Source organism: Eschrichtius robustus, chromosome 10, assembly GCF_028021215.1.
Source record: "Eschrichtius robustus isolate mEscRob2 chromosome 10, mEscRob2.pri, whole genome shotgun sequence".
Classification (NCBI taxonomy): domain Eukaryota; kingdom Metazoa; phylum Chordata; class Mammalia; order Artiodactyla; family Eschrichtiidae; genus Eschrichtius; species Eschrichtius robustus.
The window spans coordinates 43,331,596-43,880,835 of record NC_090833.1 but is presented as its reverse complement, the minus strand read 5'-3'; the positions used below and the strand labels follow the sequence as shown (position 1 = coordinate 43,880,835).

At 40.3% G+C, this 549,240-nt stretch overlaps 2 protein-coding genes and 1 pseudogene across 5 annotated transcripts; 2 read left to right on the top strand and 1 right to left on the bottom strand.

Moving 5' to 3' along the window:
- Nucleotides 1-65,466: 65,466 nt before the first annotated feature.
- On the top strand, nucleotides 65,467-126,021 carry GCNT1 (glucosaminyl (N-acetyl) transferase 1). Of its 3 annotated transcripts, XM_068551795.1 has the most exons (6): nucleotides 65,467-65,588; nucleotides 66,219-66,256; nucleotides 66,412-66,531; nucleotides 111,231-111,324; nucleotides 120,792-120,928; nucleotides 122,002-126,021. In XM_068551795.1, the coding sequence occupies exons 5-6, from the start codon at nucleotides 120,901-120,903 to the stop codon at nucleotides 123,429-123,431; spliced, it is 1,458 nt and encodes a 485-aa protein (XP_068407896.1). In that variant the 5' UTR covers nucleotides 65,467-65,588; nucleotides 66,219-66,256; nucleotides 66,412-66,531; nucleotides 111,231-111,324; nucleotides 120,792-120,900; the 3' UTR covers nucleotides 123,432-126,021. The 3 variants fall into 3 exon arrangements, with proteins under 3 accessions (XP_068407896.1, XP_068407895.1, XP_068407894.1); XM_068551794.1 differs by lacking the exon at nucleotides 66,219-66,256; XM_068551793.1 differs by lacking the exons at nucleotides 66,219-66,256; nucleotides 66,412-66,531.
- A 106,379-nt stretch (nucleotides 126,022-232,400) lies between these two features.
- Nucleotides 232,401-490,415, bottom strand: PRUNE2 (prune homolog 2 with BCH domain). Of its 2 annotated transcripts, XM_068551791.1 has the most exons (18): nucleotides 490,160-490,415; nucleotides 441,122-441,226; nucleotides 436,683-436,885; nucleotides 434,382-434,545; nucleotides 421,117-421,269; nucleotides 418,486-418,580; nucleotides 326,947-327,105; nucleotides 317,630-324,194; nucleotides 316,534-317,299; nucleotides 278,363-278,442; nucleotides 276,198-276,398; nucleotides 268,205-268,378; nucleotides 256,196-256,298; nucleotides 255,419-255,550; nucleotides 254,177-254,263; nucleotides 249,859-249,957; nucleotides 246,388-246,423; nucleotides 232,401-235,380 (listed from the first exon to the last, which is right to left on the bottom strand). In XM_068551791.1, the coding sequence occupies exons 1-18, from the start codon at nucleotides 490,193-490,195 to the stop codon at nucleotides 235,350-235,352; spliced, it is 9,189 nt and encodes a 3,062-aa protein (XP_068407892.1). In that variant the 5' UTR covers nucleotides 490,196-490,415; the 3' UTR covers nucleotides 232,401-235,349. The 2 variants fall into 2 exon arrangements, with proteins under 2 accessions (XP_068407892.1, XP_068407893.1); XM_068551792.1 differs by lacking the exon at nucleotides 246,388-246,423.
- Nucleotides 482,178-482,960, top strand: LOC137770436 (small ribosomal subunit protein eS4-like; annotated as a pseudogene).
- Nucleotides 490,416-549,240: the final 58,825 nt, after the last annotated feature.

The window sequence follows — 549,240 nt, the reverse complement described above, 5'->3', positions numbered from 1 at the left end:
AGTAAAAAGATCAGTGGCTACCCAGAGTTGGGGAGGAATAGGTGGAACACAGAGGTTTTTAGGGCATTGAAACTATTCTATATAATACTGTAATGATGGACATATGACATTACGCATGTGTCAAACCCATAGTACTGTACAGCACAAAGAGTGAATGAACTCAAATATAAACTACTGTGGGGGAGGAAAAATAATTTGTTGTTAATGCAGATAAAAGTGTTTGCCTTCTCTATTGATAAGAGTTTCTAGAGATTTAGAGTCCTGCTCCTCCTTCTGGTACAAAAAAGGAAACATACTTACAAATGGAAATTTCCCTTATATAATGTAAATGTCTCTTACAAAAGAGTGACTTCTACTAGGTTTTCAGAGCTTCTCCTGTTTCTTAAAGATAATGAGGATAAAATAATCCTTATTCCAAAGAGGCACACTTTGGGTCCTATAGGCTGTTCCCCTTCACTATCAATATTGGCTTATCAATGATAACAAGTGTATCACACTAATGCAAGAGGTTAATAATAGGGGTGCAGACGAAAAATTGTCAGTCACCATCTGCCTCTACCAGGATGAAGTCACCAGCCACTGCAGTCACTGACCTTCAACACACTGTGAAAGGAGTTCAGAGCAGAGATCAGGAATGAGACACTCTGTGCTCTGGGAAAAAGTGGCAGAACAGGCCTTCAGAGAGTTAGATATTTTCAGGAGAAGATTTTATGAGCCCAATTTCTTGCATCTTCTCATATCTAGAAAAGCACTAAAATCACTAACAGAGATATCTGCTCCTTGTGACTAGCAGCAAACTTCTGCCAAAACGTGTGCTTGATTGCACATATCCCCCTTCACTAAAATCACATAGGTACTGACCCCTACATCTTTGGAGCAGTTCCGCAGAGCTATCTGAGAAGCTGTCTCCTGAGTTATAGTCCTCATTTTGCCCCAAATAAAGCTTAACTCACGACTCTCATGTTGTGCTTCTTTTTTTCAGTCCACAGGGGAAAGTGGGGGGGATGTGGGGGTGGGATTCAGGGGATGATATAAGGGCACTCTCTGAACTTTCTTTTTTTTTTTTTTTAAAGATTTATTTATTTTATTGATTGATTGCTATGTTGGGTCTTCGTTTCTGCGCTAGGGCTTTCTCTAGTTGCGGCAAGCGGGGGCCACTCTTCATCGCGGTGCACGGGCCTCTCACTATCGTGGCCTCTCTTGTTGCGGAGCACAGGCTCCAGACGTGCAGGCTCAGTAGTTGTGGCTCACGGGTCTAGTTGCTCCATGGCATGTGGGATCCTCCCAGACCAGGGCTCGAACCCGTGTCCCCTGCATTAGCAGGCAGATTCTCAACCACTGCACCACCAGGGAAGCCCATCTCTGAACTTTCTACTCAATTTTTTTGTCAACCTAAAACTCTAAAACTGATCTAAAAAATAAAGTCTGTATCTTTTTAAAATAAATCTTAAAAAGGGCTAACCTTTAAATCTGACAGCAGGGTCCACGCCCTCCATATCTGAACAATCACCAAGTGTCTCCCAATCTGTCTTCCTCCCTCTGCCCCAACCAAATCCAAGACACCACCTTTTTTTTTTTAAATTCTTTATTTCTTTATTATTATTTTTTCCACACACATACACACACACTGTATTTTATTTTTACAAGAGATAAATAAACTGACACCAAGCATTGTAAATGGATGACCACAACAAAAGCAACAATGATTGCAATTACCAAACACGAAACACACTCATACTATGCAAGACACCACGTTTTACCTGCCTAGTGGCAGCAGTCTCCTTTCAATTCTTTCAAACCTTAGATTTGATTCCAGTCAATCCCAATCAATGTTTTTGCACAGCAGTGAGCTTTTTCAAATGCCAATCTGATCAAACTGCACCAAAAGCTTTTCCATGCTTCCCATCCTCTTAGGGTAAGTCTAAACTGAACTACTATTCTTAGGGTCCTCCCTATGACACCCCTTGACTCCTGTTGTAGGCCAAAAGCGTGTGTGTGTGTGTGAGGGGGGGGTTGGTCCCTGGAGGAAAAGAACCAGACATAGATTACTTGACATAATGTTACTGAATCCAAGCTCTTACCACTTGGCACATGACAGGCCAATAAATCGAGAGACAAGATGTTGGGGCAGGGAATAGAGACTTTATTCAGAAAGCCAGCAAACCGAGAAGATGGCAGACTAATACCCTAAAGGACTATCATTGTCAGGTTAGAATTCAAGCTTCTTTTATGCTAAGAAAAGAGGAAAGTGGGAAGGGTGAGGTCAGGAGGTGTTGAATAGCCTCAAGCAGCAGGGCATCAGCCAGGTGGGATGCTATGAAAATTTGTTAATCAGGTCTCCTCACAGTATGCCTGCAGGACTCGATAAGACAAATGTTATCTTTTCTGTTCAGGTTTCCTTATCTTTGTTGGGGGGAGGACCACTCTCTAGAAAGGGGCTCTCACATACACCTTAAGCCATGGGCAGAATTCCTTCAATGATTATTATGTCTGTGAGTTCAGGTGCAGAGCTAGCTTCTCTAAGCAAGGGCAACTAGCAACAGAACACAAAGCTTAGAGCTAAAGAGATAGATTCAATATGGAGTCAGGTTTGCTCTTCACTGTTACAATTAGAGAAGCCATTTTAGATCTAAGGCATTTTGTGACCTAAGCCTGGCCACAGTGCTTGCCCTTGCAGAGGTCTCAGTAGTTAATGATTTTAAGGGAAAAAAACAATGTAAGGACAAACAGGTATTACCAGGCTAGGGAGATAACTTAACCATATGGAAGACAATGTATAAGTTGTAAAGATTCCCAGTTCTTTTTTTTTTTTTTGCAGTGTTTCTAATGTTTTAAATTACAGTGTATCAAATCAATATTAGTTTATTATTTTTTAAATTTCCATATAAATTTATAACTGACAGTAGTGAGTTTTTTTGGTTTTCGGTTTTTCTTGGTTTTGTTTTGGTTTTTGTTTTTCCACATCTCTACAAATGACCCAATTTTATTCCTTTTAATGGCTGAGTAATGTTCCATTGTATATATGTACCACATCTTCTTTATCCATTCATCTACTGATGGACATTTAGGTTGCTTTCATGTCCTGGCTATTGCAAATAGCTCTGCAATAAACATTGTGGTGCATGTGTATTTTTGAATTATGTTTTTCTCAGGGTATATGCTCAGTAGTGGGATTGCTGGGTCATATGGTAGCTCTATTTTTAGTTTTTAAGGAACCTCCATACTGTTCTCCATAGTGGCTGTATCAGTGTACATTCCCACCAACAGTGCAAGAGGATTCCCTTTTCTCCACTCCCTCTCCAGCATTAATTGTAGAATTTTTGACTATTGTCATTCTGACTGGTGTGAAGTGATACCTCATTATAGTGAGAATTTGCATTTCTCTAATAATTCGTGAAGTTGAGCATATTTTCATGTGCCTCTTTCCATCTGTATGTCTTCCTTGGAGAAAGGTCTACTTAGGTCTTCTGCCCATTTTTAGATTGGGTTGGGGTTTTTTTTGGATATTGAGCTGCATGAGCTATTTGTATATTTTAGAGATTAATCCCTTGTCAGTTGCTTCATTTGCAAATATTTTCTCCCATTCTGAGGGTTGTCTTTTCGTCTTGTTATGGTTTTCTTTGCTGTGCAAAAGCTTTTAAGTTTAATTAGGACCCATTTGTTTATTTTTGTTTTTTCATTACTCTAGGAGGTGGGTCAAAAAACATCTTGCTGTGATTTATGTCAAAGAGTGTTCTTCCTGTATTTTCCTCTAATAATTTTATAGTATCTGGTCTTACATTTAGGTCTTTAGTCCATTTTGAGTTTATTTTTGTGTATGGTGTTAGGGAGTGTTCTAATTTTATTCTTTTACATGTAGCTGTCCAGTTTTCCCAGCATCACTTATTGAAGAGGCTGTCTTTTCTCCATTCTATATTCTTGTCTCTTTTGTCACAGTTTAGGTGACCATAGGTGTGTGGGTTTATCTCTGGGCTTTCTATCCTGTTCCATTGACCTATATTTCTATTTTTGTGCCAGTACCATACTGTCTTGATTACTGTAGCTTTGTAGTATAGTCTGAAGTCAGGGAGTCTGATTCCTCCAGCTCCGTTTTTCTTTCTCAAGATAGCTTTGGCTATTCAGGGTCTTTTGTGTTTCCATACAAATTATAAAAATTTTTGTTCTAATTCTGTGAAAAATGCCATTGGTAATTTGATGGGGATTGCCTTGAATCTGTAGATTCCTTTGGGTAGTATAGTCATTTTCACAATATTGATTTTTCTTGTCCAAGAACATGGTATATCTCTCCATCTCTTTGTGTTGTCTTTGATTTCTTTCATCAGTATCTTATAGTTTTCTGAGTACAGGCTTTTGCCTCCTTAGATAGGTTTATTCCTAGGTATTTTATTCTTTTTGTTGCAATGGTGAATGAGATTGTTTCCTTAATTTCTCTTTCTGATCTTTTGTTGTTAGTGTATAGGAATGCAAGAGATTTCTGTGCATCAATTTTGTATCCTGCAACTTTACCAAATTTATTGATTAGTTCTAGTAGTTTTCTGATGGCATTTTTAGGATTTTCCATGTATAGTATCATGTCATCTGTAAACAGTGACAGTTTTACTTCTTCTTTTCCAATTTTGATTCCTTTTCTTTTTCTTCTATGATTGTCGTGCCTAGGACTTCCAAAAGTATGTTGAATAAGAGTGCCGAGAATGGACATCCTTGTCTTGTTCCTGATCTTAGAGGAAATGCTTTCAGTTTTTCACCATTGAGAATGATGTTTGCTGTGGGTTTTTTGGGGTTTGTTTTTTTTTTTTTGAAGGTAAAGATCAGTCTGAAGCACATTTTTGAGTTGTTCTGTGGGATCAAACCCCCTTGGAGCACTCAACCACCAGACTAACTGGAACCTAAGAAATGACAATGCTGACCTTGCTGACCCTTGTAGACCTCAATCAACTGGAGCCTGGACTCTGTCAACCTTGTCTCAATTCTATGCTGAATTCTCCCCTGCTCAAGCCCCTTCATGAATATGAATGCACCCTTGGCTTAAAACCTCATCAATTTTGTTATTCGAGGATATGCTGCTTTGGGAAATATCCCTGGCGTTCTCCTTACTTGCTTCAAGTAACAAATCCTTCCTTCACCTGCTCTTTGGCTTGATTGTGCCTTCTGGCTCGACACCCACCAAGAGGCGAACCCAGTTTTCGGGTAACGCTGCCTCCACACTTTATCCAGGACCTCTCCTGAATTTCTGCAGTTTTTCCAACTCACTCCTGGGCCTTTGCATGATCAGGCTTCCTAGCATGAGCCAGTGCCACAGTGGATCAGAGAGACAGGGGAGCCCTGGGAGTCAGGTACACCAGACACTTTCCAGAAGAGGTGGGACTTGAGCTGGACCCTCAGGATGGGTGTGAGACAGCTGAACAAAGAGGAGGGAGGGAAAAGTATCAAACTGGGGTGGATTCCATTAGTCTCATTTCTGAGGCAGGAATGTCAATATACAGACCAGAACAGGAAGACTCTACTGCAAGGTGATAATAAGAGGGGACCCTGACTTTACCACTTCTTTAGGCCCACTAATTGGCCTCCTTGTGCCCCAGGTTCCTGGCTGTGAGATGGGAATAATAACGTTGGCCATCTCATAAAGCACTGGAAAGATTTAAGAGCTAACACAAGGTAAAGCAACTAAATCCGTGACTTATGCAGAGTCAGCTCTCAGTATCAGCTATTATTATTATGATTACCTGAGAAAGGGAGCAGAATTTGCCACCCCAAAATATGCCTCTTTAGCACAAGAACTGTTTTTCGTTTTTGTTTTTTTTTTGGCCACGCTCCGTGACTTGCAGGATCTTAGTTCCCCCGACCAGGGATCGAACCGTGCCCCCTGCAGTGGAAGTGCAGAGCCCTAACCACCAAGGACCGTGCCCCCTGCAGTGGAAGTGCAGAGCCCTAACCACCAAGGAATTCTCGAACTGGTTATTTTTAAGAAGTTCTGAAAACAGAATAGAAGTTACCCTTTTGTAAGAGACATCTACATTTGTAAGGGTGTTTCCCTCTCTGTACCCAAGAGGAGGAGGACCAAATCTCTAGAAACTCTTATCAGTGGAGAAGGTAAGGACTTTAATCTGTGTAATAACCTTGCCCTTGTTTATGTGCTTTTCCTGGTGACCTCCCATAACTGGCTCTCCCCAACTTCCCCCAATTTTTTTTTTTTTTTTTGTCTTTAGCTGCGGATGATATTTGAGGTGGTGGCTTGGGCCACTCCTTAAAGCTACTTGTTTTCCTGGTTCTCTCCAATATATACAGGAGTTATACATGTTATTAAACTTCTGGGGGTTTTTTTGATTTTTGTTTTTCATTTTAATCTGAGTTTTATTACAGAGGGGTTTCTGCCAAGAACCTAAAAGGGTAAACAGAAAACTATTATTCCTCTCCTACACCTGTTGATGTGTTATAGAGAATTTATTATAACCAGGTTTGGGGCTGCATCCTGCAGGCCTGCAAGCCCTGTACTTGCCCGGCTTCAAGACAGAAGAAAGAGCCCAGAATCAGCCACAGAGACTCAATGGTTTAATGGATGGGGGGAGCTTACGTGGATGAAGCAAGGTCCTGGAACGACACCCCACTGTGTGCAGCAGAGGCGACAGTCTTCACTCCAGGGGGAGAGGGAGGTTACCAGTTACAGGGGAAATTGACGACAAGTGGCTAGTTGGTTACCAGGGAAACCAGCAGCCGGGCATGCCCCTTACTGCCCCTGTGATAAGCTGTCCTAGTGGAGATGTTCTGATCTAAAGCTAAAACAGTCGTCAGCTGGAGCCTGGCTGTAGGAAAGTCAGTCAGGTGAGTAGGGTGTAGGTGAAGCAGGCACTGGTTGAGCAGGGAATGAGCAGAGAGCAAGAGAACAGCCATCCTGAGTGGCCTGACCATACACCAGGCTATAACACAAAGGGGCTGGCTGAGGTGTAAAGGTCTTCAGAATGCCATTCTTGAAAACAGACATGTGAGATCTCACATAAAACCTCAATGTAAAAGAGAAACAGGGGCTTCCCTGGTGGCGCAGTGGTTGAGAATCTGCCTGCCAATGCAGGGGACACAGGTTCGAGCCCTGGTCTGGGAAGATCCCACATGCCGCGGAGCAACTAGGCCTGTGAGCCACAATTACTGAGCCTGCGCGTCTGGAGCCTGTGCTCCGCAAGAAGAGAGGCCGTGATAATGAGAGGCCCGCACACTGCGATGAAGAGTGGCCCCCACTTGCCGCAACTAGAGAAAGCCCTTGCACAGAAACGAAGACCCAACACAGCCATAAATAAATAAATAAATTTTAAAAAAATAAAAGAGAAACAAAGAAAAATAATAATTTGTTACAAGTGTATTTTGTTGTTTAAATGTAGAAAATTTACTTTGTATAATATGTTTATTCAATGAAGACACATTAATATGTTGACAGTCTCTAATACCTCCAAATTTGGTTCATATTACTGTATACACTTTTATAACATACTACATTCAGGAAATACATATTATAAAATAGTAGTGTATGAAATAAATTCAAAAAAATATATTTATAATAAAATTTGGATCAAATATTTTTAGAACCTCTTAAAACACACAGTTTGAAAATTACTAATCTGTTCTAACACTATTATTTTGCAGACAATGAAACAGACCTAGAGCCTGGGACTTGTTAAATCCAGAAGAACATGGGGAACCTATGGAATTCTTGAGGAGCCATCCAGCTCTGAATTCTGTCTTCAACAGTGGACCTAAGATCACCCTTTCTGGGAGAGTCCACTGATCTCCAGGTCTTCTATATTCAACTATCCCATAATAACCCATAGTGAAATGTGTATTTTGGTTGATGGTGAAACACCCCACACAGGGAAATGGAGAGTTGTCAATAGTACTAACAGATCATTTTTAATACCTATACGGAACGTAAATAAAGTTTTATCACTTTCTCCCCAAATGGAACATTAATAATATTTCTGGAAGATAAGATCCTAATGTAAGGCCAGGCCTGGAGGCAATAACTGACCTGAAAAATCAGACTTCTAAAAATTCATTCATTCATTTATTCATTGTGCTGCTTCAATAGGGCACACTCCAAATCAAGACTGGGATGATTACTGTTTTCTTCATATACTCAACTAATATTTGAGTAGCCACTTTCTTTACTTTTTTTTTACGCTGAACAATTATTGCTTGTATAATTGGAAAAAACATAAAAATACAACGTTAAATTTTCATCATGGGAAAAAAAATCCTACAATAGTTCTATTCCTCGTACTTCCACAAGGTGGCACATTACCACTTTGTTTTTTATTTCACTGATACTTAGAATTAGAAATGCAAACGGAAAATCAAAGTTAAGTAATTATGTTCACTTCAGGCACTACTAGGCACAGGAGAATTATATCCTCAGTTGAAGAGTTTGCCTTACTCACTGCCTCATGCACTTGGATTTGGCAAAGGACCATTGTACTCTACCTCTTTCCTCAATCACGAGAGTATTTGAAAATTGATTGTTCTAATTTCAAAAGTTTATAAGTTTTGAAGCTTTTTTTGTATTTTTTATATATATTTTTTAAATAATTGATTTTATTTTTATTTTTGGCTGCGTTGGGTCTTCATTGCTACGTGGGCTTTCTCTAGTTGCAGCACGCGGGGGCTACTCTTCGTTGTGGTGCGCAGGCTTCTCATTGCGATGGCTTCTCTTGTTGTGGAACATGGGCTCTAGGTGCACGGGCTTCGGTAGTTGCAGCATGCAGCTCAGTAGTTGTGGCTCGCGGGCTCTAGAGCGCAGGCTCAATAGTTGCGGCGCATGAGCTTAGTTGCTCTGCAGCATGTGGGATCTTCCCGGACCAGGGCTCTCGGCGTCTCCAGGGAAGTCCCAAGCTTCTTTTGAATATGTTTCATTAAGCAGGATAAGGCAGAGGAGAATTGAAGCCAGAATTATACAATGGAAGAATACAGGCTTCTTTCCCATTTAAAAAAATGTTTTAAATTATTTAAATATTTGGTGTGACTATAGTATAGGAGAAAAAAATACGCTAAAATTTCTGAAAAGAAAGGTAAGAAAAAATTTCTGGGGCACTGGAATATTTTCATAATAATTAGTAAATACTTCTCAGATTGTGGAGATAAACTTCCACTTCTTTTCAGAAAACCTCCTTTTTTTTTTTCTTTTTTTGGCTGCACCACTTGTGGGGTCTTACTTCCCTGAGCCCCTGCAGTGGAAGCACAGAGTTCTAACCACTGGACCGCCAGGGAATTCCCAGAAAACTTCCTTTTTTAAGGCAGGATTTACTCATAATAAAAATAGCCATTCTAGCTTCGGTGAGAGCCTCCTATCCTGATTTCTCTCAACTTCACGATAGCTTTGCCATGTGACAACCATGGTAAAAATATCAATGTTACCAAAACTAATTACATATTTAATTATTTCCGTTTGTCTCCAGAATTACTGGTGTTTCCTTTCTCCTTTTTCACAGTTAAGATACGAAATTCCTAAATCTGCCATTTTTTCTTCCCAATATGTAAAATCGCTACACAGAAAATTTCTCTAATCCACCAAATTGTTTTCAGCGTGAACTATAGCTATACTTTGAAGAGGAAAAAAATTACAGGCAGGGTGATTCAGAATAACCAAACCAGCTAGTGAGCTCTGTTTTGCCAATATTGTTTTTTCTTTTAAATACACTTCATTTTTAAGATTTTATTTTTTATTTTTATTTATTTATTTATTTATTTATTTTGGCCCCACAGCCTGGCATGCAAGATCTTAGTTCCCCACCCAGGGATCAAACCCATGCCCACTGCAGTGGAAGCCGGGAGTCTTAATCACTGGACCACCAGAGAAGTCCCGATTTCTTAGTTTCAGGTTCATAGCAAAACTGAGCAGGAAATAGCGAGTTCCCATGTATCCCTTGCTTCCCTACATACACAGCTTCCCCGCACTATCACCATCCCTCACCAGAGTGGCACATTTCTTACAGTGGATGAACCTGCACCGACATCATTTTCACCCTAAGTCCATGTTACCTTCGGGTTCACTCATGGTATTTTACATTCTGTGCTTTTTGACAAATGTGTAATAATATCTTATCCACCATTTTATTATCATACAGAATAGTTTCACTGCCCTAAAAATCCCCTGTGCTCTGCCTATTCATTCTTCCCTACCCCCTGCTTCCTGGCAACTGATCTTTTTTACAGTCTCCATAGCTTGCCTTTTCCAGATGTCATATAGTTGCAATTATATTGGATGCCATCTTTTTTTTTAAAAATAAATTTATTTATTTATTTATTTGGTTTTGGCTGCACTGGGTCTGTTGCTGCGAGCGGGTTTTCTCTAGCTGCAGCGAGCGGAGGCTACTCTTCGTTGCGGTGTGCGGCCTTCTCATTGTGGTGGCTTCTCTTGTTGCAGAGCACAGGGTCTAGGTGCACGGGCTTCAGTAGTTGTGGCTTGCGGGCTCTAGAGTGCAGGCTCAGTAGTTGTGGCGCCTGGGCTTAGTTGCTCTGCGGCATGTGGGATCTTCCCGGACCAGGGATCGAACCCGTGTCCCCTGCATTGGCAGGCGGATTCTTAACCACTGTGCCACCAGGGAAGCTCTGTATGCAGTCTTTTTAGATTGGTTTCTTTCATTTAGCAATATGCATTTAAGTTTCCTCCATGTCTTCTCATGGCTTGATAGTTGTTTTTTTTTTTAAACGCTGAACAATATTCCTTGTCTGGAAGTACCATGGTTAATGTATCCATTTACGTACTGAAGGACGTCTTGGTTGCTACCAAATTTTGGCAATTATGAATAAAGCTGCTGTGAACATCCATGTGCTGGTTTTTGTGTGGAAACAAGTTTTCAACTCCTTTGGAGGAAATACCAAGGAGTGTGATTGCTGAATCACATGGGAGGAGTATATTTAGTTTTGTAAGATACTGCCAAACTGTCTCTCAAAGTGGCTATGCCATTTTGCATTCCCACCAGCGATGAATGAGAAGTCCGATTGCTTCCCATCCTCAGCAGCATTTGATGTTGTCAGTGTTTTGGAGTTTGGCCATACTAACAGGTGTGTGGTGGTATCTTATTTTTATTTTAGTTTGCATTTCCCTGATGACATATGATATGGAAGCATCTTTTCATATGCTTATTTGCCACGTGTATATATCTTTTTTTTCACATTTAAAAAATTTTATTTATTTATGTATTTTATTTTTGGCTGCATTGGATCTTCATTGTTGCGTGCAGGCTTTCTCTAGTTGTGGTGAACGGAGGCTACCCTTCGTTGTGATGCGCAGGCTTCTCATTGCGGTGGCTTCTCTTGCTGCAGAGCACAGACTCTAGGCGTGTGAGCTTCAGTAGTTGTGGCATGCGGGCTCAGTAGTTGTGTCTCCCGGGCTCCAGAGCACAGGCTCAGTAGTTGTGGTGCACGGGCTTAGTTGCTCTGGCCACATATATATATCTTTGATAACATGTCTATTTAGGTCTTTTGCCCATTTTTAATGACGATGTTCATTTTCTTACTGTTGAGCTTGAATTCTTTGTATATTTTAGATAACAGTCCTTTATCAGTTATGTCTTTAGCAAATATTTTCTTTAGCAAATATTTCTCCACAAGTCTGTGGCTTGTCTTCTCTTTCTCTTGACAATGTCTTTCACAGAACAGAAGTTTTAAATTTTAATGAAGTCCAGCTTATCAATTATATCTTCCATGAATCATGCCTTTGGTGCTGTGTTAAAGTCATCACCATACCCAAGGTCATCTAGATTTTCTCCTATGTTATCTTATAGGAATTTTATAGTTTTGCTTTGTTACATTTAGGTCTATAATTCATTTGAGTTAACATATTTTGTTAGATTTATACCTAAGTCTTTTATTTTTGGTGATGCTAATATAAATGGTAATATGTTTTTAATTTCAAATTCCATTTGTTTTTGCTGGTGATAGGAAAGTGATTAATGTTTGTATGCTCACCACGTATCGTGCAACCTCGTTTTAATTGCTTATTAGTTTCTAGGTTGGTGGGGATTTTTTCTCTGAACACTTTAAATATTTCACTTCACTCCCTTCAAGTTTGTTTGCTTCTGAGGAGAAGTTGGATGTAATTTTTATTTTTTCTCCTCTATAGGTAAGGTGTTTTTCCCGCTGGCTTCTTTAAAAATTTTTTCTTTGTCTTTGATTTTCTGCAACTTGAACGTGACCTAGTTCTTTTGACATTTATCTTACCTGATGTTCTCTGAACTTCCTGGATCTGTGGTTTGGTGTCTAACATTAATTTGGGGGAAATTCTCAACCATTATTGCTTCAAATATTTCTTCTGTTCCTTTCTTTCTTCTCCTCCTGGTAGCCTCATTAGGTGTAAGTTACACCTTTTTAGTTGTCTCACTTCTCTTGGATGTTCTGTTCCAATTTTTTTCAGGCTTTTTTCTTTTTGCTTTTCAGTTTTGGAAGCTTCTACATATCCTCAAGCACAGAGATTCTTTCCTCAGCCCATCAAAGGCATTCTCTATTTCTGTTACGGTTTTGTTGAACTCTAGCATTTCTTTTTATTCTCAGAATTTCCATTCGTCTGCTTACATTGCCCACCTATTCTTGCATGCTGTCTACTTTTTCTATTAGAGCCCCTAGCATATTAATGATAGTTGTTTAAGATTCACAGTCTGAGAATTCCAACATCCCTGTCTTATCTGGGTCAGGTTCTGATGCTTGTTCTAAGTTCTTCAAACTGTGTGTTTTGCCTTTTAGTATGCCTTGCAATTTTTGTTGAAAGTCAAGCATGATACACTGAGTTAAAAAAACTACTATAGGACTCCCCTGGTGGCTCAGTGGTTAAAGATCCGCCTGCCAATGCAGGGGATACGGGTTCGAGCCCTGGTACGGGAAGATCCCACATGTCGCGGAGCAACTAAGCCCGTGTGCCACAACTACTGAGCCTGCATGCCACAACTACTGAAGCCTGCACACCTAGAGCCTGTGCTCTACAACAAGAGAAGCCACTGCAATGAGAAGCCCACGCACCGCAACCAGGAGTAACCCCCGCTTGCCGCAACTAGAGAAAGCCTGTGCGCAGCAACAAAGACCCAACACAGCCAAAAATAAATAATAAATAAATTAAAAAAAAACAAAAACTACTATACGTGGGCCTTTAATAATATGATGATAAAATGTGGGGAAGGGGAAGCATTCTGTAGTCCTATGATTAGGTCTCTGGTCTTTTGGTGAGCCTGTACCCATGGGATGTGACCTTCACAGGTGCCTCTTAGCTATTTCCCCGCCTAGGTGGAACAGGTTGGCTGGAGGGGGATGGAGCTGGGTATTTCCCTTCACCCAGGTCAGTTAGGCTCTGATAAAATCTCAATAGGTTAGGCCTTTGGTAAAATAGCTGCTTTGGTAAAATAGTTGCTCTGAAGGACAGACTTTCTTAAGAACAACAAAATGCTCTGCTATATTTTAAATGGATACTTTTCCCCTTACCCTGCTGAAAGCCCAAGGGGATTTTTCTCTGATATTTGCTGTGAGCACCTTCCTGGTAGAGCTCCAGGAAGTAAAACTCACAGACGTGCAGGGCTCCCACTAGAGATTTTATCTGTCAGACTTGTCCACAATGAACCTCCAGCAATTCATCATTTACAGCTCAGGTTTTCCTAACCTGGTAATGGTTCCATGGAGGTTTCTGCTCCACTAAGTTGTGATTATCTGTAGCCACCTAATTTGTCTTTCCAGATTCAGGAGCAGTCATTTGCCCTGTGACCTCACTTCCCTGACAGACCTAAGAAGACTTGTTTATTTTTCAGTTTGTTCACATTTTTACTTGTTGGTAATATGTAGTGGTGACTTCTAATCTGTTTGCATGCCAGACCAGAAACTAAATTCTCTTTGATGATCCAATATTTCTTTAAAGACAAGGGAAATCTGATTTTCAAACTGCAGAACACGTCTCATGACTCAGTAGAGCATAGGTTCTTCTGTCTCAGCACAAAAAGCATTCAATGAGAGGCAGAGTGACAGGCATGGAAAGAGTTTATTAGGTTTGGATGCTTGTGAGAGATGCAAGCGGACAGGCAAGGGAGTGCCAGGCTGAGAACTAGTGGGCTACATTTTTATATCAAAGGAAAAGTGGGGAGGAAGAAGACCACCTTCCTCCTCATTCTTGAGTAGACATCAAGCTTCCATTATCGGTTCCTCCTCCACACTGGGCGAAGGAGTTTTCGACCCTATATGGCCCAACCGGGACTGTCATGGCACTATGGAAATGAGCAAAAAGGCAGTAACATATACTAAAATATGGTCAATCATCTCAGGTTTCAGTATAATGTCACCTTTCCCCTATATTTCTGCTTAGTACATGCAGAAAAAGCCCCTTCTCAAGGATCATTAATGTGCTGACTTCAATGGGCAGGATGTAGGTCTCATTCCACCATTTTTTATTGTTTGGGGGAATGTCTTGTGTTTCTGTTTCATGGATTTGTTGTTAAGCAAGCCTGCTTGGCTTTGTTGTTAAGCAAGCTTACGTTCTTGAATGATCATTAACTTAAAAGGTCTCTCATACTTTATTTATGATCCCCTAGTGGGATTAACTATCTAATCACCCACTTTGCCCCTTTACTCTGTTCCTATCACTTTGATGGCTAAAGTAGTGTTAGTCAGATAATAAGATTTTGTTGAGTGCTAACATCACTGTGCAAGGGCAGTGCAGGAGAGAGACTACTAAATATACATTATAGAATGTATCTCTTAAAGATTTCATCATCTAGTTTTCCTCCAACTCTAGCCAGTATAATTGTGATGCTGATGTGAAAAAAAAAATTGTTTATAGATGCATTGTCTAGTTCTCCTCGCCCCATCTTTCATTCCAAAACACAAAGCAAAAAAAAAAAAAAAAAAACACAAAGCAGTCTACCGTAGTAGATGGAACCAAAGATGATCAGGTAAGAAAAATGCCCCTGCATGGGCCTGTGAATGACAACACATGTGTTTAAAATGTAGCATTCTGACCATAGACACATAAACTCAGTACTTTAAAAGGACCAAATTTGGGGGATATAGGGAGGAGGGCATATGGGGTTTTTCTCCACAGTGTGCCAGTTAAAAATTTGCTATGGCTTTTAAGAGTTTAAAGACGTTGACTTAAAAACATGCACAACTTATTGAAATGATCATGTGGTTTTTAACCCCTGCTGTTAATATGATACATCACATTAATTGATACTTGTGTATTGAATTGTCTTTGCATCCCTGGAATAAATCTCACTTGATCATGGTGTATGATTCTTCCAATAAAAATTTTAAAAAAAGCACAACGTGAGAGTTCTGAGTTAAGTTTTATTTGGGGCAAAATGAGGATGGCAGCCCAGGAGACAGCATCCCAGATAGCTCTGAGAAACTCCTCCAAAGAGGCAGGGGAGAAGGTCAGTATATATGTGATTTTGGTGAAGAGGGAATACATGCAATCAAGCACATTTTTTCTGTAGAAGGTTACTGCTAGTCACGAGGAGCAGACGTCACCATGAAGGATTTTAGTGTTTTTCTAGATATGAGGAGATATAAGAATTGGGCTCATAAAATTGGCTCCTGAAAATATCTATCTGAAGACCTGTTCTGCCAGTTTTTCCCAGAGCACAGAGCGCCTCATTCCTGATCTCCACCTGAACTCCTTTCAGGGGGTGTTGAAAGTCAGCAGCTGCAGCAGCGCATGATTTAATCCTTATAGAGGTAGATGGCAATGGAAAATGGCCAATGGAAAATGCCAATTTGTAGTTCACAAAGAAGAGATGTATTGTTTAATACTTAGAACTAAAATACCCTAAGTGTTCCTAGCCTCCAAATAATTTCAAATGCTTCATCATTAAGTGAACAAAGTTAGATACAGGACAATATGTACAGTTTTCTATACATGTAACACTATTTAAATATGGACCTCTTTCTCTGTTTTAATGAAGCACCAATAAACTATTCAGTACCAAAGCACATGTGAAATAGACCTTCCATGTTGTAGGGATGGAAGAAAAATCTTTTCCTCTCTCCATCTGAGGTTCTCCATCTGGGGCCCTGTCAATGAGACTAGCCAAAGACACAGATCAACAAGAGAAAATAAACAGAAGTTTATGCACAGGTACGTGTGGGAGTAGCCAGCAATGAATAACTCAAAGTGTGGTTAGAACTCCAGCTTATATACCATCTTAGGCTAAAACAAAGGAAAAGGAGTTTGGGGTTTCTGGCTGGAGGTAGGGGGGAAGGCAATTTATGGGAAAGTGACCAAACAAGGGTTCTTTAGAAAGGTTTGTTATTCAGATACCTTCTGTGCTGATGAGAGTTATTCAGACTCCTCTTCTTCCTCTAAGGGAGAGGGAGACCTCTTTGCAGATGGAAATACCCTTAATACATGTAAATTTCCTTTGTAAAAGGAAAACTTGTTCCTTTTAAAGCTTTTCCTATATCTGCTGGTTCTCATTGGCCATTAGCTCAAAATAAGGCATATGTCAAAAAGGGTGGCATATCCTGGTACCCCATCACTATGTAGAATTAACAAAGGAAACTATTGACAATTTCACAACCCTTGATCCCTTATCCAAACCCAGGTTTAAAAATAGAGTATGGAAAGGAGAGAGCATTTAGGAAGAGAAAAATGGCGGGTGGCTGTAAGAAGCCTTAAATTAGTTTTGGAGTTCGGTTAATGCATGTGACTGAACAATCAAATTACTGAGCTAACAATGTGTCCTGTGTTAACTGTACATGAGCTGAGTATTCATCCTGGAGCAGGAAAGTGAATCCTGTGGAATAAACTTTAAATGGGCAAGAGGAGGCAAATATAAAGTTTAATCACAGCCCCAGAATCCCGTGTACCCAAGGTGTCACATACATACATGATGCTTAGATATGTGTAGGACTTCTTACACAAGAAGCTGATTGTACTGAAGTGGGGGTCGTGGAGGGGAGGAGTCAACAGAGGCGGAAAAGAGAACTTTCACTATGCGTGTGTTTCTTATCAAAGCTAATTTTAAAAACTGATTATTTTTCAAAATATATTCTTGAAAATAAATGATATTAAAAATGGATTTAAATATGTAATACAGGAAAGTAAACATTCTATAATATAAAGTTGTAGCCACTGTCATGGAGTTTTATGTGAGTCCCCAAAATTGTTTGTTCTTTATGTTACAGCTAATACCACAAGGTAAGTTGTTACCAGGTAAACAGCGAAGTGACAGTTAATTCGTACATCAGGACCCACAAAATGGAGGCTGCCCCAGTGGCCTGGCCCACATCACAAATCTAAACTTAAGTCAGCCTGCACTTTATGGGCAACTCCAGTCAAGGAGACCTAACACACACCAGTCACAATCCTCCAGTTCAGCTTATTCTAGAAAATAAGAGGACTTCCCTGGTGGCACAGTGGTTAAGAATCCGCCTGCCAATGCAGGGGACATGGGTTTGAGCCCTGATCCAGGAAGATCCCAATCCCACATGCCACGGAGCAACTAAGCCCGTGTGCCACAACTACTGAGCCTTCACTCTAGAGCCCGTGAGCCACAACTGCTGAGCCCACGTGCCACAACTACTGAAGCCTGCGCGCCTAGAGCCTGTGCTCCGCAACAAGAGAAGCCACCACAGTGAGAAGCCCGTGCACCGAAACAAAGAGTAGCCGCCGGTTGGCCGCAACTAGAGAAAGCCCGCGCGCAGCCAAAAATATAAATAAATAAATAAATTTTACAAAAAAAAAAAAAAAGAAAAGAAGACCTGCCAACCTTGCAAGGAAATCCCAGACCTCCTAGTCATTCATGCCCCATTGCTGCATTGCCTCTACTAATGCTCTATAAAATTTGCTCTTGCCCCAAATCCCTCCAGAAGAGTGTTCCACTGCTTACGAGGTACTGCACCCCTCACCCAACCCCCGCAAGCCATAGATTATTTTCCCTTGAATAAAAGACATCAAGCTCATTACTAAATTGTGTTGTTTTTGTCATTTGACAGAAGTAAGCTAAGCTTCTTTTTGAATGAAATTGGAATACCTACTATATTTAGCAAAACAATACTGTGCAAATCAGTGTACCAATTCCGATGTTTTTCTACTTTATAGTTAGAAAGGCTCTGACTTGAAAATACTCATTACATTAATATTAGATGCTTAGTTGAGAACTTGATCCTTCTTATCTTGTTTGGTTCCTATAGTTCACCAAGCTGTTCTGATTCCTCTTTTGGCAATATAATGTGACTCATCGGTTCCAAAATATAAACTCTAAATCATAGGGAAATCACATTAGCTTCCTTGTATTAGTAGGATGAATGAGAGCCCCCTATTAAATCTGTTATCTTAAAAAATATGTTATATCATGATATCAAAAAATCCTTTTGTTGTAAAATTTACTTACATTCTAAAAAGTTTACTTAACTTCTCTGAATTTGTGAAGTTTATTACGAATGTGAGAAGAATGTGGTTAAATTTCACTCACAGCCTTTCAGCTTTGCTTAGGAGATTGAGCAGTTTTTAACGAAATAGAAATACGTCTTGGTTTTGAAAAGAAATAGTAGAAGATAATTCTAACAGTTTTTGAGTAGAGAAAACAGACATAGAATGACAATTTAATAATCGTGCTTTAGAAAAGTATTTCTCTCCATCCTCCTCAAGAGAAAAGACAAACAGAAAAAAAAAAACCCTAAGATTTCATGTTTGTCTTTTCATTGTGATTTCCTACATTCTGCCCTTATGTCAATGTTATTCAGTGTTTTGAGCTCCATTGCCAAGCTTACCCTCTGCATCCTGGTAATAATAGGGATTGGAGCAATAGTCACTACCTCATATTTAACCGAAGGAAGACTTGCAGGACTTGCTTTCTGTCTGCTTGCATTGGAAGGTAGAACTTTTTTTAAGTGTTGAAGACAATGAGAATGCTTCTTTTATGATACTTAGCAATTCAGAAGCTATGAACCACGTATGGTCATGAATTTGTCCCTTATCTATCTGCCTTAAATCTAAACAATGAAATAAGAAACAATTTTCTTTGGAATCATTTATAAAGTTATTTATGAAGTTCATGAAATTATTTGCCTCAATAAATACTAGTAAAATAAAAGGAATCCTCCCTTGGCTCCCCCTTCAAACTCTAAGACAAGGATTATAATTTAGGAAGACAGAACAAGAAGCATATGGATGAAAAATGTCATCTCTGCAGCAGATAAAGAAGCGTGACAGATATTCGATAAAATGTCATCATATTTTTTACCCATTTCAGTGTTCGTCAGAGTGTACTTTTCCATCAACTAATCGCATCCCAGCAAGATTATGGCAAATCTCACTCATTATTCACCTGTATGATTGCTTTATGAATTGCTGCACAATCTGTATAATCTCAATAATCCCCCTCTCCATTCTCTGTGCATAATCCCTTATAGCCCCACCATGATCTTCACCATCTTATGTACATGATTATTGGCACAGAGTTGTTACCTAGATATTTGTTGAATAATGAATGAATGAAAGAAAGAAAAAAGAAACTGTTTAAAATGTAAATCAATTGTTTCTACCTGGAACAGTGGTACAGATCCTACTGTTACACTCTGACTTGCATTTATTCCAAATGTAACTGGGCCCTAACATAACAATTATGCTTAAAAATAACTTTAGGACTTCCCTGGTGGCACAGTGGCTAAGAATCCACCTGCCAATGCAGGGGACACGGGTTCGAGCCCTGGTCCGGGAAGATCCCACATGCTGCAGAGCAACAAAGCCCATGAGCCACAACTACTGAGCCTGCGTGCCACTACTACTGAAGTCTGCGTGCCTAGAGCCCGTGCTCCGCAACAAGAGAAGCCACAACAATGAGAAGACTGCGCACTGCAAAGAAGAGTAGGCCCTGCTCGCCACAACTAGAGAAAGCCCATGTGCAGCAACGAAGACCCAACGCAGCCAAAAATAAAATAAATTTATAAAAAATAATTAAATAAAATAAAAATAACTTTAAAGAGAACTAATTAGTTTGAATATATTATACGTGCACTTGGTATAGAATTGAAAAGGTACAAATAATATAAAATGAAAAGTAAGTTCCCACTACTGCCACCCCTCCCCGTCTTGCCTCTAGCCACAAAGTTTTCCTCTTTCCAGGTCATCACAGTAACCAGTTTCAAAAGACCTCAATGGATAAAAGAATTACTAGATTTGTTCCCCCAAATGACGTGTCCCTTGCAGTTCTGCAACCAGAAAGGAATGGATAGAATCACTGATTTTTTTCATGCCTCCATGAGGTGAGGATTCTACAACTCAGAATTCTGAGAATAACATACACTATAACATAGTTGAATGAAATCCGTAGAAGTGAGTCAATGTGACGCTATTGTTAAGCTTTCCAGTGTAGAATGGCAAGGAGTTTATTGAGATAGAATATTTTTTTGATTTCTGAAACAATTTGATCAAAGTTTTGCTTTTGCTCAAATCGGGCAGAGTTATTTCATAGTGAAATTTACCTTATTAGAACTATGTGTTGACATTTTCTACCTTACATTCAGCACTAGGTGGTAGAGATTCCAAAGAGTGGTTTACCTTTGAATGAAAGGAGATAGCAGTTGACTGTTTAAACATTTTCTGAACTGTGACGGTTTCTAAGGAGCCGCCAGGGCTGGGGGAAGAACTGAAGAGGATGTTTTCCCCTCCTAGTGAAATGGGTATTCAGCCTCACTGACAGAAAAAAATTGGCTTTTATTCTCTTGTTGAGTGTTATGAAAAGCATTCAGTAATTCAATACTTAAAAGTCCTTTTTTTCAAAAGCTAAACAGAACCTATAAAAGGAAGCATTTGCATGCTGCTCTGAGTAACACAGAACTGGGTGATAAGCAGTAGCTAAATCTCTTTTTGTACCCTGTTCAGAATGAAAAGGTCAGAAGTTACAAACTGACATTAAGGCAAACATGATTCATTTACCCCACCTCAGACAACAGTAAAAATGAAATCAAGCAACCTACAACTAACATCAACAGATATACTTTCCCCAGAACTTACAGTGAAAAAAGGACATTGAACCATCACAAAAGTTTACATGTAAACATTACCAAAAGGCCAATAAGGGACAGTAGTTTTATTTTTATTTTATTTTTAAAATACTTAATATTTACCCAAAATATAGGCTACCAAGTTCACGCAAACGGCTAAATATTTTAGGAAAACATTAAGTTAGTTCTATACTTCATAACAGATGAATTAGATGAATTCCATCTGGATTAACTACTTAAATGTAAAGAATGCTTAAATGGGGCTTCCCTGGTGGTGCAGTTATTAAGAATTCGCCTGCCAGTACAGGGGGACACGGCTAGATCCCTGGTCCGGGAAGATCCCACATGCCGCGGAGCAACTAAGCCCGTGTGCCACAACTACTGAGCCCACGTGCCTAGAGCCCGTGCTCTGCAACAAGAGAAGCCCGCGCACCACAACGAAGACCGAAAGCAGCCAAAAATAAATAAATAAAATAAAGTTTTTAAAAAAAAAGAATGCTTAAATGTTTACATGTAAAAAACAAACCGTGAAAGTAATGTAAATTATAGGTAAAATTTATCTGTAAATTATAAGTAATGGGACTCCCCTGGTGGTCCAGTGGGTAAGACTCCACACTCCCAATGCAGGGGGCCCAGAGTCGATCCCTGGTTGGGGAACTAGATCCCACATGCATGCTGCAGCTAAGAAGTCCGCATGCCTCAACGAAGATCCCCCGTGCCACAGCTAAGACCCAGTGCAGCCAAAATAAATAAATAAATAATAAATTTTTTTTTAAATTATAAGTAAAATTTTTAGTGTATTAAATATACAGTTGTCTCTTCATAGCTGCAGTTTCTGCATCCAAAGAGTTAACCAATCACGGATTGAAAATATTCAGGAAAAAAAATTCCAGGAAGTTCTAAAAAACAAAACTTGAGTTGCCCTTTGCTGGAAGCTGTATGCATTTTCATTGTACTTACACCTATTTACATAGAATTTACATCTTATTAGATATTATAAGTAATCTAGAGATGACTTAAAATATATGGGAGGATGTGCATAGGTTATATGCAAATATTATGGTATTTTATATAAGAGCTTTGGGCGTCCTTGGATTCTGAGATCTCCTCCACCACAACTGTTCTAAGTGAATACCAAGGGACAACTGTATAGATAAATATGAAGATTCTGGGATTCTCCATGCAGAAAACTATAAAGGAAAAGACTTTCATTTGACTACATAAAACTTCTGAATGGGAACAAAATTCTTCTACATGGAAACAAAATCCTATCAAATAACTGACAACAAACTGGGAAAAAAAACATATTGTTGAAAAAACTTTCTAGGCCCAAGATGGAGCTGCTCCTGCCTGGCGTGCCATGTCAGCAAACTGAAACCTAAATAACTTTTCTTGTAACTTGTAAATGCTTTGCTTGAAATGCAGTATATCTTGTCAGCCTACACTGACGAGTATACTAATAGGCTAATAGCCTAATACTAAGGCTCTATACTAATTTCCTTGTTCCTTCTCACTCCAAACAAGATTGACTATGTGGCCACTGCCAATCAGATATTTTCTATTTTTCTCTTCCTTGTTCTTAATTCTTTATCCTATAAAAGCCTCCTGAAAAAAGAGTAAGTATTACCCCAGTCTAGGTGATGTGATCACAAATCATGAAAAAAAAAAAAAAAGCCTCCTGCCTTCTGCCTCATCTTGCAGTTCTTGAAATGGAGACCATCCACTTCAAGAAGTATTAGATAAAGTTTATTTGTATCACCTAAATGGTCTTCTCTAATCATTTTTTTTAACAACATGCAACTTTTGTGACAAGTAGTTTAATATATAATAAAATTTTATAAATCAATAAGCAAAATTTCCAATAAGAGGATGCAATAAAATGGCAAAGGACACAAGTATAAAAATTTACAGTAGAACAGTTCCGTTGGATAATAAATTTATGAAAAAATGTTCATTATCTATTATGGACTGAATTGTGTTACTCCCAAATTCATGTGTTGATGACCTAAGCCTCAATACCTCAGAATGTGACTATTTGGAGATAAGATCTTTAAAGAGATAATTAAGTTAAAATGATATCGTTAGAGTAGGCCCTCATCCAATAAGACCAATATCCTAATATGACAAAATTTGAACACAGACACACAGAAGGAAGACCACGTGAAGACATAGGGAGAAGACAGCCATCTACAAGGCTAGGAGGGAGGCCTCAGAAGAAACCAACTCTGCTAACACTTCCATCTCAGACTTCCAGCCTCCAGAATTGTGAGAAAATACATTTCTGTTGTGTGAGCCACCCAGTCTGTGGTACTTTGTTGTGGCAGCCCTAGCAAATTAATACACCATACCATAATCAAAAGGATGCAAATTAAAGTGGCAATTATAACTCTCAAAGTGGCAAAGAGAAAATGAATAGCTATATTATTCAGTGTTGATAAAGCGGTCATACACTGCTAGCAGTAGTATAAATTATTGTTACCTTCTGAAGGACAATTTGAAAATAAATATTAGAAATCTTAAAAAACTGAATGCACTTTGACCCACCAATTATACTTCTGAGAATGAATCATATGGAAATAATCAGTGTCATACAGAGATGTTCATCACAGCCTAATTTATGCATGTGAAAAACTGCAAATCACCTACATAACAAAAATTAAAGGATTAATTTAAGAAATATTAGCTCCTTAACTAGAATATTAAGCAGTCATTACAAATGCTATTTTTGCAGATGAATTAGGTACCTGTAAAGTTATTTTTTTGTTGTTTAATGAGCCAATTCAAATACACAAACAATAAAGAGAATAATGTATGTGCTTACTGCCCTGATTTTGAAATTTTTAATATTTTGCCACACTTGCTTCTGTTTTTTTTTAACATTTAATTTTCTATTGGAGTATAGTTGATTAACAATGTTGTATTAGTTTCACGTGTACAGCAAAGTGATTCAATTATACATGTACATGTATCTATTCTTTTTCAAATTCTTTTCCCATTGAGGTTGTTACATAATATTGAGCAGAGTTCCCTGTGCTATACAGTAGGTCCTTGTTGGTTATCTATTTTAAATATAACAGTGTGTCCATGTCAATCTCAAACTCCCTAACTATCCCTTTCTTAATATATTTTTTTAAGAACTAAAATATTACAGATCCAGTTGAAGAATCTTTGTGCCCCTCTTCAATAGTATTTTCCTCCCACCATCACCCTCATCTCCTGAAAGGTAACCATTCCCTCAAAATTAATTTCACTCAACATTTTATTTTCAAGATTCATTCATTTTGAATCATGTAATTCTAGCTTAGTCCTTCCAATTGTGATGTATATTCCATTATATGAATACGTTATAAATAATAAATTTGTCTTCTTTTGATGAGTCACTTGGGTTTTTCCAATATTTTTCCTATGACACGTACGAGGAGGCAATGAACATTCTTGTACATATTTCCTTGGACATATTTGTGAGGTTTTCTCCAAGGTGCATACTTCAGACTTGAATTGCAGGGTCACTGAATATACGCATCTTTAACTTCATTATATATCGTCTCAGTATTTTCCAAAGTCGTGGTATCTAAGTTACACTCCCATTGTGTATCAGTTAGTTTTTGCTGTGTAATAAACCATTCTTTAACTCAGTGGCTTATAAGTTTATTATTTATTATTTCTCATAATTCTTTGGATTGATAGCCAATTCTTCTAGTCTGGTGAGCTTGGCTGGGGCTGGATTTTCTAGGATGGCTTTACTCAGATGTCCAGGTTCTCAGCTGTGATAGCTGGACAGCTGGAAAAGCTGGAGCCTTTCTCTACATGGCCTCGCATCATTCAGTAGGCTAGCTCCAGCTTCTTCACATGGAGGCAGAAAGGACAAATCTTGGCAATAAGAAAGGACAAATTCTAATGAACAGAAGAATTTCAAGCTTTTGCTTTCATCATGTTTATAAAAGTGCCATTGGCCAAAACAAGTCATATGGCTAAGCCCAGATTCAAAGTCTGGAGAAATATACTCCACCACTTGACAGTGGAGTGGCAAAGTTACATGGCAAAGTGTCAAGCATACAGAAATGAGAGAAATAAATATGTGGCTATTTTTTTGCAATCTACTATACACTGGCAGTTGATGAAAGTTCTCATTTCCCTGCATTCTTTTTTTTTTTTTTTTTTAATAAATTTATTTATTTATTTTTGGCTGTGTTGGGTTTTCGTTTCTGTGCGCGGGCTTTCTCTAGTTGTGGCGAGTGGGGGCTACTCTTCACCACGGTGCGCGGGCTTCTCGTTGTCATGGCTTCTCTTGTTGTGGAGCACAGGCTCTAGACGCCCAGGCTCAGTAGTTGTGCCTTACGGGCTTAGTTGCTCCGCAGCATGTGGGATCTTCCCAGACCAGGGTTCGAACCCGTGTCCCCTGCATTGGCAGGCAGATTCTTAACCACTACGCCACCAAGGAAGCCCCCCTGCATTCTTGACAACGCCTGGTGTTTTATGACTTTTAAATTTTTTGCCAATCTGAGAAGTATAAAGCAACATCTCATTATTGTTTCCATTTTAATTTGTATTTCTCTAATTGTTAGTAAGGTTGTACATGTTTTCATATAATTATTGGCATAGCACTGTTTTAAAATAACATGCACACACATACACAGAAAAAACAGTGGAAGAATATATATTGGAATAGTTCAATTGGGGTAGTGGAATTATAGGCTATTTTTATTTATCCATATTTTCCAAAAGGAACCCCTATTACTATTGGAAAGAAGTTAGGAAAGTAATTTTGCATGTTAAAATATTTTGGTAAAACCCCAAACTGGACTAACACCAATTGGCTGTACTACAATTGAGTTCTGACACTAACCACCCCGAGTAGCATCAGACTCCACAAATCAAAGGCTTTGTGGTTCACAAGACTGCCCTCCATTTCAGGTGCCAGCCCAAAGTAGGGTTCCCAGGCCACCTACATGTCTGACCTACTGTCTGTAGATTTAGAAGTTCCCATGACCCACCTAGGTTCAATAATTCACTAGATTGACTCATAAACTCAGGAAAGTGCTATACTTATTTTTATAGTTTTATTAAAAAGGATACACATAGAGTGAGGTCTGGAAGAGAACACAGAGTTCCTTGTCCTCTCCTCGTAGAATCAGGGCATGTCACCCTTTCTGCCCATCAATGTGTTCACCAAACAGGAAGCTCCAATCAACTTTCATGTCCAGAGTTTTTAATGGGATTTCAATATGGAGGCATGACTGGTTTAATCATTGGCCACATGAGTGAACTAAATCTGTAGTCCCTCTCCAGATTTCAGAAGGTTGGGCTGATATCAATATGAGTCATCTCATTAGCATAACAAAGACACTTCTCTCACTCTGAAAATTTCAAAGTTTTTAGAAGTTCTGTGCCAGAAACCTGGCATGAAGACAAGACAAATTCTTTATTATGCAACATAAAATATATTACATCAGTCCAAAACATATGTGGACAATCAAAATTAAAATGGTCTAGTGAAAATCCCAGCCATTGAATTTAGAAATATTTAGTATCTAGTTTAATCTTACCAGATAGGATGATATGTGATAAATTTGGAACAACACAGGGTTCTAGGGACTTCCCTGGTGGTCCAGTGGCTACGACTCCATGCTCCCAATGCAGGGGGCCTGGGTTCGATCCCTGGTCAGGGAACTAGATCCCACATGCCACAACTAAAAGATCCCGCGTACCGCGACGAAGACCCTGCACACGGCAACAAAGATCCCACGTGCTGTGACTACGACCCAATGCAGCCAAATAAATAAAAAAATATTAACAACAAAAAACAAAAAAAAAACCCCACAGGTTTCTGGCCCTTCCATTTTCTAGTGGCTGTGACTCTTAAGTAAGTCTTCAGTTTCCAACCCTTCAGTAAAACTCCTTACATCCCTCAACTGTTGTTTAGGGCCACTGAGCTCATGCCTATGAAAGAACTCTGTAAAATGCAAAGTATATAATATAAAAGTAATAATATGATTATCATCACGTATGGTCCAGTGGTTAAGACTCCATGCTTCCAATGCGGGGGGCATGGGTTCAATCCCTGGTCGAGGAAGTTCCACATGCCACAAATAAATAAATAAAACAACTATAATGTCAGGGGATAAGCTGGGCAAGAAGGAGTTTTCTGAGTCACAGGTCAGGGGTCATGGCCATGACTCATTGGTTCAGAGTCCAGCCTTAAGAAAACTATATTAGCTTTGGCTGCCACGCCAAAATACTACCGACTAGGTGACTTCTTAACAGAAATTTATAACCTCACAGTTCTGGAGGCTAGGTGTCCAAGATCAAGGTAATGGCAGGGCTGGTTTCTGATGAGATCTCTTTTTCTGGCTTGTAGTCAGCTATTTTCTTGCTGTGTTCTCACATGGTATTTCCTCAGCGTATATACTTTCCTGGGAAAATATATTTACTTTAATGACGGTAAACTGAATAGTCTAGAGTTCGGATTAATGGATTTTCAGGAAGTTCCTAGAACAAACAATAAAATTATTTGCCATTTCATCTTTCTGGGTAAGAATTTCCTGGAACAGGAAGTCAAATAAAGGTAGACAGCTGCGTATGTGTAGACAGGAAGTTATTTTGATTTTCAAAAGAAAACTCTTTTAACTTCTTTCAATCCAGTGTTTTCCCAACTGATTTGACCATAACACTCTTCTCTCATAAAATCCGTTAAAATTTCAAAGAACAGACCATAATAAACACTAGACGAGGAAATAATTTCTATGAGAGCATGAGGAACCAGAGGTTCTCAAAGGGTGGTCCCCGGACCAGTGGTGTTAGTATCACTTGGGAACTTGTTAGAAATGTTACCATCTACTAAATCAGAAACTCCAGGGGTGGGGTCAGCAATCTGTGTTCTTAATCCACCCTCCTGGTGACTCTGATGCATTGCCAGAGTTTGAGAACCAGTGCTGTAAGCCACCTCATAACTCTTCTTTTTATTTTTCTGCGCGGTGCAGAACAGAGACATGTGGGTGCCTCAGGGGACTAATACCTGGTAGTCCTTCAAGGAGACAGGCTTTAAATATTTGTCTGCATGTCCTTGGTGGATATGGGAGCAAACCAATTTTTTGTAATAGCTGAGAGAGCCTCTTTCTTTATATTGTGACTCATACTCTGATATTCTCTCTTTTCTGAGCTCTTTGAAAACTATACTGTCTTTGCACTAGGATTAGTACATTAGTGAGGATTATAAAATTTACTCAAGATGTTAGAGGGGAGCCCCAGAAGAGGGGCTGGATAGCGTAGTCTCAGGGTTTTGCTTTTTTAAGAAATTAATTCTGCCCACCCTGCCACCCCGCCTCCATCTCCTCCCCTCCCCACCTTGAGATAGCTCTTCTCCCAAACCTCTCTTCTTGGCTTGGCAGCTCTTGGGTGGCCTTTCTCTTCCAGCTCCTGATTCCATGCCTTCTCTTTGACCTTTTCCAAGAGCAGTTCAGTTCAATGCCCATAAAAGCTTCAAAAGTCTTCATCCCATCCCCACCTACAAGTTAATACACTCTTCAAGGAAATTGGACGAATTCTATTAAGGCTGAAGACTTTGCCTTGTGAACAAAAGTTTCCCCAGCTCCAGGCTTCACCAAAGCTGTGCTGAGCGAGGGTGACATCAATTTACATTTCCCCACCTTGGCAGAGAAAACCTGAATTACAGGCAGTAGTGTGTTTCCGGTTTGTTCCGGTCAGAGTCCAGAGTCTCTTCCACATGGGTGTTCCAAGCTGGGTGAGTCCCCCTTAGTGTGGCTCGGGTCCTGCCCCCGGCTGTTCCGCCTCCTTCCTGGTTACGGGGAGACGAGCCCAGTGGGCAGAATGAAGGGCGCACCGACAGGGTGTCATTGAGGGACTCTAATAAGTGGCACATCTGAAAGAGACCTGTTTATAGCTTCCAAGGTGCAGTGTTCCCCGGTTTCAGACTTTATTGCACGTTAGAATCATCTGGAAGCTTTTACAAATATTGACACCCAGGCCATACTCTACACTAGTTAAATCAGAATACTTGGTACAGACTTAGGTACCAGTGTTTTTTAAAGCTCCCTGAGTAATTCCAAAATGCAGCAAGTTCGAGAGCCGCTGGACTAGACTGTGTACACCATCATACACTGTGCTAAGACGTTATGACCATTTTTTGTTCAAAGCACTTCACATAACTAAATTAGTTATATTGTCATCACTTTCTGTTTCACAGATGGGAAATTTGATACACAAAGGGAAAATGTTACTCATATGAGGAAGGCCACAGGTGAATTGTTAAAGGGATTATAGAGGGTGTCACTCCTCTCAGCAAGGCCTGAGATGTGGTAAATGCTGTATTATTGTTTGAGGTTTCCTGGGACCAAAAAGAGTTTGGAGAATCTAAATGGGGCATGCAGGCAATGTGAGTGGAATCATCATGCATTAATTTCTGAATTAATGTTTTCTGTCTGAGAACCCTGAAACCTGAAGCAGTAAAGTGATCATGAATTTTTTAAATTAATAATATGGTTTTGGTTTTAATGTTAAACCTGACTAAGAGCTGTGGCAAATGTTCACATGTGGTCAGAATCAACATCAAAATATTCAATACTTTAACCGTGTTCCATAGCAAGTCACACCTTGTGATTCTGGAGAGACTGCTGTTCGCCAGCTCTGGCTCAAAACAAATGTCAAAAAACTCAAACCGAAGGCCCTGGCAGGCCACAGAACCCATATCTTGGGTAGTTACAGAATATTTAAATTACAGTGGGGAAAAAAAAATAAGAGGGAAGGAGTTGATAGGGACAGAGCTTTTATTCTAAAAATCAGTGTTTTAAATTTACTTTCATACTTTTAATTAATCTTATCTCTGATTGAGTGCTGAAGTTGTAAATTACTAACCCCATCATTACCAGTAGTTGAATCAGTCAAAAGAAGGGTGTAGATTAATTTCAGCAGAATTCTATTTTGGCTGCTTCTGTCACTTTCCAGTTTTGCTTTCCAGAATCAAGCAATTTCTGCACTGGGATGAGCAGATCAGAAGACATTGCTACAAAGGAGAAGCCATTCTCCTTTATCATTAAGATTATCAGAGTGGAAAATTCCATCAACCCCCCTGAAGCCTTATTTCGCCTGGAGATTACATAGAATATCCTACAACTATGTGAATGGAAGGTCAACGTGCCCTAAAGACTTCGTCACAGAAGAGTTCCCCCACCAGCCCGTGGATAAGACCTGAAATTCTTCCACCATAGATTCGAATTTTAGAATAAAATGCCATCCCTCTCATGGCAGGTCTTGAGCGTTCCCAAGTGAACAGTAACTTCCCCTTTTCCTTGCCAGATAAAGCAGAGGATGCCTAGTTAACTTCGCATTTCAAATAAACAGTGGATGATGTTTAGTATAAATTTGTCCCAAATATTACATACTTATGCTAAAAAAAAGTGGTATTTTTTTTTTGTCAGAAAATCAAATTTAACAAGGCATCCTGTATATTTATTTATTAAGCCTGGCACCCCTCTGCTAACCAAATGGAAATTCTGTTTGTGGCAGCAATATACCCATCAGCAGACATTAGATCACGACTGGTCTAAATCAATCATGATAATACAGTCCCTCATTTTCCCAGACTTTCTTGCATCTGGGAGTATAGTGTCCTAGCCATTGAGATTAAGGGAAGTCTGTGCGTATGTGTGGGACGCGGTTTGAAAAGATTTTTTCCAGCTAGAAGCCTGCACAGGGAAAGGTACAGAATAATTGCAGCTCCTTCCTGAGTGATCACTGTGAGGGCAAACTGATGGTCAGCTTTCTGTAAGGCAGGGTGGGTAAACTAAGGCAAACAATGCCACATGCATTCATTTATGTGTTGTCTGGGGTTGCTGCCTCCCTCCAGGGGCAGAGATAAGTAATTGTGACAGAGACAGTATAGCCCACAGTGCTTAAATATTTACGAACTCTCTGGCCCTTTCCAGAAAAGTTTGCCAAGCTTTGCTGTAAATAGAGAGGGAGAGAGAGAGAGAGAGAATGAATTAGGGCAGTGGTAAAGGATGAAAGGGTTCAAGAAAAGGCTTTTAAAGAAGAATGAAATAACATTTGTGTATGCTGAATTCAGGAGAAAGAATAAAAATTGAAATTGCAGAAATGAAAATTGCTGGGTGGTGTTCTCGAGTATAACAGAAGGGCGGGCATCAATTGCCCAAGTAGAAGAGTTGGTCATGCTAGCATTAGAGACATATACGTCTTTCATTGTTATTCTGTGGAAAGATGTGCAACCTCACACAGGTGAGGAAACATTCTCCAGGGCAATCATACAGCTCACCTGACTTGTTTCCTGTTTTGGAGGGAATCACTGTCCTGTGCTGCCTGATGTTCAATTTCTGAAAACCATTATTTCAAAAATAATTTTCATATATTTTGTACAACTTCTTGTTTCAGGTGGATAGTGTTAAAACATAAAATTCAACTGAATAAGTTTTAAAACTTTTCATTGGCTTTATTCAATGATCCAGGAATAGAATTCCAATCTAGCAGATAAGAAAGGAGCTCCAAGGAGCTGTACAAAATGAAAGACTTTTATAGGAGACAGGAAAGAGGAAGTTATACGAGGCAAAAAAGCAGATTGGTTACTGCAGGGTTACTTTCCGGACAGAGGATGGCAGGGGTCGATCAGGCAGATTACCTACCTAACGCTGATCAGGTGATTCCTGTTTGGTTGAAAGTTCTGTTTCTGGGAGAGTCAAAATTTTAATTAAGTCTTGGTTTGGTGACAGGGGGCTTAGTATAAGTGACTCCATTTTGGGCCTGTTGTCTTGTTTTTAACAGCCAGTAAATCTGATCCCTGTTACTCCCTCTTGACTAGAAATGGAAGTCTATCGAGCCATTTATTTTAGATAAAACTAGCTAAGTGTAGTGGATTTTCCAAGCGTATTATATTTACTCCTAACATTCAATGTACATTAAGAACTAGAGCTGATTTTCCTCACATTTCTCAACTATTTCATGTTTACACATTTGGTTCTGGATACTACCAGCAGAGGGCACCTCAGCCACATTTCGACCACTTGCAAGTCAGAATTAAACAATTTCATATCTGGAATGTTCTTGCTCATTTAGAAAGAAAATTCTAGTGCTCAGCTTAAAATACTCTGTGAGGGACTTCCCTGGTGGCACAGTGGTTAAGAATCCGCCTGCCAACGCAGGGGACACGGGTTCGAGCCCTGGTCTGGGAAGATCCCACATGCTGCGGAGCAGCTAAGCCCGTGTGCTACAACTACTGAGCCTGCACTCTAGAGCCCATGAGCCACAACTACTGAGCCTGCGAGCCACAACTACTGAAGCCTGCGCACCTAGAGCCTGTGCTCCACAACAAGAGAAGCCACCGCAATGAGAAGCCCGCACACTGCAACTAAAGCCCGCACGCAGCAACAAAGACCCAATGCAGCCCCAAATAAATAAATAAACAAATAATTTAAAATAAATAAATAAATAAAATAAAATACTCTGTGAGCCCAACTGACTCTTCTGTTTCCTTTAACATGTCAGCCCACCCTCCCTGGTGTCCAGGACACAGCGTTAAGTTTGTTTTTCCTCCACCGCTTCCAACCCTTTCCCCTTCCTTTGCTATGCTTGTGCCTCATAACCATAAAACTTCCTCACATCTTCTCTTAGGCACTCTCATCCCTTCCCAGGTGGCTCCTAGATTGGAAACACTGGAGTCCAGGCATATTTCCAGGAGCCTAGAGATTCTCTGCTCCTGGAGAACTGATCATCATTGCAAACCAGTGTGTCCAGATCTTGCCCAGCAAATGCCCTCTCCTTTCTGCTTATACCTTCTAGTTTTCTTAAACAGATGTTTCAAAAAAGATCAATTTTATTTTATTGAGGTATAGTTTATATATGAAGAGGAGCAGAATATGCCACCCCCAAATATGCCTCTTTGGGGTAAGGATTATCTTCAGTTGGTTATTTTTGAGAAACAACAGACACAGGTGAAGCTCTGAAAACAGAGTAGAAGTTACCCTTTGTATGGGATATGTGTATTTATAAGGGGAATCTCCATTTGTAAGGGTGTCTTCCTCACTGTACCGGCAAGAGGAGGATGACTAAAACTCTAGAAACTCTAGAAACTACTGTTCCTTAAAAATAACCAGCTTAAAAGAATCAATATGCCTAAGAGGTTTATTTAGGGGTGGTATATTTTTGTTTCCCACTAGTACTATTTTCAAAACTTTAAAGAAGTTTCACAATTCAGAAGCTAAATTGATAGATTGCTCCATATCTTATTGAACCAGTCTGTCTCGAGAATAAGTCAATTCCGTTAAACAGTTGTGTCTCATTTCAGGAGGTGGGTGATGTTACTTTCAGGAGGTGGGCTCCCAAAGTTAGGCCTATATTACATAAATCAGGGATTTAATAAGAGGCATTTCTATGGAAAGGAAAGAAAAACAAAAGTTAACGGCAGGAGCAAATTATAAATCTAATGTCTGAGTCCTGAGGGCAGCCAGTTGAGATTGCTAGAGATTTTTAGATGTCAAGATCAAAGCATCTTTTACAGTTTGAATGTCTCTGATGATGTCATTGGGTGTTTAGGTAAACTTTCTGAGTGGCTCACTCAGCCAACAGGCACAAAGATTGTCTAAGCATGAGCTATTGTGGTGATCTCACTGAAGTTTATATCAAGTTGCTCACATTCAATTTGCAGGGTTTCAGGTCAAAGGGCAGTTTTCAAACTTAGTAATTCCAAGTCAAAAGGGTGGGAGAAAATTGGAAACGTTAGTTTGGAGATTTGCAACCATATAGTTGAGAAAATGAGAAGATGTCAGGATCCAGTACAGATTACAGTTTACCAAAAACCTGAAATACAATGAACAGAAATAGAATCTAATATCCATAAAGATGTGCTACTGAAACATAATTTTCCCTCTAAAATCACCTAAATTTATTTCCACCAAAGAGAGCCAAATTAAGACTAATTTGTTTACAAAATCACTCTAGTTTCAACAAACTTGGCCTGATTATTTACATAAATATAGCAAGAATAGCAAGTGACCATATAGGCTATTTTAAATCTATTTTACTGGAACTTTTCATAAGGAATCTCAGATTGGACTTTTAAAAGCCTCTCAAGGCTAGGAAGCCATGCTAAGGATTTACCATCAGACTTTGCAGGCAATACCTATAGATTTGGGAGGATTCCTCTCTGCTGGTGATCTCCAAAATATCCTGAGGTTCTTGCACCTGCCAGGAAGTGACCTTCCTTCCTCACCTGGTTTGGCTGTCAGAAACCCTGTAAGCAAGGTACCAGGCTGTTCTTCCAAGGGCCTTTATTGGCTCCATAATGTCAACCTTAGTTTGTTAAAGCTGTCTGGTATATTTGATTCTATGCACATTCTCAAATCTGACATTCCAGTCAAAGCTTTGATAATATACCAATGTTTCCAATTGTGTCTGTTACAAGGAGAACAGATTCTTTTCGAATTTATGTAAATAACTATATTGCCATGGAAAATAAGAATACTCATGGAGAGTTTCTGAATTCTGGAGGGATCCGGTAGGGAGAAAAAGATAAACGTTTCCTCCTTGTTCACAAAGGTATATTTTACCAAATTGTTGGTAGCTTAAGAGAAAAGAGGAAAAGGTTTTCTTAAATCTGGAAAAACAAAAACATTAAAAAAATCAGCAATGTTTCAACCCAAAATTCATAAAAACTATAATCATCTTCATCAGTTCACTGAGTTCCATGTTATTCATTCTTGCTCTGCTTGAATATAGTTTTTCCATTAGTTCTGGAAATTCTTACCCAGTTCAGTTTTATGATCTCAAAGTTGTCAAAAACATGTGTTTGTCAGAGTCCTTTCCATGAGCCTCCTTGAAGATGAAGCATTTTTGCAGAAACACTTTTGCAAAAAGCATCAGAGTAAAACAATAACTTTAAATGACAAAAGACTTTAAAATGGCCATGGTTAAAGATCTGATGAGAGTTCATCATGATACAACTGACAAGGAAATTTGCTTATTTTTGTGACAAACAACACTTTGAGATAATAAGTAGAATTATAGGGCTTCCCTGGTGGCGCAGTGGTTGAGGGTCTGCCTGCCAACACAGGGGACACGGGTTCGAGCCCTAGTCTGGTAAGATCCCACATGCCGCGGAGCGACTAGGCCCGTGAGCCACAATTACTGAGCCTGCGCATCTGGAGCCTGTGCTCCGCAACAAGAGAGGCCGCGATAGTGAGAGGCCCGCGCACCGTGATGAAGAGTGGCCCCCACTTGCCGCAACTAGAGAAAGCCCTCGTACAGAAACGAAGACCGAACACCGCCATAAATAAATAAATAAATAAATAACAAAAAAAGTAACATTAAAAAAATAAAATAAGTAGAATTATAAGTGAAAACATACCTGGACGTATCAGGTTATATACAATTTCAATAACACTTTATATTAATAACATATACCCACACAAATTAATCTATGAAGGTTTATCATCACTTATTTGACAATGCTTCTCACATAATTTAACATATCAAATAAGCCTAATTTCTCCTTATAAGGAGAGAGAACAAATCTTTTGAGATGTTCCAGGGGCCCTCTGAAAAATCCCGAAGTTAGTTCAGGGTCAAAAAGATTTCATTTAGAATTTAATTTTGGGAAGTTTGTAAAAAATATCAGAAGACTTGTACACTTGACTAAATAGAATAACAGATCATTATGAAACAATATGTAATTATTTGACCAAAATGACAATAAAATTTCAAAGGCAAATATAGAAGTTTACATAGTTCTGAGCAAAACTTAGCTCTTAATATTGAGAAGACTCAGTTTTCTTAAATAATCAAAGACCTGATTAAGACAACATAAAGCATAGAAAATTATTTTGATAAAATACAGAATTTGTGTTTCTAGGTAGATTGCTTAAATGGTAAAGAAAAACCTTTCACAATCTCTTATCAACAACAGACCAACAGGCCAAAACACTGCCCTTTTCACAGATGAAAGAAAATCAAATTTTAGTTTTACATGAGTACACTACAGATTTTATGGCTTAATTTTATAACCCTATAATAAACTCATTCACTTTAAGCCAACTTGACCAGACAAGGTAAGATTCATTCCTTCTCTCTCTCTCTCTCCACAGTTTGTCCTCTATTTTCCTTTTTTTAAATTTTGAGGTAACCAGTTTTACTTTAGGACAAATTTACTTCCCTTATCCTTAACAAAAATGCAACTTCATATCTCCTACCCTTTTTTTATCCAAAACCACATCCTGCTTTCCTTGTATACAGAGTTGTTTCCCTTAATATTACTAGTAGTTTTAATTCACATGTATTAATCAGAATTTTTAACCTTTAGAAAACTTAATTTCTAGTGAAAAGTAAGAAGTAAGCAATTGTGAACTGTATGTTATGCCAGCATTCTTTAGATTGGTAAAAAAATACATTTCATAATTTCTAGAAATGTGTCCATATTTAATCTTTCAATATGGCACAAAACATGTCTACTAAGAAACCCAAATTTACCTTTAGTTTTTCTGCAGTAGGAAGCCAAAAGTAGGAAAACCTATGTTCAGTAATTAATGTTTCGCTATTTTATCTTACTTGGAAATGAACTATATATTCAATAAATTTCTATCTTTTAACTTCTCTTAGCAAACTCTAAAGTTTCAAGTTACTAAAAACATATTTGGAAGCTAGTTTTTAAGTATATATATATATATATATATATAATAAAACATAATTATTGCATCTAAAAACTCTTATCCCACTTACATCTATTTAAATCATTTGGTCCCAACAATTATGTTTAGATGACTCACAAAAACTTCATGAAATATTAGACAAAGTCAGTCACCATCAGCTAATTTAATTAGTCAGCTAATTTTCTTGTGGACACATTTTTCAACAGAGATAACATACATGATCTTATTTGACTAATCATCCCAGGTTGAATAAAATTGTTTATGTGTATTATATTAAATGCTGATAACTCTGTTTTAATTAAACCAACAAACTTAAACTAGCCTTGATACTGAATCATTTCCCAGATCACAAGACCCTGAAAAGCATTTAAGTTCTGTTATATTTCTGAGAATTTTAGAACACTCAATCCTTACAAGTGCTTGCCTTCAACCTAACTAAACAGAGCTCTTATAAAAATTAATTTTGGCAATACCATCTAGAGGTAGAAAAATATCGCACATCTACAACATACACACATAGACACACATAAACATACCTACAGACTCAAACACAGACCCCATAACCATTGCCTTAAAATTTTAGCTGTGAGTCAGGCACATCAATATAAACCTCACTAGTTTATAAAAGAACCGTTGGATCCAAATTTTGTTTTGGCAGTTGGAACAAGCTAAGTTCACCTACTCAGATGGCCAAAGCCTTTTAGCTATATTTGTGGAGAGGACATTCAAGACTTTCCATTAGCTTAATTTCAAAATACCTCCGCTTTTTTTCCTTCTGATAAGAAACATCTCCCCAAAGTTTGCATTTTGAAGAATGGCTTCTAGGTCCCAGAGAAGATGCGGGCAGAAAATCTACATCAAAAAGGCACAGAGAGGGCTTCCCTGGTGGCGCAGTGGTTGAGAATCTGCCTGCTAATGCAGGGCACACGGGTTCGAGCCCTGGTCTGGGAGGATCCTACATGCCGCGGGGCAACTGCGCCCGTGAGCCACAATTACTGAGCCTGCGCATCTGGAGCCTGTGCTCCGCAACGAGAGGCCGCAATAGTGAGAGGCCCACGCACTGCGATGAAGAGTGGCCCCCGCTTGCTGCAACTAGAGAAAGCCCTCGTACAGAAACGAAGACCCAACACAGCCAAAAATAAATAAATAAATAAATAAATAAATTTAAAAAAATTAACACTTCAGGATATTCATATACTATTAAAAAAAAAAAAAGAAGGCACAGAGAAAGTATCCAAGTCTCCAAGATGGAGTTTGGGGGCATATTTGCCTGTTATCAAAGGTCTAGAGTAATTTATAATTTTAAAAATGTCCTTTTTTTTTTTTTTTACATGAAAGACAATCCTGTTTCCAACATCCAGATCTTTTATAATATCTACAAGCATTTAGAGATGAATAGGGCAGGTTTGGGGATTGATAAAGATAAGCAGGATTTGAATTGATTTTAGAGCCACACTTCTGGTTTGTAGAGATTTGCAAGATGAAGACAGTTGTTTCCAATTCCCTGCAAAGAGCTGATTACAGCCTGAGCATCAAGGAACTGACCTACCCATCCAAATAAACTTGCTTCTTTGTATGAGGGAGACTTCCAACTAAGATGGAAATCAAAAGATTTCTACGTTCTAGAACTTCAGGGTTTAATGCAGTATGCCTTGAAAAAAAATCTGTATAAAGTGTTCAACGAAGGCCTTCAAATGTTCTTTTTTTCCCCGAGTTTACAATTCAACATTAGACCAATTCAGTTGAATAGGTAAAGGTTCTACTATTGCTCCTATCTGCCCATGAATATCAGCCTTCAGCTGAGCCATTTCTTGGTCATTTGTAGGAGGGCCTGGAAGAAATTCTGGCCAGCTGTTTCCTCTATGAGCCACCCTCACATACACACACACCCTGGGGCTGCTTAGCCTGATAACTATATTATAATCAAGGATGAGAAGCATACCCCTTCCCAGCCAATTTAGGTCCCTGTGAGTGAGGTTGTAAACGGTCACTAATCTTTCCATTCTTCTCTAAATTTAGTAGGATCTTCTGAAAGTGGAGATAAATGGGCTTTATAAATTAGAAGATCTGTTGCTGGTCAGGAGACATGAATTCATTGCAGTGGAGGTCCAGGATACATCAGCAAAGGACATTGCATAGGAAGGCCTGAAGTTGGCAGAGCCTCGTAGAGACCTGGAGAGTAGGAGGAATTTTAAGAGACAGCAAAGGGAGTCCTACTGCCTGTACCAGGTTCTTCTGCTAAATTCACTTCCTGGCTTTCAGCATTTTTATGAGTAACCCGCATACTTTGGGCCTAGAGATTAGGCTGGAGGGATCTCTGTGAGTCTTGTAGGAAAAGAGAAGCTAAAACATGCAGATGGGGCTGGATTTTGAGAAGGCGAATTTACATTGGATGTGGACATTAATTTTGTTTTAAGTTTAATTTCTGTTCTTCATTTTGTTATGGGAGTCCCTGTGGCTAGCTGTTATACTTCTCTGTCTTCTTTTCAATTTGATCTTTCCATAGGTACCAATAAGACAGTTGTGTAGGATGACAGTGCTCTAAAAACTTTTTTCTCTCTCAAATACAGCCAATTCAAAGGATCCATCGTGTGGCCAAGGACAAATTGCACCTAATATTAGCCTCAATAGTGACTCAAACCAACAAGCCTTTATATGGTTTAACCAAGGCTGCAAGATGTGTTCCACAAGAGAATACAAAAGATGCAGCCCTCAAAAGATCTAGAAAGTTAACTCCCAAAGTTAGTCTAAGAAAGATCTATCTGCAGATGTGGGCGCAACCCACATTTCTGTCTGGCTAAATTAGTAAAAACAGTGTTTCCTGACGTGATAAGAATTCTTATCTTCTGCAGGCTTTTCTCGGAGGTCCCAGGATCTCTCTCAGCTGTAGCAGCCCTGAAGTGAGCAGTGTCCAGCCAGTGAAAAATCCCATCTGCATTGCCACCTCTAGAGGTAGAAAAATTGTCCCTTCTTCCTTTCTAGGTTCTTTGGCTAGTCTAACAATTAAATTAATATTAGCCAGATTAATAGGAGAAAATCAAACAAAAGTTTAATAATATGTATACCTCCTGTATACATGGGAGAGACCCAGGAAAACTGAGTAACTCTCTGAAATTGCTAGAGCTATCATCTTTTTTTTTAAAATTTATTTATTTTCTTTATTTTATTGTTGGCTGTGTTGGGTCTTCGTTGTTGCATGCAGGGTTTCTCTAGTTGTGGCGAGCGGGGGCTACTCTTCGTTGAGGTGCACGGGCTTCTCATTGTGGTGGCTTCTCTTGTTGCGGAGCACGGGCTCTAGGCACGCAGGCTTCAGTAGTTGCAGAACGCGGGCTCAGTAGTTGTGGTGCATGGGCTCAGTAGACGTGGCTCGTAGGCTCTAGAGCGCAGGCTCAGTTGTTGTGGCGCACAGGCTTAGTTGCTCTGCGGCATGTGGGATCTTCCGGGACCAGGGCTTGAACCGGTGTCCCCTGCATTGGCAGGTGGATTCTCAACCACTGCGCCACCAGGGAAGCCCTAAAGCTATCATCTTAAATGTCATATTCATCTAAGACAAAAAATGGTGGTGGTGGGGAGTCAGTTGCGGGAGGTTACCAGGAAAAGCACAGTAAACAAGTGTCAGGTTGTTATGCAGATTTAAGCCCTCAGCTTCTCATTGACAAGAGTTTCTGGAAATTTAGATATCCTTCTCTTCCTGGTACAGAGAGGGAGACATCCTTACAAATGGAGATTTCCCTTATAAATGTTAACATTTCTTACAAAAGGGCAACTGCTACTAAGTTTTCAGAGCTTCACCTGTGTCTGCTCTTTCTTAAAAATAACCAGCTTAAAATAATCACTATGCCAACAAGGCATATGTTGGGGTGGTATATTTTGCTCCCCTGCAGATTTAAGATGAGTGAATATTATTCACTGCTGAGCAACCCAGAGGCAATCATAAACCTCCTGAGCAGGGCAAGTCAGGGATTAAGAAATAGTCTCTTGAGGACTCTTATTGGCTTTGTTCCTGCCAAATCAGTTCAACCATCTGTGGAGAGGCGGTAACATAGGTCAGGGTCTTAAAAGAGATATGCTTACAATGAAGAAAAAAAAAAAAAAGAAACATTAATATTAAAGGTCTAAGAGATCTTTGGATTATGCAAGCACTGCTCGTTGTTTCTGAAAGCTAGAATGTCAGTGCCCTTGTCAATGCTGTCCATGGTTTTACTCCCTCTCATATAATGGCATGTATGACCTGAACATTTTGCCAGACTTCCTGGTGGCCCAGCCAGTGGTTTGTGTGGGAAGAATCCAGTGCATGTATGTGTGGTCTGTGGTGATGATGAGTTCTTCAGGGATGTATCAAGTTGCTGGGCTTCAGTTGCCAGTGTTTCCTCAGATCCTGGAGAAAAAGTCCAGCTACAAGGCAACCTATAGTCCTGATAACAATCTGGGCAGTCAGGTTTTAGTTCTTGGTCAAGAGGGAGGGAGAAAAAAAGAAAACATTACTTTGGAAGTTGTAGCCAGATGTTGCAGGAAACTGGAAGAATTGAAAACTTGCAAGGGTTGACAATTTGTGCAAGGTGACAGGATCTAGTCTAAGTTACAGGTAGGTAATGAAACTGGCTTTTCCATAGTGATAAAGAAACCAATTAAATCCCTACCTGACAAATGAGTTTGCATATCCATCTGTGACCTGCAATTTACAAAGATGTACAAAATAGCTCAAAAACAATGAATAGAACCAGAATCTGATCACCCCAGAGGATGTGCTGTTATTTTCTATGAAACACAAAATTTCTCTCTACATTCACACCTCTTCTGATGAAAGATAGCCTTAAAGAAAGATTATTCTTGATCACAAAATAAGGCTGACCTCATTAAGGCTGACCTGATAATTTACACAGGTGCAGCAAGAATGCTAATCTAGCATATAAACCTTTTAAAGTTTGCTTTATTGGAATTTTTTCATAGGGGGTCTCAGCTTGGACTTGTACAAACCTTTTAAGGCTAGGAAGCCAAACCATGAACTTGCCATCACATTTCACCTGCAGTATCTATGGAATTGGATAAATCCCTCTCTTCTCTATGTCCCAAAATTACTCTAAGTTTCCTGGACCTGTCAGGAAGTGACGCTTCTTGCTCACCTGTAAGGCTGGAACCCTGTAAGCCAAGTACCAGGCCAGTTTTCCTAAAAGGGCTTTGTAAGCATTAGCTCTAGAACAGCTTCTTAAAAGTGTCTAGTAAGTGAGCATCATTCTCAAATATGACATTCCAGTCAAGGCCTTGGCTTTATCATATCCTATCAACAAGGAGGATAGAGTCTTACTGAACCTATGCAAATAATTATATTGTCATGAATATAAGAATGTTCAATAAGAGATTCTTAATTCTGAAGGGGAAAGCAGGGAGAAGAAAGATAAATTTCATTTCTCTTTACAAAAGTATAGTCTACTAAATCGTTATGAGTTACAAATAGCTTAAGGGAAAAGAGAAAGAAAGGGGTTTTGTATGTCCAGGAAAAAATAGAACATTAAGGAATCAATATTCCAAACAAAACTCAAAATCATCTTTCATCAGATCTTCATTCTGTCCTAAGTAAGTAATGTTCTGATTGATCTTGATTTGCAATCTCATGAATGCATCTGCTTCTCTACTAGAGTTCTGGAAATCTTGACTCATTCCACTGGTATATCCTCAAAAGTTATTTAAGTGATACCATCAGAAGTCTGTGTCCAAGAGTACTTGGTTGGCAGAGTTCTTTTCCACGGGTCTCCGAGAGATAGTCCTTCTTTGTTGAAGACAAAACACCCTGGCCTGATTTGCAAGCACTTTCAGGGAAGCATCAGAGAAAAACAAAAAAACTATCTGTAGATGATGAAACACTTAGAATGACCAGGGTTAACTTATTACTGATAATTTTCAAAAAGGGGAAGTTCTGATGAGAATTCATTACAAAAATAATGCAAGTAGCAAGAAAATTTGTTTATGTAGCATGCAAAGATGAAGTCAATCCAAAATCAAAGTGGTTTTACCCGAAAATTGGTTTTGCCTCTTGGTGGGTGTGGAGCCAAAAGACACAATCAAGCCAAAGAGCAGGAGAAGGAAGGATGTATTACTTGCAACAAGTAAGGAGAAAACCGGGTATGCTTCCCAAAGCAATGTCTCCCCAAACAGTAAAACTGGGAAAGTCTTAAGCTAAGGGTGCATGCATATTCATGAAGGGGCTTGAGCAGAGGAGAATTCAGCACAGAATTGGGGCAAAGGTTGACAGAGTCCAGGCTCCAGTTTACTGAGGTCTACAAGGGTCAGCAAGGTCAGCATCGTCATTTCCTAGGTTCCAGTTTGTCTGGTGGTTGAATGCTCAAGGGGGGTTGGATCTCACAGAACAGCTCAAGGATGTGTTTCAGACTAATCTTTACCTCCAAGAAAGAACTGGGAGTCTTTACACCTGATACATTATCTCCCTGGCCTGGTAATACCTGTTTGTTCTTACATTGTTTTGTTCCTTTAAAATCATTAACTACTGAGATCTATTCTTCTGCAAGGTCAAGCATTGTGGTCAGGCTTAGATTACAAAATGGCTAATGCCTAAAATGGCTTCTCTTATGTCAAGAAAGCTATGTCTGGTTCTCTTCCTCCGGGGGACCTCTACCCTATCTGCCTACAGTGGCAGTAGAAGATTTTAAAAGTAAACATAGGAGGTGACATGGTTGTAAAGAACCACAGCTCTTTCCAAAAGTGAGAGGACTTTGCTCTTTTTAAGTCAAGAACATGATAAAGTCAACATAAGGCACAGGAAGTTATTATGATAAGATACAAAATCTTTGCCTTCTAGGCATATTACTCAGAATTAAAACCTCTTTACAACTTCTTGTGAAGAACATACCGTAAGAAAATTTTGTCATTGTTAACAGAGAGAACACCAAGTTCTGGTTTTGTATCAGCATTATATTTTTGATACTAAAGCTTTAAAAATATTCTTATAAATGAAGCTGTCAAACCTTAGCCAGCTTTGACAATGACAAACAAAATTCTCTCTCTGAGAATCTTCTACAACTTTCTACAGCCCTTCTGGTTTTCCCTACATTTTTCTCTTTCTCATCCTGAAACAACCAGTCATTTGCCTTTAGGACAAAATTAGTCTCCCTTTCTTCAAAAAATACATTCTGAATACCTTGCATACACAGCTGTTCCTTTCTGGCATCATTTCTCCAAGCAGAGTCTCACTCGCTGTTATGGGCTGAATTGTGTTTTTTTTTAATTCATATGTTTTAGTTCTAACCCCTAGTGCCTCTGAATGTGACTGTATTTGGAGACAGGGTCTTTTAATAGTAAGTAAGTTAAATGAGGTCATTAGGGTGGATCCTAATCCAGTATGACCAGTGTCCTTATAAGAAGAGGAGATTAGGACACAGATACACCCAAAAGGAAAACTGCATGAAGACACAGGGAGAAGATAATCATCTTTGAGCCAAGGAGAGAGGTCTCAGAAGAAAGCAATCCTGTGGACACCTTGACTCGTGTCAAGTTTAGGGGCCTCTAGCCTCCAGAATTGTGAGAAAATAAAATTCTGTTGTTTAAGCCATCCAGTCTCTGATACTTTGTTAGACTAGCCCTAGCAAACTAATACACTTACAGAGAGAACTATGACATAGATAATTGTGAGCTATTATACACTGGCATATTGTAGCAGACTAGCCAAGCTAAAGAATATACATTTCATAACTTTTTTTATAGTCATACATTTCCTTATACAATTAGTCAGTGTGGCAACAATGAATGTGTTCATTAATAGACTGAAATATATTTAAGCTTCTCTGTCATAGAAGCTTAAAAATAAGAGGTAAAAACTTTTAAGTTTATAGAAACTTAAAATTATGTTTCAGTATTCTATCTTACTTAGAAATGATCTAGACATTTAATGAATATCTATCAGTTAATTTAATTTAGCATAAGTTTAAGATTTTAAGATACCTAAAAGAGATTGGAAACTATCTTCAAGCTGACATTTTATAAAACATAATTATTGTTGAAATTATTGTCAGAATAATGATTCAATTTGTTTAAATACAAATTTACCTTTTTTATACCGTTAAACATGTAGTAGACGTAACAGTAGCTTATTAATAAGCAAATCTGTATAAGTTTAGGAAGAACATGTCTAAATAGAATAAAAATGTATGCTTGTTTTATACTTAATGCTGACAACTCAGAAGACAGAGCTGTTTTTATTAAACCAACAATATCAGACTAGTGTCATTTGCCAAAGATTTACCTAAATTATGTGGACATGAATTCTTTAAATATTTGGATAGTTTCTGCAAAAGTACTGTTGAAAGTACTCTTATTGAGTATTAGATGCTCATATTCGAAGTGTTAGGACTTAAAATATTAGAAGTTCAATTTCCTTAATTTCTGGGAATTTTAGGAGTATTTAATTTACATAAGCTCTAACTTATTTCTAAGTCGATCAGAATTGAGGACCTTTAAGGGATTTTATCATCTAATCTGGTAATACCATCTGGATTTAGGAAAATAGTATGTGTATAATACATATATACATATAGATATGTAAACATATATATGTAAACATAGAGACAGGCTCAAACAGAGAGTTTATAGCTTCAACGTTAAAATTTCAACTCACCAGTTCGTATAAAAGTGCGGCTCTCATCCTTTACCAGGATTGTGTTTCTAGCAAATCATTACTTGCTCAATATGAGGCTTAAGCATTTCCACAAACACTGGTAGAGCAGACCTTTAAGATTTCCTCTGCCCTGATGGGTAATCTTATAGAGTCTGTGGACTAAATTTTGGGCAAGGGACTGAGAAAAGACCAAGCGGCCATCTGTGTGCCTCCAAAGCCTATCTGAGTGGACAAAATATCCAGTCTGTTTCCAGTGACGTTTTTCACACAAGTGGTTGCTGTTGGGGTCCCTGAGCTCCTCAAGAGCCCCTGATGGGAGAAGGGTGTATTGTAAGGCCTGAAGTTTCATGTGCTGCCTTGACACCTTTGATCCTCACAGGGCCCCAAAGCCCTGACCATGTGTTCCGCTTCTCTTCCCTTGCTCTGCTCTTGCCCCTGCACAATGCAAATGGCTCCCCACTCAGCTAGTACCCCCATCAGCCAGACCAGATGCACGCCTCTTGATTCTCAATATGGAGTCTTACCTCCCTGCCAGCCCACACAATTATTTAAATAAGCCATCACATATTCCCATGGATACCCAGGGTCACCCATCCCTGTGCCTCTACCACAGAGCCTGCCTTCCACAGTCCCTGCTCATTCACTCTGATGTTGAATGTAACCCCCATGCGGCCCTGAGTGACAGGGAGTGCTCTCCTCCCCCAGGCTGAGCCTATGTGACTATAATAAACTGCTATCAGTCTCATCTGTCTAGTATCAGGTGTTGTGTCTTTGACTACCTCGTTCTCTTTAGGGCAGGAGATCCCTTCTCCACCAATGGAGTGAAGAGGAGGCGAGCAGAACGGAAGGGACCCAAATCTCAAGGGACTAGGAGCTGAGGAGCTAGGGTGCACAGGGAGGGGTCTGACAGGGTGGGTGGGACTGGACAAGACAAGGGAGTTGAAGGGGGACAGATCAAAGGATTCAGGGCAGCGGAAGAGAAGGTTCAGATGATAAAAAGGAGCGGGGGATGATGGGGAGGGAGAGGTCCTACATGAGCCAGGTTGGGGAGATCCCAAGTTTGCCAAAGAAGCCTCTGAAGTGCTAAATTGCTTTGGGTAAAGTTTGCCATTTTTTGAAGATAATTAAACTGAATTCGTGCCACGATGACATGCAAAGATTCTCTCTTTGTTGGAAAGAATAAAAGTAACTCTTTACTGTGATCCTTCAACAAACAAGACGTCCGGAGCACTGGTTCAAGACCTCAACTCACCGAAGTTTCCGCAAAGCACTGACCCGTTGCCAGCGTAGGGATGGTAGAGGTCCGTAGCTGAGGTCCAGTCTTCAGCCAAGTCACAGCACCAGAAAAACCTGTCAAACAAAAACCAAATCCAGATTTGGTAAGAAGAGACTTCATTCAAAAGGATTACTGCAATTCGGGGAAGGGGCTTATTGCACTAGGCGGAGGGGCGATCCTAATGGCGAGTGCTCCATTTGTAAGAGCTGCAAGCTTTTGAAAGATCAGGCAGAAAAGGGCTAGAAAGAACGGGTATCAGGGAGTGAGATGAGCAGCTGGCTTGACCAGACAATTGATCAGGAAAGGTTTTCCTTAAAGTCAGCTGAGAAGGGGCTTCCCGCTCCCTACCTCCCGCTCCCCCCAGCCAGACAGCATGAGGGATCTTAGTTCCCCAACAGGGGTGGAACCTGTGTCTCCTGCAGTGGAAGTGTGGAGTCCTAACCACTGGACCACCAGGGAATTCCCAGAAAGGGGCTTCTTGGTAGGGGAAATTAGGGGTTTATTCTGCCTCCCAGTGCTAGCTTAGGCTGAGGGCAAATGAAACATAAAAGTCCTGGGGAAGGAAGGATGCCTAAATAAAGTCAAGTGAGCAGGCGTTTTGTACAGATAGGTCAGCATGGACAAACAGTTCAGCTAATCATTTATGAGACAAAGAAGGGAATCTGGAGGGTCTGTGTCTGGCCTTGTCATGGGTAATCAAGGGAGTTCTCTGTGACTTTTATCTAAGTCACTTGAGGAAAGGTGGTGGTTCTTTGCAGTGAGCTGTTTCCTGGAACACAAAAGGGTGTGGGGATGGGTTTTTCTTTCTTTTTTTTTTTAGAAATTCACGTTCTTTTATTTATTTATTTATGACTGTGTTGGGTCTTCATTTCTCTGCGAGGGCTTTCTCTAATTGTGGCAAGCGGGGACCACTCTTCATCGCGGTGCGCGGGCCTCTCACCATCGCGGCCTCTCTTGTTGCGGAGCACAGGCTCCAGACGCGCAGGCTCAGTGGTTGTGGCTCACGGGCCCAGTTGCTCCGTGGCATGTGGGATCTTCCCAGACCAGGGCTCGAACCCGTGTCCCCTGCATTGGCAGGCAGATTCTCAACCACTGCGCCACCAGGAAAGCCCTCTTTCTTTTTTTTTTTAAACAACCACTGTCTTTCGAGAGCACAGGGTTTGGGTCGAGTTCAACAGTTGTCTCCTTATTTGAGTTGTACTTTTAACCACAGTTTTATTATACTTAAAAAAATGTATTACAAGTGTCATCACTGTAAAAGCTGTGTTTATCAGCACTTCCCTGAATTTATAATATTAGATTAGTTGATACTTGTAATTCTGAGTTTACTCCTCATGCTGGTTATTAAGGTATATCTTGCGGCTCAAGCCCATTCTTCCGTGCTCTGTTCTGTGATGCTGTGGGTGTGACATAGCCAACCATGTTTCCTGTAAGCTTTTGCCAATAGGGGGCTTGAGGAGAGCTGAGAGCTGGTGGAGGGAGAAGGGATTTGCTCCTTGATATTTGGTCAGTGGGGACAAACACTTCAGATAATCATTCCCACCAGTGTCACCAAGCAGTGGCTCTTTCCCCTCCCTGGCTGAAGCAGTTGGTTCCAATTTCCAGTTTTTAATCTACCCTCTTTTCCAGCCTCAACACTTACCTTCAGAAATAACACCACCAGCTGGGTGCTCCCCTTCCCCAACCTCAGAGGTCCGAGTCCCAGCTGCCCAGGGGCCTCCTCCGAGCTCTTAGTTTCTGATACCCCCACACTTCTCTCTCCAGCTCTACCAGTGGCACTTGCTCCCCACAGTGGGCATCTCTTTGCTACTGCAGTGTTTCTCTTTGTGCCTTTTCAATCCTCCTTACTTGTTCAACCAATTCCTTAACTTCTCTATAAAAATAACTGCTATGATTTTTGCTTTCCGCCTGTACTCTGACTGATACACCCCTAAGACATCCAGAAATACCTTCTGAACCACCCTTGTGTAAATTTATGATGGATTATATGTTATTGTGGTCATTAAAAATAGGTGGATTGGGCTTCCCTGGTGGCGCAGTAGTTAAGAATCCACCTGCCAATGCGGGGGACACAGGTTTGATCCCTGGCCCGGGAAGATCCCACATGCCGCCGAGCAACTAAGCCTGTGTGCCACAACTACTGAAGCCTGCGTGCCTAGAGCCTGTGTTCCGCAAGAAGAGAAGCCACCGCAATGAGAAGCCTGCGCACCACAACGAAGAGTAGACCTCACTCGCTGCAACTAGAGAAAGCCCGCGCGCAGCAACGAAGACCCAACGCAGCCAAAAATAAATAAATAAATAAGTAAATAAATTTATAACAACAACAACACAAAGTGGATTATATTCATGGGATACATGCCACACACAACTGACAAAAAAGATATATTCTAAAGGTTAATTTACAAATTCATTGTCTGGATCTTGAAATTAATTTCCCTATCAAAATAATATTACACACTAAAGTTAGATGATCAGATAAATCCAGCAATGTTCATAATATAACTGAACAAGCTATACAAATTGTGTTAGGGAACAGAATTAGCATCGCTTTGCAACATATATTCAAAATTCCAGTTATTATGCTAGTGAAACCGAGCCACGTAAAAGTGAGTTCCTTTTGCCAAGTTTATGATTAACCTCTCTATCCAAAACTTTATTCTCTTTATTGTCCTGCCCCTGTTCCCCTCAAGATTTAGGCGTATCAAAGAAAAGGGGGGATTGAAACTGAGCAGGACCCTGCAGGGCCTTCCCAGGTACAAAAGCCTCTCTGTGGCCCCTGTTTCTGTAACTGAGCAGGACCCTATGGGGCCTTCCTGGGACGGGCTTTCCTCCATATCCTCTGCTTTAGCTCCTCTCTGAAGTACCTAGATAATAGTATTTGATGCAAATTTCCTGAGTTGTTTTGCAGATGTGAATGGCCAGCACCCCCCCCGCCCCGCCCCCCCCCCCCCCCCCCCGCAAATGGAAGAACTACTAGAGGACCATGAGCACAGCCCAGGCCTCCTGGAGCCTAAGGACTGATGTTAACCCCTGTGATGCTACACTGCTGCCTCACCATCAGCCAATCAGAGAACTGTGTACAAGCTGAGCACGTACCCTGCGATCCCCCTTCTCCTGGCCTTTAAAAATGTTGTTTGTATGTGTGTTAGTACTTGCATTGACCAGCTGAGATATCTTTGGTGAATAATGGGGCTCGTGTGTGATGACACCAGGGTATCTTTCCCTATTGTGTTGGTTTCGCCTGCAACCGAGCGTTGGTTAGAATTTTCTTCCTTTTTGGAGTTAGGGAAATCTAACCCTGAGAGACCAATTTGAATTGCTGTTTGCTTGATATCTGATAACACCGGCTGTGAATAATTAAGTATGGGTGATCAGAGCTCTGTTCCGTCTTATAGTCCCCTGGGGTACTTCTGCAAAACTGAGAGATCTTCAGCTATGCTCCCTAAATGAAAGAAAATGCCTCAATACTCCCTGAGATCTGGAAGGCAAAAGCCCCTAATGGCTTGGCTATTATATCAAAGTGGGTCTTTTGCAATTGCTTTTACCTTGGGGGTATGTGTGTGTATGTGAATGAGTGTCTCAGTATCTGAGTCCAAATCCCTTTTTCTCTTCCTGGTTTTGCTGAAAAAGGGGCATGCGAATGTGAGCGGATGATATGTATTATTGTATTTGTTTGTTTAAACTGAGGTTGATATTTGGGAACTGGAAAAAAGAAGGTTCCTTGAAAATAGCCTGAGATGGCTGGGTTTTGAGTAAGTAGTTAGAAGAGGAATTTGCATTTCTCTTCTTGTGCCTTTGAGAAATAGTGATCTACCTGGGCTCTCTGGAGCTTATCTAATTAATCTGTGTTGCTTGGAACTGAAGAAAAAAGGGGATGCAGGAATAACATTCAAAACTGCTGGGAATGTTCCCTCAGCCAAACTTTAATTCATAAGCTTCATAAGGGTATGAAGAAACTTACAGTAAAACCTATTAATTATAAAAAGGTGAAAGAGGTCCAACAGGGACAGGAGACTCTCTTCCAAGGGAGACTACTGGAGGCTTTTAGGAAGGATACGAATGCGGATCCCTCATCCCCCAAGGGACAGGCCCTTTTGGCTATACATTTCATAGCCCAGTCTGCCCCACACACCAGGCACAAAATTCAGAAAGCAACTGCTGGTCCTCAGACTCCAATGAACAATTTGTTCCAATTGGCTTATTTGGTTTTCACTAACAGGCCTATGGTCAAAAACGCTGAATGCACCCAGAGAAATATGCAAAAGGCCCAGATGATGGCAATGGCTTTGACCCCTCAGAGACCACCAAAGGGGAAACAAAGGCATCCAAGGAGAAATTTGCCTGTATCTTTGAGATGCAAGGGTACTATCTGGTCTTCTCAGGAACCCTCATCTCTGCCATCTGTTTAAAATGCAAATTTTGAAAAGAGGGTAAAGTAATTTAGAAATTGACTTGTCAAGGGTAAATAGAAATCTTAAGTGTCTTTTCTGCAAATATTTAGCTATCTAGACAAGTGAGCTTGATTTGTTCCATCTGCCAGAAACCCAACTTTAATCCAAACTCTTTTGTAAACTGATGAGTTTTACATTGCTGTACCTGACTCAGGGCTGAAATTCTGAAATAAGAACTCTGAGGTCTCTCTGTTTGTTTGTGTATATGTCTGTGTCTTTGTCTTTGGATAATACTGCTGAGGTTAATTTGTAAATGAGCTCTATTTAACTGGCTTAAAGAAAAGTAAGCGCTTACAAATCAAACAATTCTAAATACAAGAGAAATTAAGCTACATGAGTTTCAGGTTCACATGAACTGGGAAATATTCAATATTAAATTAACACCTGGTATTAATGTTTAAGTTTGTTGATCTAATTAATATAGACATGTCTTTAGAGTCATCAACATTAAGTATAATACTTTTACTGCACCTAGGTTTAATAGACGTTAAATGAAATCCTGTTATATCTGTTGCAAATTTGTCAGCAAGAAAAATAACTTGATATGATGAAACTTTAAATATAAATGAAATAAGAGCTTTTAGGTAAACTTTATAGGACTAATTAAGTTCTGAAAATTATCTAAAATAGTCTCTCCAGATTTTGGTAACTATTACTTGCCTCTTGGTTTTCACTAGAAATGAAGGTTTTTAAGAGTTGGGGGCTCGGTTGAGTAGATGGCGGAAGAGTAAGACGCGGAGATCACCTTCCTTCCCACAGATACAGTAGAAATACATCTACACGTGGAACTGCTCCTACAGAACACCCACTGAACGCTGGCAGAAAACGTCAGACCTCCCAAAAGGCAAGAAAATCCCCACGTACTTGGGTAGGGCAAAAGAAAAAAAGAAACAACAGAGACAAAAGAATAGGGACGACACCTGCACCAGTGGGAGGGAGCTGTGAAGGAGGAAAGATTTCCACGCACTAGGAAGCCCCTTCGCGGGCAGAGACTGCAGGTGGCGGAGGGGGGAGCTTCGGAGCCACGGAGGAGAGCACAGCCACAGGGGTGCGGAGGGCAAAGTGGAGAGATTCCCGCACAGAGGCTCGGCGCCGAGCAGCACACACCAGCCCGAGAGGCTTGTCTGTTTCCCCGCCGGGGCGGGCGGGGCTGGGAGCTGAAGGCTCGGGCTTCGGTGGGATCGCAGGGAGAGGACTGGGGTTGGCGGCGTGAACACAGCCTGAAGGGGTTAGTGCACCACAGCTAGCCGGGAGGGAGTCCGGGAAAAAGTCTGCAGCTGACGAAGAGGCAAGAGACTTTTTCTTCCCTCTTTGTTTCCTGGTGCGCGAGGAGAGGGGATTCAGAGCGCCGCCTAAACGAACTTCAGAGACGGGCGCGAGCCGCGGCTATCAGCGCGGACCCCACAGCAACAGGGGCGCAGAGGAAAAAATGGAGAGACTCCCGCACAGAGGCTTGGCGCCGAGCAGCGCTCACCAGCCCGAGAGGCTTGTCTGCTCACCCGCCGGGGCGGGCGGGGCTGGGAGCTGAGGCTCGGGCTTCGGTCGGATCGCAGGGAGAGGACTGGGGTTGGCGGCGTGAACACAGCCTGAAGGGGTTAGCGCACCACAGCTGGCTGGGAGGGAGACCAGGAAAAAGTCTGCAGCTGCTGAAGAGGCAAGAGGCTTTTCTTGCCTCTTTGTTTCGCGGTACGTGGGGAGGGGGGATTCAGAGCGCTGCCTAAACGAACTCCAGAGACGGGCGCGAGCTGCGGCGATCAGCGCGGACCCCAGAGACGGGCGTGAGACGCTGGGGCTGCTGCTGCCGCCTCCAAAAATCCTGTGTGCGATCACAGGTCACTCTCCACACCGCCCCTCCCGGTAGCCTGTGCAGCCCGCCACTGCCAGGGTCCCGTGATCCAGGGACAACTTTCCCGGGAGAACGCAGGGCGTGCCTCAGGCTGGTGCAACATCACGCTGGCCTCTGCCGCCGCAGGCTCGCCCCACCTCCTCTGTACCCCTCCCTCCCCGCGGCCTGGGTGAGCCAGAGCCCCCGAAGCAGCTGCTCCTTTAACCCCGTCCTGTCTGGGCGGGGAACAGACGCCCTCAGGCGACCTACAAGCAGAGGCGGGTCCAAATCCAAAGCTGATCCCCAGGAGCTGTGCGAACAGAGAAGAGAAGGGGAAATCTCTCCCAGCAGCCTCAGAAGCAGCGGATTAAAGCTCCACAAACAACTTGATGTGCCTGCATCTGTTGAATACCTGAATAGACAACGAATCATCCCAAATTCAGGAGGTGGACTTTGGGAGCAGGATATATTAATTTTTCCCCTTTTCCTTTTTTTGTGAGTGTATATGTAAATGCTTCTGGGTGAGATTTTGTCTGTATAGCTTTGCTTTATAATAGCTTTATTTTACTTCACTATATTATAGCCTCTTTCTTTCTTTCTTTCTTTCTATTTTTTCTCCCTTTTACTCTGAGCTGTGTGGACGAAAGGCTCTTGGTGCTCCAGCCAGGCATCAGGGCCATACCTCTGAGGTGGGAGAGCCAACTTCAGGACACTGGTCCACAAGAGACCTCCCAGCTCCACGTAATACCAAATGGCAAAAATCTCTCAGAGATCTCCATCTCAACATCAAGACCCAGCATCACTCAATGACCAGCAAGCTACAGTGCTGAACACCCTATGCCAAACAACTAGCAAGACAGGAACACAGCCCCATCCATTAGCAGAGAGGCTGCCTAAAATCATAATAAGGCCACAGACACCCCAAAATACACCACCAGACGTGGACGTGCCCACCAGAAAGACAAGATCCAACCTCATCCACCAGAACACATGCACTAGTCCCCTCCACCAGGAAGCCTACACAACCCACTGAACCAACTTTAGCCACTGGGGGCAGATACCAAAAACAACGGGAACTACGAACCTGCAGCCTGTGAAAAGGAGACCCCAAACACAGTAAGATAAGCAAAATGAGACGACAGAAAACCACACAGCAGGTGAAGGAGCAGGGTCAAAACACACCAGACTTAACAAATGAAGAGGAAATAGGTAGTCTACCTGAAAAAGAATTCAGAATAATGATAGTAAGGATGATCCAAAATCTGGGAACTAGAATAGACAAAATGCAAGAAACATTTAACAAGGACGTACAAGAACTAAGGAGGAACCAAGCAACGATGAAAAACACAATAAATGAAATTAAAAATACTCTAGATGGGATCAATAGCAGAATAACTGAGGCAGAAGAAAGGATAAGTGACCTGGAAGATAAAATGGTGGAAATAACTACTGCAGAGCAGGATAAAGAAAAAATAATGAAAAGAACTGAGGACAGTCTCAGAGACCTCTGGGACAACATTAAACGCACCAACATTCGAATTATAGGGGTCCCAGAAGAAGAAGAGAAAAAGAAAGGGACTGAGAAAATATTTGAAGAGATTATAGTTGAAAACTTCCCTAATATGGGAAAGGAAATAGTTAATCAAGTCCTGGAAGCACAGAGAGTCCCATACAGGATAAACCCAAGGAGAAACACGCCAAGACACATATTAATCAAACTGTCAAAAATTAAATATAAGGAAAACATATTAAAGGCAGCAAGGGAAAAACAACAAATAACACACAAGGGAATCCCCATAAGGTTAACATCTGATCTTTCAGCAGGAACTCTGCAAGCCAGAAGGGAGTGGCAGGATATACTTAAAGTGATGAAGGAGAAAAACCTACAACCAAGATTACTCTACCCAGCAAGGATCTCATTCAGATTCGATGGAGAAATTAAAACCTTTACAGACAAGCAAAAGCTGAGAGAGTTCAGCACCACCAAACCAGCTTTACAACAAATGCTAAAGGAACTTCTCTAGGCAAGAAACACAAGAGAAGGAAAACACCTACAATAACAAACCCAAAACATTTAAGAAAATGGGAATAGGAACATACATATCGATAATTACCTTGAATGTAAATGGATTAAATGCTCCCACCAAAAGACACAGGCTGGCTGAATGGATACAAAAACAAGACCCATATATATGCTGTCTACAAGAGACCCACTTCAGACCTAGAGACACATACAGACTGAAAGTGAGGGGATGGAAAAAGATATTCCATGCAAATGGAAATCAAAAGAAAGCTGGAGTAGCAATTCTCATATCAGACAAAATAGACTTTAAAATAAAGACTATTACAAGAGACAAAGAAGGACACTATATAATGATCAAGGGATCGATCCAAGAGGAAGGTATAACAATTGTAAATATTTATGCACCCAACATAGGAGCACCTGAATACATAAGGCAAATACTAACAGCCATAAAAGGGGAAATCGACAGCAACACAATCATAGTAGGGGACTTTAACACTCCACTTTCACCAATGGACAGATCATCCAAAATGAAAATAAATAAGGAAACACAAGCTTTAAATGATACATTAAACAAGATGGACTTAATTGATATTTATAGGACATTCCACCCAAAAACAACAGAATACACATTTTTCTCAAGTGCTCATGGAACATTCTCCAGGATAGATCATATCTTGGGTCACAAATCAAGCCTTGGTAAATTTAAGAAAATTGAAATCGTATCAAGTATCTTTTCCGACCACAACGCTATGAGACTAGATATCAATTACAGGAAAAGATCTGTAAAAAATACAAACACATGGAGGCTACACAATACACTACTTAATAACGAAGTGATCATTGAAGAAATCAAAGGGGAAATCAAAAAATACCTAGAAACAAATGACAATGGAGACACGACGACCCAAAACCTATGGGATGCAGCAAAAGCAGTGCTAAGAGGGAAGTTTATAGCAATACAAGCCTACCTCAAGAAACAGGAAACATCTCGAATAAACAACCTAACCTTGCACCTAAAGCAATTAGAGAAAGAAGAACAAAAAAACCCCAAAGCCAGCAGAAGGAAAGAAATCATAAAGATGAGGTCAGAAATAAATGAAAAAGAAATGAAGGAAACAATAGCAAAAATCAATGAAACTAAAAGCTGGTTCTTTGAGAAGATAAACAAAATTGATAAACCATTAGCCAGACTCATCAAGAGAAAAAGGGAGAAGACTCAAATCAATAGAATTAGAAATGAAAAAGGAGAAGTAACCACTGACACTGCAGAAATACAAAAGATCATGAGAGATTACTACAAGCAACTCTATGCCAATAAAATGGACAACCTGGAAGAAATGGACAGATTCTTAGAAATGCACAAACTGCCGAGACTGAACCAGGAAGAAATAGAAAATATGAACAGACCAATCACAAGCACTGAAATTGAAACTGTGATTAAAAACCTTCCAACAAACAAAAGCCCAGGACCAGATGGCTTCACAGGCGAATTCTATCAAACATTTAGAGAAGAGCTAACACCTATCCTTCTCAAACTCTTCCAAAATATTGCAGAGGGAGGAACACTCCCAAACTCATTCTACGAGGCCACCATCACCCTGATACCAAAACCAGACAAAGATGTCACAAAGAAAGAAAACTACAGGCCAATATCACTGATGAACATAGATGCAAAAATCCTCAACAAAATACTAGCAAACAGAATCCAACAGCACATTAAAAGGATCATACACCATGATCAAGTGGGGTTTATCCCAGGAATGCAAGGATTCTTCAATATACGCAAATCAATCAATGTGATACACCATATGAACAAATTGAAGGAGAAAAACCAAATGATCATCTCAATAGATGCAGAGAAAGCTTTTGACAAAATTCAACACCCATTTATGATAAAAGCCCTGCAGAAAGTAGGCATAGAGGGAATTTTCCTCAACATAATAAAGGCCATATATGACAAACCCACAGCCAACATTGTCCTCAATGGTGAAAAACTGAAACCATTTCCACTAAGATCAGGAACAAGACAAGGTTGCCCACTCTCACCACTATTATTCAACATAGTTTTGGAAGTGTTAGCCACAGCAATCAGAGAAGACAAAGAAATAAAAGGAATCCAAATTGGAAAAGAAGAAGTAAAGCTGTCACTATTTGCAGATGACATGATACTATACATAGAGAATCCTAAAGATGCTACCAGAAAACTCCTAGAGCTAATCAATGAATTTGGTAAAGTAGCAGGATACAAAATTAATGCACAGAAATCTCTTGCATTTCTATACACTAATGACGAAAAATCTGAAAGTGAAATTAAGAAAACACTCCCGTTTACCATTGCAACAAAAAGAATAAAATATCTAGGAATAAACCTACCTAAGGAGACAAAAGACCTGTATGCAGAAAATTATAAGACACTGATGAAAGAAATTAAAGATGATACAAATAGATGGAGAGATATACCATGTTCCTGGATTGGAAGAATCAACATTGTGAAAATGACTCTACTACCCAAAGCAATCTACAGATTCAATGCAATCCCTATCAAACTACCACTGGCATTTTTCACAGAACTAGAACAAAAAATTTCACAATTGGTATGGAAACACAAAAGACCCCGAATAGCCAAAGCAATCTTGAGAACGAAAAATGGAGCTGGGGGAATCAGGCTCCCTGACTTCAGACTATATTACAAAGCTTCAGTAATCAAGACAGTTTGGTACTGGCACAAAAACAGAAATATAGATCAATGGAACAGGATAGAAAGCCCAGAGATAAACCCACACACATCTGGTCACCTTATCTTTGATAAAGGAGGCAAGCATATACAGTGGAGAAAAGACAGCCTCTTCAATAAGTGGTGCTGGGTAAATTGGACAGGTACATGTAAAAGTATGAAATTAGAACACTCCCTGACACCATGCACAAAAATAAACTCAAAATGGATTAAAGACCTAAGTGTAAGGGCAGACACTATCAAACTCTTAGAGGAAAACATAGGCAGAACACTCTATGACATACATCACAGCAAGATTCTTTTTGACCCAGCTCCCAGAGAAATGGAAATAAGAACACAAATAAACAAATGGGACCTAATGAAACTTAAAAGCTTTTGCACAGCAAAGGAAACCATAAACAAGACCAAAAGACAACCATCAGAATGGGAGAAAATATTTGCAAATGAAGCAACTGACAAAGGATTAATCTCCAAGATTTACAAGCAGCTCATGCAGCTCAATAACAAAAAAACCAACAACCCAATCCAAAAATGGGCAGAAGACCTAAATAGACATTTCTCCAAAGAAGATACACAGATGGCCTACAGACACATGAAAGAATGCTCAACATCATTAATCATTAGAGAAATGCAAATCAAAACTACAATGAGATATCATCTCACACCGGTCAGAATGGCCATCATCAAAAAATCTACAAACAATAAATGCTGGAGAGGGTGTGGAGGAAAGGGAACACTCTTGCACTGTTGGTGGGAATGTAAATTGATACAGCCACTATGGAGAACAGTATGGAGGTTCCTTAAAAAACTACAAATAGAACTACCATACGACCCAGCAATCCCACTACTGGGCATATACCCTGAGAAAACCATAGGTCAAAAAGAGTCATGTACCAAAATGTTCATTGCAGCTCTATTTACAATAGTCAGGACATGGAAGCAACCTAAATGTCCATCGACAGATGAATGGATAAAGAAGATGTGGCACATATATACAATGGAATATTACTCAGCCATAAAAAGAAATGAAATGGAGGTATTTGTAATGAGGTGGATGGAGTTAGAGTCTGTCATACAGAGTGAAGTAAGTCAGAAAGAGAAAAACAAATACAGTATGCTAACACATATATACGGAATCTAAGGAAAAAAAAAAAAAAAAGGCCATGAAGAACCTAGTGGCAAGACGGGAATAAAGACACAGACCTACTAGAGAATGGACTTGAGGATATGGGGAGGGGGTGGGGTGAGATGTGACAGGGTAAGAGAGTGTCATGGACATATATACACTACCAAATGTAAAATAGATAGCTAGTGGGAAGCAGCCGCATAGCACAGGGAGATCAGCTCGGTGCTTTGTGACCACCTAGAGGGGTGGGATGGGGAGGGTGGGAGGGAGGGAGATGCAAGAGCGAAGAGAAATGGGAACATATTGTATATGTATAACTGATTCACTTTGTTATAAAGCAGAAGCTAACACACCATTGTAAGGCAATTATACTTCAATAAAGATGTTTAAAAAAAAAAATAATAACAATGCTGACTACAATGTATTAAAGTGTTTAAGTGCTAGTCACTTTGCTAAAAAAAAAAGAGTTGGGGATTCTTTTTTTTTTAATTTTTAAATTTAATTTTTTTTTTATACAGCAGGTTCTTATTAGTTATCCATTTTATACATATTAGTGTATATATGTCAATCCCAATCTCCCAATTCATCACCGCCCCCCACCCCCACCACTTTCCCCCCTTGGTGTCCATACGTTTGTTCTCTACAAGAGTTGGGGATTCTAATTTAAATATGTAATTAAAGCTACTAAAAATAATAAAACATTTCACTATACAGTAGGAAAGTGGGATATATGTTTTGAGTAAAAAAGGAGTTTTATGCATGGTCAGGTTGAGATTAGATTACACTTAATTGGGTAAATGGATTTTGTTATTAAAAGTAGACTGGTGCAGGACCAGACTTGGTTCCTCTTTGCTAAGAGAACAAGTTTACTTAGAATGCTGCTTCTGATAACAGATTGTATGAACTACCTTGCCTTTAACTGATCTGTATTTGTTCTTAAATATTCTATCTGACCAAATGTTTTTAAGAAAACTTTTTGATATTTTTGACGAACTTCCTATCAAACTTTAATTAAAGTTCTTTTGACTTCAGCTAGCTTTGGGATGCTTCAGAGGGCTCCTGAGGCACCTCAGAAAAAAAAATAATATAAACTGACTAGAATTGGTTGGTATGCTAAATTACACGGAAAGCATTGTCAAATGAGTGATAAGCCTCCTCAGATTATACAGTATGAATGTTATTAATATAGACATTCTAGAAATTATATAAAGTTTCTGAAATTTGTATATGTCCTGGTATAATGTTATAATTTTAGTTATTGTAAAATGTTGCACATCACAACAGCTTGGATACGCTTCTTTGCCAAGAAGAATTGTAATCAGATCTTTAACCTTGCCTTTTTAAGATTTTTATCATTCATAGGCAGCTAAGCTGATGCTTTGTAAAACTGCCACATCTTCAAGAAGAGTCATAGAAAGGCTGTTCTGACACAAACAGGTTTCTGATAACTTTTAAATCATACTGCTGAACTAGGTAAGATATTTTAAAAGTGTAATGGAAACTCTGATTTCATTAAACTGTTAGTAAAAAGGACTAATTATATAGGACTAAGTAAACGGATGAATATGGTTGTAATTTTTTGATTTTGCCTAAAATATTACTGGCTTTTAATCTGTGTTCATCCAGATATAAGGAAATCTTTCCCCCTAAGTATAGTTATGACTCAGGCAGAAAGTTAAAATTAATAGATAGGTCCAACTACAAAGTAGATAACAACAAGGCTAAGGGGTTTAATATTCCCTGCCCAAGGCTGATCAATTCCATTCCACAATCACCTTTCATCGCCCCCATACAGCAGGAAGTAGCTAAGACCGGTTATTGCTCCTTTCCCCACAAGACTGTGGAATGGACATTGACAGTCGGGAACTGTAATAGGGAAGAACAAATCTGACACCATATTAGACCTGCTTCTTTTATTTTAACCTTTGTATTCTATTGCTTTTGCTACAAGTTCATCACTAAAGAGATGTTGCCTATAGCTTAAAGTATACATAATGGTCCATCTCAGGGAACACTGTCCCCACGCTTGAATGTTAAACTAGAATACCTTTGTTCAGCTCACAGGGAACATCCTGACCCAGCCCACCTGTGAATGGCTGAAGGAAAAAAGAAATGAACATATCCCCTCCTGAGTCTGCCCAAAACCAGGAGATATTTGCAACAACTTATAACCTATATTGCCTTTTTGTTATTTCTTGGATTAACAGATGCGTGACTGAGCCTCGGATAAAATAATATATAGTTCCATATAAGATCAATGATTGTAATAGTGAAACTCTAGATATGAGAAGAAGCAATGAGAGGGAATATTTTCCTGGACCATAAGAGGCTAGTAAGACAGGAGGTCTGGAGGGTTTTGGCACTAAGGCCTAGTCCAGTGCTAGCACATTGAGTGGCGTACCAATGAAACCTTTGCCAGACCTGGGAATGAGCATTCCTAGCACCATGGGATGAAATGGTCATGAAGTGCCCCCAAAACCATAGTCAAATTTATCACCATGAAGGGGCCCTGCCAGCTGAAAATTGACACTTTCCATCTACCTCTCCACTGCAGCTGCTGACCTTCAACACCCCCTGAAAGGAGTTCAGGGTGGAGATCAGGAATGAGGCACTCCGTGCTCTGGGAAAAACTGGCAGAACAGGCCTTCAGATAGATATTTTCAGAAGACTTTACGAGCCCAAATTCTTGCATCTTCTCATTCTAGAAAAGCATTAAAATCACTAATGGTGACATCTGCTTTGGCCATTGAGGAGAGAAATGCATCTGGAAGTAAAACTGGAGAAGCCACCAGCCATTCTCAAAGCAGTGTCTGCTGGAATAATTGTAACAAGCAGGACCCTGTGGGTAACTCTCTCAAGTTTATGATTAACCTCTCTATCTGAACCTTTATTCCTTTTCCTGTTCAAAACTTGTTCTTCCTCAAGATTGAGGGGTATCAAAGAAAAGGGGGAATTGTAACTGAGCAGGACCCTATGCAGCCTTCCTGGGACAGGCCTTCCCCCATATCCTCTGCTTTAGCTCCTCTCTGAAGTACCTAGATAATAGTATTTGATGCAAATTTCCTGAGTTGTTTTGCGATGTGAACCCACCCCCTCCAAATGGAAGAACTACTTGCTGACCATAAGCACATAGCCCAGGCCCCCTGGAGCCTAAGGACTGATGTTAACCCCTGTGATGCTACTCTGCTGCCTCACCATCAGCCAATCAGAGAACTGTGTACAAGCTGATCACGTACCCTGCGATCCCCCTTCTCCTGGCCTTTAAAAATGCTTTGCCAAAACTCTTCCGGGAGCCCGAGACTTTTCAGGGCATGAGCCACCTCGTCTTCTTGCATGGCCTTGCAATAAACCTTTCTCTGCTCCAAACTACGACGTTTCAGTTTGTTTAGCTTCACTGTGTGTAGGGCTCACGAACTTGCGTTAACATTTCTTGTTTGTAGAAAAAGGCTACTAGGCCTCCTGAGTTCCAAAGAGCAGACTCAAGCAGTTACCAATTAGGGGAGTGAGGGAATGCAGAAACAAAGGAAAAGCAGTCAAGAAACAATAGTTCAGCAAGAAAACAGAGCGCTAGTTCCTCTTCGAGGGGTATACATAACAATCTGGCATATATCTTTGAATTGTTCTGTAGAAACTAAGAACCCCACCCACCCAGGTGGGGGATGGTGACTACATGCTGACCACAAACAGTAGACCCCAGACTGGTTGGAGTCAGAAGGTTGATTAAGATGCCAGAAACATCACCACCAACCAATCAGAAAAAAGTCCATGAGCTGCAGCCCTCACCCCAAATGTTGCCTTTAAAAACCCTTCCCTGAAAGCCATCAGGGAGTTCAGGTCTTTTGAGCACGAGCTGCCAGTTCTCCTTGCTTAGCACACTGCAATAAATGCTGTACTTTCCTTCACCACAACCGGGTGTCAGGAGATTGGCTTTGCTGTGTGGAGGGTGAGTGAACCCAAGTTCCGTTAGGTAATACTAGTGACAAATTTTATTCACCTTTCATTTTTTCCTAATTAAAATTTTTAAAAATAATATTTAAAATAATATAGCCAAAATATTATCATTTCAACATATAATCAATATTTTAAAATAAATTTAGATATTAAAATTTTTTTTCATACGAAGTCTTCAAAATTGATTGTGTATTTTATGCTTACCACATGTTTCAACGCAGTCCAGACACATTTCATGGGCTCAGTAGCCACATGTGGCTAGTGGCTACCACATTAGACAATACAACTGCTGAGTTTATGCCAAATAGTAGAATTGCTGGGTTATAAGATCTGCGCATTTTATTTCTCTTTTTTTAAGATATAAATGTTTAATGATATGAGTAGATAACTCAAGGGCAAGCAAATTTGATCAGCCCTTTAGAAATTAAAGAGTAGTCTTATAAGCATACGGGAGGAAAATTTTTCTTTCTCCCCTTCTAGGTTCTTTGTCTGGCTTAATAATTTAATTGACACAAGACATTAACAGGAGAAAAACAAACAAAAGTTTATAACACATATACATGGGAAAGGCCCAGTAAAATTGAGTAATTTCCCCAATTGGCGCAAGTCCTCACCTTAAATACCATCTTTAGCTAAAGACAAAAGAAGATGGGTGGAGTAGGGGGACAGTCACTTTGAGCAGTTACCAAAAAAAGAAAAACACACAAAAACACACAGTAAACAAAAGGAACATTGTGCTGCATTGATAAGAGTTTTAGAGGTTTGGTCTTCCCCCCTCTTCCTAGTAGAGGGAGGGAGATACCCTCACAAAGGGTGATTTCCCTTATATATAAAAATATCTTTACAAAAGGGTAAATTTTACAGTACTTAGTTTCCAGAGCTTCTCTTGTGTCTCAGTTTCTTAAAAATAACCAGTTTAAAATGATCCTTATGCCCAAGAGGCATATTTTGGGGTGGCATATTCTGCTCCCCTAAATAGGAATACTAAGTATTGACAATTAAAAACAAACTTAAAATATTCTTGATGTAAGCACAGTAAATAAAAAACTGGTCAAGTGAGGATGGAGGAAACATGTTTAGTCTAGTGGAAAGAAGTGACAGGCTTAGTTTCAAACACTGAATTAATAAAATTTATGAATTTAATTTCATAATGCAGTATTAAGGTTTTAGCATAATTGACTTCACAATAGCTTTACTTAAGGAATTAAAAAATATAATTCTGTCCTTTAGTAAAAAAGGTCATCTGGATTAGCAATAGATTGAAAAAAAAATTGCAATTACTTTTTTTCTAGTTCTGACCAAAATGTAAATTCTGTGTATATTTGCAGAAGATATTTTGGGTTCATACTTTTGTTTCCATGATACAAATATAAACCACGCTTAAAAGAGGTTCATGAACAAGGAGCTCCCCTTGTTCTAGGTCTTGCACAGAACGCATTAAGAAGATTCTTAAATAAGATGAAAGCAAGATGTTCCAAGATTATCATTGGAGGAGGAATCTCCTCAGGGAAGAGGCAAGATTTACCTTCCCCCAGGAATATTTCACTAGTGACTCCGCCATTGTCAGTACAGCTGACCTGCACGGTCCTGCTTCGCCCAGCAACACTCTGGCACAGGGGTGGGGAGGAGTTGAGTCCAGAGCACTCCTCCCAGAATATTCCAACGTCTAGAAGAGAAAAGGCCAGGTGTTCATAAAAGAGACAGGTGGGTTAACGTGACACCTGTGTGCTGTGCAGTGTGGCAGATTTATGCTCCACTTACTGGGCACTGTCATCCTCTGCTTTGTGTGGACGTGTCTATACAGCTAACCCTGTCCCTAGGGCATCTAATCTCATCAAGACCAAAGCCCAAGAAGATGAGCCTCAGATACTCAGTGCTTCCCGGCCCTGCTCTCTGTGTTCACGCGTCTCCCGTGAGCAATGACCTCCTTTCCTCCGAATGGTGGACACCAGGCAAGCCTCCTGTTACAGGGAAGGCCACCCACTAACAAGGTCTCAGCTTTACCCTACAGCTCCAGCAGGACCCTGTGGGCAAGGAAGTGACTGTGTATCCAGTTAGTTCCTTCATTTTTTTCAGTACATATGTGTTGAATGAATAAGTGATATGAAGATAAGTAAGAACCTGTTCTGCGCTCCAGGAGTTAAAAATTCAACGGAAGAAAACACGTACACAATATTCCTCTTGCTGCAAGGGAGATTGTGCGGACTTTTATGATTGACACAATGCTACGGGCAATGAGGGCAGGAGAGAGGTGCTTTCTACTTTTCATAGCATTGAGGATTGTTCCACAATTTAATTTAATTTTAGTTTTCATGTGAAAATGCACACGAATGTAATGAGTTTTTTAAAATGCTAAATTTAGTAAGCAAAGCTCATCAGGGGAAAAAAAAAACTACACGGTCACCTCTAAACTTTAACATGATGTAAAGAGCCTTAGCATTAATTTTTTTTCTTTTTCGTTATAAAACCTATTTTTATTTTTAAAATCAGAGAAGACAGCGCTTCCCGCGTTTCCTGCCTCCGAGGAACGGGGTATAAAAAACCCCACTCACGTGCCCAGTCCTCACGCGGTTCTCCTAACTAAGAACCCGGGCCAACCTGAGGAAGCAGACAGAGGACGCACGCGGAGTCCAGCCCTCCGCCCAGACCACGGAAACGCCCTGAGGGTGTGCTGACCTCTGCCGGGTGGCCCGAGGCGCCTGCAAGAGCAGAGGTGGGCGAGGCGGGCGAGGCCCATGACGCCAGCTAGGCGGGGATGCGCTGGGCGGGGCCTAGAGGGGCGGCCCGAGGGGCGTGGCGCGCGGGCGCGCGGGTGGGCGGCCCGAGGCCGGGCGGCGAGGTCCTCCAGCGCCACCGGCGCAGCGCGGTGCAGCGTAACGCCAGGCGAGGAGCGTACCGGCGCGGTCCAGCACCTTCCAGCGTCCTCGGGACCAGGCGCTCGCTGCTGGTAACTAACTCCCTACCAGGTCCCTGCTCGGCTGCCTGGCTGCAGGGGAGGAAAGGGGAAGGATAGGCTGGAGGGAGGGAGCCGGGTCTTAGCCAGGACCCCGCTACTCCGAGCCGGGTCAGCTCCGCCGGGGAAGAGGAAGCGTAGCCAGGGCAGGAGAAAGAGGACGCGCGGTGGGAATCGGTTTCGAGCTTGTGCGCCCGGGGCCGGGGATGGTGCAGGGCGACCCTGCCTCGACCCTACTCTTCCGTCCGGTCAGGGGAGCCTGGGGCTAGGACTCTGGTTCCCAGTGTCACCTGGAAGCCACTTTTTCTGGTCTCTTTCCCCCTGGTCCACGTAGCGAGTAGGAGCTTAGGAATCGGAGTTGGCGGCTGCGGGCGTGGATAGTCAGGGAGCGAACAGTTAATCATTGTTGTCCCTTCGGGCCAGAGGCTTTAACTTCATTTAATCCTAACTGTAGCCCTGCGGAGAGGCATTTATTACCCCCATTCTACTGAAAAAGAAGCCTACTCCAGGATAATAAATGACTCACCCTGGGGCAAACCACTGGACAAGAGACGCTACTCAAGGGTTCTGAAGCCCTCACGCGTCTCCCCATCTTCCTGTTCCCTCTCTATCCTTCACGCCAAGTCTAGGAAACGCGTGCTGCTGAGTCTATGATGAAACAGGTGATTCTTCTTAAACTCATTCTACTCCCTTCCTCGGTTTCTTTTTGGTTTTGTGTTGTTAGCACCCAATTTCTGATTTAAATGTTTCCAATTTTTGTTTATTAGCTTTTAAGGTGGAAGAAGCTCTCGCTCACAGCTCTTTTCCCCCCTTGCAGCCCTTTCTCTGGACGCCGAGCAAAATACAGGCACCCCTGCCTGCTACACACTTCTCATCTTTCCCGTTGGATGAGGTCGCTTGTAGGTCCAGCCTCGGCCTTAGGGCTGCCAGGTTGGAGGTGAGTCTTGTATCACCTGGCATCCTGCACACCCTTGGCTTTGTGATTTCTTTTTAGAGAGAAGAGAATCTTCATTTTAGAATTAGTAGGACAAGAGGCAAATTGGGAAGATATACAGTGTTCAGAGAAAGCATGGTCTGCATTTGGTGAGGGGTAGGTGAGGCATCTGGTCAGGGACTTGCATGCTCCTCTGGGGCATTCTGCCCCCCTTTTAGAGCTGTTCTGAAAGGCAGATTTGTTTTATAAAGGGGAGGAGGAGGGCTGAATGGTTGTTAAAGATCAGTGTAAATTACCTGCTAGGAACCCAGGCAGTTCCAATCAAGCCCCCCTGCCAGAGGATTTGGTAACAGATTTCAGTTAGGGCAAGAAGGAAAATGCGGGCTCTGTGGCTCTCTGTTGTTGCTTAATGGATTTTTTGCAGGCCTTCAGGATGGTAGTTCTGGGAAGATTTTGAGTTCTCAGAAGTGGCTAACTCCTCTATGTTTAAAAACAATGTAATATACGGTCAATTTACTTTTACTCAGTTTTATTGATAGATGAAAGAAGTTTTGTTTGTTTGTTTGATTTCCCTGTTTCATGGTGAGGGTTTAAAGGTTCCTGTCAGCTCCTCTGCCTTTGCTTCAGCCTGACCTTGGAAAGAGCCTTCTCAGCCTTGGCCCTTCCATTCTTCATTAATTATAGTTCATCCTTGATTAATTATAGGACTGCTTCAAGTCACTAGTTACTTCTTTTCCATTTGCAATTTAGTCGCTTAACACTAAGGAAAATGTTTTTCTTGAGAACTATCAACTATTTACAAAATGAAATCAACAGATTTACAGGCAGGGAACAAGTAATGTGTGGGGAGAGCTAAATGGACCTTGATTGGTCCCAGATGACCTGCAGAGGACCTGCCAACACCTGGGTGGGTATCGGCCATTTCCTCCCTATAACTGTGCAGGAATTCTGGCCCAATGTGACCAGAGCTCCCCCACCCAATAACTGAAAAATCTTTATTAAAAAATATGTAAAAAGGGACTTTAAATATTGGCTCTTTTTTTTTCTTTTTTAAAACACAAGAAATCAAATCAAATTTGGTTCATGCTGCATCATCTGTTTTCAAATCTCTTAGAATCAAGTGAATGAAAAATTCTGACCTATGATGTATATATTGTACATTTTTCATGCAATGAGGTGGTAGGAAACAAATTAATACTATTGCAAATGATCTCTTCTGAATCTCAATTTCTCTTTTCTATGAAGTGTACATTAGTGTAGCTGCATTGAGGAAAGTAGTCTTTTTTGGGCCAACCAAGGAATTTTGTTACTGTTTATTCATGGTTCTAGCTCAGGATGTCAGATGCCTTACTCCCTGCCTTAAAAAGGGAGTTCCCAAATGACTATTCTTATAAATCTGGTCTTTCTCCTGGGGCCCGTCTGTACTTTTAACCACAATGGCTTTGACACAGGAGGCATGGCTTCAGGTTGTCATATGTCCTTTTGCCTATCTGTAGCAAATGCATGTACGCTGAGACCAGAGTTTCTCAACTTCGGGACTTTTGACATTTTTGGCCAGATAATTTCCTGTTGGGATTGTCTTGTGCATTGTAAGATGTGTAGCAGTGTCCCTGGCTTGACTCACCGGATGCCACCAGTCCCCTCCGTCTAGGTTTTTTTTTTTTTTTTTAATTAAGTAATTAATTAATTTGGCTGCGACAGATCTTAGCTGCGGCACGCGAGCTCTTTGTTGTGGTGCGTGGGCTTCTCTCTAGTTGTGGCACTCTGGCTCTAGAGCACAGGGGCTCAGTAGTTGCGGCGTGTGGGCTTAGTCGCCCCCGTGGCACGTGGGATCTTAGTTCCCCAACCAGGGATCAAACCTGGGTCCTCTGCTTTGGAAGGCGGAGTCTTAACCACTGGATCACCAGGGAAGTCCCCCCTCCATCTAGTTATAACAACCAAAAATGTCTCCAGACATTGCCAAATGTCCCCTGGGGAACAGAGTCACCCAGTTGAGAAAAACATGCACCAATAGTTAAAATGCTCTAGATGTTTGTTAACTAAACTGTATACTAAACACAGTTAACTTTAAACTTCTAATGAGTAGAGAAGCTATTGGTAAAGTTTAAACATCTGACATTTAAAATATTTTTATAATAAAGATGACTAAACCAGTGTTCTTCGTGAATGGCCACGTGTATTCTGCCAGGTTTTATCGCCAAAGAAATCTCAAGTGTTTGATGCAGCTGTTAAATTTCTAAAGTTTAAAATGTGGAAGCTAAAACGGGGTTATACAGCAGTTTTCATTTTTCTCTTTAGTGTGCTCATTGTCTTTCAGTTTTTTTTTAAGGTGATGGAGTATCAGTGGACCATGGTTATTGATTTGAAAAAATTGACACAATCCCTAATATTAGAACAACAAACAAAAAATTTTAAGCAAAAATTTTAAAAGAGAGACTCAATCTAAGTCATGTTCAGAGTGGAATTTAGTTTTAAAAGAAATTTAAAACTTTTTGCCTAACAGCAATAACTAGGACAACCATGTGTTTCTGTAGTCTGAGATGTCCTAATTTTATAAAAGAGAATGCTAAGTAATATATGATATTGCTTATCAGAAGGAAAAATGTCCTGCAAGTATAATCCTCTTTTTTTTAGACCATGGGAGGTTGAAAACATTGCCCTGGTTATAAACGATGCATCCTTAGAGAAATCAGACTAATTTGTAAGACTCAGGACTGGCTACATAATTTGTGGGGCCCCTTGTTTAAATATTATGAAGAATTTCAGGGTGGCGACAGACAGCTGAGCGCTAAGCAAAGCTCAGGGTCCTGTGCAACAGCACACAGGAAACTGGCCCTGGTAAAACTCTGTCCATAGCTCAAAAGAGGATTGTGGTTACAAATGCAAATCCAGAGAAGTGTTCCTGCTGCCATGAAGCACCCAGAATTTCTGATTCTTTGATTGTCCAAATATTTCCAATCAGGAGTCTATGTGTATTTGATAATCAGTGCACTAAATTTACTACGAACTTCCTCCCATGATTAATTTTTCTTTTGCTGAAGAGGGAGCCAGATAGTTTGCGAGGGACCTGGGCACCTGCACCTGTTTACTCATTGAACAGCTATTTACTGAGCACCTGTTGGATGCCAGGCATTGCCAGCTCTGGGGCTACAGCTGTGAATGGGATAGAGGGTCTCTGCCTTTATGAACCATTTAGTCTAGTGGCTGGTTGGTGGGGGGCAGGGGGCTGACTAGCACATAGTCACACAGGCAATCACAGTCATAAGTGGTACTTCAGAAAAGCACAGATGTCCAGAGAACATTTAACCTGGGGACCTAACCTAGTTTAGGGGAGGGAATTACTCAGGGTAGGTCCACCTAAAAAGAGACATTTAAAATGAGGCCTTAAAAATTAGAAGGAAGTAGTCAGGTGAATTAGGGTTTAAAGTTCCAGGCTGAAATGGTTGAGACCAAGGAAGGAACGTGGCTTGGGATGAGGCCTCTTGGGTCATTTTTTGGACTTCGGACTTTAATGAAAAGGTAGGGAGATCTCATTGAAAGCTTTCAAATGGGAGATGAGATGATTAGATTTGGGTTTAAAAAATGATATCGTCACTGCTGTGTTTGGAGGGGTAAGCCCTGTTGGCATATACAGTGCCTTTGTGCAAACCAGAAAGAGGCTTCCCTTCTGGGTGGACCAATTAGAAAAGGTGTACTGTTTGTCCCACCAGATCAGGCCTAAAGGCAGCCCCCTGAGCCAGTCACTTTGTGTGGGCACAGCCTGTGCAGTCATATGCGGCTACCCTGGGGAGGGGGAGAATTGGGTGCAATAGTGCAAAGGCTTTTCAGGCACCCAGGGATAGAGGGGGGGCTTGGGAGGGAGGGAGAGAGGGAGAGAGACATTGAGTTTGTAGTTAAAAATCAGTAAGAAAGTAGTGACTATTTGGATATAGTTGATAGAGAGGGAGGTATCAAGGATGATTTAAAAGTTTGGCATAAATACCTGAGTGGGATAGGATGGTGAAACCATTTATGGTTGAAGGCACTAGAGGAGGAGTGGGTTGGTACAGGGTGGGAGAGGGAAGGTAATTCCATTCATATCTGTTTGCTTGTGAGACGTCCAGGTGGAGTCAGGGAGTAGGCAACGGGAACTCCTGAAAGAGATCTGAGGTGGAAATGACATGTTTGGGAGGTATTGCAAATAATCATTGCATATGAAAAAGATCCTCCAGTGCTCCGCTAGCTCAGTCTGTCAGAGCATGAGATGCTTAAAAAAGATCATCCAAAGAGGGGTGTAGAATGAGAAGCGGAGGGGGCTGGTCCTGGAGAGTTTGATCATTGTGCTCGGATGAAGAGGAGAAATTGGTTAAGACTGAGAAGCCAGGTACACCTGCGGGGTAGGGAGGAAATATGGGGTCTGTGGCCCACTCTTTGCTTGTTTCTTTTTGGCTTGTTTTTTCAAATTGAGATTGAAGAAACTTGAATGTATTCTGATGCTGTTGGGAAGTTTCTAGCAGAGATGGGAGAGGCTGAGGATGTGGGAGTGAGAAGGGACCCTGGGTAGCCTCAGGATGAGACTGGTCACTAGAAAGACCAAGTAATTAAGAGGGTTGGAACTTTTCAGCCCCACACGGTGGCCTCTGGGAAGGGGAGGAGGTGCTAGGGATTGGGTTATAAAAACACTTGAACAACACCGTTTGGAGAGCTTCTGGGTTGCTGCACACATCAAGGTGCTGAGCAGGGGCAGTCTGCCGGGAGGAGAAGCCAGGAAGCTCGGCACCCGTTCCCCTATACCTTGCCCTATGTATCTCTTCCTTTTGGCTGTTGCTGAGTTGTATGCTTTCTAATAAACTGTAGTAGTAAGTAAAGTGTTTTCTGGAATCCTAGCTGTGCTAGCAAATTTTTGAACCTGGGGTTGGGGTGTCATGAGAAACGCTGAATTCACGGAACCCCCAAATTTATAATTTGCCTGGGCACCCCATTTGCAGCTGATGACTGAAGTGTGGGCAGTCTTGTGGGACTCAGCCCTTAATCTGTGGGGTCTGGGCTGACTCCAGCTAGTTCGTGACAGAACTGAACTGAATGGTTGAGTACCCAGTTGGTGTCAGAATTGGTGGGCGTCAGGAGGAAAAACCCCGCATTTGGTGTCAGAAGTGTTGTAAAAAGCACCTCAGCCCCACGTACCTGAAATAGCCTCTTACTACCTTTTCTTCAAATCATTTCCCACCTTTCACCTTACACTTTTTTTTTTCTTTTTTTTAAGATGATTAACAGCAGGATTCGCAGTGTTTGAGAATCAATTGAAATATGACTTTATAGCTACTTTTTTAAATTTATTTTTTTTTATTTATTTATTTTTAGCTGTGTTGGGTCTTCGTTTCGTGCGAGGGCTTTCTCTAGTTGCGGCAAGCGGGGGCCACTCTTCATCGCGGTGCGCGGGCCTCTCACTATCGCGGCCTCTCTTGTTGCGGAGCACAGGCTCCAGACGCGCAGGCTCAGTAGTTGTGGCTCACGGGCCTAGTTGCTCCGCGGCATGTGGGATCTTCCCAGACCAGGGCTCGAACCCGTGTCCCCTGCATTAGCAGGCAGATTCTCAACCACTGCGCCACCAGGGAAGCCCTCACCTTATACTTGATGACTAAAGGCATTAATGCTCACCTGAGAGCTTATTTTGATGGACATCAAGGCCCCTGGGGTTGGGGGGAGGCTTCTGGAGGGGAAGGGTCTTCCCAGGCTCCCTCCTCAATGTGCAGGTACATGTCCAAGTTCTCAATGTTGACTATACATTAGGAACACTTGGGAGCTTTAAAAATTCCTGCCACTCAGGTCAAACTGCAGACCAATTCCATCGAATCTCAGGGAGGGGGATCGGTATTCTTGGAAAGCTCCCCGGTAGTTCCAACATGTGTACAGCCAAGGTTGAGAGCCACTCCCTCGGCTACCAGACCATTTAAAGCCATTCTGCCCCATTGAGCTCCAGCCTATTACCTGGAATTTACTGTATTTGCCTATTGTGTAAGAACAATTAGGTTGAGACCATTATGAACGAAATAGATTGGCATCCAAAGCAGGAGGCAAATGACGATTCTGTGGGGGTGTTGAAGGAAAGTATAAGACCTTCTATTTATAATTTTGTAAATATTTAAGAAGGAAACCAAGCTGTCTTACTAGTTAAAGTCTGTGTTGCCAGTGGTGCCTTCTGGATCTGCTATCCTGTGCGAGGAGTGTGATTTCCTAAGGAGGAGGAGGAGGCTGGGATTCCTCGCCCAGGTGGGGCCCTCCTCACCTTGCCCTTAAGCATATTGTGAAGTGTTGCAATTTGCCAGTGACAGGGTATCATTGAGTTATGTAGTTGTTTTATCAACACAAAGGCTTTAAATCACGGCATCTCTCAAACAGTGAACTAAGACTTAGCTGTGAGTGGGTTACAGGTGTCCTGAGATTTGATTCTCAGCCACGGGAGCTGAAGTTGAGCATTCGCCTCGTTGGATGTGTGTCAGGGCATGAGAGAGAATTGCAGCTTCAGGTGGTGGATGCTTTACCATCCTTTATAATGCTCTGGGGAGGGAGCGTGACCATCTTCGCACCACTCAGCATCCCTGGTTCTCTTCCCGGCACCCACCTAAGAGCACCCACCTAAGAGCGGTTGAGTTTACAGGTGTCTGCATCTTTTTTTAACAAAAGACAAGGTTTCCAGATTTGCTGCCCTTTCCCAGTTTTGCTGTGCCTGTCAGTAGTTGCAGCTACTTTGGAGAGCAGGAACAATCCAAGATAAGTGTGAAATTCTCACAAGAAGAGGGGGAGTGACTGCTTTTCAGAAGAAATTTATGCTACAGAGGTATTTGGAAATAACCATTTGGAAAACGTTTGCATTAGGATGTGAACATGTTGCCAAGAAATATGGTAGATTTGTGAGTTATCAAAACTCTCCCCTTCCCAAAAGAAAAAACTTTTTATTTTTATTTTATTTATTTATTTATTTAAAATTAATTAATTAATTTTTATTTTTGGCTGAGTTGGGTCTTTGTTGCCGCGCACGGGCTTTCTCTAGTTGCGGCGAGCGGGGCTACTCTTCGTTGTGGTGCGCGGGCTTCTCATTGCGGTGGCTTCTCTTGTTGCAGAGCACGGGCTCTAGGCCCGTGGGCTCAGTCGCTGTGGCTTGCAGGGGCTTAGTTGCTCCGCCGCGTGTTGGATCTTCCCGGACCAGGAGTCGAACCCGTGTCCCCTGCATTGGCAGGCGGATTCTTACCCGCGCCCCCTGCAGTGGAAGCGTGGAGTCTCAACCACTGGACCGCCAGGGAAGTCCCAGAAAAAACTTTTAAAAACTTGGAAACGGAATTGTCTACCTGTTAAAATGTTTTAGGTGAAGAATATCAGTAAGTTTTGAATCTATTTGTTGAATTTATAAAAAGGTGACACCTGAGACTAATTGCAAGAACGACTGATTGAAACTTTACCAGTTGAATCTCATCAAGGAGCTTTTTATAATTGGTCAATAGACAGAAAAGTATCAAGATTTGGGAAGCAGAGCTAAGTGTGTTCTGCTGTTTTTCCAGTGTATCCCTGTCACTCCAGACAGCCATTAAAGCAAAATGTTACAGTACACTGAGCTTGGAAGCAGTCATTCAAGCGCTGGATCGCAAAGTAATTGGGGGTTTTCAAAAATAGTGAAGCATATTTAATATATTGCTTTCATTACAAATATTAATAAAAATTTGTAGTGAGCAAGAACTCTTGTGCCCTAAGTGACTAAGCTAATAGGTTTTATTTCCTCTTGCGCCACCTTTTTGTTTTGTAATGCACATCATTTAAGGTACATATGTACAGTAGTACATGTAATTATTAAAGAAATATACATATATTGAAGGTACTTAAAGCTTTTTACTCTTAGTATTTGTAGTAAAAATTTTGAAAGCTTATCATTAAAAACTTTGAGTCAAACTGCTGTGTCTCTCCTCCCCCCGCCACACACATAGGACAGTCTGAAAACTTGCTTTCCTTGTAAACTTTAATCTAAAACTGCCTCTTTCCCATGATACGCTCCTGTAGCTCACTCAGTGGAAAATAAAACTGCTATTAGAGTAAAAATAAGTGCTCAAACTCTGGAAGGAATTGAATGCTGTGTCTTGTTTCCCTTGAAATGTGTACATTAAACTTCTTTTAAACAAGCCACTTTGAACACTTTAAAAAACAAGCACAAAAAGCCATGGAACTTCAAGAAATCTTGTCGTCAGCCCTTTGCTCTGGGACAGGTAAATGCTTTAAGTCATGTGGCTTCCCTTTCACTAGCCACGTCATTGCTGTTGTCCGTGCACCCGTACAAGCCAGTTTGGGTATTTTTGGCAAGCAGAGATTGGTGGAGGGCTGCAGTTCTCTGGGCAGGTGAAGGTTAAAACGCCAGTCCAGGTCAGCTGTGTCCTGTCTTGGGGCTCTGACTGCCTCTCCCGCAAAAGGTTGACTTGAGGCACAGGGTGTCAGACATTCCAGCAGGATTCAGCTGACCATCATCATGTTGCAGTCAAGTAATCACGAATTTTCTGGAATCAGCAGCTGGACCCAGGAATGCTCCCAGGGCACCATCCCAGGCTATTCGACTTGCCAGGCTTATGTGCCCTTTGGATGTAAGCGTAGGACGTGCCTCTAGAATATCCCTAATCCATCCACGTAGACGGAGCACCCTGATCTCATCTTTGTCCACTCTTTGCTCAAATGCCCTGTTAATCAAAGTCATTGGCTTCACCCAGGAAGATCCAGTTCTAACACTCCTGCTAATTAACAAAACCTCTGGTTTGCAGTGAAAATACCTGAAGCACTCGTAGTAGCTGCCACTAGAGTGTGGCAGTCCCAGGAATGTGTTCCTGTTTAGGGCTCTTGACCTCTCTAGCTCCCAGGTATAGATGAAAACCAGCACATTTACATCTTACTGGCTCTGCTGAAGTATTTTAAAAGTACACTATAGTCAACCTAACAATATTGTGTTGATTGCCTTTTATCAGAGAACTTGCAAGTTCCCTGAAAATAGGCATGGCTATAAAAATACAAGATTTTCAGGACTTCCCTGGCGGTCCAGTGGTTAAGACTCCACGTTCCCAATGCAGGGGAACCCTGGTCGGGGAACTAAGATCCTGCATGCTGCACAGCCCGGCCAAAAAAGGAAAAAAAAAAACAAAAAACCAAGATTTTCAAACACATGCACAAATCAAAATGAGTGCCTTTGAACACCTTGTTTGGTATCCATGAAAGCAGGACCCTGTGGAGCCCTCCCAAGTACAAAGCCTTTGCATGCCCCACCACTTCTTGTTGTAGGGAAAAGATTTTAGCCTCCTAGACCTTCCCTGAGTTCCAAAGGTCAGATTCAAATAGTTACTACTTAGAGGAGGGAGGGAATGCAGAAACAAAGGAAAGGCAGTCAAGGAACAAATAGTGCAGCCATCAGTCAGGGGGCCCTGGTTTCTCCTGAAGGGATCTCTGATCTCTTTTATGGGAACTAAGGCCCCTCACCCAGGTGGAGGGTGGTAACTTCAGGCCCGTGGGCCCCAGACTGGTTGGAACCAGAAGGCTGGTGGTTGAGATTGTTGGAACACCACCCTGTTGCCTCACCACCAACCAATCAGAGGAAGGGCACACACCCTGCAGACCTGCCCCCCAAAGTTTGCCTAAAAAAAACTGTTTCCCCAAAACCGTCGAGGAGTTTGGGGTTTTTTGAGCATTGGCAGCCCCGGACTCCTTGTCTGGTGCCTTACAATAAAGGCTGAATTTTCCTTCACCATAACCCAGTGTCAGTAGATTGGCTTTACTGTGCACAGATGCATGGACCCAAGTTTGGTTCTGTAACATCCTTAGACGTTTCTGGTTTTTTTGAGGATTAGCCTCTGCTAAATTGGACCCATTAGGAAAGAGACCAGTGTTTGATGGTAGATGTGATTTTGGAACATGGTGAAAGTCAGCCTTACAAGGTAGATTGATCATGCTTAGTAGTACCATTTTGGGGAGGTGGGGTAGGGAGGTTAAAAATAAAGTGTAAATGTAAGAAAATAATACACTAGATTTCTCGTTGGGCTCATATAGAGACTTTTCTTTCTTTCTATTTTTGGTTATGAAATTTGACCTGTATTGAAAGGGGATGGAAGAAAAGAAAAGAAGCGAAGTTTGATGGCCATTAACCACACAGGAATCAGATTTCCCTTTTGGGTTTTATGGCCAGCCCTTCCTATCTCCCCCGCCCCCATTCCCCTCCCCCACCAAATTGAGTTGAGGCAAAGCAGTAGAGTGTAAAAACGCACATTCTGACAGGGTGAAGTTCAGGGTGAACGCTCAGCCTTTCCACTCACAGTTGACCCTTAGAAAAGTCACTTGTGCCCCTGGGCCCCAGCTTCTTCGTGAGTTAAAGAGGAGAGTGGGGCTTGGGACTAGCTGGATTTTTTATGGTTGTAATCTGCTGCTCTAAAATGTGTTCTTGGTCAAATTTGAGAAATTCTGAATACCCTGTCCCTTGTACCTGTCTTTAAATATTCATGGTGAGCATTACCATCTTGAGAGCTATTAGAAGGAAGAAGCCCGGGAGTACAGCATCTTGTCCAACTTTCTTTCTGACCACATTTATCATAATTTATTGGACCACAGGATCCACCTGACCCCCACAACCTAGTAACTGCCCACCAGAGCTGGTGTTTCTAGCAGGACTAGATGCATTCTCAAGTTTCTTGCAGCTCTACAATGGATGAATTGTTTCCAAAATAGTTTTTTACTGTATTGACCAAGCCTATAATTTCCCGCAGAAGGCTCAGCAAGTAACCTTTGTGTGAACTCTTTGAGATCAGGAAAATGCATTATTTGTGATTGTATTTTTCCCCTAGAACCTATATGATAGGTTTTGTATAATAGCTTTTTGTATAACACAGTGTTTTGTATAATAGCTGCTTGTGTGGAATTAAGTGTATTCAGGTATTTGTCAATAAACTTGAGATACAGTTTCTTATTTGGGGGGCGGGGTGTCTGAAAAAAGTTAGATATGAATTAAAGATTTGAACAATGTCCAGATGAGGAAATATAAACAATAATAATGAATAAATTGCTAATGTTCATTGAAGGCTCATTATGTATCAAGTATAGTGTAAGTACATTACAGGTTGGCTCACTTATTCTCTATAAAAACTAATGTATGTATGATCCTTAACCCAAATAAATTGCTTAAAATTATTATTTTTTAACATCTTTATTGGAGTAGAATTGCTTTACAATGGTGTGTTAGTTTCTGCTTTATAACAAAGTGAATCAGCTATACATATACGTATATCCTCATATCTCCTCCCTCTTGCGTCTCCTTCCCACCCTCCCTATCCCACCCCTCTAGGTGGTCACAAAGCACCGAGCTGATCTCCCCACGCCACACAGCCGCCTCCCACTAGCTATCTATTTTACATTTGGTAGTATATATAAGTCCATGCCACTCTCTCACTTCGTCCCAGCTTACCCTTCCCCCTCCCCAGGTCCTCAAGTCTATTCTCTACGTCTGCGTCTTTATTCCTGTCCTGCCCCTAGGTTCTTCAGAACCATTTTCTTTTTTTTTTTTTTTAGATTCCATATATATGTGTTAGCATACGGTATTTGTTTTTCTCATTCTGACTTACTTCACTCTGTATGACAGACTCTAGGTCCATCCACCTCACTACAAATAAGTCAATTTCGTTTCTTTTTATGGCTGAGTAATATTCTATTTTATATATGTGTCACATCTTCTTTATCCATTCATCTGTCGATGGACACTTAGTTGCTTCCATGTCCTGGCTATTGTAAATAGAGCTGCAATGAACATTTTGGTACATGACTCTTTATGAATTATGGTTTTCTCTGGGTATATGCCCACTAGTGGGATTGCTGGGTTGTATGGTAGTTCTATTTTTAGTTTTATAAGGAACCTCCATACTGTTCTCCATAGTGGCTGTATCAATTTACATTCCCACCAACAGTGAAAGAGGGCTCCCTTTTCTCCACATCCTCTCCAGCATTTAATGTTTGCAGACTTTTTGATGATGGCCATTCTGACTGGTGTGAGGTGATACCTCACTGTAGTTTTGATTTGCATTTCTCTAATGATTAGTGATGTTGAGCAGTCTTTCATGTGTTTGTTGGCAGTCTGTATATCTTCTTTAGAGAAATGTCTATTTAGGTCTTCTGCCCATTTTTGGATTGGGTTGTTTGTTTTTTTGATATTGAGCTCATGAGCTGCTTGTAAATTTTGGAGATTAATCCTTTGTCAGTTGATTCATTTACAGATATTTTCTCCCATTCTGAGGGTTGTCTTTTCATCTTGTTTAGGGTTTCCTTTGCTGTGCAAAAGCTTTTAAGTTTCATTAGGTCCCATTTGTTTATTTTTGTTTTTATTTCCATTTCTCTAGGAGGTGGGTCAAAAAGGATCTTGCTGTGATTTATGTCACAGAGTGTTCTGCCTATGTTTTCCTCTAATAAGAGTTTTATAGTGTCTGGCCTTACATTTAGATCTTTAATTCATTTTGAGTTTATTTTTGTGTATGGTGTTAGGGAGTGTTCTAATTTCATTCTTTTACATGTAGCTGTCCAGTTTTCCCAGCACCACTTATTGAAGAGGCTGTCTTTTCTCCATTGTATATGCTTGCCTCCTTTATCAAAAATAAGGTGACCATATGTGCATGGGTTTATCACTGGGCTTTCTTTCCTGTTCCATTGATCTATATCTCTGTTTTTGTGCCAGTACCATACCATACTGTCTTGATTACTGTAGCTTTGTAGTATAGTCTGAAGTCCGGGAGCCTGATTCCTCCAGCTCCATTTTTCTTTCTCAGGATTGCTTTGGCTATTCGGGGTCTTTTGTGTCTCCATACAAATTGTGAAATTTTTTGTTCTAGTTCTGTGAAAAATGCCATTGGTAGTTTAATAGGGATTGCATTGAATCTGTAGGTTGCTTTGGGTAGTATAGTCATTTTCACAATGCTGATTTTTCCAATCCAAGAACATGATATATCTCCCATCTGTTGGTATCATCTTTAATTTCTTTCATCAGTGTCTTATAATTTTCTGCATACAGGTCTTTTGTCTCCTTAGGTAGGTTTATTCCTAGGTATTTTATTCTTTTTGTTGCAGTGGTAAATGAGAGTGTTTCCTTAATTTCTCTTTCAGATTCTTCATCATTAGTGTATAGGAATGCAAGAGATTTCTGTGCATTAATTTTGTATCCTGCTACTTTACCAAATTCATTGATTAGCTCTAGTAGTTTTCTGGTGGCATCTTTAGGATTCTCTATGTATAGTATCATGTCATCCACAGACAGTGACAGCTTTACTTCTTCTTTTTCCGATTTGGATTCCTTTTATTTCTTTTTCTTCTCTGATTGCTGTGGCTAAAACTTCCAAAACTATGTTGAATAATAGTGGTTAGAGTGGGCAACCTTGTCTTGTTCCTGATCTTAGAGGAAATGGTTTCAGTTTTTCACCATTGAGAATACCCATTGGCTGTGGGTTTGTCATATATGGCCTTTATTATGTTGAGGTAAGTTCCCTCTATGCCTACTTTCTGGGGGTTTTTTATCATAAATGGGTGTTGAATTTTGTCGAAAGCTTTTTCTGCATCTATTGAGATGATCATGTGGTTTTTATTCTTCAATTTGTTAATATGGTGTATCACATTGATTGATTTGTGTATATTGAAGAATCCTTGCATTCCTAGGATAAACCCCACTTGATCATGGTGTATGATCCTTTTAATGTGCTGTTAGATTCATTCTGTTTGCTAGTATTTTGTTGAGGATTTTTGCATCTATGTTCATCAGTGATATTGTCTGGTAGTTTTCTTTCTTTGGGACATCTTTGTCTGGTTTTGGTATCATGGTGATGGTGGCCTCGTAGAATGAGTTTGGGAGTGTTCCTTCCTCTGCTATATTTTGGAAGAATTTGAGAAGGATAGGTGTTAGCTCTTCTCTAAATGTTTGATAGAATTTGCCTGTGAAGCCATCTGGTCCTGGGCTTCTGTTTGTTGGAAGATTTTTAATCACAGTCTCAATTTCAGTGCTTGTGATTGGTCTGTTTATATTTTCTCTTTCTTCCTGGTTCAGTCTCGGAAGGTTGTGCTTTTCTAAGAATTTGTCCATTTCTTCCAGGTTGTCCATTTTATTGGCATATAGTTGCATGTAGTAATCTCTCATGATCCTTTGTATTTCTGCAGTGTCAGTTGTTACTTCTCCTTTTTCATTTCTAATTCTATTGATTTGAGTCTTCTCCTTTTTATTTCTTGATGAGTCTGGCTAATGGTGTATCAATTTTGTTTATCTTTTCAAAGAACCAGCTTTTAGTTTTATTGATCTTTGCTACTGTTTCCTTCATTTATTTTTCATTTATTTCTGATCTGATCTTTATGATTTCTTTCCTCCTGCTAACTTTGGGGTTTTTTTGTTCTTTCTTTAGTTGCTTTAGGTGTAAGGTTAGGTTGTTTATTTGAGATATTTTGTTTTTTAAGGTAGGATTGTATTGCTATAAACTTCCCTCTTAGAACTGCTTTTGCTGCATCCCATAGGTTTTGGGTCATCGTGTTTTCATTGTCATTTGTTTCTAGGTATTTTTTGATTTCCTCTTTGATTTCTTCAGTGATCTCTTGGTTTTTAAGTAGTGTATTGTTTAGCCTCCATGTGTTTGTATTTTTTACAGATTTTTTCCTGTAATTGATATCTAGTCTTATAGCATTGTGGTTGGAAAAGATACTTGATATGATTTCAGTTTTCTTAAATTTACCAAGGCTTGATTTGTGACCGAAGAAATGATCTATCCTGGAGAAAGTTCCATGAGCACTTGAGAAGAACGTGAATTCAGTTGTTTTTGGCTGGAATGTCCTATAAATATCAATTAAGTCCACCCTGTTTAATGTATCATTTAAAGCTTGTGTTTCCTTATTTATTTTCATTTTGGATGATCTGTCCATTGGTGAAAGTGGGGTGTTAAAAGTCCCCTACTATGATTGTGTTGCTGTCGATTTCCCCTTTTATGGCTGTTAGAACTTGCCTTATGTATTCAGGTGCTCCTATGTTGGGTGCATAAATATTTACAATTGTTATATCTTCTTCTTGGATTGATCCCTTGATCATTATGTAGTGTCCTTCTTTGTCTCTTATAATAGTCTTTGTTTTAAAGTCTATTTTGTCTGATATGAGAAGTGCTATTCCAGCTTTTTTTTGATTTCCTTTTGCATGGAATGTCTTTTCCCATCCTCTCATTTTTGGTCTGTATGTGTCCCTAGGTCTGAAGTGAGTCTCTTGTAGACAGCATATATACTGGTCTTGTTTTTGTATCCATTCAGCCAGTCTGTGTCTTTTGGTTGGAGCATTTAATCCATTTACATTTAAGGTACTTATCGATATGTATGTTCCTATTACCATTTTCTTAATTGTTTCGGGTTTGTTATTGTGGGTCTTTTCCTTCTTTTGTGTTTCCTGTCTAGAGAAGTTCTTTAAGCATTTGTTGTAAAGCTGGTTTGGTGGTGCTGACTTAGCTTTTGCTTGTGTGTAAAGGTTTTAATTTCTCTGTTGAATCTCAATGAGATCCTTGCTGGGTAGAGTAATCTTGGTTGTAGGTTTTCCCCTTTCATCACTTTAAGTATGTCCTGCCACTCCCTTCTGGCTTGCAGAGTTTCTGCTGAAAGATCAGCTGTTAACCTTATGGGGATTTCCTTATATGCTATTTGTTGTTTTTCCCTTGCTGCTTTTAATATTTTTTCTTTTATTTAATTTTTGATCGTTTGATTAATATGTGTCTTGGCGTGTTTCTCCTTAGATTGTCCTGTATGGGACTCTCTGCGCTCCCTGGAGTTGATTAACTATTTCCTTTCCCATATTAAGGAAGTTTTCAACTATAATCTCTTCAAATATTTTCTCAGTCCCTTTCTTTTTCTCTTCTTCTTCTGGGACCCCTATAATTCGAATGTTGGTGCATTTAATGTTGTCCCAGAGGTCTCTGAGACTGTTCTCGATTCTTTTCATTCTTTTTTCTTTATTCTGCTCTGCAGTAGTTATTTCCACTATTTTATCTTCCAGGTCACCTGTCTGTTCTTCTGCCTCAGTTATTCTGCTATTGATTCCTTCTAGAGGATTTTAAATTTCATTTATTGTGTTGTTCATCATTGTTTGTATACTCTTTAGTACTTCTAGGTCCTTGTTAAACATTTCTTGTATTTTCTCCATTCTGTTTCCAAGATTTTGGATCATCTTTACTAGCATTACTCTGAATTCTTTTTCAGGTAGACTGCCTATTTCCTCTTCATTTGTTTGGTCTTTTGGGTTTTTACCTAGCTCCTTCATCTGCTATGTTTTGCTTTACTTACTGTGTTTGGGGTCTCCTTTTCGCAGGCTGCAGGTTCATAGTTCCTGTTGTTTTTGGTGTCTGTCCCCAGTGGGTAAGGTTGGTTCAGTGGCTTGTGTAGGCTTCCTGGTGGAGGGGACTGGTGCCTGTGTTCTGGTGGATGAGGCTGGATCTTGTCTTTCTGGTGGGCAGGACCGTGTCTGGTGGTGTGTTTTGGGGTGTCTGTGACTTTATTATGATTTTAGGCAGCCTCTCTGCTAATGGGTGGGGTTGTGTTCCTGTCTTGCTATTTGTTTGGCATAGCGTGTCCAGCACTGTATAGCTTGCTGGTCGTTGAGTGGAGCTGGGTCTTAGCGTTGAGATGGAGATCTCTGGGAGAGCTTTCGCCATTTGATATTACGTGGAGCTGGGAGGTCTCTGGTGGACCAGTGACCTGAACTTGGTTCTCCCACCTCAGCGACTCAGGCCTGACATCCGTTCGGAGCACCAAGACCCTGTCAGCCACACGGCTGAGAAGAAAAGGGAGAAAAAAAGAAAGAAAGAAAGAAAAATAAAGTGAAATAAAATAATTAATATAAAAAATAATTATTAAAATAAAAAAGTTAAAATTAATTAAAAAAAGAAAGAAAAGAGAGAAAGAAGATAGCAACCAAACCAAAAAACAAATCCTCCAATGATAACAAGCACTAAAAACTATACTAAAAAAAGAAAAAATGGACAGACAGAACCCTAGGACAAATGGTAAAAGCAAAGCTGTACAGGCAAAATCACACACAGACGCATACACATACACACTCACAAAAAGAGAAAAGGGGAAAAATATATATATATCGTTGCTCCCAAAGTCCACCTCCTCAATTTGGGATGATTCCTTGTCTATTCAGGTATTCCACAGATGCAGGGTACATCAAGTTGATTGTGGAGATTTAATCCGCTGCTCCTGAGGCTGCTGGGAGAAATTTCCCTTTCTCTTCTTTGTTCGCACAGCTCCTGGGGTTCAGCTTTGGATTTGGCCCCGCCTCTGCGTGTAGGTCGCCTGAGGGCATCTGTTCTTCACTCAGACAGGACGGGGTTAAAGGAGCAGCTGCTTTGGGGGCTCTGGCTCACTGAGCCCGGGGGGAGGGAGGGGTACAGATGCGGGGCGAGCCTGCGGCGGCAGAGGCCAATGTGACGTTGCAACAGCCTGACGTGCACCGTGTGTTCTCCCCGGGAAGTTGTCCCCGGATCACGGGACCCTGGCAGTGGCAGGCTGCACAGGCTCCCGGGAGGGGAGGTGTGGATAGTGACCTGTGCTTGCACACAGGTTTCTTGGTGGCGGCAGCAGCAGCCTTAGCACCTCATGCCTGTCTCTGGGGTCCGCGCTGATAGCCAGGGCTTGCGCCCATCTCTGGAGCTTGTTTAGGCGATGCTCTGAATTCCCTCTCCTTGCGCACCCCGAAACAATGGTCTCTTGCCCCTTAGGGAGCTCCAAACCTTTTCCTGGACTCCCTCCTGGCTAGTTGTGGTGCACTAGCCCCCTTCAGGCTGTGTTCACGCTGCCAACCCCAGTCCTCTCCCTGCGATCCGAACTCCGAAGCCCGAGCCTCAGCTCCCAGCCCCCGCCCACCCAGGCGAGTGAGCAGACAAGCCTCTCGGGCTGGTGAGTGCTGGTCGGCCCTGATCCTCTGTGCGGGAATCTCTCCGCTTTGCCCTCTGCACCCGTTTCTGCGCTCTCTTCCGTGGCTCCGAAGCTTCCCTCCCCCCGCCCCGTCTCTGCCAGTGAAGGGTCTTCCTAGTGTGTGGAAACTTTTCCTCCTTCACAGCTCCCTCCCACTGGTGCAGGTCCCATCCCTATTCTTTTGTCTCTGTTTGTTCTTTTTTCTTTTGCCCTACCCAGGTATGTGGGGAGTTTCTTGCCTTTTGGGAAGTCTGAGATCTTATGCCAGCGTTCAGTAGGTGTTCTGTAGGAGTTGTTCTATATGTAGGTGTATTTCTGATGTATTTGTGGGGAGGAAGGTGATCTCCACATCTTACTCCTCCACCATCTTGAAGGTCTCCAAATTATTATTATTTTAACCAGCAAAGAAGCTGAAACTTGGAGAGTTTAAGGCCTTATGAAAGCGTGAGTTGGTGGATGATGGTGTCCAGTGTTTGAACTGGGTAGTCTGGCTTTAGAGTTGAAATCATTGCTACCAGACTCTCCTTCCTCTCACATGTAAACATACTGGAGAAAATATTGAGCCACTAGTAATCAAAGAAATAGAAAAGGAAACCTCTCTGATGTATCATTTTACAGTTACAGTAGGTCAAAAATAATTATACAGTATATGAATAGGTAACAGATAGTTAAGATAATTCTAGAGTAAATATAGAGAGAATGATACTCAGATATTAGGGTACTCAGATATTTACTCAGTATAAGTAAATACTATAGTCCATTTGAAAGGCAATCAAGAGCCATAGAAATTTATAGATTTTGATCCAAGAGTCCTCCTGGAATTCCAAGGAAAAGCAAAGATACGAGTATATTCAAACATGTCCATAGCTCATGTTTATATCAGTATAATTTGGAAATACCCTTTAGTATCCAGCCACAAGGCACACACTAATTGGGGCAGAAACAATGAAGACATTTTGATATCCATTGAATGAAAAAAGCAGAACAGAAAACCGAATCCCAGCTGCTGTCACATCTGAGCACAAATGTAAAACAGTCGTGCCCCTGGATAGGCATCAGAAAGGAACACGTAAATGACATGTAGCTGGACTGAGACTCTAAACAGCTTTTCGTTTGTTCAGAGATTATTGTTACCGTCATGCTTTGCAAACCTGTCAGTATTTAACCGGAGCTTATGTTGGAGCACTGGGGCCATTTTATCTCAATTTACAATTAAAAACAATTCCTGAAGTGAAAATTAAAAATTCACATATTACAAAAGTGAATAAGTACCTCTCTCCCCCGCCTCCCCAGACTAAAAGATGATCACTAAATGGTTTTGGGTACGTGCCTCTCAGATTTTTCCAGTGCACATTTACGATATGTTTGGAGGCTTCTTTTTTTAATGGGTTTATTTTGTACAGACTAAAGTGCAACTCATCTCTGAATGCCAGTTCATGTCAAAAACCGTTTTCTGTGTTATTACGTAGAGAATTCCTTCATTCTTGACTTGGGCAATAATTTCAAATTCAACAACTGCGCTTAAGTGTAATTTAGATAGAATGATGGATAAAGGTTGCCCCTCAAGTTTATGAAGCTACGTAAAGGGAGTGTTCAGAGCTCCGCTCACAAATGGGTATCTGAGGGTTGAAGACGTTGTTCTGATGTATCTTTGGTCTGAAGCCTTCAGGAGGAGAGTTTGTCATAGTTATACCCGAGGGAAGAATTGGAAGGTTCTGGGACTCCTTGTAAGGTGAGGAGGTAGGGTGAGGTATAATTCGAAGCTTTTAATAACTAGATCCAGTGTTGTTCTTGGCTGGAAAGTGAGACTGTTCTGCTCCCTCTTCTCTCTCCCCAGAGGCAGTTGTGGGTTGAGTCTCACCTCACTTCTTTCCTGCTGGTAAGCTAGAGTAGATAAACAGCAGATGCTCATCAGAGCAGCTAAAGTCTCAGTTTCTTTAACTGTTAGAAAAATGTATGTAAAAAGAACTTGCTAACTCTTAACATTAAAACTTTCCTTAATTCTGCAGTAACTTCAATTGTAAGAGCACCATCAATTTAATATCAATTTTCAAGGAAATTATAAAAAACCACCATAGTAATGAACACATAGTGTATATAAGTGCATCAAATGCCTATCAATTTCAAAACTATCAATGTGAGAAAAAATAAGTTCTCAGACTTGCGGAAATACAGTCCGATTAAGATTTTGTCTTGCATTGGGACTTACCTGTCATCCTCTGCTCTCTCGACTCTCAGCTCAGTCAGTGCTCAGCCTTCCCATCCCTCGTCCCTGTCCATCATACATCTGCTGAGGAGCAGCAGAGTGCTTTATCACTCAAAAGTAGGGGTCCCCTAACCGAACTCGTCTGCTCTTGTGCATAGGTGAGGAGACTGAAGTGCAGAAAGGTTAAGAAAGGTAGGTCAATCCTGAAGACGGGATGAGAGCCACCCAGCATGAGGCCAGTCGTTTGGGGTTTCTTTATAGATATTCATTCTGTGAGACCCAACACAGAGTGCTTTGAATTCATGTTACACTCATCGACAGACTATAATTTGGAGCATTTAAGTACTGTACTTTAGTTTCTTTATCTGGAAAAGACTGAGTTAGAAGGCACATTTAACAAAAAGCATCCAAGATACCGCCCTACCTTTTTTGGGTGGAAGGGAGTGGATTTTGCAATATTTAGGCTTGTTTTTTTCATTCTTTGGGTCCTTACTGGTTGAATAAGCCTATGCAAGGCCTAGGGAGCAGTGTGAGTGGAGGGGGTAGGAAAGAAGGCTGAGGCTGGACCCTGATTACTAGGAGCTGAACAAGCGTGTGCCTGGATTAGTTCAGAGATGGGGTTATGTGGAATTAAGTGAGCGGTGATGGTGGTAACCCTTGTTTATTGAGGAACTGATGCATACTAATCACTGTTAGTTGCTTTATAGGTTTTTTAAAAAATCATCACCAACCAAATAAAGAGGGTATTATGAGCTTCATTTTTAAAAATTTATTTATTTTATTTATTTTTATTTTTGGCTGTGTTTGGTCTGCTTTGCTGTGCGCGGGCTTTCTTCTAGTTGCAGTGCACAGGCTTCTCATTGCGGTGGCTTCTTTTGTTGCAGAGCACGGGCTCTAGGCATTCAGGCTTCAGTAGTTGCGTCACACGGGCTCAGTAGTTGTGGTTCATGGGCTATAGAGCACAGGCTCAGTAGTTGTGGCGCACGGGCTTAGTTGCTCCGCAGCATGTGGGATTTTCCTGGACCAGGGCTCGAACCCGTGTCCCCTGCATTGGCAGGTGGATTCCTAACCACTGCGCCACCAGGGAAGCCCGAGCTTCATTTTTCAGATGAGGAAACTAAGGCTCAGAGAGGTTAGGTAGCTTGCTGAAGCCAGTCATCAGGACGTCGCATGGTTAGGATTTATACTTGCTTGTGTTTGACTTCACACTGCTGTTTTGCTCTGTGGCTTCTGATAGTGAATGATGTTGGATTTCAGATAAGGGGGCAGTCACTGTGGTTCAGAAAAGGGACCAAGTGCAAGAGGTTGAGCTGGTTTTAACCTGTTGAAGAAATTGGGCAAAGAGAGCACTTCTCATTCTTGTTAATAGTTAGCTGTATATTCTTCTGTATGGATTGAGACTATTTGCTCTGACAATTACATTTAGCAAGCCAAAAATCCAGACAGGTGGTATGACCTGGAATTTTGGGAATTCTTCTAAAAGCAAGAGGGAATCTAGTATTTTATAACTAGAATTTTTGGAACCTAGGAAGCATTTAAACCCTAGAGTATTTAAAATTGGGATTGTTCAAAAAAATCTGGGACCTATGGGCTTCATGAGGAGTGGGTGGGACAGAAACTTGGGCCGCTATTAAGATGTCTCTGCTTAAGAATTCTTCTTGCTGGCTGGCCTTGCCAACCGTGTACACTCTGAGTGCTAGTTTTCTCATCTTTAACATTAAGAGTGAGCAAAATGAACCTTACAGTACCTTTGAAATCTAAAATTTGTTTCCAAAAAACTGTGGTGCTCTATTCAGTATTATAAACTACCTAGTATTCAATTTTTAAAAATAAGGAAAGAAAGAAAGAAAAAAGTTTATTACTCTTCAGTCTGCAATTTTGAAAGTGAACAATGAGATCTTTTATACTTATTTTGGTGTGTAGTAGTAATGAGGTTGAAGATTTCTTCAAAAAACAAACTCTGCGTGTGTCTGTGTGTGTGTGCGCGCGTTAATAAATAGATGTATTTCTGTTCAGATCTATCAAGGTCAGCCTCTGCGAATGAACTTACTGCCTTAGAGGACAGGCTTTTCCCATTTCAAAGTTAGTTTAGCCGATACTCATACTTTAAGGAAATTGGGATAACACTACAGCCGTAAGAAACACACTGGTTTTTGAGAGGGAGCCAGACAGATGATCTTTGTTCTTTATCTCCAAATTTTCATGGCATGAAACTTGAAAAGGTCTGTCTTTGTGTGTTCAGGCAGCCTGCATCACTGCCTGTACTCCTGATAAATTTCTCTTAAGTTAAAAAGCCTCTTCTAAGTAACATTTTTGCCTAAATGTACTCACCTACTCTAAAGGTGTCAAGGTGTAAGCCAGCAGCATCTTTTTAAAAATCATAACGGCTTAAAAAAAATAACCCTCAAGTTTAAAACTGTATCACTGATGGAGTCAGGAAAAATTCAGTGACACTAAGTATATTCACAGTGTTGTGCACCCATCTGCACTGTCCATTTCCAGACCTTTTCATCATCCCAAACAGAAACTCTGTACTCATTAAGCAATAGCTTCTCCTTTCCCCCTTGCACTGCCCCTGGTGACCTCTATTTTACATCTCTGTGAATTTAATTACTCTAGGTACCTCCTTCCTGTAAGTGAAATAATACGGTATTTGTGTTTTTGTGACTGGCTTACTCATTTAATGTAGATGAACATAGCATGTGTCAGAATTTCATTCCTTTTGAAGGCTGAAGAATATTCCATACACACACACACACACACACACACACACACAAACACACACCCCATTTTATCATTTGCTTTTCCTAATTACTAATATAATGCATTAATTCTGATATTTTAGTACAGTCATGGGCATTCTTTTGGCTTTTAAGGGAACGGGTACAACTTGTGTGGGTAAACCCAAATAGTGAGTTTCAAGGGACACATAATTGTAGAATCCTGTTGGAATTGACCAGCCTTATCCACCTGCATTTATTTCCTCGTGAGCTGGAGCCAGTGTTTTCAAGCCCTGCTGCTTCTTCAGCCACGGGCCCCTCTCTGGTGGCCAGAGGACACAGACAGCTAAACATAGTGGGAAGGAGAGGCCCTCAGCTCATTTATTCTGATGCATTGTGTCTGGTCCTGCTGGTGCCCTCATCCCCTCCCCAACTTTTCTTTTTTGACTCCATGAATATATATGTCTAGGTTCTTGGAAAAAGGACTTAGGCCAGTTATTAAGTCTTCTTTCACCCTTTCAAGCTATCATTGAGTATTTAAAGAGAGATCCAGATGAAGAGCTTTGGTCTTTATTCTCAGACATTTGGAGTGAGAGTGTGTGTGTGTGTGTGTGTGTGTGTGTGTGTGTGTGTGCGCGTGTAAGGGGTGTATAAGGAAAAGAAGGCATTCAGAGAACAAACCAGTCTACTCTCTGGTCTCTGTGTACTTATTGTTTGCCTTACATTTGCAAAGGAAATTTCCAGAACAGTGTTTTGGTTCTTCTCAAGTTTCCTTCCTTTCAGGGGATGGTTTGAGCATTTTCAGTATTACTGAGCAAAGCTCATTTGATGGATGAGGAGCCATCCTAGGGGAGGACAGAGCCGGCCCTGGAAAGAGGCCGCCACCACCACTGCTTCTGTGCAGGACTTTTCTACAGCCTTCTGAGCTGCTTCTCAGAAGGGCTTTTTATTATGAGTGAGAATTGTAATCATTTGGGGCATGTATGTGTCCCCTGTTTATCATCACTCTTTTGATTGCTTTACTGAAATCTTGACTTAGTTTCCACAGATGTACTTTAAAATCTATTCATTGTTGTGGTTCACTGTAACTGAGAAAACAGACCTTGTGTCATAATAGAATATGAAAGGAGGTCTCTAGGGTTATGGAACCTGAGTGGTAAACAGCTGTTATCTCTTGTTCACCTTCCTTTTCTTTTTTCTCTTTCTAATTTATTTTTTTATACTGCAGGTTCTTATTAGTCATCACTTTTATACACATCAGTGTATACATATCAATCCCAATCTCCCAGTTCATCACACACACCCCCCCACCCCCCCCCCACCACTTTTCCTCCTTGGTGCCCATACGTTTGTTCTCTACATCTGTGTCTCAGTTTCTACCCTGCAAACCGGTTCATCTGTACCATTTTTCTAGGTTCCACATATATGCGTTAATATACGATATTTGTTTTTCTCTTTCTGACTTACTTCACTGTGTATGACAGTCTCTAGATCTATCCACATGTCTACAAATGACCCAATTTCGTTCCTTTTTACGGCTAAGTAATATTCCATTGTATATGTGTGCCACATCTTCTTTATCCATTCGTCTGTTGATGGGCATTTAGGTTGCTTCCATGACCTGGCTGTTGTAAATAGTGCTGCAATGAACATTGGGGTTCATATGTCTTTTTTTTAATTATGGTTTTCTCTGGGTATATGCCAAGTAGTAGGATTGCTGGGTCATATGGTAATTCTATTTTTAGTTTTTAAAGGAACCTCCATATTGTTCTCGATAGTGGCTGTATCAATTTACATTCCCACCAACAGTGCAAGAGGGTTCCCTTTTCTCCACACCCTCTCCAGCATTTGTTGTTTGTAGATTTTCTGATGATACCCATTCTAACTGGTGTGAGGTGATACCTCACTGTAGTTTTGATTTGCATTTCTCTAATAATTAGTGATGTTGAGCAGTTTTTCATGTGCTTCGTGGCCATCTGTATGTCTTCTTTGGAGAAATGTGTATTTAGGTCTTCTGCCCATTTTTGGATTGGGTTTTTTTTTAATTAGTGAGCTGCATGAGCTGTTTATATATTTTGGAGATTAATCCTTTGTCCGTTGATTCATTTGCAAATATTTTCTCCCATTCTGAGGGTTGTCTTTTCATCTTGTTTATGGTTTCCTTTGCTGTGCAAAAGCTTTGAAGTTTCATTAGTCCCATTTGTTTATTTTTGTTTTATTTCCATTACTCTAGGAGGTGGATCAAAAAGGATCTTGCTGTGATTTGTGTCAAAGAATATTCTTCCTATGTTTTCCTCTAAGAGCTTTATAGTGTCCGGTCTTACATTTAGGTCTCTAATCCATTTTGAGTTTATTTTTGTGTATAGTGTTAGGGAGTGTTCTAATTTCATTCTTTTACATGTAGCTGTCCAGTTTTCCCAGCACCAGTTGTTGAAGAGGCTGTCTTTTCTCCATTGTATATCCTTGCCTCCTTTGTCATAGATTAGTTGACCATAGGTGCGTGGGTTAATCTCTGGGCTTTCTATCTTGTTCCATTGATCTATATTTCTGGTTTTGTGCCAGTACCATATTGTCTTGATTACTGTAGCTTTGCAGTATAGTCTGAAGTCAGGGAGTCTGATTCCTCCAGCTCCATTTTTTTCCCTCAAGACTGCTTTGGCTATTCGGAGTCTTTTGTGTCTCCATACAAATTTTAAGATTTTTTTATTCTAGTTCCGTAAAAAATGCCATTGATAATTTGATAGGGATTGCATTGAATCTGTAGATTGCTTTGGGTAGTATAGTCATTTTCACAATATTGATTCTTACAATCCAGGAATATGGTATATCTCTCCATCTGCTGGCATCATCTTTAATTTCTTTCATCAGTGTTTTATAGTTTTCTGCATACAGGTCTTTTGTCTCCCTAGGTAGGTTTATTCCTAGGTATTTTATTCTTTTTGTTGCAATGGTAAATGGGAGTGTTTCCTTAATTTCTCTTTCAGATTTTTCATTAGTGTATAGGAATGCAAGAGACTTCTGTGCATTAATTTTGTATCCTGCAACTTCAACAGATTGATTGATTAGCTCTAGTAGTTTTCTGGTGGCATCTTTAGGATTCTCTATGTATAGTATCATGTCATCTGCAAACAGTGACAGTTTTGCTTCTTCTTTTCCAATTTGTATTTCTTTTATTTCTTTTTCTTCTCTGATTGCCGTGGCTAGGACTTCCAAAACTATGTTGAATAATAGTGGTGAGAGTGGACATCCTTGTCTTGTTCCTGATCTTAGAGGAAATGCTTTCAGTTTTTCACCATTGAGAATGATGTTTGCTGTGTGTTTGTCATATATGGCCTTTATTATGTTGAGGTAGGTTGCCTCTATGCCCACTTTCTGGGGAGTATTTCTCGTAAATGAGTGTTGAATTTTGTCAAAGGCTTTTTCTGCATCTGTTGAGATGATCATATGTTTTTTATTCTTCAATTTGTTAATATGGTGTATCACATTGATTGATTTGCATATATTGAAGAATCCTTGCATCCCTGGGATAAATCCCACTTGATCATGGTGTATGATCCTTTTAATGTGTTGTTGGATTCTGTTTGCTAGTATTTTGTTGAGGATTTTTGCATCTATAGTCATCAGTGATATTGGTCTGTAATTTTCTTTTTTAGTAGTATCTTTGTCTGGTTTTGGTATCAGGGTGATGGTGGCCTCATAGAATGAGTTTGGGAGTGTTCCTTTCTCTGCAATTTTTGGAAGAGTTTGAGAAGGATAGGTGTTAGCTCTTCTCTAAATGTTTGATAGAATTCACCTGTGAAGCCATCTGGTCCTGGACTTTTGTTTGTTGGAAGATTTTTAATCACAGTTTCAATTTCATTACTTGTGATTGGTCTGTTCATATTTTCTGTTTCTTCCTGGTTCAGTCTTGGAAGGTTATACCTTTCTAAAAATTTGTACATTTCTTCCAGGTTGTCCATTTTATTGGCATAAAGTTGCTTGTAGTAGTCTCTTAGGATGCTTTGTATTTCTGTGGTGTCTGTTGTAACTTCTCCTTTTTCATTTCTGATTTTATTGATTTGAGTCCTCTCCCTCTTTTTCTTGATGAGTCTGGCTAATGGCTTATCAATTTTGTTTATCTTCTCAAAGAACCAACTTTTAGTTTTATTGATCTTTGCTATTGTTTTCTTTGTTTCTATTTCATTTATTTCTGCTCTGATCTTTATGATTTCTTTCCTTCTGCTAACTTTGGGTTTTGTTTGTTCTTCTTTCTCTAGTTCCTTTAGGTGTAAGGTTAGATTGTTTACTTGAGATTTTTCTTGTTTCTTGAGATAGGCTTGTATAGCTATAAACTTCCCTCTTGGAACTGCTTTTGCTGCATCCCATAGGTTTTGGGTCGTCGTGTTTTCAGTGTCATTTGTCTCTAGGTATTTTTTGATTTCCTCTCTGATTTCTTCAGTGATCTCTTGGTTATTTAGTAACGTATTGTTTAGCCTCCATGTGTTTGTCTTTTTTACATTTTTTTCCCTGTAATTCATTTCTAATCTCATAGCGTTGTGGTCCGAAAAGATGCTTGGTATGATTTCAATTTTCTTAAATTTACTGAGGCTTGATTTGTGACCCAAGATGTGATCTATCCTGGAGAATGTTCCGTGCACACTTGAGAAGAACATGTAATCTGCTGTTTTTGGATGGAATGTCCTATATATATCAATTAAATCTATCTGGTCTATTGTGTCATTTAAAGCTTCTGTTTCCTTATTTATTTTCATTTTGGATGATCTGTCCATTGGTGTAAGTGAGGTGTTAAAGTCCCCCACTATTATTGTGTTACTGTCGATTTCCTCTTTTATAGCTGTTAGCAGTTGCCTTATGTATTGAGGTGCTCCTATGTTGGGTGCATATATATTTATAATTGTTATATCTTCTTCTTGGATTGATCCCTTGATCATTATGTAGTGTCCTTCCTTGTCTCTTGTAACATTCTTTATTTTAAAGTCTATTTTATCTGATAACGAGTATAGCTAATCCAGCTTTCTTTTGATTTCCATTTGCATGGAATATCTTTTTCCATCCCCTCACTTTCAGTCTGTATGTGTCCCTAGGTCTAAAGTGGGTCTCTTGTAGACAGCATATATATGGGTCTTGTTTTTGTATCCATTCAGCCAGTCTATGTCTTTTGGTTGGGGCATTTAATCCATTCACGTTTAAGGTAATTATCGATATGTATGTTCCTATGACCATTTTCTTAATTGTTTTGGGTTTGTTTTTGTAGGTCCTTTTCTTCTCTTGTGTTTCCCACTTAAAGAAGTTCCTTTAGCATTTGTTGTAGAGCTGGTTTGGTGGTGCTGAATCCTCGTAGCTTTTGCTTGTCTGTAAAGCTTTTGATTTCTCCATCAAATCTAAATGAGATCCTTGCCGGGTAGAGTAATCTTGTTTGTAGGTTCTTCCCTTTCATCACTTTAAGTATATCATGCCACTCCCTTCTGGCTTGTAGAGTTTCTGCTGAGAAATCAGCTGTTAACCTTATGGGAGTTCCCTTGTATGTTATTTGTCGTTTTTCCCTTGCTGCTTTCAATAATTTTTCTTTGTCTTTAATTTTTGCCACTTTGATTACTATGTGTCTCGGCGTGTTTCTCCTTGGGTTTATCCTGCCTGGGACTCTCTGCGCTTCCTGGACTTGGGTGGCTATTTCCTTTCCCATGTTAGGGAAGTTTTCGACTATAATCTCTTCAAATATTTCCTCTGGCCCTTTCTCTCTCTCTTCTCCTTCTGGGACCCCTATAATGCGAATGTTGTTGTGTTTAATGTTGTCCCAGAGGTCTCTTAGGCTGTCTTCATTTCTTTTCATTCTTTTTTCTTTATTCTGTTCCACAGCAGTGAATTCCACCATTCTGTCTTCCAGGTCACTTATCCGTTCTTCTGCCTCAGTTATTCTGCTATTGATTCCTTCTAGTGTAGTTTTCATTTCAGTTATTGTATTGTTCATCTCTGTTTGTTTTTTCTTTAATTCTTCTAGGTCTTTGTTAATCATTTCTTGCATCTTCTCAATCTTTGCCTCCATTCTTATTCCGAGGTCCTGGATCATCTTCACTATCATTATTCTGAATTCTTTTTCTGGAAGGTTGCCTATCTCCACTTCATTTAGTTGTTTTTCTGGGGTTTTTTCTTGTTCCTTCATCTGGTACATAGCCCTCTGCCTTTTCATCTTGTCTATCTTTCTGTAACTGTGGTTTTTGGTCCACAGGCTGCAGGATTGTAGTTTTTCTTGCTTCTGCTGTCTGCCCTCTGGTGGTTGAGGCTATCTAAGAGGCTTGATGGGAGGCTCTCGTGGTGGGTAGAGCTGACTGTTGCTTTGGTGATCAGAGCTCAGTAAAATTCTTGCATCTTCTTGATCTTTGCCTCCATTCTTTTTCTGAGGTCCTGGATCATCTTCACTATTATTATTCTGAACTCTTTTTCTGGAAGGTTGCCTATCTCCACTTCATTTAGTTATTTTTCTGGGGTTTTATCTTGTTCCTTCATCTGTCTTTCTGTGAATGTGGTTTTTGTTCCTCAGGCTACAGGATTGTAGTTCTTCTTGCTTCTGTTGTCTGCCTTTTGGTGGTCTCCTTTTCTTTTTAAAACTGCTTCTGTTAGACATCACCATTGCGACTTCCTTTCCAGCTTCCTTTGCTTCAGGCTTTCACTCGGTCAGCATGCATAGAAAGTAGGGATGCTTTTCGCTCCTATTTCCTAATATCTAAATCCTACCCATTTTTCAGGATTCAGGTTGGTTGTAACTGAGGAAGCTTTCTTGGATCCTTTCTTTTCCTCTAGATGGAGTTACAGCTTTCCCCTCTGTAGTGCAGACTGGGGTGTATTTCATGGGTCCTGCCAAGCCTGTGCGCAGAAATGGTAGGTTTTAGCTCCTCTTTCAGGCCATCAGCTGCCTGTGTCCCTGGCTGTGCCTCAGGGGAGAAAGTGATGGCAATTGAATGAATACTATTTCCAGTCATGAATGAAATGCAAGAGTTATTTATTTTATTTTATTTTTAAAATTTTTATTTACTTAATTTTGGTGATGTTGGGTCTTTGTTGCTGCGCACAGGCTTTCTCTAGTTGTATTGAGCAGGGGCTACTCTTTTTTGAGGTGTGAGGGCTTCTCATTGCAGTGGCGTCTCTTGTTGCAGAGCAAGGGCTCTAGGTGTGTGGGTTCAGTAGTTGTGGCCTGTGGGCTCAGTAGTTGTGGCACACAGGCTTAGTTGCTCCGTGGCATGTGGGATCCTCCCGTATCAGGGCTCGAACCCGTGTCCCCTGCATTGGCAGGCAGATTCTTAACTACTGCGCCATCAGGGAAGTCCCAAGAGTTAGTTATTTAAATGACATTTTCTCCCACAGTAGTATAATGAGTAAGTGAAAGAGAGTTCTGTAGAACGTTTCATGCCATTAATTCAGGCATGGAGAACCTTTTTTTATTTATTTTTCTTCTGTAGGTGACCACACAGATGAAATGTAGTTTTGTTTAGTTTCATCTAATCTAAAATTAGGGGCAGGTCATTGAGACTTTCGTTAATCATATTTACTATGTTTTAAAAAATTTTATGTAATTATTAAATATGCTTTAATGTGAGATTAAACAGTTAATGAAAATGTAAAAAGAAGGTAAAAATGGAAGATATTTTAATAACCATTCTGCTTACCGAGAGTTGAGAATATTGATTTATGCTAGTTATGTTTAAAAACTGATTAACTATCTTTATAGCTCTTAATTTTATCACTACCTTTAAGACTAGAAAAATGTAGCCTTTATTTTAATTATTATAAATGCACATTTTTTGAAAAAGCAGATATTTCCACAAGAGTGGAACTATCAAAAAGCTCTTAGAACTATCAAAGGTCTTAGATTTAAAATCAGTCATAGTTTTCATCGGTGCTGGCAGAAGGCATAAGACTCCTGGGCCAAAGACAAAGGACAGTTTACTACCTATAGCAGTAACAGAGCAGAATATTGGCATTTTTCATGTAGGTTCCTGAGCCCCATTTCCCCCAGGGCAATATGAACAGAGCCAGATGGTACCCGCACAGGCAGTGGGTTGCATTACAGTAAAGGAACCCTGAGCTTAGGGAACCTGAACCTTTTATGGTGGGCAGTGAGCCTACCTTCCCTTTGTTCCCAGAGATATTATCTTTATTATCTCAACAGTAAGCACACTTGCCCTTTGGCAGGGAGCAAAGCACTATCTATCTTTCAAGGCTGTTTGCTATACGAATAGCCTTAAAAAATAGCCCAGAACAAAAGGGCAGTTAGTGCCTTACTCGCAAGATGTGCAGATATTCGAGGGACCCATGGAGAATTGTTTCCCAACAAAGAATTGTAGTTATGAAAGGTAGCAGTCCTCTACCAGTGCCCCCCAGAACTTCCTGCTCCCTAGAACCCCATTGTACAATAGAAATATGATGTGAACCACATGTAATTTTCTAGTAGCTGCATTAAAAAAAAAGCAAAAAGAAACTTATAAAATTAATTTTAATATTATATGTGACCCAGTATATCCAAAATTTAATCATTTTAACAGTTAAGCAGTATAAAAAAGTTTTAATGAAGTATTTTAAAAAGCTTTTTTCTGGGCTTCCCTGGTGGCGCAGTGGTTGAGAATCTGCCTGCCAATGCAGGGGACACGGGTTCGAGCCCTGGTCTGGGAAGATCCCACATGCCGCAGAGCAACTGGGCCCGTGAGCCACAGCTACTGAGCCTGCGCGTCTGGAGCCTGTGCTCCGCAACAAGAGAGGCCGCGATGGTGAGAGGCCCGCGCACCGCGATGAAGACTGGCCCCCGCTCGCCGCAACTAGAGAAACCCTTCACACAGAAACGAAGACCCAACACAGTCAAAAATAAATAAATTAATTTAAAAAAAAAAAAAAAAAAAGCTTTTTTCTTTGAGTTTTATTGAAATGTAGTTGACATACCTCACTGTATAAGATACACAGCCTGGGGACTTCCCTGGTGGCGCAGTGGTTAAGAATCCGCCTGCCAATGCAGGGGATACGGGTTCGAGCCCTGGTCCGGGAAGATCACACATGCCGCAGGGCATCTAAGCCTGTGCACCACAACTACTGAGCCTGCGTGCCACAACTACAGAAGCCTGTGCGCCTAGAGCCCGTGCTCTGCAACAAGAGAAGCCACCGCAATAAGAAGCCTGCGCACTGCAACAAAGAGTAGTGAGCCCCTGCTCACTGCAACTAGAGGAAAGCCCACGCACAGCAATGTTGACCCAACACAGCCAAAAATAAATAAATAAATAAAATAAATTAAAAAAAAAAGGTACACGGCCTGATGATTTTCCTTTACATACATCACAACATGATTAATACATAGGTTTAGTGAACATCCATCATCTCATATGGATACAAAATTAAAGAAATTAAAAAATATATTTTCCTTGTGATGAGAACTCTTAGGATTTCCTTCCTTAACAGCGTTCATCTATAATGTGCAGCAGTGTTCATTATATGTATCATGTTGTGCATTGCTTCCCCAGGACTTATTTGTCTTGTAACTGGAAGTTTGTTCCTTTTGACCACCTTCATCCAATTCTCCCACCTCCGATAACCATAAATGTGACCTCTTTTTCTCTGATGTTTCTGTTTGTAACCACAAAAATGATCTCTTTTTCTGTGAGATTTTTTGCTTCTTTGCTTTTGAACTGACATACCACACTATGTTAGTTCTTAAAATACAGCAAAGTGATATTTCTATATATTTCAAAATGATCACCATGATAAGTCTAGTTACCATCTGTCAGAGTACAAAGATAGTATATAACTATTGACTCTATTGACATTCCTCTGTGAGGCCATTGATCCCAGACTTCTGTTTGCTGAGAGAATTTTTATCACGCATTTAACTTTATTACTAATGATTGGTCTGTTCAGATTGTCTCTTTCTTCCTGATTCAGTCTCAGCAGGTTGTATGTTTCTAGAAATTTGTCTGTTTCTCCTAGGTTGTCCAATTTGTTGGCATATAACTGTTTGCTTTGTAATATATTTTGAAATCAGGAAGTGTGATGCCTAATGAGGTATTAAAACGATGCCTTTGTCCAATACATGTGCTACAATAAAACAGGAATATCTTACACAATGCAGCCATCACAGCTAAATGGAGTCCTACCAGAAACAATGTTTAATGTAAAGACATTTTACACTCCTTCAAGTTTTAAAATTTAATTTTAATTAATTAAAATAAAATAAATTTTTTTCCTTAGTTAGGCTAGCTACATTTCAGTTGCCCAATAGCCACATGTGACTAGTGGCTTCCATACTGGACAACACAGCCTTAGAGGTAACCATTTTTAACTTTTTACAGATTTCTTTGAGTCTTTATTTCCATATCTTTAAATAACTTGCTTATACTGTTTCTTTATTTTTCAGTTGTAAAGTCTTCCTATTGACTTTCTACTGTTAAAGAAGATTTAATTCTCTTTTATCGCCAAACCCTCCTGCTATGTGTTCACTTCACAGCCCTGTTTCCCATCCTCCCAGTCAGTGATTCTGAAAACTTGTTTTACACTCTTAAAAATTATTGAAGATCACAAAGAGCTTTTGTTTATGTGTGATATGTTTATTGGCATTTAGCCTGTTAGAAATTAAGACTGAGAAAAAATTAAATATTATTTATGTAAATAAAACAATGATAAGTCCTTTGCATATTATCATAAGTAATATTTTTTTAATGGAAACCCTTTCATAAAAATTCATGAGGAGAGTAATGACATTTTATATTTTTGCAAATCTCTTTAATGTTTGCCTTAATAGAAAACAGCCTAATAGAAACGAGAAAATACTTGCCTCTGAACTCATTCTGAAGACAAATCACATATTATATAGCCTCTGGAAAACTGCACTGTATACTTGTAGTAAGAAAATGGGAGTAAAAAGGGTGAATGATATCCTAGTATTACTATGAAAATAGTTTCAAGATTCTCTGTATATTATCATAATTTTGTCAGACCATGACTCAGTGTTTATATTATTATGACCATGTAATAGCTGAGCTATAGTAGCATAAGCTGAGCTAAGCAGCATACCATGGATTTTTTTTTAATTGCACTTTTTTGTTTTCCTTAGAGATAATGCTTTCTTTTCATATATGTATGTATTTTTACTATGTACATTTTACTTATTCAACTCTGAACTCTATCTTAGTTGTCAAAATCTCTTCAAAATACATCCATTTACAGCAGGTGTTTTCTCCCTTTTGTCTTAAATATCTTCTGTAGCCATTTGACTTGGTTCAGTTAAGACTGGTTTTTTCCTAGGACCCCTGCATATCCTAGGATCGCTTTTCCTCAGAATCCTGGGAATTTCTGTTGCCTCTCTTTTATATTGGATCCCTGATTATTAGGTCCCTTGTCTTTTTCTTGATATGCAGTACAGTCGTCCCTCGGTATCAGCGGGTGGTGGGTGGTTGTGGTGGGGACTGGTTCCAGAACCCCCAAGGATACCAAAACCTGCCAGTGTCCAGTCTCTTATATAAAATGATATAGCATTGGCAGGTAACCTACACATATACTCCGGTATACTTTCAGTCATCTCTAGACTATTACCTGTTACAATGTAAACGCTATGTAAATAGTTGTAAGTACAATGTAAATAGTTGCTGGAGAATGGCAGATTCAAGTTTTACTTTTGCAACTTTCTAGAATGTTTTTCCCCAATTTTTTTTTTTTTAATGATACAGTGGACAACTCAGTCTACATTCTTTTTGCAGTAGTGCTAGTTTTTTTTTTTTTTTAAGACCATTATTTATTTACTTATTGGCCATGCCGTGTGGTATGTGGGATCTTAGTTCCCTGACCAGGGATCAAACCCGTGCCCCCTGCAGTGGAAGCGCAGAGTCCTAACCACTGGATTGCCAGGGAATTCCCCCAAATATTTTTGATTTGAGATTAGTTGAATTCAAGGATATAGAACCCACAGATACAGAGCCCACAGATATGGAGGGCCAACTGTATAGTATAAACTTGGGGGCCAGATTGTGTAGGTTTGAATCTTAGCTCTCCCACTTACTAGGTATGTGACTGATATTGTGATTTATAATAAATATGTAAGTCTATCTGGTCTAATGTGTCATTTAAAGCTTGTGTTTCCTTATTAATTTTCTGTCTGGATGATCTGTCCATTGCTGTAAGTGGGGTGTTAAAGTCCCCCACTATTATTGTGTTACTGTTGATTTCCCCTTTTATGGCTGTTAGCATTTGCCTTATGTATTGAGGTGCTCCTACATTGGGTGCATAAATATTTATAATCGTTATATCTTCTTCTTGAATTGATCCCTTGATCATTATGTAGTGCATGGAATATCTTTTTCCACCTCCTCACTTTCAGTCTGTATGTATCCTTAGGTCTGAAGTGGGTCTCTTGTAGACAGCATATGTACGGGTCTTGTTGTATCCATTCAGCCAGTCTGTGTCTTTTGGTTGGAGCATTTAATCCATTTACATTTAAGGTAATTATTGATATGTATGTTCCTATTACCATTTTGTTAATTGTTTTGGGTTTGTTTTTGTAGGTCTTCTCTTGTGTTTCCCTCCTAGAGAAGTTTCTTTAGCATTTGTTGGTGGTGCTGAATTCTCTTAGCTTTTGCTTGTCTGTGAAGGTTTTAATTTCTCTTGTCAAATCTGAATGAGCTCCTTGCTGGGTAGAGTAATCTTTGTTGTCGATTTTTCCCTTTCATCACTTTAAATATATCCTGCCACTCTCTTCTGGCCTGCAGAGTTTCTACTGAAAACTCAGCTGATAACCTTATGGGGTTTCCCTTGTATGTTATTTGTTGCTTTTCCCTTGCTGCTTTTAATACTTTTCCTTTGAGTTTAATTTTTGTTAGTTTGATTAATATGTCTCAGCGTGTTTCTCCTTGGGTTTATTCTGTGTGGGACTCTGTGCTTCCTGGACTTGGGTGACTATTTCCTTTCCCATGTTAAGGAAGTTTTCAACTGTAATCTCTTCAAACATTTTCTCAGACCCTTTCTCTTTCTCTTCTTTTTCTGGGACCCCTATAATTTGAATGTTGGGTGTTTAATGTTGTCCCAGAGGTCTCTGAGATTTTCCTCAGTTCTTGTCATTCTTTTTTCTGTATTCTGCTCCTTGGCAGGTATTTCCACCATTCTATCTTTCAGTTCAATTATTCATTCTTCTTCCTTAATTATTCTGCTGTTGATTCCTTCTAGTGTATTTTTCATTTCATTTACTGTGTTATTCATCACTTTAAAATTTAGTTCTTCTAGGTCCTTATTAAACATTTCTTGTATTTTCTTGATCTGTGCCTCCATTCTATTTCCGAGATTTTGGATCATCTTTACTGTCATTACTCTGAATTCTTTTTCAGGTAGATTGCCTATGTCCTCTTCATTTATTTGTTCCTGTAGGTTTTTGCCTTGCTCCTTCATCTGTAACGTAGTTCTCTGCCGTCTCATTTTGTTGATGGGTGGGGCTGTGTTCCTCTCTTGCTGGTTGTTTGGCTTGAGGCGTCCAGCACTGGAGTTTGCAGTCAGTTGGGTGGAGTCATGTCTTGGTGCCGAGATGGGAACCTCTGGAAGGGCCGACACTGATTAATATTCCCTAGGGCTTGAAATTCTCTGTTAGTCCAGTGGCTTGGACTTGGCATTCCCACCCCAGGGACTCAGGCCCGACCCATGCCCTGGGAACCAAGACCCCACAAGCCGCGCAGCGTGGCAAAAAAGAAGAAAAGGAGAAAAAAAAGACAACCCTCCCCCAAGAAAACAGACAACAAATGAAAAAGATCAGAAGAATAACAAAGATTAAAAAATAAAATAAAATTAGAAAAATAAAAAATATTAGAAAAAATAAAAATTAAACAACAACAACAAAACAAAGCGCAAGAGCAAAAAGAAAAGAGAATTAAAAAAAAAAAAAACTCACTGGTGCCTCTGCTATCAGTGTTCTTGCCCCCACGTGAGCTACATCCAACCCCCGCCTCCCCAGGAGGGCCTCCAAGACCTCTAGGTAGGTCTCTGGACCCACTGTATCAGCCCCACCTCTGCATGTTTTCCTTTCACCAGCATCTGCTCCTAAAGCTGGCCTGGAGCACATGAGCCCGTGTAGGCCAGCTGGGGTGCAGGCTTCCATGGGCATGTCCACAGGGGCCGACGTAGCTGGAGGAGGCTTTGTGGCGGGGAGCGGGGGTATGGTGCTCGGATCCGCCGGGACCCGCTCAACCAGAAGAGGCTTTGGTTGTGCGACACAGCCGGAGGAGGCTCTGTCAGGGGCGGTGGTCCCCCAAAGGTCCCCTCCTACCCCAGCCAATCCCCCCAGCATGAGTGGGTTCCCCTGAGTGTGGGAACCTCTCCTCCCCCAACCCAACCCCAGCTCACCAGCCCCATTCCGTCTCCACCCATCCTCCCCCCTCTTCCCTCCCTTGTCCCACCCGGCTGTGCCGAGACCCCTCCTGTACCCCTAAGTGTCTGAGGTCCTCCTCCAGTGTCCAGCAGGTGCTCCGACGCACCCCTGTCATACCTATGAGGAGACGTGAACTCCACATCCTCCTACTCTGCCCTCTTGACTCTGCCCCTCTCCCTAAGAGCTCATTTTTATTCTCTGTTCCTTTTTCATAGTCTCTTGTTCTTGTTTCATGGCTGCAATAGTTTCTCTTATGTCTTTGCCGATAATAGCACTAGTATTTTGTTGTTGCAGTTTTCATCTCTTGATCTTAATTTCTCCATGTGACAGAATGTTTAATGGATACAGATTCCTCCCATTGCAGTATCCATGCCCCCTTGCAATTGATTTTGCTTCTCTTCCCATCCAGAAGTAGAACCTTACTTCCTCTGGAATCATGGCTGGCCTGGTGACTTTCTCTGACTAATAGAACGTGACAGAAGTGATGTTGTGTATATTCTGGAGCTTAGGCCTTATGAGGCTTTGGAGCTGCTGTGTTCTCTTGGTATGCTGCCATGCAGCTGCCAAGTAAGGAATCTTGTCCAGACTAGTAGATGATGAGAGGCACCCCAGCTAGCATCCAGTACCATGTGCAGATGTGAACGAGCTGTATGGAACCCTCCAACCCAGACAGTCCTCCATCTGCATGCAGCTGCCTAGGTGAGCCCAGGTAAAGCCAGAAGGACTGCCCAACCAATTCTAAAAGTAGTGAGAAATAATAAATTGTTGTTCTTTTCAGTCATTAGGAATTGTGGTTGATTATATAGCCATAGTTAACTGATACTCTCCTCTGTTTTTTCTGTTTGTTCTGATCTCTTTTGTGTCATGAGCTTTTCTTGGATATCGGGTAGTTCTCTCTTATCTGAGGACGAAGCCTGGGAGATATATATGCCTGCCTGCCAATGTTCTGGAAATGAGGACCTGTGACTTAATTCCCTTGTTTTCAGGTCGGTACTCCTGTCCTCAGCTGTGCCTTGTACCCTCCAGGTCAGATACCCTTTGTTTCACATTTTCCAGAGTTTTTCACTGAGGCCAGGAGGGTATTTACTGGGTTATGAAGAGTCTTAACAGCCTTTTAAGTAGGTTTTCACTCAGTCGTGTTTAACTCCACTTCACGCCGCTTCCAGAGGAGTTGTGTTGCCAGTTCTGGAGCCTTCTGAGGAGGGGCGGATGGCTGATGGTGGGAGGTGCGGGGTAGGGGGAGTTGTGCTGTAAGTTGAGTTGCCTCTCAGCTTTCTCCTCTGCCTGCTTCAGGGTCAGCTTTCTGAGATCTCCAAGTCAGTTACCGCTCAGCCCCTCTAGCTTTCAAAAGTTTGGTGCCATTTCCTCAATTCTTTGAGGGGTTTAATCATTTACTATCATTTCATCTTTAAACAGCATGTTCTTTTCGATAGACTCTCTAAAATAGGATAGGCCTTGCTGCAAGTGTAGAGAACTGGTGACAGAACCCTTCTCTGACATTCAAAAGGGAGAGAGGATAGATGTTCAATTTTTAGCGGAGGAACGTGGGCTTCACTTGAGAGAGACTTTCTTTCTTTCAACAAACATAACCAAGCGATTCTCTGTGCTGCATTCTGCGTCTGGCTCTAGGACATGGGGGTCTGAAGAAGGGAGACACGGGCCCTCTTCTCCCTGCATCACACCATCTGGCTTTAGTTGGTGTAGAAAGCGCCCTTTCCCAAGGGAGCATAGGAAACGTGGTCCAGTTTGGTTATAGAAAGTCCCCTGTTGCCTATGTTTCCTTGGCTGGAGCCCAAGGAAACTCTGGGATGGATTCTGGGAGACAACGGCCTAAACTGTGGAGTTTGGTGCTGAGGTATGGGGACCCCAAGAGCTGTTGCTGGCCAGTCTGGAGAGGCAGGCATTGTGGGGTCTCAGGGGTTCGTTTTAACACGAGACCTCAGAGAAGCTAGGGAGTTCACCACAGCGAGTTACAGACAGCAGCCAGGCAGCAGAGACCACCCTTCAGGCCAGACACAGCTGTCAGGAGGCAGAGACCGGGTACCCTCGGATGATGTGAGGCCATGGAGGTACAGGTGGCAGAAAGAACCCCACCCTGGTTGGCAAGGCCTCTGCCTTGTCATCTTACCTGCTTCCCACTCCTTCCGTTGGCCTGCTTCAGGGTGGCATTTGGGCACCCTGGCTGGAGTCACGATCCTCTGAGATACTTGCATGGCCTTGGCATCAATCATAATAGTATTTTCCTCCCGTCACAGCCTCTGGGCCACAGAACAGTAGTCCTTGTAGAGTCTGAAATTGAGCCCCGGAGGAATATTCAGTGAAACTAGAGAGTGACTGAACTGAGACCATGCTTCCTGCTGCAGAAGGGCAATAGGTTGTGGACCCTGATTTATCCATCCAGCTATTTTTTTATGCAGGCACACAGATGTGTGCGCATACATGGTGTCTACACGTGTGTGTGTGTACTTTTTTAAAAAATAATTTTTATTTTATTTATTTATTATTTTTGGCTGCATTGGATCTTCGTTTTTGCGCGCGGGCTTTCTCTAGTTGCGGCGAGTGGGGGCTGCTCCTCGTTGCGGTGCATGGGCTTCCCACTGCAGTGGCTTCTCTCGTTGCAGAGAACAGGCTCTAGGCGTGCAGGCTTCAGTAGTTGTGGCATGCGGGCTCTAGAAGCTCAGGCTCAGTAGTTGTGGCGCATGGGCTTAGTTGCTCCACGGCATGTGGGATCTTCCCGGCCCAGGGCTCGAACCCGTGTCCTCTGCATTGGCAGGCTGATTCTTAACCGCTGCACCACCAGGGAAGGCCGGTGTGTACTTTTTTAAGAAAGAATATTTCCACTACTTAAAAAATGGTACAATAGGCAATTGGTAGAGAGAATTATTCTTATCTATAGTACTTTTATTTGGACTTAAACCAGAATTACTTTGGTGGAAATTGTTGAAGAAAAGAATTTACCTTTTTAACTTCTCCTTTGTTTTATTATAGTTGACAGTTATATCTGTCAGCTTTAACCTTAACAAAGGTTAACAAAGCTAACCAGTGCAGAGCCCTTCCTATCTCTCTTTTTTTTTTTTTTAAATTTATTTTTTTGGCTGCGTTGGGTTTTCGTTGCTGTGTGTGGGCTTTCTCTAGTTGCAGTGAGCGGGGGCTACTCTTCATTGCGGTGTGTGGGCTTCTCATTGCGGTGGCTTCTCTTGTTGCGAAGCACAGGCTCTGGGCACGGGGGCTTCAGTAGTTGTGGCTCGCGGGCTGTAGAGCTCAGGCTCAGTAGTTGTGGCTCATGGGCTTAGTTGCTCTGCGGCATGTGTGATCTTCCCGGACCAGGGATTGAACCTGTGTCCCTTGCATTAGCAGGCAGATTCTTAACCACTGCACCAACAGGGAAGTCCCTTTTTTACTTTTTTAAATTTAATTTTTAATTGAAGTATAGTTGATGTGGTGCGATGTTATATAAGTCACAGGTATACAATATAGTGATTCACAATTTTTAAAGGTTATGCTCCATTTATAGTTATTATAAAATATTGACTATATTCCCTGTGTTGTACAATGTATCCTTGTAGCTTACTTTTTATATAATAGTTTGTACCTCTTAACCCCTACCCCTATAATGCCTCTCCACTCATCCCTCTCCCCACTGGTAACCACTAGTTTGTTGTCTATATCTGTGAGTTTGTTTCTTTTTTGTTATATTCACTAGTTTGTTGTATTTTTTATTTATTTTTTAAATTAATTTTTATTGGAGTATAGTTGCTTTACAGTGTTGTGTTAGTTTCTACTGTATAGCAAAGTGAATCAGCTATACGTATACATATATCCCCTCATTGTTGGATTTCCTTCCCATTTAGGTCACCGTAGAGCATCGAGTAGAGTTCCCTGTGCTAATTAGTAGGTTCTCATTAGTTATTTATATACATAGTATCAATAGTGTATATATGTCAATTCCAATCTCCCAATTCCTCCCACCCCCTGTTGTATTTTTTAGATTCCACATGTAAGTGATATCATACAGTATTTGTCTTTCTTTTTCTGACTTATTTCATTTAGCATAATGCCCTCCAAGTCCATCCATGTTGTTGCTGATGGCAGGATTTCATTCTTTTTTATGGCTGAGTAGTACACCCCCCCCCCCACATCTTCATCCATTCTTCTGTTGATGGACACTATCTCTTTGTCTAGAAGTCTCAGGTGTAATTAGAGGCTGAACAAGAAAATCCTGATTGTTCTTAGAGGTGTGTACGTATGTATGTGAATAGTCATGTAAATATGGTAAATCCTTTTCCTTCCAAATTCTGAATATGTTATGTCATATTAATTTATAATAAAATATATATTATTCCCCCTCCCTCCCTCCCTCTTCCTGCTTTGCCTTTCTATTATTAAAAAAGAAATTAAGGAGAAGATAGCCTGAGCCACATGTAGCTCATTTCTTTAAACATTTTTTTTCATTTTCTTCTTTATATGATGATAGTTTTCTAAATTAAAGAGTAAGTATGTGGTTGAGATGAATATCATCATTTTGGAATTGGTTCATTTTAAAATACAGAGGCAAAAAGAGACGAAATCAAGTTAGTTGTAGTGAGTTGGATGGACCAAGAGTCTGTCATACAGAGTGAAGTAAGTCAGAATGAGAAAAACAAATACCGTATGCTAATGCATATATATGGAATCTAAAAAAAAATGGTTCTGATGAACCTAGGGGCAGGACAGGAATAAAGACACAGACGTAGAGAATGGACTTGAAGACACGGGGTCGGCGGGGGGGAAGGCTAAGCTGGAACAAAGTGAGAGAGTGGCATGGACATATATACACTCCCAAATGTAGAATAGATAGCTAGTGGGAAGCAGCCACATAGCACAGGGAGATCAGCTCGGTGCTTTGTGACCACCTAGAGGAGTGGGATAGGGAGGGTAGGAGGGAGGTGCAAGAGGGAGGGGATATGGGGATATATGTATACATATAGCTCATTCACTTTGTTATACAGCAGAAAGTAACACAACATTGTAAAGCAATTACACTCCAATAAAGATGTAAAAATAAATAAATAAATAAAATACAGAGGCACGTGCTAGTCATACCTAGTAGATTTTAATTTTGAAATGCCGCTATAGCACTTATTTTTTTACGTTGTAAGGTCTTCTGATGTTTCTTACTTATTTGATGATCAGTGGTTTTTGGACTTCTCTTACGTGCATCTCCTTATCTATTTATCACTGCAAACAAGCCTGCATGAGTTGTACTCTTTACCTCTACTGTATGTTTTTGATCAGATCCTTACCATTTGAGCTGTTGAATACAAAGAGCACTTGGTGGAAGAATAAAATGAGAAAGAGGCCTTTTGCTTGGAACAGCAATGTAATTCTAAACACCCCCTATGGCCAGTTATGTGCTGCTGGTCAAAGTACACAACCCCTGTGTTTCAACACCCATCTCTCCCATTGCTCTGTGCTCCTACTATAGTGTTATTTAATCTCGTGGAAAACAGTGTTTAAGTTATTAATACTGATGCTCTTCCAAGCTCAGCCACGGATTACACTATGATTGATTTTGTCATCATCTCATGATTCTGATTTCTTTCGAGTCAATAATAATTATTTCCTCAACCCCCTTCATTTGCTTTTCTTCAATGTAGTTCTTACAGATTCACCCCAAACTCTGCCAGTTGCTTACATTGGCTTTCAATATGCTTATTCCCATCAGTTATTCCATCCATTTCATCTTCTTGAAGACATCTCTTCCAGGGCCTTCTGACCCACTTCCATCTTCTATATTTGTCTGTGGCCTATTACACACACAGCCTGGGGTGTTCGTTTACTGTCCTGCTGGTATTTCCTTTCCTTCCTTCTGGTATTGTGATACAGTTTCTGATTCTAATGTTTTCCTCTTTCTTGGTTTATACTTTAGTTTTGATGGAGCTCATCCTCCAGTAGATTCCTGAAAAAGGATGCATAATGGTAAATATTTTGAAGCCTTGCCTTTCTTAATATGTAAAATGTTTTTATTTTACCCATAATTTACTTAGTAGTTCATCTGGTTCTAAGAATTCTCATCTGGAATTCAGTTTCTTTTAGTACTTTGGAGGCATAGCTCCATTATCATCTGGCTTCTTTGGTTGGTTTTTATGAGGTATGAAGACATTTTGCTTCTGAATCTTTTTCACGTGGATTATTACACCATCCACCCCCCACCCCCCGAAACCTACATGATACTCTTTTTACCAGTGTTCTGACATTTCATGATTAGTATGTATGTCTTGGTGTGGGTCTGTTTTCACCCATCATGTTGGTATTCCAAAGGACTTTTCAATCTGGAAACCATCCCTTTGTTTTGAGATACAGTCTTGAATTATTTAATTGATTTAATTATTTACTTCCATTTTTTCTGTTTTCTCTTTTTGGAGGTACAATTTGGATGGTGGATCTCCTGGTTTGGTTCTCTAAAGTACTATATTTTTTTCTCTAATTTTCCATCAGTTAGTTTGCCTATTTGCTTAACCTCCCGAGAGTTTTTCTCAACTTTATTTTCCAGTGCTTCTATTGAGTTTTTCAGTTTTTGCTGTCATGTTAAGTTTTAAGAGCTTTTTATTTGCCAGGTGTTCTGTTTATGTGGTTTCTTGTTTGTTCTAATCATTGCTGTGAGGCAAACCACCCCAAACATAGTAACATAAAACATTGCTGTTTTATTTTTTGCTCACACATTCTGTGGGTCAGGAATTCAGTTAAGACTTGAGTGACTAGGGGCTGGAGTCATCTGTGGCTTCTTCACTCACATGGCTGGCACCTGGGCTGGGATGAATTGAAGACTGGGTTCAGCTGGGACTGTTGACTTGGGTACCAATGTGTGGCCTCTCTGTGTGGCTTCTTGCAACATGAGAAGTGAACTTTCCCTCTGACGGGGAGCTTCTGGAGAGCACATTTTCCAAGACAACCAGGTAGAAGCTACGTGGTTTTATATGACCTAATCTTGGTGGTCACGTAGTATCACTTCTGCCAAACTCCACTGGTCAGTGTAAACATAAGGTTGTCCAAATTCAAGGGGAAGGGAGTTTTGACCACTTCTTGATTGAAGGGTGGGAAGATCACATATCAGAAGAGCATATGGTATGGTAGTACTTTTTTGCCTGTTTTTAGATAATACAGTCTGTCTTGTATATTGATTAATTGTATACAATGTCTTTTTTTACCTCTCTGAGGATATTATTAGTAGTTTTCTTTTCCCTGTGCATAGTCTGTCTTCCTTGAACATTTGGGGGGCATTCCCAATGTAAGCAGCATGATTAAGTCTTTTTCACTTGTCCTGATTGGATTCCCTAGACAGTAAATTCCTGCATTGGCTTGGCTGCCAAAGTTCTGGGAGCTGAGAGCTGGAAATAGGGAAGGAGATGAGATCTCGATATTTATTGTCCTTGGGTTCACTTAGTCTGACTGTCTTCTCTTTCAGGAAAGGCATCAGTGTTCCAGTGCAGGACCTTTTCCAGGACACTCACGATGACAGTTGCCAAGTCCTGTAGTAGGTCCTGGGTGAGGAAGCCTTGGTATGTATTTGGGACTTTTATTTTTCTTGCTATCTCAGAATTCATGAGCTTTGGTTATTTAGAGTGGTTCTTATTGTTTAGTCATTGGCCTCATTGAGTGTTCCCACTCCACATCCTTCAAGAAATCTATGTGATTTGTGAAATCTGAAGGTGAAGGAACACTGGACCCAGCAGTATGAACCTCTGCCTTATTTTTATTTTTTAATTGTATTATTTATTATTATTTTATTTTATAAATTTATTTATTTATTTTTGGCTGCATTGGGTCTTCATTGCTGGGCACGGGCTTTCTCTAGTTGCGGTGAGCGGGGGCTACTCTTTGTTGCGGGGTGCTGACTTCTCATTGCCGTGGCTTCTCTTGTTGCGGAGCACAGGCTCTAGGCCCGCGGGCTTCAGTAATTGTGGCACACAGGCTCAGTAGTTGTGGTGCATGGGCTTAGTTGCTCTGCTGTATGTGGGATCTTTCCGGACCAGGGCTTGAACCCATATCCCCTGAATTGGCAGGAGGATTTTTAACCACTGCACCACCAGGGAAGCCCCCTGTTATTTGTTTTTTAATATTTTCAATATTCTTTGTGTGTGCTTAAACTAAGTAATGTTTGATGACTGAAGTTCCATTGAAATAATATAGTATGTGGACATTTATGCCTCCCTTTAAACTTTTCCACATAGAAATCCCTTTCTTAATGAAATCTTATTTTCCCTTCACCTCCTCCTAACTCTTAGCCAAGTTTTGTTTAAGGGAATGTTCTATATCTTGAAGTTAGGCTCGTTAAATACTTTGAATGATACATCATTGGAAGAAATGTATCTTCTCTATTCTCCATGGTGATAAATACACAAAAACAAAAACATTATTAATAAAATAGACTTGTTTTCTCACACGCTTACCTACTTTACAGAAACTTATCCATTGTGTTAAAACCTGAGACTAGTGATTTTACATTTTAAAAAGCATTTTTCAAAGCATGGTGGATGTTTAGGATGTGGATGAGAATGGTAAAGACAAGCCTTTTTTGAGGTGAGATCTAAGTTTCTGGTCAGTTTCTTCAGGTGAGATCCAAGTTTTTGGTCAGGAACTTGTATTTTCTGTATGAATTTTGGGGTGACTATGAACTCACATTCTTTAAAAAAATCTGTTTAGGATAGTTCTACTTCTTGTTTAAAAAACTCCACATGGGCTTCCCTGGTGGTGCAGTGGTTAAGAATCCGCCTGCCAAAGCAGGGCACACGGGCTCGAGCCCTGGTTCAGGAAGATCCCACATGCTGCGGAGCAACTAAGCTTGTGCTCCACAACTACTGAGCCCTCAGGCCACAACTACTGAAGCCCACGTGCCTAGAGCCCATGCTCTGCAACAAGAGAAGCCACTGCAATGAGAAGCCCGTGCACCACAATGAAGAATAGCCCCCGCTCGCCGCAACTAGGGAAACGCCCGTGTGCAGCAACAAAGACCCAACGTGGCCAAAAATAAAAATAAATTAAATAAATTAAACAAAAAAAAACTCCACAGGTGCTAGTCTTTTGTTTTTTGGTTGAGTTGTAAGAGTTCTTTATATATTCTGGATATTTATCAAATAAATGATTTGAAAACATTTTCTTTTATCCTGTGGGTTGTGATTTCACTTTTTTGATGGTGTTCTTTGAACCACAAAACTTTTAAATTTTGATGGTTTAGTTAATCAATTTCTTTTTTCTTTTATTGCTTGGGCTTTTGGTGTCATATATAAGAATCCATTGCCAAATTCCAGGTCATGCAGATTTACCCGTTTTCTTTTTAGTTTTATAGTTTTAGCTCTTGTATTTAGATATTTTATCCATTTTTTGGGCATATGCTATTTTGTATATGCTGTGAGATAGGGACACAACCTCATTCTTTTGGATGTGGACATCCAGTTGTACCAACACCATTTACTTAAAACACTGTTCTTTCCTCATTGAATTCTCTTGGTACCCATATCAAAAATCAGTTGACTGTAAATGTAAGAGTTTATTTCTTGGATTCTATTCCATTGTTCTGTATGTCTTCTTGTACCAGTACCATACCATTTCTCTTACCATAGCATTTATAGTAAATTTTGGAATTGGGAAATGTGAGTCTTCCAACTATGATCTTTTTCAAGACTGTTTTGTCTATCCTGGGTCCCCTGAATTTCCACATGAATTTTAGGATCAGCTTGTCAATTTTTGCTAAAAAAGGCAACTGAAATTTGATAGGAAAATTATTGGTTAATTATTGGGTATATTGCCATCTTTACAATATTGAGTCTTAAGTTATGAACGTAGAATGTCTTTCCATTTATTGTCTTAAATTTTTTCAACGAAATGTTTTCAACAGTCAAGTCTTATACTTCTTCTGTTGAATTGTTTCTTTTAGCTATTTTATTCTTTTGGATGCTATTATAAATTGAATTACTTTCTTCATTTTATTTTTGGATTGTTTATTGTTAATATATGGAAATACAATTGCATTTTTGTATAATGACCTTGAATCTTGCAAACTTGTTAAATTCATTCTAATTTTGTGTGTGTTTTTCTTGGGGTTTTCTATAAACAAGATTATGTCACCTACAAATAGAGATAGTGTTACTTCTTTCATTTTAAACTTGATGGCTTTTATTTCTTTTTCTTCCCTAATTGCTTTTCCTAGATCCTCCAGTAAAATGTAATAAAAGTAACAAGAGTGGACATCCTTTTCTTGTTCCTGATCTTAGCGGGGGAGAATCTAGTCTTTTACCATTAAGATGTGCTGTTAGCTGTGCATTTTTCATAGATGGCTTTATCAGGTTGAGCTAATTCCTTTTTATTCCTAGTTTATTCTACTGTTTCTATCATGAAGTGGTGTTGATTCTGTCAAATGCTTTTTTCTGTGTCTATTTGGATTATGGAGTAATTGTCACTCATTCTATGAATAGGGTGTGTTACATTGACTTTTGCATGTTAAACCAATTTTACATTCCTGAATTAAAACCCATGTGGTCCTGGCATATAATCCTTTGTATGTTGCTGGATTTGGTTTGCTGGTATTGTGTTGAGAATTTTTGTGTCTATAACTGATATTGATCTATAGTTTTCTTGTGATGTCATCGTCTGCTTTTGTTATCAGGGTAATCGATTACTGGCGTCATAGAGTGAGTTGGGAAATGGTCACTCCTATTCCACTTTTTTTATAAAAGTTTTGGAAGGATTTTTGTTTAATTCTTCTTTAAATGTTGTAAAATTCACCAGTGAAGTCATCTGGGCCTGGGCTTTTTTTTGTGGGAGGGTTTTTGGTAATTGTCGTTACAGCTCTGTTCAGATTTTCTATTTCCTCTTGAATCACTTTCTGTAGTCTGTGTTTCTCTGTCTAAGAATTTGTCCATTTATCCAGATTATCTAATTTTATTGGATGATGACTTTTCAGAGTATTCCCTTATAATCCTTTCTATTTATGTAAGGTTGGTATGTTAGGTTGATATTTTAAAAATACAGGTGTTTATAGATATACATTCCTCTTGAACACTGCTTTTGCTGCATCCTATAAGTTTTTTTGTTTTTGTTTTCATGTCATTTATATCAGAGTAGTTTCTGATTTGCCTAGTGATTTCTTCTTTGACCCATTGGTTATTTAGGAGTGTATAGTTTAATTTTCACAAATTTGTGAATTTCTCAAATTTTCTTCTGTTGTTGACTTCTAATTTCATTCTTTTGTAGTGAAGGACATATGTTCCATCATTTCAGTCTTTTTAAATTTAATAAGGTTTGTTTGATAGTCTAGCGTATGACCCATCTTGGAGAATGTTCCATGTGTCCTTGAGGAGGATGTGTGTTTTGCTGTTCGGTGAAGGTGTTCTATAGCTGTCTGTTAGGTCTAGTTGGTCTATAGTGTTGGTCAAGTCTTCTGTTTCCTTGTTGACCTTCTCCTTTTTATTCGTTTTATAATTATAAAATGTGCTTCTTTGTCTAATAATTTTTGTCTTAAAGTCTGTTTCATCAGATTAGTATGATTACTCTAGCTCTTTTTTTTTGTATTTATTCGTGTAGTATATCTGTTTACATTCTTTTACTTAAACCTAGTTGTGTCTCTCAATCTAAACCATGTCTCTTGTAGACATCATATAGTTGGATCATTTTAAGAAAAATCTATTTTGCCAATCTCTGCCTTTTGATTGGAGGTCTTAGTCCATTTATATTTATTATAATTACAGATAAGGTAGGATTTACATTTGCAATTTTGTTATTTGTTTTTTGTGTGTCTTATGTCTTTTTTGTTCCTCTCTTCCTCAATTGCTATATTCTTATGTGTTAGATATTTTCGAGTGTACTATTTTAATTCCCTTGATGTTTCCTTTACTGTATGTTTTCAAGCTTTTTTAAAGTGATTGCCCTTGGAATTACAAAAAAAAAAGAACCTTCTTAACTTAAAATATTCTACTTTAGATTAATACCAACTTAATTTCAATAGTATTCAAAAACTTTGCTCTGATAAAGCTCTGTTCCCCTTCCCTCCTTTATACTATTATTACTATATAAATCACATCTTTATACATTATAATCCTGTCAATACAGTGTTATAATTACTACTTTATGTAGTTATCTTTTAAATCAGGTGGGAAAACTGTTCATAGAAAATTACATTTCCTGTGTATATACTTTTATAGATGCTTTTTATTTCTTCATGTGGATTTGAGTTACTGTCTAGTATCCTTTCTTTTCATCCTGAAGGACTCCATTTAGTATTTCTTTTGGGCAGGTCTGCTAGTGATGAATTCTCTTAGTTTTCATTTATCCAGAAATGTCTTAATTTCTCATTGTTTTTGAATGACTATTTTGCTGATCATAGAATTCTTGGTTGAATCTTTTTTATTTCTGTCCATTGAATATGTTATTCATTACCTTCTGGCCTCCGTTGTTTCTGATTTGAAGCTGTTAATTTTGAGGACCCCTTGTATAATCACTTTTCTCTTGTTATTTTCAAGTTGTCTTTCAACAGTTTAAGAAGTATCTAGATGTGAATTTATTTGAGTTTATCATCCTTGGAAGTCACTGAGCTTCTTGAATGTACAGATTAATTTCTTTTTCAATTTTAATGGATTATTATTATTAGTATTTTTTTTAGAAATCTCCATTTTAATTTTTATTTATTAATTTATTTATTTTTGGCTGTGTTGGGTCTTCGTTTCTGTGCGAGGGCTTTCTCTAGTTGCAGCAAGTGGGGGGGTCACTCTTCATCGCAGTGCGCGGGCCTCTCACTATCACGGCCCCTCTTGTTGCGGAGCACAGGCTCCAGATGCGCAGGCTCAGTAGTTGTGGCTTACAGGCCCAGCCGCTCCCTGGCATGTGGGATCTTCCCAGACCAGGGCTTGAACCCGTGTCCCCTGCATTGGCAGGCGGATTCTCAACCACTGCGCCACCAGGGAAGCCCTTAATGGATTATTTTTTAGAGCAGTTTTAAGTTTACAGAAAAATTACACAGAGAGTCCAGAGTTCTCATAAACCTGCTCACATTGTTTTCCCCATTATTAGTGTCTTGCACAAGTGTGGTACATTTGTTACAAGTGATGAAACAATATTGATACATTATTAATTATAATTAAGAGGGGTCAGTCTTTTTTTTTTTTAATTTATTTATTTTGTTTATTTATTTTTGGCTGTGTTGGGTCTTCGTTGCTGCACGCGGGCTTTCTCTAGTTGTGGTGAGCAGGGGCTACTCTTCATTGCAGTGTGCAGACTTCTCATTGCGGTGGCTTCTCTCGTTGTGGAGCACGGGCTCTAGGCACGCGGGCTTCAGTAGTTGCGGCACGCGGGCTCAGTAGTTGTGGCTCATGGGCTCTAGAGCACAGGCTCAGTAGTTGTGGCGCACTGGCTTAGGTGCTCTGTGGCATGTGGGATCTTCCCGGACCAGGGATCAAACCCGTGTCCCCTGCCTTGGCAGGCGGATTCTCAACCACTGTGCCACCAGGGAAGCCCCTAAGAGGGGTCAGTCTTTGTGTTGTACAATTCTTTGGGTTTGGACAAATGCATAGTATCCTTTAACCACTGTAACAGTATCCTATAGAATAGTTTCATCACCCTAAAAATGCCCTGTTCTGTACCTATTCATCTGTTCCTTCTTTCCTTCAAATCCCTAGTAAATGCTGAACTTTTATTGTCCTTATAGTTTTGCCTTTTCCAGACTATCATATCTTTGGACTCATACAGTGTGTAGCCTTTTCACATTGGCTTCTGTCACTTTGCAGTATGCGTTTAAGCTTCCTCCATGTCTTTTAATAGCTTGGTAGCTGATTTTTTAAAAAATCACTGAATAATATTCCATTTTATAGATGTACCACAAATTGTTTATTCATTCACCTATTGAAGGACATCTTGATTGCTTCCAGTTTTTGGCAATTATGAATAAAGCTGCTATAAACATTCATATGCCTGTTTTTGTATGTACATACATGTTCAGTTTGGGTAAATAGCTAGGAGTGTGATTGCTGGGTTGAATGATTAGCCTATATTTAGCTTTGTAAGAAACTGCTAAAGTGTCTGCCAAAGTGATTGTCCCATTTTGCATACTTGGAGCTCATTGAGTCTCTTGGATATTCAGATTAATTTTTTAAAGTCAAATTTGGGAAGTTTCAGCCATTATTCAAATTTTTTCTGGAGATATCATACTCCCTGACTTCAGAACATACTATAAAGCTACAGCAATCAAAACAGTGTGGTATAGGCACAAAAACAGATACATAGATCAATGGAACAGAATAGAGAGCCTGGAAATAAACCTACACACTTATGGTTAATTAGTCTGTGACAAAGGAGGCAAGAATTTACAGTGGAGAAAAGACAGTCTCTTCAATAAGTGTTGTTGGGAAAACTGGATAGCTATATGTAGAAGAACAAGATTAGAAGAACATTTCTTCACACCATATACAAAAACAAACTCAAACTAGATTAAAGACCTAAATATAAGTCCTGAAACCATAAAACTCCTAGAAGAGAACATGGGCAGAATGCTCTTTGACATAAATTATAGCAACATTCTTTGGGAACTATCTCCTAAGGCAAAAGAAATAAAAGCAAAAATAAACAATGGGACCTAATTTTAAACTTAAAAGCTCTTTGCACAGCAAAGGAAACCACTGGACAAGACAAAAAAACAAGCTACTGAATGGGAGAAAATATTTGCAAATGATATGACCGATAAGGGGTTATTATCTAAAATATGTAAACAGCTCATACAACTCAATATAAAAACAAACAACCCAATCAAAAAATGGACACAAGACATGATTAGACATTCTTCCAAAGTAGATATACAGATGGCCAACAGCCATATGAAAAAATGCTCATCTCTAATCAGCAGGGGAATGCAAATCAAAACCACAATGAGATATCACCTCACACCTGTCAGAATGGCCGTCATCAAAAGTCTACAAATAGCAAATGTTGATGAGGATGTGGAGAAAAGGGAACCCTAGTACACTATTGGTGGGAATGTAAATTGGTGCAGCCACTATGGAAAACAGTATGGAGGTTCCTCAAAAAACTAAAAATAGAACTACCATATGATTCAGCAGTTCTACTGCTGGAGATATATCAGAAGAAAATGAAAACGCTAATTTGAAAAGATACATGTACCCCAGTGTTCATAGTAATGTTATTTACAATAGCCAAGATATGGACACAAACTAAATTGCCTGTCACTGGAATATTACTCATCCGTAAAAAATGAAATTCTGCCATTTGCAACAGTGTGGATGGACCTAGAGAGTATTATGCTTAATGAAATAAGCCATACAGAGAAAGACAATACTCTGTTATTAGTTATATGTGGAATCTAAAAAATAAAACGAATATATATAACAAGCCTCACAGATACAGAGAACAAACTAGTGATTACCAGTTGGGAGAGGGCAGGGGAGGAGGAGCAAAATAGGTGTATGGGATTAAGAGACACAAACTATTATATATAAAATAAGCAAAAAAGATATATTGTACAGCACAGGGAAATAAAGCCATTATTTGGCATTTACTTTAAATGGAGTATAATATATAAAGTATTGAATCACTATGTTGTACACCTGAAACTAATACTGTAAGTCAACTGTACTTCAGTAAACAAAATAAAGTCAAATTTGGGAAGTTTTCAGCCATTATTCAATTTTTTTCTTCACCCCCTCCCCCATGCTCATGACTGCAGCCCCCTCTTTCACCCTTCTCTCCCACCCTTTCCTCCACTTTCTTTCTGACACTCCTGTTATGCATTTGTTGATGTGCTTAATGGTTTCTCACAGGTCTCTGGGCCTCTGTCATCTTTCTTAATTCTTTTTTCCTTTTGTACCTCAGGCTGGATACTCTCACTTGACCTTTCCTCAGTTCCATTGATTCCTTCTACTGTCAGTGCATACCTGCTGTTGAGCCCCTCTAGTCAGTTTTTCAATTCAGTTATTGTACTTTCAATACAATCAATTCTATTGGTTCTTTTTTATAATTTCTATTTCTTTATTGAAATTCTCAATTTGGTTAAGTATCTTTCTCATGGTTTGATTTAGTTCTTTAGTTGTTTGAACATACTTATAATAACTGACTGAAAGTCTTTGTGTAATTAAGTCCAGTGCTTGGGCTTCCTCCGGGACAGTTTTTATTGAAGCCCCTTTTTCTGTGTATGGGCCAGACTTGTGTTTCTCTACGTGCCCTGTAATTTTTTGTTGTTGTTGAAAGTGGACATTTTATAATGCATCAACTTTAGAAATCATACCTCTGCCCCTGCCCAGCCCAGGGTTTATTGTTGTTATGGACCTTCTTGGGTTAATTTTGTAAATCTGTGTTCTTTATTGCGTGAGGCAACTTAAGTCTCTGTTCAGTTAGCTTAGAAGCTGACTAATGATTAGTCAGAGATTTTCTTAAATGCCTTAAGCAGAAATTGCTTAAGGGTATAACTTTGTTTAGGGATCTGATGTCTTAATAGTTCAGATGCTTAAGTATTTTAGCAGAATCTCCCAATGTTTGCTTTCCAGTAGAGGTTTGGAATGGGGTAGTAGACAACATAGTTGGAGGAAGATGAGATAAGCAGCTAATTCAATTGCAGGATTGTCTTTAATGGGCCAGTGAGCATTGGGAATCCTCACAGCTGGATAGGATATGTAGGATTTTCCAATCATATAGGACCATTAAACTGTTCCTTGGCACACATTTTGGGAAATACTCCTAGAGTTTTCCCTGAAAAAGTTCAACCTAAATTGTAGGATGTCTTCAAACCTTTAGCAGTCCACAAACTTAGACTAAAAAAAAAAAAAGACTGTAGAGAAGGTTTTAAAAGAGAAATCAACGAGCCATCATTTTGAAGAAAAAAATGGATATGACCAGCCATCATTTTGAAGAAAAAAGTGAATATGTCGAATTAGTTTACCAGTATGCTTTCTGAGTGTGTGTGTATACTTACGTGGGCATATATATCCCTTCACAAATTTTTCTTTTTGTTTCACGTGTTTTTTTAAAAAAGACTCATGGGACATAACAGCATTGCTGGATGCCTGGCACATTTAAGAAACCTGACTGCATAAGAAGCACTCTACATGGGCAGAAGATGTTACCTGGAATTAGAGCACTAAATGATCCCGACTTTTCTTGATTTAAATGGTAAAAAGTCTAACTACTTTTTGTAACATTACTCTGTACAAATGATGGTCAGTTATTTATTTTTATTTGTATTATTAATATTCACAATTTGTTTCCTAATTAAATATTTAAAAGTTCTAGTGCTAATTCTGGTGTTAAAAACTGTTCAAATCTCTATAAATCTGGTTTTGAGACAATTGATAGTATTTGACTTTCTTTGTTAGAACCAATTGCCGAGTAATAAAATTGACTTTTGAAAACAAAACAATATCTGTATATTTGTAAACATTTTACATAATAAAAGTGGGTTAGGTTCCTGGAATTTGAATATAGACAAAGGGTCTTTCATAAGTTACAATTTGCATACAAGTGTTGTTTTTCAGCTAGGCTGTTTCTCTGTGTTGGATTATGTATGTCTTCTCTTCCTGTGGTGCCTGGTGTGGAACTGAACAAAGTGAAGTCAACCCAAAACAGTTCCAAATCTGACCTGGTTTCACCTGAGCCTTTCTGTTCCAGTTTGAAAATCCAGTTGACCTGCTTTTCCTTCAAAGATTCTTAGAAGCCACAGCCATTTCTGAATGTCTCCTTAAGTGTACTCCCACTCCTAAGTTGGTAAAGAGCAGAGTGGATCTGATCTCTTCAAATACTTGGGGCTGCTGACACCAACTGATGGACATTAATGGATGTGTCAGGAGGAACCCAGATTAGTAATGATTTCAAGGCAAGGGGTGCTAATTAGCACTGGCACAGGATCAAAAACTCACCAACTGTGGAGAATTCAATAACTATAGCCTAGGTCTTCAACTGTGTTTTGCACTTCAATATACCTGAGAGGTAAAATGTTGATTGTAGGATACTCTAGCATATCCTTGTACTCAGCTTTTTTAAAAAGACAATCTGGCATTGATACCAGAGATGATGGGTATCCTATAACACTACTTCCTTTCCTCTGATTGACCCACTTTGTTTTTGTCTTAAACATCTGACCTCATAGCAAAGAGGACAGTTTTTGAGCCTGAGAAGATGTCATGAAACACTGTATTTTTTAATATATATATATATATATGTATGTATCCTTTCTATTTTTCTTTTAGTGCTGCCCTCCATTTCAAGATGCCTTTGCACTTCTGATAAATGCAAACTGACAAATCTCCAGGCCACGACAGAGGGGAAATCATTACTGCTTGAAGCCTGGAAGACTGCCCTTAATAAAGCCAAGTCCCCAATTGTTGTTGAAATGCTGAGGAAGTTGTGGAGGAGGAAACTTTTTTCTTATCCCACTAAATACTACTTCTTCCTTCTTGTTTTTTCCCTGGTCACCTTCTCTGTTTTAAGAATTCATCAAAAGCCTGAATTTGTAAATGTTGGACATTTGGAGCTGCTTGAAGAGAATCCTAGTCGTAATATTAATTGTACCAAAGTTCTACAGGGTGATGTAGATGAAATCCAAAAGGTAAAGCTTGAGATTCTAACAGTGAAATTTAGAAAGCACCCTCGATGGACAAACTATGACTACATAAACATGACCAGTGATTGTGCTTCTTTCATCAAGAAGCGCAAATATATTGTAGAACCCCTTAGTAAAGAAGAGGCAGAGTTTCCAATAGCATATTCTGTAGTGGTTCATCACAAAATTGAAATGCTTGACAGGCTCCTGAGGGCCATTTATATGCCTCAGAATTTCTATTGCATTCACGTGGATACAAAATCAGAGGAATCCTTTTTGGCCGCAGTGATTGGCATTGCATCCTGTTTCAGTAATGTCTTCGTGGCCAGTCAGCTGGAGAGTGTTGTGTATGCATCTTGGAGCCGGGTTCAGGCTGACCTCAACTGCATGCAGGACCTCTACCGAATGAACGCAGACTGGAAGTACTTGATAAATCTCTGCGGTATGGATTTTCCTATTAAAACCAACCTGGAAATTGTCAGGAAGCTCAAGTCGTTAATGGGCGAGAACAACCTAGAAACGGAGAGAATGCCATCCAATAAAAAAGAAAGGTGGAAAAAGCATTATGCAGTCGTGAATGGAAAGCTGACAAACATGGGGACCGACAAAATACATCCTCCTCTTGAAACACCTCTGTTTTCAGGCAGTGCCTATTTTGTGGTCAGTAGGAGGTATGTGGAGTATGTGCTCGAGAATGAAAAAATACAAAAGTTTATGGAGTGGGCAAAAGACACATACAGCCCGGACGAGTATCTCTGGGCCACTATTCAGAGGATCCCCGAAGTCCCAGGGTCACTGTCCTTAAGCCATAAGTACGACATGTCCGACATGCACGCGATTGCCAGGTTTGTCAAGTGGCAGTACTTTGAAGGTGACATTTCCAAGGGCGCCCCCTACCCGCCGTGCAGCGGCGTCCACGTGCGCTCCGTGTGTGTTTTCGGAGCGGGTGACTTGAACTGGATGTTGCGCGTGCACCACTTGTTCGCCAACAAGTTCGACATGGACATCGACCTCTTTGCCATCCAGTGTTTGGATGAGCATCTGAGGCATAAGGCCCTGGAGACATTAAAACACTGACCCTTGGAGGCAGTTTTAGAAATAATTAGGAGGCATGAGATGTACCCCATTTGATTCTTCCGCCTACAGAATCTAACTCTTCAAGCCAGAGAAGGTCTATGGTTTCTGCTTAGCAGGTCGGTTAGAAAGGTTGTAGCCTTCAGGCTTGACTTAGAGTCAGTGAGAGGGTAGGGCAGGTTGCAGGGCGTTGTGCGGGGGAGTGGCCCAGGGCGGCTGGGGAAGAGGTTGAATGCAAGTTATCCTGTTTAAAGAGCTGAGGGACTGAACAAAACCTGAAGGTTTGACCTGTGCCAAAATTGCTTGGAGAGCTTTAAATATGATGGTTTTTCCTGATTTGAATAGATTTATAGCAACAGCCAACAGTCAGGATGTAATTTATTTTGTAGACCACGTTTGTTGAAAGAGAAATTTGACTTTATTCTAAATGACCTTTGTAAATGATTGACTTTCTGCTGTAACATTGCATTGTGTTGTGTGTCTCTATATGCCATCTCAGGGAACTTGCAAAAACGGGCTTGACTGAATGTGAATATTTCCCATTTACGCTTTTAACAATGTACATATGTTTTTAATAGCGCCCCCTCCCCCCCCCGCTGCCAAAAAAAAAGACTTTATAGTTTAGTTGATTCTATGAATCATCTTAGGTTATCTACAAAGTTAAGGTATCTTTGATTATTATAATGTCTACAGAGTAATACTCAATTTTTTCAAATATGTCTCTCTTCTCCTCCTCCAGTCTCCCTAGACCCTGCTATCAAGCTGTATATAAACTTGTTTTCATAGTGCTTCATATTCCTAGTGTCCCATATTACAGCCTCAGTTCTCCTATGTGATCCGATTGGCAGTAATTGGTGTGGAGAACTAAGACGGAAAGGGTGAAGTGTAAGTATGGCAGAGGGGAGGAGTAGTCATATGTAGACAATCTCTGAGGCCTATGATGCAACAATCGGTACTATCCCCAGAAATTAAGCCTGTTGCTCTTTGGGTCTGCTTGTGTCCATCCTCCAGGCTCTTGCATCCGACTGTCACCTCTGTCGCCTTTTGAAAGGAACTGGCTTCCCGTCTTCTTGCTTCTTCATGTTACCTGCCCATTGGTTATTTGTTAGCTCTTGCATTTTCAGTTCCCTTCTCTCTCGGAACCTATGAGGAGGGGAAAGGTGTGCTGTTGTACCACCTGCCATGCTTGAAGGCCTGGGTATCCTAAAGGGAACATTAGATTTGGGGCGGATTGTCTCAGTATTGATATTATTCTCAGCATATGGTTTTTACTCTGTTTTTCACTAAAAGACAGATTTGCGGTTGCTATTGTGCTGTCTCAAATCTCAAATGAAGATTTAAAAAAAAAAACCAACTTGCTCTTTTGCTAAGCTGATACCATTCAGCCATCGATCTAATAGGAAATGAGAAGCTTTATCATTTAGCTGAGACTTCAAACAAGAATCAAATCCATGTACTTTATTTTTAAAACTTAGGCAACTTAAATAGTATATGGGAAATATATAATATCAGACAGTTTTCAGGCATTCAACTGATAAAACATTTTATTCCTCAGAGTTAGGAAACATTTTTATTTTATGGAGAGGTTTGTTATACTGACCCTCTTGAATGAAAGTTTCACAGTTTTGGAAACTTAATCATTTGTAAATGTGCAAGTCAGTGGATTGCTATGGTTTGCATGATTTAACAGGGCAGCCAATGTTAGACCAAGAAAAACATACCCACTTTGAAAATTCAAGAGGTGATGTCAGTGAGGACATTGTATGCATGGTGTTCTGTCTCCATTGGCTTCTAAACCAATTTGTTCTTTGAATGCACGTCACATGTCTCTCCCATGCTCTCTTTTAGAAGAAAGATTTTACCTGTAAGTTGGGCCGCCTTTTTTTTTTTACTCTAAAACCAGTGATTTTCAGTGACATACTTTGTGTCTATGTCTTGTGTTTCTTTCACTTCATTCATTGTATCTTGAATACTATAGACATTTGTCATTTTTTTATTTTGAATATTTGCAAATTTACGGGAAAGTTAAAAGTAATAGTACAGTGAACATCATAGGACTTTCACCTGGAGTCACTGGTGGTTAGCATCGTGCTCATTTGCTCAGTTTTACGGATTTTTGAATTTAGCAAAATCGAAAATTGAAAGTTAAAAAAAAATTTACAAACATCATCGCAGTGCTCTTACTGTAGCATGACTGAATCTGATTGACATTTAAATTGGCAGCTTTGAGGGTTTTTTTTTCCTCCACCATAGATGTAAAAATATGATTTTAGAATCCGTTTCCACAAGCCCCACACTACAACTGTGCACCCACCATCTTTTATGTAGCTGTGGTACGTCATCTCTCTAGAATGGCACTTGCTGAAATGTGTCTGAATATTACCCTATTGCTAATAGCTTTACAGGGATTATATAGCCATTAGGACTCAATTTTATACTATCCAACCTAACTTAAAACAAATAAAATTCATAGTAGTGGAACAAGCAATTGGAAGAATCAAGAAGATGGTTTCAAAAGGAAACCCTTACTACATTCAGGAGGAGCAAAAATGTTGTAAGTTCTTTGGGGAAGATAAATTATTTAAATTGCTTCCTGTATGTCAGTTATTAAGTACTAATTTCTTTTTGCTGTCATTTAAGGTCTTTTTTATAGGGAATTATTAGAAATCGTATTCCCAAATAAATCCTTAAATATACATAAACTGCAATTTTTTAATGGAAGCATTCTAGTTAATGAAGTACTGATCAAGATTCACATATTACTTATTAAGGACAAGAGTTAACAAAAATGGTTCTTTCTTTATAGGCAGTTACCTAGGCTCTTCCCAGACCATGGTAAACAGCCATTCAGCCTTGAAAATGTGAAACACTATTGTCTCTAAACATGTATTTGTGTCATTCGTCAAGCACAATTCACTTAAAGAACAGAAGTGGATTTTCCTTTGTAGTCATTTGGGGGAGGAGGAAGCCATGTTTTACTTCATTTCATCTGTAGAGTCAGTTGACCTGGACTTTTTCAGTTGGCTTAGGAAAATAAAAATCATTTCTCATTATGGTAAACATAAATAAGTAAATGCAACAGTTTCATGGCAAGTGTGGTTACCGTAAGGTTTACTCTTTTGAATACGGGCATGACTGGATGCGTTTGGAACTACTCATATCACCATTAAAATCAGCTATTCAGAAACCAATGCCTTGTCTCCACAAGTTATTCTTATTTTGTTAGCTACCAGCACCGCTATATTAAATTTAGTATTTGGATTTGATAGTTTGTAACTAACAGGTGTTTTGTGTGAGTAGTGATTCAAAACATAAAGGTTAATTCTTTAGGCAGAAATGTCTGAGAGAGAGGGTTTGGCAATGGCAGAAAGTGTAACCCAGGCTATGCAGAAAGAGCTAGAGCGGGGACTTTAGAAGAATGCAATTTAGTAGCTAGTATTGCTTTCTGGGCATTACTAGCTTCAGCTTATGTCTGCAGAAGAGCAATGGCCACAAATACTAATAGGATCCATGACTTGTTGTGGTATGAATGTGGAGGGCACACCTGAGGGAAAAGGGAAGCTTCCTCCCCGGAACATTGAGTGTCTGCTCCAGCTGTCTCCTCAGCTGGTCTGGTAAACCCTTCTGGGTGTTCTTTAGCCGCATTTTCGATGAAACAGACTCTATGAAGTGGCAAAATTGATTAACCTCAGGTCTTTCTCAAAAGCTTGAGAGCTTTATGTATCCTTTATAAGCCTGCTTGTCAAGGATTTAATTTTTAATATGTGCTTAAAGTTTTCAGGGCTTGTCATCAGAATATTGATTTACTGTTTTTCAGTGTAATAAGACCCGAACTAGAACTGAGTTGTAACTATTGGGAAAGAAAAGACTGTTTTCATTAGTGCAGATGATGGGATTGTCCCAAGTTGAAAGCCCAGGAATCTTGTCTTGAAATTAGTAAGACTTTAGCAAATACTGCCACTCATCCAAAGATTAGTTTTCCGTATTCAAACAAAATAATTATTTTAAGGTATAATGGGGATAGGTTACCTTTCATCATGGCAATAAGCTCTGTAAAGTGTGTAGACAAACTTAAGGTATGTGTGGGACCTGTATGAATAAAATACTTCTGAAGATTCAAAACAAAACAAAACCTTGTGCTCCTAGCTGATAAATATTTTAAATATCTCCCTTCTTCCCAGATCAATCCATCAGTCAAATATAAGCCCAGTCATAATCTCAAAGGGTTGATAAAATTATTCTAAATTTCATCCGAAAGAAAAAATGTGCAAGAATAGCGAAGAATGCTTTGAAAGAGATTAATGAAGTCATATAATATTAGATATGAAGCCATACTTTAAAGGTAAAAAATGTTAAGAGTACTGTAAGTTTATATTTGAACTCTCAGACTGATAACAGTAATAGCCCAGAAATAGATGCTAGTATATATAAAACATTGCAAAGCAACTATCAGAACATAGTGAGGAAGGGGGGTGGTAAAAGTTCCAATAAGTACCTGTTTGGAGAACATTAAATTATCGCTTTGTAATGTGCAGCAAAATCCAAATGGAGTAAGAATGAAAATAAACTGAAAGAACATGTCAGTGACTATCTTTGCATGTGATGGAATTTTCCAAATAAAAGCAATGGGAGGATTCATTAAGGAACAGATAATAGATTTAACTAAAAGTGTGTATTTCCTGAATATGACAAAGCAAAAGGCAATCAGAATTGGAAAATTTGCCAACAGATTTTGAAAGAGGGAAAAATGGAAGTTATTTATACTAATATTTTTTTAAAAACAGCTTTTTGAGATATAATTCATATACCATACAATTCACCCATTTAAAATGTACAATTCAGTGGTTTTTAGTATAACATCACAGTCAGTTTTAGAAGATTTCCATCACTCCCAAAAGAAACTCTGTACTCTTTAGTGGTTACTCCCTATTACCTCTCAACCCCCGTATACTAATATATTTTTTAAAAGCATTAAGATGCCAAGAGTAAAATGAACAAAAGATGTAATAATTCACAGAAAGTGAAATAAGGAGAATACAAATGGCTAATATGAAAAATTGAAATTCAATAAAAAGAATCCAAATTAAAACAATTTTTACACACCAAATTAGGGTGTTTTTTGGGGGGGTTTTGGGTTTTTTTTGTTTTTTTTTTTAAACTTGACTGTTGAGGAATGCATGCTCATACTGCAGGGAGGAGTGTTAAAACCTATCATGTAGAGTCTTTAAAAACACTCAAATTCTTTGATCAATAATTCACTTCTTGGAAAATATCCTAGGGTAATAACCAGAGATTTGGATCCACATTTAAACCCAGTGTTTGTCAGCTTCTTATTTGTGGTGAAATGTAAAAATACATAAATCTCCAGTAATAGAGGAATAATTATGTACTTTAAAAAATATATGATGGGGTATTATAGAATATTCCTATAGTATGCCTAATGCCATGGAAAATCACTGTAGGTTAAATGAAGTAAACAGACTGGAACAGAATATATAATGTGCTCTCAATTATGTTAAAAAGAAAATGATACTGAACAGAAAGGAGCATTCAGAATTTCCCTGAAATATCACATCTTGATATTTTGAGAACTGTTCCTTCCAGCTCTATAAAATTGATGCTTGCCAAATATTTATTTGGAGCATTTTCCACATATGGTTTGCCTTAGGGAGTATTACTGAGACTCCTTACCCCTAGTCTTCACTTGGTGGGTTGTAGGGGGAAGGAGCCCTGCTTTCCTGGAGCACTCCTCTTTTACCCACAGAAATGTTTTTAGATTTAAGCTTTGGTGCTTTGCAGTGTGTCCCGAGGCCTTATACTCTGGGTAACCCTCTAAGATACTCTAGGTGTATACCATGGGTGGAGAGAACTTTCTGCAGCACTAGCCAGAAGAATCACTGAACCAATCCTAAAGGGCACTGTCAACCTGGCTTCAAGATCCTAGGGTGCTCAGATTGGCAGCTATTTGGCTTCTAGCTTCTTAGAATCTACAGATGGAACTTCATTTTCTGATCCCAGATAAGTGTTAATTGCTAACTAGGTGAGGATGGTCTGGTTCTTTCAGCTGCATGCCAATACAAAGCAGATGTTCTTCTTCAGCAAGAGGACAGGAAAATATTCAGATGGGTAGTGTGGAGTCACTTGGATGAGCAATCTTGGTGCAGGAGGCGGATCTTGTTTAACTCCAGAGTTTTCTGCATTCCACGTGAAGGCTTCACTACCTTTAAGATTAGCTAAGAAACAGAAACCAATGCTTTCTTTTTAAAAAATATTTATCTATTTATTTATTTGGTTGTGCCGGGTCTTAGTTGAGGCATGTGACCTCTCAGTTGCGGCACGCACGTGGGATCTAGTTCCCTGACCAGAGGTTGAACCCAGGCACCCCCCTGCATTGGACTGCAGAGTCTTAACCACTGCGCCACCAGGGAAGTTGTGAAACTAATGGTTTCTTTAAAAAAATAAAAAAATAAATAAATAAAATTTTTTTTTGAAAGGATTTACTTCTACAGAGCTAATCGTTAGCTTAAACATTACTTACAGGATATTTATAATTTACTTTCTTGGTCAGACTTACTAGTAAACTGTTCCTGGCCCAATCAGAGTTCCTTCGTTTAACTTAATTCAAAGGAGACATGTTTTCTCTCTGGGAAGCTTTCCCTACCTCTCTTTTCCAAAGAAAAATGCCCCTTCAAATATGTTCCTTAAAGCTCATTGAGGGAATAATGACAACAGCTAATATTTGTTGAGCATTTCCTTTCTGCATGTTCTAAGCACTTTGCACTTATCACCTGTCACTTCACAACAACCTTAGGAGCAGAGGCTACTATTGGCCCAGTTTACAAAGAGGGCAAAGAAGTACGTGAATCTGTAACAAATGGCACCTCTTAAATAAAAGACAAGTTTTCTTCTGATCTGTTCACCTCCTTTCTACCATTTCAACCATTCCGTCTCCTTCCCCAGACCCTGCTCTGCTCTGAGTGTAGCACTGTTTTTTAAATAAGCAAATGTATTGAGAAATAAAAAGGGTGGAAACAAAAAGAACGAACCCTTGCGTCTTGCTGAAATCTTCCCCAAAAGAGTGTGTGGAGGGAGAGGAGATAAAAACCGGGAAGTGTGGTGAACATCAATTTGATGAGGGCCACTGAAAAGGAGAGATGGGCCAGAAATCCTGAGCCATAACAGCCTTAAAGGTAGAAGGAAATGCAGGAGAGAGGAGTCTGGAAGCCACAAATGGGAATAGTTTCAACAAGTGCCATCAGTCTTAAAATACTTGAAAGCATGGGAGGTTTGACAGGGAAATGTTTGGGCATAAAATATATGACAAGTGCCAACCTCCAATTTCCAGGGACAAGTCTCCCTTTGAGTACTACTTTCCTGTAGTCGAGCATTGTTTCTCTAACTAATGTAATAAATATACTTTCACACATACAAAGAAGGGCGGCCCTGGAAATGTGAGGTAATTTTTCTTTGGCTGAGCCCTATTTGCTTGCTTTTTGTGTTGCTGAGGGAATGATGCAAATTGATGGATTTTGCTAAGGAATGTGAGGGGAGGAGATACCAGCTGAAAAGACCAGAAAGGACTGTTTGGGGCAGGGCGGTGGGTGGGCCTGCAGTCTACGGAGGAGAATTTGAGGGCAAGGGGAGATTGCAAAGGGGGTCTTAACCTTCTCCTTGATGTCAGGTGACCCACCATCCTGATCTGCCCAGCCCTAAGGAGGAGGGTCCTGGGACGCTGGACCCGAGTGCCAACACCAGGAGGAGATGGTCTCCCTTCCTTTGTCTTTCCCCCCACATCTTCAGGAAAATCTACATCAATGCTTTTGACAGTGGATTTTATGCTTCCTGGGCACTAGCAATTCAGAAATTGACCTGTAGGCAAGCACGAGAAAGAACAGGGGGCCCACAAGTGGGCCCAGCCACATACAGGCGGAGTTCCTCACGAAGGAGAGAATTATAATCAAGCAAGGCTTGGAGAAGGTATCCACTTACGGAACCTGAAAAGCCTCACCCAGACTGTTTGCGTCCAGGCCTTCCCACTTCTGAGGGGCTCTTTGTAGGCAGGGCTTGTGGATGGATAGAAATCAGAATAAGACAGACAAAGCTGGTTCCAGTTATGATATGTCAGCTCATGTACCAAATCACACCCACCTACCTTTGCAGGTTCTACTTTGGAAAACCCTTCCGTGTTCTACCCGGTTACTCTAGTGTTCATTCTGGAGTGTCCTCTCTCCCCACAGCCAGTCCCTAAGGTCTCTCTTCTTAACGGTGCTTCTACTCACACCCTCCTCTCTTGTCATCAAGCCCTGTTTAGTCCCTCCTCTCTCACCTGGAGCATTGCCACTTGCCAAGCCACCTGTTCTTGAAGGCTGGCTTCCTGAAAATGTCACCAAAACAATCTGGTTGTAAGACAGAGCCAAGTCTACTGCTGACGGCAGTGATGGAGAGCTCCATCTCCAGGCTCCTCGTAACATCTCAGAGGGAGGAGGGCCAAGTCGGGCTATTTCTGAGGTTTTGAATTCTGCTTAAGTTGGGTCTGATAGTGTGGGATCTTGGATAATGACAGTATAAAATAGTGTAGGATTGGAGGAAACAGCAAAGGTGAGGATTTTGAGGCAAAGGGTTCAAACAGTCCTGGGGTATAAACTGACATTTGATGCTTTTTATTTATTGCAAAATTCTTGGGCCTTAGAGGATGTTCCTGGAGTGAAAAGTGAAGTTATTTGCAACCTTTACCTTCCAGGGCAAGAGTTTTCTGAAATAGTAAAGTGGTGTTGATGAAGACCATGTGGGTTCAGATGAATTTGCTTCTCACCTCCTTCCCTCAGGTCTCTCACTCTTCTGATAACAGCAACGACAACAGCAACAACAATAACAGTAGCAGGAAATACTTAACTCTGTGTGCCAAGCGCTGTCCTAAGCATTTTACAAATATTAGCACGTTTAATCCTCACCGTAATCTTATGGCGTGTACAACTATTGTTCACATTCTACTAATGTAGGAATAAAGCAGTTCAGAGAGGTCAAGTTACTTGGCTAAGTCACACACTCTGACAGTGGAGGCACTGTCAGAGTGATTTATCAGAAATGAAAATTTGGGGCTTCCCTGGTGGCGCAGTGGTTGAGAGTCTGCTTGCCAGTGCAGGGGACACAGGTTTGAGCCCTGGTCTGGGAGGATCCCACATGCCGTGGAGCAACTAGGCCCATGAGCCACAACTACTGAGCCTGCGCGTCTGGAGCCTGTGCTCCGCAACAAGAGAGGCCGTGATAGTGAGAGGCCCGCGCACCGCGATGAAGAGTGGCCCCCACTTGCTGCAACTAGAGAAAGCCCTCGCACAGAAACGAAGACCCAACACAGCCCAAAAATAATAATAATAAATTAATTAATTATTTTTTTAAAAAAAGGAAAATTTGGTTATTTCACACCCTTGCTTAGCCCTTTCAATGACTCCTTATTGCCTAAAAGATAAAATCCTGATTTCTTCAAATGGCATCTAAGGCCCTCCCTGGTCTGGCCTCTGCCCACCTCTCCATACCTTCTGTTTTGCACATGATGCTCTATCCATTTGGACCACATTTGGTTTTCTGAACACATGATGCTATTTCATGTCTCCTTGAATAGGACTCATCTGGGGTTTTTGCCCCTGGTGTCATCTCAGTAAGCATCTGCTAAACAGTAGTCTGAAGGAACCATCTCTTCTCTCACTTTCAGCCTGTGTGCTTTGTCCACACTTACAATGGACTGAGAGTAAGAGGGTGCCGGGGTTTCTACATCCAACTTACAGGAAGCAGGAGGGTTCACCAATGTTGAGACAGCAAGTGGAGAAAGGGAGAGTTGCAGATTTTGTCATAGGGCTGCCCTTTGAGCCCTGGAGCAGCCTGAGCCCAGGATTGTTCACTCATAGGATCCAGTAGGTTCTGACTTTTACTGCTTGAGAGAGATCGAGCTGGGTTTTTGAAAGCAGTTGCATCAGAAAAGGTCCTCTTTCACACTGTACACTCTCCTGGAACACATTTCTCCAGGCTTTCAGACCAGAGCGTCCTCACCTCTTAACACTCAACTCGGGCATCATCTCCCCTATGATGAGGTCCTTCCTGACCATCACTGTTTTCCTTCTGGCTTATATAAATGATCACTGTGATCTCTGGTTTCCATAGTACCCTGTACAGAGTTTATCGCCACCATCTAAAATAAACTATTGAACTCACTCTTATACCTGTATGTGTAGTTCAGTATATTTAAAAAAATAGACTATTTTTTAGAGCAATTTTAGGTTCACAGCAAAACTGAGTGGAAAGGACAGAGTTTCCCTTTATCCCCCGCCCCCGCTCCCTGCCCCCATCCTTCCCCACTATCAACTTCCTGAACCGGAGTGGTTCATTTGTTATAACAGATGAACCTGTACTGACATATCACCATCACCCCAAATCCATAGTTTGTATTTGGGTTCCCTCTCAGTGTTGTACGTTCTTTGGGTTTTGACAAGTGTATAATGACATGTATCCACCATTTCAGTATCATGCAGAATGGTTTCACTGCTCTAAAAATCCTCTGTGCTCTGCCTATTCATTCCTCCCCTCCATCCCTAGCAACCACTAATCTTTTTACTGTCTCCATAGTTTTGCCTTTTCCAGAACATCATATAGTTAGAATCATACAGGGTATAGCCTTTTCAGATTGGTCTCTTTCATTTAGTCATATGCTTTTAAGTTTCCTCCATGTCTTCTTATAGCTTGATAAGCTTTTCTTTTTAGCATTGAATCATATTCCACTGTCTGGTGTACCACAGTTGATTTATCCATTCGCCTACTGAAGGACGTCTTGGTTGCTTCCAAGTTTTGGTTAATTCTGAATAAAACTGCTATAAACATCAGTGTTCAGGTTTTCTGTGGACATAAGTTTTCAGTTCCTTTGGGTAAACAGCAAGGAGCATGATTGCTGGATTGTATGGTAAGACTATGTTTAGTTTTGCAAGAAACCTCCAAACTGTTTTCTGAAGTGGCTGTACCATTTTTGCACTCCCACCAGCAATGACTGAGAGTTCCTGTTGCTCCACATCCTCACCAGCATTTGGTGTTATCAGTGGTCCGGATTTTGGCCGTTCTTACAGGTATGTAGTAGTTTTTCATTGTTTTAAATCTGCAATTCTGTAATGATACATGATGCGGAGCACCTTTTCATATGCTCATTTGCCATCTGTATATCTTCTTTGGTGAGGTGTCTGTTCAGGTCTTTTGCACATTTAAAAAATCAGATTGTTGATTTTCTTATTGTTGACTTTTAGGAGTTCTTGGTATATTTGGGATGACAATCCTTTATCAGTTGTGTCTATTGCAAATATTTTCTCTCGGTCTGTGACTGCATTTTTTAACATAAAAATGCATGTTAAAATGTTACATTAATAGCTGATATTGCTTCTCGGGGGCAGGGACAGTGTACCTTCATTTTTGTATTTCCAGGCCTAGCGCAGAGTGTGACATACAGTTGGTTCTCACTAAATATGTGGTAAATGAACAAAGACAGTTAATTTGCTTAATTTTTTTTGGCCGTACCATGCAGCTTGTGAGATCTTAGTTCCCCAACCAGGGATTGAAACCATTCTCCCTGCATTGGGAGTGTGGGGTCTTAACCACTGGACCACCGGGGAAGTCTCTAATTTGCTTAATCTTGAATAACCTCTCTTAAGGGAAAAAAATCTTCTTTTAGATATATTTTTTCCTCTCAAATAGAAACCATAACAGTAGAAGGGGAAAAAAATAGATTTGCTCACAGCATCTAACTTTTGGTTTAATTTGGCTTGTCTTTATATTCACTGTGAAATGAAACCTTACTGAAAATGAAATGCTGCACCTGAATTCAAGTATTCTGTCATTTTGTCCCTGCCCACAAATATTTGTTCAGGAAATACGATTTTTAGGAATCTGGTATTCTTTGCTCACTGGCTGAGCACGTGACTGAGGTAACTGGAGAGCAGGTCCAACCAATCCTGCGTGTGCTGTCACAGAGTTCGGGTCTTGGGCAGGTCAATGTTCCCTTCGTTCCCCAGAGGAAAAGAAGGGAGGCAGAGGGCGCAGTGCATGTTCATGGGCCCCGGGATGCATTTTTTCCCAAGCCCTTGATAGAAATTCACAAAGGGGGTCAGGGTACACCTGTTTCCTATGAAGCTGGACTGTACTTTGTATGAGTTGCAAAGAAGGAAACAGGGATGGGTAATGCAAGTAGGAAAGATAGGTGTCTAAAAACTTGGGGAGAAAAAAAATACATGCTTTCTTGGCTTAGGATGAGTAACAACAAACCAGTGGGACAGGAGAGAGAAAAGCCTTCCCCAGGGATCTTTCCACACACCTCCTGCATGGTAGGCGGGCTGTGGGGGGTGACATGATTCGGTACTGCTGTGTCATTCCAACAGTGGAATATGGCAGGAGTGCAGCGTCTGAGAGTGAGAAATTGCCTACTGTGATTGTTACATCCATCCATGTAAGCAGGTTTGCCTCAGCCTGGGCATGATTGACATTTTGGGCCAGATAATTCTTTTTTATGGGGGTGGAGTCTATTCTGTGCACTGTAGGATGTTTAGCAGCACCCCTGGCCCCTATGCACTAGATGCCAGTAGCAGTCGCCCTCCCTGGTTGTGACAACCAAAGATGGCTCTAGGTATTGCCAAATTTCCCCCGGGAGGCAGAATCGCTGTTGCTTGAGAACCACTGATTTATAGGAAGAATTCGGTTCCCATCACAGTGCCTGGGAACAGTGTCTTCTATGTGAAAAATCACTGACTAAGGTATTAGATTCACCCTGGTGGACCAAATATTCATGGTTTCTGCCCATATGACGCTTAAATCTGATGGATGAGAAGATGGGTAGGTGGATGTAGGGTGTCTCACTAGGTAGATGTGATTTCTCTTAGTAATCAGCCAGTGTTTAAAAAAAAAGTCATCCAAGCTACTACCTTTCTAGCCAATCATGGGAGGTAAAAGCAACCCTTGTGTGAAGGTAGATCAAGTAGTCGACAATCAGAGCCTAATGACCTGGGAAAAAAAAAGTTATCTTTTATAAAAAATTGAGGCAGAGTCTATTACATAAGCTTCAGGTATACCAGCTTAGTGATTCACAGTATTTAAAGGTTATACTCTATTTATAGTAATTATAAAATATTAGCTACATTTCCTGTGTTGTACAATATATCCTTGTAGCTGATTTATTTTATATAGGGCTTAGCATTTCTTGACTCTGGATAACGTGACCACAAATTTCTTTGGCTTTCACCCTCACAATAATGCTACCCACTCTGCTTTTTAAAAAAAAATCTGTCATCGTCTCATGAATCCACAAATTTAGCCGCATTCCCATCTTTTCCATAGCTTCATCATGCACTACACGTGTTACTTTAGCACTTTCCCAAGTGGCCTCACCCAGAGATCAGCAAATTTTCTCTTCCTTTCCTGGATGTTGATTCATTAACGCCGGACTCGCGGCCAACAGCACTGTTAACTTGTGCCCAAACCAAGCTTCTCTAACTTGTTTTCTCTGTAAGGCACATCCCAGCCTTCTGGCACCTCAGGAACATTAGATAGCACTTCAGTGCTGCTGGGGGGATGGCATGGGCTGGGGAGGTGGGGAAGTGGTGGTGAACAGAAAAGCACAAAACTGCAAAAAGCATGGCACTATTAGATTGCAAAAAGGACACTTGTTTACAGTGTTAGAGCTGAAAGGAGAAAACAGAGCCTCGCCTTTTTCCACCTCAGCTAGGAATGTGCATATTGGATGACTGAGATTTTTCACCTCTCTGTACATGTTGGTGAGTGACCGTAAAAGAGCCACAAGTAATGCTTTTGGGGTCACGAATACATTTTAGTGAGTATGTGAATTTGCAAATACAGAATCCACGAATAATGAGGATTGATGGTATCTATATTTTTAACAAGTTCCCTATGGTATTGTGACACACAGCTAAGTTGAGGAAACTCTGAATTACATAATTTGTGAATGTGAGGTAGTGCTTCTATTTGTGGCAGTGCAAAAATTATAAAATTTTCTAAAGACATTTAGGTTTACTGTCCTGCCCCAATTAAAAAAGAAAAGTTTAAAGCTATGCCTATGCCTTGTGCTGCAACTGTGGCTATTACCATTGGTTGAGCTTCTGTTGAGGAAATAATTTTTATTCTTTTGACCTTAGATAAACAGAGAGATTAAAAAGAATCTTCTTTGTGATGGAAGTGTACAAAAATTAGGTTACCGCTGCAGAATTAAGATAGGAAAGGAAGCACAACTGGAATAATTCACTTTTGGAAAATCAACCAATACTAAAGGAGCAAAGATCAGTGTATGGTCAATATTTCTCTTTATAGTTGATGATCAGGAGAAATGAGATACTATCCTCATTTTTTTTTCTCCCTAAATTGAAAACAGAGGATCAAAAGATTCCTTGAATATGACATCTCCCTTTACTTCCTTTCAGCACTACTGTGATCACAATTACTTTCGATGCCAATTATCGTGTATTATTTGTCTCTCCTGCAGAATGTAAACACATTAGGGATTGTGTTTTTCTAATTCACCACCATGTCCCTGATACCTGGTACAGGGCCAGGTGCATAGTAAATGTTCAAAAAAAATGTGGTTGAACACATGTTTTTGAACGAGAAGGGAAAGGGGAAAGTGAATAAATACTTGTTGAACACTTACTGTATGCTAAGCAAGTTACTATTCCATTTATTCCTCACAACCTATATGATAGATATTTTGAATCCTGTTCTTTGGTGAGAAAAACCAAGGCTCAGAGACACTTTGTAGGAAACCTGTGTCACTCCATCAGACATTACTAGTTGCCAGCTTACCTTCCATCTCCCCTTCTTCCTTGCTGGTAGAGCCTCAATTGTGCTGAGTATATAGCACATCCCCTTACCCCTAACCCTTACATGCTTTAAAGGAAGGCATTCTTAGCCCACATTCCAAGTGTAAGTCCTGATGAATTTAAGACAATCTGGGTAAAGTTTTTCCCTTTGTAAGTGATTAATTTGGGGGTTGGCATGTGACTCAGTTCTAACTAATGCTGGGGGTTGGATATCCTGAAAAAGATTTCGAATTCCTAAGGGGACATTGAAAAAGGCAGAATCTCTGGATTTGGTGTTTCCTGGATATGATGCCTGGAATAAATACCGTCATCTTGTGACCCAAAATAGCAAAGTGGAGAAGCTGAAGAACCAGGGTCTGTGATGACATGAGTAAGCCTCTGAGTTAACTAACCTCAAAGTTACCCCACCCCTGGACTTGTCAGATTAGAAAATAAATTTCTATATTGTTTCAGCCATTTTGAGTCAGGGTGGTATTTCCAGATGAAGACATCCAAACTGACATAATCAGGTACCTGGGAGTGGCAAGCCCAGATTTTTTCCTACATCTGGCTCTGTAGTCTATGTGCTTTCCACTCTACTCCACTATCTTTCAGAAAGTGAAATCGTTCAAAACAAGGGCCAGAAACTTCTGAGTCCCAAGGGGAACTGAATAATGGGCATTGTTCTAAACCATTCAGCTGTGCACTCTAGCACATTCTTCATACGCTTGACAATAGAATTATTCACTGTACAGGTATAGTACAACGTAATGCTTAAGTATATTTTAACTTGTATTTTCTTCTGTAATTGTCCCTATCTTTCCATATGAATCCTAAATTCTCTGAGGGCAGCACACATGCCTTGTTTTTCCATAAATCTCTATTTGTCAGTTTTTTTTTTTCATTCTAACGGATAGAAACACAAAGTGAATTAAACAGTGAAGGATGAAATTTTAGCTTCAGACCTCAAGAAGGGTGGAGCTGGCCTCATGCATGAATGAACCCAGGAATGGCTTGTGACTTGTACACAAATCAGGGTTCGGCAGCTCACAAGGTTTTCCCTGGAACTTTATGCCTTCAGGTTTCCTTACTTGGTGGAGAACTAAGTAAGGCCATTTCCACATCACAGTCAAACAGCTCCTGACACATGAGAAAGGCAAGACTCTTCTTCAGCTTCTACAGAAACATCCTGGAGAAGCCTCCCGATTGGTTGGGCTTATGTCCCATGGCCCTTCCTGGGCCAGTCACTGTGGCTAGGGCCAGTCACATTGGCTCACCCTGGGCTCTGTGTCCACTCCTGTGTTCAGAGGGGTGGATATCTTAAAGGAAAGAATTCTGGAGAGAAAGGATAAGAGCTACCCCATCCTCCCAGGGCTTCTTTCCAGGCTCCTAGGTTAGCATTGGGTAAATAGTAGTCACTATAAGTACCTAGGGAGCTTGTGAACACAAACTTGTCTCTGGTGACAAATGAACACACACACACACACATACACACACACACACACAGAGTGCACCCTTACAAGCTCTTTCCCAGTTTCAGAACTCCATGCAGACACTATGGGAAGAGCTTCTGTACCCACATTTTAGAGTTGGGAACTTTTTACTCCCAACCCTTGATGGTGATCTTGATGATTGCCAGATAGCACAGACTTTACCCTCCACGCGCCCCCCTCACCCCCCATCCCCGGTCCCCAGAAGGAATGTAGCAGGGAGAAAATTCCACAGTACCAACTCCCGCCTGTCAACCTGCTGGACAGCACACAACCTCGGCGCCAGTAACATGCCTTTGCCTGTCTGCTTTGGGATTGAGAGTTCTCACTTTTGAACCATTTAACCCCCAACCTTTCCTCACAGCCCATTGAAGCCTGTTCAGTCTCCAGCATGGGAAAGAGAGAGGGGGCAGTGATCACTGAGGAACTTGGATGCCCTGGGGACACAGGCTGAACATGATAAAATCCCAGGGAACACTGATCTCCCAGCTCACCTGGCCTCGTGCTAAATGCAAGAGAGCCAAGGAAGAGAGGAAGCCATCCTACTTTCCTTTCCTTGTTCACAGACTAGTAAATAATACGGTGAATAGTGACATGCTGGAAACAAAGTGCTTAGTCCAGTGTCCACGTGGGTCTATCAGCCAAGATAATGACGTGAGAATTCTCGGCCAATCATTGCTCAGGACAGCCAGAGACAATTTCGATCTTGAGTTGTTAAAGGAGAGTTTTGGTTTCTTTACCTACTTTATGCAAGGATCATGTATAAATTTTATAATTGGAAAAAATGCTTAGTATTAATTTAAAGTAAGGTATGTTAGTATTGGCTTTTCCTTCACTGAAATTTTTCGTAGGAGGGAATAATACCTCTGTTGATATGGAGATCATCTTTGACATAAAAAGTGACTCCAGCAAAAGGCTTTTCTGTGTCTCTCAATGAAGAGCAAACCAAAGAATTCAAAAGAGTAAGAATATTTGCACCTCATCTTTTTTCCCCTCTATATTAGCTTCCCCTTTGTATTGTATTGCTGTTGTAACAAATTACCACAAACTTAGTGGCTTAAAATAACACAAGTGTATTCCCTTATGGTTCTGGAAGCTAGAACTCTGAAATCAGTTTCACTTAGCTAAGGTCAAAGTGTCCACAGGGCTGTTTCCTTCAGTGTCTCTAAAGGAGAATTTGTTTCCTTCCCTTTTCTGCCTGGGCTGTATTCCCTGCATTCTTTGGCTCCCGGCCATCTTCAAAACCAGCAGAGTAACATCCTCAAATCTGCTTCTCTCTGGCTGATTTCCCCTGTGTCCCTCCTTAAGGGCCCTATGAGCACATCAAGCCCACCCAGGGTAATCTGAGACAATCCCCCACGCCAAGGCCTTTAATTTAATCACATCTGCAATGTCATTTGCCATGAAGATAACATATTCGCAGGTTCTGGGGATTAGGATGAGGATATCTTTGAGGGTTGTTATTCTTGATTCATCCTAGTACACCCTTTTACTAAATTAACAATATAAATCAAGGGAGAATTGATGAATCAAGGGATATTTATTTTAGATTAGTGAAAAATTACTGAGAACATATAACCCATCAGGTGCTCCTCGTGGAGCTCCACAGTTTTTATGTTAAAATTTTGTTGCCTGAAAAAAAACCACACTAAAGAGCTAAAAATTTTTTTGAAGTACAGTGTATAATAAAGTATACCTACCTTCAGTACAGCTGGGTTAAATTTTGCATATGTGTGTGTATTTGTAAAACCATACCCACATCGGTATACCAAACAAGTCTAGAACCTCTGAAGTCTCCCTCACGCCCTTGCCAGTCGGTAACCTCCCACTTTAGTAGCCTCTGTTCCAACGGCAGCCACTACAGCTTTGTTTTCACCTGTTCTTCAACATACAAATGTATGAACTCTTCTGTATTTGCTTCCTTTTGCTCAATACAATGTCTCTGGAATATATGCATGTTGATGCAGGCAGCAGTAGTTTCTTCTTCTTCTTTTTTTTTTTTTAATTACTATGAATACCATAGTATTTTTGTATCCATTGAATGAATACCCAACCTTTTATCCATTCTCCCTATGATGGACATTTGGCTTGTTTCCATTTGGGCGCCATTATGAATAAACCTGTATGAACATATTTGTAAACATTAAAAGATTTTAATAGATGGTTAAAAAAAGAAACCATGTCCTCAGGCACTGTGGAAGACTTTGAAATTTGGTTCATCTGTTAAGATTGGGATCAAATATGCCCCCCTGAACCAAGAAGTCTTCTTCCACCCCAGTGAGTATCAGTGATTTGGGCCTCTACTCGCCCATGTCCGTGTATGGTATTCCTCCATCTCCTCACCTGGAAAAGAAAAGAAAATGACAATGAACAATTTTGGGGGTTCCCTTTGAGAAAAAACTTTTGCATATACTTCTCTGTAAACATATATACGCTTATGTTTGTTTATACAAAGGAATTATACTCTACAAAGTTTTCTGTACCTTGCTCCTTTCACTTATTGATAAATTTGTATGTATTTGGGTATCAGTATAAAGCATTGTTGTTTTTAAGGGCTATATAGCATGGATGAATTATAGTTTATTTAAGGAGACTCTCCAGTTAAAGGACATTTAGGTTGTTTCCAGTCTTTTTCTGTAATAGATAATTTTTCAGTGAATATCTTTGTATATTTTGGGAAACAGTTTAAAACATATCCATAGGATTCCTAGCAATAATATTATAGGTTTAATAATATTTACTTTTTAAATGTTGATAAAATTGCCAAATTATTTTCCAAAGATTTGTACTGTTTTGACCTCTTAACAAAAGAATATGAAAGTACCTATTTCTCGTATTCTAGCCAACCCTGAGCATCATCAAACTTTAAAATATTTGCTGTCTGCTAGAGGAAAAAATAATGATGCCTTAATTTGCATTTTTTGGGAGGATAATAGTTAAAATTCTTTTTCTTCCAGTTTTATTGAGTGACATACAGCACTGTACAAGTGTAAGGTGTACAGCATAGTGATTTTGACTTACATACCTCATGGCGCGATTACCATAATAAGTTTAGTGAACATCCATCATCTTATATAGGTACAAACTAAAAGAAAAATATGATACACACACACTCATACACATACAATGGAATATTACTCAGCCATAAAAAAGAAACTTTACCATTTGCAACCAGATGGATGAACCTAGAGGGTATTATGCTAAGTGAAGTAGGTCAGAGAAAAACAAATGCTAAATGGTTTCATTTATATGTGAAATCTAAAAAACAAAACAAAGATAACAAAACAGAAACAGAATCACAGATACAGAGAACAAATAGGAGGTTGCCAGAGGGGAGGAGGTGGGGGAATGAGACACATAAGTGAGAGAGATTAAAAGGTACACACTTTCAGTTACAAAATAAATGAGTCATGGGGATGAAATATACAGCATGGGGAATATAGTCAATAATAGTATAATACCTTTGTATGGTGACAGATGGTAACTAAACTTATCATGGTGAGCATTTTGTAATATATGGAAATATCAAGTCACTATGTTGTACATCAGAAGCTAACCTCGTGTTGATTTCTATTTTTTTTTGTTTTTTTCTTAATACTTATTTGGCTGCACTGGGTCTTAGTTGCAGCATGCGGGATCTTTGATCTTCGTTGCAGCATGCTGGATCTTTAGTTGGGCATGCGGGATCTTAGTTGCAGCATGTCGAATCTAGTTCCCTGACCAGGTATCAAACCTGGGCCCCCTGCATTGGGAGCACGGAGTCTTACCCACTGCACCACCAGGGAAGTCCCTGATTTGTATTTCTTTATGAGTGTGACTTAGGTTTCTTTTACTTTATATTACTTCTGTAAACTCTACTGTTATAAATTCTCACCCTTTTAAAATTAGGTTGCTTCATACTCAGTTTTTTATTTATGAGATCTAGCTTTGAGATGTACTTAAATTTCTATTCATTAAATTTGGTATAGAATTGAAACTTGTTCAAAATCTGAAAAGTCTCAAAACAATGCACTTTGAGCCACTTTTCCTTTTTTTTTTTTAAAAAATTTAATGTAATAGAAATCTCTTGGTCACATGAAGGTCATCTAAATTTTTTGACACTCATTTTTCTATAATCACTGTCAAAATCACTTTTCATCTTTTCTTTCTTCTCTTTTCTGGCTTTTAAAATTTTTTATTCATCAACTCATTGATGCCACACTTAACATTAAGTAATACATAAAGCATTTCCTCTCACGTAGCAGTGTTCTACTTGTAACGGGGCTATCAGAAATGGAATGAAGTTAGCCAAAGTGTTCTTTGGGCAAGTGTCTCTATCTGCAGTTCCATTAATCCTGCAACCCCCATAAAATTGACCTTCCATTGTGGGCTCTAAATAACCCTAAACCAGGAGGATTTTAATCATTCTTCCTCTCTCATTTCCCGGTAGTGAGAATTCTTTACAGTGTTTTACCTTTCTTGGATCTCAGTGCAAGGAAAGTGGTCTTTCATAAAAACAAGTGCAGGTTTAGCTGTAAGGATGTTTCTCCCAGCATCATTTGGGTTTGAAATAATCCAAGTATTCAAATGAAGGGGAACAGCTAAATAAATTCATTCACCTGTATCATGAAATGTTCAGCAGTCATTCATGTGATGGTGTAGACCACAGTCTTCAAATTGTGCTCCCCAGATCAGCTGCATCAGCATCAAGTTGTTAGAAGTGCAAATTCTTGCCCCTCCCACCAACTACTGAAGTGGAGACTGGGCAACTGAGTGGGTGACGACCAAACACCTTGTGTTGTATTGAGCTCTTCACATGCATGATCCAGTGTGAGAACCACCGTAGTAGACAGAAATTTACTGGCATGAAAAGAGGGCCACGATAGAATGAGTTAAATAAAAGCAGATTACAAAAGGAGTATATACAGCATGATCCTAGTTTTGAAATATTCATACGTATATATGAAATGTATAGAAACAGATACGAAAAGGTGTACATTAAAATGTTGACAATGGTAATCACTGGGTGGGGAGGTTACCAGTGATTTCATTTCTTAAAACATTTTATTTGTACTTTCAAGCATTTTTACGGTGAATACAAATTACTTATGTAATATTAAGATAGAGCAAAATAAATACTCTCCATTTGGAAAGGTTTGGCAGACGAGAGGGACCCATCTGTGCCCCTGAGTTTCACTTTCCACTTGGGGAATGTCTTTATTTCTGCTGCCATCAACAGACTGGTACGTGGAGAGCAGCATTTCCTTCTAAATCTCTCAAGCAGACAGAAACAAAATTGCTTTGACTTCCTTAGTATGGCTGGAATTTAAAAAAACATCTTGCCAAACATACTAAAAGATAACTGAAGATGAATAAGCCAGGAAATATGAGAAACATAAATTTCAGATCCTAGCACAGCTACCTGCTCCTTTTTCCACTTCATATTTGGCACGAGATGTTTCTATATTGTGGCTGTCAGAGCAGGATATCTCCATAAACACTTCCTCATCCAGAGTTCTTCTGAAGCTACAGTCCCAGCTTCACATCTGAAGGCTGCATTTCCTCCTAAGTGATTGGCAGGACTCATGTTAGGCATGATTGATGAGCCCATGCTTCACGCACGACTCTGACTTTTATTTTGGGGGTTTGACCTTGCATGGACTCTATATGCATGAATATGCAATCGCTTTGTAACAGATATAACTTCCTAGTCACATCATTCCACAAAATTCAGGAGTACAAAAATATAATTTTAATTTGAAATAAGTCAGTTTTATGTACAAGATCATGGCTCCCATTTCTATCAAAGAAACATTTAATTTTGTTATTTCTGTGAATAAATTTCTTTGTTCTTGAAGAAGAGCCCAAGCTCTTGATATTTTGGATTCTTCAGAGTTAAAAAACAGCTATCCCATTAGGGGGATGCCTTTTTCCAGGGTTTTTCTTCCTCATCTCCTTCCCTCTCAATTGGTTCTAAATTCCTGGATTCTTATGCCATTGCCAGTAATTGAGAGTGAGGAAGGAATCACCTTGCTTCTGGGTCTTTCTCTCTCTGTCCTCTGTTGGCCTTTGGCTCCCAGTGTTTCCTTGGCATTTGTGCGATACCCAGGGTGTTGTAAGTCATGGCAGATCTGCATGTGTGGATTATAGCGTTGGGACCCACGCAGATGCCACTGCCTCACGGTGACTATAATTTATTTAAAAACACTCAGCATAAATTTTGTGATATTTTGTATCTGCTTATTAGGTTAAGCCAAAACCTATGAAGTAATCCAGAATGCATAGTCAAAGAGTGATTAGCTAGGATTAAATCAGAGAAGGTTACCATCCAGAGGTGGCTTTGTCAAAGCAATTGTTGGTTAATCCGCACAGTGAATGTCAGAAAGGGGATTTTATTGGAGAAACTAGTAACTTAGTTTATTAGGAAACTTAATTACTTAGCATGGTGATTCATAGAAATGAGGTCTCATTGGTGATGCTAAAGGTACTCAAAATATGAGGACTGGCTAAAAATACCTTAAAGAGACTCCTTACTCTTGTGTGAACAGTGGGTGAGCCTTCAGGGAAACCTAAAATCTGGCTTGATCCCTGAGTGGTCCTTTGCCCAGCTATTGGTGTAGGAGGATTTCTGAATGATGCCAATTAGGAAGCATAGACTCCTGCTTCTGAAGAGTTTGCCACCTGTGAACATTTCCCGCAGTGTGGTTGGGTCACCTGAAGGGTTCAGAAGAGCAAAAATCTCATCGAGCTAACAGGAGAGTGCCAACTCTTCGATGACCACTGATGAATATGTGTGTAACAAACATCTGTATAGGTGGCAGAATTTGGCCTGCGGTTGCTTTCCCTGTACCCTGATAGATGATGAGGGTGTACGTAAATCTCACTTCCTCAGACTTCTTTAATGGCTAGTATTTTCCAGCAGAAACAACCTAAAAGATTTATGGACTCATGATTCTCCCCATCCTGGGTGGACACAGCACAGCTTTAACGCAGGATTAGGGTGGAAGGCACTACAGTGCTGTTGGGCACCAGGAGGGGTTGAGATTTTGGGAACAGCACCTAGACAGAAAAGCTGAAGTAGATGCCGTTAAAGGAACATTGGTGGGGCATCTCCTGGGTGGCTTCCTGTCAGTGGAAGTTAATAAAGGGGCAGCACAAGCACTATTTACAGTAGCCAGGACATGGTAGCAACCTAAATGTTCATGGACAGAGGAATGGATAAAGATGTGGTGCATATATACAATGGAATATTACTCAGCCATAAAAAGGAACAAAATAGTGCCATTTGCAGAGATGTAGATGGACCTAGAGATTGTCATACTGAGTGAAATAAGTCAGACAGAGAAAGACTAATACCATATGATATCACTTATGTGTGGAAACAAACTTATGTAGAAAACAAACTTATGGTTATGAGAGACAAATTGGGAGATTGGGATTGACATATACACACTACTATATATACTATGTATAAAATAGGTAACTAATAAGGACCTACTGTATAGCACAGGCAACTCTACTCAGTACACTGTAAAGGCCTATGTGGGAAAAGAATCTAAAAAAGAATGGATATATGTTTATGCATAACTGCTTCACTTTGCTGTACACCTGAAACTATACTCCAATAAAAATTTAAAAATAAAGGGGCAGCACAAAGGGGTCTAGCCTTGTTCCTGAGCAAGTGGAAGGGGTCTCCAGAAATAGCTGGGGAAACTTTGGTATGTGTGCTGCGATCCCATGACTCTGTGGATGGGGCCCACCCAGCCAGCGAAATGTGAGCATGATCAATGTTAATGCAATGGAAGACATTAGGGTTATGTTTTCTTAGGCCTTTGAGCCAACATATTAGTAACCGCCAGTGCTGCATTAAGACTTTCATGGCCCCTCAGCACTTATGCCTTCGTGGGTTCCTTCCTCCATAAAAAAATATTAACAATTACATTTTACAACTGCATGAGTATAAAGATGAATATAATCCAGACCGGGTTCATTATAATATGTTCACTTTTTTTTCTTTTGATTTTGAAATAAATAAAAATTAAATCATTTTTGTGGGTCTCTAAAATCATCCTGTGCCCCAGGCGCTTTGCCGACTGTGACTAATGGATACGATGTCCCTGGTAACCGCTTTCCTCTGTTTTTTTTTTTTTCCCCAGCAGCTTTCTCCTCTTCTCTCTCTTGCGGCCCCTTCTGACTACTTCATTGATCTCTATCCAAATCGGCCTTTTCACTGACACTGGAAAGTTGCCTGTAAGCTGGCTATGTTTAATCATTTGCCAGCTATTTCAGTTTAAAAAAAACACACACTCATTAAGTTATCAACTTGTTGTTTTCTAAAATGGATTTGCTATTTTGGAAAAAATATACCAGCTATATACTCCAAATGGTTTTTCTTAAAAGCAGAGAGCTGTAGTTTTCTATGGGGTACCTGTGCATCAGCCCTAAAAACTTTTAGTTTTTTTTTTTCCTAAATTCCAAACCCAGGTTGTTTGCGTAGGTTCAGGAACCAGGGAGTGCAGTTCTGTGGGCTCTGACATCCAGGAAACACCGCAGTCAACCGAGTCAACGTACTTAACCTTCCCGCCAACCTGCCCTTGAGCCACCCCTTGTTCTAGTTACTCCTTGATGGGAAGGTGCTGTCAAAAAGTTGGCTCTCAGATGAAAAACGAAACAAAATAAAAACCCATGATGCTTTCAGAAAAGAACTATTTCCTTAGATTTCTGTATTTGTTCTCTCTGCGTTGCTTACGTTATACTGGCAAGAGGTTAAATGGATAAGATGGATTTCTCTAGGAGAGGGGTAACATTAGCCCACCCCCAGTTCCGAGGCAGGTTGAATGTAGAAAACCAAAAGTAGAAGAATGTTCTTATAATCCGCTGGAAATATTAAGGATGAACCAGAAAAAAACCAATTACTGACATAAAATATAGAGTGATATGTAGAAAGTTTGATCTGAGTATGTATGAATCTTCCAAGAGCTTTGAAACTCATCATCATCCCTTTTGTAGGGTTAAAGTGATCATTAAGAACAGAATGGCGGTTGTTTGGCTCTCACTTGCCTCTCTAGTTTCATGTCTTACACGTTATTCCCTGTACCTTATGCTCCATCCGCCTCAAAGTTTTCATTATTCCCTGAGTATAAGAATATACTCCCTTTCAACTCAGCAGCATATGTGTCCCTGCTTCTGCCTAGCGTGTGCCCTCTCCCCTGACACTTGCTCCCTCATCTGAGTACATCCTTCCAGACAGCTCGCATGCCTCTCCAGCCTCTGGGCTCCCATGGCAATTAGTTCACTCTTCTATTGCGCCGCCTACCAAGGAAGATGGCAATTTATCTGTTTATAAGTCTGTCTTTTTTTCCCCACCGCACCAAACTAAAATTGCCTTGAGGGCAGTTACCCTATTTTATATGTCTTTTGTATTTCTAACACATGGCATAATAGTCAACATGTGGTAAGCGTTCAATAAAGGGGCCAAATGAATGATTTAACTAACAGAAACTGAATGAAGTCACTTCAACCTTTCCTTATTGTTCAAAGCTTCAAGGGACGCAAATCAAATATAGTGAAATAACGCATATGAGAGCGTTGGGCTGTAGGGGTTAAATCTCAGACTCTGGGGTTAGAGAAACGAGGTTTGCATGCCAGCTGTGTCACTTATTAGCCACGTATCTTTGAGTAGGTAACTGTCTCCGCTTTTTGGTTTCCTTATCTTTAAAATGGGGGTCATACTGGAACTTATCTCATGGGGTTTTTATGAAGATGAAATAAGATAGAGCATATAGAGTGACGTGCATGGTGCCTGGCCCATAGCAAGTGCTTGGTAAGTTTTCATAATGCGGGTGATGGAGAAGAAGACGACTATGGTTACTAATATCGTGACTCTCACGAGGCCCATAATCTGACTCAGGAATTCACGCAGAAGGAAGCACAGAGAGATAAGGAGAGGAAACATACACATAGCTGGAGGTCTTGGAGATAAGAAAAGGACAAAATGGAAAAAAATATTTGAAGATGTAAAACAAGAATGAATACTTGCTTGAAATGAAAAAGTTTAGTCTACCTAATGAGAAAGTACATCTTGTCTTTAGAAAAAGCCGAGAGAAGAAAAGTTACTAAATGTCAAGACTAACGAAAGAATCTGATGGGCATCAAAGCAGACAAAACAAGTGTACAGAAGACACTTTCCGCCTGCTGCATGCGCCTGCCCAGCAACGCTCAGTGCCAGAAACTAGCGACGCAGTGTTTACGTGTTCTCAGGAAAGCGTGAATCCAAGCTGCTCTACGTGTGCAACTCTCCCTGTTTACCTGGAACAGAGGGGTTACCTGGGACACAGGACTTTCAGTGCTAAAACCTGATAGTCCCAGATAAATGAGGATGGTTAGTTACTATGTACACAACAGTCATGAACTTTTCATGAAAAAAAAATGATTTGAGGATTTAAAAAAAGAAGATTTGTTGGCAAAATCTAGCCAACGGAGAGAAGAATCAAAATTAAGAGGTCAGAAATATAAAAGGCTTTGTGAAAGAAATGGTAATAAGTATCGACTATATTTATGTGTAAAATTAAAATGAAACTGCTGTGGAAGCTGTAAGCCAGCACCTCCTGTAAGTTTTATAAACCCTAACAAAGTACTATAACCATGCAAATAACAAATATTGAAAAGTAGAGAGAGAGAGGGAGTCAGGCTGTCCTGTACTGTGCTAATTTATCTTTCATAATAGGAGGTTGATTCTGTTTGAAATTGAAACAAGTAGGGAAAAAAAAAAAAAAGAAAAAAACCCATGGTGACCGCCACCTTCTTAATGGCTTTACATCATGTTTTTACTGAGCCTCGAAAGGATCTTTTGGGAATGAACATTCCTTATTGTAAGGAAACATTTATTTGCAGTTACACTTTAATTCCTTTTTCTCCTTTTAAAGAAATATTAAATTTTAAACTTTTATCTTAAAAATAGCATTTATAATACAGGCATACCTCATTTTATTGCGCTTTATTGTGCTTCACAGATATTGCGTTTTTTAAAATAAATTGAACGTTTCTGGCAACCTGGCATCGAGCAAGTCTATTGGTACCATTTTTCCAACAGCATTTGCTCGCTTTGTGACTCTGTGTCACATTTTGGTAATTCTCGCAATATTTCAAACTTTTTCTTTATTATTATATTTGTTATGGTGATCTGTGATCAATAATTTTTGATACTGTTATAACTGTTTTGGGGTGAGTGAACTGTATCCATATAAGGTGGTGAACTTAATAAACGTTGTGTGTGTTCTGACTGCTTTATTGACTGGCCTTTCCCCCATCTCTCTCCCTCTCCTTGGGCTTCCTGTTCCCTGAGACACAACAACACTGAAATTAGGCCAATTAGTAACTGTACAGTGGCCTCTAAATATTCAAGTAAGAGGAAGAGTTGCACGTCTCTCACTTTAAAGCAAAAGCTAGAAATGATTAAGCTTGATGAGGAAGGCAGGTCAAAAGCTGAGACAGGCTGAAAGCTAGGCCTCTTGCCCCAAACATTTAGCCCTGTTGTGAAGGCAAAGGAAACATTCTTGCAGGAAATTAAAAGTGCTACTCCAGTGAACACATGAATAATAAAGAAGTGAAACAGCCTTATTGCTGATATGGAGAAAGTTTTGGTGGTCTGGATAGAAGGTCAAACCAGCCACAACATTCCCTTCAGCCAAAGCCTAATCCAGAGGAAGGCCCTAACTCTCTTCAATTCTATGAGGGTTGAGAGAGGTGAGGAAACTGCAGAAGAAAAGCTTGAACCTAGCAGAGGTTGGTTCATGAGGTTAAAAAAAGAAGCCACCTCCATAACATAAAAGTGCAAGGTGAAGCAGCAGGTGTTGATGTAGAAGCTGCAGCAAGTTATCCAGAAGATCAAACCTAAGATATTAATGAAGGTGGCTACACAAAACAACAGATTGTCAATGTAGCTGAAACAGCCTCCTATTGGAAGAAGATGCGGTCTAGGACTTTCATAGCTAGAGAAGAGAAGTCAGTGCCTGGCTTCAAAGCTTCAAAGGACAGGTTGATAAAGCAACCTGAAGGTTTGAGAGGAAAGAAGTTCTACCATGGATAAAATGCTGTCAAACAGCATTGCCTGCTACAGAGACATTGTTCATGAAAGGAAGAGTCAGTGATGTGGCAAACTTCATTGTTGTCTTATTTTAGGAAATTGCCACAGCGGCCCCAGCCTTCATCACTTACCAGCCTAATCAGTCAGCAGCCATCAACATTGACCCTCCATCAGCCAAAAGATTATGACTCGCTGAAGGCTCAGATGATGGTTTGCATTTTTTAGCAAAACAGTATTTTAAAATTAAGGTATATACATTGTTTTTTTTAGACATAATGTATTACACACTTAATGGACTACAATATAGTGTAAACATGACTTGCATATGCACTGAGAACCAAAAAATTCATGTGACTCACTTTATTGTAATATTTGCTTTATTGTGGTGGTCTGGAGCCAAACCCACAATATCTCAGAGGCATGTCTGTATATGCTTTTTATCTTTTGTCTATATTTCTCTCTTTATTTGCCTAGCTAGCCATATAGAAGTTTTGAGCATAGTGGTCACTAAATATTGAGATTTCTTGTTGCAAGGTGTTTGGATTTGGGATGGAGGGAGATAAAAATTCTTCTTTCTGCTTTTTCAGTATTTTTAAATTTAAAAAACACTGTGATGGTTAATTTTATGTGTCAGCTTGGCTGGGCTACAGTACTCAGATATTTGGTCAACCATTATTCTAGATACCTCTGTGAAAGTATTTCTTTAGATGAGATTAACATTTAAATCAGTAGACTTTGAGTAAAGCAGATTACCCTCCCTAATGTGGGTGGGCTTCATCCAATCAGTTGAAGGCCTTAATACAAAAAGACTGACCTCCCCAGAAAAAGAGGGAATTATGCCAGCAGACTGACTTTGGACTTGAACATCAACTCTTCCCTGGGTCGCCAGCCTGCTGCCATACCCTGTTAAATTTGGACTTGCGAGGCTCCCCAGTTGTGTGAGCCAATTACCTTAAAATACCTTTCTCTCTCTCTCTTTCTCTCCAGCTCTATTTATATAACATCCTATTGGTCTGTTTCTCTAGAGAATCCTAACTAATACAAGCTCCCAATGCACGTGTATGAGATCTATAAAAATAATAATATCATTATTTCTTTTTATAAAAAAGTTAAAGCTTCCATATGAGAAAATAGGTCCAGAAAAATTTAGGAAGATATCCAAGGGAACTTCCATAGACCCCTTCCACAGCTAGTTAGTGGTGGAGTTGAGGCCAAAACCTGTGAATGACCGACTCAAGAGCTTACCCTCCTTTCCAATGAATTATGATCGTTATACTTATCTACTAAATTATGATATAGAAACAATAAATGCTTAGAGAATACAGAATATGAGATAGATCTTGATGGCTTTGTAGAATTACCGGAGCGGAGAGAAATGATGAGGCATTTGCAGGCAGTGAAAAGTGTTTAACTAAAGCTTTAGAGGAGAGAATGAACAAAATGCATCTGAGAGTTTAGGTGGTTGTGGGGCAGATATATTATTAAGTGAAAAAAAAATCAAGGCATGGAGCAGTAGGAATATATCACTCTTTTATTATATAAATATAAAATATGTATATGTATATATGTGTAGTCAGTTATAAAAATGTGTGTGTGTGTGTCTGCTTGTGGGCACGTATCCACATAGGTATGTAAGGAAAACTCACCCACATTTCCAGGAAGAAAGAGCAGCCGTCATGCTTCCAAGACCTGAGCCCCTTATCCCAGAGGAGCAAATGAATACATCTGTTACTGAAAAGCAATGCTCCATTAAAATGATTCAGGCGGGTTTCACAAAAACTGTTAACAGCATTTTGTGGGAGGATAGGGGTAGAGACTTTCTTTTTTTCATTTTGTCCCCTTCCATAGTGTTCACATTTTTTTTTTTATCATATGCATGAATTACTTTTGTAATAATAATTCTAAAAACTAGTTTAAATTAAAAAGGAAAGGGTACTTAATGCCACTGAACTGTATACTTAAAAATAGTTAGAAAGGTAAATTTTATGTTATGTATATTTTAACATGAAAGAAAGGAAGAAAGAAAAGAAAAGAGAATGAAAGAAAGAAAGGGAAAGAAAGAAAGAGAGAAAGAGGAAAGGGGGGGGGCAGGAAGGAGAGGGAAGGACATCTTACACTGATGAACATAGGACTAAAAACAAATGTGTAAAAATTGTTCTCCTTTTCCTGAATTTGTTCAATTTTTGATGTGACATGTGCTAAAAAGAAAAAGCATGCTACTTGGACAGCTTTAAAAAGCCCCCCTAAACAGTGAAAAGAACAGTGTTTGGTGACAGTATTTTTGGTCACATTCCTGCTTCCAGGTTGGCCACGCGCTCAGGCTAAGGGCAGCCCCAGCGGGACTGCAGAGCCCACCTTCACGAAAAGCACCTCTGGATTTGAACCTCAGCAGGCTGCTCCCAGAAGCTGCCAAGCTCCCAGCATGACATTGTCTGGAGCTGTGCCCACATTGTTATTTCACTCACTCTTCTATTAAAAATCGAGACAAAATGAAAACATCCCAGACACCTGGGTTCCCTGTGTTAGAACTGGCCCAGCAAACCTCTCCTGGCCAGTTGCTCCCCCTCTTACCAGTGAAGGGGAGGGAGGGGAGGGGGGCAGGGTCCACACACTAGGCCACTGAGGGGAGGAATGCCGGAGCTGAAGCAGCTTGCGCTGCAGCCGGGCCGGACAGAGTCATCTAGGAAAGCTGGGTCCCTGTCCCCATAGTCAGCTGCCTGAAACTCCTAAGAGCTTCACACTGCCCTGAAGAGGCCCCGCCTGACCTGTCTCTTGCCTCCCTCTCAGGCCTCCTTTCCCGGCCCCCCCAGGTCAGGCAGACAGGACGACTTTGCCCACCCTCGCTGCTATTCTGAGTGGAGAGGACAAGACCTGAGGCAGATATTTCGATTTTTAAAAAATTGTGATTAAAATATATGTAATGTAAAACTTACCATTTTAACCATTTTTAAGTGTATGTACAATTCAGTGGCATTAAGTATATTCACAGTGTTGTGCTTGACACAGCCTTTTGGTACAGGGGACATTTGGAGACAGCCCACTTGATGCTGTAATTTTTCCCCAACTTTTTTATTTTTAAAAATTTCAAAAGAACAGAACATGAATCGCCATTCACCTGGATTCTCCATTTGTTAACATTTTCTTTCATTTCTCCCTCTCCCTCTCTCAGTGTGTACTAGTTTGTTTTTTTGCTGAAGCATTTGAGATTAAGCTATAGACATCATGATGACAAGTCACTGTTAAATGCTTCTCCAGGTACCTCATAAACACTAGGACATTCTTTTTCTTGAATCTAGAACACATACCTAGTCTTTGTGTGGGTGTGTGGGTGTGTGTGTTTCTTGACATTGACGTTCGAAGAGCCCAGTACAGTTATTTTGCAGAATGTTCCTTGATTTGGATTTGGCTGTTTGTTTCCTTGTGTTTGGATTCAAGTTAAGCATTATTGGTAGAAAGATTATTATTTCAACACTAACAAGGGTATTGCAACTCATTTCTGGCACTAACACCTGGAGTTAGCACGGATCCCACAAGTAGGGGGCACGGTTCCCAACAAGACTGCCTTCACTTCAGATGTCAGCTGTAAGTTCAGGGGATCCCCAGGCCACTCATACTCTGACCAACTAGCTACAAATTCAGAGGTTCTTAGGACTCCCTTGAGTTCAATAATTCACTAGAATGACTCACAGAATTCATAAAAATGCTATTGTAGAGGAGGAAAAATAATTTCCCCTCTACCCTTCTAGATTCTTGGCTAAAAGACAGATTAACAAGAGAAAAACAAACAGAAGTTTAATAACATGTGTACCTCCTGTATACATGAGAGATACCCAGGAAAACTGAGTAACTCCCCCAAATGGCCCAAGCCACCACCTTAAATACCATCTCCCACTAAAGAAAAAAGAAGATATTTAGGGCATGAGGGAGCCAGTTATGGGAGGTTACCGGACAAAGCACAGTAAACGAGGGTAAGGCTGTTATGCCGATTTAAGTCCACGCCTCCTCCATTGATAAGAGTTTCTAGAGTTTTAGTCAGCCTCTTCCTGGTACAGAGAGGGAGACACCTTTACAAGGGAGGTTTCCCTCATAAATGTAAATGTCTCTTACAAAAAGGTGACCTCTACTTGGTTTTCAGAGCTTCTCTCATGTCTGCTTTTTTTTTTTAAAAAGGACCATGTCAAGATAATCCTTATGCCACAGTGGCATATTTTGGGGTGGCGAGTTCTGCTCCCCTTCACTATACTTATTATTTTATTGTAAAGGATACAACCCAGGAACAGCCAAAGAAGAGACATATAGGGTGTGGTCTGGGAAAGCAGAGTTTCTGTGCCCTGTTCTTGTGGAATCAGAACACATCACCTTCCTGGGACATCGATGTATTCACCAACCAGGAAGTTCCACTGAGTTTCCATGTCCAGAGTTTTATTGGAGTTTTATGATGTCGGTATGTTGGTTGAGCCATTGGCCATGTTATTGAACTCAGTCTGCAGCCCCACCCCTTCCCCAGAAGCTGGGCTGGCTCAAAGACCCGACCCTCTAATCATGTGATTGGTCTTGCTGGTAACCAGCCTCCATCCTGAAGCTAGGCGCCCACCATGAGTCACTTTCTTAACATAAACTCAAGTGTGATCCAAGGGGCTCATAAGTAACAAAGGTACTTCTGTCACTCAGGAAATTTCAAGAAATTTTAGAAATTCTGTGCCAGGAACCAGGGACAAAGACCAGACAAATTCTTCATTATATAACAGCTGTGTAGGTCATTTTGTGTCCTTCTCAGTTTATTACATCACGAGGCACATAATATCAGTTTGTCCCATCATCGCTGATGTCAGATTTGGTCATATTTCCCACGTTTCTCCATTGTAAAGGTATTTTAACCTTTGTAACTAACAAGTAATATTTTGTGTGATATTCTGAATATCCAATTTCGGCAAATCTTTTCACTCAAAAGTCTTAACACTTAGTGATAATTATTGGCTATATCAGTTATTGCAATATGGTTATTTTCTAATTCAATAATATCATCTACATTTATTAGCCGGCATTTTTCTGTAAAGAATAGCTTTCACTTTCCCCTCTCCCACTCCATTTAAATTTTTAAATGAAGTATCATTATGAACTCATGGGTTCTATTACTCTTATTTTTATGCTCAAATTATCCTAGATTTGGCCCTTTCACACTCACTCCTGTGTCCCATTTTGAGCACTTACTCTCTGGTCCAAAATGATGTTGATGAGGTTGTTATGACTTTGTTATGAACGGATACAGTCTAATGAATAAGTAAAACAACCATTAATTTTCATGTAGGAGGTGAGTCAGTCTTCTTCTTTCACTGAGACTTTCTCCATCACTGACCCCACCCCACATGAAGTGACTGGACTGGGGTGAAGGATGGGAGGGCACTAAACACCCACAGAGAGATCACAAGTAGAGGAGAAGAGTGTCACCCCACTTTCTCGCTCAGAAAGTGCTGTCAAGCCCAGTGATGACTCTGAGAATTCACTTTAGCTTCATCAACTGCACATCACTTAAATGCTGTAATTATATTTGTGTCCTTAATAAGGACAATTCACTTTCCATTAGTAAAGCTTAAAATTGCATACTTTTTATTGCAGCCTTCCTTATGATGCATGTCAGATATATACTCAGCTCTGGAGAGGAATGTTTCAGGGTAAAAAGGAGAGAAGAGAGTTTTGGCTAAAAATGATAACTTATTCTGATAAGAAAAAAAGAATGTTCAACTAAATTTCTAATGATTTTTCTCTTAGCTAAGTAATGTCTATACATTAAAATTGTTTATAAGCTTTTGTAAAGGGTTGTTCTGGGGGACAAATAAGCTACTTTCAGAAGAAGCTGATTTTAGAGTCTAATAGATTTTTCAAAAATTCAAACTGTGCTTTTAAAGTACTATATATTCATTTGTAAATAATTCAAACAACACAGAACATAATAAGGTGGAAAATAATCACTTCAGTTCCTAAGTAGAAAATTATACAAGGGAAGGCACTTAGAGATGGGTTTCTCAACCTCAGCACTAATGACCTTTGGCGCTGGATAATTCTTTGTGATGGGGTCTGCCCTCTGCATTGTGGGATGTTGAGCGGCCTCCCTGGCCTCTACCCATCAGATGCCAGTAACACCCCCCTTTCAGTTGTGACAGCCAGAATGCCTCCAGACTTTGCCACCTGTCCCCTGGGGGACAAAACTCCCTCACTGAGAACCACAGAGTTAGGGTAAGGAAGCTCTACTGCACACATATCTGGTAATAAAAAGAGTAATATTAAAATCAAGATACCTTTGTCCAAAACTCCAGTTTCAAAATATTTCCTTAATGAAAAGAGCCATGTCAAGATGTCTTGCTTCAGCCTAGTCAGGGATTATGGGTCACTTGGACCAAAATAGCCTTCCCTCTTTTTTCCCCCTCCCACTGTATTTACATTTTAAAATTAAGTTCATGAACTCATGAACTCCTACCCCTGGCCTTGATGACTCCTGGCCTTAAATCAGCCTGAATGTGCCTTCCTGGGGCATCCTTGGGATGTTCAAGGTGATTTCCATACTCTTTTGTTATATGTTCTCACAACATCCTGTCCTTTCTTTTGTTTATAACACTTTGTCACATTTGGAATTATCCTACCTAGCTCAGTAAGGACACTGCTGGTGTTGATTACTGCAACTCATAGAGTCTGACATTAAGTGTATGCCAAGGAAATATTTTGAAATTCATTTTCTCTTTGGTTCCAAAATTATTCACCCTTAAGTTCATATATGACATCATTCTTTTTTATTATGATGAATGCACTTTGGTGAAAAAGAGTTAAGAAGGTGCATGAAGTACTCGTGAAGAGAAATAGATAACCGTGGGTCAGGTTTGACTACCTCCTTCAAATTTGTGGCACATGCCAATCCCAACACATATTTCACTCAGTTTGCATTTCAGAAGTCACAGGATAGTCTTTTATACGAAGCTAAATAAATAACATGATTTTAAAATTCTTTATATAAGTTGAGGGGATATATCTGTGAAAGCTCATGTATTTTTTTCCTTGTAGAAATGGTAATATACAAGTTGGTCCAGAACATAGTTTCAAATTACTCAAAACATTCAAAAGACTCCAAAACTCTACTTTTTAATGATGGGGATGATGCAAGTTTTGGAACAAAGTCATTGAGACTTTCCGTGCAGGATAAATTTGGCTGCAAATAACAGAGAACCCAATTCAAAATGGCTTAAGCAGAAAGAAAATTATCATTATTTTATGTAATAAGATTCAAGGTGGGTTGGTGGGTTGGTTTCAGGTTTGGATAGACAGTTGGCTCAACAACATTTTTAATACCCAAGTTCTTTCATCTTTTCCATTCTTCCACCTGCTTATATTAGTTTTGTCTTCATTCTAGCTCAACCATGGTGATGAAATGACTGCCCTACTTGTACAAGTCACATCTAGCCCATCACTGAGCAAAAAAGAAACTGTCTCTTCCTTTGTGTTTCTTTCAAAAAATTTAAATTTACATAAAATTCACTTTTTGTTGTGCAGTTCTTTGAGTTTTGACAAATACGTAGTCATGTAACCACTCCCACAATGAATATACAGAAGACTTCCATTAACCCCCAATGGGTTTTCTTTTTTTGTGCTGCCCCTTTGTAGGGAACCCTTTCCCCATCCCTAAATCTGGCAACCACTGATTTCTTCTGTCCTGGCCATTCTAATACGTGTGTGGTGATGTATCATTGTGGCTTTAATTTGCATTTCCGTAAAGCATAATGATTTTAGAATCTTTTCATGTGCTTATTTGCCATCTATATATCCTCTACAGTGAAGATTCTGTTCTAATCTTTTGCCCATGTTTTTATTGTGTTTTTATCCTTACTACTGAGTTTTTTTAAAAAATATTTATTTGTTTATTTATTTTTTTGGCTGCGTTGGGTCTCAGTTGCGGCGCACAGGATATTTCGTTGCGGCACGCGGACTCTTTGTTGTGGTGCGCGGGCTTCTCTCGTTGTGGTGCATGGGCTCTGTAGTTGTGGCACGCAGGGTCCAGAGTGTGTGGGCTCTGTAGTTGGAGCACTCAGGCTCTCTAGTTGTGGCACACGGGCTTAGTTGCCCTGCGGCATGTGGGATCTTAGTTCCCTGACCAAGGATCGAACCAACGTCCCCTGCATTGCAAGGCGGATTCTTAACCACTGGACCACCAGGGGAGTCCCTCTTACTATTGCGTTTTGAGAGCTCTTTACATATTCTGCATACAAGTTCTTTGTTGTGTATGTGTTTTGCCAGTATATCCTCCAAAGCCTGTGGATTGTCTTTCCATTCTCCTATTGCTATCTTTTGTGAAGCAGAAGATTTTAATTGTGATGGAGTCCAACTTATCATTTTTCTCTTTTAATGATTATACTTCTGGTGTCGTATCTAAGAAGTCGTTGCATAACCCAAGTTTACAAAGATTTTCTCCTATGTTTTCTTCTAAAAGTTCTGTAGTTTCCCATTTAGATTTGGGATCCATTTTAAGTCAGTTTTTGTACAAAGTGTGAGGCACAGATTGAGGTTCATTTTTTTTTGCAAATGGATGTCCAGTTTTTCAGAACCGTTTGTTGAAAACACTGTCCTTTCTATTTTGAATTGCCTTTATCCCTTGGTCAAAATTGGTAGACTTCATTTGTGTGGATTAGTTTCTGGACTCTCTGTTCTGTTCCCCTGAGTGTCTATATTCTCTCACCAATATCAAATTGTCTTGATTACTGTAGCTTCATCATAGTAAATCTTGAAGTCAGGTAGTATGAGTCTGTCATCTTTTAGAGTCAGCTTCTCGGCCTTTACAAAAAAAAAAAAAGAAATCTTTCTTTCTGGGATTTGATTAAGGCCGTGTTGAATCTATACACTGTAGATCAATTTGGAGAGAACTGACATTTTAACAATATTGAGTTCTTCCAACCCATGAACTCAGTATAATACACCCTTTCAGTTCTAAGAGTGAGGAAATTTTTCAAGAAAAGTCCCTGGAAGACTTCCCTCATGTCTCGTGAACTTGCGTGGGTCGCTAAGCCCAAAGCCAGTCATTGTCAAGAGGAATAGGATTGACATGACGGGCTTAGAACAGTGTTTTGAAATTTGCCTCATGACTTATTAGTGGGTTGGGAAGTCAAATTCATTGGGTCATAGTTGTCATTCAAAAAAGAAATATAATAGAAGAAGCATATCAAAGCATAATGCACATTATAAAAAATGGATGTTGTTTTTTTAAGCTTTCTTTTCAATTTTCTGTAAAAATTACATAGAATGCATATGTGTACTGGGTTGCCATGTGAAATTTGTTTTTTACTCTGAGTTACAGTCTAAAAAGTTTATAGTGTCAGATTTAATTTTGAGCTAGGGATAGAGCACCCTCTCTGATGGATAGAGATCTGAACAAAATATGGGTGTCTTAGCTAGGAAGAGAGGAAGACTAAATATTATTAAACAGCAAGCAGCAGAGCTTGCTATACAGCTCCTAACATTTTGTTCCTTCATAGTGAATTCTCTGTCTTTCCATACTTTCAGATTCCAGTTAATGAAAACATGCTGTTTTGCCCAAGTTGAAGGAACACAGATGTTCACGCAAACATAAGTCTTCTATTGTTGTCCAATTAGGAGGAACTAAAAGAAAAAAGAAAAACTGTTGGTTCTCTTTTGGAGATAGTGGTAATAGGAACAGCGATCCCTGACAATAATTACTTGACCTTGGAGAAAGAAATCAGTTCAGTATTTCAGATGGACATTAATAGGAAATTAATCTGACAAAACAAAGAGAGTGTTTATACTCGTCAATGCAATATCACCACACTGACACTATTTAAAATTTTAAACATACTATACGAGGTTCCAGCTAATTCATTATGTGAGCCATAAGCCAAAGGTCTCTGAATGTAGTTTGGTGGATTCTTGGAGTCAAAATCTTTGAAGATAAGGAAAGGAATTTTGTTGCCAAATGCTGTTTCTTGGCAGTTGCCCTGTTACACCAGATTCTTAAACCTCCAAAACAATTTACAGACTTAGTTCCTGTCAACTCACAATTCATAATTTTGGTACAGGAATCACTTCTAAATGTCAGGAAATGAAGACATTTCACACACCTTAGAGAAATTGCATTTTGAAAAGTTTACAACTAAACATAGAGGTAAATGTCAATTCACAGAGCCTGGCCTGTGGGGTTGTGTGATCTCTTGACACATGAAGAGGGTCTTGCCTTCTGCCTCGTGTTGCCTTTAGTGCAGGAATGTCCTGAGTGATATACCTCGCACGTCCTCACGGAATAAGAATAGACTGGATTTGACTAGACCATTCCCCAGATGAATGCACTATTAAATTGGTCTGTTTCTAACTTGGTCAGAGGTTTCTGCAACAAAAGCTTCTTTTTTCCTTGGTTGTTTTCTTTATTGGGAAATTCATGGGACTCACACAACCACCCCATTGACTTGCATATATGTAGAATAACCTTTCAGGTACATCCTTTACATCATACCTGCTTATTAGGAGCCAGTTACATTTTTTGGCTGAGGACCAGATTACTCAACTGGTAGATGTAGAGGCATGTTTGTTTCACAACTACAACCAAGAATGTTTTGTGAAGTAGTGATGGGGCAGGGGTAAAACACCCAAAAAACAACCAACTCCACGATCTATTTTTTAGCTAGCTTAGAATAAAAATCCCCCTTTTCTCCTTCCATATTAATTTCAATGCCAGCTAATTTTTGGAAACTTAAACAGTTACTTAAGGTCATGCTACAATTTAGTAGAAACTGGGAAATTTCACCTTTGATGGACACAGCTGCTAACTAAGCATTTGCTGGATTTTATACTAAGTCTAAGAGGCTTGTCACTTCAAATGACTTAAAACACAGCGTGAGAATATTGTAAAAATATATAGCATCTCTCTTCTAGATTGTCCTATATGTTTGAGAAATTTGAATAACTTTGTGTTACCCTGGTTAAATTTCATGATACTGAAACTGAGTTCCCCGGAAACCAAGTTCCCCTGCTGAGTTTCTGATTAATCTCTCTATCTAAAACTTTATTCCCTTTCTTGTCCCCCCACCCCCCACCTTGTTGCCTTCAGGATTGAGGAGTAAGGCCTATCCCTTTAAAATCACCAGATCACAAAGAGTTAAACACATTTTTAGGAGTATTGGCTTAACTGAAGGAGGAACTTGGGAACTATGGGAATGGGGGGGGCGGGGTACATACATAGTAATAATGGCTACAGTTCGTTCCCTGCTTCCCTTGTCCCCGGCATCGTACAACATTGTATACACCTTATTTCATTTTAATCTTCACCTGTGAGGTAAGTATTATTTATCCTTCAAAAAATCTAAGTAAATTGACCAACATCACACATCAAGTATATTTTCTTCATCTTAGCCTTCTTGAGGGCAGGGACGTTTTGTTGTTCATTGTATGTTTGAAATTTAGAACAATGCTTGACGTGTAGTAGGTCCTCAATAAATATTTATTGAGTGCATGAATAAATGAAAGAAGGTATTAATCAAAGTGAAAAAGGTAAGATTAAAAAGTGGGTCTTTCAGACCTTGCCGTCTGTCCTCTTACTCTATTTCCACCACATGCCATAGCATCCTCACAGGGTAGGAATGGCTGTCCTTCCAGCGTGATGGTTTTTGTGCTGAAGGCTCCCACCTGTGGGCTCCTCTTCCAATGCGTGAGGCTGTTGAGGCCAGTGGACAGCAGCTTGCGCCTGCTGACTCTGGCTTTGATTTTGTCTAGGGCATCTCCTGGGTATTCCCTCCTGGAAAGCCTTGTATTGCCACCTTTGAGTCTTCTAGTGCAGAGAAAACAGTAAATTGGGCATTGCAGCAGAGGGAAACAAGTTGGTGGTGAGAGTGGATAGAAGAAAATGAAGACTCAGCCCCCAACCGAGGGAGCCCACAGTTGACACAGACGTTTGAAATAGCACGAACATGCGGGTTTCCTTTTTCTTGTGCAACTGCTGTTTGTCAGCAGTCCTCTCCACTTGCTGAGAACTAGGGGGTGGGAGGACAAGGGCACATCACGCAGTGCAAATGAAGACATTGACATTCAGGTGGGCTGAATTATTCTTTTGTCAAAGCAGAAGATGGAGCCCCAAGTCGACAGATATAATAACAATAACAACAGTAATCCTTGTAGTTGGAAGAGACAATATTATTTGTGTTGCTGATGATAGGGTTGGGGAAGGCAAAGAGACATGGTGTCTACTTCCTGTTCAAGACTTCTGAACCCAATCAGGTAACTTTCTAGTCCTCTGGGGGTTTTTGTTTTGTTTTGTTTTGTTTTCTGGTTTTTGTTTTTTTGTTTTGGCTGCACCGTACAGCATGTGGGATCTTAGTTCCCCGACCGACCGGGGATGGAACCCGCACCCCCTGCAGTGGAAGCACGGAGTCTTAACCACTGGACCACCAGGGAAGTCCCAAGTCCTCTGTTTAGAATTCCATGGAGTGGAATATGCACATTTCTGGGAATTGGCTGAGCTTTTTTTCTTAAGGTAAAACATGAAGGTGAAGAGGAAGAGAAAGTGTGGCAGAGAAGGAGAGAGTGCCAGAGCCCTAGGGAGCTTGGGATTCTGGCTTGGGCAATGCCATCACTGCTATAAAGGGAGAATCAAAGATCTGGGTGTGGGTTGTGTAAAAAAAGCAAGCGGCTGCCTGTTGGGGTGGAATGTCAATAAGCTTTGGTGCCCCAGAGAGCTGTGTTTGAATTCCTACTTTATCAAGCACTGGTTTTGTGTTTTAGAGTAAATCCCTTCATCCCTGAGCACGACCCGTAACTGCCAAGTTGGTGCTCCAGAAAAACAGTATAAACAGTGCCCGCAAATTGCCGTTGTCGTTTGTATGTGGCTCATTGGTGGATTTTACTAATAATGCACCTTCATGGTGCTTCCTATTTTCAAGAGTTACTCTTACTAAATATATGCTCTGCTCTGTTGTTTCCCCGCTGCTGAAGCAACGTGGATGACAACAAGAAGCATACGAGCAAGTTTTTTGGTGGCGCGATTATTATTTAAAATATTTCTCCTTCTATGTTTGGTTGCTCAGAAGACACTGACTGCTTTAGTCACCCCTCTTACATAACTTATTTTCCTCTGATACTCAGCTTCTTCTGTATCATGGAGGATATAACCTTTACCTTGCTTGGTATGTATTAGGTTCTAAATAAACAGCTCTAATAATGATGATAATTCTAATAGGGGTTCTGTGAGACTGAAGTCTTTCAAAAGCAGAACTTACTAACCTACTTACAGAGTGGACAAGTGCTGCTGCTTTCTGTATAACCAAGGGAGCTTTCTTCTTAGACAGCACAATCGAAAACAAGGTTGCTTTCCATAACCACTGTCCTGTTAGTGACTTTTTCAGTACAGTGGTGTTGAAAAGTTTTACTGCTTTCTGGACAATTCGCTTTTTTTCATATAACAAGTTTTCACTTCCAAACACAGTAACTATATAGTCTGTAAGAACTGCTATTTTGACATTATGGTTTTGGGCAAAGGCATACTCACCAATTCACTTGACACAGCAATTTCTAGTCAGAGAACAGCACTGTGCGCCATGTTTGAACATACCCGGATGTTCAGCTTTGCATGTGTGAGCCAAGCAAGAAGGATGACCGGGGAGTACCTTCTAGGACTCTTCATGCCTGTTACGCATGTATATTGTTACCATATGTTTCAAAGCAGTCTTGTGTTTAGCTTTTCTTTACGTCTAAATGTGTTTTTCCGTGCTATAATCTTAAGTGCATTTTGAGTGTAAGATAACTATGAGCCACAGAAGTTGAAAACAGTGTGGAAAAAATGATTCAAAAAAAAAAAGGAGGGCTTCCCTGGTGGCGCAGTGGTTGAGAATCTGCCTGCCAATGCAGAGGACACGGGTTTGAGCCCTGGTCCGGGAAGATCCCACATGCCGCGGAGCAACTAGGCCCGTGAGCCACAACTACTGAACCTGCGCGTCTGGAGCCTGTGCTCCGCAACAAGAGAGGCCGCGACAGTGAGAGGCCCGCGCACCGCGATGAAGAGTGGCCCCCGCTCGCCGCAGCTGGAGAAAGCCCTCGCACAGAAACGAAGACCCAACACAGCCAAAAGTAAATAAATAAATTAACTAAAAAAAAAAAAAAAAAAAAAAAAGGATACACATCCCAAAGGATAATTCTCATTTACCTCTTCTACCACCCACCATCCATTCTCAAGACTGTTTTTCCTCCGTCAGTGACTATAGTAAACTTTCACTAATTTACATTTTATGGATAGTCTCTGTTTACTTTCAACTTATCCTCTGTTGTTTAAACTTACCTCCAATGATGTCTTTTTCTATTTGTAGAAATCACTTGGGTATCTTGCTTGGGTTGAGCTAGAACACATCATACTTTTTCCCATTAAAGTTCATGGAACTATTTTTTCATTTAGTAGCTTCTCAGAGCATCAGGGTTTACAGGATGAGTTAAACTCATTCGGCAAAGAATACAAAAAGATCTGGATTCTGTATTGATATGTTCTAGCAACCAAGTGCTGAAAGCTTCTAAAAAGGGAGAGAAGAAGAAGACCATATAATAGTCGCTTGACTTTTGGACAAGGCATGGAACTACGTGATAACTTTGGACAAGGATAAAACACTCTTTTGGTCTTCCTCCTACCTCATTCATGTTCCAGTCCTTCTCAATCTCTTATATTGTCTCTTTCTGCTTTTCTTGATCTCTAAATGTGAGGGTCTCAGGCAGTGATGTGCTGGTAAATGTTTAACATCTGACTCTATGGGGAAAAAAAGCCCTGACGTGTGGTGTTTGCCGGTTTTCATGGTGCAAATATTTACACTCTGGCTGGTTTCTAGCTATTAGCATCATGTTACTGAATGGGGATTTAGGAAGAGATGTGCTCAGTCAGCTCTCACCAGCAGGCTAGAGCCTGTTCCAGCTCACCACTGGCTCTAGAATTTAATCAGGCCCTTTTTTTTTGTAGTTATCTCCTAGGTGATCTCCCCAAATTCCGTGTCTTTAAATACTACCCACATGCTGATGAATCCCAAATTAGATCTTATGCCCAGGCTGTCCCATTTGCACATATTCATATCCAGCAGCCAGCTTGACACGTTCATTTGGATGTAGCACAGGCGTGTGAAGTTTAACAAGAATAAAACAGAACTCTGGATTTCATGCCCGCTTACCTCGACGTCCTCCACCATCTCAGTGCATGGCATCGTCCTTCACCCAGTCACTTCATTCTAAACCCTCAGAAGCATTCTTGCCTCTTTCTTTCTCTTATACCCCACGTTCAACTCATCAGCAGGGCTCATTAGCTATGCTTTGAAAATTCATCCCGAATTACACTGATGTGTGTCCATCTCCAGTCCCTGCCCTGTAATGTAAGTGTGATTTCTCTCCTGTGGTGTCATCCCTGCCTCCATTCTGTCCCTCGGCAGTCAGTTCTCTGCATAGCAGCCAGAGGAAGTCTTTATGATAGAAATCATGTTCAGTCACTCCCTTGCTGAAAAGCCCCCAATTAGCTTATCATATCTGGAATAAAATTCAAACCCTGCCACCTCCCATGAGTCTCTACTACTTCCCGTGGCCCTTGCTACCTCTCCAATCTCAGCTCTCTCTACCCTGCCTTTTGCTTACCTGCTCTAGCTGCACTGGCCTGCTTGCTCTTATGAACGCACCAAGCTTGTTCCAGCTCTGGATATTCGCATTTCTGTACCCTCTGTGTGCACATCTCTCCCCAAAGCCCTATCCCATGTCTTCACATAATTAGTCCACCTCATTTAGAGTCTTGCTCAAATGCTACCTCTTAAGAGAAGCCTTCCTTGACTACCACGTGGCAAAGAGTCCCTTTCAACCCCCCCTACCGACCCTATACCTCTTTAGAGCGCTGTCACTATCTGATTTATATTATTTATCGATTTATTTCCACGAAAGCAGGATTTGTCGTGTTGCGTGCCATATTTCCAGCGTTATGAAGGTGCCGTGCACACAGTAGGTGCTTAATAAATACTTGCTGAATGAATAGATGTGACGAGAAATGAAGCCATCTACTTCCACACAGCTTACTGTCTGCATCAGGTGTTGCAAACTTTTTCTGTAAAGAGCCAGACAGTAGCTATTTTAGACTTTGTGGCCATACAGTCTGCATCACAGTATTTGAACTGCATTTGTAGTATGGAAACAGCCACAGACAGTACTTAAAGGGATGAACGTGGCTGTATTCCAATAAAACATTATTTACAATAGCAGGCCACAGGCCAAATTTGGTCTAGATGGCCATGACTGTACCATTCTGCTATCTGCATTAATGTGGCCTTGCTATTCCACTGTCTTCATCACCACGACTTTTCTATTCCAGGAAATTCTTGCTCAAGATAATAAAAGTTGCAAATAGCTTTGGAAAAACTCAACTGAATGAACATCCGACTGTTCAACTTTTTGTTGGATAGCATCAAATGCCAGTTTTCTCTCTAAGACTCTTCAAAACTTACTGCAGAACCCTCACCTTGCTCTGTCTCCCAGTCCTAAACTATTATGTCACAATCTTGCATTGAAAGACGTGCCTTCAACCAGACCTCAAAAACCTCATAAATATCTTAACTTGGCTCTCCCGACCCAGAGATGCCGGTAAGACTCTATCAACGTGACGATCTCCCTGAATGCAGTAAGCAAAAACTTCAGAGTTATTTGCTGGTGTATCCAGGGAGTCAGTCATAGTGAAAGATAATCCCAGAAGAGGTTATTATGTTGTTTCTGCTATCATAATTTCTTGGCCCCAAATTAAAGGAGATATTCATTCATTCACTCACTCATTCAACAAATATGTATCAAGATCTTACCACACATCTGCCTTTGTATTAGCCAGTCCTGATATGAGTGTATAAGTACAAATCAGACAACTGTGCTTTGTCTAAATATGATAGAAAAAGGCAATCTTTTCCCTTAGTGATTTAATGCCTTTCATGTTTACGTTTTTGAAATTTAAAAAATTGTGTCACCAGGGATTTTGACAGGGAAGGACAGTTTTTTACTCATTAAAAATGAGGACTTCTTGGTTTGCCCTAAGCTTTTTATATCTCCTTTTCTCCAGTCTCCTACGTTCACTGATCCAAGAGTTTTCTGGAGGAATGCCAAGCATGGCTGAAACATCAACTTTCTGACTACTTGGGGGAAAAGCAACCCTCATTGCCATCATCGTTCATGAAAACTCTGGAATTTATTTGCACAAAGAGCTCATTGAGAGCTGACAGGCCTGCTACAGCCATTCCTTTAGTCCCATGGAGGAAGCGTCAGAAAAACCAGCCAACCTGCTTGTGCCATTTCTGCAAACGCAGTGTTGGAGAGTCTGGGCCTTGTGGGTAACCGGCGAGCCTGGCTGTCCTGATGGGCAGAGGCCACAGAGCAGCCTGGGGAGCAGCCCAAGGCACAGAGCCAGGGCCTAACTCTGCCAACTGAGGCAAGTCACTGAGCCACCCGGAGCCTCACGTCCTCATCTTGGAAAGGCAGATGGGAAAAAAAGAGTAGCATCTCACCCGCTGGAAGCTGGTGTTCATCAGCTGAGAAAATAGAGACAGGATTGTTGTGTAAATCTGACTCTATTCGCAAATGCCCGTCATTATTATTTCATTAAGGCAGTGGTTGGAGCTGTCCTTTCAGCAGTTCTACAAAATCTGCCTCCCCTCCATCCCACCCCCCGGCCCCTACCGGCAACTGTCTTCCCTGAAGGGCCACAAATAGAATAGCAATCTTTGTTCTCTTCTTGTTTGGACTCTTTTTTTAATTTTTATTTATTTTTTTGGTAATTTTTTTGGCTGCGCCACACAGCCTGGGGGATCTTAGTTCCCCGACGGGGGGATCAAACCTGTGCCCCCTGCACTGGAAGTGTGGAGTCTTAACCACTGGACCGCCAGGGAAGTCCCTGGGCTCTTTTAAAATGCAAGCACCTCCTGGAAGGCATAATACACCAGAGCAATCCAGACTAAAACACACGGGGCTTCTCGAATGTTTTCTTTCTCTCAGGAGGGATCAGGTGGCTACGGATGGATAATGAAGACAAGGATTACTAAAAAGTCTGGAAAAGTCATTTTAAAAAGGAGGAATGCCCACTGAATAACAGAATTGTAATAGCCTTGCAAATTACGAGGACCAGTGGTTTTTGAAGTGAAATCTTAGGCAGGTTCCTTTTATATAAAACAGAAAGAAACAAAGCTGGAATGGGAGTTTCACTCACCATCACAGCCTCTCGCGGATGCCTCCGCAACCCACAAGGGCCCTCTGTGGAATTTCAAGGCTCTGAGGAGCAGAGTTGGAAAACCTCTGCTACTTAGCCTCCACTTTGTCTAGCAGAGGCCAGTGCCCTCCCAGAAGAGAGATGGAAATATAGCCACTCTCCTAATCTAGGGCTCATGGCTGTACATAAAAACAAAATAATCCTGATGAACATTTGCGATCTTACTATATGCCAGGCTTTGGGCTAAATTATATGCATTGTCTAATTTAATCTCCAGAACAACCTTGAGAAGTAGATACTCTTTTCCTTCCCATTTTACAGATGAGGAAATGGAGGCTTAGGATAAAAAACTTAGTAATACCTCAGACTGAGGCCTGTGTGGCTCTAGGGCTGATATTCTGAACTCCATCCTGTATTTACTTCCATCATACTGTTTCCCTGAAGAATATTTTTGTCTCTTCCTGACCCTTATCACCACAGATGTCATGTAGAATTTCTCTAGACTCTAGGTTTGGATTTCAGCGGAGATTCGTCTGCAACACACAATGTCTTCGGTCTGGATTTATGTTTTAGAAGAGGGAGAAAGAGTTTGAATCGAAATAGAAAGTTCTCTTACGGGTGTAACAAGTAAGTGAGCATACAGTCTTAGGCACAAGATGAGGTTCTGTTTTCCTCCCATTTAGCCAACTTTGGGTCGTTATTTTTTTCCTTTTCAAGTTTAGCATAAGCTTACCGAATAAAAGAAGAGGGGAAAAGTTGACATACTGCAACAAACAAAATACCCCACCTTAAAATCTGAAATTCAGATTGGAGAATCACTCTGCAAAGCAAAATAACATTGGGTCCCTTAAAAACAACTCCCAAACTTAGCTCATCATGGAAACTTTTAAGTGATCTCTAACAGAGAGAAAGAGAAAGAGAAAGAAAGGAACCAGATGAATAAGGACATTCTTCTTTCAGTTTAAACAGCATCAGGCAGAAGTGAAAAAATATTTGATTCCCTTACTGGCAAGAACAGATAACCATTTTCTTATTAGTCACCAGCAGAGTCATCATTCACTTGGTTCTGACAGCTACAGAATTATAAAAATAAGAGTATTTTAGAGCTCTGAAAATTCTGCCCAAGGATGAGCCAACCACCCTTAGAGATAGGAAGATGGAAGAATGGAGCGACTGACAGGCAGGCGGTGCACAGTGGTTTTAATGGGTTGTTGTCTCATTCCTGTCCATTCACAAGAGCTCTTTGTATGTTAGAGACACTAATACTTGGCTTTGGCATTACACATTTTTTTAAACCATATTTTTTTTTTTTTAAGAATTTTTTTTTTTTTTAAAGAAATTCACGTTCTTTTATTTATTTATTTTTATTTATGACTGTGTTGAGTCTTCGTTTCTGTGCGAGGGCTTTCTCTAGTTGCAGCAAGTGGGGACCACTCTTCATCGCGGTGCGCGGGCCTCTCACCATCGCGGCCTCTCTTGTTGCGGAGCACAGGCTCCAGACGCGCAGGCTCAGTAGTTGTGGCTCACGGGCCCAGTTGCTCCGTGGCATGTGGGATCTTCCCAGACCAGGGCTCGAACCCGTGTCCCCTGCATTGGCAGGCAGATTCTCAACCACTGTGCCACCAGGGAAGCCCCTAAACCATATTTTTTTGTCAGTTGGTTTTTACCTGGAACATTTTCCAGATACGGGTTTTCACTTATTTATGTTTAAGTATGTCTGTCTCTTTAAAAATAGCTTTTGGGATTCCAGTCCCAGTTAAGAAGGTTATTTCTCATGTCTACATGATACATGTCCTACGTTTTCTCACACTGTTTTTTTCTTTTTTTTTTAGTTTGCATTTAAGCCTTCCTTCTTTATACAGTTGATACCATTTTGTATTCTGTGAGATACAAGTCTACTTTTACTTCCTTTTTGGGACTTAATAGTTGTGCTAGCATCATTTATTAAATAACCCATTCTTACCTCCTTGAGTTGTAATAGCACTTTTGTCAAGTGTTAAATTTCCATATATAATTAGATGTCTTTCTGGCTTCTCTGTTCTGTTCCACTAATGATTTCTCCACAGTACTCTGTTGATTTTATTATAATACCTTTTTACTATTCTTCTTTTTCATACATTCTTGGCAATTCTAGGGTGTTTATTCTTCCATAACAATTTTGAGAATCGTATTCATGTTTGCGGTAGACTGAATAATGCCCCCTCCCCCAACAAATATGTCTACCTCCTAATTCCTAGAACCTGTGAATGTTACTTTACTTAGTAAGAGGGACTTTTTGGATGTAATTAAGTTAATGATTTTGGCATGGGGAATGATCCTGAATTATCCCATGGGCCCAATGTCATCACAAAAATTCTTATGAGGGACACAGTAGGAATCAGAGTCGGAAGAGAAGGCAGTGTGACGATAGAAGCACAGATAGGAGTGGTGTGCTTTGAAGATGGAGGAAAGGGCCACAAGCCAAGGAATGAATACAGGTGGCCACCAAGGCATATAGGTGGCCGCAAGAAGCTGAAAAAAAGCAAGGAAGTAGATTCTTTTCTCAAAGCCTCCAGATAGAACCAGCCCTCCCAACACCTTGATGTGAAACTGATTTTGCACTTCTGACTTCCAGAACTGTAAGACAATAATTTTGTGTTGTTTTCAGCCACTGAATTTGTGGTAATTTCAGTAGAAAACTAATACAGTGTTACAATAGAAATCACATTAAATTTATATATTGATTTTGTGAAAAATGGCATTTTGTTTCTTTTTTTTACTAGACTTATTCTGAAATATTTTATATCTTGCCATTATTGTGAACGAGACATTTTTCTATGTTTCTACAATACTTTTATGTAATTATTGTTAGGATTTGAGAAAAGCTACTGATTTTTAAATATTTATTGCTTGTCCAACCATGTTACCAAATTCTCTTATCTTGTTACCTGTACTTGATTCTCTTGGGTTTTGTTGTCATAGTTTGCTTTAAAAATTTTTTTTTTTATTTTTAGGAAAGCAATCACATCATCAGCAAAAACAAAAAGAGCTTTATTCTTACTTTCAAATGTTAGGTCAGTTATTTAATGTTGTTGTGTTAATAAGTTTGGGATCTCTTCCAAGTCAATTTTTAGTCATAATGGTGATGGTGAGCATCCCTTGGGTAGTGTCTGTTTAATTAAAATGGTTTTAGCATTTTGCATGTTAGGATATTATCTGTCATCAGTTTGGTAAATAGCCTTTATTATATTAATTCTTTAATTCTTATTTTACTCATTGGGAATGGCTGCTACTTTACTAAATACATTTTAAACATCTAAAGATATGATCATATGGTTTTCCTCCCTTAAAGGACTGGTGCAGTAGATTGTGTTTAAACTTCCTGGTACTGAACCACCCTTGACTTCGTGGAAGAAGTCATGATCTGGTTTTTGTTTGTTTGTTTGTTTTTTGATACATGACTGGATTCTACTGGTTAATGTTCTTGAATCTATACTTGAAATTTTCTATAATTTTCAATTTTAAATTTATCAGCTTTAAGGTTTTTTTGTTTGTTTGTTTGTTTTATCCACACCCAGCGGCATGTGGGATCTTAGTTCCCTGACCAGGGATTGAATCCGTGCCCCCTGCATTGGGAGCGTGGAGTCTTAACCACTGGACCACCAGGGAAGTCCAGCTTTAAGTGTATTTTGACTTTATAAAATGAATCGGAGTCTTTTTATCCTTTTCTATGGCTGAGAGTAATTTAAATAAAAGTAATATTGTCAGACCTTTAAAGGTTAGATAAAATTCAGCTAGAAATTCATGCCCGGTGAGTTTTCAAACATTTGTATTTCCCTCCTCTTTCCCACCCAGCTTTAAACACCTAGAGTTTTCTGATATAATTTAGTATTTTATTTCTATATTGTCATTTGAATTATTCTTATAAATCTTTCATTTCAAGAGCCCTCATTTAGACTTACCTATCTCTAGTCAGAATCTTTCTATTTAATATATATACATGTATAAAGATTCATTGCTTACCAGTCACTCTTCTTTTTTTATCTTCTCCCATATTGAGATTTATATTCTGATTTATTTGATGTTTGGTTTGTCTTTCTGAGTATTTTCCTCAGATAGAGTACATCACAGATAGACTGACACGCTCTCTGAAAGCTTGCATGTCCCTCCTCATATATATTTTCTTTCACTCTCACAGACTAATGAAATAATGCCAGGGTATGGAATTTCTCTCAGTGCTGTGTAATGATATTTCACTGTTTTCTGGCTTCCAGTATTGTGGTCTGATGTGATACCTGTCTGATTATTTTCCCAGTGTAGATAACTTGTTTCTTCTATCTGGAAGTTTATAAAATCTTCTCCTTATCCTTAGAATTCAAGACTTTTATTGAAATATGGCTAGATATGTGTCTTTTCTCCCAGTACTGCATTTATCTAATGACTAACAATGTTGAGCATCTCTTCATATGTGTATTGGCTATTTGTCTGTCCTTGGAGAAATGTTTATTCAAGTGGTATGTTTATTTTTTAATTGGGTTATTTGCCTTTTTATTGTGGCTGTTAGTTGTGTGTTATATGTTTGTGTTAGTTATTTGAACCCATGGCTTCCCAGTGTTTTCTGGATTTCTTTTTTCATCAGTGATCACATCAGCCCAGCAATGATCACATCACATCAGCACACAACGAGGTCCACATTGGTCATAGTTAATGATGTTCACCAAAGGAATACATTCTTTATGTTTCGTCAGAAGTTGGAAAAGGTACTTTATGACCTTAATGTAGAATGGCAATCAGTTATTTGGGGCTCAGTGAGAGAAAGAAAAAGTTCTCAGAGCTCTGAATTTACATTTTGAAAGAATCCAGGTTTTCATAGCATAGACTCTAAGGAAGTGAGACTTGAAGTGAGTTTTTCAATTAAGAATCTATTACAGTAACCTAGGTGAATGGTGAATGTGTTTGGGCTGTGGGGATAATGGAAGATTATAAGTGATCAGGTAGAATGAAGAGGATTTGCCACTAGATTGACAGTGGTGAAGAGAGAAAGAGAGGAGTCAAGGAAAGCTCTAAGGTTATTGTCCTGAGAAACTGGAAGAATGGAATCATTCACTGGGTTTAAGATGACTGTAGGAGAAACAGTTTGAGGAGTAAAATTAAGGGTTCCGTTTTTAACATGATAAATGTAAAATTTCTATTAGCTATCCTAATGGGAATATTGAGTAAGCAGTTGGATCTCTCTGCTGGAATTCAAAGGAAAAGTATTGGCTGAAGAGAAAAATTGGGGAATTATTAACAGTTAGATGGCATTTAAAATCATGATATGGTGTGTGTACACACACACACACACACACACACACAATGGAATATTATTCAGCCTTAAAAAGATGGAAATTTTGTCATTTGTGACAACAGAGATGAACCTGGAGGGCATTATTCTAAATGAAATAAGCCAGACAATGAAAGACAAATGCTATATGGTATCACTTATATATGGAATCTAAAAAAAAAAAAAAAAAAAAAAAAAAAGGTGGAACTCATAGAAATGGAAAGTAGAAAAGTATTTTTCAGGGGCTTGGGGGTAGAGGAAATAGGAAGAGGTTGATAAAAGGGTAGAAACTTTAAACTATAAGATGAATAAGTTCTGAGGAACTATGTGATATGGTGATTATAGTTGATAACACCATATGGTGTAATTGAGATTTGCTAAGAGAGTAGAAATTGAATGTTCTCACCCACACGAAAGTAAATATATGAGGTGATGGGTGTATTAATTAACTCAATGGAGGGAATCTTTTCACAATGTATGTGTATATCAATCAAATCACCATGATGTACACTTTAAATATCTTACAGTTTTGTCAATTATACCTCAATAAAACTGAAAAAAAAAAGAAAGTCATGATCCTGAATGAGGTTACCTAAGGAATGAGTGTTGTATAGAAGAGAAGAGATTTGAGGTTGGAAAATGACGATGAAAAAGCAGAGGAGGCTAAGAGAAGGCAGTCTGTGAGATACAAGGAAAACCAAGAGAGACGGATGACTTAAAGCCTAGTGAAGATAGTGCCTCAAGAAGGATGGAATGATCGGTTTGGTCAGAGGCAGCTGAGAGGTGGAGTAAGTTGAGCTGGAGAAGGGACCTTTGGATTTGACGATATGGAAGTCATTGGTGGAGTTGACGAAAACTGTTCGGCTGCAGGGGTGGTGATGGAAGTTTGATTGGAGTAGGTTCAAGAGAGAAGTGAACAAGGGATTAAAAATTTGTTCTATTATTATTATTGGCACTTCAAATAAAAATGTTATATTTCTTAATACCGAAACCTAGTCATACTCTGGTAGGTAATCTCTGCTAATTTAAATTTAACACCCATTATTTTAAAAAATACTTAACTAAACCAGCTATTGAAGACACCCACAAACACACTTCACAGAACCAAGTACAAGACATACTGTGATCCTTTGGGATTTCTTTTGGAATATTTGTATAGGAAAGCGAGCAGCTTTAGTGTGAAGGGCAGCAGAGAAATGGGGCAGTGACAGGAGGGAGTAAATGGAGACTCTTTTACAGATGGGGGGAATATTACCGCAGAGGCGATGGAGAGAGAAAAATTGATGCTACAGCAGCAAGATGGAGCCGATTGCTGGAGCAACACCTTTGGTAGATGAGAAGGTAGCTAGTGGGAATCTAGCCACAAGTGGCAGGGTTGACCTAAGATAAGGAACCCATGTTTCAGCCAGAGAAGCCAGAAGAAAGGAAGCATGAAAGTGTAGCGAGGCGGGGAGGTTGTGCAGGTCGGGGTTGGGGTGTGTTCTTGCTCTTTGTCTAGTTTGGGCTGAACAGTGACCTTCCGCTCATTTACTGATTTTGTTTCATCTGACATTATTTCATTTAGAGAACAGAGTGCTTTGTGTGCTACACTTGAATCTAAGCACTCTTAACTATTTTCATATTTAAGATAGTATCTTCCTCCTATAGCAGTGCTGTTTCTCTGGGTATGTCTTCTGTTTGTTCACGTCCATCTTCCTCTCTCTTAGCGTTGGTCCCTTGAGATGAGTTGTATTTTTCTTTATTGCCTCTTGGGGATGAGATCTAGTAGCTTGGGTACTAGAAAGTTTGGATAGCATGCAGAAAACTTGACCTCTGTTCACCTGTTGTTTCAAGGCAGGCAGGTGCCAGTTCCTGCTGAGGAATGCAGAGGAAAGTTCTTTTCTCCCCCTTTCATCTTCTTACATTTGCTCAGACTTGGGAGCAGAGAAAACCCAACCCATCCATTGCCGGACTTTTCAACATCTTGTGCCTCAGGAAGAATGGGCACATTTATGTGGGCAAGTTTAAATCCCCGGCCACTCTCTCGACAGGATCCCCTCTTCTGGTCCTCACCTGGTGCTCTTGCACTGTGGTCCAGGCAGTTGTCCTACTTATGGTGATGAAAGACCTGCATACTTTCCTTCTTCCAACCTTTAAAAGTTGCCAGGGCCTTGCTTGCACCCAGTACCCTATAGGCTCCTGCAGCCATTTCACTTAGGAGGGTCCGGAGGCAGGGAGCATAGGGCAGAGGGAGCTCCCCGATTCCGTTTGTAAGGCACTTCGGCGGTCTACTTGCTTTTCACGTTTGGTAGACATTTGTTGATTATTCCCCATGTGGCAAGCACTGTGCCCGTTTCTCGAAGTATGTCCTGCAGAACATTAGCTACGCAGGATATTAACAGGTGTGTCATGGGAAGGCTGACTTTATGGTTAGTTGGTTCAAAGAAAAGTGAAAGGAGTTACTGCAGGACCTCTCCTCTAATTTCCAGTATTAATGGGAACACTCAACAGCTTGTCACATTTCTCAGCAGTCTCAGTATTATTTGAACCCTGAAAGCTTTTATTGAGATATATTTAACAGAACACATCATGGAACAATTGTTCCTGGAACGAACTTTGGAAAATGTTGCATTTGGGGTGAAGCTAGGTGAGCACATATGTATTACACCATACTCCAGACCAGGCTCTTTGTTTTATGTTGTATGTACATGACCTCACTGTTACTTGACCACAGTCCTATGAGGTAGACAGCACTAGGAATATGAAACTCCAAATAATGGCAGAGTTAGGATCTGGCCTTGTTCTATGATACCACTGAAACGGGAGGGAAGGGGGCAGGGCACAACCTTTAAATGAATGACATAGCCATAGGACATGACAGAAACTGGTTGGAACCAACTAGGTCCAAGATGGCGGAAGATTCAGCTTCCAGTAGACCTTGAGCCTCATTATACGCTCATTGTAATACATTAGCTAAATGGCACATCCACCAGTGCCATGACAGTTCTGAGGCCAACTATAAAAGATCAAAAAGTGGTGGTGGCCCAATTTCTGGAAATTCCTGCCCCTTCCCAGAAACAATTGGAATAATCCTCCCACTCATTAGCCTATGAAATTACCCAGCCCATAAAAACTAACACACCATGTTTTGGGGTCTCTCGCCTTCTGAGATGGCCCACACTCTGTCTGTGGACTGTGTTTCTCTCTAAATAAATCCACTTCTTACCTATCACTTTGTCTCTCACTGAATTCTTTCTGTGATGAGACTTCAAGAACCTGAGCTTCATTAAGTCCTGAGACCAGGTGTGTGATCTCAGTTGAAAGACCATGGGTTCAAGTCCCAATCTGAGTTGCACAGTTTCACCACCACTTCACCACTTCACCACTTCTCCACCAACCTATTGAAAATTACATGAAGAACTTTAAAAATCACTTCAGTATAGCTTAACATTGTAAGTAAACCACTTCAGAAACCTGCTGCAGAAAGAGTGTATAGTTTCTAGACTGCCACAGGAGAACTGTCGTTTTGTTGCTTCTTTTCCCAGAATTTAGAGGAGACGTTCAAAATGTTTTTGAGTTCCTCAGTGTCTTCTTTTGGAACCATGCCCAAACAATACATATTAGAGTAACACTGGCTCCTATAACAAAGATAAACAAGAATGGCTAATAACTCAAACACAATAAAAGTTCACTTCTCATTCATTAACAGTCCAGGACGGGGATTCTGGTCATCAGGGGAAGGTTCTGCTCTACACAGACTTGTAGGACTTCATCAAATGGTGGCTCTGCCATTTTCTTTCTTTTTTTTTTCCTTCCCTTTCTAAAAATTTATTTATTTATTTATTTTTGGCTGCGTTGGGTCTTCGTTGCTGCGCGCGGGCTTTCTTTAGTTGCGGCGAGCGGGGGCTACTCTTTGTTGTGTGTGTGTGCTTCTCATTGCAGTCTTGTTGTGGAGCGTGGGCTCTAGGTGCGCGGGCTTCAGTAGTTGTGGCTCGTGGGCTCTAGAGCACAGCCTCAGTAGTTGTGGCGCACGGGCTTAGTTGCTCCACTGGCATGTGGGATCTTCCCGCAACAGCGCTCGAACCCGTGCCCCCTGCATTGGCAGGTGGATTCTTAACCACTGCGCCACCAGGGGAGCCCAATTTTCAAAATATTATGTCTCAAGCCACACTGGTGAGATGGGGTGTTGCTGCCTCAGGGAGTACCAGTGGCACACACCACTTCTACTCACAGCTTACTGCCAGAACTCAGTTACATGGCACATCTAACTGCAGGGGTGTCTGGGAGATATCATCCAGCTGTGTGCTCAGGAAGAAAAGAAAACTTATTCTGTTGGACAGCTAGTAGATTCTGCCACACCAACCGGTGAAAAAGATACCTACCAAAGCTTTCCCTGAGCATCTCTTTAAGATCAGCCAGTAATAATTGTAAGGATGACGATGATTTAAAAAATGGAAAAGTGCTTATAATTCAATAATAGGTATTTACCAAATGTATGAAATGTGCAATATACCATACTAAATGCTTTACATCTATTATCTTTAATCCTCTCATAAATCCTAAGACAAGGGGGAATATTAACCCTGTTTGATACAGAAGGAAACTGAGGCTTATGTCAGATTGAGTAGCAGAGGCCAGATGTAGAACTTGGTCAGTCAGCTTCAAAGCCTGTACATAACCTCTATTCTATACTCAGAAAACAACTGCATGCTAGGATTACAGCTGTTTAAAAGGAAGCACATAAAAAGACTCAAAGGAGCACACAAAGCGCGTAATAGTCATTGTGTCCAGGTGCGCAACTTATATTTTCTTCTATTTTTTAAAACTATGCTTGAAGAAACTTTTTCCTTCTTCAGACCTTTTCAGTGGGATGGCATTTTTCTTTGAGTGAAAGGAGGAGACTAATTTTACCAATTAAAATGTGGCATTTAATAAAACAAATAAGACAAATCACCTTCTTGATAATAATGGGATGGGGAATGTGACCTTTTCTTTTTCTTGGAACTTGCTTTTGTATAGTCTCTCTGGGGCTTGTCTGTGGCTATGGAATAAGAAAAGGCTTCTTGGTCGTCTTGTTTGGAATGGGCGTGGCCTTACCTTGTTCTCCACCTGAGTGGGTAACTTACTGGAAAGGGCATTGTGTTTGCTGGGAAAGGGGATCCACGTGGGAATCCTACAGCTTAACATTTTCCTGCCATCATCACATTGCATCTCTTGATGTGGTGTAATCTTTTCTTTCTCTTTTCTATTGCTGTTGTTCTCCTTAAAACTGACAGCTAATTTTGTTTCAAAATGAATTTTATTTTGAACAGTCTTAAACTCACAGAAACTGCAAGAACAATACAAAGAATTATTTTTCCCTCAAACCATTTGATGGTAAGTTGACTACATGATACACTATCCTCCCCCTCTCCCCTTATGTCAGTGGGTATTTCCTAACAACAAAGACATCCTTTTACAAAAGCACAATACACTCATTAAGATCTGCAAATCAACATTGTTACGACTCCAGACCCCATTCAAGTGCTGTCTATCGTCCTGCGTCCATTACAGCAAAAGGATCCACCTCAGAACGCCTCGTTGCATTTAGTTGTCAGTCACTTTAGTCTCCTCCAGGCCCATTTTTAAAAAAATTGAAGTATAGCTGATTTAAAATGTTGTGTTAGTTTCAGGTATACAGCAAAGCGATTCAGTTATTTTTATATGTATGTGTGTGTATGTGTGTGTGTGTGTGTGTGTGTGTATGTTCTTCTATATATATATAGAATATGTATATATGTTCTTTTCCAGATTCTTTTCCATTATAGGTTATTACAAGATATTGAATATAGTTCCCTGTGCTGTATATAGTAGGTCCTTGTTGTTTATTTTATATATCTGTTAATCCCAAACTCCTAATTTGTCCCTCCCTCCTCCTTTCCCTTTTGGTAACCATAAGTTTGTTTTCTATGTCTTTGAGTCTATTTCTGTTTTGAAAATAAATTCATTTGTATCATTTTTTTAGATTCCACATATAAGTGATATTATGTGATATTTGTCTTTCTCTGTCTGACTTACTTCACTTAGTACGATAATCTCTATGTCCATCCATGTTACTGCAAATGGCCTTATTCTTTTTTATAGCTGAGTAGTATTCCACTGTATATGTATACCACATCTTCTTCATCCATTCATCTGTCGATGGACATTTAGGTTCCTTCCATGTCTTGGCTATTGTATGTAGTGCAGCTATGAACATTGGGGTGCATGTATCTAGGCCCATTATTTTATAGACTTCATTCAATCTGGTTTCATCCGATATAAAATTTAGTTTATGCATCTTTGGCAGGAATTTCTCAAGTGCCACTTTATTCTTCTCTTTGCATCCTATCAGGAGCACAGAACAGAAGAAGGGAGCTATCACCATAGATAACTAGAGTATGAACTGTGTGTGCTATACAGGGAGGAACCAAGTAAAATCTGTTTGTTAAAATTCCTCTCTGGGTCCCATGGTCTCTACATGACCCAGAAAACATTTCTTTACCAAACATTTGCTTTTCCATCTTCATGTAAATTGCCTTCCTCCCCTTTGGAGTCCCAAACCACTACTTCCAACATCCTCTTTTGCCTTTAGCTGAAGATGATATTTAAGGTGAGGGTTTCAGCCATTTTGGTGAGTTACTCAGTTCTTCTAGCTCTCTCCCATGCATACATGTTATTAAACTTTTATGTGATTTTCTCCTGTTAATCTGTCTCCTGTCAATTTAATTCTCAGACCAGGCAGAAGAACCAAGAAAGGTAAAGGAAAATTTCTTCCTCCCCAGTACTATCTGTGTATGTTGAGAACCATGAGTTTACCCCAGATGCATCCAATTCCTATCCAACATCATGGAATGTATTCTAGTTTTCTTCTTTTCCATATGGTAACTCCCAACTCCAGCAGTAAGAAATTTGGCTCCCAATATCCTTAAATCTCCTTATTTGCTCAATCCCCTAGTATTTAGTGAATCTCTGGTCATGGCCCCTGCCCCCTTGCTGCTGTGTATTCCCTCCTCACGCTGACCTGCCTACCCCACCTTGTGGAAGGGAAGCCATCCCCACCCTGCTCAGACTCTGCCACCAGTTCCTGCTCGGACACCCTCCTCATCCCACTGAGGTGTGGATTCCCTACATAGGACCAGCGCCCTGTGCGTTTGCCTTCCGTGCCCTCTTGGGCTGTGACTCCCCACACGAGGCACCCCCTGCTGTGTTATGCTGTCCTCACCCGGCTGGGTCTCCACGTCCCCAGAGCAGCTGCAGGGCACCTTCCTCAACCCACTCAGCCCACTCGCCATGGGGATGCTAAGTTCCCCTTTTTATGTGTGCCCTAAAGGGGAGCACAGTTTGCCACCCTAAAATATATCTCCTGAGCATGTTAAAACAAAATTCAACTGAGTAAATTTGAACAGATAATTAGCTTTATTAAATAATCCATGAATTGGGCAGCATCTCATCTAGTAAATAGAAGCGTTCTCCTTGGGGTTGTACAAAATGAAAGGTTTTTATAGGAAGAAGTGGGGGAGGGGCAACTAACAAGAAAAGAAAAGATTATTTTTAGGTCAGTTCATCTTCTTTCGGGGTTGGGAGAAGACGGGAATGACACGGGTTTTATCATGCAGATTGCCTCCTTTTTTTAAAAATAAATTTATTTATTTTTGGCTGCGTTGGGTCTTCGTTGCTGCAGGCGGACTTTCTCTAGTTGCGGCGATTGGAGGCGACTCTTTGTTGTGTGCGGACTTCTCATTGCGGTGGCTTCTCTTGTTGCAGAGCACGGGCTCTAGGTGCATGGGTTTCAGTAGTTGTGACGTGCAGGCTCAGTAGTTGTGGTGCACGGGCTTAGTTGCTCCACGGCATGTGGGATCTTCCCGGACCAGGGATCGAAGCCGTGTCCTCCTGCATTGGCAGGTGGATTCTTAACCACTGCGCCACCAGGGAAGTCCCTGCCTCTTCTTTTGCCTGTGAGCTTTTGCCCACGTGACATATTACCTTATTGGTGCTGACCAGAAAATTCTAAACTGGTTGATTAAGATTACATTTCTGGTGAAGGTCGAAACCGCAGTTAAGTTAGGTATTAACTCTAGGTTTGGTATCATGGGCTTTAGCATACGTGATACCATTTTGGGCTTCTGCTTTCCTCTTTAACAGGTACAAGGATTTAGGCTTGTTATTTTAAAGAAACAGCAGACCTGGGAGAAGCTCTGAAAACTCAACAGAAGTTACCCTTCTGAAAGAAACATTTACATTTATGAGGGAAATCTCCTCTGGTAAGAGTGTCTTCCTCTCTGTACCTGGAAGAGGAGGGAAGAGGAGGAGGACTAAATTTCTAGAAACTCTTATTAGTGGAAAAGGCACTGACTTAAATCTGCATAACAACCTTACCCTTGTTTACTGTGCTTTGTCTGATCATCTCCCATAACTGGCTCCCTCACCCAGCATCTTTCTTTTGCCTTTAGCTGGAGATGGTATTTAAGGTGATGGCTTTGGCCATTTCTGGGAGTGACTCAGTTTTCCTGGGTCTCTCCCATGTATACAGGAGGTATACATGTCATTAGACTTCTGTTGTTTTTCTCTTGTTAATCTGTCTTTTAGCACAGGAGGTGTCTCAGCCAAGAACCTAGAAGGGTAGAGGGAAATTCTGCCTCCCCACCCCCCCAGCCCTTCTCACTCTGCTCGGACTCTGTATCTATGCCAGGCTGTCTTTGCATGGTGCCCTCCTCACTGTGCTGAGGATCCCATACCTGGCATGGGCATCCCTCTTACAGGAGGACCTCCTTGGCGACCTAGGCTCTGATACAGCCTGTGCCTGGCTGTCCCAAGGGATACATTCCTCACCCTGTTCAGGCTGGACACCCTGCCTTGGGCTACCACCACCTCCTCCAGCACTGGTCCCCAACTTTCTCTGCCCCACCGATTGGCTTTAGGGCTGAAATGTTCTAGTGGGAAAGGGGAAATGAAGAGGAAAAATAAGAAGAGAAGCTGTCTTTCTTAGCCTATGATATTGTGAGATATATATATACATATTCTGGTGACCAAAATATATTTCTCATATATATGTGGTCTTTATTCATGGTTCCTGGTTCACAGCTCCCCAAATCCTTGTAATTTCCTGAGGAACTAGAGTAATGGGAGCATCTTTTATTATAATATTTGGTCTCTTGTTCTCAATTCCTGAAGTCTTGTTATTCATAACAAACCCCTTTCCACCACAACTGGGCTTATTTGTTAATGAGGTAACTTTCAGAAAGCACCTAAGGCTGGGGGAGCTGGTAGCAGGGGAATCAACCATGAATAGAGGGTTGGATCTTTCAGTCCCACCCCCTGATTTCTGGGGAGGGGAGAGGTTGAATCAGTCACCAATGACCAGTGGTTTAATCAATCATGCCTATGTAATGAAGCCTCCATAAAAACCCAAAAGGAGAGGGTTCAGAGAGCTTCCAGGTTGCTGAACCAGAAACCTCCATGTGCCACTGTGCCAGACCCCAAACTATACAAGGACAGACACTCCTTTGTTTGGGGTCTCCTCCTCTGTATCTCTTCATCTGGTTGTTGATTTGTATCCTTTAATATCTTTTATTATAAACTAGCAATCTAGTGAGTAAACTGGTTTCCTGAGTCCTGTGAGCCTCTGTAGCAAATTAAACCCAAGGAGAGGATGGTGGGAACCTCCTATTTATAGCCACTGGCTCGGAAGCGCAGGTAACAACCTGGACTTGTGATTGTCATCTGAATGGAGGGCAGTCTTGTGGGACTGAGCCCTTATCCTGTGGAATTTGATGCTGTCTTTGGGTAGATAGTGTCAGAATTGAATTGAATTGTAGGACACGCAGCTGGTGTCTGTGAATTGCTTGGTGGTGTAGGGAAAATCCCTCCAAACGTTGGAATTAGGTGCAGAAACCTCACAGCCCTAAATCATCACTATGACAAACTCTGAGTTGACTCTTAAGGTTCTGTGCTTCTGATCAAGTTTATTTTGGAGACCATCTCTGGGCACAAAGTTGAAGATCCGGGTGATTAAGAGCTTCAGCAGATTGGGCACCAGGCTAGAGGTTAAGAGGCCTGGCATCTAGTCCTGACCCTGCACTTTGCCAGGGGTATGAAGCCTGTTCCACCTCTAGCCCTTTGTATAAATGGGGTGATAAATAAACAAAATGATCAATAGGTAAGACGCCCAGTAGGAGTCCTTTTTCTGCACGTATAAAATAGAGATGGTTGTTGTGAAGGTGAAGCGAGGTAAGGCATTCTGAAATGTTTTGAAAACTATAAAAACCTATGCATATGTGACATTTTTATTAGAAAAAGATTTTATCAGGAAATATTAATGTAATGCAAACTTTTAGCAGGACAATCCTATTTTCTTTATGACTTAGAAAATTGATGAGACTAAAACATATCCCAGTACACAGAGCTGAAAATGTGTGCTGGGGAAATAAAATACAGGGTGCCTGGGTGGGGGGTTGGGCAGCACATGCTGGATCCTGCTGAAACCAGAACGCTGTAAGTTTACGGAAGAGCTTTGAAGAACTTCCAATTTAATACAGTTTGCATATTTATCAATTGCTTTATTATAAACTTTCTAAGAGCAAGATTTTTTTCTTCAATGATACCCAAGTTTACTCCTCTGTCTCCTCTGTGGAAATTTCCTCTGTGCACTGACACTGTTGTAGCTGCTTCTAGGACTTCCTTTTTCATTACTGTTTACCATCCACATATGTGTGGTATGTAATTGAACTATCTCCTATTTCAACAAAAGAAGCCAACTCAGTGGGATCTCTAAATCTGAAAATTCCTTGATTCCCAAAGCTTCCATTTATGCAAAAGGAATGAATTTAAGAAGTTTTCCCATATATTATGAACAAAATTCCTCTCTGGCATTTTTATCAGTGATTCTAATACATATTTAAATTACTTCTCACTTATTCTTGAATGCTAGAATAATGAATTAATAAGCACAGCTAAGCCAAAAAAGGGGCCCTGAGGCCACCAGCCCTGTATGGATTACAAGTAAAGACTGGCTTCTAATGTTGCTCTATGTTAGAGGGACTTAGGCTTTATTTTTTAAAGATTCCAGAAAAACCACAAGAGAAGTTCAGCACTGTTCAAAAGAAGAAATAAGGTTGAAGTTTAGGGAAGGCAGAGTTGAGAAATCCCCACATTTGAGAAAGCTAGAGACAGCATGAACATCGCAAGGAAGTGGTCAGTTCTAGCAGACAGTGGGGCAGCACGAGGTTGAAAGGAGATGAAAACCACTGACTCACGGCCTCCTCTTCCATTTGGCAGGCTGCCAAGTGCCTTAACAATTTTTATTTTTTTAACGTCTTTATTGGAGTATAATTGCTTTGCAATGGTGTGTTAGTTTCTGCTTTATAACAAAGTGAATCAGTTATACATATACATAAGTTCCCCTATCTCTTCCCTCTTGCATCTCCCTCCCTCCCACCCTCCCTATCCCACCCCTCTAGGTGGTCACAAAGCACCAAGCTGATCTCCCTGTGCTATGCGGCTGCTTCCCACTAGCTATCTGTTCTACGTTTGGTAGTGTATATATGTCAGTGCCACTCTCTCACTTTGTCCCAGCTTACCCTTCCCCCTCCCCATATCCTCATACACATTCTTAGTTATTTCTGCAGGCACGTTGTAACTGCAAGGGATTTCTTAGCTCAGTGGTAACTGGGAGATGCCACGCGGGTAACTGAGCTGGGCCAATGAATGGGAGGAGGAACGGGCTCTCTACAGGGTGACCCGGAGGGTGTCACTGTGTGGCACTGGCTTCAACTGGATAGGACCGCCTCTGAGGATTAAGTTACTTTCACGTATCTCTCTTCATTCATCCATTCATCCCTTTAGGAAACCCTATCCTGGCATAGATAGGGTTGTCAGGTGGTTTAAACCAAAAATTCCAGACATACGATAAAAATGTGTAGACCAAGTTAAAAAAAAAACAACACCTAAAACTCCAGTGATATGGAAAACTTATTAGAGTTGGTGGCTTGTACACATGTGTTTATCTTGGTTCTCTCGAAAGACCCCATTAAAATGACAATGAATTTTATATCAGAGCACAAACGCATAAGGACAAAGAGAGTAGAGGAAACAGCGGGAAAGAAGGCAAGATGGAGAGCCAACAGATGAGTGGGAACTGACGTAGCCAACTCAAAGAAGTGAAACCCTAAGCTGCCTGTGGTGGAAAAGGAGTCACCCACTCACTTTACACCACAGACCCCAGAAATGCTCAGAAATCCGTGACACCACCTATCTCTAAGATGCGGGAAAACAGGTTGAAAATCCTTTTAGGAAGTAGTTAGAAGCCCCACTCCCTTCTCAAAGTCCTGCAGCCGAGGGTCCCTTCCCCACCTTTGCACAGGACCGAAGGCTTGTCTGTAGAGCCGCATTGCCCTTTACAGTGGCCACTCAGCACATGTGGTTTTTGAGCACTTGAAATGTGGCTCTTCTGAATTGAGATGTGCTGTAAGTGTGAAATACACACCGGACTTGAAGACTTAGTACAATAAAAAAGAATGTGAAATACCTCTTGACGTTTTAAAAAATATTGATTACAAGTTGAAACAGTAGTGCTCTTGATATGTCGGGTTACATGAAACATGATTAAAATTCACTTCTCTTTTTATTTTTTTAATATGACTGAGAGAAAATTTAAAATTATTTCCATGGCTCCCATTATGTTTCTGTTGGACAGAAACTGCTGCTGCTCTAGAGAGTGTGAACCAAGGGTGACACGGGGGCAAGGGCACGGCTGAGGGGTTTCCATACTGAAAACAGGAGGGCCAAGCGAAGGCTGACATGAAATAGTCAGATCCTAGCCTCTTCCCTTACTCAGATCCCAGGTTGCTGGCAGCTGGTCTGCTAACCTCAGGTTGGAGAGGGGAACACTTAGCCCAGGACAGCCTAGGAGAAGACCTACACAGATCTCCAAGCAAACCCCGGCAGCCCCTGCCATCTCCACAGCATTCACTTCTGTGCATGAAGATGGGTTCCTGAAAACGCCTGCAACTGTCTTGGGGAGAATGTGCTTCTCGGCCTGCACATCCCGGCCAAAAATGCCAGAGCCAACGTCCCTGCAGTTGGTGGATACAGAGCCCAGCTCCTTGGCTCTTCCACTGGGTAGACAACCCTGAGCTGTGTGACCCACAGGGACTTGAGTTCTGCAAAGGGCCGAGTTTGCTTGCCCTGGACAGCCTCCTTCCTCCACTGCCTCACTTCTCTGCCTCCCCACTGGGCTTTCCTGAGATGACCCATGAAATTAATTTCCTGCACTCGGCTTCTTGTCTCTGGGTCTGCTTTGGGGAGAACCTAAACCAAGACACATTCTTTTTTTTTTTTCTAATGTTTATTTATTTATTTTCTTATTAGTCATGCATTTTATACACATCAGTGTATACACGTCAACCCCAATCTCCCAATTCATCCCACCACCACCACCACCACCCCTACTCCCCGCCGCTTTCCCCCCATGGTGTCCATACGTTTTTTGTCTACTTCTGTGTCTCAATTTCTCCTCTGCAAACCGGTCCATCTGTGCCATTTTCGAGGTTCCACATATATGCGTTAATATATGATATTTGTTTTTCTCTTTCTGACTTATTTCACTCTATATGACAGTCTCTAGATGCATCCACGTCTCTACAAATGACCCAATTTCATACCTTTTTATGGCTGAGTAATATTCCATTGTATATATGTACCACAACTTCTTTATCCATTCGTCTGTCGATGGGCATTTAGGTTGCTTCCATGACCTGGCTATTGTAAATACTGTTGCAATGAACATTGGGGTGCATGTGTCTTTTTGAATTATGGTTTTCTGTGGGTATATGCCCAGTAGTGGGATTGCTGGGTCATATGGTAATTCTATTTTCAGTTCTTTAAGGAACCTCCATACAGTTCTCCATAGTGGCTGTATCAATTTACATTCCCACCAACAGTGCAAGACGGTTCCCTTTCTCCACACCCTCTCCAGCATTTGTTGTTTGTAGATTTTCTGATGATGCCCATTCTAACTGGTGTGAGGTGATACCTCATTGTAGTTTTGATTTGCATTTCCCTAATAATTAGTGATGTTCAGCATCCTTTCATGTGTTTGTTGGCAATCTGTGTATCTTCTTTGGAGAAATGTCTATTTAGGTCTTCTGCCCATTTTTGGATTGGGTTGTTTGTTTTTTAATATTGAGCTGCATGAGCTGTTTATATATGTTAGAGATTAATCCTTTGTCCGTTGATTCATTTGCAAATATTTTCTCCCATTCTGAGGATTGTCTTTTCGTCTTGTTTATGGTTTCCTTTGCTGTGCAAAAGCTTTGAAGTTTCTTTAGGTCCCATTTGTTTACTTTTGTTTTTATTTCCATTACTCTAGGAGGTGGATCAAAAAATATCCTGGTGTGATTTATGTCAAAGAGTGTTCTTCCTATGTTTTCCTCTAAGAGTTTTAGAGTGCCTGGTCTTACATTTAGGTCTCTAACCCATTTTGAGTTTATTTTTGTGTATGGTGTTTCGGAGTGTTCTAATTTCATTCTTTTACATGTAGCTGTCCAGTTTTCCCAGCACCACTTATTGAAGAGACTGTCTTTTCTCCGCTGTATATCCTTGCCTCCTTTGTCATAGATTAGTTGACCATAGGTGTGTGGGTTTATCTCTGGGCTTTCTATCCTGTTCCATTGATCTATATTTCTGTTTTTGTGCCAGTACCATATTGTCTTGATTATTGTCGCTTTGTAGTATAGTCTGAAGCCAGGGAGCCTGATTCCTCCAGCTCCGTTTTTTCCCTCAAGACTGCTCTGGCTATTCAGGGTCTTTTGTGTCTCCATACAAATTTTAAGATTTTTTGTTCTAGTTCTGTAAAAAATGCCATTGGTAATTTGATAGGGACTGCATTGAATCTGTATATTGCTTTGGGTAGTAGAGTCATTTTCACAATATTGATTCTTCCAATCCAAGAACATGGTGTATCTCTCCATATGTTGGTATCATCTTTAATTTCTTTCATCAGTGTCTTATAGTTTTCTGCATACAGGTCTTTTGTCTCCCTAGGTAGGTTTATTCCTAGGTATTTTATTCCTTTTGTTGCAGTGGTAAATGGGAGTGTTTCCTTAATTTTTCTTTTAGATTTTTCATCATTAGTATATAGGAATGCAAGAGATTTCTGTGCATTAATTTTGTATCCTGCAACTTTACCAAATTCATTGATTAGCTCTAGTAGTTTTCTGATGGCATCTTTAGGATTCTCTATGTATAGTATCATGACATCTGCAAACAGTGACAGTTTTACTTCTTCTTTTCCCATTTGTATTCCTTTTATTTCTTTTTCTTCTCTGATTGCTGTGTCTAAAACTTCCAAAACTATGTTGAATAATAGTGGTGAGAGTGGACATCCTTGTCTTGTTCCTGATCTTAGAGGAAATGGTTTCAGTTTTTCACCATTGAGAATGATGTTTGCTGTGTGTTTGTCGTATATGGCCTTTGTTATGTTGAGGTAGGTTGCCTTTATGCCCACTTTCTGGAGAGTATTTCTCATAAATGGGTGTTGAATTTTGTCAAAAGCTTTTTCTGCATCTATTGAGATGATCATATGGTTTTTATTCTTCAGTTTGTTAATATGGTGTATCACATTGATTGATTTGCATGTATTAAAGAATCCTTGCATCCCCTGGGATAAATCCCACTTGATCATGGTGTATGATCCATTTAATGTGTTGTTGGATTCTGTTTGCTAGTATTTTGTTGAGGATTTTTCCGTCTATATTCATCAGTGATATTGGTCTGTAATTTTCTTTTTTAGTAGTATCTTTGTCTGGTTTTGGTATCAGGGTGATGGTGGCCTCATAGAATGAGTTTGGGAGTGTTCCTTCCTCTGCAATTTTTTGGAAGAGTTTGAGAAGGATGGGTGTTAGCTCTTGTCTAAATGTTTGATAGTATTCACCTGTGAAGCCATCTGGTCCTGGACTTCTGTTTGTTGGAAGATTTTTAATCACAGTTTCAATTTCATTACTTGTGATTGGTCTGTTTATATTTTCTATTTCTTCCTGGTTCAGTCTTGGAAGGTTATACCTTTCTAAGAATTTGTCCATTTCTTCCAGGTTGTCCATTTTATTGGCATAGAGTTGCTTGTAGTAGTCTGTTAGGATGCTTTGTATTTCTGTGGTGTCTGTTGTAACTTCTCCTTTTTCATTTCTAATTTTATTGATTTGAGTCCTCTCCCTCTTTTTCTTGATAAGTCTGGCTAATGGTTTATCAATTTTGTTTATCTCCTCAAAGAACCAGCTTTTAGTTTTATTGATCTTTGCTATTGTTTTCTTTGTTTCTATTTCATTTATTTCTGCTCTGATCTTTATGATTTCTTTCCTTCTGCTAACTTTGAGTTTTGTTTGTTCTTCTTTCTCTAGCTCCCTTAGGTTTAAGATTAGATTGTTAATTTGAGATTTTTCTTGTTTCTTGAGGTAGGCTTGTATAGCTATAAAGTTCCCTCTTAGAACTGCTTTTGCTGCATCCCATAGGTTTTGGATCGTCGTATTTTCAGTGTCATTTGTCTCTAGGTATTTTTTGATGTCCTCTTTGATTTCTTCAGTGATCTCTTGGTTATTTAGTAACGTATTGTTTAGCCTCCATGTGTTTGTGTTTTTCACGTTTTTTTCCCTGTAATTGATTTCTAATCTCATAGCGTTGTGGTCAGAAAAGATGCTTGATATGATTTCAGTTTTCTTAAATTTACTGAGGCTTGATTTGTGACCCAGTATGTGATCTATCCTGGAGAATGTTCCATGCGCATTCAAGAAGAAAGTGTAATCTGCTGTTTTTGGATGGAATGTCCTATAAATATCAATTAAATCTGTCTGGTCTATTGTGTCATTTAAAGCTTGCGTTTCCTTATCAATTTTCTGTTTGGATGATCTGTCCATTGGTGTAAGTGAGGCGTTAAAGTCCCCCACTACTATTGTGCTACTGTCGATTTCCTCTTTTAGAGCTGTTAGCAGTTGCCTTATGTATTGAGGTGCCCCTATGTTTGGTGCATATATATTTATAATTGTTATATCTTCTTCTTGGATTGATCCCTTGGTCATTATGTAGTGTCCTTCCTTGTGTCTTGTAACATTCTTTATTTTAAAGTCTATTTTATCTGATATGAGTATTGCTACTCCAGCTTTCTTTTGATTTCCATTTGCATGGAATATCTTTTTCCATCCCCTCAGTTTCAGTCTGTATGTGTCCCTAGGTCTGATGTGGGTCTCTTGTAGACAGCGTATATATGGGTCTTGTTTTTGTATCCATTCAGCAAGCCTGTGTCTTTTGGTTGGAGCATTTAATCCATTCACATTTAAAGTAATTATCGATGTGTATGTTCCCATTACCATTTTCTTAACTGTTTTGGGTTTGTTTTTGTAGGTCCTTTTCTTCTTTTGTGTTTCCCACTTGGAGAAGTTCTTTTAGCATTTGTTGTAGAGCTGGTTTGGTGGTGCTGAATTTTGTTAGCTTTTGCTTGTCTGTAGAGCTTTTGATTTCTCTATCGAATCTGAATGAGATCCTTGCCCGGTAGAGTAATCTTGGTTGTAGGTTCTTCCCTTTCATCTCTTTAAGTATATTATGTCACTCCCTTCTGGCTTGTAGAGTTTCTGTTGAGAAATCAGCTGTTAACCTTATGGGAGTTCCCTTGTATGTTATTTGTCGTTTTTCCCTTGCTGCTTTCAATAAATTTTCTTGTCTTTAATTTTTGCCAATTTGATTACTATGTGTCTCGGCGTGTTTCTCCTTGGGTTTATCCTGTATGGGACTCTGCGCTTCCTGGACTTGGGTGACTATTTCCTTTCCCATATTAGGGAAGTTTTTGACTGTAATCTCTTCAAACATTTTCTCGGGTCCTTTCTCTCTCTCTTCTCCTTCTGGGACCCCTACGATGCGAATGTTGTTGCGTTGAATGTTGTCCCAGAGGTTTCTTAGGCTGTCTTCATTTCTTTTCATTCTTTTTTCTTTATTCCGTTCCACAGCAGTGAATTCCACCATTCTGTGTTCCAGGTCACTTACCCGTTCTTCTGCCTCAGTTATTCTGCTATTGATTCCTTCTAGTGTATTTTCATTTCAGTTATTGTATTGTTCATCTCGGTTTGTTTGCTCTTTAATTCTTCTAGGTCTTTATTAAACATTTCTTGCATCTTCTCAATCTTTGCCTCCATCCTTTCTCCGAGGTCCTGGATCATCTTCACTATCATTATTCTGAATTCTTTTTCTGGAACATTGCCTATCTCCACTTCATTTAGTTATTTTTCTGGGGTTTTATCTTGTTCCTTCATCTAGTACATAGCCCTCTGCCTTTTCATCTTGTCTATCTTTCTGTGAATGTGGTTTTTGTTCCACAGGCTGCAGGATTGTAGTTCTTCTTGGTTCTGCTGTCTGCCCTCTGGTGGATGAGGCTATCTAAGAGGCTTGTGGAAGTTTCCTGACGGGAGGGACTGGTGGTGGGTAGAGCTGGCTGTTGCTCTGGTGGGCAGAGCTCAGTAAAACTTTAATCCGCTTGTCTGCTGATGGGTGGGGCTAGGTTTCCTCCCTGTTGGTTGTTTGGCCTGAGGTGACCCAACACTGGAGCCTACCCGGGCTCTTTGGTGGGGCTCATGGCAGACTCTGGGAGGGCTCAGGCCAAGGAGTACTTCCCAGAACTTCTGCTGCCAGTGTCCTTGTCCCTTGGTGAGCCACAGCTGTCCCCCGCCTCTGTAGGAGACCCTCCAACACTAGCAGGTAGGTCTGGTTCAGTCTCCTATGGGGTCACTGCTCCTTCCCCTAAATCTCGATGCGCACACTACTTTGTGTGTGCCCTCCAAGAGTGGAGTCTCTGTTTCCCCCAGTCCTGTCGAAGTCCTGCAATCAAATCCCACTAGCCTTCAAAGTCTGATTCTCTAGGAATTCCTCCTCCCGTTGCCGGACCCCCAGGTTGGGAAGCCTGACGTGTGGCTCAGAACCTCCACTCCAGTGGGTGGGCTTCTGTGGTGTAAGTGTTCTCCAGTTTGTGAGTCACCCACCCAGCAGTTACGGGATTTGATTTTATTGTGATAGTGCCCCTCTTACCATCTCATTGCGGCTTCTCCTTTGTCTTTGCATGTGGGGTATCATTTTGGTGAGTTCCAGTGTCTTCCTGTCGATGATTGTTCAGCAGTTAGTTGTGATTCCTGTGTTCTCGAAAGAGAGAGTGAGAGCATGTCCTTCTCCTCCGCCATCTTGAACCAATCTCACCAAGACACATTCTGATAGTGGAGGTTCTTCAGGAAGACAGCCCAGCCGTGTCCCTCTGCAGGGGAGCTGCTGCGGATGTGCCTCACCCATGCTCTCAGCTCCTTCCAGAGCCTACTTTTAAATATGAGCAGGGAGCCCAAACCACCAGACATTGGAGGGAATCCTCTAATGATTCAGAGAGGAAAACAACATTGTTTTTTAAATGATAATCTATTTTATGGCTCATTTTTGTGCCCTGCTTGTGCATGGAAGTAATATTGTGCCATAAGAATAAGACTGAATGCATAAAAAGGATGTGTGTGTGTGCCTCTTTCACTAAACAGAAAGCTGAACTACTAGGCTGACTGACTCCTACCTATGCCAGGTGCCTCTCACTGAGTCAGGTGCTGGAATGCAGAGATGACAGTCAGTCCCTGCTGTTCAAGGAGGTACAGTTCAAGAGAGAAGTTAGCCAAGAGGGGAGATGCTTATTGTGCCACAGGAAAGAGTGGGATAGACTCTGCACAATGGAGTAAGGGTGCCCAAGTGGCCCTAAAACAAACAGGCTGGGGGAGGGCACGAGGAAACATGTACAGAGGGCCACCAGGATGCAGCAGAACGAAGGACATTCCCAGCAAGGACCACGGAGGGGACCACATGCGGAAAACTGAAATACCCTGAGATGTCCGCAGTGAAGGGTGTGAACAGGAAAGGGTCCAGGAATGGGGCTGGAGGAGAGCCCGGGCCTGGCTTATTATGCCAAGGAGGTGGAATGACTTTCTACAGGAACCCAGGAATCATTGAAAGGCTCTGGGCAGCTTCACCTAAAGAGAGAACGTCTTCAGTGGCCTCCACAGTCTTTCCTTAGTGGCCAGATGCCCCCTGCCCCTGTAGAGGAAATGCAAGCAACCACTATCTACTTCTGTATCTTTTTTTTAATTTGAAGTATAGTTAATTTACAATGTTATGTTAGTTTCAAGTCTACAGGAAAGTGATTCAGTTACATATATATATACATATATATTTGTGTGTGTATATATATGTGTGTGTATATAATACACACACACACACACACACACTTTTTCAGATTCTTTTCCATTATAGGTTATTACAAGATACTGACTGGTTCCCTGTGCTGTACAGTAGGTCTTTGCTGTTTACCTATTTTATATATAGTAGTGTGTATCTGTTCATTGCAATCTCCTAATTTATCCCCCCCACCCCCGCTATCCCCTTTGGTAACCATAAGATTGTTTTCTATGGCTGTGAGTCTATTTCTGTTTTGTAAATAAGATCATTTGTATCATTTTTTATATTCCACATGAGTGATATCATATGATATTTATTTTTCTGTCTGACTTACTTCACTTAATATGGTAATCTCTAAGTCCATCCATGCTGCTGCACGTGGCATTATTTCATTCTTTTTTATGGCTGACTAATATTCCATTATATATATATATATATGTATAATATATACACAAATGTATACATATATATATTATATATATATATATCACATCTTCTTTATTCAGTCATCTGTTGAGGGACATTTAGGTTGCTTCCATGCCTTGGTTGTTGTAAATAGTGCTGCTATGAACATTGGGTACATGTATCATTTTGAATTATGGTTTTCTCTGGATATATGCCCAGGAGTGAGATTGCAGGATCATAGGGTAACTCTATTTTTAGTTTTTTGTTTTGTTTTTTTTTAAATTTTTATTTATTTATTTATTTATTTATGGCTGTGTTGGGTCTTCGTTTCTGTGCGAGGGCTTTCTCTAGTTGTGGCAAGTGGGGGCCACTCTTCATCGCGGTGCGCGGGCCTCTCACTATCGCGGCCTCTCTTGTTGCGGAGCACAGGCTCCAGACGCGCAGGCTCAGTAATTGTGGCTCACCGGCCCAGCTGCTCCGCGGCATGTGGGATCCTCCCAGACCGGGGCTCGAACCCGTGTCCCCTGCATTGGGAGGCAGACTCTCAACCACTGCGCCACCAGGGAAGCCCCTATTGTTAATTTTTTAAGGGACCTTCATACTGTTCTCCATAGTGGCTGCAGCAACTTACATTCCCACCAACAGTGTAGGAGGGTTCCCTTTTCTCTGCACCCTCACCAGCATTTGTTATTTGTAGACTTTTTAAATGATGGCCATTCTGACTGGTGTGAGGTTGTACCTCATTGTAGTTTTGATGTGCATTTCTCTAATAGTTAATGATGCTGAGCATCTTTTCATGTGCCTGTTGGCCATCTGTATATCTTCTTTGGAGATCTGTATCTCTTGACGCCTATGGCGCCAGGTGCCTGGCAGTGCTGTGAAGTGTGCCTTTTGTGCTTTAAGTGTCCTCTCACTCAGCGTCTCCATTTGGCCCAGGGCCTCTCACCAAGGAGCTGAGTGGCAGGCATTCCTCCTGCTGAGACCCATTCACTTCGAGTGAGGAGTCAGTGGATTGGATGCTCTGATCCTGGCGAGTGTAAAATTCTTTCCAAGTTACACGAGATCATCTTAAACCAGTTACATCAGAAGAGTTTCTAGAAAGCACTAAGAATGATAAGGGGAGAATGTCAGGCTCCTGACAGGGTGACAGGGAAGAGATCTGCTGGTAGAAGTCCTCATGACACCCCTAAATCATCACCCAGACACAGGGGATCTGGCGAGGCATAAACAGGCAAAGGAAGGAACATGTTTTAGGGAGCTGAGCAGGGTCTGCCAGGCAGCCCTTAAAACCGTCTGCAGGCAGCACAGTAGGGCTTTCTGACAGTATAGAGCAAGAGAATGGGTGTGGCTGTTAGAATAAAACAATCTACAAAAATAGGTGATTGTGGGCTAAATATGGCCTATGGGCCACAGTTTGCCAACTCTGGTATAGAGGTAAAAAAAATTATGGGCTTTGGACACACATAGACGTGAACTCAAATCCTAGCTCCAGTATCTACCAGGTATGTGGTCTTATGAAGGTTAGTTGACCTCTCCAATCCTCATTTCTCTTGAATGTAAAATGGGATAGTAATACCCACATCTAGTATAGTGACAAGGCTAAGATTCTAAATGTAAAGACCTTAACACTATGCTTGGCACATGTAGGCACCTAACAAATATTAATCTCTCTTCTCTACTTTGACTTTTCCTTAAGCTAGCATTGTTTAAAATGTGTGGGTAATGGGACTTCCCTGGTGGCGCAGTGGTTAAGAATCTGCCTGCCAATGCAGGGGACACAGGTTCGAGCCCTGGTCTGGGAAGATCCCACAGGCCGCGGAGCAACTAAACCCATGTGCCACAACTACTGAGCCTGTGCTCTACAGCCCGAGAGCCACATCTGCTGAGCACACGTGCCACAACTACTGAAGTCTACGCGCCCAGAGCCCGCACACCGCAATGAAGAGTAACCCCCGCTCGCCACAACTAGAGAAAGCCTGCGTGCAGCAACGAAGACCCAACGCAGCCAAAAATAAATAAATAAAATAAAGTTTAAAAAAGTGTGTGGGTATCAATAAATACTCATTGATCGATCCCTTGGTTGATTGAGTGATCAGATGGCAGATCCCAGAGAGGTAGGGTGTGAGTCAGGATATTTTTGGGGTCCCATATTTCTTGGATGGCATATGCTTGGGATGCTGTGTAAAGTTTGGAAGTCACTAAAGGGATTTGAAGATTTTCCTTTCAGTTAGTTGCAGGCAAAATAAATTGATTGGCTAACTGAAGCAAAAAAGAAATTTACTTGAAGAGTATGGTGTAGCTCAGAAGCTCCAAGAGAAGCTGGGGAATTAGATTTAGAGCTGATTAGGCAGCTAAAGGGGAGCCTCAGAAGCAGGAATTTCACATCAGACTTGCCAGAAGTCTTTGTTTCTTTTATATGGAAGTATTTATCTTAACATTCAAAGTCCCATGGAGAGTTCGGATTGAATGAGCTTGGTTCTCTCTCTCTCTTTCAGAGAGGAAAGAGGAAGGATCTTGGCCAGGATCCTCCAGGGACCCATTGACTTCCTTAGTGGGGGAGCCAGCACCTGGTTGAGTAAACTAGATTGTGGCCACAATAAGCTCTTATGAAGAGAAATTTCTCAGACTCAACAAAAGGCATAAGGATTCTTGGGCTGAAAGGCCCCTTGTTCATCTGGTACGATTTCTCAACCTTGGCACTGTTGACATTTGGGGCAGAATAATTCTTTGTTGTGGGGAGCTGTCTTGTAGAATGTTTAGCACCATCCTGGTCTCTACCAAGTAGATGCTAGTAGCAGTGCTCCCTCCCCCTCCCATATCCCTGGGGAGGGTGGCAAAAATCACCCCAGGTTGAGAACTGTAGGACTGCTTCATATCCTGGGGGTCCTCTGAATGTTATGCCCGGTTAGGGCTTGTGTAACCAGTCCCTCAAGGACTTGGTCAGCCTTGAGGGTAGACTCAATTAGTACTTGGGGTCCACTCTACTTCCTGAGTGGATGCTATATTATTGGGATCCACTCTACCTCCTGAGTGGATCCTATATTATTGGGATCCACTCTACTTCCTGAGTGGATGCTGTATTATTTCACTTACCACAAAATATTTTCATAACGTTTTTAATATGACAATTTCTAAACAGCCCCAGATTCAGGTAAGGCTTTGCCTCTCCGGTGTTCTAGACACTCCAAGGTGAATACATGAATAAGTGAATGAATACATATATGAATGGAAAAGAGAGAAAGATGCATCCACTTTTATTCTGTCTGCACAGTGGCTATAGTAGTTCCTTCTTTTTGCGCCATCCCAGCGCCAATGTCCATTTTTTCCTTTCTGATTTCGTTCGAGGAGTTACCTCCCCCTCTTCCACAAATCATGCAGTTGTGGTAGGACTGGGAAACCTGGTCCCGCTTTCCTACTGAGGAAGCCCAAGGTCCCTGGGGGATTCTTTCTCTCACATCACCATACCTTGTAGTGGGATGTGACTCCAGCTCAACCAGTTAGAATTTTTCTCCCAGGAGCTTGAGGGCTAAAGGGCAAAGAAGGGGGGAGGGGGAAGAAGAGGAATGGATAACTGTGGAATGTTGGCTTCCAAAGGGATTGAGAGCATCTGCTTCATCGTGCCCACTGCCCTGAGGAGGCAGATGGGCTCAGCACCATTCGGTGACTTTCCCAAAGTTGCTCTGTCAGGAAAGAGAAGGCTAATGGGGCCTCTGGGGAAGAAAAGAGAGAAAAAAGAGATAGACATGGGTGGAAGAGGGAGCGGGAAACCAGGCAAGAAGGAAGAGAAGCTGTTGCTCAGGAAAGGCGTTGGTGTGCATCCACCCACTCATGACCTGGGGCTGTAGCTTGCCCACCAGACCGCAGGTTCTGTGGGGAATGAGTCACTCAGGGCCTCACCGACTCATGATGACCATTCCATTACGTCCTTTGGAAACATGTGAGGCTGTGCTTCTGGGCAACAGCTTCCCCTTTAAAATAGCAACTACCACTACCATTGCTGCTATTTGTTATTAAGCTCTATGTTCTCTGTTGGGCCATGGCATATATTGAATATTTTCTCATTGATTCCTCAATCTCCTCTCATTCTTTCCTGATTGAAAGCCAGTGAGACAGGTGATAGTATTGTCCCCATCTTATGGATGAAGATATTGAAGTTCAGAGAAGTTAACTTGCCCAAGGGCAGAAACAGGATTTGAACCAAGGTCTGACTCACAGCAAGGCCTTGGCTACAGACAGTGGCAGCTTTCCAGCCTAGAACCTCCTAGCTCCAGGCCCTGGAAAAATGGAGGAGAGGGCGTGAGAGTTCCCCACATCCGAGGCCAGCTCACACCCACGCGGATCTCTATGCCTTCAGCTTTTGAAGCAGGACTTAACTTTTTGAACCTGACTTTGATCTGGCTTTGGAAATGCAGCTGTCTCCTGATGCAGCTACCCCACTCTCCATCTGGTGAATTAGCTTGCTTTCCATGTCCTCCTCCCTCCCTTGGTCTATGGGTCAGCGGGCTACTCGATAGCACCTTGGCCAGAGAATCAATGGATAAGGAAAGGAAGCGAAGGAAAACTTAGCCCAACTCTTGTTACCTGAGGCAGCAGCTGAAATCAATGCCCACAAAGGGGGTTTTGTATTTCCCATGAATTTAAAATGTGCCTGTCACTCATGCTACCAAATGTCCTGAGCTGGTGATCCAAAAGAGAATGCGATCATTGTGCAAGCAGGACAGTTTATAAGGAAGTAGCACACAGATATGTAGTAAAAACGCAACCCCAAGGAGCTGACTATTCAGCCGTTTCTATGTTGCTCCAGCCTTGGTGGGGGGAGGGGGAGGAGTGGCGCTGTTGAAAAGCCCGAGACCCCCCGAGACAGGGGGTTCAAGGCCTGCTCCCCACTCTCTCTGTGGGTCCAAATCATGCTCCCCACTGCCTCTGTGCTGCTTCCTCACTCCTCACTTGAGGGAGGCTGTCCCTTCTGTACGCTGTTTCCAGTCCTGGTCAGGGACCACACACGCTTGGTTTATAAATTGAGGTGTCTGGATGCCGGAAAGATACGATAAAATTATCAGCAGCTACTGAGCCAATATTGGCTTCTGACAAGCTTGGCCATTGGGAGGATATTTTCTGGTGGGCTTGACTGAAGTTTTAGAGGGAACGGAGGCCATTCCCGTCAGAGGAGTAACAGGTGCCTTTTCAAAACTTCTTTCTTTTTTAAAAAATGCTCTCCGACACGGACAAGGGGAGCCACCGTTGTGTAAGAAAATACCGTTTTGGTTAACAGCACAGAGGTGCAGTGAAGGTTTGCTCCCAAGCTGAGGGGCGATTCTGTTTTAGCTGAAGAGTGATTCTATTTTATTTCTGAGGTTGAAAGTGAAACAAGAAGATAAAGCTTCCTAATTCTGACTTAAGTTCTTTTTTAAAATTATTATTCTTAGGAACATCTTCAGTGTCAAAGAGAATTACATTTTCCACCCTCTTCTATGCCCCTCTTCTTTTTTTTTTTTTTTTACATCTTTATTGGAGTATAATTGCTTTACAGTGGTGTGTTAGTCTCTGCTTTATAACAAAGTGAATCAGTTATACATATACATATGTCCCCATATCTCTTCCCTCCTGTGTCTCCCTCCCTCCCACCCTCCCTATCCCACCCCTCAAGGTGGTCACGAAGCACCGAGCTGATCTCCCTGTGCTATGCGGCTGCTTCCCACTAGCTAGCTATTTTACGTTTGGTAGTGTATGTATGTCCATGCCGCTCTCTCACTTTGTCCCAGCTTACCCTTCCCCCTTTCCAGTATCCTCAAGTCCATTCTCTAGTAGGTCTGCGTCTTTATTCCCGTCTTGCCCCTAGGTTCTTCATGACCATTTTTTTTTTCTTTTTTTAGATTCCATATATATGTGTTAGCATACGGTATTTGTTTTTCTCTTTCTGACTTACTTCACTCTGTATGACAGACTCTAGGTCCATCCACCTCACTACAAATAATTCAATTTCATTGCTTTTTATGGCTGAGTAATATTCCATTATATATGTGCCACATCTTCTTTATCCATTCATCTGTGGATGGACACTTAGGTTGCTTCCATGTCCTGGCTATTGTAAATAGAGCTGCAATGAACATTTTGGTACATGACTCTTTTTTTTTTTTTTTTTTTTTTAAGCTAGAGACCCAGGATGCAGAGTGAGCTTGTTTTTTTGTTTTTGTTTTTGTTTTTGTTTTAAATTAATTTTTATTTATTTAGTTTTGGCTGTGTTGGGTCTTTGTTTCTGTGCGAGGGCTTTCTCTCTAGTTGCGGCAAGCGGGGGCCACTCCTCATCGCGGTGCGCAGGCCTCTCACCGTCGCGGCCTCTCTTGTTGAGGAGCACAGGCTCCAGACGCGCAGGCTCAGCAGCTGTGGCTCACGGGCCCAGCCGCTCCGCGGCATGTGGGATCTTCCCAGACCAGGGCTCGAACCCGTGTCCCCTGCACCGGCAGGCAGACTCTCAACCGCTGCGCCACCAGGGAAGCCCCCATGACTCTTTTTGAATTATGGTTTTCGCAGGGTATATGCCCAGTAGTGAGATTGCTGGGTCATATGGTAGTTCTATTTTTAGTTTTTTTTTTTTTTTTTTTTTTAATAATTTACCACGTTAGCCGTTTATTTATTTATTTATTTATTTATGGCTGTGTTGGGTCTTCGTTTCTGTGTGAGGGCTTTCTCCAGTTGCGGCAAGCGGGGGCCACTCTTCATCGCGGTGCGCAGGCCTCTCATTATTGCGGCCTCTCTTGTTGCAGAGCACAGGCTCCAGATGCGCAGGCTCAGTAATTGTGGCTCACGGGCCTAGTTGCTCCGCGGCAGGTGGGATCTTCCCAGACCAGGGCTTGAACCCGTGTCCCCTGCATTGGCAGGCAAATTCTCAACCACTGTGCCACCAGGGAAGCCCCTATTTTTAGTTTTTTAAGGAACCTGCATACTGTTCTCCACAGTGGCTGTATCAACTTACATTCTCACCAACAGTGCAAGGGGGTTTCCTTTTCTCCACACCCTCTCCAGCATCTATTGTTTGTAGATTTTCTAATGAGGGCCATTCTGACTGGTGTGAGATGATATCTCATTGTAGTTTTGATTTGCATTTCTCTAATGATTAATGATGTTGAGCATTCTTTCATGTGTTTGTTGGCAATCTGTATATCTTCTTTGGAGAAATGTCTCTTTAGGTCTTCTGCCCATTTTTGGATTGGGTTGTTTGTTTTTTTGATATTGAGCTGCATGAGCTGCTTGTAAATTTTGGAGATTAATCCTTTGTCAGTTGCTTCATTTGCAAATATTTTCTCCCATTCTGAGGGTTGTCTTTTCATCTTGTTTATGGTTTCCTTTGCTGTGCAAAAGCTTTTAAGTTTCATTAGGTCCCATTTGTTTACTTTTGTTTTTATTTCCATTTCTCTAGGAGGTGGGTCAAAAAGGATTCTTGCTGTGATTCATGTCATAGAGTGTTCTGCCTATGTTTTCCTCTACGAGTTTGATAGTGTCTGGGCTTACATTTAGGTCTTTAATCCATTTTGAGTTTACTTTCGTGTATGGTGTTAGGGAGTGTTCTAATTTCATTCTTTTACATGTAGATGTCCAGTTTTCCCAGCACCACTTATTGAAGAGGCTGTCTTTTCTCCATTGTATATTCTTGCCTCCTTTATCAAAGATAAGGTGACCATATGTGCGTGGGTTTATCTCTGGGCTTTCTATCTTGTTCCATTGATCTATATTTCTGTTTTTGTGCCAGTACCATACTGTCTTGATTACTGTAGCTTTGTAGTACAGTCTGAAGTCAGGGAGCCTGATTCCTCCAGCTCTGTTTTTCTTTCTCAAGATTGCTTTGGCTATTCGGGGTCTTTTGTGTTTCCATACACATTGTGAAATTTTTTGTTCGAGTTCTGTGAAAAAGGCCAGTGGTAGTTTGATAGGGAGTGCATTGAATCTGTAGCTTGCTTTGGGTAGTATAGTCATTTTCACAATGTTGATTCTTCCAATCCAAGAACATGGTATATCCCTCCATCTGTTTGTATCATCATTAATTTCTTTCATCAGTGTCTTATAATTTTCTGCATATAGGTCTTTTTTAAAAAAATTAATTAATTAATTTTTGGCTGTGTTGGGTCTTCGTTTCTGGGTGAGGGCTTTCTCTAGTTGCGGCGAGCGGGGGCCACTCTTCATCGTGATGCGCGGGCCTCTCACTGTCGCGGCCTCTCCCGTTGCGGAGCACGGGCTCCAGACGCGCAGGCTCAGTAGCTTTGGCTCACGGGCTTAGTTGCTCCGTGGCATGTGGGATCCTCCCAGACCAGGGCTCAAACCCGTGTCCCCTGCATTGGCAGGTGGATTCTCAACCACTGCGCCACCAGGGAAGCCCCCTGCATATAGGTCTTTTGTCTCCTTAGATAGGTTTATTCCTAGATATTTTATTCTTTTTGTTGCAATGGTAAATGGGAGTGTTTTCTTAATTTCACTTTCAGATTTTTCATCATTAGTGTATAGGAATGCGAGAGATTTCTGTGCATTAATTTTGTATCCTGCTACTTTACCACATTCATTGATTAGCTCTAGTAGTTTTCTGGTAGCATCTTTAGAATTCTCTATGCATAGTTTCATGTCATCTGCAGACAGTGGCAGCTTTACTTCTTCTTTTCCGATTTGGATTCCTTTTATTTCTTTTTCTTCTCTGATTGCTGTGGCTAAAACTTCCAAACCTATGTTGAATGATAGTGGTGAGAGTGGGCAACCTTGTCTTATTCCTGATCTTAGTTGAAATGGTTTCAGTTTTTCACCATTGGGGACGATGTTGGCTGTGGGTTTGTCATATATGGCCTTTATTATGTTGAGGAAAGTTCCCTCTATGCCTACTTTCTGGAGGGTTTTTGTCATAAATGGATGTTGAATTTTGTCGAAAGCTTTATCTGCATCTATTGAGATGATCATATGGTTTTTCTCCTTCAATTTGTTAATATGGTGTATCACATTGATTGATTTGCGTATTTTGAAGAATCCTTGCATTCCTGGAGTAAACCCCACTTCATCATGGTGTATGATCCTTTTAATGTGCTGTTGGATTCTGTTTGCTAGTATTTTGTTGAGGATTTTTGCATCTATGTTCATCAGTGATATTGGCCTGTAGTTTTCTTTCTTTGTGACATCTTTGTCTGGTTTTGGTATCAGGGTGATGGTGGCCTCATAGAATGAGTTTGGGAGTGTTCCTCCCTCTGATATATTTTGGAAGAGTTTGAGAAGGATAAGTGTTAGCTCTTCTCTAAATGTTTGATAGAATTCGCCTGTGAAGCCATCTGGTCCTGGGCTTTTGTTTGTTGGAAGATTTTTAATCACAGTTTCAATTTCAGTGCTTGTGATTGGTCTGTTCATATTTTCTATTTCTTCCTGGTTCAGTCTTGGAAGGTTGTGCATTTCTAAGAATTTGTCCATTTCTTCCAGGTTGTCCATTTTATTGGCATACAGTTGTATGTAGTAATCTCTCATGATCCTTTGTATTTCTGCAGTGTCAGTTGTTTCTTCTCCTTTTTCATTTCTAATTCTATTGATTTGAGTGATTTGAGTCTTCTCCCTTTTTTTCTTGATGAGTCTGGCTAATGGTTTTTCAATTTTGTTTGTCTTCTCAAAGAACCAGTTTTTAGTTTTATTGATCTTTGCGATCATTTCCTTCATTTCTTTTTCATTTATCTCTGATCTGATCTTTATGATTTCTTTCCTTCTGCTAACTTTGGGGTTTTTTTGTTCTTCTTTCTCTGATTGCTTTAGGTGTAAGGTTAGGTTGTTTATTTGAGATGTTTCTTGTTTCTTAAGGTAGGATTGTATTGCTATAAACTTCCCTCTTAGAACTGCTTTTGCTGCATCTCATAGATTTTGGGTAGTCCTGTTTTCATTGTCATTTGTTTCTAGGTAGTCTTTGATTTCCTCTTTGATTGCTTCAGTGATCTCTTGGTTATTAAGTAGTGTGTTGTTTAGCCTCCATGTGTTTGTATTTCTTACAGATTTTTTCCTGTAATTGATATCTAGTCTCATAGCGTTTTGGTCGGAAAAGATACTTGATACGATTTCAATTTTCTTAAATTTACCAAGGATTGATTTGTGACCCAAGATAGGATCTATCCTGGAGAATGCTCCATGAGCACTTGAGAAGAATGTGTATTCGGTTGTTTTTGGATGGAATGTCCTATAAATATCCATTAAGTCCATCTTGTTTAATGTATCATTTAAAGCTTGTGTTTCCTTATTTATTTTCATTTTGCATGATCTGTCCATTGGTGAAAGTGGGGTGTTAAAGTCCCCTATTATGATTGTGTTCCTGTCAATTTCCCCTTTTATGGCTGTTAGTATTTTCCTTATGTATTGAGGTGCTCCTATGTTGGGTTCATACATATTTACAATTGTTATATCTTCTTCTTGGATTGATCCCTTGGTCATTATGCAGTGTCCTTCCTTGTCTCTTGTAACATTCTTTATTTTAAAGTCTATTTTATCTGATATGAGTATTGCTACTCCAGCTTTCTTTTGATTTCCACTTACATGGAATATCTTTTTCCATCCCCTCACTTTCAGTCTGTATGTGTCCCTAGGTCTGAAGTGGGTCTCTTGTAGACAGCATATACATGGGTCTTGCTTTTGTATCCATTCAGCCAATCTATGTCTTTTCTTTGGAGCATTTAATCCATTTACATTTAAGGTAATTATCGATATGTATCTTCCCATTACCATTTTCTTAATTGTTTTGGGTTTGTTTTTGTAGGTCTTTTCCTTCTCTTGTGTTTCCTGCCTAGAGAAGTTCCTTTAGTATTTGTTGTAAAGCTGGTTTGGTGGCACTGAATTCTCTTAGCTTTTGCTTTTCTGTAAAGGTTTGAATTTCTCCGTCAAATCTGAATGAGATCCTTGCTGGGTAGAGTAATCTTGGTTGTAGGTTTTTCTCCTTCATCACTTTAAATATGTCCTGCCACTCCCTTCTGGCTTGCAGAGTTTCTGCCGAACAATCAGCTGTTAACCTTATGGGGATTCCCTTGTGTGTTATTTGTTGTTTTTCCCTTGCTGCTTTTAATATTTTTTCTTTGTATTTAATTTTTGATAGTTTGATTAATATGTGTCTTGGCGTGTTTCTCCTTGGATTTATCCTGTATGGGACTCTCTGTGCTTCCTGGACTTGATTAACTATTTCCTTTCCCATATTAGGGAAGTTTTCAACTATAATCTCTTCAAATATCTTCTCAGTCCCTTTCTTTTTCTCTTCTTCTTCTGGGACCCCTATAATTCGAATGTTGGTGCGTTTAATGTTGTCCCAGAGGTCTCTGAGACTGTCCTCAATTCTTTTCATTCTTTTTTCTTTATTCTTCTCTGCAGTAGTTATTTCCACTATTTTATCTTCCAGGTCACTTATCCGTTCTTCTGCCTCAGTTATTCTGCTATTGATCCCTTCTAGAGAATTTTTAATTTCATTTATTGTGTTGTTCATCACTGTTTGTTTGCTCTTTATTTCTTCTAGGTCCTTTTTAAACATTTCTTGTATTTTCTCCATTCTATTTCCAAGATTTTGTTTCATCTTTACTATCATTATTCTGAATTCTTTTTCAGGTAGACTGCCTATTTCCTCTTCATTTGTTACGTCTGGTGGGTTTTTGCCTTGCTCCTTCATCTGCTGTGTGTTTCTCTGTCTTCTCATTTTGCTTACCTTACTGTGTTTGGGGTCTCCTTTTTGCAGGCTGCAGGTTCGTAGTTCTCGTTGTTTTTGGTGTCTGTCCCCAGTGGCTAAGGTTGGTTCAGTGGGTTGTGTAGGCTTCCTGGTGGAGGGGACTAGTGCCTGTGTTCTGGTGGATGAGGCTGGATCTTGTCTTTCTGGTGGGCACGTCCACGTCTGGTGGTGTATTTTGGGGTGTTTGTGGCCTTATTATGATTTTAGGCAGCCTCTCTGCTAATGGACAAGGTTGTGTTCCTGTCTTGCTAGTTGTTTGGCATAGGGTGTCCTGCACTGTAGCTTGCTGGTCGTTGAGTGGAGCTGGGTCTTGGTGTTGAGATGGAGATCTCTGGGAGATTTTCACCGTTTGGTATTATGTGGAGCTGGGAGGTCTCTTGTGGACCAGTGTCCTGAAGTTGGCTCTCCCACCTCAGAGGCACAGCCCTGACACCTGGCTGGAGCACCAAGAGCCTGTCATCCACATGGCTCAGAATAAAAGGGAGGAAAAAAGAGAAAGAATGAAAGAAGATAAAATAAAATAGAATAAAATAAAGTTATTAAAATAAAAAGTAATTTAAAAAAAAAAATTTTTTTAAGTAAAAAAATAAAAAAGACTGACATAACCCTAGGACAAATGGTAAAAGCCAAGCTATACAGACAAAATCACACACAGAAGCATACACCTACACACTCACAAAAAGAGAAAAAAGGAAAAAAATATATATATCATTGCTCCCAAAGTCCACCTCCTCAATTTGGGATGATTCGTTGTCTATTCAGGTATTCCACAGATGCAGGGTATATCAGGTTGATTTTGGAGATTTAATCCGCTGCTCGTGAGGCTGCTGGGAGAAATTTCCCTCTCTCTTCTTTGTTCGCACAGCTCCCGGGGTTCAGCTTTGGATTTGGCCCCGCCTCTGCGTGTAGGTCGCCTGAGGGCATCTGTTCTTCACTCAGACAGGACGGCGTTAAAGGAGCAGCTGCTTCGGGGGCTCTGGCTCACTCAGGCCGGGGGGAGGGAAGGGTACGGACGCGGGGCAAGCCTGCGGCCGTCCTCTACCGCCGTGATGTTGCAGCAGCCTGAGGTGCGCCGTGCGTTCTCCCGGGGAAGTTGTCGCTGGATCACGGGACCCTGGCCGTGGCGGGCTGCACAGGCTCCCGGGAGGGGCGGTGTGGGGAGTGACCTGTGCTCACACACAGGCTTCTTGGTGGCGGCAGCAGCAGCCTTAGCGTCTCATGCCCGTCTCTGGGGTCCGCGCTGATAGCCGCGGCTCGCGCCCGTGTCTGGAGCTCCTTTAAGCGGCGCTCTGAATCTCCTCTCCTCGCGCACCCCGAAGCAAAGATGGAAGAAAAAGTCTCTTGTCTCTTCGGCAGCTCCAGACTTTTTCCCGGACTCCCTCCCGGCTAGCTGTGGCGCACTAGCCCCCTTCAGGCTGTGTTCATGCCGCCAACTCCAGTCCTCTCCCTGGGATCCGACCTCCAAAGCCCGAGCGTCAGCTCCCAGCCTCCGTCCGCCCCGGCGGGTGAGCAGACAAGCCTCTCAGGCTGGTGAGTGCTGGTCGGCACCGATCCTCTGTGCGGGAATCTCTCCGCTTTGCCCTCCGCACCCCTGTGGCTGCGCTCTCCTCCATGGCTCCGAAGCTCCCCCCTCCACCCCCCGCAGTCTCCACCCGCAAAGGGGCTTCCTAGTGTGTGGAAACCTTTCCTCCTTCACGGCTCCCTCCCACTGGTGCAGGTCCCGTCCCTATTCTTTTGTCTCTGTTGTTTCTTTTTCCTTTTGCCCTACCCAGGTACGTGGGGAGTTTCTTGCCTTTTGGGAGGTCTGAGGTCTTCTGCCAGCGTTCAGTAGGTGTTCTGTAGGAGCTGTTCCACACGTAGATGTATTTCTGATGTATTAGTGGGGAGGAATGTGATCTCCGCGTCTTACTCTTCCACCATCTTGAAGCTCTTCCCCTCTTCTTCTTTTTCAAGATTTTCTGGAAGGTTATTACTATCTCTCTAGCTTTTGATCATGAAGAAATCTCAAACAAAAGTAAAAAGAAAAGTACAGTAAATCCTCATACACTCTGGGAAAATTTAAAGTTAGCCAAAGTACAGAAATAAATGGAATTAAATAGCAACCACGGAGGAAAGCAAGATTTTTGCTTTTGAATTCTCAATAATAAAGGCATCTCAGTTGCACATTGAGATGTAAATTAATAAGACTTTCCTCTTTTGGGGGCTCCACCTCTGGCTCAGCCCCTAAAATCTCCCTTTGTGGCTTCTTTCTTGCCACAGGGATTCATGAATATACAAAGGTCTTGGATGGAAGGCAGATGAAACCAGAGATTTCAGCAAAGCCTCATAAATAGGTTTTCAGAAAAGCCAGCGGGCTGTCGGGTTGGTAACATCCTGGGGAAGCTGCAGGTAGGTCCAAAGGAGGGAAGATAGAGGGATGGGGCACACCAGAGAAAACACTTCCACTTACATAGCCAGGCTGTGCGGTCAGCATGGAACCAGGGAGACAGAGTGTTCAGTGGTCTAGACTAGACTCTCGCACACCCACAGACCACTTGGGGATCTTACTAAGGTGCAGATGGAGTCAACGGGTTTGGGGGAAACCTGAGAACCTGCATTTCTAACAAGCTCCCAGGCGAAGCCAGCGTCCTGGGCTGAAACCTGTGTAGTCTCACAAGGCCCTGTGCTCAGAAGGGACCCTGAGCTTGGTTTAATGGTCTACTGTCACCCTCTTGAAATTCTTAGTAATTTTCAATTTGAACTTGTGTTTTGGAGGTAAAGCCTGATGGGCCAGTGTAGCCTGCGTGAGAGTGGTGGAGATGCATGCAGTGCAGTATGAATATGCGTGTCCCCTGTCTCTTGCTATACCATCACATACAGTGTTTGAGATGACCCATGACTACAGAATTCTGCTGGGAGTTCCGTAGGTCTCAAAGCGAGTACAGGGTAATGTGTTATGTCAAGACTTAGGAAGGTTGGGGGCACTGACGGCCTTGGAATCATTACTTGCTGTGAAACAGAAAGAAGGAAATGATGTTCTAAGACACATGAATAACCAAGGAACCCTATTATATTCTTTTATTATGTTGCTTCTCTATATTAAGCCAACCACTTATGCTAAAAATGATGCCATAGAAGGAAAGGGAAAGTTTCCTTTCCTTTCACTCTTTCCTTATTTACCAGGAAGCAGAAGGTACAGATTGTTCTTAGAATGTGTGCTTATTAAGAGGTAGAATAAGAACCACTGAGTTGCTTTATTCAGTGTTTCCACTGTTCTGTGAGGAACAAAATACATCTGTGTGTACAATTACAAAATACAAATTGTGTAATTTCAGTGATTCCACGTATGAGTTAAATTTACATTTCCATTTAAAACTGGCCTTACATGATAAAAAGATGAATGAGAATTCCATGCTAGTAATTTAAAATCTTACTGTGTCTTTACTTAGAATGACATTAAATGGCAAATGTAAAACACCACAGCAGTTTGAGGGGCTGTGGAGGACAGGAAGAACTTTAGCTTCAGTACCTTTCATGGAACTTTCTTCCTGCTTTTTGAACAAAGGACTCACGTTTTTATTTTGTTCTGGGCCACACAAATTATAGAGCTGGCCCTGCCCTTAGGCGATGCTGATGTTTCTGGCCAACAGACCAATTTTGAGAGCCACGTTTTGAAGCCAGACAGATCTGAGTTCAGTTGCAGACACTACCACGTGCTAGTTGTTTCTGTGATCTTAGCTGTTCCTTAAAGGAATATGTAAAAGAAGGGGAAGCATTATCTTTATGTCTTAATAATAATAATAATTTTCTAACTTGGTATGTGATACTTTTGCTCATATACTTTAGTTTCCTTATCTATACAGTGTGGAGGGTAATTCCTCCCAGGTAGGAATTCAAAAGACAACCCCGTCCTCTAAGGCTTCTCACCCTCTGCAGACCCTGGAGCTGAACAAGGGGTCCATCCATCCTCTAGTGTAGTTAGAGGTTGACCTGTTGCTCCTTCTGCTCAAATGCAAGCTCTCTGAGAACTGGGTCATGTCATGCCTCTATCCGGAACCCATCCTGCACAGCCAGCTTCTACCACAGTATCAATAGTATTATAGCCTAGATGTTTAATATTGAATGAATACAAATTCTCTGCTTCAACAAAACAAAGGAAAACAGATTAAAAATAATTACAAGTGCCATGGTCGAGATACGGCACATTCCCTCTAGATTTTTGCCATTTGTCCCACTATTAATATTCTCCCCTGTCCTTTTTCCTATTCAAATCATACTTGTCGGGCTTCCCTGGTGGTGCAGTGGTTAGGAATCCTCCTGCCAATGCAGGGGACACAGGTTCGAGCCCTGGTCTGGGAAGATCCTACATGCCGCGGAGCAACTAACCCCTTGCGCCACAACTACTGAGCCTGCGCTCTAGACCTCGCAAGCCACAACTACTGAGCCCACGAGCCACAACTACTGAAGCCCGCGCGCCTAGAGCCCATGCTCCGCAACAAGAGAAGACACCGCAATGAGAAGCCCGCACACCGCAACAAAGAGTAGCCCCCGCTCGCCAAAACTAGAGAAAGCCTGCGCGCAGCAACGAAGACCCAACGCAGCCAAAGATAAAAATAAATAAAATAAATAAATTTTTTTAAAAAATGACACTTGTCCTTCAAGGATCAGCCGCGTGAGTGTGGGTGATCCTTTGGGCTATTAGAGGGTTTGATAATATCTCTGGTTCCGTTTTCCAAAAGTCTCTTGGTTCTGCCCTCCACCAGCATCTACTCAGCTCCTCTTGTACATGGCTGCAGCATCTCAGGCTTTCATACCATCTGGAAGGAGGGAGAGCGTCTGCATCCTAGAATTCCCAGGAAAGATCCTGTGCTTTGTTCTGTTTGGCTGACCTCTGAACCAATTTTAGTGGTAAAGTTATGTTAGAGGTTGATTAGCTTAAACCTGAGATGACCTAAACTAATCACTTTGATGAGGGAAGCCTTTCTGTTGATCCTTTTTTTTTTGTTTTTTTTTTGATGTCAGATATTATTTATTTGTTACTCTTAGAGCATCTTGTTTTTGACTCAGCCTTAGAGGTAGAAGCTCTCAGAGAGGACAGCCTCCATCTCTTGGCAATCTGTTCTTGGCGTTTTTCTTTGGCCTCCTTTATTCTCTTGGCCAAAAGTTTAGCATATTCTGCAACCTCTTCCTTCTTTTTTTAAAAATTTGTTTATTTATTTGGTCGAACCGGGTCTTAGTTGTGGCTCTTGGGCTCCTTAGTTGTGGCTCACTGGCTCTTTAGTTGCAGCAGGCGGGCTCCTTAGTTATGGCTCACGGTCTCCTTAGTTTCAGCATGCATGTGGGATCTAGTTCCCTGACGAGGGATCGAACCTGGGCCCCCTGTATTGGGAGCTCAGAGTCTTAACCACTGGGCGACCAGGGAAGTCCTACTTATCTTCCTTAGTATGCCTCCTCGTTGGTAGTGGGGTTAATCCCAACCAAACAAAACACCATGGAGCAGGTGATGGTAGATTAGCTATTGGAGGACAACCCAGATATTCTTCATACTCCCTATCACAGCTCTGGCAGATCCATGGTCTCTGTTAATAAACATTGCCTCTTCTAGGACTCCATAGCCCTTTGAGATAATAGTTCAGCTCTCTTGTTTTAAATGTAAGGAAATGACGCCCCACAGAGAATAAGGGAAGGGCTTCCTCAAGATTCATATCTAGTTAGTGGCAAAGCTGAGACTGGACCACACTGCTTCCACCTCAGTTAGCCCTTAATTATATACTCTGTTGCCTTGTGGTGCCATTTAAAGATGTTGTGTTTAGATATTTTCTTTCCTTCTAGACACCGAGTTTCCAGGGACTAAAGACCATGTATTCTGTCTGCACTGCAGCACTTAGTTTAGGATTATAATGAAAACTTAGCTCAGGACTATAAACATATTAAGTTGACTCAATAGTAATAGCAGAATAAATGAAAACTGTGTTTATCACCAAAGTGCCAAGCAAAAGAAATAACAAATTAAACAATTATTATTGATAAGTTATTACTGTGATGTGACCAGAGAGATATTTTGCCTTTCCTTTAAGTAAGAATGATATAGAATTTAACCTAAAATTCTCAGACTTATGAATAATTTCTATATATCAGAAGCTCTTTATATCAACTATAACCCTTATATGTATACCTATATCTATCTATCCATCTATCTATCTACCATCCATCTATCTTTGTTTCCTCTTTCAGAAATCACCTGTATTTGAAAGAGAAAAGAACTTGTAATCTTCAAAATGTATAGAACTTTTAAATATTATCTAGTTGTTTTATCTGTGAACTGAGAAATTTGGTTGAACTGGCTCCAAATTGTTGTCTCTGTGTTTCCAAAGTATTAGTGAAGTTAGATTCTTCTTCAGCAAGTGGAGAAACAGAAGGAACCCCATATCACAATGAAATTTAATTGAGAAAGTGTTCCTTAAGAAGAAACTCTTCTCCACCATCTGAGGTGCCTGCTACTTTGCACTGAGAATGCAAAGTCGGGACCAGAATTCCTGTGCGTGGGAGGAGGGCAAAAGGGGAAGGTGGACATTCTGTCGCCACCCCGGCCCCTCAACCCTAGCAGATACCTGTACTCAACCAACCTGGGTCTCAGAGATCCCTCCACACTTCTTTTTGCCCCTTTATTAAGCAACTCCATCGTTTCATTATATCCATTTTATTTTTTTAAATTGAAGTATAGCTGATTTACAATGTTGTGTTAATTTCTGCTATATAGCAGAGTGATTCAGTTATACATATATATACATATATATATACATATGTACCACATTCTTTTTTATATATTCTTTTCCATTATGGTTTATCATAGGATATTGAATAAAGTTCCCTGTGCTATACAGCAGGACCTTGTTTATCCATTCTATATTATAATAGCTCACATCTGCTAACCTCAACCTCCCACTCCATCCTTCCCCCACCCCCCTGGCAACCACAAGTCTGGCAACCACAAGTCTGTTCTCTATGTTCGTGAGTCTGTTTCTGTTTTACAGATAGGTTCATTTGTGTCATATTTTATATTCCACATATAAGTGATATCATATAGTATTTATCTTTCTCTTTCTGACTTACTTCACTTAGTATGAGAATCTCTAGTTGTATCCATGTTGCTGCAAATGGCATTATTTCATTCTTTTTTATGGCTGAGTAGTATTCCGTTGTATATATGTACCACATCTTCTTTACCCATTCATCTGTGTCTCTAGTTGTATCCATGTTGCTGCAAATCGCATTATTTCATTCTTTTTTATGGCTGAGTAGTATTCCATTGTATATATGTACCACATGTTCTTTATCCATTCATCTGTTGATGGACATTTAGGTTGTTTCCATGTCTTAGCTATTGTGAATAGTGCTGCTATGAACTATTTTTTTTTGAACGATCTTTTTAAATTATAGTTTTGTCCAGATATATGCCCAGGAGTGGGATTGCTGGATCATATGGTAATTCTATTTTTAGTTTTCTGAGGAACCTCCATACTGTTTTCCACAGTGGCTGCACCAACTTACGTTCCCACCAGCAGTGTAAGAGAGTTCCCTTTTCTCCACACCCTCTCATCACTTTTTTTTATTGTTGTTACTTGTAGAGTTTTAAATGCTGGCCATTCTGACTGGTGTCATGTGTACCTTTGTAGCTTTGATTTGCATTTCTCTAATAATTAGCAGTGTTGAGCATCTTTTCATATGCCTATTGGCCATCTGTATGTCTTTTTGAAGCAGTGTTTATTTAGGTCTTCTGCCCATTTTTTGATTGGGTTGTTTTTTTGTTGTTGAGTTTTATGAGCTATTTATATATTTTGGAAATTAAGCCTTTGTCAGTCACATCATTTGCAAATATTTTCTCCCATTCTGTAGGTTGTCTTTTAATTTTGTTTATGGTTTCCTTTGCTGTGCAAAAGCTTGTAAGTTTGATTAGGTCCCATTTGTTTATTTTTGTTTTTATTTCTATTGCATTGGGAGACTGACCTAAGAAGACATTGGTATGATTTATGTCAGAGAATGTTTTGCCTGTGATCTCATCTAGGAGTTTTATGGTGTCATGTTCTATATTTAAGTCTTTAAGCCATTTTAAGTTTATTTTTGTGTATGGTGCGAGGGTGTGTTCTAACGTCATTCATTTACATGTGGCTCTCCAAATTTCCCAACACTGCTTGCTAAAGAGACTTTTCCCATTGTATATTCTTGCCTCTTTTGTCAAAGATTAATTGACCATAGGTATGTGGGTTTATTTCTGGGCTCTCTGTTCTGTTCTATTGATTCATATGTCTGTTTTTGTGCCAGTACCATGTCATTTTGATTACTGTCCCTTTGTAGTATTGTCTGAAGTCTGGGAGGTTATGCCTCCTGCTTTGTTCTCTTTCTTCAGGATTGCTTTGGCAATTCTGGGTCTTTTATGATTCCATGTGAATTTTAGGATTATTTGTTCTAGTTCTGGGAAAAATGTCATGGGTAATTTGATAGGGATCACATTACATCTGTAGATTGCTTTGGGTAGTATGGCCATTTTAACAATATTAACTCTTCCAATCCAAGAGCATGGGATATCTTTCCATTTCTTTGAATCGTCTTCAGTTTCCTTTATTAATGTTTTATAGTTCTCAGAGTATAAGTCTTTCACCTCCTTGGTCAGGTTTATTCCTAGGTATTTTATTTTGGGCGGTGCAATTTTAAAAGATATTGTTTTTTCACATTCCCTTTCTGATACTTCATTGTTAGTATAAAGAAATGCAACCGATTTCTGTATGTTAATCTTGTATCCTGCTACCTTGCTGAATTCGTTTATCAGTTCTATAAGCTTTTGTGTGGAGTCTTTAGGGTTTTCTATATATAGTATCATGTCATCTGCATATAATGACAGTTTTACCTCTTCCCTTCCAGTTTGGATTCCTTTTATTTCTTTTTTTTGTCTGACTGCTGTGGCTAGGACTTCCAATACTGTGTTGAATAGAAGAGGTGAGAGTGGACATCCTCGTCTTGTTCCAGATTTTAGTGGGTAGGCTTTCAGCTTTTCACCGTTATATCCATTTTATTTTAGTGCAATATTCTATTTATTCCACACATAACCCAGATTATATCAGGGTCCAGCTTTACCCATTGGTGGTCTCCACTAATCCCACAACCTTCAAGTTTGAAGTTTACTCAGGAATTTTTGCGAATTCCCAGGAAATTACATTTATATCCTCCCCTGTGCTCAAGGGCAGCTTCCCCATGTAATCATTTTTGGCCTTACATCAAGCTAGACACAGGGCCCTTTTCAAATTCGCCCCAAAGAATCCACTTCTACAAAGAGCAAAGTGCTGTTTATTAAAGAAACTGTCAGGGTAACAAAGACAGAGCAAGGTGTGAGCCCTCCCTACAGCCAAAATTTAAAACCCTCTCTCAGTGATTGTTTTATTACAAATTCTCTCTTGGGCTAAGTGCTGTGAACTCTTTACCTGCCCCCCCCCCACCATTCCTCTCTCATTTTTATACAGAACAATTCAGTTCTCTCAGATCCCTGTCAACCCGCACACCTATGCTATCCTAACATGGCACGTGGGTGAGACCTCCTTTTATCATAATCAATCCTCTTAAGAGAGTAATTACAGTTTTCTATGTAGAAATATCTTTTGTTTGTTTTTATTTACAACTGTGGTTACTTCCTCAATAAAGGGTTTCCTAAATCTTCCCTCCTACTTTTCAGCTTCTCAACAAATTCCTATTGTTTATACTGTTTGTATTAACCTCTCAATGCTTCTAACATGTAACTAACGAAGTCACATATTTGATGGTACATACTTTCTCTCTCTCTGTCTCCCCACATCTAGTTTTCTCCCTCCATGTTAGCTGTGTCTGTAACAGAGCTGTCACCCATCTATGGCCTGGCTCAGGAGAACTGCTCTTGTGTATCTCTTCCATCTCTTCCCAATTCTGCCTTCAGTGACTTCTGGGACCTTGGGGTTGGACAGACTCTGGGTAGGGAAGGAGTGGAAATCCCTTAGCTTGTGTTAGGACTGAAGGGCCATGAGATGTCCCCCTGAGTAAGACAGAGGGGACCCCAGTGGGAAAGAGCCACCAAAGACAAGGACAGTTGTCACCCAGACTCACTGTGCAGACGAGGACACCCTGGAAGAGCTGGCTCCTTGCCTGACGCACCCGGAGCCCACTGGTGGGATGCTCATTTACCTTCATTGCTGGACGACTCTGGTGTCCTGCTTGTCAACAAGTGTCTCTGAGGTGTTCGCAGACCTCACCTGGTGACCTGATCTCAGCCTGACCTCGTCTCATTCTCCCACATTCAGAAATTCTCTCCAGGTGCTCCTGGACGTCAAGGAGGAGGAAAGAATCTAGCAGCTTCCACATGCTGCATGCAGGGCCCCCCCCCCCCGAGAGAGGCCTCTGGTGAGTGGAGAGAGACAAGCTCCTGTCAGAGGAAGAGGCAGTGGGAGAAGGGGGTGGACCACGTCCACAGGAGGCGCCGCCTCCAGGGAAGGCTGAGCATCGTGCCTGAGACTGTCGGGACAGAAGAGGCCACCCGGGGCTGTCTGGGGAGGATTGGAATCAAGTCCCATTGAGTCTGAGTTAAAGTGGAGGCTGTTGGAGCTGCAGCCGAGACAGCGATGGGGGGGTTTAGATGACAGTTGGAGAACCTTTTCCTAAAGGGCTCTTTAGCTTCCTGTAGGATCCCTTTGCTTCTGCCTTCACCCCATGTCACGTGGGCTCCTATTACCCAGCTTGGAAACATGCCTGAAAGGGGCTGACCTGAACCAGGACTCACTGTCTCTGTGGAAATGGTGGTTAATCTTTTCCCTTCCTTCCTGTATCCTTCTTCCCAGCACGGATTGTGCCACCCAGGGCCCCTGTACAATCCAGTACCACCTGGATGGACAGAGGAGGGAGACCCCCAGGGGGGAGAGGGTGAAAGACGGCCTTGGGGTGAGTGTGAAGGGCTACAATGACATGGGGACATGGGAGCATATGCACTCGGCTGCCGTCCTGTCCCCTGCAGTGCTCCGGGCTACAGGTGGTACCTCCTGTCTCCAGCGGCCACCTGGGAAATTCCCTGTTGAAGGCAGCTTTGTGCAGACGTTCCATCAAGCTCGCTGCAGCCAGAGGTGCCGCAGAACAACCAGGGGAGCTGAACTTCCTGTGTCATGGGAGCCGGTGGAAGATGCCGCTTCTGATGGCTCCTCCTGGGACACCCCAGCTCCCCTGCCAGAGTCCTCTCTAACTTTGACCTTCTCATCTCTGGCCTCCGCCCTCTCATACGCTGCACCCACCCCATCAGTGTCCTTTTCTTCTCCCTCCCTGCAGGGGGTCTCTCTGCCACTGGGTCTCGATTTCTTAATGGTCTGTTGCCTACTCCGATGACATGACCTTTCCTTTCTGGCCGCAGAGCAGACTCTCACACACTCCATCCTGTTACCCAGCCAAACTCGGTGCCCGACCTAACCTCCTCATCTTCCTTCTCCGTATCGGGTTATGGATCTCCCACCCAGCGTTTTTGTTTAAAGAGCCGTAGTTCTATTTATTAGTCAGCGAACATCAGGGCGGTGAGGGGAAGGGCCCAGCCCGGGCAGCCCCCACTATTGCCTTGTGTCCCCAAAACCTAGGGGCTCTTGGCACAGGAAGAACAGGGTCCAGCTGTTGACCCTGGGGGGAAGCAGATGACCCTGGCCTAGGTACCAACTCATGAACCCCCATCCCAGGCCCATCTCTCTAGGGCCACTGAGGCCCTCTTGGAGCCAGGCTGGCTAGACTCTGGGATCCTGATTCCAGGCCATGGGCAGGTGGGCTTAGGTCTCAAGCTCCAGGCTAAGCCAAAGGCCAACCTTAAGATGCACAGCCTGAATGTACCATGAACAAACCGCTGGGGCCGTCTGCCAGCGCGGTCCTTTATGCTCAGAGGGCTGGAGAGGTTAGGGCGGCGCAGCTCGTCCTGCCTTCCACAGGCTGTGCACCTGCTCTGGCTTCTGGATAATGGCCCTAGAAAAGCAACCTTTAGCTCCTATCAGGTGGGGCAGGCTTAGAGAGCGAACTGCCTTAAAGTATGGAAAGATTCATTTCTGCCCTTATTAATCTAGTCTATAATATTGCACACCCCTTGTTTCATTTGTCTTTGAGGATGCCTTGCAGTTTGGGGTTGAAAACTGGGCATGATGTACTGGGTAAAAGGAACTGAGTGCGGGTTTATGTTGATCTGGCCAGGGGTTAGGCTGTGTTTACTGTTTGCTGTAGCTATAGGTGTGAGAGGCTCCCTGTCCTCTGGCGTCCTTGTTTTTGTCTCCCTTACTGTCCCTGGGTTTCCCTAGAGACTTCTTAACTCTTTCCTGAGACACTCATTTCTTTCCATCACATTCCCCTGTTATACAGGCGCCCTGAGATGCGGTGGGGCTGCAGGGGGCGCCGGGAGGAAGGAAGTGCTCTGTAGTCCTATGATTAGGTCTCAGTCTTCAGTGAGCCTGTGCTCCTGGCTGACCTTCCCCAGTGCTTCTCAGTTTCATTGTTTTTCCCCTCTTAGGTGAAACAGGAAGGCTTAGAGGGGACTGGATTTGAATATTTTCCATCTCCCAGGCTCTGGTAAAACCCTTGGAGGCAGTCCTTTGTAAAATGAAATGTTCTGGGCATAAGTAAAAACAGCTCCTTTCCCCTTCCTCCTGCTGGAAGCACTAGGGAATTTTTCTCCTGTCTTCACTGTGAAAAGTTAGTGATGCTCCTAGAGGTAAAACTCAGAAAAGGGAAGGGTCCCCCTAGGACTGCTCACCCCTCAGAACTTCCAACTCTCACACTTGTCCACACTGAGCCTCCAGCAATTTGTCGGTTATAGTTTAGATTTCCCTACCCTGGTGCTGGTTCCCTTGGAGGTTTCTGCTCCTCGGCTTCTGCTCTGGTAAGTTACGATTCTCTGTATACACCTGTTGGTCCCTTTAATTTTGGAGGCAGGTGTTTGGCCTGCGACCTCAGTTCTCTGGGGGAGATAAGAAGAGTTATTAGTTTGCAGTTTGTTCATCTTTTTTCTTGTGTGGACAGGAGACACAACTTCCAAGCTCCTTACATACGGGACCAGAAACTGGAAATCTCCTCATTTAATTTGATTTTTCCAAACTGAAGTTCAGAGATGTTTAGTCACCCACCCATTAGGTAGAAAAGCCAGGACTAGAGAAAGGGGATGTGACTCTCATGTCAGTGATCTTTCTCATGTACCAGGTGCTCACCAAAGGTGAGGTAGTGGCTTAACACACCTCAGACACTGGCCCTAGGTCCCCTAGGAAGTCATTACCAGATCCCAATCTTTGCTTCTCTCCGCAGTCAGACAGGATTTCCATACTCAGGGGGATAGTACAAGACCCGTCGCAGGTGGCAAGGGAGAAGCATCCAGGAGAGATGCCTCAGTCTCGCTCTGCTTCCAGCACTGGGCTTCCCTCCCCTTTCCCGACTCTTGCCCACATGGAAAGCTGTTTGCTGAATAACGGTGGAACGATAAGAACATACTTGACCAGAAAACACTTTCAAACGTGTTTTGTCCACATCCGGGGCTCACGGTGTGGTGCTAATCTAGGCTCCGTGATTCGTCTTGTATAGGCTTGGGTTTCTGCAGGTGTCACTGACATTGAGCACAAAGGCAGTGGGGCTCCCCGGGATTCTACACAGCAGGCCTTGCCCACATCTAGGGTCAGGGGCACCCTGTGCACGAATGTTCTGATACCGTGATGGTAGAGATGGTCACTGAGTCCCCAGAAGCCCGCCTCTTGGACCACAGGCTACTCTCTCTGTGTCTGGAGCTGTGCAAGGGCCTCCTGTTCCCAGAGGCAGTCTTCATGGCAGGCTTTAATTTTTGGAACTGCACCAGAATCTCCCTGTTTAGGGCAGGGTTCCAGGACAGGGAAGGGAGTTCCATCCCTTGAAGACTGTCATCTAGAAATGCCATTAACCCCGAGCACCCAAGTTGAAACTTTTTATTTTCTCACAGCCACAAGAACAGGTCTGGGTTTCTTTAGGGACCCCAGTGGGCAGTTGGGGGACTTATAGCCACTGCCTCCCCACCCCTACCCTGAACCTCAGGCTCTGTTCCTTCTTTCCACTGGAGGGACTGTCAGTGCCATAAGGTGGTAATTTTCCTCTATGGAGATTCTCATTAGACCTATTATATTGCTTCAGGTAATGGTTGTCATGGGGTCAGTTACCAAGCTATTTATTGCTGTTCCCTAGTCCCTGCCAGAATAGACTGTGAAAAGGAGGAAAAGGTAACTTTACTTTCTTTTCCAGGAAATTCTGGGCTACTGGTCTTAACGGTGGCATATTAATTATTTGATGCTGAGTAACAAATTATTCCAAATCTTAGTGTCTTAAAGCCAGCACCATTTATAATCTCACAGTTTTGGCCAGTCGGGAGTCAGCTGCGTAGCTGGCTCAGGGTCCCTCACAAGGCTGAGCTCCAGCTTTTGGCCTCGGTTACAGTCATCTCAAGGCGTATCTTGGGGAGGGTCCATCTGCTTCCAGACTCATTCACGTGGCTTTTGGCAAGCCTTGGGTCCTTTCTGGCTGTGGTCCTAGATATTAGTTCCTCGCCACGTGGCATTCTCTGTGGGGCAGCTCACAGTTTGGCCTCTGGCTTCCCTCAGAGCGGTGAGGGAGAAAGAGAGAGAGAGCAAACAAGATAGATGTTACTGTTGTTTTATAAGCTAATTTTGGAAGTGTCATTCTATCACTTTTGCTGTATTCTGATTGTCAGGAATGAGTCACTAGGTCCAGCCCACACTCAAGGGGAGAGGATTGCACAAGGGCTTGAATACTAGGAGGTGGGGACCACGGAGAGTCCTCTTGGAGGTTGCCTACTACGGGCTGTTAATTGCTCTGTGTGTTTCCCAGCCCAGATCAGAAGTCACAGGGCATCTGTTGTAGAACGCTATCCAGGCTCTTGTGTGGGAAGTGAATTTTGCTGGGTGTTCCTCAGGGGGTGGAGATAATCTGGAGAGAGATGGAGTCACTGGGTTGAAAGATTCGCTCCAGGGGCTTGAGAGAAAGTCGGCAGAGGAATCTACAAGCATCAATGTCTTGTGTGCAGGTGTCCCAGCAGGCAGTAGGACTTCTGATGGGTGAACTGATGTATTTGCTGGGGCTCTGTGATCTACAGCTTAGTCTCAGGAGCTGCATGGAAGTCGCCAGATCCCCCAGATGGTAAAGAGGCTGTGGAGTCACCTGCCTTTGGATAGAATATGTGGTCTTGGACAATAAACATCCCAGTGGCAACCATCATGTACCAAAGACCAAACAGTCTTTCCTCGGTAAATTTTTTTTGACAGGTTGTAGCACTAAAGAGTTAAAGAACACCCAGTGATGACTGATATTGGGAGGGTTCTCATCCTAGTAATGGGAGGTAAGGATTAGATAGAATTTAATTTAGGAAAGTTATGTGATATTTCTTTTGCCTCAGCGTTGTAAAAGTATATTATGTTATATTTAGATTTATTATGTATTTAATCTTTACAACTCTTTATAGGTATTGTTTGTTCCTTTGATAGAAGGGAAATTGGAGCACAGAAAAGTGACTATATGTTTAGTGGGCTAGCATAGAAGAAGCCAGGGCTGGAGAACCCTATTATATTGTGAGGGATCAATTTACTTGGCTTAATATAACCAAAAAAAAGGAAATACACTGACGAAAACTGAGAAGTCTGGGAAGCCGGGTAGATGCAGGGGCGCAATTCAAGTCATCAGGATGCCATTGTCCTCTCTTGTTTGTTGCCATCCTTCTACACTTCTGCCTTTTCAGGCTTTATGTAATACCAGGACACCGGGCAGCGAGTTCAGACCGAAACGCTCCAGGTTCAAGTGCCTCTGAAAATGCAGAGGCTCTCACAGAAGTCCCCACCTCCAGTTGGGTCATGCATCTGTGTCTGAATCTCTCACTGAGGGAATGCAGTGCTCCTTTTTGACTAGGCCTGGGGCACATGCCCATCTTGGACAGTGGGTTTGTGGAGGGACAGTTCCATACACCAACGGAGACTGAAGAATGGAGGTCATTTCCCCAGAAATGAATATCATTCAATAGAGATAACAATTGATCCCCACTAATAGAAATAACTGCAAACATTGCATTTTATTGCCTCATCGGATAGTAACTGATTATGCATCTATCAGCAAATTCATTTGATCATTCCTGATATACTATATATAGCACTGGTTTTTATCCATTTAACTGGTCTTAACATCTTAATTAACATAATTAATTAGTGAGTTGAATAAATATTTGACACCTGTTCACTTCATATTTTTATGAAAGTCATGTTTTTAACTTTTAAAATATTGTATTTTAGCAAGTGGGAGGAGACTACTCTTTTCCTCTTATATATGGTTCTCATTTTCCTTTAAAGCCACCTGGATAGTATATATCCTCAGGAGAGTTGTAGCTTTAAATTTGTCTAACATTTTAAACAACTTGCCATCCAGGTTAGTCAGACTGGGAAGTCCTGAGCCAAGCTGCTCTGGCAGATGCTGTGTGGAACAGAGATGAGCCATCCCTACAAAGTCCTGCCCAAATTGTAGATTAATGAGCAAAATGGATAAATTATTGTTTTAGGCCACTCAGTATTGAAGTCATTTGTGATATCGAAATAAATGATACAGGGGGACTTTCGTTTAAATATATCTTTGCCTGAAATTTTTACAACAAATATCTGTTACATTTAAATATTTTTAAATTTGGGGGGAAAAATTAAAATTAGAAACATAGCAAGAGTTTCTATTTGTGTTTCCCTTACTCATATCCTATGTGAGTTCTAATTTCCAAGTCATCTAGGGGTCAAAAGGCATTTCTTCGTCGAACACTGTTACGACAGTAACTCTTGACTGCTTAGATCTTCTTACACCGGAGAGAAAAGAAAAGATAAGGAAAGATGGAAGCCATACATGGATTATAAAGAAAGTAAATACTATCAAGTGCTGAATTTATGGATCATTTTCTTTCCAGTTTGATCAGTGCTCCTTTACTCACACCATGTTCTCTAAACTTCAGGTCAGTGGGTCAATCACTGATTCCTATTCTTGGTTTGGAGAAAGTCTTTTCCTGTGCGATATTTTTCATTTATGAGGCATCTCTACTTATTGAAGGTGGGGACTGGGGGTGAGGCTCGTTTTTCTTCTGAACTCATTGGTCATTCCAGTGTTCCTCAGGAGTGACTTGGGAGGATCAACATTCCTCATGACCTTAGTGGGAGCTGCATTCTCAGAAGGCTGGCCCTTGGTGTTGCCAACCTTTCCTCGTGAGCTTGAAGACACCTCCTCATCTCTTTGATATGAGACAGAGGTGAGCCAAACCAGTCCTTCAACTATATCCTTTCTTTATTCTCCATGACTGTGAGTGCATTGAACTAACATATCTGTAAACCAGACTCTAGGTCTTTCTGTCCATTACAGTATCAGCTAGAAGAACAGTGAGAAGTTGACAGGTTTTTGAGATGCACTTGCATTCTATCACAGCATAATCGATTGTTCATTGCCCTTTCTAGCCTGGGCAGAGGGAGGGTGCAGGGAGAGGAAGAGGCTTGCAGTCAGAATTTTTAGGCTTGGTCAGAGATCAAAGAAACACAGCTGGTTGAACTTATGAGTCTGATCTACTATGCAGATCCATGTGCATGCCTTCAGGAGCCAGGGGCCCCGTTGTGGCCTGCTTTTCTCGGAGAACCTCAGGGACAAAAACATTGGGGTAGAGAGTAGGGCAATTGACGAAGTTTATTGCTGAAACATTTTTTGACTTGATACTTAGGGACACAGGAATAGTATTTGAGTGTCTACAGGGAAATGTGGCCTAGGACAGGTTATTAAATGCCAAACGTATTAAGAAAAATTCTCAGATTTTCAAACTAAAACATTATCTCTTGCAAAATCAGTAAGTGAAAAATAACTATGTCCACTTAAAAAATGGATAAAGGACATAAACAGTCAATTCACAAAAGAAGAAATACAGATGACGAGAAATATATATAAAAAAGAGTTCGTTTTACTAGTTTGAAGAAAATGCAAATAAAAACAATGGTATCTTTTTCTTGCTGTCAGAATGGTCAAGATTAAAAAGATATCAAAGCCCAATATTGGCGAGCATTGACGAAGATTTTCCCCTTGACCAAACTCTAGGCAGGCTCCTCTGAGCCCTCTTCTTGACTAAGCCTCAACTTTGGCCTATAAAAAATTACAAATTCTCCACACAAATGATTTTGTCGACCCCTCTGCCCCCACGTTAGAAGACCTAAACAAACACCGATATAATTTCTAACAGCTCCAGACCACATCCCTAGGATGACACTAGCCCCTCTTCAGGTGCCTGCCTGAGAAAGCTCAAGGATGCCAAAAGAATTTACTGTTCATTCCAGCCAACACCTGACTATTGGCCCCTGAACGCCCTTTCTTGGAGCATTTAATAAAAAGGGCTTACAATTGTGAATCCTTCCTCTGTCCCTTTGAGATATATACTGTCGCCTACAACTCAGGAGTGTCTTTCTAAAGGACCTGAAAGCCATTCCATTAAAATGTAATCATCAGGAAGGGTAGGGCCTGTTTCCCAGTCTCTGTGGGAGGATAGAACCGTAGCTTCAGTAATTGCCAGCTAGCAGACACAGCTGTCCTAATCATGATTTTTCACTTTCCTGACTCTACTGAGCCCCAGCTCCGCTCCCCTCTCCTCTTTCATTTTCCCTTTAAAACACCCAGTCACCTCTGTCTAAATCAACGTTGACTTCAGTTTACACTGAACCTCCTTCTCTATTGCAATAGCGTATTACTTGTTAAAACCTGTCCTTAACCATTTTCACTAATATCTGACTCTATTTATCTTTGACAGCATGTGGAGAAATGCAGTGTCATGCAGTGATAGTCTAAATGAGTATAATCATTCCTTAGGTGGTTTAGCAGTATTTATCAACAATTTAAATTTTTTTCAACTGAAGTATACTACTTCTAGGAAATTATCAAAAAGATTTCTGGACATGGAAGGATGATCAGAACACAAACTCTGCCTCTTTCTCTCTCTCTACATGTATATAAAATTTATAAAGATACATCTGGAAAGATTTTCCAGATAAATGTATTATAATGTGTTAATAAATAGTGGTGTGATTAAGTGGTAAGACTGGGTGATTTTACCCTCCTTTTTTATACTTTCTATTTTGTTTATTTTTCAATAAGGACGTATCCTTCCTGTAAGCAGAAAAGAAAATGAAGCTATTTTATATGTTGAGAAAATCAATTAGAACGAGAGGTATCAGTGACCAGCATCAGAAAAATTCAAATATGCAAGGACCATTGGTCTGCTTTTTTGTCCCAGTGCTGTGATTCACCAGCTGTGTGATCTTGAGTATGTCACATAAGCATCAAGTTCCTACCAAAATGTTACTTGTGCTTGTGTTCAGGTGGTGATAGCAGGGAGAGACTATTTTCCTTCCCTAGTCTTCCTATTCTCCTGTATTTTCCAATTTTTACAAAATGATCACGAATTACTTCTAGTGATGGCATATAACCTATATGAAACTATACAAAACTTGTTCCTTCTGTTTATAAGAAAATGATGGATAACAAGTATGAACTTTTGGAAATTGTCTTTCTGGTGAGGAAATAATTTTAAACATAAAATGTGCAAATGCCTTTTATGTTGGAAATCATTGGAAATTCCTCCTCTATTGAGTTTTCAAATAGGAAACCTTTTTATGAGTCTCTTTGCCCATAAAAGTACTTTTTTTCCTTTTGCAATTAATAGGTATTTGGGGGTGGGTGCTTTGAGTGTATGTAACTATCCTGTTGTTCATCAAATTTTTAATTAACTAATTAATATCAGAATGATATGAACTCATGGAATCTTACTTTATTCAATAGGTTATAATCTGTTAGCATGATTATTTATTTTGGTCCTCACATTGTCCCAAATCTAGCCAGTTGGAGCCCCTTCAATCTGTCTCTGTGTTCTTTGACATGTCCCCATCAAAAGCCCTATAGACAGCATCTTCGAGTATTCAAATGAATATCACAAGGATGCAGTGAGAAAAGCACAAATCAGTTCTGAGTTATAGATGCCAAAGATGAATAACCTGAAACCCAAATCAAGGGACATTCTACTGAATACTGTGAGAGATCTTCCTAAGTGTCAGGGTTACGAAAGTCAAGGAAAGACTGAGGAATTGTTCTAGATTGAAGGAAACTAAAGAGACGTGACAACTAAATGCCACTTGTGGTTCTGAACTGGATCCTTTTGCTTTAAAGGATATATTTCCACAGGTGAAACTTGAATGGCATCTGTGGATTAGATGGTAGTAGTGTTTCAGTGTTAATTTCCTGGTTTTGATAGTTGTATTAGGTTATGAGGAGAATGTCCTTGTTTGTCGGAAGTACACTAAACATCTAGGGGTGAGGAGGCATTATGCAGACAACTTACTCTCAGACATTTCAGTAGAAGTAATTTCTTCTTCTGTTCTTGCAAGTTTGAGATTGTTTCCAAATAAAAATTAAAAACCAGAGGTAAACTGAGCAAAGGTAAGAGATGGAAGGCCTGGAAGGAGCTAGAGGTGGAGTAAGGCAGAGGATGGCATAAAATGGCTATATCTGAGAGAAGAGGAGGAGGATTCACGAGAATTAGTCTCGTGATTAGTCTTTTAATTAGAATTTAAAAGAGGGGGCAGGAGAGGAAATGAGATGCTAATATGGTTGACAGAAAGTAAAGGTGGGGCTGGCAATGGATTTGGAGAAGTTGGCAAGTTAACAGACAAAGGGCTGAGTGAATGGGAAGATGAGGAAAAGAACTCATGTTTATTGAATGCCTTCTATGTATTAAGTACTAGGCTGGACATTTAAATCCCATTTAACTCTTACATAAACTTGTAAGATGGGAGTTTTATCCACATTTTAAAAATGGATAACTAAGGTTCAAAGAAGTTGAGTAGTCCAAAGTAATATAGCTGGTAAGCAGAACCAGGATTTAATTCCCAGTATGTGTAGTTTCAGTGAGAATGGGATAGTAGAGGAATGGTCTCATCAGGTCATGAAAGGGGAAGAATTTAATTTTTTCACCCCAGAGATTAGAGGGAGCACAGAGACTGAGTGAGATGGTGGGGGTTTGGAAGTCGGGATTGAAGCCAGGTCTTGAATAATTTGAAGAGATGTGCTAGCTGAAGTCATTGGGGAAATGGTAGAAAAGCAAAGAAAAGAGAAACACCATCACTTATAGGTGAGAGGAGGCAAGAGGGGCTCAAAGAGGATTTGCAGAAGGCGAAGGGGGCATTGTAGGCCAGCTTCTAAGAAGGCACCCGATGATTCGCACCTCCTAGTATTCATATCCTTGTGTAATCCTCTCCCCTTGAGTGGCGGCTGGATCTAGTGACTTGCTTCTAATCAGTAGAATGCAGCAAAATTGGCAGGATGTTGCTTCTGTGATATGGTTACAAAAATGGTAACCTCCATCTTGCTAGCAAATTCTTTGTTGTTGATTTCAATGAAACAAGCTGCCAGGTTGGAGAGGACCATGAGGCAGAGAACTGAGGATAGCCTCCAGCTAATGACCAGCAAGGAATGAGGCCCTCAGTTCAGCAACCTTCGAGAAACTGAATCCTGCCAACAACCATGTGAATGAACTTGGAGGCAGATTCTGTCCCAGTTGAACCTCTTGTGAGAGGGAACAAAGTCAGGAATGACTTATGACACCATCTTGGTGATGTCACCCCTCTTGATGGAGTCTTGTGAGGGACTCTGAGCCAACACTGTGATTGTAGCCTGTGAGAGACCTTGAAGTGGAGGATCCAGCTAAGATGTATCTGGATTTCCAATCCACAGAAACTGAGATCATAAATGTGTGTTTTTTGAGGCTGCTAAGTCTTGGGTTACAGTTGATCTTCATTATTCAAGGATTCCATAATTGCAAATTCACCTACTCACTAAAATTTATTTGTAACCCCAAATCCATACTCATCTTGTTTTCATGGTCATTTATGGACACGTACAGACTGGTGAAAGTTTGGGTTGTCTGATGCGCATGCTCCCAGATGAGGCTGAACAAGGCAAGGCTCAGCCGTCTGGTCTCAGTCCTCATACCGTAAACAAGAGTCCTTTTCATGGTCTGTTTAGTGCCATGTTTTTGGTATTTTTGTGATTTTTGTTTCTAATTTTACTCTTTAAAATGGTCCCCAAGGATAGAGTTGAAGTGCTGTCTAATGTTCCTAAGTGCTGTGATGTGCCTTACGGAGAAAATTCCTGTATTAGATAAGCTTTGTTCAGGCATGAGTTATATTCAGGATTTGGCTGTGAGTTCAATGTTAATGGGTCAACAATATATATTAAAGAAAGTGTATTTAAACAGAAACACATATAAAACAAGATTAGGTGTTGATCAGTTGATGGAAATGTGACCAGAGGCTCACAGGAACCTAACCCTGTATTTCTTCTAGGAGCAGTGGTTCAGTACATGCTAATTCAGTGTTCTCATTGCCTTTATAGGATGTAACTGCCTCAAATAATGAGAATTCACTGTAATTTGTTATGCAGCAATAGATAACAAAAATGGGGGTGGGTGGGTAAAAGGACAACCCACTTCACCAACCTATGGGAGAAGAGTTTCACAAGGAGGGCATGATTAAGCGTCAAGGGTGCAGGTCTCTCACTGGGAGTAAGGCAAGAGAGGTAGTGGATGGCAATTATTAGTGTCTGTCATCTGAGTATCACTAAAATGGTTGCGTATCAAAAAGAAATAATTTTGTTTGGCTAAAGAGAATTGTTTTGAATGGATGTAAGTGAAAGTCTAGGAAAATGAGCTTCACAGGGCAATCTCCTTGCTCTATAAAGGTTACCGCTGTGTGAGGACTGATGTGTCAGAAGGCATCAGTTTCATTAAAAGCTCCGTGACTGTTCAGGGTGATGTAGCCCAGGGCAGGCTTCTGGCAGCTGCCGCAGCACTGATACTGCCAATGCAGGGAAATGGTACAACTACAGGAGAAGCTGTGGAAGGGAATAGCCCCTGACGACCCAGAGCACCTTAACACGGCTTTTCCATGATCTGTGGCTGAAAGTTTAAGGTATTTTCATTTTATTTACTTTTAACTTCAGCCTATGAAAGGTTTATTGTTTATTTTGATTTTTAATTAGACTCCCAGCTTCATTCTGGGTCCCCAGTCCTCACCCTACCCCTGTATTCCCTCTAATGAGTGTGCTAAGTCATTCAATATGCATGGACTTTGTATGATATGTAGCATTGTTTTGTGTGTGTAGGCTTAGAATTTACATAAATGGCACTATGCTGTAAATACTGAGTTCTTCCTTCTTCCACTCTACCCTGTGATTTGTGTTGCTCCATCAGTGTGTAATTTGTTGCTTCTAACAGCTGTGTAATACACCATACTGTGTATCCCCGACATTTTACCCATCCTTTCCCCTAGCCTGCCTTCCATTCCCACGACCAGTTAGGTGAAGGGAGCAGAATGAAGGTTAACAGTACACATTGTAGTATCATGCCCTTCATTTGCCTGTAATTGCTTCTCAGTCTTCTCTTGTCCTTCTTCCCTTCATTGGGTAGAGGACAGTATTCACCAGGACTCATTCCTAGACCATGAGGACATGCAATGTCTCACTTTTTGCAGAGCAACTTCCCATTTGGTTCCTCCAGCAACTTTCTGAGAAGCAGAGGTACACATTTGTTTATTAGGTTTAAAAAAAAAAAAAAGCTTAGTGGTAATTCCCAACACCACTTGATGGCTGTAAAAGTAAAAAAAAAAAAAAAACAAAAAAACAATAACAACAACAACTAAAAATAAAATGGCATTTAATGAATTTTAAATAAAAAATAAACATATGCTATGAAAAGGCAAGAGACAGAGAAAGGAGAAGTTGACAAAATCAAGTAACCATGAAACATGGAGATGCTTCCAAAGTGAGAAATTGCTTACCCAGAGGGTAAACAACACATTTTGAAAGCTTAGCTCATTGAGGCATGGAAAGCAAAAATGAAAAGGGAATAAAGTTTGGGTGACAAGGAAGCCAGAATTTATAGTCCTCAAGGACCAAGTGCCCAGCCAGACTGATATCCAGATAAGACTCCTGCAAAGTGAAGCTAGAAATAGATTCTCGCTGACTCAGAAAAAGAAAGCCATCACTTGTGTGTGGAATCAATGTTTATTTCTGAATTACACAGAGAGGATATATATATATATATATATATATATATATATATATATATATATACACACATACATATATATATATATAGTGTTGTTACATATCTTTATATTATTAATTTGGACTATTTAGGTAGAATTTATTTATTTATTTACCAAAACAAAGGTCTAGTAGATACTTTATTCTGAGCGATCCAATACGTGGTAGAAAAAAACCTTTAAATATATAAAAGATTAGTTTGTGCACATCTAAATGTTTCTAAGGGAACAAACTACAGAGGCATTGTGATTAATTAGAAGAGGGTTGCAAACTTAGTACCATAACTGAATACTTAAAACAAGACCTTAACAACACAAAGGCTTGGAGTAGTGACTTCCTCACACATGTCGGAGTTATGTCTTAGAACAGGGGTCCCCACCCCCCCTCCCCAGCCACGGCCTGTTAGGAGCCGGGCCGCACAGCAGGAGGTGAGGGGCGGGCGAGCCGGCGAAGCTTCATTTGCTCCCCATCGCTCGCTCCCCATCGCTCGCATTACCTCCGAAACCACCCCACCCCACCCCCACCCTGTCCCTGGAAAAATCGTCTCCCATAAAACCGGACCCTGGTACCAAAACGGTTGGGGACCGCTGTCTTAGAAGATAACCCCATAAAACATTGTATGGCTTCAACAGGAACTTCCGGGTTTTCTTCCGCCCCCAGCTATTGCCCTCAAACAAACTTTCTTACTCCCTGATGATATCTTCTGTGCAGATTTTTGTTCTTTCTCTTAATCAAGGAGCTAAGTGAATAGCAGTTGCCACTTTAGGAAAACAATGCTTTTGCCCCAATGACCCCTTGGTTCCCTTAACTACAAATCTACAGGAAAAGTGCAAACAGTTCCCAGAAGTCAGAACCAAAGCAAGAATGCTCAGAATGCAAGAGCTAGATAATGATGTGAATGTTTACATCTGTCTACATTATCTGCTGAGGGATTATTTTTTTTTCAGGATTCTTCTAGGCTTCTATGTACTTGGTTTGAATTTACCTGGTGGCATTTCTCTAGCACATGCAATTAATTTGTCTTTTTAAGATAATAAAATAGCAGATGCCTATCAGAATGGTTACGCAGCCCGTAGAACAGCCCAAACAAAATCACTGATTGAGCAAGATGCTCATAATTTCCATGTAGGAAGATGAAGGTCCAAACAGAATACCACCTGAGTAGCCTTCCGTGAATGGGCTGGCCAAGTTCAGAGAAAATGTGAATGGTGAGATTGTCGTCCTGCCTGGTTGACTCTATCACAAGAGCCTTTTATGGACAGCTCTGTCCTCGGGTTCACACCGCTAAGGTGAACAGCGGATTCTTCATTACTTCCGGTGGCTGGGGGACCGTGTAATTTATCTTCCGAAATGGGATACGGCTGAGCGAAAGGGAGCATTGTGACTAATTAAGGCCAGGGCAGCAGTGAGCAAACCGGAAAATTGGGTGATTGCCCTCTTCTGGGAGAGGCATAACTTGGGCTGCCAAAGGCGGAGGTGAGCTGTTGGGGGGGGGCTGCGCCCCAGGGGTTTTCCTCTCAGACACGCCAGGTGCTGTGAGGGAGGAGGACCCCAGAGAATGGTTTAACAGGATACCAAGCGGAAAGGGACCGAGGGGAGGACACAGATAGCTGGGGCTTATGGAGGAAGGAGAGCTGACCTGTGTGTAAGAGAGCGCGTCTGGAAGGTGGGTGGAGGCGGACGGGAAGCAGATGAGGGCGGGGCAATTCAGTCACCTGTGCAAAGACGTCTACTTAAAAGCATTTCAAAGCTCATGACACGCAGGGCTCGAAGTGCCCCCGACAGCTCTCCAGGATGCAGTTACCACCCTCAGACTACGGTGGAACCCCGTTCTCCACTACATTTTAATTTTTGCTAGCTCATTAGTAATAGTTGATACTGGAGACTGAGAATCGTCTCCAGGGTAAGGGTAGGACCTCAGCAACGCCTCTCTGTACAGCCAAAAGCCTTCTAAGCAGGCTTCACTTTGGGTCGTGTAAACACAACCTGAGCCACGGGCTCGTGGCTAGGACTCCTTGCCTTTTTCAGCAGGCCATGCGTTTCACTGACTTGTGGATGCCAAAATTCCCTTTCTTAAGAGTAAATTAGTTTGTGCGTTTGTGCATGCTGTTAGAGAAACCAATATCTGAATACAGATGGGGAGGGGGAAGGATGGATGTGCTGACACAGGGCTCAGCAAACGCTTTCTATAAAGAGAGTCAGTGTTTTAGGCTCCGTGGGCCCATGGTCTATGGCGATTACTCCACTCTGCCGCTGTAGTACGAAAGTAGCTGCAGAGAGTCTGTAAACAAATTTGTGTGGCCGTGTTTCAGTAAAACTTTATTTATGGGGACTGAAATTTGAATAGTTTTTACGTGTCATGAAATATTAAGAACATTTTTTTTCTCAGCCCAAAGTGTGAAAACCATTCTTGACTCGAAGGCCATAGGGCAACAGGTAGGGGCGCTGGATTTACAAACCCCTCACTCTGCTAGAGGCCCACGGGTTCTAAACTACATTGGTGTTTTAAAGGGCATATGAAGACTTATAAAGGACTATTTTGCAAATGATAGTAGACTCATGCTTAATTTGAAACCTGTGACTAGAGTGTGTTAAAGCAGATTACTTTTCATAATGCATGTGAGAGAGAAATTCAGATAACTGAATGTTACCAAATAACGAATTTCTGAGTGGGCCACCTTACATAGAACACTTGGCACTTAAAGTGTGACTAAGTTTAAGTTAAACTAAGAACTAAGTTTATGGCTTGAAGCACAGACAGCTATCAGAAATGGGGACATTGATCCTTAAGTTTCTCAACGTGGAGGCTGGAGAAATGATTTTGTAAAAAGACCAATTCACAGAAAACATGATGCCAAATTTGATAACTAAAATAAAATTGATGTGAATTAGAAAGCCTGGCTTCCTTTAGAGACGTTAGAAGAGACGATTCACGGGGACAAGAAGCAAGTGGGCACTTAGCTGATGTGGTGTCACACCTGTGTCTACTTTATGGCTGTCTTAAGCAAGCTTAGGATTTTAAAGGTAGAGTTATGTGGGGACCACTTTCCTAGGGACTGTTGAGCCCTGTGTATTTTAAACCTGAAATGATCACCAAGGAGAAATCCAGCTAATCTATGGAAACAAATCTACTCACAATGAATAGTGGACTGAAGTTATCTTAGTGGTCAACACCAGTCTAAGAGATGAAATACCACTGCACCAAGGGTTAATGAAATATTGAAATGGAAGGTCCTACTTTCTTGCTAAGGTTCAACTAAAATCTTGGAGGCACATAACTGGCAAAATAGGAAAATACACACAAGTTCATAAAACATGTTAAGAGCAAACAAGTTCCCTTACTGTTTTTCCCCTTAGAAATTTAGAGTGGCACCAGGTAGTGCAAAGTGGGAAAAAAGTACCATCAGCCCTGTCTCTTCCAGGTAGATATGTTTCAACAGAACCACGAAGCAGAAAAGCATCCTCTTCTTCCAGCCATGGTCAACTAGGGCTTTTCTTTTAGCTTCAGATTAATACTTTGGAAAAAAAGAAAAAAAGAAAAGAAATGAGAAACATGAGACACTGAATAAAAACAGTAATGATTTGAGGAGGGCTGTGCTTGCTTTTTTTCCTCAAAGGACTTACTGAAAATAAATCATGCACAATTCTTATACTAGACAAATCTGGTAAAAATCAATCTTCCCTAGTTGCCAAGGCTCTCTTTAACGTATGGAATCTGTTCACTTTTATCAAACTTTCTGGAAGCATTTTACGCCTTTCCAAACGATCTAGGGGGCAAAAGACTTGTGTGCAGGCTCCCTTTTAAGTGGATTACGATAAGGAACATTATTGCATTTTGGAAATCCACCTATTTTTTTAGTAAATGGCCTTTCCTTGTGGGGCAAAAAAATGGTCTGCTTGATGAAATAAGGAACATCTGACAAGCGCTAAATACTAAGACAGAGGTAAACAATAAAACAACAATGGCAAAAACCCTCCAATATTTAAAAAAATTTTTTCCCATTATAAAAGAAACGCATGTTTGTTTTTTGTTTTTGAAAAATACAGAAAACTATGAGGAAAAATAAAATTTAAAAGTCACCTCTTGGGCCACCATCCAAAGAAAACCACTGGTGACCTTTGTTCATGCATAGCACCTTTGATTCCTCCCCCCAGATATTTTGTCTTGGAGTTTTAAAAATTTTATGTTAAATTCATCAAGAGTATGTTTCTAACATGTGAAAAGTTATAAACTTGCTACCGTATGTATGACCTTGGAAACGTGAGGCTAAATGAAAGAAGCCAGACCCAAAGCCCATGTGCCATGTGACTGCATTGACAGGAAGCGCCCAGAAGAGACAGATATAGTCAGGAAGTAGGTTGGTGATTGCCAGGGACTTGGGGTCAGGGGAAATGGAGAGTGATGGGGTTACTTTCTGAGGTGAGGAAAATGTTCTAAAATTGATTGTGGCATTGGTTGTACAACTCAGCGACAATGCTGAGCCACTGAACTGTGCAGTTTAAATGGGTGAATTCTATCTCAGTAAAGCTGTTATTTAAAAAGCACAAGTCAAAACCACAATGAGATATCACCTCACACCCACCGGGATGGCTATTATCGAAAAATCAGAAAACAAAAGTGTTGGAGGAAAGGGAACCCTTGTGCACTGCTGGTGGGAATGTAAATTATTGCAGCCATTATGGGAGACAGTATGGAGGTTCCTCAAAAAATTAAAAACAGGACTACCATCTGACCCAACAATTCCACTTCTAGGTACATATCCAAAATAATTAAAAACAGGGACTCAAACAGATAATTCTACACCCATGTTCACAGCAGCATCGTTCACGATAGCTAGAAGGTGGAAGCCACCCAAGTGTCCATCGATGGATGAATGGATAACAAAATGTGGTCTGTACATACAATGAATATTAAGAAGGAAGGACACTGACAGTTGCTACAACATGGATGAACCTTGAGGACATTAAGCCAAGTGAAATAAACCAGTCACAGAAAGATAAATATCGTGTGATTCCACTTACATGAGGGCCCTAGAGCAGTCAAATTCAGACAGAAAGTAGAAGGGGGGTGGGGGGTTGGGAGCTGTGGTTTAATGGGGATGGATTTTTAGTTTTGCAAGACGAAAAAGTTCTGGAGATCGGTTGCCTAACAACGTGAATGTACTTAACATCACTGAACTGTACACTTAAAAATGGTTAAGACACTATTCAATACATTTTGTGCTAGGTGTATTTTACCATAATTTAGAAAAAACTGATAAACCGAGGGGGGCTAGCATTACTGTGGCCCACACGTCCCTCCCCGCAGGTAGAGGCCACCTCGCTCCTGAATCGTCTGTCGTTTCCGTGACAGCACGTGCTTGGTTCTGTGTGCTTCTGAACCGTGTGTGTGAGGTGTCCATGGGTGTGAGGCACTCTCTTTCCCCTCCAGGTGACGCGTGAGGGACTCGCCGGCTGTGACTCCACTGCTTTCACTCTCACCCTCCAAAATTTTCTAAAGTCAAAGGATTTGCCTGAAAAGGGCGCCAACTACTTTAATGAGATGGATTCTTATATCCCAAGAGAAGCTTGTTGTAAAGAATGTCTATTGAGTTTGGTAACCATAAGTTTGTTTTCTATGTCTGTGGGTCTATTTCTGTTTTGTATATAAGTTCATTTGTATCGGGTTTTTTTTTTTTTTTTTTGATTCCACATATAAGTGATATCACATGACATTTGTCCTTTGTCTGGCTTACTTCACTTAGTATGATAATCTCCAGGTCAAGGGAAAAGAATCTGAAAAAGAATATATATATACCATATATATATATATATGATATATATATGACATATATATGTATACTGAATCACTGCTGTACACCTGAAAGTGACACAATATTGTAAATCAACTACACTTCAATTAAAAAAAAAGATGGAAAAAAAAAAAGAATGTCTACTGAGTTCCCAAATATCTAGGGAAGAAGCCTAAAATGGCTTCGGGCCACTTGTGCCTCCCTTCCACCTCATGTGAACATATCACAACTTCCTGGCACCTACCAAAGAAGAGGGCTACAGCCAGTGAACACTCAGAGGAAGAACTTCCACCATGAGAAAAGAAAAACGCTTTGTTTGAAACAGGCAGTTTGGGAAGTATGTGCGGATTTTGCTTAGGTCTGCCTTCCCTCCCGAGCCTTAAGTCTGTATCTTGCAAAGGTTACTGTGCTTTGCTTGTGGAATCTGCAGCAGCTGAGCCCTGTTCATTCTCGCAGCTCTGCAAATAAAGCCAACCCATCCAGTTCACAGTAGTTAAGGTATCCTTCCTTTGAAATACCCTCAGCAATTCTACCACTTCTTAGCTCTGGGGCCTTGGCCTAGTTACCTATCTTCTCTAAGTCTCCATTTCTGTATCTGTAAAGCAGAACAATCGTATCTCTCTCACGGCTTGCTAAGGATTAAGTCTAAAGTGTTTTCAGTTGCACATAATGAGCACACAGTAAATGTCTATTATTAGTAGCAGTAGTATTAGTACTAGTAGTAGAGTAGCAGTAGTAGCTCTCTGTGTCTTTCTGAAATGGGAAAATCATCTCTCTGCTTACAATAATCTTGTCTCCTTTGGGAGTTTTCAAATCCAGCCATGCTGACTGTCAGGAGAGGCCAGATTGTCATGGATATTAATCTCTATTTTATGCCCTCAAGGATCTGACTTGTTTTCTTACCAGCAGGGTTTTACCATGGAGGTGTCTTCTTTTTATCCACTCTGACCCCTTCGATCTTTTAGATTAGATCTTTTTCTAATATGCATTTTCAAAAGACAGATCCTTCTTGACTTGTTTTTGCTTCAAAAACGGACTTCCAGCTGCAGTTATTCCCAAAAGAATGTATTAAGTTTGATTGATGATTGGATTTTTATTCTTATTCATATGGTGGTGGCTCAGTTTCTTTCGCAGACCAAGAAAATACTTATTACATTTGGGGCACAACATCTGAAAAGTGTGAATGTGGGTCAGAACACTTGAAATCATCTTGAAAAGTTTAAAGGGCACGGTCACTTTGTTTCATCACCTAGGCACCTGATAAAAAGCTGAAAAAAACACACCATTTTGAAACATCTCATTTTTCATACTGACTTATTTTGTAAACCTTTTAGGGTTTAATTTAACCCTTCAGCTTTTGGTAAACAAGAAGCTGAAAAGTTGAAATTTAATAACCCGGTTTATGGAAGGAGCAAGAGATAGTCAAAAGTGGATGATTTTTAAGTTAATACAGGAAACCACACTGAAGATTAATTTCCGAGACAACAGTTGTGTTGTGAAGCTAATGAAGCTATGGATAATGCTACTAATTTAAGTCTCCCCACATAGAACCACTTCTCCTGGCTCATGTACACTTTTTATGTGTGTAAGAGTATAAAAAGTCATGTTGCAGGTTTTAGGAGATGAATGAATAAATAATATCCAAACCTGAGAGTGAAGGAGACAAGCACCTGGGGCTACTTTTAAAAATAGTATGCTTTTCGGAAAAAACTTACTTTTAATCAGACTTGAAATATGAAAGGAGTATTCCTCATTGGGCAGATGGGCTTCACTTTCTAGAACTAATTTTCCAGTGAGACATAGTAGCTTTCTGCTAATTTCCTATAGGCTAGTTTGGCTTCTAATGTGTGTTAAACGAGGTTTCTTACAAAGCGTTTGACAATATTGTTTAATGATAAAAGGAGACTCTCATGTTTTCTGTAGGAAGAGCAGGGAGATGGGCTTAACCTTCCCTTCTCTCTCTGAGGAAAATGAGAGGCCATTACAGTATCAGCACACATCGCATTTTATTCTCGGCCTTAACTGAGCTCCTTGGAAGAGCCTTTGCCCATTTTGCAGTTTATCCATTTAATACTAGCTAGAGAAGGTGTAAAATGCTTCCACTCAGGAACCAGAAGGTAAACGAAGCCTGGTATTCTGATACTAAAGAAAGCCAGAAACCCAGGGCTGCAAGTCAGCAGAAAAAAATCTCGGCCACTCTGGCCCTCCTCCCGTTTCACATCCTCCACACTGTGAGCGTGTGCCTGGTAAAGAAGAGCTTAGGAAAAGAGAGGGCTGAAGAAAGCGGAAGCCGGGAGAGGAGTATTTTCTAAGAAGTGGGAAGTAACGTTAACAATTTGCAGCATCCCCCCGCCCCCATGCCCAGCCCTGGAATGAACCCCAACAGAAGCAGTGTTTTGCCCTCTCCCCAGCCCAAACAGCCCTTTATACAGATGAGGAGCAAAACACACAAGGCAGGCAAAGGAGTGGGTAAGCCCGCAGATGTAGCAGCTGTAGGCTAGTGAGGCACATCCGTCCGCGCAGCTCGTTAACTGTAGGCACAGGACTCTGCTCTAGGGGGCGCTGTTTTGATGAGGGAGGGATGATTTGCACAAAGAATCAGATGGACTAAGGGCCTATGGTTTTTTTGTTTTGCCGAATTTTCGCGTGGCAATTTGCTTGAAGCAATTGCTGTCTTCATCTCAAAAAAGGTGGGACCAGTGTAACCTTCAGAAAAGTAGCTGCTCGATTTCAAAGGTCTCTTTTACAGCTTTTGTTCTTTGTGTATTTTTCAGTAAAGACCTTCTCTTTCAAGTTTTTGTGTATAAACTTCCTTAAACTGTAAGGTCACCATGGCAACTGCAGAGTAAGTAAGTGCACTGAGATTTTCCACTTTCCCTTCAGACCTCCTCCAGGGAAAGGAGGTCACAAGAGAACAAAATGTGACAATAGCAGATACATTTAAATGTGATCTTTGCTCCTCCTTCTGGATTCCTGTGAAGGACAATGTTAAATTCTCCACAACTCAAACCCAATTTAGGGGCCCCCGATTGGATGGCCAATTTCCCTGAGAGCATGATGGTGACCACAGTTTATTCCCTGAAACTGACCGGGACAGTGATGAACTCTATTTGTCTTAGGCGACAAATTTTGTCCTCCCCGGTGCTCTGTTAGATCAGAGGTTGAATACCCATTCCAGCATTAAGACCACCTCTCTCTGATTTCAAAACCACTGGCTCTGAAACTGCCCTGCAAAGGCTCCACTCCCAGCTCTGGGCCATTCTTACAGCTGTACAAATTGGACTGGCCAGCTAATCTCTCTATGCTGCTCTTTCCTTATCTACAGAACGCACCTCATTGGCTTATTCTGAGGATAAAAATCAGAGTGTGCGTGCAGGTTTTTACATAGAACCTGGCAGGTGGTAAGAACCCAGTACATGCTCAATTTTTATTTCTCACCGGATGAGACTAGATGGAATAGATCATTTCTAAAGTTCCATCCGGACTCAGCTGCCTCTTGAATTTTCGAAACAAGGACATTTTCTCTCCCATCCACCAAAATAAGTTCAAATGGAAGTCCCTGCTTTCACTAATTAAAATATGAATGATGTCATTCAGAAAGCAGAGTTGCATTCCTCTTGCCCAAGTGCTTTTACATCTGGCTCAAATACTCATTTTCTCCTCGCTTTTGGACTGGAAAAATAGAACGCCAAATGAAGACTTAGGTTGTCCTTAAGTCATCAAATGGTGATCATGAATGAGATGGTGTTAAGCTGGCACATTTCTCTTTAAGTTTCTAAATTCAGGAATAGAGAACATGAAAGCTGAACATCTAAACGGTGTTTACCCAATCCTCAATGTATTTTTGTCTTTCAGAGCCCAGCCATACAACATAATAAGTAACCACACAGTTGTTATTGATGGTGAATTCTTACTCCTTCTCCATAGAAGACATTTCTGGGTCATTGTAAAGGCAGCTAGTTCTGAGTGCAAGGGGGGAAAAAAAAAGGAAGCAGTAAACATTTTCTCCACTGTTAACCACTTTGTAAACACGACAGATTTGGCCTTTTTAAACTGTTTAGTGTGGTCCCATTGCTACTACTGAACACATCTACACCTGAACAGATGATGAGATTAAGCTCTGATTCTTTTACCATCAGTTTTGAAATATAGTAATTGCTCCTGATTTAGAAATATAAAAGGAAGATTGAGAACTCCAAACACCTCCAGCGGTCTCTTCTGTCCTTGTTTTTTCTGTTTGTTTGTTTTTTCTTTTTCCTGACTTTTCAATCTGTCTTATTCAGGGAACATTATATTGCAAATTTTTATTTGTAACCCAAATAATATAATATTTTAGACACAAAGGACAATCCCTCTCAAGCAGCCTGATATTATTTACATAGGAACACAGTTAACTTTCAGTTTTCACAACAACGAAGATTTTCCAAGACACTAAAAGGTAGAATGCCAATTTCAGCTTTCTTTGGTGTTGTTGCAGAAAAATACCTTACAGCTGATCTGTATTCAGGTCAAACAAGTGAGTCCTAACATTAACCTAAACTGACTGTGTCCAGAAAGAAAAATGTAACCATATAAAATAAGGAAACTTTTATTATGGTGTATGAATGTGTTTATGCTTTCTTGTGTAATATTAGCTGCTTTTGATATTCCATGTGATTCCTCTGTTAGCCAATTTCAAATTTGCTTTATATTAATTTCCAATTAATACTTAACACTTCAACTGTTACTTGTTCCCCTCTGGTAAATATTTTATTGTTGGCAAACAAACACTATTTAAAGAGATGCTGTGATCCTTTTTACATGCGAGAGTTCCTTTTGTAATGTGAATAATTTCACAAGCCAGGGTATCTGTCTGCACATCAGAGGTTCGGTTATTAATGTTAGGTATTTTGTTGAAAATGGCAGAAGTCTGGCTCCCTGAGAAGGGCAGAGGACTTTTTGCCCCTCTCCAGCTACCTTTCTCGCTGGTGGTGGTATTTTTATGGAAGATACCTGGCAACTCTAGTGAACAAGGACAGTCAGGCAAGTGTTGACAGTGTTCTAGAAAAACCTAGTAAAGCTGGAATGGAATCCAGGCAGGGCAGTCTTCCAAACCTAGCTTTTCTGCTTTTTAACTTTGCGTAATCCTTCCAGAGCAAACAGCAATTTGCAGTTCACGTACTACTGTCACTCCAGAGGCGACAGACGGATTCTTCGCCATTTTCAAAATAATAACGGCTCTATAGATACAACTTATCCTTTGAAAGTATTTTCTTTCCTATATAAAACTAAAGGTTTAAGGAAAAAATAAGGCAGGCTGAGGAAATTGCTTTCTGAAAGTCCATTAGAGGTGGAGGTGGTATGTGTGTGTATGTGTATGTGGGCAGAGGGTGAATGTTTAAAAACACTAGTGGGACTAAAGACAGATAGGCTTTGTTCCCGGACAGGGTTACGTGTTTGCTTTTGTTAGGACCAGCCTGAAGCGTTCTAGTTAAGGTCGTGTGGAAAGTCAGGGGGCATCTGTTCGTGAAAGGAACCTGGTTTTTCTGGCTTCTAGAATCTAACCATAGATCTGCAGTGATTATGTTTTCTGATCCTCAAATCATCCTCTACAGTCTGTCCAAGGGTTGGGGGACCACTTCAGAGGCTGAAAGGTAGTCAAGAAGATGTAGCTAGCGTGCTAAAACGGAAGGATTCTGAGGGATTTCAATCATCGGTGGGGTCAACAGAGTAAAATTCTTCATCCTTCCACGTTTTCAGATGCGCAGATATATCTCATTGCCTCATCTCTGTAATGTCACCATCAGAAGAAGTAGGATCAATTGGAGGAGAATTCAGACAGGCGGCTTACTCACTGAATCCAAAGCAAGAGCATAGATCTCCTAGGACAAATCTAATTATTTTTATTCAGCCATTTACTTTAAGACAGTGATTCTCAAAGCAAGGTACCGAGACTGGCAGTATTAGCATTACTGGGAACTTGTTAGAAATACAGATTCTCAGGCCTGCCGAATCAGAAACTTTGAGGGCGAGGCCCAGGACACTTGTGTTTTAACAAGTGCTCCAGGTGATTCTGATGCACAGTTAAGATTGAGAACCACTGCCCCACAGCAATGATCTTAGTCTTAATGCACATTCACCAATTCATGCAGCAGAAATTTACTGAGCATCTAGTATGTACTAGGCATGAGCTTGGTGCTTCCTTTAGGAAGGAGATCAAGACATCTCAGGACCACCCAAGACCGTTTAGATATCGGGGGAGAGGGTCTGTGGCAGTAGATAAGTGAACAAAATGAAGAATTTGAGAGAAAGAAAGAGAAAGCTACACAACTAAACCAAAAATGATAAATGTTTTCCTGTGGTAGCTAAGCAGGAAGAGTAGAAATATGGAGGGAAAATATCTATTGAAGGAGGCAAGATTTTATGGTAATGATAGCACAGGACTAGGACTCTGTAGTGGGTTTGGCTGGAAAATTATTGATGCTCCTTCCCCATCTTTTGTCTTGAAAACAGCTCCTTAATTTCATAAATACGTTATCCTAAAAAAATGAATACGAAAGGGAAACTAATCGCTAGTTCTCTTTGTAGGGAAAGCTCATGACACAGTGCAATTTGAGCACAGATAACTGCCGAAGGGGTACATTACACCAACTTTCGGTTCCTTGATTCCTAATATCGTCCTTCTTTCCACAACTTCTTGTTTTCAACGGTTGAGTTAGAGACTAAGAAGATTCTGTTAGAGTAAAAATGTGTGTAATTTTGAGTATTGTTAGTCTAAATGGGTGTCAGTTACCTTGAAAGAAAACTAGAGGATAGGAATATTTAACAGTAAACTACTCTTAACGCTAAACTTTCTAAAGCAAAAACCTTTCCTTGAGTTTTTAAAGCCAAAAGATCCATACTATAGGCAAATAATTCTACAGATTACCTGCTGTAAAAATGTGCTGTAGGCAAAAAATATCTAAATGGATTGTTTTCATGAGGAATTGGCATTTACCACCTATGCAGGTAAAGCTTCACTAATTTAGATCTTACTTATTCAGAATTTGTAGCTGTTTGGACATTGTCCAGGCTTTCTGCTTTTGCAATATCTATTAAAACAGGAACGGGTTATAAAAATTAACAGTGTAAGCAACATTTGAAATGGAGAAGCTTAATACAGCAAATATTCTTGTCTAGATTTCACATAAGGTGGCAGAAAAATTATTTGTGACCGAGCAATAAGAAAAGGAAATTACTGGATGTTCTTTAAAAGCAGTGCTGAGTTGACTTTCTTTTGATCTTACAACTCTGTAGAGGCAGATGTTAACTTGTAGATTTTTACTGAGCAGAGATGCAAATAATTTCTGTCCAGTGGAAAAGATAACACTAAGGTTACAGTTTATTGCCCTGTTGAACATTAATCAGTTTTGTATCTAAACCAACATTTTTATCCTAATGTTCCTTTATAAACTGCCTATAGACGTCTAGCTTTTCAAATGCTCTTTGAACTAGTTTTAACGGCTTACTGGTTCCTTCATTAAATAATTAGTTGAATAAAATCATTGGCGTGTATTCATTTTATATTTGCATTAAAGTTATGATTGTGCTGTTTTGAAAACTATACTTTAATAATAGTGAGCAATAATTTTTTTATTCATCCAAATAGCTCAGAAGCTGTTAGTTGAGCTGTATTTGCCAGTCACTAAATAAGGTGTTTTTAAAAAATCTTGGAAATTCGTGAATTTGGTTCTACAAAACTATTGCAAAATTCAACTTGCCATCATTTTTCCACATTAGTATGAATTGGTGAGGTTTATTGCCTCAACATAGCCAAGCGATCATCTGGATGTTATACTATATGTGGCAGGTGCCTGTGATGTGTTTCTTTGGCTGTAGTGCCTAAAATTGCCTGTATATTTTTAAAAGAAATTAAACAACAGTAACAAGATGACCAAGATAACCAAGATCATGGGGCGGGGGCGGGGGCGGTGGGGGGTGCTGGCAAATAGATTGTAGTACAAAGAACAGAAATTACATCTACCATGGAACAAAGGAAACTTTTAAAGGGCAGCATTATTGTTAGGATGCAAGAATAAAACACCAGGCATGCAGGTTCTCCCAATTCATTCCTGAAATGCAAGCCAACATCACTGCCAGCTGCTGAATGGAAACGAAGTCTTACTTAGCTGCTTCTGATGCTTCCCTCAGTTCTTCATCCAGTCTGCATGAGCAAAAATTAGCAGTGTAGAAAAGAAACAAAAAAGAAGCAAGCAGAGCGTGAGAAGAGTCACCCAGCAAAGCAGAGCCAAACATAAGTGGAGCGTATGTGCTTTTAAAAACCAACCTTTGGAGCACTGAGACACATTCCTTCAATTAAATATGGTGTTTTAAGAACTCCAATTCAACGTTTATGTACGTTTCTTTTGCAAAGTCCTTCATAAAGATGATAGATATAAACGTTGCAAGAAAATTGGCAACATGCTGGCTGAATAAAGCTGGAAACAGCCATAGCAGTTGTTGGGGACAGTTAAAGTTAGCTTGCAGCCTGGGCCAAGTCAGGGACGTATCTGGTTTAGTAGGTTTCAGTTGCAAATTAGGTTGACCTCAACAGCTTTCTTTACACACAAGACAAAGACGGGAAATGGTATACTACAAGGGACTGATACGAGGACCTCTTGCTCTGATAGCGTGTTGAGGTCACCCACAAGTAAGACACTGGTGTACACACACAGAGGGCCCAGCGTGAATTGTAGATCAGGAGACTTTTACCTCACACTTCTCTTATAAGATCTCTCTTCATCGTACCTTACAGGATAAAAAAATGAATGCAGTGAGGAAAACGAGCAGACGGATGGAAAAAAATGACAGGTCAGTGTTTTACAGAACAGTCAAAACATGAGAGGAAAAGCCTACCCAAAGAGTAATCAAATTGCCTTTGGGGAGAAATCTTATTTTTATTAGATATAGTCAATGATTTCGAATTTATGATTATATACAGCCAATCCTCATGATTTGTAGATTCCGTGTTTGCAAATTCGCCTACTTGCTAAACCATAGTTGCAACCTCTAAAGCAGTACTTACGGCACTTTCGTGGTCACTTGTGGATGTTCACAGAGTGACCAGAAATTTGAGTCACCTGACCTGTGGGTTCCCAGCTGATGTGGAACTAGGCGAGGCTCTGCCTTCTCGTCTCAGCTCTTTTGCTGCAAACAAGTAGGCTTTTTACAGTCTCTGAAGTGCCATGTTTTTCTCATTTTTGTGCTTTTTGCTGGCGATCTCTTTCTTTATTAAAAATGTTCCCCAAACATTGTGCTTAAGTACCATCTGGTATTCCTAAGCACAGGGAGGCTATGATGTGCCTTAGGGAAGGATGTATGTGTGTTAGATACGCTTTATTCAGGCACAAGTTACAGTGCTGTTGGCCCTGAGTTCAATGTTAGTGAATCAACAGTACAGATCAAATAAAGTATCTTTAAACAGAAACGCAATAAAACAAGGTTATATATTAATCGGTAAATGAAAATGTTGTGACTGAGTACTCAGAGAAGCTCAGCCCTGTATTCCCCCTAGAAACAGTGGTTCAGTACTTTATTCAAATCTTGTAAGAACACCACTGCCACAAATAATAAGAATCGCCTGTAATCAGTGACTATAAATCTGATTCCAGATTGGGCTCGTTTTTCTTTCATTTAAGCCCTTTGATGACGGGCTCCATCCCAGCTGAATATTGGTCTTGGGATTGGATGAGATCAGACCCTCTGAATGCTATTGTGTAATGGGAAGGAGCTATGGCTTGTTATCAATTTGAAAATGGCATAATATGAAAATGAGGCAATGAGGGTCAGTCACAGAAACGAGAGAAAGGACATCCAGAGGAGATGGATTACAAAAGACAGGAGAAATCAATCATGGACACATGGGGAGGGCGTGCGTGGTTGTAAATTTCTTCCTCCAGAAGAAACTCTTTCCAAATGAAGGCCTTCCTCCCAAAGAAACTTTTCCCAAATGGAGCCCTTGCAAACTGACATGTGTAGATGAATGAAAAGCTCCTCAGGCATGTTTAACTTCTCAACAACTAAACTTCCCTGTATGAGTAGCAAGTCTCTAAAAGCAACACAATTACAATAAATAACATTCTGGACTGCCAGCTTTGTGCCAGGCTTCCTCAATGCTTTATGTACACTGTTCTCATTCAATCCTCAGGACCTTTCCATTGCTCCTTACTTTCTCATTTTAAAGATGCTGAAGCTGAGACTCAGAGGGTTTTTTTGTTTTTATTTAAATTATTTATTTTAGTTTTGGCTGCGTTGGGTCTTTGTTGCTGTGCACAGGCTTTCTCTAGTTGCAGTGAGCGGGGGCTACTCTTTCTTCGTTGCGGTGCGTGGGCTTCTCATTGCGGTGGCTTCTCTTGTTGCGGAGCACGGGCTCTAGGTGTGCGGGCTTCAGTAGGTGTGGCTCGCGGGCTCTAGAGCGCAGGCTCAGTAGTTATGGCGCACGGGCTTAGTTGCTCCGCGCATGTGGGATCTTCCCGGACCAGGGATCGAACCGGTGTCCCCTGCAGTGGCAGGCAGATTCTCAACCACTGCGCCACCAGGGAAGCCCAGACTCAGGGTTTTAAATAGGTTTCCTGAAGTCTCAGAGAGGCAGGTGGGAAGGTTCACACCTAATGCTAAGCCTCCAAAGCCCACTTCTCTTTTTCCACTTGCCACACCGGGGAAGCACTGCCATATTTACCGAGAAAATGTCCAGTGCTCATTTCCACTTGACGAGGGAAGGTCCTTGTCATCTTTTGCAAAGGGAGACAGCATTATAGGAGGTGGGTGCTCCAGTACTTTTACATTTAAAGACTAGGAGTGGGTTTTGGAGATGGGGGTCCCTTTTTTGAGGCAGCAGGCCAGAGCTAGAAGGTGTGCTGGTTGCGGGACTCTGTGAAGCTAGTGAGAATTAAAGCCACCATTCGGAGCTTATGAACACTCTGCTCGATTCAGCTGAGCTAACTGGCAGTTCTCAACCCGGCCGGTACCCTCTGCTCTTACCTGATATTGGGATGCCGGAGAACCAAATGCAGCTGCTTCTGAGCCTTGACTTCAGATGGTTTTTTAAGGGAGGTAAGGAAATCTGCTAGAAAAGGGCCTGGACTGACCTGGATTTGAATTCTAGTTCCATCTCTTCCTTGTTCCTATTTATACTTTGCATAAGTAACGTCCCCTTCCTAAGTTGTCTTCCTTATCTGTAAATGGGGGTTTACTGTGGGGATTAAATACAATATATAAATAGAGCACTTCTATGCTTAGCACAGCAGAGACACTTCCTTCCAGTTTCTGTGCCCTTTTTTTTTTTTTTTTTTTTTTTTTTAAAGTGAGGGGACTCTTTTTTGGAAGCCCAAATTGGGAGGTCACTTTTGCTCTCCATCTTATGGAGGAAGATGGCTGTTATTGTTATCCTTGTTATCCTTGACTGTTTCCTCTGGAGCTGATGGTTAGATTCCTCCCAGTTTTAATCACACAGAAAGCTAGTGAATCAGACACAGTGAAAGAAGAAAAACATGATCGACAGTAAACAATAGCTCTTTTGCAACAATGAACCAGTTAGGAGGGTTCCTTCTCCAGCGTCATGTTTTTAAAGTCCCAGCTCCAAGCAGTTGTTCGGTTAACTTTTTATTTTTATTATTTTTGCAGCATAATCCTACAACCTTCAGTATCCATACTTTCTTCCCACAGGCTTTACCCTGTACTGAGTAAGGAGGTCAGTCCTAACCACACCACCCACCACTCTGCTTTATCTTTCACCTGAAGGAAACCGTGAAGAAAAAGGACTGAGAAGAAAACAGAGAAAGGGTAATTTTTTTTCTCTTTTCCTAGGGTCAAGCAGATAAATTACTTTATGTAAGGCAGTGAAGAAATCCAGGCTATGCACAAAACATACTGGGTCTGTGTGGCATGCAAGACACAAGTAACAAATCTGCTGATTAATGTTAATCCAAAATGGTAGTAAGTTCAAGATAAAGACGAGGAAATTTCAATAACACCAATAGAAGATTATGTGAAAGAAGATCTGAAAGAACAGAACAGTTATCGCTAGGTTATAAGAAAGGAAAATATTTATTGGAGAATATTTAATATTCGTTTTAAATATAAGGTAATGCCATTTCCCCATATTTTATAAATGAGTTATTTTCTAATCTCCTTCTCCAGACATGCAATATTTCTTAGCAAGTCTTCAAAACCATCAGGACTTACTTGATGATGCTGTCTGGAATATGGACGCAGTCCATTGGGATCAGCCCACTGAGCTCTGATAAGCTACTGACGTATTTAATTTTACTGCTGAACTTTGAACTAGCAAAAAGGAAAGAAAAAAGATATCAGTCGCTCCTCCATCCCTTCTCAGGCTGCTGCCTCTTCTTGAAAATTCTTATCACCTTGCCCCAGCACTCTTGCTAAGAAGAATGGCTACATTATTTGAGTAGTTACTATGTGCCAGACACTGTTTTAACTGGTTTATATATATTAACTCTTTTATTTCCTATGATGGATAGCCTAATGAGGTAGAGACTATTATTGTTCTCTTTTTAAAGATAAGGAAACTGAAAACATAGGGAGTTAAGTGTTCGCCCAGATTTCACCTTCAGTAAGTGGCAAAGCCTAGATTTAAACCCGGGCAGCCTGACTGCAGGGTCCACACATTGCATGGCCTCCCGGTGGTTCCTGCCACTCTGAACTGTCACTGGTTTATGGTTTGTTTCCCTTTGTTTGCTTGTTTGTTTTTAGCAAACAAAAATCTTGTCATTAGTTCTTTCAGAATCTACCACGGTTGATATATTTTTAAAGTATATATAAAGTTGTTTTCCTCTTATTTTTTTAGTTTTACTTTTATTTTAAATATATGTATACTTTTTTAAGTTTTAAATCTTGAAAGGTCATTCCAGATGAACCAATGCTCAAAAAACAATGTTCCAATAATCGGATTTGAATGGCAGACGGCTTTCATCTCAGTGTTGTCATTTTAGATGTGTATAAATGCATAGAAAACAACTTGCAAGGAGACCCCTGAATTTGCCTCTGGGGAAGGGGGTTGGGTACAAGAGTCGGTAGTTGCTGAAGGAAGAACTTGGTCTTTATAATGATTGGATGTTTTATAAGAAGGAGGCATTTTTGTATTGTTGGTGTAATAGCAAGCTAATTCTAAAAATATATCATTCCACTTGAAAGGGAATTTGATCAAGCATCAAACTTTCTTGAATGTTCTCTAAAGAAAGGGCCTCCCCAGTCTACTGGGAGGATGCCACGCCATCCGCCAACTGTACTGTCTTCTGTTCAACTACTGTGTATTCTAATAGGAAGTCTTTTCGAGGTCAGTTCTCCATACATCTATCTTTCACATTTTACTTGCAGTTTTGACCCTGGGCCACTGGCTGTGACTTGTGAACAACCTTCATCTCCAAAAAGTCACTTCTCATCCTCCTTATCGGCCTTGGGTGAATACACACTACCAACAATATGCTACCTTAGGCCACTTCCTTCCTCCAGAGTTTTCAAGCTAAATTCAGGTTTTGATGATAAAAGATGGAGGGGGTGGAATAAAAAGGCAGAAGAAGTTAGTTATGCAAGAGGGACACCTCCACACTGGAATGTACAGTTCTCTAAACATGCCTGGTGTACGGCACCTCCTTCTTGGTGTGTTGGTACCTGCTGTTTCCTCTACCTGGCTTTAGCTAGCCAATGCTATTAGTCTTCCAAACTCAACTTGAGGGCACATTCTTCTGGAAAGCCTCTCGATGCAGACTCTCAGCCTTCACACTCCACCTGTTACCTTAAAACTCACACTCACCGTGAGTTATCAGCCCCCATCGTGCTTCCTTTGTACCCTGTATTATAACTGTTTTCTAGTCTGCCTGTGTCAGCTGCCAGGCTGTGAACTCCCTGAGGACAGCAATTGAGCTATTTAATTTCTCAGCCTCCAGCACCTAACCCAACGCTTGACACAGACAAACAATTCATTTTAAAAAAAAGGAATTTGAGTGGGGAGAGAAAAATTAGGAGTATGGGATTAGCAGATACAAACTACTATATATATAAGATAGATAAACAACAAGGTCCTACTGTGTAACACAGGGAACTATATTCAATATCCTGCAATAAACCATAATGGAAATATGATATACATTCTTTTTCATATTCAGTTTTATATCTATATATAAAACTGAATCACTTCACTGTACACCAGAAACTAACACAACATTGTAAATCAGTTATACTTCAATTTAAAAAATACATGAATTAAAAGAAAAAAAGAACTTGCCATATACCTCTATCATAGGTGTTACCCTTTAGCAGTGAAAAGACCTATAATACATTTTAGTGACCTCTTTTTTTCAGTTCAAAAAATTGATGACACTGATGTAGACTGATTTACAGAGGGATATTTAAAGAGGGTCTTACATGATGAAATTGTAGAACACAATGAACATAATTCTTTAGAACTATGCAGACATTGGGTTCAAAGCCTGATTCTTTCATTTCTTGGCTGTGTTACCTTAGACCTGGGGTTGGCAAACCATGGCCCGTGGGCCAAAGCCAGCTTATGACTTTTTTTTTTTACATCCTTGAGCTACAACTGGTTTTTACATTTTTTAAATGGTTGAAAAATGATAAAAAGAAGAATATTGTGTGACATGTAAAAGATTTCAGAAAATTCAATTTCAGTATTCATAAATCAAGTTTTATTGGAACACAGCCATACTTATTTATTTACATATTGTCTATGGCTGCTTTTACCCTACCATGGCAGAGCTGAGTGGTTGTGATTGAGACTGTATGGCCCATAACACTTAAAATATTTAATATCTGATCCTTTACAGAATGGGTTTGCTGGCTCCTGCTTTAGACAATTTATTTGACCTCACTGAACCTCAGGGTTTTTTCCTATATAACAGAAATAGTAAGCAGCACCTCCTTCAGAGGACTGTCATTAGGGTTAAATAAAATAATGCATATAAGCACTCAGTAAAGGTGCCATTATTATATGTGATTTACCACAACACTACTTGCTATAAGTTTATTATTTTTGTTGTAATTATTATTATTATCTTGAAACGCCCTTCAATAAATGTTGACTTACAATCTGTTTTCAATACTCTTACCATAACAAGTATTTATCAGGAAGAAATATATTTGTTTTATAATAAGAGCTGAACTATTAAATAAACATCAGTGAATCAATATCAATTCTAATATTTGCTTTTTTACCCATTAAAGTTTATATAAGCTCTTCCTACTCCCCTGTCAAAGCATTTTCTGCTAATCTTAAAATAAGTGGCTTTTTGTACATCTTAAAAGCTCACATTATTTTTTAAAGTGATATAACATGGTATAGTAAAGAAATCTTTGCCAGAAGAAAACTAGGTTGAATCCTGCTACTGCTCAGTTTTTGGAAGTAGGGGATGGGAATGCTAAATAAATAAGTGAACACGGAACAAAAAAGGTGGACTCTGGAAGGCACAATAAAATCTACGTAAAAAAAATATAAAGGATTTTAACTTTTAATTGTTTTCTCCAGAAGTGAAGTGATCAGAATTTTTCTTAGGGATTCATTAATAACTTTGAGATGGAAAAATTTCAATTTATCTGATTGGTATCCTGACATTAGGGAAGACATTGTTCTAGTTAGCTGAAGTATAGTTGATTCACAATATTGTATTAGTTTCAGGCATACAACATAGTGATTCAGTATTTTTATATATTCCACTGAAGTTATTATAAAATGTTGGCTATATTCCCTGTGCTGTATAATATATGCTTGTAGCTTATTTATTTTATACCTAGTAGTTTGTACCTCTTAATTCCATACCCCTATCTTGCCCCTCCCTATTTTATTATATTTTTTAAAGCTCTCTAGAAAACCTGTACTGTCCCTTTCATTTAACTGTCTCATTCTTACCATATAAGAGGCATATCTTACTTTTCATCACTGAAATGTAAGGTTATACAGCATCTAACACAGAATAGATGATAAACAAATATTTACTGATTTGAAGTGAATTTAAACCAAGAAGCCTTACGAATAATCAAAACAAAGCTCTCAAAATGGCTGCTCAGCCTCTTTACCTACCTTTGGTAACCTACGTGGGATTTGTTCAGAAGAAACAGAACAATTAAGACAAGACCTGGCTTCTGTTTCTGTCCTTGGTGTGTCTTTATTTTCCATTGTTACGTTACTCTACCTCTTTGATTCTCTACAATATACCATATATTACTTTAAAAGTACTATTTGTTCCCTTTTGTAATATGGCATAGAAACCTCACTATTTTATCTTCTATGTTTACAGCAAGCAGTATAAAAGTCATGTTTTACAATTATGGGGGAAAAATATTCACTGTGAAAATATGCTCACTCTTAATTAGAGTCTCTTGCTGGGTAGTCCAAAGTATATTTTCAGGAAAGGCAGAGGCAAACATATTTTCCTACTCTCTTGGTTTATGAATTTTTGTTTAGAAGACAATGAATACATATTTTTAAAAACTAGTATGTTTACTTTTACTACAATAATGACCGTACCTTATAAAAGGTCGTGTAATTGCAAGGATTGTTCTGATGAACCACGATGGATGAACAATGATGAATGATTTTAAGTTCTTCCGCAACCTATTGTGAAAAAAAAAAAAAAAAATTACTCATAACCTATTTTGAGTGGGAGTTAAAACAGAAAGTATATCCCCAAATAAGAATATATATATATGATATTAGGGAATTCTATGTAAGTTACTGTTATCTGGTAGGAAGGTATAGAATGCCATGAGCAATAAAACGAATGCCTTTTGAGATATAATTTGAAACATGCATAATTCAAACCTCATTTTCCCATAAGAATAAATGTAAAATAGAATTTTTGTATTCTTGGAGTGCATAAATCTATAACCATATGGCATGTTTTTGTTTAACAATGTTTTTCATTTTTGTCAGCATTATTTTTACTATTTTGAAATGAATACACTCTTACTAGCAACTTAGCCAATTTGTTCTACTGAGCCTGGGTTTCTTCTTCTGTAGAGTGAAAATGGTAACAGTATATCATGTGGTTGTTTGGCCTTCAGATAATCATTTTAACGTTTTGTACATTCAGGCATATTTTTCAGCATTAGCAATGCTACTTTATGTATGTTTAGATGATTAATGGATTTTAGTTACTATAACAGGACACTCACATGTTGCTTTACATGTGAGAGAGCCACATCTGAGGGGAAACCACACATATGGAAGACATCATAAATTTGTATGCTTATTAGGACAATTTTCCTGTAGATGGCAATAACGTGTTTGGTTCTAATAAAACCAGTATGGATAGAAGTGACGTGTCTTGAGGAAGGGGCACACAAAGGCACCATATGGGCCAGAATTAACAGCGAATGTTGAAATAAGAGCACTAGGGTAGCCTAAGTCACAACAGTCCTAGTGCACAACAATGGCCACAAGGTTACATGATACTAGCAAAGAACCATGGACTTTGGCTTATCAGCTCAAATTGCACCTCCATATGGCAACAGCATATGAGTACTTTAAAATACTTGTTGCCAAGTTTGAGATTACAACATTTAATAAAATCTGGGGAAGATCTGCTTTATTTCAAATTTGGGGCATCGAGTGACACATTAATATTTTTATAATTTATTATCTCAAATCAGCATTAATTCAATGTTCCTAAATTGTGATTGTGATTGCATCTTTGGTAAATTAAAAGGTCACTGAAGATGGGAGTCACTGAGGAAGTCAAAATAGTGATTAGATAATGGAGCCACATACCGTCTGTCAATCATCTGGTAGCATTTCTTCATCCAGCCTAGCCCTGGCATCTTCCGTCTTGGGGTTGCACCATTCAAGTACACAATCATATAGTCTTCAGCTACCATCAACTCTAATGTACTTATTACATATCTGATCACAGGAAGAAAGATAAGTGTTTTCAGTTCCCACATGAAAGAGTTCATCTTATTTCACCATAATTATATAACATTTAAATTACAGGGTGCATGACATTTAAGAATGGTTGCACATATTCCCTCTTCAGCTTGAGAAGAATGGAGTTACCTAAGATCACTTCTTTGAGAGTATTACTCATTTATTTGCAGTTATCTTTTTTTCATTTTTTTTTTTTAATGCAGGTACACTTGAAAAATGTGTAGGTTAGAAACCTGACTTTCAAAAATGTCAGCAATGTTATTATATACTAAGGGCAAGTCAGATTAAATAAAGGCAGATATAAATGAAGTCAGGTTATCATCAGTTGGCTAACATGTTATCAGAGAACAAAAATAATACTTCACCCAAAGGAAATGTTACAGAATTCTAAAATGCAGACCAGACTGTGTTCATTTTGTTTTCAATTCATTCTACAGACAGAACAGCTCCTCTAAAGCTTTTGGTCTCTTGAGCAATTTTCCTTGACACAGATTTCATCAACTTTTAATCAAAGGCTTAGAATAGTCTACATCATCTATTTCCTTTTATTAAAGATGCTCTATCTGCCATCGCATGCCCACAGACATTAACTGAAAACATTTTGTTGTAAATATCACTCACAGGAAAAGATTTTCCATGACATAGTGGTAATCCGCCCGACTGCTGTCTGGCAGAAAACAGGCAGCAAACACAATGATGGCATTTAGGCCATCCCCGTAGTACCCTAGAGGAGAAACAAAAAGACATTTGTAACCAACTGAAAGCTCTTAACAAGATAATATTTAACCTAAAGGATAAATCTGGAAGCCTTGGCAAGAGTGTGTATGTGGATGTATTAGGTACATCTTTAAATGAGTATTATATAGACTATACTTCTATAAGTATATACACATATAATTATCTTTCAGTGGCTAAGATGTAAGTTATATAGATTCTTAAATAGTGTGAATATATTTGCATATATAGGGTGTCCATGTATTATGGATGATTATATGTGTTGTACATAGTCATAAGTGTGTTAGAAGTATTCAACTTATCAAAGGATGGTGGGGCAACACTTTTTGACTTAAGGGCTTCTAATTTATATAATAAAAAAGCTAATTTATATAACACTCTTTCTTTTAATGGCTAAGAAAGAGGTTCTCTTTGATCCTCTTTAGTTCATCCTAGTTGTAGCAAGCCTGTGTTCCTTGAAAGCCCATCTTCGAAATTCGTGGCAAGGGTTGGTCAGGTCTCCACAGGTTTGTCTCTGGAATCTCAATGTAGTATATTTTTATTTTTTAATATCCATTTTTAAACATTTGTGATTTGTGTCATATAGTTCTGGACTTCAGAAACATTAAAGAGATTCCCTCAAAGCTTTGAGTAGGAGGACAGGACACACCCTCAAGCCTGATCAGAACTCAGTGTGTTTCATTTTTTCAGAACTCTAAATACCCCTCTGGTGATTACAAGGCAGTAAAATACTGGCTGGATATAGATTTGGATGGGCTTAACTCTTGAAAAGCAGTTTAATAAGATGTTCTCTACAAGGATAGAGTATGACTCTACCACAGAAGAGGTGGGGGAAGAAAGTGATACCAACTACAAATACATCAAATTATGGGTTTGCATATATTACTAATTTGAGGTTGCTGTAGACAATGTTTATGCTACATATCTTAGAAGATGCTACCTACATAAGTATATACCTGATGCAACACATATTTGCAAAACAGGATTGCAGTAGCTTCCCTCTGGATTTTTTGCTTTAGTCCCATCTTTTCTGAAATGTAGGTATTTACTAACTTTTTTTTTAGAATGTGGTATGAAGGAAAACGGCAGAAGGAGATATATTTTAATATAAGAAGTGTTTGTTCCATAAACAGTTTCATTTAGGAAGAGCCATAACTGAATAGAAATCCACAAAGGGTAGGATTAGTGTCACTAAGCCACCCTAACACCACAAAAATATGCAGTTCAGGCTCAGCACAATGAAAAAGACAGTTCATTAAAAGAAAAAAGTAGGTGTAATGAATCCCTCTTAAAAACAAGTACAAAAGTATTCTGAGAGACACCAGGAAAGGCAGAGACAAGATGGCAGAGTAGAAGGACTTAAGCTCACCTCCTCACACGAAAACACCAAAATCACAACTAACTGCTGAACAACCGTTGACAAAAAAGACTCGACCCTAACAAAAAAAGATATATACCCAAAGACAAAGAGGAAGCCACAATGAGATGGTAGGAGGGGATCTTTCACAACATAATCAAATCCCTCACTGGAAAATAATTATATCACAGAGCTTCTCCCACAGGAGTGAGAGTTCTGAGCCCCACATCAGGCTCCCCAGCCTGGGGGCCTGGCGTTGGGCGGAGGATCCCTCAGGCATTTGGCGCTTTGAAGGCCAGTGGGGCTTTAGCACAGCAGCTCCACAGGACTGGGGGAAACAGAGACTCCACTCTTGGAGGGCACACACAAGGTTTAATGTGCACTGGGGCCCAGGGCAGAGCAGTGACTCCACAGGAGCCTGGGCTAGACCTACCTGCGCATCTTGGAGGGTCTCCTGGGGAGAGGGGATTGGCGGTGGCTCACTGTGGGGGCAAGGACACTGGTGGTGGACACCCCAGGGAATACCCATTGGCGTGAGCTTGCCTGGAGGTCGCCAGTTTGGCACCGAGACCTGGCCCCACCCAACAACCTGCAGGCTCCAGTGCTGGGACACCTCAGGCCAAACAACCAACAGGGTGGGAACAGAGCCCCACCCATCAGCAGACAGGCTGCCTAAAGTCATCCTGAGCCAACAGCTGCCTATATTTATATACCGCTTAACCTGGCCCTGCCCATGAGAGGGACAAGACCCAGCTCCACCCACCAGTGGGCAGGCACCAGTCCCTCCCATCAGAAAGCGTGCACAAGCCCCTGGACCAACCTCACCCACCGGGGGTAGACACCAGAACCAAGAAGAATTACAGTCCTGCAGCTGGAGGAATGGAGACCACAAACACAGAAAGTTAGACAAAATGAGATGGCAAAGAAATATGTTCCAGATGAAGGAACAAGATAAAACCCCAGAAGAACAACTAAGTGAAGTGGAAATAGGCAATCTACCCAAAAAAGAATTCAGAGTAGTGATAGTAAAGATGATCCAAGATCTCAGAAAAAGAATGGAGGCACAGACTGAGAGGATACAAGAAATGTTTAATAAAGAGCTAGAAGCTTTAAAGAACAAACAGAGATGGACAATACAATAAGCGAAGTGAAAAATATGCCAGAAGGAATCAGTAGCAGAATAAATGAGGCAGAAGAACAAATAAGTGAGCTGGAAGACAGAATGGTGGAAAATCACTGCCATGGAAATGAGGACAGTCTAAGAGACCCCTGGGACAACATTAAACGCACCAACATTCACATTATAGGGATCCCAGAAGGAGAAGAGTGAGAGAAAGGGCCTGAGAAAATATTTGAAGAGATAATAGCCAAAAACTTCCCTAACATGAAAAAGGAAACACTCAAGTCCAGGAAGTGCAGAGCCCCATACAGGATAAATCTAAGAAGGAACACACCAAGACACATAATAATCAAATTGACAAAAATTAAAGACAAAGAAAAAATATTAAAAGCAACAAGGGAAAAGCAACAAATAACATACAAGGGAATCCCCATAAGGTTATCAGCTGAACTTTCAGCAGAAACTCTGCAGTCTAGAAGGGGGTGGCATGATATACTTAAAGTGATGAAAGGGAAAAACCTACAACCAAGAATACTCTACCCAGCAAGGCTCTCATTGAGATCTGACAGAGAAATCAAAAGCTTTACAGACAACCAAAAGCTAAGAGAATTCAGCACCACCAAACCAGCTTTACAACAAATGCTAAAGGAACTTCTCTCAGCAAAAAAGAAAAGGCCACAACCAGAAACAAGAAAATTACAAACAGGAAAGCTCACCGGTAAAAAGCAAACATACAGTAAAGGTAGGAAATCATCCACACGATGAAAAACCAGCAATCGTGAGAAGAGGAGAGTACAAATGCAGGATATTGGAAATGCATTTGAAATTAAGAGACTAGCAACTTTAAACAATCTTGTATATATATAGACTGCTATATCGAAACCTTATGGTAACTGCAAACCAAAAGTCTACAATAGGTTAACACACAAAAAAGAAAAAGCAATCCAAACACAACACTAAAGATAGTCATCAAATCAAAATAGAAGAGAACAAAAGAGGGAGGGAAGACAAAAGACCTACAAAAGCAAATCCAAAACAATTTAACAAGATGGCAATAAGAACTTACATATCAATAATTACCTTAAATGTAAATGGATTAAGACATAGACTGGCTGAATGGATACAAAAACAAGACCCGTATATATTCTGTCTACAACAGACCCACTTCAGATCTAAGGACACATACAGACTGAAAGTGAGGGGATGGAAAAAGGTATTCCATGCAAATGGAAATCGAAAGAAAGCTGGAGCAGCAATACTGATATCAGACAAAATAGACTTTAAAATAAAGAATGTTACAAGAGAGAAAGAAGGACACTACATAATGATCAAGGGATCAATCCAAGAAGAAGATATAAAAATTGTAAATACATATCCAAATCCAATGTAGGAGTGCCTTAATATATAAGGCAAATGCTAACAGCCATTTCTCCTAAAAGGAGAAATCGACTGTAGCACAATAATAATGGGAGACTTGGTGGGAGGGAGGGAGATGCAAGAGGGAAGAGATATGGGGATATATGTATAGCTGATTCACTTTTTTATAAAGCAGAAACTAACACACCACTGTAAAGCAATTATACTCCAATAAAGATGTTAAAAATAATAATAATAATGGAAAAATAATAATAATAATGGGGGACTTTAACACCCCTCTTACATCAATGGACAGATCATCCAGATAGAAAATCAATAAGGAAACACAGGCCTTAAATGACACATTAGATCAGATGGACTTAATTGATATTTATAGAATATTCCATCCAAAAGCAGCAGGGTACACATTCTTCTTATGTGCACATGGAACATTCTCCAGGATAGATTACATCTTGGGTCACAAATCAAGCCTCAGTAAATTTGAGGGAATGGAAATCATATCAAGCATCTTCTCTGACCACAATGCTATGATATTAGAAATAAACTACAAGGAAAAAACTGTAAAAAAAAAAAAAAAAAACAAAAACCAAACACGTGGTGGCTAAACATATGTTATTAAATGACCAATGGATGACTGAAGAAATCAGAGGAAATCAAAAACCTAGTGACAAATGAAAATGAAAACACAATGATCCAAAACCTATGGGATGCAGCAAAAGCAGTTCTAAGAGGGAAGTTTATAGCAACATAGTCTTACCTCAGGAAACAAGAGCCTCAAACAACCTAACCTTATACCTAAAGCAACTAGAGAAAGAAGAACCAAAAAAACCCCAAAGTTAGCAGAAGGAAAGAAATCGTAAAGATCAGTGCAGAAATAAATGAAATAGAGAAGAAGAAAACAATAGCAAAGATGAATGAAACTAAAAGCTGGTTCTTTGAGAAGACAAACAAAATTGATAAGCCTTTAGCCAGACTCATGAGGAAAAAAAGGGAGAGGACTCAAATCAATAAAATTAGAAATGAAAAAGAAGTTACAACTGACACCACAGAAATACAAAGGAACATAAGAGACTACTACAAGCAACTGTATGCCAAGAAATTGGACAACCTGGAAGAAATGGACAAATTCTTAGAAAGGTACTATCTCCCAAGACTGAATCAGGAAGAAGTAGAAAATATGAACAGACCAGTCACAAGCACTGAAATTGAAACTGTGATTTAAAAACGCCCAACAAACAAAAGTCGAGGACTAGAAGGCTTCACAGGCGAATTCTATCAAACATTTACAGAAGAGTTAACACCTATTCTTTTGAAACTCTTCCAAAAATGTCAAAGAGGAAGGAACAGTCCCAAGCTCATTCTATGAGGCCACCATCATACCAGACAAAGATACCAGAAAAAAAGAAAATTACCGGCCAATATCACTGATGAACATAGATGCAAAAATCCTCAACAAAATACTAGCAAACCGAATCCAACAATACATTAAGGATCATACACCATGATCGAGTGGGATTTATCCCAGGCATGCAAGGAGATTTCAATATACACAAGTAAATCAGTGTGATACACCACATTAACAAACTGAATAATAAAAACCATATGATCCTCTCAATAGATGCAGAAAAAGCTTTTGACAAAATTCAACACCCATTTATGATAAAAACTCTCCAGAAAGTGAGCACAGAGGGAACCCACCTCAACATAATAAAGGCTAATATATGAAAAACCACAGTCAACATCATACTCAATGGTGAAAAGCTGAAAGCATTTCCTCTAAGATCAGGAACAAGACAAGGATGTCCACTCTTGCCACTCTTACTCAACATAGTTTTGGAAGTCCTAGCCATGGCAATCAGAGAAGAAAATGAAATAAGAGGAATCCAAATTGGAAAAGAAGTAAAACGGTCACTGTTTGCAGATGACATGATACTATACATAGAAAATCCTAAATATGCTGCCAGAAAACTACTAGGGCTCATCAATGAATCTGGTAAGGTTGCAGGATACAAAATTAATGCACAGAAATCTGTTACATTTCTATACACTAGCAATGAAAGATCAGAAAGAGAAATTCAAGAAATAATTCCACTTACAATCGCATCAAAAATAATAAAATACCTAGGAATAAACCTGCCTACGGAGGCAAAAGACCTGTACTTTGAAAATTGTAAGACGCTGATGAAAGACATTGAAGATGACACAAACAGACGGAAAGATATACCATGTTCTTGGATTGGAAGAATCAATATTGTCAAAATGACTATATTACCCAAGGCAATCTACAGATTCAGTGCTATCCCTATGAAATTACCAAGGGCATTTTTCACAGAAGTAGAGAAAAAAATTTTTTAATTTGTATGGAAACACAAAAGACCTCAAATAGCTAAAGCAATCCTGAGAAAGAAAAATGAAGCTGGAGGAATCAGGCTCCCTGGCTTCAGACTATACTACAGAGCTACAGAATCAAAGCAATATGGTACTGACATGAAAACAGAAATATAAATCAATGGAACAGGACAGAAAGCCCAGAAATAAACCCACACACCTATGATCAATTAATCTACAACAAAGGAGGCAAGAATATACAATGGAGAAAAGACAGTCTTTTCAATAGTGGTGCTGGGAAAACCAGACAGCTACATATAAAAGAATGAAACTAGAACATTCTCTAACACCATACACAAAATGGATTAAAGACCTAAATGTAAGACCAGATACTATAACACTCTTAGAGGAAAACATAGGCAGAACACTCTTTGACATAAACCGTAGCAGTATCTTTTTGGATCCACCTCCTAGAGTAATGAAAATAAAAACAAAAATAAGCAAATGGGACCTAATCAAACTTAACAAGCTTTTGCACAGCAAAGGAAACCATAAACAAAATGAAAACACAACCCACAGAATGGGAGAATATATTTGCATATGAAGTGACTGACAAGGGATTAATCTGCAAACTATACAAACAGCTCATGCAGCTCAATATCAAATAAACAAACAATCCAATCAAAAAATGGGCAGAAGCTCTAAATAGACATTTCTCCAAAGAAGATATACAGATGGCCAAAAAGCACATGAAAAGATGTTCAACAAAGCTAATTATTAGAGAAATGCAAATCAAAACTACAATGAGGTATCACCTCACACTGGTCAGAATGGGTACCATCAAAAAGTCTACAATAAATGCTGGAGAGCATGCGGAGAAAAGGGAGCCCTTCTACACTGTTGGTGGAAATGTAATTTGATACAGCCACTATGAAGAACAGTATGCAGATTCCTTAAAAAACTAAAAATTGGGGGGCTTCCCTGGTGGCACAGTGGTTGGGAGTCTGCCTGCCAATGCAGGGGACACGGGTTCGAGCCCTGGTCTGGGAGGATCCCACATGCTGCGGAGCGACTGGGCCCGTGAGCCACGGCTACTGAGCCTGCGCGTCTGGAGCCTGTGCTCCGCAACAAGAGAGGCCGCGATAGTGAGAGGCCCACGCACCGCGATGAAGAGTGGCCCCCACTCGCCGCAACTGGAGAAAGCCCTCACACAGAAACAAAGACCCAACACAGCCAAAAATAAAAAAAACAAAACAAAAAAAACCTAAAAATTGAACTACCATATGACCCAGCAATCCCATTCCTCGGCATATATCCAGAGAAAACCATAATTTGAAAAGATGCATTCATCCCAATGTTCACTGCAGCAGTATTTACAATAGCCAAGACATGAAAACAATCTAAATGTCCATCGACAGAGGAACGGATAAAGAAGATGTGGTACATATATACAATGCAATGTTACTCAGCCATAAAAAGGAATGAAGTAATGCCATTTGCAGCAACATGGATAGCCCTAGAGATTATCATGCTAAGTGAAGAGAAAGACAGAGAAAGACAAGTATTATATCACTTATATATGGAATATAAAAAAATGATACAAATGAAGTTATTTACATAACAGAAACAGAATCACAAACTTTGAAAACAAACTTATGGTTTCCAGAGGGGAAATGGGGAGGGGGGCGATAAAATTAGGAGTTTGGGGTTAACACATACACACTACCATATATAAAATAGGTCATCAACAAGGACCTGCTGTATAGCACAGGGAACTCTACTCAATATTCTGTAATAACCTATATGGGAAAAGAATCTGAAAAAGAATGGATATATGTATATGTACAATTGAATCATGCTGAAACTAACACATCACCCCTGAAACTAACACAACATTGCAAATCAGTGATACACTAATATCTAATAAAAATTAGATTAAAAAAATAAAAAATTTTATAAAAGCATCCTTTCAAAAGCATCTTTCTAAATGTAGCTGTCTGACTCCAGGGTGTCAGGATAATTGCAAGATCGTGAGGCTCAGTTACTTTGATTTCTTTTTCTATTTCTGGAGAATTTCTAAGAATACGTTGTTGTCGTTTTTTAAAGGAAAGACTGAGGTTTATAAACAGTACTTCAGAAGTCATCCTAAATGGCAATTCAGCTGTTTGTGTTACTGCTGTCTGTCCCTGGCATGTTGTAGTATCAACGTTGGCTTGGGTATATTTAACCAAAGGAATATTCAACGGTCAACTTACCACTTCCTGATCAATGACTAAGCTAAGCTGGGATTGTCTCTTTCTATAAAAATCACTGCAATTGACAAATGATGATGGATTTTGCATTTTGGGGCAGAGGATTTGTAGGAAGGGACGAAGAGAAAGAGGAGGAGAGGAGGAGATGTAGCGTGTAAGGAAGGAAAGAGAAAATGATTTCCTCGTGCAAGTTTTCTTCTAAATCAAGAGCAGGTGCTGTCATTGTCAGGCTTTGGAGCTATTCCAGATAGCAATTGCTGGCAAAGTGTAATAACGTGAATGAACAGGACCATTTGCATTTTGTTCCTCGCCAATGTCTCCAGGGGGGTCAGCTAACCCAATTTCTACGCTAAATATGCAGCTGACTCAAGTGAAGTTGCCTGTCAGCAAACGCAGAGTTCACGTTAAGTTTCGCTTTTTAACACATGTATTTTATCAGACTCTCTTCTCAGTAACGGTGAGGTGAATTCAGGGTGTGTGCGCTGAGATGCATGAGCTATCCCACCGTGGTGTCTCCTGAGACCCTCAGAAGCAACGATGCAAACCTTACCTGAGGCAGAACAGAGAGGCATGAAAGGGACGTAACACAAGTTTGCTGGCCAGCAAATGGAATGGAGAGAGAAGGAAAGATACCACAGTCGCAACCAAAACATACACACACACACACCAGCCTGCAACTCTTCTCATCCTTTCCAGGATCATTTGTCCAGCAACACTGCAGAGAAGGTTACCTGAGTCTCCTATAATGAAATAAGAGAAGTAAAAACACAAGACAGGAAATGCCTCGTTACAATGCTTTGGCGTGACTGCCCTTGGTTATTTAATTGTGTTCTCTGCTTCAGGCTCAGAAATGCCAGTTGTGGCCTCAAAGTGACCCCTCACTGTTGGCTAATCCAAACCACCCAGACTTCTTTTTCTTTGCTTTTCTACTTAAGCAGATGGCAGGGATAATACTCATGGGCTCATAGGAGGTGACATGGCTTTGAGATCATCCTTTCTTGACTGATGAAGTAACTGAGGCTCAGGGGAGTTAAGTGATGTACCAAGATCACAGACTAATCATTGGCCAAGACGGGTCTTGAACCCTATTCTTCTACATTGTGTACAGGGCCTCTGGCCATAGCTCATGTGGAGGTCACTAAAGCTGAAGGCTGAAATATTTGTTCAAATACTGCTCTCACACACAGATGTTCCCAGCTGGTGTGGACACTCTTGCAGCAAACTTAAGGAGCGCTTTTAACCACCCCCATCTTGCAGTCGTGCTGCCCAGAGCACTGAACAGCTGGCACTTCCCTACTGGCCTGAGTGGGATAACTTCCTCACAGCAAAATGCAAGACACCAAAACAACATCTCTGTTCACTCTGGAGTGCTGCTTTTTCAAATGCTCATCAGAAGCCAGGAAGACAAACTCAATGGGCCGGTAACTAGGGAGTGTGACTTTCTCAGATCATTAAGGTCTGAGAGAGTGGTATGAGCTTCTAAGACAGCAGACAAAGCTTTGGCAAATTCAGAAGTAACATGTGAACTGTCTTTACCTCCAGAGCACAAAAGCTGGTCAGGGCGTAGGAAGAGGTGACATCTCCCTAACATTCCGTGGGTGCAGCCAGAGGCACACTCATGCAAGCTGGCACCTGGAGAAGGCCGAGGCAGAACCAGGGAGAGGAAGGGTGGCCTTCTCTCTCCAACAAACCAGACAGTTACAAAAAATGAGCTGACAACACAGAAAGGAGAGGAGCAGATGCCAAGGGGAGGAGGTGGTAGGGGTGGAGGGCACAGCAAACCAGGTTATTCCTGAGATATCAGGTGTTTTCACAAAGAATGTGACAGGTGGAAGCAGTGGCTTTTTTTGACCCAGGTGTGCTGATGAAAATCACTCTCTCCTGATTCAGGCAACAGAACCATGGGCTCAACCCACCCATCCAACCCACCTAACTTCACTGTGGATGAAAGAATAAGCAGGTGAGTCTGCTGGGGTAATAAGGGATAACTTGGCCTTATAATAACAGTGAAGCCGTGAGCCTGCCTTCTTCACAACAAAGGGACTTCTAATTTATGACCTGAATGGTAAAAATGTACAGGGACAGTCACTGCATGACAGACTTTGACAGACTTTTCTATATATCTTGTACTTTTTAGAATGAGCATAGGCTATTTTATAGTCGTTTTTTTTTTTTTTTCTAAAAAGCAAACAAACCAAAAATACCTGATGGGTGGTGCAAAGGAGATATGACCTTCTGGGAAGATGTGGATGATGTTTAGATGGTGGTTTTCATTAGAAGAACAACAGGACTGTCTCTATGGCCAGCTGTCTGTCATTTTCAGCAAGATTAGGCCTGCTCTCATTCCAAAGGGCTGTGGGAAAAGTCCCTTAGAGGAGCTATCACTGGGCCATATTACCATTTCAGGGCAAATGGGGAAAAAGGAAGGTCAGGGCCAGGGACACCTATGGGCATTTTCCTTCACTACCATGGGTGGGGGCCCTGGGGGGTCCTGATAACTTCCATGGAGGTAGCAATGCATGGGGCAGAAAGTGGAAAATCTGTGGTGAAGGGAAGTTGGAGGGAAAAGGCAAAACATTCTTCTGCTTGTTAGAAAACCAAAGCTCCAGGTTTAATGCAGCGCCAAGACACTTATTTCCCTGTCCTCGATAAGGAAGACAGAACAATTGCCTTGTCAGCTTACACTTTTCCTGGAAGAGCTGAGTGGTTAGGGTGGGGCATCAGGACTGCAGGGAAGTTGTGCATGCAGCAGAAAAAGCCAAAAAGCCATTTATGGATTCTGAAGTTGACAATGTTCCGTGTGTCACTTGTGCTCATGTGATTTTTTGTGAGTCCCAAATTAATCAAGGCTCCTGGAGCTCCAAGAAAGCAGTGAAAATACAAAACAGAGCCTTTTCTCTCCCTTGTCCCTTACGAAGCGGGTGGAGATCTTGGCTGGAGTGGGCTGTTCTCAGGCATAGATGTAATGGAGTTTATAGAAAAGCAAACTTCAACTAGGGAGAAAAAAAGGACCAGGCTAAGTCTAAAAAGATTTCCTAAAGCTTCTGAAGAGGATTCCAAAGATTGGTCTGGAATTAAAAGCACCTCTTACTGCAGGCCATGTAGAAAACAGACTTGAAAACAATTCAGTTAAACCCTGCAACTGACCCATATGAATTCCAAACAGACACTATTAAATTGGACAACTATGGCTTTCAAGAAATTTGCAGCAAAGATGATAGCTATCAGGTATGCAGTGCAAAAGGCATTTTTCACATTGGAAAGTTACTTTTGCATAGTAAGCTTTCCAGTGTTCACTGAACTGAGTATGCAATAATACGCTCAGCTCTACAGTGCCCTGAACGTTGACTGCCTAATAGGGTCTTGGGACGTCATGCTGCAGAGAACCCTAGTTTTGTTTTCTTATAAAAACTATGTGGCCGCCCCGCTCCCTGCTTCCCAGGTTTGCAGAGTGCAGCTACCTCCATGAGAAATGACTCTTCTGTAGGGCTCGATGACCTTCATGTCAATCCGCTGCTCCTGTTCTCCAATCACCACGGTCCTCCACAGCCGGTTGTCCTCTCGCTCCTCTTCTGCCGTATATTCCGGAATAGACTCTGACTCTTGGCCAGAATCTTTGTTGGCTGTGTGATCCTCTGGAAATGAAGCATAGAGCAGGGATAAAGAAGAAAGACCTCCACAGGTGAGGCAGTTCAGCAACTAGCGACCTCCTGGCAGAGTCAACCCGACGGAGCTCCCTGTTTTGTACAACTCTGACAGAGCTTGACACCATCCTGATCACATAAAGGACACTCAGTGAAGTCTTACTGATTGACTGACTGAACAACCGATCCATTCTGAAGGCCAGGCGGAGGGTGGGGATAGGAAAAGAGCTAGACCTGCCTTGTGTCTGTAGTGGTCCAAGGGGGCATGGGCTGGTGCTAACTCATCCTTGATCATATAAGTTGTAGACTGCAGGTCTTTCTGATGGGGTGAAAGGCTATTCATCAGGCCTTATTTTCCTTGGGCCACATTTCTTGGTGTATCCTGAGTGCTCAGAGTGTTTTGGGGGCCCTCAGCTCAGTATCTTGATGATACCGCCAGCCTAGACCCCCACTCTAAGACTCTTACAGTGGGGTTGAATCCTCTTCTCTACTGGGAGCGCATCTGGACATTAATTTGATATTACTTCCTATACATTTTTCAAAATATGCTACACAAAGATTTTACAGTAAGTGAGAAACAACCTCGTAGACCAGAAGTGCTCCAAGGCCAAAAATTCACAAGACTCTTACTTGTGGGTGCCCAAGGCAATGAAAAAGCCCACTGAGCATTTTTGGGGGAGAAATTTACTACCCACTCTTGTGCATCAAGAAAAAAGCAACCATATTTAGTTTTCTTAAAAGAATAAGCAACAATTGTTTCCATTTTTAGTTCAAGTACTAGTAGAATTTAACAATGGTTATTCTACGTATGTTTAAGTGACTTGGAAAAAAGGATTATTTATAGCTTTCACAATAATTCTGTCAGATGTTATCATTCTTAATTTTCCATTTCATGAGAAATTACCTTTGATTTGTACTCCACTTGTATTCTTTTAATGGCACTTTGATAATAATAACAGCAATATTTATTAAGCATCTACCGTGTATCAGGCACAACAGTAGATACTACAGCAGACATGATACCAATGCAAAAACTCTGAAGTAACTACCTCAGGTCACAGAGTTAGGAAGCAAATACAATCAGACCCTTACCTTTTCTACTCTTCTAAGCTATCACATTGTACCTTGAATGTGTAACTGTCTCATTCTCATTTATTTTACTATAAGGCAGTGAGTTCCTTGGGCTAAGAAATTGTGCCAGAATCATCTTTAATATCCGCCTCCACCAACCCATTCAACCCTTAGCTTGAAACCCTGCACAGAGCACTCAGTAAAACTTGGGAGGGTGAGTGGATAAATAAAACTTGGACAAGTTCCTGGAAGTATAGGTAATCTGTGAGGGAGCCACAACAGAGCCATTATGTTCCAGAAGATCCCGCAAGACAAATTCAAACGTGTGTAATTACCTGTGACTTAGAATAGCAAAATGGAGTTCAGCTGGGAAGCAATCCTAGCTTTTTATGCCAACACCAACAGCTACTACCACCTGCAGAGCCTTGCAGTCACTCTGGCTTTCTCTGCAATCCCACCAGCGCTTGCAGCTTACACAGGATGGGAAAGCAGCAACCTCGGCTTCAGATCAAGCGCTGTGTCACTTGTGCAAATCCATCCATCTGCCCTGGACTCCCTTTCTGGGATCCCTTCCTGCTTCTCCCTTCCCACTTGGGTTAGGACCCTCGGATGCTCCTCTCAGCTCCCTTCCCAGGACCCTGTTTTCCCACCGGTCTCTGCTCCCTCAGACCTCTGGGCTCTGATGCGGGTTTGTCTTCTGAGGTTCTTGTACACACCTGCTCTTCTCTGCAATGTACTCACCATCCACCAACCCCTCTTCACCCTGTTTGGGACTTTCTGGCCTGCTCTACGTTGACCCTGGTGATCTGTGTGGGGTTGTTTTGTTTTCTGCATGCTTTTATTGAGGCTACTTTGTTAAAAAAAATTTTTTTTTTGTATACTGTTCTCTTTGCTTGTTATAAAAATAAAACACATTAATAAAAGTACAAGCAATACAGAAATTGTTGGGTGGGGGCTAGTGGTGCGATGGATAACGCATCTGACTACGGATCAGAAGATTCCAGAAACTGTTCAGGGAAACAGCAAAAAACACCAATGCCACTCTCACTCATTTTTGTTTTATCTGTAGTTTTCTTTCTATACTCATGTGCACATACTTTTTTTTCCCAGAAAGTATGATTAATCTCTATCTTCTGCATGTTCTGTACGTCCTGTTCTACAATGTGCTTCCACCTAATAACACAGCATGGGCTTCTTTTCATCTCAGTGAATATAAACCCTGCTCATTATTAAAAATAGCCCTAGAGTATTCAATTTTACTGATGTCTTTTAGTTTACCAGCCCCATAGCGATGGGAATTTAGTTTTATTCTATTTTATGGGTTGTTTGTTCCTTATAAAGAATTTGCTGCAATAAGTATCTCTGTAAAGGTGTCTTACCTCTTTTGTGCACATATTGCTATAGGTTACCTTTCTAGCAATGGAATGCTGGGTCAGAGGGTCTAAGCACTGAAAGGCTTTATGAGCATTTTTGCCCTTGAATATATCACACCAAAATATCTGAGAGTACCTATTTCCTCACGCTATTAAAACCACTGGTGGAACTTCCCTGGTTGCGCAGTGGTTGAGAATCTGCCTGCCAATGCAGGGAACACAGGTTCAATCCTTGGTCCGGGAAGATCCCACATGCTGTGGAGCACCTAAGCCCGTGTGCCACAACTACTGAGCCTGCGCTCTAGAGCCCGCAAGCCACAACTGAAGCCCACACGCCACAACCACTGAAGCCCATGCACCCTAGAGCCTGTGGGCCACAACTACTAAGCCCACACACTGCATCTATTAAGCCCATGTGCCGCAATGGCTAAGCCCACTTGCCTAGAGCCCGAGCTCCACAACGAGAGAAGCCACTGCAATGAGAAGCCCGCCCACCACAATGAAGAGCAGCCCCCGCTCGCCACAACTAGAGAAAGACCGCGTGCAGCAATGAAGACCCAAGGCAGCCAGAAATAAAATAAAAAATTAAATTAAATTAAATTTTAAGAATATGAGAAAACTACTTTAAAAAAAAATAATTCTTCAGCTACAACTATAAATTACCATCCTCCCATTGCTATCATTTTCTCACTATTTGCAAAATTTTCCGGTCTCATTTAACTCTCTATCCCCAGGCCCTCCAAATTTAATGTTTGGTCTTACGCTCTCTTCACTAAGAAATGCTTGATTTTCTTTGTCTCCTTTTCTGAATAACAGGCTTTTCTCCCTGGCGACTGTTGAAGTCAATTAAGCCCTGGTACACAGGGGAGAAGTCAACTTGAACATTTTCTTTTGCCTTTGGTGAGATGATTTAGTACACAGACTCCTGAATATCCTGTGCTAACAGATCACAGTGGGGAGTCCACTGTTGGTGATCATACAGACTAACAAAAGATGAGGCGATGAGGCCAGCTGTGGCCTCCAGTAGGGACATACATCTGTAAAGGGGACTAGCTTTCTATGTTGTGATCTTGCACTGATAACGGGAACAGTCTGAAAATGCCTTAAAAGACATTCATTACGTTTGAACTTTTTCCTTTAATTTTTTTTTTTTTTTAAGCCAAAGAGCCTCTTTACTTGTATTAAATGTTAGAAATCACTCCCAGGAAGAAAATGAGGTTAGGTATTATTCATGACATATTTGATCACTAACATAGGCATAATTGAATCCTGAACATGCTATGTATTAATCTAGATTATTGATTTAGAGAACATTAGGTTGAATGTTACTAATTTAATTTGTAGGAGGAGTGCTTTCTAAATGACACTCATCATTCAAGTCATGTTTAGTATTATGCTAAACACCCAGAGATTTATAAACTAGCTTTTAATTTTCATTCCTAACATACCTTTCATCTCTCCCTTTTATGCTACTTAGTATCCAATGTGGATTCAGGTTTGTTTGAGCCTGAAGTATATATAGTTTTGGGGGGAGGGAGCTTTTTAAGGAAAATATTTTTTTCTTTTTTTTTTTTTTTCCAACTTTTACAAAAGCATATAATGATGTGAACATATTTCTAGGGACCCTTCCTGACAGAATGAAGCTTAAGTTCAGCTTCATCTTTTGCCAGTATCACAAACTGAGAAAATTCTTCACTTTTTTCCTGTTGAAGTGTAGTTCAGTACAGTCGGAAAGAGCATAGCTGGGGTTCAAACACGGGCTTTCTCCATCTTCTTTGCTATTGCTAGAGTCCTAGGTACATCTTAGTCCCAGGCGACAAGAGTAACTTGCTCAATGGTCTTCCCACTTCCATGTTTTCATACACTCCGCCCCCCGGGTTTGAACTTTCACTTGTTAGAGGAAAGACATCCTGTACCCAGCTAAGAAAGTCTTTAAAGTTCTTCAGGTGACAACAGGTATGTAGTTAATTTGAATGTGAAAACTCAACATACAAAAATACAAGGAAAAATCATCCTTTCAGACCACATCATCATTATGGCATAAGGTTGCTCATGGGTAAAACAGAATAAGCCTAACACTTGACTAGTTAATATGCAGAGTTAAAACAGGGAATTGATTTTATAAGCTGGTTGCCTGTAGGCTGTGAAAATAATGGAAGACTGCAGATAAGGAAGTTAAATGAAGTGACTACCTGATTATGTGGAAAAAACGTTAGGGCATCTTATTCACATAGGAAACTGTCTGTCATTAGGGGTTAGTTTTAGAAAAGATAGCTTAAACGAGGTCACTAAACATCGCTTAGCCTAGGAAGAAAAAATATAAGCGTACATGAGTGTTTCTTCTAATGTTTTTATCATAAATATTCAGGCTAAAATTCTCTATCATTTTTCCATTTCCCTTATGAAATGCCTTTGCTGAGACCTGAATTATGGTAAAAGTAACTCTGCAGTTGGTTTGGAAAACAGAAATAGGTCATCATCAATTTTCTGACCTTTGGATATTTTTAAGTTTATAGGATTATTATAATAAAGTATTAAAAGAAAAAAAAAGCTCAGATCTCCCTTAATATGAAAGACTGGCCTGTTACATCCTTCACTATCTACATATTTCTGATATCTTTGGCACTTCTAAATATCAAAGGAAGTCAAGCCTTAATTATGTCGGTACTTTGAACGATATTTAGACACAGCTATTAAAGAAAATAGCTTGGAAAGGAAGACTAATTTAACATCTTTTGATAGTGAGCTTCAGAAATTTTCCATAAGCAAAATCACATTGTGGGCAAATAACCTGGCAGCAATGTTTGGTGATCATCAACTGAATAAAACAGGCAAATGGTGTAAACATCCTTCAAGCACTTGGGAAATTAAGGGCCCTCAAGTCACCGGAAAATGGCTGGATAAAAGGGAATGTAAATGTGAGGGTGGGTCACCAGGCTTGACTTCAGGTGTGCTGGCCTAACCTAGTAAAAGATCCTCCTTTTCACTGTCACTATATTTATGGAGAAGGAGCATGGCCCAGGAGTCAGGACAACAACTCAGGTTTTGAATGCTGGCTCTGACGTTTACTGGCTATGTGACCTTAGGTGAATTGCTTAACCTCTGGGGGTAACATAATACCTATTCATAGATTTGACGTGAGCATTAATATAGTTAATGTTTATAATGCACCTAGCACAGATCCTGGCGCACAGTAAGCACTATGAAAAGTGTTCATTAAATAAAATTAATGACTGACCAAACACTCTTGAAAGCCTGTGCCTTAAAAACTCCAGTTTTGTTTAGAATGTATATGCCTAGTTCAGAATGCTCACACAACAAACAAGCAACAAGAAAACCATGAAGCTTTCCAAGCACTGATTTCATACTTTGGGACGCTACTGTATTCTCTCTTTATAGTCAGTTATCTATATCTGCATGTTTATAAAATATAGCTGTTCAGATGCACTTTGTGTTTTCAGTGTTTAATGTTGTTTTTAAAACAGTGTCTGAACATACATCTTTCATATGAAAATCAAGGTGGACTTAAAATTCAGCTTACATTAAAATTCTCTCCTTTGAGTTTAAGACCTAAAAGCAGGGTTGTGGCCGTTAATCTGGTTCTTTCAACATGACTGTGTCGACTAAATAAAAAGAACTGTGTCAGCAAGTGGCAGCTTTAATTACCAGTTTGCTCAGCCCCCGCCACTTTGCTTGACAGTTTTACTATTTATAAAAAGAAAAGGTTCAGATGTGGTGTGACACAGCTCTCCAGGGCAACAGGGAAGTAGAAGGGGAGGAGAGGGAGGGGCTAGCAGGGTCCTGCCACAGCTGTCTTCTCTGGGACTTTAAGTTAAGGCATGATTTTTACACTTGAAGATCTATTAGCAGAAGAAGGGCTGGGAGAGCTGGGGTCAGCTGGAAAGGATGGAGTAGCTGGGGAAGAGTGTCTGAGATGGCAGAAAAGAATATGAATTCAAGACCTTTCACCTCCTGTTTGTGCATTTCAACCTACAGGATCAAATATCCTGATAACTATAAAAATCCAAGAACATGATAAAAGTGCAATATAAAACCTCTACTTAAACATGATAGTCTGTAATACAAGTAGTTTAGCCACTTCCTGTTTTCTTAGCTTGAGGAAATAAAGCTTTACACTCTGTGAAGGCAGGGTCTGAATCTATGCTGGTTGTGGTTGTAGCCCTGGTTGCTCAATGACCATTGGTTGACTTAAGTAATTTGATGATGAAAGTAATTTGATGATGACTCTCCTAATTTCATAACTATGTTCTTCTATGAAAGAAACTGCTGGAATCAGTATAGCTCTAAATGAGTCAGGGCATCATTCAATTGTGGTCTTTCTTTTTAAATCATTTTCAAAGTGTATCAAAGCAGTAGCTGTAGCCAGGATTCTCTTACTTTCAAATTCAAATACTATAAAGTCAGAGAATGCCACCCTGTAGAACTGAAACTACATGATGCCATTTTTTAAAGCAAGTGCTTTGTATTTGTATAGATTTCTTAACAAACGCAATTTCATTGAGCAAGAGAAAGAACTAAAATAAGACTGGTAATCATATCAGGAGTGCCAGTGTTTGATCCAGCAGCTTTTAATTTTCTTCCTTTTTATTCTTCCCCCAGCACACACCCTGTCCCATCCCTCCTTCCTTCCTGCTTTATTGGGGATATAGCACTAAACATAAGAAAGCCCCTGACCTTGTGGAGCAGACATTCTAGTGGGAAGAGAAAGAAAACAGAGATGCAAACAAATAGTTAAATGATATGATTTCAATTAGTGTGACGCATGGAAAATAAAGTGAATACTGGGATAGAGAGTGACTAGGTGGTGGGGTGGGGAATGCCTTTGATTACAGAGGTCAGGGAAGGCCTCTGAGAAGGTGACATCTGATTAAGATCTGAATAAAGAGAAGGAGCCACGCATGTAGGATCTGTGGGAAAGAACATTCCAGACAGTGGGAGCTTGTACAGAGAAACTGGTAAGCTCTAATTTTTCCACTTCTAATTTTATCTTCCAGATTAAATTCTCTTTCTCTGCAAACCCAGTCCCAATTTTCTTATAACACAGCATGTAACAGTTTCCCTACAACCCCAGCCAAGCACAAGGCCTGGCATAAAGTAGGGGTTTAACAAAGGAGTGATGGCTATGTATGACCTCTGTGAGCCGTACCTGTTCTGTCAAGCTCTAAACCGTCAATCATGGCCACCTATGACCTGAGATACAAACAGAAGCTTCTAGAAATCACAGAAAGGAGCCACTAGCAACACAATGAGAGGTTTGTTCCTAAAGCCACTTAGATGGCATGAGATAAGATTAGATAATCTTTCACTTTTCACTTAACTTTGGCCTTGCCAACTTGGCAACTTACCATGCCCAGTGTACTCAAAAGAATCTGCTTCATCGGGGGTATCGAGTTCATCCACATTGATATCAATTTCATCTGGACTGTCCAAGTTATCATCAGAGAGAATAGACCCTTCACTTTGATCCAGAGACAGATTGATATTTGGGGCTGTGAGTTTGATTCTCTGAGGATGACTGCCATTAAGATCCAGAGAATTAGGAGGTTCTAAAGCAGATAAAGAGCAACATTAAGTATTAGACCATACACACAGCTGCCAACAGTGGGTGTGGGCCCCAGTGAAAAACAATTTTGAGGCCCTTTCAGCAAAGGCACACCTGCTAAAAGTCCTCATGTGGGATTTAGACCCCACTCTTGACCAGCAGGCCTCAGTACTGGCTCGCCCCAGCTACATCAGCCCTGGCCACGCAGAAATAGGAAGTGGGAGCCACTGCTAAATGGGCAGAGATACAGTTTTTAGAACTGCCCTGTTCAGGTTTGAGAACTTGACATTGATATAATACTGAATCAAATTTTTTATGATGCATATTACTTAAGAAAAACAGTTAAGCTTTACACATAACTTAAAATGATTCACGTAGACTTTATTCCTGTGAAATGGAGGATACAAACTTTATCTGTAATATTACAGACACTCCCAAAATACGTCCCTTTAGTTCCTGACAACTCTGTTGTGAACTTTCTTTGGCTTTTTTTTTTTTTTTTTTTTTTTTGCAATAAAACTGAGGTACCCTCCCAGATTACATTCCTTGATCAAGCAGTCATTACTTCTTATGCCAATATTGCTTGACATTGGTTCCTGTACCGTAGTGATAGTCTCCTCGTGTAAGGCTCATGGAATTAGCTCCCACTCTTTCACTGTAATATGCATCTTGCTGTTCAAGAGCCTTTCACTTAACAGAAGCAGAGCTGGAGAAGTCATTTTTAACCAAGTTGATCCCAACTAAACAATGTTAGAGAGATACCTTAACAAAAAAATTTCAGGATTCCCTATCACAAAATGTTTTGAAGGCCATCTGGTATACCCATCAATTCTGGAATTCTAACTCTAGTCTTCTCTCTTGTCCTAAGGAAGCTGACACTGTTTCTTTGTCATTAAGATTTTTTTTTTTTTTCTGTATAGACAACACCTGAACCGTGTTCCATGTAATGTTTTTATGTATTACTTGAAAAAAAGTTTCTATTGATCCGTCAGTTTGTAAAACATTGGGTTTCCATATTACAGGGATTCTCAGAGCTGTGCTGTCCAAAAGAAATCTTTTGTGATGGTAGAAATGTTATGTATATAACACTTTTGGTTTTTATTTTTTGGCCATGCCACGCGGCTTGTGGGATCTTAGTTCCCTGACCAGGGATCGAACCTGGGCCCCCTGCAGTGGAAGCGCAGATTTCTAACCACTGGACTGCCAGGGAATTCCCACAATTCACCTTTTTTAATAAAAAGTGAATTGTGGACCTTGAAGAGTGGAGCAGATGTACAGTGGCTACCATGCTTATTTGGCCATAGAACACTTAAGAATAGTTATGTCACATGATTAGTACTTTGAAGAATGCACTTTAAATACTTGGACAGAAATAAAAAATTGACTCCCTTCTTTCTCAATTCTAGGCTTGACTGATAATGTCAGGGTTCAGGATCTTGGTATGATCCTGTAGCTGGTACAGTGCAAAGGAGTGAACCTAGTACAGAGTGAGAGTCATATAGGTTGCAACTGAAATTTTTAAATTCCTTTTTGTATATGCCTTGGGTTGTAAAGTGTAGTTTGGGTTTTTTGTTTGTTTTTCTTTTTTAATAATCAGGATACTGAGCATCCTTAATATTAAATCACTAATTTTAAATATTCTCACACTTAAGTATAAATTTGGTGAACTTAGATGTTAGAATTTGGTATAATGATAAACAGCAGCCAGTTATCTCAGGAACTGGAAACATTGGCAGATCCAGGCATGGCCCAGGAGATAAAGGGTGGCCCACACTAGTTGATGATTCAAGTCAACTCTGAAATTAACCACATCAAGCCTAACACCTTCCTCACACATATTTTTTTCCTCTCTTCACTTTTATCACTGATCTCACAAGTTGGATGCACAGGAAATGGTTCTCTCACTGAATAATGGAACACGTTTGGATATAGAACACTGCTGAAGAAAATGAATGAACGCTCTCTCACCAGGCCTCATGTCTGCAGCACTGGGACTCAGCATTCCCTCCTCAAAGGGGATGTCCATTCCCACATCCTCTGACAGTAGTCTGAAAAAACAAACAAAAACAAAGCAAAGAGTGTAAAAAATTGTGTGGGATTTAATTTTCTTTGAAAAGGAAACCCAGAGATTCCAGGATGGCATTTTCAAGAAACCAAGTATGTGTACTGAATCCATTGTAAGTGGCCCCAAATTCGAATACAGACTTTCTGCAGTTACTGTGAATGAGAACCACGGACTCGGATTTTACTCTGTGCACAGAGCGAGTCACTTCTTCTGCCAGTTCTCATAAGTAAACACACCTCAAGTAAGAAATTTAGAAACAGGAGAAGCAAATAACTAATAAAGTATACTTAAGGAGACATTTAATTTTTTTTTCAACAAGGGATACAATATATGTGCTTTGGTGTAAGTACAGATCTGACTTTGTATATATCTCTTCCTCTGTGTAAATTTGAGCATGTTACCTAAACTGCTGTGGGCAGAGGAAAGCATACTCTGCTGATCTCTATTTGTAAAACAGGGATAGGCCACCTACCTCACTGAGTTGTTGAAAGATTAAGCAATGAATGTAAAGTGCCTAATTAACATTCCTGAGAAGGTGCCAACTGATGTTATTTTCCTTCCTTCTTTGAATATTTAAAGATTCATTGTGGGGCTTCCCTGGTGGCGCAGTGGTTGGGAGTCTGCCTGCCAATGCGGGGGACGCGGGTTCGAGCCCTGGTCTGGGAGGATCCCACGTGCCGCGGAGCGGCTGGGCCCGTGAGCCACAATTACTGAGCCTGCGCGTCTGGAGCCTGTGCTCCGCAACAAGAGAGGCTGCGATAGTGAGAGGCCCGCGCACCACAATGAAGAGTGGCCCCCGCTTGACACAACTGGAGAAAGCCCTTGCACAGAAACGAAGACCCAACACAGCCAAAAATAAAATTAATTAATTAATTAATTAAAAAAAAAAAAAAAGATTCATTGTGAATTATAAGTTGGTGAAGATGGTTCTGGTTATGAGTTACAATCTTTTCTCTGTAATCAGTGTTGAACCCGGGACTACTGAACCCAGGACTTACCCACTTGGTAAGACTAGTGGAAGGGAACAGACAAATACTGGAGGAAACTGTGGCAAATCTATATGCTCTTGTAGGAAGCTGATCACTGTTCAAAGTAAATTCCCCTTGACTTATTTTTATCTCCTGACCCCCGTTCAGTACATCCCCATTTATCACGATTATATATATATATATATATATATATATATATATATATATATATTAACATCTTTATTGGAGTATAATTGCTTTACAATGGTTTCTGCTTTATAACAAAGTGAATCAGCTATACATATACATATATCCCCATATCCCCTCCCTCTTGCGTCTCCCTACCGCCCTCCCTACGACAATATATTTTTCTTCGTGGTGGCTTCCATGTAATTTCACTCATCTAGGGTGAATACCTCTGACGTAGGCACTAATCTAAATTTAAACATGATAAACCTTTGTGTTAAAGTTCTAAATTTAATCCCTCCCTCCCTCTCCTACTGCGACTCCTCTCCACCTCAATCTGGGTCTACCAAACATTTGGAGTTTGCTTACCAGGATGATCAGTTTCTTCAGGATTCAAGTTAAACCCCTTATTGTTAACAAAGCCTATGACATAAACAAAATCCTGTGTCTCTAGTGATAACTGTACTTGCTTCATTTATTCAGCAAATATGTATCGAGTGTCTACTCTGTGCTAAGGATGTAGAAGAATGAAACAGACCAGCCTCATGCTTGTGGTGAAGATGGGATGATGGAGTTAAAATAATGAGGACTGTCACCAACAATTCAGCGCTGCTCCCCTGAGAGAAGTAAATGCCTGTGTCCTTACCCGTCAACCCCACAGACCCCTTCAAAAACACAACCCCAGGGAGTTTCTTTCTCCATACACTTGTTGTGGCTTCTGCCCTATATGTTCTCTGAAATGAGTCCTGCACCCTAGTCGAAAAACAGTGAGCAAGGGGTCAGCGTGTGAGTCAAAGGCAATAAACGTATTGGCAGGAACAAGATAAACCTTGCCAGAGACGCACCGCATGGGATGCATCAAACCAGACTGTCCAGCAATGGAGGTGGGGTGGTAGGCAAAGAGAAGGCCTGCTCTAGGCCCCAGTTTGAAAGTCCTGGGACCCAGAGGGTTAGCCGTCTGGGTTTCCCATGCTGTTGCAGTTCTTCAAATTTCGTTACAATGACCCCTTGTCATCTGAAGTAATCTGTGTGCGTTCTCTTTGACATCAACCCTGTAGTACCTATAAAGTAGCAAAATGCTGCTGTTGAGAGCAGCTAGATTCAAATCTTAGCTCTTCCCCTTACTGTGTGTCATATGGCAAGTTACTTAACCTTTCTGTGCCCTCCATTTTCTCGCCAATAAAAAAGAGACTGAGCCTGCGCGTCTGGAGCCTGTGCTCCGCAACAAGAGAGGCCGTGATAGTGAGAGGCCCCCGCACCGCGATGAAGAGTGGCCCCCACTTGCCACAACTAGAGAAAGCCCTCACACAGAAACGAAGACCCAACACAGCCAAAAATAAATATAAAAAATAAATAAATTAATAAAAAAAAAAGAGACTGTGCAATGCCTGAAAAGAACACTGAAAGAAAAAAATGTTATCGACTTTATTGTAGTTCTTTTTGCTATTATAATTGCCTTCTCCATTAGCCTTGAAGCTTCATGAGGACAGAAACCACGTCTGTCTTCTTTACTATTACATCTCCAGCACCTGGTAGAAATAAATACCTGATAAATATGTGTTGGATTGAATTACTGAACTTGAAATCCCCTAAATGCACACATACATTATTTTCTCTAGTTGCCTATGAGTCAACCTTAAAAAAAAAAAAAAAAAAAAAGACATCATATCTACTTGCTTCAGAGAGCACATAAGGGTGCTGGCCTTAGCTCCAAAATAAATATGAAGGGTTTAAAAATAGATAGTATCCGTCTTAAAATTTTGTAGGTTTTGTTGATGTTTGTGAGTTACAGGCAACATCATGGAATAATTGAAAGGCTCCTAGATATGAGGCTATAGTCCTGGGTTACAGTTCTACGGTTAGTACTGACAAGCTTATTAACCCTGAGAAAATTAGCTGACCGTCTTCGTGATTTTAAATGAAGATAATGAATACCGAATATTACAGTGACTGTGGAGAATAAACAGGATAAATAGAATACGTAAGAAAATACTACTCTGGAAATTATAAAGCATTGACTAAGTTTAAGGTATTGTGTTCCCTCATTCTAAACATAATAGCAGGATCAGTGATTTAATTGAAGTCTGTGTCATGGTTGGATAAAACATATATTGAGGTTATTAAAATTGGGGTATCAGCCTAGGTAAGGGAAAATTTCAGTGCTGCACAAATCTCCATAGAGCCTATAAGTGCCCTGGACTCACTGAAGTTAGTAAATAGAACCTTTGTCTCTCAGTGCCCCTTTACGGCACAGAGACGCAGTTAAGAAAGTGCTAGAAAACCGGAGGCGGCATACCTGAGGGAAAAGAAAAGCTGAAGCTGTGAACAGGCAGTGATGGGAAGAGAGGGACTCACAAATCCACAGATATTACAGAAGGCCGTGGGGAGTTTTTATGAAACCCCAGGGACAGAGAAGGAACGCTGCACCAGAACAGCCCAGAGGCAAACCTGGGAGAAACCCAAGTTATGCCCATTGTAAATACTTCAACCACATTCATACATTAGGTCTATAAATATTTGTAGAAATGAAGTGGCCAGAGTCGTTGGCGATGGAACAGCATGGAGTTTTACCAATGGGAATGGAAGCCTCTTGGGATCTGTTACGTAACAAATCAGTCCATAGTGAAGGTTAAGTATTTTACCTTACCCAACTGTAGTCACTACCTAATTAGGGGTTTTCTCTGTACGGAAGGGAGCTACCAAACAGGCTGGGGGTGTTGTAAACACTGAGTCTGACTCTACTATGGCTGACCTCCCCAACAGATGCTCGGCTCCACGTCGCCATCTACAGGACGGATCCAGAACTGTTTGTTTGCTGGGCGGGTTTTATAAACATTATCGCTCTTCACCAAATAGTTCTGGCTCTCCGCCTTTTGCGCACGTGTCCTCCCCTGAAATTAGGGTGGCCATGTGACTTGCTTTGATCAATGAAACGAGGGCGGAAGTGGCAGGTGTCACTTACGGGCAGAAGAATTAGGATCAAGTGTAGGTGCCACGTGCTGTTCCCCGCCTTGGTACCTATGGAGGAGTTCAGCCCAGGGGCTGTGAGGAGCAGAGCCCCTACTGAATAAAGATCGTTGGATATATGAGCAAGAAAGAAATCTTCTTGTTTTGCCCTGAGATATTGGGTTTCTCTGTTAACCACGTGCTAATCCAGCCCATTCTGAGTAGTACAGCTGATCTTTATTGTTTGTTTTGAAGGGAATATCTGACTGGCACTATGCCCTGATTTGGGTAACCCATTTCCCACATTCTCAACCCAGGCTCAGGTTGATGGTAAACATCTTCTTGTCTAGGTTTGCTTTAGCATATAGGAACATTTTTTAAAATGAGGACAAAGCTCAGAAGAGCATCAAATGCTTTTCAAGCATTCTATAAACTTGAATATTAATATACCACCTTTATGGGTTTTTCATAGCCACCTAGCCCTTGTCAATTTACTTAATATTTTTCTTTAAATTGACTTAACTAAGTTTGTTTTGAAAGGAAGGTTATCACTGTATATAAGGAAACTGAGAATCACTCACCTAAAATAAATAGTCACATAAATTAAATATAATCAAAATAAAACAATGCTATTAAATTCAAGGTAGAAACCCCTGGGCTCTCCCTCTGAGACTTTTCTTTATTTGCTAAAAAAAAAAAAAAAAAAAAAAAAAAAGAGATCAGAAAGTGTCTGGCAAGGTGTAATGTCATTTATCATTATAAATCCAAAGAAATGCTATATAAGACAGAACACCCTAAAAGTAATTAATACATTTCCAAACTTGAAAGAGACCTAGGGAAATCCCCAGGTGCTGGAAATGAAGAGTTATTCTAGAAAGCTGATGAAAGGTAGCCTGCAGGATTTTGGACTGGACATAGGCCTTTGGGCCCCACAGGAGAAGTAACCTCCAGGTGCTGGAAGGAAGGCCTAGACCTGAACTTCTAAATAAGGCCGTGGCCCTTAAAAAGCGGCCCTCTTAATGAAAGAGGGATGAGAACAAACTCTATCCTCTGGCCTTGGAAAGCACAGTCTGCCTGGAATCTCGGGTGGAAAACAAAAAGCAACCTATGAGAATTAGAGACACTGCTTGTATGCCAAGTATGTCTTGACTTATATTACCTGAATGATGTAGGAAACGCAAGTCAAGAGATTAAAATTAAAATTCACCTAGGACCATTGAAGGCCTAGAGGCCTATGGTTCCAAAAGAACCAAATACGAAACCACTTGATAGTGCTACTTTTACTATCTAGGATTCACTGGAAATCCACTTAGGAGAAAGAGAAAACCCTCTGAAAGGTGAACCCACACCAACACCCTCACCCACACCCACCAAACTACAAACTAAACTAAGGAAAAACACTATGGGGGATTGCCAGCAGATGCTGTAAACAGAAGAACTAGCAATAAATCTTTAAAAAAAAAAAACAATATGAAAGAGATTATAATAATTAAAGAATAATTTTTAAACCTTCGTGGTGTTAAAGCACTGAGATTTGGGGTTGTTTGTCATAGCAGGCAGTGTCATTTACCCTGAGTAGCCATGCTGGTTAAAAAAGGGAACATCTAAAAATAATAGGGGCTTCCCTGGTGGCGCAGTGGTTGAGAATCTGCCTGCCAATGCAGGGGACACGGGTTCGAGCCCTGGTCTGGGAAGATCCCACATGCCGCGGAGCAACTGGGCCCGTGAGCCACAGCTACTGAGCCTGTGCATCTGGAGCTTGTGCTCCGCAACAAGAGAGGCCACAACAGTGAGAGGCCTGCGCACAGCGATGAAGAGTGGCCCCCACTTGCCACAACTAGAGGAAGCCCTCGCACAGAAACGAAGACCCAACACAGCCAAAAATAAATAAATAAATAAACAAATAAATAAATAAAAAAAAAAATAATAATAATAATGCAGAAGTGTTGACGATAAAGTGATATAAAAAGAAATATCAGAAAAACAATAGCCACAGGAAAGCAATTGTCACAATATTAGTAGCAAACAAAATAGACTTCAGGCAGAAAAGCATTATTAAGGCTTAAGAAAGTTATTACTTTACGATAAAAGGAGGAATTTCTCAGAAGATATATTGATCCAGGGCCAATACGCTTTTAACAACATAGGCCAAAAAATCGAATATAAATTATAAGGAGAAATTAACTTCATGGGGGGCAATTTGAATGTCTCAAGAATTTAGAAATCAATCTGAAAAAATGCATAAAGATACAGAAGATCTGAACAAAGTACTAACATAGCTTGGTCTAATGGACAGATCCACACTCAAGAAAAATACACAATTTTTTCAAACTCATGAAAACTATATAGAATGTCTTGTAAAATACCAAAAGTCAACATTGCATGTACCTTATTTTCTGACTTCAGGGCCATATATAAGAAATCAATCATAAAAAGACTGTTTGGAAATTTAAAAACACATCTGTAAGTAACTGAACAATAAAGCCCTACGTGTCAAAACTTGTGAAAGCAGCTAAAGAAATTCCTAGAGGAAAATAAATAGCCTTGAACTCAGATATTAGAAAAGAAAATGGATGAATTAGCTAAGGGTTCAACTCAATCCACGAAGTCGGAAGAAGAACTGTGCTCTTAGGTGATTCAGTGCTAGTTATACAGAATCTGGGCACCCCTCTAATCACAAATACCACCAAGTGGGGAACAGTGACATAAATAGAATCTCCCAATTTGAGAATGGATCCCATGTATATTAGTAGATTTTGTGTTTCTGGTACTTCTGCTTCTTAATAAAGAAATTAGCGCGCAGTAGCACGGCGGTCCTGACACCAGAGTAAAAGACTGACCGAAAAAGGAAAACTTTGGGACCTGGTTATATATGCACCCTCTTGAGTTTAGACCAGGTACAAAGGTAAGCCCATTCTACATTGTATATCCTTCCAGCACTTATGAATTTGGAGGGATTTAACTGTTGTAGGATTAGCCTTGTCCGAGATCAGGTTCTTTTTAATAGCGAATGAGCAGTGAACCGAGACTTAGCGCACACACAGCACTTCTGGATTCTAATGTTTCCTGGCAAGCATGCACACCCAGCAGCAGGCAACAGCCCTTTTAGGGAATAATCATTCTTATAAGACTGACCACTGAAAAATACAGCTCCATAGAAATAGGGTAGCAGGTTAAGGTTGTTAATTTTTCTTTAGAAAAATACCATATGGTTATGCTGATAAATTTTGGGAAATGATTACATAAAGAGAAAGTTCCTTTGTGACAGAGTTCATAAGTCACTTTCTCTAGGAGTGGAGAGAAAATGAAAAAAAAAGAAGAAACAAAACCTTTCATGAGGTGCTTGCCTGCTTTTGTTGAGTACATAAATTAGCCCTTTAAAGACCAATGGTTGGAGAGTTGCCATTTCAGGATCCTTGTCTGATAAAGTAGGCTGCACCATTTAAGATAAGGGTACATGCCACCCTGTGTGCCCCAGGGCTCTTATAACATTACTCAACTGGGAGGCAAGGAAGAGACACTGGGGTTCACACTCAGCTTAATCAAGCTGATACCCAGGAAAGGATGGGAACTTAGGTCCCACAACAGGAAGCTGGGTTTGAGCCCATGAAATGAGGCTCTTGTCAACAATTAGCTACCCTACTGGGCCTCACTCACCTTAGAAAAGATAAGTGTGGTGACTCCTATAAGTCAGCCAGCTGAGGCAGATAAGGAAGTGGGTGAGAATAGGGAAAGCAGATGACAAAAAACTAAAGGAACACAAGCACTGGGCACTCACCCAGTTACCACCTTCTCTAGGGATTTTGCAGAACCCCACAAACCACAGCCATCTGTTCTCATGTTCTCAGAGGAGAGAAACATTATACAGTCTCCTTACGCAGGGCTGAATTCTCAAAATCTGCAGGTAGCAAAAATCACTTGCTGTCCAAATGACCCTTGAATTATAGCATATGTGGTTTTGTATAAAATCCTTTGTAGTAAATCTTATGAGCCCTAAAGTTTGAGGAATACAGCAGGAATAGAAGGAAAGCCTAAATATCATTTAAAACATTTGCTTTTCAGATAATAGTTAATTAAATCCTTGGCTATGAACAGGGCTGCATGGAGAATTCTACCTCTTGCCTGCATGGTATATATTATTCTCTTTTTCACATGTTTTCTAAAACCTTAAGACATATCAATATTTGTTGTTGAGAAGATTCAATTAAATGGCATAATCTCACACTGGGAAGGGGCATACACTTGTTTCTGAAGCAAATCTACAGTTCATAACTTGGATTACTCACAGGCATTTCAAATCCAACAGGTACAAAACTGAATTCAGCATCTTCCTCTGCACAGATGTGCTACATCCTACATTCTCTGTGGTAGTTTTAAAAAAATGTCCACAAATTCTTTGACATTCCTTTCAAAAGTTGGAGCCTAACCCACCCCCCCCCCTTTCCTTCAGTATGGACGGAACTTGGTGACTTACTTTTAAAGAACAGAGTAAGGTAGAAGTGACAGTGTGTGACTTGTCAGACTAGGTCCTAAAAAGCACGTGGCTTCCTCTTTGCTCTCTCTTGGATCACTCACTGTGGGAGAAGCCTGCTGCTGCCATGTCCTAAGGACGCTCAGGCAGCCCTATGGAGAGATCCAGGTGGTGAGGAAACAAGGCTTCCTGTAAAAATCCAGGAAGGAACTGAGGCCTCCTGCCAATAGCCATGTGGGTGGGTCACCTTGGAAGCAGATCCTCCAGCCCCCATCGAGCCTTCAGATGACTGATGTCTCGACAGCAACTTCATAAGAGACCCTGAGTCAGAATCACCTAGCTAATCTGCTCTTAAATTCCCGACACAGAAACTGTGAGAGAAAAAATGTTGTTTTAAGCTGCTAAATTTCGAGATAATTTATTACGCAGCAATGGTCAGCTAATACCTTCCCCATGCCAGTGAATGTCCCTACCAATCACCTGTGAGCTCCCAAACCCCCAAATTGGCGATCATTCTTAATTTCCTTCTTTTTCTAACATTCCTTCCCAATCCAGTTGACCATCCTGACCGTCCAGTCTTACACATTTGCAACCTCCTCTCCTCTTTATTTTCACTGCTAAGACCTTAGTTCAAATTCATTTTTTCCTTGCAGAAACCTGCTTCTGATTTTACTCCCCACCCCCTTCAAATTGCTAACTCAATATCTAACCATCTCAATCTAACCTTCTTGTTTCAGTCCTTTCATGTCCCCACTGTCTCAAGGGAAGGGTAATGGCTCACCAGGCTTCACGGTCTGGCCTCCCAGGCTGAACTCGAGCCTCCTCTCCCATCGCTCACTCCCCACTTGGTTCTTGCTTGTCTTCTAGAACTCAGCTTAGACATCTCAGCCACTGAGCTCATCCCCACCCCACACAGTTGGGTCAAGTCCAACAGTACCCTGAGCTCACATCAAATGGGTATTTTTCATGATTTACAACCGTCTATTCCTAACTTTTCTGGCCCCACCACCCTCCCCATTCCTCCCCACTCTCATCCCCCCTCCACACATGCACACAGAGGTCCTTGAAGGCAGGCACTCCCAATGCTTAGCCTGTGTGCTTAGCAGAGGGCCTAGCATGTGGTGGAGGTGAATAACTTAACTATTGAATAAACACCCTTATTTAGAGACGGGAGGATGCCCTGCTTTTCTAGTAGAGTGTTCCTCATAAGGTCTCACCACACATTGGAACTTGACCACTCAAATTGTCTACCAACAAATTACGTCTGATAACAAGTTAAGTTTTCTTCAAAACATAATTTAGAAATGTGAGGTGACTCTTACAGAAGTCATACCACAAAGGAGTAATTGCTCTAAACATAATAAGGTGAAGTTCACCCAGTGTAGAGTTTACAGTGCCCTCTTCCACAATGATAAAAGCGCCTCTCAGATGCTATTAGGAATGACCCGGTGGGGGCGGGGGGTGGGGGAGGGGGGATGGGCGTGCTAAGTAAGGATGAGGTTCTTGGGAAACGAGGAGGAAGAGAAATGGACGACTGTTTGTCTTCAGAAATGAAGAGTCTTTAGGGCGAGAGTCAGCAGCTCCTGTAGGATGACCAAGTGACCAGAGTCTCAGCACAGACTCCTGCAACCCTGCCCACCCTCCACTTCAGCAGCTCAGCACCTCCTGGAATTTCTCTTCTGTGCAGATGAGTCTGTAGATGCCTCCCTGCCCTACCATCCTGCCCGAGGGGATATGCTCACAAGGATTCCTCTCCCCAGCAGTGCAATGCAATGGTTGCACTGCCTTGGTTTTACTTCCCCTCAGTCGCTCAAGAGTGTGGACAGTCTGGCACCAGAAATACAAACAACAGGGGCCTACAGAGACACTCTTCCAACTGCTGCTCAAGCAGTCATATTTGTTGATCCCTAGGGCATGGCAGGGGAGTTAAATCTTTGACTTCTCTAGAGCTGGGGTTGGCAAAGTTTTTCTGTAAAGGGCCAGATACCAAATTTGTTACGTTTTGCAGGCCACACAGTCTCTATCATAACTACTCAACTTTGCTGTAGCACAAAAATAGCCATAAGATATGTAAATGAAGGGGCGTGGCTATGTTCCAGTAAAACTGGGTAGAAAAACAGGTGGCCAACTAACTAGACTTGACCTGGAGACCATAGTTTGCTGACCCCTGTTCTAGATGAAAACAACTTGAATACAATTTCATTTCTCAAAAGGGAACACTCTTACACTGTTGGTGGGAATGTAAATTGATGCAGCCACTAGGGAGAACAGTACGGAAGTTCCTTAAAATACTAAAAATAACATTTCTCCAAAGAAGAAATACAGATGGCCAATAGGCACATGAAAAGATGCTCAACATCACTAGTTATTAGCGTAATGCAAATCAAAACTACACTGAGGTATCACCTCACACCAGTCAGAATGGCCATCATTAAAAAATCTACAGATACCAAATGCTGGAGAAGGTGTGGAGGAAAGGGAACCGTCCTACACTGTTGGTGGGAATGTAAGTTGGTGCAGCCACTGTGGAAAATGGTATGGAGGTTCCTCAGAAAACTAAAAATAGAATTACCATATGATCCAGCAATCCCACTCCTGGGCATGTATCCAGACAAAACTATAATTCAAAAAGATACATGCATCCCTATAGTTCACAGCAGCACTATTCACAATAGCCAAGACATGGAAACAACCTAAATGTCCATCGACAGAGGAATGGATAAAGAAGATGTGGTACATATATACAATGGAATACTACTCAGCCATAAAAAAGAACGACATATTGCCATTTGCGGCAACATAGATACAACTAGAGATTATCATACTAAGTAAGTCAGAAAGAGAAAGACAAATACCATGTGATATTTTTTATATGTGGAATCTAAATATGACACAAATGAACCTATGTATGAAACAGAAACAGAATCACAGATATAGAGAAAAGACTTGTGGTTGCCAAGGGTTTGGGGGAGGGATGGAGTGGGAAGTTGGGGTTAGCAGTGCTTTTATATATAGAATGGATAAACAACAAGGACCTACCTACTGTCTAGCACACAGAACTGTATTCAATATCCTATGATAAACCATAATGGAAAAGAATATATAAAAAAAGAATGTACATGAGTGTCTGTGTGTTTATATATGTATGTATGTATAACTGAATCACTTTGCTGTACAGTAGTAATTAACACAACATTGTAAATCAACTATACTTCAATTAAAAAAAAAACAACTAAAAATAGAGTTACCATATGATCCAGCAATCCCACTCCTGCGCATATATCCAGAAGAGACAAAAACTCTAATTCGAAAAGATACATGTGACCCAGTGTTCACAGCAGCACTATTTACAATAGCCAAGACATGGAAACAACTTAAATATCCAATGACAGATGAATGGATAAAGAAGATGTGGTGTGTATATATATATATATACACAATGGAATCTTAGCCATAAAAAAGAATGAAATAATGCCATTTGCAGCAACATGGATGGACCTAGAGATTAGCACACAGAGAAAAACAAATGTCATATGAGTGGAACCTAAAAAAATAATACAAATGAACTTATTTTCAAAACAGAAATAGACTCACAGGCATAGAAAACAAACTTATGGTTACAAAAGAGGAAGTGGGGGAGGGATAAATAAGGAATTAGGGAGTAACAGATACACACTACTATGTGTAAAATAGATAAACAACAAGGACCTACTGTATAGCTCAGGGAACTATATTCAATATCTTGTAATAGCCTATAATGGAAAAGAATCTGAAAAGGAATACATATATATATTCAGATATGTATATATATGTCTATATATATATATGTATGTCTGTGTGTGTGTGTGTATATCTGAATCACTTTGCTATACACCTGAAACTAACACAACATTGTAAATCAACTATACTTCAATTTAAAAGAAAAAAAAAAGACCTTGGGGGAAGTATCTAACCCAATCTTTGAGAGCTTCTTGCCATTTCTCTCTTTGGGAGATAAGAGTACTTTGCACCATTTTTCCCTCAGCTTCGAACCCTAGTTGTCTATTTCACTGAATAAACTAAAGGAAATATAGTCTAATTTAATATTCCACTAAAGGAATTTTTCCACTCAAATAATTTATTATTTTTTTGAAAAAGTATAAAGGATAATCTAAATGCTCAACAGGGGAGTGATTAAATATAACATGAAATTCATCACTGTATATCAATGCAAAAAATTTCTAAATGTATTGACATGCATGGGATGGCATCTAAGATATACTTAATAAATCAAATTACAAGGTGGTATGTTTAGAATGATGTAATTTGTATAAAGTTATGCACATTTATACATATGTTTAGGCACAGACAATATCTAGAAGGAATAGAAGTTATTAATTTCTATTAATAATTTAATTAATTAATAGGGGCTATGTATAGGGAGCAGTTGAGGGAGAAAGGGATTTTTTACTTTTTATTTATTTACTCTTCTGTGTTTTTTCAATTTTTAAAATACCAGCATGGGCAACAGTTTAAGATAAAGAGGTAATTTAAATATAATAATATTCTCTATGAGTTTCTAGAAATCCTCACTTGGACAATTTCCAGCTGACATTAGAAAGAATTAAGTGCTTCGTTAGTAGTAATTTCAGTTGTTTATCAGCAGCAATAGTATGCTGTCACGTCCCACTGCCATATTATCAGGGCTTTCGATGTTTTCCAAATTAAAGTAGGGAGGAGCTGGCATAGAAAGCTGAAATATTAGCATCACTGAAGAAAGGGAGGAGTTTGGCCTTTGATAAGCGGGCCTTGGCAGAGGGGCGGCTACCCCCTCAGGCCACATGTCTGTCATATCCCTTCATCCTCACCAGTATCTTCTGAAGGTCTGATGTCTGCAAGCCAGTGGGGATATTAAAATAAATAAGCCACAGCCACTACCTGCTCCTCATGGCAATTGCTGATTCATTTATCTTTTGCAGTAGGTTGTTTTAAATTTATCTAATTCTACACTTTTGCAGTCTGTATCTGCACTCTATCTTTTAATAGTTTCTCTTTTTCCAATCGTCTGTTCTTTTCACTTTGGTTCCTTTTACTATCTCTTTATTTTCTTAGATTTGCTGCTTTCTGTGTTTCAGTTTTGAATTTTGTTTCCTAAAACAATATTTTTCTAGGTTCTGAAAATTTTACCATTTTATTTATGTTCTTTTTTCCTTAAAGAAAAAAAACCTCCTTGATTCTATGTAGTATCTCTCTGTCTTTATACTTTATACGTTTGAAATAACATTGTGTGTTTTGTTTTGTTTCTTAAATAAATTTATTTATTTTTTATCTTTGGCTGCTTTGGGTGTTCGTTGCTGCACGCGGGATTTCCCTAGTTGTGGTGAGCGGGCTTCTCATTGCGGTGGCTTCTGTTGTTGCGGAGCACAGGCTCTAGGTGCGTGGGCTTCAGTAGTTGCAGTGCATGGGCTCAGTAGTTGTGGCTTGTGGGCTCTAGAGCGCAGGCTCAGTAATTGTGGCACACAGGCTTAGTTGCTCCGCGGCATGTGGGGTCTTCCCGGACCAGGGCTCGAACCCGTGTCCCCTGCATTGGCAGGAGGATTCTTAACCACTGCACCACCAGGGAAGTCCCAACATTGTGTTTTTGATAGCATCCTTTTAAGGCATCATTTTCTGTTTTCTGTTTGCCAGATGAAGAAACTGGGGCAGAGAATAAAAACATTTTCATCTGGATGGGCCAACGGTTGGCTCCTAGAGGGTCAGCTGGTATCCTGTGCCCCACAGAATCCCTGGGGGGCTGAGAGCACTGCCTAGCAGCTGGCACCCAGTGAGCTTTTGTTGAATAAATACATGCTGGAAGCTCCAGAATTCTGTGCCTTCGGTAACATCACCCCATTTTTATTTTCTGTATTTCCTTCCTGGTGACCCAATTGTTCCTTGCTTTCCTCGAGCATAAAGTTCCTTTATATTTTCATTCCCACACAGTCCCTGGCTGTGGTTGAAAATGGAGTCACCTCTCGGACCCCGGGGACCCCAGGAAGCAGGCGGATTTCTGGAATCCACTCCCGCTATCAGCTCCCCATGAGCTCAGGCCTGTGACTGACAGGGACAGACACAGAAACGGACACATGAGGAGGACTTGTGCCTGAGGGTTCCAAACCGTCCTGCTGGCAAAAGACACACAGAAGGGGTGCTTCCGGTCATTTGTTTAAGCCAGTGCTTCCCAAAGCCTGTGCCCAGAGGAGAGGGTCTACAGACCCTGAAGGAGGGCTCTGTACCCAGTGAGCTTGGGAAACACCGAATAGTCTGCCCTCCTTTCGGGGCTTTATAACGCATGTGAACTCATCATAGACTCTGAGATGTTCTACAGAAGGTAAAAATGTTTGATTTTGTTTACCTCGTTTTTGACCAAGGAATCTTTTTTTCTTCTTTTCCCTTCCTTCCCTCCTTCCTTACTTTCTCTCGTAACATGTTAATACAGAACAAAATTTGGGAAGCACAGCTCTGAGATATAACCCAGTGAGATGTGTGGGCCTCTCTGAACATCTGCACATCTTGGTCTACATCTACCAAGAGTCTAGCAGATGCAGCCTGAATTCCTGTATGCTTTCTCCTCTTCCAGAAAGAGTACAGGATAGCAACTAAAGTCTCAGACTCTGGAGTCAGATCACCTGCACTTGAATCCTACTCTGACCTTTTTAAATGTGTGACCTTAGGTAAGATGCAGAATTCCCCTCTGTGTCTCAGTTTCCTCATCTGTAAATGGGGAAACTATCAATACCTACTTCAGGGGCTGTTGCAAGGATTAAATGAGTTGATTTCAGTAAGGGTAGAGAGTACTGCCTGGCACATCTTAGCTGATACTACAGGAGGGTTAGATATTGCTGCTGTTATTGTTTCAGTAATTCTGCTAAAAATTAGAATAGAAAAGTGGTTTTCAAAGGCAGTACCTCAGGTCACAAGAGCATTTTTTTTGCAGAAATAGAAAACTCCATCCTAAAAATCATATGAAATTTCAAGGGGTCCCAAATAGCCAAAACAATCCTGAAAAAGAAGAACAAATTTGGATATATCACACTTCCTCACTTCAAAACTTATTACAAAGCTATAGTAATCAAAACAGAGTGGTACCACCATCAAGACAGAAACAAAGACCAATGGAATAGAATAGAGAACCCAGAAATAAACCTACACATATATGATCAAATGACTGACAAGGATACCAAGACCATTCAATGGGGCAAGGAGAGTCTCTTCAACAAATGACACTGGGAAGGACTTCCCTGGTGGCACAGTGGTTAAGAATCCGCCTGCCAATGCAGGGGACACGGGTTCGAGCCCTGGTCTGGGAAGATCCCACATGCTGCAGAGCAACTAAGCCCAGGTGCCACAGCTACTGAGCCTGTGCTCTAGAGCCCTCGAGCCATAACTACTGAGCCCGTGTGCCACAACTACGGAAGCCCATGTGCCTAAAGCCCGTGCTCTGCAACAAGAGAAGCCACCGCAATGAGAAGCCTGCACACTGCAACGAAGAGTAGCCCCCGCTTGCAGCAACTAGCAAAAGCCCACGTACAGCAACGAAGGCCCAACGCAGCCATAAATAAATAAATAAATAAATAAATAAATAAATAAATAAATAAATAAATAAAATTTTTAAAAAAACAAGAAACAAATGACACTGGGAAACAGGATATCCACATGTAAAAGAATGAAGGTGGATCCTTACCTTACACCATATACAAAAATTAACTCGAAATGGATTCAAGACCTAAAAGTAAGACCTAAAATTATAAAACTCCTAGGAGAAAACATAGTGGGGAAAGCTTCATGACATTGGATTTGGCAATGATTTCTTGGATGTGACACCAAAAGCACAGCCAAGAGAAGCAATACTAGATAAACAGGACTACATCAAACTGGAGGCAGAGTTGGCTGCATACTCAACTCCAGGGCAGCTCCAGTGTCCCTAATCCCCATTCCTGACTCTTGTTCTTATTTCCTCCCTCTTGCCGGTGGTTAGGGTGTAACAGATCCAGGTTAGCTGTTGTCCTGGCAATGGGAAAATTCTGAATCACACTTCAGGTTTCAGTGTTCTTTGGGGACTCTGGACTCCCTTAGATCCCCAATTCAAAGCTGAAAAGAAGTTCCTTCATACCCCTATCCCCAACCTTATTCTCCTGCAAGGAGTTTCTCCTTAGACTTTCAGACCACAGACAACTAAGAAGAACCAACGCTCACAAATAGGGAGGCCAGGTGGGGTCAATAGGATCAACCCCCCTCTGCCTCTTATTAACCATGGAACTGCGGTAAAGTTAGCTGACCTCCCTAAGACTTAGTTTCTTCATCTGCAAAATGAGTATTATACGAGGAATAGCGTGAGATTTCAAAGGTAATGAGTAAAGTGTTTGGCAAAAGTTCTACTATTTAATATTACTCTTACTATTATTAGAAGATTTGGGGCTCAACTAGGCCTCCTATATTCACCGTGAATCTCCAAGGTGGTCATGGAACCCCTGAAGTGACCCTTAGACTCAACATTTTTTTTTTTTCCTAGAAAGCCTGTTTATTGATTATTCTCTCCATGTATGTTTTAGTAAGTGGTGATACTCTCGATCAAGGAATCCATTATTAACCTAATTTTCTAATGGAGGAAGAGGTAAAAGATACTTATCACCTTCTATGGAATCTATCAACTTAAGACCAAAATTAACAGCAATAAATTTGGAAACAGTAAAATTTTTGGTTTGTATTTAATGGATGGTGCTGCTGTTTCAACCTTATAAAGTAAAGCTGTCTGCTTTCCAAATTCCAAAAATTAACATACTCCCCCCCCCCCCCCCCGCCCCGCCTTACCATACTAACCAGTGCCCTTTGGTTTCTTTACGACAAGGAAGGGCTAAAGGGTTGATTATGGATATACAGTTTTGAGTTGGGACCTTTCACACATACAAATCACACTGAGCGGCCATTTACTTTACAGAGCAGTTTAAAGATTGCGCATTAGCCAAATTAACTTGTTCCACCCACACTACTGGAGGAGAAAAAACCCAACACCCATAAAACTACTTCACTTGACGGCATGTGCCTGTAGACTCAACACTGAAGAATGACAAATGAAGTGTGGGGCTGGCCGACAGGAATTCCCAGCACGTTCGCTGTTACCGGCTGGATTCCTGCCCCCGCCTCCCAAATTCATGTGTTGAAATCCTAACCTCCAGTACCTCAGAATGTGAGTGTACTTGGAGATAAGGTCTTTAAAGAGGTAATTAAGTTAAAATGAGGTCATTAGGGTGGGCCCTAATCTGATATGACAGGTGTCCTATTATATAGGAGGAGATTAGGACACAGGCACGCAAGGAAGGAAGACCAAGTGAAGACACGGGGTGAAGACAGCCATCTACGAGACAAGGAAAGAGGACTCAGAAGAAGCCAATCCTGCCGACACCTTGATCTTGGAATTTTATCCTCCAGAATTGTGAAAAAAATGAATTTCTGTTATTTAAGCTACCCAGTCTGTGGTACTTTGTTATGGCAGCTCAAGCAAATGAATACAGTATCTGATCTCCTTCATCAGCACAGTTTCAAGGAGGAGAATCTCAGCTCTGGAAGGAGTATATCAGGCCTTCCGTTCTTCCCTCCTACTAGTAAGCCCTTCTACTGCTGCCTGACAAATTTAGAGGGAAGGAGAGAAGCCCAAGTCAGGTCCCTCGCGGCTGAAAGAAGCCATCACCTTTATTTACACATGCCCCACTGTACAGTATAATCACATTCTATGAAGCTAATTTATGAGACTTAATTAATTTCGTACTCTCCTCAGGGATATAGTCCATAATCATACAGCTATGCCAACTTCACAAGGAGAGCTGATTCTTTTAGCTATTCCTTTTACATTGGTATGTCTTCATTGTATAAATGTAGACAGCTATTTAGGGGGAAAATGTGCTTATGCTTTTAAATAATCATTGTTCACAGAATTATGGCATTATATGGGATTCCAAGACTCTGGTATATGACTCACATTTTCTAGTTACCAGGTCCCTGCTGGTAAATAAACGTTAGTATTGGGAAATAAAATTAACAGCCTAAGACCAGCCACCTACGACCAAGCAAATTAGAAACAAGCCTTGGGTCTATAAACTGTTAAGTGCATGAAAATTTTGGTTAGAAGCTTCTCCTCGGAAATTCAGTCTCAGTTATATCAAGAACATGATTCAGTTATATCAAGAACATGACCTGTGATCGTCCCTGAACTTAGTCTAATCAACAAAGAAAACTTCCCCACAGCTAGCCCAGGAATGGGGCTTTACTCCATCCCAAGCTTTCTTTCTTTCAGTTATCAATACCTTTCCAGAGATCAATAATCTCTAGCTATCCTCTCATCTCCATTTTACCTGCCCTCCTAACTGATCTTGTGCACAGCTGCTCTCCTGAGATCACATTATGTTGGTTTTACTCCTGTTTTGTTTTAGAAAGAGCTATTTCTAAAACTTCCAACTTCATCAACACTTTCCTGGGTGTTTCTGGTAGTTGGACATAGAAAAATGTAATTGCTTAAGTGGCAACATTTTTATTCTTCTCTTGCTTCATGGGCAATGGTAGCTTTATGAATGGGGTTTCCATATTGGATTTGGACAACAGTAAATCCTGTTTTTGAGGGCACTATAGGAAGCCTATGTTCCTTTCTGAATTTTTGGATTGGAGGGACTTTGAAAGATCTCTGTCTCCAGGCAAAACTACCCCTAAACAATTCTGATTATCCCCCCTAGGGTTTCCAAACCAGTTTCCCATAAGCCTTGATAGATGTAGATTCTATGGTACTCACTGTTTGTTTCCCAGGTTATTATTCTTTCAGGTAGGAATTTAACAAACGGTTCAGTCCTAGAACCATGTGGAAAGTGTTACTCTGGGGGAGGGTATATTACAAAGAGAATGGTTCAGACACACATTCTGCGTGTGTCTGAGAATTTAAAATCTAGGAGAATAAAGAGGAAAAGACATACAAGTTCACATACAAGTTCACACAAAACGGTGGGGTAAAATCCATGAGTGATAATCATGGAGTTTCAGAGATAGGAGTAGTTCCACCAAATGTGGGCAGAGTGGATAAACCTGGAAGTCTCCAGACAACAGGTAGCAGTTTTGGGGCTGGATCTTGTGGATGGGCTGGGGAAAGAGTGGGGATAGATGACATCTGAGCTCCCCTGTTCCCCTTCTCCCTTCTTTGTCCCCAGCCCCCATGCCCACTGTCAAGACTCATTCTGATTTCTACTCTATGAGTCAGAATCTTCTTGGCACTTGTCAGGGGCACCCTTCGGCCTGATCCCTGTCCTCAAACAAACTGCCACTGCCTAGGAAGGAGGGGGATGACTGGAAGAAAAAGTCACCATCCTCTTTACATCCCACTCCATTAGGTCCACCTCAGTAGATCTAGAGGCTTGCAGCCCTGCGCTCTTGCTAACAATGCAAGTGTCGTCATAGAAACCATGGCCCAGCGTTGGGACCGTGACCTAATGCTGACTAATCAGATGTGGGTTTAGCTTTCTGAAAGCGCTCCTGCCAAAGTTGAGTCTATCTTGTTCAGATGAGAGAGCTTCATGCTTTTGTCACCTTGCTTATATTAACTTATATCGAGGGCAGCAAGGCTGCAGATTCTCAGTCATGAGGAATGAAACGATACCCTATCACAGGGTGTGCCAGTTCTTCACTAGGCACCTCCTCAGAAGATTCTTATCTCCCTCAGTTTTCAAGCACTATGCCTTTCTTCCACGTCTGCAGTTCTGTAATCGCCTCTCTTCTTTCCATCCTAGGCAGGGTCAGTCCCTTCTATTTCAGGTGGACTACCACCTCTCATCTTGCCTCCCATCTCTCCCACACCATCGCCAGTCTATTGCCAATCCAAACCCCCAACTCATAAAACACTGGCTTCCCACTGCCAACACATTTCATACAAATTTCTTTGACCCTCAGGGCTTTCCACCATTTAGATCAATCCCCCAATGCTCTACCTTTCAGACAACATGAGCTCCTAGTTTCCCAAGTCTTGTTGACAGTTCTCTTCCCTCTCTTGGTGTATATTCCCTTCTGCTGAAATGTTCCTTCCCCCAACTACTGAATCCACCTCATCCATGGATCCTGTATTTACTCCTCTACCATAAAGGAGGAGCAAGGCTCTCCCAACTTGGAGGGCCCAGAGTCCCTCAGTTCCACCTCTTATGGAATTGACTTTACTCCGCCTTTTGCAAGCCATTTGTTTTGCCTTTGTATCACATGCAATCTTTCGGGGTAGATAGCATCTTGTTCATAATAAAGGCACAAGCTCTGAGAATAGAGTCCAGTTTCATTTCCCCCAAATTTCTAAGGGTTGTAAAGGAATTAGGAAATGCTACCTTACCCTTAAAATAGAAGAGTAGTAGCGTTTTTTGTGTTTTTTTTAAGCTGTGAGAAACGTAAGTGCATGGGCCAGGTTTTGCTAAGGGCTTCTCAAAGGCCTGGGGTGAAAGGAAATAGCACGAGATCAAGAGCTGGCCACCTGGGTTCTGATCGTGGCCCAGCCACTGACTGTGACCTTGAGTCAATCCCTCACTCTAACTAGAGCTCATTTGCTTGCTTATAAACTGAGGAAGTGAGTCAAAATGAATTCTACAATTTGTTTCACCTTATCTTACCTTAGCAATTGAAACTCAGGATGCAAGAATAATACGGAAAATCACACAACTATCAAAACCCCAGGCAAATGGCTTAACAGAGCCTTCAAATGATCATGGTGTTCAGACAGGGGTATCCATTCCTGCCTCTTCTCCTGCAACCCTTTTGCACACCTATCCACCACTACCCCAGGACTCCTGCCATTATTAATCCAGAAAAAAGCTGTACCCAAATGTTGTCAACTCTGATACAGACAGGATACCAGGGACAGAATCTGTTCTTCACTACTTTTCCCTCTGCCCCTTCTCATCCCTTCCCCTCTCCCCCAACTGTCCTACTGACTAGAATGGATAAGGAATTGAGAACCCATCCCAAATTCAAATACTACCCTAGCAGGAAGTTGATTCGAGTAAAGCCACTGTCTGCAAAATCTTGGCATGTCAAAGCAATTCCAGGCTAGCGAAGAAGAAAAAAATATGCTTTTATTTGCCGTAGGTGAACTCAAGCTTTCCTGTCATAACCTATATTGAGTACCTGAACCTATGTGCAAACCCCGCACTGTCTTCTAGCTTGCTAGAAAGTATGAAGTCTAAAGATCAAAAAAGTATCGTGATCCTTTATTTAATAAGAGATAAATCCTTCCCTGAGTACAAAGACATTCAAGAATGAAAAACCAAATGGAAATTCACTGGAAAGTACCAAAGAGAGCCCTAACCATTGGGAAAAAGTTAATTTGACTTCTTGTTAATAGGAAGGAGAATCTGGCTCATTACCCTTAAGCACCTATGAAGCTTTAGATCTTATTTAGGATATAAAGGGTAACTTTGCATTACAAAGCGAAATCTCCTGGGGATGTTTAGGTCCTGCTGACTGTGCATGACAACAGCCACGTCTTGTTTATTTGTCTCTGAGTTGCAGAGCAAGGTCCAAGCCATTTTAAAGTACAGAGCTTTCACTAGGCTGCATAAGTATAATTTACTGATAGAGATACTTCCAGAAAGGCACTTTCTTTCTCCCAGATAATCTGTCTCTTTAAATTAACAGAAAGGTCATGGATCTTTTTTTTTTTTAATTACCAGGAAGTTTGATCTAATAATTCCAGTTTTTACATTCTGGGAATATTATCAATTATGATTTTAAGAAAACTTTCATCAAATGAACATTTTGAAGTAGACTCATTCAGTGGCAGCTTCTATTTTTCTCTCTAGGAGGGGGTCGGGGGACCATCTGGTGGGAAATGAGCCCAGAAGCTGTGCTCGAATAGCAGTTTATATAAGATCCACAGCACATCAACAGTTCCTATGAAAGAAGGGGGGCAGTTTATAGAGATTATGTCCCCCCTCCGCCTTAAGTCACCATGACAGGTGATTTGTCATGACACTGATCTCAGGCAGAATCACACTTTAAATCACTCCTTCTAGATGGGAGTCTTGTTTTTTTTTTTTTGGTTTCCATAGAGGAATTCCATAACCTATGTATTTCCTGTTTGAAATTAACCAGGTGATAATTTTTTTCTAGTTTCTCACATAACTTAGTTTCTCAGTAAAATACTGATATTCTCTAAGTAGCGTATTCTGTCTTGATTTTGAAAAAGCAATAGAAAACAACATAAGCCCATTTTTGAGGATGACCTATTTCTGCAGCTTAGAACTTAGGTAAGGTTTAAATGTCACAAGATTCATCAGAAAAAAAGAGAAGTGTATGTTACTAGCTTCAATGACTATTAGCAATAACATAAAAAATAAAAATGCCACTGTACCAGGGCCACTCTGCTTGTCAAGTAATCCAAATAGACATTTCAATACCCATCAGACGAGAGTCCTAAACGGTTTCCCAACTGTCATTTCTTTTGCTTTTCTATCTCCATTTTCGTCATAGACATAAAGGAATAAAAAATGTTTATAGCCGTGCAGAGTCTGTTTACCTAATTACCTGCTCACCAAGGGAAGGGCAGGAGATAGCGTACAGGACCACAAGCCCTTCCAGTAAGAGATGATACAGAGTGAAATGCAGCTGCCAGCTGTCACTTTCGAGGGGCTGGGCAGAGCTCTGCATCCTGTCACCCCCTTCCCTCTCCCCCTCCAGCTTCCCAGCTGCAATAGCCCAGTCTGTGAAAGCAACACTCTCCACTGCAATCCGACCTCCCACAGCCCATCCGCCTAAAGCCGCACCAGGACCCACCTACCTTCTGAGGACAGAGGAGGCTGGAGAGTGAGAAGGATGCTCGGTTACCGCTCCTCAGCATCTCCTGTCTGGAGCAGTTAACTGGAAATACGGAGTCGCCTCCATTTTCTGGTCACGTGATGACGGGCACATCTAAATAAGGACGGTCACCTGCCTCTCCGATCTCCCAGCGAGCCCATCACCCCTGCTGCTCTGCTCCAGCTGGGGGATGGAGCTGGGGCTGTGAAGAGTTTCTTTTGGGAATATAAAATACTCTTTCACGCAGGTTGTGGAGTCAGAAATGCCCCTTGATTTTTGTGTCTGCTCAGAAAAACTGCTGTCACTCCTGTTCCTGAGTAAGACTGGATGTGAATGGGCTCAAAGCACAGATTGGAAGGAATTTAGTTCCCCTGAAACCTCTTTTTTTAAAAAATCCTGCAGCTTCACGGCATACCCAGTGAGATGGTAGTGTAATTATTTTCATTTCATAGACAGTGGTTAAGACCATAATAAAAATGGACTATGGAAGCATAGCAAGATACATAAAGAAGTCCAGTTGGAGATTCTAAAGGTTAGGATGTTTGCCCAAGATCCACACAGCTTTGACTATTGAGAAATAAAGCCATGTGACCAGTAAGCATTTAGACTCTGGAGTCAGAAGGCCTGAGTTTGAATCTAACTTCCACTACTTATTAGCGAGTTTGGAGCAGTTACTAAACTGCCTGGTGCCTCAGACTGCTGACTCACAAATGGACAATACTAACAATGTTACTTTAAAGCAAGATAATTTAGGTAGAGATTTTAGAGAGACTGGGTTAAAATAACTCACAGTAAAGGTTAGCTACTATTATTAATTCTAAAAATGCCAACAGAAATATTTGATGGAGTTAAGTCAAATGAAATGTGAATGAAAAGCTTACATACTAGAAAAGCATACATTGATTAATTTGATCTTCAAAGGAAAAGAATATGTTGTCAGACAAATCAAACAAAGACTTCTGATCAAGATCAGGCAAAATGTCAATGTGAAAAGTAACTATAGGCGCCATCCTCAGAACTAGGTTGTTAGAAATCCCATATTATACGATCTTTTTCCCTTTTTGGCAGGGTAGTGGGTAGGTGGGTTGGGGAGGGCGCTATGGTAGAACAGGGGGAGATGGCAGTTTTCGGTAACCTCCGATTGAGCTAACTCCAAGAAAACAGGAAAGTGAATTACTCAGCAGAGGACCTGGCCGTGGTAAATACTTAAGAAATGTTAGCTCCTGTTCTTAAAATGAAGGGCACTCCTCGTCTTCTCCATGGCTGTTGGGGCTGGTGAGGGGGCAGTGGGGAAAGGAGAAGAGGAAAAAGTGAATTTTTCTCTCTCTACTTAAACTAAAAGCCTACAAAATTCTTCCAAATTATAAGCAGTTATGAAAATAATTTCTCATGTGCCTTCTATCGTTCAGCAATGGGGAATTGGGGGTGGGGCCATTAGGGGGTCATGACTTTTTCAGGGTTCAGCAAAAACCTAGTACAGTTCCCAAAGCCAAGATGAACCAGAAATCAGCAGGGGAAAATAGATGGCTTCAGAGCTGGTTGTACCCTGGGTGTCCAGGGTGAAGGCTAAAAATGGGGTCTCTTCTTTGTGAAGTGTGGCTCATTAGGAGTTTCCCTCCTCAGCTGGAAAAAAGTAGCAGTTGGAGCTACAGAAAAAGGAGTTACGTGCTATAGAACAGACACTGTAATTGAACCTACCCTTAATATCTGTTTTAAAAGTCAATAGTTGAGAGAGAAAGTGATTAAGTTATTGTCATCAGGCCAATCATAGAATACCTTCAAAACATTTAAGTAGCACTTCATTAAATGGGGAAATATGGGACATCTGTTATCACCAATGATATTTCCTCTTGTCTTACAGGATGTTCTCTCAGACATATTTTGTCAAGGCAAAATAGCCCAGCTCAGTGTCAGCTGGGCACCTGAGGAAATATACTATCTTATTCATCCCACTGAAGCAGTTACAATTATTAAAAAAAAAAAAAAAAAAAAAGAATTCCTATTTAAATGCAATAAGTAGCATCCTGATTATTACATGGACGAAAAGGACATGGTAGATGTCAATTCAGGGGATTTTTAGTTATTCTGTGAGAGCCTAATACTTTCAAATGATCATTTAATGAATTGAAGTTTAAAAAAGCAAAAACAAAAGAAGTCTTTGAAGATTATGTATGGTCAAGTACTACTTGAGTTGATGTAACAGATGATTAAGTAAACAGAATAATTTTTCCTCTCTGGAGATTCAAACTGGTATAGGTAAAGGATAACAAAGGCAAAACAAAAAACAAAAAAAGAACCAAAACAACTGAACAGGCGTACCTGTTTTTCTCCATGAGGCTGAGTGAAGTGGGTAACAGCACTCTAAGCAAACTGAAAGGCTATAAGAATCTTGGAAGCACTATAATGAGGAAGAAATATACAAGAACACTAAAATAGATAACTATGGTCTCAAATTTCAAAACAAGGGGAAAGATGGATTTTGCAACATTAGAAAAGATGCATATTCCTGTTATGAACTGAATGTTTGTGCCCTCCCCTCAATTCATCAGTTGAGCCTCTCCCTGTGTGATGGTTTTAGGAGGTGGGGCCTTTGGGAAGTAATTAGGATTAGGTGAGGTGAGGAGGGTGAGGCACTCATGAGTGGAATTAGTGCCCTTATTAAAAACCCCACAGAGCTCTCTCACTCTTTCTACTATTCGAGGATACAGTGAGAAGTTGGAAGTCTGAAACCTGGAAGAGGGCTCTAACCAGAACCCAACCATGCTGGCACCCTGATTTTGAATTTCCAACCTCCAGGACTTTGAGAAATAAATCTAGCACATCTCCCTCGGAAAAGGAAGCAGTAAACACCAGTAGTTATCATTTTTATTAAAAGCCAATTATGTTGGATGAACTTGACTTTCTTTTCCATTCCTTCAATCAGGTGTATTTATGAGGCACCTCAACATGTGGCAAGGGTTGCTCTAAGCACTAGGGGTACAGCAGTAAACAGGACAAACCAAATGTCTGCTTTCCTGGAGGGTCCGTTCTCATGTGTGGAGACAGACACGACAAAATCAATTAAACAGATAAACAGAAAATCTTTTCAGACAGGAAAAAAAAAAAAGTGGTAGGAAGAAAATGAAGCAGGGCTGTGGGATGGAGCACAGTTCTCAGCCTTGGCACTGTTGGCCCTTGGGGCTGGATAATCCTGTGTCCTGCGGGGCGCTCTTGTGATTGTTGGATGTGTAGCAGCATTTGCGACCTCTACCCATATATGACAGTAGCGTCACCCGAGTTGTGGCAATCAAAAATGTCTCCAGGTATTGCTAGACGTCCCCTAGGTGGGAGGGGCAAAATTGCCCCCAGTTGAAAACTAGAGTAACTAGAATAACTTGGTGGTACAGTTATTGCTACTGTAGATGGAGCAGTTATAGGAGGTCTCTCTGGGGAACCCCAGAGAATAAGCCAGCCATGTCAGGAGAGTTCTAGACAGAGAGTTACAGCTGGCACTAAATCACTAAATTGGAAGAGTCTGGTGGGCAAGACGGAGGGCTGGTAGAGAGAGTGGTCTTAGTGATCACAGACGTAAGCAGCAACTGGGGGACACAGGGCCTTACAGACTATAGTTAAGAATCAGAATTTTATTCCAAAATAAATGAGAAGACATTGGAGGGATTTAAAAAGATAGGTAGCAAAAGAATGATATTCTCATTTGAAAGACTCACTCAAGCCAGTGAATGGAGAATGGACTGTAGGACCAGGTTGGCAGGATGGAGACAGGAGTCTGGTTGAAGGATCCATGTGGGCTGCTCAGGGCAGGGCTGCCACATAAGGTTGGGTGGATTGTGTGTGTACTGGGTTGTTGGTTTATAGATAGGAAACTGGGGCTCAGGTAAGTAGTTATACTCAGCTAGTTCATTATAATAAAGTTGAGAAGGAGGCCACCTCCAATATGGTTAGATGAAAGATCCAGGTCTGACAAACAATTCCAGTCTCCAATTTCCCTCTTGAACTGGAATTGGAAGTTAGCAGTAGGGAAATGTATCATGGCACTCCATGAACTTGTAGTTCAGTTATGGACGTGTTGGCAGAAGTAAGTGGTGATTGGTGCTCAGTGGCAAAAGCAGGGACCTCTGAGATAAATAGAAAGAACATGAAACATATGAACAAGAAGAAAGCCAGTATAGCAATATTAATATCAGGGAGAAAAAAGAGATGAAAGCAAAATTTAATAAAGTAGAAAACAAGCAAACAAAAACAAAAGAAAAAATTAACAAAATCAAATCTAGTTATTAGAAAAGACTAATAATATGAACCCATCTCTAGAAAAATTGAACAAGGAAAAAAGAGAGACGATACAAATAGATAATATTAGGAATAAAAGAATTAGTAAGAATATGAACAATTTTATTACAAAACCTTTGAAAACTTTGATGAACAATTTTCTAGAAAAATATTAAATAGCAAAGTTGATGCAGAAAGAATTAGAAAACCTGAACAGACCAGTAATCATTAAGAAATCACATTACTAGTAAAATATCTATCCCCCAAATAAGGAATAGGCACAGACAATTCTATAAATATTACCTAATTCTCACGTATTAGAGAAAGCCCCTGGCTTATACAAGTTATTCTGAAGAACAGAAGAAAAGGAAGTCTCCCTAGTTTGTTTTATGGTGTCAGTACAACTTTGATTCCTAAACCAGACAAGAGCTGTATGATGAAGGAAAATCATAGGCCAGTGTCAATTAGGAAAATCTAAATTATTTCCCATGGTAGAGGGAAACTAAATACTGCACTGAAGTTTCTAAAATTCACCCATCTAAATGACTTCACTATCCCCCTTTCAATTTATATTTGACTCTAAGTTACAACTTAAGTATAAATGCTGTTTAAGGTAGTCTGGGATATAAAGATGTATAAGCCTCAAGTGGCTTACGTCCAGATAGGTTAAGAGAGTCTCTAGTAAATATAACATGAGCCAGAATGTGAGGATGGCCACAAAAAGGTTCAAAGTACAATGAGATTCAGGAGATGGAGGGATTCCTTCTGTTTGATAAGACTGAAGAATGTTTTAGGAAGGAAGAGACGTTTGGTCTGGGTCTTAAATGAAGAGTGGAATTTCAATAAGCAGGAAACAAGATGGAGGAGCAAGGAATTAAAAGAGGTGCCAAGATAAGAGCAAAGAGGCAAGAAAAAATAAGTCTCTTCAGGGGAAACATGAACATTTCTATGAAGAGGATATATGTGCTTATTTATACTTCCACTTTAAGACAAAGCTGGTAGATATATAAAAACCCACCACCACCATATGACTTAAAAATAGCTGGGAAAAAAAAAAAGAGTGACAGGATCACAACACGAAATTAAGACTTAGAGTAATACAATAAAATACATATTCCGGAATTCTATACATTTGATACTAGTAAGTGATAAACTTGGCTGTGAAACATAAACTTCCAAGGGGTCAACTCAAAGGGATAAACATGATCAATTACATAAATGTTATTAAATAAAGTCACATTATTTAACTAATAGTCAAGATGGAGATTGGATTGGATTTGCTCATGAGAGCACAGATATTCTGATTAGAAAATCATGGTATCAGTAATATCCTTGGCATAGAGATGAGTTTCACTGGGCTGGCCTAACGTTTTCCATCAAGATAAGCCAATGACCTACAACAAAAACAAAACAGAATAAAGAAACTGTGTGGGATCCTCTGCAACATGGTACAGGTACATAGTTCTCTGCTGCCTGGGCTTAATCCAGGGCACATTTTGGAACATGTAAAGGACCATTTGCATTACATATTTTTCACTCAATCTACCATAAATTCTGATTCTCAGTTGATCAACATTTCAGATAGTTTAAGGGAGTGAATTAAAAATTTTACTCCCTGGAAGTTGGACAGCGCATGTAAATCAGTGGAGTTAGAACACACCCTCACACCATGCACAAAAATAAACTCAAAATGGCTTAAGAACTTAAACATAAGACATGACACCATAAAACTCCTGGAGGAGAACATAGCAAAACATTCTCTGACATAAATCGTACCAGTGTTTTCTTAGGTCAGTCTCCCAAGGCAATAGAAATAAAAACAAAAATAAACAAATGGGACCTAATCAAACTTATAAGCTTTTGCACAGCAAAGGAAACCATAGACAAAATTGAAAGACAACCTACAGACTGGGAGAAAATATTTGCAAATGATATGCCTGACAAGGGCTTAACTTCCAAAATATACAAACAACTCATACAACTCAATAACAAAAAAACAAACAACCCAATCAGAAAATGGACAGAAGGCCTAAATAGACATTTCTCCAAAGACATACAGATGGTCAATAGGCACATGAAAAGATGCTCATCATCACTAATTATTAGAGAAATGCAAATCAAAACTACAATGAGGTACCACCTCACACCAGTCAGAATGGCCATCATTAAAAAGTCTACAAATAATAAATGCTGTAGAGGGTGTGGAGAAAAGGGAACCCTCCTACACTGTTGGTGGGAATGTAAGTTGGTGCAGCCACTATGGAAAACGGTATGGAGGTTCCTCAGAAAACTAAAAATAGTTACCGTATGATCCAGCAGTACCACTCCTGGGCATATATCTGGACAAAACTGTAATTCGAAAAGATACATGCACCCCTATGTTCATAGCAGCATTATTCACAATAGCCAAGACATGGAAACAACCTAAATGTCCATCGACAGATGAATGGATAAAGAAGATGTGGTACATATATACAATGGAAGACTACTCAGCCATAAAAAGCAATGTAATAATGCCACTTAGAGCAACATGGATGGACCTAGAGATTATCGTACTAAGTGAAGTAAGTCAGAAAGAGAAAGACAAATACCATGTGATATCACTTATATGTGGAATCTAAAATATGACACAAATGAACTTATCTATGAAACAGAAACGGACTCACAGATATAGAGAACAGACTTGCGGTTGCCAAGGGGGAGAGAGGGTGTGGGAGGGATCGATTTGGCGTTTGTGATTAGCAGATACAAACTATTATATAGAGAATGAATGAACAAGGCCCTGCTGTATAGCACAGGGAACTATATTCAATATCCTGTGATAAACCATAATAGAAAAGAATATTTTTAAAAAAGAGCATGTATATATATATATATATATATATATATATATATATATATAACTGAATCACTTTGCTGTTCAGCAGAAATTAACATTGTAAATCAACTATACTGCAATAAAATAAATTTAAAAATTAAAACAAATTTACTCCCCAGCCATTACCTAGAACCAAACTCTCTTATGTTGACAATTTAAAAAAGCCACATCCTTTAACCAACGGTTAAAATGGAGGGAAGGTGACATTCTGATTTCCTCCATTGGTATAGCTTGGATTTCTACACAGGGTGACCCAATCCCAGACTGAGTTTTTGACAGCCTTTGTTCTAAAGGAACTCTCATATGTATCTTGAAAACAGATCCTCCGATGCACTGGAGGAGTACTTAACTAATCCTGTATGTTTATATAACTCAGTCCACTTTTCAGAACCTGAGCTTCCATCACTCTCCAGTTAAGCCAGCTGTGCTGCCTAACTTCTGTTTGCTTCCTCAGCTCCACTTTCCTACTTTTTCCACGTTGCTCTCCTCCCTGGGAGGCTCCCTCACCTCACCCTCTAAATCCCCCTTCGTTTTAACCAATGAGGGCCCCTGGCGGGAGATCAGAGGAGGAAGGAAGGAGGCTTCCTTCCTGTGGGAAGGCCTCAGGCTGGCTTTGTCCCTCAACAGTAGGTCACACCTCCTTGTAGGATGGCCCTTTCTACCCAAAATTCTCATTCTGGGTTCTGGGAATCATCACCTCCCCTCACCCCCTGAGGCCTAGGAATAACAGCTGTTCTGTTACTACTCCTGGGTTATCACACTATTCCTTGTGAGTTCCTCACAAGTTGCCACCATCTTTGTAAATACTCCCTTTATTAAATATTTCTCCAATTACCCTTATTCGAATGTGTCAGCTCTTTCCTGCTGGGTCCCTGATACGCTAGTACATCTTGCTTTCAAAAGCCATGACTTCTTATCTTCCTCAAATGCCATCAGTTTTCATAAAGCTTCTTTTTTTTCTTACATCAGTTTTGACATTTTGCTATTCCAGCTGGAGAAGTACCTTGGATTTTTCCTCAAGCTAGAAGCCAACACAGTACAAAAGGGCTCCTCTGTGGGTGTTCCTCCCACAGGACAGCTGAGTTGTACCACCTCGTCTCGGCGCTCGTGGCTTTTTCTCACTATAAAATTCCTCACCGCAAACAAACACCGTATCTATAGATATGCAGAAAACTTAAATGTACATTGAGAGGCCTGATTCCCTCGCCTCCCTCTGGCCTCCAGCCACTGGAGCTGGTCCCACACATCACAGATGGGGAGCAGCTTACTGACACAGCAGTAGCCGTCATGGATTTGCTGAGGTGGGAAATACGTGTTCAAGCGTGAAAAGAACTCAGTAAGGTCACATGACAGTGTGAAAAGTCAGAGGTGAGTTCTGACTCAGTTATTCTCAAAATCTCTCTTTGGGAAACTTTGGCTATTGAACTTGATGTACTTTTCCATGGGACAATGGGAGGATAGGAATAAACACATCAACCTACAGAAGTTCAAAAAAATTATCTGTCTAATTGACAAGCACTGGGCTAGAAGGGAGAAGACTTAAGTTCAAGTCCCAACTTTACCACTTTCTCATTTCTGGATGATATTAAACAGCTCACTTATTGAGTCAGTTTTTTCACCTATGAAATTGGGATGATAAAACTTGCCATGTCTATCTCAAATGGAAATTGGATGGACCCAAGAACATAACATATTTGTCTATCTGCCAGCACTTATTGGACGCCTGCTCTGGGAAGGGCTGGCCAGAGGCGCAGAGGCGGCTGGGGTGGGAGTGGGATGGAGGTGAGGAGAGACACCAAAATAGGCTCTTTTGAAAAAAAAAACAAAACAGATTTAAGTCCTGAATTAAAGTAACAATTTAAAGGACTTTTGATGATACTTAATTATCAGCACCTAGTCACCAAATATAACGCACCAAATGATAAAATATAATTACAAAAATAAATGAACACAGAGTCAGTGCCAAGTTTGGTCTTCCAGGTTTGGTTCAGGGCAAAGCCAGAAAACAGTGAATAAACAAGGGAACACTGTAGTTTACAGAGTATCAGTTTACCTTGGAGAAAAGGGCAAATGTTTGGAACTGGGATAGAGCCCATTCAAACAGCAAGACTGAGAGAGGCGGGTAGTGTGTGCTCAAAGAGTCTGATTCTTCTGACAGCCCAAACATATCATTACCCGGCCTCGAGAGTAGGAGTCAAAAGATTATCCCTTTACCCGTTTTTCATTTCCAGCATTCACATGGGTGTAAGACCCAACGTACTAACTCCTCAGCCAAAAGTCATAGACAGAAAAAGCTGATTTCAGAAGGTCTCATGAAAAACATTAAAGGATCTTCTAGTGGTGTCACTCACAGGGAGAAAGACAAATTCTTTTCCATAGTCTTGTCAGACAGAAAAAAAAGCCAAAATTTACTAATTTAAAAAGAAAAAAAGAATGCACAGAGATCACCATAAGAAGCAGGTCACGGGGAATATGAAATCTATTGTGTTTAAATGTCATTTTAGGGAGTACCAAATAACTCACCTCGCAGAAGTAGGAGACAATGGGATTGACATATACACACTACTATATATAAAATAGATAACTAATAAGGACCTACTATTTAGCACAAGGAACTCTACTCGATACCCTGTAATGGCCTATATAGGAAAAGAATCTAAAAAAGAGTGGATATATGTATATGTATAACTGACTAACTTTGCTGTACACCTGAAACTGACACAACACTGTAAATCAACTGTACTCCAATAAAAATTTTTTAAACAGCTCTAGCTCCATAAATATAAGGATTAGGTTACTTCTAAATACTCTGTTTCAAACGTACATGTGACAAGAGCTCCCCCTCCTTTCCATCCCTCTCCCTCCTTCCTCCCCCACTGCCCTCTGCTGCATGTATCTACAAAGGTTGGACAAGTATTGTCAATTTTCTTAGTCCTCTTGGAAATTATTTCCTTCCATCACCCCGTACAGCTATATCCTTGCCCCACACCTATAGAAAGCCAATATATTTGTATAGCAATGTATTTATATAATTCCGATGGTGAGTTTACGAACGTTAATGGTTCCATGCTCTCTTAGCATGTAGTTCAGGCTTCTGCATATAACCTCTGATAATGTTATGCGGCAACTTGGCTAGGCTACGATGTCCAGTTACTTGGTTAAACACCAGTCTAGATGTTGCTGTGAAAGTATTTTTTAGATGTGATTAACACTGAAATCAGCAGACTTTGAGAAAAGCAGATTACCCTCTGGAATGTGGGTGGGCCTCGTCCAATCAGTTGAAGGCCTTAAGAGCAAAGTCTGAAGTTTCCTGAAAAGAAAGGAACTCTCCTCAAACCTGCAACACAGAGACTCCGCCTAAGTTTCCAGCCTGCTGCCCTGCAGAACTCTGACTCAAAACTGCAACAACTCTTGCCTGAGTTTCTAGCCTGCTGGCCTGTCCTACAGAATTCAGACTTGCCAGCCTCTAAAACTGTGTGAGCCAATTCCAATTCCTTAAAATAATTTCCCCTCCCTCCCTCCCTTTTCTCTCTCTCAAGACATACATATTTCTCCTATTGGTTCTGTTTCTCCGGAGAACACTGACTAAAACACAATTACCCTTTCTTCACATGACATTCTTGCAACCATGCCTTCCTTAAAGTAAATACATACATGGTTCTTTGTTTTAAGAAAAGTCTGTGTGGTGCAGATGACTCTGTAGATGTTCTCTGTGACCACACAGGAAAGATCAGGCATATGCATGACCGTATCGGGTATTGGCGCACAATCCTTAGCTGGCGGGTCTACAGCTGGAGGATGACCAAGCTGTTGGCAAAAGCCTCTGGGAAGATTGATCCTAGGGAACTAGAACACAGTGCTGAAGATCTCAAGGGAGATTGTTTATCTCCCAGCACTCATAACAAGTTTTGTTAACAAGAGACAGTAGGTGAGGTACGATGAGAAAAGGTGTCTTTCTAATGCTCCCTCAGATTTTGAGAATACGGCCTACTGCTCTCCAGAACAGTGTGGGAGCTGAGAGGAGGTGTGGCTGGCTGATGTGAGGGCAAGAAGCCAATTTGTAGATGGTGTGTCATCGTGCATATACTATCAGCCTACTTTCACTTTTGAAGACCAGGTTTTAATTTTTTTTTTTTTTTTTTTCTTTCAGGAGAGTCTTGATTTTGGTCCTACGATCAGATTATGCATCAGAAGATGTCTCCAGGTTTTTGGTCTGGAGAATATGGCTATCTTATCATATTGCTTCTGTGATCACCTTCCTGTCTCCAGGATTTTCTTTATGCTACTCTCCTCAGTTAACTTGGCTGGCCTCTCACCCCCTTTCTCCACCTTTCCAGACTATGAGCTTCCTTTAATGCCTGTCTCAAATCGCACTTCTCAGGACCACAGTATGACTTTTGTGGGCCTTAGGCACTTTTGCCTTCACGGGCTCCTTCTCTCACTAAAAACAAAACAAAACAAAAACCTAAAAATTTGCTTCACATCTGCATTGGTAGAAAGAAATATAATCCACACCGGAATATAATCCACATAGGAATCTAATCACTTTTTCTTTTAATTTTGAAAGAAATTCAAAGCTTCTCATGGGCCTTTTAAAATATCACGGGCCCTGGGCACTCTGCCTCCTGATGCTGCTGGATGATAAGCCATCCTCGTTCCTCATCCATAAAAGTATCCTATACAGATTCCTCTCTCTTAACTTATTAACATAGAGAGGCTCAAATTCAAATCCCAGCCTCTTCACTTTCTAACTATAAACCAGAGCAAGTGAGTCAAACTTTCTGGACATCAGTTTCCTCCCTTGTGTAATTCTTACCTCATACAGTTGCCATGGTAACGTGAGAGCCTGTATATACAATGCTTAGTACCTGGTCCGGAGCAAATGCCCATAACTGGTAGCTATTTATATTTAACCTGACATTGGTCATCAACTATCTTGATTTAACTATCACACTGTTATCTACCTTTTCACTTATGTTTAACTCCTTTATTAAACTGTAAACTCCTAGAGGGATGGGACTAAGTTTTAGACCAGCGGTTCTCAAACTGCTGTGCATCAGAATCCCCTGGGGGAAGTGTTGAAACACAGACGGCTGGGTCCCACCCCGAGTTCTTGATTCGGGAGGTATGGGGTGAGGCAGGTAATATGCCTTTCTAGCAAGTATCCAGGTGATGATGAGGCCTGCTGGTTTTAGGGTCCCATTTAGAAAACTACTGTTTTAGATAATTCTGCACCCTCCCCAAATCTAGCACAGAGGAGAGCTTTCCAGTACTTCAGAGTAAATTATTTAGGCAAAAGGTAACAAACAATCCAGTGGGAAAATCTGTCCCCTCCCCCAACTGTGAGAAGATTTCCATTACTTCAGGGGCTGAGCAGAAAGAGATGAGCAAAGAAATCTCATTAAAAGAAAAGGGGCCAGTGGCACAATTGAACACTGTCATCTGTTGGGTTTCAGGGGCATGTGCAAAATGCAGACAAGAAGCCAAATAATAGCTCAGCCAACTCGAGGCTGCCTGTGTTCTGAGCTCAATCTATAACAGTGCCAGCAGGGCTGCTGGGATCCATCTGCTACTCTCTTTTTGACAACAGATCTGAGGTCCCTCTGGAAGGAAATAGCTTGACAGGAAGAAAGAAAGATTAGGCCAACTTAAAATGTCTGGATTTATGAAGCTGCACTTGAATATGGCACAGCTTTTAACTCTTTACGGCACTTTGCTAACCTTCAATATACCCCTGCTATTCTTTCTGATTTCTCTGTCCCTTTCATGAAGAAATGTGAATGCCAAAGCTCTCCTGGACACTTTCTTTTATAAATAAATTAAGGTCGCAGGATTCAAAAATGAAGGAAGCCTTGAGATCCTCCAGCCCAATGCACCGATTTTATGGATGAGGAAACTTAAGCCTAGGGTTAATCCTAAAATGCGTAACTGGTAGTGGTAGAGCCAGGCTGGAATCCAGCTGCCTTGACTTGCAGTGGGTATGTAGTGTGTATAGTCCTTTACGCTCCTAAAATGAGTAGGAAAAAGATATCCTAAATGTCCATCAACAGAGGAATGGATAAAGAAGATGTGGTACATATAAACGATGGAATACTACTCAGCCATTAAAAAGAATGAAATAATGCCATTTGCAGCAACATGGATGGACCTAGGGATTACCATACTAAGTGAGAGACAAATATCATATGATATCACTTGTATGTGAAATCTAAAAAAAATGATACAAATGAACTTATTTACAAAACAGAAACAGACTCACAGACTTTGAAAACAAACTTACCGTTACCAAAGGGGAAATGTTGAGAGGGGGAGGGGATAAATTAGGAGTTTGGGATTAACATATACACACTACTATATATGAGATAGATAATCAACAAGGTCCTACTGTATAGCACAGGGAACTCTACTCAGTATTCTGTAATGACCAATATGGGAAAAGAATCTGAAAAAGAATGGATATATGTATATGAATAAATGAATCACTTTGCTGTACACCTGAAACTAATACAACATTGTAAATCAACTATACTCCAGTGTAAAATAAAAATTAACTTTTAAAAAATGAGTAGGAAAAAGATATCTTTTCTCCACTACATTTTAAGGAGGAAACGTGATTTTCTCCTTTACTTAGGTTACTTTTCTCAACATGCCCTTTTGTCCCTGGAAGCAGGAGGGCTTTATCAGAGCCACTGAAGAGAAATGAACCACTGTAAACAGTTTTAGCAGGGCCTGGAAACTTGGGGGCAGGGACAATGTCCACTGGTTACCCAGAAACTTGGCCAGAGCAGATTCTCAAAAACCAAGTGGTGAATGAACGAATGAATGAATTTCTGGTTTGATGGTTATTTGCCAATTTTTCAGTCAATTAAGGAATGAATGTTTCACATTAAGATTTTAAGCCTGCTGTGGATTCTCTTCTTTCTTTATTAGTAAGTGAGATGCTTACATGAAACCACAATCACCTTTTCTGTACGATAGGCAGTGTGTCTGATGGAAAAGTACAGGCTTTGGTGGTGGAAAATTTTGAATCCCAGAGTGTTCACTCTGTTTACTTAATTCTAGGCAAGTTATAGAAACTTTCTGAGCCTCAACTCCCCTCCCCCAACCAGTATGTGTAAAATAAAGATAATAATACTTACTACTTGAGGGTTTTTGTACACATTAAATAAGATAATGTGTGCAGACTGCCTTTCACTATGAATAAATGTGTGTGTCCTCTCCCCTCCAGCACCAACTGCCTATTTAAGGGTAGTATAGGTATTGAGTAGGTGAAGTAAGTATAAATATCAGGAGAGTAAGTATAAGACTTTGGATGGAAACTGAAGGGACTTTTTTGGCTGAAAAGGTACACAAATCATCATCATCATCATCATTATGGTTACCCAGCAGCTGCTTTTATGGATGATATGCTTTGAAATAAATATAAGCAAAGCTCCTATCACCTAGGTATTCTTCACATTCCATAATCCCTCACCATTTCCCCAGTTTCCAATAAAATAGTTTTCAGGAAAAAAATAAACTGAGCTTTTTGCTTACCCTTTTGTTCTTGGTTTCCTTGTCCTGGGCTCAAGAAACTCTGTCTCCTCCTCCATTTCCATTTCAGGGATTATGTTTTTCTGAGAAGACTGCGGTGAGAGCATTTCCCATTCACTGTCATGGGTGACAGCCTGCAACATAACTGTATCGGGGCCAGCGCTGCCTCGGCTCATGTTCTTCCACGATTGGCTGCCCAGGCCAGAGGCTTCCTCTAGTGCTGAAGATTCTAGAGGCTTCATTTCTCCCAGAATCTGCATTTGGGGGCCCTTGCCCAAGCTGTGATCAGAGGCTGGCTCCACAGCCTTGCCAGACCATCCAGGCCCTGAGTCCCTAGTCTCCGATGATGGGTCACCAACCTCACTACGGCCCAAGACCATCCAACTCTGGTCTTGCCTAGGGCTTTCAAAAGATGATCTCTTATCATCTTTGGAAGACATTCTCTCTGCAGAAAGATGGTTTCTTGCATTGAAGGAAGCAGGTTGATGTGTGTCTGGGAAGCTTGCTAACTGAGTTCCTGGCAGCCCCGTCTCTTCGGAATCTATGTGAAACTCTTCTAATTCCGACGTGATTTCTCTTGCCTCACAGGCCTCTGGCTCTGGGGGTGAATTTTCTTCGTGCTTTACAAGTATGTAATCCATGTGTAGTGCAGGTTGATCTTCATTCTTCTCAGTGTACCTTTCTTCCCCGTATTCTGATTTTACCTGCTCAGGCTCTTTGGTAGGAATTATTTTTTCTTCTCCCAACTCTAATAACCCCTTGCTGGCACCTAGAAGTGGAAGATGAAGGTGAGAAGGAGAGAACAAGGCTTAATTAACACACGGTGTGACTTGTGATCTTCGCAAACAATCTATCTAGAGAGATAGTTTAAAAAACATTTTTATTTTGTAGAGCTGTTTAATTTTCTCAGACCCTCTCAAGGATACTTATTAGACAAGCGGTAGAAATTACTGCGGTAAGGCAGAACTTGGCTAAGCACGCACTGCAAATGTAGTTAGTTTCTCTATAGCCATATTGGTAGGAAAAGTGTGTTTTACAAATGCATTCATTGAATGAAAGCAGCAATTTCTTGAGGGTGGAGGAATGAAAGGTTTCTTACCATTTGGTGGTCCTATGTCTCCACCTGCTGGTGAATCTGAATGATCTGTTTCTACTTCCCAGTCAATGTTCGATGGCGACAACTCAATGTTGGCGTCGACTCCGACAGGCAAAGAAACTGACTCAGGGTCTTCATGAACATGCAGCAGCTGGCATTCAGGCTGTCTGTTTGTGGCCTCTGCATGGTTTTCCTTGTTTCTTTCATCAGGAAGGGCAGAAAGCAATATCTCTGCGGCTTCGCTCCCCAGAGGCGCATTCTCTGGAGTCCCAGCTTCCTCTGTGGTTTCGACACCAGGAGTAGGTTCCGTGAGACAGGACAAATCAAATGGAGGTGTGTAAGGTGCAAGCCCTTGCTTCAGGGCATCTTCTTCCAAGGGAGGGTCACCGCCATAGACAAAGTGTTCAGGCTCTTTCATTAAATCTTCATCAATATTTTGGCCCATGACTTCATACTCAAAATCACCCCACGAGGCTTCAGAGGAACAGATATCTTGCTTCCCTGCCTCCCCATCAAATTGCATTTCAGGATTTCCTTCTGATAATGTCAGTTTACTCACATCATCTATTGTTCCCGTGGATGTGTTGAGACCTGAGGCATCGCTGAAACTGTGGTCAAAGGCAGCTTCGCCGACATCCAGACAAGTGTCCGAGGCTAGCAAAGTATCAGGAACTGTGGCAGGATTCTCAGTGGCAAAAGCTTGCTCACGGTCCGACGGGCCCCCTGCATCGGTCTGACTCTCAGGAGAAAAGTCTTCTGATATCCAAGAGCTGTTGCTATCCACAGTTGGCTCTGGGTGAGTTACACAAATATCAGTTCCCACGTTTTCAATCATTGGGATTGTTCTGTCAGTGGGTTCCAAAATTGGTGCTGTGTCTGGGTTGGCTCCCTTTTCTGACGCTTTTAAACTTGTAATGTTTTCACCGTTTATTTCGGAAGGTTCAGGAGAACCTTTGTGAGAGGCAGGTTGAGATGAGTCATTTGTGTTTGCCTGCTCGCTGATCCGAGGCAGCGGAATTGCGTTTTCAGAAGATAGTTCTGAAGTACATGGGACAAATTCCTGCGCCAGCTCCTGACTGGGTTCTTCATCTCTCGCTGGCTCGGTGGGATATAACTCACCGGATTCCCCTTCAGGTCCCATCCCAGCACTGATGTGCTGCTTAGTCTCTGGCTTTGCTTCATAATCATGACATACATCAGGGCTGTTGGAAGCCTGGGAATTGCTGTCATGGTCACAGTGAGTCAGTATATCAGGATTCTCACCATCTGTCTTCACACCAAAGGGTTGTTTCACATCCATCCACAAGTCGGGTGAAGCTGAGGCCAGTTGCCCACCCTCTTGGAAGTTGCCGTGTAAAATATCTGGAACAAACGCACCTTGGGGGCCCTCACTAGGGGTAGAGTCGTCCCATTCAGAGCCTGACTTCTTTATCAACTGGGTGGAAGAATTGACCGCAGCGAAATCTTCAGAGGCAATGCTTGAATCTGTCATTTCACTGGGGTGTGATGTTTCTTCTTCCCACCAATTTGTTTCTTGACACTCAGGAGTTGATACATTAGATATAATGCATCCATCTTCATCTGTGTGAGTAAATGCTGGGTCTGGCTGATTCCAGACAGACAGCACTGTATTCTGACACTGCTCTTGGGTAGATATTTCAGAGGTGAGTTTGTCACTGGCAGAAGACATGGTTTGTTCTCTGGAATCCTTGTCTTTAATTTGGTCCAGTAGTACAAGCTGGCTAAGCTGACCAGCTTCTGGGTCTGGCTGCCTTGGTTGAATGTTCCAAAGTTGCTCGTGGGCATTCTCCCCATTATTATCCAGAAAGCGTGACTCATGTTTATCACTGAAAGGATTGGTACAGTGCGTTTCCAGGGATTCAGTATCACCCGGAATGGGTACTCCCCAGGGACCCGCGTTTTGGCGTGGTGAGGAATTCATCTCTAGCACAGCACTTGAGTTAGATAATTCCCCTTCAAATGCCCTCTCAGTTGGTCGCCCTTCCTGTAGGGAGGCGTTCCACCACTCCGTGCTCTCATCTGAGAAGCCAGCCATTTCCAAATTAGAATAATTTTCATTCTTTAGTTCAGCTTTGGGAGATATTTGCCATATGACATCTCCCGTCCTCCCTGTTTCTGGAGAAGACCTCGTCTCCTTCTCCACTGCTGTAACCTGTACTTCAGTCTCCTTTAGTGGCAAGAAATTCCAACGATCAGGGCTGCTTTGTTGATTGTCACAGAATGGGTTTGACTCATTCTCTGCTGGTTCTGGACTGCCTATATAGGCAGAACATTCCTCAGACTTGGGATCAGCTGTGGCCAAGGACTTATTAGATTCATTCAATGAATCCCAAGCTCTGAGTTCACTCTGAGCAATCTGGCAAGTGGCTGAATGGATCTCTTTCTCCACTGACTCTTCATCGCCTACACTATCATCATCAGAACCTGAGCTTGTTGAAGTGAACTTGGCATCCTCTTGCTGCACAGTTTCAGGAATATCACATTCACTTTTTCCCTGATGGCTAACCGCTAGATTTCTTTCCTGATATACATCTAAATATTCAGAATATTTGCCTGTTTCAGGGCTAGACAAAGAGGAAAAGGAATCACCATCTACTGAGTCATTCCAAATCTCTAAATATTTAGGAACATTGTGATCTAAGCTCTTTTCAAACTTGTCCATTCTGTTTTTCTCCAAACCCTTCATTTCGGTAATTACTTCTACTTGACCATCAGTAGTAATTAGTTCAGATTCTTGGTAATTCTGTGTATTCCAATCATCTTGGTTTTCCTTCTGATGCCCAGTATTGGGTCCTTGGTCCCAGGAAGGCAATGCAGACGAAGAGTCATTTAGGTCAGGACTGGATGCACTTGAATGTGTATACTCACTAGAAATACTGTCTCTGTCATCATTTCCTGATAAATTGGCTCCTGGAGGGCTGTTCTCAGTATTCTTAACTTCGAGATTCTTAGTTATCTCAGAACTTGTGCAGCTGACCTGCACATCACTGTCTTTAGGGCCATCCCAAACATCAAGTCCTTGGGGACATCCATAAGGTAGGTCTTGGTTCATTCTCTCCGGCTCCAGAATGTTACATTCTTCAGCTTCCTCCACATCCACTGCAGGTAGATATATACTTATTGTGGAATTCAGCCTACCTGAAATTTCAGTAGTTTCACCTGAATTTCTGTGACTCATGAGGTGCTCTTCGCAGGTCTCTTTTGCCTGCAGGTGATCTATGGACACCTCTGTTTGCACATCACAGGGGTCTGGAGTGTAAGACCCCTTCTCATGCTCTAATACCTCCTGGGGTTCCTCAGTTTGAGGACTGGAAGTGACCGAAAGAGAGCTGATTTTGCTTGATTCATTGGAGATTTCTGGATGATCAGATGCAGCTGGGGAAGGGCACTCCTGGCCACCTTGCCGTTTTCCAGAAGCCCCTGAGGTTCCATCCATCGGCTCCTCCTCACTGGGGCACTCCCTATCGGTGGCTCCATGGGATTCCTTCTCACTTTCCTTTTGTCCATAACTGGGACCCCTCCAGGGATCTGAGCATGCAAAATGCCCTGAATTCTCAGGCGTGGTCACCAAATACGCCATATCACTGGGTGGGGTTCTCCTGCATGTGTCCTGCTTGTCAGGATCAAGTGTTTCTGACTCACTGGCTCCAGAGGCTTCCAGCATGTCTGGGATGTGACTGTCCTGAATTTTTTCTAATGAGCTGGAAGTTTCAGGGGGTGATTTGCTTTGTTCTGGATCTGTAACATACGATGGGCCAGGTAACATTAATGATGACACGGCGTTCTCTCTCATAACGGAATCCCAAATACTATCCGCGATCAGCTGCCCGCTTTTCTCATTCAGCATGTGATAATCGTTGGGAGCAGCGTCCAAGCTGTGCTCAGAAGAGGCAGGGAGTTCCCAATCTGTCTGATTTGCTTCCTGATACTCCACGGTCCAGGGTTCTACCTGCCTCACTGCGAATCGGGTTTCGGGTTCAGAAGCTTCCGCCGGGTACCCCTGTGCCTGGCCTTCACCGGTGATGGCCATAGCCGCACTGCAGTCATCCCAGTCCAAGTCGTTGTCCATATCCGAGATGGTCGCAGTAGACTGCGTGTCCTCCAGAATCACTCTGTTCCACAAGTCGAGACTGTCGGGGGCCGCCTGGCAGGAGTTAGCGCTGCTGTGCAGAAGCGTGAGCTGTCGGTTTGTCTCATTGTACAGCTGCATCATGCTGGGGTCATCGTAGCTGGACTGGCTGCTTTCCCCAATGTCATCCTCCACGGAGGTGTTCTGATCATCTGTGGGCTCTGCCTGGAGTAAATCTTTATCTGGGATGTGAGTGGCATTTATTTCAGAGCTACCATCTGCGTGAGGTGAAGCCCACATTTTCAGGTTCCCAGGACCCGAACTAATTCTATCTCTAGGTGGCTGCTCTGGGGACTGAGGAGGCATGTCAGCGTCCCCTGAGGTACAGTTAGCATCTTGTGACTCGAAACCTGCCTCTTTAGCCAATGGCTTGTCTTTGGTTTCTTTTTCGTCTCCGGCAAAGGTTGGTGAAGTATAAGAGTCAGAAGTGGAGTAGTTGGTATCTAAGGGGGATGGCACCGAATCTTCCCCTATGTTGGAGGCACTGTAATCGGAACATTTATAGGATAAGAAGGAATCTTCCCAAGGTGCTAGGACATCTGACCCTCCTTTCTTGTTACCCTCCTCAAAAAGGTTCCAGGAGTCTACATTTTTGTACACCTTCCCCCTAATTTTTGGATCCACGAAACCATTCTGATCATCCTTGACTGGCTTAGAACTATTCCATGCATGATCCAGATCAGATCTGGGATTTCCAGATACAAGAATATCGTCCCCGGAGTCATGGTTCTTCTTGCCCCAGATTTCTGGAACTGCTTCACTATTTGCGTCGCTGTGCGAAATGTCTATGAGGTCTTCTGAAGGGAAAGAAAACCCGCTTTTTGCCATGGCCCACTCGTTTGGGTCCCTCACAGAAGGTGTCTCACCACTCATCGGGTGCAGATTCCAGGTATTTTTCAAAGCTTCGGTGTCATCTTCTTTAGCAAATGCTCTCCAGGCTGGGAATGACGCTGCAGCAGCTGGTTCCCCGTCATCTGTGGGATTTCCCCATGGCTCAGGCATGGCTGTGGGTGAGCGATCAGAACGCCACAAAGCAGCAAAGTCTTCTATCAGGTGGTTTGTTCCCTGAGGAAAAGCATTCGGCAAATGCGAGTTTTCAGGGGACATATCCTGAAACTGCAAGTTTTTCTCATTTTGGTCTTGAATATTATTGCTGCCCAGCCCAGGCTGACCAAATTCTGACTCCCAGGGACTTGACTTTGGGAAGTTTAGAGTCTTGGGTTGAAATATAGAATCTGAGGCTCTCCTATCAACTGGGCTTGGCTTATGATCTTTCCATGACTCGGGGCTCTGGAAGACAGATTCCTGTTCACTGGAACTCCATGCATCTGCAGTGTTTCTAGAGTCAATTTCCAAACCACCCCACCAGCTGCTGCACCGTGCCTGGGTTGGAGGTGGCCCAGTGTGACCCGTGTTGACTGTTTTGGGGGTCATATCTTCTGAAGAGAGTAGAGCTGGTTCTTCAGTGGATGGTGAGCTTTCCACAAAGCTATTCATAGGTGTTGGTGGGACCCTCCTTCCAGCATTTTTCAGACTTTCTGGTGAAAGACATTCATCTTCCACAAACCCTGTCAGGCTCAAATTTCTTTCAGAATTATCAATGGGGCTTTCTTGTCTCTGGACAAACTCCTCATCAAATTCCACAAGGCTATCTTTGCCAGTCCCTGACAAAAGAGAACTGGATGAATAATTCGACACGTCCATCCCTATCCCATCAAGTCTTTTAGGCCCCGTGGCGAGCTGTCCTTCTGACGAATCGCTGTTGGGGAAGAAGTCATCTGTTGGGGAGTAGTCTGCAGAATGGGAAGATGGTTGGGACTGCCCAGAAACCATGGGTGCTGGGTCAAAGTTGAAAAGGTCAAAGGATTCACCGTGTTCTCCAGATGGGGCATGCTCCTCCGCTACTGCCCCTTCAGGGATGGGACTGTAGGAGTCAAATCCTGGGAGGAGGCTGTGGTGAGGCCCAGCACCTTCTCCCACTGGACTGTCATCACTGAGGAAAACTGAGCTCTCCTTGGATGAGCGGCTGCTCCTAATGGTGGCCAACCCGCTATCCGGGCTAACGAGGTCCACGTTGACATCCACCTGGGCCTGGTTAGAATCGCTGAGATCGGGAGGGTTTTCCATGAAATTCACGGAGCTGGGCTGTGGCTCTATGTCAGAACCATACAACTCCATAATCCCGGAGGACCCCTGGGAGAGCGGGGCGCTGCCTGCCACTGCTTCTGTGGAGGATGTCCGGCTGTTAGAGGCCATCTCTGGACACCTCCTATTGATGACTTCCTTGACCAGGAGAACCACGTGATCACAAGTCACTGAAGGGTTCTCCTGCTGATACACCAGAATCTCGTCACAGCCACATTCAAAGGGCTCCAGCTCCAGGCGAGGGTTCTGGCACTCTTCCAGTTCACAGCAAATCTGTCGGGGAGGCACAGGGATTTGTGTGAGCACTCAGGCTCTCTTAGCTCTTTGCAACCTGTCTTTAATTTTTTGTAATGTAAAATTAATCTGTGTTCATCTGTCTAGAAAGAAGACTGAGAACTGTATAACATAAAACATGGAAAGTCCCACTTAATATACCACCAATGCTTTCTTTAATCCTACCAAATTGGCTTTTTGTTGAACCCAAAATCATTTAAAACCTCTCCTCAGTGTAACTTAATACCATCTTCCAACAGGAGTAAAATTCAACTTTGCAAAAGCCAGAGATAATGCTGGTTGCTGACAAAACTAGGGGAAAAGTATTGGAATAAGGGAAAATGGGGCAGAAGGAAGGCTCTTGTTGGTAGCAGGCAGCCAGGACCTGCTTTAACCTCTGAAAGCCTCAGAAGGCAAAGGAGAAAGTAGGAAAGAGAAATCAGCTACCAGGGACAGCTTTCTCAACGGCACTCAGGCCCCAACTGTCTCTTCCTGCCCCAGGAAGCATCTACATGGGACCCAGAACAGACAAAGCTGCCTTGGAAGGCAGGGAGATGTGTGATGGTCAGTGTGAGGCCAAAACTGGGCTGTAGCTCTATGATTTTTTTAGGAAATGTTGAAGATATTTTGCACACTGGGCATTTGAAATGGCCCCGTAGGATTAGTGGAGGTAATAATAATAACAACAACAATAATAGTAACAACTACAGAGCTCACACAGATAGTAATAATAATAATTAACATTTATTGAATGCTTTCATATGCCAGACACAGTTCTAAGGGTTTTATGTGCATCATCTCCTTTAATCCTCACAATAATCCTCACAAGGTAGGAACTTTTTATCCCCATTTTTCCAGTGAGGAAATAGAGAGACAGGAAGCTTAAATAACTTGACCAACAACACACAGCTAACAAGTGATGGAGCCACATTTTGAACTCAGGCAGTCAAGCTGCAAAGGCTGACCCTTAACCAACCGTGACCACATGGCCAAAGAAGGATTCCTCTAGAACAGTCTAGACTTTGTGTTGCTCAAGATTTTAAGGAGATGTCTCTTGGGCAAATGGGTGGGGAGGGTTGGGGTGGGGGCCGAGGAGAGACATGGTGGAGTCAACTCAAGGGCTTCTAACCTCTTCATCCACTCTTCTACTTCTGTCTGTTTTAGATTAACCAATTTCTAGATTGATTTGCTACAAAAAGTGATTTGAAAAACACTGTATTGGAGGCTTAGGAGACCTAAGTCCTGTCCCTAGGAAACCAGTGATCAAAGATAAAATTCAGCTTTGAAACTCAGTGCAGAGCAAAGCACTAAAAAAGCCACAGGCTGGTGATGCAATTCACAGATGTATGTGGGTCAGAAGGGTACCAAAAGCATCTGCAGCAGGAGAAGGGGGCTCATTCATATCTGGACTTGAGAGGGCACAGAGAGGCTGGAGAGTGACTTCAGTCATATATCAAGAAATGGATCTCTTGGGGGACAGAAAGTGAGGATGTCAAAGAAGGGAGTTGAGACTTCACCTCTAGCCACCTGTGGGTAGACCAGTTGTCTAATCCATTAGTGAGGAAAGATAAGTGATGAAACTGTTCTATGTCCATGTCATCCATATTATAATGAATTACATATGTTCTCATATTAGTTAGTAAATACACCTGCTTTGGCATACCCACTGCCCTATTTTCATTAATTTTGTCTATTTCTTATATTTCCAAAGCCTTAGGTTAAAAGACTCTGTTCTCAACCTAGAAGATCTGACTGATTACCCAATCAGAATTTTAGTACCTGGAGAAAAACCTTTTTTTTTTTTTTTTTTTTTTAACATATATGAATGCTTTTTCTCAAGATATATCCAAGGTGTCAGGGTGGTTGTGGTCAAAAAACTAACTTGGATTAAAGCTTCAGATCACAGTTACTAAACACTGGACACCAAACAGATGTTTAGTCAGGGACTAAACTTTATTATCACCAGGTAGTCCTCAAGGAGAATGGTACCCAAGGGAGGACTAGCCCTTATTGGGTAAAAAAGATATGATCTTTCTCTTTATGAATTCAGCCTAGAAAAGAAACGGTTATGGGGCTCTTTTAAATGCCCCTATGTGGGGTGAAGGGAGTCAAAAGGTACAAACTTGCAGTTATAAAATAAACAAGTCATAGAGATGTCATGTACCGCATGGAGACTATAGTTAATAATACTGTACTGCAGATTTGAAAGCTGCTAAGAGACAGAGTAGTCCTCATCGCAAGAAAAAACCTGTCTTTATGTATGGTGATGGATGTTAACTGGACTTATTGTGGTGATTATTTCACAACATATACAAACATTGAATCATTATATTGTACACTCGAAATATAATGTTATCTGTCAATTATACCTCAATTTAAAAAAAAAAAGGCCAACTTTTATCTCACTGACAATTCTATTTAGATGATTTTTTGGTAATACAGCATCAAAACTAAAAACTAAAAATCTGAATTAAAGCACTGAAAACTAATTAATTAGTTAATTAATTAATATAGCATCGAAACTAAAAATCTCAATTAAAGCACTGATAAATAAATAAATAAATAAATAATTAACTAACTAACTAACAGAATGTGCAAAATACCCCCAACATTTCTTAAAACTCAAACTCTAGGACCTTATCTCTTGGACCAATTTCTTTAAGTCACCAGTCCATGGCCATCTTCCACCGCATGTTCTGAGAGCCAGCAGGAGGGGATGCAGTGAAATGTGCTGGGTCAAGGAGGTCCTTACCTGACTGCACAGCTCTAGGTTCTCAGAGTACACAGCGATCTGTCGTCTGGGCTGCTGCTCCTCCGACAGGTAGTTGGCCAAGAGGATGAGGACATCAAAACCGAACTTGTCTGAGAATGCTTTCAAATCACTGGTGATACTGCTGTGAAACGTACAGTCCTGAAACAACAGTCAATTTGATATTAATGTCAAACTGCCCAGCTCTGGGGAGTTGTGCCACAAATTTGTCCACTCTTAGGATGCATTACCACTGATACTTATTATTAGGTGCAAATGAAATAAACACTTTGCTTTGAGAAAGTTTGGAAATTTTCATGCTATGGCTTAAAATATACTTTTGCTTTTTTTGTTTTGTTTACCTAAACCAGGAAAGGAAGGCATCTTTGCTATTATTATTAAGAATAGTTTAGAGAGGAACAAATAGCTTAACATCTTTTTCCTAAAATGTTTATTCAAATACTGACTTTGTAAAACATACTTTTCCTTTTATTGTTCATAGGACATAGGAATGTCTGCTGAATATTATTATTGATACAACCCACTAGAAAAATAGGAGGAAGTTACTGTTCTTTTCTATAATTGTTTTCTAATGGTTATCATTAACTCCAAGCAGAATCCCTAAAGATGGATTTAGCTGAGTCTACTGAATGCCTTTTATTCCAGTGTAGAAGTCTAGGAGATTTGTGTTAGGGATGTGATGTCAGATCTGCTTGCTCTAAGTGGTAGCTAAGGAGGTATGAATAACTGTGGAAAAGGGACCCATTACCGCAGAGTACCCAGACCTGTGGCTCACATCATCTGTGGAAATGTTCTGGCCTTTTTGAGTTTTATTAACTACAGTGAGAACCACTTTGTCAGCATGGTTGTCTCTCTTTCTTAAAAAAAAAAAAAAAAATACAATGAAGACCGTATCTTAGCCCCTAGCATAATGCACGGCATATACTAGTTGCTCAAGAAAAGTTTGTTGAATGACTGGAGAGACATATATACAAAATCAACCTGTGCTACATAATCCTTTATCATAGTGTATATATATATATAATAGCACATGTAAATGACAATCATATAATCATCAACTGACAGTCCACTGCTCTACTCAGTGAAAATCACTGTGATGTGCATTCAAGAGATATAAAGAATTCTAATTTTTTTCTGCTTACAAAGTCATCAGAATTATGCATGCCACTGGTAAAACATTAAAGCAGTACAGAAATATGTCCCATAGGAAGTGGAAGTACCATGTACCTCCTCCTCAGATAACCATTATGAAGAACTAAACAGTGCAGTGCATACAGGTGCAGATTTTTTTCACGTCCAGATTAATGTTTGTATATGGTAGCTCTTTGACACTTGTGGATTTGATATTTGTGGCTTAGACTATTTACCAGCCACTTAAAATTGCCATAATACATGTACTCTGTAATTCTGCTGAGCCAAATCTCAAGGTCGATGAGGTTCCCGAGAGGGCACACAAGAAACCTGGCAGTTGGGCGGGCCCAGCCCATCACCAGCTTCCATGCCTCTAGGAGCCTTGTTGTCCACTCCTGAGGCCACTACTCTCATTAGGCATCTTCAGTTACAAGGTGCACATGGGAATTCACAAAGATCTCAGGATATATTGCTGATAAATACAAAGGATCTATCGCACTGACTTGGTAATGAAATTTATCATGCTCAAATACAATAGCTTTTGGAAGTATGCACACGGTCAGCTTTCATGCTTTTAATTTATTGTCCAAGTGTCATAATAATAATAATCTTTAAATAGGTACTTCAAAAAAATTAATTCACCCACAAAAGAAGTAGATATTTAGAGTGAGCTTTTTTTAAAAAAAATTGGACCTCCTATTATACACAATGTGCATTCAATAGATAAAATTATTTCAAATCATCATTGGTATTAACCATCAAGAACCTCAATGCTGAGCTTTCTGCCATTAAGAATTGTAAATGCAGATATGGTCCCAAAGGAAAACAATAATGGACAACTCCATGTACATCTTATCTCCAGTGACTGAAGGCTTTGGCTCAAGAAGACTTACAATTTTCCTTTCAAAATATTTTTTTCATTATGTACATAAACTCATCCTCCCCAACATATTTATAAACCCTTGAAAGAAGACACACCATTTCTAAGAGATATTCACATACAATAACAATTATCACGACACTCCGAGCTGGGTCACTCAAACAAGAGAAGGCTGGTTTTACTGGTACCTCAGCACAAGATTAAGATTCAGTAGAATAAGCATTATTCAAAGCCATACTTGTGGAACATTTGCTATTCAAAAATGTTGGCTGAGCTCCAACCTGTTTGGATTTGTCTGTGTTAGGGACTTCCGTGGTGGTCCAGTGGTAAAGAATCTGCCTTCCAATGCAGGGGACGCGGGTTTGATCCCTGGTTGGGGAACTAGGATGCCACATGCTGCGGGGCAACTAAGCCCATGTGCCACAACTACTGAGCCCACGTGCCACAACTACTGAGCCCGCACGCCACAACTAGAAAGAAGCCCGCACGCCGCAACGGAAGATCCCGCATACCTCAACGAAGATCCCGCATGCGGTAACAAACACACAGCGCGCAGCCAGAAAATTAAAAAATTAATTAATTAATTAATCAATTAAAATTATGGCTCTAGGATCTTGCTAAACTCAAGTCCAGCGGCACTGGCACTGTCAGGCATCTTGTTACAAATGTGGAGTCTCAGGTCACACCCCAGACCTACTGAAGCAGAATCTGCATTTCCCACAAATCCTAGGCAATTCAAATGCACATGGAAATATGAAGAGCACTGCTCTAGGGAGCCATTTTTAATTCATCTATTTTCCTATGAACCAATCCTCTGGGCTCTCTCAATGCTGTCACGGGACTTTTACCTACTCAGGCCCTTAGCTCCTTGCTCCTCACACCAGCCTCATCATAAACATGACCCTGGGGTGTGTCTTTCTAGGCCACTTTGTTAGAGGTTCTCATTTAGCAGCCCAGGATTGGGTCCAAGAATCTGTAATTTCATTATGTACCTCAAGTGATTCTTAGAATCAAGCTGCTTTGAGTAATACTTCCCCAGTTTTCCTCTGGGTGGCCCCGAATTCCACAGGATCACATGAGGTATTGATAAAACAAAGATTTATGTGAAGCATTTAGGCATATTAGAGAAATAAAATACTTACATTTTACAGTCACCCCAAAACAGACTGTCAACAACTATGTCCTATCCACCCTAATAAAATTGCCCAAACCACATTTGATCTCACTGGCTTTAGGATAATGTCAATGTTTAAAATTTTCATATTTAAAACAGAATCAAACAAGGGAATGAGTAAGATTCTTCAGGAATCCGGGAGGCAGGGTCTGTTTGTTCTACTTTTATGCCGGTGCTGTTTGCATAGGACATAATTTATTATTGTCTTCTAGCTACGCAGGGAGTCATGTGCTGTAACAGCTCTTATGTTGCTGACAAGCTAGGCTGGCCCTGAATAAATACCACTTCATCATCAACACAACCCAACTGTAGACATAGGTTGGCATTTTATTCCCCCCATCTGCCGTCTACCTGATAAATTACTGTTTTAGTTACGAGTATACAAATACTATTTGTTAATCTGCTCAAACGTCTCCAAAATGTTTTCCCTACCTTAAGTTAAAATTATATATATATCCCACTCAATTTGCCAAAGGTTTGGAAAAGAAAGGAATCCTACCTTCCTTTACCACCTAACACCACCATCCAAACTTCCACATTTGAAATATGACCCCAACCTGAGATTGCTGCATGGAATTTAGGAAGTTACTTTACTAATCATTACACCTGGGAAATGACTGGCCAAAGCCCAGACTATTCCGACACACCAGTTAGGAAGAATGGGAAAGTGCTCCCTGTCAGTCTTTTGTCACTCATGGATGCAGAGATTAGATCATTAAACATTTTTAGAGGTCACGAGTTCTTTTGCTTCAGTAATTCCTAGTTTTGAAATGAGTAGGAAGACCTGAAAATGTAGGGAGAATAAGGCTTTGTTATTTCCTGGCCAAAAGCAAGGTGTAGATCTCAAGGGCCCTAAGAAGAGGTCGATGATCATAAGGACAAAGGGCAGGAAAACAGAAATGATAGGGCTCTATTTTAACTAATATGACAACCAAGATAGCGATAGTGCCCAACAGATTTACTACATTAGTGGTTGAAAGTACTTGGACAAATGCAGTGGAAAATTCCATTCTCTCACAAAATTCTATTTTATTGATATTTCTTATTCCATTGCTCTGAAAATTTTAGTTTTTATTCTACACACTGATAGCTTTAGTGCATCACATGAAATAAAAGTGATCTAAATAATGTCTTATAAGCATCTGAGTCCTTAAATGTGTATATTCTTTGAAAGAGAAAAACCCACTCTCCTTACATTGCTCATATATTTGTATTTCTATTGTCTTCTGAATCCCTCCTGTCAGGTTTCTGCCCTCATCATTCCATTGAAACGGCTCTTCTCAAAAGTATCAATCATTTCCAGGTCACCAAGTCTCAAGATTTGGTGGGATTCCTGTTCTTACTCTAATTAACTTCTCCCAAGAATCTCAAGAGGTTGATCTTCTCTCCTTCTTGAAATATTTAACTCCTTCACTTTCCTGTCATTGCACTCTCCTTGTTTTTCTCCCAACTCACTCTAATTAACTTCTCTCAAGAATCTCAAGAGGTTGATCTTCCCTCCTTCTTGAAATATTTAACTCCTTCACTTTCCTGTCATTGCACTTTCCTTGTTTTTCTCCCAACTCACTGGCTACTCCTCAGTCACCTTTGCTAGTTCCTCTCCCTTAGTCAACCTCTAAATGTTCCTAACCCCTTTCTCTTTGTCTACACATTCTCCTTAGTGATTTCATCCAGTCACATGGCTTTCAAACTGCCTATCTGCCAGTGACAACCAAATCACCTCCACCTGAACACTAACCTTGGTTATCCATGTGATATCATCACATCAATGTCTAATAAGCATCTCAAATAAAATACAACCTACCTCCACCCCAGTTTCCTCCATAGCATCAAATGGCACCACCATCCACCCAGTTACTCAAGCCAAACATCTAGGAATTATTCTTGATTCCTTTTTCCCCCACATTCTTCACATAATCCATCAGCAAATCCTGTTAACTTTCCCTCTAAAACATATCTCAAGTCCAAACACTTCCCTCACTTCTTTCCATCTCTGTTAGTGTCGTTGCCACAGTTGCCATTATCTCTTCCCTCAACTTGGGTGATAGCCCTTCAACTGGTCTCCCTGTAGCCGCTCTTGTCTCCTCTCCCTACGATCAGTTCTCCACACGGGACCAAGAAAGAGCTTTGAAAAAATGTAACCAGAACCATGATGTTCTTCTGCTTAAAACCCACTCAAAAGTTTCTCAATGGAATAATTATTATTTACATTGCTTTATTTGTTTTAAAACAGAGAAGAGACAGGTTTAATGTCCTCGAGACTGAGTTCTTATAAATCAATGAGAAAAAGCAGACATACCAATAGAAAAAATAGTTGGTGAACGTAAAAGACAATTTACAATTGAAATACCTGAAATCATTAACAATCAAAGAAATCCTCTGATAAGAAAATGTTTCATCTTCTCTTTTCCTATAATTGATGAATATGGCTGAATGGGCATTCTCATACACTGTTAGAAATATATTCTAAAGAAATAATCATATATACACACAAAATGTTTGTGGACAAAGCTATTCACTGAATTATTACTATAATAACTAAAATTTGAAACAGTCTAAATGTCCAACAATAGAGAACTGGTTCAATAAATTATGGAACAGTAACATAAAAGAATATTATGTTGCTATTAAAAATCATGCTATCAAAGAATCCTTAAGACACAAGAAAAGATCATAGTGTAAAGTAGAAAATAACTTCTATAATCATATAAAATTAGAATGTCATTTCTATAGGTATTCAACTAATAGATATTGAAATTAACATATGATGGATATTAAGATACCTTGATATTAAAGTTGTCATAATTTAGCCAAATTGCAAATCTAAAATCTGATTGTGTCTCTCCACTATTTTAGGGCGCTCTCTCCAAGGTTCCTAGTAAAGACTTTGGAGGTTAACTCTGGCTTTGCCATTCACTAGCTGGGTGCCTTGAGTGAGTTTCTCTCATCTCTCTGAGCCTTAGAGTTCCTCATCTGTAAACCCTCACCTCATAACACTGCTGTGAGCACTAAGACCATATGTGTATCAAAAAGCAGATCCAGTGTTTGGCATATAGTAGACAATAAATGTTAAATCCCTTTCCTTTCCTGATTCTTCAACTATCAAAAGGTCGTTCTTAGGATTCATGGGAGTAATTTGATTCATAGAAAGTATTTCACAAATTCTTGGTATGGGAACTGAATATTCATATTACAATTTCTTACCTTATATCCTTTATAATACTGTGAACTTTCAAATGATAATCACACACATCTTTAAGTCATTAAAGTGATTCACATGTAAAATTCCTAGATGTGAGATGATAGAGGAAGTTACATATGAAGCAAAGTCATTTAAAAAGTAATATAAGATATAAAAACTCTGGGTCAGGCAGTGTTTATCTCATTAATGGATCCTTTATCCTTAATTCCAAGTTAGACTCAATGAATGAGCTTCTGTTTGCCACTACACAAATAAAGCAACAGAAAATGTGTAGTGATTTCTTTCTTCAGCCAAATCACCATGGATAGAGCCTTCTGCATCATTCCAAGTGCCATACTACCTTTGAGACAGGCTGGGACCTGGGGCCCTTTGCTGCAGTGCTTGCACCTGGACAAACGTCTCCTTGAGCAACAAAATTCAAAGAAACTATAAGGGACTAAAAATAATTGTGTACATGGGCAGTTGGGGCCCAATTATGGACAAGATACAAAAAGACTAAAAAAAAAAAACAAAAACAAACACCCAACTGCCACTTCTGAACAGCAGGGAGAAAAAACGGGGGTGGGAGCAAAAGCAGGGTACTGCGCATGCCCCCTGCACTCGACACCACGAAAGGGGTGGGCAGACCACCTAAGCCGCCCCTCTGGCCCGACCCCTGGACACACCCCTACCCTCACCCCATGTAAGGAACCAGCTTGTCTCCGCCCCCCGCCCCTGCTTCGGGAAGCGAGCAAGGGAACCTGTTACTTGTTTTCCCTCTCCCCCTCCTGCAGCAGGGGCCCCATTAAAGCCTTGCCTGAATTTCTTGTCTGGCCTCTTACCAATTTCTGTTAAGGAAGACCAATAACCCTGGTCAGTATCACATTCAATGGATTTTATTCCTCGTGCTAGTACTTTCCATTTAGGTCCAGTACTCTGGACTACACACATAATCCAAAACAGTTGCCTGTCTTACAAATTACAAATGAAATATATTGAGTAATGCTTTTATTAAATAAAAGAAAAATAAATTATTTTCTGATGTCATGGACAAGCTATTCCCAGATTTATTATGTCTGAAATTTTTTTCTTCTTCCAGGAAATAGAAAAATCAAGTGAGTGGATATAATTTGTAGGTAGGATGCTTGTATAAAAATCATGACCAAGATTAAAACACAAGCTCATACAGCTTCATCTTTGAGAACACTGAGTCTCAGAAAGATAGTATGACAATTCATAACTACCTTGTAAGCAAAATGGTCAGCATGGATTGCTGAGTTACTGAAATTTATGAGTATAGTTTGACATTTATACTCTGTATGGATTTACTTCCAGACTGAGGACTATTTTATCAAGATATATGAAAAATGCTGAGGTATGTACACAAACGTTCTTACTGAAAGCTTCATGATTTATGCTACCAAAATTCCATTATGATGTTTAAAATATTCAGCAATAATAAAGTCTGATAATTTTGACAGGAAAATGATTTATGAGAACAGAAAATGCATAAATTAAAGAGATTTTATTTATTCTGTTTTTTGTACACTTTAATTGGTAAGCAAAGATATTCCCCATGTTTTTACCACATGTTATTTTTTAAAAACTCTACGGTTCTTATTTGTATAAGCTAGCCAAGGCATTTTAGTAGTAAAAACTTCACTGGGTCTATTTAAACTATATTATGCATCATATTTTGAAAATAGAGCCAAGCAGTACATGTTATCATTCAAAAAGAGAGCCCTTTCATGAAAAGATATTGTGAAAATTAAAATACTACAATATATAAATAACAAATATACATATTAATATAATTTTCATTTAAACCAATAGTATATTGCCTAAAATGATTTCATCATACACTGCTTCTGCATTAAGCACTCTGTTAAATGCTTTACATCATCTCATTTAAACTTTAAGATGTCCAGATGATGTTGGCAACGTTATTTCTGTTTTGCATTGAGAAAATGGAGGGTTTAGAAGGTTAAGTAATTGATGTTACACAGCTCACATGTGTAAAAACAGGACTTGGTCCCAGGTGAGTCTGACTTCAGAGCCCAGGTTCTAACCTATATGTTATTCTCAAATGAAATAATTCTTGAAAGATATTACTAACTCCATTTTTAATTTCATAAAAGTTTTTTCCTACTCCATTTACTTCCGTTTGTTATTAATTCTCCCTCGTCACTAAACACAAGCAAGCCACATCCTTGATTTTAACCAATGCTAATAATGTGATGCTTAAGCTTTCTGATGAGTCAATATTATCATGCTTTATGATCAATTTCCAGTTTCTCATTTACTCTATAAAATATTGGTGTAGGCTGACCATTAACTCATGTATGAGCCTAATTGAAAACTTGCCCAAAGAAACACTGCTATAAAGTTTCTTGCAGCAGTATGTACTTTTTAAAAGTTGGGCATGCATGTGTACACACACAAAAAGCAGATGAACTGGCATAGTCACGGTTTGTCCGGAATTACCCTCATGTAGTTTTTCTTGCTCTGATACCTTAGACACACAAACAATGGAAGAATCCCCACTTTACCATTTAGTATGTAAAAAATCTCATCATCTAAGGATGCTCCTAACGTTACTTTCCTTCTGCTCAAAAGCCTAGGGAAACCAGGAATTAGGATTACAGGAAGGGGGTACAAAGACAAAAGAGGTAATTTTTTTTACCCCAATGGAGTGGGCATCTTAATACAAAGAGCCTATAATATCACCATTATTTCAAGCAAAGCCCTCTTGTAAAGGCACATCAAAGACTAATTAATGTATCCATCTGCAGATGCTTCAATTTAGGTCAAGCATGTCATAAGTATTAGAGAAGAAACCAACAATCTTGTAAGCAATCATCCTTGTAAGGTCACCATCTGGGTTGAAGAATTCAAGAATAGAGGGAGACAGCACATGAGCACTGAAAACTACTGTTTTCACGTCATGGGACGAATAATTATAAACATTTCATTAATGGAGGGAAAGAGAGAGAGACAAGGGGGAGGGGAGGGGAGAGGTAAAGATGAGAGGGAGACTGGGAGATGGTTCATCTGAAAGCACAGGTGTAAGTTAAGGACTTCTTGAAATTAAATGGGTTGCTTTCAGATCAATCTGAAATTAAGCAAGTTGGCATCCTGCCCCATCCTCACTGTCGCCATCATAAGGAGGACCAATGAATGTTACACCAACAGAGAGTTGCCCTAGAAAAAGATGCTTATATACTGTACTTCATGAAAGGGAGCCCTAGGTAGCCTCCCACAACTAGTTAATAGTAGATAGAATACTTGGATGTGGGGAGGCTCACAACCAATTAAAGACAAACACGTCATCACCTTATTTACCAGCTCAGCCTAATTTACATTTTCTTTGAGAACAGACCCATAATCATCAAAACTTTTCAATACAGTATGAATTTAAGGACTCAGTGAGAAAAGGGCTAGACTGTTGTTCCACTTAAGGACTCCTTTATTAAAGTTTGTGTATGTTTATAAGGATTTCTATACGGGAATGAATAACTCAGGACCTATGCATAATGGAAAATCCACTCACTAGGCATGCTTTATTTTTGAAATGGTAGAATCTGGGCAACACAGCAGCTACCAAATAATAAATTATTTCCGTAATTGTGTATAGATGTTTTAAAAAAATCCCCATCAGCCTGTTTTGAACCATGAGCTTGAACAATTATGGCTTTATTTATTTTCGTTTGTAAAAATAAATCATCTAGTTTGAACAATATTTCAATAAAGCAGGAAACCTTCCTTCCTCTCTGGGTACCCCTTTCTGATTTATGGAAACCACCAGTCAAGTCTCCAGAGCCCTTGCTGCACATGTACACTGCACACACTTTTGATTTCTCTAAGCTGTGTCAATATTAACCTGACCAAATGAAGATCAAACTGTCTCTTTTGTTCCTCCTGCTCGTCACATGGGGAGCACAATATGGCTCTTGTCAGAGGTGCTCCATCATTTTGGCTCAAGGAAACTGTCAGTACAGTTTGGGATTCGTTCTTCATGGGCAGATATCCTGATGGGTCTAATGAAGCTTTTCTGCTGACAACTCATTTGCTAAAAATACCCAACCATCACCAAGTTTAAGTGGGGAATACGGTTGTGTCCCCTTTGCTATCAACCCAATGAAAGTTAATTTCTTTTGAAGTCTAAAATATCTATGTATCAAGGTACACACCTCTCATCATCCATATCTGTTCTTGCTGGTTTCCATTTGCTCAGTGATAAACTTTATGACATTCTTAAATTGGAATATAATAGGGTAAACACCCATCTTAGAGCACACATGCAGAGCCAACAGTCTGTGTGTGCCATTTGTTGCAATTCTAAGCTATTTAGTAGAAACCCCCTCCTGCAAACAGATACACTCTGGGGTCTGTGGTTTCATTTTCATTGGAGATGTCTGTGTGGGGGGAGCTTGAGGAATTCATTTTCAGGTAAGGACGCTGTATTGTTGTGACTCTCTTGGCCCCAAGACACAGAAACTTAACTCAAACTGGCTTAAGAAAAACTCAGAAAGCTCTGGGGAGGGTTCTCAAAAAAGCAAAGGAAGAACTGGAGGACAAGCTGGGCGGAGGACAAGGGTCACCAGGGATGTGGGGGGCCACTCAGCTTCTCCATCCTCTTCTCCTGGCTTCATTCTCCTCTCCTGCGACCAACTAGCATGCTCCATGTGGTTGGAAACATGGGTGGCTGCAGCTCCAGGGCAGACCTTCCAGGTTTTGTCAAGGCTCACTCCCTCTTGGTCTTGAGTTTGAAAACTGGAGAAAGAATTCTGGTTGTTCCCAGTTGGGTTGGGTGCCTAGCCTTGTGCCAAGCGATTGAGGTGGATTGGAAGACCACAAAATACAGGTGTGGTACCTGTTATAAGAGTGATGGGTATGAGTCATTCCTTCGAAGAGGGGGCTGAGCAGCTAAACCTTTAGGTGGGCACCCTAGCTATCAGGCACAAAGGACTCCTCTCTCTCTCTCTCTCACACACACACACACACACACACACACACATCCATACACACTATAACACCCACACATACACATCGGTAATTCCCCAAATCCCTATTTTATTTCCAGCCAACCAAGCCCAAGTCATAGGGAGACATGATACCTGGAAAGATAACTTCAGTTAACTTTCATTTTTATGGACGTTTACACCCCAACTAAGAAGGGTATTATAAAGAGGAGTGATAAAAAAAAATCTATAAAATGTTAAGCTTATAAAATGAAAATTATGCTTAATCAATCAAAAATATAATGCTATCTAATCAATCCAGGAAAAAGAGGTCAAGCCTCCTTAATCCTTATTCTTTCAGGTTGGTGTGAGGGATTCTCTTTTTGGCCCCTGCTCAAATCTCCCCTATAACCGTCAAACTTCCATTGCTATTTGCACCATACATGTAGGGCATCAAAATGCTTTCAATACAAATTAGAAATTATCTACAGGCCCTACCCACAAGGCAGAGAGTATTTGGGCTAAATCTGGTGGGACAAGAATTGTATTTCTGTGTTATCAGTTTATACAAGAGTTATTTATAGAAGGGCTATAAGCCGGCCAAATACTGGCAAAAAAAATCTGAATTCGTAACAGGTAAAAAATGGTAACTTTAGAATAGCGTTTCTCACTAGACATTACTGACTTTTGGGGCTGGATCATCCTCTGTTGTGGGGACCATCCTGTGCATTGTTGGATGTTTAGCAGCACCCCTGGTCTCCACCCACTAGATGCCAATAGCTAACTCTCTCTCCGAGCTGTGACAATCAAATACGTCTCCAGACATTGTCAAATGTCAACTGCAGGACAAAAATGCCCTAACTAAGAAAAGCAGAGAACAACAGTAGGAGAATCTTGCAAACTTAATTCAAATCACATTCGACTCTTTCAGAAATATTACTGCATAAAGCAAGACACATCATTAATTCTGTCTCGTTTAAGAGGCAGGAGGAACCTAAAAAAAAAAAAAATCAGAGATGGGGAACTTCTACACAAATACTCTGTAATAACTGGTCAAATATTTCCCTTTTCTAGGCTGGTAAAAATTTTAAATTTCCATCAATTGTCTTTTAGTTTATATTGGTATGCTTATAAAATAAACAGCATTTCGATTCTCTTAAAAGAAAAGGCAGGATGATTTAAAAGAGCGAGCCAGGATTTTACTAAAACACCTACTTCCTATGCCAGGAAAATGAAGTTTTCCTAGGTATTTTCCAGAATTTTTTTTAAGTCTAGAAAAACTGTATTAATTCAGGTCAGCTATGGGTAAATAGGGCATTTTAAAAACCAAACTTTATATTTGGGATTCCTGAAAATAATATGCATAGTTATCTTTGATCTCCATTATGGTAACCCTAAAATATGGCAGATATTTGAGTTTTAAATTATCTTATTTTGTTGTCTTCATTTGCCCTAACTGTAGAATCAGGCCACTGTTAAAGCTCCTTATTTCTTATACAGCTGCAAAGGCAAGCAACCCAGTTCTCCATAGTCTCTGGTTAGCAGGCCCAACTAATTTAAGAATGTACAGTTTGTCTGTGACTGGTTTCTCCTGGGGCTGGAGATGTCCATTCGTGAGGCTCAAAGAGCATCGTCTCTCCTGCTCCCAGGATGCTCCTACGGAGATGGACTGAATGAGGGAGAAGAGGACCTCCGGTGACCACTGGTCCCTGGGCCATGGCTCATGTCTGTCTATCTTTACTCACCTCCCTGATTTTTCCCTATTATTCTTAACTCTGTTTTCACTCTCAGCCTAAAAGGTCACCAATAATGCCAATATGCCCACCCAGGGCCTAGAAGTTGGGACAGAAACCAATTTTCTCCTATTCAGAGACCCCCACTGCACACACTGATACCTCCTCCCCAGCACTGCTTACTGAACAGAAACTTCCTAGAGAAATGCCTCACATGAATTTGCAAGTTGGGGCACTCGACAGGTGGACAGCATTCTTCAATTCAGAGATGCATTTTCTGCCTCTATTTTGGAGAATCTGGAACAGGCTGAGGTTGCCCTTGCTAGGAGTGCACTGCCCTTCCACCCGCTCCCCCTCCAAATCCTGCTCCTCTCATGCCAGCCTTCCTCCTCCTCAGGGAGCAGGTCCTTTAACTCCAATTTCTCTAAGCTCCACAATTGCCCCTATCCCCAGATACGCCCTAAAACAGTGGTTTCTAACTCATGTTCTGTGTGATAATCCCTGTGTCTCAGACCAGTTGGTAGGCAGAGACCATGGCTAGGATGGCTTCCGTGCCCTCTAAAGAATCTTCTTATTGAGATGCTAAAAGTACCGAAAGAATATACTGTCCAGACGAATGGATAAAGAAGATGTGGCACATATATACAGTGGAATATTACTCAGCCATTAAAAGGAATGAAATTGGGTCATTTGTAGAGACGTGGATGGACCTAGAGACTGTCATATAGAGTGAAGTAAGTCAGAAAAACAAATATCGTATACTAAACGCATATATGTGGAATCTAGAAAAATGGTACAGATGAACCGGTGTGCGAGACAGAAATAGAGACACAGATGTAGAGAACAAGCATATGGACGCTAAGGGGGGAAAGGGGGATAGGATGAATTGGGAGATTGGGATTGACAAATATACACTAATATGTATAAAATAGATAACAAATGAAAACTTGCTGTATAGCACAGGGAACTCCACTTTGCTGTACAGCACAGGGAACTCCACTTCGCTGTACAGTAGAAACTAACACAACATTGTAAAACAACTATACCCCAATTTAAAAAAAAAAATTAGTAATAAAATTGCAAATTACAAAAAAAAAAGAATACACTGTCCAAAGAAAACAACTGAAAACCACCAGGATTTCTTAAAGTCTGGGTAAAATAGGCTGCTTAAAATGTCAAGGCAGATGTGTGACACAGCATATGAACTACCAGCCACGGGATCCTCCCAGTTGAGAAGGAAGACAAGGCTTCAGGGCAGCTTTCTGCACTATGCCTGGCTGTCCACCTGGCGAGGAGGGGAGAGGAGATCTATAAAAATATTTCAAGACAGATCTGCTCGTCCGCTTCTCTTCTCCATCTCTGCCATTTATAGTAATTTTGTTTTACATTATTTATTTATTTATAAAATGAAATATAGTTGATTTACTATGTTGTGTTAATTTCTGCTGTACAGCAAAGTGATTCAGTTATACATATATATATATATATATACATTCTTTTCAATATTCTTTTCCATTATGGTTTATCACAGGATACTGAATATAGTTCTCTGTGCTATACAGTAGCACCTTAATTCTGCAAGTAGCTAGGCAGCTGGATAGCTGGAAAAATAATAGTAGTCATTTTTCTACCTGCTGAGAAAGGCCACTCTGCTACCTGACTGAGTCTGCCACGGGTGTGAGTCCTTGGGAGGGGAAAAGAAGCAAGCTTCTCGCCTCTTGTCTCATTGGGCTCAACCTCCCCCAGTACCATCCCAACACATACATACAATAGCATTGCCCCAACATCTGAAAGACACACAGCAGCATCTTAAGTAATCCTTATAAATGATATTCCTGACCAACAAGCTTGTTCCAAACTAGAAGCCTCTGACTTCATTCCTTGACTATACAGTTTCTCTGGAATCGTCCTAAAACCATAGATCTTTCTTTAGATTTTTAAGAGTCTAAGTGGATAAGGTGGTGTCTGAGGTGATTAAAATCCTCACCTACAAGGTTTCAGGACATCCTATGAACTCTTTACAGCATCAGAGGTCAGAGAATTCACTGATTTGCCCTTATTTTCACATGATTTCCTATCACACACCGTAAAATACAGCGAGTATCATTTTGTTCTTTTAGGGTTTTTGCTATTAATTTTGTGATCCATGAAACCATTTTTAAAAGTGATCTGCTTGTAAAAAGTTTTAGGTTTTCTCTTTCTGAAGTACAGATAATATTAATTATTTAAAGAATCCTGTAGCTAGAAGCTAGTTTGATTAGCAAAGAAAAGTATTTATTGAAGTCCTTTTATGTAGGAGATTCAGGTTAAGTACTATGGAATGGAATGGCAAATCAACTCTGGGCATCAAGTAAACGAGTTGGTTTTTCTGCTTCCAGGTGATCTCTTCTCCTTACTATTGAAATGAGGGGGTCGGGGTAGGTGTTTGTAAGTTCTCTTCAAGTTTTGATATTCAGTGATTTAACAATCTAAGATGAAAGCGTGTTCAGAAGCTAGGGGTCTATCAGGGACAGAGGAGAAGGTGAAAAAAGCACAAAAAATGTTTAAATTTTAAAATTATTGAACCTACAAGAGAAAATACAATAATATAGTGAAGCAATAAAGACCCCTGCCTGTGAAATGAGGCAGACTCTAATTTGCTTCTGAGCTATGCCACTTATAGTTACACAACTTTGGGTAATTCCCTTAACCTCTAAGCCTTAATTTCTGCATCCAAAAATGGGAGTAATAATACCTACTTCATAGTTTATAGAGAGGATTAAATGAAATAGTTAATATAAAATGCTAGCACAGTGCTTAGAATATTATAAATAATAAATACTAGGTTTTAAGAGTAGTTTAGTTTGCTGTAGACATATGCATTTTTTTCTGTCCATCATTCCTTTCTTTGGGGAGGACCCCTCCTCACTTTATGTGGCTGGTGTGCGGCTGTCCTTATTCCTAAACTGAGCTCTAGGTGTGGCAGGTGACTCAGGCCCAGCGAAACTGTACTCCACCCCCTTGGCTACATAACGGTTTCAGGAATAATATGTGACCTGATCTGGGCCAATCAGAGCCTTCACAGGAATTCTGTGACGCTCCTTCTTCCTTCCTCTGAGATCCTGAGATCTAAGGATCACATTTGTTTGAAGCTGCCCGTGGCCATCCTGGGGAATCATGGAGAGGGCTACCTGAGAAGGAAGTCAACACAGAGGCAAGAGGTAGAGAAAAAGAGACAAGCTCTGATGATACAGTTTGGCTTTGAGTCCAAGAGTATCAGAAGCTAGGTCTACCTGGGATTATCACCTACTAGAGCAATTAGTTCCCTGTTTTCCTTAAGCAAATCTGAGTTGAGTTTCTGTCACTTACAACCAAAGAACTATGAAGAGAGAGACAAATCTACAATTTATGAAAAACTGCTAAATGATTATAATAATAGACGTGGACATTTTCAGGAGCAGAGGCCACTTCAAGAGACAATCTTTTCTTCTAAATCATTACTTTCTACATTTTAGTAACAGAGAAAGAAGATGGGTTTTGTTTCCTCATTAGTCACAGCTAGTGGCTAGCCCCTTGGTGGCTGAAAATAAAGTCACTGAGACACCAAAAGAATTTGGGGAGCCCACCAGCTGGACTCCTGGTAGCCAAGGGCAGGGAAGTAGCAGAAGTAACTGGAGGGCTGACCATGGGAGACTTTAGAATCACTTGTTATGCTGCACCAACCCAGGAAGAACAAAGGTTAAAATGTAAAGAATCAAAATCTAAAAGTGTTATGACACTTAAAGTAAAATTTTATGTTTGTAGAGCAATGTTGGCTTTTCCATGTATGATCAGTCTTAGGTGATGTCTCTCAATTCTCTAGCTAGCAGCAAGAAAAAAGTTAGTGATATTCACTTAACGGTTGAGAGCAATGAGGCTCAAGAAACTTGAGGAATAGTCCCAGTATCACACACAGTTATTTGATGGTAGAGCTGCAACTAGAACCCAAGTTTTCTGAGTTTTATTCTAGTACATTTGAATATGCCATCTGTCCTCATTTCAGGTTGAGTGATATATTTGATATGGACATAAAAGGAAACTTATTTAACTTAACATTGTCTTTCTTTTAATCACTTTTCATTCTCCTATTGTAATCTAAGCAGAAAATATCAGAAGCCAAATCTGGATAGCTGATGAAATTACTTTGCAGCCTCACGGTCTAGTTGGGTGTGTGTGTGTGTGAAAACTTATTTTAAGAGATTTTTGCTAATGCCATTTGCAGCAACATGGATGGACCTAGAGATTATCATACTAAGTTGAAGTAAGACGAGAAAGGCAAATATCATATGATATCGCTTATTATGTGGAATCTAAAAAAAATGATACAAATGAACTTATTTACAAAACAGAAATAGACCCACAGACATAGAAAGCAAACATGATTACCAAAGGGGAAAGTGGAGTGGGGGGGAATAAATTAGGAGTTTGGGATTAACGTATACACACTACTATATATAAAATAGGTAAGCAACAAGGACCTACAGTATAGCACAGGGAATTATACTCAATATTTTGTAATAACCTATAGGGGAAAGAATCTGCCATATATATTGCCATATATATATATATATATATATATATATATATATATATATATATATATATATATATATATATATATATATATATATATATATATATATATAAAAACTGAATCACTGTGCTGTACACCTGAAACTAATACAACACTAAATCAACTATACTTCAATTTAAAAAAAGAATTTCTCTAAACATTTATTTTCAAAAACAGATAAGCACCATGGTGGTAGGCATTCAGGAAACTTGGTGTTGGTATGTGAATAAAACATACACATACTACAAAATTAGGCAAAATGTTATATGATGGTGCCATATGCTGTAGATAATTTCTGGTCTGCTACATAAAAGTAAGAACTTCTGTGTTAACCTCTAGAAGGACAACAAAATGAACAGGAAGTTGCTAAATAATTTGAGTGGCTTCATCCATGGGCTTTCCAGTATTCTAGCATCTGAATATGGCAGCCAAGGAGGTCTAAAGGGAAGCAATTACAGCATCACCTACTGCCCCAGTAGAGGTTCTGAGAACCACAAGCCTTCTTACCCTCCAAAATGATCCAGAAAATGTCCCACGTGCAGCACAGCATCGTACTTTATAGAAAAGGCCTGAAGTGGTAAGTAGGGAGGCTATCCCTAATTCTAGTCTCACAAAGTTCAACTGTCATTGACAGCAGCCTAGGTCTTTTCCCGTGTGGCTGTATCCCTTCTTGATGCGATAAAACTAAGAAACGTGTTTATTTGTAGGCTTACTGTAAGCAGAAGCACAAGGAGATACCTTTAAATAAGGAAGAGAAGGCAAAAGGTAAGAGTCTCTAAGTAAACTGCCAGGTTGATGAGTCTAGGAATTATCAAGCATCATCAGTTGGTTGCCTCCAGCCCCATCCTTCCTTGAGAGGGGCACAGATGATCACGCAAACCAAGCTCAATATTGAATCACTGGCAGTGCTTGACTTTACTACTAACATCAGTGAGAGCAGACACTTACATAAATTGCTGTAGGGCAACCCGTAAGGGTGCAGAGTGCAAGACCATACAGAAATATTACAGATCCCATAGTCAGAAACCTCACCAGGAGCTATCTACTTTAGCAACATAGCCTCAGGTACAAATTTACATGCAATAATTCATATTCTACCAAATAAATCCCAGGCAAACAGAGTAATGCAAAAACACATTTCCTGCTGTCAAGAAAATTTCTGGCAAAATTAATCAACCATTCATCCATTCAGGCTCTTTGCGTACCCTTTTGTCAAAGAGGGAATACTAAGATTTCTTTTCTCTTCCACGCACTCATTTCAATGAATTGAAGAATCCATCAAGCTTGAGTTGATTTATTGAACTGTCTCTTAGCTCAGCAGTACAACTACAGCAAATGAACTGGTAACTTCTCCTAAAACCAGCAGTGATTCAATTCAACAATATCTGATTTATTTAACTCTTCATAATTCTGGATTTAACTTATTTTTGCATTTTAGCTCTAAGCATATTGATTTTCAGTCTACTTCCAAACAGCACAAAATTTTGGATACAACCTTGCACATCTGCATGCATTATTTAGTATTCCAATAGAATCTATATGCTTGGGTTAATGCTAAGACTTCACCTTTAAGAGACATGGACACATTGATAATAGTTAGGTTTACAAAAGGATTTCTTTAAAGCTTTTCTCTAAGGCAAACTGTTTGTTCTTGTGGATAGTATTTAATGTTAACACTGGATGACCAGTCACTGAGGTTCAAAGCACTAAAGACACATAGATTTCTTATTTTTGTATTTATTTTAATCATTCTACCAGGTGAGGAGAAACACTATGGGGTGATATTTAAGGCATAAACATTAGAGAGAAAACCATGCTGACTGTTTAAACATGGGTTTTCTCACCAATCCTCGTCCACTGAGCCCCACGGAGCCCATTTATCACATACCAGCTTTGCATTTTTCTTTGTAAAGATATACGACCTTTGCCTATTAGATTTCATTAACGGGGCACCATACAAGGCTCCTTTGCACATGGCAGGATAGAAAGCGCAACATCCTCGCCTGAAGGATTTGCGGGACCAAGCTCATCTTCAATCTTTGTCCCTGGGAGGCACTTTTAACACCTGCCAACCACAGCACTATCATCAGAAAAACATTTAGAGATTTATCTTCGGGCTGGTAATTATAAGAGATAATTTGTTTGGAGTATGGATAAAGTTGGTCTAGCATAAACAAACTAGAGACTCAAATTACATGACAACGAACATCATTAACTATTGATTTAACCACTGCGGGTCTGCAGGCTTACTGACACTCTGAAGATGGCAGGTTCCTAAGCGACAACTTTGGCCTCAAAATTATGGTTGTTGAGGGACATGCATTTCAGTGCATGCCCAGTGTCTTCCTGGCTTTCATTGCTTTCCTTCTTTTGAGGATCCAACTCTAGGTAACCTCTGTTTAGAACTCTGAACATTAAAGATTGTTCATTGTCATATTTTAGAATTCAAGATACTTTGTTTTGGGAAGATATTTTTACAGGGATGAAGTGAAAGGCATCATGTGTCACAGACCACTTTACCTTTCACAGCCCTTTGCATATATTATCTCATCAGAGCCTCACAATCACCCTGTGAAATGGGTAAAGCTGGCTTTTGAGCTCATTTGATAAGTGAGGAAACTGAAACAAAGAGGAGCTAAGGGTTTAAGGACCTTGCTCAAATTACATTATGAGTGGATTCCTTAGGATGGTCCATTATTCTCATCCAGGGGAAAAACAAGTGCTTCAAGTGCTTTGAGGAACCAAGAGCAAAGTTATCAATCTCTTTGCCTTTAAGAAGATACTTGTGGGTAGAAAAGTAAGATGTGATTTTGTATACAACCCTATTTTCCACCCAGAACACCAATCCCAGAACTGAAACAGGGACACAAGGGGTAAGAGAAAAGTCTCATAGGCAAATATACAGAAAATATGAGAGTAAACGCTAGAGTTTCTTTTTGGGATAACGGCTGTATCCAACACAACTCTGTCTTTAAGTGTCTCAATGTGAAGAGTTACAGCCTCAAGCTCACAGTTTAAAGCAGTGCCTTTATACTCAGTAAGTACTCAATAAATGATGCTATTAATATTCGTTAATGCCTTCATTAATAACGGTAACAAAAAGTTCCACTGAGCCTTTCCAAAATACAGGTATTTGTAATTCAGGATTTATTTTTACTTGAGAAAGGTAATATGCTGCACATAATGACAATTATGCTAGGGCAGCCCCCTGAAAACACACAAATATTTATGCAACAAAATGTATATAGTGGGATAAAGACTGTAAATATCAGGTCAGAGTTTGCTGCCAAAGATTTTTTTTTTGAATTTTTGAATTTTATTTATTTTTTTATACAGCAGGTTATTAGTTATCTATTTTATACATATTAGTGTATACCTGTCAATCCCAATCTCCCAATTCATTCCCCCACCACCACACCACCCGCTGCTTTCCCCCCTTGGTATCCATACGTTTGTTCTCTACATCTGTGTCTCAATTTCTGCCCTGCACACTGGTTCATGTGTACCATTTCCAAAGATTTTTTTAAATCTTAGTTTTTTTCAGAGCTTTTTGGATTTCAGAATTGCAGATGAGGGATTATAGACGTGGACTAATTCTCAATTCGACGTTAAATATTGAATATCCATTGCTCAGTGAAAAAGAGCAGCAATCTCTTCCAATTATATGCTGACATAAATTTAGAATTAGGTATGGAGAGGTCATCTGATTGACCACCAACGTGAGTCAATTCAAAGGAGAGAGACAGAAGGTATTAAAGCAAAATCTCATTAATATAAACTCTAATTAATTTAAATGGTGGACTATCCAAAATTTACATTCGTTTTCTCACTGAAAACATTTAGTGGTTCCCAAACGCTGCAAGAGAAATGTTTTACTTGCTTAAGGATAACTTTTAAAACCTTTAATTAAACATTTTAATAATTAAAATTAAAATTTTTATATTTAAGTAGAAATCTCTCAGTGATCAAGGTAGATACCCGAATTTCCTCTAGTTATCGGGTTATCTGTTGTCTGATTCAAGTTTTTATATGTTTTCAGAAGAAAACTTTTTTATTTAAAAAAATAATCTAACTCATATCACATTCATTTTGGCTTTTCTTGCATTTATCTAAATTAGTAAGGTTTGAACTCCATACCAGGTGAATTCTTTCCCAGAGCTGGGGCCAAATTAAGATTTCAAAGAGGATTTCTAATCAAGCCTTTACGGCTCAGGTTATACTCATAAACATTTTTAAAGTAACATTTATGCATATGAACCAAAAGTTTCCATTAAGTATAATACATTTGCTGATCAATAAAAATATGGCCTATAGATGCATTGTAGCTGTAAGTAGTACTCATTTCTCTGTCAGTTTTTAGATCAAATACACTAACAGTGTTAGTTCTCAAATATCACAAGACTGTTTTTCTTTCTGTGATTCCTCCCTAAACTACAAAAGTAAGTTGTGATCTCTCCTGATGTTATCAAGATATGTTTGGTATAATCACAAAAAGAGTATCATGGAATAGATGCCAGCTAATAGCACCAGCAATAGATTCATGAGCCAGAATACAGAGTCCAGGAAGCATATATAGAAATTTAATATATAACAAGGCTGGTGTTTCAAACTCAGTGGGAAATGAGTATTTTGACTTATAAATGATATCAACATAATTGTTACACACCTGAAGAAAGAATGCTAAACTTAAATTCCAGCTGGATTAAAGATGTAAATGTAAAAAAGTTAAAAAATAAACTATTTGAAAAAAATCAAGGAGACTATTTATATAATCCTGTACTCGGGAGAGCTTATTAAGAACACCCAATGATTCAATGACCATGAAGAAGATATTTTCCTTTATAAAATTAAAAAATTTTAAAGTGGTGTTTTAACACATCACAAAGTCAAAAGACAAATAATGGACTGGGAAAATTATCTGTAGCACTTATGACAGAACAACTATTAATCCCTAACATATATAATCTTCCAAAAAACCAATAAGAAAAAAGGCAGACAACTCAATTAAAAAAAAAAGAAATAAATTTGCAATTGAGAGAAAAATAAATGGTCAATGAACATATGACAAAAAGTTCGATCTCACAATTAACCAAGGAAAAAGCAAATTAAATACACATGTGATACCATTTTTTCTATCAAGCTGTCTAACATTTTAAAGGGAAAAAAAGTCTAGAGGTGCTCAGGATACAGGAAAGCAGTTCTCTCAAATACAGCTGTAAGAGTGTAGATTACAACAAAATTGTGGAAAATAACCTGACATTATTAATATTAAAAATAGAGAGTTTATGAATCAACAATAGTTTTGCAAAACCATTCTATGAAATAAAAGAAATACGATGTAAGCATATATTTATAAGGATAGTTAATGCAACATTGTTTTGTGGTGGCAAAAAGTTGGAAACAGTTTGACTGTCCCTCTGTGGGGACAGTCTCTCCCCATAAAAGGACAGTCACGTCCCATTCAACCACAGAAAGGAAGATCATTTGACATTAAAAGACTGAGTTAGGTATAGATCTTTACTTGACATACTGTGAAGAGAAAAAAGAAAATTCCAGAATAATGTATATAGCATGATCCTATTGTTAACAAAAATATAATTACATATTCCATAATTCCATATATATGTTCCATGTATATGTACATATGTCTGTATGCAATTGTGTAAACAGAATTTGTTTAGTTACCTTGGGGGAAGGTAATTGAAGGTGTGTGAGTGCAGGCTAATTTACCTACTGTTTCTTTATGTGTTTTATACCATTTTCTTAATAAAACAAGCATGTATATATCTAAGTTTAAAAATGCAACAAAAAGAAAATGAGAGAATAATAAAAAGAACCATGAATTTGTTTTCGGTTTATGCTGTAGAGAGTCTGGGTAAAATGCTCAAGCTCATCTAAGCGCACTATAAGCACTTGTGGTTATAAGAGTTAACTGAGGTGCCTTCAGCAACTCATTTGTTAAACAGTCAGTTCCTTCTGAACGAAATGCAAGTCATTATCCACCCAAACAAGAAACAACTCTGCAGGTGTGTCTCCCTGCCAAGTTCACGGTCTGTGTTATTATAATCCTCTGTTCAGTTGGCAAATATCCTTATAAGATTTAAACTAGGCAAACCAAACACTCCGAGGTCAAAGCAATAAAGGGGGTTGAAGTTAAAGCACTAGACGAGTGATTAGGGAAAATTCCTTCTAGAATAAAGGGTGGACCACAGAAGACTTCCTTTAGTGGGGAGATACGTCTCTGGTGACAGGCTGGATGACAAAGGGTCCAGGGAGGACTACACAGATCAGGGCTTTGTCTACCCCAAGGGTGGGGCTGTCTGCTCCGGCCTCATGTCCCGCTTCTCCACAGCTGCCCCTCCTCAAGCCCTCCTGCAGACTCAGCATTAAACTTAGGCAGCCTGCATACCCATCCCACTGAAAACAACCGGCCGTGAGGTTGACGTGAACTCGCTGAACTCGCTAGTCTGGTTTACAAAGGCGTACCCTAGCGTTGCCTTCCAAGTTCCTGCAATGTTCCTCACATGGTGGACAATCTCTCTCTTCCTTTCCCTACCCTACTCTTACCCCTACCATGAACCCCTCTGTTTAATCCTCCTTGGGGAAAAAAGCCCTGACTCCTGAGTCCCAGCCAGTATAATTCGTCGCTCTCACCTCCATTCACCATGGCTGTTCCTCACCCATCTGCCAGGGCTCCATACGGCTCTACCCTGAACCTTGTTTCGGAGACCAGATCAAAGGATACTGCCCACCATTCTATGCCTTGATGAGTGTTTTAGCTGGCTCCTCACAGCTGGGTTGGCTTTCCCTAGGAGTGGCTGTTCTCTAGGAGAATGTCTCAGGTCAACCCCAGACTCTCCCCCACCAAGCTGCCCGTTGGGCTGCACCCCAGAGTCCTGCAAGCCCTGTGCTCGCCCAGGCTCAAGACGGAAGAAAGGGCCCAGAGTCAGCCTCAGAGACATCAACGGCTTAACGGATGGGGGGAGCTTACATGTCTGAAGCAAGGTCCTGGAGAGGCACCCCATTGTGGACGGCAGACGGCGGGCAGCACAAGGCAGCAGCAGCCTTTGCTCGGGTAGAGGGAGGGGAGTGACCAGTTATAGGGGCAACTGACGTCAGGTTGGCTCATCAGTTACCAAGGAAACCAGCAGAGAAGCACGCCCCTTTGATAAGCTATCACAATGGAGAGGTTCTGATCTAAAGATTGGAACAATCACCAGCTGGGGCCCGGAGCAAGTATGTAGGCATTTTACTGATTAGGCTCTATGAGAAGGTCAGTCAGGTGAGTAGGGTGTAGGTGAAGCAGGGACTGGTCAAGCAGGGGATGCACAGAGAGCGAGAGAACAGCCATCTTGAGCGGCTAATCATGTATTGCCTTACTACGACCATGCAGCTATTGCTTCGGTCGGTCCTGATTTGGGCTAATAGTTTACCTTCCTTTGCTGGAAAAGGAAGAAAACAGTAGTAGGTGCCTATTGCTTTAGTCTGCCCAGCACTTTACTCACCTGTTAACAGACCCTTCTCGTTAGCCAGAGGGCTGGGCAGCTGATTCAGGCTGGGCTAATCATAGTACCTTACTCCCACTACCCTTGGGGACAGGTAAAGGGAAGGGGCATGTGTCCCTACAAGCATCAATCAGCGTCCTCCCGAGCTTAGAGAGAGAAGTTTTTTGTCTCTGACAGTGAAACTTTCCTAAGTGTGTCTAGAGCAGCTGACACCCCCCGTGCCTTGAAGGGCAGAATGAGGGAGATCCAGAGGGAAGCAGAGCTAAGAGGTGGAGAGTCCTTGGCTTAGTAATATGAGCCAGTGAAACCCTTGCCTTTTTTTTTCCCTTTGGCCAGGGGAGGTTAACTAGAGCCAAGTTGGTTTTCTATCTAAAACCGGAGTCCTAACTAATGCAAAAGTTAACATTTATTGATTCTTTGATGTGCCAGGAATTGTACTAGGGTCTTTAAACACATTATTTCATTTTCACGTATCTTCCACAACAGTCCTATTACCTTCCCCAGTTTGGTGGCGAGGAGACTGTGGCGCCGAGGGGGTAGCAACTTGCCGAAGGTCACACAGGTAGTCACAGGAGGAGCCTCAGTTCAAACCCCCGAGTTCTGCCCTCTGCTTCACTACCTGCGCTTCTGTACAGTTGCTTCCTGGATGTGGGAAGACAACTCGAAGGGAAGAAAATCGACTGGCCCCCTTAAGAAATAAACCCTTGAAGGAATTCCTCAAGCAATACTGCTTCAGGATGGTGACAAATCCCTTTGGGGCATTTCTTCGTTTTGAAAACAGCTCTTTTATCTTCCTTAATATCCACCCTTCTCCCTCTGTTCTCTCCACTTCTGTTCTACTAGGAATTCTGGCCAAAGTTCAGACATTTCCCATCACTCAGAAGGCCTTCTTCCCCTAAGATAATGCAAAGAAATCCTGATATTATCTGAGGGAGGGCAGGTTGGTACAAGGATCAGAAGTTCAATGCCTTTGTCTGCTGCTCAGGGCAGTTCCACTTGAACCAGAAGGTCTGGAGAGCCATGAAGATTTTAAGAAGGGAGCAGGATGTGATTTGATTTACATTTTATTGTGAAGGGCAGACTGGAGATGATTTGTGTTCAAGATCAGAAAGCCAGTTACAAAGAGCTGGGCCCCTAAGAGTCTCCCTAGCAGCACTGCTACTTGCAGGCTGTGCTCAGAGCTCAGGTATCCAACAAGAGGGGAGAGCGGGGCTGAAATCCTGTCCGTGATCCAGGCCATGATCCACTCACAAAGCCACTTCTGCAGGTGGGGCGCTATCAACAGAAGGAAGCGGGTCTTGCCATAATTTGCAAAAAGGTGCCCACGGGCTAGTTGCTGTCTTGGTTGCTATATCCTGTGTAAAACAAGATGAGGTCTTGAACGAAGGCAGTAGCAATGGGATTAGAGAGAAGGGAACAAGTTCACATTTGTCTTGTGAGTTTGAGATGCTTGTGTGAAAACCAAGAGAGCTATATGATATCCCTAGAGAGATATCTTTATATGTCTAGAAATTAATTGATGGTCAGATCTAAAAACAGCATTTGGAAGTTGCTAACGCATTCCCAAGGGATAGTTGGTGGGAATGTGGAGCACGATTGAGTCTCTGCTGCAAAATGCAAAGGGCATAGAAATGCACTGTTATTTACTGAGCTGTACTAGGAGACAAGTATAAAGTTTAAGAAAAGAAATGATTAATGTTCAACAGAAGGTCCCTGCTGTATCACTTTGCCAAGCTCTTCGGCTCCGCACTTGAGCCCACCTAAATCTGAACTGTTAACATACACATAATACAAAAGAAGTGGAACTTGCCTTTGGCCTCACAAATCGCCTCTTCTCATACACTCTGCTAAGCAGCCTGGATGGATATAAACAGCTGTTCATTGCAAGAATGCTAGATATTCTTCATTGACAGATGGCAGCAATTCCCTGGGGTGTACACACACACACACACACACACACACACACACACACACACACACACACACGAACCTCAGTAAGGTCGATAACATTGATACTCATCAATGAAGTTACTGAAATTTAGAGATTTAAAGAGAGGCCTAGAATTAAAAATACACTTAAGTTTGTATTTCTTCCAGGCTCCATGCCAGCAGATTTTACTTTGGATAGTTTCTGTGAACAAAAACACTTTCCATTTTATATTTCACTTTTTTAATGAGTAAGAGATCCTTTGCCACAATCAGATCAGTAAATGACTGTTTTCTATATCTCAGATCCCCCTCTGCCCTTGTCAGAGGGAGCAGAAAAACTCTAAAAGTGTATCTTCTTGGGAAGCATACCAGACAAATCCATAATGGAATGTGGCAGAATGTTTGGTTTGTTGAAATCACCATATATGGAAAAAACTTCTCATAGAAAATATTACTAGAAAGTCTCACTAATCCCTCCAACTTCAAGCCAAAATGAATAACTAAATAGATTTGATTAGTTATTGTGACAGAAAGGAAACAGGGAATATTCAGATCATATTCTTTACAAAACTAGTGATGACTTTCAAAGCAGTGGACGTTTCTCCAACTCAATTTAAATGTAGAGAATTATCAAATCTGGATCTCAAGAAAACCCAGGACACCATTTGGGGTTATCCTTTGAAATTTCTTCTCCTCAAGAGAGATAGCTTAGTTACGTTCTTCATAAAATCGTATAATTTTAGAATTAAAGTGAGAGCAAGATTGAATGCTGGTTTGAGATGGGCTGTAAAGGCCATTTAGTTCAATCACCCACCCAGTTATTAAATATTAAATTTCTTATACCTCATTCTGCCAAATGGTTACATAACCTGAGATTGAACATTTCCACAGATAGAAAAGTCGTGGCCAGCTGAGATGGCTCATTCCATCTTTGGATAGGTCCATTAGAACGTTTTTTCCTTATGTGGAGGCAAAATTGTCTCCTTAAGCTTTTTCCTATTGATTTTGACTCTCTCGAATAGAATGTTGATAATAACAATGAATATTTGAGTGCTCACAACATGGTAGGCCCTGCTCTGAGCATATGACATAGATTCATTTATTTATTATTCAAAATAATCCTTTTAGATAGGTTAATACTGATGTTAATATCATTCCCAATCTACAGAGGTGGAAGACTGAGGCACAGAAGAATTAAATAACTTTCCCAAGACCACATGCTCTAAAAGGGATGGATCCAGGATTAGGAGTCAGGCATACTGACTCCAGAGTCCAAGTACTATAATTTTAAAGTTGCCTAAATGATTCCAATGTGTCCTCAGGGTTGATAACCATGGATCTAGTCAAAATCTGTCATGTTTCAGATTGTAAACTTGTAAAAGGTCGCATGGCTATTATGAGGCAAAGGACCAGAACTCAGGTCTCATGACTCAACAGTCTGGAATTATTTCCAGCACGCATTTTTGCCGGCCTCTCTTCTCTATACCTAGTCCCTTTAAAAAAAAGGCCAGCCCCTTGCAGTGGGAAGGATGCATGTGTGAGTGCACATATAGAAAAGCTGGCTTTAGGACTAACTCAGGTTGGGAGTACACAGGATCTGCTGATCTGGCAAAGAAAAAGCAGAGTCACAGGCTTGTCTCTGAAAAGTTAGCACTGCCCCTTTCTGCTTTTACTCTCTTACTCAGGAATAAAAATGTTCCAGGACATCCCAACCTCACCAGTTCCACAGAAAACATTCTATCATATCCTAATGAATCTCTTACTGATGGACTTTTTCATATGGGCAAGGATGAGCATTTTTTAAAAAGTATCCTCAAGTAGTTCTAACATTAACTCAACTTTTTGCTGGATTTTACAGGTCAAACTCCGATTTTTTGATTCCTTTAGATGCTTGCAGAGGTATCCTGGCAATTCATGCACTTGCTTTCCATTTGATCAATTATATAGGACATTTCATAAATCCATCACTTTGGTTCTTAAAGCTTTGATAGAGATTTATAGCTTTCCTTTTCACTCTTTTCCACCTTGTTACTTATTTATCTTTCTTATTCATTCAACTATTTATTAAACAGATATTTATTGAAGGCCTTCTGTAGTCCCTGACCCTGATTTCTTTTTCTTCAAGGCATTTTGAAGAACCTGAAATCATACTGTATATTTACTTGCTTACTTTACTGTCCATCTCCCTTGACCCCAACAGAATGTTAGGTCCATGACAGCAGGGACTTTGTCATGTTCATACTGTGCTGCTGATACCTAAATCACTGGCTGGCCCATGGTAGATGTTCAATAAATATTTATTGAATAAATAAATAAATGGGTGCGTAAGTGAATGAATGGATGAATGAATAAAAAAGTGGATGAGTGAATGGATAGATGGAGAAGTGAATACCAAGTATCAGACTCTGGGGATATAAAAAATGTGTTAAGCTTCTTACCCTAAAGGAGTTTGCAATCCTAATGCAGCTAAGCATATAAGATTCTAGGTCGTCCCACGGACGTATAAACAAAGAGCATTAATTGGAAGCAGAAGGGAAGGAATCTACAAGCTTGCCTGGAGAAGTCAGGGAAGCTGGCATTTGAGTTGAGATGTAAAGGAGGAGGGGAATTTGCCCAGTGGCCAAGCAGAGCCTGACATTTACAATGGGAGGAACAGATAGCAAAGGGCAGGCCTCTGAGCAATGAGGAATAGACAGAAGTGGAGATTTGAGAATAACATTCTGAACAGAGTTCATCAACAGACTGATGCTCAACAGGGACTTCATCTGTTTTGTGACCAGTATATGCCAAGACAGTAGGAAACACCCACTGTGGCTGAAACCAGATTTTAAATGTCAGTAACAGACCTTGGACAGTTTACTTAACTTCTCCATCCTCAGTTTCCTCATCTGTAAAATGAGGATTTAAAAAAGTAATTACTGGGTTTCCCTGGTGGCGCAGTGGTTGAGAATCTGCCTGCCAATGCAGGGGACACGGGTTCGAGCCCTGGTCTGGGAGGATCCCACATGCCGCGGAGCAAATAGGCCCGTGAGCCACAATTACTGAGCCTGCGCGTCTGGAGCCTGTGCTCCGCAGCCTGTGCTCCGCAACAAGAGAGGCCGCGATGGCGAGAGGCCCGCGCACCGCGATGAAGAGTGGCCCCCACTTGCCGCAATTAGAGAAAAGCCCTCGCACAGAAACGAACACCCAACACAGCGATAAATAAATAAAACAAAAAAAAAAAAAAAAAAAAGTAATTACTTCACTGAGCCAATGTTAGGAATAAATGAATTAATATATATGAAGCACTAGCCGTATACTACAGTTAGCTCTGCTAGAATGTGGCACATGCTGGCTAAAAAATTCCTATGCAAAATCTCACAGTGAAAAACACAGAGGTTATTGGAAAAATAAAGATGGGGCACAACCCACAAAAACTTCGATGACACACTGAGCCCAATAAAAAAGGTAGCAGTTTTACACATGGTAAGTGGCTAATAAATACTATAATAAATACAGCACTTTGAAGAAGACCTACAGTTTGCTTTTGGAAATGGGCATGGGAAGGGTTATAACTTGGCGGTTACTGTGATAGCGGTGGAAGGAGGGTTATCTGAAATCAGATGGAAAGTTCTAACACCAGACATGGATGGGTGTGGCTCGTAACACATGCTGTGAACATGTAGCTGGTACACATTTGAGGGGGATGTGTGTGTGTGTGCACATTCACATGCGTTTTGTATATTCCTCCTAGGCTCCATTCAGTTAGGTGCTGTTTTCTGTGTTCACCTGGTATTTCTCAAGGACAAAATCATGCACAATTAAACATGAAATTTGCATTATGCTGAAACTGTTCCCTAATATATCAGTTGTATTAATTTTTTTTTCAGGTCATGACTTGGTGATTTTTTAAAATTAATTTTTATTGGAGTATAGTTGCTTTACAATGTTGTGTTAGTTTCTACTGTACAGCAAAATGAATCAGCCATACGTATACATATATCCCCTCTTTTTTGGACTTCCTTCCCATTCAGGTCACCACAGTGCATTAAGTAGAGTTCCCTGTGCCATACAGTATGTTCTCATTGGTTATCTATTTTATACATAGTGCAATTTAATTTAAAAACAATGAAATCCCACTCTCCCCAGCCCCATTCCCCCACAACTGCCAGCTTGCTATTTCACTTATAACTTGAGCAGATATTATGGGACTGTAGGGTGAAAGGGATTTTTAAAAAGAGAACTCAATTTTTAAGAAGAGAAAGAAAGGACTTCTAAAATTGCCATTTTCTTTATTGCATTCATTAAAAAAACCTAAAACTCTCAACCAATTAAAAGCTTGATTCTAAAACTTGAAGTCCCAGAGTCCAAAATTTGGGAGGCAACTGACTCAAGGTGCTCATAAGATCTAGCTAAAATTACTTAAAACATTGATCATGCAGAATTTTAAGTAAATCTGCATTTTACATCAATGTTTTCCTATCTTCATCTACAACATTGATAAATATAATTTAAGTGAGCTATATGAGAGTTTGCTTAAGGAAAAAGGTTATAGGGGACCTACCTAAGGTTTTGCACCTTCACTGAAGAAAAGGTAACCCAGATAACTGCACCATCCTCTCTGACCTTGCTTTTTCAACTTGAAAATGCATTCAAACACCTGGAGCCTTGTTAAAATGCAGGTCTTCACAGACCCTTTTTGGTGAAAATCTGAAAATCCTCCAGTTGATGAGAGGTCTCGTAAGTTTATGTGTTTGTCAAAAACTGCTTTTTCGAGATACAAAATTACATTTTGATTTAATTCACCCAACATGGATAGGATGTTTACCCTGGTGTCTCTTCTAATCTGCGTGAAATATATCCTTGATCCCAAGGGACACGCAGGAACTGCGAATTTGACATAAACTGGGCCTTGATCGCTCTCTTTGGATTAATAAAACCCCTGAAAGCTTTTTGCCTCGCTCGCCGCCAGGTGGCGCTACTTCCCCATTCTTCCCGGTGGCTCGGATGCCGTGTATTTCATCCTAATCTTTGGACGCTTCCTCCACCTTCCAACAACTGCATTCTGTTTGCCAACACATACGTTTTTTCAAAATCTCATTAGATACATAATGTTTTCGGCCAAGCTTACGTCCCGAGAGCATTGTGTCCTCCCTGGAGGACTCCCTAGGGTCTGGAATGAGGAAAAGCCGGGTTGTTAGAAAGTGGGAAACAGGGGACCCGCTTATACCAAACGTTTGTCATAGAAACAAAACGGATGCTTCACACTAAGTGTGAGAAGACCCTGGGGGCATTTGAATGCTGTGTATTTTTTCCCCAGTGATAATTAAACTGTAGTGTTTGCAGCATTCTCAGGGCTGGATTAGCCAGTGCGGGCAAAAGTGTGTAATCGGTATTAATCTCCCAGAATGTCACTGCTGTTGCCTATCAATCTGCATAAATTCTACCACAAAACTTTAGGAAAAAATGCTATTCAGAGCAAATGATGCATCAAATTCAAACAGGCCATCAAGATTGCTAATGGATTTTAATAGCAGCTATTACAGCATAATAGTATTTTCCCAACAGCTGTTTGTTGATACAATTCTCCGTTTATAGGACCTTTTTGTCCAATCCCAGGAGATGGCCCGCCTGTTCATTTATAATCATTTGGTTCCACCTACAAACAAATGCTGCCTTATTTGCATTTGGAGACCGTGAATGGTCTGCAGCTTTGACCCACTCCCACCTCATTCAACGAAACCAACAGCGAATATTACAAGCTAGATTAATTAGTTAATATTTAGATGTACTAACTACTGCCAGAACAAATACTGTCAACTGGCCAAATCAAAGAGAAGCTTTTATTGATTGCTTGGCTACATTCTGAGTGATGTGAGTTGTTGAAAACTGCCTTTTACTCTTATATAGAGGAGTAATGGCTCTAAACTAGGATTAAGACTGAAATTTTGGAAACAAAAGGATCCATAAACTATTCGAGTTTTTCTGTTGGAGATGATTAATATTAGAGAATGCCAATAAATCACTGCCAAAGCGAAGGGTCTGATTGGTATTAATAACTGTGATAATAATCAAGGTGAGGGAGAATGTATTAATGAAACCCAAAGCTTTGTTTCTTGTGGAATGGTCAAGAGATTGTAGCATTGAAAATAAATATTAGTTCATGGGTTCACGAGGAATCACCTAAGGAATGTGTTTAAAATGTGGATTCCTGGCCCCTACCCCAGAGATTTGAAGCAGGGCCCAGGAATCCACATTTTAACAAGCACTCTGCGGGATTCTGGTGCCCATCATCCATGGACCACACTTTGAGAAAATCCGAGAAAAATGGCATTAGTTTATAAATATATCCCAAAAGCCTTAGTGCAGTTTTAGGTTTGAATGACTCCAGAAGTACACATGGTTTTAAAAGTACATAAAACATCCTTTGAAAGTTTATTTTTATTCTTTTTCCACTCATTTAGTTTTGTAAATTTGGAAAAAGTAATTTTCAGTTATAATTTTTTCTTTCCAGTGAATGTTTGCTATCTTCAATCAGGAGATTAAAAGAAAACATAAAGTTTCAAAATTGTTCAAAACTTACAAAACTAAATATGTTTAAAAAAAAAGGAAAATAATTACACTCCCAAAAGAAGTTCTTTGCAAGTTTATAGTTTTTATACATCTGACACTATTAATGGGTAAAACTGCAGTAAGGCTTTTGGGCAAACTACACAGAACTTACTTAAATGCAGGCTTGTTGAAACTAAGAAGTAGGACTGAAGCCTCAGTCCTGTCTAGTAGCCGCTAGTGGCTTGGATTTAGAGGCATCTGCATGTATAAATCTCAGTCAGGCAGGTGCTGGTGGGTCTCCTGGGTTAGCGCTGCAGAGTTGCCGAAGAATCAAGTGGGAATAATAAAAAGAGGAAATGATTGCTCTGTTGAGTCAGGGTATCAGAAAGGATGCAGGCATCTTACACTCCGTAGAACTTTACAATCCACAAAAGCGTTTACATCTACGTTATTTCATTTAACCCTCACCATCCTGATAGGCAGGTAGCATTTCTCCCACTTTACAGATGAGAAGGCTGAGGCCCTAAGGAGTTTCTGTGATTGGTCCAGAAAAAAAAAAAAAATCACTGATAGCAAGTGGCTGAGAACTCAGAGCCTAGTCTCTGACCCTTCTCTATGTCATGGCCATCCATGAACAGGGGTCCAGTTCAGGCAGTGAAGCCTGTGAGGGCTCAGAAGGTTCAGGAAGGGGCAGATGAGAAGGTGACAATATGGAACAAGAACTGTGAGGCCTGCTATGCTGCAGTGCAAGACAAGGCTGGAGATACAGACTCCAGATTGGAAGAAACAAGACCTTTAGCTAGAGGCCACTGATAGCGGTGCAGGTAACATTCTCAACCCTAGAGGCCCTGCCTGCTCGCCTCTTTGTCTGTGTCTTCCTGGAGACAACCTAAGGAGGTGTCCTGGAAACAGTACACCCAAAGCCTGCCTCTGTCACAGAGTTCCTGTGTGACTGTGAACTCACTGTTACATCTCTTTGACCTTCACTTGCCTCCTTGGTACATACGATAATAGCTTCCCCTCAGAGTTGTTCTGGATTTTAAATAAATTAATTAAAATAAGATGATGTACTTGGCAAAGAGCTAGTCACTTGCATCTAATCTGACCCCTTGGCGTAGAAGTGGAGCTGACTTGCCCTTCCCTGGGTCACTGGCTGTTGCAGCCTGTTGTCACTGCAGCCTCAGCACCCCCATATAGCAGGCACGCCATACATTTTTCTGAATGAATGAATGGACCAAACTCATGCTCTCCCCATGACACACCAGCTACTTCCCTGGGGGTCTTTATTTCTATTACTGGCATCATTTTTCTTTTCTTATGATCTAGGACAGGAATTTTGGAATGACCCTTTATAACACCCTCCATTCCTCCCCCCATATCAGTACCAAAGAGTCATCTTTTCTCTGACCACTGTTTCTCTTCTGACTCTAATAATTCTAGGTTGTATGCTTATGACTTCTGTCCAGAACCACTGGAATAACCTAACTGCTCTTCCTGCCGTCTCTTTACCCAGCATGCTACATCCACATTAATCTCCTTAAATCTTACCATGATGTTAGTCAAAGTCCTCAAAAAGTAATACTTAAGTGTCCCAGTGTTCCACATCATGGCTATGTCTTACCTTTCCACCCTCATCTCCTATTATGTCTTTTCAGACTTGCTCTACACATCTTAGATTTACCATATCTGTGCCTAGCAAGAAAGTTAACAAGACTCAATAGAGGTTCACTGAGTGTAATCAAAGCAAATAGAATAGAATTGCCCGAATCCTTCGTCTCAAAAATGACTATGAATCAGAAGTCTCAGTTGGGCAACTGAGCACTGCCCCATACCGTCCTCACTCTTTCCAACATCAGTGTTATTTCCTGTGAGATCCCCCCACCTTCTCTTTGCTACAGAGAGAAAATACATAAACCGCTCCAGAGTAGAGCCATCATCAAGAAAGGGGGCATGAGTTTGGGAGGAAGAGTAACTTATACTTGTGTAGGTCACATATATCTCATTCGATAAGGTGGTATTTGTATTTGAACACTGCAAAAATTAATCAGACATATTCCAAGTCTATGTTTGGAGTCTTTATAGCCCCCACATGAACCAAAGACTTATTCTATTGAATTTGGGAACTCTCATTTTGTAGACTTGAGCTGAATATAATTTTATCCTTGGGCATCAAAGACCAGGGTTAAATAATTGATTTTCTCTTTCCTGGGAGGGTTTTTGTTTTGTTTTGTTTTGTTTGTTTTTGGTTATGTTTATTTTAGACATTTTATTTTTGGTCACTAGGTGGCTCTGAATTTCCACTGGAAAATAAGTCATTAGGAAACTCATGAAAATATGCAATTTTCACTGAATAATTTTAAAATACTTCTTTAAAAATTTTTTGACTTGAGAACATTGATCAAAAATTTAAAAACCCCATAAACTCCAAATAGCAATATATTAGTTCATCTCCCCTATCTATTGCTTTCAGAATATATTATTTATAGCTTTATATGAAATTTATGGCTATTGCACTGGTTATAGGGGCAATTTTTAAATGACTCATAAACTATGATCCAAATAACGTTACAGATCTCCCTCAACACCCTGATAATCCAGTCGTGCACTGAAAATATCATAAGGCGAAAAGGCATTCAATACACCTAACCTACTGAACATCATAGCTTAGCCTAGCCTTCCTTAAATGCGCTCAGAACACTTACATTAGCCTACGGTTGGGCAAAATCATCTAACACAAAGCCTATTTTATAATTAAGTGTTGACTATCTCATGTAATTTATTGACTACTCTACAGTTAATGAAAAACAGAATGGTTTTTTAAGTGCAGAATGGTTGTAAGTGTATCGGTTTTTACTCTCATGATCTCATGGCTGTCTGGGAGCTACGGCTCGCTGCCACTGCCCAGCATCACTAGAGAGTATCACTCCACATATCATTAGGTTGGGAAAGTATCAAGATTCAAAATTCGAAACATGATGTCTACTGAATGCATATGGCTTTCACACCCATAAAGTGGAAAAGTTGTAAGTAGAACCATGGTAAGTTGAGGACCATCTGTGTGGTCAAACAACTGGGCCTATCATGTTTTTAAAAAGATTTCAAAATATTGTCATATAACTTGAATTGCTTTGAAATCTTTCCTAACCATACATTAACAGCCTCTGGAAGGTCCAGAACAAATTCCTTAATCATTTTTAGGGTTGGTAACTTTAAACAAAAAGAATTATTGGAACAACGATCTTTTGGCCAATTTGGAAGTCGCCATACTGGCGTTGTAATTTACCGTACTATGTTCCACTTGACCCGTAAAAAGTGCTGCGTCTGAGTCCTGTAAGGATTTAATGTGTTTCCAGATCTTTAATGACAGTACTCTCTATTGTCTCATTGCAAAGTATGTCAATATAGGAAGAAGCCATCCAAAGCCATCTCTGGATAACCTATTAATAGAGGAGGTGAGAGTGGTGGGTGGAGAAACATAAGGAGAGAGAGTGACTCTGACTGGGAATCACCTAGACGTTGTCTGCTTGGCTTGAGCTTTCTGGAGGAGACCCACCTTTAAAATTCACTTTCTAATGCCAGTTTGCCCAGTTGTCCTCCATCAGTCCACAGATTCCACAAATGTTCATTTCATCTCTTAACAAACTCAGAGAGAGCTTGTGAGATATTTGTTATAATCTTACTCCCATCCTCTGCCCATCCCTTTCCAAACTCTCCAAGTTTTCCCCATTTCTTTTACGTGTTCGAAATGCAGGCCATGAAGAATGACTGGTTGTGCATGCTTTACTCCTGATTCTTGTATGTAGGTATAGGTACATAGCAACTGAAGACAGTATCAGACTGAGCTGCAAAGCAAGACCCTTCTCCATGAGCTTGGTTATTGACATGTGAAGAGTCTAAATGGATACACTTGTTTTCCAGCAACTTGTCAATCTTGCTCCAAACTACATAAGGTGCTTTTAGTTGCATTCAAGGTAAATCTCAGACAGGGTAATCTTCAAGTGAGAGCAGCAGACATTGGGCATTCACTTTCTGATTTACAATTTTTTTAAACTGGTAAAACAGCTTCTATCACTCACCACTGCACCTCTTCTCCAGCCCCAGTGAATGCTTGTCATTTATGAAACACCTTCTGCTGTCACATACCTGTGTTCCCTCCACCCAGTACACCATGACCCCTTCCTTCTCCACCTGACAAATACTCTTCTTTCAAGGTTTATCTCAAGTGACGAGAAGACTGAAGTCTTCTGTCAGGGGCAGTACTATAGTTTGATGATAAAGAGCCCAGACACTGGAGTTAAGGCTACCTGGGTTCGAAGTCCAGTTAAATCACTTATTGGTTATGAGATCTTGAGCAAGTTACTTAATTTCAGTTTCCTCATCCATTAAATGGGATAATGAGTACCAGCCTCATAGAGTTACCTCATAGAGTGAGGTTTCAAACAAGTTACCTGTAAAGGACTTAGTGTAGCGCCTGTTGTACTGTAGGCTGGGTAGGTATTGGTAAGTTATGTAGGAAGTGTAGTATGCTAAGTGAGCTATAACTTACGGGTTAGCTGTTCTTTTGGAAGTGCTCGCCCCAAGTCTGAATTAGATGTGGCTCTTTTCTACTCTCTCAGAGGAAACACAATCATAACTCTTAGCACATCAACCAGAAGTTGACAGTTTACTTGCCCAGTTCCTCCAATGGACTGTGCTGAGACAAAAATAATGAACGGGTGAGGTTGCATATTCCCCACCCCCAATCCCAAGTTGAGCATTTGGGTATTGTCTATTAGCTTCCCTACTCCCCGGCTCTCTCTGAAGAGTGAGGGATTGAAAGCCACATGGGTGAACACCAGAGAAGAGTGGATGGAGAGGACGGGATGAACTGGGAGGCCTGGAATGGAAAAAGAGAGTGGTAACTGGGAAGATGGGGCAAGACCAGGGGATGGGACAGTGCGGGGAAGAGGAAAACTTCTTCTGTGCTTAGATAATGAGAGGTGTCCATGAGTCGCGGAATAGAGCAAAGGAAACGCCAATTAATTGCCATGGGCTATGCACTTAGCGCACACTACACCATTTGTGAGATACTAGCAAAGATGGGAATTCCTGTTCAAACGAGGCTTCACTAGGAGGACACCTCTAGAGCTGACCTGTGGATCTCAACTTTGTTAGATTTATAAGATTACATGTTACGCAAGCGTAGGGGCAATGTCCTCATTCATTAATGTATTCATTTACTCATTAGAATATTATGTATATTATATACAGAACAAATATTTATGAACAATTTCTGTGGGTCAGGCACTGTTCTAGGCACTGGTGATAAGGTAGCCAACAAGACAGATCATACCACTGCTCTCATGGAGTTGAGTTTTAGTACACGAAGTCAAATAATAAGTAAATAAATAAACAAATTCTAATAGTGATTAAGTGCCAAGTAGAATACAACATAGTGTGATGAGAGGGAGCACGATAAAGGGAAAAGGGAGGTCTAAACTGAGAAATCTGGGAAGTGATAAGGTTATATTTGAGTTGACATTCTTGAATGATAAGAAATGGCCAGCTCCTTCAAATTCTGAGGTCAGAGTATTCCAGATAGAAGAAATAGCACGTGCAAAGGGCCTGGGATCAACTCAGTGGATTAGAAAACAGAGGGGAGGTTGGCGTGACTGCAGCCAAGTGCCAAAGGGGGTGCATAAGTGTGTCAGGAAGGACTAGATGATGCAGAGCTTTGTGGGTCATGGGAATGAGTTTGGATTTTATTCAAAGGGCAATGGGAAGCTGCTAGAGGTTTAAAGTTGGCGGGGGTAGTCCAACTTAAAATTTTTGTTTATATTTGAGTTTTATACAAATTACTCTGGTCATTATATAGAGATTGGACCGCAAAAGGGTAGGAATAGGGAGACCAGTTAGATTATTGCAATGGTCAAGGTAAGAGGTGGTGACTGGGACTTTTTTTGGACTGAACAAGTCATTTGCTTGGCTTCCTTGAGATCCTTCTCCCTCCACTGGCATGTAAACTACTTGCCCTCAGGGATTTTTGTCTGTTTCATTCACTACTATATCGCCAGTATCTAGAATAGAATTTGGTATATAGAAGACACTTGCTAAATGTTGTTGAATGAATTCACCAAGAGGGACAAGAATGGTGCAGGGCAGAGCTAAAGACAAAAATCAGAAGTTCTGTTTAGGACATGTTAAATGTGAGATACTTATTAGACATTTAAATGGAGATGTCAAACAGGCAAGTTAGAGACATAAGTTTTGAGTTGAGGAGCAGATGTACATTTGGGGATCATTGACATAATGATCACCTAGGTTGGGCGTGGAGTTATAGAAAAGTCGATGAGCTGGAAACGAGCTGGGAGCTCCAACACTTTAAGTGAAGTGGAGAGGAGAAGTAAACTGAAGAGGAGAAGGTAGCAAAAGAGATAGAAAAGGAGCTTTTAAAAGGTGGGAGGAATGCGGAACAAAATTATGTCTTATAAGCTAAGATAAAATGGTTGTCATGAAGCAGGTCAACTGGTTTGAATGCTGCTGAGAGGCCAAGAAAGATATGAACAGGTAAATTGCTCTTAATTTTTTTTTTTAACATTTCATATCTACCTTTATTTATTTATTTATTTTTAACATCTTTATTGGAATATAATTGCTTTACAATGGTGTGTTAGTTTCCGCTTTATAACAAAGTAAATCAGCTATACATATACATATATCCCCATATCTCCACCCTCTTGCATCTCCCTCCCACCCTCCCTATCCCACCCCAATAGGTGGTCACAAAGCACCGAGCTGATCTCCCTGTGCTATGCGGCTACTTCCCACTAGCTATCTATTTCACATTTGGTAGTATATATAAGTCCATGTCACTCTCTCACTTCATCCCAGCTTACACTTCCCCCTCCACATGTCCTCAAGTACATTCTCTACGTCTGAATCTTTACTCCTGTCCTGCCCCTAGGTTCTTCAGAACCATTTTTTTTTAGATTCCATATATATGTGTTAGCATATGGTGTTTATTTTTCTCTTTCTGACTTACTTCACTCTGTATGACAGTCTCTAGGTCCATCGACCTCACTACAAATAACTCAATTTCGTTTCTTTTTATGGCTGAGTAATATTACATTGTATATATGTGCCACATCTTCTTTATCCATTCATCTGTCGATGGACACTTAGTTTACTTCCATGTCCAGGCTATAGTAAATAGAGCTGCAGTGAACATTGTGGTACATGACTCTTTTTGAATTATGGTTTTCTCAGGGTATATGCCCAGTAGTGGGATTGCTGGGTCGTATGGTAGTTCTATTTTTAGTTTTTTAAGGAACCTCCCTACTGTTCTCCATAGTGGCTGTATCAATTTACATTCCCACCAACAGTGCAAGAGGGTTCCCTTTTCTCCACACCCTCTCCAACATTTACTGTTTGTAGATTTTTTGATGATGGCCTTTCTGACTGGTGTGAGGTGATACCTCATTGTAGTTTTGATTTGCATTTCTCTAATGATTAGTGATGTTGAGCAGTCTTTCATGTGTTTGTTGGCAATCTATATCTTCTTTAAAGAAATGTCTATTTAGGTCTTCTGCCCATTTTTGGATTGGGTTGTTTGTTTTTTGATATTGAGCTGCATGAGCTGCTTGTAAATTTTGGAGATTAATCCTTTGTCAGTTGCTTCATTTGCAAATATTTTCTCCCATTCTGAGGGTTGTCTTTTCATCTTGTTTAGGGTTTCCTTTGCTGTGCAAAAGCTTTTAAGTTTCATTAGGTCCCATTTGTTTATTTTTGTTTTTATTTCCATTTCTCTAGGAGGTGGGTCAAAAAGGATCTTGCTGTGATTTATGTCACGGAGTGTTCTGCCTATGTTTTTCTCTAAAAGTTTTATAGTATCTGGCCTTACATTTAGGTCTTTAATCCATTTTGCGTTTATTTTTGTGTATGGTGTTAGGGAGTGTTCTAATTTCATTCTTTTACATGTAGCTGTCCATTTTTCCAAGCACCACTTATTGAACAGGCTGTCTTTTCTCCATTCTATATTCTTGCCTCCCTTATCAAAGATAAGGTGACCATATGTGCGTGGGTTTATCTCTGGGCTTTCTATCCTGTTCCATTGATCTATATTTCTGTTTTTGTGCCATTACCATACTGTCTTGATTACTGTAGCTTTGTGGTATAGTCTGAAGTCCAGGAGCCTGATTCCTCCAGCTCCGTTTTTCTTTCTCAAGATTGCTTTGGCTATTCAGGGTCTTTTGTGTTTCCATACAAATTGTGAAATTTTTTGTTCTAGTTCTGTGAAAAATGCCATAGGTAGTTTGACAGGGATTTCATTCAATCTGTAGATTGCTTTGGGTAGTATAGTCATTTTCACAATGTTGATTCTTCCAATCCAAGAGCATGGTATATCTCTCCATTTGTTTGTACCACCTTTAATTTCTTTCATCAGTGTCTTATAGTTCTCTGCACACAGGTCTTTTGTCTCCTTAGGTAGGTTTATTCCTAGGTATTTTATTCTTTTTGTTGCAGTGGTAAATGGGAGTGTTTCCTTAATTTCTCTTTCAGATTTTTCATCATTAGTGTATAGGAATGCAAGAGATTTCTGTGCATTAATTTTGTATCCTGCTACTTTACCAAATTCATTGATTAGCTCTAGTAGTTTTCTGATGGCATCTTTAAGATTCTTTATGTATGGTATCATGTCATCTGCAAACAGTGACAGCTTTACTTCTTCTTTTCTGATTTGGATTCCCTTTATTTCTTTTTCTTCTCTGATTGCTGTGGCCAAAACTTCCAAAACTATGTTGAATAATAGTGGTGAGAGTGGACAACCTTGTCTTGCTCCTGATCTTAGAGGAAATGATTTCAGTTTTTCACCATTGAGAACGTTGTTGGCTGTGGGTTTGTCATATATGGCCTTTATTATGTTGAGGTAAGTTCCCTCTATGCCTACTTTCTGGAGGGTTTTTATCATAAATGGGTGTTGAATTTTGTCAAAAGCTTTTTCTGCATCTATTGAGATGGTCATATGTTTTTTCTCCTTCAATTTGTTAATATGGTGTATCACACTGAATGATTTGCATATATTGAAGAATCCTTGCATTCGTGGGATAAACCCCACTTGATCATGGTGTATGATCCTTTAACGTGCTGTTGGATTCTGTTTGTATTTTGTTGAGGAGTTTTGCATCTATGTTCATCAGTGATATTGGCCTGTAGTTTTCTGTCTTTGTGACATCTTTGTCTGGTTTTGGTATCGGGGATGGTGGCCTCATAGAATGAGTTTGAGAGTGTTCCTCCCTCTGCTATATTTCGGAAGAGTTTCAGAACGATAGGTGTTTGCTCTTCTGTAAATGTTTGATAGAATTCGCCCGTGAAGCCATCTGGTCCTTGGCTTTTGTTTCTTGGAAGATTTTTAATCACAGTCTCAATTTCAGTGCTTGTGATTGGTCTGTTTTTATTTTCTATTTCTTCCTGGTTCAGTCATGGAAGATTGTGCTTTTGTAAGAATTTGTCCATTTCTTCCAGGTTGTCCATTTTATTGGCATATAGTTGTTTGTAGTAATCTCTCATGATCCTCTGTATTTCTGCAGTGTCAGTTGTTACTTCTCCTTTTTCATTTCTAATTTTGTTGATTTGAGTCTTTTCCCTTTTTTTCTTGATGAGTCTGGCTAATGGTTTATCAATTTTGTTTATCTTCTCAAAGAACCAGTTTTTAGTTTTATTGATCTTTGCTATCATTTCCTTCATTTCTTTTTCATTTATTTCTGATCTGATCTTTATGATTTCGTTCCTTCTGCTAACTTTGGGGTTTGTTTGTTCTTCTTTCTTTAATTGCTTTAGGTGTAAGGTTAGGTTGTTTATTTGAGATGTTTCTTGTTTCTTGAGGTAGGATTGTATTGCTATAAACTTCCCTCTTAGAACTGCTTTTGCTGCATCCCATAGGTTTTGGGTCATCGTGTTTTCATTGTCATGTGTTTCTAGGTATTTTTTGATTTCCTCTTTGACTTCTTCAGTGATCTCTTGGTTATTAAGTAGTGTATTATTTAGCCTCCATGGTTTGTATTTTTAACAGATTTTTTCCTGTAATTGATACCTAGTCTCATAGCGTTGTGGTCGGAAAAGATACTTGATACGATTTCAATTTTCTTAAATTTGCCAATGCTTGATTTGTGACCCAAGATATAATCTATCCTGGAAAATGTTCCAGGAGCACTTGAGAAGAAAGTGTATTGTGTTGTTTTTGGGTGGAATGTCCTACAAATATCAATTAAGTCCATCTTGTTTAATGTATCATTTAAAGCTTGTGTTTCCTTATTTATTTTCATTTTGGATGACCTGTCCATTGGTGAAAGTGGGGTGTTAAAGTCCCCTACTATGATTGTGTTACTATCGATCTCCCGTTTTATGGCTGTTAGCATTTGTCTTATGTATTGAGGTGCTCCTATGTTGGGTGCATAAATATTTACAAATGTTATATCTTCTTCTTGTATTGATCCCTTGACCATTATGTAGTGTCCTTTTTTGTCTCTTGTAATAGTCTTTATTTTAAAGTCTATTTTGTCTGGTAGGAGAATTGCTACTCCAGCTTTCTTTTGATTTCCATTTGCATGGACTACCTTTTTCCATCCCCTCACTTTCAGTCTGTATGTGTCCCTAGGTCTGAAGTGGGTCTCTTGTAGACAGCATATATACAGGTCTTGTTTTTGTATCCATTCAGCCAGTCTATGTCTTTTGATTGGAGCATTTAATCCATTTACATTTAAGGTAATTATCGATATGTATGTTCCTATTACCATTTTCTTAATTGTTTTGGGTTTGTTATTGTAAGTCTTTTCCTTCTCCTGTGTTTTCTGCCTAGAGAAGTTCCTTTAGCATTTGTTGTAAAGCTGGTTTGGTGGTGCTGAATTCTCTTAGTTTTTGTTTGTCTGTAAAGATTTTAATTTCTCCATCGAATCTGAATGAGATCCTTGCTGGGTAGAGTAATCTTGGTTGTAGGTTTTTCCCTTTCATCACTTTAAATATGTCCTGCCACTCCCTTCTGGCTTGTAGAGTTTCTGCTGAAAGATCAGCTGTTAACCTTATGGGGATTCCCTTATATGTTATTTGTTGTTTTTCCCTTGTTGCTTTTAATATTTTTTCTTTGTATTTAATTTTTGATAGTCTGATTAATATGTGTCTTGGCGTGTTTCTCCTTGGATTTATCCTATATGGGACCCTATGTGCTTCCTGGACTTGATTGACTATTTCCTTTCCCATATTAGGGAAGTTTTCAACTATAATCCCTTCAAATATTTTCTCAGTCCCCTTCTTTTTCTCTTCTTCTCCTGGGACCCCTATAATTCGAATGTTGGTGCATTTAATGTTGTCCCAGAAGTCTCTAAGACTGTTCTCAATTCCTTTCATTCTTTTTTCTTTTTTCGTCTCTACAGTAGTCATTTCTACTATTTTATCTTCCAGGTCACTTGTCCATTCTTCTGCCTCAGTTTTTCTGCTATTAATTCCTTCTAGAGAATTTTTAATTTCATTTATTGTGTTTTTCATCATTGTTTGTTTGCTCTTTAGTTCTTCTAGATCTCCTTGTTCAACGTTTCCTGTATTTTCTCCATTCTATTTCCAAGATTTTGGATCATCTTTACTATCATTACTCTGAATTATTTTTCAGGTAGACTGCCTATTTCCTCTTCATTTGTTTGGTCGGGTGGGTTTTTACCTTGCTCCTTCATCTGCTGTGTTTCTCTGTCTTCTCATTTTGCTTAACTTACCATGTTTGGGGTCTCCTTTTCGCAGGCTGCAGGTTCGTAGTTCCCGTTGTTTTTGGTGTCTGCCCCCAGTGGCTAAGGTTGGTTCAGTGGGTTGTGTAGGCTTCCTGGTGGAGGGGACTGGTGCCTGTGTTCTGGTGGGTGAGGCTGGATCTTGTCTTTCTGGTGGGCAGGACCGTATCCATGTGTTTTGGGGTGTCTGTGACCTTATGATTTTAGGCAGTCTCTCTGCTAATGGGTGGGGTTGTGTTCCTGTCTTGCTAGTTGTTTGGCATAGGGTGTCCAGCACTGTAGCTTGCTGGTCGTTGAGTGGAGCTGGGTCTTAGCATTGAGATGGAGATCTCTGGGAGAGTTTTTGCTGTTTGATATTATGTGGAGCTGGGAAGTCTCTGGTGGACCAATGTCCTGAACTCAGCTCTCCCACCTCAGAGGCACAGGTCTGACACCTGGCCGGAGGTCAAGACCTTATCAGCCACACAGTCAGGTACGTGGGGAATTTCTTGCCTTTTGGGAAGTCTGAGGTCTTCTGCTAGCGTTCAGTAGGTGCTCTGTAGGAGTTGTTGCACATGTAGATATATTTCTGATGTATTTGTGGGGAGGAAGGTGACCTCCACGTCTTACTCCTCCGCCATCTTGAAGGTCTCCTCTATCTAAATTGTTTTTTCTTTTTTATCATCTTTATTGGAGTATAATTGCTTTACATTGTTGTGTTAGTTTCTGCTGTGTAACAAAGTGAATCAGCTATACGTATACATATATCTCCACATCTCCTCCCTCTTGTGTCTCCCTCCCACCCTCCCTATCCCATCCTTCTAGGTGGTCACAAAGCACCGAGCTGGTCTCCCTGTGCTATGTAGCTGCTTCCCACTAGCTATCTATTTTACATTTGGCAGTGTATATTTGTCAATGCCACTCTCTCACTTTGTCCCAGCTTACCCTTCCCCCTCCCCGTGTCCTCAAGTCCATTCTCTATGTCTGCGTCTTTATTCCTGTCCTGCCCAGGTTTTAGATAACCTTGACCACAGAGGTCTTAATATAATGGCGGGATTATAAACCTGCCTGGAGTAGACTGAGTAAAGGAAGGGCATGAAGTGGAGAAAGGCACTATAAACAGCTCTCATATTTGCATTTCTAGCAATTAGCACATTGTTTGACTGGGTGGTTGCTCAATTTTTCTTGCATAAATAAATGAATGAATAACCTATGCATGCATCAATCCATCTATCCATCCCTGGGGTTTCAGACTTCAAATGTTGAAGGCACGGACTTATCTAGTGAGAAGACATTTGTATCAGGAATTGGGAGACAGAATCAGGTCTCCATCGTCACTGTCTAGATTTCTGAACTTGGTCAAACCAGTATCTTTCTGTGCCTCAGTCTCCTTGTCTATAAAATGAAGAGGTTAGACTAGATGGTCTCTAAGATCCAGCTTTAGAATCCTTGACCCAGGGCCTATTCTTTAGAAGTTTTAAGTGTCAGAATAAATATACCAGTGTAAGCACAGTGTCATTCTTAGATTTTACAAATTAGCTCTAAGCAGAGTTGAAAGTTTCAGCTGATACCATATGTTCACTCTTCAGGCAAAGCCTATCTGTATGAGATTAATGCCAGCATTGAGCGGGTGGCTGTGTGTTTTGTGGGGTGAATATATTACTAATGGTCACTGAGGGAAAAGGAGTCAACTCTCTCTTTCCTTGTGGATTCTTCCCTTTTTGTCTTAAAGGATGCTCAATTTTCCTTTATTTAAAATAAAACATGTGTTATTAGTTTCTGCATCTGAACCAATTAACATTCTATTCTGCCAAATGAAGCTTCTTGGACAACTGGGTCATGTTCACAGACAATGCGCCTTCCCACCATTTCTTTGGGGAATCTTGCTTTCATTCACACGGCTTTGGCCCTGTGCACCTCTCTCATTTCATCCTGTACTACTTCCCCCCACTCTCTGAGGGCCAATCACGTTGGCCTTCTTGTTCTTAAATATGTTAACCTTGTTCCTGCTTTTGCATCTTTGGATTTGCCATTTTTCAGCCTAAGATGTTCTGTTTCTAGCTTTTCTTCTGTTGGGCTATCCTCCACCCCCGCCGTAACACTGTCACTGTCAGTTCACACACACACACACACACATATTCAAAATTATCTTATTTTCCTTATTTATTACCGTCTACCTCCACCACCACCACACCTGCCTCACCCCCACAAGGAGAAGGTAAGCTCAATGAATTCAGAGTCTCACCTATCTTGTTCATGGTTATATTCCCCAGTATCTAGGACAGTGTCTCACACATACTTAGTGATGGATAAATATTTGTTGAACAAATACATAAGCTCTCCCCTCTATTGAAACTATGGCCCACTCAAACAGAATGGCTTTTCTTCTTGTTTTCCATTGCTTAGTTGCCCTTGACCCTATTGATCTCCTCTTTTTTAAAAAAACGATTTTCCAGAACCTTGGCTTCTATGACAGCATGACAACAACCCTCTTGTTATTCTTCCCTTGCTTCCTTTGCTGACTTCTCTTCTTTCTCCTCTCCTAATGTGGAAAAGACTCATTAGCTCTCTCTATATGTATTATACCCTCTCTCATGAGTCTTTAAATGAATCCAGCCTTCCCAGCACAATTCTACCAGTGGTTTAAAAACTCAGCTAATGGAAATAGACATTGGCTCCTGTATTCATTCAGTCCACTGTCCCATTTACCTCGCAGGTCTGCTGTTTGCTATTCTTATCTTCCCTGGCTTTCCAGTCCTCTTGGATCCTCACTCAGGCTCCCAAAAGGACAAGGGGGCCTGGAGGTAGTGGTGAGTTGTACAGTCACATTTTTCCGACCTTCTGCATTCTTTCTTCCATGATTTGGAAATTGCTCTCCAGCTACATGCACCACAGAGGGTCAGAAGTTGTCCCATCTCCTTCCAGCCCCTCTAGCCCCACTTTGGCCAGCCCAGCACCGCTGCCTGAAAACGAGGATCACTCAGGTATGGTTTTCTTCCCCAGAAAGCTGTTCACCCTCTAGACTAGAACTGGCATCTCTATCTCAGATTGGGTCCCTATCTCCAGCCAGCATTTCTCATTTTCTCTCAGGTCTCTTATCTTTGCCTTATAAAGAAAGTTGAAGTTGAAGTCATTTCATGACAGACTCACTTCAGAAAAAGAAACTTTAACTCACCTCACCCTACTCTGACCACTTCCTTTGAATATCTTATCACCTAAGTAATTTGAATTTCCTTATGATTTAATCATAAATCATTGGACATTTATGTGGTCTGAGACTCTGTATGAATTTTATGCTACATCTTTTTAAAAAAGAACATGTAAATCTTTACTTTGAATAATTCCTACTACCAAAAGCATTTTACTTTATCAACAATTTTGATTATAGAAATAATACATGCTTGTTTTAACAAGTCAAATCCTCCAAAGCTGTTAAATATGCATTACTTATCCAAGCAGTCCATAAAGATTACTTGGAGTCCTATTATGCACTGGGCATTCTTTAGGAGTGAAACTATAGAAGTGAACCAAGTTCCAGCTCACAGGAGCTCGTGTGCTAGCAAGAGAGATACACAAACCAGAACAAGGTCACATGAGGATAAGTGCAATGAAGAAAAGTAAGATGGAGTCAGGGGTGAGGGATTTCTGGGTGGCAGAGTGGGAATGGCTATTTTAAACAGAGTGTGCAAGGATGGTGTTCAGCTAACATTGAACAGAGTCCCAAATGGCTGTAAAATGTATACATGAAAAACAGTTATTGGTAAATCACATTTTTAAAAATTTGCTAAATGTTCATTCAGCACATTGATTTTTAGAAAATTCAGTGAGAACCGGAAAAGGGGAAAACCGAACCTAAATGTCATTCTGGTTGAAGGGTAGACCAGAGAATCTGCTAATGCATTCTGCCTTTATTTCCAAGCATTTCCCCAGGAAGAAGCCACCATACTCCTTGTACTGCCCACAAAGACCACAGACCACTCAGGTGCAGTTTGCAGATGGTATGCTGAATGAGGAAGGAAAAGCCACACCAGCTTACTCCATTAAATGGCAGCGCGAATGCTCACTTTGTGATAAGGACAACATGAACAGCATGCCACTCAGTGGGTTCATTAAGATGCTTCCACTATATTGATGCCAGATACAAAGCCACATTGCAGCAAATTGGCCAGACAAGAAGTCAGAGAACAGAATACTTGGTCCCACACAAACTGCCTTTTAACCCACAAATACTTGAACTTCACTCTGGGCTTTAGACCAGGGAGTCAACTGGGAAAGGCCTCCAAAGACAAAGGAAAACCAAAACAGCTTCTGCTCCCTGGCTGCTAAAGGAAAAGAGGTTTTTGTTTGTTGTTTGTTTTTAACCTATTCTAGGGCCAAAATGCAGTGCTTCTCCCTTGCAGACACCAGTGCCCACTACAGACAGAAGTTACAAAGTTGCCATGGCTTTTCAGTATTGATATGGAGAGGCTCTCTGAGAGATGGATTCTTCAGTTCAATATTCACAATCATTTTGTCAAAAATATTTATTTAGTTGTTTAAAAAACTTACTATAGTCATTTTGGGCCACTTCAACCACAGCAAGACATAATTTAAGCCTTACCAATCACTTGTTATAGTTCATACATATGTCTTGAAACTCTGGGAACTATTTGTCTCCAAGCTCTAGCAAAACCAAAGACAGCCTCTGTGATTTTGCAAAAGTCTTCTTCCCCGGGGAGGGCTAATTGCAACTTTTGACAATGTAAATTATTGATAGGCAGCCACACACATGTATTTCAAAAACTAAGTGGCCTTCAACAGATGAATGGATAAAGATGTGAGATATACACACACACACACACACACACACACACACACACACACACACACAATGGAATATTACTTAGCCATAAAAAAGGATGAAATAATGCCATTTGCAGCAACATGGATGGACCTAGAGATTATCATACTAAGTGAAGTAAGTCAGAGAAAGAAAAATAGGATATGATATCACTTATATGTGGAATCTAAAAAAAAATTCAAATGAACTTATTTACAAAACAGAAAGAGACTCACAGACATAGAAAACAAAATTATGGTGACCAAAAGAGAAAGAGGGGGAAGGGATAAATTAGAAGTTTGGGATTAACAGATACACACTACTATACATAAAATAGATAAACAACAAGGGCCTACTGTACAGCACAGAGAACTATATTCAATATCTTGTTATAACCTGTAATGGAAAAGAATCTGAAAATATATATATATATGTTCTTATATATATACACACACATATATACATATATGTCTAACTGAATAACTTTGCTGTACACAAACATTGTAAATCAATTATACTCCAATTATAAAACAAAAACAAACAAACAAAAACTAAGTGGTCAAACAAAAGGTGAGAAACCCAACCAGGTCACTTTTCGCTCTTTTCTGTGAACTGGAAAAGTTCATATTTGCTCCAAAACTTTCCCATCTGGGAAAAGGAACAATTTATATTAAGAAATAAAAACGAAATCAAAGCAAATAAACTATATGATTTCTTACACTGGAATTTGTTACCTAAGATTCCACCACTTCTCCTACTTTCTATTACTTTATACGCACTTATTTTCCCCAAGTTAGTTTTACTTTACCAAAGTGGACTTTGCTGTCACCACTGGAATTCATCCAGCTCAAGGAAAAACTTGGAATCAGTATACGCACTGGTTGAGCAGGAATGAAATAGACAAGCCACGGTGCCCCCAAACCTTTTTATTGAAGAAATAGCAAGCTTTTTAAACCCTGGGAGGATACCGGAATGAACAAACTGAAAGAAAAGTTGATCTATGTTGGACGATCTATTCTCTGTTCATGTTCTCTGGCTTTCTAATTGTCATACGTTGACCCTGCAGTCACATCACACACAAACTAATATATCTTAAATAAATGTGTGCAATAATCATGTCGGAATCTTTTCTTGCCTGTTCCTATGTTACAACTGTTGGTAAAGGGAATTTAACAACAAAGAAACTTACTTAGCAGACCTCATGTGTTAGTTAATTTTGGTAGAAATAACCCCGCAAAAAGAAGGTGGAAAGTAACTGATGGAATAAAGCAAGTAGAGAAATGGGAATTAAAAAGAGAAGGAGCAAGTGAAAATGAAACGAAATGACTGTGTAGGAGACAGCAGACCTATTTTAAGTCTGCAGGGCTAGGGAAGGACAGGTATTTTTAAACTTAACTGGATGGTTTCAAATAACAACTAGATTATCTATTTGAAAACTTGGGCAGAGTAGAGGAAAAGGAATAGGCTCACTTCTCTAAATCAGAGAGAAATTAAGATTTTTTTTTTTTTTAGTTAAAAATGGAGGGACCAGGTGGGATCTAGAGCCGTTGGGGAGTGAAGAGGTTGCAGATTTTAGGGACAGAAAAACATTAGTTCAAATTCTATTACCAGCTGTGAATAACTTTTTGTCCCTGAGCTTCAATTTCCTCATCTGTAAAATGGGAACGCTAATGTTGACTCCACAGAGAGGTTGTAAAAAAACAGAGACAATTTACGTCAAGTTCTTAGCACGCTGTGATCACTAAGTGAATTATAAAACAATACTTCAGTCCCAAAGAGGAAAAAAAGTCTCCCTGTCACTTGCCAAACTGAGCTGAGTACGATGAGACAGAAAATCAAGTACACATGGGAAAAAAACACCCTTGTTCACTAAACACCTGTGTGAAAGACTGAAAGACAAAAAAGAAAAATCTTATGATGTTGGGGCTATGGATGAAAACAGCCAGCGCGCATCTCTTAGAAATGACAAAGAGGAACAACATGATCGTTATATTTTGTCATTTTAAAAAGCATTTTCTTCCTCTACCCATATTTCAGGTATGCAAGGACTGTTATCTCTTTACATTTGTCCTAGAACTCCTGAAGTTTTCTTGAGTGTAAACTTGGTTTTACATCATCTCATTTCAGTCAAATCCTCCTAGGTCTTAACATCTTCTGGAAAATGCTCAGGGACTGCTCACCTGGTCTTCAGGCCAGTGACACAACTACATTTCTGACCCAAATTCTCTCGCTCTTGGCTCAGCCCCACACCAGGTCCTACCCGTTCTATTGTAACTGTCATCACTCTCCCAATCCTATGATCTCCATTCCTGAGGAAGATTCCTAGTTACACAGTCTCTTATTTCCTTTCAATGAATTCAAATCCGTTTTCCACGTACCAGATTTTGGAAGAGACAAGTTTAAGAATACCGACTTTACTTTTAAATATCCATTCTTCATAACTATGAAAACCAATTTCCAGTTTTCCAGAGTAATCAGCTCATGAGAAAAAATTAATAATTCAGTAAATACAAGTGAAATTTGGATTCAGTCAAATATCTAGGGTTGTTTTACAAGGAACACAGTGGTATAAATAATCAGAATGGACTCATAAGTACTCCTTTCCAGACTTTCAGAAGTTTAGTCCTGGTTACTGGCCAAAATTACTAGGATCTTCGTTTTCCTGGTCATTGTTCTGATTTTTTTTAAGTGATAGACTGAGGACCCCCTGAATAAGCAACACACTATGATGACTAATGTAACTCCCTGCTGTAATCAAATACGACTTACAGTTATTGAAATATAAAATTATAAGGCTAGCACCCAGGAGTTAACAAGAAATGTTAAACAGTTTAAAAAAATAATACTAGTTTTAGCCAGTAAGTCAAATTTTTATTTTTCCTCTATTCTCAACAAGCATCTATAATTTCCATATGGTTCGTAGATTTTTTTCTCATATAAAATCCTCATATTTCTCATTCTCCTGTTAATCAATGATTAACAACATTGAAATGATGGAAAGACTTCAGTGACACACTGGATTATCTCTCAGCTAACCCTGGAATATATTACACAGCACATCTACATGAGGGCCACCTATCCTTTCTTTGAATGTCCCCAGTAACAGAGACCAGCACAATTCATTATATTGTTAGGTGGTTCTAGCGGTGTAAAAGGACTTCCAAAAACTGAGTCAAAACCTGTGATTCTGGGAATCTGTACACAAAGTCTTTGTGCTGGGTCTAGTTTTCTCTCCTGGAGCAAACCTTTCCATTTCTATGAAGCAGTTTTTTGTACGTTTCAAGAATTATCAAGCCTTCCCTTGAATTCCCTTTCTCGCTGTCATCACACGAACATGGAAAAAGGGACTGAATCTTTCTTCCACTCCACTGAGATTCTTGTGACTTCTAGACTCTTCCTCTTGGGTCAGGTTCCCACATCTGCCACTACACTTCCATCCAGCTAACTTCCTGTAGGGCCCTTCCCTTTCTCCCATGGCCCATGGCCCCTGAAGTTGAATATTGCTGAGAGATGAGGGTGGGGGGAGGAAACAGGTGGGAGGTGGGCAGAGAACAAATGGGGAGAAACGCAATGACCAGAGCATCTGGAACTGCTATGGACAAAGGGCTAGGGAATGTATTCAGGGATTCCCGCAGTGAAGTGGGAGAGGGTGGCAACCTCATTTTTAGTAGAGAGGCCTTTTCACACCATCTTGCTCCAACAGTGCGGAAAGGACGTGTCTACTGAGGGATACTGTGATGAGCACAGAAATAACAGGAAGGCAGAAAAATGTAGAGGGCTGCTGAAGCAGGCAAGAGCATCCCCCAGCCCCTGCCCCTGAGCCTTGCACACCAGGCACCGTGCAATGGTGTCCACAGTGCAGAGCTCTGAGCCTGGCCCACGGAAGGCACTCAATACAGTTTGCTGACTAAAGAAATCAATTTCAGGTTCAGGGACTCCTTCGTTCCTTCCCAAACTTACTCATTTATTCAGTTCAACAAATATTTGTTGAGCCCCTTCTCTGTGCAAGGCATTCTTTTAGACACTGATGATACAGCAGTGTGCCAAACAGACAAAACTCCCTGCCCTCGTGAAACTTGTATTTCAACGTTAGGGAGACACAATAGCAGTTAGTATGTCCTATGCCAGCTGTGACGGGGCATTGCAGACAAAGAATTCTCAAAGTAGTTGATAGATTATAATCTATAGATTGATACATTATAGATTATCAAAATCTATAAATAGAGATGATCAGGAGGAGGAGGAGGAGTTATTATCTTATAAAAGGTGGTCAGGGAAGCACTCACTGTTCAGATGACATTTGAGCAGAGAACTAGAGTAAGTTCACTGAGCTAGCTATGCAGATATCTGGGGGAACAGTGTTTCAGTCAAAGGGGAACAGCAGATGCAAAGCCCATGAGGCAAAAACACATACTTGTCATACTCGTCATGTTCCAGGAACAGCAAAGACGTCAGCACGTCTATAACAGGAGGTGGAGAGGGGTTGGGAGGAAGTCCTAGTAGATGAGGTTAGAGGGAACCAGAGCATGTACTTGTATCTGGGGGTTACCAGTTGGGAAGTTGGGAAGTTCCCAACTTCCCAACTCCCAACTTCTTAGAGACACCCTAAGAAGGTTTTTAATTCACTACACTCAGTAGCGAAGTGGTTTGATGAGGACTTTGGGGTTGCAGAGGGCGGGATCTGAGGCTCAGCCCAGTTGTTTACTAGCTGTGTGAACTTGGACCATTGGATGATCATTTCTCACCTCTGAGCCTCAGGGTCCTCATCTGTAAAGTGGGATGATAATATGATTTGCTTCTTTGGATTATTAGAAAGATGGATTGAGTTGTTTATTTTATATGCTTAGAACAATGCCTGGTTTAGCATATGTAGTGGTGAACTGAGAAATGGCATAAAGTCAACTTAAAGAAATGTCAGATGTTACTACTATTATTATTAGCTTTCACCGTTTTGACATGCCCTGATTTGACCTTACTTGAGCCTCAACACAAATTAATCCGTTAACAAAGGCATTTCTCATTCTGGGCAAAGACTGAGCACCACGGCCATCACCATCTCCTTACTGGTTGACGTCTTGAGCTTTCTAGCTAAATCACAAGTTATCTTAAATAAAAGAAATCTTAACATTTCCTCAATGATTCCTTCTCACTTTTGAAGGCACTATTCTGTATGGCTAAAATTTTGAAGCGCTTGAGAAGTATAGGTTTCAATAAAATATAAAATCAATGTTAGATTAAAATTTTCTGGACAATACTCATGTTCACAGGAAATACTTTAGAATGTATGTACAAGATAATTAAATGGTCAATAGGTAAAGTAAAAAGCTTAGACATTATTTTTTTTTTGAAGTATCTTACTGTTCCCTTAGTTATTTGGTAGAGAATTAAAAAATAGCAGTTACTTCTGCATAATCCAACCTGCAGGATCAGTGTTCTTTGGGAAAAGACTGAGATCTCTAAATGCATAGTTTCCTTCCAAAATCAAGGTTCTATTGTGAAATATGCCAAGGCCCTTCTTCAAGACAAATAATCTACTGTACATCTTTTTTCTGGAATGGACTTTTATGGAAAATATTGTCAACATCTAGTCACTTTAGCTCTCAAAATGCTTCATCTTAAGAGAAGGTTTTGGATTTTCATATATATTCTTGTGGAAGGAAAGGGCTGTGGTTTGGACTTCGTAAGGTCTTTATTCAACATAAACCAATAGGTAAAGAAATCTCTATGACAGGGATCTGAAACATTGTCCCTGGTGCTCATAAATACGCACTGTATTGTCTGAAATGACTTATCTCAGTCCTGACTGTGGGCTCAGATTTACTGTACAGTTCATCAACTTCTCAGCATGATGGATAATGAATGTTTCATTTACATCGCTAATTGCCAAGCCATGGTTCCCGCAACCTTTAACCCGTATGCTTTACCCCATTATCACCATATGTCAATATAATTGCATTTAACATTCCAAATGATAAACTTTCTTCTATGCAGAGAAATATTTTTCACAAAGAAATCATGTGAGGACTGCTGATAAAAATTCAAGTTTATTACAGGAAAGGACAAGAACTAACCCAGAAGAATAGGTAGATTCTCATAACTAGTAAAATTCATTTTTGGACAAGGACTTTTGATTTCATAGTTAGGAAAAATAATGGTATTTTCTTAAGAAATTACCTTTGTTAGCTTTTAATTCAACAACTGCATAAAAAGAGATTCCCAAAGTGGTGCAATTAAATCTTCAGGCTTATGTAATATCCCTCCAAAATCTTTTTAAACTAATTAGTAATAACTACATGATCCAGTTATATTTTCTGTCTTTATCAGCCAGTAAACCAATAAGGAAGTAATCCCTACCATGACCACTAATTCAGACTTGAACAAATTTTCACAGAAAGGAGTGAAAAATATCAAGTATCAAAAATCCGAAACTGGAAGAAAAGTTGTGAGACCCATTTGGCCACCTGTATTCAAGATTCATTTAAAGATGGGCTTTTTAGGTTTGAGCATCAGGCGATGTCTGTTTGTGGATTTGCCCAGGGGCACACAGACTGCACTGCAAAGCTGGGCTGTGCTTGCCACCTTGACCTCCAGGGTTTCCTACCTCAGCACATGATCCAGTACATCCATCAACACATCCTGTTAGTTATAACTCAAAAGTATACCTTAAATTTGTCTATTACAGCTCCGCTGCCCCCCCATCCTACATCAAGTCATTGTCACCTCTCCCCTGGTCTGTTATAGAAGCCTCTATTCTCTCTCTTTATTTCTGTCCTTACCTCCTTCCTATCAGTTCTTTGCCACGTCCCTACCCTTCTTAGAGTCCTCCAGTAGCTTCCATTGTACTCAGAATAAAAACCTCATAAATCCATTGTTTACTCTGGCCTGTGAGGCCTTGAGTGATCTGACTCGACCACCTCTCCAGCCATGCCACGCCACTCTCCTCCCCACATTCACTACCGTCCATTCAGTTCCTAAAGGATGTTCTGTCCATTTCCTGAATGTGTCAATCTATTTCCTGCTTCAGAGGCTTCGCACTGCTATTCCCTTTGCCTGCAATGCTCTTACGCATAAACCTCTGCGACTCTGGCGTACCCTTAATTTATAAGCCTAAAAACTACCTTTTCAAGGAAGCTTTTCAAAACCTCCCCATCTAATGTAAATTAGGTTATATTGGTATCACATTTTCTCATAGCAGCACCCTATGCTTTTCTTTATAGCACTAAATTAGTTTGAAATATACATTTATTTGTGTGATTATCTGTTTAATGTCTAGCTCTCCCACTAGACCGAAAGCTCCCTGAGGATAAAAAACTGCATGTACTTTATCTCCTTCTATTCGCGGTACCTAGCACATAGCATGTTGAATGGGTGAAGGAGTTAGTTAAAATATCTTGCTTGGTGTTTCACCTTCTACTCTACCAGACTCTAATTCCCTAAAACCAAAGTTTTTTCCCTAAAACTGCAAAGAAGATGGGGAAGTTGGAGTCAGGGTGTGGGTAGGTAGATAAGCTAAGTAAGTAAGTAAGTAAGTATGTAGGTAAGATAACCAGAGACACAGAAACGCAGAAAATGTGGGGAAAGCTCAAATGCACTTCAGCCCCTTAGAGGAGAAGTAACACAGAAGAACTTTCAGAAAGGGAGAGAATGAGTGAAAGAGTGCCCTTCATCAGGAGGAATATTCAGCATTTTTGATAATTTTAGAGAGGCAGTACAGTGGAGTGGTTAAGACCATGAACTCTGGAGCCAGATGCTGCCTCCTCATATTTGGGTGACCTTGTGAAAGTTCTTATACTCTCTGTGCTTCAGCCGCTTTATTTGAAAAATGGACATAACATAGTACTTCTTCCCAGAGTCATCATGAGGAGTAATTAAGTTAATTTTTGTAAAACCCACTGAAGAGCACCTGTCACATGTTAAGTTCTATATAAGTATGTTTAAAAAAAAATAAAATTTTGGAGTTACAAGCAGTATAGCTTGGTTGGGAGATATTTCCTTGGGTTCTACTGTTTTATATCTTAATGAATTATAACACATATATTTAGTGTCTCGGTAAACACCAAGGTCAATAACCAAAGAGCTAGTCCACTCTGAGTCTCAGCGATGACGTATTTCTAGATTATCACTGATTACACTATTTCTCTGAGTAGTCAATGCACCAAAGACTAGTGGGTGTCCTGATGGTTGGGATGAGTTACATGATAGAATGAGGACCAGACCAGAAGCCAGAAGTCATGGCTTTTAGCCACAGTCCTGCTATCACCTAGTTGTGTGACCTTGGCAGATGTTCTAGGTCTTAGATTGTTGTCTACGAAAGAAGGACGTTGAATTAGACAATCTCAATATCTCTCTTAGCCTCTCAAATTATGTCTTCTATTTCTTTAGTTTCTTTTAAAATGCCCAAGCAGTGCATATAGAAGGTATTGTGGTGATTAAACAGAAAGGCACAGATCTAAAAACAAAGGAGACACCTAACAAACATCAACTGTATCTGATTACATATTTCCTAACCGCAAGTCCTGTGACCTGTGAGATCGGTGGAGGGGAGCTCAAGGGAATGGCATGCATGGAGGGCCGGGAATGTGCCAGGCACTGCGAGAGTAGCTTTACAAAGTTTACTTCATGTGTTCCTCCCAACAGCCCGGTGAGATAAGTAATAGCATTCTATGTGCTCCATGAAGCAACAGAGAGAGTGCTTGTGAGGCCCAGAGGCCTACAACACCATGTATCGTTCCCAACGAAAGATCAGAGTGTGCTGACGTCTGTCATTTGTCACCTTCAAAGGTGGCCTACGTTTCCAGGAGGAAAACAAGAGGGCCTGGTGACTCTACCAACAGAGGCCACACATCTGGTGCAGCTGAAATAACTGATGTCCCTGGAAACATCAATGTGAAAATATAATATGTGAAGAGGATTTGATTTCACACATTTTTGCCCTCTTTAAATACCCCACACACAAACACAAAAGGAAGCACAGAAGTAGCTACTTTATAAAGCGACACTGAGCACCCAGTTTCCTCCTCGGAAATTCTTAATGGCCTTGAAGTCCTCTACTCATTTCTATCCCTCCTAGTCATTGGCCTCCCAGAACGTACTGCCTATTCTCTGTGCCTGGATTCCTATGGTCTGTCTGGGCCTCTTGGGTTTATCCTCACAGAGTCTGGGTTCCTTACCTTGGCTTGGTGCCTGTCCTTGGGTATTCGTTCTTCGCTCTCCCACATCTCAGGGAGAGGTGCCCTACCACCATCTTGGGACATCAACAAGCTTTGCCCTATGCCTAGTCCTTGCTTTTCGGGGGGAAAAACATTAGAACATAAATTGATGTGCTCCTTAAAGGGTAAACAAGAAAATAGATCCCATTATGGATGTTTCTTTGAAAACGATTCAGGATTTGAAAAGCAGCCACTAAGTGAGCATTACCCATGAGAGAAATAGGCCAGAAAATCTTCAAGACATCTAACAGACCAAACCAAAGACTGTGTTGACAGGGAGGTGGAAAAGCAGGGGAGGAGATAATCACAGATCAGAAGGTCAGGATTCTGGCCCTGCTGCCTGACCCCTGTGTCCATGACCAAGCCATTTCCTATTTCCTAGCCTCCATTTCCTAACCTGCAAAATAAAAGCACCATAACATTTGATCTCTAAGGCTCCTTCTGGTCCCAACATTCTCTATAAATCTAGTCATGTTAATTTTCAATGTTTAGTCCCCAGGTCTATACTGTGGCATTTGTACATTGGTAGGATAAAATTTTCTATTTGGTCCAAAGACCAAATATGTTCATGTTGTTGACCATTATTTTGTTGACTGTTTTTCCTGAAGTACAGTACTGGCCCAGGGCATTGATAAACAGTCTGTCATGAGTCTCAGGCCCTTCCCAGGGCTATATTCAATAGGGCACAGCATAATGATGATTATGGAGTGAGTCATCTGACCACTGGCATCCTAAGTGCCTTTGTCCACAGTGAAATTCATTGTTCACTTTTGTGCCCATTTTCAAGAGCTCAAAATGTCATTCCAGTTAAGCCCACCAGATCAACCTTTTTTACCTGGAAGAATTCAATGCTACATGCAGCTATGGGAATTTAATTACATATTCTCTCTTCCACATCCTGACGCAAATGTTTTTAGTTTTAAATAATCGCTGCTGGAACTGGAAAACTCCTGAGGGATACTATTGGTATTTTACAACCCAAAGATGAGCCCTTTATCCCTCCCCTCTGTTTCCTTCTAGCATAAAGTTCAAATGCTTAGCCTTGCACTAAGGCTCTCCATGACCTCGCCCCTCTCCATCTCCTTAGCCTCACTGGTCATCACCATCACCCCTTCTCATGTGCTCGAACAGAATCTCTCTAATTTTGAATTCTCCAGACGTATCAGTCATACATTATGCTCTCTGCCTAAGAGGCTTTTCCTCACCTCCCAAATCTTGAATGATGTAAAGCTTTTAATAAATAGAATATCTTACCTCACGCAAAATAGGGACACTTACGGGATTCATTACCACATGAAATAGTAAATGCTGAAAGTCAATGCTTGATTACAAAAGTTTTAGGTAAATTTATGGGATGCCAGAGTCACAGAGGGAATGCTCCTAAGCCTGGGGTGTGGAACCAAGACAGAGAACCTTATGTTATCCTGTATAATGCACTTCATTCCCCTCCCCATCCAGACTCCTCCAAGGGTAACACAGAGGTGGAGAAAGAAAGAAAAAGGAGATGCACAGAGAGAAAGAGACCAGACTACTGGCTGTAGAGAATACTCTGACAATCCAGGATGGCAACTGCAATGTCCTCTTGTGATGCCCTTAGCCTCTGGGTGAGCTGAATATTTGTTTTTACAAGATCAAACAAGCTTTTTACAGAATCGATACAGTGCTAATCCCCAGGGGTAACCTCTATCCATTTCATCGTATACAGAGTGCTCTCCAGAATTTTAGCAAATCCCACAGGTCACTTATCTCAACTTTGAGATGTCTTTATCCCCTTAGTTAATCAGGAGAAATAGGGCGCTCTTGTGAGCCACAGTTGAGGTTCCCTCCTGGCAATAAAACGTTTACAAAGAGCTACTCAGGACTAGCTGTTCAGAGCCGTGTTGTGACTGTGTGCATGTCAGTGTGCCTCTCGCTCTTTGACCCATTATTGCAGACTTAAAAACAAGCATGTTTTCAAATGGCGCTATGAGCTGCCAATGATGTATCACCACCATATCTCATTATTCTCCACTAAATGTGTTAGTAATGTGATCTGTTAACATAAAAAAAGTTTGACTTCACAAAAGCAGCTGGAAATGGACAACCATAATATGCATAAATCTAACTCCTACCATCGGCTACACACTGCTTGACACATATTGTTAGAAGCACCTCGCATTTGCAAGTTCTCTTAAGCAAAATACTTGCATTAGGTCTCAGCTGGGGCTGTGCATCAGGCAGTTCGGAGGAATATTCAATTCTCAGCGGAGGCCAGAATTTGAATCCTCTCATCTTTTAGGACTCATTTACTAAGTTTGGAGAGAACTCAGGCAGCACAGGTGCTCCCACAGATATCTCTGAACTTCCATCCCTCTTTGTTCATTCATGGTCCAATGAATAAAGGTTATCTTTGAACTGACGCTCATGGGGAATAAAAAAAGAACTCTAAATGATACCAACAGCAGGGATCAAAAAAATATTAGATTTAAGCTCACACTGGTCAACAGAAACAAGAGTACAAAGGACTTGGAGAAATCACTGTCCCTGTCTCTGTAAGCCCCAGTCAACAGCAGGGCTCAACGCAGGGATCTCTGTCCGTCGGCCCAATGTCATGAGTTTAATTCTCCTAATACGAATACTAGCTGCCGACCATCTCTGGCTTCTTTTCTTGACATACATTAGCTTCTAGCCTTTGCTTCCCTGGCTTTATCTTTACTCCCAGCACATTACTGACCAGTCCTCTCTTCACTCTGTTGCTTGGTCCTTCTCCCCAGGAACAACAGTAACTCTCAAGTCTTGATTTCCATTCCTACCACTAACCTGAACACCCAGATCCTTACTGGGTATAGTGCCTTAGATGAACTTCAGGTATTTCAAACTCAAAACATTCCAAATCAAACTATCTTCCTCTCTTTCTTTTGCCTCCTAGATGTTCTCCTCTCCCTTTTTTACTGATTGCACTTAACAGCATGATCCTCAATGGAGTCATGCGAGTTAGAAACCCAGTGGCTCCTTGCAGTACATGCATGTAAGGTCTGAGGGGAGAGAGTCACAGAGGCAGAGGATGACTGATTACACCATTTAGATGTAGGTGATCACTCCTGGACCTTCACAATCATCAGGGGCAAGACCGCAGATGCTACCTGCCCCTTAGAGTCCTCCCTACCTCCTCTCCCTACCAAGGAGTCACAGAATTTGCTACATCTGAGAATTCCAGTTGGGAACTCACACTTTTTATCATATTAATTTTTTAAACTTGCTGAAAGTTTGTTTTTCCGAAATCCTAATCCCAAATGACTCTTTCTTACAGTGTTTTGGCATACTATATCACTTTGATTCTTTGTTATAGTTTTTCTTACTCTCTTATCACTGAAGTGCTTTTTTATTCTCTTTGTTTTATTATTAGATTACATCATTATATTCCTTATTACTATTTTATTCTTTTAAGTATCAATTTATTAAACTTAGTATACATTTACCCTTATTGCTGACTTTAAAACATTTAATCATTTGCCATGTTTATTATCTTTGTTGTATAGATTTTATTCTTCCTAATTTCTGTTCATTTCTTTTTTGAGGCAGAAAATTCCACATATTTCATACTTTCATCCCTTTTTCTCCATAGCCAAAGGCATTTCTTTGGTTCAGACCTTCAGCAGCTCCAGCCTGACCTGTTTGCCAACAACCTCTGCAATGCGCCCTTGGTCACTAGACTCTCCTGTAGTCCAGTCTCCAACTGCCCAGAAGAGAAAGCCAAATCTAGTAACATGGTACGCAAGGCCCTTCACAGTCCAGCTTCTCCTTATCTATTCACTTCTACTGCAGTTTTCCACTCCTCCTATCATAAACAAATTAATCAACAGAAACCTCAATTAAATAGAGTTGGGAGACCAAGGGGGAGTTCTCACACCCTGTGATGATAGCAGAGCCCAACAGGAAACAGAAAGACTCTTCTTCTTTCCTGGCAAGGACCCAGCCAATAAAAAGCCATGGACTCTTTGTTTATCTTAGCCCTCCCAACTTCCTTTTCCTCTCTATAAAAGCACTCTCCTTCCCTTCCACCCAGGGACTTGCACGTGGCTCACCATGGTTACAGACCCCTAACTGCAATTCTCTGCTGATCCCCAATAAACCCATCTTTGCTGAAGAAATATCTGGCAGTCTATTGTGAGTATTAAACAAATGCACAGAAAGCGCTTAGAACAGTGCTCCACACATTTGAAGCACTTTGATGTGCTGGTTATTATGACTGTGTTCAATTTGAAGACGATGACAACCCGTGTGGGGCTACATCTGGTGACTGGAGATCGCAGGGATCACAAATCTTATAATAAGAAGAGAGCAAAACTTAGATTTGCAAGTACAGAGGAGCTAATAAGTTCTTGGCATGCAGTTGGCGCTCAAACAGGTCTTGGTTCATCTTGTTCAATGAATCAGGTTCCAAATCTAAGTCTCTGTTTTGTTGTTTTGAATCTCAGGAAAAGATGTGTACATAAGCTTTAAGATGGAGTTAAAACAGCTCTCCTGACTGATTGGGAAGAGTAAGTACAAACTCCTGAAAATCATTCTCTCCCAGGGAAGACCCAAGGAAGGGCCTAGTAGGAGCTTAAGCCTTCCTCATATTTCCTTCAGCCTCCATCTTCATATTTTCAGACAGACAATAAATATTTTTACACTTCTGTGGGAAATGTTTTGAATGCACAGCTTCAAGACAAGCCCCTTATAAGTACATTGCCATCTTGAGCTAATATAAAAATCGGAAAACTCCACCTGCCAAATAATCCCTTCCATTTTGGTGGCTGCTACAGACTGAATGTCTGTTTCCCCCCACCCAACTCCATCACCAAACTCATATGTTGAAACCTAATCCCCAGTGTGATGGTATTTGGAGCCAGGGCTTTCGGGAGGTGATTAGGTTACGAGTACAGAGCCCTCATGAATGGGATTAGTGCCTTATAAAAGAGACCCCAGAGAGCTCCCTTGCCCCTTCTGCTATGTGAGGACAAAGCCAGAAGACAGCCATCTGTGAACTGAGAAGCAGGCCCTCACCAGACACCAAATCTGCCAGTGCCTTGAACTTGGACATCCTAGCCTTTAAAACTATGAAAAATAAATTTCTGTTGATTATAAGCCATCCAGTCTATGCCATTCTATTATAGCAGCCTGAATTCATTAAGACAGTGATGCTGTTGATATTCTTCCTGTACCCATCAGTGGCAACCTACTTCCCACCCCTATTGCCAGGAAATCTGCATTTAATTAAATTAGAATCAGTGCAGGCAAAGCAAAGTAAAAAGTCCACAGTCGATCTTATAAAAATAAAGAGGAGAAAGGCTGTGTTTTCCCATGTTCCCTGAATGTGGATTTGTGTTTGCCATAAATTAGGCCTGCTGCGAGAACGATGCTGAGCTTCCCATATGGCAAATATCAGATTGAGACACACAAGTAGAAATTATCTTCATATTCTTGAATTAATTCTGTTCAGCTTATTTAGAGTGTCATCATATTCAGCAAGCATTCAAGAAACAACATGGTTAGAAATCCAGTGAGGCTTCCAAGTACAATGAAAGATAGTTAATGACCAAACTTTCTGAAGTCAAGAACAGTATTTTTTTTATTATTTGGAGTTCAAGTTTAAGAATGATTCTTTCACTTTTCTATTATTATTATTGTGAAGTAGAATAGAAAGCAGAGGTCTGAAGGAGATTGTCAAAATCTATTAGAACAAATATTTAGAGAACCATGAATTCGTCTGTCTTAGATCTGGAGATTCTTCTTTCTGACACAAAATACTTTTTTGTTTGTTTGTTTTCGGTTTTGTTTTTGTTTGTTTTGCTTTATTTGTCTTTCTAAATGAACAACTCAGGAGAGAAACCAAAAGTGCTGCTGCCTTTTTACCTTTGTAAGGAGACTGCTCCTTGCTTATGTGGAAAGTTTGGAGTCTAAAGACCTCACAACCAAGACCACAGAATTACGATGTTGGATATGTTTCCTTTCAATACCGGTTTTCTGCTTTCCACAAGCCGTGTTTGGATCCTGGCTCAGCCACCTTCCTCAGTGTGTAAGAAATCACTGAATCTTTGCAAGCCTCTATTTCTTTATCTGCAACATGGGAACAAAAAAATGGATCTACTACACAGCATCCTCGAGAGGATTCATCACACGTGAAAGCTGAATCACAGTGCTGGCCAGAGGCAGGTGCTTAGTTAAATCTTTCCTCTCTTCACTTCTGCCTTCTCCTCACTCTCTCCTTCAATTAATGGATATTTATACCTGATCTTTGGAGTCAAAATGTCCTTGATAGCCATTGTTTCTTCCCTTCATTTTGTGGGTTCTAAAATCCATTACCCCAGGTTGGCCAGTTTGCTCAACCTGACCAGCGGAAACCCAGTTCTCCTTGATGACCTCTGAATATGTGTTAGTCTATGGCCTTTTAGCTAGAGCCAAATGAAGGCAAGCCCTGTCCTATATGATCTTCATCCTCCAGTACATACACAAGAAGTAGGAGATACAGAATATAACAGAATTTTAACATAGTGAACAGTGTGATTTTCATTCCCAGAATTTCATTTAACTTTCTGGCTTCTGTCTCATAGAAGTAGATCATGGGGCATCCATGGGACATGGCTGAGGTGATGCTACTGAATAACAGAGAAAGGACTCAGAAGTAAAGGACAGATTTGGAAGAAAAGACAAAGAACCAGACCACTCTGCCTCTAGAAGAGACTCGGAAGCATCTAACTGAGGGAGGGGAAAAGAATCAGAAAGGGAAGGAAGAAAGCTTAGATGCTGGGGGACCTTGAGGAAGATGTGCGCAGGACCTGGAGAAAGAGTTAGGCTGCGGCTGGGAAGGAGAGAGGAAGGGAGCATGGCTGAGCACCTCAGACAGGTTCAAGCACCCAGGAGCAGCACTGACCTGTGCCCACTTTCCCAAAGAGGGTCTGAGAAAGTAGCCAACATCAGGATGTCCATTCTCTGCATGGAGCAAGGGCAGAGGCAGTGCAGATGTGGGGTGCAGAAGAGATCAGGACTGTCTCACAGAGAGCAGGACGAGATGGACGAGGGGCTACAGAATTCTTCTCCATGTGCCCCCAAGTGGCATGGTTTGGGTAGAGAGAAGTAGACCTGATGCTTGGGATCTAACACCCTCACCATCATTATTCCAAAAAAAAAAAAAAGAATAATCCTATCAGAAAAAGTATATATTAGGGTTTAAATGCACATTTGTAAGGTTAAATATTTTTATTTGTTTAGGTCCTTTGTCCATTTTTTAAATTAGGAATTTAGCTATTTTCTTAATAATTTGTAACAATTCTTCATACATTAATAATATTATCATTTGTGAATAAATAGTAAATATTTCCTCAACTTTGTTTTATTTTGGTCTTTTAATGTTAAGTTGTTTTTTCCCCTTTCTAGATTTGGGCATTATTAGGTTAGCTACATAGGGAATGCTAGCACTCATTATGTGCTGGCTTGTACTTCATTTCAATGACATTTTCTTTAATCCCCATGATGTCCCCAAAAGGTGGATCTTCTTCATTTTACAGACATCAACACTGACGCCTATGGTTAAGTAATTTGTCCAAAGATAAAGTGCTAGTAAAAGGAATTGCTCAAATCCAAGTCGATTACACCAGGCAGGGTTTGGTACAGCAGCACTGATAACATGCAGATAAGGGAGAGTGCAGAGGGAGCTTTCAGACCATTGCTTCTTAGGCCAGAAGGGGTTGAAAATTAGTGGCATAAAAGGACACTCTTTGAAACACAAGGTGATAGGTATACAAAGAGTAAAGTAAATAATGTAAATAATACTGCACACAGCTAGCAATAAATGATAGTTATGAATCCAAGAGCAGGAATACAAGCAAAAGTTATAAATGTGTCCTGTAAGGAGGGCAGAGGGTTAACAAATGTTTGCTCAGGGTCCTCAATGACTAATAAGAAGAATGAAATTACACCAGCTAAGGTAAGGTCTGTCTTGCCAATTAAGAGACCATCTCATTAGAGCCGCTAATGGCAACACACGTTGTCTCAGAACTTCCTGGAAATGGCTCAGAATGGTGAATCCCTTGCTTCTGATGGGGTTCCATTTAGACAAGAGAAAAACGAGAAGAGAGCAGGAACTCTGGGTATTATTTACTCAACCACTATAATACCAGTTTGAATTAGCTTAGATTCGGAATTACAGAATTTTTTACTCAAAAAGTCTATAGAGCACATCTAATTTACTAGTCCCCATTCCCACATGGAACCCTTGATCTTGAAACATACAAACAAAAAAAAGCTCGGAAGGGTTTACATGGTTAGCTTAAGTTCACCTAGTCGGCTTATCGCAAATCTAGGTCTAGAATTCCAGTCTTTTAGTTTCTACTTCATGGTTCTTTGTTCCACATATAGAATTTTTCAAATCTGATATTCCTTCCAGTCTGACTTTCAAAAATGAATGGACCTATAAAGATATTATGAACCTACCCAGTAAACCACAACCACAGATATCCTTCTTAACAATGCATTGTTTTGTCTAGAGCTAGGCAAGTTTTGTGTTTTTTTTAAAAATCAGACTAGCTACTATTTATTGAGCACTTAATATGCATACAAAGCTACCAAGCATTTTACACATACTAAATCCTCAAAACAATTCTATGAAGTAGATTTTTAAATTTCTTTTCCACAGATGTGAGCTACTGTGGTTTTGAGAAAATAAATAAATATGCTCATAAAGCAAAAGGCAGAGGCAGGAATTCAGACTCGGGCCATATGCCTTATCACTCGGGAGGTGCCCAGAGGCAACACGGTGGTGATGAAGTGCTCAGCCTCTGGACATGGAATGCCGGGGCATAAATTTTAGCTCCTCCACCACTTTGTATCTGAGTAACCTTTAGTAAGTTACATAACCTCTGTAAGCCTCAGACATCTGCTCCATAAAATGGGATTATTAACAGTTAACTACCTCACAGAGTGGCCATAAGAATTAAATGGGACAAATCACATTAAGTTTTAAATGCAGTGTCTGGAAAATACTCAGCATTTGATACATGATACCAATTATTATTACTATTCCCCAAACGATCAGTATCTTGATCTAGACCTGTTAGAAGGAAAAATCTCTCCAGTGCTCTTCTGCCTGCCATGAAGAGAGGCAGGAGAAGGTTATGGACCCCTGCTGCTCTAACATATGGTCAGGGCTGAGACAATAGACAGCCCTTACCTGGGAATGGGGGCTTAATTGCCAGATGCCTAGATGCCCAGATAGCCCAGATGCCTAGACTCTAGCTGTTGGCCGAGAAGCAGCTCTGGCCAACCTCCAGAATGAATTCACAGAAACTATTATTCAAACTAGGACTCAGCTATACACACATAGGTGTCCTAAAATCAAGTCTACCTTCTTCTGAATAGTGCCACCATCAATGGTGCTGGTCTTCAAGGACATCTGCACACTGTCAAAGCACCCTAACTTTACAGTCACCAAACCGGTAAGACCCAGACAAATGTTGAGAGGAATCAAGCGCCAGACACAAACTCCTGCCTTTGGAAAAGATCCCTCCAGGGTCATTCTGTAAATTGCATCTTAGCTGACACCACGGGATCTTGAAACAGTCTGAAGATCAGCCTCAGTCCACAGAGAGTTCATGACTCAACTTGTCTTAGTTTGTAATCCAATCTAATTTTGAGATAAGGTCAGAGATAAGGCGCAGTGAAGGGTGCACCTGGAAAGTGTCAGAGTCCAGAGCAGTGAAAAGTGGCCACAGAGAACAGAGACACTCCTGAAGGACGTGCAAAGAAACAGGCATCGTAAGAAGGCAGGAATCTGGACATGAATTGCTTCCACCTCTTGGCTATTGTGGATAGTGCTACTATGAACATGGGTAAACAATAGTATAGTTTTAAGTACGAAGTGCTTATCAGGAAGAAAAAGGTTAAAGATTAAGCATCTGAATGCTCTCAGGGACCTACACCGGGTACCTCAAACAGTCACAGAAAGTTCAAGGCTCCCCCTTTATCTCTACCATCATTAGAGAGTCCTTAAGCACACAACCATGCTATAGATCTAGGAGTAGAAAGTTTTTGTAATAAATGGGTTGGTGCAAAAATCTCTCTTTCTTTGGATTCGACTTTCCCTGACTCTTGCAAACTGAAAATGGTTAAGATTCAGGCCAAGATCAGGAGAGGCACTGAGGAAAAGGTACTTCCCCAATCCGTTGTCCTGTCTGTCGCTAACTTTGACAAAAGCACTCCTTAGGGAGTCACACACAATCCAGTCCAGGTCACCAGGGTAGAAGACTTCATGTATAGGACAGTGATATCAAAACTTAAGATCAATGCTTTCCAATGAGTGTGCCAGGAGCAAGCCAGAGGTGTGTTGCCAAATTTTGATCCATGTGTAAAATCTAGTTTTGCCTCAATTGAGCACACAGGTTGTTACTACAGAGCCTTAATGGAATATTGAATAGGGAGGATATGAGATTCAGAGTGGGGGTGGGAGGAGGTATAACTTTTTCTAAGCTAAACATAGAAGGAGCCATCTTACACCATGTTGGCCCTAGAGAAAGAGCACATGTGTATCAGAATATTAGAACGTTAAAGAACTTTGACCCATGAGCACATTCAGCCGGGGTGGTCAGGACAGTGAAAGTTCTACTCCAATTGGAAGGGTCAACAAGAAAATTGTGTGATCACTGTTGACCCCTTCATAGATACCATAAGTTCCGTTTTGTGCAATAGCAATTGTGTTGAAATCAATACTGACTTACTTTGAGTAGTTTATAATTTATTGATACTCAAATGTGACACCTACCAAAAAACTGTATTAGAAAGAGTTCAATGACCACAGAAGAGGTGAGATCCACTGCCCTAGTGCTAATTTTCTTGAAATGTCCCCTACGTGGCAAATACTCCCTGGAATGCACAGCAGCAGTCGCTGAGAGATCAATTAGATTAGAATCCCAGTCTCTTTCTGTCAGAGATGTGACTGATCATTTTTTTGGGAAATAGCAAAGCAAAATGCATATGAAGTTTTTGTTTTTTACTGTCATTTATGGGTGTTATTTTTTTTATTAATTTTTATTGGAGTATAGTTGCTTTACAATGTTGTGTTAATGTCTGCTGTACAGCAAAGTGAATCAGCTACACGTATACATATATCCCCTCTTTTTTGGATTTCCTTCCCATTCAGGTCACCACAGAGCACTGAGTAGCATTCCCTGTGCTATACAGTACGTTCTCATTAGTTATCTATTTTATACACAGTATCAATAGTGTATATATGTCAATCTCAATCTCCCAGTTCATCCCACCCTCCCCTCCCCCCAGATATCCATACCTCCATTCTCTACATCTGTGTCTCTATTTCTGCTTTGCAAATAAGTTCATCTGTATCATTTTTCTAGGTTCCACATATAAGCGATATTATACTATATTTGTTTTTCTCTTCCTGACTTACTTCACTCTGTATGACAGTTTCTAGGTCCATCAACATCTCTGCAAATTGCACAATTTCGTTCCTTTTTATGGCTGAGTAATATTCCATTGTATATATGTACCACATCTTCTTTATCCATTCTTTTGTTGATGGACATTTAGGTTGCTTCCATGTCCTGGCTATTCTAAATAGTGCTGCAATGAACATTGGGGTGCATGTATCTTTTGGAATTATGGTTTTGTCTAGGTATATGCCCAGGAGTGGGATTGCTGGGTCATATGGTAGTTCTACTTTTAGTTTTTTAAGGAACCTCCATACTGTTTTCCATAGTGGCTGTATCAATTTACATTCCCACTAACAGTGTAAGAGGGTTCCCTTTTCTCCACACCCTCTCCAGCATTTATTGTTTGTAGACTTTTTGATGATGGCCATTCTGACTGGTGTGAGGTGATACCTCATTGTAGTTTTGATTTGCATTTCATTTCTCTAATAATTAGTGATGTTGAGCATCTTTTCGTGTGTTTGTTGGCCATCTATATGTCTTCAGGGTGTTATTATTTTAAATTTAAAATATTCAAATTAAGTTTCCAATTCTTCTTTTTTCATTTAATTGTTAGCCCACAGTGCTGTTGTGTGTTTTTGGCAATGGATTGCTAACCTCTGTGAGGTTAAATAACTTTTCTATCAGTTAGTGCTTCGGGAAAGAAGACGTTGAACCCTAGTCTTCTGGACACAGAATTCATGTCTGCAGTGAGCCTCAGACCCTCTGTTTGTTCACCTGGATTGATAGAGAATCAAGAGCAATTTCCATCTATTTTTAAGAATACTCATAATGTTAGACTGTGTGCATACACTGTCAAAGAGTGGAACTAACGCTGAATAACATATGAATAAATTACAAGATATATTTTACACTTAACATTTTTCAAAAAACGCCTCCTGCTGTTAAAGCCCATGCCCCATAAACATCATCAGTAAAGCAGTGAAAAAAGCAAGGATAACAACCCTCAAATGATAAATTGGTCAAATTTAGAGAAGTCAAAATAAGCAGTATTTTCCTTACCAGTCAAATGCAAAGGTTACACACACATGCTCACCAACTGCCTTTCTCCTAGTGGTAGATTATAAAACAGTGATTTCATTTGTGTTCAGAAACAAACATGAGTAAAAGCTATTAACCAAGGTCTAATAGTTATCTAATAAATATTTTAATTGAATGATATTTCTACATATAGTATTGCATTAGGACTGCTTAAAAAGGAAATATTAGCTGCATACAATTCAGAAAGTTCTTGCTGTCTTTGAAAAGAGTAGCCTCAAATAAAATTGATTAGCAGAAAAGAATATTAGAATATACTTATACTATAGTCTATGTTTGGAATATGAAATAGATATAGAAAATTTAGCATGGATACAATTCAACATCACTTAGCAGGTTATTAATGAAAAGTAATAGAAGTTAATTGGCATCACTAAGTAACTAATTTCTTAAAATGATGATTTCTTTAATCACAGCTATTTCTACCGGGCAGACATCAAAGCTTTCTTTATAAGATGAGTAAGTACATTTTAAAATATGTACGATTTTAAACGATTTGGAAGCATTCCAGAATCTAATCGAAAGAAAACCATATCTACCTTTCCAATTTTATCAGATTATAATTTATTAATCATAATGGAAATAATTTCCATTTATCACTTTAAAATACAGTTTCCACTTATCAATGTAAAAAAAGAGGAAGTCTAAAGGTAAACTCTCTCCAAGTACTATGTGGATCCAATAAGAAATGTTATCAAATCATTTAATATGATATGAAATATTTCCTGCCACTTTTTTTCTGTAAGAGTCACTGGAAACGAGATTAAACCAGCAAAGCTTCTCGTTAGTCAGTTAGTCGAAGCCATCAGTACTGGATAGAGTTGATGTTCAGAATCTGACCTAGGGCATCAATAAAACAACCAAGACACGGACTCTTTCAATGGTGTATAAGCATTATGTCATTAATCGAGCTTGGATTGTAACACTCTATTCTTATAAGGTGACAAATTAACCATTTGGATACCTCACAGATGACAAAACTAAGATATATTAAATTCGGTGGGGTAAACACACCCACAGGCAAATCTAATAGACTGACATTTTTAATACTAATTGAAGCTGATTGATTTACGTATTCTACGTTTTCAACTCTCCGAAATGATGTATTTAATGTTTTATTTTTAAACACAATTAAAAAATAATATATAAATATATACATACTGCAAATGTAGTACAGATAACAAATTCATTTAAGCCCATTTATGCACATTAGTAACACACCATGTGGCAGAGACACTAGGACTACAAGAAGACCCCTTGGCGATTTATTTTATATTAAATCCCTAATGGCCTCTCCTTATCTTTGCAAAAATATGCACAAAAGTCCAGACTATGCAGCCATTGAAATGAATGGTTATTTATTTGCTAAACGAGAACCCTATGTTTAATGTTCCTTAGACATAAGGTAGTCTGGAAAAGTCGCATTCCTACAGCTCCATACATCATTTATTTTACATACCCTAACTTCTCACAACAGGCAGCGGAAAAATATCTCTGAACAGCATTGTAAGTTGCTGAGATTTTTGTTTCCAATTCCATTACTGGAAGATTAAAATGTTAACATATTTACTTGCTTCTTTAGCAACAAAAACAAATTCATGCACCATCTTGGTGCCTGACACACACATGAATATAAAATGGAAGAGAGTTGGCAGAAAACAAAAACTAAAATCAAACAATGGAAGAATAGCAAAAGTTCAAACTTGTAAATAAACCTTAATTATATACAAAAGAGAAAGCATCGTACTTTAAATTTGTCTGCAAATATACACACTAATAATTAGAAAGTTCTAATAGTAGATTCTTGCTCTTTCAAAGAAAGAAGGTTTGTTTTTTTCTCTTTATGTAACGTGCATAAAATATGCCCCAAAACTTGGTCCTGGACATATTAGCTTTTAATATTCATCCTGACATCAACACATTTTCCTATCAAATCACTTCATGTCGGGTTCACACAAATAAAATGTTGCAGGCCCAGGGATATCCTTAGGAGATAAGCAAAAACACATTGTTTGCTCCCTCCTTCACTGCTTTCTCCATCTAACTTCCAACAGATTCTCATATAGTTAAAATCGAGAAAGTTTTTTAGAAGAAAGAATTCACAAAGGAATGAATACCCGGCAGGGAGGAATGTATGGAATGGGGGATGGGACAAGACCACCTCATCTTAGAGGAACCGGTAACTCAGCTTTCTCTATACATATATACATAATGCAGAACAAGCAGGACTCAAAACATGCAATTTTAGGATCACACTGTGGGGTTAGTGCTTGCCTTGATCCTATGTAAAACATCAGGCAAACCCCATGATTTTTCTGCACAGTCTTAGGTAACAAAGCTTCTCAAGGCACTTCAATTTGCAAGTCTCAGCTGAGTGGCCAAAATTGCAGTCTTTAATAGAGTTAAGCTTCTACCCTCCCCCAGCAACGCTGGTTACTGGTGGGAGGGAGTGTGATCTCTTCATTCTTTCCCCACCTTCCCTTCTACTCCGCATTCATTTTGCTAGCTGTAGTTTCTGACTGCTTTTGGGTTGGAGCATGAGGAAGTAAGATGAAGTCAGACAAGTAGGAAAGTTATTACTTGACTGTTACTTTCCAGCGTACCTAAATTTTATAGTTCTCTGTGCTTCACAGGTGGGTTACCTTCATGGGCTCCCTGTGGATCTGTAGTTGCTCTCATCTCCTATCTCCCCTGCCCTCCTGGATGGGTGGAATCCAGTTCTCACTTCCCCAGCTCTTAGGAGGCTGGCTCTGACTCCGGCTTCTCTCAGCTGAGATATGCTTTGTTTTCACTTCAAGTCAACCCACTTGGGCAGGATCCACAAAAAACGCACGCTGGCTCTCTCGCACACATAGCCCAGATCTGGCCTGGCATAAATATTCCTGCATCCACTACTCTTAACAATTTTCTCAGGGCGAAGGCTACTGCATGCAGCCACCTGTTCTATGTCCCACTGTCAACATAGCCAGTCAGCACATCTCTCGCCCTTTAGATTTTCTGGGTAAGAATGAAACACCTGCCCACTGTGTCTCCCAAACTGAAAGGGTCACATATGAGTCTCTCTGGGTGGCCTTTCAGAACCCACTGCCCAGGCTCCAGGGGAGGGACTGATGCCCCCTCTCCCTTAATCACATGGGACACACACATCTCAAAATGTCTCCTCTTTTCTACTTCCAAATTTCAATCCTTTTATTCCTTCTAAGATGGTAAAAGCCTCAAAAGCACTACAAGCAGATTTCGCCTACTTCTTTTGAAAATTCTGTATCATGGTCTCACACACGGCTTTGGGAAGGGTTATCTATTGTCTCCATCCCTTTTTTTTTTTTTAACATCTTTACTGGAGTGTAATTGCTTTACAATGGTGTGTTAGTTTCTGCTGTATAACAAAGCGAATCAGCTATACATATACATACATCTCCATATCTCCTCCCTCTTGCGTCTCCCTCCCCCCTCCCTATCCCAGCCCTCTAGGTGGTCACAAAGCACCAAGCTGATCTCCCTGTGCTATGTGTCTCCATCCTTCTACTGAACCTTTTAATTGAACGTCTCTGCAAGCTGTGTTCCTTTGGTCCCTGCAGAGCTGGTCTCCATCCTCCTCCACCCTGCTCTCTGCTGCAGCACAGAGGCCCTCTGGACCACATCAAGAGTCTCTTCTAGATTCGCATTTCCTGTTGGTTTCAGCCAATGGGAAACCCTAACAGGTGCTGGGAAGGAGGAAGGAGAGTGATGGCAGAGTGTCTACTCCTACATTTCCTTTCGTTTGGGGTCACTTTGGACTTGGGCACTCCTTGACCAAAGGCTCTTCCTGAAGTGGCCCTCTCTTTTCAACATTCTCCTTCCAGGTTCTGGAAACTTCTCCTTTCCTTTTCCTTTCATGCTGAGGGTAATAACCCCTGGGACACTACTCTCTTCCTTGCAGTATCCCTCACTCTGCCTTCACCTAATAAAATGGTTCACTTTATTAGACCTACCTCAAATTATCTCAATTGAATGGGCCACCTGTTCCCGCTGGGATTGATACTATCTTGTTACAAATATGTAGCTTGAGATGCACAAACATATTTTTCAAACTAAATTATACCATGTGCAAATATGAACGTGCCCAGTTTCCTATTGCTTAAGAGTTTTGAATAAACGTTTCTAACCTGATAATCCTGTCTTTTTACTCTTTATAATTTCCTATTTCTATGAATTCTTGAAAATTCAAAGCAAATCTTTATAAACTTAAAAAAAATAGTTCATAAAATCCTTCTCTACTACTGGAGACCTTTAAGCCTGCTAGAAGAATACAGATGCCCTGGAGCCCTAGTCCCATCCTAGGAGGCAGATTTATCAGCTGAATCAGTCAAAAAGCAAGAACTTCATTTCATGATTGTCCTCTCCCAATGATTCATTGGTAACCTGACTCTTCCAATGGGCTTAAGAACATCTGATAGGATGGCCTTCATCTGAATAAAATCTAAGACAACTGAAACCACAAAAAAGTTACAAATACTTGAGAAACTAGATAACAAAGATCCCTGCTTGGAGGTTCTGGTGGATTTTAAGTGATCACAGATTATCTCCAGCTCCTCCCATTTGGAGCTGGAGTCTCTTTCCTCACTCTGTCTGGGCTGGCCCCATGACATGACTTGTTTTGACCAATAAAACGTGGCATGACTTTGTGGGACTTGCAAGCACCCAAAGTTCTTGCTTCCACCATCTTGGAAGGCTTCTGCTCTAGAGTGAAGAAGCCTGGGATGAAAAGCCATATACAGAGAGAGGCTCAGCCACCTAGCTATTCATTCCAACCCTCCCAGCTGAGTGAAGTAACCCTAGATCAACCAGTCTAGCAGAGCCATCAGCTGACTGTAGTCACAGGAGCAAGCTCAGACAAGACCAGTAGAATCATATGAATTACTAAATTGTTGTTCTTTGAAGCCACTTAGTTTTGGGGAAACATGGACTTTCTTATCTGTCATACCAGAATTATGTCCACAGCCAGTTAATTCAGTAAGAGAATTCCAGAAAAATATAGACTAGGTAACCATTGATGGTAACAGTTAGCGTATTCTTCTGTGACCCAACATAGAACAATTAGGAAAGAATGAGGACTTTGAAATCCACTGCCCCTGGGTTGGAATGCTTACTCTGTAGTTTATTTCCCGTTTCTGAGTCTCAGTTTAATCACCTGTAAAATAGATATAATAACTGCCTATGTACATCATAAGGAAGGCATCAGGATTTTAAAAGATAACTAATATAAAGCACCTAACATAGTGCTAGAAACTTGGTGAATGCCAATTTCCTTCCTCAGTATCCGTGTATATGTGTCCAAAAGTTGGAAACTGAATCAAATGGCTCTAAGTCAATGACACTCAAAATGTGTCTGGACCAGCAACATCAGCATCCCAAGGAACTTATTAGACATACAAATTCTCAGACCCCACCCAGAGCTATTGACTCAGAAACTCTGGTGTCCTGTATTGCCCCATTAAAGCCAACTAAAATTACCAATCATTCATGAGCTTGTACTATAGTATCTAGCCTATATTTCAGCATATAGTAGCTACTCAATAAAAATGTTTGATGACAAATGACTGTTAATGGGTGATTAAGTGGATGGATGAGATGAGTGCATGCTTTCAGACCCTCCTCTTCAACCCTGGTGTCCTAAGGACAGATTAGCCAGTCTGACGTGCTATAGGCTGACCTGGTGATGTCAACGACTGTAATACAGGTTGGGAGCCTCATTGTTCGGGCTCCATGGTCAGGTAGGTACAAGATGACTGTTTGATTTGGGTTAAAAAGAAAGCACTCTTAAAGACCAAAACAATGTAGAGTCAACAACAGGTGTACTTGGCATGGGCATTCCAAAGACACTGAAAATTAGATTTCATAACGGCATCATGAAAAGAATGCTAGCCTAAAATTCTGGAAGGCAAAACATAGCCGCAAATACTTCATGCCATGAAATACCATTTCTAGAAGAGTCTACTACAGTTAATTTACAAGTTGGAAATAATAATGGCCTTATTTCAGAGGGTATTCATGGAGGTTCAATGAGAAAATAAAAATAAAATGCATGGTGCATAGTAAACACTCAACAAATGTTGGATACTATCATATTTATTTTTAAAATTTGAATTATTCGAGGTATTGACTAGCACCATGCTATGAATACAGAGAGCATTAAATTATTCTTTTGAAGGAATAAAAGAAGACGATAATAAGTTACCAAATCCTAGTTCTAGCACCTTGTTCTGTTTTCCCCTTTCTACCACTAGGTGACACCACCAACCTACCATAACCCACTCTTCTCCCACAGATTCCACACAGCCAATCTTCACAATCACTGTTGATTAAGGAACAAGATGTCTATTCTGGAAAGAATCCTAAGTTATTCTTTTGTTTGAGTCTTCTTATTTATCTAAATTGCCACTGGCTATTTGGTACAAATTTGTTATTTCCTCAGTGTGTAATAAAAAAGAGTTTTTGTTACTTAGGGAACCAATTCAGCATTTACCTACACGGATGGGAAGGGAGGACTCTAATACCACCCCACTTCACAGTTTCTCTTCTGTACACGTTTCTTCTGTCACAAGAAAAAGGAAAAAATTTTCCTTTAGTTTCACAGCCTGCTTTTCTATGACAAGTTGATACAATGTAGTAATTAACCATTAAAATATTGCATATGATTCACAGGAGTGTTACAGACAAACTAATTTAAACCAAGGTCAGGTCTCCAAATCAGCAAAATAACTCTGAAAGTGGGTGAGAGAGAAAATAAACAAGAGAAGAGGTAAGCAACAGCTGCTATTAAAAGTAACACTGGGCAGCTAAAACTGGTCTGAGTACATTCCTAAAAATGTAATTAGCCAAATCCTTCCAGAAATTAAACCATCAAAATGACATTATAGTACACTTTAAAAATGTATTTACAGAGCGAAAGAGCACTCATCCTAGCATATCACTATGTCCTGAGCGTTTCCCTTCTCATAAAGAAAGATGCAGAAGAGAACTAGATATTATGCTATAAAAAAGTTCAAATTATCACTGATACATTTTGTGAAATGCTACTTCTTAATTCCCTCAGCAGTGCTGAAGTTGAGAATGAATTAACTTAATAGGCTGTTTTCTGGCTTCTTTGTCATTTTATTGGGTGGTTAAAATGACTCGAACCAAAGCCTACCTATTAGCTTTCCAAATACCAACATTTATTAAAGGGCCATGATAAGAGAGGTACTGAATTCTACCATATCACGGAGCTCATTTTCTCAGGAAGGCAGGCATGGATATTCCATTTCCTCCACAAGGAAAGGGTCAAATTACTGCTCTTACTAAAGGATTTCAGTAAAACAGAATTGCCTGCTTATTACTTTTGAAGTCTAGAAATGTACCATTTTTATTTATATAAGTTGCAGTGATACATGAATTTATTCAAAATGCCTTCTGATAATATGCCCATTTCCCCACAGTGACTGTGAACTTAAGAGATAGGTCCCCAAATAAGGTGACAGAGGTACCAGAAATACCACAGCTAAATGGAGAGCCTTAGACATTTTGGTGACCTATAGAAAGACTTTTTATTGGCTTTTTAATTACAAATAATTAAGAAGTTACTGGAAGAAAGTGTGGTAATACCAAGGCAGGAGAAGTGGCAGTGAAGAATGGAATAGGGTTTCTGCAAAGGAGCAGGTGGACATACGAAAAAGGGAAAAGCTGTGTGAAACCTGCAAAGGAAAGGAAAGACAGGAAGTGATAAAAAAAAAAAAAAGATATGCAGAAAATGTGGTCCAAAGACTGTTACCAGATCTCACTAGTACAGCCCATGACAGTGAAGCTCAGGAGGAAACTGGTGACAACCCAGGATGCATTGCTGAAGAGAACAAGCTCTGTGTCTCTAGCAGAATAGAAGAGACCAGAGAGTGGGGAAGACAAGGCTTCCAGGGCAAGAGCCTGAGCCCCCAGCATGCGTGGTGACTGATGAATAGAGGTAGCGGTGACTGTGATGTCTGTGTCCAAGTAGGAAAGACCCTAAAGACTAATTATCCGGTGCTCTTCAGTACTGTACACATGAACCATTATCTCTAGCTGCAGTGTGGCCCTACCCACCCTTAATCTAAGCCAAGATTATTAACTGTCGCAAATATACCATTGACCAAAGTGCATGAAACCAGATAAGTAAATTATCATAAATTAAGATTCTACTTTTCCTTGATTCATAGAAGAAAGTCTAGGACTTAATGACACAGTTGGATATGAGAAGCAATCCCTTTCTTTGGTAAAGTCTCCAAAGATGGTCACCTTCAATTCCTTCCCTCCCTATAGGCACATGCTCCTCCTCACATCAAGAACTGGGGTCTAAAGGTTGCCCACCCTCACCACTATTATTCAACATAGTTTTGGAAGTTTTAGCCACAGCAATCAGAGAAGAAAAAGAAATAAAATGAATCCAAATTGGAAAAGAAGAAGTAAAACTGTCACTGTTTGCAGATGACATGATACTATACATACAGAATTCTAAAGATGCTACCAGAAAACTACTAGAGCTAATCAGTGAATTTGGTAAAGTAGCAGGGTACAAAATTAATGCACAGAAATCTCTTGCATTCCTATACACTAATGCTGAAAAATCTGAAAGAGAAATTAAGGAAACACTCCCATTTACCACTGCAACAAAAAGAATAAAATACCTAGGAATAAACCTACCTAAGGAGACAAAAGACCTGTGTGCAGAAAACTATAAGACAGTGATGAAAGAAATCAAAGGTGATACAAACAGATGGAGAGATATACCATGTTCTTGGATTGGAAGAATCAACATTGTGAAAATGACTCTACTACCCAAAGCAATCTACAGATTCAATGCAATCCCTATCAAACTACCACTGGCATTTTTCACAGAACTAGAACAAAAAATTTCACAATTTGTATGGAAACAGAAAAGACCCCGAATGGCCAAAGCAATCTTGAGAAAGAAAAACGGAGCTGGAGGAATCAGGCTCCCTGACTTCAGACTATACTACAAAGCTACGGTAATCAAAACAGCATGGTATTGGCACAAAAACAGATATATGGATCAATGGAACAGAATGGAGAGCCCAGAAAAAAACCCACACACCTACAGTTAATTAATCTTTGACAAAGAAAGCAAGAATATACAACAGAGGACAGACAGTCTCCTCAGCAAGTGGTGTCAGGAAAGTTGGACAGTGGCATGTATTATCAATGAAGTTAGAACACACCCTGCCACCATACACAAAAATAAACTCAAAATGGCTTAAAGACTTAAATATAAGACTTGACACCATAAAACTCTTAGAAGAGAACATAGGCAAAACATTCTCAGACCTAAATCATACCAATGTTTTCTTAGGTCAGTCTCCCAAGGCAGGAGAAATAAAAGCAAAAATAAACAAATGGGATCTAATTAAACTTAAAAGCTTTTCACAGCAAAGGAAACCATAAACAAAACGAAAAGACAACCCTCAGAATGGGAGAAAATACTTGCAAGTGAAGCAACCGACAAGGATTGATTTCTAAAATATACAAACAGCTCACGCAGCTCAATATCATAAAAACAAATGACACAATAAAAATATGGGAAGATGATCTAAACAGACATTTCTCCAAAGAAGACATACAGATGGCCAAAAAGCACATGAAAAGATGCTCAACATCACTAATTATTAGAGAAATGCAAATCAAAACTACAATGAGGTACCACCTTACACCGGTCAGAATGTCCATCATTCTGTCTACAAACGACAAATGCTGGAGAGGGTGTGGAGAAAAGGGAACCCTCCTACAGTGTTGGTAGGAATGTAAGTTGGTGCAGCCACTATGCAAAACAGTATGGAGGTTCCTCAGAAAACTAAAAATAGAATTACCATGGAATCCTGCAATCCCACGCCTGGGCATATATTCAGAGAAAACTATAATTCGAAAAGATAACATGCACCCAATGTTCACTGCAGCACTATTTACAATAGCCAAGACATGGAAACAACCTAAATGTCCCTTAACAGATGAATGGATAAAGAAGATGTGGTACATATATGCAATAGAATACTACTCAGCCATAAAAAAGAATGACATGATGCCATTTGCAGCAACATGGATGGACCTAGAGATTATCATACTACGTGAGGTAAGTCAGAAAGAGAAAGACAAATACCATAGGGTATCACTTATGTATGGAATCTAAAATATGACACAAATGAACTTATCCATGAAAGAGAAACAGACTCACAGACATAGAGAACAGACTTGTGGTTGCCAAGGAGGAGGGGGCACAGGGGAGGGATGGATTGGGAGTCTGGGGTTAGCAGATGCAAACTGGTGTATATAGAATGGATAAACAATGAGGTCCTACTGTATAGCACAGGGAACTATATTCAATATCCTATGATAAACCATAATGGAAAAGAATATGAAAAAGAATGTATATATGTAAAACTGAATCACTTTGCTGCACAGTAGAAATTAACACAACATTGTAAATCAACCATACTTCAGTAAAATAAATTTTAAAATACACACACAAAAAAGAATTGGCGTCTAATTCCCAGTGGTGTGTTTGCGCTGACTTGTACAGGTTGGTAAGCAATGACTGTAAAATTTTCAGGAAAATTTTCAGAATTTTCAGAAAAACCCACCATTAACAAATTAAACACAACCATTTAAAAAACTAGATTAAATATTCCACATTAAATAAATTACATTAAAAACAAAAGTCATAAATTCTCAAAACTCATCACTTCCTAATTATTCTACTACATTATCTATGTTCTATTGCATCTGTCTGCTGGAAAAGCTATATTATGGTATGCTTCTGTGCATCTCTTCCCAATCTGTTTTTTTTTTTTTTTACAAATAAAATTGTAATATATTTAAAGTATACAACATGATGATGAGCTTTTTTCTTTTCTTTTTTTTGTGATAATGCTTAAGATCTACTCTCTTAGCAAATTTCAATTATACAATACAGTGTTAGAACTATTCCTTACTGTGTTTTGATGATATCACATTGGTACCTTGAAACTAGCCATGGTAAGAGTATTTACACTATGAAAATTGGCAAACACTACAAAGCAAAGCTTGTTTAATTGATTTATTGGTTTTCTAGAGCAGGTGTTGGCAAATTATGGCCCACAGGCCAAATTCAGCCCACCACCTGTTTCTGTACAGCTGGTGAGCTAAACACTTTCTAATCGTTATTAAGTCCCACATAAAATCGTCACTTTTGCCTCTTGGACCATAAAGCCTAAAATATTTACTATTTAGCTCTTTGCAGAAAAAAATTTGCCTGTCTCGACTTAAACTAATGGAGAAAGTTAATTATGTAGGCTAAACTTAAAAGTGGATTGTGTTTCTAGCCATCACATTGTGAACAGCACAAAAATAAAAACAAAACTCGGAGGACATGTTCTTCCAGTATTTGAAAACTATTCTTTAAGTCAGCAGAGAAGTCATTCATGCTGTTGACAAACAGGTAAAGTTCAGACAAAAAATCTTTGTTGTTTCACTTTCTTGTTAAAAAAAAAAAAAAATCAACCACATTCTTGTTGGAACTATACTGGTTCATCAATTGCAGCGCAAGAGTTGCATTAAAATTAACTAACTCATTCTGCAAGAATCGATTGTACAGAATTTACAATAAAGAGTATGTAATTTGTAAATTGTGTGCTATATATCCTGCATATCAGTAATATGTGTGGATTTTTTTTTTTTTTAGAGAGCCCATTGTTAAACATTTACCAGCACACCACTGCTAATTCTATTTTATCATCGATCTGGGCTGGCCTTAGGGAATTGCATGAACAATAAAATATGATGGAAGTGATATTCTGAGATATTCGAAGTTAGGTTCAGATTCCATCTGAGTCTTCCAAAGCTCGCTCTTGTGGCTCTCTCTCCGAATCTGTCAGGCTGTGAGCGGCCCACACCCCGTGAGTCCCAACTGAACTCACAGGTGACTACCATCTGACTGCAACTGCATGAGAAACTCTGAGCAAAAACTGCCCATCTGAACCCAAAAAAAGCCAAAGAACTATGAGAGATAATAACATCTTAGTTTAAGTCTCGAGGTTCTGGGGAGGGGCTTGTGACACAGCAGTAGATAACTGGAACACCATTTTATTCCGAGGAGAAGGCAGTGAGCGGGGAGCCAATTGGACCCAACACCTCATGACCTCAGGAATCCTAGGTTGGGGTATCACAGCTCTGTTTTGTTCCATGTCCTTGGTGCTAAGCGGATGCAGGGGCACATTGCGGCGTGGGGATGTAACGAAAAGAGAGAGTGGTTATGGATGATACACACCCACATTTGCATGTAAATCTGAATCATATTGTCCACCAGAGATGCAGCAAGTAAAATACCGTCAAATGGGACACGGACTCTACCCTGTCCACTCACTAGCAATCAACCCCATCTGGCCTTCCTGGAGTGGCAGGCAGCTCCCTCCACAGCTTTCTTCCTTTCTGCCCCACGCCCAGTAGCCATTTTTGAGGCGAACTTCCCCACAGCCTCTTGATGAGGCCATGTCCTCATAGCATCTGATCTCATTATCGCATTCCCACTTCACAGTTGCCCAGGGAAGTCAGTGGGGATTTCTGGGCCCTGAGGAGAGTTTATGCCTGGGGCAGGCTCTGTGTTTTCTAGGTTCCTCCCTTTCCACTTCCTCCATGTGAATACACTTCTGTAGCATTTCAGGGGAGAAGGAGAAGTGTCCAGGGCACCACCCCTTAGCAAAGAAAGCACAGTGCATAATGAGTAACTTTATGATCTCTAAATATTGAGTATTGAGGTATTTTGTACCATTGAGGGAAATAAATATAGAGAAATATGGCTAGATAGGCCAAGTTCTGTGAATCATTTAAATCCATTTGAAACTGGTCAATAGGTTAAAAAAAGCAAAAACATCAAGTTGCCTCCTACCTCAGTTTAGCTGTAAATACAAAACAGGAATTCCATTATAAGGTATTTCTAGATAGGCCAGTTTTGCAGATTATCTGGCATCTTAAAATATTTTTGGTCATCTGCAGAAGGAGCTACCTACCTACAAATTGTAAGGATTCTAAATATTATATGCTTCAGCTGCCTAGTACATTTTTTCCCAAAGACAAAGTGCTATTGCAGCTGATATGATAAACCATTCGTTAAAGAGGGAATTTCAATTCCCTCATTTCAATTACGTCTCATTACCAAGAACTGCTCATAGCTCAGAGTAGGAATGCAAGTCTACTTTTCTGATTTCAAGTTTCACTTTTTTATCCTGCCATTGTCCTCAAGAAGCTATGAATTATTAGCTCTAAATTAGTTTCAAATTATAATTCATACTTCAGATGACTCACACACACTGACTGTTAAATTCACACAATGAAAGTCACCTAACCGTGTTTGTCATTTGCTTTAAACCCCTTTGGACTCTTCAGCCAGGTATGAATTGAGAACTCCTAACACCTCAACTACTCAGAATTTCGTTATTAGGAATTACCATAGTGCTCAGAGTAATACTGTTTTCTTTCCATAAAAAATCTCTACCATTAAAATTTTTCACTGATTTGGGCTGCTATTTTGAACACAGATTTGAAAAATTACATTACAACAAGGTAAACCAGAATACCCATGTCCTTGAATTCTAGAGGCAGGCAGAGAAAAAAAATCAGAATTCCTTCCTTCCTACATGGTATGTCCTATCCCTCACCTCATAATCTTTTTTCTTATTATTTTTATCTACTTGACTTATTTTTCCAAATCTCCTCTATATGAGGGGCTGATAATTACATTTACGATGAATACTTAGATGATGTTTACAGATCAAAAATTAAAATGATTTTTAAAAGAAGCAAAGATATGAACATAAACAAGAAGTGGCTTGGTACCAAGAGTAGGGAAAACAAGAGTTCCAACCAAGGATTGCTTAAGGATGTCTGTCAAGGCTGTCCAACACCTGGAGTTCGCGGCAATGATTGACAACTGATGACTTACTAGCAAACCCCCGAGCGGGCATCATATCCCAAGTAGTAAACACAGTGCTTGGGCAGAACAGACCCAGATTTTGGTCCCAGCTCTGTATTGGACAAATGATTTAACCTTTTTAGATTCCAATTTCCTCACCTCCAAGATGGAGATGGTGGCAGAGACTGGCTAATCATTCTTCAAACTGGTTCTTCTTCTTGGACATACAATTAGACTGCATTTCTCAGCCTCCCTGCAGTCAGATGCAACCATGTGACTGAGCCAATGAAATGTGAGCAGAAGTGACAGATGCTACGTTATGAAAAGATCCATAAAGCCTCCCACTTTGGCCCTCCAAGCTCTTCTCCATCTTGAGAGACAGGATGGATGGAGATGCCTCAGGCAATCTTGGGAGCCACACGTTAAAGATGGTCTCTGAATCACCCCTGGCCACACAACCAGGAACACTAAATTGGATTTTGCTGCATGAGCAAAAAATGCTTAAGTTATGTGTTGAGTCTTTGAGATTTGGGGTTTACCTGTTACTGCTGTTAGAGTTACCTTAACTAATACAGGGGTACTCAGAGCATCTCTACCTTATGGGGTTGCTGGGAAGATTAAAGAAGACAATGCTTGCAAGTTCTTACTCTACTGCCTGATACACAGTGAGCACTTGTCATCAGATGTTAACTCCGTCTTAGCAAGTAGGAGTTGGCAGCCCTGGACCCAAAAGGAAACAGAGGCAGTGGTTACACATATTTCCATTGGGTTAGCCAAACAGCTTTGAAAAATCACCTCTAGCATAAGCGTTAGGCATTTTGAAGAATATGCTAATCAAAAATAATACATACTTCCTCAAATATTACTATGCATTTTACGACAAAATAAGGTAGGTAAATACTCTGGAGGTATTTTCATCCTGAACTCCAAAAAACTCCAAGCTCAGACAATGAAAAATCATGTTTCACGCTTAAATTTGGTAAACCAGGTTTCATACTGGTTCGCTGAGTCTTAAATCACCTGTTACAATGGTTCAAAGATGCTTCACTGCCGCCTGCGTAAAAATGTTCACTTTCGTTAGGGAGGAGTTTAACAGTGATCTTGGGAATCCATTCTGGTCCGTGCTCTGAATGCTAAGGGAAAAGGTTGGTAGGAGGCAAAAGGAGTTTTTCCCTCCTCAGTGTTCCAAGGTGCAGCTCGGCTGGTAATCGCTGTGCAGGGCATCCCATGTGTTCTATTCCAGGTTTCAAATAGCATAGTGTCTGGTCAGGAGGGGGCCCCAGAGAGAAAACAGGCTGGAGCTATTTCCTCAGACTCCAGCTCTGAATAAAGGAGACAAAATTTCAAGAGTTGGAAATCCCCACTTTTCCTCATTTGAAGGAAATTGATTTAAAATAAAAACATGTGGGAGCGACAGATGAAATGTACTTAGCAGGCAATAGGTTCATTCATACAGTCTTATTATATGTTGAAGTCCTAACCTCCAGCACCTCAGAATGTGACTTTATTTGGAAATAGAGTCACTGCAGATATAATAGTTAAGATAAGGTCATCAGGGTGGGCCTTAATCCAATATGACTAATGACCATATGAAAAGGAAAAATTTGGAGACATGCATAGGGGGAAGATAATGTGAAAACAAAGGCAGAGACCAAGGTGGTACTTCTATAAGCCAAGGAATGCCAAAGATTGCCTGCAAACCACCAGAAGCTAGGAGAGAGGCATGGAACAGATTCTCTCTCAGCTTTCAGAAGGAACCTGTCCTGCCAATACCAGATCTTGGACTTCCAGCCTCCAGACTGTGACACAATAAAGGTATGTTGTTTAAGCCACACAGTGTGTGGTGCTTCGTTATGGCAGCAAACTGACACAGTATATATGTGGGAATAAATCATAACATGATTGGTCATAACAAAAGTGATCAAGTCAGTGCCTGGTTATTATTCTTCCTGAAGAAAGAAGCTAATGACTTACAGCCTTTTGGGAAATGCTTAAAGGAGACGTAATAAACTTGGTGTTGGCAAGGGAACTATTCATGTGGTATTGCCAAGAGCAATCTCATTTGCTTCATTGGCACCTTATTGGAATGGAAAGATTTGTCCCTTTCCCTTAACACTAGACCTATTGCTTTACTAGGAGTAAAGTAGGCCCAGGATGTATAATCGCTCCATTCTGCTGGAGCGAATGGAGCATAAAGGCAAAATTTGTTCCAGTTAAGCATGTACTTTAATATCCATAAATTCTCTTCTTTTTTTTCCCTAAGGCTTTACTATTTAAAGTTTTTAACATAGATTTGGTTTTTGGCAACCTTCGTTTCTCTCTACTGGTTCCTCCACTAAAATGCAGAATTAGAACAAAATCAAAACCACCTGTGTCTCTTTCCTGATAATCAAATTGGCAAACAATGAAAAGGGCACAAAGGATCAGGTACAACCATAATGAAAGAAGTGGATTCTGATATGTGGTGTGTATGCCCCACAGGATGTGTGCTATATCCAGACTCAGAATGAACCGGAGGCCCTGTGAAATGGGACTGCAGTTATCTTTTCCATGGTCCTAGCTTCCAAGTCCTCTCTGCAAGAAGAATTAGCCCTCTGGCCATGCTTCTGATATGGCCATTTTTTTATCTACTGCTTTTCAAGGTCACACTCATTCTGACCTCACATATTGAACAGAGCACTGAAACTCAGTACTACTGTAATTATTTACTTTCGATGGTAGATTTTCAATAACCCATATAACCTTAATTAGAACAACTATCATTTGTGAGATATACTACAATAAAAAGGAGAGACAAATGGTTTAGTAGCTTTCTCTTTATAACGTAGAGGGCCGGAGTGAACCCATCTGTCAAAGGCAGTGGTTTCTACCACCCAAACCAGTGCTTCCCTCCGAAGGACATTCTATATATGTTGCAAGGAGACAAATTCTTCTTATTTTCTCAATATTTCCACCCAAGAAAATTAACTGGGTCCTTAGGTAAATAAAAGCCATGACACATACAACTGTGGAGTTGCAAAGGGCCACTGAAAATGTAAGGAATCGTCTTTCCCATTGCCCTGACATCACGCAGAACTTCCAGTTGATTCCTTCCAGTGACAAGTAACCCATTCGAATTTTGGACTGCTGGATAAGCAGTTGTACTGATAAATATGTGGGCCATATTTTATCTATCTGATCTCAGCCTTCAGCTACAGTTGAAACCGATTGGAGGGAAACAAAGTAAATTGACTTGGATGCATAGCTAGATGGCTTTGCTTTCCTAGCTGACTTACTTAAATTTAACAGAAAATGAAAATCAGATATCAAAGGAACAAATGGCAGACACCAACGTGTATTTGTATTAACCAAGTACCTACTATGTCCCCAGCACTGTGCCAGGAAATCAAAGGGAGATAGAAGTCAACAATACCATCTTTATCCCCAATTAACTTAAAATATTGTCTAACCATGATTAAATATTTGAAACAAGTTCAAAATTAATGGAAGATATAGTATATATTTAAGCCTAAGTTGGTCAATTCTGCAAGTGGTAATAGAAAATGGAGAATTTCTACAAGTCATCATGAAGTAGCTAGGTCTTGACCATGCTTTGAAGGACAAGTGAGATTTAGAAAGTCATAGGAACTAAGAAAATTTCTTTCTTGAAATATATCTAGATTTAAAGGGCTATTAGACAGCTGTTCCAAAACACACAAAATAAGACAGGGGGAATTCTGTCATTATTTTTAAATGGGAATGGGAAAGGAATATTGAAATATAATCAAATATAGATAGAGATTGTAAAAACGCCACTGTATCATAGGATGATCTATGGAGACAACCAAACTCTGCCCTTAACTTGGGGATTTTTCCAACTAAAAGATTAAATAAATAGTGTACATTTTCTCTCTCAAAGAAAATATACAATGTTATTAAGGAGTTCCTTTTCCATTTCTCAGTTATCTTTAATATCCCTGTTATGCACAAGTGAAAAGCTCTCATTCAGCTGATTAGAGTTTAATCTGTGTACCCTTCTTTATATGTATAAATGTCCTTCTCCCTCCTCCCAGAGGATCATATAGCTCTTCCAGAGATGTACTTAGCCGTCTGATTAATTACTGGCCCTCTATGTAAATTACTGTCAAAATTAAGATGATTTTTTATCACTTATTCAGCTTGATAAACATTTACAGTTTAACATATCTGACAGAGCCATTTGTATACCCCTATAATATAAATGAAGGTACATTAAAGCTACAGTAAGTCTATAATAATAATAATAGCCTTAAAATAATTTGCTAACTACAGACAGTTCCCTAAGCAATTACAAGATGCTCTATGTTAATTTAGAAAGGAATTCCAAACAAGGCATTTAAAACCTAATAAGATGCCATTAAATGAAGGGAGACGGGAGGAGGAAAAGAGAAAGAAAACCCTAAGGCCTGAACTGGTATAAATGATTCTCAAAGCTACTGACCCTTGCAAGATCCATGTCTTCCTTGGATTTCTAGAAACAAAGCAGATTTCTAATTGAAGGTGATTATCTACTTACTACATCCCAAATTGCATGTATTTCTTGTATTGAGTCACATCATCGTCTAATTACATGGAACATTTATCAATTCAAAAGTCCACAGAAACAGTTGAGTTTCTATATGCAATGAGAACGTGGTCTGTAAACTATGAGGCACTATATCACCACCAAGTGTGAGTATCTTTAGCGACAACACTCTGCCTCTTGGTACTCAGATGGACGTACAAGCCGAACTACGATATCAAAACACCTAGGAACAACTTTACAAAGAAATCACAGAAAAAGGCACCTGGTTTGCTCTTGGGTTTTCCGAGGCATGGATACCCCTATGCGTGCCTGCTATGCCCTAGAAATATACACAGTGATACAGTCACCATTACCACAAGAAAAATAAAAAGAATAGCAACATACAGTTCTAAAATCTAAAAGACAAAAGGCCTATAAAGCAATTTTTATCTCCATAAACTTGACTTGAGAGTTTAGTGCCTCAATCAAAGGTGGATCGCTTGATCAAGGTAACATAACAGTAAAAAATACTCAGACTCCTGCACGGCATAAATGTGCCTCTGTAAAATATAATTCCCATTAGTTAGGTTAATTAAGATTAACATTCAAGTCACTGAAAAGCCCCAAAGTAGACAAAAGACAATTTACCAAGGAAACATACAAAGTCAAGAGCTGCATTCACTTTGAATCATTCATTTAACAGATTGGAAGGAGGGTCTTATTAATACTTGAGTCGTCACCATTGATTATCAAAATGACATGGATCCAAATAGCTTACAAAAGCCAAAGGACAACTTGGTTTCTTAGAACAGATCTATGGACAATGCAGGGTAGTGCACAGAAAAAGGAAGTGAATCTAATCACATGTATAATCATTGTTATTAAACAGGATATACATACACATACATGTATACATATGTGATTACGTTTTAGGTTTTGTTTTACTGAGATGAATGAAATGGCACTCATCTTGGGAATCCAGGTTTGGCATTTTTCATTGGTTTTGCATAGTGTTTTCACCCAAAATAATAACCCTTATTCCTAGTCAAATATATCACAAAGAAGCAAATATATCACAGCAAAAGACTAATACTAACTTATGCAATAGAGAGAATCGTATTCCATTTTCTCAGAATGCAATTGTGTGAAATCTGTCATTGCCGAAAAGGCTTTCCCACCCTTACCTCCAGGGTCATGTTCATGCTACTAATGGCCACTTTTATTTCTCCATCTGAAAGTTCCTTCAGATTCTTCAGCATTGTCTGTTCAATACTTAAACCTGTGGATGAGAGAAAAAAACAGTATGTTATACTTGGGGAACATTTTTGGTAATATCAAGGGATTATCTAAAGAAGTCACCCTTTTAATTTCAGCATTTCCCCTCTCATATTTCTTTTAACCATAATAAACACACATATAAGGCAAAAATCACATTACTGACAATGTTTGCATCAGTTAGGATCCCAGCAGGAAATAGCATTCACCCCTCAGGATGCAAAAGAAGATTCTTTAATGGCAGGACTCTTACAGAGATGTGGGTGGGACTGAGAAAACTAATAAAAGATAGTGAGGCATCCGGAGACTAGCAGAGGTTCAAAGGAGGGAAACAGGGATCTGGAACAGTAGAAGAGGGGCTGCCAGAAACTTAGCACCAAACAGGAAGGGAGCAGGGAAGAAATATTACAGCCTCTTCTCCTTCCTTTGACTCCCACGCCCCATATGTTTCTAACTCTTCCCATGGACCAAATCCAACCAGAAACCAGTAATCTTCAGGGGAGCCCAGAAGATCAAATACTCAGAGGTCAGACTCTGGAAGCCCATAGCAGACAAAAGCAGAGAAGGGAAGGGGAGGAGGTAAAACAAAACTAGCATAACCAAGCAAATAACCAAATAATACCTAAGAAGGCCACAATTTGCTTTCAGGATGCATTAAGGTGAGCCTCCATGTTTTCAACTGTAATTTTACTCAAAATGCACTTTATAAATATGACCCATAAAACTATCATAATTAAGTTGGTCACCCTTGTAATAGGCTCTGGCAATAGGAGATACAGGATTTCTTAAATGATGGGAGGAATAATCCAGAAGGGATAAATTATCCAGAACTGCATAGTTTTAGCTGACCAATGTGCTTCAATAAAATTTATCACGGAAAAACAGGAAAGGCTCTGGCTTAACAATGAATTCTCACCCTAGGTTATTATATCAGATTAGGCCTAAACTCTTGAGAAGAAGACTTAAAATAAAGGCCAGTAAAGCACATATCTCCTACCCAGATGCATATTAAGACAGCAGAGTCAACTACTTGCCCTTCCAACTTAGAACACTATCAATCACAGCAGTATGGGGAAACAGATATGTACTAAATATTTTTCTTCGACTTCAAGATTGGAAGGCTTCAATCTATCATACTACAGCGTAAAATGATTTATAGAATATATAGTGACATTAAAAGTTTGGTCTAATTTTGAAAATGAATGACAAAATGCATACCATCATGCAGCTATACATCCACGTACATCACGTGCACATGCACAAGAGCATATGTAACAGAAGGTGTGGCAGGTGCGTCAGTGCCCCGTCCACATTTCCTCAGACTTTCCCAGTGCAGCGCCCTCAACCACTAGCACCTGCATCTCTTTTCCTGAGGGCTTTGTCTGGCTGCCAGAGCCCACCCTGGGGGAGTTAACAGTCCCTGGGACTAAGTAGACCTCAACATTCCAGTGGTATGCTCGTAACAAAACCTGAGTTGTAGCGTTCATTTCTGTGTTGTCAATACTTCTACCATGGCTGATCTCAACCTGCCAACCCAACATCAACCCACTCACAAAATTCCTGAAAATTTAACAATCAGCTCTCGGAGCTCTGATAAACAAGTTACAACATGCCACTGCACACCTCGGGTAGGTAAACTCTGCGGTGCAATTTTACACTCTTTTCCAGAGTTCCCTAGCGGGATGAAGGCCTGGTTTCCCACAAAGCTAACTTGCTTGTTAAAGCGCTCCGTGCCCTATCAGTGTTTTCCGGGATCACCTCCCAAGTAAATTGCTTTGCCTCAGGCTCTGCCCCGAGGGATCCCAAACTAAGGGAGAAAGCTATGCACCTTAAAGATAGACTGTCTGGGTTTAAATCCTGGCCTGGCCACTTCCTAGCTGTGTGTGTGATGATGGGAAAGCAAAGATGCCTTTCTGTGCTTCAGTGTTCTTATCTGGAAATCAGGGATAATAAATAATTCCACCTGACAGGGTTGTCGCAAGGACTCTAATTCATGCAAAGTTATACCATCAGAACCTTGTACATATTAGGCACTTAATGAACTATAGCTATTATTATTATTATTATTATTATTATTATTATTATTATTATTATTAAACAATTGATCCAGGAAATCCACTCTCTTGACAAAGCCTAGACTTACAGAACACTTTTATCTGCTTAAGAGTCTTTTCCCTTATTTTTTTCTAAAATTAATTGATTGATGAAATCCCATTGTGCTTGACATTGCTCCTGCCACATTCTCAAAATAGAACCCTCTCAGCACAGGGATTTCATGTAATGATGCATCTGGGGTGCCCATTAGATGCATGGATTAACCACACATCCAGACACGAAGGTCTCAGAGGAAAGCCTGCAGTACAGACTGTCTGCTTCCAGATGAGTCAACACGGTATGCCTGAAAATCTTCCACAAGTTCCAACAACAGGGAAGAACGTGAAGGCACACTCAAATTCACCTCCTGGGGCCCAGTAACACTCCACATCACAAACCATCCCTCCTCAGCAGCTGAGACAGAGCTGGGGGACAGAGTCACTCACCCTGAGCACTGAACTGGGTCTCCTGCAGGACGTTGATAACGTCATCTCTTGGAGGTAAGCGAGGAAATTTTTCTTCCAGGATAGAAAGAATTTCCTCCTGCTTCTCTGAGATCTTCTTGGGTTCCATGGTCATCCACTTGAAAAGGATGCTACCTGAAAGGCATGAATAAAATCGCCTTTAAACTTTCCAGTCAAGCCACGATGGGGCCCAGAAAAATAAATGTCTTCTGGTCTCTCAATCTCTGCTTCTACTTCCAGATTCCAGATTCCAGATTCTTGCCTGGGCCTCATTGTGTAACATTCAAGAGACAGTTTTTAGAAAACCCTTCAGATACTGTCTGTCCTGCCTCATTGTTCTCTGAGTATTAATCCCAACAACTGAACTGACTATAGCACACTTTATGGCAGAGTTATACATAAAGGAACAAAATCTGTCTCTTTCCCCCACCCCACACAGATACACAAAAGTGATAAACATTGGTTTTAAATGATTTTAGAATGGGAGTTAATGATAAACTATTTAAGGATATTAAATATGATTTAATATTTCCCTTTAATAATCTCTTTAAGAGATCACAGAGAAGACTGTTTCCACTCATCATATTGCTGATTTCACATAAGAACTTCCTCCTTTTAAAAACTAAATGAAGGGAGATCAGCTTGTGCTTTGTGAACACCTAGAGGGGTGGGATAGGGAGGGTGGGAGGGAGACGCAAGAGGGAGGAGATATGGGGATATATGTATATGTATAGCTGATTCACTTTGTTATAAAGCAGAAACTGACACACCATTGTAAAGCAATTATACTCCAATAAAGATGTTAAAAAAAAATTAAATGATTTCATAGCCTCAATGTCAGCACCAAAGGAATCTGATAAGGTAGTGAACCTCAAATCCACTCCCAATCTTCCAGGTACCACACAGTTTTGAAGTTATTTACTAATATCTAATTATAAGGATTCATAAACCGGCTCTAAATCACGGGTTTCGATTACAAAGTGATTTGATAATACAAATGACTGACCTCTCACAAACTCCTGGAATTTCTATGCATAATCTCACCTTGAAAGGGAGGAGTTACCACCTGTCACATCTCCTTCCCCTGCATCCTGAGGCCAGACTAACACAGAGTCATGGGGGAAATGGAAGTTTTGCTTAATGATGAATGATTAAACTCTCTAAAAATCCTCAAACTTATTGATTAATCAGGCTGTCACCATCTCTCTAGCTTTCAGTGTGGCCTAAATGATAATATAGGGGGAAGGAAAATAAAGAAAGTGGTAAGAATGTAAAAGGAGAAATGAAGTAATGAGTGAGGGAAAACTATGGTACATAATCTTGCCATCTACCTGGAGATCTATAGAACCTAGAGAATAGATACACGTTCACCATTAAAAATCCTGAAAAATCCCAAGCAAGTCATCTGGCCTCTCTGTTCCTATTTGCCTATTTTAAAAATAGAAATAATACTGCTTTCCCAGCTTATAAGGTTATATACTAAAAATCAATAAATGTAAACATCATAATGAAAAATAAATACTGCCAAACATATTTAAAACATCTCATTCATTCATTCATTCCTTTAGCAAAGAACTACTGAACACCTATTATAAGCCAGGCACTGTGCTAGATGCTAATGATTCATGACTGGACTAGAGCTAGCCTTGTCCCTTGAAGCTTATAGTAGTTTAGGAGATACAAAGAAGTAAACACATAAATTTTCAATAGAAGGGGGATAAGAGATATTGCTGAGGAAATACACAGTACTCTGAATCTAGGCAAGAATTTAGGAGTCAGAAAAGGTTTCCTAGAGAATGAGTTAATAAGCTAAGCTGAGATTTGAATGATAACTAGGAACTTACGGCGAAGGCAAGGTAAAAGGGACATCATGACCCAGGTAGATCATATGCAAAGGCACTGAGGTGGGAGAGGATTTGGCCAGTTCAAGAAATGGAAAGAAATTAATTAGAACTAGAGAGTACAGTCTTAAAGAAAAATTTTTGAAAAATCAGGTTGGAGAGGTAAACAGGGCTCAGGTCCTGAAGGGCCTTTCAAGCTATCTTAAAATTTGTCTTTCATATTCTAAGGGAAATGGAGAGTCACTAGAATTTTAAGCAGGGAGAGGCAACATGCTCGAATTTATATTTTATAAGACTCACTCTGGCTACCATGAGGAAATGAATTAGACAAGGCATACTGGGAGAATCAGAAGGCTGTTTTAGATGAGAACTAAAGAAGGAGCAGTCAGTATGAAGGGAATTGAACAGATTCAAGGCAAATTATCATTTAAAGATGGGGCGGGGAGTAGCCAACTGGATTCTGAATATACCCTTTGGTCTGACAATTCTGACATAAAACCTGAAATATAAGGATGATTTTTACACTCTTTGTTAAGGCAATGGTGAATCTAAATTTCAGAAAAGATCTTCATACGTTTGCCAGATTACTTGTTCCAAGAACAAGGAGAAAATCTAGATAAATTTTTTGGGAAAAATCTGTGAAGGCATCAGAGAGTTACCCAGGTGACTATCTTAGAAGCTACAATCCTGGAGAGAAAGTAAGTGCAAAGAGGTAAACCCAACATTTGATGTTGCTTTTCCCCTCTGAGTGTTTGCTAATTCATATTGTAGCCAATCAGCTGAGAAGATTAGCAGATCTAACAGCAGTTTCACAGGAGTAGGGAGACAAAAATTGGAGCTTAGAGCTCTCCACAGAGGAATCTTAAATATCCCAGGTTTTGAGATGAGATCCCTGGAGAGAATGTCCCCACATCCTGGCATAAAGATTGGAAAAATACGGTCTGCAGGGCAAATATGACTTACTGCCTGTTTTTATAAATAAAGTTTTATTGGAACACAACCACACCCATTAATTTACATATTTTTCATGGATGTTTTTGTGCTTTAATGACAGGGTTGCATAGTTGTAACAGAGACCACAGACCTGCAAAGTCTAAAATATTTACTATCTAATCCGACACAGAAAAAGTTTGCTGAGTCCTGCCTGTAAGAAAAGGGTGAAGCAAAAATAGACCAGTCTTCGTGAAGCCTGAAATCCTGATTTGAATCAGCTCAAACACAGAATAGATTAAGTTTATCTGACACTCTTCTAACTGCCTTAGAGGTGCAAAAGTAAATCCTCTCCATAGCAAAGGAATTTCATCATCTATAGCATCATCTCTACATTTTGCATATACATATTCAGCATTCAGTAAAAAATTACCAAGCATAAAGGAAATATAAACAAATGAATGGAAACTCCAGAGGAAAAAACTCTTGAGAAAAAGAATGGAAACAGAATCGGGGGAATAAAAAATTAGCTGGAGAATTATAGAAGAGAATTAGAATCTATAAATAAAATGTGCAAAAGAAATTTTAAAGCTATAAATTTAATAACTGAACAAAAATATCTGTAAACAACAGATTATAGCACGGAAAAAGTTAACGAATTGAAAAATATCTTAGAAGAAAATATCCACACTGACGCATGGAGAGAAAAATGGATAAAAATATAGAGATGAGCATAAGAAACATAGGTGACATAGAAAAAAGGTCTAAGATATATGTAATAGGAATTCCCCTTGGAAAGGAGAGAGAAAAATGGGCTGAAACAATATTTGAAAAACAGTGGTCAATCATTTTTCAAAATTAATGAAAGATACTACTCTAATACTTGAGATAAATTATGAACCCAAATCAGGATAAATACAAAGAAAAACACCTCTAGGCACATGACAGTGAAACAGCTAAAAATTACAGAGGGAAAAAGTTTTAAATCAGAGAAAAAGAAATATATTACTGTCAAAGGAACTACAATAAAACTGAGAGCTAATTTCATCTAAAATGATGAAAATCAGAAGACATTGGAATTACAGCTTCAAAGTGCTGATACAAAATAATTGCTGATGTTGAATTCTATACTGAAATATAAGAAAACAATGAAGGCAAAATAAAGACATTTTCAGAAATATAAACTGGAAGAATTTGTCACAAGAAGAACCCACACTAACAAAACAGTAAAGGCAGAGGGAAATTATTATAGATGGAAGCAAAGAAATGCAGGAAGGAAAGAACACTGGAGAATATAAATATGTGGGTAAGAATAAATCAATATTCACTGTATAAAACATTTATAATATGGAGTTTAAAATATATGTGTAATTAAAATACATTTCAAAAAAAAATAAAGAAAATCTTAGTAAAAAAATAAAATAAAATACATTTCAATAATAACAAATTGCAGAATGAACTAAGTAGAGATAAATTGCTCTAAGGCTCTTGGATGATCAGACAAGTGGCAAAAATATCGATTTACAAGAGATTTTAATGGTATTTTGTAATCTTTATTATAATGCTAAAATAATTTTCTAAAAAAGAATTCATAACTAATAAGCTAATGGAAGGAAATGTAATAGTAATACATTTAGTATTATAGTAAATAATCCTTATTTAGTGTAATAGCAGTAAAGAAATGAGAGGAAAAGGGGAAAATGTGAGATAAATAGAAAACAAATAGCAAAATGACAAATTAAACCCAAATGTTAGAGTAATTATATTAATGTAAAGAGACAATTAGTGTTCAGTGGGTATAGAGTTTCAATGTTGCAAGACGAGAAAGTTCTAGAGATCTGTTGCACAATAATGTGAATATGCTTAACGCTACTGAACCGTACACCTAAAAATGTTTAAGATGGTAAATCTAATGTTATGTGTTTTTTACCAACAACAAACAAGTAAACAGACAAAGTACTTCCATTAAAAGACAAAAATTATGAACCTGAATTTTAAAAACTACAATAGCAATATACTGTTTAGAAGAGCACACCTTAGATATAATGATATTGAAAAACAAAGTAAAAGAATAGAAAAAGATGTAACATTGATATAATATACTATTATTAGATAAAGTAGACTCTGACAAGAAGAATTACTTGAAATTAAGACAAATATGTATTTATTATTAAAGATTCAACCGTCAGGTAGATACATCAATCCTAAATTTATATGAGCTAATAACATTACCTAATAGCTTCTAAATATGTAAAACAAAAATTGGCAAAACTGGATGAAGAGTGAGATAAAAACACAGTCTCAGTGGGAAATTTTGCACACACATCTCTCAGCAACTCTAAGAACCAGCAGGAAAAAAAATCTGTAAATATGCAGAATATTTGAGCAACGTGAGTAACAAAGTTGACCTAATTAACGTAAATTGAACATTGTTATCAACAATGGCAGACTATACTTTCTTTTCTAATACAAATGAGACATTAACCAAAATTAACTACCTGTTGAGACAAAAAAATCAAGCCTTAACAAATTTCAAAGGATTACAATCACATAGTTATATTCTATGGCCATCAGGAAAATAGTCTAAAAATCAGTAATAAAACAAAACTAGAAAATTTCCAAATGTTTGAAAAATAAACAATGCACTTCTGAATAACTCATGGTAAAAGAAGAAATTACAGCATAAATTACAATATATTTTAATTGAATGATAATGAAAATATGACATTTAGATTTGTAAGATGCAACTAAAGTTATGCTCTGAGGAAGTTTTACATCCTCAAAAGCATAAGATGTTAAAAAAAACTGACAAATTCAACTAAAAAAATGTATAAGGAAGGATATAATAAAGGTAAGAGCAAAACTTAAAGACACAGGAAAGAAACGTATACAGAAAATAAAACAACAAATTGATGCTTTGAAAAGACTAACAGTTTTTTAAAAACTGTTCAAGAAAAAAAGAGAGAGAAGAATGGTAGAAGGTATAATTTTCCAGTATTAGGAATGAAGCGTGACATACTACAGATTCTAATGACATTAAAAGATAAGTACAACGTTAATAGATTTTAAATTTTAGAGGAAATGGACATTTCTGGAAAAACTCAACTTGCCAAAGCTGGCAGGAAAAGAAATTTAAAATCTGGATGGTTTTGTATTTATTTTAAAATGAATCCATAGTTTAATAGCCATAGTTCCACACATTTAAAAAATACTAATTTTACACAAATTCTTCCAAAGATTAGAAAGAGAAAACACTTCCCAACTTATTTTCTGAATCCAGCATAATCTTCATACCAACACTCAACAGAAACATTACAAGAAAGAAGTAGAGGCAGGTCTCTCTCATAAACGTAGTTGCAAAAAAGTTTTTTAAAGCTAGTCCCAAATCAAATTAGCAATATATAATAGGATATTGTATTGTCACCAAATAGGGATTTCCTAGGAATTAAAGGACAAGTTAACATTCAAAAGTTAATTAATATAATTCACCATACTAATAGAAGAGAAAAATCAAATGACCACTTCAGTAGATGTCAAGTAATGAAACTACTTGATAAAATCCAAGATTTAATCATATAAAATCTCAGCCAAGTGGAAATAGAAGACAATTTCCTTAATTTGATGAAGGGCATTTGTAAAATCCAAATAAGGAAAGCAAACATTATATTTAACTGTGAAATACTGAAAGACTTCCACCTCGAATCAGGAATGAGACAAAGATGTCTGCTATTTCTATTTCTATTTAACACTTCAATGTGAATCCTAGCCCAGAGAAATAACACGGGTAAAAGAAGCAAAAGTATAAAGAAAGAAAAGGAAGAAATAAAAACTGACTTCTTCATAGATGGTATGTGTATGAACTTACAAATGAAAATACAAATGAATTATTCATTAATACAAATGAATGAATTAATTAGTAATACAAATAGTAATAGTAATACAAATAAACTTAAAATAGTAAATAAATTTTGCAAGGTTGATGGATATAAGGTCAATAATACAACCCTTGTATTTCTATAAACAATCATGAACAATTAGAAAATCAAATTTAAATTAAAAAACTGTAATAGCATCAAAATATAAATATTTAGGAATAAACGTCACAAAAATGTGCCTGGCTTACAGTCAAATCAAGAATCCAATTTCTTCAATTTGGGGATCTTAATTTTAAAATACATAAAAAGGCAGTATTCAGAAATTAATCTAACAGATATTGCACTAAACAGAATCCTACACAACAATTCAATGAAAAGAAACTTCTGACATTATAATTAGGTTTACCTTGACAATTAAAAAGGAGAAGATGTTCTGATGTAAGTAGGAAAAAAATAACTCAAAAAATGGTCACCATACTGAGTTGTTTTTACTGCAGAAGAAAGGCTATGGCCCAACTTTATCCAAGAGACTCATCTATAGCAAATTTTTCTACTTCACTTTAGAGACCCATTTAGTGACATACTTAGTTAAATATCAGTATCAGGATGTGGAGCAGCCAAAGGCACCTCTTCGCAAAATCAAACCTATTTTTGGCATAAGAGTTGACAACTTCCAGCAAATTCAGCAGAACTAAAAAATACTTAAATCCATATACATGTACCCAAATGCATCCCAGCTATTCACAGGCCATTGGGGATTAACGACAAGCAACAGAGAAAGCAATTATAATAAAATAGTAACAAACATTTCATTCCATTAGAAAAAAAACCCAACCACATATTCTTTGTTCAAAAGAATAGAGAAGTGAAGGACCTCTTGCCAAAAGCAACTGCAGTGCATTAAGATTAAACATGATCTAATGAAGTCAGAAGTTGTTTGGGGAAATCATTCACCACAGTCAAGGCATATTCTGCATGATAAATTCTTAGCAGAAAAGAAGGGATTTTAAACCTCTTTCCTGTTTCACCTGGGATCATTTTCTTTTTCATACTGAAACAAAAAAAGTTAAAGGATGAATAATAGAGAGGGGCGCGAAGGGAGAAGGAAGGAGAAAAAAATAGAAAATACAACTTAGCTTATATTTTTGCCTGAACAGTGATAAAAAGGGAGCATATTATTCAAGTGTTTAGTAATCTTATAAATTTAAAATGTCTGAATTTAAGAATAAAATTTATCTTTATATGGCAAAAGAAATAATTAACACTCTAAGGTTGAGGAAATATTCTGGTTTTATATCTTGCAGAAAAAATAATTTCTTTCCCCTTCCCCCAACACAGGCCATCCCTCTTCCTAAGCAAAACAGCCGCTTAATTCCTTTCGGACTTTGTAACCATTTTGGGAGATGGATGATTCACTCTTTGGGCAAGAGAGAAAAGAAAAAAAAGAAAAAAAAATCTGGCTCTGTTCCTTTCCTATTTTACCTCCTTAAAAGGATCTTTTTGAAGCTGTTAATCTAGGCTACGAAAATAGCAAGCAACAATTCTTTATTAAAGTTCAAATGGAATGACCAACAGAAGGAGAGAGTTGTTTCTTTAAAACCTAGGGCATAGTTTTTCCACGTCCTAAGCTAAGAACAATTGCTGTTATCTGTTTTACTATTCAAGTTGTGGCTCTGTCAAGGCCTTATACACATAAACATGAAAGGCCGGGTGAAGTGTGGTTTTGATGGAAACCTGCCTGGTAATCAGTGGCTGCAATCTCATCATTGCCAGCTGGTTCTGGGAAGCACACACACACATATGTGGGCACACGAACCCCCAATGCGATGATTCAGCAATTTAATGGACCTTAAATTTGGCAATTACCCTCTAGTAAACATTTCTGCAGGAAATAAAAGAATACAGGTTGAGGAGTCTGGCAGGTCTATAATTTTTTGCTTTTGGTACAAACCCGGGGCATAACCAAACACCAACTTTAGGCCACCATGACTGTATAATGTGACTTTTAGATAGAACAGGTTGCAGCTTGTTTGAAAATGAAAACAATAAAATCTTAGAAGCAGGTACTAGGAGGGAGAAAGTAGGAAGAGGAGGAGATGAAAAGAAAAGTCAGAAGAAAAGAAAAAAACCAAAGAAACAAGAACCACAACAGCAAAAACAGAGATGGGAAGGGGATGAAAAGACACATTTCCAAAAATCAGGGTTACTTATGATCTCATCTGAATGAGCACATTCTTTTCTTAGACAAATAACTTCTTACACAAATAATTAGAAAGTAATCTCCGTAAGTAAATCTATGCCTTTTCAGATGAAAGCGAAGCTAATGATCTGTATCCTGAAATTTCTAAGTTTGAGGTATGTCCTACTAAAAGACAACAGCAAGACCTAGCTATTGTAAGAAGTATTAATTCAGGAAAACACAAATTATGTCAACTTTGTTAAATCCCCTACGGAGCCTGAACACACATTAGCCATGGCTGGGTCACCTGTTGACATTTATCCATAACTCTCCTGCCAAGGTCCATATGATAGCATGACAGGGGAGATTATTAGATAAACACAGCAGGTTATTTCTACACTGGCAACTTGATACCTACTTCTGATAAGTATACAAACGATCTTTTAACAGCCTCCATAATAATCAGGTTCTATCTCCATATTTGAATATAATATTATCCCATAATGCAAACATTTTGATATACAGCTACAGCAGTGAGTATAAGACTACAAAAGATTCCAATATGACTGATTTTAAGTATTAATATCCTGTATTTAGAGAAAAATATCAGCATGTATAGAAAAGAGATTTGGAACAGGAAATAAGGTTACTAGACAAGATGAAGCTGATTAAAACCATCCCCATACGCTGACTGAGGAGCAGAAAGTGTGTGATGCACTCTGCCCAGCTCCTGTATAAAATGCTGTTACATATGTGAAAGTTGGAGGATGCCTATGACTATTAGGCGTCTTTTCAAGAAGACTGACATAAGGAAAAAACCTTTAGACTTCGATATTCTTTTAATAAGGAACTGGTATATGTGTTTGTTTTAGTAATAATATGAATTTTACAATTAATTATATTTCTATTTTTTCATCGACTCCAGGAAGCTCATATTCAAACTTTCAAACAGAACACCACTTTTACTCCTCCAAATTTATTTATTTGTATGTTTCCTGACTCTGACCCTTTTTTCTGCTTTGTTATATTTACATGCATTTTTGTAAGCCACTTCAAATATTCTGTGGAAGAAGAAAGGACACAAAAAATAAAATAAATAAATAATAGATGGATAGATGATAGATAACTGACCTATGCAAATAGATACTACATTTAATATAAATATAGAGATCTAATAACAACGAGAGTATATACTCTATGATTCCATCTATATAATATACAAAACAGACAAAAACCAATCTCTAGTGTTATGGGGGACACATAGGGGCGGTAAAATTTAAAGAAAAGCAGGAAAGTGTGTGCCGTAAAAATCAGAATATTGGTTACCCTTACTTAGTTGGAGAGGGAGTGAGTGGTAACGGGGAGGGGCACAAAGCGGTCATCTTGTTCTACTTCTCTACCTGGTTAATTGTTAAAAGGGTGTCCCTTTTGTGATATTTCACTGAGCTGTATATTTATATTTTTATATTTATGTTTTGTATTCTTTTCCGTGCATGTACTATACTCCATGAAAGGGTTAAACTTATACATATAAAATGGACAACCAAAAGATGAAAATAAAAACAAATGTTTGCAAAATACGAAAACAAGGATTTCTAAAAGCTAAAAAAGTAGGGGGTTATTATTGGAAGAAACAATGTTCAAATTCCGGACATTAAGAATATTGTAGGGGTGGGCTGGAATGAAATGGAAATTACAATATCATAGTACCAATTAAATCAATATAGTCATAAAAACAGAAACTATATAAACAATCTTGCAAAATTCATTTTATGACAGGATTTATTGAGGGTCTATTATATGACAGGCACTGTTCCAGGCACCAAACATAAGAACAGTGGAACAGTAGGCTCCATCTTTTGCTCATTAAGGAACACACAGAAAATTAGTTTTTTTTTTCAGCCTACCAGGCTAAGAGGCATACTTAGGGTCCTCTCCAAGGACTGAGGGGATCAATATCTTGGCCCACTTGAAAACCACTTACAGCACACCAGTGTGCCTCAGCATGATGGATTTTAGGATATGATCATGGGAATGAAAGGCAAAGAACAATCAAATTGATTAAGTACTTAGTTTGGAGTATATTCAGATTTTTTTGGCACAAAGTTTATAATAATATATCTTCCATAGAGGTCCAATTGTTCTGTTTTTAAAGATTCTTTCAAGCCTTGACTGTAAATATTTAACCCTCATGACATCTGGAAACAGACATTTTTCAAAATTCTTTATGGCAAAGGTGTGTGTAGAAATTTGCATCCCTTCAAGACCTAGAAGAATGCATAATACATGTTCTAGACATGTGTATCAAATTAATGATCATTTTGAGCAACCCAAAATACAAATAACGTAGCTATTTCCAGAGAAAACCCTTTAGAAAGAATTATGTTATGAAAATAATGAATCCTAAAATTATTTACAGGCACATAAAAAAAGTTCCCTTTAAAACTTCCCTGTAGGTTTGGTGTTAATACATGATTGGAAAACTATAAAATCTAAGTTTGAGTTTAGTGAACATAGCAAAATTCGACTTGATTCCTTTCTTATATTTATTAAAGATTCAAGAGGCTTTAAAAATTGGCCCATTGCCCTTCTCACTCTGAACATTTCAGTTACCTTTTTAAAGTCCAACTCCTCGGATCATAATCCTTCCGTTCCCTTTTGGCCAAACTGTTCAGTGATGTTTCACCTCCCCTCCATGCAATGTATACATGCATATGCACACGCACACACTTTGGTCAAAGGTCCCCAGAGCCCTCTTTCCACTATAATAAGACACCCATGTCTACTACCTCCCAGGCTTCAGTGACTCTGTCTTCCTCGTGACAGTGTCTGTATCGGCAGTCTTCACAGGTAGCGGCACTGTACCCGTTCAAATTCCAATTTCCAAGCAACAAGGAAGTGATGTCCCTATCCTGCCAGCTTCCCAGTGTCACCTCAAGCCCAAAGTTATGAAAAATATCTGATGATAAGAAAAACCAAGGTCCTTTACCATAGTTCTAACTCTTGGTAGCTTTGAAAACTAAAACTAAGGTAACTGACAAGAGGGTCCGCATCCCTAATTCCCTAAATCTGAATATCATCATCATCACGGTCAACAACAAAATCATATCTTTGTTCCAATGTACTGCAGTTCGATATTATTTTATTACTTATAGAAAATCATGATGAACGATTCCTTGACTACATTTCTTTCCTACTAAACAACACGTGTATTTTTTTGAACAATAAACCAAACTTCTTAGTTTGCAAAATGTTTAAACAGCATATTCTCTAGTGTTTGCCTGCACCACATATTTGCACTGCCAAACAACTTCCTTCTAGGCCGAGATCCCCGATCGCCTTTATTTCCCTTCTGCTCTGTCATAAATAAATGATTGCGCTTACTTAGTTTACTTGAAGGCACAGTTTCCCAGAGAGCAGTTTTACACATGTCCATAGCCAGAAAAGTATTTAAAACAAGTTGACTGGGGCCGTTGGTTCTAAGACATTTATCGGAACTATAAAAGTCTAGGACCTTTTTCTCTCCAAATTCGGGTAGAAGTAGAGGAAACAAAGGAAAAAGGCCTTAAAAGAGTTGTCACATATTCTTGGGCTTCTCTTTCCTTTTTTAATTCTTTCAGCCTGTTAATCACTGCTTTTCACTTTCCTATGTCAAATACTTCTGAGAAAAGTCTTTGTCTACCATGTTCAAGACGGATTGTTGGAAGGAGAAAAAAAAGCTTTATACAAAACCCCAAACTGCCCTACACAAGACAATATGGAATTTTTGTGGTTAATTTTGTGGCACCAAAGTCAACTGACAATTTCCAGCTTGGAAACCACTTTTTAGAAGCAATGGGCTCCACTGAGGAAGATGAAAGAGAGATGAGGGGGATAATTGACGATGGTGTGCTTAAAGCAGGCTGGTGAAGGTGGAAAACACTACATGATGGGGGGAGAAGGAGGTGGCAATTTGACCATAAAAGCCCTGCACAATATCACCAAAACGAAGGTGTGTAACTTTGCCATCCAAGCAGTACTATATAAACGAAGCACGTGTAAGTACCAGCAGATATTTCCACGTAGGTGTGTGGAATTCTGGCCCATATCCACGCTGTCCTGGAGCAAGAATCACCTCTGGAAGCTGTTAGATGGCCACAGGAGCTATTCCCGCTCCCCAACAGAAGTGCAGCGGGTCCATTTAATATGCTGATCTGGAGCAAGAGCAAAGATCCTTCATGCCTATTTCTAAATGCACATTTTTAATATTCAATATAATGCTACTCTTTAACAAACTCTTTACTCCCTGCCTCTCTGATGAAGCTTCCCGTGGTCTTGAAAGGGATTGTTAACCCAAGAATGAATCGCACTCTTTCTGCATGAGCGAGTCAAGAGACACTCCATTAAGCCTTCCAGTATTTAATAGAAAGAGTCATCTCTCACCTCTGAGCAGATGAGCCAGCTGCTCGGTGATGAGGTCGGGAGCCTCCTGGAGAATCTCTTTCACCACCAGAGAGGAGGAAGACTCTCGGTACTCAGACCCGGCATCGCCCTGCTCAGCTGGATTAATGACCTTGACGACTGCTGATTCTAAAGTTTTGTCCTCACTGTAAAGCAAATGGAGGAGAGGAAGAGGAAGAGATATGGCATGTTTTCTTACTTTGTGGAATTATTTAACCTCTGCTTCCACGTCAGTGACCTCCTCTCAATAGCCAAATACATAAGTAAATTCACATGACTTATTCTATGTGTTGTCACATTTCAACTAATCACCTCCCCAAGAGTCTTAGAAGACCTGCACACCTTAGTACCTCTTCACACCTCTTGTTTTGCTGTTGGACGTAATAATAGCAACAATAATAATCATTGTTATAGCTAATATTTACTGAGCTTCCACTACAGGTCAGACACTATAATAAATACTTTCAGAGTGTTATCACATTTTATACCATAAAATGACCCTATTCAATGGGTTCTATTAAAATCCCCATTTTACAGTGGGGGAAAAAGGCATGAAAAGGTTAAGAAACGTGACTAAAACAACATGGGGAATATAACCAATATTTTGTAAAAACTGTAAATGGAGTGTAACCTTTAAAAATGTATAAAAAATAAAATAAGATAAAATAAAAGTGACCAAGGTCACATAGCTAGCAAGTAGACTACTTGTATTTAAACTCTATCTAGTTCCAAAGTTCACACATCCAGTAATGGTGCTGGAGAAAAAAATACTACTGGCTTATTTATTTCCACATCATTCTTTTTACATGAGATAGAGCTGGCTTTTATCAAAGGCAGGAAGAAAGATGTGGATAAAACTGACTGTATTCTTTCTGTCTGCCAAAAACCAAAGAATGGCAATGAAGAAAATAATCTCAATTTGTTTTTGAAAAACATTCTATTTCATAAACAATCCAAAAGCCAGACTTCACAACTTCAGTCTCAAAACCAGCATGGTTTCCATTTTAATTGATAACAAAACTCTCCCTAAGATGTTGACTGAAACACATGTTTCATAGTTCACTCCTTTGGCTTCCTGCATTGTTTTTGTCCACATCTACTTGTGTTACTAGTTGGTTTGAAAAAGTTAACACGTACATTTAGTCAAGCATGTGATCATCCTAAACGCTAATAACCGAAGTCAGTCAAATAACCTATGAATAACTCTCACCCAGTTGTCAACAACTGATCGATAAATGTTATTCAAAAGAATTTTGTGTGTTTCAAATAACATGGGGATAAAAACAGCCCCACACAGGCAGATTATTTTCCAAACTCTTTACAACTGAATGAACTGCATGACTGGCACTACAGCGTATTCATACCTAAAGATGCTTCCTTAAGAAGGTTAGATTAAAAATTAGATACTTGTACACGTTTTTATTTCATGTATACTAAGATCAGTGTCCACTGGTGAATGTCATCAATGATTAGCAAATTGGCAAAGTGTGCAAAAAAACTATCATCTCAAACTACTGGGATGTTTAACCGGGGACTCTTCACTCATTAGCAACAGAGAGCTTATCAAAATAGGACTCTTTGCGACGGGCTGTAAGGTCCTTGAAAGCAGGGAATTTGTCTCATTCCTCTTTATGTACCTGTAGATTCATGTACCAGTTAGCAACCCCTAAGTACTTATTGAAGGAAGCAGAAGACCCATGTTCTCGTCCAAACTCTTCTACTAACTGCATGTGGTACTTTGGGCAAGTCATTTGCAACACTGGGTTTCAGGTTTCTTGTCCATAAGATAAGGAGTTCAAATTACATGAACTATCAAAAATCCATCCTGCTTTTATAGTATAATGCTATGAATAAATGAGCCAGTGATCAAAGGGCTTTCATAGCCCATGTACATAATTTTCCATTTCACTACTGAGATAAGAATCTTTCAGTTTTACTCAGTGTTTAATTTCAATCTTCATTATACATTTTCAGCAACAATACATAGGACTGTCGCGTTGCTATAAGAAAGTGTTTGAAATGATTTAAAATTATAATTTTGGTCTATTTTACAAGAACTTTCCACTCAGAGATGTCATATTTGAAATGCCAAAGTAAAAACAGAGAACTGGCATAGCCTGAATTTTGACGTAAGAGAAAAAACACATTCCCTTTCCTGTGAATGCCCTCGGCCTTTAATACATCTCCCTAAACTACAAAAATCCTGAACAAGGTAACACTTTGCGAAAAAGAACCTTTGTTAAAAGATCAAACCTCCCTCCAGAACCTCACGTGAAGCCTTACCTTGCCAGCATGTTGCTGCCAACAAGTGTTAGAGATAACTTCCCTTCATCATTTAGCTGATGCAGATTAATTTCGTCTCGGAATATGTGGAATGATTCAGAGATATTTAGCTCTTCTAAAATAAACCTTGTCTCGGTGAAGTAGCTGAATTCAGTTCTTGATATGTTCAGCACGGGCAAACAGAGAACCTCAGGTGGGCTGACCTACCAGGAAAAAACGTTGACTGAATCACTGACAGCAGCAGCAGGAAAGAATACAACTACATTTTCTCAAACCTGAGGGTAACTGGAAGAGGAACGAAAGTCCTTTGGCCTCGCTAAACCACTTGACATTCATAACCAGCTTTTTCTGAACCCAATTAGCAGAGCATTTTCCATGGGTAAGTGGCCCCTAATTTTTTTTAACCTCTTGTTACTCCACATGAAACTTCTCGTGCCTTTCTTGAAATATTTTATGTCTCATTGCACCCCTTCCACGATTGAAAAATATACATATACATTCTCTTCTTCATAGGAAACAAATTCACATGTCTTTATGGAATCAGCAGAAAATTAGAATGATTACAGCAGGATAGGTCAAGACTGTGGTGACACAGAAGGCCTATATGACCCATCTGTATTAGACGCCTGCCACTTGGCTCTAGCCAATTGTTTCCATGCAAAAAATTCAGGTCCAGGATAGGTAAATCTTTCAATTACTCAAGAAAAGCTAGAAATCTTGATGTGGGGATATTATCAGTGATGTTTAATTGTTACAATTAACTTTTTAATTAAAAATACTGTGTAGGAGGGGAATTCCCTGGTGGTCCAGTGGTTAAGACTCCACACTTCCAATGCAGCGGGCACGGGTTTGATCCTGGTCGGGGAACTAAGATCCCACATGCTGCACGGCAAGGCCAAAAAAAAAAAACACTGTGTAGGTTAGTGAAAACTCATATGAGCCAAAATCTGGCCCACAGACTAGCAGACTGTGATTTTGATTAATTTCTTATATTATTTTTAAAAATCTTATGTTAACAAACCTCTTAAAAAAAACTGTAGTGATGGGGGAAACAGGAGATGGGTAGACGTTCGAGAATTTCAGCTTCACAATAATAAACTTATTTTTCCATAGGAATTTTTAAAATGAAGGTGCTTTTAAAAATGACTACGAGTCTATAGCAAAAAACCCTAAATATCGCTGAGAGAATGTGGGGTTTGGGAACACTGAATTTTTGCATAAAGTAAATGGCCTTTGTTCTCTCGTCATCACCAGCTCTGTCACAAGCCTAGTATTTATGACACAGTTTTAACATCTTTATCATCCATCTCCCCTTCCTAGCAGGGATTTTTGTCTTTTTTGTTCAGTTATGTTTCTCAGTGCATAAAACGGTCTGGCACAAAGTAGACTAACACATATTTGTTGAGTGGAATAAATGAATCACCTACTGCTATGGTATACAAAGCACAAAGCCATTCCAACAAGGTGGTTTTTATTCCACCTGTCAGGCTAATACAGAATCACAATCGTGTAATAATTATTAGCAATTTATGCATAGCAAGTTGTTTTTCTTATTAATTGATAGAGTTATATCTAACTCCTGATACTGAAACTTGAGTCAAGAGCCATATGGCCTGAGCCTATCCTGGCAGGACCTATTCTGGAGTTGGAGTCAGAAAAACCAGGTTCTAGCCCCAGCCTCTGCTGTGTGACTTTGAGAAAGCTATTTTTCTTTCTGAATCTCAGTTTTCCCCATCCATAGAATGGGGCTTACCTACCAGAGTGAAAAGTATTTAAACAGTCAAACATGTGAAGCTGCAAACTCTGCCCTTCTCCTATGTGTTAATACTCTGAGAGGGAGTAGCCAGGTTCTCAGGAAAAATCAAAATGGAGATGCAGACCTGTGATGGGGGCAGGGTCCAGTAAATTAAGAGGAAGACACAGATATTTAACAAATTCCCAGTAGGTGACCCATCACTAATTCCATATTGGTCCCCATGCTTAGTAGTGAGCCTTAGAAGAGGGAGAAAAGAGGCCACACATCTCTTTATCTATTTTACTGTTACAACTAGTTTTCTCATTCCTTTTGTTGGATGTTATTATATTCATTCAGGACACCATAGTTGTTGGTGGTGGTGTCATTATTATTATATAATTTCCTTAAGAGTCCATGCCATGGTCAGTCTAAAAACCAGTCTGGTTCAGTCAACTCTACATTCTCGAGACAAGCAATGCCTTTTTTCTAGAAGTCAAAAAACCCAGTTAAATCATTAATCATTAGAGAAATGCAAATCAAAACTACAGTGAGATATCATCTCACACCAGTCAGAATGGCCACCATCAGAAAGTCTACAAATAATAAATGCTGGAGAGGGTGTGGAGAAAAGGGAACCCTCTTGCACTGTTGGTGGGAATGTAAATTGATACAGCCACTATGGAGAACAGTATGGAGGTTCCTTAAAAAACTAAAAATAGAACTACCATACGACCCAGCAATCCCACTACTGGGCATATACCCTGAGAAAACCATAATTCAAAAAGAGTCATGTACCAAAATGTTCACTGCAGCTCTATTTACAATAGCCAGGACATAGAAACAACCTAAGTATCCATCGACAGATGAATGGATAAAGAAGATGTGGCACATATATACAATGGAATATTACTCAGCCATAAAAAGAAACAAAATTGAGTTATTTGTAGTGAGGTGGATGGACCTAGAGACTGTCATACAGAGTGAAGTAAGTCAGAAAGAGAAAAACAGATACCGTATGCTAACACATATATATGGAATCTAAAAATAAATAAATAAATAAATAATAATAATGGTCATGAAGAACCTAGGGGCAAGACGGGAATAAAAACACAGACCTACTAGAGGGTGCACTTGGGGATACAAGGAGGGGGGGTGGGCTGGGACGAGGTGGGAGGGTGGCATGGACGTGTATACACTACGGGGCGTGAAGTGGATAGCTGGTGGGAGGCGGCCGCGTGGCGCAGGGAGATCAGCTCGGTGCTTCGTGACCACCTAGAGGGGTGGGATGGGGAGGGTGGGAGGGAGGGAGATGCAGGAGGGGGGAGATATGGGGACATATGTATATGTGTGACATTCACTTTGTTGTAGAGCAGAGGCTAACGAACCATTGTGGAGCAATTATACTCCAATAAGACGTTTAAAAAAAAAAAAAAACAGAAAACCCAGTTAAGGCGGGCAGTGAGGGGAGATAAATTAGGAGTTTGGGATTAACAGATACACATTACTATATATAAAATAGGTAAACAACAAGGACCTACTGCATAGCACAGGGAATTATACTCAGTATCTTGTAGTATCCTATAATGGAAAAGAATCTGAAAATCAAGAGTACAGCAAAGTAACTGAATCACTTTGCTGTACACTCGAAACTAACACAATATTGTAAATTAACTATACTTCAATAAAAAAATAAATAAATAAGAAAAAATCCAGTTAATAAGATTAGTATTCAATATGCATGTCTTAACACAGACACATTTCTCTTCTCATACCAATTAATCTCCCTTGTAAAGTTTGGCACATTTTAAGATAAATTTGATAGAAAGCTGTATGTAAATATAAGAAGATTTTATCTGGCATTTTTGTCAGCTGCTGCCCTAAAGCCATTCTTGCCACCTATAGCTCATTCTGGAAGACTGAGTTTCATGTGAATTTAAATCGTTCTAGATCAGCTATGCATACTCTCAGAGTTAAGGATCCAAACAAAATTGGAATAAAACAAATTTGACTCCAGAAAATTAAAAACTGTGTGAAATCGGAAATAGCACTGAGACACTCATAATGTACTTTTTTAGGCTTTAAGGTGAGCCATTAACATGGGCTGATGAATTTATGGAATGGAAATTTTAAAACAGTTTATTGCAAGAAAGGTCTTTTCCACCTCTGGCCCAAGGGAGATTATTGCAACTGAGAATGACCTTGCTGTGCAAAGTCAGGCTAAAAGGCAAACACAGAATATAGATGTGACATGTAATACCTCTATTACTGAAAATTCCAGCCAGTATGCTCTGTACTTCATGTAATGTTCACACAGGTTATTCTGCACATATTTTTCTACTGCCAAAGGCAAGATTATCCAACAAGGATGGTAAAGGAAAACAAGAAATTCTGAACCTTACTTTTGTCAATTCTCTGAATTTCCATAAAAGTAATCAACTATTATAAAATTTTTAAATTTTTTTTGAAAAAAATTGATCTTATTGAAATAATGTTTTATGCAGAGTCAGTAAAAAATGACTAGAACAATGCCTAACATGTAGTAAGTGACCAATAAATATTTGTTGATTAATGGATTATAATACATTATTCTCTGCAACAATAAACCAGAACATGAAAATTTAAGTTTCCTTGTTTTTCCTGAAAATGTTTTTTTTTAAAGTTATATCATAATTCAAATAAAAAGCATAATCTTCTTTTCCCTCACCTTGTCTAGAAAGTAAGCATATGTGAAGGCAGAAATGAGAGAATCCAGGTCACACGATTTATGTCCAATAACCACATGGACCTTCTCCAAGCGTTTGCTTCGATTCTGAAACAAATCCAAATAAAACATCACAATTTAACAACAGATTAATATAAAGTGGATATTTTTCAATCTTTTTTAAAGTATGCCTTAGCTATATTCAGACAGTTGCAGAAATTCATAAATGTATAATGAAGTTTTATTTATATAAAAACTGCACAACATGTTTAACATTCAGAAATGCTCATTCAAATTTTAGTTAATTGTCAGGAACAGAAAATTGTTGGTTCGAAACCTTGGGAGCTTCCTTGGGTGAAATCTGAAACTGGCCCCCATACACAGAAGGCAAGGGGAGATTGAAGAAAGAGGCAGGCCACTCCAGATAGGTGGCAGGTTCAATAAGCAAGGGAACTTACTTACAAGGCTTGTCTTGGGCGGCCACAAGACAAGTATATCTCCACACCTGCCCACCAGAATCAAAAGTTTATATAGAGGCCTTAACTGGCTTCAGTGATGTATGGTCTCAACAACACATTGCTCTCTCGAGGCTGTGTCCTTGAAAATGGTTCCCACTGTGTGATCAGTGGGCAGATTGTACCTTCCAAGGTCAGGGGAGGGGGTAAGGAGACTTCAATTGCCAGGGTCTAGCTCTCAGGTCAACTGGCAGTCATGTCCTCTCAACGACCTCCTCCAACAAAAATGTGGTTTTATTAAGATCATCCACAATCTAACTTAATATGAACTGTATCTCTGAGTCATAATTTTTTAGTAAAAGATTATTTTGGTCTAAAGAGCAGTTCCATAGTATTCCATATCACTTCCTTATATAAGATGTTCTTCTCACTTTGAGAGACAAAGTGACTTTTTTCATATGTCCCTGGCGTGCAACACAATTTGGTAGGAATTTATTTTTTCCTGCCACATTTTGGGTGACAGGATATGCTCTCTCTGCATTACATTCTATCAGTTAGCAAATAAAAGTTGTTGTAACACTTTTCTTCCCTCCAGAGAGAGGACTCTGATGAGTATTATTTCTCTAAAAATACAAATCAGTTGCTATTAAAGAGTGTATATTGTCACCTCTCTGTAAGAGAATACATACTATTTTCTTTCCTGGCTAACTCAATACTTCCTTAAAATTCCTTTATAGAAGGCTGACCTCCTTATAAAATACTGAGTTGGAATTGCTAAAGAACTAATCACTTCCAGAAAATTTCACAACAAAACTGTCCAATAATGATGTGTAACCTAAATTGACATCTTTATAGTATGTCATAGACGATACATATGTATACTTCCCTCACTTTTCATCCTTTGTTTTAATTTCTTTTTTTAGGACTGACTAGAAAGCCAACTCAATTATAGTACTGCTCAAAAAACCTACATTAAAAATCCACTGTTCGTGACCACTTCAATAAAAAAGACTTGTTATTCCGTTTTCTGCAGAACAAAGGTAAAGGATTATTTAGTAACTTACTAGGTCTCTTACAATGTGTTGGTAAGTATAGGGAATTGCCATATCAGACTCAGAAACTAGTTATTCAACAACCAAGTTGTGGCCCAAGGAACATAATAAAGTAAATCTCGGAGGAGGCTTAGTCAAGAGCCTATCAACGTAGAGAATGATGGCAGGATCAATATTGCAGATGAGTCGTCCAGTATGCAATATTGTTAAATTAAAATAAATGTATATATTTTTAAATATATTGACATCTTGATCTTTAGTAAAACAACAGGATTTTAAAATGCTATAAACTCTCTGAAGATAATTACAACCACTGCCCTCCCATCACCATCTGTAGCGCCCATTCCTTCCTCTCCCAGCTTCCTTCCCTCGAGCTCATAAATTTATAGCTAGCTCACTTGTACTTTTTGAGGATTCGTCGAGGCCCAGTTCTTACTCTCAAAGGCAGACTGCTTCCCCTGTGCAAGACTGTTAGATATTTTAGAGGTATCTAAAGAAATTTGGCTAAAAGGAATTACACTCCATTACAACACAAACAAATGCATTAGGAATTCATATTACTGTAGACTGTTGTTCTTCCGAGAAGCTCGAAGGTCTAAGTAGACATTACCTCATTTCTCCTCCCATATCTCTTGTAAAACAGACAGTAAGAAGATTAATAACACGTTTTATAGGTCAATAGAGTCTGTGATAGGACCAGGATTGTTCCCAGAACCCATGATCCAGTACAAAGAGCCCTGTCTCTTCTGCCCTTCACCAACCACTCCATAATGCCATAATGACTTCAGTATCCACAAAATGAGCAAGCATGGAGATTGGGGGAGAAAGACAATGTTAAATATGCCTTCTAAATACAGCAAGGCTTCAGAAAATTACAGCATTAAAATGACCCCAAAGCTGACCTATCTGCTTTCTTGTCTAGGTTCAGTAATTCCTAGGCACGGCTCTGCATTCAACACTCAACTTGCACGAAAGAAGACATGGGGGGAATAAGAAGACTTGTGTGTCAATTCATTTCAAAGCCCAAGCCAATCATTAATTAGAAAAAGAAAGGAACTAAATAGGATTGTGAACCCAAACATGTTGGACCAATTTTCACAATTTGGGAATCATCTAAAATTATGATTTATTCATCCTTCTCCATTTAAAGAGAAAAAAGCACGTATCATCTTACAGATCAGGCTGTAGAAGATCCCAGTACAAATCTTTGAGGGTTACTTTTAGTGCCACATGCCTCTCTTCATGCTTTCTTGTTTGTGTCTTCTGATTCCCCCTTCTTCCCACACATCCAGTTCTCTAAGAGTCATGACTTCTTCTGGCACCATTTACTGTGTCTGCCATCTCCAGTCAATGCCCCAGCCCCCAGGCTCCAACACTATCTTCTCCCCAGCACCCACCTCCATCAAAATGTACCATTCTGGTGCCCATACTATCAGGGATCTATCTGCTCCTTCACTATCAATTCCAATAGAGAGTCCATGCCAATGAGTACTCTTGGGTTAATGCGTTACCCACCAAGGTAACGTACTTTCATTTTAAAGAGACCTTCCAGAGATTATGCCACAATCCAAAAAGATGACCAGAAATTTCAGGCTGGCTGAAAATGCTGGACAAGAAAAAAGGGACCTCGCAACAAGAAGGTACCTTTGGTGACTACCAATCAGCCTTAAAAATAGTAGGCTCAACCTCAAAAAAATCTTAGATGTTCCAAAGTGCCTGATTCCTACCCAAACCCACTAAGATATAATTAGAGTGTAGCAAAAGTCAGATATCATAGTAACCAGGCTTAGACAGTTTCCTGCCTGCTTGGAGGAATAAAACATGAAATTAGTTATATCAATCTTAATATCTATGTCCCTTGATACAGTTCAAAGTGGAGTTTAGAGTATTCACAAAGAGACAAATTATGCTCAAATAAAAGTGGCATATGTATAATTTTATCAATTCAATTAATCATTGTCATTCAACTAATAAAACCCTGTTTGTGCCAGGCATTGCACTAAGTCCTGGGGATACAGCACTGAACCAAACAGACAAAAATCCCAGTCCCCATGGCACTTTTATTTTAGTGCAAGGAGATATAAAGAACCAGTAATTAGATTATGATGAATGGAAGAGGAGGGTGCCCTGGGATGAGGCTCACTGAGAAGGTGACATTTGAATAAAGACCCGAAGTGAAGAAGTGGGACCTCCAGTTATCTCAGGCCAAGGAAATAGCAGGTGCAAAGGTGAAAGCATGCCCAGGATGTTCAACAAATAATTATTACCTAGTGTATACATTTTCTAAATGTGACTTTGTAAACTCCTAGCCAGGAGTGAATAGATCTGGCAAGGAAATAGCCATGCCCTGGTATTGATACAAGCACACCAAGCCTTAAGGAATCTCAGGAGACAGAAGATTCATCGTTACTACCTACACCCAGTGCTGAGCAAGCCCAACACAAAATGGAATCTTGATAATGGGTTGAAATAGACACTATACTCAATTTATACTATACCTTACACTTCTGAATAGATGGACAGAATCTTTCCATAATCAATGTACAAAAGAAAACATATTGAATATGCCAGTATTCCAGATCACAATTTTAATATGCTTTCAAAGTGTAAATCTATACCTCACTAAAATGAGACTCCTTAATGAAGTTTACTTCTTACCTCTTTTTAAAAGCAGAGAAATACCTAAGCATTCAGATTCAACTGCCCGTGAAAGCAAACTGTACTTGTCAGGCAAAAGCACTTTCAAACACACCCACAGAAAACAGACCTGATCAGAAAGAGCCTTGCCTAAGCTCAGCCTCCTCCGTCAATTTTTTCATAACTCCACCCTCTGAGGCACAAAGCTGCTCCTGCCTGGAACTTTCACATCCGGAGCCCCACAGCTAACCTTTAGTCAACAAACCCTTGCAGTACAGTTATACTATGATTTCTCCACACCCATCCTACCCAACTCTCTTTTCTTAAAAACCCCAGGCAAATGTTTTCAAAAATAATGATTTGAAATGAACTTTGTTTCAAAAACATTATAGGCAAAGTCTACGAAAGTTGGAGAGTCCCCTTCCTCGCACATTAAAGCAGGGCACATTCCTCAGTCCCTCATCCTTAACCAAAAAGTGAAGACGTGAGAGAAGAAGAAGCTGCTTGAATTTATCGAATGGTATCTCCAAAGAAACCCAGGCACAGAAAACAGTTGGCAATTGACTTGACTACTTCTAACTCCAAGTCAATGAGGGGGTCTTCCTTCCTGAAGGTTGGCTCTGGGTGGCACAGAAAAGGGCCTGGTTCCTCCCCAGAAGAACCCCGTGAATCTATGGCTGCCGTGATTCTAAATCAGAAGACTCACAGGATGGGCAAGAGGAAACCTTACATGCTGCTAATCCCTATCAATCCCTATCTCCACGCCAGTCACAACCACCAGGAAAACCAGGAGCGGGGTGGGGGGGATGCATAAGGAACCACAGCCAAATGAGCAGTAGGGACAAAGGGAGCTGTGGAGCTGCCCAGAGCAACCTGGTCTTCCAAAGGCGAGAACTATAAGTCTCTGATCAGCTCTGTCGGATATGGATAAAGTCACATCCTTTGTTCATTTGGTAAATGAATGAGATGCCTCTTGATATCGGCCTTGGGTCTGAGATGATGTCTGGAACTCCTGACCTCCTGAACTTCTCATAATCTTATCATTACCTGGAAAAAGGTTGGGACCCAGAGGGAGCAAACGCTGGAGGGATGGCAACAATCGAAAGTTTAAAAAAGCAAAGGAGAAAAAGCTTATCACTCTATGCAAAGTCCCCAGAACACAGGGACTTTCCTCATCAACTGAAACCTTTGTATTTTATTCCTTATTTTTGTTTATTTTTCTGGTAAGAAAAAAAATACATGTCATTATAAAAAGTCAGACACAACAAAAATTAATAAAACAAAGATAACAACTGTTAACATATTGTTGAATATTCCACGTTTTAAATTTACCCACGTATATTTACCCATATACTTTACAAAAATGGGGTACTTCTATTCCCACTCTTTAGAGACTTCCTTTTTTCACTTAACAGTATACTATGGACCTTTTTCCATGACCAAAACTACAGTTATTCTTCATTCTTACTGGCTTAATGGTAGCAATTGTGTGGACACATCTGTATGTATAGAGGGGTGGCGGGGTTGGTATGTATATATAGAATTCCTGGAATTAGAGTATGTGCTTCTTTTTTAAATCTGCATGATATTGCCAAATAGGATACTCTGGCCCCCTGGCCACCTCGTTTAGTCCAGTTTCACTCTAATGGTTAATTAATAAACAATAAGAAGTGACTGGAGGCTGTAACTGATCTCTTCTGAGAACTGTACTTCAGGTCATGTGTAAAAGCAAAAACATTTACCAGAATCTACAAATTCAGGACACAGACTTTTTATATTTAATTTTCTCATAAATGTCCAAATTTAATTGGTGACGTACTAGATGAATATAAACCAATGAATTAGGAAAAGGCAAAAAGTTTTCAATGACGAAACTCAAATGATTTTGAGATAATTTAATTGTCTCACTTACTGATAAAACTAAAACCTAATCAATTCAGAGAAGTATATAATGTCTAGAGCCTCCCCACTCACCGCCCTCCTAACCAACCCCAGTAATATTTTCCTTCAGCCTCTCTTTGCCATGCTGAAGAAGGCCCTCTTTTAATATCTCTCTTTGGGAAAAATGAGGGATGAGAGTCGGTCTGAGCAAATTCAGCTCTAAATGGCTCAGACCCTGTGCACCTGTATCCCTTCTAGACTGTCAAATGCAGAGGCCATTGTGGGTAGGCGGTGAGGGGGCAAAAGCTAAACCCACCTATTGCCCAAGGCCCTTCCTCTTGGGTGGGCATCTGGGTCCCCAGTTTCCTTGGGGTCAGGATCCTTTTAGTTGGGGCATCGGGTACTGGCTCAACCATTCTTTGTCTTTCTCAGCTGAATCCATCTTCCTCAACCTGTTTGCTACCGATCTTGAAAACACAGTGTTCTCAAGAGGAATGACTTCATATATGGTTTACATACTTCCTCTGGATCATAATAATGATTTAGGCTGGAAATGTTATTTTACTTACAGCATTTAATTTTTTTATATTTTTTTGTTCAATATTCCTTTACTGACAATGTCCTCAAAGGACAGTATTGAGGGACAGCACCATTATTTTTCCTCCACAACTTCAACCAGGAAAGGTCAAGGATGGTCCTCCCAAATCCTTACCTTTCCTGAAAAGCCCTTTTAGGAATTGTCCTACATAGCTTCCTAAGATATTATCATTTTTCAGCCATTCCACTTTTGGGGGAATTGTGTCCATACATTTATTACCAACTGGATGGGGTAGCTCTTTACTTCCCTTTTGGTACTGCTTCCTTTCAGCTTAAAAACAAATCTGTCCACCATGGTTTCATAGATTTTTATAATCTCTCAACCTTCCTCTTTTCAGACTTAAGAGCTGTAGTCTTTTCCATCTAGCCTCATCTCTGACCTTCCACTGTCTGTGACCCTTTGCTATGCTTAGACCTTGCTATGAACTGAATTGTGTACCCCCATAATGCATATGTCAAAGGCCTAACCCCCAATGTGATGGTATTTGGAAATGGGGTTTTTGAAAAATAATTGGGTATACATTTAGTCATGAGGGTGGGGCCCTCAAGATGGAATTAGTGCTCTTATAAGACACCAGAGTGCTTGTGCTCTCTATCTCTCTATTTCTTTCTATCTCTCTCCACCATGTGAGATCACAGGGAGAAGGAGGCTTTTGATAAGCCCAGACGATGGTTCTCACCAGAACCCAACCATGCTGACACCCTGATCTTGGACTTCCAGGCTTCAGAACTATGAGAAATAAATTTCTGGTGTTTACCCCATCCAGTCCATGGTATTTTGTTATGGCAGCCCAAACTTACTAATACAGACCTCCAAATTGGACTCATTCCAAAATTTAAATCTACCTAGCAAATAACTGATCTTTAGAGAAAGCTTGGAAGAGCTTATTTTACTAAATGATTGATGTCAAAGGCAATACAAGGGTTTTAAAAAACCAAATGAAAAAGAACACCCCTGCTACACACACATAGAAAACTACACCCATGTCACCTAAGGTTAATTTACTATCAAACATAGAGTTAATTTATACCATCATAGTAATGTAAGTTACTTTATAAAATCATGTATGTTCATTGTAAAATATCTGGAAAATGCAGAAACACAAAGAAAAAAACCCTCAAGACCCAAAATAATCACTATGAACACAACGTATTCTTTCCAACTTTGTTCTATACATTTATGAGTGTTCTCTTTTGTAATACTGTGATCATATTACACCTAACATTTTGTAGTTTCTCTTTTTTAACAACATTCTGAGTATTCTTTTAAAATTCTAAAATATAAATGTTGTGATGACCAGGAGTAATACGCGTTTGCTTTTGTAACCCCAGCTGCCCAGTCTATTGCTTTGCACACAGTAGGTGCTCAATAACCATTGAAAAAATGAATAAGTAAATGAATAACTATGACATTTAATGGATACAGTATTCATTAATAAGGATCATTATAAGTTATTTAGTCAGTTCCCTACTGTTGCAGATTTAAGTTAATTTTTTGATAATGTAAATAAGACTGCAGGGAATATTTGGAACATAGTATTTTTGTGCCTATCTCTAGTTATTTCTTCAGGATAAACTCCCAAATTTTACATTTCTGGGTCAAAGAATGTAAGTATTTTAACACTCACCAGAAAAGTTGTAGAAATTTACATTTTCACCTACAGAAATACCTGATTTTCAAATCTTCAACTCTGTGTTTAAGCATTATCTTGTTGATAGGTAAAATAGTATCTTAATGTTGTATTTATTATAATTATAAGGGCTTTAGGTCATTTTTTCATACGGATACTAAACATTCCTGTCTTCATACAGACATATTTTTTTGTGAATTTTTCACTGTATATCCTTTTAGCATGTTTATCCTATTCTCACTGATGAATTAAAATAATATATTATTAACAAATTCAACTCTGGAAACATTAATAAGATATTACTTTGTTCTCTGGCTTTGGGCATCTATGGAACAGCTTGTTCAATAAGTTGCATTAAGTGTGCAATAAGCATGAATTATTTAATATGACATTATCCTTTCAAGCACTAAAGAGTAATGGTACACTCTTTACCATCTTTTCCTCAGTCTACCTACTGTGCTTTCTGAAAATGTTGCAATAATACAGGTCAGACTCTGCCTTGGTCTCTAGCTCTTGATCGGAATGCATTTACTTCTCTTATAATTAGCCTCATGTAAAAATGATAATGCAATTTAAATTTAAATCTAAGGTGCTGAATTTATCATTATCAAGTGTCTTTAAAAGTAGTGAAAATTTTGATAGACAACAGCACCAAAAAGAATGACAGAACTAAGAGAATAGATCTTAAAAGTCCTCATCACAAAGAAAAAAAATTGTAACTATGTATGGTGATGGATGTTTAAATAAAAATTGATTGATTGTGGTGATCATTTCACTATATATTATATACAAATATCAAATCATTATGCTGTACACCTGAGACTAATATAATGTTACATGTAAACTCTATCCCAGTAAATATATACATATAACATGTGATTTAGCTACTTCAATTCTGTGGGAAAAAATGATAAAAGATAAACAACAGAGCAGGAGATAATATTTGCACCATCTTGCTACTAAAAGGGCAATATTCCTAACATACAAAGAGTTTATACACATTGATTTAGAAAAAGACAAACAACCAATGGAATAATCAGTAGAAGTATGAACAGGCAATTAACAGAAGAAAAAAATGAATAAATGAAAAGAAATTCAGCCTCATTAGTAGTCACGGAAATGCAAATTAGACCAACAATAAAACGGTTTTTTTTTTTTGGCCCATCACATTGGCAAAAAATTGAGAGTGCTAACATCCACCGCTGGTTAGACTGTAGGCAGCAGAAAGGAATACTACAACCAATGTGGGAATAATTTGACAGTATCCTTTAAAATGCAGAATGTTCACACTTTTTGATCCAACTAATTTATTTCACTTATAGGCATCTATTCTATAGAAATAAAATCACCAATAAATATGGATACTTTAAAATTCCTTATTATAATTCAAAATCCATTGTTAAATATGGATATTCAATAAAGTCCCAAAGAACGTTTATTGAAGCAGTATTTGTAATGGAAGCAAAAAAAAAAAACAAAAACAAATAAGAAACAATGTCAATATATAACAACCAAGGAATCGCTGGACAAATTATGGACTATCCATAAAGTAGAATCAAAGCAACTATTACCAAACAAATGAGTTAGATCACCATCTAATGACCTGGAAAGATGTATTCCAATATTTTTCCCACTACATCACATGGCTACTTCTTCCTTTCTGGGTCCTGCCTCTCAGAAGAAAAGCATGCTGTGGCTTCTGCTTGGGTGACAGTACTGTCTTGCTGACTGCACTAGGATCACCTACTAGGACATATTGTAATGCAGATTTCTGAGCCCATCCTGATAGTCAGAATTAGTAAGTCTGTAGTAAAGTCTAAGAATACTGTGACTTGTTTGGGAACCATGGCCTTAAAGAGAACCCAAGATTAGCGCCCAGGGACCATCTGGCTTCTGTCAACTGTAGAATGTATCTGCATTTGGGTTTTGAAAGGGACTGCTGGAGTTGCTCTAGATTAAGTACAATTTCAGAGGGAATTACTGATGTTATATTACTTAGATTTACTCAAGTCTAGAGTTAGAAAAGGGCTTGGGTTTACCCAGTTGAAACCCATCAGTGGTTTCCAAAGTGAGGTTGTGGACCTCCAAGTAAGAGGAGAAACCATGTAAACTCCTGTTTAACTCACCCTTTTAAGTTTTCTGTTTTTCTAAAAATATACAATGTGCCTTATATGCTAGTCTATTAATACATGAACAGAATTCAGAAATAAATATGTCTTCAGAGAATGAACTCAAAAGACTTTTACTAATGCTGTTGTACAACCAAAAAATGTTAGAGACCATTTTTTATAGATGAGAAACTACGAACTGAGAGATAAAGAGCAGAGGGAAGTAATAACTGTATTCCCCATCTAAAGTCCACCATGGCCCAATATTCTACTTCTGCTGTGTAGTACAGCGAAACAAAAGTCAACCACACAAATGAAAATAAACAGTAACTCTCTTCGTTTACTGGCATGTGCAATCTTTAGTTCCCAGTCACCCATGCATTTGGGGGTCAGTTATTCAATATCAGAGATCCAGTTCTACTAGATCAATGGTTCCTTGCAAGCCCTGGCCACATCTTGAACTTGGTATCTCCCAGAGTTCCTAAGGCAGTGAGTGTTCTGCACACAGCTGATGCTCAAATCAACATTTGCTAGTGAAAACAATGATTGGATATAACAGTTGGGCAGAAGAGGGTTTTCAATTTTTAGATCCTTTGTCATGCTCTTATGAAATAACAGTACTATGGACTAACACTTTGTTAATAGCCCAAAAGTTAAAAATTGTATTACGGGCTGCAAGTAATCATCCCTCTCTCAAGCTTAACAGATTCTCATTTCGTGGTGGGGTCTCTCTCTGAATCTCTCTACATACACACACACACACACACACACACACACACACACACACACACACCCCAGAGTATGATGACACGTGCATTCTGCCTACCTCATGGTATAAAGTTCAAAACAAAGCTTTCAAATGATTTTATATAGTGACAGATTTTATGACTATTATTCATCACATATTACTTATCACATATTTTCCCCTTTCCTCTTGACTTCTGAATCTATTCCACATTCTAAATTATTCATTATTCTGAAGACATAACTGTTGTAATAATTTTCTTTTTGATGTCTCAAGCAGTGGAAAGTAGTCCACTGTGGAACTCTGTCAAAACATGACTTGCTATTAGTGGTGTGCGTCAAACGGGCCCAATCCTGGGCCCTGATCCATTAACCCCCATAGAAGGGTTTAACTGTAATTAGCTACCAGGTGTTACTCAGCTGTGGCCCCAGCACTTAAGTGGTTAAAGGATGTCCAGTGTACAGTAATTTTAAAATTCCAGTTTACATGATTTCAAGACAAAAGGGTATTTATTGTATTAGCAATCAGAGCTAGTGAGGTTGCTGCCCCAAAGCACTGCTTTTCTAAGGAATTCTAAAACTTCATAGAGTGCTCTTTTACCTATTTTGCAGTTATATCACATCCCTTTCAGTTGACAAAATGTGGAAAATGTGTCATAAAGTTCAAATTACTTCCTATTGTCTATTCATAAATAGGATAACAATAAGACATACAACTGCTTTCCCCAAAGGTCGTTAAGTGTTCAAATCTAGAATGTCCTTTTAATAAAACACTGATAATTTCTCAAGCCGGGAGATGAATATGTGGAGTTTTCTCGGGCCCCTCTGTGGTGTGTGCTTAAAAACATAAATAATTAAAAGTAACTCTGAGAGACTAAGACAAGAAAGCAAAGAGGTTTACAAGAAAGAAGGAGAGAAAGGAAAGAAAAAAAGAAAGAGAGGGACGGAGGGAGGGAAAGAGAGACAGAAGGAAGGAAGGATGAGGGAGGGAGGAAGGAGGGATGAAGGGAGGGAAAGCCCTTTTCACCAGGTCTTGGGAAAGCTTGGGCCCTTGAGTGCACACCCTGGGTAGCTAGTCAGAGCATGTCTTGGTTTCCATCCTTAGAGGTGAATCAGCACTTAGAATTGTACTTGGTAAAAATACTCAACTAAATATTGATTGAAAGGATGGACTAAAGCAATAAATAAGAAGCCCAAGTTCTGAGTTCGCGGGCAGCTAAAGCCTGGATTGAGACCAGAACAGCACGACCAGGAAGATGGTGTGTCTCCCTCCTCCTGTGCCCTTCACCTCCCTCATCTACTACCCTGTACCCTCCCACAAACACTCACACACATCCCACGCCCTTTGGGACATTCTTTTTTTATCTTTGTCTTATGGGGAGGGGCTGGAGAAGAACAGCAGCGTTTATGATACCATCCAGGCACAACAAAGGAAAATCAAACCCTCTTGGACCCGGAAAAGCCAATCCGCAGCACGCTGACATGATTCCAACGGAATCTTCTGTGATGTAATTGAACAAAGAAAATGTTCTCAGTGGAACTAGGATTTAGGGCTAAATCAGCAAAACATCCCAGGGCTGTCAGGTTAACTTAGTACCAGGAAAATTACTGGAGGGAAATAAAGAACTGAGAGCCTTCCCTTTGCTTTTCTTTTTGTGGGCTTGCTTTTTTTCCCCCTTCATCTTGGCAGCTTTATGTTATTCCTACGCTCCTACGTGCACGTTATCTGAATGTTCACTCTGGCTGCAATAAGTCAAAAACAATTTTTAAAAGGTGGAGAAATAGCCCCCAATTGTGATTTCAATCATGATTCACTAGAGCACTCGGACCTGCTTCCCTGTTTTTTACTTTCCTCATCCATGGAAAAAAGAAATGCACTTTGAACACAAGGTGGACGTAAATGGGAAGGGGGGTTCTTTAATAACTTTTTCATCAATATATCACGGGAAAACTTAGGATGACACTTAGTAAATATATGACCTGCACTAAGTGTTTCTGTAAAACTTCTGTAGTAAATAACTTATATCAAGCACAGAGGGAAAAGATCCAAAATAACAAAAGGTATGATGACCTTTGAACTACTTCACTTTACCTGTCATTTTCTATCCATCCAAACACAGTCTCAAGGCTCTCTGCTAAGAATATAGAACCTTCTGAAAAATAGGATGTACGTCTGTGTGTAGATAGGTGTTGCTGGGTTCTGTAGCACATGTCCACACACTCTCAGGCCTGCTCCATTTGATCAAGTCCATCAATACGAATAACCCCTTGAATGAGGTGCATATGGGAATAAGGAGGAAGTGACATCACTGTTAATACCTATGTAGAAACTGAGAAGCTAAATAGCCACCCCCTTCCCCAATAGCTGCACTAGAGGATAGACATGTACTAAGGGAATTCTATAAAATGGAAGTCCCCCCATGTGGGTCATTGACACAATCCCTGCTGGAACAACTCACAGAAGCATCTCTAGGATAAAGCACTTTGTCCAGGGATGGGCAACACCCAACCCACTGAGCTTCGAAATACAATATCAATCAGAAAAAAAAAAAAAAGATTAGAAAGCTATGCTTACGTTACTACTTCTCAAATTTGCCCTCAAGATTAATATTTAGTAATAGCCCTAATTTTTGTTGCTATCTTTCTCACCTTTAAAGTTGTTATAAGTTGTAGGAATTTACTTTTTTCCTTGATTAAAAGTATTTCCTTTTTTACTGGAAACATGGTGATTCATAAGTATTTTAATTTTTCTTTAATGGATCCGTATGGAAAAGAAAAAAAAGCCTTCTCAGCTCTACACTAAGTTCCCAGAACATTCTTTTGTGAGCCTTCTCTCAGATCAGGTCCTCTTAACTGTGTCGCCTCTTTCAAAGCCAGCCGCTATATGGCGCAGGCTGTCCAGATCCTTTAATTATTTCTTCTTCCTCAGACTGGGAGGGCTGAAGCTAATTAGTCAGGTTTTTTCTCTCCATGATCAAGCCAAGATGCACTCGGAAGACTTTTCCCAGAAGCTTTGCTTTTCTGCAGTCAGCTTTTTGTTGTCATAAGGAAGATCTATTGCTTTAGTACTCACGCGAGTAAACGTCTGTATTTGGAATGGACGTCAGGCAGGTGACACCACACAGCTGGCATGTCTGAAACCTTCTCAGACATGACAGTAATGAACAGATAAGTGGCTAGAAGCCGGCAGGAGGAGAAGATGCATTTCCAGCAAGATGCAGTTATGCAGGTTCACAGGGACATGTACTAGAGATATGCAGAGCAATGACTGTACTTTGCAAAGATGACAGTTTTTAATGATGCCGTTATTCAGTACACTGTGTGTTTTTCAGTGACAGAAGAACTCTCACCTTCCAAGTGACCTCTCATTCTCTCTCGCTGTCTCTCAATATTTTGCAAAATAGGAAACCCTTTTCAATACTAAACAGTACCTGGCACAGAGTAGTTGGCTATTCAATAAAGATTTATTAAAATATGTGTCTGGTGACACAGCATAGTGCTGTAGGATATAGATGTAGATGAAGATAGATATAAAAATATGTGCATATGTATTATTTCATATGTTTTAAAAGCATAAACATGTTAACATTAACTAAGTACCACCCTCTGAGAACAAGCTTTTCGAGTGAAAAGTTTCCAGTTTTTTAAGAGTCAGATCCTTCCAACCCTGGGATAATATTATTTTATGATTCTAAGTACTAAATAACCTATGTTTCAGTTGCCCAGACATTTTCCCTTTGCTCTCTTCTGTTGAGAGAATTGCCCAGAGTCTCCAAACATAGCCCCTCAATATAGAAAAATTTCAATATATCCATTTGAATTTTACCTTTGCCATTTAAAGGTACATCATCAACTGAATAGATTATGAAAAAGTTACCTTTAATACAAAATATTTGAACAAAGTTTTCTGCCTTGATATTTTAAATAATCATGTAAAAAAGGAAAGGTGTTATATTAGAGGAAGATTTTGTTATTTTAATTTTTAAATAGGTGTCACATTGAACTTTCAATAAAAAATATATGTCCAAAGAATGACAAATGAGGAAGGTTTAAAAATATTATGACAACCTTAACAGTACATAATAAAAATGCATCAGACCGCCAAATCTTTCACCATAATAAATAGCTGTAACATGGATGACATCAGCTTTTAAAATTTTTCACTCATCTTGTAAAATAAATCTTTGTTCATTTTGGGCTTGTGGCTATATTCAATGATGAATTATGTACAGCTTTTAATTAAAGACTCAAATTTTCTTACCATTTTATTTTCCTTAAGAGAGTACTCTTTCTGAATAATTTCTTTAGCAGAAGTTTAAAAATTCAATAACAACTAGAATATTACATCCTAATTTCTTAACACTGTGGTGTCTGCTCTGAAAATTCCAAATATTTGAAACTATTAGTAACCTAACACTTATGACAACTGCAAACCCACTGTCCTATGTATAGATGCAAAGCTTTTGGAGGTACTGATGTAGAAGCAAATAGTCTTATTAGAAATACTTGTCAGTTACTCAACAGACAACAATCGGAGAAGTGAATCTATGGTTTGAAGACCCAAAGGAGTAATAGCATTCTAGCAGTGACCTTGAACTGATTAAGAAAGTATTGTTTAAAAAACAGAAACATAGATCAATGGAACAGGATAGAAAGCCCAGAAATAAACCCACGCACATATAGTCACCTTATCTTTGATAAAGGAGGCAGGCATATACAGTGGAGAAAAGACAGCCTCTTCAATAAGTGGTGCTGGGAAAACTGGACAGGTACATGTAAAAGTATGAAATTAGAACACTCCCTAACACCATACACAAAAATAAACTCAAAAGGGATTAAAGACCTAAATGTAAGGCCAGACACTATCAAACTCTTAGAGGAAAACATAGGCAGAACACTCTATGACATAAACCACAGCAAGATCCTTTTTGACCCACCTCCTAGAGAAATGGAAATAAAAACACAAATAAACAAATGGGACCTAATGAAACTTAAAAGCTTTTGCACAGCAAAGGAAACCATAAACAAGACCAAAAGACAACCCTCAGAATGGGAGAAAATATTTGCAAATGAAGCAACTGACAAAGGATTAATCTCCAAGATTTATAAGCAGCTCATGCAGCGCAATAACAAAAAAACAAACAATCCAATCCAAAAATGGGCAGAAGACCTAAATAGACATTTCTCCAAAGAAGATATACAGATCGCCAACAGACACATGAAAGAATGCTCAACATCATTAATCATTAGAGAAATGCAAATCAGAACTACAATGAGATATCATCTCACACCGGTCAGAATGGCCATCATCAAAAAATCTAGAAACAATAAATGCTGGAGAGGGTGTGGAGAAAAGGGAACACACTTGCACTGTTGGTGGGAATGTAAATTGATACAGCCACTATGGAGAACAGTAGGGAGGTTCCTTAAAAAACTAAAAATAGAACTACCATACGACCCAGCAATCCCACTACTGGGCATATACCCTGAGAAAACCATAATTCAAAAAGAGTCATGTACCAAAATGTTCATTGCAGCTCTATTTACAATAGCCAGGACATGGAAGCAACCTAAATGTCCATCGACAGATGAATGGATAAAGAAGATGTGGCACATATATACAATGGAATATTACTCAGCCATAAAAAGAAACGAAATGGAGGTATTTGTAGTGAGGTGGATGGAGTTAGAGTCTGTCATACAGAGTGAAGTAAGTCAGAAAGAGAAAAACAAATACAGTATGCTAACACATATATATGGAATCTAAGGGGAAAAAAAAAAAAGTCATGAAGAACCTAGTGGCAAGACGGGAATAAAGACACAGACCTACTAGAGAATGGACTTGAGGATATGGGGAGGGGGAAGGGTAAGATGTGACAGGGTGAGAGAGTGGCATGGACATATATACACTACCAAATGTAAAATAGATAGCTAGTGGGAAGCAGCCGCATAGCACAGGGAGATCAGCTCAGTGCTTTGTGACCACCTAGAGGGGTGGAATAGGGAGGGTGGGAGGGAGGGAGACGCAAGAGGGAAGAGATATGGGAATATATGTATATGTATAACTGATTCACTTTGTTATAAAGCAGAAACTAACACAGCATTGTAAAGCAATTATACTCCAATAAAGATGTTAAAAAAAAAAAAAGAAAGTATTGTTTATCTTCACAAATCAATCGAAGTCCTGCCCTATGCTCCCCTCCCAAGTTTTGTTGTTGGTGGTTTGTTTGACTCTATTTCAGAAGGCTATAGCAACTAAGAGCCCTTAGATCATATAACATACAAATTTTCATCAAAGGAAAAACAGAGAGCAAGACTCCCCAACACGTGTGTGCACACGGGCGTGTGTGTGTGTGTGACTTCTGAATTCACTCATGTCTTGAGATCTTTAGAATCTCAGGGTGGAAAAAAGGGGAGAAGATGCTTTTAAAAAATCCTTGATAGTTAAGCTTCTGGATGTTGTGGTAGGAGAGTGCTGGTAGTAAAATGTGGGATGGGGGCAAGAAAAGATGGAGAGAATGTGGGACCATTGGATGGGGGAGGTGGTCCTCTCTTCCCACTCTCTTGGTGAGCAAACCCCAGCTCACTGGAGAGAGAAACTCAAGTGGCAACAACCAGTTAGTAACAACAGTGACAGCAGAGAGCACCTCACTGTCTCACAACCCCAGGGGGGTGCCATTCACATCCCATGAAGCTGTGCCCAGGGGGTGACATTCACACGCATTCCAAGTGAATAGTGCCTCCAGAGCAACTGCTGAGCCACTTCTGTGATTTCTCTGATCCTGACATCATTTCACAAAATTCTCAGAATCCCGGGTGAGAGATCCTTTCGCATCCCCAAGTTAAGTCTGGTGCACAGAGACTGCCGGAGGTAACTGCCCCAGGACAGGGACTGCCAAAGCTGTGCATCTGACCGCTTCCCTGCCTGTGGGCTGACAGCAGCGCGGACTGTTTCTAGTAATGCAGTGCCTCCAAGGCTCTGCACAGTTCTGCCTTCCTCTACCTCCTACAGGCTGTTTCATACATGTTTTTAAAATTATCGTGGTCAACTTTTTATCATCCTGGGGCAAATGGAACAAACATGAATTACTATGGTAATATGGTGTTTGGTAATTATGATATAGGTAATGCCATTGTAAGAAATGAAAACAATAAACCTTTATACAGATTAGCACAGACAATGGCATATTTAGAAAGCTTCCATTGTTTGGCCCTACCTGGCAACAATGGACACTAGGTCACGTCCACCACAGTCCTTGCCAACTGGAAGGTGGTCCTTCAGAGAATTGACCTGTATTTGCAGCCGTCTCCACTGAGAGCACAGCATCAGCCAGCCCCGCCACTGAGGTGTCTTCAGGGGCATATTCCAAACCCTTCTCTCAGCCCACCCTTCCTGAGTTTCTCCCCAGCTCCTTGCCCCTCCATGAGCTCTTAGGAAAGTCCCTCCTTCTAGAGAGACTAGAAATGTTTTCATTTCTCCTGCACCCTGCTACAAAAACAGTGGGGTTCTTCCTACATTACAGGTCACTGAAAAACAGAGTGTGGGCACAGAGGACAGGAGCATTAACTGCCCCAAAGTGTCGAGAAACTTCTCGAGAAGGTCTTTCATCCAGAAAAGAGAGGTGAGAGATTCCCAGGCTGAGAAGTAGCAGGAGCCTCTACCATTCTTTCCATGCTTCTCATTAAGTCAAAAACCACTGGACACAATGTTTATGGGAAGCACACACACACACACACACACACACGCACCTACAAGCTCCTTCTTGGACGCAGATTCAGGTGAAATGAGAGTTTACAGGTGAAATGGCATGACGTCTGTGATTTGCTTTCAAATACCCCAGGAAACAAAACTGTACATGTACGGCGCGGAAACAGATGAAACAGAATGGCAAAGCATTGGTAATTATTGAAGATAACTGTTATGGGTTGAGTTTCATCCCCTCAAAATTCCTACGTTGGGGTTCTAAAACTCCAGTGCCTCAGAACTTACTTGGAAAAGGGGTTGTTGCAGATGTAATTAGTTAAGCTGGATGAGGTCATTAGGGTGGGCCCGAATCCAATATGACCGTGTCCTTGTAAAAAGGGGAAATCTGGACACAGAGACACGATAGAGGGAAGATGATATGAAGACACAGGGAGAAGGCCGTCTACGAGCCAAAGGACAAATGAGACCGCGAGAAGTTAGGAGACAGCCCAGGAACAGATCCTTCCTTCCCTCGCGCCTTCAGAGGGAGCATGGCCCTGGGACACCTTGATCTCAAGACTTCTAGCCTCCAGAACTGTCAGGCACTAAATTTCTGTTGTTTTAAGCCACTCAGTTTTTGGTACTTTGTTTTGGCAGCCTGGGAAACTAGCACACTAAGTCCTAGGTCCAAGGAGGGTTCATTATGCAATACTTTCCATTTTTGTATATGTTTGAAATTTTCCATAATACAAAGGTTGAAAAAAAGAAGGCTTGTACGTAGTCTCAAACATACTAATAATTCAGCTGTACTCTGCTACAGCACTCCCTGAGGAAACCACGCAAGTGCCAAAGTAGCTCAGATATCCAAAAATACAGCTGGTCCCCTCTTCAATCCATGAGTCTAATTTCACATCTGTAACCCCTTTTTAAGGAATCCCTGGTAAATCTCCCACACAAGGCGCCAGAGGGCTCTGCCTTGCCTCTTGGCTCTTTTGGGCTCCAAACAGTGGACCCTCCTCTGAAGCACAGCTGCAGGCCGTCTTGCAGTGCCTTTGAAACCGCACATGAGGCAAGGCAGGGGAAGGCGTCTTGCAGCACAGATCCACGGTGAAAGCTTTTGTGAATTAGTTTTCTGCCAATTGTGCACAGGCTACCAGATACACTATATTGATGGCATTTAACAATCGGTGGGCAGGTTAAGAAAAAGTACACCAGGAAGTGCATTAAATAACCTCATAATCACATTTAAAGGCCAAGTGAACCAGGGCCACTACTAGTACTAAAATACATGATAACAAAAGCAGTCAGCATTTTCCATACCATATGCTTGTAAATGTTATTCTGCAGGGAACCAATTAAAACTTAGAATACTTAGAACACAGACATATGGAACAAAACAGGGCAACTTATCTTGTCACCATGGTGCTTGCTCAGGACATCTATTAAGGAGATGTAATCCTGAATTATTAGTACCAATAAATGCTATCTTAATTATGACTACCAAAAGGCAACACCAGCACGTAAAGCTTCTGATTTGGCTGTGGCATCATTTAGAGTTTTAAATGGAAGGAGAGCCTGCTGCCTCCAGAGTCGCATGAAATACCAACTGCATTAAACATCAAAAATATAATCACTGCAGCAAATTGTTAGTCAGGCTGGGTCTCAGTTGTCTCACCTGTTACACTGGGAAAATAACAATAATATCGTTCTTCAAAATTCACAGGATTCCAAGGAAAACCATTTAAAAAGTGGCGGTGAAAGAACACTGGGAAGTATAACGCTTTGAACCAGTGTCGAGTATTTTTTTACTGTTACTGATGGAGAGAAGACACGCATATGACACAAAATAAGCAATTATCAAGATGGACAGTGATAGCCATTATGTTAAAAATCTACAGAGCTTTATTAAACTTTCCTGACATTAAAAAGGATTGAAATGAAATCGATTTTTAAAATGTGAGTTACATTCCTAGGTCAGTCGAATAGGTAAAAGACAGTCGACATTTTCCATCCTGTCGCTGGAGCTTCATTTGGCATTACTGCTTAATTTAGAATTAACGTTTAAAGGTACCAGACATATAAATTCTAGTAAGATGGTTCAAACATCATAGGAATAATGCTAGAACTGCAGACTCAAGCAATACCTCAGATACAGTGTATGCGAGAAATATAAAAGGAGAGATTAAGGAAAAGAGTAAAAAGAGCTTATAGCTGAATGAGCGTATTAACTATCACAAGACGAGATCAGGAAGAGGGGTTGGGGGGAGTACTGTAGTGCCTGGGGCGACTGCATTAATTAATAATAAATTAACACCAAAATGTCAGTAACCAATTTCGAAACACTAATTCCACATGCATACAATCTATTTTCATCATCTGGGTAAGTCCCAAACCTAGCAACATGCTGTGCACATAGTGAAGAGGTGCTCAATAAATGTTTATAAATAAATGAATGAGGAACTTGGGCATAGGGGCTCCCCCAACACTTAAGCCGTCTCACTGCTAACCATCCTTCTTTCTTACCTACATCCCTCTGACAAATATCTCAAACGGGAGAACATCAAAATCACAGGGTGGCGCAAGAGGCATGAAGAAGAACGTTTAAAAACGCACAGCCTTGGCCCATCTGCTATATTCCCATCAGGTAGATCTGAAGTGGGGCCCAGGTGCCTGTGTTCTCAGCAAGCTCCCCAAGTGAAAGTGATGCACATCGAAATTTAAGAACCATGGCTCTATGACATATTAATTCTAGAAATTCCTATTTTCCATGAGGTAGAAGGAATCACTTCCGTAAGTCTGCTTGCAAAACCTGTTTCAAGAGAAATGATTCACTTAGACACAGAGGGGTAGTCTTGGGTTTTAGAAAAAAAAAAACTATTTAAAGGGTTAAATGGAAATAAAAATACACAGTTAATACTCAGAACTCAAAACCTCTTTGCATTTGACGGGGGTGAATTACAGAGAACTGTCCAAGATACTTCTATAAATGCAAGGAATAGCTTGTTCTGCTGAGGAACATGAGCACCCCACGTCCCTGACCCACACTGCCAGAGCGACTGGGGACAGGGTTCCTCCTGGATACATCACTGCCCGTCCCTGGGGCCAGTTTCCCTTGGACTTTTCAGGACATTTCCACAGCAGGCAATGGGCGATGCTGATTCCACGGACACACCTACATGAACAACTGCCTTCTTTAACATTTAAATTTAATTTTTATTTTACACTGGTATATAGTTGATTTACAATGTTGTGTTAGTTTCAGGTGTAAGCAAAGTGGTTCAGTTATACGTATACATATATCCATTCTTTTTCAGATTCTTTTCCCACGTGGGTTATTACAGAATACTGAGTAGAGTTCCCTGTGCTATATAGTAGGGCCTTGATTATCTATTTTATATGTAGTCGTGTGTAACTTAGAAAACAAACTTCTGGTTACCGAAGGGAAAAGGTGGGAGGGAGGGGTAAATTAGGAGTTTGGGATTAACAACTGCCTTTTAAAGTTCCACTCTCCTTCCTTTGCTCTATCTCCCCTTTCTTTGCTACGCAGGGCTCCTCCCCTCACGCACAGACATACCTATTACACTTGGCAGTGGTGGGTGGTGGTGAGGCCGGGAAACCATCCCACCGTTTTTAGTGAAATTGACAAATAGATCCTCAGGGCCTGCCAATCATTATAGTGCTCCTGTTTCTAGTACTGCTGCTACCCGAACATGCCACTTTACACACTAGTTTACAAATAACCATTGGATCTTGGAAGTGACTTAAACCCATGAGGAAGTTTTATATATGATTACCCCAATGCCTGCCATCTCCAGAATTGTGGTGACTGCAGAGAAATGCTAGTCAAACTACATTACATGAAATATTGTTAGGCATGAATTTAATACAGGTTGACATGTTTGAAAGAAAGTTGCCTCCTCAGGACACCATAGGATACAACACGCTTTCAGGTAAAGAAGCAGGAGACACGGGGTTCTGATCCTAACTCTGCTACTAACTAGCTGTGAGGCCTCGTTCCAGCACTCCTGTCTTCTCAGCGTCAGATTCTTCATCTCTAAAATAAGGAGGCTGCACCACATGATCATTAAGATTCCTTCCAGCTTTAATGCTCTAGAACAAGTCCACAAAAGAAGATAGGTGTGTAAGAGGGATCCCAGGGGGACTTGCATTTTAAAAGAGAACCTATATATTTTTCATTTTTTAAAAAAGCAAAGGGATGGCTTCCTAATGGTGGAATTCTGGGTACGGCTGCGCTCAGGACTTTAAGGTGACCTTTTAGGAATCCCTCCAATCATCCACTCTAAAGACATCTCCCTTGGCTGTTGACTTTCTCCTGAGTTTGTAAGATTAATGCTTTAAAAATATTGAGACAGTAGGGTACAGTAACCAAGTATGGTCAAATGAATAATCTACTAGTTGAGGAAGGAAATTTTTCTCTGGGTTATAAATAATGCACAATTAAAGGCTTTTACAGGGACAGGCAACTGCTACCTCTTATAATGTCACTTCTAACCATTGGGACTTGGAAAGAGTATCTGTCTAGCAGGTACACTTGCTCAAGACAGAAAATAAAACCCACTTAGGTACAGTGTAAAGATATACTGTGACCCTTAGTGGGATCTGGACCCAGCAGGAAGTGGCGGTTTAGCAGCGGTGTTGTTATTGACAGATTCTGGGGCTGATCAAGCCGTTTAGCAAAGCAGAGTTAGGGATCAATAGCCACATCAGCAAGATGCCACAGGTCCTGCTGATTTCTCAGAAACTGTGCTCCACAAAAGAAAGGTCAGCACTGTGGTCAATCAGATGATGCCTGAGGCCACTGGAGATGCAAGGCATTGATGACTCCCGGCGCAAGAACGCAGACTGACCTCGAGGACAGTGCAGTTAGAGAACCAAATTTTCTCTTTAAATTCTACCGAAGAGGAGAAGGGAAAGGTAAGGGCAGTGGAGCAGCCTTTACTCTTAAAGCACATGGGTGTGTAAGAGATTTGAGGAAAGGAGCAAGAAGGTCCTGAGCAAGAAAGTAAATCACAATGTTCTTATGAAGAAGCAATTGCCCCCTTGGCTTGGTTTTTCTCATCCACAGTCAAGTCAGCCTTCTAGCTGCATAACAAAAAGTTACTTACAGAGGAGCAGAAATGACCCAGCATCTAGAGTTATCGAATCCCTAGAGCAACATTCTGTTGACCAGTTTCTGAGATATAGGGCAGATCACCCACTTTAGAAAAGTCAGAAGATGCAGAGTAAGGCTTTCTTATGAGGAATAAGACCATTAAATAGGCTGCAGGGATTTTCTCCCTTTATGATCTGTAAAAGCTGAAGCAGACAAGGTATTCATTCCTCTGGGCTTAATTGATTCTGTGACAGGTACCATGAGGATTAGAGCATCTCTCAAACTCTCTTCTAAAATTATAAAAAGTCCAACTACTTGTTCTGATTAATCCGCACCTACTCACCCACCCCAAAGCAATCTGAAGTACAAGGCATTACTCTCGTTTTCAAGCATATATTTTAAAATATATGAATACACAGAGACTTCTCTTTCAGTCTTCTGTATCACCAAAATGTTTTACCAGCACATAAAATCAAGAATTATGAAATGAAACATTTTTATTTTCCATGTGGATGAACTAATGATAATATCTTACATTGAAATAGCTCCCCAGGGTATACTAGGCAAATCCCTAGCTTTTATCCCAATTGACCTTCACAATCATTCTGAAAAGTGAGTCAGGGAGGTTGTGTATTGGAAAGTATTCCCCAGGGAATGAGAGTTCCAGAGAACACTAGCAAAAAGTTTGGAAAACACTGAGTTTAACAATGTTTAAACACATGTCTGTATCACAGGGCCTCTCAGATGCTTCATGTTAGTTCATTGCAAATCTTTTTGTGTGTGTGTGTGTGTGTGTGTGTGTGTGTGTGTGTGTGTGTGAGAGAGAGAGAGAGAGAGAGAGAGAATATTTCACAAACTTATTTACCGCAAAACACTTTTTCCATGTACATCTTATGGAATTCATGTTGGGATTGCCCCTGCATCACCATTTTGCTAAGACATGATAAATATCTACAGTTGCATTTTAGCTATGCTATATTCAACAACATTTGATAAATGTTTACTGAGCCTCAATATGTCAGACACTATTCTAGGAGCTGTTAACAAAGCAGAAGAAAATCCCTGCTTTTATGTAGCCTATATTTTAATGGGGAAAAATTAAATTTTAAAAATTAATAATAAATAAAATATGAAATAGGGATAAATATTAAGAAGGGAAAAAGTAACAGGAAAGGTAACTCTGTGTGTGTGTGTGTGTGTGTGTGTGTGTGTGTGTGTGTGTGTGGGCCTGTGTGCTGGGGGAGGGACAATGTTTACATAAGGTAGCCAAAGAAGGCTCCGTGAGGTGATAGCTAAGTAAGGCCCCAAAGGAAGTGAAGGAGGGAATTATCACATATCTGGAAAAGAAGTATTCTGAGCAAAGGGTACAGGAAAGGCCCATAGGTGGGACTGTATCAGAGAGATGGATTCAAATTTGATTAAAACATGGCCCTGTTTTTCATTTCTACTCTAGCGATTACTCAGTCTTTTAAGAAAGAGGCCTAACATTTTTTAAAGCCATGCATGTTTTAAGTACACATAATTCACAAGTCTTGTACTTTACTGTGAGGAATCAGAGTCTTTCATTTGTGGTTTCTCAGACACTTTCCCTAGGGATTCCTGGGACACTTGCAGGAGGGTCTGTGAAGTCAAATCTATTTTCATGAATATGAGAAGACATTACTGGCCCTTTTCACTGATCAGACATGTGCACAGTGGAACAAAAGCAATGGTGGGTAAACCTGCCAGGGCCTTAGCAAGAATCAAAGCAGTGGCACTAAGGTAGACCAGTAGTCCCTGCATTCTTCACAGCCATGACCCTGCAGGACAAACACTGCTGGTTTTATTTACAAGTGTCCTTGACGAAACTGTTAAAAAAGTTAGTTAATTAAATCTCAAACCTGGAGTAAACACATCTTTTAATACTCTGTGGTAAAATAGGGCATATGCATAAAGTATTTCTGTTGCATTCTGAAGACCAGTGGTTGTCCAGAAGGAAAAGGAGTTTTGCAGTTATTTAAGTTGTGAGCTGATTAGCTGCTTCTCACTAAATATTTTTATTTGGGAAAATATAGTTATTTTTAATAAAATACGTTATTTTGTTAACATGTAATGGGTTTATGTTATTTTTAATGAATTAATAAATTAATATTAACTTTTTTCCATTTTAATTTCTGATATGGTATTTATTGATAAATGTAACACACATAAATAGAAGCTTTTGTCATCCTCAATCATTTTTAAGAGCATAAAGGGTCCTGAGCCTAAAAAGTTTGAGAAACACTATACTAATAAAAGAGCAAAAATACCATGCATGGGCACATATATGAGTAAATACATATGCTTATGTATATATTTGGGATTTTTTAATTGAGGTGAAATTCACATAACACATTAATCATTTTAAAGTGAACAATTCAGTGACATTTAGTACATTCAGAATGTTGGGCAACCATCACTCTATCTAGTTCCAAAATATTTTCATCAGCCCAAAAGGAAGCCTTGTACACGTTAAGCAGTTTCTTCCCATTATCTACCTGTATCCCCAGCCCCTGGCAACCACCAATCTGCAATCTGTACCTAGGGATTTACCTATTCTGGACATTTCATATAAATGGAATCAAACAATATGTGACCTTTTGTGACTGTCTTCTTTCACTTCACGTAATGTTTTCAAAGTTCATCCATGTTGTAACATGGATTGTGGGTGCTACATTCCATATGTATTTGTTTTTAATTAATTATTCATCTTCACATATTCTGTTAAGGGTATATATATGATCTCTGATTAGAAAATCTCTAATTCAATATGAATACACAAGAATGTGTATTGTCTCAATATTTGTCACAGCACATTACAGACTTCAACTGTGCACAGTTACTTCTGCTTATGGTGTGTGTCTACAGATCAATCATGAGGCAAATACGCCAAACAGTGAGGTGAACGTCAACCGATGTATGATAAATATAATCACCATTCTCATCGCCAAGCACATAAAGTGCCTAATTGTGAATGGGGGAAAATATTATTCATTTTATAACATTTTCTCATAAAATGTGTTTGCACATGCAGCTAATTTTTTGTTGTTGTTGTTTAGGGCTGCTGACTTAGAGGGAATGAGCAGTTGACTAGAATGGGGAGAAAAATGAATTTGAGACAGGAGGCCTGGGTTGGAGCCCAGCTCCCTGTTTATTAGATATGATACTTTCAGCAACTTACTTCCTCTTTCAGGCCTCAATTTTCCTGCTTTGAATGAGGAGGTTGTCTCTCCTAGCTTTTGCACATGTGTGTCCATCTATCAGGAATCATTCACGTACCATCTTCAAGATTTTTGCCCATCCGTAGATCACCTCTATTATTTGCTTACATTTTAAATGACTCACTTCTTTATAAAAGCAAATTTATTTGAAAAGAAAACCGTATTATTACTAATAAATATGGTAAACTAGTGTCACTTGCAAACAGAAAAAAATATAATGAACCACCTCCAGTCATCCAAGGATCCCCATTATATCATCTTTTTTCCTACAAAACATCCCACCTTTTGGATAATACTGCTCATGCAGCCATGATCAACCCTCTTTGTGAATCGATAAGCTGTGGCCTTGCTTACTTTTAGAAGTTAAGATTCATTACTTATTCTCTCTCCCTTGGAAAGGCTGATGGAAGTATTTATGGTTTTGGGTACCACAGTAACCGAGCAGTGCTTGGCAGAGCTCTGAGATAACAGGATGTAAGTGACATCCTTAGCTTGGGGCTTGTTTTGAACATGAGAACCCATGTGAATTCAGAAAAACCCCAAATTCCCCAAATAGTTACAGTATGGCTCTTGAGTGTACCAAACAATTGGACCACATTTCAGTTTCATTGCCTCTTGGACTCTACCTATAATGAAAGGGACTCAAGATGCTAGGAAGCACTTGGCACCTGACTCCCCTTTTCTTGGGCACAGAAGTTACTCCAGGGAAATACATGATCTTCTGTACTATTTATAGTACAAAGGCTGTTGCAAACTGATTGCAAAAATGGTCCCTCCCTTCATCCATGCACATACAGCTTCTTCCATCAAAAGGAGAGCTGAGTCTATCTCTCCACCCCTTAAATCTGGACTGGCCTTGTGACTTGCTTTAGCCAACAGATAAAAGAGCTCATAAAGTCAGTATGAAAGTTAGAAGAGATGGTGTATGCAATCTACTTAGCACAGTGTCGGGCACATAAGTCCTGGTTAAGTGGTAGCAATTATCATTGAGAGTATGTATAGTATAAACAGCATGTACCAGGAACGCTGCTCTCTGTTCCAGGGACTTTGATCTTCATATGTTTCCCTCGCCCTTCTCCTCTCCTCTCCCCCCTCATCTTCTGGCTGGGCCCAGATGCTATCAATCGATGGGTGGCATGACCAGCTAAAGAGTTTGCACAAAGCACACACAGGTTACAGTTTCCAAGAAAGTGGGAATTAACCAATCCACCCTTGGGTTCACCACAACCGCAGATCCACCCTGGAGTTAAGGACATTTATGGCATAATCTAGTTGGAGCTAGTTTAATTGAAAATATCTTCCTTGGGTAATTTTGAACCCACACTGAAGAACTAGGAAAACAGACACAATTTGTTGAGTGTCATTGGCTAAGCACTTCATGTGCACGATCTCATTGAATCTTCACAGCAACTCTCTGAACGCCCTGAGACAGACTCTAAGTTGTCCCCATTTTACTGATGAGAAAACTGAGGCTTGGAGATATGAATCATTTGCCCAATTATGTGGAAGGTGCTGTGAAAAAAATTAAATAAGAACCGATTCTTGTTCCTCAATCTTTCAATACTAAAGATCCCTTTAATTTTCTCTTTCCTTTGTGGAAAGAGAGAGTTTTGAGAGTTTTAATTTACCATGTAACAGTATTATTATTGGGTTGGTCAAAAAGTTCATTTGGATTTTTCCGCAGGATGCTATAATATTTAAATCAACCTCTGTCTTGGAAGATGTCAAAGTGCTAGAGCTCCTGGTTTGGAACTGTTGAACTAGCCCCAGCTCCTCATTTGCAACTGAAGAAACAGAAGCTCAGAAATAGGATCAGGGATTTGCCAAGGCCACCCTGCTCCCATGAAGAAGGAAATCACTAAAATCTACGTCTTGTTATTCCCTGTAGCCATTTCATTTTCCATGACAAAATTCTCTGGAACATGCTCTAGTCACAGGAACAATTTGTAACCAAGTCACCAGTTGGAGGTGACAGAACTAAGGCAACAATCATCGAAGAGGCTTATCACGTATTTAAAATCTTCATGGCAGCTGCTCTGTAGGTGCCACACCTTTTGGCTAAGTGATTATTTACCGCAAGAGAAGGTTCTGATACCATGTAGAATAAAGGCGAAAAAATTAAGAACTTTTTAAAGATAGGTGACAACCAAAGCAGATTAAAAAATACATGAAAAAAAAAATACATGAAAGATGATTCGTGTGTCACTGGAGTAAAGGATTTCCATAAAGGGACGTAATGATGTACTGGGAGGAACGTGGAACTGTGTCATCATTCTTTTTAATTTGGGGCTTGTTTTACAAGATGGCATCATGTCTTCCAGTTTGGTGCCATAAAGGCTGCAACAGTGGGAGAAAGCTTCATGCGATATGGGACAGAAGCAGGACCTTAAAATACAAGGTAAATTTGAGACTTATGTGAGGTCTTGCCCAGGGAAAATTAGGGCTGAAGATCTCCCACCCTATTCCCAGGGACTGCTAATCCTGGTTCCCTGGGGTCTCCCAGGACAGTGGAAGGGAAAGAGGGGAGGGGAAGGGAAATAACCATCGATGCTTACTGAGCACCTCTTATTACATGGCAGGCAGTAGACTAGGATTTGGAAGACATGAATGGATTGAATCTTCACAGTGGCAACCTCAGTTAAAATGCTGCCTGTACCAAGAAGCAGCAAAGCATGTGGGTGTGAATGCAGCCTTGGAAGCTAGACTGCTTGGGCTCAAAACCTGGCTCTACCCCTTCCTACCTGCGTGAATTCAATCAAGTTATTCACCTCTGTCTACCTCAGTTTCCCCAAGTACAAAATGGGTAAAACTGTACCTACAAAATAGGGTTATTGTAAAAGTGAAATTATTTAGTAAATATTTAAAGAATATATATAATGCTCTTGTACATGATCCTGGCTGGATAAATATTAAATAATATTACATTATGAGTAAACCAAGGCCCAAAGAGGTTAAGAAATATACCCAAGTTCACACAGCGGAGAAGTCGCTGAACTTGACATTCTGATTCCATGACCCTTGGTCCTTTCGTTTCATCTTGGGGCTGCTCAGGCTGAGTTGATGGGATATGAGACCAAAACAGCCATCCAGGCCAGAAGCTGCATTACGTTCCCTAGTAAGCGCCCTGCACAGCACTAACCTGCATATCTCCACCCATTTCCCCCAAAACCAGTCCAAGCCACTGACTTCCAGGTAGAAGTCCTGTGTCTCTCCTCCTGCTCTTGTCTGGAGTTTCCCAGCAAACCATGCAGCTGTCCCCACTTACACAAGCCCCAAATGCACATGGTCGCCAAATGAAACAAGGACTTTATGCACAAGTTTTAAAGAATTTTCACTCCCTACAATGACTGAAGGGCATGAACGCTCAACCTAGAGATAAATTTCTCTAAGAGAAATTACTGCTAATTTTATCAAGAGGTCAAGAATTTAAGCCCTTACTTTCTGTGTTAATTTTGATTTTGTTTATTTATAAGTAAATCTTAAACTTGGAAACATAAGTCCGATTGTCTATCTGTTCTAAAATTGGTGGTTTTGGAAACTCTAATATGTTTTTCAGGGGGTCAAATATCCAACTGGTAGAAATCATCATCGTCGTCATCATCATCAAAGCAAACACTCAAATATTTTTATGTATCAAACGCAATTCTAAGAGTTTTACATCTACTATCTAAGACAATCTGTAAGCCCCCCTACAAGGGGGATCTATTATTATTCCCAATTTATATATGAAGAAGCTGAGGCACAGAGAATTTAAAGGATTTTCCCAGGCAGTCTTGTTCCATAAAGGCTTCCATGTGATCTAAAGTTGTCAACCCAGCTTCCCCAAATCTTTAACTTGGGACACAGATGCAGCCTAAAGTCATCCCAAACGTGGCCATGGAATAACCCCCACCCAAGCCTCATCTGAAGGCATAAGAGATGACTAAATAGCGAGAGGAGGTTTCCACTGAATAATAATAATAAACACTGCCAGGGAATTCCCTGGCGGTCCAGTGGTTAGGACTCCACCCTTCCATTGCAGGAGGCATGGGTTCGATCCTTGTTCGGGGAACTAAAATCCCTCAAGCCATGTGGCGTGGCCAAAAAACAAACAACAACAACAACAAAAACACTGCCAAAGGATCTCAGGTTTCTTAACCAAAGTATTTATTTGGTGAATATCTACCCACTGATATGACCATTACTGGAATGGAAGTGTGGTTCTAGCCGTGTCCACCTGACAGGATGAATTCTAGCTTCAGAGCACACAGTACACTACAGTATTATTTCTACTTATTAATTTTCCTTCTTACAGAAGGATAATAATATGTCCCTGTGCAATGTCATGTAACTGCAGTGCCCGCCTATCAGAAGAGTGTACTTCCTGTTCCACTACCAATGGGCTTGGCCATTGCTGAACCCTACCAGCTCCCTTACTTTTCTTCTGCCCCAAGAGCAGCCTATCCCAGGACATTGTTGCTCCTTTAGAATGAAGAAGGCACTTGGAGTCACAGCTGACCCTCAGCAGCTTATAGCCTGAGTGAGAAATATGCCTTAGCTGTTGAAAGCCACTGACATTGAGGACTTTTGCCATCAGAACATAACCTGCCAATGCAGGGGACATGGGTTCGTGCCCCGGTCCGGGAAGATCCCACATGCCGCGGAGCAACTGGGCCCGTGAGCCACAACTACTGAGCCTGCGCGTCTGGAGCCTGTGCTCCGCAACAAGAGAGGCCGCGACAGTGAGAGGCCCGCGCACCGCGATGAAGAGCGGCCCCCGCTCGCCGCAACCGGAGAAAGCCCTCGCACAGAAATGACGACCCAACACAGCCAAAAATAAATAAATTAATTAATTAATTTTAAAAAAAAACAACATAACCTGGTGAAAGCTGATACAAAGCAGTACCTAAAATGATTCCTAAAAATTCGAAGATGTCTGCTGATCATCCCCAAACTACACGAGTTTCTGAAAGCCATTCTGGGCTCCCCACTGTGTTAAGAGAAACAGAATTCTGTGTTAAGAGAAAAGGAACTGGAAATGGAAAAGTGGGCTGCAGGAAATAGAGTGTGAACAAAGACCACATCAGAGAAGCAGAGTGACAAAGCAAAAGCCATCAACAAAAGGGCATAAATACCATCCATTGAACAAAGCATCACATACAAATGTGCACCACTAACAATAGAGAAGGGGACAGGGGACAAGGAAACAGAAAGTAGGAGAGCATCCAGATGCCGAAGGACTGCCTGAAAGACGTTATCAAAGAAAGACAAGAAAAGAGAGAGACAAAATGGTGGGAGGAACTGTGAATAGTTTTAAGAGAAAAAAAAAGTTGGACCACAACATTCTGTTTGCTGCAGCAAGTCCCCTGCTAGAAGGAAAGTGCAGTGAGGCAGCCTCTCCTCTGGGGAAACATTCCATTTCAGCTGGGGACAGCCCCACCAGATTCTCACACACCCTTTCAGGGGGCCATGAACGGTGCCTCCTGCCTCCCCGTGAATCAATGCCCTGGAGGTGGGGGGGGGGGGGGTGGGGGGAGCCGCTGGCGGCATCAGCATCACCATCACCTGAGAGCTTGTGAGAAGGGCAGAATCCCAGGTCCCACCCCAAACTGCACTGAATCAGAATCTGCATTGTAACAGGATCCCTGGATGATTCCCATGCACAGGAGAGTTTAGTAAGTGCTGCCGTTATGACCACTCGTCCTGAAGTAAGTGCATTATGCCCCAGATGTATGTCAAAATGGAAATATAAGCTATGACTCAGGTATAGCATACTAGAAATTTAGCTCTAACATTCATTAGTTGTGTGCCCTGAAGCAAGTCACCTGACCTCTCCTGAGCTTCAGGTTCCCCCTCTGTACACCGAGCATAATGATACCTTTCTCAGAGGATTGCTGTGAAGGCCAAATGAAATAACGTATGTTAGCTGTAGAGTAAATACTGATAGATGTCAATTCCCTTGCTTGAAGGCCAAGGGCAGGCTTTGCTGAGGAGTGAGTGGCAGGGGTAAGAAGCAGGAGAAAGACGTTTTGAGGAAATGAGGGCAAAGAGAAGGTCCAGCAAGGGATACTGTTCATGGCAAGACACTAGCTTAACTTGAACGTTCCTAGCTGGCCCTCCTTGTTCTCTGCCCTCTGTCTTTGAAACAGCAGAAGTGTATTCAGCAACGAGCTGGACGCTAGAAACCGTGGCACACAAGGGTTTACTCGCAGCATCTCCTGCCCCACTGCATACTAATTATTTAGCAGATGTGCATGATCTAACTACACAGCTAAGTCTCTGAGAGTCAGTGATTTTCCACTCGCGTCCCAACACTTATAAGAAAATATCATCCCAAGTATAGTTCCCTCGGCATATATTAAAGCTTCCCAACACAATACCTGCAAAGGAATTACCATACTGTATACAAACCATCCTGTTAGACAATAGATTCCTGTTTTAAAAAATCATATAAGGTTTTTAGGAAAACTGGTGTCCTATAAACCTGAAAATTTCATTAATGACAGAATTTCAAGCCCAGACTAACCTTGAGCTCTGTCTCTCTAAATTTCCTTTCAACTCTGTGTGGATGTTTCACTTTTTTCACCAGTGTGAATTAATTAAACTCTTAAGAAAGATACAGGCAAACCAGGACCTCTATCCAGAGGCTAATGTGTCTGATGCCTCTTCATCTTTGTATGTATTAAATTTAGCAACCACGTGGCCTCTGTCATGCCATGGCATAAGAAATGTTGGTCTGGAGATATATGTGTTTCTTAGTGCGAGACTTTGGAAAGAGAAGAATTCAGCTTAAACTACATTAAATTACACTAAACTAAAATTACTCCCTATTGCAACAATATGGGGTGCATTTAGGTTTTGGGCCAGTTAATGAATATGATCCAAATGGAAAAATAGTGGTAGGGCGGGTGGAGACAGAGAGACAGAGAGAATTTGACAGAATTACACCTCCTTCGTAGGAGGGAAGGAGCTCCTGTTACGGGCAATTGAATTCCCTTCCCCCCATTACACAGACCTCTCAGCCGAAGCTGACATAAGTGACATCCAGGCACCTGTAGTCCCATCACAGGTATGAATGATGACGCCCACAGGCCCTCCAGAGACTTGCTTCTCAGGAGCCTCCTTCCCATCACAGGTGACATTTGGTCTCCAGAGCCTGTGGAGCTCAACATGTTTCCACCAGTGATGCATCCGTTAATCTCACATTTGCAAACTGTTTGTCAGAGGCCATCACGCAAAACTGCAAACTCAGTGGGCTTGCTTTCCTGCGTGTTTCCTGCAACACGGCTTCAGCAGGAATGTGTTTCATCGTTGGATATTCTCCTCTTGGACAAGTGCTGTATATTTTTACTCAGTCATTTTCTCGTATGGAGATAAAGCCAAGCAACCAAACTCCAGTTGAAACTATCAAACTACCTTTTGAAAGGGTAGACCAATTTTTGTTCCTACGGATAAGATTGGAAGCAAAGGCATGGGACTCAGAAGACACAGACTCTCTGCCCAGCTCTGCCACTTACCAGCTGTGTGTCCTTGGGCAAGGCTGGATTTCACCTCTCTGGCCTTTTTCTTCTCCTCTGTGATGTAGATATAATAACATGTGTCCTACCCCGAGGCTGATCAAATGAGATCACATAGGTGGAGGCAGTTATGAAGCGCAATACTACTTGGCTTGAATTACCACCCCAAGTATAACAGCAAAGAGCTTGACTGCTCCATAAGGCTCAATTTTTTTTAAATAATTGAGAGAGGAAGTGAAAAGAAAAAGAGAAAGTGGCAGATTCTGCTTCTTAGTCCCAAATAACATTTGTAACTGGTGTGGCATAGATTGTATTATGATTGTCTGAATTTAGTAGCAAGGCAGCTTCAGATAATTTGATCAAATTCATATTTTTTAAATTAGCATAGTACTGTACAGTCTCTCAAATTTGTCAGGAGCACAGACCTAGGTGTCAAGAGACCTGAAATTTTTGCTTGGCTCTGTCACAACGTTCTATGAGACAAGTTAACCTTTCTGAGCCTCTCTGAATCTTGAAATTTGGTGGATTTCATCCAGAAATCAATTTGGAAAGATTTACCAAGAAACTTGAGACTCTTTGTATCTTTTGCTCCAGTAATTACATATTTGAGAAGCTATTTTAAGGACCTAATCCTAAACAGGACAAAATGTTTTAGGTACAAAGATATTTGTTATAGTGTAACTAACAACAGCAAAAAAAGAGGGACAATCAAAATGTTTAACCACAGTCCATCTTCTTTATAAAAATGCATGCTATTATTTAACATGTTGATTCAGAATGCTATGCAATAACATAGGGAAATATTTAATAAATTATGTTAAGTAAAATAAAAATCAGGGTACCAAAATGTATGAATATCCTATTCTAATCCTACACACAGGAAAAACTAAGAAAACTACTTTGCCATAATATTGCCAACAGTCATGCTTCAATGAAAGTGGTTAATTTTTAGGCTTTTTTCTATTGTTTACATTTCATTTTCAGTTTTCCTCTATTTCCCAAATTTGCTTTAATGTTTCTTATTGTATAAATAAATGAAGCCTAAAACATAATACTAGGAGGTTAAAATAGTCTAAAGTCACCTGTTTCAATGTTAAAGATCTATCCTTCTATAATAGTTTCAAATGTAAAGATCTGTGATTAAAATAACTAACAGTTTCAAAGCAAGAAATCACTAACAAAAGACTATGGCTATAGAACGCTGTGTTTAAACATGTGGAATCCCAATGCCTGTTTCCACAGCATTCCCAGAAGTGACGGGGCAGGGTGTGTCCAGTGTAACACAGCAATCAGGGTGGCTGTATATAAATCTTGCTGAGAGCAAAAGTCCGAGAAAGAGGCCAGTAGTAAGAAGCATGACTCAGTGTTTATGAGATTCATCAGAACAGTCTATGTAAATGCCAGCCTATGAAACCCTGTGTGTGTGAATTGATTTTTACAGCAATGTCATACTTGGTCAGAAGGCTATTTTAGCATGAAATAATTCTATAGGTGTGAGAAATACATTTTCCCCCCCCTCATAGGGCTCAGAGTGACATAACACTTTGGAGAGCTAATGAATTTTTCAAAATATTTTAAAAGCCAGTTCTGGAATGGTATTTTGATCTGCATCCACCACAGTGAGTTTATGTCTGGATTTTTTTGGAGACTGGAGTCAAGAGTGATGGCGCTTCAGGCCACGGTCCAGGGGAAATCAGCCAAGTGGCAAGCTCATGACCAGTTCCACACCAATGAGGTTGCTTTGCTTTGTGCATGGCTTTATGTTAGGGTCTTACAAAGCAAATTCACAAATAAAGAATAGAATATTCAGCTACAGAATCAAATTCTCCCTCTTGTTTATCTTTCTCTAGGACCTATATACATGCCCTAAGACCATGTTTTCAATTTGCCTACAATCTAAAAAGAAAAAAACACCCGTTCTCCCAATGATCTTGATAAACACACAAAATATAAAACAAACCCTGAATTGAAATTGAGGTTTGTATTAATCCACACGGATTGGTAAAAACGCTGCTCACCTTTCTTTGAAAGAATCCAGGCCTCCAAAAGTCAGTGGCTTTGGGAGTCTGTTTATATGGTAGCTGCCAAAGGGTGAGAGAATTCTACGTGGTGTTTCAGCCAGGAGATGCTGCATACAAACCAAATCAGGCTGCTAAGGGCAGGGGGAAGAGGAAAGTGTTAACAAAGCAGAGGATGGAGGCCAGAGAGTGACTTGCCCGCCGCCTCCCTGCAGAGGGACTCAGGGACACTGCCTTCCCAGGGAAGCAGACAGGCACGTGTCCTCGCAGACATACCAGTGGCAGGGGAGCAGCTAATCTATCCACCTGTCAGGACCCTTCTGTCCTCCCAGGGCCAGGTGCTAGTCTGGCCAGCAACACAGGCCACTTGCTAGAGAAAACGTGTATGAAGAGCGCGCAGGTTGGCAAAACGCTCCAACGTCAGGATGAGCTTCTGCCCCAGCCCTTACTTCTCTTCCATTCTGGAGAGCAAGAGGTAAGCGTGCACAACTCTCTCTTGCACCCTTCAATTAATTAATAGATAATTTTTCACAGCAAAAAAAAATAAGGACATAATTGAATTGTTGGGCCTCTTTAAAAATAAGCCACTTACTTTTTAAAAAAATTTTTATTGTAGTATAGTTGATTTACAATGTTGTGTAGCTTCAGGTGTTCAGCAGTGATTCAGTTATATATACATATATATATCTATTTTTTTTTCAGATTCTTTTCCCTTATAGATCCCTGTACTATACAGTAAAACAAAGCCATTAAAGTCCTATTTTTTTCAACTGAGAGAAAGAAATGGTTCCTACGAGTGGGAAATCTTCCATTAAAACCTTTCAAATAATTGAAAGTCCAGCAGCAGGCTGCCCCTCCCTCTCTGGCTGTTCTTAGGGATGTTATTTTACAGGCCATGGTCATTGCTGCAACTTCTCTACTGAGTCCAGAACCAGATTAAGTTCTCAACTCAGGGTGGGAGTGGAGAGCGGGCCTTCTCCCATCCTGCATGTGCCACGGGCCTATTTATGCCTTCCCACATCAGGCTCACATTTTTAGCACCATCACTCTCCGTCCTGACTCACGATCACTTGCTATAAACCATGACATTTCGCATATCTGGCTTCGCTTAAGAACGAGGTCACCTATGCAAGGGACTTTTCCAGACAACTGAAGCTTACCCTCCGTGTGACAATTTCTGTTCTATTTTTTTCTATGTGAATTATCTGAGTTGGATTTTTTTTTTTCTGAAATTCCTCACGTACCCCACCTTCTCTTAAACAGACACCGAGCTTAAACAGTATTTCTTCCTCGATTATTCAGGGTCATTACTGTGAACTTTCTGTCACTGACGTTATGGCCTCCGGAGGCTGTGCAGGTATTTAGGACCATCTGCCCTACATCAGATGGAATGACACTTGCTGAGAACCTGGGTCCATTTCTTAAAGGTTTGTTTGATTTTGGTTTTGTTTGTGCAGTTCCCCTATTGTAAGTTATAAGCAATTACAGCCTCTGGCAACCACTTCTCCCACCACCCTGCTCTGAGAAACCGACCTCGTGGGTATTCTGTCAAAGCGCAAATTAAGTAATGAGGATGGTGATGAGTGCTAACACTTGTGAGTCTTTGCTACTTTCCCAGCATTCTTCAAATGACTTACAGGTATCATCATACCAATGGGCTCAGAAAGAGAGTCTGGGGGATCTCCCTGTGAGAAAAGAACCAATTATAAAGATATGTTTTTAATACTCAATTGCAGGTGTCTGAAGGAAAGCTGCCTTTGTGTAATTTTCAGTTTTCTGGAGACCTTAGGTTGGCTGATGTGGCCAAATAAAGTGAACTCCAGACACATGAGCTCTTGCTCTTGCAAATCATTCCATTCTGAGCTTTTGGAAGGATTTCCTTCTATGTCTCACCACTTTTCAAACTTGCCTCCCCCCTGAATCCTGTTATTCTTCACTTTTCTCCTATTTCCCTTCCAATTCCACCTCCACCTTCCTTCTTTCCTTTCTCCCTCTGTTCCTTCACCCCTATATGTGTCTCCGAGTATAACCAGCAGTTTTCTGAGGCACTGCTCAGCTGGCAGACTCGAGAGCAAAAGCGAAGCTCTGTACAGTGGAGAACTTGAGTCCTAATCCCAGCTCTTCTGGCCAGCTGTGTCACCCGGGCTGAGCTCCCCCAACCTACACTCACTCACTCACTCAATCAAACAGTTCTTCTGTCTCCAGCAAGAGAGTGACAACAATGAAGGAGAAAGATACAAATAAACTTACTTACAAAACAGAAATAGATCCACGGACATAGGAAACAAACTTATGGTTACCAAAGGGAAAAGGAGGGGAGAGATAAGTTAGGAGTTTGGGATTAATATATCCACACCACTATATATAAAATAGATAACCAATAAGGACCTACTGTATAGCACAGGAAACTATACTTAGTATTTTGTAATAACCTATAAGAGAAGAGAATCTGAAGAAGGCTATATATAACTGAATCACTGTGCTGTACACCTGAAACTAATGCAACATTGTAAATCAACTATACTTCAATTAAAAAAAGATAATGTATATGAATGTGTTTGGTAACCATATGGAAATTGTTGTTAATAGTGAGTTAAAAAGAATACTTTATAGACTATATTCAGAATTTGGGATTTGAACTGGAGCTCACATTTAATTGTACATTATTCATAAAGAAAATGGTAATGATAAAATTACAGAGAAAAGGTTTCAGCTAAAAAATGCATTTTGAGAACTTCACTGTATTAATTACTACTTCTTTATACATAATACTACTAAATCTAAATATGTTTCTAAATCAAAATAATGTTTGCACATATTTTCACGCATCAGTTTTTAATATAAGAAATCTAAACAAGAGCAGAAGAAAGCTTACCGTAGGTCATTAAAAACTCTGTCATTTGTTAAAAACAAAAACAAAAACAAAGAAAAAACAATGAAGGAAGCTGGAAAACCAAAAGCTGTACTCACAACCTTGCTGGCAAATAAGGAACAACTTCTAACTTTTTTAAAAGAGCCATTCTCATTATTAAAAATTCACTAAATACCCACAATATTTCAGTCACTCTAAAACTAGTCACAGACCCTATCTTCCAAATAGTTTATCAGTGTTTTATTTTTCTTTCACCTACGTAGACAGTGAAACAGTCTCCCAATTTATTCAACCAAATCATAGACAGCCCAGCACCATATTTTTCTCACAGCAGGTTCTCAGTAATAGTGATTGATTACTCAGTTATCCAAGGGTTTTTTTAACATAAAACAGTCAGAAACAAAGAAATGAACCTCTCTTGGGTCAAAGTGAACTCACTACCCAGCCCTCCCATAAACCTGCCGAGTGGCTCACATTTTATTTAAAGAGAATTAAATGTTCCAGGATATCTGGTGGGAAGACACGAATGTGGCAGAGGGTCCTGGAATGGGAGTCAGGTGATCTGGGAGCAAAGTCTGGCTCTGTTCTTTAGTGGCTGTGAAACCTTGGTCAGACTTCTTGCCCCACTGAACCTCAGTTTCCTCAACTGCAAAGGGAAATAATAGCTACCTCACAAGACTATTTTGGGTATTAAGTGGAAAAATCTATTTCTTAGAGCTAAGACAGATAATCAACAAATTCGAACTAAAGGGAGCTAAAAATCATCCCTGTTTCTATAAAATGTAAATAGGGCTTCCTGGCTCTCTTATCCACCGTGGCCCTATTCATGTTTTTATTACTGTGGGTGGAGGACACATTCTTATCTTAGTACATACACACCTGCAACAGCCCTAATATATTATTGTTCTCATTTGACAGATGAGGCCAGTCTGGAAAGCCTTCAACTTTCCTCTCAAGGACTGAAAATCTTCTCTGCCAATCTCTCTCATGACATTAGTACTGGCCCAGAAGCAGCAGAACAAGCTGGGCAAGCTTGGTGTAGTGCCTGGGATTGGGGGGGTCTAATTTTTCCCCTTTGGACCACACAGCAGAGGATCTAAGGCTCTAATAGTTCCACTCTGTCTAATGATCTGCCCAATGTAGTTTTGCAGAGCGCCCCATTCCCTCCCCTGCCTCTCTCCAATCCATTCATGTTTTAATTCCACCAATATTTACAGATTCAAGCAATCATGCATAAAAACTAGCCTCGTTATTTTACAGTAACATTTTGTATGAAGTGTGTACCATATACAAAAGGGCTGTATGACACTCCTTGACCTTACTGTTTCTCACCTCCTTCTAGTAAACCAACCAGAATTCCCTTATACTGTCGCCAGCCCCTCTTCAGATTCAGATCTCTAGGAGTCTGCACCTGTTCATCTACTTACTCATTTTACTAAGCCACTACGATGTCTCATGCTTTGTGCAAGCCTCTTGCCTTATGGCTTCATTCATTCTAAAAACACTTTGTTCTTTTTGTGCTTAGCACAGTCATGGCTCATGGTCCCAAGAAGCCCCTGAAACATGCAGCAGCTCCAAAGCATTGAATGCTGAGTAAACGGACCAGTATGTTTGCTCCTCATCCATCAGATGATCCCCACAAGCTCAAAGAGTGTCTCCCCCTCATTTTTTCTAAGGAACAGACTTAAGTATTCCCTGACAGGAAATGAAGTAAAGAAGATCTGCATGCAGCAGTTCCTTAAGATTGTTGGCAAAGTCCCAATTGATAGACTTTATCTGCTGGCTTCAAGGATGTCAGCAGCATTGACAGGACTGGGGAGAATTTCTATCTGATCTGTGATACAAGGGTTGCTTTGTTGTTCATCGCATTATACCGAAGGAGTCAAGTACAACTTGTACAAAGTAAGAAAGATCTTTGTGGGCACAAAAGGAATCCGTCATCTAGTGATCCATGATGCTCGCACCATCCACCATCCTATCCCCTTCAAAGTGAACGACACCATTTAGACTGATTTGGAATCTGGCAAGACGACTGATTTCAACAAGTTTGACACTGGTAACCTGTATATGGTGATCAGAGGCGCTACCTTGGGAAGAATTGGTGTGGTCGCCAGCAGAAAGAGACAACCAGGTTCTCTTGATGTGGTTCCTGTGAAAGATGCCAACAGCAACATCTTTGCCTCCCCACTCTCCAGCATTTTTGTTATTGCAAAGGCAACAAACCATGGATTTCTTTTCTCTGAGAAAAAGATATCTGCCTTACCACTGCTAAAGAGAGAGACAAGAGACTGGCAGCCAAACAGGGCAGTCAGTGAAATGACCGCTAGGTGACATGATTGGAAGGGTCTTTGTACTTAATTAAAGATAATGTGTTATGATTAATGGCAAAAAAAACCCTCACAAACAAACAAACAAGCAAACAAACAAAAACTACTTACTGAGCTTCAGGCACTGCACCAGGTTCTGGAGATACAGGGGTGAGCAAACCCATACAGAGACCCTGGTCCCTACTCTCATTAATCAAACAAACATGCCCAATAGAGATATAATAACAAGCTGAGGTAAATGACTTTAAAACATCGCCCCAAAACCTGACTTAGACTCATGAATTGGGGAGGCTGGGTGGGAGGGGTCATTCAGCAAAAGGCTTCCCTTCTCCTTAACCTGACCAGAAGAGGTAGGAGCTATTCAAGCTTAGGGAGGTAGGAGAAGAATCCAGCAGAAGCTGGACAGCAGGTGGGTCAGATTCCAGAGTCAGGTTAAGAGTGTTGTTGGTTCTCCAAAGAGCAATGAAAAGTGATAATAAGGATTTAAGGGAATGATGGGACAGATGTGAAAGATGCTTTCACAATGATCTCCCTGGTAGCACTGGGAAAGTGGTTTGCAGGAGACCAACTTGTTAGCTGGCCATTGCAGTCATCTGGATGACTTAGTGATGTCTGGGATATGGTGGTTGGGGAAGGGATGGAGGAAAAGAAAGTTCCCAGTTGGAGAAACTGGATGAATAATAATGCCGTTCACTGAGATAAGGAACTGCAGGAAAGGACCAGCATGGGGGCAAATGGAGAGAAGCAGCATTGTTCCAGGTTCTGTGCTGAGGGCTGTAGGTACATTATTTTGGCTTTATGACAAACCTGCAAAGTAGGTATCATTATCTCATTTTTCAGATAAAAACCCAAGGCTGTATTATCAGCTTAGTTTTTCTAACCCAACCTTTGTGGCTCTGATTTTGCAGGGCAATCTAGTGCCCAATTAGCCTCCCAAGAGCTCTTAAGAAGAAAGATTACCTTTCCCTGGAAACCAAAGCCCAAAGTCACAGAGCTCAGATAGGAATGGATTTGAAACGCTGCCAGAGATTTTGAGTAGGCTACTCTGGGACCCATGGCAGGCAGCCACGTATGATTGTGCAGGTTGCATACTGCACAAACCCAGAGGGTGCCAGTCATATCAAAGTCCATGTGAATGCTGCCTCCTGAATATATCAGCCCTGTCCCTCCCCAGTTTCTTTTCAAAGAAGACTCCAAACTCCATGACTCTCCAATAAACCTCAGGGTTCAAAAAGAATCAATGACCAAGGTAACACCGTGCACTTTACCTCTCTGGTCCCAGATGTTCTTTCCTCTTTTGCATCCTTCATTCAGACCCAGGTATTCATCCCTCACCCTTGTCTGCTTACCTAGTACCCCAAGGAGGAGTAGATGTAAAGGTAGAGTGAGACGTCCATCACTAAACCACTATTGCTTACAAGAGCTCCCCAGACAGATACACCAAACCTAAAACATTGTTAATATCTGCCCAAATAAATGCTACATAGAAATAAACAAGTTATACCAAAGCTGTCACCTTTTTACGTAGTTAACATAAAATATTCCTCAAATTTCTGATTAAAGGGCGTCCTTGCTCACCTGATTGCATCTTCCCAGACCCAAGGTGCTGTCTGAACAGCAGTGACCAATTCTTTATCTTTTTTTTTTTTAAACATCTTTATTGAAGTATAATTGCTTTACAATGGTGTGTTAGTTTCTGCTTTATAACAAAGTGAATCAGTTATACATATACATGTGTTCCCATGTATCTTCCCTCTTGCATCTCCCTCCCTCCCTCCCTCCCTATCCCACCCCTCTAGGCAGTCACAAAGCACCGAGCTGATCTCCCTGTGCTATGCAGCTGCTTCCCACTAGCTATCTATTTTACATTTGGTAGTGTATATATGTCCATGGCACTCTCTCACCCTGTCACATCTCACCCCTCCCCCTCCCCATATCCTCAAGTCCATTCTCTAGTAGGTCTGTGTCTTTATTCCCGTCTTGCCACTAGGTTCTTCATCAATCCCCTCTGAGATTTACACTGAAAAAGCCTGGTTCTTCTCCGCAGGCCGGGGGTGCTGGGACAAACCACAGCTCTCGGTCTGAAAGCTCAGGCAGTGAGAAATGGAGCTGACTCTAAGACTAAAGCAATCAAGGGCCCTTTTCTCATCAGCCCCTAAGACGGTGGAACCTCATTCACAGAAGTACTTTGGATTCCTGAGTTTCTTGCTTGGGAATACTCTGGCAAGAGGCACAGTCTCAAGTGCACCAGCCCTCGGTTATGATGGGGAGGGAGCTGATCCTGCGGTCTGTGATCAGAACGAGCTCAGCTTTCCAAATGAAACTCCTCGGCCAGCATCTCCATCATTACTAGTCCTTACCACCGTGGCCCTTTAAAAGGTACGAAACATTCATTTTAAAGATGCTTTTTATTGATACACATGACCTTGTTCCTATAAAGGAAATCGGGAAGGATATATTTCTCAATTTCCAATCAAATGATTCCTCTGCAGACATGCTGCAGTGTTTTTCTTTCTCTTTTTGAAAACCCATCTCCTCTATCAACTCTAATGTGGTTGTTCATTTAGAGTTTTGAATGTGCTTCCTTTCCCTATGCTACATACCACAGAGTATAAGTTGACATTTAGGGTCACTCAGAATTTTTCTTCTACGGAAGTCCACATATGGACCAATTCCCACTGCAGAAATGAGCCCTTCGTCTGCAGCTGTCACTGCTCAAGTGGCAGATGCACTCCCCAGACTCTAGCGGTGACGGTGACCCTCTCCCCACAGCATTCCTGGGATATTGATGTGCCCTGTATCCTTCTGCTGGCAGCTGACACTCCCACCACACAAATGCCCAATGCTGGCTCATGACCAACCTCTGAGGGCACGTGGGCTGCAGTGATGGCCCACCCCTGAGCAGCTGCTTGAATTGCATCAGCTGGTGGGATCTGGCAATGGGAGAGGCTTGGCAGGCAGTCTACCCAGTATGGGGACCCTGGCTTCCTGCCAGCCAGAGTTCCAGGGGTCTGATTCCTTATTTATTTATTTTTTTTCCTCCAAAGTTCATGGGAACTTGGACCATTTACTGACATCATGAGGCTGTCTTGGCCTGAATACTTTTTTGAGCTGACCACTATGAAACTGGAGGACATTTCCCAAATCACAGTCTAGGGCTGGGAGCCCTCATTCCCTACCCGTCTTCGATTTCTCTTACCACAGAAAGAGTATAACTAAGAATGACTAAGACATCACTGTGGAAATGGCGTAACTAAAAATGGAAAGCATGGCTAAAATTTAAGGATGGACCTGGAACTATAGGATTTGATCTCTGTCCCTATTCCAGCTAGAAATGGGCAGGTGGAAAAGGAAGCTGGGTGGGCACTGGCAGGAGAGAAAGAAAACGTGTTTCCACTCATTTCTAGTTCTAGCAGTGAGTGTCCGGATCAGAAACATAGCTGGGTTCTCGAATGGGGAAGGGAACCCAGGTAACAAGCATCATCCTTTGATTACCATCTCTACAGCCTCGGGGGGCGTCTTACTCCCCTGGTGCTTATTCTACTGTCTTGGTTGTTTTAACAATAATTGGATCAGTTCCCTATTTGTCAAGAAGGCACCATTTCTGGAGACTGTGCTTGGGAGGAGTGACTATTTCCCTTGCTGTCCTCCACCTCCAGGTAAGGTGTTTTACAGAGAAGCTCCAGGCACCCAAGCCTGTTCTAACCACACAGAAGGCAGGCCCCCTTGAGAAGAATTTGAGCTCCAGGAGGTGGTGATCCAAGGCCACACTTGAGGTTTACTTTTGCCATTTCTGATAAATGCCACATACTCTCAGGAATGAAGGGTGGGTATCGGAAGGGGAGATTTAAGGAAAAGCCAGATGAGATTAAGTAAGTGAATCTGCATCAGTTTAAGGACCAGCAGAACTGGGGTGAAAAAGAGAATTAAGACACCACTCTCTCAATTTCAATAGAAATAAGCTCCAAACTGCCTGATTAAAAATGAAAAACATCCCTTCTCCTTCAAAGATGTCTGCTCAACCCAAGGGCCTGGCCTAGAATAGCAGAGTTTCTCTCCTCACAATGACAGATGACTAATAAATGCTCCTAGTCGGAAGAAAGGGCATACAAACAATTTCTCCAAAGTTGTGATTATTGGAGATGCTATTATTGGCTAATAGCAGTTTCATTTTACAATTTAAAATTCCTTTGGTCTATTGAAATTAGCTAACTCCAGTGATGACAAGGTTATGTTAATGTAACGGAGCTGGACCCTAGGAGGCCTTCCTGGAACAGACCCCTCCCCCACCTTGTCCTCCACCTGTCTCCTGTCTGTAAAACAACTTTAGCTTCCTAGGCCTTCCCTGAGCTCCAAAGAGTAAATTTAATCAGAGAAGTGAGAAAATGCAGAAAAAAAGGAAAACAGTCAAGCAAGACAAAATAATCATAGTTTAGTCATTAAACAAAGTCAAGGACTTTTAGTTCCTCTTCAAGGGCTATAGATAATATTCTGAGCCATATCCTTTGAGCTCTTTACAGATAATGAAACTGCCCGCAGGTGGAAGAAGTTAACTGTATGCTGCCCACAAGCACACAGACCCCAGACCAGTTGGAACCAGAAGGTTGATGATGCTGACTCCCAATTACCTCACCACCAACCAATCAGAAGAATGTTCATGAGCTGATCACATACCCCACAACCCCCCTCCCTCACCCCGTCTTTTAAAACCTTTCCCTAAAAGCCACTGGGGAGTTCAGGCCTTCTGAGCACTAACTACTTGGACTTCTTGCTTGGCACCTGCAATAAATGCTGCATTTTCCTCCACCGCAACCCAGTGTCAGTAGATTGGCTTTACTGCATGCAGGCAAGAGGACCCAAGTTTGGTTTGGTACCATTAAGACTCTGGAAGGGACATTGGCTATTTCAAACCATTAAAAGTCATGTATCATATCTACAGAATATCAAAGCAAGAATTCAAGCAGGCAGACAAAAACCTGCGCATTAGACTTTTTTTAGGTACCATATAGATAAATCTATGTCAACTTCTGATGGAAAACAACTTAAACATAACACCTGAATTCTATCTTATTCTGGTCTAATAAAGCGTAAGTGAAAACCAGCATGATAATTTTCTTCTCCCTAAAATGATTTCCAAAGGATTAACCTAATCTTAAAAAATCCTACCATTTTATTATGGATAAACGTCTCACAAATGAATGCCATAATTATTTACTTAATATTTTTCTCCTAAGCAAAGGGTATATATCCTCTAAAGTAAAAGGTTTTCCTACTACTATAGTTGAATGTTGCGTATTAAGTAAAATTTTTATTTACCTAGAAAATATAATTTGTCAGGGGAAATGTGACACTAAAAGTGACCAAAACACCTTTACTATGGCTGAATATGAAAGGATAACTGTGATCTCTAACAAGAAACCTATTCTAAGAAAAAAATTAAACTTAGCAGTAATTGTTCTTCTGGCTAAAGCAGGAAGCTGGGAATAGTATTTCAACCACTTCTTTTTCCTGTCACTCTTTTAATAATGCAGAGCAATTGCTCGTCTAATGAAGGAACTTGGTAAATAAACTTACACATTACTTTCAACTGATTACTCTGAAATAGGGAATTTCTCCATCCCAGCAGTTGCTCTTCAGAAATGAGACAAACCTCTTGCTCACATCAAAGCCCACAATCTAAATGTTTATTATTAAAATAAATGTTATGGGAGTGGAGCACAGGTGCAGTCTACAACTGCGTGATCGTAGATTGCTATTTATTTTCATCCACAAAAAAATGAATTGCCAAAATTGACCTTTTCTGATTATTTCTCACTCAGTGTTAGGTAAAGAACAAAGAGCATACTTATACTATCAGAAATGCAAGTGATTTCTGCAATCAGTTTTCTCCTTCCTGTGCTCAAGTAAACCTGTAAGAGGGTCCACAATAAACACAGAAACGATCACAAACCTCAATTCTGAAATCCCCACAGACTATCAACTCTCTGGGAGGCTTAAGGTAGAAAACAAAGTACTTATATTAGCATTAATCAACTTTAATGGTCTTTTTAAAGATACTTACAGTTAAATCTTTTTAAGAATCACACATCTGTCTTCACTCCCTTTGCAGTGCGAGGGTAAATGAATGACAGTAATAACCCTGCAAATATTCTGCCTTGTGATTAAGACGTCATCTTAATGCAGACTTTATATTTTGGCTTTTATGAAGGTTTAAAGGTTAAAGACAACATAAATTATGCATCTCCTCCTATGCCAGGCCTGTACAAGGTGCTTTCCCTGTTCATTAAAGATATTGCTTCCAAATGGGCAAAATCTTTGTTTTAAGGGCGGAAAGAGAAACATTTCCATTACGTTCATTACTGCAATGCTGGAGAACCAAAACAGTTCGGAGTTAGGAAACTGCTAGAATCTGTTGTTCCAGAATGTATAGCAACTGTTGATATACATAGTGAAATTACCCTTCACTCTTTGAACAACAGTACAGTTAGAGCCAGCCAACATGCTGGTCTCTTCCCAGGAGAACAATGGTCTGGCAAGCCTCACACCACCAGCGACAGTTGGGGTTCTCCCGTTCTGCCTCTGCCCCAAGTTGCAGATCTGAACAGGGACCAGAGAGACTCGATTCGCACTGGAATATCCCTAACTCCCGCACTGGAGCAAGCTCCGCGTGAGGGATGCTCGGGTAAACTGCGCATTCTCACACGTTACTCCTAGTCGGCGTTATTACCTCCTCACTTACGTTTTGCCACGCCCTCCAGCTAAAGTACGGTTTCTTCCCCTTTAACACTTACACGTACCGCATCTGCAGAAGTCTGGGCTCTTTTTCTCAAGGACCACACCCATTTATCCTCTAGCCTCCAGGAGCAAATTGTAGATTTGGCTGGATCTGCCTCTCTCCAACCTCAAGCCAAAGGGACCAAAGCTGGACACACAGCACGCAACTTCAGCCGGGTCACGACCACCCCCACCCCGGCGCTTTGGCTATGAGGGAGGATTATGGAGACAGGCTGCCCGCTGTAAACCCCAGAGTTCCCGAGATTCTTTCCAGGGGACAGTCCGCACACCCTGACAACTAAGTGGCAAAGTTGTTTCTTCCTCCTCTGCTGCAATGCCCTTTCTTTTTCAGCCACGCGCGCGCGCGCACGCGCGCGCGCGCCAACACACACAGCCTTGCTCCCTCAACTTACCAGTTTAGACTTGGCGCGTTGCAAAAATTCTTCCATGTCGTTCCGAGTGGTTTGGACCAGAGGTACCCGGAGAGCGCGGAGGACTATCTCCTCCGGGGCTAGACGTGCCGGGTCCCCGGAAAGGGGCCGGCCCGGACGCAGAGACCGGCTGCTCCCTCCTACCGCTCGGAGGCGGCTGAGGTTGTGGCTGCGCCCTCGTCCGTCGCCTCGCAGGGCTCCCGCCCCACCCCGCGCCCGGCTGCCGGCTCGGGGCGCCTGACTCTGCCCTAATAAGGAAAGTGGGTGTGACGCCCGGGAGCCCCAGGGCGCGCCCCGCACGCTGGCTGGCACGCGCCTGCGGGGCCGGAGCTCTGGGCCGGGTCTCGGAGGCGGAGGTGTTGGCGGATGGCGAGCGGCTCCTCCGCCAATCGCAGGGCCCCGCTGCGGCCTCCTGACGTGGCGCGCCGAAAGATGCTGCAACCATGGACAGCGCCCAGAAGTGCGAGCCAAGTGCAAGGGGCTACTGCAGAGGGAGGCTCTGCCGCAGGCACCGCCGCTGTCAGCCAGGGGAAGTGGAAAGAGGGGGAGAGAGGCCCCCCGCGAGAGCCTCCCTCCTCGGCCAGCGCCTCCCTGGCTGGCTGGCTGGCAGGTTACAAAGAGCTCCAGCGGTCACTTAATGAGCTGGCTCTGCTAGCCTGGCCAGGGGATGCGCTCAGCTAGATTGAGAGGTGGAGGGGGTTACTGCTGAGCTAAAAGCAGTACGACCTTGATGGAGAATAAGAGCAGGCTAGGAGGTTGTGGTAGGCTGCATCTTTCCTCCTTGCCCTCAAAACACACCTGCCCAGTAACAGACCTCTGCAGTTCACCCCAGCTGGGTTCCCTTATGTTGGCCCTAGAGCTATGGATACACACACCCTTCTGCAGTCCCCAACCGCTCTGACATGTATGCTCAGGATCGGCGAGGGCTATAGAACCTTCCTACAGCATAAGGGTCTGTGTTTTTACAGGATCCTCAGATCATTTCTGTGTACATTAATGTTTAAGAAGTACTGCAATAAATACTTAAACTTACAGCTATGAACCTTATTTTAAGCCACAGAATTTTGTTGTGTGTCCTCTCTAGGCTTACCAGGGCCCCAGATACATCCGGGCCTTGGCACAGCTGCCTGTAAATACCCTTCCTGCCCTCTCACCAGCCACACTGCCTGGCTAACTCATGCTTCAGCGATCGGCTTAGAAAAGTGATCTCAACCCCAACTGCACTTTAAAATCACATTATAATCATGTAGGGCTTTAAAAAATACTGCTTCCCAGGCTCTATTCCAGACCAACTGAATCAGTAGTTCTAAGAGTGGGACCACAGCATAAGTCTGGTGTAAAAGTGCTCCAAGTGATTCCAACGTGCAGCTCAGGTATGATCCTCTGGTTCTCAAATTTTAGCATGTATATGAACCACCCAGAGATGTACTGAAACACAGATTTTTTGTGCCTCACTCAGAGAATTTCAGGCTTAATAGGTCTGTTTAATGGGCCTGAGAATTTCCACTCTTAACTGATTTCCAGGGTTTGCTGATGCTGCTTAGAAGTTATCTTCCTCCAGGAAGCCTCCCCTGACCTACTCCTCCCTTTCCACTTCCAGACTGAGTCGGTTGCCCCTTCCATGTTCTCTCATAGCAACCTATTATTGTCTACTCTACTATAAATTGCTTATTTGTCTGTGTTTTCCACCAGGCTGTGTGCTCCACGAGAACAAGGACCTTGCCTATCTCATTCATTGATGTATCCCTAACGAGGCTCATGTCATACATAAATTGCAATAAATATATCTTAATAAATGTACATATGAAAGGTTCCTCTCTCTCTCTCTCTCTCTCTCTCTCTCTCTCTCTCGCTTGCTCGCTCGCTCACTCTTACTCTCCCTCTCTCTCATTCTGTGTGTGTGTGATTATCCAACTGTTTTTTATTCAGGAGGACCCAATAAAAAGAAATCAGTGCAGTCTACAGATCTGATTAAGAGAGAATGAATGGAATGTTAAGCTCTGATTTACATTCAGGCTGTATGGAAGCTGCAGATTCTTTCTGCTTTCTTTGATGACTTAAGTAATTTAAAACCATCCAGGTAAAACAAGTGCTTTGTCAGCCTTTAAATCTGTGAAGTTGATTACAATTCAAGTAACATTACCAAGAAAAATTCCCAAGAATTCTTTGCCTCTGACTCCATTGGGGAATTTAGTGACAATCACTAAATTCCTCTGAAATTTTATTTTAAACATTTGGGGTAGGTATTATACAGCCTTGAGTTTTCTTAAATTTTTCTTCTGATGGACTCAAACTCCAGCATCTATCTCCCTGAGTTTTGCTCCACCAACAACGTTTCTGCAAAAGTTTATCAAGACTTACCTCTTTCAGGAAGCCTTCCTGAACTGACCACTTGTATTCATTTCTCGAGGCTGCTGTAACAAATTACCACAAACTCAAAGCAACACGAATTTATTGTCTTACAGTTCTGTAGGTCAGAAGTTCGACACAGGTCTCATCAGGCCAAAGTCAAGAATTCAAGGTGTCAGTAGCACTGCATTCCTTTCTGGAGTCTCTAGGGGAATATCCTCTATTTTGTTTCCTTCTCCAGCTTCTAGCAGCAGCTCACATTCATTGATTCATGGTTGCCTTCCTCTGTCTTCAAAGCCAACAATGTTGCATCTCTCTGGTGATCCTTTCATAGCCACATCCGCCTCTGACTCTCTTCTACCATTCTCTTCCACTTTTTAAGAACTCTTATGATTATATGGGACCTACCTGGATAATCCAGGATAACCTCCCCATGTTAAGGTCAGTTCATTAGCACCCTTGATTCCCCTTTGCCATTAACATATTCACAGGTTCTGAGGATTAGGATGTAGACATCTTTGGGAAGCCATTATTCTACATACCATACAGCCCATTCCCCCAATTATTTGGTGGTTATCAGCCTTTGATCCTCAGTTTCTTATCATTCCACAGCATCCAGAAATACAGTGCCTTTAACTCTAAATTAGAAGTCATCAACCCTGGCTGCACAATGGAACCATCTGAGGGGCTTTGAAAAAATATTCATGCTCCAGCCCATCTCCAGAAATTCTGATCTGAGTGGTTTTGAGAGGGACCCAGGCACTAATATTTTTAAAAAGCTCATCAGGTAATTCTCTGTATAGTCAAAGTTGGGAACTACTGCCGGTTAGATAAATTTGCATTCCCCCAGTCACCCAGGTACAAAATCTGGAGTCCACTTTGACTTATAACTTTCTCCTACCTCTTGTGGCCAAATAGTTCCCAAGTCCAGTGTCTTCAACCTTTGAAAAGGCCTCCTCCAACTTCCTTCCTTTCTATTCCAAGTGCCATCATTGTAACTCAAGTATCAGATCTGAGCCTAAAAACCACTCCCCTTCTCTCTAGAGGCCTTTGCACTTGTGTGTAGAACAATCCCATTTCCTCTACTCGTTTCTTTTTACTCTCAGGTTTCTTGACTTCTAGACTCCTCTCATTTGAGACCTGTATCTGAGTACTATTCATTTTGAAATTAATTATTTGAGTAGATTAGTAGAATGGTTGTTATGGACTGCATGCTTTTCACATATTGAAGCTTTAATCCCCAATGTGATGGTATTAAGAGGTGGGGCCTTTGGGAGGCAATTAGGTTCAGATGAGGTCATGAGAATAGTGCCTCCTTGATGGGATTAGTGTCCTTATAAGAAGAGAAAGAGACCAGAGTGCTCACTCTCTCTCCCTCTCTCTCTCTCCACCATGTGAGGACACAGCAAGAAGTGACCACCCACAAGCCTAGAAGAGGGCTCTCACCAGGAACCAAATGGAACAGCATCTTGATATTGGGGTTCCCAGCCTCCAGAACTGTAAAAGATAACCATCTGTTGTTTAAGCTGCCCAGTTTATGGTATTTTGTTATAGCAGCACAAGCAGACTAATACAGTGGTAGTGCTGGGAAAAGGAAGACTTTAAGGATCATCTAATCCCATCCCCTTATTTTACTGAGCAGGTAGCCAAGGCCCAGAGTAGTTCAATATCCTCTTGGGCTAACAGAGCTGCTAAGAAGCAGAGCCAGGACTGAAACTCAGCTCTCCATCTTTCATTCCTTCAGCATTGATGGATCATGACCTATGCTCAGGTAGACATTATGCCCAACCCAAGATGTACAGGCAAGATCCCTGCCCTCAAGGAGCTCATGGTCTAGTCACTATAATACAAAGAGATAAATGCAGTGATTGAGAAACACATATGGTATTGTGCTTGTTGAGACAGAATGTGGGCTAGTGACTACAGTCTGGATTCTCGTCCTTGCTGTGGTAGATTAAACATGGCTGCAAATTCTTTGACACTCCTCCCAGTAGGAAGTTGGGTCTATGTTCCCTCTCCTTGAATCTTGGAGAGCTCCATGACTTTCTGAGCAATAAAATACAGCAGAAGTGTCACCAGGACAGTTTCTAGGACCAGGCTTTAAGAGATTGACAGCTTCCATTTCCTGTCTTATGGAATACACACTCTCGGAACCTAGCCACACAGCAGCCATGTGGAGAAGCCCACATGGAGAAGAACTAATGACCCTGGCTAACAGCCCAGTTGCCAGTCATGTGGTTGGCCATCTTGGAAACAGCTTCTCTAGCCCCAGTCAAGCCGACCAGCCAACACCACAGGGAACAGAGTTAAGCTCTCCCTGTTAAGCCCTGTCCAAATTCCTGACCCACAAAATTATGGGATATAATAAAACAATTGTTATTATAAGTCATCAAATTTCTGGGTAATGTGTTATGCAGCAATAGATAACCAGAACACCTGGCCATTTACAGCATACGTAACTTTGGGCAAGTTATCCTTGCTAAGCTTCAGTGTCTTCATCTACAAAATAGATATAAAATAGGATTGCTGTGAAAGTTAAATGCAATAATACACGCAAAGTGCCCAATTCCCGGCCTGTAGCTTCCACTGGTCTTTACAAAGGGTCTATCAAATATACTACCAAATGTAAAATACAGATAGCTAGTGGGATGCAGCAGCATAGCACAGGGAGATCAGCTCGGTGCTTTGTGACCACCTAGAGGGGCGAGATAGGGAGGGTGGGAGGGAGATGCAAGAGGGAGGGGATATGGGGATATATGTGTATGTATAGCTGATTCACTTTGTTACAAAGCAGAAACTAACATACCATTGTAAAGCAATTATACTCCTATAAAGATGTTTAAAAAAAAAAAAAAAGAAACTTAATGCACTAGCTTGAAGTGGAGACAAGGGTCTCTATGAAGAGAACCCAACAAGAGGGATCAATTGTGGATGGATCAGCAGTCACTAAAAATGTGAAATTAATATATTATATTATATAAATATAATGTATTTTATATTTTACTATGTATATTTATTATATATTATATAAATATAATAGATTATATTATAATTTGTATCTATCCTACATCAAGAAACACCTTCTAAAGGTTACATTCCTTTGGAAACCTGAGCTTCGTACAGTGAGATGTCTATTTCAGAGAAAGGCACTGCAGATGCTCCAGGTATAGTGATATTTCTCTGCAACAAGGCATCTGCCTGCACTACTCACTGATGAAATGTGAGGTCCTTACAGCAAAGTTTACGTGTTTTAATATTCCTGAGTCACCACTCCCTGCCCCGCAGAGAACTGGGTCTTCCCTTGACAGGCTCGCACTGCAGCTCTGCATCCACCTCAAGGGTCTCTGATTGTAGTCAGTGCCACAGTGAGGGCATCTGAAGCCTTCCTTGTCAGAGCCAGCTCCGCGTGCTGGCTGTGTGCTTTTGGTCAAGTTCACTGACCCCTCTGATCATCAATCTCCTCATCTGTGAAATGGGGAAAATAATACCTGCCCTAGTTACTTTACAGGATTGACAGAAAAAGTCAGATAGTAACATCCGTACATATATTGGAAAATGTTAACAATGGAAAGGAGAATAACGAGGCAATCTTTTTGTTTGGTTAAAAACAAAAATTACCTGACAAACGTCACCCTTTTAAAAATGGGATGTGACTGAACTGGCAACTGCTGACTCACCATTTGGGCACGTTTCCAGGATAGCTTCCCCACCGACCAACCGTACTTCCAACAGGTGTGTTCTCTGTGCAGATGTATTATGTTGGCTGCTTTGAAATTATTTCATGTGACAAAAGATGTTCAAGAAACTGTGCCTCCCATTGTGACAATATTTAAAAGCTTTTCGAGCCTGTTTCAAGGAGAGAGACTGAAGAAGGATTGATGTATGTTAACTGGTTAATTAATATGTGTTAACTAGCGCCTCTCATTTAGCTTTTAAGCTACTGTAAAATACCTGTTTTTCACTCTCTAAGTGGTCAAATACTACTCATTTCGTCAAATAATATCAAAGGAATTGACTTTTTTTCTTATGTATTTTGGATTTCCAAATTTTTAAGGTAGGCTTCGCAAGACTTTTTTTTAAAAAAGAAGTCCATATATCCTTAGTCCTCTCTGAGCTTCTGTTAAGGAGGAAGAGGGGTTACTGGAATTGTCAGAGGCATAGTAGCAAGTGGCAGCGTCCAGATCTCTTGGGAGAACGTCCTGAGAGTCGAATGTCCGGGCTTTGAATAGGGCACATACCGCCTGCGTCATTTCTGGGAACCGCAGACATCTTGTAGAACAATGAATTTAATTTAAAAGGACAGCAGAGGAGACGGAAAGTACTCTGGCTCTGTGAGTCATCAGCATAATGAGGCAGTGGCCGAGCTTTTGGATCTGTAGCCTGCTGAAAGATGAGGGGTGATGGTCTTCATGTCACTGCTTCTTCTCAAACCACACTATTCAGGGCAGGTAGGTCAAGCTTTACACACTCTCCTCCTGCAGGAAGATATCTCAGTTCGCTTCAGAACAATACTTTATGTTTCAGAGTTACAATATCATTTTAACTTGGGCATGATGGATCATGCATTTCCACTGGGAAGGTATTTGTCAAGGGGAGTGAATATTAATCATTTCCAGGTCTTGAGCGTCTACCCACACGATCTCTCATCCTTGCAACAACCTACAAGGTCCAGAACAACAGAGACTACAGCTGACTCCACTTTAGAGACAGCAAAACTGAGGCCCACATTGTTTATCGACACATCCAAAGAAATCCAGACACTGAATTAAAATTTCCAAACCTTACTGTATAACATAGGGAATATAAAAAAATAACAGGGGCTTCCCTGGTGGCGCAGTGGTTGGGAATCCGCCTGCCAAGGCAGGGGACACCGGTTCGTGCCCCGGTCTGGGAAGATCCCACATGCCGCGGGGCAACTAGGCCCGTGAGCCACAACTGCTGAGCCTGCGCGTCTGGAGCCTGTGCTCCGCAACGGGAGAGGCCGCGACGGTGAGAGGCCCGCGCACCGCGATGAAGAGTGGCCCCCGCTCACAGCAACTGGAGAAAGCCCTTGCACAGAAACGAAGACCCAACACAGCCAAAAATAAATAAATAAAATTAAAATTAAAAACAAAACAAAACAGGTTTTTAAAATTCCAAACCCTTTTTCACTAAAAAGGCCAATGTTTACGAGCGTGAAGTATCACTTTAAGCTTATACTAATAGCATTTACTCTTATTAACAAATGTATCCCAATGTTCATTGCAGCACAGTTTACAATAGCCAAGACATGGAAGCAACCTAAATGTCCATTGATAGAGGAACGGATAAAGAAGATGTAGCACATACATACAATGGAATACTACTCAGCTATTAAAAAGAATGAAATAATGCCATTTGCAGCAACATGGATGTACCTGGAGATTATCATACTAAGTGAAGTAAGTCAGACAGAGAAAGCCGAAAGACAAATATCATATGATATCACTTATATGAGGAATCTAAAAAAAAATGATACAAATGAACTTATTTACAAAACAGAAACAGACTCACAGACCTAGAGAATGAACTCATGGTTACGGGGTAGGGGGGAAGGGTGGGGGGAGGGATAGATTGCGAGTTTAGGATTGACATATACACACTGCTATATTTAAAATAGATAACTAACAAGGACCTACTGTATAGCACAGGGAATGCTGCTCAATATTATGTAATAACCTAAATGGGAAAAGATTTTGTAAAAGAATAGATACATGTATATGTATAACTGAATCACTTTCCTATACACCTGAAACTAACACAACATTGTTACACAATTATACTCCAATATAAAATAAAAATTAAAAAAACAAATGTATAATGTAGGAACTATTATTATACTCATTTTAAAGATGTGCAAACTGTTGTACAAAGATGTAATTTGTTTAAAATCATCCAAGTTGTAAGTGGCCAAACCAGGATTCCAACTCAAATGACAACATCCAGAGCCCAGGTATTGAGCTACTGCATATCACTGGCAGTCCACTGCTGCACACCTGAGAAAACTAACATGGAGCCTGGACAAGAAATAAGTACTCATCTGCTACTCTTTCAATTGCTCTTCCACTCACTAAGAATGAGTTAGTGGGACTTACCTGGTGGTGCAGTGGTTAAGAATCCACCTGCCAATGCAGGGGACACGGGTTCGACCCCTGGTCCGGGAAGATCCCACATTCCATGGAGCAACTGAGCCCGTGCGCCACAACTACTGAGCCTGCGCTCTAGAGCCCGCGAGCCACAACTACTGAAGCCACGTGCTGCAACTACCGAAGCTGGGGCACCTAGAGCCCGTGCTCCACAACAAGAGCAGCCACCACAATGAGAAGCCTGAGCACCGCAACGAAGAGTAGCCCCCACTCGCCGCAACTAGAGAAAACCCGCATGCAGCCAAAAAAAAAAAAAAAAAAAGTTATTCACTCTGCATTTCCCTACTCTAAATCTCTGCATCATAAGACCATTGGAGTTCCAAAAGTAAAGGAAGAATAAAATTCAATCCCATTAACATGGAACCTTAGTGCCCAGCTGCAGCATTTGACTTCTTGGTTGTATTTTCTTCGGCCTGGGCACCACAGCAAAGGACTTGTTTCCCAACAGACACTCTGTCAAGGTCTCCTTCACCCACTCCCTAGGTTACACCACTGGCAATTAAGCACCGTTGGGAAATGCTGCCATCTAAGTGCTCTGTCTCCTCTCAAGGATTCATGGGAATATTCCACTACACTTAGCTCATAAATTGCAGTTAGGAACATATACTACCTTTTCTGGATTCTGGATTCCTTGTCCCATTCCCTTCCCCCCAACACTTTACTTTCATGAATGAAGGGGGAAAAATTTCTAAAAACAATTTTAGAATGTGGAGTCAGCAGCTGGGGCAAGCCTGCTCTATTATCACTCTGAAACTGCAATAAGAACTTAATTTGGTCATTTGCTCATTTAACAATAAATTGATATAGTTCCATTTTCCCCCAGTAGTGTTGTCAGTTGAAAAAAATTTATTTATGTGCAAACCACAAGAGGGTAGTCATTGTTTTTTGGAAAATGTCATGGAAATCACCAAAACCAATCGCAATTGGCAGCTTTGGGGGATGGCAAATGTTTTATGTTAAATGCTATGTCATCCTCCAAATGCCAACTTAAAGGTGTTAGTCTCCACATCTCCTGCCTACTGTGGGACTGTAAGCCTCCAGAGGACAGGGCTTTGGTCTTACTCCTCTCTGTATTCCCCCTCTGCATCCAGCACAGTGCCCTTTCTATAGCAGGTCCTCACATAATTATAATAATAATCGTTGATCAGTTTCTCTCCAGCTGAAGCCTTAAAGAACAGAGGCTCATTAACCAGGTAGAAATAGGAAGAAATGCAGGTACTTTTGAAATTTTTTATTGGGTTCTGTAAAGGGATTGAAACGGTGGTTTTCAATTGTATTCTAAGACAATATCTTCCAGAACTCTGACTCAGGTTAGCGTAGATCTCAACATGTGATGGATGGAGAAACACAGAATCACTAAAAACAGAATTACTACTGGGCCATTGAAGTAAAGAAAACAGAAGACACAAAGATACTTTTAAATAATCTCAAATATGTATCTATTAATTGCCATTGCAATTCCTCAAATATTTGTGTATGCAAATATGCCCATTCAACACTGAATAATTAATATTGAGGCAGATAGTTGAACTTTGCACACATAGAAGCAGCCTGGAGAGAGAAAACTGACTGGGGGAGGAGGAGAATGCAGGAAACCTGTATTCTTTCCCTTTGTGATAAGGAAGACTAGTAATGACACAGAGATCCGGGCAGTTCTGGAAAGGGACAATTCCAAATGAGGAAAAGACACCTAGAAGGAAGGGAAAGGAATCAAGGATTTGTTTGGTTTTCACACGCATGTCCATGGTAAATCCCTGTATATAGGGATAATGTTTATTGAGCTCCTATTATGTTCCGGGCACTATTCTAGGCATTAGAGATACATACAGGCTTGTGGTCTTGTGGCGACTTCAGTTGCAGGAAGACAGACAATAGACAATTACATAAACAAACAATCAATTCAAAATATCAGAGGGTAGTGCATGGTATGAAGGAAAAGCAGAATGACATGATAATGATTGGGGGAGGCCGAGGCCTACACAAGATTAAGTGGCCAAGGAGTTTCTACTGAGACCTGAATGACAAGAAGCCTCCAGGTCAAGAGGGAAAGAAGGCACTCTTGGCAGAGGGAACGTGAGGGCAAATGTGCTAGCAGATGTCAGGCCAGCCTGCCTGCAACACCCAGCATCAAGGGAGAAACAAGAGATGTGCTTGGATAGAGGGGCAAGACCATTTCATTAGGGCCCTGGAGGTCATGATAGGATGTTAGAGTTTTATTCCAGATAAAATCATGGTAGATAACCATCAAAGGAGTAACATGGCCTCATGCGTGTTTTTATAAAGACCACTCCAACTGCTAAGTGGAGGGCAATCCTGCTGTGTAGGGAGAAAGAGTTACAGACCTCTTAGTGATCTGGCCTGTCATCTACACAAAAGATGGTGACGGTTTAGATCAAGAGATATAGCAATGGGGAAGGAAAAAAGGAAGATAAAATAACAACAACAACAATAATAATAGTAATAATATATTTTGAAGGTAAAGCCAACATGGAAGTAAAATAAATCTAAAATGCATTAACTGACTAAATATTTCTAATGCTATACTATGGCATTAGTAATGCTCAAATACATTGTACTAATGGGGCATATTCCAGCCATGTGAAATTTACTAACAGTCAGAGTAATAACTCCTAATTTCACAGAATAGAAACTACAGGACACCCAAGAGACCAAATCAAAATGATCCAATGTAGCAGATACTGGAAATTTCTTGGTGATCTACAATTTGAACATTCTTCCTTTATTTTGAGAATTCATTCAAAAACGAATTCTTGGTGGGAATTGGACCCCTGGCCTGTAGTTGCCATTGCAAAAAATGCCCGTCTAGTGGTAGCATGGATTTGTCAACTATTAGCATGGTGCCTTCAGAGCTTTCAATCATGACATCTGAGTCCACATTGACCAAGCAGCCTTTGATTTTGATTTATCTTTTCACAGAGGTCTATCCATAGAGAAACAAGCAAGAAGACTAGCATATTCTTGATTGCCTAAGACAGGCCAGCACTGTGATAGGAATCTGAAAATATATTATTTTATTTTACTTAATTTTCAAATCATCTTTATTTGAAAAATAAATAATACCATCTTTGGTATTATTGGCTTTACTTTACAAATTAAGTGAGAGAGAGAGGAAAAAAAAAAGGATCAGAGAGTTAAGGGTGACTTGTCCAAGATCACATAGCTAGGAAGTAACAAAATCAGACTACTGAGTTCAAATCGCACTTAATCCCAGAATTTTCTGTGTAGGTTTGCTTTGTGCTTTGTGGATCTGACTGGGGGGAAAAAGTGGTCAAGAGAACTGAAAAAAGCTAAAACTGTCTCACTGATGGACATTTACAAGGACAGGAAGTTGAGATCAGGAAAGCCAGAGGAAGGGGAGAGAAGAGCCAGAGTGCAGACAATTTTGGGAGAATTTGCAGAATTTTAAAGGATGAAAAGTGGGAACTTTAGTTAACTGCCATATGTGATGTATGAAATATTGGAAAAGGGATGTACAGACTTCGTCTGTGGTACATCTTCATGCTATTTCAGCAAAGATTTACACTGTTTTCTATGCTTTGGGGGATACCTGACTGGTGTTTCCTTTATGAGGCACCATTAAAATAAACATGAGGCAACTCAGCCTTTTGAAGCTTTCATAACTCTCTTGTGGACTTTTCTGTTTCACACAGAAAGGAGTAATCAAACTTGGCCCCAAACCCAGACCTGTAATCAAACTTGGACCCAAACCTAGACCCGTCTAAAATAATTGAAATAATGTTAGAGGAAGAAAGCTAATCATCCTAGGATGTGCTCCATTCTTCCTCCTGTGATTGCTTGCTATGTCTGAACCATTTATTCAGACATAAAGAGAACCATGTGAGTGTACTTCACAGATGTCTTAAGGAGTTTTTTAGGGTAATTTTAACTGTACTTGACTGTAATCTTAGTGACTGACTTGACACATGCAACTCCACTGAACATGGAACCCAGTGCAGGCGACAGATAGGCACAGAAGATGCCAACAATGCACTTGGGAAGGAGGTAGCCTACCATGCTCCTGGAACATAGTAAGTGCTCAATAAATGTTTGCTAAACGGATGAATGATGAACAACTAAAAAGACAAATGAAGAGGAGAGGACCTTCAAGATGGCAGAGGAGTAAGACGTGGAGATCACCTTCCTCGCCACAGATACATCAGAAATACATCTACATGTGGAACAGCTCCTACAGAACACCTACTGAACGCTGGCAGAAAACCTCAGACTTCCCAAAAGGCAAGAAACTCCCCAAGTACCTGGGTAAGGCAAAAGAAAAAAGAAACAACAGAGACAAAAGAATAGGGACGGGGCCTGCACCAGTGGGAGGGAGCCGTGAAGGAGAAAAGGTTTCCACACACTAGGAAGCCCCTTCCCAGGCGGAGACAGGGGTGGCGGGGGGTAAGCTTCGGAGCCATGGAGGAGAGCGCAGCCACAGGGGTGCGGAGGGCAAAGCGGAGAGATTCCCGCACAGAGGATCAGTGCCGAGCAGCACTCACCAGCCCGAGAGGCTTGTCTGCTCTCCCGCCGGGGTGGGCGGGGGCTGGGAGCTGAGGCTCGGGCTTCGGAGGTCAGATCCCAGGGAGAGGACTGGGGTTGGCTGCGTGAACACAGCCTGAAGGGACTAGTGCACCACGGCTAGCCGGGAGGGAGTCCGGGAAAAAGTCTGGACCTGCCTAAGAGGCAAGAGACCATTTTTCCGGGTGCGTGAGGAGAGGGGATTCAGAGCACCGCCTAAACGAACTCCAGAGACGGGCGCGAGCCACGGCCATCAGTGCAGACCCCAGAGACGGGCATGGGACGCTAAGGCTGCTGCTGCCACCACCAAGAAGCCTATGTGCGAGCACAGGTCACTATCCACACCGCCCCTCCCGGGAGCCTGTGCAGCCCGCCACTGCCAGGGTCCCGTGATCCGGGGACAACTTCCCCGGGGAGAACACACGGCGCGCCTCAGGCTGGTGCAATGTCATGCCGGCCTCTGCCACCGCAGGCTCACCCCGCATCCGTACCCTTCCCTCCCCGCGGCCTGAGTGAGCCAGAGCCCCCGAAGCAGCTGCTCCTTTAACCCCATCCTGTCTGAGCGAAGAACAGACACCCTCAGGCGACCTACATGCAGAGGCAGGGCCAAACCCAAAGCTGAACCCCAGGAGCTGTGCGAACAAAGAAGAGAAAGGGAAATCTCTCCCAGCAGCCTCAGGAGCAGCGGATTAAATCTCCACAATCAACTTGATGTACCCTGCATCTGTGGAATACCTGAATAGACAACGAATCATCCCAAAATTGAGGCAGTGGACTTTGGGAGCAACTGTAGACTTGGGGTTTGCTGTATGCTACTGACAAGTTTCTGACTCTTATGTTTATCGTAGTATAGTTTTTAGTGCTGTTATCATTCGTCGATTTGTTTATTGGTTTGGTTGCTCTCTTCTTTTTTTTCATTACTTTTTAAATTTTTAATAATTTTTTTTAATTTTAATAAATTTATTTTATATTATTTCTTTTGTTTCTACCTTTTCTTCTGAGCCATGTGGCTGACAGGGTCTTGGTGCTCCAGCCAGGTATCAGGCCTGAGCCTCTGAGGTGGGAGAGTCAAGATCAGGATATTGGACCACCAGCGACCTCCCAGCCCAACGTAATATCAATCAGTGAGAGCTCTCCCAGTGATCTCCATCTCAACGCTAAGACCCAGCTCCATTCAACAACCGGGAAGCTACAATGCAGGACAACCCATGCCAAAAAACTAGCAAGACAGGAACACAACCCCACCCATTAGCACAGACGCTGCCTAAAATCATAATAAGTTCACAGACACACCAAAACACACCACTGGAAATGGCCCTGGCCACCAGAAAGACAAGATCCAGCCGCATCCACCAGAACACAGGCAACAGTCCCTTCTACCAGGAAGCCTACAAAACCCACTAAACCAACTGTACCCACTGGGGGCAGACACCAAAAAGAATGGGAACTACGAACCTGCAGCCTGCAGAAAGGAGACCCCAAACACAGTAAGTTAAGAAAAATGAGAAGACAGAGAAATAAACAGCAGATGAAGGAGCAAGGTAAAAACCCAGCAGATCACACAAATGAAGAGGAAATAGGCAGTCTACCTGAAAAAGAATTCAGAGTAATGATGGTAAAGATGATCCGAAATCTTGGAAATAGAATGGAGAAAATACAAGAAATGTTTAACAAGGACCTAGGAGAACTAAAGAGCAAACAAACAATGATGAACAACACAATAAATGAAATTAAAAATTCTCTAGAAGGAATCAATAGCAGAATAACTGAGGGAGAAGAACGGATAAGTGACCTGGAAGATAAAAGAGTGGAAATGACTACCACAGAGCAGAATGAAGAAAAAAGAATGAAAGGAATTGAGGACAGTCTCAGAGACCTCTGGGACAACATTAAACACACCAACATTCGAATTATAGTGGTCCCAGAAGAAGAAGAGAAAAGGAAAGGGTGTGAGAAAATATTTGAAGAGATTATAGTTGAAAACTTCCCTAACATGGGAAAGGAAATACTCAGTAAAGTCCAGGAAGAGCAGAGAGTCCCATACAGGATAAATCCAAGGAGAAACATGCCAAGACACATATTAATCAAACTATCAAAAATTAAATACAATGAAAAAATATTAAAAGCAGCAAGGTAAAAGCAACAAATAACATACAAGGGAATCCCCATAAGGTTAACAGCTGATCTTTCAGCAGAAACTCTGCAAGCCAGAAGGGAGTGGCAGGACATATTTAAAGTGATGAAAGGGAAAAACCTACAACCAAGATTACTCTACCCAGCAAGGATCTCATTCAGATTTGACGGAGAAATTCAAACCTTTACAGAAAAGCAAAACCCAACAGAATTCAGCACCAGAAAACCAGCTTTACAATAAATGCTAAAGGAACTTCTCTAGGCAGGAAACACAAGAAAAGGAAAAGACCTACAAAAACAAACCCAAAACAATTAAGAAAACAGTAATAGGAACACACATATTGATAATTGCCTTAGATGTAAATGGATTAACTGCTCCAACCAAAAGACATAGACTGGCTGAATGGATACAAAAACAAGACCCATATATATGCTGTCTACAAGAGACCCACTTCAGACCTAGGGACACATACAGACTGAAAGTGAGGGGATGGAAAAAGGTAGTCCATGCAAATGGAAATCAAAAGAAAGCTAGAGTAGCAATTCTCACACCAGACAGAATAGACGTTAAAATAAAGACTATTGCAAGAGACAAAGAAGGACACTACATAATGGTGAAGAGATCAATCTAAGAAGAAGATTTAACAATTGTGAATATTTATGCATCCAACATAGGAGCACCTCAATACATAAGGCAAATGCTAACAGCCATAAAAGGGGAAATCGACAGTAACACAATGATAGTAGGGGACTTTAACACCTCACTTTCACCAATGGACAGATCGTGCAAAATGAAAATAAATAAGGAAACACAAGCTTTAAATGACACATTAAACAAGATGGACTTAACTGATATTTATAGGACATTCCATCCAAAAACAACAGAATACACTTTCTTCTCAAGTGTTCATGGAACATTCTCCAGGATAGATCATACCTTGGGTCACAAATCAAGCCTTGGTAAATTTAAGAAAATTGAAATTGTATCAAGTATCTTTTCCAACCACAACACTATGAGACTAGATATCAATTACAAGAAAAAAACTGTAAAAAATACAAACACATGGAGGCTAAACAATACACTAGTAAATAAATAAGACAACACTGAAGAAATCAAAGAGGAAATCCAAAAATGCCTAGAAACACATGACAGTGAAACATGATGATCCAAAACCTATGGGATGCAGCAAAAGCAGTTCTAAGAGGAAAGGTTATAGCAATACAATCCTACCTCAAGAAACATGAAACATCTCAAATAAACAACCTAACCTTACACCTAAAGCAATTAAAGAAAGAAGAACAAACAAACCCCAAAGTTAGCAGAAGGAAAGAAATCATAAAGATCAGATCAGAAATAAATGAAAAAGAAATGAAGGAAACGATAGCAAAGATCAATAAAACTAAAAGCTGGTTCTTTGAGAAGATAAACAAAATTGATAAACCATTAGCCAGACTCATCAAGAAAAAAAGGGAAAAGACTCAAATCAACAAAATTAGAAATGAAAAAGGAGAGGTAACAACTGACACTGCAGAAATACAAAGGATCATGAGAGATTACTACATGCAACTATATGCCAAAAAAAAGGGCAACCCGGAAGAAATGGACAAATTCTTAGAAAAGCACAACCTTCCGAGACTGAACCAGGAAGAAATAGAAAATATAAACAAACCAATCACAAGCACTGAAATTGAGACTGTGATTAAAAAACTTCCAACAAACAAAAGCCCACGACCAGACGGCTTCACAGGCAAATTCTATCAAACATTTACAGAAGAGCAAACACCTATCGTTCTGAAACTCTTCCAAAATATAGCAGAGGGAGTAACACTCCAAAACTCATTCTATGAGGCCACCATCACCCTGATACCAAAAACAGACAAAGATGTCACAAAGAAAGAAAACTACAGGCCAATATCACTGATGAACATAGATGCAAAACTCCTCAACAAAATACTAGCAAACAGAATCCAACAGCACATTAAAAGGATCACACACCATGATCAAGTGGGGTTTATACCACGAATGCAAGGATTCTTCAATATACACAAATCAATCAATGTGATAAACCATGTTAACAAATTGAAGGAGAAAACCATATGATCATCTCAATAGATGCAGAAAAAGCTCTTGAAAAACTTCAACACCCATTTATGATAAAAACCCTCCAGAAAGTAGGCATAAAGGGAACTTACCTCAACATAATAATGGCCATATATGTCAAACCCACAGCCAACATTGTACTCAATGGTGAAAAGTTGAAACCATTTCCACAAAGATCAGGAACAAGACAAGGTTGCCCACTCTCACCACTATTATTCAACATAGTTTTGGAAGTTTTGGCCACAGCAATCAGAAAAGAAAAAGAAATAAAAGGAATCCAAATAAGAAAAGAAGTAAAGCTGTCACTGATTGCAGATGACATGATACTATACATTGAGAATCCTAAAGATGCTACCAGAAAACTACTAGAGCTAATCAACGAATTTGGTAAAATAGCAGGATACAAAATTAATGCACAGAAATCTCTTGCATTCCGATACACTAATGATGAAAAATGTGAAAGAGAAATTAAGGAAACACTCTCATTTACCATTGAACAAAAAGAAAAAATACCTAGGAATAAACCTACCTAAGGAAACAAAAGACCTCTATGCAGAAAACTATAAGACACTGATGAAAGAAATCAAAGATGACACAAACAGATGGAGAGATATACCATGTTCTTGGATTGGAAGAATCAACATTGTGAAAATTGACTATACTACCCAAAGCAATCTACAGATTCAATGCAATCCCTATCAAACTACCAATGGCATTTTTCACAGAACTAGAAGAAAAAATTTCACAATTTGTGTGGAAACACAGAAGACCCTGCATAGACACAGCAATCTTGAGAAAGGAAAACAGAGCTGGAGGAATCAGGCTCCCTGACTTCAGACTATACTACAAAGCTGCAGTCATCAAGACAGTATGGTACTGACACAAAAACAGAAATATAGATCAACGGAACAGGATAGAAAGCCCAGAGATAAACCCACTCACATATGGTCAACTTACCTTTGATAAAGGAGGCAAGAATAAACAATGGAGAAAAGACAGCCTCTTCAATAAGTGGTGCTGGGAAAACTGGACAGCTACATGTAAAAGAATGAAGTTAGAACACTCCCTAACACCATACACAAAAACAAACTCAAAATGGATTAAAGACCTAAATGTAAGGCCAGACACTATCAAACTCTTAGAGGAAAACATAGGCAGAACACTCTATGACATAAATCACAGCAAGATCCTTTTTGACCCACCTCCTAGAGAAATGGAAATAAAACCAAAAATAAACAAATGGGACCTAAGGAAACTTAAAAGCTTTTGCACAGCAAAGGGAAACATAAACAAGACAAAGAGACAACCCTCAGAATGGGAGACAATATTTGAAAATGAAGCAACTGAGAAAGGATTAATCTCCAAAATTTACAAGCAGCTCATGCAGGTGAATATCAAAATAACAAACAACCCAAACCAAAATTGGGCAGAAGACCTAAATAGACGTTTCTCCGAAGAAGATATACAGATTGCCAACAAACACATGAAAAGATGCTCAACATCACTAATCATTTGAGAAATGCAAATCGAAACTACAATGAGGTATCACCTCACACAGGTCAGAATGGCCATCATCAAAAAATCTACAAACAATAAATGCTGGAGAGGGTGTAGAGAAAAGGGAACCCTCTTGCAGTGTTGGTGGGAATGTAAATTGATACAGCCACTATGGAGAACAGTATGGAGGTTCCTTAAAAAACTAAAAATGGAACTACCATACGACCCAGCAATCCCACTACTGGGCATATACCCTAAGAAAACCATAATTTTAAAAGAGTCATGTACCACAATGTTCATTGCAGCACTATTTACAACAGCCAGGACATGGAAGCAACCTAAGTGTTCATCGACAGATGAATGGATAAAGAAGATGTGGCACATATATACCATGGAACATTACTCAGCCATAAAAAGAAACGAAATTGAGTTATTTATAGTGAGGTGGATGGACCTAGAGACTGTCATACAGAGTGAAGTAAGTCAGAAAGAGAAAAGCAAATACTGTATGCTTACACATATATATGGAATCCAAAAAAAAAAAAAAAGGTTCTGAAGAACCTAGGGGCAGGACAAGAATAAAGACGCACAAGAATAAAGACGCAGATGTAGAGAATGGACTTGAGGACACAGGGAGGGGGAAGGGTAAGCTGGGACAAAGTGAGAGAGTGGCTGGACATATATACACTACCAAATGTAAAATAGATAGCTAGTGGGAAGCAGCCACATGGCACAGGGAGATCAGCTCAGTGCTTTGTGACCACCTAGAGGGGTGGAATAGGGAGGGTGGGAGGGAGACGCAAGAGGGAGGAGATATGGGGATATATGTATATGTATAGCTGATTCACTTTGTTATACAGCAGAAACTAACAGACCATTGTAAAGCAATTATATTCCAATAAAGATGTTAAGGAAAAAAAAAAGCCAGAGATAACAACAGGTATCATGAGTTATGAATATTAGAATATACACATTCCAATTGGAATAATTACTGTTTTAAGCACTGATACGGATCTTGAGGTGAAATTAATGGGTCCTCATAAACTTTTAGAATTGGACGTTTGTATGGACATACTTTCTGGCAGTATGCTAGTAAATGTTTAACAATTGGCTCTCCTGAAGAAAAGAAAAAAAGCTCTGATTTGTAGTATTTGCTGTTTTCCATGATATAAATGCTCCCACTGTGGCTGATTTCAAGATATCAACCTGACATCAACAAACCGGAAGTTGGGAAGAAATGCAGACAACCAGCACTCACGAGCTGCTACAAGCTGGCTCCAGCCACTATCTTTTTCTAAAAATGTACATGAAAAGTGTTTACAATGTGCCTACCATCTGACTCAGAAAGTCTACTCTTAGGAATGTATTCTCAAAAATAGTAAAAAAAATGTGAAGAGATGTATATGCAGGAATATTTGTCACAAGGTTGTTTATAATATCAAAAGTTTGAAGGAACTCATTGCTCATAGATAGACCATTGATTACACACCTATAAAGTAAAATAATGTCATCAAAATAACATTGACAGATATATAAGCATATATACATACATATGACTTTGGAAGACATGAACATTATATTGTGACAAGGAAAAAATTACATAAGGAATATAGTAAAAATAATGATCCTATTTTTGTTTTTTTTTTAAAGAGTGGTTGGCAAAAACTGTCATCTACTCGTATCCATTTTCTCTTTCCTTCTTAGTTAATACTATCTCTGATGGCTAATTGGGCAAAGGACCACTTGGAATAAAGAAACCATTTTCCTACCTCTCTTGTAGTTAATGCAACTAAGCTCTGGCCAATAGGATATGTAAAGTGCCCTTAAAGGGAGTGGGTGCGCTTTCTTCACTCCTTTCCCATTGCTGCAGGCTGGAATAGATATGATGGTTGGAGATCAGGTAGCCTTTATAGACTGTCAGGTGGAAACCTGCATACAGAATAAGGAAACAACAAAATCAAGGAATCCTGGGTCCCTGGACAGCTTAGAGTTTGTTTGAGTCAAACCTAATAATATGTGATATATATGCATATTTTTGCACTGAATAAATCTAGAACGATGTACAACTGAGTTGACAGTAGATTTATGATTTTATTTATTGTCTTTTTTTATTAAATATTTAATATAGGGTTTAACATATTGGTCTATAAAGACTTTGCTTTCTCTAGGCGATTTTCCTAAAACCATGAAGTACAGTATTTTATTTATTTATTTATTTTTAAATATTTATTTATTTACTGTCTTATTAGTCATCCATTTTATACCCATCAGTGTATACATGTCAATCCCAATCTCCCAATTCATCACACCACCACCACCCCTCCCCCGCCACTTTCCCCCCTTGGTGTCCATACATTTGTTCTCTACATCTGTGTCTCAATTTCTGCTCTGCAAACCAGTTCATCTGTACCATTTTCTAGGTTCCTCATATATGCGTTAATATACGATATTTGTTTTTCTCTTTCTGACTTACTTCACTCGGTATAACAGTCTCTAGATCCATCCACGTCTCTACAAAAGACCCAATTTCGTTCCTTTTTATGGCTGAGTAATATTCCATTGTACATATATATGCCATATCTTCTTTATCCATTTGTCTGTCGATGGGCATTTAGGTTGCTTCCATGACCTGGCTATTGTAAATAGTGCTGCAATGAACATTGGGGTGCATGTGTCTTTTTCACTTATGGTTTGCTCTGGGTTTATGCCCAGTAGTGAGATTGCTAAATCATATGGTAATTCTATTTTTGGTTCTTTAAGGAACCTCCATACTGTTTTCCATAGTGGCTGTATCATTTTACATTCCCACCAACAGTGCAAGACGGTTCCCTTTCCTCCACACCCTCTCCAGCATTTGTTGTTTGTAGACTTTCTGATGATGTCCATTCTAACTGGTGTGAAGTGATACCTCATTGTAGTTTTGATTTGCATTTCTTTAATAATTAGTGATGTTGAGCAGCTTTTCATGTGCTTCTTGGCCATCTGTAGGTCTTCTAAGGAGAAATGTCTATTTAGGTATTCTGCCTATTTTTGGATTGGGTTGTTTGTTTTTTAAAATTGAGCTGCATGAGCTGTTTATATATTTTGCAAATTAATTCTTCATCCGAGGATCCATTTGCAAATATTTTCTCCCATTCTGAGGGTTGTCTTTTCGTCTTGTTTATGGTTTCCTCTGTTGTGCAAAAGCTTTTAAGTTTCATTAGGTCCCAATCGTTTATTTTTGTTTTTATTTCCATTACTCTAGGAGGTGGATCAAAAAAGATCTTGCTGTGATTTATGTCAAAGAGTGTGCTTCCTAAGTTTTCCTCTAACAGTTTTATAGTGCCTGGTCTTACATTTAGGTCTCTAACCATTTTGAGTTTATTTTTGTGTATGATGTGAGGGAGTGTTCCAATTTCATTCTTTTACATGTAGCTGTCCAGTATTCTCAGCACCACTTATTGAAGAGACTGTCTTTTCTCCATTGTATATCTTTGCCTCCTTTGTCATAGATTAGTTGACCATAGGTGAGTGGGTTTATCTCTGGGCTTTCTATCCTGTTCCATTGATCTATATTTCTGTTTTTGTACCAGTACCATATTGTCTTGATTACTGTAGCTTTGTAGTATAGTCTGAAGTCAGGGAGTCTGATTCCTCCAGCTCCGTTTTTTTCCCTCAAGACTGCTTTGGCTATTAAGGCTCTTCTGTGTCTCCATACAAATTTTAAGATTTTTTGTTCTAGTTCTGTAAAAAATGCCATTGGTAATTTAATAGGGATTGCACTGAATCTGTAGACTGCTTTGGGTAGTATACTCATTTTCACAATATTGATTCTTCCAATCTAAGAACATGGTATATCTCTCCATCTGTTACTATCATCTTTAATTTCTTTCATCAGTGTCTTATAGTTTTCTGCACACAGGTCTTTTGTCTCCCTAGGTAGCTTTATTCCTAGGTATTTTATTCTTTTTGTTGCAAAGGTAAATGGAAGTGTTTCCTTAATTTCTCTTTCAGATTTTTCAAAATTAGTGTATATGAATGCAAGAGATTTCTGTGCATTAATTTTGTATCCTGCAACTTTACCAAATTCATTGATTAGCTCTAGTAGTTTTCTGGTGGCATCTTTAGGATTCTCTATTTATAGTATCACGTCATCTGCAAACAGTGACAGTTTTACTTCTTCTTTTCCAATTTGTATTCCTTTTATTTCTTTTTCTTCTCTGATTGCCATGGCTCGGACTTCCAAAACTATGTTGAATAATAGTGGTTAGAGTGGACATCCTTGTCTTGTTCCTGATCTTAGAGGAAATGCTTTCAGTTTTTCACCATTGAGAACAATGTTTGCTGTGGGTTTGTCGTATATGGCCTTTATTATGTTGAAGTAGGCTCCCTCTATGCCCACTTTCTGGAGAGTTTTCATCATAAATGGGTGTTGAATTTTGTCAAAAGCTTTTTCTCCATCTATTGAGATGATCATATGGTTTTTATTCTTCAGTTTGTTAATATGGTGTATCACATTGACTGATTTGCCTATATTGAAGAATCCTTGCATCCCTGGGGTAAATCTCACTTGATGGTGGTGTATGATCCTTTTAATGTGTTGTTGGATTCTGTTTGCTAGTATTTTGTTGAGGATTTTTGCATCTATATTCATCAGTGATATTGGTCTGTAATTTTCTTTTTTTGTAGTATCTTTGTCTGCCTTTGGTATCAGGGTGATGGTGGCCTCACAGAATGAGTTTTGGACTGTTCTTTCCTCTGCAGTTTTTTGGAAGAGTTTGAGAAGGATGGGTGTTAGCTCTTCTCTAACTGTTTGACAGAATTCACCTGTGAAGCCATCTGGTCCTGGACTTTTGTTTGTTGGAAGATTTTTAATCACAGTTTCAATTTCATTAGTTGTGATTGGTCTGTTCATATTTTCTATTTCTTCCTGGTTCAGCCTTGGAAGGTTATACCTTTCTAAGAATTTGTCCATTTCTTCCAGGTTGTCCATTTTATTGGCATAGAATTGCTTGTAGTAGTCTCTTAGGATGCTTTGCATTTCTGCAGTGTCTGTTGTAACTTCTCCTTTTTCATTTCTAGTTTTATTGATTTGAGTCCTCTCCCTCTTTTTCTTGATGAGTCTGGCTAATGGTTCATCAATTTTGCTTATCTTCTCAAAGAACCAGCTTTTAGTTTTATTGATCTTTGCTATCGTTTCCTTCATTTCTTTTTCATTTATTTCTGCTGTGATCTTTATGATTTCTTTCCTTCTGCTAACTTTGGGTTTTGTTTGTTCTTCTTTCTCTAGTTCCTTTAGGTGTAAGGTTAGATTGTTTATTTGAGATTTTTCTTGTTTCTTGAGGTAGGCTTGTATAGCTATAAACTTCCCTCTTAGAACTGCTTTTGCTGCATCCCATAGGTTTTGGATCGTCGTGTTTTCATTGTCATTTGTCTCTAGGGTTTTTTTTTTTTTATTTCCTCTTTGATTTCTTCAGTGATCTCTTGGTTATTTAGTAAGGTATTGTTTAGCCTCCATGTGTTTGTGTTTTTTACGTTTTTGTCCCTGTAATTCATTTCTAATCTCATCGCGTTGTGGTCAGAAAAGATGCTTGATATGATTTCAATTTTCTTAAATTTACTGAGGCTTGATTTGTGACCCAAGATGTGATCTATCCTGCAGAATGTTCCGTGTGCACTTGAGAAGAAAGTGTAATCTGCTGTTTTTGGATGGAATGTCCTATAAATATCAATTAAATCTATCTGGTCTATTGTGTCATTTAAAGCTTGTGTTTCCTTATTAATTTTCTGTTTGGATGATCTGTCCATTGGTGTAAGTGAGGTGTTAAATTCCCCCAGTATTATTCTGTTACTGTTGATTTCCTCTTTTAGAGCTGTTAGCAGTTGCCTTATGTATTGAGGTGCTCCTATGTTGGGTGCATATATATTTATAATTGTTATATCTTCTTCTTGGATTGATCCCTTGATCATTACGTAGTGTCCTTCCTTGTCTCTTGTAACATTCTTTATTTTAAAGTCTATTTTATCTGATATGAGCATAGCTACTCCAGCTTTCTTTTGATTTCCATTTGCATGGAATATCTTTTTCCATCCCCTCACTTTCAGTCTGTATGTGTCCCTAGGTCTAAAGTGGGTCTCTTGTAGACAGCATATATATGGGTCTTGTTTTGTATCCATTCAGCAAGTCTGTGTCTTTTGGTTGGAGCATTTAATCCATTCACGTTTAAGGTAATTATCGATATGTATGTTCCTATGACCATTTTCTTAATTGTTTTGGGTTTATTTTTGTAGGTCCTTTTCTTCTCTTGTGTTTCCCACTTAGAGAAGTTCCTTTAGCATTTGTTGTAGAGCTGGTTTGGTGGTGCTGAATTCTCTTAGCTTTTGCTTGTCTGTAAAGCTTTTGATTTCTCCATCAAATCTAAATGATCCTTGCCAGGTAGAGTAATCTTGGTTGTAGGTTCTTCTCTTTCATCACTTTAAGTATATCATGCCACTCCCTTCTGGCTTGTAGAGTTTCTGCTGAGAAATCAGCCGTTTACCTTATGGGAGTTCCCTTGTATGTTATGTGTCATTTTTCCCTTGCTGTTTTCAATAATTTTTCTTTGTCTTTAATTTTTTCTAGTTTGATTACTATGTGTCTTGGTGTGTTTCTCCGTGGGTTTATCCTGCCTGGGACTCTGTGCTTCCTGGACTTGGGTGGCTATTTCCTTTCCCATGTTAGGGAAGTTTTCGACTATAATCTCTTCAGATATTTTCTCAGGTCCTTTCTCTCCCTCTTCTCCTTCTGGGACCCTATAATGCAAATGTTGTTGCATTTAATGTTGTTCCAGAGGTCTCTTAGGCTGTCTTCATTTCTTTTCATTCTTTTTTCTTTATTTTTTCTGCAGCAGTGAATTCTACCATTCTGTCTTCCAGGTCACTTATCCGTTCTTCTGCCTCAGTTATTCTGCGATTGATTCCTTCTAGTGTATTTTTCATTTCAGTTATTGTATGTTCATCTCTGTTTGTTTGTTCTCTAATTCTTCTAGATCTTTGTTAAACATTTCTTGCATCTTCTCGATCTTTGCCTCCATTGTTTTTCCGAGGTCCTGGATCACCTTCACTATCATTATTCTAAATTCTTTTTCTGGAAGATTGCCTATCTCCATTTCATTTAGTTGTTTTTCTGGGGTTTTATCTTGTTCCTTCATCTGGTACATAGCTCTCTGCGTTTTCATCTTGTCTATCTTTCTGTGAATGTGGTTCTCCTTCCACAGGCTGCAGGATTGTAGTTCTTCTTGCTTCTGCTGTCTGCCCTCTGGTGGATGAGGCTATCTAGGAGGCTTGTGGAAGTTCCCTGATGGGAGGGACTGGTGGAGGGTAGAGCTGGCTGTTGCTCTGGTGGGCAGAGCTCAGTAAAACTTTAATCTGCTTGTCTGCTGATGGGTGGGCCTGGGTTCCCTCCCTGTTGGTTGTTTGGCGTGAGGCAAACCCAACACTGGAGCCTACCTGGGCTCTTTGGTGGGGCTAATGGTGGACTCTGGGAGAGCTCACGCCAAGGAGTATTTCCCAGAACTTCTGCTGCCAGTGTCCTTGTCCCTTGGTGAGCCATAGCTGCCCCCTGCCTCTGCAGGAGACCCTCCAACACTAGCAGGTAGGTCTGGTTCAGTCTCCTATGGGGTCACTGCTCCTTCCCCTGGGTCCCGATGCCCACACTACTTTTTGTGTGCCCTCTTAGAGTGGAGTCTCTGTTTCCCCCAGTCCTGCTGAAGTCCTGCAATCAAATGCTGCTAGCCCTCAAAGTCTGATTCTCTAGGAATTCCTCCTCCTGTTGCCAGGCCTCCAGGTTGGGAAGCCTGATGTGGGGCTCAGAACCTTCACTCCAGTGGGTGGACTTCTGTGGTATAAGTGTTCTCCAGTTTGTGAGTCACTCACCCAGCAGTTATGGGATTTGATTTTGTTATGATAGCATCCCTCTTACCATCTCATTGCGCCTTCTCCTTTGTCTTTGCATGTGGGGTATCTTTTTTGGTGAGTTCCTGTGTCTTCCTGTCAATGATTGTTCAGCAGTTAGTTGTGATTCCAATGTTCTCGAAAGAGGGAGTGAGAGCATGTCCTTCTATTCTGCCATCTTGAACCAATCTCCTATTTATTGTCTTTTTATTCACCTATATTTTCTAATCTATATCCTTTTACAAAATATATATATCACTAGTGTAGTTGGTACAAGATACAGGAAGGGAGAGTATTTGCAGTTAAGAATTTTGATAACAGAATCTCATTGAAGACATAAATACAAAGGGCATTATACAAAGGGCAGAAAAATTAGCGTTTCAAGTGCTTTACTGCATCAAAACCATTCCCTCCTCTCAAAGAAGAAGGCGAAGGGTGAATAGTAAAAAGCGTAGTTCTCAGTTTAAACGTTGGCCATATTTTTATTCTTACCAATGAATGTTTTTCCTTAAAGTCATTGTAAACTTAAAACAATGACTTTTTGTTGTTAAGATGTCATCACGCAAGTAGGACCAGAGTATGTGGAAAGCACTTTATTCACTTCTGGAAGAAGCAGATTTCCTGGGTAGATGTTGTACATGAGAACTTGTAACTGACTACTTAAAGATGATGGAATTAACAGTCCCCTATCAGTAAACCAAGACCATGCAGTTAACCTGTTAAACCCCATTCAACACTATCGACAATGAGTACTTAAGGAGAACCTCTAGTGACAAAGAAAGAAGCAAACCTGTGACTACTGGGATGAGATCATCACTATCAGCCTCTAGATTCTCCAGTTATGAAATTCTGAGGGCGCCAGAGCCTCCAGAATTCACAGTATCACTTGAATCACATGCATTCTTAGAGCCAAACATTTCTGAGATTAACTACTAGCTCTGCCACGTACCAGCTGGGCTAGTTTTTTTGTCGTTGTTAATTTTTTTAATTGATAGATTTGATTTCTTAGAGCAATTTACGTTTACAGAAAAATTGAACAGAAAACACAAAGAGTTCTCATATACTCCCTTCCCAGTCCCAGAGTGTCCCCTATTATTAACATTTTGCATTAGTCTGGTATATTTGTTACAGTTGATGAACCAATACTGATAAATTATCATTAATGAATTTATAATTTACATAGAGTTCACTCTTATTGTTGTACAATTCTATGAGTTTTTTCACGTGCTTCATGACATGTATCTACCATTATAGTATCATACAGAATAGTTTCACTGCCCTAAAAATTCTCTGTGCTCTGCCTATTCATCCATTCCTTCCTCTAACCCCAGGCAACTACTGATCTTTTCACTGTCTCCATAATTTTGTCTTTCCCAGAATGTCATATAGTTGGAATCATATAGTATATAGCTTTTTCAGACTGGTTCCTTTCACTTAGTAATATGCACTTAAGATTCCTCCATGTCTTTTCATGGTTTGATAGCTCATTTCTTTTTATAACTGAATGGTGGGCTAGTTCCTGAAATTCTTTGAATATCATTTTCTCATATGTAATAGGAATAATAGTGCCCACTTTGAAGGGTTGTTGTGAATGTTCTATGAGATGATGTATATAAAGTTTCTGGCAGATAGCAGATATTCAATAAACATCGTTTTCTTCCCTCACTAATTTGGATAAGGACAATGTGGCAGGCTGAATAATGTCTCCCCAAAAGATGTCGACATCCTAGTTCCTGTGAATAAGTTACCTTACATAGAAAAAGGGATTTTGCAGATGTGATTAAGACTCTTGAGATAGATTATCCTGGATTATCTGGTGGGCCCAATGTAATCACAAGAGTCCTTAGGAGAAGGATACATGCAGGTTAGAGACCAAGACGGTGATGAGGAAAGCAGATGGGGTGATAAAGCATGAGCCAAGAAGTGTGGGCAGCCAGAAGCTGGGAAAGGCAAGGAATGTATGGATTCTTCCTAAAGCCTCCAGAAGGAACACAGCTCTACTGATGTCTGATCTTAGCCCTCTAAAACCCATATCAGACTTCTGACCTCCAGAATTGTAAGATAATAAATGTGTGTTGTTTGGCTGTAATTTGTTACAGCAGCAATAGGAAATGAACACAGGTGATGAGCCTCAACATTCTCTTTCACTTGCTGCTAGTATGTCTCCCTACACAGAGGCTAGAAACCTAAATCCTACATTTCCCAGAATTTCTTGCAGCTGGGGTTCTGATCGCATACTTAACCCAACGAGAAGCACTTGTGCACGTTTTGGAACATGAAAGTGAGGCTTTCGGCTGCTTTGGGCTGAATTTCAGTGGAAGACAAGGTTGTGGAGATGTACATCTACAGCAGCACTCGGCTGGGAGCTCTCAACTCCCAGCTTCCTGGGAATCAACAGCAGAGGAGGCAATGGCAGATTTCTCATCCAGCTTCAGCCTACTGATTCCCCACCTTCATGGAAGAAGTAGTAGCTCCCCTGGCTGCTAAGTTCTGCTATGTCCTGACAGTCATTCCCAAAGGCCCATCTAGACCCCACTCCACAGCCTTTCCACTGATTTCCTAAGCAGCTAATGCTCTCTATTAAAGCTCATTCTGCTTAAAAGAACTAGAAATGTTTCTCCTTTGCTACATTTGAACTCTGGTTGATACAACCTCTATTCTCACCATCTGAGGAGAGGCAGAATTTCTCACCTGGGAGGGCCGGATGTTCTGAGATCATGTACAACAGCCAGCAGGCAGCTCTACCTTGGTCTCAGAACCAACCAACTTTTCCCTCCTATGGCTGCGTTACGTCCTTAACTCCCCTTTCTTTAACCAGACCTTCTCAATTATGATTTTTCCTCTTAAATTGGATCAATAATTTCATAATTTTGGAGGGTCTGGGAAGTAAGGATTGTTTTAAAAAATTTAAAGACATTGTATAAGGTAATGTCTCTCAGCCTTATGAAAAGAATTTTTAAATTACCCACACTGAAGGAGAAATATGTGATTGGTATTACTGCTCTCATAAGAGAGATGGATTTTTTTTTTTTTTAAAAAGTATTTGTTTATTTATTTATTTATGGCTGTGTTGGGTCTTCGTTTCTGTGCGAGGGCTTTCTCTAGTTGTGTCAAGCGGGGGCCACTCTTCATCGCGGTGCGCGGGGCCTCTCACTATCGCGGCCTCTCTTGTTGCGGAGCACAGGCTCCAGACGCGCAGGCTCAGTAATTGTGGCTCACGGGCCCAGTTGCTCCGCGGCATGTGGGATCTTCCCAGACCAGGGCTCGAACCCGGGTCCCCTGCATTGGTAGGCAGATTCTCAACCACTGCGCCACCAGGAAGCCCCTGGATTTTTTTTTTAAGTTAGAAAAGCTTTCAGCAATTTACTTATATTGATTTAGATGCTTGATTTTGAAAGATACTCCTTTTTTATATGACTCTTCAACCATGTGAATGCTTCTGAAAATGCGTGTCACCCACAACTGTCAACATAGGATTCCAGATTTCCCAGAAATCATTTTGAATTTTTAAAAAAATTTAACCCCCCCCCCAAAAATTTAACACACGTATCTCATACTAAAGAAAACATGGCGTGCTATAACTTCCAACTATGCTACAGAAGAATAAGTGCTGGGGAAATCACAGTCACTGGAATTAACAAATTAGTTAAACTAAGTTCCATAAAACTTCCGCTATCTTTCTAGGGCTCCATCCTGGTCTGGTGTCCTCACCAGTGTTCTACTCCTTTGTTTTTGAAAGGCTTAGAACAGGACTCAATGAAATTTTTCTAAACAGAGCCAGCTAGCAAATGTTTCAGGCTTTGTGGCTCATATGGTTTCTGTCCCAACTATTCAATCCCACCCTTGTAGCACAAAAGCACTCAATGCATAACAAATGAGAGTGGCTGTGTTCCAATAAAACTTTTTGTGGACACTTAAATTTGAATTTTTATAAGATTCCCATGTCTGGCTTTTTATTTTAAAATGTAACATCATTCTTAAAGGCTCTCGGGCTGTACAAAAGCAGGCAGCAGGTCAGATTTGGCCCACAGGATGTGGTTTGCCAACCTCTCCTGGAAACCCGGCCATGCCCACTCCAACTTACCCTAAAATTCTCGCCAGACTAAAGTCTTGGTGACACAGCCTTGATGGAGATGTTGCCTCCAAAAATCCAAAGTTTCCTGGGAGAGGAGGAATGATTTTACTTTTGTCTTCTCTACCTAGTGCTCAATCCTTCATAGTTTAGCTGCCACCTATCATTCCAGGTCCATCTCTTCCTCCTTCTACCCCCCAAACCAACTTCCACATGCCACATAATCTGCCTCTAGGCACACCTAACTACCTGCCTTTCCCAGTAAGTCAGGTAGCTGTAAAACTCCATGACTTTGTTCACGCTCTTCCCTCCAACTAGAACGACCTGGTCCACATCTCTATCTCATAGATTTTTTGTTGTTGTTCCTCAAGACCCTGTTCAATGTCACTTTTACTTTCCCCAGAAAAGTAAGGTGAGGACAATGACTGTCACATGGTCAACACACATAGAATTGGGTGAATGAATGCACAGACCCAGGTGGGGTATGCTGGCTGGTGGAAAGGGGGCTTCAGAGAGTCATGGCATAGGATAAGGTGCTCCGTCTGCAAAGTGATGATGACAGAAATGGGGGGACGAGAAGGGGGTACTGATGACAAATAGCTTGCTTCTCAATATTTCCAAAGCCTACTTTGTCCAAAGGAATGACAGTAGTTTGGCTCAACAGGAAGAATGGATGCCAGATGTTGACGCTCCAGGGCGTGTGCTGCTGCTGGCCGCTCTCCGCAGCTCAGACTCACCCTTGCCCTGGTACGTGTTTATCAGGGTCACCACTGGGATTTCATGGGAACTCTTACAGAGCTGGCCTTTACCATTTTTAATAAACATCCCACTTCCCTTTTTTTCCTTTTTTTTTAAGAAAGCTAAAATAAACTTAGAGTCTCTAAAGAATTTGTTCATAATCAATGACTCTCAAGAAGGTGAAAGAAACAGAAAGATTAATTTTTAGGATGGAGAGTGGAAGGGCAAATTTCAGATAAATGAAGGTGTTGTCATCTTTTTAAATTTCATAAAGATAAAATAGCAACTTGATGTAATGCAAAAAAGAGTCACAGGCCTTTTATGTCACCATGAGCCATCTTTATCTGACCATTTGGATAACTAGAAAGTAAAATTCTATAATCTTTAGGTTTTAAGTGGGCTAGAGCGTTTCAGATTCTAACACCATACAAATATCAGCTTTTTATTTTTAACCAGATTTTACCAACCTTTTCTAAAAATGAAGACTGAACAGATCCTAGACTTGCTTACAATGGTCCAATCCTGCTCTCTTTATCTCAACTTTACCTATATTTTCTGCACAAAACACCTGCTGATCTATACCAGCTTCTAGTTTCTTGCATTTTCTGTTATGAGTTCCTGAAGATTATTATCCTGAAGATTATTATAAGATAATGAAACATTTGCAGAAAATGTTGCATATATTTTCTCCTTTGACAGCATTGTAGTTTGCACTCAAAGATTTTCAGCCAAGAAATTCTAATGTAAATCTAACAGTTTGGCCATTAATGATCACCAGTGTCACATCTAAGAAACAATTCTGGTTGGAGTTATTTATTATAAGCAATCAAAATGTGCCATTATAATCCTAATTACAATATTTACTCAGATGGCCTTATTTATCCACAAGAAAAAAATAATGCCAGGCAGCTGCTATAACTTCTACACTAGGCATGTGAGAAACATGAAGTCCTTGTACATTGGAATGATGTCCTTAAAGAGAAATACATTTATAAAACACTTTGCTGATAATAATAGTAAAACCTTATCAATGCATTGATTGCACTTTCATATATATGCAGCAGGTTGAATGGATGAGACACAAAGGAACTAAGAGAAGCTTCTGTTCCTGAAAGATGGTAGAATAACATGGATTGCTGCCATAGCCCCACCACCAGGTCAACTCTGGAACAAGTAACTGTGTTGCTCACCACTCTAGTTTCAGCTCTGTTTTATTTGTTTTTGTCTTTTTTTAAATTTAGGACATATTATCATTGAGTTTAGCAATGATTTTAAAGCATACTTGCTCTAATTTATCCATCGTTTGGGTATTTTGTAGTAAGAGGGCATTTCAAAGTAGCTAGTCTTGTGAAACTCACAGAAATAGAAATCTAATAAAATCTGCTTTTAAAACTGGATTCTGTATCAGGATTACTTTCAGCTTTTACAGTGAAGCCTGTGATAAACATGCTTCTTTTCTTGGTTATAACTTTACATTAATTTTTATCTTTTTTATCAGAGTAATGTATGTCCTTTTTTTAAAGTCAAATAGTGAATTTTCTAGACATAGACAGGCAGATCAGAGAGACAGACAGACATTCCAGGAAATCTTTAAATCCCAGAATTAACAACTGAAGCCATGTCATCCTCCTTCCATGCCCCCAGGGAGCCTATGTTCCCATCCAGGACCTGCCAGGATGCACCAAGGATGCCAGGATCCTCAGGGCACCATCTCCATCACTGGGGACCTGTGCTTCATTGTCAACCAGAAATCCCTCCTCCAGTTCCTCTAGAGAAGACAATTTTGCTCAAAGAAATATTTCCATACAGTTTAGGCAATTCCATTAATTCTCACAGGAGCACATCCTCTGAAGAGAATGAGCTACGCTTTTTATAATCAGTGATAGTTAACCTTCATACATACATTTGCTCCTTGTAATAGCCAAGTGATGTCCTCATTCTGTGTCTTGTTTAGGTTGAGATTTGGGATATTCCAGGAGCTTGGGCCTTAAGAAAGAAGACGGCAGCTTGACAGAGTGGCTGCTTTGGCACACAGTTTTGGCATCTCAACAGATGGATGTTGAGATGGGCTTTGCATACCCACCACCATCCAGGGCTCCTTTATTTCAGTCTGCTAAGATGACCTAATTTTTGAAATATATAATTACTTTGTAAAACTGTCATTGGGGGGAAAATGAGTAAAACTAGCATACAAACATGCAGGGACTTTTCAAAGTGAGAAAAATCAAGTAAAGACTCAACCCCAGGAACTGGCTCAGCCAGTCTTTCCCTCAGTTCTCTCACTGTCTTAATCTTTACACAGCTGTGGAGAGAGGGCTTACAGAGGCCTAACAGGGCCAGAGTTCTCCACTAAGCTTCCAGAAAGTTCAAGAGACAAGTAGCTTCATAAATTGCCAACATATGTGGAAAACAGTATGGAGGTTCCTTTAAAAACTTAAGATAGAGCTACCATGTGATCTAGCAATCCCATTATTGGACATATATCTGGAGAAAACTCTAATTTGAAAAGATATATGCACCCCTACGTTCATAGCAGCACTATTTACAAGAGCCAAGACATGGAAGCAACTTAAATGTCCATGGACAGATGAATGGATAAAGAAGATGTGGTGCGTACACACACACACACACACACACACACACAATGGAATACTACTCAGCCATAAAAAAGAATGAAATAATGCCATTTTCAGCAACATGGATGGACCTAGAGATTGTCATACTAAGTGAAGTAAGTCAGAGAAAGACAAATATCATATGTTATCACATATATGGAATCCAAAATATGATACAAATGAACTTATTTACAAAACAGAAACAGACTCACAGACATAAAAAACAAACTTATGATTACCAAAGGGGAAAGGGGTCAGGGGAGGGATAAATTAGGAGTTTGGGATTAGCAGATACAAACTACTATATATAAAATAGATAAACAAGGTCCTACTGTATAGCCCAGAGAACTATATTCAGTACCTTGTAATAAACTATAATGGAAAAGAATATATATAAAACTGAATCATTTTGCTGTACACCAGAAACTAACACAACATTGTAAATAAACTATACTCCAATTTTTTTAAAAATTGCCAACATAGAAACCAGAAGTTCAGAAGTCGGGGAGCAATCTCTGACCCTGGATCCCTTAGTGGGGAATAGCAGGTACTAGTTTCCAAGACCCTGATGCTTCATTGATGAAGACTGCTTCATGACTCTTAGCTCAGGATTCATCACAAAGGGCAGCAGTCCACCCCTCCCCTCCCCCTCCTCCAGCCCTGTGAGTGTGCAGGTGGGAAGCTGTCAGGGAGGCAACTCTGGGCCTTGTTCACCTCCTGCCCCAAATAAAGGTGCTCTCTGGTGACCTGCTTCCCCTCTATCTCAACCCCAGTGAGCCTCAAGCATCTGAGCAATATGGTGGGTGAATGTGTGTGCAGTAACCTTGGCCATCTCCTGTTGGGCACTGCAGACCTAAATGAGGTGAGGAGGTAAAGCATCTCCTCTCTCTCCCTTTTCTTCCCCCAACAGGAGGATGCCAGAGGGTAAGGAGGGCAGATGAAAGGTCTTGTCAGAGGTAGGGGAGGAAGGAGGATATTCCATTTTCAAGCTTCAGCAAGAAATCTTTGCCTCTCTCCAAGTGGTACTCAAGTCACTCTCCAGCTGTGGGGTGAAAACTGGACTCAAAGCATGGACATGGAAATTGCATCCTAGCCTGGGCAAGCTCACCCACCCACCCACCCACCCACTCATAACAACAGTTCCAATGCGGCTCAGGCACAGGAACATTTTCCTGAAAACAGTTTATTTTGTGAACTCTAGGAATTCTAGGGAGCCAGTATCCAGTGAACAAAGAGCTGAGAGTATATGTCTCGAGTTGGGGGTATTGCTCTGCTGGTCCCTAGGAGGGCCGGTGCAAGGCATAAGAGGGTATGTTGTATTTGTGGCATTAATATGTCTGGGAACAAACTGCAAACTGGTCTATGAGGTCTCCCTGCTGGGTGGGCATCTTCCCAGAGGGGAGGCCCTCCCCAGAGAGTTACTCCATGGTAACTTCTTAGTGATTTCATGCAAGACAAAAGTATCACCTGTCCACCAATAGTGGGGGTGTTCATGGTATAGCCTCAGAGTGCCCGAGGATAAATGAGACAAAAAGTGAGAGGAAGCATGATGGATATTTGGGTGAGAAAGGATGGAAAGGAATAAAAAGGAGAAAGAATAAAGCATCCCGGGAGAAGTGTAAATGGGTTTATCTTTGTGCACAAAAACAACAACTGCATGGATATTGGCAGATACAGCATTGCCCTGATTTGGGAAGCCATGCTGAATGACAGTGTGTCATTGATCCTGACTATTTGCCCATCGGGGTTGGGTCACCACCTTGTCACCTTAATGCACTTGAAGGAGCCATGACAGATTTCGTCCAGGGACACCTGCCGCATTGAACCACAGCTCGGTCCTGACCCTTCTGCTGAGGATACAGGGGTCCTGGGACTTGCCTAGGAACCTTACTCAGCTCACTGAGATTAGAGTGACCAAAGTCGCCCAATGGTTCCTCATTCTCACCCACATCTATGTCATCTGGAACAAAACTGTTGAAGGACTGAGTAAGGTGCCCATCTGCATAGATTCTGAAGGGGCTGAAGCAAGACTAGAGACTTGGAAGCTTAATTTCTGCTTTTCATGATCTATTTATTAATACTGCATTTCCATCATTGCATTTGATTTTAACTGACTTGAAGTTCAGAGATACTCAGTCATCCATTAGCTAGGGAAGCACTAGAGACTAGAGACTCAGGGGATGAGACTCCCATGCCAGTGATCTTTTTCATGTATCTAAGCCTCAAGGACTTCTTACCAAAGGAGTTTGTAGCCTGAAAGAGCTTAGAGACTGGCCTTAGGTCACATAGAAAGAATTCTTGGCTCTCATATCTTTGTGTATCTCCACATACAGATAGGGAGTGAAGCAATCAAACTGGATTTCCATGCTCCTGGTAGCTAGTACCAGATCTGTCCCAAGTGGAGAGAGGGGAATGTCCAAGAGAGATGCCCCAGTCTTACTCTGCTTCCAGCACTGTGTTTCCCCTCTCCTTCTTCACATGGGGAAAGCAGAGGGACCAAATAAACAGGAAAGCTAATTGGCTAAGCCACGGTCCCCAACATTTTTGGCACCAGGGACCGGTTTCATGCAAGACAATATTTCCATGGAGGCAGCGTGAGCGGGGGTTCAGGCGGTAATGCCAGCGATGGGGAGCGGCAGATGAAGCTTCGCTCACTCGCCCGACGCTCACCTCCTGCTGTGCGGCCCGAGGGTTGGGAACCCCTGCACTAAAGAATGGCACAAAATAAATGCCCTGTGTTCACAATCAAAGCTCACAACATGCTATGAACCAAGGGGCCATCATGCACCTTGTACAGAGTTGTGCTTCAGGAGGTTCTGCTGACATTAAACTCAACAGGAATGGAGCTTTCTGGAGTTATACTAAGCCTTACACCTACACCTAATGTCAGGGCTATGAAAACTCATGAATGGCTAGACACCTGTTATCCATCACCATCCAGGCTCTCATTGGGAGGAGTCTTTAGCTGAGCATTTCTGAGAGAAAGGTGATGAGGCTGAGAATCGTGCTTAGTTGAAAGAGGAAGAGCTTTCCAAGGTTATCAGGGGCTCCAGGAGCTCGAGGAAAGGCATATGGAGATGTGCTCAACAAGCATGTGTCCTTCATGGATGTGCCCAAGGATGCAGCAGGATTTCTGATGGGGTGAGCTGGTGTGTTTGCTGGAGGGACTAAACAACAATCATCACAGTTTTGGGGGCTACACCCTTGGCATAGAGGCTGTAGAACCACTCACCTTGTAATGAACCATATGGGTTTACACAAAGAGCTTCCAGTAGCAACAATTATGGGCCAAAGATTAGAAGATCTTTCCTAAGTATTTTATGGAAATGTATACCTTGCTAAAGAAAAAACATTGCCCATAATACTGCCTGATATGGGGTGTCTTCTCACTCTAGTAAATTGGGTTTTAGAGCCTAATGTAATTCAGTTTTGAAAAGTTAAGCTATGTGATGCTTCTCTCATCTCAGCATTGTTGAACGAATTTATGCTCTTCTATTTATTACATCATTTAATATTTACAACTCTTTGAAGTAATAAGTACTGCTTAACTTCTAAACAGAAGAGTAAATGGAGGCACAGAGAGGTAAATATATATTTAGTGGGCTAGAATAGAAGGAGCCAGGGATGAAGAACCTCCTTTTTACTGTGAGGAGTCATTAAATGCAAATGATAGAAAAGAAAATTCAACTGTTCTAAACAAAAAAAGTGAATGTATTAACTCTGTGATTGACAAATCTGGAACTAGGGCTGTATTCAGACCTCAGGGTTGTTCCAGGAGCTCAACTGATATCCTCAGGATTCAGTTTCCCTCTCTCTTGGCTCTATTCTTATGTGCTTTTCTACCAGCAAGTTCAAAGTGAGATTCTCTTAGGTGCAAGTGCAGCTGAAAATGTGTTGCCTGTTTCACAAGAGTCCCTGCAAAAGTCTTATGTTTCCTTGCTGGGTCACATGCCCATCACTGAATCAAACACTGGGTGTGGAATGCTTGTTTTGACTGGGCCAAGTCACATATTCATCCTTGGACTAGGGTGAAGATGTTACCCATGGACTGGGACTGAAGAATCAAGGTAGTTTCCCTAGAAATGATTTTTGTTTGTTTGATTGGTTTCCACTATATTGCAAGGAGCTGTACTCTTTCTTGGTTGCCACAAAATTCTTAATTGATTTGAGTTCAAAACAGACATAAAAACATATAAACAAATCACTCACAATCAGGTTCTCTGCTATCTCTCACTTAGTGGAAAATAAATCTCTATAAAACATTAATCCAGGGCTTCCCTGGTGGCGCAGTGGTTGAGAATCTGCCTGCCAATGCAGGGGACACGGGTTCGAGCCTTGGTCTGGGAAGATCCCACATGCCGCGGAGCAAATAGGACCGTGAGCCACAATTACTGAGCCTGCGCGTCTGGAGCCTGTGCTCCGCAACAAGAGGGGCCGCGATAGCGAGAGGCCCGCGCACCGCGATGAAGAGTGGCCCCCACTTGCCGCAATTAGAGAAAGCCCTCGCACAGAAACGAAGACCCAACACAGCCATAAATAAATAAATAAAATAAAAAATTAAAAAAAAAATAATATAAAAAAAAAAACATTAATCCATTTACAGAAATCATTAAATAGACCATAAAACTAAATTCCCAATCATCGTTGTCACTAATGGGAAATACCTTTTCACCTGCAAACCAAAAAAAATTTTTAACTAAAATTAATAGAGAGGGAGAAAAAATCTAGAGAAATGGAGATTGAACAAAAGTAAATTTGTATTGTTGCTTGAGATTCACCTTTGTAAGGTAAGAAAAGACATACTGGGCTGAAGCTTCCCATGAGGTGCATGTTCCAGGAAATGTAGCCTTGTTGGCTGCATCAGGTGACTCCAGTGCACACCTCAGTGAGCTCCAAAGCTGTTAAAAGATTATTTTTGAAAGGTGTAATCATGATTCTCAAGCAGGTATAAAATGAACACTTGTGAAATGTTTAACTAATTAATTAATGAGGGAACAAGAAAGTATTCTGACTGGTTCAAAGGAGAATTCCAAAGAAATACATGTACCTAGGCAGACAAGGAATGATGAAATGAATTTAGATATGGATGAAAAACGGGTCTGTTCATAGGGCAATAACCAATTGCATTCCACTGGACACAAGTGCTTTAATACCTATGGACAAGAATCATTTGTGTTAGTATCAGTTTGACACAACTTACAGAGCTGTAAAATAGCTCAAAGACCATGAAAATACAAAAATCTGTTGCATTTCTATACAACACTAATAATGAACTATCAGAAAGAGAAATTAAGAAAACAATCCCATTTACAATTGCATCAAAAAGAATAAAATACCTAGGAATAAATTTAACCAAGGAGGTGAAAGACCTGTACACTGAAATCTATAAGACAGTGATGAAAGAAATTGAAGAAGACACAAAGCAATGGAAAGGTATTCCATGTTCATGGATTAGAAGAACTCATACTGTTAAACTGTCCACACTACCCAAGGCAATCTACAGAGTCGGTGCAATCCCTATTAAAATTTAAATTGCATTTTTCACAAAAATAGAACAAACAATCCTAAAATCTGTATGGAACCACAAAAGACCCTAAATTGCAAAAACAATCTTGAGAAAGAAGAACAAAGCTGGAGGCATCACACTAGCTGATTTTAAACTATATTGTAAAGTTATAGTAATCCAAACAGTATGGTATTGGCATAAAAAAAGATAATATAGAGATAGATAGATAGATAGATGGATATAGATAGATATAGATATAGATATGGAACAGAATAGAGAGCCCAGAAATAAATTCATGCACTTATGGTCAATTAATTTATGACAAAGGAGCCAAGAATACACAATGGGGAAAGGACAGTCTCTTCCATAAATGGTGTTGAGAAAGCTAGAAAGGCACATGCTAAAGAATGAAACTGGACCATTATTTTACACCATAACAAAAAGCTAACTCAAAATGGATTAAAGACTTGAGTGTAAGACCTGAAATCATGAAACTCCTAGAAGAAAACATAGGTAAGCTCTTTGACATCAGTCTTGGCAATGATTTTTTAAAATCTGACACCAAAAGCAAAAGCACAAAAGCAAAAATAAACAAGTGGAACTACATCAAACTAAAAAGTTTCTGCACAGCAAAGGAAACCATCAACAAATGAAAAGTCAACCTCTGAATGGGAGAAAATATTTGCAAATCATATATTTGATAAGTAATTAATATTCAAAATATATAACTGGGACTTCCCTGGTGGTTAAGACTCTGCACTTCCATTGCAAGGGACATGGGATCGATCCCTGGTCAGGGAACTAAGATTCCCCCATGCCCCATGGCACGGGCAAAAAAAAAAAAAGAAAGAAATATATATATATATCTCATACAACTCAATAGCAAAAAGAAAAAAACAAACCCAATCTGATTTAAAAATGGGCAAAGGGTCCAAATACATATTTTCTAAAGAACACATACAGTTCACCAACAGGTACATGAAAAGGTGCTCAACATCCCGAATCATCAGGGAAATGCAAATCAAAACCACAATGTGATCTCACCTCACACCTATTAGAATGGCTACTATGAAAAAGACCAGAAATAACAAACGTTAGCAAGGATGCGGGAAAAAAAGGAACCCTCGTGCTCCCCTATGTTCATCGCAGGACTATTTACAATAACCAAGATATGTAAATGACCTAAGTGCACAGCAATGAATGAATGGATAAAGAAGATGTGGTGCATATATGAATGAAATACTACTCAGTCATAAACGAAGATGAAATCTTGCCATTTGCAACAATATGGATGGACCTTGAGGGTATTAGGCCAAGTGAAATAAGTCAGATGGAGAAAGGCAAATACCATACAATTTCATCCATATGTGGAACATAAATAAATAAATAAACCAAACCAACAAACAAAACACTTAGATACTGAGAATAGATTAGTGGTTACCAGAGGGGAAGGGGGTGGGGGGAGGGCAAAATGGGTAAAGAGAGTCAACTGTATCATGACAGATGGAAACTAAACTTTTGCCGATGAGCACATTGTAGTGTATACAGAAGTCAAAATATAATGTTGTACACATAAAACTTACATAATGTTATAAGCCAATGTTACTGATAACAAGTAAATATAAAAATTGTTTAAAAAAGAATAACAGGGAGAGAGAATTGAAATGAAAAAAGAAGTTATTAAAGAAATAGCAAAAGAAAGTCCCCCAACTGAAAGACACATGTCTCTAGACTGAAAAAGTGGAGCCTATTCTACAAATTTCTAACAGGGGAAAACAGGTTACATGACCATCAGCCTTCTCAGAAGCAGCACTAGAATTTAATGGAGAAATGCCTTCAAAATTGTGATACAGAAATAGTTTCAATCTAAAATTTTATACCCAACCAATATATCCTATTTCAGTTATTATAAGACCTAGTTTTTTCACATACAAAAATCTTTAAAATTGGAATGTACCTTGCAATCACTGTCAGCCAGGTGGCAGCAAGACCTGGTTGTGTTCCTTTGATACATTCTGATAAAATTAATACAGGGCCAACATCAAAGCATCAAGAGTGAGAGTAAAATAAAGACATTTTCAGACCTAGCCAGATTTGACTTACCTTCAATACACTCTTTCTAGGGCTGCAATAATAAATTACCAAAAACTAGGTGACTCACTGCAACAGAAAATTATTCTCTTGCAGTTCTGGAGGCTAGAAGTCCAAAAATCAAGGTGTCAACAAGATTGGTTTCTTTTTGAGGGCTCAGAAGGAAAATCTATTCAATGCCTCACTTCTGGACTGAGGCTTTTGCTAATAATTCTTGGCGTTCTCAGTTTGTGGCAGCATAATCTCAATCTCTGCCTTCATTGTCATATGGCATCCTTCTTGTGTATCTGTCTGTGTCTCCTCTCTTCTTACAAGGACACCAGTCATTTTGGATTAGGGGCCACCTTAATGACGTCATCTTAACTTGGCTACATCTGCACAGACCCTATTTTCAAATCGGGCTACATTCATAGGTATCACTTAGAAACTAAGCATATCTTTTGGGGGAACACAATTCAACCCACTACACTTTCTAAAGGCTTTATGAAAGATGTGTTCCAAAAAAGAATCAATGAACCAAAAACAAGGAAGACAAAAGATCTAGGAAATCAGGGATTCCTGGTAATACAAAGTCCCAGGATGACAACTAAAGCATGTGTCCAGGATGACAGCTGGGTGGGAGAACTAAAAAGCAACCAATCTAGTTTAGAGGATGGAGAGGTCTGAGAAGAAGTAAGGGAAACTCATGGACCACTTGATATACTTAAGCATGTGGGAAAAAAATCTTTTGAGAGACATAAAATATAGGGGAAATGTAAGGATAAGCACACAAAAATATGCAAGTTTTTAGAAGTGGCAATTAACTCTAGTAAAAATAAAGTGTTACACAAAAAGGGAGAAATAATAATTTTAAAATACTTGGCTCTGCCATGAATAATATTTACATAATCAGAATAATATAAGCACTGAATGTTGATTTAATCCAGAAATTCTTTCGAAGAATGGAGAACGGAAAGGGAGTGACATTTAAGAGGGTGAAATTCTCATCTATCCTAACAGGAAATCAATAGATAATGCCAAAATGAAAATAAATCAAGAAACATCATTATAAGCATAATCTTAAGAATTACATAAATCAGTGCAAAACGAAGTAACTAAGATGGTTAAAATGTTTGCCTCTAGAGTGTGACTGGTGAAAGAGATTACCATATGCATTTATAATACCTTTGGTAGTATTTGATTTTTTTCAACTTTTATTAAAAATACTTTTAAAGGGACTTGCCTGGTAGTCAGTGGTTAAGAATCCACCTGCCAGTGCAGGGGACATGGGTTCAATCCCTGGTCCGGGAAGATCGCACATGCCACAGAGCAACTAAGCCCGTGCCCCACAACTACTGAGCCTGCCCTCTAGAGCCCGTGAGCCACAACTACTGAGCCCACGTGCCACAGCTACTGAAGCCCACGCACCTAGAGCCCATGCTCTGCAACAACAGAAGCCACCACAATGAGAAGCCCACGCACCGCATCAAAGAATAGCCCCTGCTCGCTGCAACTAGAGAAAACCAGCACGCAGCAACAAAGACCCAATGCAGCCAAAAATAAATAAATAAATATTTTTAAAATGCTTTTAAAGCATTTTTAAAGGAAAGAATTAATAAGAGGGAAAAATGTGTGCTCTGTGTGAAACCTAGCCCAGCTCCCTCAGAGAATTATTTCTTCCCTCATTGAACCCCAGTAAGACTTTATACGCTGTGCCATGATAGCCCTTCTCACATTGTACAGCCATTTACAGCCATTTAACAATCCCTATGCCCCCTGTGCTGACTCCTTCTTCCTGTCTCCTCTAGCCCACCACCATTTATGAGTTGCTCCAGTCACAGTAGAAACAATTCATTTGCAGTTTTGCCTCCTCCACTCTTGACTGTGAGATTCTGGAATTTCTTATTCATGTCTTTCTCAGTGGCTAGTTCAAACCACAAAACATAGTAGGTGCTCAGTGAATGTTTATTGAATAAATAAATCAGATAAAATATTGAATGAATAAATGAATCTCTGTTTCTGAGAATCTCAGTAGAGCCTACAAATGTATTTTCCATCCATTAAATATTCATAGAGAAGACAGCAAAGTTTCCCGTAAGAACTGTCATCTGTTCTTTGGGAAAAGTTTCAGTTGTCTTATTGCAATGTAAAAAAACAACATTGTTAAATGTAAGGTGCCTGAGAATTCCACATACCCATCAGCGTCAAAAATGTGAGATGTTTAAGAGGTGCAGGCTCCCAAACTCATTATGACTGAAAATCAGCTTTAAACGGTACACCAACTATATGTAACAGTAATTGTTACAAGACCCCCTTCAAGTGGTGAGACCACCTTATCAGAGAGGCATCTCCTGAGTACCCTCATTAAAACTGTCACCCTCACCCCCCTCATCACCACTACTGGAACTCCCTGTCCCTTCCACCTCTACTTTTCCCTCTAGTATTTTCCTACAACCAGGGAAGCTCACCTGAGCTTTGGTGTCCAGAGTATTAGGGCACCATGGTCAACACAAAAACTTTCTGGGATGATGGGCATATTCTGTCTTGACACAGGTAATGGCTACATGAGTGTATATACATTTGTCAAAAACCTTGAGCTGGACACTTAAAAATTTGTGCATTCTACCATATATAGATTACACTTCAGTAAAGTTCTCTTAGCATTAAAAAATTAAAGAGTGCAAATGATAAAATTTGTGCAATTTTCTGTGTTATATGATGCAATAAAACATTTTTTGAAAAGATGCTCACACTACTATATTTAATATAGATAACCAACAAGGTCCTACCGTATAGCACAGAGAACTCTGCTCAATATTCTGTAATAACTTTAATGGGAAAATAATTTGAAAAAGAATAGATATATGTATAACTGAACCACTTTGCTGTACACCTGAAACTAACACAACATTGTAAATCAACTATAGGCCAATATAAAATAAAAATTAAAGAAAAAAGGATGCTCCTCATGAATCTCCAACTATGAGTAGCTATTGTGGACTGAATTCTTGTGTTCCCTCAAAATTCATATGTTGAACTCCTAACCCCAGTGTGGATGTATCTGGAGATGGGGCCTATAAGGAAGTAATTAAGGTTAAATGAGGCCTTAAGGGTGGGGTCCTGGTCTAATAGGATTAGTGTCTTTATAAGAAGAGACACCAGAAAGCTCTCTCTCTCTCTACACAAAGACAAGATCACGTGAGCACACAGTAAGAAGAAAGTGGTCTGCAAGCCAAGAGAAGAGTCCTCAAAATGAAACCCACATTGCCAGTACCTTGATCTTGGATTTCCCAGCCCCCAGAACCATGAGAAATAAATTTCTGTTGTTTAAGACACTCAGTCTGTGGTATCTTGGTATGGCAGCCTGAGCAGACTAATGCAGTAGTGTAATTACAACAGCCCCAGCTACTGCATCCTGAGATCCATCAATCACCATGTTGGAGCTGAGGTCACTCTTCCCACCAGCCACTCTGCACCAATCATTGAACGTGACAGGAATACAAAGGCAGGCCTGTTCCTGGGAGAGGTAGAACTCCTTTGGTGGGGCACTTTGGCTCTAGACTCCCCATCAGGCTTACCCAAATTTCTTAGAATGCACCACAGTCTCAGACTTTTCCTTCCCTCTCTTCTCCACAGCAATCACACTTGCACTGCAGTCTGATAGCATTCCCAACCTCCTCCAGCTCCTTCCTCATTTTCCCTCATAGATGTTTTCCCCAACAAACCTTTGGCATGTGTAACACCATCATGGTATCTGCTTCTCAGAAGACCCAAACTAACATAACTCCTTAGAAAAAGGAAAGGAGATCAAGTCAACAAGTTATGTGGCAGAAAAAAAACAGCTGTCAGTTAACAAGAATAGTTAGAAAATTACAGAAAACTCAAACGTTAGCTACATATATGACAAACTTACCTGTCTAATCACTTAAAGTGGTTTTGACTGTGAGAGCCAAGGGACCTGAGCTTTCTTTGAAACCACTGTTTCTTTGAAACATTAGTTTATTGAAAACTGCTACTCAGTCTCAAAATACATCCAGTTCTAGCTTCTCATCACAACTCTACCCCAATCTTAAACAAGACAAAACCAACTGATGGTCTTAGTGATTGTCCATTATTAAGGACATGCTAATAAAGTTGTTGAAAAAAATCAGGTCACAGAGACCGTGAAGAAGGACATTCAGCTACCAAGGACCTTGAGGGACAGGCTGTATCTGGATAGCTCTAGAAACATCTTACTTTATTTAATTACTTAAAGTAATTCAGTCCATCAGTTTACTTCAGGCAGGAACAGAGTGTGTAACAACAGCACTTAATCTCATCTTGCCCTGCCAGTGACTCCTCACTGCAGCTTTAGTTTGAATTATGGGATGTTCTGTCGTTACCCATTTGCAGCAGTGACTCTGTGATCACAGCAGTGTGGCTTGAGATTGGTCAACACCTCATAAACTTTCTTCCAAGAACTCTGGACAATCTGTCTGAAGAGTCATGTCATGTGGAACACTTTGAGCTTCCTAAGCTCTAGAACTGAAAATCTAAAGTGCTTTGGATCCTCTTCTTAACCAGATAGTCATGCCTTCCAACTCTGAACTGCAGTTTACTCTTTGGTAGTTGTTTTTATAAAAACAAAAGAAAGGGACTCAGGGAATCCATAGGTTTCATTTCTCTACGGGAAAAGGACAACCTATTTTGGTTCAGGCTGACTCTCTAAAGTAGATGTTTATGTACACTCTGCTATATTTAAAATAGATAACCAACAAGGACCTCTCTGTATAGGAACTGTGCTTAATACTCTGTAATAACCTAAATGGGAAAATAATTTGAAAAAGAATAGATGCATGGGGCTTCCCTGGTGGCGCAGTGGTTGAGAGTCTGCCTGCCAATGCAGGGGACACGGGTTCGAGCCCTGGTCTGGGAAGATCCCACATGCCGCGGAGCAGCTGGGCCCGTGAGCCACAATTACTGAGCCTGCGCGTCTGGAGCCTGTGCTCCGCAACAAGAGAGGTCGCGACAGTGAGAGGCACGCGCACTGCGATGAAGAGTGGCCCCTGCTCGCCGCCAACTAGAGAAAGCCCTCGCACAGAAATGAAGACCCAACACAGCCAAAAAAAAAAAAAAAAAAAAAAAAAGAATAGATACATATATATGTATAACTAAATCACTTTGCTGTACATGTGAAACTAACACATCATTAATCAACTATGCTCCAATATAAAAAAAAATTAAAAAATAAAATAAAATAGATGTTTATTCTGACTGTATCACTAGAAAGCCCTATTATATTTCCCTAGTCCATTCACTCGCTCACTCGAATTCACTCATTTTCCTTTATCCTCAAACCTCCAATACCTCTTCCCAATCTTCCCTCACAGCTGAAGACGTTGCTACTCTCCTGAGAAAATGGAAGCAATCAGCAGAGAACTTCCACATATTCCTATCATCACAGATTGATACACCTACCAGCATCATGCACATACGCTCGCCCTTCCTGTTACTGTATGGACTGCCCATGCTCATAGCGAAAGCCAAGCATGCACCCTCCACCAGCCCCCATTCTCACCTTTTCAAGGCTGTAACATCTTTGTTCTCTCCTACATCATCAGCTTCCCCATCACCCCTGGATCATTCTCTTCAGCACACAGGCATGCTATTGTTTTGCCAATCTTTAAAAACAACCAAAATACAACCCCAACCCCATCCATGACAACAACAACAAAACTTTTACTCTTCCCACCCCAGAAACTGCCCCATATCTCTGCTTCCCTTCACAGCAACGTATGGCCTCACAAGTACTGCCTGTATTCATTGTCTCAAATTCCTCTCCTTCCATCCTCTCTCCAGTGAGACTTTCCCCACATCACCACCAAAACTGCTCTTGTCAAGGTCAACAATGACTACAGCATTCCTAAATCTAAGGTTAATTCTTAATCCTCATCCTATTTGACCCATCGGCACCATTCGACCCCGTTGAATGCTCCCTCCTCCCTGACATACGTTTTTCCCCTTGAATTCCAGGCTCCCACACACTCCTGGTTTCTGTCCTAACTCCCTGGTTGCTCCTCAGTCTCCACTGATGTGTCCTCTTCTTTCCCCTGTGGAGCACCACAGGACCCGGCTTGGGCCTGTTCTCTTCTCCATCAATGCTCACTCTCTTGGTGATCTCACCCAGTCTCACAGCTTTAAGTAACATCTATAACCAGACAATTCTCAGATTTGCATCTGCATCCTGAACCTCTCCCTTGAACTCCAGACTCATATCCACTCACCGGCCCCACATATCCACTTCAATGTCTAAAAGAAAGCTGAAACTGAACATCTCAAAGAACCAAATGACCTTCCCCATCTCAGATAATGGCGATTCCATCCTTCTAGCTGCTCAGGCCAAACATTATAGGTCCTCTCTCTTTCTCCTACTCTCCGATTCAATTTGTCAATTTGATCTCTTCTCAATACTTCTACTGCTGCTGGTCCAAACCACCATCATCTCTCATCAGGATTATTGCAGTAGTCTCCTAACTGGTTGTTCCACTCTCACCTTTGCCCCTCTTCCATTAATTTTCAACATGGCAGCAACTTACTTTAAAAGATAAGCCAAATCTTATCACCTTTGTGCTCAAAACTCTCCACTGGCCCCCACTTCTTTTAAAAGAAAGAGCCAAGGCCTGCCCACTACATAATCTGGTCACTTCTTTATTCTGATCTCTTACTAACCTCCTTCACTCAACCTCACTCCAGCCACACCTATATCCTTACTTTTCCTCAACTCAACACAGCATGCTTCTACCCAAGGGCCTTAGCACTGATTATTTTCTCTGCCTTAATTGCTCTTTCCACAGATGGTCTTCCAAGCTCCCTTTCTCCAATATTTTCCTTTCTGTGCCTCATCTTCCTCATTGGTAAATTGATAAACTTGAGACAACAATACTACCCAACTCACACGTATATATAGGTTAGACTGTTTTGGTATCAGTGGAATCACAATATGTACATCATTCTACAATTCTCTTTTTAACATTAAAATTAGTCTCTGAAATGCCACATATCACTTTATGTGAGCTTTCTCATTTTTACCTCATTTATTTTTGTGCACAAATGCAAGTGTTTATTTAGGATTTGTCTCTAAAAGTGGAATTATCAGGTTAAGGCATGTGGTTATTTCTAAAAGGGATACTAAGAAAATGCTCTCCATAAAAGTCATGCTTGTTTACATACCTACACATTTCTCCACAACTTCTCCACCACTGCATATTAGTCACCTTTAATCTTTGCCAATCAAAAGAGCAATTCTATAACTTCCCAATGATTTTACATATCATCTTTACCATATACTAAAAGACTGTATATATTCAAGAGCCATATCTCATCCTATTGGTGTTTTTGTATGTTTTAATGCCTGATAAGAAAAATACCTCCCTTGCCAGGGGCTGGGAAGTGGGAAATGGGGACAAACTTTATAAGTCAAAGGGGACAAACTTACATTTATAAGAAGAGTAACTTCTGAGGCTCTAATGCACAGCATGGTGCATTTTTAGTTAATAATAAAGTATTGTCTGCTTGAAAGTCAGTGAGAGTGGATCTTAAGCATTCTCACCACACACACACACACACACACACACACACACAAAGAGTTAACTATGTGAGGTGATGGATGTGTCAGTTATCTTGATCTTGGTAATCATTCCACAGTGTACATCTATATATAATCATCTCATTGTGCACTTTAAATATATACAATCATATTTGTCAATTTTTCTTAGTAAAGTTGGGGAAAAAAGACAAATACCTTCTATTACTCTTTTCTGGAATTTTTCAGAACTATTCTTGCTTGCTTATTTTTCCATATAGTCTTTAGAGTCAGACTGTCAAGTTCCAATAAAAGTCCTACTAGTAATTTTTGGAGGGGGATCATGTTAAATTTACAGATTAATTTAGGGAGAAATAACATGTTCATGTTCATGATGTTGAATCTCTTGTCCAAAAGCATGGCGTGCCTTTCCATTTATTCATATCTTCTTTTTACATCCTTCATAAGCCTATTCAAGTTTTATATTGATCACTCGTGTTTCTTGCTATAGTTAAGTGCCACGTTTTCTTATATTAGGGCATCTAGCAAGCCATATACATATAGATGTATCTGTTTATTAATTTTGTGCCAGACAACTAGATGAATTCTGTTATTGTTTGTGAAAACATTTCAGTTTTTTCTCATGGATTTTCTAGGAGAGTAATCATACCAGTTCCATATAGTAATAATTTAATCTCCTTCAATTTGATTTTTATGTCTATTTTTGCCTATTTTATCTGTTCTCTCACTGTGCTTGCCAGTACTTCCAGCATAGTTGATGAATCATTATTAGATTAGAATATATGTTGAGATATGCTTTGTTTTGTTTTTTTCTAATGGATGGTGAATATTTGTGATTGCCCCATCTGAGTTTTTTTAAATGTTTTTTTCAGTGTTGTGGATACAAAACCTTATAAACATAGAAATATACATATATAAATACATATATACATAGCTTGTTAGCTATGTTACTAAAAGCCCTCAAATCTTAATTATTTGTTTACACAATCTGTTAATTTCTGAAGTCTCCCATAATGGTTAGAATTTATTTATCCTAGTATTTTAAACAGTTTTTGCTCCTATAGTGTGAATCATTACTTTTGGTAACAAAGTTTTCAAGAGTATCAAGTGTTAGTGAGTTGTACATGTTATCAATATTAAATATCTTTATTTGATTCATCTGTTGTTTTCTGGTCTTGGATTCTATTTTAATTGCTATTACTATTACAACATTTGTTTTTTTTAGCTTGTACTTTTCTAGTATATTTTCCCTTTATATGTTATTTTATATGTTATTTTACTTCAGGCATGCCTTTTGTTAACAGCATACAACTATATTTCATTTTATTTTACTTTTTATCCTGTCCAAGAGTCAGTTTTTGTGATTACTGATATATTTGGATTTACTCCTGATTCTTTGTAAGTATTTTAATTATGTACCTTTCAAAGTTTCCTTTTGATTTTTATTTCCACAGGTGTAAGTTCTTCTGTTCATTTGAGTCATCATACCTCTTTCACAGCATTTGTTTTCTCTAAATATTTGATGATCCTGCGCTGTGGGCTCAGCTTTGAATTTGAGATTCTCTCCCACATGTGGATATTTTCTGACTTCCTCAGTCTGCTTCTGATGACTATAGAGACAAGCAGGACAAACTACTAGTTAGGATCTAAGACCAGTTTACTGTTTGGAATAAGGGCTTCCATTCCTGCCAGGTGCTGCCAGTCTTCCAGAGCACAATGCTGATTCTCTTGACCAAATACCCACAGTCGTGGGTACAGCCTGTAGACAAGTCCCTCTGCTGCTGAGCACTTAGCACAGCTGTCTTGGTAAATGTCAACCCTCTTTACCACCAGAACATTGTTCCCCAACCAGTCACTCTACAATTACACCAGGGATATCTTCTCTTCTACCTTCAGGACTTTAGTATCTCCATTTCTGTTCTCTCCTCTTAAGGTCCTCTCCTCCTGGGCCTATTTCCCATCTGCCTTACTCTTGCCTAGAGTTTAGTGATAAATGGAATGATCACTGTTCTCTGCATTCTCGTTCAAATAAAGACACATTGAGAAACTGTGGAAACTGAAATATAAACTGGTATTAGATCAGTGGTTCCTCAGCTGGGGGTGACTTTTCATCCCAGTCTGCTTACATTTTTAATTGTCACAGTGGGTGGAATGCTACTAACATCTACTGGTAGAGACCAGAAATGCTCCTAAACATCCTGAAATGCACAGAACAGCCTCCCTCAAAACAGAGAATTATCGTGCCCCAAATTTCAATAGTGCCAAAGTTGAGAAACCCTGTATTAGATGATAATAAAGAACTATTAATTTTATAAGGTATGATAACAGCACAGTGATCAGGTTTTTGTTTTTTGTTTTCAAGTCCTTATTGGTTAGAGCTGCATATTTAAGCAGGTGAAAGAGTGAAAAAAACATAAGATTTTGAGATTTGGTCTAGAATTATTTTTTTTTAAATAGAGGTAGGGTAAGGACTTCCCTGGTGGCGCAGTGGTTAAGAATCTGCCTGCCAATGCAGGACACGGGTTCAACCCCTGGTCTGGGAAGATCCCACATGCCATGGAGCAACTAAGCCTGTGAGCCACAACTACTGAGCCTGCGCTCTAGAGCCCGTGAGCCACAACTACTGAGCCCACAAACCACAACTACTGAGCCCACGTGCCACAACTACTGAAGCCCATGAGCCTAGAGCCCGTGCTCCACAAGAGAAGCCACCGCAAAGAGAAGCCCGCGCACCACAATGAAGAGTAGCTCCCACTCGCTGCAACTAGAGAAAGCCCGCGCACAGCAACAAAGACCCAACGCAGCCAAAACTAAATAAATAAATAAATTTATTTTAAAAAAATAGAGGTAGAGTAAATTAAATAAGATGGAAAAAATGTTAATTTTTGAAGCTGGGTAATGTTTACATAGGTGTTCAGTAGCCTCAGCTTTTACACTTGAAAATATCTGTAACTTAAAGCTAAAATATTTTATTTAAATTCAAAGGCAAGACATTTTAAGACATTTTATAATCTGTTTATTCTTAATAATATAAAATAGGTATTATTTAAATTTCAATAATTTTATAAAAAGCATGGATTGGGGGATCAGATAGACCTTGAATGGAGTTCCTCTCACCTAATAGCTGAACAGAAAATGGAGAGTGTTTTGAGTGAAAGGAAGGTATACCAATAAAGGTATGTCAGGAGACAGGTGAGGACACAAGCCTACCCAGGGGAGCTGGTGTGTTGCCTGGTTGGAAATAAGACTGGATGAGGCAGGCCCAGACTATGGAGATGCTTAAAAGTCAGGCAGAGAAGTGAAAGTTTGCTAAGATAGAAAATAAGGCATTGTTTAAGGGGCATATTAATTTGGGGGAAGAAGTCAAAATGAGTTGCCTGGGAAAAAAATCAATACAAAAAAATTCTCCTGTTAGATCAAAATTAACAATTAAAATTGTATTGAAATGGAATGTTTATGTTTGTTTGTTTGTTTGTTTTAATGCTGCTAACACAATTCTTCCTGGAATACAGAAGGCAACAGGGGAAACTGAAGATGATGTGGATGAGATCCAGAGACAAGTGGAGGGATTGGCTTTCGCTGTGAGGACACGAAATGAAGGTGGGTTCAAGTGTAGGTCAGTTTGTGGGTTTTGAGAATGGGGAGGACAAGAGGCTTTGAGTCTGAGGGTGAGGTACCAGCTGAGAGTGATGATGGAAAAGGGTCATAGGACGTTTCAAGAGAAAAAAAGATATAAAGCAGAAACTAACACACCATTGTAAAGCAATTATACTCCAATAAAGATGTTAAAAAAAAAAAGAAGAAATAATATCAGGAAGAAGGAAACACAGTTAGGTTAATGCCAATTTGAGGCTTAAGATCATGTATTTCCAGTGAACCCAGTCCACATGCTCATGTGACTTTGTCCAACAGCATTGAACCGCTCAAATGGAGGCCCAGAGAAGACAGAGGGTAGGGTTCTTCCAAGGTTGGAGATTTGTCAGGTGAGTATGACAGACAGAGAAGGGGGAGGAAATCTGACAGTATTCGCAAAGGACCAATTATTCCTGGAAGCATGGAATCTACCTGGAGAAGAAGGAAATAAAATGAGGGAAAAGTGATGGTATCAATGAACTGGCTGTCAAAGGATTATGCTCTTGGGTACCTGAGCAAGCAAACTGGAAGGACAGGAGGCGGTAGTCAGAGAGCAGGGTATCTGAAGCTGAGACTTCAGATGGAGTCGTTTCTGGCAATGACTAGGTCCAAGGTGTGACAGTGGGACTAAGTGGCTGGATTGGAATGAAGTTACTAATCATTAAGGTCGATGATCACAAGAGACCCAGGGTTCCCCCTGACAGCCTGTCCTTCTTAATTAATTATCTTTGATAGGAGAAAAAGCAGCTGTGACCCATGCTGGGCATAGCAAGAACCATGAAACCTCTTCCTGGTTCTCACACCCTGTAATGCTCCACAATCCCTTTACTAAAAGCGAATGGGTACTTATTTATTAGGACATGAGATGACACCCCTATGGTATATGAATGCATGACAAGTCTCATTTAATCCAGGATGCTAGGTTTAGGGGGCGTACTGAGGTGTGCCAGTGGGAACCTGGGGAGTGAGAAGGTGGCGTGAGGCCCTTCTGGGGCAGGGGTGAGAGAGTTTAAAAAAGAAATGGATGAATGAGGAAAACGAGGGCTGCTTTTTAAACGTTCTCTTAAAGTCAGCCCTGGCTAATTTTTACATATTGCACATTGAATCTGGCATGCATCAAAGAGATTATAATATAAAATTAGTCAGATAAATTTGATTTTATCACAATCAGTTCTTTTAATAAGACCACAAAGAACCTCATCTATTTCAGAAAGGATTACCCAAAAGGTTAACATCTCTTTTTGTACCAACAATAGCTCAAAACAGGATCTGACTTCAAGCTAGATGAGGATAGATTCTTTTTGTTACTCAGTGGCTGTCCAATAGCAGAAAGGTCAGTACGTACTTGTTAAATTATGAAGAACAAAAGTAGCCTTCTGCCTTCCTCTGGCTGTTCAGGGCAGATACAACCATACCTAAATCAGAAGTGCTCACTCAGTCATATGAGTGTATTAGGCCATCAATAATCTCTATTCTTTTCCACACTTTTTTACTGTTAGGCTCAGTGCCTGCCTCTGGGGATAAGCAAAGGGAAAAAGATTAACTTAAAGTCCACCACATTGCCCTTCACTGATTTATCCAACAAATATTTATTGAGAATTTCCTATGAGCTGGGCATTCTGCAGGTGGCCTGAATAGAGACTAGAGACAGTTCTAGCCTTCAAGAGATTACAATCTAGTGAAGATGGCAAAACAGGTACTTTCAAAACTGAGGAGATCTAATCACTAAGATTCATTCGCTTCTTCCATAATTTTGTAAGCTATGTGCCAAGTACATTTTTAAGCCCTAGGAATAAATACAGATATACAGATATAGTCCCTGTCTTGATTGAGTCATTATAGGAGCAAAGAGGAGATAAACCTGTTAGGGTAATCAGGGAAGTCTCCTTGGAGGAGCTGCCCTTCTGCTGAATCTTGAATACAGACCAGAAACCTCAAGCAAAGAAGCATGGGAAAACACTCTGAGCAAAGCATCAGAATCAAGAAATCACAATGCATTTAAGAAACTGCGATAAATTAGAATGGTTGGGGCTAATGCCTGGGTGTGAGGGAGCAGTGAGAGATGAGGCATGTACATCATGTTAAAAAACTTAAACTTACTCTGGAGATGATGGTAAGCTATTTAAGGATGTTTAAGGATTTTTTTGAGCAGGGGAATAACATGATTGGGCTGCATTTTGGATAGATCATTCTGTAGCAATATGGAAGCAAGAATTCTCTTGCTTTATGTCAGGCAAAACTGGAAGCCACGAGTATAATGAGCAGCTCAGTGCAATGATCCTGACAAGAAATAATAAGGATCTGAAGCAAGACAACAGCGCTGAGGATAAAAATATGATATAGAGTGAACTTGAGAAATGTTTAGTAAGAATAGACAGGATTTGGGTGGGTGATTAGAGTAGAAATGAAAGGATTAGAGGAGTCAAGGGTGACTTTCAGGTGTCTGTTTTGTGCTACATTGTGGCATCGTTAGCTGATATAACAACAGGAAAAGAAACACGCTTCAAGGTAGATGTGGTTCTCGAGTTAGATGCACCGTGATGCAGTTTTTGCCCCAAGGGAAAAAGTGCGATAGAGCAGGCTAGGTTAAACATACAAGTTAAATACACAGGAGAGAGACCTTATCAAAATTAAAAACTTCTGCTCCACCAAAGACTCTGTGAAGAGTATGAAAAGACAGGCCTTGTATCTAGAATATACAAAGAACTCTCATAATTTAGTAGTCAACAAACAAACAATCCAAACAGAGACTGGGCAAGATACTTCATCAAAGACAGGGCAAGATACTTCATCAAAGACAGGACAAGATACTTCACCAAAGAGGATATATGGCAAATAAGCACATGAAAAGTTGTTCAACATCATTAACCATGTTAACAAAAATTAAAGAGAAATGAAAATTAAGACCACAGTAAGATATCACCACACACCTAATAAAATGGCTAAAATTAAAAATAGTAGTGGGACTTCCCTGGTGGCGCAGTGGTTAAGAATCTGCCTGCCAATGCAGGGGACATGGGTTTGTGCCCTGGTCCAGGAAGATCCCACATGCCATGGAGCAACTAAGACTGTGCGCCACAGCTACTGAGCCTGCGCTCTAGAGCCCGCTAGCCACAACTACTGAGCCCATGTGCCACAACTACTGAAGCCGTGTGCCTAGAGCCTGTGCTCCACAACAAGAGAAGCCACCTCTATGAGAAGCCTGCACATGGCAAAGAAAAGTAGCCCCCGCTTGCCACAACTAGAGAAAGCCCGCGAGCATCAACTAAGACCCAACACAGCCAAAAATAAATAAAATTTTTTTAAAAATAAAAATGTGTCTTTTAAAAAAAATAAAACAAGCCAAAAAAAAAAAAAAAAATAGTAGTAACACCAAATGCTGGCCAGGATGCAGAGAAACTGGATCACTCATCCATTGCTGTGGGAATGTGAAGCGGTACAGCCACTCCGGGAAATAGTTTGGCAGTTTCTTAACAAAACTACCTTAGACTTACCATTCAACCCAGCAATTGAATACTTGGGCATTTATCCCAGAGAAATAAAGACTTATGTGTACACATAAGTTACAAAACCACATTACAAAACCATGAATGTTTATAGCAGCTTTATTTGTAATAGCCTAGAAAACTGGAAAAACTAAAAAACAGATGTCCTTCAATGGGTAGATGGTTAAACAAAATGGCATTTCCACACCATGGAATATTATTCAGCAAACAAAACAACTATTGACACAAGAAACTGGGATGGATTTCATAGAAATTATGTTCAGTGAAAAAAAGCCAGTTTCAAAAGGCTACACACTATATTATTAATATATTATTACCTTTCTTGAATGTTATATGTATATATATATATATGCACATACACACACACATACACATACAAATGAGTGCATGTGAAAGTGGTGAGATTTGAATGAGTTCTATGGATTGTACCAATGTCGATAAGTTTTTACTTTATTTTGTTTTTATTTTATTATTTTATTACCATTATATAAGATGTTACCATGGGAGAAAACTAGATGAAGGGTACACGGACCCCACTTTACATTTTTTCAAACTTCCTGTGAATCTGTAATTATTTCAAAATAAAAAGGTATATATATATATATATATGACAAAAGAATTGATTCTCGTGCACAGACGGAGGGATTTGCTTCCTCCCTAAGAAAGGATGAGGATATAAGCTCAGCTGCAAAGAAGCAGGTGGTGGGGATGGAGAGCCAAAAGATAAAAGGTGCCCACTAAATGTTGTCTATTTTCCATACAGAGTAGGAGTCACAACCATCTGCTGAAAGTGATGAGGAGGAGGAGGGGTACAAAGCTTGAGTGAGCTGAAGATTTGGAATAACCCCTGAGGGAAATGGGAGAGGGCATTTCATAGAAATATTATATCACTCCCGTTTCTTAACCTCTCATTATTGTCCGCAGTGCTGTCTAGTTGAACTCTCTGCAATAATAGAAAGGGTCTTAACCATGCTGTTCAATACAATAGCCACCGGCCACATGTGGCTACTGAGCACTTGAAATGTGGCTACTGTGACTGAAGAAGTGATTTTTACTTCTATTTAATTTTAATTTAAATAGACACATGTGGGTAGTGGCTACCCTATTGGACGATGAAACTAACAGATGCACATAATAAAGGAGCCATAAATCTTCAACCACAATCCCTTCCTTTTGGGTGGTTAGTGAAGATCCAGGCCGAATATCCAAAGCATATAATTTTCTTCCCTTCCTGTGTTACTCATAATTCAGTTTGTACCAAAGCTGCAAATCATTAGGAAATCCTTGGTTCTCAAAGTCCCAATAGGAAGCTTTCAAGCAATTCCATTTTCTGTTACTTCCGACTTTCAAATCCTTTGTCACATTCATATTCCAAATGATTTGGCATCGAAGTCTTATTAAAGCACAGCCTTCAAAGGCCTGAAACTATACCACATGTGTGCTTTTCAGAACTTTCTGAGGCTCAAATGAGCTACCTACTCTCAGGACATGACTGAAGCGCTGAGGCTGTTCTAATAGGCGCACAAGCCAACAACAGAACTACCTCCATACTCCAACATGGACTGACTACCCAACTTCAACTCATACCGCTCTCCCCATATCTCACTAAGTTTCAAACACACTAGCTGCCTGACATTCCTGAAGAACAGCAGAAGGGCGTTCTGGCCTCGAGGCACTGAATACATCACTTCGATAAGTGAAGGAACAGATGAACAGACAAATGGATGAAGTAAACAAAGTTCATGATGGATCCTCCTCCCCACCATTACCACCAGTTCCAAGTCAGGCATCGTGGTCCTGACCTTTGTCTGCTACCCGATCTTTACAAATCCATGGTCCACAGAAGGATAAAGAATAGGGAGTGTTCATCTATGGCCACACTGACCATACAGCCCAGTTAGTCAAGACACAAGTCTTCATTCAAATATTGCAGGGCTTCCCTGGTGGCACAGTGGTTGAGAGTCTGCCTGCTAATGCAGGGGACACGGGTTCGAGCCCTGGTCTGGGAAGATCCCACATGCCGCGGAGCAACTAGGCCCGTGAGCCACAACTACTGAGCCTGTGCGTCTGGAGCTTGTGCTCCGCAACAAGAGAGGCCGCGATAGTGAGAGGCCCGCGCACCGCGATGAAGAGTGGCCCCCGCTCGCTGCAACTAGAGAAAGCCCTAGCACAGAAACGAAGACCCAACGCAGCCATAAACAAATAAATAAATAAATAAATGGATCATCACATTAAAAAAAAAAAATATTGCAAAAACTCATCAGATGACACGGTTTGGGGGAGACAAGGGTGTGACTCTCAGTCCAGAGACATTCTTCCCCAGGGGCCCTAATTCCACCAATAAAAACTGCTGTACAGGCATGTTCTAGACGATTCTCCTCCAGTCAGCAATTCTTTGCAAGAAGTAAGCCCTAAAGTTCTGTTGACTGAAGAACTTCCTGGGGTTGCAGCTTCCTACTTAGAGCAGTTTTGGAAATGGAGGCTTTAGGTGATTGCGAGCCAGCCTGCCCTCTGCTCACATATTGGCTTTTTGGAGCCGCTCTGCGGAGGGTTTGCAGAGGAGTAGGCCTTTTCCTTGTAACCCGAGAGCTTGGCTAATGACCCTCATGTGTTTCTCTGATAGGGAACAGCAACCTAGCAGAGCCTTTCA

Excerpts from the sequence above, each read along its gene's own strand:
- GCNT1 (XM_068551793.1), top strand. The coding sequence starts at position 120,901 with ATGATCCCGACTTTTCTTGATTTAAATG. Across the intron at positions 120,929-122,001 it reads GACTTTTCTTGATTTAAATG|TGCTGCCCTCCATTTCAAGA; the intron begins GTAAAAAGTCTA and ends TTTTTCTTTTAG.
- PRUNE2 (XM_068551791.1), bottom strand. The coding sequence starts at position 490,195 with ATGGAAGAATTTTTGCAACGCGCCAAGTCTAAACTG. Across the intron at positions 249,958-254,176 it reads ATTACACGACCTTTTATAAG|TTCAAAGTTCAGCAGTAAAA; the intron begins GTACGGTCATTA and ends CCTTTTTGCTAG. Across the intron at positions 246,424-249,858 it reads ATTCCAGACAGCATCATCAA|GTACGATGAAGAGAGATCTT; the intron begins GTAAGTCCTGAT and ends TTATCCTGTAAG.